Source organism: Myxocyprinus asiaticus, chromosome 33 (assembly GCF_019703515.2).
Source record: "Myxocyprinus asiaticus isolate MX2 ecotype Aquarium Trade chromosome 33, UBuf_Myxa_2, whole genome shotgun sequence".
NCBI lineage: Eukaryota > Metazoa > Chordata > Actinopteri > Cypriniformes > Catostomidae > Myxocyprinus > Myxocyprinus asiaticus.
Window position 1 is genome coordinate 14,452,511 of NC_059376.1, and position 533,828 is coordinate 14,986,338.

The 533,828-nt window shown below is 38.7% G+C and overlaps 13 protein-coding genes, 1 long non-coding RNA gene and 2 pseudogenes across 30 annotated transcripts; 8 read left to right on the forward strand and 8 right to left on the reverse strand.

Annotated features, from left to right (window-relative positions):
* Positions 1-14,902: 14,902 nt before the first annotated feature.
* On the reverse strand, positions 14,903-24,856 carry ren (renin). 2 transcript variants are annotated; one of them, XM_051669884.1, is made up of 9 exons: positions 24,539-24,856; positions 23,719-23,869; positions 23,445-23,568; positions 23,172-23,290; positions 22,590-22,786; positions 22,094-22,216; positions 17,284-17,428; positions 16,776-16,874; positions 14,903-15,997 (listed from the first exon to the last, which is right to left on the reverse strand). In XM_051669884.1, the coding sequence occupies exons 1-9, from the start codon at positions 24,604-24,606 to the stop codon at positions 15,836-15,838; spliced, it is 1,188 nt and encodes a 395-aa protein (XP_051525844.1). In that variant the 5' UTR covers positions 24,607-24,856; the 3' UTR covers positions 14,903-15,835. The 2 variants fall into 2 exon arrangements, with proteins under 2 accessions (XP_051525844.1, XP_051525843.1); XM_051669883.1 differs by having other exon boundaries at positions 23,445-23,869.
* A 4,690-nt stretch (positions 24,857-29,546) lies between these two features.
* zgc:162200 (uncharacterized protein LOC558638 homolog) lies at positions 29,547-59,044 on the forward strand. 3 transcript variants are annotated; one of them, XM_051669851.1, is made up of 11 exons: positions 29,600-29,672; positions 30,409-30,441; positions 30,787-31,083; positions 34,918-35,130; positions 37,884-38,036; positions 43,854-44,300; positions 47,951-48,835; positions 51,618-51,797; positions 52,585-52,736; positions 55,411-55,741; positions 57,411-59,044. In XM_051669851.1, the coding sequence occupies exons 3-11, from the start codon at positions 30,856-30,858 to the stop codon at positions 57,414-57,416; spliced, it is 2,595 nt and encodes an 864-aa protein (XP_051525811.1). In that variant the 5' UTR covers positions 29,600-29,672; positions 30,409-30,441; positions 30,787-30,855; the 3' UTR covers positions 57,417-59,044. The 3 variants fall into 3 exon arrangements, with proteins under 3 accessions (XP_051525812.1, XP_051525813.1, XP_051525811.1); XM_051669852.1 differs by lacking the exon at positions 30,409-30,441 and having other exon boundaries at positions 29,547-29,672; XM_051669853.1 differs by lacking the exons at positions 52,585-52,736; positions 55,411-55,741; positions 57,411-59,044 and adding an exon at positions 52,318-52,538 and having other exon boundaries at positions 29,595-29,672.
* A 2,524-nt stretch (positions 59,045-61,568) lies between these two features.
* LOC127424589 (5'-nucleotidase domain-containing protein 2-like) lies at positions 61,569-69,364 on the forward strand (annotated as a pseudogene).
* Positions 69,365-73,149: 3,785 nt separating this feature from the next.
* si:ch211-218o21.4 (protein FAM107B) lies at positions 73,150-80,665 on the forward strand. 3 transcript variants are annotated; one of them, XM_051669919.1, is made up of 5 exons: positions 73,150-73,279; positions 73,897-74,115; positions 74,217-74,328; positions 75,086-75,242; positions 79,356-80,665. In XM_051669919.1, exons 2-5 carry the CDS (start codon positions 73,926-73,928, stop codon positions 79,470-79,472), a joined length of 576 nt encoding a protein of 191 aa, XP_051525879.1. In that variant the 5' UTR covers positions 73,150-73,279; positions 73,897-73,925; the 3' UTR covers positions 79,473-80,665. The 3 variants fall into 3 exon arrangements, with proteins under 3 accessions (XP_051525879.1, XP_051525881.1, XP_051525880.1); XM_051669921.1 differs by having other exon boundaries at positions 75,095-75,242; XM_051669920.1 differs by having other exon boundaries at positions 74,226-74,328.
* A 6,438-nt stretch (positions 80,666-87,103) lies between these two features.
* Positions 87,104-103,047, forward strand: renbp (renin binding protein). Its single transcript, XM_051669892.1, has 11 exons — positions 87,104-87,268; positions 90,106-90,211; positions 95,077-95,152; positions 95,273-95,348; positions 95,574-95,752; positions 97,043-97,267; positions 97,434-97,515; positions 101,084-101,259; positions 101,412-101,543; positions 101,801-101,888; positions 102,091-103,047. The coding sequence occupies exons 2-11, from the start codon at positions 90,111-90,113 to the stop codon at positions 102,165-102,167; spliced, it is 1,212 nt and encodes a 403-aa protein (XP_051525852.1). The 5' UTR covers positions 87,104-87,268; positions 90,106-90,110; the 3' UTR covers positions 102,168-103,047.
* A 313-nt stretch (positions 103,048-103,360) lies between these two features.
* LOC127424523 (lysine-specific demethylase 5C-like) lies at positions 103,361-142,491 on the reverse strand. 2 transcript variants are annotated; one of them, XM_051669833.1, is made up of 28 exons: positions 141,998-142,491; positions 135,006-135,156; positions 134,835-134,912; positions 134,603-134,725; positions 133,967-134,137; positions 133,693-133,827; positions 130,182-130,238; positions 128,052-128,172; positions 127,361-127,611; positions 126,759-126,917; positions 126,362-126,481; positions 124,870-125,028; positions 124,591-124,772; positions 123,120-123,282; positions 122,581-122,700; positions 122,277-122,471; positions 117,090-117,271; positions 116,855-116,979; positions 116,457-116,689; positions 115,781-116,166; positions 115,528-115,666; positions 113,916-114,095; positions 110,990-111,112; positions 110,113-110,835; positions 108,111-108,162; positions 107,795-107,994; positions 104,587-104,751; positions 103,361-104,266 (listed from the first exon to the last, which is right to left on the reverse strand). In XM_051669833.1, exons 2-28 carry the CDS (start codon positions 135,150-135,152, stop codon positions 104,258-104,260), a joined length of 4,698 nt encoding a protein of 1,565 aa, XP_051525793.1. In that variant the 5' UTR covers positions 135,153-135,156; positions 141,998-142,491; the 3' UTR covers positions 103,361-104,257. The 2 variants fall into 2 exon arrangements, with proteins under 2 accessions (XP_051525793.1, XP_051525795.1); XM_051669835.1 differs by lacking the exon at positions 130,182-130,238 and having other exon boundaries at positions 141,998-142,489.
* A 2,716-nt stretch (positions 142,492-145,207) lies between these two features.
* LOC127424522 (IQ motif and SEC7 domain-containing protein 2-like) lies at positions 145,208-263,139 on the reverse strand. 6 transcript variants are annotated; one of them, XM_051669828.1, is made up of 14 exons: positions 261,371-263,139; positions 159,940-160,225; positions 159,299-159,625; positions 157,577-158,613; positions 155,073-155,234; positions 154,471-154,593; positions 153,863-154,029; positions 153,591-153,730; positions 153,287-153,412; positions 153,056-153,155; positions 151,144-151,305; positions 150,209-150,406; positions 148,957-149,006; positions 145,208-147,440 (listed from the first exon to the last, which is right to left on the reverse strand). In XM_051669828.1, exons 1-14 carry the CDS (start codon positions 261,814-261,816, stop codon positions 146,058-146,060), a joined length of 4,707 nt encoding a protein of 1,568 aa, XP_051525788.1. In that variant the 5' UTR covers positions 261,817-263,139; the 3' UTR covers positions 145,208-146,057. The 6 variants fall into 6 exon arrangements, with proteins under 6 accessions (XP_051525788.1, XP_051525787.1, XP_051525790.1 ...); XM_051669827.1 differs by having other exon boundaries at positions 148,936-149,006; XM_051669830.1 differs by having other exon boundaries at positions 146,091-147,454.
* On the reverse strand, positions 234,404-236,265 carry LOC127424570 (uncharacterized). The gene is made up of 3 exons (XR_007894490.1): positions 235,319-236,265; positions 234,978-235,225; positions 234,404-234,889 (listed from the first exon to the last, which is right to left on the reverse strand). It is a non-coding gene; the product is annotated as an uncharacterized LOC127424570 (long non-coding RNA).
* A 2,037-nt stretch (positions 263,140-265,176) lies between the features above and the next one.
* Positions 265,177-365,253, reverse strand: LOC127424524 (membrane-associated guanylate kinase, WW and PDZ domain-containing protein 1-like). Of its 5 annotated transcripts, none has more exons than XM_051669839.1 (18): positions 364,449-364,568; positions 338,078-338,367; positions 328,936-329,052; positions 313,025-313,144; positions 310,913-311,086; positions 304,525-304,708; positions 303,875-303,945; positions 301,969-302,136; positions 298,572-299,076; positions 297,877-298,450; positions 297,737-297,800; positions 294,977-295,354; positions 278,006-278,206; positions 277,191-277,249; positions 276,932-277,081; positions 274,485-274,623; positions 271,177-271,280; positions 268,834-269,039 (listed from the first exon to the last, which is right to left on the reverse strand). In XM_051669839.1, the coding sequence occupies exons 1-18, from the start codon at positions 364,529-364,531 to the stop codon at positions 268,974-268,976; spliced, it is 3,447 nt and encodes a 1,148-aa protein (XP_051525799.1). In that variant the 5' UTR covers positions 364,532-364,568; the 3' UTR covers positions 268,834-268,973. The 5 variants fall into 5 exon arrangements, with proteins under 5 accessions (XP_051525798.1, XP_051525797.1, XP_051525796.1 ...); XM_051669840.1 differs by having other exon boundaries at positions 268,903-269,039; positions 271,193-271,280; XM_051669838.1 differs by lacking the exons at positions 271,177-271,280; positions 364,449-364,568 and adding an exon at positions 364,988-365,253 and having other exon boundaries at positions 265,177-269,039.
* Positions 365,254-366,748: 1,495 nt separating this feature from the next.
* On the forward strand, positions 366,749-379,748 carry LOC127424542 (G-patch domain and KOW motifs-containing protein-like). The gene is made up of 11 exons (XM_051669880.1): positions 366,749-366,949; positions 367,108-367,277; positions 367,916-368,055; positions 371,526-371,632; positions 375,442-375,649; positions 376,646-376,778; positions 377,564-377,726; positions 377,905-378,028; positions 378,600-378,669; positions 378,785-378,870; positions 379,133-379,748. Exons 1-11 carry the CDS (start codon positions 366,765-366,767, stop codon positions 379,259-379,261), a joined length of 1,515 nt encoding a protein of 504 aa, XP_051525840.1. The 5' UTR covers positions 366,749-366,764; the 3' UTR covers positions 379,262-379,748.
* On the reverse strand, positions 379,708-383,387 carry LOC127424559 (polyglutamine-binding protein 1-like). Its single transcript, XM_051669911.1, has 7 exons — positions 383,292-383,387; positions 383,047-383,113; positions 382,819-382,930; positions 382,550-382,650; positions 382,207-382,428; positions 382,021-382,090; positions 379,708-380,213 (listed from the first exon to the last, which is right to left on the reverse strand). The coding sequence occupies exons 2-7, from the start codon at positions 383,111-383,113 to the stop codon at positions 380,039-380,041; spliced, it is 747 nt and encodes a 248-aa protein (XP_051525871.1). The 5' UTR covers positions 383,292-383,387; the 3' UTR covers positions 379,708-380,038.
* Positions 383,388-385,344: 1,957 nt separating this feature from the next.
* Positions 385,345-389,885, reverse strand: LOC127424567 (DNA polymerase delta subunit 2-like). Its single transcript, XM_051669924.1, has 7 exons — positions 389,770-389,885; positions 389,474-389,688; positions 389,254-389,334; positions 386,806-386,954; positions 386,590-386,717; positions 385,731-386,302; positions 385,345-385,610 (listed from the first exon to the last, which is right to left on the reverse strand). The coding sequence occupies exons 2-6, from the start codon at positions 389,489-389,491 to the stop codon at positions 386,220-386,222; spliced, it is 459 nt and encodes a 152-aa protein (XP_051525884.1). The 5' UTR covers positions 389,492-389,688; positions 389,770-389,885; the 3' UTR covers positions 385,345-385,610; positions 385,731-386,219.
* A 59,482-nt stretch (positions 389,886-449,367) lies between these two features.
* LOC127424532 (splicing factor 3A subunit 1-like) lies at positions 449,368-466,001 on the forward strand. Of its 2 annotated transcripts, none has more exons than XM_051669861.1 (16): positions 449,368-449,436; positions 449,548-449,636; positions 450,082-450,191; positions 450,290-450,488; positions 450,668-450,925; positions 451,031-451,105; positions 451,755-451,905; positions 452,199-452,395; positions 459,845-459,962; positions 460,369-460,676; positions 461,161-461,406; positions 461,826-462,033; positions 462,229-462,389; positions 462,513-462,614; positions 462,726-462,797; positions 465,372-466,000. In XM_051669861.1, exons 2-16 carry the CDS (start codon positions 449,589-449,591, stop codon positions 465,471-465,473), a joined length of 2,355 nt encoding a protein of 784 aa, XP_051525821.1. In that variant the 5' UTR covers positions 449,368-449,436; positions 449,548-449,588; the 3' UTR covers positions 465,474-466,000. The 2 variants fall into 2 exon arrangements, with proteins under 2 accessions (XP_051525821.1, XP_051525822.1); XM_051669862.1 differs by having other exon boundaries at positions 449,432-449,454; positions 465,372-466,001.
* Positions 466,002-481,230: 15,229 nt separating this feature from the next.
* LOC127424561 (HLA class II histocompatibility antigen, DP alpha 1 chain-like) lies at positions 481,231-483,114 on the forward strand. Its single transcript, XM_051669914.1, has 4 exons — positions 481,231-481,388; positions 481,803-482,051; positions 482,287-482,568; positions 482,833-483,114. The coding sequence occupies exons 1-4, from the start codon at positions 481,331-481,333 to the stop codon at positions 482,952-482,954; spliced, it is 711 nt and encodes a 236-aa protein (XP_051525874.1). The 5' UTR covers positions 481,231-481,330; the 3' UTR covers positions 482,955-483,114.
* A 1,471-nt stretch (positions 483,115-484,585) lies between these two features.
* LOC127424569 (H-2 class II histocompatibility antigen, E-S beta chain-like) lies at positions 484,586-497,649 on the forward strand. Its single transcript, XM_051669926.1, has 5 exons — positions 484,586-484,713; positions 484,856-485,119; positions 496,081-496,392; positions 496,587-496,700; positions 496,801-497,649. Exons 1-5 carry the CDS (start codon positions 484,650-484,652, stop codon positions 496,821-496,823), a joined length of 777 nt encoding a protein of 258 aa, XP_051525886.1. The 5' UTR covers positions 484,586-484,649; the 3' UTR covers positions 496,824-497,649.
* An 18,968-nt stretch (positions 497,650-516,617) lies between these two features.
* On the reverse strand, positions 516,618-523,913 carry LOC127424590 (cationic amino acid transporter 4-like; annotated as a pseudogene).
* Positions 523,914-533,828: the final 9,915 nt, after the last annotated feature.

A 533,828-nucleotide genomic window follows, 5' to 3' on the forward strand; every position in this document is an offset into this window, starting at 1 on the left:
TATTTAAATATTATAATATTTTATTATAATATTTATATTTTTAATGTTAACAAATATTATTATTAACTATTAAATAAGTAATACATATTAAATAAAATAATATAATATAATAGTAGTGTAAAACATAAATGCCTTAATTCAGTTACCATAAACTGATATCATTGGCAAAAATAAAATGTTTAAAATGTCTAGTGTATCAGTGATATTTAATGTTGACTCCCAGTTTGTTACAGTATTTATTGGTTAGAAATGTATTTACATATTTTATGAAAGCCATTCCAGATAGTTATAAAGGGACACCGTCTGTACAGTTTGATTTATTATGTTTTGTAATGATTAATTGCTTCCTGATTTTGATTCAACAAGATCTGTGACTCATAGTTAATGTCTTATTTAAATGTGGCCTACGTTAGTGAAATTGATCAGTGCTGAGCACCCTTTAGATATACTGTATAGCACATAAGAAAACATACTGGGTTGATAAACATATATCTGTAATGATGAGGAGGCGGAAGCCGAGGAAGAATCCATATGTGGATGTTTATTCAAACAGTCCATCAAAATCCAAACACAGTGTCAGAAAAACAGGCAGTGAGGTCAAAAACACAGTAAAGCAGTCCAACCAGGCAAACAGGCAAAAGGGGAGATCCAAAAGAGAAGTCAAAACAAACAGGTCAAAACACTAGGCAATAAGGCAATGATATAAACGCTTGGTAAGGCAGATGATCTGGCAATACTTCGCAATATGGGAATGAGCATGCATGGCTTATATACTAGGCAAACAGGAAATGACATTACAGGAACTGATGTGGCAGGAAACAGGAAGTGACAGTTCAGAATTCAGGTGAGGGCTCCCTCTGGTGGGCAGGAGACCACTCAGATGTTACAGAACCCCCCCCCCTAGGAGCGACTCCTGGCGCTCGGCGTGATCGTCCCCGTGGTCGTGGAGCTGGGCGGTCTGGCCTGGCTCGATGAAATTCCTCTATGAGTGAGGGGTCCAGAATGTCAGAAGCAGGTATCCATGATCTCTTCTCAGGCCCGTATCCCTCCCAGTCCACCAGGTATTGGAGCCGACCCCCTCTACGCCTCGAGTCCAGCAGCATGTTCACCCTATAAGCTGGCGATCCGTCAATGTCCAGCCCAGGCGGTGGTTCTTGAGACTCAGCGTTGGGATCAGCATTCAGGTGGACCGGTTTGAGGAGCAAGACATGAAATGATGGAGAGATGCGGTAGTTAGCAGGAAGCTCAAGCTGATATGTAATCTCATTTATCTGTTTTACGATTTTGAATGGGCCAACATACCTTGGGCTGAGCTTCCTGCTCGGCAGATGTAACTTGATGTCCCTCGTAGAGAGCCAGACCCTCTGTCCCGGTTGGTAGCGAGGATGTGGGCGCCGTCTTCGGTTAGCCTGGAGTTCTTGCCTTCGTACGGCTCTTTGAAGATGGACATGAGCGCTATCCCATACCCTCTCGCTACTACGTATCCAGTCGTTGACCGCAGGAACAGAGGAAGGTTCGCCAGACCACGGAAACAAAGGAGGTTGATATCCTAGCATGCATTGGAATGGGGTTAGTCCTGTAGAGGCATGGGTTAATGAATTCTGTGCATATTCTGCCCATGGCAAGAACTCTGCCCACCGATTCTGTTCCCGGCTACAATATGTTCTCAGATATCTACCGAGTTCTTGATTCAGTCTCTCGACTTGACCGTTTGACTGGGGGTGATATCCTGACATCAGACTCACATTGATGTCTAATTGTTGGCAGAATGCTTTCCACACCTGAGATGTGAATTGAGTCCCCATTTCAGAGACGATGTCTTCAGGTAAACCATAGATGCGGAAAACCTGGTGAAACAGGGCTTGAGCCGTTTCCATGGCAGTTGGCAGACCCTTGAGGGGAATAAGACGGCAAGACTTGGAGAATCTATCAATGATGACAAGAATTGTTGTGAAATTTTCAGATGGAGGGAGATCAGTAACAAAGTCTATTGACAGGTGAGACCATGGACGTTGCGGGATGGGTAGTGGTTGCAGAAGACCAGATGGCAGTTCCTTGGGGGTCTTCGATTGTGCACAAACTTGGCAGGCTTTCACATAATCAGTTACATCTCTGTTCATCATTGACCACCAGAAAGCGTTGTGGATTAATTTGATTGTGCGTGAGATACCTGGATGACCTGAGGTGATGGAGGTATGAACCCATTGCATGACCCGTTGTCATAGTTCCTGGGGAACATATTGTTTGTTCGGGGGGGCACATAGCAGGCGGAGGATTTTGCTGCGTGGCTCTTTGGATCTCCTCCGTGATGTCCCAGTTCACAGGAGCGATAATTACAGAAGAAGGGAGAATGGGTTCAGGAGAATGAACTTGGAGAGGAGGGTCATGGCGTCTGGAGAGGGCGTCTGCCTTGCTATTCTTACTTCCTGGGCGATATGTCACAGTAAATTGGAATCTTGAAAAGAACAGTGACCATCTGGCCTGACGTGAGTTTAGTCTCTTGGCACTCTTTACATACTCAAGATTTTTGTGATCGGTGATAACCTGGAACGGGTGAATGGCTCCCTCCAACCAGTGTCTCCACTCCTCTATCGCAGCTTTCATGGACAGTAGCTCCTTATTTCCAACATCATAGTTTCTTTCGGCAGAAGTGAGTTTTCTTGAAAAAAATGCACATGGGTACAACTTAGCCGGTTGACCCTGACGCTGTGACAGTACTGCTCCATTACCGCAGTCAGATGCATCCACCTCCACTACAAATGGGAGGTTAGGGTCAGGGTGTTTCAGGATAGGTGCCGAAGTAAAACTTGACTTGAGTTTTGTGAAGGCGATGGTAGTTTCATTTGTCCACTTTAACTTGGATGGTTTCCCCTCTCATAAGAGACGTCAAAGGAGAGGCGATCATGCTGTAATTCCTGATGAAACGCCAGTAGAAGTTGGCAAAACCCAGAAAACTTTGAAGTTCTTTGATTGTGGATGGTTGGGGCCATTCTGTGACTGCCTGGATCTTGGTAGTGTCCATCTCCACTCCCTGATGACTTATGTGATATCCCAAGAACGTTGTTTTCTGAACATGGAACTCATATTTCTCAACTTTTACATAGAGTTGATGCTTAAGAAGATGAGAGAGGATGTTTTGGACATGTTCAATGTGTTCAGCTTCCGACTTTGAGTAAATCAGGATATCGTCAATGTAGGCAATAACATACTGGTTCAAGATGTCTCTGAAGATATCGTTAATGAATGACTGAAACACAGCTGGCGCGTTGGCTAGCCCAAACGGTATCACCAAGTACTCATAGTGACCTCTGGTGGTGAGAAATGCAGTCTTCCACTCATCACCTTCCTTAATCTGGATGAGATTATAAGCGCTTCTTAAGTCTACCTTGGTGTATATCTTTGCTTCACGAAGTTGTTCCAGGGCAGCAGGAACAAGAGGGAGTGGATAGCGGAATTTTACCATCACGTTGTTAAGTCCACGATAATCAATGCATGGTCGTAGACCTCCATCCTTCTTCTCAACGAAGAAGAAACCTGCTGCTGCTGGTGAGGTTGAAGGTCGAATTAATCCAGAGTTAATAGCCTCTTCGATGTAATCGAAAAAGGAATTTTGGGACTAGGGGCAGTGAACGGGCTCTCAACACTCGTGGCGAGACATGGTCTTGGCATATTGATGTTCATGCAATGGGTGAGGCAGAATTTGGACCAGTGAGACAGTTCTCCATGATACCATGATAGTACAGGATCGTGAATAGATAACCATGGATGTCCAAGGATGATTTCATACCTGGGTGAGTCAGTGATGTAGAGTGATATGTTTTCACTATGGAACAGACCAATCTGTAGCTGTGCAGGTGCAGTTTGTCGGGTGATACCTCCCTCAATGGGTTTGTTGTTGACATTAGTGATGCAAATTGTGGGAACACAAGGTAACGTAGGTAGACTGTATTTCTTGACAATAACTTTGTTGATCAAATTCAGAGCAGCACCAGAGTCAATCAACGCAGTCATGGTAATGGGACCATTTTTTGTAGTCAGCTGAACAGGAATCAACAATGATTTTGAAATCTGAAGAGAGCATTGATTAACACTCCCCCGTCTGGTAGTAGTGGTGGCTCTCCCGACTTTGTGTGGGCACTCGACGTTACGGTGGCCTGCGTTGAGTTCTCTCTTCATCAGATAGATGTGCATAGCCTATTTGCGTGGGTTCTTGGTTGACGATTGGTGTAGTGAGGAAGTGTGTGTGAGGCAGATGAGCAGATTTCCTCTTAGGATTGTTTCTCAACAGGTTATCTCTCTTGATGGCCATAGTAACAAACTCAGAGAACATTAAATCCTCACCCTTGCAGGCCAGTTCCGTCTGAAGCTCAAGGTTTAAACTCTGTTTGAAAACAGCCCTTAGAGACACATCATTCCATCCACTTTGAGCGGCAAGGGTTCTAAATTCAATAGCGAAATCTGCAGCGGTACGGTTGCCTTGAGACATGTGTAACAATTGTGTGGAAATATCCTTTCCCCCCTCGGGATATCCAAACACAGTGTCAGAAAAACAGCCAGTGAGGTCAAAAACACAGTAAAGCAGTCCAACCAGGCAAACAGGCAAAAGGGAAGATCCAAAAGAGAAGTCAAAACAAACAGGTCAAAACACCAGGCAATAAGGCAATGATATAAACACTTGGTAAGGCAGATGATCTGGCAATACTTCGCAATATGGGAATGAGCATGCATGGCTTATATACTAGGCAAACAGGAAATGGCATTATAGGAACTGATGTGGCTGGAAACAGGAAGTGACAGTTCAGAATTCAGGTGAGTGCTCCCTCTGGTGGGCAGGAGACCGCTCAGATGTTACAATATCACAATACTTTTCTGATATATTTAACTTGATTTAATGCATAAAAATACAAAAGTGCATAACTGCATTCCTGAACAAGCCAATTGGCCATGGAGCAGGCACCTAGTCAACAATGTGAGACAAGCATTGCTTGTATATCTAAATAATATTAGTGTATAAGGCAAGCGTTGTTGAGATGTAATGACAAATACACACACACACACACACACACACATATATATATATATATATATATATATATATATATATATATATATATATATCAGTGGCAAATTCTCAGGGCCAGCAAAGACTTCTCTGCTGGCCTAAAATGGCAAATAAATAAATATTTTTCATCCTTTCATTCTCAATCACCTTTTTGCTTTTTTAATCGCTTTCCACTCTTATTTAATCTACAAACAAATAGAGAAAAACTAAAAGTTTATCCAGTCAGAATTTATTCCTTGATGCTTACAAGCAAAGTGTGACAACTGTTTCACAAATTGCATGCCCGAAGCCGAGCTCGTTAGCCGAAGCAGCGTGTGAGTTTGAGCTCCACCCCCTCAGGCCTTCAGAATTTCCACAGAATCCCTCAACAGTGCAAATGAATGAGCAACTAAAGTCAGATTGTCAGATTCATCAGCCAGTCAGATTGATTTATTTGTTCTTGGTGGATGTGATCTTTAGTATATGTGCCTTTTAGCTGGCCTTGAGTGACGCAATCACGCTTTAAGTGATGTAATTTGAAAGTGAAGAGTGTGAGATCTTGCAGACCAGTCAATTGTCATCACTGCCGCTATCACCATTGAGAAAGAGATCCTTATGGATTTAAAAACACGAGATGTTCTGCATGACCGTGTGATTGCTTAATTTATTAAACAGGGGACTGATTTTCACTTCAAGTAAATTGGTAAGTGCTTTTTGCATTGTTATAGTAACATCAGGAGTTTTCTAAGTGTAAATTAGGCTGCTTGAGCATTCAGTGTCAGATCAAGTTTTGAAAAGTAGTGCTGCATTCCATTCAACTCGAAAAGTCGGATTTTACAACTTCCTACTAGGAAAAGTTCAGTGGAATGCATTTTTAAGTCAGAATTACAACTTGTAGGCTCGTGCAGAAATTCTCAACTCAGATTTCGCTGAGATGCAGGGGCATGATGTCACACAAACATGTCGACACTCAGAGATATACAGTACAAAGTAAGTGATAAACATTCACTTTATTAAGTAATATCGATAAATGAGTTTGTTTCCACATTACATGATATTAAAGCTTGTTTAACAAACGCCTACAGAAACAGGTGTATAAAACATTATAATCTCTTTTGATAATCGTACTCCTGAAGCATAAATGCTAGCGCTGCAGCATTGTTTATCAGTTGGGTTGCTAGGAGACATCTCTAATGAGAGTCAAACCCCTGCTAAGCTAACGTGAGCATTGCAGTTTGGTTTTCTTAAACGTAATCTTCTGAATATCAGGGAATGGAATACATTTATGGTCGGAGATACCAAGTAGGAATATCCCACATCCAACTTGAATGGAACGCAGCATAACCGTGTACCCTGACGAAACGAAATTTATTGCAAGCAACATTTAAATTGCAAATATTATTAGATAGATTTTCCCAGGTATTATAGACCTCGTTGGTGGATTCATGTGAAAAATTATGATTTTTAAATGTCTGTTCGGGAGACGTTAATTTCACAAAACAGTCATGCTGCAGTTAAAATTAGGCTTGCTTGAGCATTAAGTGTCGTTTCGAGTTCTGGCTTTTGTGCGTGGACGTGTTTTTAAAATGTCAGTTGGTATTATTAGTTAGCGACATAATGTATGATGCCCAAAGGCATAGGGTGTCTTATTCATTGTGAAACTGTGTTTTCTTAATGGCTTGAATCACACTGAAGGCCTGGACTTAAAATGCACAGCCCACCACTGATATATATATATATATATATATATATATATACAGGGTTGGGAGGGTTACTTTTGAAATGTATTCCACTACAGATTACAGAATACATGCTTTAAAATGTAATTTGTAACATATTCCGTTAGATTACTCAAAGTCAGTAATGTATTCTAAATACTTTGGATTACTTCTTCAGCAGTGGTAGATTTTTTCACTTGTTTTGACTATAAAAACTCTGCCAGTACAGTAAGACAAAATACACATGTTAAAAATACATTCTCTGAAAGACCTAAATATCTTATGCAGTGTTGTTTCTAAAACAAGATAAATCAAATTGATCTTGTTTTAAGGATTTTTAGATATTTTTACAGGAAAACAATACAAAAATTATTATCAAGAATACGATTTTTGCCCTAATATCAAAGGTCTTACTAGAAAAAAAGAAATTATGATCCAACGTGAATTTTCTTGATAAAAACAATATGATCATGCCTGGTAACATGCATGTAAAATGTCTAGAAATAGCATTTTAGCTTAGCGTAAAGCTGACAAAAAAAAAAAAGGTTTATTTATATTTCTTGTGCTCCAAACTTACTTCAAACTTACTTCTCTGTCTGCTCGTATGAATGTACAGTGCATCCGGAAAGTATTCACAGCGCTTCACTTTTTCCACATTTTGTTATGTTACAGCCTTATTCCAAAATGGATTAAATTCATTATTTTCCTCAAAATTCTACAAACAATACCCCATAATGACAACATGAAAGAAGTTTTTTGAAATCTTTGCAAATTTATTAAAAATAAAAAACGGAAAAAAAAACACATGTACATAAGTATTCACAGCCTTTGCTCAATACTTTGTTGAAGCACCTTTGGCACCAATTACAGCCTCAAGTCTTTTTGAGTATGATGCTACAAGCTTGGCACACCTATTTTTGGGCAGTTTCTCCCATTCTTCTTTGCAGGACCTCTCAAGCTCCATCAGGTTGTATGGGGAGCATTGGTGCACAGCCATTTTCAGATCTCTCCAGAGATGTTCAATCGGGTTCAAGTCTGGGCTCTGGCTGGGCCACTCAAGAACATTCACAGAGTTGTCCCGTAGCCACTCCTTTGTTATCTTGGCTGTGTGCTTAGGGTCGTTGTCCTGTTGGAAGATGAACCTTCGCCCCATTCTGAGGTCCAGAGCGCTCTGGAGCAGGTTTTCATCAAGGATGTCTCTGTACATTGCTGCATTCATCTTTCCCTTGATCCTGACTAATCTCCCAGTTCCTGCCGCTGAAAAACATCCCCACAGCATGATGCTGCCACCACCATGCTTCAGTGTAGGGATGGTATTGGCCAGGTGATGAGCGGTGCCTGGTTTCCTCCAGACATGACGCTTGCCATTCAGGCCAAAGAGTTCAGTCTTTGTTTCTCATGGTCTGAGAGTCCTTCAGGTGCCTTTTGGCAAACTCCAGGCGGGCTGTCATGTGCCTTTTACTGAGGAGTGGCTTCCGTCTGGCCACTCTACCATACAGGCCTGATTGGTGGAGTGCTGCAGAGATGGTTGTTCTTCTGGAAGGTTCTCCTCTCTCCACAGAGAAATGCTTTCGGGTTCTTGGTCACCTCCCTGACTAAGGCCCTTCTCCCCCGATCGCTCAGTTTGGCCAGGCGGCCAGCTCTAAAAAGAGTCCTGGTGGTTCCAAACTTCTTCCATTTACGGATGATGGAGGCCACTGTGCTCATTGGGACCTTCAATGCTGCAGAAATTTTTCTGCACCCTTCCCCAGATCTGACACTCGATACAATCTTGTCTCGGAGGTCTACAGACAATTCCTTGGACTTCATGGCTTGGTTAATGCTCTGACATGCACTGTTAACTGTGGGACCTTATATAGACAGGTGTGTGCCTTTCCAAATCATGTACAATCAACTGAATTTACCACAGGTGGGCTCCAATCAAGTTGTAGAAACATCTCAAGGATGATCAGTGGAAACAGGATGCACCTGAGCTCAATTTTGAGTGTCATGGCAAAGGCTGTGAATACTTATGTACGTGTGATTTTTTTTGGTTGTTATTTTTAATAAATTTGCAAAGATTTCAAACAAACTTCTTTTACGTTGTCATTATGGGGTATTGTTTGTAGAATTTTGAGGAAAATAATGAATTTAATCCATTTTGGAATAAGGCTGTAACATAACAAAATGTGGAAAAAGTGAAGCGCTGTGAATACTTTCCGGTAGCACTGTAACACATCATAAGAAAGTGTTTCACCGCTGTTCAAATGCACTTTGGATCGCATCATTTATATGTATAAATGTTTTCCATCTGAAAGGACTAAATATTAAATGAAACAAATGACAATAAAATGCTAAGTAATCTCTTCAGTAATCTAAATACTTTTTGAGTGTAACTGTATTTTAATTACCAATGATTTAAATTATAACTGTAGTGGAATACAGTTACTTACAGTATATTTTGTATTTTAAATACGTAATCCCGTTACAAGTATTCCGTTACTCCCCAACCCTGCATACATATATATATATACACACACATAAACAAGTGGTAATAAAACACTATTTTCAGTTATTTACAATCCATATTGCATCTATGATTTCATTCATTCAAGATGAGGAGGTCACGTGTATAACAAACCGAACATGAGTTGAGCAGAATTCATATGTCTTGCATGTGTGCTCCATCTAAGGCCACTCTGATGTAAGAGCATTGAAGCTATTCGTTTAGAAACATAGAAAAAGCAGATTTAGTTCTCTACTTTGGATTAACTGTCCAACATTCCATCCAATTGTACATTCTCAAGAACTTTTTGGATAAGGAAAAGCAAAAGTACACACTACAGGGAGTATGTACCGGTTACGTAGTTTTCCATAGCTATGAGGCCATATATTAGCTGAGGATAATGACCAACAATAAACTGATCTGACGATATATTTTCCTTAACAAAAGCCACTGAAAACTGACGGTGGGGTTAGATCTGTTATCTAACCCTTTCATGAATGAAAATGCCTAAAGGGAAGGGAATTTTCATTTTTGAACTTGCTTTGCAAACAAATATTATGTATAAGGTACAGTGCATTCCAAAATTATTTAGAAAAACGTTTTCTACTCTGTAAAAAAAAAAAAATACAGTTGAAAGGTTGACTGCTGATAATTCTCAAAAACAGAACAGACTGGTTAAAGCTTGCTGTTGAAATGTTCAAAGTTGATGTGGACCTTTAAAGTATTGTTTAAAATAAATCTCTAAATATGGGAATAATGGTGATATTTGGTGTTCTGGTATAGGTGTAGGTTTTTGGACTAGACATGTCTCCAATGATAATGTGACTGTGAAGCTTGATTGTGGGGCACAAGAAATCAGTGTGTTAGTTTCAAATGTTTGGCCACCTAAAGACATGGGAGCCAGACAAATCAAATCAAAATCAAATCACTTTTATTGTCACACAACCATATGCACAAGTGCAACAGTGGATGAAAGTCTTGGGTGCAGTTCCGAGCAACACAGCAGTCATGACAGTGACAAGCGTCACCATACAGTAAATATTCATGCCCCGAAAATCACCCGTGCTGTGCATTTGTTGTCACGTCTCAGATATTACATCTGCAAAGATGCAAGTGAAAGAATGCTGTTTTGGTCTCTTTACTGTTAGGGTTAGTAGTATTAATGTAATTACTACTCAAATGTATCCCAAAATAGGACGTGTTGTGCATTTCACATCACATCCATTCAAAGAAGTAGATTCTTGTTGTTCCCACTCTGGCCACTCAGACTGGCAATTTGGACATTCGGAAAGCTTACACTGATTTTAGCAGTCAAAACATTTAAGCTCCTGTTGGTGGCAAAATTATAGATTTTTTTTCAATAAATTGTTCAAAGCCTTTAGTTATATATAACTAAAAGATAATAACAACAAACAATATTTTATAATCTTATTAGCATTTTAAATGGATAAATTTATAGTGAATAGATGCCTGTAGCATCTTATCAGCTTGCTAACTGCCAAACAAGCTTTTAAACGTTCAGCATGTCATTGACATAAAACTTTCTTATGCAAAAGTTTGTGTTGCATACCCACTAACAAATGTGTAGTTGTGTGTAGCCCCTGGGTACAACCAAACATCTTCAAAGCTCATTGGATTAGGTTTGCTGGGTGATGTTCCCTCTGAAACACTTGGGAATTCAAAAAGAATGCAAAGAGTCAAACATCAAAAAGGTCTCTGCCAGCCAGTGATTGACAACAAAAACTGTATCACTATCCAAATGCTTTCGGCGTGTGAAAATTTTAAGTCTTGAAAATCCATACTGTCAATAAGTTTTAATTTATGTGACTGCATCAAATAACTTGTTAACACTCCAGATCACTCTGCACATTAATCATATTGATAAATGCATGCATTCCTCGTTCCTCGTTTGACTTGGGAATTATAACATTCCATAATTCACATACAGTGAGCCTCATGGGTAGATTTACACAATCATAAAACAATGCTCTCTTCAGTTATTCGAATTAAAGTACAAAGTAAGTTATTAGGTGTAGATATGTTATTTCAACTTTTCAGTTTTGGTACAAATGTTTTAATCTTTAAAGAATAAGCATTTAAGCAATATCACAATCAAGAGTGATGTTGTACTGAAAGTCCATAGTAGGCTATTTAGTACAATAGCACAATTGCAAGTGTGATAATCATTTTACACAACAGTTATATAAACAAGTAATTAATATCAAGTAATTTACCTATTAAACACAACATGGCCAGTTATGTTGTACTTACTAGGGTACCTCAGGGATCAGTGCTTGGGCCACTTCTCTTCTCTATATACACAACATCACTGGGACCCATCATTCAGGCACATGGTTTCTCTTACCACTGCTATGCTGATGACATGCAACTCTACTTGTCTTTCCAGCCCAATGACACCACAGTGACTGCTCGAACTTCTGCCTGCCTGGCAGACATCTCGGCCTGGATGAAGGAGCACCACCTGCAACTCAACCCAGCCAAGACTGAACTCCTTGTCTTAATTTAAGTAATTATCAAATTACAAATGCCCATGAATTTACAATATAGTTGCATTTCTGCAGAGAGCCTACAAAGTAATCATCAGGGGCGGATTTAGGCATGGGTGACATGGGCATGACCTTTGTTATAAGCCATGTACAGTTACAGAGAACACAACACAAATCTTTATAAGCAACTTTATGAATAAAGCCCAAAGATGCTAAAAAATAATCGGACTTAGCAACTATGCCTGTCAGATGCAGAATTACTATGCACATGCTGCAGTAGCCAAAAACATGCGATTGGCCGCTGCTATAATCAATCGTGCAATTGGCCGCAATAATCAAATGCCGCTATAATTTATGCATTCGGATGGAGTTGAGACAGATAGACATAAATAAACTCTTACATAACATCAGCATCAACTATAATATACTTACATTTATATTTTATACATTGGGATACCAAATGCTGGGGTGGAAGATAGGGTGGCAATGCTTTTTTTTTTTAGGGTGGCCACCCTGGTAGATCTGATCCTGTTTCATGGGGTATTTAAATAAAATGGAAGGTAATATTTGTCATGAACAGTGTCTCACATGTAGAAATTTAGCACCACACAAAGTGAAGGTCTAATCTTGCTATTTTCCTGGAATTCACCTTTGAAAATGGAATGTGCCTTTGAGAATATGCACTTAGGCCATATGGATGGAATAAACAGCATATCTACAATCCATTGTGGTATATGTACAGATGGCAGTAACTAACTTTATGGAGAGACAGTAAGTTTCTTTTTCATTTAGCTGTGTAGTCATTACAGTAAATGAGGGTTATGAGAGGCTGATGAGTCGTTGTTTTTACCTTTAGGTTTGTTTTCTTGGATGGATTAGTGCAGGAACAATGGAAGGATGTTGTAGATGCACACTCAGTGTAACGCGAGTCTACCTGTTCAGTGACACTGGGGCAATTTTAATGGACTTTCCATCAAATGGCACTTATCTATATTGTTCCTTTGTGTCTGCTTTTGTGTTTCTTATAAAATGGCTTGCCAGGGCAAATATTTGATGTTTTGGTTTAATTTTGATATCTCTCCTCACAGCAAAGTTTTGATTAGTTAAGTTTCTGTCTTACTGTCAAGAGGAAATGGTGACATGCAACCTTAGCCATATTGACCTTAGAAATGTGTTCTTTTCATTGCTTCTCATTGCTGAATCAAATATTTATAAGCAACTTTATGAATAAAGCCCAAAGATGCTAAAAAATAAGCATACTTGGCAACTATGCCTGTCAGATGCAGAATTACTATGCACGTGCTGCAGTAGCCAAAAACATGCAATTGGCCGCTGCTGTAATCAATCATGCTATCGGCCCCAATAATCAAATGCCGCTATAATTTATGCGTTCGGTTGGAGTTGAGACAGTTAGACATAAATAAACTCTTACATAACATCAGCATCAACTATAATATACTTACATTTATATTTTATACATTGGGATACCAAATTCTGGGGTGGAAGATAGGGTGGCAATGCTTTTTTTTTTTAGGGTGGCTACCCTGGTAGATCTGATCCTGTTTCATGGGGTATTTAAATAAAATGGAAGGTAACATTTGTCATGAACAGTGTCTCACATGTAGAAATTTAGCACCACACAAAGTGAAGGTCTAATCTTGCTATTTTCCTGGAATTCACCTTTGAAAATGGAATGTGCCTTTGAGAATATGCACTTAGGCCATATGGATGGAATAAACAGCATATCTACAATCCATTGTGGTATATGTACAGATGGCAGTAACTAACTTTATGGAGAGACAGTAAGTTTCTTTTTCATTTAGCTGTGTAGTCATTACAGTAAATGAGGGTTATGAGAGGCTGATGGGTCATTGTTTTTACCTTTAGGTTTGTTTTCTTGGATGGATGAGTGCAGGAACAATGGAAGGATGTTGTGGATGCACACTCAGTGTAACGCGAGTCTACCTGTTCAGTGACACTGGGGCAATTTGAATTGACTTTCCATCAAATGGTACTAATCTATATTGTTCCTTTGTGTCTGCTTTTGTGTTTCTTATAAAAAGGCTTGCCAGGGCAAATATTTGATGTTTTGGTTTAATTTTGATATCTCTCCTCACAGCAAAGTTTTGATTAGTTAAGTTTCTGTCTTACTGTCAAGAGGAAATGGTGACATGCAACCTTAGCCATATTGACCTCAGAAATGTGTTCTTTTCATTGCTTCTCATTGCTGAATCACATGCCATACTGTATTATACTAAAAGTACTTTCATAATGTTGTATCTGATGCAATTTTGATGTATCCTATTTTAAAGTGAGATGTCAATCATACATCAGTCAAATGGTAGCATGTGCACCTGGTTTGTATGAGTTACACACTTTTCAAAAATTAAAAGGGCTATACTGACATTATAGTGTTTTAGGAAATGACATAGCATTGTCAAGCTATAAAGTTAGATTTGACTAACTTTACAGCCTGACCAGGTTTGACTAGGTGCATTTAACTTTAACATGCTCTAATAAAAAGCAGTAGAGCATGTAAAAGCAATTTACCATTGTGGTTATGTACTACCAATAGCTGAAATAACCTTATGCAAAATGACAATTTTAATGATAAACACCACAAACTGACTAAACCAGATGTAGCAGGAATGGAGGAAGAGAGAGACAGAAAAAAGACAGAGATAAAATAGAGTGATAAAATCTGCAGTTCCTGCTGTGGAAGGCGTCTTCAGCATGACTGTAGCAGCAGGAGAGCACATCTCGCATTCCATTTCACAACCTTTCTCAATAGAAACGCTGCTAGACTAGCAAGCTTCTAAACACGCACATACTGCAACAGAGAGAAGAAAACATCAAAAATAAGAACAAGTGAGTGTCTTTGGTTAGTATGTTTATTTTTGATGAATGTCCCAGCTAAATGAATATGTCTCCAGCTGTTGGGCAGGCCTATTTTATAATTTTTTTTTTTTTTGTTTTTGTTTTTTTTTTAAGTATATAATGGCACTGATCTCTGAGACAAATGTGGTTAAATGGGACAAACATTTTGTGTTATTGTTTGATGTCCATCCAGTATGACCTCTGATTTGCTTCTTATGTGCCATCTGGATTGTGATGTTCTAAGGCGGAAAGAAGCATTTGGCAATGAAACAGGTCCAGTTGTATTTCATTTATTGGGTTTTTATTTTATTCACACATTGTAGGGCACTGCTAAACATGGTTACATGTGAAACCAGTTTACAGCTATTTGTAATAAATATCTAAAGTAAGTCTTACTGGGAACACTTTACAATAAGATTGTATCCGTTAACATTAGTTAACACGAAAGTTAAAACAAACAAAATGAACAGTGCTTTAAATGCATTTATTAATCTTGGTTGGTGTCAATTTCGACATATACTAAAAAAGATTTATATTCAAATTCGTATATGTTAACTTTAGTTAATGAACTAACGAAGAACAATAGTATGTTAATGAATACAACATTATTGTAAAGTATTTCTATATTAGTAGATTACAATGGTGATTATAGTGGTGCAAAATGCAAGTGGATTTCTAGGATATAGTGTTTAATTTACATGTAGCAATCATTAATTGCACACATTTTTTATTTTTGATGCTCAAGTCAGAGAACATACAGTTACTTAACATCAGAGACAGGATGGAACAGTGCAAATAATATAAAGGAGTTGCGAAACCTAACACAGAAATATACAAAGTGTCTTTAATTTTTGTAGTGAAACTTGGAATTTGCAAGGGAATGCAAAACTATTTTCCCTCTCTGAGCTAATTAGAAAAAGATATAAACTCTTATGCTCCTCCTCTGTTGTAAAATCACTCCTGACACAGGACAAATCATTTGCTATGATAGGACCAGCCCCCAATATCTTCATCCAAATCTGGATCACAGAAAAATGAATTTAACTAAGAATAAACTCTTAAGAGGACAGCATTTATAACTTACAAGTTAATTTAGTAAAATGATATTATTGTGACAGATCAAGTGGCCTGCTAAATGTACTTTATATATGATATGTGCAGTATGATGTTAGGCTAGTAGAAACAGTCAAAGTGAACCCAGTGATTGTCAGACTGCTCGAGCAAAGCCAATACGATTGTTTCTCCGATCAAACTCAGTATAATATCGAGCTATGAAATTTGCCCCCAGTATCCAGACAGGACCAGTTGGGGGAGGCACATCCAACGCTTTGAACGTCACAGTACAGATGTCCTCCTCAAACTCTGACTGCTGTGGGAAGAAGAACAGAAGAAAAAGAGAAGCAGAAATTGAGTTTTTTGTTTAGTTAATGCAATTTCTTATAGCTGTATATAGTCAGATGACTCTTAAAACAGATGCTACTCTTTGAAGCCATATGAAAAATAACAAATGCATTAATGTTTCACTTTGCCTTTGCATTTTGCATAAAAAGAAACCTAGAAATATGTTTAGTAATACATCACAGACTTCATTTACAGTATTATTAATGTATTATCAATGAAAAAAGTTGATAATACTGTGCAAGTTCTTTAGAAAATACCCATGATCACTTTGGTTAATGCAGTGGTTCTATAACTGGTAAAACTGGCTGGTTCTGATAGGGTCGCAAAATGCAACTAACCATAGAATATTGCATGTAGGATAGCGAAAAAGTAGGCTTATCAACTTTTACCAAGGCAGAGGAAAAGCTTCCGATTACTTTTGCTGTTGACACCAAAGGCTGGGCTTCCAATCAAACTCTTAAGTTATTTTGACACAAATTAATTAGTCACTTGGTAGAAGGCAACTACCCAACTCAGATGTCAACATGGACAAGTTGCATGACATGCTCTCTTCCTTAAAAGCCATGAACAAAACTACACAAATTAAAAGTAGTATGTCCCACACAACATCAACAGGTTACAGGTTTGGTCCTGTGTTGAGTCGCTACTTAATTTTCAAAGTCAAATTTGGGTCCTGAAGCAAAATCAATTAGACGACTTAATACAGAATCCTTCATATCAAAGGCACATCTGTCCTCAGTCCTCACCCAGAGAATATAATCCTCTTCTGTGAGAGGATATTCCTGACCACCAAGATGAAAGGCCACACTGGGCAAAGACTTCACCAGATCACAGTTCACAGTATACTGTAAACAGAGAGAGAGAAAGAGAATGTTAGTATTGGCTTTAAAGCCCACACCCTCTACATTGTTCTGCATCAGTGTGCTAAACTGAGCTGGAACTAAACTTCATATGATTTCCACATATCATCAATATACTGGCGATGACAAAGAAAAAAACATCAGCTTTCAATCTTATCATTTGCGTCTCAGACATTATTTATGAGTTGTTTGAAGCCTTGCCACTACTGCAGAGATTTATAGGCAATGTCATAATATTGTTTTGAAGGTACTGATAACCTTAATTGGTAATTCGCAGATTTATATTTTTTGGTTTCGAAAAAAGAATTCTCTCATGCTTAGGCTTGGTCCCTCAGCCCGCTGTACATAATATTGACAGATTACATGAATCCTGTTGAATAAAGACAGAATTTACCCCTCCCTCTGCCAGTTCAACGGCACCAATTGTTTTCATCAGAATAGAAACAGAGGAGGCAGGGCCTGTGATGTAGGAGGAGCCTGTATCAATTACAGCCGTACAGCCGTCCATGCAAAACAGTGTATCTGCCCCCACCAAAACTCTGCAGAGAAATAAAGTATTGTTTTGGTAATTCAAACAGTATTTTGCATCACAGTATCACTTTAGGGTTTAAAGTCAATATAAAAAATTGCATTTTATACCATTTTGCTTCTGAAATATAACTAACTATAAGTTAGTTCACCCAAAGAGTAAAATTATCATGCCATCCCAGATGTGTATGACTTTCTTTCATCTGCTGAACAAAAATTTTTAGAAGACCATTTCAACTCTGTATGTCCATTCAATGCAAGCACCAAAATCCACGTCAAGGAAACACAAAATTAATTCATACGACTCCAGTGGTTAAATCCATGTCTTCTGAAGTGATATGATAGGTGTCAGTGAGAAACAGATAAATATTTAAGTCCTTTTTTACTATAAACTCTCCTCCTTGCTCAGTTAATGTCCACTAAAATTTTACTTTCGCATTCTTCTTCTTGTGTTTTTGGTAATAAACATTCTTCGTGCATATCGTCCCCTACTTGGCAGGGAGAAGAATTTATGCAAACTAATGACTTAAATATTGATCTGTTTCTCTCCCACTCCTATCATATTGTGTCTGAACACATGGATTTAACCACTGAAGTCATTACTTTTGTGCTCCATTTATGTGGATTTTTGAGCTTCAGAAATTTGGCACCCATTCTTGCATTGTGAGGACATACAGAGCTGAAATATTCTTCTAAAAATATTCATTTGTGTTCAGCGGAAGAAAGAAAGTCATGAACATCTGGGATGGCATGAGGGTGAGTAAATGATGAGAGAATTTACATTTTTGGGTGAACTAACCCTTTAAGTGAAACAGAATATTCAATAAGAAAAATGAAGAATGGGATTTCATTTATTAAGATCATAAATACCTATTGATTGGATCATAAAAAAAATGGGTGCTCTATGACAGAATGGAGCTAGACCTGAAGACAGTTATTTATTATTTTATTTTTTATTAACAGTTTTTTATTGATTCCATGCAGCAAATCAAATAGACATAATAGAAAATGCTAAATCAAACCACATGAAATCATAACTCCCCCCCCCACACACACACCTGACACAAACAAGCATGCCAGTGGTCAAAAGCCAAATGACAAAGACACACAAATAGACAATAAAACAGCAGAAAATATTTAGACATAAAAAATAAATAAATAAAATAAAATTAAAAAAACCACTAGTCTCTCTCCGCAGCCCCTCCCCGAGAGCCTTCCAAAGAGCCTAGATAGCTACCCCATTTCCTGATGTATATATCCAGGTTGCCTAGCCTACTGTATACCATCTCCTCAAACGCAGCGAAAATTGAGTGTCCACTACGTCACTCATGAAGCTCTGAACCCTCAACCACAATTCTTGGATCTTAACACATCCCCAAAAAAACACGGGTTGTGTCCCCGTCTTCTGATTGGCATCGCCAGCAGGTGGGAGTGTCTTTAAGACCAAGCCTATACAATCTAGGGGGGTCCAATAGAATCGATGCAAAATCTTAAATTGCATCAGATGCACCCTTGCATCTCTAGATACAGACTTGACATTTTTTTTTTTTAGAATCCTAGCCCACACTCACTCCTCCAATACCAAGTTTAGATCTTTCTCCCATAATCTCTTGAGAGAAGTCGAAGCTCTTACTCCCTGTTAATTCAGAGTCTGGGGGACAAACACTGATGTCTCATGACCTTCCAGAGTATCTGCCGCTTTAGGGGGGTGTAGACTACTTCCAAAAATAGTACAGAGCAGGTGGCGCAGCTGTAAATACCTAAAGAAACCTGGGAATCCTAAAATGTTGACCCATATTTTCAAAAGATCTCAACACTCCACTCTCATATAGGTCACAGAGCATCTTAACATCCCTCACAATCCACTCTGTCCAGCAGAAAGGGGACTTATTAATACATAACTTTGGGTTCAGCCATATGCTCGAAGCAACATTTAAATAAATGTCCAAATTAAACACTCTGGACACATTTGTCCATACTGAGTGCAAATGCGAGATAATGGGGTGTAACTAAACTTCTCTGGTTAGTTTAATAGAAAGGTAAAATAGGAGCAAGAACTTCCTGTTCAATACAAAACCAGGGAGGGGCTCTCTCAGGTGGAAGCGACCAATGAGCAAAATGTCTGAGATTTAATGCATAATAATAAAACAAAATCTTGGGTAGGCCTAGCCCACCTTTGTCAACTGGCCTATGTAACTTATTAAAATGTAATCTGGGACATTTACCATTCCAAATGCAGGTCTTCGCTATGCTATCAAATTGCTTGAAATAAGAGAGGGGGACATCTAAAGGGAGAGATTGTTTCAGGTAGCTGAATTCATTTTAATAACATTAACCTTACCAATCATAGATAAATGTAATGAAGCCCACCTGCCCACATCGCTCGAAAAACTTTTTATTAAGGGGTCAAAATTAACTCTAACTAAATCACACAAATTTGCTGGGAATAAAATGCCCAAATACTTAATGCCCTCTTTGGGCCACTGGAAGGCGCCCGGCTGGAAAGCAGTTACTGGGCAGTACGCTGTCAGAGCCAAAGCTTCGGATTTAGACCAACTGAACTCTGTATCCTGAGAATTTAGAAAAGGAATTAATAATTCTGTGGAGGCAAGGCATAGATCTAGTGGGGTTGGAGACAAATAATAAAATATAATCTGCGTAAAGCAGAAGCTTATGCGCTACACCTCCCGCCACCACCCCTGGAAAATCATCTTCCTTTCTTATCGTGGCTGCTAATGGTTCCAGGGCAAGACAGAACAATAATGGGGAAAGAGGGCAACCCTGCCGGGTGACCCTATCCGGAGTAAAATAATCTGAAATTAATCAGTTTGTTTGAACCGCCGCTACTGGGTGTCTATAAAGTGACTTAATCCATCCAATAAACGTACTCCTGAACCCGTATATTTCCAAAACTTTAAAAAGATAATCCCATTCTACCATATCGAACGCCTTTTCAGCGTCAAGTGAGATGACCGCGACCAGAGTCTGATCATTCACCACTGACCACATGATATTGATAAAACGCCTAATGTTAACAGAAGAGCTGTGGCCCCGAAGTCTATGTTTTTGACAGAAAGTGGAGTCTGTAACACTAGTATAGTATTGTAGTACAAATAGTAACGCTTCTTTTTCAAAACTATCATTATTTGCTATTACTGGCTAAACCTTTATTACATTAATGGCAAAACTATTGGCAAGACTTTAGAGTAGCCTAAAACTATGCCTTAATAGCTATTTGATAACATTAACAAATAGTCCACATGGCCTAAATGATGAAAAGTCAAAAAGTAGTTTCAGAGCAATGTAATACATTTTATTGAAACATTACGATGATAAAAAAATAAAAAATAAAAAAAATCTTTTGAATAATGTGCACTGATGAATCATGCATAATATAGGCCCATTCAAACGAAGAATGACAACTACAACAATATCTATAACCTTAAAGTTTTAAAAATTGCTCTAACTCGAAGAAAATAGAGGAGTCCACATGGCATTGCAGAGAAGCTCATTGATGAGATCCAGAAAAACCCACCACTGTTTAACAAGTCAAACCCCCTTTTCAAAGATGCAGAATAGGGATAGGCTATCTGGAAAACATCTGGGTGTACCCCCGGAATGAATGGTGAGAAGTATTAACGGAGACAAAGTCCCTTTCAAGCCAACTCGGTCCACTCAGCGGCCATATTTGGAATGCTCTCAGGCTGGGCAGCTATTTTCAGTGTAAACAAGCAACATAAAAGTACAGCTCATATCTACTTGAATGGGGAAAGACGGAAATCTCCAAAATGGTTGGTCAAGATTATGATCAAATGAACATACAGTATTTAAAATAAGCAGCAAAGTCTGACAACAGTGGTATCATAAATAGTGCTTCTTTATCTCAGGTCATGCTAAAAAAAACTTCTTCAGGCTGGTTCAGCTAATGCATATGCGCATTCTCAAGTTCACTGACAGGCTATGTCTGTATCTAAAAGGTGATTGGCTCTTCTACCTGCAAGGTGGGAGTTACTTTTCTACATCTGTTGGCCATTCCAATTTCTCCCATTCCTTTTAATAGCAGTGGTCCATCTCTGCTAACCTGTCTCTGACGGAGATGAGTTACTGAAAAGCTAATGCAGGCTGGTAGCATAAAATTACCTCAGGTCTCCAGCGCTAATGTCGTCAACATTGTCTTGCCATATCAGTCTGTTTTTCTTTTGGGTTCTTTGCAAAACATAGAACAGTATCAGGTCATCTACATCCACTTTCTTGACTGCAGCGCTTGTTTAGGATAAACAGAACATTATCGTCCTTTGGTGTGGAGGCTAATATAGTTATCATTAGTTAAAGTTATAGTTATAGTTCTTGGTGTGAATGGGTTTTAAGATCAGGAATATGTATTAAGAAAATTAATAGGGCTGATTTTGATTCCATGTTGACTTTAAAGAGTTAAAGGATGGAAAACATGGCTTGGTTTATTCTTTCAAATCTCTGGAAGTGGTTCAAGGTTCTGTTCAAAATTAAAAACGGATGGCTACCGGAAAGCATGGATGGGCTGATATAGGATTTCTACTACAACAAGGAGTATTTAAAAAAATAAATAAAACTGATGTAAAGCAGATGAAGAATGGCAGAAAAAGCCACAAAGAAAGAAATCGTTGTTTCTGAATAATTGATTATGATAATGGTCTTACCCTTTCATGTTGACCTCCCACTTGCCTTCCTCTTTGGTGCTGATATAGTGGAAAGATCCAGTGTGGTAGTTCGGGTCTGTGCCCCCGAGCACAAGCTCTCCACCAGGTATGTGTGTTGGGTCCCTTGTAGATAAGGATGTAACCAAATATTCATGTAATTTAACATGCTTAAATTACACTTTCCACTTCTTAATGTTGTAATTTGTGTAATAATTGTGAATTTTTTTCAATGTTAAACTGCTTTCTCCCATTCTGGTTAGATATGAAGAGTCAAATATAAGTAGGCCAATCATAGGTTGATTTCCTCCAAAACTGCATACACTACTGTGGCTCAAACCTTTACTAAACCTATTTAATTGAAGAGAAACATGTCTCTTTACAAAGTACTTGGAGTTTTGCAAAGATTCAGTTTTAGTGTGTCAAAAAATATCAAAAGATTATATATTTTTTTTTTTGAGAATTGATTCGCTATGTGTAAAGAAATCCAGATGCTTACCTACTGTAGTACACAGAGAAAACATCCTCTTTTAGGACATGTTGTGACATGATGCGATCAAAAACAGGTGTAATTCCATCAATAGCTGCATCTGGATAACCCATGCCTAACACTCCATCAAACTTGGCAAAGATGAATGGTATCGCAGGAAGAGCCGTGGCCTCTGCAAAGACCTGCACCACTGGAATACCACCCACCTAAAGAAATCACAGGTCAGGGTTGAAAAAGTTCAGTCTACTATTGGATATAAGTATTGTTCTACAGGGGGGTTTTCATCATATGATAATGATTTTGGTTCACTGAGATAAAGTATTTTGGGATACTGATCCATGGCAAGTACATTTTTTTGTAAAAGCATCTGGACTCAGTTATTTATTGATCTTTTGCAGAAATATTTACCATACTTTCCATGGTAACCTAGATGGCTAAAAATATTTACATATTTTGCAAAACAATGAATGCATTTTTCATGTTGGAAAAGACTGAACTCATTTTTTAACATTTCCAAAAATGGCAATCAAAAACTTGAGTTAACTTATCATGAAAGCAATTCATTAATTTATTCCTGCCTTATTTACTCACAATAACCACATCCTCGCTCAGAAATCCCCGGACGTATCCAGAAGCATACTGGATGGAGAATCCTGTGCCATTGAAAATATGAGTGAGGGATTTTGAAGAATCGTACCTGTTGTGTGTAACTTAAAGAATAATGCAGAGGTCATTTAGTGGTAAGAGAAAAAATAAAGGTATTCCTTTTCATTGCAAATTAAACAGGTGAATAGAGTTCAATGATTTTCTGTGAAAATTGTGATATGATTTTTATGGTTTTACTTTTTGTGCTAAATCACTCACAACAGGCTGTGTATAGAGGAGAACAGCTATGTGAGGGAACCCAGAGGTTTGCAGAACCAGTGTCAAACACAACGTTGAACATCTGAGCTGGTGAACCAATACTGATCTCCCCAAAGTATTGAGTCTGAAAAACAGAGTGATTACAAATATCAAAATTATAAAGTGTTTGCTGGTATTTAAATTGTATATCTTTTCTTTTAACAGGAAAGTTATTTCTCCTGTTTTGTATTACTAAATAGCATTGCAAAGGTGTCAACTGGGTGTTGGGTCGTACATCCAAGTAGTTTATTAGAGGTGTTGGTGCTGTGCCATTGGTGGGTGAGGGTTCATCAAATTTCGGCATAATTTGAGACAGCACTTGAGCTGGAGTGACACCCATTTCCTTGAGGGTTTCTCTTATGGAGGGCATTTTCTTCAGTTTTACCCTGATTAGTGGAGAGAAAAGTGTTTCATTTAAGATTTTCAATGTATAACCGATAAAATCTGCAACAGCAGGATGTCTAGCAGTGCATTGTAGCTCATGTTAAGATGAGGTCCACATTTAAACCCAATTCAGTAAGGTTTATACAACATTTGAAAATGTAAAATATAAAGACACCAAAGGAACTTGTAAGTTAAACTAAGAAAGACAAAGAAAACCTGCTCTTGCTAAATTATGCTAGATCATTCACATAAACCAAACCCTACCAAAAGTGGGGGTTTTTTTTCTTTCTTTTCTTTTTCTTTTTAGGAATTATTGTTAAAAAATAACTTAGCATGATGGAGTAGACAAACATGCTGGTTTACAGAGAGATTATTGTAGTTAGTTTTCTGTGTATTGCACATCAAAAGGAAACCACAGATCCAACTGAGCTAGATGCTAGATAATGATTTTAAAGGCAATCCAGACTAAAGTCTCACACATAAACTCAATATGTTTGAAATGTTTATAATGCCTGAGTGTAAAATGCAAAGGTAAAGAACTTATCAGTAAGAACATTAAAAATCACCGTAGAGAAATATATTCGATAGATTTATGTTCATGCCCAATATTGGATTCCAACTGCAGATAGAGAGGAAGCATTTCTCTACAGAGCAACAATGAGTTCACTTACCTCCATAAGGCCTGTACGCTGATCACTGAGAGTGACAGGACTAGAAGAGTCAAACAGTGCACTTTCATTCTAACAGAGGAATCTAATCACTTTAACAACCCAAAAACTACCCAGTGTGCTAGACGTCTTATGTCCCTGACTTCTTCACAAACCTCTTTCCTCTTAACTGTCCTTTATTTGAGTGACTTTCCTCCTTGTGTTTTTATACTATTTCTCCTACACTCTGCTTTGACCTTGACAAATCCCCAGGCCTCTCTCTCTTCATCCCCCCTTCCTGGTAAAGTGCTCCCTGAACATTGTGACCTTTTGGCCCAGGGGAACACATAACACACAGTGATTTAAGATCATTTCATTAAAAAAGCATCCTTCTATGCGCCTGAAAGATTTGAGAGTGTGGAAAAATTATGTGGAAAACATTTAATATAACATTTTACACATTAAATATGATCAATTTAAAATACATTTCAGAGCTCACTAAAGCTGTGCTAAATGTTTCAGTTTGTTTGACAAATGTTTGGCTCTAAGAAAGCAGCATTTAATCAGTTTAACCATTAATCCCCTCTAACATTCAATGGGGATGACTAGAAAATTCAGAAACGGGTCATTTTTAGTGATTTGGCCACTCACAGTTTACGTGAGACCTGAGAAAGGAATGAGTTTATCTGTACTGAGCTTTGCATTGAAACATTTAGTATTTTAATGTAAAAGTGAATTCTTATTGAATGCCACAGTCTATTTTATTTTATTTTTTATTTGCTTTTATTCACTTGCACTGACTCTTTCTGGAACTCACAAGCAGTCTCAATGACAGGCCATGATTATGAATTCAGATTCCTCCACTCCCTGTGATAAAATTAAATATGAGCAAGACCATTTGTTTTGGTACAGGGTCTCATGTGTAAACTTCTGATTGCAGTTCAGCTTAGCACATGTCTCTAATGTTACCAACTAAAAACACACATGCCAAGAGCCTTTAATATACTGTACACTGCAATGCTAAGAATAAGACTATGAAAAATGTATGGTGTTAAGCTCTTCAAACAAGGTTCTTTGCCTTGTGGTGTGTTGATGCACAATTAGTGCTGGGTCAGTTATAACTGCTGGATCCTGCTGCTTCAGTAGCTTAACAAGCAAGACCACCTTAACAGATCAGTTTCGCCAGCAAGGTTTTGCGGGTGAAAAGACTTGCTTTGTATGTTGGACCACAACTAAACTGTGTGGGCCAGCTCTAACCAACATAGACCAGCATAGGCCAGCACCACACTAGCACTAACCAACATAAACTAACCTGGACCAGGACCACACCGACACTAACATAACTCAGCTTGGACCAGCGCCACACCAGCACTTAACAACACAAACCAGTTTGGGCAAAGCACCACACCAGCACTAACCAACACAAACTAGCCTGGACCAGCACCGCATCAACACTAAACAACACAAACCAGTTTGGGCAAAGCACCACACCAGCACTAACCAACTCAAACTAGCCTGGACCAGCACTAACAAACATAAACTAGCCTTGACCAACATGGCACCAACACTAAACAACACAAAACTGTTTGGGCCAGCACCACGCCAGCACTAACCAACCTAAACTAGCCTCGAACAGCACTGCACCAACACTAAACCACACAAACTAGTTTGTTCCAGCACCATACAAGCACTAACAAATATAAAGAAGCCTGGACCAGCACCATACCTGCACTAACCAACAAAAACTAGCCTGGACCAGCACCACACCTGCACTAACCAACATAAACTAGCCTGGACAACACTGTACCAGCACTAAACAACACAAACCAGTTTGGGTCAGCACCATACCATCACTAGCCAATATAAACTAGCCTGGACAACACTGTACCAGCACTAAACAACACAAACCAGTTTGGGTCAGCACCATACCATCACTAGCCAATATAAACTAGCCTGGACCAGCACTAACCAACATAAACTAGCCTGGACTAGCACCACATCAGCACTAACAAACATAAATTAGCCTGGACCATCAGTGCACCAGCACCAAACAACACAAACCAGTGTGGGCCAGCCCCACACCATCACTAATGAAAATAAACTAGCCTGGACCAGCACCATGGCAGCACTAACCTACAAAAACCAGCCTGGACCAGCACCACACCTGCAGTAACCAACACAAACCAGCCCAGCATGGACCTTCATACCTGTCTGTTATTTTCAGGAGGTGTGCCACAGACTAATGAACTTTAGTTCCAATTTACTTAAGTAAAGCCCTTCCATCTTAAACTGGCAAAAAATAATAAGCTTGTTTTAAAATTCCTTCATGGTAAAGAACAAAGTTATTGATCAAGTTTTATTTAGTTTCAGTAATCTAATACTGTAAAACTTCTAAATAGCCTTAGAAAGGTTTGAGTGAATACGACATTGCTTTGAGCTTGATTTTTTCTTGGGAAAAAAAAAATGTATAAGAATAAATAATTAAAATTTGACTTGGAGCATGCTGTGAAAGACTTTGAAACCACATTTTTAACATGGGTAACAAATTAATCACCCAGTAATTGAATTACTCATACTTTTAAACAACATTCAACATTGTTTTTGTATGTGTGGTCTTATACTTACATCATTGGCCACCCCTTTGCCATGCTACTAACATTCTTGGTTTGTTTGTTCGGGTAGCTAATGGCATGTAACTCTTGATGACCCATGACCTTTAAACCTGAGGGCAAAGTGGATGCCAAGAACTGGGTTTCCCACAGTAACGGGCAATGTCCAAACTCTTTCCCTGACATTCTGTTTTCTATTCCCATCCCATGGGGATGAATGGGGCTCCCCAAAGCCCCATTCATCATTAAAGATGTCATCTTTCACATCTTTCCCTATTTTGATATTTAGCTACCCCAGGCTCTTATATTTCATATATTTAAAATTAATCCTGTGAAGTGAAGCAGTTTCTGAGATAAAGTTTGTTGATCACCACTTAATCTGTGTTGCTTTTTGAAGCGCTACCAGGTTCAGTCTCCACATAAAGCAAGAAAAACCTATATCTGCACTATGATGCTTCACAATACAATTACAATCAGTGTGAAACGGTTGGGAGGAACACCTCAAATAAGGTTTACATCTCTGAATGACTAGTGACAAGTGCTAATCGGGCATATGCCAACTTCATTTGGCTAAATTAAAATGAATAGCAGCTGCCGACTGGCACAGCAGATGCCCCAGAAAAGCCCATAGCTGCTAAAACATAAGTACATTTAGACACCTTTAGCAGATACTCACAGGCTACATTATTTGGCCTCAAAGCCAAAACTTGCATATCAGCTGCCATACAGAAATTGCCACTACTAAAATTACATCTTTTCTCTCTCTCTCTCTCTCTCTCTCTCTCTCTCTCTCTCTCTCTCTCTCTCTCTCTCTCTACTGGAGCTAATAAAAAAGAAATGAAGTAAACTTATGGGCAGCTGTCATCCTGATATAGATGCATGGATGCCACTCTGATATGCAGGCACCATTCTGAAAGGCAGCAACTTCTCAGCTAATATGATCGTGCCATCCCAACTGGCACCTGACACTTGTTGATGCCATTCTGAACAGCTGCTCCTGTAAGCAAGACAGTGAATATCTGGTTGCACTTACCCTACTCAACCACTTGGTGTCATATTGTTGTACTGTGAAATAGACACACAGAGAACATGCTTTAATTATATTGTAGATAGATAGATAGATAATTTATTTGTCCTCAAAGAGGAAATGTGTTTCCACCGTGGGTGCGTAGAAAGCATAAACACAACAACACCATACATATTAAACATCAAAAAAATCACAAACATATAAAAAACAAAAACAAAAAAAAAAAAACATCATACAACAAATGCCAGAGCATAAGATGGCATCACAATGGCAGAATACCTATGTGTTTAAAACACGTATAGCCATAGGAACAAAACTCTTTCCATAGTTGCACATGGGTAGTCTATACTATGAAATACTGATAAAGTGGATGGTCTGGATCATTTAAAATGTTATGTGCCTTCCAGAGTGTATATGAAAAGACACAGTCCGATATAAGCTAACAAAGTGTGTGTGTGTGTGTATATAATAAAACAGATTTTGTTAATGCTGAAAAGATTCTCTCTCTTTATTTAAAGATTTTTTTAGATTCTCTTTCTTTCTTTTTCAAACCAAGAAAGTTTACTGTTCACGTCATTTTATGCCTTGTTTTCATTTAAAGTAGCCAACAGATGGGAAGACAACGTGGCATATTTGTTTATACAGAGCCAAAATACTGAAGGAAAATTATATTATTATATAATTTTTACCCCACAGAATTTCATTTAATCCATGTCTTCTGAAGCGATCCAATTGATTTTGGGTGAGAACAGACCAAAATATAATGCCTTTTTTACTATAATTCTTGACATCAGCGGTCCCTAGACAATCATGATTTCAAGCTCGATTACATTTCCTATAGTGCCATCAATCGCTCTGTGCATGCGTCAAGCACTAGGAAGCGTAATCGAACTTGATATCACGATTGTGCCTAGAGACTGCAATGGCAAGATCTACAGTGATAAAGGAGTTACATTTTGGTCTATTCTCACCCCAAACCGATTAGGTCACTTCAGAAGACATTGATTAAACCACTGAAGTCTTATTAATTATTTTATGCTGTCTTTATGTGCTTTCTGGTGCTTCAAAGTCCTGGTCACCATACACTTACATTATATGGACCTACAGAGCTGAAATATTCTAAATATATAAATCTTTGTTTGTGTTCAGCAGAGAAAGTTAGTTTTTTGGGTGAACTACCTTTAATTTTGCATGTATGCTGCGTTTGTATAAGTGATTGAGTTATTTAAAGTTAAACACTATTTTTACATGTCAGCAAACTGTGCACACAAGCACATTTCTTCAAATATCCGTTTAAACTATAATGCGATTCAACCGCAGCATCACATCCGCTGTGATCTCGAGCGGGCGCTTTATGATCTGGAGGCGGAAGGGGCGGAGCGTCATTGGCTGTTGAGCTGCTGCTCATGAATGCATTCAAACGGATGACTTCAGGAGCGCGCGCAAGGAAGGGCTGTTCTCTCTCGACCACAAATCCACATTACATCCATTTACTGCACGATTCTGTCAATCAAATAAAAAGGTAAGATACAATTAATAGCGGCATTATCTTTAGGAAGTACCGACTATCAACTTAGCTTCAGATAAACCGAGCTAACCATGTAGCAAATCGAAAGGCGGATGTGTTTTTGTTTTTCAACTGCTGATGCAAATTTATCTTGTATAGGCACCGGTTGCTGCTTTTATAATTACAAGAAATAGTGTCTCGTAACCCTTCGATAAAGTCACCTTATTTAATTTTACCACAATATTAAATGTGTTAACACCGCGGCTACAGCAAACTAATGACAAACTAGCCAATTTTGTGTTTATTAACTCAAACAAAATTGTAACTTTTCAATTCGTTTTGTAACAAGCCTGATCATGTAAAAGCGACGTTTAGACAACAGCTTTGTATTACTATAAATGAGCTTTGGCAGTGCCTGACCAGTCCACTTTGATAAAGTGTGTGTGTTCACATGCATCACCTATAAGTCCACAACTGACAAATGGCAACAAACCAAATATTGTTGCTATTTGGCCAAGATAAGCCTAAATGGGTTTAAAACGGGCACTGCTTTTAGATTATGATGTAGGGCAGATTAAAAAAAAAGGTAGTGTTTCTGCCATTGCTTCCTGTTTTAATACTGTCGCTCCAAGCTCATATGAAACTCGGAAGTAATGTTGAAGAATCCTGCCGCTGCTCTTTTCCATGCAATGAAAGTGAATGGTGACTGAGACATTTAGTCCCTAACATCTCCTTTTGTCTTCCACGGTAGAAAGAAAGTCTTGTGTTTTGAAGTGATATGAGGGTGAGTGAATAATTACAATATAAATTTCTGAATGAACTAACCCTTTAATTGAGCATGTGAATGCATCATGTCATTAAGACATATTGCCTACTAGAGTGAAAGTTTAAGAGTCTCTTAAGCTGCTGGAGTAAATCTCAGTCGGTTGTGTCTAGCATGGTGGACAGGAGACTGTCACATATAATGTAAGATTAACAACTCCGATGTTACGTCTGAGGTCTTTGAGCTGTGCTGTTTGTTTTGAAGAAGCTTATTGGATCATCACATTTAGACTAATAGAGCTCACTGAATACAGAATGCAAACCAAAGGCGCTAACACCTGAACTCATGTCCATCTCTTTCTCCTAGCTGACTGCAGGCATGATGGTACAGGAGTGAAGCATCTGTTCTCGTCTGGAGCGTGAGGTTGGATTGAGGATGCTGGAGGAGGGTGAAGGAGAGGTGGAGGGGTCTGAAGGAGGAGAGGGGCTTCAGGCAGAGGTCGAAAGGCTGACGGCGGAGCTGCAGGAGGCCAATGAGGAGAAGTTACAGGCTGCGTGGTACGGCCTGGCCGTGCTGGAGGAGAACGCTGTACTGAAGACCAAACACAGCCAGATGGAGGAAGAGCATGAGGCTCTTAAACTGGAAATGCAACAGCTCAGAGAGGTCAGTGAAGAAAGAGGGGGATACATTGAAATGAAGGCTTTGGGAAACTGGCGAGAGACAAAGCAAAAATACCTTTTTTTGTTTTGTTTTGTTTTTTTTGTTAGTAGGTAATTTTTCGATTTTGTGATAGCTTTTTAAAGACCAAGCAAGTACAATCAAGTATCTGAGAACTCCTTAAATAATTCATGTATTCAGAGATGATACATTGAGCCTAGAGCCTCTTTCTCCAGTGTAATTTATGGATAGTTCCTTTTTCCATTGAGTTTTCCTGTTCAAGTAACAATTAAGCATTGTGGAGATACACATTCTTAAAGGGATAGTTCACCTAAAAATGAAAATTCTCTCATGATTTACTCACCCTCCTGCCAATCCAGATGTGTATGACTTTCTTCTGCAGAACACAAATGAAGATTTTTAGAAGAATATTTCAGCTCTGTAGGTCCATACAATGCAAGTAAATGGGTACCAAAATCCACATAAAGGGAGCATAAAAGTAATGCATATGGCTCAAGTGGTTAAATCCATGTGTTCAGACACGATATGATAGGTTTGGGTGAGAAAAGGTCAATATTTAAGTCATTTATTATCATAAATTCTCCTCCCTGCCCAGTAGGGAGCGATATGCATGAAGAATGAATCACCAAAAACAGAAGGTGAAAGTGAAGGAAAAAGGGCTGTATATATTGATCTATATTGTAAATATTGATTTGTTTGTCACCCACACCTGTCATATCACTTCAGAAGACGTGGATTTAACCATGGAGTACTTTTTTGTTGCCCTTATGAGGATTTTGGAGCTTCAAAATTTTGGCACCCATTCACTTGCATTGTGAGGACCTACAGAGCTGAAATATTCTTCTAGAAATCTTTGTTTTTTTGTTCAACAGATGAAAGAAAGTCTTGTACAAAAATACCAAATATGTAAATACAGAAGCACTCACATTGTGGAATAGACTTGTAGACTTGCTTTTAGAGAATAGATCTTGAATACAGGTATATTTTGCCTTTATTGCACTCGCAGAAGTATAACCAATTGAAAAATACACTTATATACTAAATACACTTATATTTAAGATACATTCTCTTAAAGGAATAGTTCACCCAAAAATGAAAATTTGCTGAAAATTTACTCACCCTCAGGCCATCCAAGATGTATCTGAGTTTCTTTCTTCATCATAACAGAATTTAAGACTTTTAGGATTTCATTTCAGGCCTTCTCCTCTAAACAATGCAAGTGAATGTCCTCCATTTTTTGACAGTCCAAAATGCATATTTAGGGTGCATCAAAAAAGACCACACGACTCCAGTCGACAAATAAAGTTCTTCTGAATGCAAACGATTGATTATTTTTAGAAACAAAACAATACTTTTTAACTACAAATGTTTGCTTCCGTACATCTCTGTGACATGTGCTCATGAGAGGGATGACGCAAGCTCGTTGGTAAGGTCAATTAAAAAGTATAAATTGTTTTGTTTCTAAAAAATAATCAATTGTTTGCATTCAGAATAACTTTATTTGTCGACTTGAGTCGTGTGGATTATTTTGATGCACCCTAAATATGCATTTTGGACTGTCAAAAAATGGAGGACATTCACTTGCATTGTTTAGAGGAGGAGGCCTGAAATGAAATCCTGAAAGTCTTAAATTCTGTTTTGATGAAGAAAGAAACTCGAATACATCTTGGATGGCCTGAGGGTGAGTAAATTATCAGCCAATTTTCATTTTTGGGTGAACTAAAAAGCAAGTCTAAATATATTATATGTTGCTTCTCAAGTAAATGTATGTTGTTTTAAGGATTTTTAAACCATTTAAAATGGAAAACAAGACAAAAACACTTGATAACAATAGGGTTTTTTGCAGTGAACTTCTTTACTGATTTAACTATAATGAGATTACTTATTTTGCTAAGTAACGCGTTACATTACTGCATTTCCGCATAATGTAATCAGATTACAGTAACACGTTACACCCAACACTGATTGTAATAGGGATAAAAATAGATTTCTAATCAAAGTAATTCAAAGTACTAGTTTCAAAGCCAGTACAAACCAGTACATTTTCTCAATCAACCCATCATTGGCAGGTGTGGTAAAAATGTTTATTGTGCACCTTACTTGTGTTTATTCTTTTTGTTATAAGCTAAATCATTATTTGTCACTCAGACTGAAATAACGTGCCATATCCTGTCCTTTCCCCTCCCCAGATTTCTGACCCTTGAGAAATAGCAGCCAAGAGCCATGACCTTATCTCTTGCCAGAATGAGTGTCTGCTCAATGCTATATACACAAAGCGCCTTATTTCCCTGTTTAAAAAATACTTCAGATGCCATTTTACAAATGTTTTTGAGTTCTTGCCATTATAGTATTAGAAAAGAGCTGTATTTGCCTATAGGCCTGAGGTTTAAAAAAAAAAAAAAAAAAAAGTTTTGTATGGGCACTACTAGTTTTAGCTATTTTTCATAGTATACTGTTCATACAGAGCAGTTTGTGGTTCATGGTAAAGTGGTAAACAAATAGACTATAAGCCTGGTACGCAGTGAGCCTTTCTGGGTCTCAGTTATCGGATTTATTACATAAATCTGTCCCCAAAAATCCCTGCTTTTGGACTTTTAAAATCCCACTAAGTAGCAACATATTGAGGGCATTATAAAATGTGCATGTATTATTTGTTTTGTGCATATATTATTTGCAGTGTCACTGTCATTTGTATATGGAGTACACATATGCACCACAATGTAGACAAACTCCCTCTGGTATGAAGATTAGGCTCATGTGTGTCTGATTAGTAGAGCATGAAATCTGCAAAGTAGGTGTGTGGTAGAGTGAAATGACAGGAGTGAACAGATCTGGGTCTAGTGTGCTAGAAAAAGCATAAGTGAGTGATTGTTGGAGCATCTAGATAATGTGTAGATGTTTTTATCATTACGTCACCTTGCAAAAGTCCAGAATTCTTACTGAGTTCACTCTTTGTGTAGAATTCTAATGATGATGAATGATGAAATTTTAAGTGAATAATTGTTTCAAACTGCATGTCTGATTTAAAAATAAGACCATAAAACAAAAGTAACATTTTCCCTTTTCATGCTGTAACCATCTTTTTGCCTTGCTCCTACACAGACTATACAGTATATGTTATTTCATGTCATGTAATTTCCTGCCTGCCTACTCACAACTTATGAGCCCTGTCTTGCACACTTCACTGCCCCCTCCTCAGGCCTCCTCCTTTTCTGATTAATTATAGAGTAGCACAAACATGTTTTTCCCACTTATTCTTACACGACTTAATTATAATGTTCTGAAAAATTAGAAGCTATATTTATAACATGCAATCTGGTTTGCTGTACTTCTTCTGGTTACAGTACATTTCAGTGTAAGACAATCTGGTGCACACTGTTACCATTTGTCTAAGCTCAAAGGCGGCTTAGCATGAACTGAAGTCCACTTTAATTACACACTTTAGTAGCCAAGGAAGCTGGAATGTAATGTTTACAAGCATCATTGTTAACGTCATTACATTTTTGCATCACTAACCCTGAATACAGTTGGTTTAGTTTATTGGCTAGACAAGTAAAAAATTACTTAAAATTAATTTAAGACAGACAATTTTGTTTAACTTTTAACAGCTCTGAAAATGTTCAGGCTTAAAGTAGCTGAGGACCAAACATTTGGTCAATGTTGTTTTGAACAAACAATCAACAAAATTGTTTTTTAATTGTATTTTTTGATTTGTTCTGTTTTGATATGAATTGTTAGAAACTCTGCTAGTATATCTGTTCCTTGGCTATAATGGAGTCAAGGATTTATTTTTGTGTGTGTGTATGTGTGTGTGTGTAGGCTCTGGCAGACTCTGTGAGCAGTCATAAGCGTGCAGCGGCAGATGGAGAAAGCCGAGAGGAGAGGCTCCTGCAAGAGACGGCAAGCAAAGAGGCAGCCTTGGAGTTTCGCATGGATGAGCTGCAGGCGGAGCTTAAACAGGCCCGCCTCATGATAGCCAATACCATGGCTGAAAATGACAGAATGGCTGGGCTCTCCACCCAGCTGAAGAAGGTATATTAACATTCATCAACCAGAGGACTAGTGGTTTTGTGAAAATATGTCCAAACATTCCTTACAAATATACATAACAGTTTAGATGCTGGTACTATTTACTGCTTTTGATCAATGAGCATTATAACGGCGTACGTTTGCTGAAAGATGCAAAATTATTTGTGATGTCACAGTCAACGTGAATTCCCATTCGCAACCCATTTTACAGATGTATTAATGAATTGTATTTTTCTGTGAAACTGAATATTCAGTGAGGGAAATATGTTGTGTGGGACTTAATTCTATCAATTGGGAATTGATTGGATTGTAAAAAGAGGGCATTCCATACTAGAAAGGAGCCAGACTTGAATATAAGTTTTGCTCACACAATGCCTAAGTAGTTTTCAGTGAACAAGGAATGTAGTTTCAGAAGTAGAGCAAGTTATTTATTATGTTGTGATTAAAGATTATGAAGACATTCTTTTTTATTTGGAAGAACATGCACCCCTAAATCATTAACAATAAGACTAAGAACATGCATTAAAACTCAGTTTTGATGTTGACTTGAACAACATCGGAACGCCATTGACATGTTATTAAATAGAGCTGAATACCATACCCTGTGCTAACTAACTTGCTGATCAAAGAAGTAAAAGTGGAAATCAGACTCCTTGTGAATTGTGATACTGCGGCTGTCTCCGTGAGGCCTGGGCATGTGACACAAAGCCAGGTTCAGTTTCAGTGTCCGCTTGAAGAGGAGAGATGTTATAGTGAACTACTTAAAAGAACTAGCCTACATTTGTCACTTATGGCTACATATCATGCATATTAAAATGCCTTGAGCTTAAAGGTTAGTTCACCCATAAGTGAACAATTCTGTCATTTCCTCACACCAAACTCATTTTACTTTCTTCTGTGTAACACAAAAGGAGATGTTAAGCAAAATGTTCACCCTGCATTTGCCATACAATGAGAAATAAAAGGTGACGTGCACTCTTGAGCCCCAAATGTCAGAAAAGTGCCAGGAAAGTAACATAATTATTCACTGAAAACATTCTCCTCCACCAAACCTCTCAAATTTCATTTGGATTTGGGTATATTCAAATATGACGTGTAAAGGAACGCAGGGGTCCAGACTAACATTTGAGAGCAGTAGCATTGGTGCCACCAAGTTGTACAGACAGTACAGAAACATGCTCTGCGCTGATCTGTCCATTGATCCGCGTTGACTGATCCAGGTAGAGCTGTTTTGTTTGCTTTTAGAGCGTTTTGCATTTCTCATACGCAACAAAAAAAAGACACGCATAATCAGAGACGGCCAACTGTCGAGTTGCACCACAGCAACCTCCTGCAAAGTTTAATCGTGTGTGAATATCTCACACAAACCTATTGTATGGCTTCAGAATACTTGGATTATATCGCATTAAAATAGCGTGTTGTCGTGAGCAGGGTGGAGCCGAGCGGTGTCTGGGCAGAGTGAGGCCAGGAAGATAAATGGCGAATTACTTTCACCTGCGTGCCACACCTGTCTCGCGTTCCAGCGAGGGGCGGTGGGAGTACTTGAGGAGAGAGCGGTAGACGGGAGAGAGAGATGCTTGAATCTGTTTGTGGTTTTGTTTGTGTAGTGAAGCTGAAAAGCAAACCTTTTGTGTACTGCTGAAAAGCGGCCTTATTGTGTGTGATAAGTGCAACAATAAATGTCTACGTGTTTTGTCAAGCCGGCCCCAGCATCCTCCTTTCCACGAACTGTTACACTGGTGCCGAAACCCAGGATGGAGGAAGGATACGCCATCCAAGGAGTCTTCGCCACTGACTGGGGGTCGTGACACCGAGTGAGTGTTCAATCCGGTGGCGCTGGAGCCCCGCGTCAACCGGCAACCGGAAGGAATGACTAAGGGGTCCATTGCCGTCACTCTGCGTCGCGGACGGAAGCAGAACAGCGGGCCGAGGACCACTCAACGGCGTATCTGGGGCCGGCGAGCTCCTCTCTCTCCCCTCTCTGCTTTCTCTCTCCCTTTTGTTATTCCCGCCCCCCTCTTCCCTTTCTCCTCTCTTTTGCCCTGTTCCCCCTCCCAGGCACGTACAGGCCGGATCCAGAGACCGGTATGACCCGTCGATGCTCCCTCCCTAGAAATGGGGTGGGAGGGGTAGGTCACAGGCCGGTGAAATCCACAACCTGAGTTCGGTGATGGGGGTATGTGGTGAGCAGGGCGGAGCCGAGCGGCATCTTGACAGAGCGAGTCCAGGAAGATAAGTGGCGAATGACTTTCACCTGCGTGCCACACCGGTCTCGCGTTTCAGCGAAGGGCGGCGGGAGTACTTAAGGAGAGGAGAGAGCGGCAGACGGGAGAGAGAGAGATGCGTGAAGCTGTTTGTGTGTTGAGCTGAATAGCCAACAGAGTTTATGTGTAGTGAAGCTGAAAAGCAAATCTTTTGTGTACTGCTGAAAAGTGGCCTTATTGTGTGCGACTGAAAAGTACAACAATAAAGGTCTACGTGTTTTTTTTTTATTATTTATTTATTTTAAGCTTGACAGCATCCATCCCCATTCACTGTCATTGTATGTACATTTTCATTTTTGGTTGAACTATACCTTTTAAGAAAATTTCTATTGAAAGTAGGGTCCAGAAGTTATGAACATGTCACTACAGCTCAAAACATTTTATGAAACTCCCATCATGTGTTTGCTGTGCAAATCTGTTTATCTCTGTTCAGTCTATTTTGAGTTTTGTGGACTTCCCCTGTCTCAACACACTCTGTTGCTCTTTCTTCAGGAGTGTGAGTGTTTGGAGGTGGAGAAGAACCATATGAGAGAGGAGATGAAGGAGTACAAGACTCGAGAGGTGCGGCAGCTTCAAGATAACAGTGAGCTGGAGGAGGAGAACATCTCCCTGCAGAAGCAAGTCTCTGTGCTAAAAGAAAACCAGGTGTGTGTGGTATGGGTGGGACGAGTTGCTTGGAATGGCTTATTTTTAAGCAGCGTTGTCTTCTAAATGTATTTGATATCTCAACGTTTTCCACAAATGTCTTATTAACATTCCCATTTAAATTCAACATGCAGCGTTAAAGGTGTGTATCCAATAGCATCACCAAATGGAGTTGTGAAATTATTGTTTTTAAACAGGTTTCTAAAACACTCCCCCCGTCTTTCATTCTCAGTCAAACAGAATGTTTTGACAGCACCAGTGTTAACACTTTTTAAGGGAATCAGCCTATAATTATCTGGTGTATTGTTGACTATGCAAATTAAGCTGGGATAGGTGAATATATTTTAACATTGAAAAATGCACACATAACCTTGAATCACTTTCTTTTAATGTTTGCTGGTAAAAACTCTCCCATTGTGAAGTGGACTTTGCTAAAGATGCCTTGTGACTTTGAATGTGTTTTTCGCAGCTGCTATCAGAGCAATACAACACTTCTGTTGTATTTCCTCCATCTCAGCTGATTTTTGACAAAGCCTTCCTTCTTAGGGACTGCACAAGAGAAAGGTTTTATTCACTTCCCACATGAATATTCAGACACACAGCGACTCGAACGCCTTGCTTTATTGGATCAAAAACCGGTTTGCTCAAGATGAGTTCCTACAGTTAATAAGCAAAAAAGCAGAGCTGTCCTTAGACTTTGCCTAAGTGCTTTAACTCATAGTCATAGATATTAGTGCATCATGTCTAAAGTAGGGATGTGCAGAACGATTAATTTCACTGACGTTTAAATGAACATTTTGGAGTTGACTAGTCTTAAAAAGAAACCAACCTTTAGAAAACAGTAAAACAAAATTGTGTTTATGCGACCCATTTAAAATAATTCATCTATTCCAAATCCAATGCTAAATTCCGCTGAAAAGGGGTATTTATGTGCGACGTGCTCGCCTTGCATGATCATCATTGTATATTAAATATAGAACATGACACGCATTCACCTTTAGCAAATACAGGTTTATTTATTGAAAACAATTGACCAATAGAGTTTCCCTAATAGCTTGTTCTAAACTGAATTTACCAAGTAAAAGTTACTTAACATATTAAAACAGTCAGGACAGTGTGGAAAATAATTAACAGTTAGGCAAAGCCAAATCTACGAGAGAGAAAAAAATGAGCTGAAAAGTTGTGCGTATTTCACGACGTGCAGTTGTGCAATAGCCACTGATCTAATATGACAGCTGTTCTGTAAGGCCTGTGATGTAGCCTAAAGTAAACCTAACGTATTCTAATGTGCGCACAGAATAAAACATAGTTTAACCCATTAAGCAGTCAGCACCTTGTTGAAAATAGCCTTCTTAATCAGCAGATTAAAAAATGCCATTCCTTGTCATTTTATAGGCTACTTACTCAAAAGCATTTTTTGATGAGCAGAATTAAGATGGGACTTAACTCATCTGAGGCAGCTATCCTGCGCTTGAAAAAGCCCGCTCAGCGGGAAAATTATTTACAAGCACGCACAGATTGAAAGAAGACTCAAATGTGAAAACATCCGACTTTCAAGCCAACGTTTCGGAAATCCGCTTCCCGCACCACCACCGAAGTGAGTTTTCTTGTCTAGTGAGAGGACATGTTTCTGCATGTGCCGCGAGTAAGAGAGGGAATATTTGTTTTATTAAATATATTTAAAATGTGTAACATTAATATGACAGTAATTTAAGAGCAGCCTCTGTAAAAATATAAAGTGTAAAAATGTTGGAACAGTTTAATGGGGAAAAATATTAACCGACTAATAATTCCAGTGTTGACTAGCAGCATCAGAACCATTTAGTCGACTAGTCTTGCACATCCTTAGTCTAAAGACTTTAATGGCAAGTCAATTTCACCAAAACCTCTGGTTGTCTGACAATGCTTATTGTCATGAAGTGGGTATATGGCTAGCTGCCTGTTATTCCCAGAGAAAGAGAAGTTTAAATAATTAATATTATGTGTTAGGGCTGCTCGATTATGGCAAAAATCATAATCATGATTATTTTGGTCAGTATTAAGATCACGATTATTTAACACGATTACTCATTGACTTTGGAAACATCATGCATTTATTGAACTTTTAAAAACTTTAATTATTTTATGTCACGTATTGTAGTCAAATAAAGAAAAGTCTCCATCACCACCAGTAACAGCAGGGATGCTCATAGTTCTATGGAATGAGATCTACTTTTTGAGATACACCATGTGCAATAAAGGCTATACATTATCACAATACCAACATTTCAGTAGTCTATAGTGAAATTTGACCATTCTCAATGTCAGCTTCAATACCACAACAAATAATAACACTAACTAATATGTAAATTATGGAAGAATGGTTTCTTAAGTAATTATTCAAGACTAGTAAACAGTCAGTAATAAAATAACAATTAAAAAAGAGCAATGAATAGAAATAGATTAAAAATAATAGAACAAAAAATATAAATTAAGAAAATTCAGTGCTTTTTTTTTAACAGCAGTATCAAGTATTTAAGTAACCATTCAGAATGAAATGCAACATAAAACTACTACTGATCTTCACTGTATGATTATGTTTGTTATGCAAAGCCTGTATTTGAGATTAAAATCAGTAAAGGCAGTGTGGATCCAGCCTAACAAATTAGCAATGTGGTGGTTTGTTTTGGGTACAGGGAGCTACATTAGAAATAGGCAGTTAAAAAGTTACAGTAGATGACTTCTAGTAACTGTGACTCCAAGTCAAATTAATTGCATGATACAAATTGTGTCCTACCTCAGTGCCAACCAATTTATATTTTTTATTTTGTGTACTATTTTGGTGACTCGCGGTCAGGTTTCTAAACTGGAATCTACACTAATTAGAGTATTAAGACCTATCTTTTTGTTCAAATAAAAACATTTTTTAATTATTTTTCTGCAAACCTGTGAATAAGCGTCTTTTTTTTTTTTCTCCCCAATTTTGGAATGCCCAATTCCCAATGCGCTCTAAGTCCTCGTGGTGGCGTAGTGACTCGCCTCAATCTGGGTGGCGGAGGATGAATCTCAGTTGCCTCTGCGTCTGAGACCGTCAACCTGCTTGTTGAGCGCCTTACCGCGGAGACATAGCGCGTGTGGAGGCTTCATGCCATCCACCGCGGCATCCACGCACAACTCGCTGTGCGACCCACGAAGAGCAAACCACATTATAGCGACCACGAGGAGGCTACCCCATGTGACTCTACCTTTCCTAGCAACTGGGCCAATTTGGTTGCTTAGGAGACCTGGCTGGAGTCAATCAGCACACCCTGGATTCGAACTCGCGAACTCCAGGAGTGGTAGTCAGTGTCTTTACTCGCTGAGCTACCCAGGCCCCCTTGAATAAGCGTCTTTCACCCCGTTTACACCTGGTATCAAGAGGCGTTTCAGGTGATCCGATCATGTGGTCCGCATGAAATACAGGTGTAGACGGAGTGCAATATGTTTTATTGTGTATGATATCAACATGCAGAGACACAGATAAGTACACACTTCTGATGCTCAGTTAATACAGGCACTTCACTAAAATAATGGATAATTCTGCCCAAAATGCATTTAATGCTCATTAGTTTAAAATGTATTGCTCTTTTTTTTTTTTTTTTTTTTTTTTTTTTTTCTGCCAGGAATGTTCTTTGCAGTAATTTAATATGGTTTTCAACCCCAATTCCAAAAAAGTTGGGACAGTATGAAAAATGCTAATAAAAACATAAATTAGTGATTTTGTAAATTATTCATCCTTTGCTATATTGAAAGCACTACAACTACACATTATATGATGTTTTACCTTGTGAATTTCATTGTTTTCTTTTTTTTTTTTTTTTAAATGTACAGTAATTTCAAATCAAATGATTGTAACACACTCCAAAAAAGTTGGGACAGTCGAGCATTTACCAGTGTGTAACATCACCATTTCTTCTAATAACATTTATTAAGCATTTGGGCACTGAAGACACAAGTTTAAGTTTAGAAAGTGGAATCTTCACCCAATCATCCATTATGTAGGTCTTTTGCTGCACAATTGTACGGGGTCTTCGTTGCCATATGGTGTGCTTATTAATGCACCACACATTCTCAATTGAAGACAGGTCAGGGCTGCAGGCAGGCCAATATAGCACCCGCACTCTCAGCTAACACCATCCATGTACTTGAAATCTAGGGCAGTATGTGGTTTGAAGTTGTCCTGCTGGAAAATGAAGGGATGTCCCTGGAAAACGGTGCTGGATGGCAGTATATGTTGCTCCAATATTTTTACATATATGTCTGCATTAATGGTGCCCTCACAGATGTGCGAGTTACCCATGCCATGGGCACTGACATGCCACTGACCCATACAGACACTGGCTTTTGGACCTGACGCTGATAACAGCTTGAATGGCCCTTTTCCCTCTTTGGCCCAATTAACACAACGGCTTTGTTTTTCAAAATCTTTTTGAAATGTGGGCTCCTCAGACCAATAAACACAGTTCCACTGTTCTACTTTCCATCTAAGATGAGGCCGAGCCCAGAGAAGTCAGCAGCGCTTCTGGACAGTGTTGATGTTGGGCTTCTGCCTTGATGTTTGTTACAATGTTTGTTTGTTTGTTTATTTATTTATTTATTGTTTCTACTTTGGCAGCATAATCTCAATGTTCTCTCTTTGCACTGTCAAGTGATAGCCAATGCTGAAGCATTTTACCAATCAGAAATTAGCATAAATAATTCTGATTCAAAGTAATGGCCAGCATCAAACAATCCCTGCCAACCGTGTTAAAATAAAATGATACATTATAAAATCTGAATCTATGTACTGATTATCATTGTCCCATGTCTGCCAAGCATGTTGATTGGTCCAAACATCAGCAGCCTGAAACTGAACTTTTGATCAGGTTTTTGGAGTGAATGCATTTAGCTGCATAGAAAGCTATAGGATGCTCCCTTGCTCCCAATTTAGTGAACGACTTAACCTCCAGTGTGCTGTCTGCCTTCACTGGTCTCAGAACAGTTTTGAAATGCACCTTATTGTCATCCTAACTCCATATAAAGCCTCTGAAAGCAAAATTTTTTTATTTTATTATTATTGTCCACTATAATGGTCATTGTCTTTAACAGTTTCACAATAAAACACCATTTTTTTTTTTTTAAATGGCATGTCGGATGAAACTAGAGACTAATCTTTTGTCTTAAACAGGTTTCAATGTAAAAACTCGGTTTATTACCAGGTGTAGTTTTGTTGCCATTTCTCCCAAAGACAGACTCCTGTGATTGACTCCATATGCCATATTGACTCTGTGCATTGAAAGACTAACCCTTAACTGACGTCCAAGAGCCTTCTGAACTGAGATCAGTCGGTTTAAATGAAATTATGCATAGTGGATAGTAGTGGTCGACGAGGCTGATAAATCGGATGAAATTCTGACTTTTTTAATTATCAGCATTGGCCAATACATTTTCCCATTTGGCCTGCTTGCATGTGAAGAGACCGAGACCAGTTTATTTTGTTGTTACGTGCCATCGTGTTACTGCAATAATAGACCTGTGTGCAACACAAGTCATTTAAATGGTCTGCATATCAGAGCCGCAGCAGACGCGTTTGAGCTCATAATGTTAAAGTGCTCCCCTGTTTCATTCTCCCTCTCTCTCTCCTCATCAGTTCCCTGTAACTTTTAACTGTCTTCTCTAATGACAGAAAGGCAAGTATCAATAAATCTAATATCATATACCATCTGCAAATATGCGCATATCTCATTTAAACAGATGTAACAAACAAACTATAAATATAGTGTCATTCTCACTCTGAAACATTTGCATTTGTGTCCACAGGTGGAGTTTGAGTCAGTGAAGCTGGAGTTGACTCATAAAGATGAGGAGCTGGAGCTGATGAGGGTCCAGCTGGAAGAGGCTGGGCGGCTGAGGGAGATCGCTGAGCAGCAGCTGGACGAGGCCCTGGAGGCTCTAAAAGATGAGAGAGAGCAGAAGAACAGTTTGAGACGAGAGCTCGCCATTCTAAACCTCAACCCGTTTGACTCTATTGGTCACTTTGAGCTACAACTGGACAACAGCCATGATGGAGAGGATAAGGTGGGAAGAGATGAGGAAGAGGAGATGGACAGTGGATATAATAACTCCAAAGGGATGGAGAAACACAGGTGCTCCACACCCAGAAACAGTGATGTGTTCCTCAGACCGCAGGCTCCTGGACTGGTGGCCGACCTGCTGAGTGAGCTGCAGCTGTCTGACAGCCAGAAACTGAAACAGCAACTGCTGCAGGTGGGAGAACCTGTTTAAATTCTACATACTGTCTATACTCTCACATACTCCTCACTCTCTTCTTTTGAGCTGTTCAATCATTTTTGTTTCAGAGGGTCATTATTGAAAAGATCTTTGGCAAACTATTTAGGAGAGTTATTTTTTAGAGACCTTGAAACCGTATTTGAGCAATAGACTGATTGAAATGTGCTTGTCTTTCTGCCATTGCTCTGCATACACGCACATACAAATTTAACTTTGCAAATTAGGTATCAGATGTACTGTATGGGATTTGTTTCCTGTTAGAAATTGAATCTGCATGATGTTACTGTGCAAAGCCTATAAAATGTAAAATGTTTTTATAAAATTCAAATGGTCTGATCTTTTGTGGTTTAGACATGCAACTACTTTACATCACTTTTTTGATTGCCTTCTAGAAATATTATGCATTAGGAAGGGAAAAGATCCAGAAGCTTCCCAAACATGGGTTACATCCAGCAGCATGACATCATACTTTGTTGTTTATGCATGTACAAGGCCTGAAATTTGGCATGGGATTGCGGGTATAGCACACAATTTTAATAATTCCCGCACTTTTATTCACTTTACAATGCAGTTGCAAATGATTAAACCAATAGATGCAGATGAACAAATCAAATCAATAAACCTGTATTTGTATCAAACTGTAACTCCAGAAGATGCGTGAGTAAATCCGATCTATATCTCCCAATCTCTCATGTGCAGCTGTTTAGTGTGAGGGTGCACTTTGTCGGATAGTTACTGAACTTAAGATGTTACAGATGTATAAACTTTTCTAAATCTGTTAATTCAACATGCAAATGGCGTTTTACTGCGTCTCTGTTAGCGAGCGATGCGATAAAACTTAACAAAGCTGTAAACATTGCAAGGGTGACGTTGAAGCGATCTATAGTTTTGACACCTTTCATATTTTGTCGCTCCATCATCAGCTTCATGTGAAATAAAACATTTAATGATACAATAATAATTTTTCATTAACCACTTTCAGTGTATGAATCAAATCTCTGAATAGTTTTCAATGTGAAATGTTTATTTAAAAAAAAAAAATTATTCAATTGGCATGAAGGAGTTGCCAAGTTTATTTAAGCTCCTCATTCCAAATCTGGAGAAATGCTGTCATCTCCTCCTCTATGTCGGTGCATTAGTTTTGTAAGCTATGTTCATTAAATAGCCAAAATGTTTGGAAATATGTGAATGAGAAAAAAAAGTTTAGTTTCAGTAACAATGCACATTATGCATTAAAATTATGATAAAAGTTGCCCTCCTGTGAGATTTAGGTGAGTTTGTTGTAAAATGTTTGATGTTTTGGTGTTATGAGTTTTAACCCTGGTAATCATTATTACGAATCAGGGGAGCAGGTGATTGAGAGTTGTAGCTACAGAGATCAACAAGGTCTTTGTAGAAATGTGGAACCGCTCAAACTCTAAAGACTGAAAAGAACTAAGACAACAACAAGATTTGAAAACAGATATAATCTCCCACCAAAGCATAAAAGATAAAAACCTTAAGATGTACACACCTCTAAAATGATCTTCTGGGACTTTTTTTAACCGCATCATCTGGCAGATGAGGGCTACTTATTGCATTCTGCCCAGGTTGTACTAGCAATAAGTCATTCATACTAAGCAGCAAAGTGTCTTTCAACCACCCCGCTTTTACATTTCCTTGGAGATAGTCCTGTTTTTATTTAATTATTGATGGATTTTTGTAATAACACACTCAACGTTAAAGAATTGTGGTTGAAATTTCAATCCCTTTAATAGTTTAAATCAGTCTCAAGTGCAGCTCCTTTAGAGAGTTGCTAGTGGGTTGGTTCTTAACTATTATGGTTTCTCTAAAGTGGCTGTAGTTGTAGCAGTTGTTTTCTGTCTGAGCTTGTTTATGTAGCATTGTTAGAACTGGAATGCCAGATGTTCCAATGTACAATATATAGAAACACAAGTTATTTAAAAATCTTCAAATGAAACAAAGTAATACCATAAAATGAATGAACATTGCCAGACAGCTGTACATCACCAAAACATCTATGCAATGACTAGATGAAAAGGCCCAAAAAGGACATAAAGGCAACAAAGTAATCCATACAACTCCAGTAGTTAAATCCATATCTTCTAAAAAAATAAGTGAGGGTGAGAAACAGATCAATATTCCAACCATTCCAACCAGTAAGTCCTTTTACTGTAAATCACCTTTGACCAGCCCCAACCAGTAATATGAAATATGAAAGTAAAAGTGTAGATTTACATTAAAAAAGGACTTTAATATTGATCTGTTTCTCACCCACACCTATCATATCACTTCAGAAGATATGGATTTAACCACTGGAGTCTTATGGATTACTTTTATGCTGCCTTTATGTACATTTCAGACCTTCTGAGTTCTGGTCACCATTCACTTGCATTGTATGGTTAACGTTTACACGATAACGTTTTCAACTAAAAACAGAAAACTTTTTATGCGTTTTTGCTGTTCGTTTACATGACAACTGCGTTCTGGGGCCTGAAAACGCAAACTTTTGAAAACGGGTTTCAAAGTGCAAGTTTTTGAAAACGATGCCGTTATCGTCTCCGTGTAAACATAGAAAAACACGAATTTGTGAAAACGATGACGTCATGCGTATTACGTGTTATATAAAGAATTATGGATTGATAGGCATCGATTTGAGATGTATAATTATCAATATAAATATTGTATATATGTATTCAATGATATGCTTAGAATATGAAAACATGAGGCAGTGAAAATGCATGTTAGATCCAGTGTACACAAGACCTCTCTCTCCGTCAGAAGATATCCATATATCAGAGTTCTGTCTGATATCCAAAACCAGTCAACATCAACAGCTTGTTATGTTAACTTACTTTCCTACAAGCCCAAGTGTCAGCAGGGGGAATACAGAAGAAGGCAGGAGACGAAGTGATGGTAAAAATGAGCAGAGTTTACTGAATAATCTTGAGAGTTCAGTCTATAGGCAAGCACGCGAGTACTTCAAAACAACGCGCGAGACATTCAAAACTACAATGGCGGACTACAGGACTGTGTTTGTGCTGCTCAAGATTGAGTTTATTGACGCTTCTCCAGCAAAGTAATTGTAGTAATAAAGCAACCTCACTGTCCGTCCAGACAAAATTGCTTGATGCTTTCGTTCATTGTTTGTATTCCGCTCTGTGGAAGAATACTTATGTGTGCTTCTTTACAAAGTGACATCGCCAACTACTGACCTGGCATGTATAATACAGCACTTTTAGTCGTTTTCACGGATCCGCGTGAACGGGGATCGGTTTGACAACGTTGTCGTCTGTACGCGAAACTTTTCAAAAACGCAAAGGAAAAACGTTGCCGTTTTTAGTACATCATTGTCGTGTAAACATACCCTTAATTTGTGTGCAGCAGAAGAAAGAAAGTTATACACATCTGGGATGGCATGAGGGTGAGTAAATGATGAGAATTTTCATTTTTGGGTGAACTTATCCCTTTAAAATTTTTGTACACAAAGATTCTACGAGAAGAACGCAATGTTTTCACCTTATGTGCTCCATTATAGGCATCTCAGTGACATGCTGGGTTGAGTCTGAATTAAACCTCAAATTAGTTTTTGTTAAAGGCCTTATTGTTTGGTTGTGTATCTTTAGGTGGAGAGAGAGAAAGCCACACTGACTAGTACAGTGCAGGAGCTCCAGCAGCAATTAATCCAGTCAAAAGATGCTCACAGTGAACAACAGATGAAGATGGATCAGCTTAACCAACGTTTAGAGACCCTTCAGTGTCCAGTGTCAAGACCTAGTCAACAAGGGGGTGAAATGAGCCCAACTCCTGTGTCCCTTCAAAACGTAGAGGCTGAAAACGGCATCAGCTACTACGAGGTGGATGTGAAAAGCACAGAAGTACTAGAGTGTCGCATGCAAGCGGCAAATGAAGAGCTTGCACGTCTACGCGAGGAGCTGAAGGAGGCTGGTGAGCGTTCCAAGGCCTTGGAGGAGCGTTGCAAGCAAGAGAAGGAACATTGGAAGGGTGAGGCGCAGGAACTTGCCAATAAAATTCGACAGTGTATCACTGCTAGCCGACAGGACCAGGAACGAATAGGACAGTTAGAGCGGGAAATTGGCACCACGCGGCAGGTCGCCACCGATTCTGAAGGTCACCTCAGTGCTGCTCAGGAGGAACTTCTAGCATTTTCTGAGGAGCTTGCCAACCTTTACCATCACGTATGTGTTTGTAACAACCTCACACCTAGTCGCGTGACACTCGATTACTATCGTGAAGGAGCACAGGCAGGGAGAACGCACAACCTTTCGCAGCCACGCCACTATAATGGATCCTTCCGGAGGCACAGGCGTTCGGGAGAGGTGTTTGTGAAAGGAACCTACACTGGAGAGATGGAGACGGTTAGCGGAGGGAGCGGAGACACATCCTCTAGCTGTGGAAGTTGTCCAGGGTCTCCTACGCTAGACTTCAGAGACCCAACCAATGTGCGCAATCTGGTAGCCATCATACGTTGCCAGATTAAACACTTACAGGTATGTCTCCACTCTTTATGTTATAATAATTATGTTACACAGTTAATATGTAATGGTAATTATTTGGCAGATGTTATTTACAATAATGGTATATGCTATTTACACCCCAGTGCAAGTAGTGTCAGATACTATTTGCACCCTTATTTAAATACTAACATACAGTATGGGCATCACTGCAGTGTGTTTGTGTTTAGAGTCCCACAGACACTACATTAACCCCTATTTCTAAACCTAACTTTAACCTTACCTTAGAAAGAATAACCTTAGTTTTAATACAGTAACCAGTTTCACCATGGTATTTTGTCTAAATTTACAGTAACCACAAAATTAACCATGGTTACTTTATTACCACCATATTACTGTAGTAACACCATGGTTAATTGCATTAAAACTATGGTTTCTGCAAAAAAAAAAAAAACTAAAACACGGTTACTACAATATTAGTAATACAGTGTTGCAATCTACACACAAGCGATGCAATGCCATGGGAACGAGTGCGATCGACAGACCCGCGTCTGGATCAAACCCTTCTCTGCACTCCCCAAAATTCACCATGACCAAATCACTGTGATGAAATCAACATTTATATTCATTTTTATCTATTATTTTAAGTAGTATCAAAGGAAATATTAAGAGTGGAAACTGGAAATCAGATGGGAAAATGAGTGGGACATGGTCGCTAGGACAACAGTACACATTTACACACCGTCTTGACACCCCACGCCGCTGAACGGGGTGCAAATAGACATTCCGTAATTATTTGGAACTGTATACGTTTAATTTACATTTTCATATGTCCTAAAACATTCAAGAAGATGTAATGTCTGTTCTTTATTTTCCTATGGAGCGCAACAGTCTGGCGACAAAAGTAAAAATCCCATTCATTTTCTCAGTAGGGGAGAAGATTTTTGATGATAATTTATGAATCTTTAAAGACAGACCTACCGTGAGCTCAGAGGTTGTTAATCGATTGTATATGCTTCTGCTAAAGCCACCAGTCTGCGTTGTTTAATTTACATTTAAAAAAAAATGTGTTTGAAAGAGGATCACTACCCATGATCCTGAAGAGAAAACATCCACCAGTCTGAGAATCGTGGCAAACAATGCACACCAAACAAGCTCTGCAGCGACCGCCCACTTCTGTGACAAACTGTGAATGACGCAATCAATTTGAGTTTTAATAAAACTAAATAAAAATTTTCTATACTCATAATCAACAACTTAAATCAAAATTTAAAATGTTTCCAGTGTTTTAATTTGATTACGTCATTCGCAGTGCTTCATGGGATTGTTGTTCATTCCCTCATGAAATATGTTAAGTACAGGGTCTTGAACCTTTGTCTGCTATTCAAATATTTATTTGCATCAAAGAAAATTAATGGGAAAATACGTCTGAAAACAAGTGACTAAAAAAAATGGATGGGCTCTGTTGCACTCTATTGTGTATATCTGTAATTTCTTTAAAAATGACTAGTTCTCAAAAAGGTAATGGTGAAGTATCCACGCATATACTGTACACCCGTTCTTGTTGCCCTCTGCAGTGAGCATTGCAAAACATGGCATTAGTGGTTTATGTAAACTGTTGGTATAAATGAACATGTCATCTTGTTGGCAAAAAGGGACACAAAGAAATTGAATTGGTTTAAGCATTGGGTAAAAATATAGATTTTCCGATTAATCGCAATCTACATTTGAATGATCTCGATTCTTAAATCCCAAGATCGATCTTTTACTCTATGCGCAACCCTCTACTACAGTGAGAGAAAATCACTCGCATTTGCAACCAAATTTCGCGCTATGTGATTAAAATGTATATATTTGGCAACTGGCTGGTAAATGTTTACATTTCACTCACCAATGATTGTGTAGTTGAGTTGCAAAGTGTTCAGCAGCGAGATCTTTTCACAGCATGTTGAGAGTAAAAGTTGTTCCGTGTAACGTGTGTCCAAAGATAAGATCCACGCAAAACTTTTGTCATTGAATAATGCCTATTTTAATACCCTTTATGTTCTTTACAGTCAGATCAAAAACAAAAAACATTTAATTCTAATCATGCATAGTACAGATGAGATAAAGCCATTCGTGTCCTCTCTCGGTAACGTGTGCTCATTTACAGACACCCTTTACAGAATTTTATTTGTTAAAGAGTACCGGTTTTAGCACATGTTCAACAAATCAATGTAAATACAAATTATGCAATTTAACAATAAATGTGTAACAAAGAAATACAATATCTTATTTCTTGATTGAATACATTTGATGTTTTCATTTTTAACAAGCCAAAATGATGAAAAAGTAATAAAGTATAATTAGTAAAATGTATGTTTTCCTAATATATCTACTTAGAAGGTCCCTTGTATAATTAACATCATTAGCTGGGAGAGAATTTCTTTCATATTTAAGCAAAAGGGACATTATAACTGAAATAACCCCAAATGAATCGAATCGAGAGCTTGTGAATTGGAATCAAATCAAATCTGGAAATCTGTACCAATACCCAACCATAATAAGCATGTGCAAAAGTAGTTTACCTATGTTTAATGCATTTATATCAAATGCAAATTGTGATGATTGGTTAAATATAAGTAAATGTAAATTAAAGCTTGTTCCCATTTCTTACAGAAACATTTCATTTGTTTATTCAAAAAATATGCCCAGGCTGCTTTAGTCTGAATCTTCCTTAACGCCAAACTTCAAAAGTTGCAAAATTGCATTACATTAAATCAAGTGCTTACATAATGCCAATATGTATATCTAAATCTATGCTCTTTTACATTTTCAGGTGGCGGTGGACCTGTGCAGACAGCGCAACCCGTTGCCCTCCCCATCAGCAGGAGGCAGCGCTGAGTCAGACCACGATGCAGAAGCATTGCTTGAGGAAGTGTTAAAACTCAAGTCCCTTTTGAGCACCAAGCGAGAGCAGATAGCCACTCTCAGAACTGTCTTAAAAGCCAATAAACAGGTAAATAACATGGCCACTCATATAGATTTTATTGCATGAATGTTATGGCCAACATGAGACATTGCTATTCAAGAAAGTTTGAAGCCTATTCTCTACATTGGGTTCAGACACATATTGATCCGTCTGCTTTGAGAGATTCTTAAAGTTCTTTGGGCAGTTGCAAGAAACCTCTTAAAAGCAGAACAACCGATAAATTACTGAACATTGAAAAGACACTGATTATTGGCAAACTTATTTCACAGAGGGGAACACTTGGAAATTTAAGAACTGAATATGTTATACAAATGTGAAACGTAGGCTAAAAAAACAAAAAAAATATTACTAGATTTTCATGAGCTGTTATATTTAGCCTAGCTAGGTTACGTTATCTTGTTTTTCCCATAAGTAGTTTTGCTTTGGAGATTTTGAGCTGCGTTTTTACTTTGAGCACAATGGTTTCTTTCGAAATGTAGTTAACCATTACATTTGTATACATTTCATACAAAGATACCTTTCATTCCTTGGCACATTTTTTTTGCAGAAGATAACATCAATTTATGAAGTTTTACATCTTTATAAAAACAGAACACCTTGTGAACTGGTTGAACAAATCTGAAGTATTTGCCATCCAATACCTCCCTTGCTCTTCAGGATCTGTTTCTAAACTCTACGTCTGGCTTCCTTCAACTTTCTTTGGTTTCCTATGATGTGCTTTTATTATGAGAACATGGCCAACTGCCTTCTGCACCTGCATGACATTTGTCTGGAAGATGCTGAATATTCCATATGTTGGAATTTTCTATTCCAGACAGCAGAGTTGGCTTTGACCAACCTGAAGACAAAGTACGAGACAGAGAAGAGCATGGTGTCTGAGACGATGCTAAAGCTGAGAAATGAACTGAAGGCCCTGAAGGAGGACGCGGCCACCTTTTCCTCCCTACGGGTCATGTTCGCAAGCAGGTATGATGGGATTACACGTGTGCAGAGTGCTTTGCTCACTCACAGCCTAAGGGAATTCTTCAGAAGTCACAGTTTGTGCGGCTCTAGTTCCATGCTGATGAGTGATTACACTCTTTTGTTTGTAAACAGGGTTATAATTTATGAATATGGTGCAGATGAGTTCTTGAAAATTGCTGTGAAAATTCTGAGTTTGCTTTCTCAATTTAGAAAAGAAACTGATACTTTTTAGTTTGACAGATTTAACATTTTAATCAAATCTGCATGCTGATTGATTGCCTTGGGCGGAAATAAATTATTAAACATAAACTAAAGTGGATTGATAGTTGTACAACCCATTCTGTGGTAAAAGATTGCAGACAGAGTGTTTGTTTACATTTGCAAAATAAGTTTGAGAGATCTTTGGGATACAGATTTATAGAGATTAGTCAGTCATGAGCCTCGTGGGGTCCTGCAGTCCTAAGAGCAAGCTAATCCGATTGTAATCCCAAGCTCCCACAAGCTCTTCACATGCTGATTAACGTGCACAGTCTCGTGTCCCGTGGTCAGACAAGTGCTGCTGTCTCAGCTGAGATCATAGATCAAGCATCAAGAAGAGGGTAGTGGAAACAAGGAGAACATGTCCTGGGTTAAGAGTGATTGTGTAAATAGCTAAGGCTAAACCTTTGTGAGTTTCAGGCTATTAAGTATCTAAATGTGCATAACATTGATATTATTTATGTTAAGATATGATGTTGTACAACAACCTGAATGCATATTTATAGGTGATTGACAATATAACTAACAACAATATTCAATGTAATATACTATTTTTATTCCAGGATGGACTTGCCACTCTGAAACATTTGAAATTGTAAAGAATCAAATTAGAGTTTTGTATTTTGTGAAGAAAATATGAGTGGTGTTTTCTATGCTAAAGTTGTCACCGTAATGCTAGGGTTAGGGTTAGTGGTGGTGGCTTACTGGCCTAAGTCAAAAGAGCCCACCCTCAAGTTTCTGTCATGTTCTGCCCCTTATATATGCAGGGTTCCCATGTGTCCTGGAAAACCTGCAAAGCAGTTTTCCAGTCATGGAATTTGAGAAATGGCTAAATGTCCTGGAAAAAAATTATTTGCCCTGGAAAATATTTTAGAATAATAAAACTTTTTGATGGTGTCGCTGAAAAGGTTTTTGTGCAAGTATTGATATAGTTACATTTTTTCCGTTCCAACACTGCTGTAGTGTTAACTACAAAAACATCTGAATTGTCTAATGTTTTAAACAAAGACAACAGTTGGACAACAGATTTGTTTTGTGAATGAAGTCACACCCTGAGATGATAGTGGGGTGTAGCGGCCTTACCTACGGAAATTAATTTTCAGTAATTCAACAATCGGAGTCTGCTTATACTGCCATTACCACATGTGGGGCGCTATGATTTCCATGATGTGGAAAACAGATAAAATTACTGAATCCAGTCATAAAAATTGCATTAGCTATAAAATGCAGACATTCACAGAATCTGACATATTTGAGACAATATGAGTGAATTTTTTTTTTTTACAGCCTTTTTCCTCACTCTGGAAGTGTATAGTTCTTGAAGGGGGGGCAGGGGGCAACCAATAATCCTCTCAGCAGTCTGAACTGTCCTTTGTAGTCTTCTGATATCTGGTTTTAATGCACAGTTAATCAAGTTAAATTCTCGATATGTCCAAGTATGATTATTAAACCACAAAAGGCTGCAAATTAATTATAAAATGTACATGTGCTGCATGAGCCGGCTGCTCGTATGCTGAAAACACCTTATCATGAGCATCATGCACGCTCTGAGTGTGTATGTATGTATGTATTATATGATAGTAAGCAGAGCGCTCTGAAGCGTGCAGCACATTCAGACTACATATTTATTTTAATGGGGTTTAATAATCACACTCGGACAAGTAGCAAACTACTTATCTGAAGGTGAGAAACCTCCGTCAAAAACACACAGAAACACCAAAATAAAAGCTCAATTTAAATGGATGTGTGAAATGGGAAAAAGATCATGTTTAATGCAATTAAATATTAATAGTATTAATAATTATGTATTAAAGCAATTTCTGTGATGTTCTGTTGTGCAGCACTTCACTTGACAAAAATATCTCCAGTGTTGTTTCGGATTGTGCTGTGAGGATTTTGTAGAAAAGCACATCATTTGATAAAAATAATGCAATGTTATGTTGAAAATGTAATTACTTAAAATAATTCAATTTTTATTTGATTAAAGTTTTTAAAAATATATTTGATTAGACACCATTTCTTTTATGAAATGTAATTAAAATGTTGAATACAGAATCTTTAAAAAAAAAAAAAATAACTCTCTAATGACCTCTCATGTGTCTTTGCTTAAATATTACAACCGGAAATATTGGAAAATTGTGCCTTAAGAGTGGGAACCCTGATATGCATCTCCTTCAGTGCAAGTCTATGTGACTTTTATTTACCTGTTTTGTCATCTGCCATGGGAAAACCATTAGTCTGTTTGCTTAGTTTTTGTTTTGCTTGAGAACATTAATACTGACTTGAAGCATTTTATTGCTAGGACAGTAAAGACTTTAGACCTTTTTTGTGTTTGTATATACATGTAGCGCCCTCATGAGGACAAACATTCACACCGTTCCTGTTCCCTGTATTCTTATCGCTGCTCCTCTTTTCACAGATGTGACCAGTATGTAACTCAGTTAGATGAGATGCAGAGACAGCTCGCAGCTGCTGAGGATGAGAAAAAGACACTCAACTCTCTCCTCCGCATGGCCATCCAGCAGAAGCTGGCGTTGACCCAGAGGTTGGAGGACCTAGAGGCTCCTCTTTCCCCTGTCAGCAATGGTGGCAGTCCTCGCCACTCTAGGACCAAGCATCTGACCAAATCAGGCCGTGCCGCACGGAGCCCCATGAAAAGTCCACGTTCCAGTCCAGTGCTGGTGCCTACTGGCCCCCAGAACATAAGTGGCCACATGAGGGCACTGTCGCGCAGCCTTCACTGCAGCCCCGTAAGAGCGCCCTCCTCTTCATCATCAACCTTTTCTGCCTCAACCGAGTCTTCTATTTCCACTCAGAGTTTGGTATCTGTCGGCCTTGCACGCGATACTACCTTCGTACGTAGTTATGGGTCAAGTTTGTCTCGCTCATTAGATGACTCTACTGGTGGGTTGGGACCTTTTGCGATCCAGTCACGACAACCCAAGGTTTTCGAGTCGCAGCCAAAAGGCCTGCAAGTGTCAGCACCATTGCGCAGTAACACGTTTATTAAAGTGCGTCGCGCATCTTTACCTGTGACCAAACCTGGTCCCTTCTGTTCACATTCAGTTGAAACCTTTAGTGCATGTTTAGGCAGAACTGATGCCACACATACAGAAAGAAGAGGGAAAGTCACAGTGAAGGAAAATGATCTAAAACCTTTAAAGAAGTCTAATCCAGAATGTGCGTTTCTCAAAAAACAGTCTAACGTTTCAAAATCTGTAAGTCGCTTAGCTTGTTCAATTGTGCCATCAACCGTACAGCCCAGATTCCCATCCAACAGTCTCCCTCGAGGATTGTTAAGTGTAGCATCTTCTAGTGGTCAATCCGCTTTATACAGTCCAAAAGAAAAAGGCCAGAAGTCATCTTTCCCCCGCAGAACAAAATCTTCCTCCAGGCTAGAGAACCATTCAAACTTGCATCGTGACACTGTTGAAGAAATGCTTTCCAACACGAGTCGAGAGATTAGGAGGGAACAAAGTCAACTCCAAAAACTCAGAGGTGTTGATGCAACAAACAAGTCAACACATACCTACACACACCAGAAGTTCAGAGCAACATAACTAACATCATTTTAAAATCAGAGGTTCAGAATCAGATGCATGTAACAACAAAATACGAAAATGAGCTTGATCCACCATTTCATCAAACCAGCCATTAACGGTGTAAAAACACAAGATGAAAATTAACATTGCATCCTCCAAGTGTTTTTCTTGTCCCTTACAGATTCTTTCCATAAATTTTTTTTTATTTTTTTTTTTATTTTTTTATATCATGTTACCAATTGGTGTTCATCTATTGGCTTGGTTCCTTTAGCTAAATTATTAACTTGATTAATTCCAATTTGATTTATTCCAAAAGCATGTTAGCTTTATGCACAATGTGATTTACACAAGTAGAAAAATGTTCCTGTATCAACATCCTTTGTTGGTCTTGGAGCAATGTTGCTAATTATCAAATAATTATAGCCCTAAACATAAACCACCTCTTAAACCAGACACATTATTGGTTGAAAATGTGTTTTTTTTTTTTATACTCCTAAAATCAGAATTATGTTGGTTTACAAGAATGTAGTTCAAGTGCCTAACCCCAGCCCTAAGCCTTAATCCTAAACCTAACCCCAATTTACCCCAAAATTCAGAGAGAAATCACATTGTTATACGTTCAAGGCTCTAAACCCAACCCTAACCTTAAAATCTGATTGGTTGCCATGTTGTTCAAGGACCAACAAGAATGTTAATCTAGGAACATGTACAAATTTGCTTAATCCCATTAAGAATTCTGCAATAATATTTGAGTAGTTCCCTTGTAATTTACAGTAAGTCAGTAATGTATTTGTTTTTATTTCTACTGCTAACCTAGTGTTTGGCATATGTATGAATGAACACTTTTTACTTATTGTCTCTCATTCTATCTTTACAGAGATAAAAACTACTTATTTACTCACTCTATGCTCCAATATGTGGACCTCATGAGCTCCCTTACCCTGCTGATCTGCCCCATCATCCTCCTCATCACAGACCACACCTCATTGGGCCTCTCTTCATCTCTCTCGTGCCTCTCCCTTACCTGTGTTTTCTTTTGGTTATCTTTTTTTGTTTGTTGAATCAAGTGTTGTTCAGCTTTAATGGACTAAAAGCTGAACACTTTCATGGCATCTCATGATGGCATACAGAATAGTAAGACCTCTCTTTCAGTTTGTCTCAGATATTTATACCACACCAAAAACACTTGTGGAGATCAGTATTGTTTGAAATCTGACTGGTTTTGACTGACCTTTTCTTCTATAGCCATAGATAAACATACCTTGCTTTGGGGTTTGCCAGAGATTTGGTTTAAGCAAGTGAAAACCATCACTTTTTTTTAGCTATCATGGAAGGCATTCCTCGGGTATAACTGACCGGTTCTATTTGTTGTTTTTATTTACATGTTATATGTCATTTATAGCAGCATGCTCATGTCAGCCCCAATTATCTCATTCAAAACTCATCAAAAGCTGATATTTTCCGCTCCTGTACTGTTCTGTGGTGGCAAATGGTTTTGTTGAATGATATAGCAGTTGTTACCATGGCCTTTTTGAAGCGGTTAACAAAAAACACAAATAACCAGAACAATCAACTATGCAGATTAGAAAGAATTTGCTGCTAATAAGCTTATGCAAAAAAATAATAAATCTATTCACCAAACTGCCAGTTTTGTTGCCTGCAACACAGGGTTAATGGACAGCACTGTTAAGACTATTATGGCTATTTTTATTATACAGGACTGTGTTAAATTGCTCTCCATATGGCAGTTATTATGTGTTCATATCAAAAGGAACACACTGATGGAAAATATATAATATTAATAGGATATAAAATAGTGCCTTAATGTTTTGAGTGTACAATTGTAGATATTTGATTTAAAATTTTGTTTATTAACCAGTGAAAAGGGTTTGGATTGTTTTGAATCTAATTATGGACATTGTGCATGTATGTGTAGATATCGTTCCATTCCCTGCAATAAGCTAGTTTTGTTAAAAGCTAGGCCTTTGCAACAGAATCATTACACTGTTCTTGTCAGAACAGTGTGTGTGTGTGTGTGTGTGTGTGTGTGTGTTGTCAACATATCTTAAATTCATCTTGTCTTACCAGCTGTTTCAAAAGATGTATTTCAAAATGCTATTTTCAACAACAACAAAATGCTTCATGTGTATTTGTTTTTTTTCTCCTTTTTAAACCTGATTTTCTTTATTTTATTCTTCACTCCTAAAAGAATAGTAAATCTCATGCAACCTTGTATGTTGTTTGTGAAATGTGCAGTGTAAAAATAAAGTGGTTTCAATGTTTATTTTCTTTTGGTTTGCTGAGAATGTACGCAACATTTTACCATCTATGGATAGTTGACGTCAAGCAGTGTGATGTATTACACAATCTAAAACTGGTTTAAAAAATATTCTAATTGAAATTATTATAGATGTAGTTTTATGACCTTGTTTAACTACATGGAATATTAGTACTTAAAGGTATATTCTGGGTTCAATAAAAAATAATTGTGACTTTTTCCTCCTTTTTTTTTTTTTTTTTTTTTTAAAGAAAAGCAGAAATCGAGGTTATAGTGAGGCACTTACAATGGAAGTGATTGGAGGCCAATTTTTTGCCTTTTTTTTTTTTTTTAAGAAAAGGAGGATGAGTTGAAGTATTTTTGTGGTAATCAACATTATGCCACAAATTCTGCTGATTGAGCTTAACTTGTATTGAACCCGGAATATTACTTAAAAATAAAAAAAATCTTCACACTGGACAACAATTTACATGAACTCCAAGAATTGACATGTATGCATACAGCTATGTTTGTAGTATTTTAAAATGTATGTACTAGTATGTGACTTATATTAGTGAAAAGTGAAACTATACGTGAACACAAATTATAGACGTGTTTTACCTATATTAAAGAAAAACATTCATGTCCATGCTATTTATCTGCTTCTCATATGCTTATGCTCTAATAACCTAATTTAGCATTTGAAAGTAGGCTAATGTAGTGATCGTGTTTGGAGAGATTTAATACTTAATATCTTCAATATATAAAGTAATTTTATGATTTTTGCCAGAGGCGAAGCAGTCATTTTACACAGCTGTCGGTAGGTGGCTGCATAGACCCAACACTTACAGTGCAGTATTAATATATTAAAGTATATTTTTATATACAAGTATAAGTATTATATTAATATACTCATATTATATACTTTTAATATTTGTAGTATTTTAAAGATTAAATTATTGCAAATTAATTGTAGAAAAGCTGCAAAAATAAAGGGCATCTTGTGGAGCACTTGCTTCTGTTTCACACATGACAATAAAATACTGAGCACAAGCTGATCCTGAATAAATTATTTAATCAATTATAATAATGACAATTGTGCATGTGCACAATTTAATTTTTTACTTTGTTCTTGTGCATTTTGGGATTTAAATGTATCCAAGTGGCTTGAGTGTTTTGACTATGTTCAAAAGAATTTCAGATCCATTTAATGAATCTGACCATTTCTGGTGATGCCAGAAGGTGGTGACAAATGAGTGTCTTGTGTGAAATGAGTTAGTCACTGAATCAACAATCAAAAGAAAATTTTAATCCTTTAAAATGTGTATGTCTACAGACCTACAAAGAGACTTTAGGAGAGGTTTTAAGCATTATAAGAACAAAGCAAATCTATTTCCCAACAGTTTGTGTGCTGCTGAGCATGACTTTTATCAAAAGACAACAATAATACGTCTAACATATCTATTCACTTCAGTAAAATGCCCAAGTGTTCTAAGAACATAGCAGATCTATCTTTTTTCCTGCAGTTTGTTGACTGCACATCAAGACAGAGGTGATATTAAAAATAGCTTTATGGGGGGCCTGGGTAGCTCTGCGAGTAAAGACGCTGACTACCACCCCTGGAGTCGTGAGTTGGAATCCAGGGTGTGCTGAGTGACTCCAGCCAGGTCTCCTGAGCAACCAAATTGGCCCAGTTGCTAGGGAGGGTAGAGTCACATGGGGTAACCTCCTCGTGGTCGCTATAATGTGGTTCGCTCTTGGTGGGGCACGTGGTGAGTTGTGCATGGATGCCGTGGAGAATTGCGTGAAGCCTCCACATGCGCAAGGTCTCCGCGGTAACACACTCAACAAGCCATGTGATAAGATGTGGAGGCAACTGAGATTCGTCCTCCGCCACCCAGATTGAGATGAGTCACTACACCACCACAAGGATTTAGAGCGCATTGGGAATTGGGTATTCCAAACCAAATTGGGGAGAAAAGCTTTACATATTTATCACAGATCTAGTAATCTGCTTTAATTGGCAAAAACAACTGATCAAACTGTTACCTCACAAACATAATGTAAAAAGCATAACTTAATGAAGACTTCGGTGCTGATATAAACTCCACTTACAATGTGTGCTTAAAAGAAGGATTATCCTTAGTTATTTTCTGCAGTGCATTTCACGTAATGCTGCCAATCAAGAACGATATGTCGATAAATAACTCTCGTTTGAGTGTTCCTCATGTCTACATTATTAATTTAGATCAACATCAGTGCCGATAAAAAACATGGATAAATGAGCATTGTTGAAAGCAACTAAGACTGTCTGACTGATGGCCTATTACGTATGGGTTGTTTCAGCTCATGAAACTCACATGTGACTGGCTGGATGGTCGCTCAATCAGCCCAATGTAATAAAATGCAAAGAATACTGTAAACAAATCCACCATTTGGACTTGATATGGGTTTGAAAAAGGTGCGGGGGACCAAATCACCTTTTTAAAGAGTATGGGGAATGTGTCTCCCACATCCCCTGCTGCTGCTATGCCCTTTTGCCTTTGAATAAAAATTTGAAGGCAGTAAAACCTGCTAAATTTAGGGCGGTAGGACAAAGATCTACTGATACCTAAACTGATGAAGTAATTCAGCTAAATATCTCTTCTCAGATTGTTGGTGGTCTGAGTCATGCGCTCTGCAAGACCCCACCGCTTGCGAGTAAAGTCCCACATAAAGTTAAACACCTCTCTAGTAAAGGAATCACATCATCATCATCATGTTACTGTTGCAGTCGAGATGGAAAGTGTAAAGATGATCATAGCAAATGCTGCAATGTTCCACTTGCAGAAGCTGGACCGTCTACATCTGGCAGCTCTAGACAGCAGTGCGATGTGTGTCATACTGTGTTGGGTCGCTCTTTCTCATCCACCACTATTAAACTGGACCAAAAGTCCTATCTGTGTGGCTTGCAGGGTTGGGAGGGTTACTTTTGAAATGTATTCCACTACAGATTACAGAATACATGCTGTAAAATGTCATTTGTAACGTATTCCGTTAGATTACTCAAGGTCAGTAACGTATTCTAAATACTTTGGATTACTTCTTCAGCAGTGGTAGATTTTTTCACTTGTTTTGACTATAAAAACTCTGTCAGTACAGTAAGATAAAATACACATGTTAAAAATACATTCTCTGAAAAAACCTAAATATCTTATGCAGTGTTGTTTCTACAAGACAAATCTAATTGATCTTGTTTTAAGGATTTGTAGATATTTTTACAGGAAAACAATACAAAAATTATTATAAAGAATATGATTTTTGCCCTAATATCAAAGGTCTTACTAGAAAAAAAAGAAATTATGGTCCAACGTGAATTTTCTTGATAAATAAATATGATCGTACCTGGTAACATGTGCATGTAAAATGGCTAGAAATAGCATTTTAGCTTAGCGTAAAGCTGACAATTTACACAAGGTTTATTTCTATTTCTTCTTCTCCAAACTTACTTCAAACTTACTTCTCTGTCTGCTCGTATGAATGTAACACATCATATGAAAGTGTTTCACTCGCTGTTCAAATGCACTTTGGATCGCATCATTTATATGTATAAATGTTTTCCGTCTGAAAGGACTAAATATTAAATGAAACAAATGACAATAAAATGCAAAGTAATCTCTTCAGTAATCAAAATACTTTTTGAATGTAACTGTATTCTAATTACCAATGATTTAAATTGTAACTGTAGTGGAATACAGTTACTTACAGTATATTTTTTATTTTAAATACGTAATCCCGTTACATGTATTCCATTACTCCCCAACCCTGGTGGCTTGTACACGGTAAGTTTTTTCCTCAGTTTCTGTCTTTACAAATGTTATTTTTAGGATACTTGTCATTTTGTGCAAAACTGTATAATCATTGTAATTATAAGATGATAAAATACTAAATCAAAAGATTGCATCACTTTAATTTCAAATTCATTTTATGATCGTTGAATAGCTGTTATTCTATTGGTTCAACTCCAAGTAAACTCTTCAATGTGAATTATGGTAATATTGCTCTGTTATTTTCTTTAGAGACTCCAATGGGAGTTTCTAGGTTAAGCCTTCTTCAGGGCAGCTGTTCACTAACATCAAGCTCATTGGCTGTCTCAAAATCTAAATAGCATTTTTGTGTAGGCCTGACATGATGTGCAAAACTGTTAAAAGTGCTCATGATGCCCGAAATGTTGTCTAAGTAGGCAGCTCTCTTGATTTTGAGACAGCCAGTGACCCTGTTTTAGTCTGGGCAGATTGGACAACAACTGATGACCCTGTTTAATGTATCTTGTACCTAGTATTTTTTTGAACGGCATTAAAGCGTTTAAGTACTGCTAATGAAACATAAAGTTTGTTCTTGAAGTTTTTGCAGAATTGATCCACCTGATGCATGCAATCTGTTGAACTGTTCCACCATCTATGCCAATAATGATGAGGTGGATGATTACACACTGGCTCTCTATTCCAGTGCTCTCAATGTTAAGATCTACACCACTGCCCGAGACATCCTCAGTGAACACATTAAGGTGAAGGCCCTAACTGCACAGTAGGCCAGATTTCTAACTGTTTGGTGTATTTTTGGCTTAATCATATTTGATCTTTTTTAGAATATCAAGATATTTTGCTGTCTTACAGGAAAATAGACACAGTACTCATTTATTTGCTTTCAGTACCCACAGGGCATCAGAAATCATGGTTGCATTTCTAACTTTTTGATGAGAGGTCTTCACTATGATATTCAGAATGTAAAGTTCACCCAAAGGTAAAAAGTCAAAAGACTTATGAAATAGGTTGAGGCCCAGCGCTAAGTGTGAAATGAAAACAGGATTCACATTTTGCTGTCCTCAACAGGGTCTTCTTATGAAGATAGATTCTTTCCATTACATTCAATTGGGCACAGTGTATATGTGAGTGGTTTTCCTGCTGTAAACCCTCCAAAAGATGTTGGATGAGGGTCTCAGTAAATTAGAATAACTTTGTAGATTGCACTAGTTTCTCAATACATCAAATATTGGATGATGAAGTCCTGCAGTTGTATGGTGGAACTCACCATGTTCCTCTGTACCAAGACAGTGGCTTTTATGGGAAGGTCAGTCATTACCATACCATATTATCAAAATAACATAATGCCTAAATACTGGCACTAATTTTGGATTGGACATGGTCTTTTGACGTCAACAACAAAAGATATTGGAAGGGTTTTCTCCTCCCTTTCAAAAGTTGATAATCCTTTTTGTTTTGCTCCACTAACTATACACGATTATGTGGTTATTTGCATTTTATTATTTGCATTTAGCGTTATTTTTTTTCCCTGTGGTCTGTGACCCTAACGTAATAGACATGTGATCCATTTTTCACCCACCAGTTTTATAAAACCACTGTTTTATATAATGTTTTCCTTTATATTAAATCTTGTTAGAGTTAGAGGTATTTCAAAAGTATTAACAAAGTGTTACATTTTTCAAAGTGATCAGACTCATGATTTTTGTCTTGAGGACAATAAAACATGAAAAAAGTCTAATTTAGGAGGAGGAGAAGAAAGGACTTCAGCCATATCTAGGTACCATATCATAGAGATTTGGGGGTGCTCATTAAGCAACGCCCCAGCAACCATTCAGAACACCCTAGCAACCACCTAGCAACGTCATAAAGAAGCTGTATAGCTCCTGTTTTTAAAGAATAGTTGCTTGGATGAGAGAAGTAGATGATCAGTTTTGTCGTTACATTGTCTAATTTGTGGATTTTTGTCTGGCTTTTGATCAAACATTTTCAACAAAATAATTTAAACTAGTTGCTTCTTTTCACCTTTCTTTTTTCCCAAAGGTGTAGCAGTTCATGGATATCTTCTCTTTTCCTGAGATGATGCTGCTGACTGTGGCTAATAACTTTTTTGTCTACAATGACATTGCATATTATCCTGCAAACCTGTACAAAGATATTTCAGTAAGTGCATTCAGAGACTTTTATCAAAAAGTTAATTATGATTTTAAGTTAATCTGTTGTAATGTAATCACATACTAAATGGTGCAAGCTCATTGTTCTTTTGACATTCAATCTGTTAGCTAATCAACTTGCATATTCCATATTTGTCTGGCAATTGTCTTGCCTCATTTGTTTTCTGTTAAGGAAAAGTCCCACGGCAGCATGTTACAAGAGTTTTCTCACTGAAACACTCCTCCTCTCCAGCACCACATGTCTAGATCTCCTCCAGGGGGATCTTATGTATGTCTATTTATGCAGCAGCAGCATGTCTTACATGCTCAATGCAAAATGTCTTATGTATGTATAATCATGCAGCAGCATGTTTAACATGATCAGCCCAGCATGTCTAGATATGTTCTTCTGCAGACTTCTGCAGCATCATTAACAAATCTATTATGAGACCAAACCTACTAACTTATATTCATGAGGTTGCACCACCCTAATGATGGCCCTGCTCACAGTTACTGATGAGCTCATGATGGTCCAAGGTCAGCACTTAATTTGATCATCAAAACAATAATCCCCAGTGCATTCCCTTTTCACCACCCTTCATGCCCCATGCTTTCTACTCATCAAATATCAAGTGCTGCACCTCCCTCAGAGTTCCCAGAGTCATATTGCAGGCTTGCGTGATTAGTGCTCTCTAGGTGAATTTTTGTCATGAAGTCCTGCAGTAAAGAGATCTGTAAGCTCAGTGTGATGGTTCTCTTGTTACACAGCTGACTGAGGGCCAGTGCTTCTCGTTATTACTGTGTGGTCTACTTTAGGGAAACAGAGACATTTTCAGTGTTATCTAATGCATTAAATCAACTTAAATTATCTAAAGTAACAGGTGTGAACTGGAATGCAGCCCATGTTGTTTTTTTCCATTGTCTAGTCTAAGTATAATAAAATGAGACAATAATGCCTCAGTTTGCTTCATGCCATGTCACAGCCAAACCTCAGTCTGCTCCATGCCATGTCACAGACATGACTCGGTTTACTCCATGCCAAGTCACAGCCACGCCTGAGACTGCTCCATGCCATGTCACAGCCAAGCTTCAGTCTGCTCCATGCAATGTCTCAGGCTCACCTCTGGTCAACGAGCCAACGCCCAAGCTCCTCCTTGGTCTGTCATCACCTGGCTCCGCCTTGGCTCTCTAATTCTCTGGCTAAGCCTCGTCTCTCTGATCTTTCAGATCCACCAGGGACCTCTATCCCTACACCTCCGCCTTGGTCCTCAGCCCCACCGGCTCCACCTCAGTCTTCCGATCCCCCAGCTCCGCCTTGCTCCTCTGAACCTCTGGCGCCGCCTTGGTCCTCCCTGCCTCCAACTCCACCCTGGCCCTTCTTCGGCTACTCTCTGGGTATCCAGCTCTCCATGGCTCTGCCCCTCGAGCCTCTCATGGCTCCACCCCCCCACGGGCTCATGCTCCATGCCATGTTTTACACCATGTTTCCATGTCCTGCCACGTAACCACACCAAGTCACCACAGCCCCCCCCCCCCAGCTCCCTCTTGAACTCTGTGTTTTTGTTTTGGGGTGTCGGGAGCCGCCCCTAGAAGGGGGGATATGTCAGGGTTGTATGTGTTGTTGTTCATATCTTTTACTTTGATAAATTTGTTCCATGCCATGTTTGTTCCTGTTTCCTTGTCATGTGATCTTGTCATGTGTTTCCCATGTTCTTGTGTCTTGTCCCCATTGCTTCATTGTTTCATTGAGTTGTTAGCAGTCTCGTTATCTTGTTTAGAGTCCCAAGTGTTCATTGGTTTTCATTGTCATGTGTTCTCCCTAGTCCAAGTATTTAACCCTCATGTTTGCCATTGTTGAGTATAGTTTGTGTAATGTTGGTTCTATGATTAAGTCAAGTCATGTCATGTCATGTCAAGTTTAGTTAAGTCGTTCATATTTATGTTTTGTAGTCACGTTTGGAGTTCATCGCAATTCATCATCGTCTCTGCGTCTACCTGTTGCCAGCCAACATTACATCAACTCTGATTTGTAACTCAATTTTCATACGCTCTCAGAGAAATACATTGGTCAGAGGAGAGGAGACATGTGCTATCCTGCACTGGCTGGTCAGCCACAGAAAAAAAGTTGTTTCTTATCACAATCCCTTAACCCTTCAGCTTTGTGTGGGTATCTCTGAGATGAGACTCGAGATGACAATGAGATTTGGTGAAACTGCCAATGTCAGTATTACACGTTTACATTGCTAAAGTCATTTGTAATGAATCAATTTTCAGATATGTAGGAATGAAGTATATGGTGGGGAAACACTGGATAGATGTAGTCATGTCTGTGCAGACATGTTTGTAGATTTGATCTTTGTTTAGACCCTCATAGCTGTTCACTTTGAAAATCAAAGCATGTACTCTGGCAATGTGTGCTTAAACTTTATATGTACAAATATAGTATGTTGTAACAAGCCATGAAACTTCATTGAAGTGGGTATTTAGATTTACATCTGTGTGCCACAGGGGAACCTTTTTGACTTCCTCAGACTGACAGGATGGAGAGGTTCTAAGGTGCTTTACTTTGGAGATCATCTCTACACTGTCCTGGCAGTAGTTCTGCATGAAATTTCCTTGCTGTTTTAAAACATTGCATGCCATTAATATACAACTTTAAATAGATGATTGGTATTGAAAACATGACTTACATTATTATACCAAACAGAAAAGGATGAGCCCTAGTGGCATCACAATACATTTTCCTGTAAAGAAATTTGACAGTACTGAATCTACTCTTGCAGCATGGTTGGCATACTGCTGCTATAGTCCCTGAGCTGGAGTTGGTAACTAAATTGGTGAACACACAGCATTATGCTCAGAGTCTCACCTGGTTACAAGCTCTCACTGGACTACAAGAGCGCATGCAGGTGAGGGGGAAATTCTGCATTTAGTCCTGGTATCATAATTACTTATTACATAGTACTCTGGTATACTTGATTCTGACTGTACAATCGTGCCATTCTACTGTCAAGTATTTTTTGGGAACAATTGCTACACTGTATAACTGACTGTTGTCCCAGACATCCTATTTCCTTTAGGTTTCATGCAACAAAAGATATTCTGAGCTCTATGATCCTAATATCTCAAAGAGTGAAAAAAGGCCTCACAGAGCAACCCTTTGTTCTCTGTTTGTAGGTGCATTGAGACCCTGATTCCTGAAAGGCTTTGCACCATTGGCTTAAAGAGAGAGAAGAACTCAGATGTTGCAGTCATTTGCAAAGAGAATATTATGTTAAGAAACTCTTTTTTTTTTTTCTGTTGCAGAGCATATACAGTGAGATTCAAAAGACTGAGACCACATTAAACATCTTGGATTCAAAATCTAATTTAAACCTGGAAGTGAACAAAAATGTTATGACATATATTGAATTCTGGACTGTTTCAAGGTTAATCAAATAAGCAAATTTGTGACATTGACAATATCAGCACTATTGAACAAATAGTCCGATTTATTTGCTTCCAATGAAACACACAAGATGCTCTTTGGAACATTGTTAAAATAATGCTGGATAGGATGGACCATCAAGTTTTACCCAAACTTGCGGAGTCCATCCCAGCTCGAGTGCATAATGTCATTAAAGGAAAAGGGGGACGTACCACAGTATGATCTCACAGTGAATTTGAAAACAGTAGGTTGACTTTTCTTTATCTAAAATTGGTCTGTGCTTACTGAAATTTGAAACACTGCCCCCAGTGGCCAAAGCGGTAAGTGCTGTTGGGTGTATGGGCACGTGCAAGCTCCATTTTCCTGGTGAAATGTTCACAGATGTTGCCAAAAGCGAGTTATTTTTAGCTATACAGGCTGAAATACAGTGAAGAGGAATGCATATTTTATAAACTGTACCCCCAACCCAAACCCAATCCTAAATGCAACCTCTGAATCATGCTCATCACTGATCATTTAAATGCGATTACTTCCTGATTTCAACATGAGATCCAAACCCAGGTCTTTCACACTGCTGACGCAACATGCTTCCGTTCGCACCACAGTGGAAGGTAAACATGCTGGAGCCGATGCAAAAATGACTGATAGGAGATGACACTTACCAGTGAGTTGGCATAATGTGTCTGATCCTAGGGTACCAGAGCTGTCGGTAACAACATGCCAAATTCCCATGTGATATTACTAAGAAATTCTGATTTAATTAATGCATTTATTATTATTATTTCAAACTTCACTCAGTTTTATGCTGATACTATCAATTTGTAATGAAAAAGCTGTACTTTATTAGAAAAATAGAATCATTTTCATAAGCGGATTCAGGCTTTTGAACCACATTGTATAAACAGTACTCTCATATGTATATGTTGTCATTTTGTAATTCACAACTTCCTTATTTCAGAGTTAGAATCAAGAACCTCTTCAACCCTCAGTTTGGCAGCATCTTTTGTACCTGCCACAACCTGACATACTTCTCCTGTCGCCTCTGTCATTACTCTACCCTCTATTTGTCCTCTGTCAGCTGCCTGCTGAACTACGACCTTCTTCCCTCGCCGCACACCGCTGCAGCATGAAGCTCTGCTGTGGATGGACCAGCTTTGCACTGGATGCATAAAGACCCCGTTTCTACACTGTTAAAGTTTTTCTCATCAAAAAACAGTAAAGAACTGGCAGCATGTTACTGTAAAATTAACAGTGTCTTGCTGTTGCTGAAATTAACAGCTAGATCCTGTTTTAACAGCTACAGTATACAACTGTAATTTAGCAGCATATAGCTGTCAAATTACATACTATCTACTGTTGTTGAAATTAACAGCTGTGTTCCCAGCATGCACTGCGGAATTACTCATGAAGAAATTACTTTGATTTTTTACTTTTTACTGGTTTATTTTGAAGTTGTTTTTGTTGTAGTCTAAGTTACTTATATTTTAATGTTCAGCTTTTACTTTTTTACGTATAAGTATGTTTGTTAATTGTCACCACTGTTGCGTTTTGTATGCCGAGAGTTGATATCTGTGTGTCTTGCTAAAAACTCAAGTTATGCTATAAGTTCATCAGAAACATCAAACATTCATTTTGCTGAACTATCATTTACTGTTTTTGCTTTTATGTATAATGTATCACTATTGCCACACATAGTGCCATTTGCAAGGTAGGATCAGATATTCAGTCTGACCTTAGGTTTTGTCTTCCAAATAGCACAGTGCAACAACTTGTCTTTTATTTAAACATAAATTGACTGTCTGGAAGAACATAATATAATAATAAAGAAGGTCCAAGGTGCCAGCTCAAGAGAACACTAATCATCATAATGGTGACTTCAAACAAACCACAACTATTGATAACAAAACAACAAAACTAATTAAACTAAGACTTCTATTAAGTCTGAATAAAAACTTTTGTATGTTTTTTTTTTTTTTTTTGTAGCCCCAATGCATTGCCAAAGCATACATACTTATTCAAGCGCAAAGGCTTATGGGTATTTCACCATTATAACCCACAATGAAGTGCTATACTGTTATTTTACTGTATACAGGTTGTTGTTGTTTAGTTTTGTTTTTTTTTTCATAAAAAATACACTGTTCAATCCTGGCAAAATTGTACATTTAATATGTACATTGCTTCAAAGGTTGATTTTTTATTTGACCTCATTAGACAGACAAGTGAAGGCTGATGTGAGATGATAAAGAACAGAGGAGTTAGTCAGAAACATCATGAACACTAACCATGTGCCACAAATTAAAATTTTCACATTTTGTCTTGAAAATGTTTCAAATTTTAAAATACATGTTTCAAAATGTCACTATAGCATTCACCAAGATGATATCATGATTGTAAATGTTCATTTTCCCCAAATGCCTTGCATAGAACAGCTATTTACTGTAAAACTAGTCACTTCACAGTGAGCCTGCTCTTGATCTCCCAGAATGCAACATTTTTAACAGCAAACTACCGTATTTTTATACCCCAACATAAAGAATCGTCAACAGACTAAATACTGTCCACAACACCTCACAAATAAACCTTTGGACTATGAATAATAACGGGAACATTGCTTCCAGCAGGCAATTTAAAGTTTAATCATGACTAAAATTCACATTTATTGTTGAATGCGGTGAATTTGTACAGAAGCAATGCTTTAAATAATAAGGACGATTTAAGACACAACTTTTCAAGTTTACTTGCTGATAGTTATTACACGCAAATGCACCACGCGCTGTCAGCATGCTTAAACATTACAAAAAGTGAGGGGTTGTTGTATTTGCTTTGATTATTGGATGGGATACCTCCCCCCATCCCCCCTGGAATCTCTTATGTGCAGACATGACATAATGATGCAAAGATGAACGTCATCAGCCAGCGATTTCATGCCAAATCGAATCCGACAGCTCAAAATACAAATCATTTTTATAGGCTTACCATAGTGAATCGGGGTAAGGTAAGGACATTGTTTTGAACACTGATTGTTTATGTACTCAATCAGTAATGGCAATTTGTTCATTTTTAACCAAACAATCTTACATAGTGCAGCTTTAAGTTTCAATTTCACGTAAATTGAAAGTTCACGTTCAGTTCGCGACACCTGGCCATTAAAAGACCACGTGGCCACCGTCCGTAACCATAGCAACAGCTCCAGTACCCACACAGGCACAAGAGTTTTCCCATTTAGGCTTACAAAATCTTACAAAAAACTATTTTATATTATATATTTATACATTAAATCTAATATTTTTGCCACGTGTAAATAAAGCATTTCACGGGTTTTAACCGTGGATTATAAATTCTTTATTTTAATCAAACGTATAATCACGTCATCCCTAATTAAATGCATAGGCTTTAATATTTATACACTGTATCATATCAAACATTCAGAAAAAGCATTAGGGTTAATGTTTCATAAAAAATTTACCCTTTCAGAAAGTTGCAATTCTTACCTGCTCATCTGAAATGCCTGTCTGCTTTCCTCAGCATGAAAAACAACCGATCATATCAATGTACACCTTTAACATCTTCACTGACTCCACAAATGACTCATGTGATATATTTCATGCTATCTAAATTCATATGAAGGTTTTGTGTGGGTAACAGACCTACAGACCAAAATTGCACATCATCAGCCACTGACTATGTCTTATGAGACACAAAGTTTTATTCCTACGTGTGCCCCCCGTCTTCCCCAATTCTATGCCACTGTAGTCAGCATAGTTTTCCAGTTAAAATATCTAAACATCCTTAAAACCATACATTTTCCTGATAAGCAAAGCAGCATAAGACACTGACACTTGTTTTCAGAGAATAAATATGTAGTTTGTCTTGCGGCACTGGCAGAATCTTTCAGTTTTTTCCACTTGCTTATGCTTAAAACTAGTGAAAAAGTCTGTCAGTGCTGCAAGACAAAATTCACTTCAAGGTGCACTCGCTTACTTTTTTGCTGGACTTGCAGTGAAACACTGGGTTGCGGTTGCAGCATCATTTAAAATCGATAGTTTTCAGTTAAAGATGCAATTGCTGAATTCACTATTCACAGTCAGCCATGATTAATTCAGTTCAAGAGTGAAAGTATTCAATAACAGGACGGTTACTGAGATTAAGTGAGTGGCATTCAGCTGGTCTTGTGATACTAACATGGCAGCCCCCATGAGTGGACCCTCTCCGTGTAGAATAAAAAAAAGCTTTTATAAGGTTAATGAGCTGAATGGAGTCTTCATATCCCGTGAGAGGTCATGATTTTATACATAGGTTTTAAAATAACAAAATTAATTTCTTTAGGATTGAAACTTTTTTAATGAGGAATAAATTACTGAGTGCACCTTTAATATCTTATGCAACAAAATTACAGGTACATTTAAGTTGTATTAAGGATGTTTATTTTTACTGGAAGACAAGACAAAGAATCTCATTAAGATTTTTTTTGAATTTTTTTTTTTTTTTTTTTTAAATCTATTTAAAAATTGTTAGTGAAGAATTTATCCTATTAATCTATAATCTAGTCGCTTTTAGATACGGCATCTCTTTGCGATGTGTTTGAAGTACAACATTGGACAATGTCTCTAGAATAGATTTGTCTTGAATCCAATGATTTAGCAACTATTTTTGTCAAAGGTGTTTGACGTGCAGCTCTGGGGATATGAGGAAAAGACAGTAGTGCAACAAATTAAAATGATTTCAATTATTTAACATTTAACTTTAAGGTCCACAGCAGTGTGTAACATTATAAAGTGTCTTAATTACTTTTACCAAGCCTGTTACAATTTTAATAGGGTGAAATTAAATACCCGAACTTGCACTGGGGATTTAAATGTCACCGAATCGTAGGAATGAACCTTTTAGAGCAAGGACACGTTCGGTGTGAACGACCCCTAGCCGGTCCCCCTCTTAGATTACACTGCCCCCACGCGGCGTAAAGGTGAAGTGCGTTTCAGATTGACTGACAGCGAGATAAAGTCGCACCTTTCTCAGGTGTCCGTCCTCTGTGCTGTGTGGTAAACACGATAGCCCATACTTACTTCTGTCCAGAGGAGACCTCGCTCATGGAGCGGTGACACACTTTGGGTGAGCTGACAACTAGACTTTATATTTTTCAGCTGATCTGACATTCTTACATAACATGCTTTTACCTAGGCCGATATGTTTGTTGCAAAATAGGTGTGTGACACAATGTCATTAATTATTCCTGGGGGAATTGTAAAGTAGTTTTAGATGATGACGGTAATCATCTTCCAACAAGTCCAAACTCGAATCAAACGTGTTTTCTGTTTCAGTGCATGTTGAATTCACTGTATACATGCACTGGTGTGTTAATTGTGCTGTTTTGTGTAGAAGCCTTTATTCAAATAATTCTATGCCTCATTTTAATGCTTTTTTTTTTTTTAAATGAACACAGTGTGCAGTGCAAAAATGAATATGCCCCCTTCCCATTAGAAATGGTAGTAATGTATTTTTACATCAGTCTGTTGGCTTACTGTCTTCTTATCCATCATGCTTTAGTTGCATGTAAACTTGATGCATTCTTTTAATCTGTAAGCAATCTGTTCTTGAAATTACAAATAAAAGATTTGTGCAGGACAGGCATTTGACCAGCAGATAAATTATAGATTCCCACTTAGGTGAAACTCAATCTCCCCCCTCTTGTTACTCTCATTGCTTTCACTGACGACCCCAACTTACAGTTGCCCAGCATGCAGCAGGAGTGTGTGCCATGAGATCAGCCACCGCACCAACATTCCCGACAAGACCATCTGAGCAAGACCTGAAAAATGCCTTATCCAACAGTGCAGTCACAGGACACAACCACGTCTCCAACTCATCAAGACCAGCCCAGACCAGAACAAAATCGTCCACAGACACATTTCATTGTAGTTCTTTGTATCATCATGGCCATAATCGAGGTTTGTTTCCCTGATATTTTTCACAGGCTTCACCAGTAAAATGCATGATGGAAGTAGAGTGTGTCTTGTAGAATCTTGCAGAAATACCTTTTGTGTGTAAGAAAATGCAGATAAATGTGATGTTGCCGAGGGCCCCGGGAACCTGAACAACCCAGTGAAAGCCTCAAGGAGCCACCAGGAACTCCACAAAGAGCTGTTACTGGCCCACAAAAAGTGAGACAAATACTAAAAATATAGGAACTTTTACCACCCAGAAAAATGTTCATATCCCCTATTGATGAAATGTAATCTTTTGTAAACCTCTGAGCTTTTTTTAAGTGGGGCTGGTGAAAAATTGATGATGGCTCGTTCTTTCTCCTTGGTCTTTTGTGTCAGGCAGCCATGTGTGGACACACAGGCTGCAATCGTACACCCGCTGGTATTATCAGCAGTCTACACTCAGGCCACACTGTGTCAGGCACTGTAATGTTAGGCAGGTCACTCCTGCTATGTGCAACCTCCTAATAATGTGATGTCCTTTGGAGATGTACTAAAAAGGAAAAGTTCAGTCTTGGTTTGGATGGTATCAAAAATTGCCCTAAAATGACTACAATAACAGCAGTCAATGCTCATGATGACAGAGTTCAGTGAAAGAGTTATCATTTTGAAAGTATAAGAAAAATTTAGATCAAATTGTTTACCTTGAGTAGGCTACATGATATAATTTTGTTGAGATGTATAATTTAAAGGTAGTGCCAGGCTCTTAATGTGATTAACCCAAGCAGAACATCCTTGTTGGTTTGGCATTCTTATCAACCATTTCGATTTGAGGGTTAGGGTTGGGTCTGGGGTTGGGGCTTGAACTACGTTCTTTTCAAGTCTTTTCCCTCTGACTTTAGGGGTTGGTTTGTATTTAAAAATAGCATTATATTATATAAAAATGCTACTTTTATATCTGTCTCTGACTGTTTCTTGTGCTTTGGTTCTTCGGGCGGGACAGAGGGCTGGTGGCGTGTTGTAAGCCAGAGCTTCAGATGGTTTTGGAGAGGAGGAAGAGAGAACAGACCCAGAAGGAGGAGGGAGAACAGAGCAGGAGCCCTCTGGAACAAGTCCTCCTCAAACGCCAGCAGAAACATCAGGAGATGATGGTCAGCTAACACCAGTCTGTGATGTGTGTGTGTGCGTGTCTGATGTAAACGACTCGGAATGAGTTGAATTTTGAAACATTTTGTTTCATTTCTGTAATTTTGTTTCATTTCGTTTTTGATGAAAGTGCTGGCAAACTGCATTACCATAGTTTTATTGTAGTTACAATCAGTGTGGTTGGTATGGTATTTTGGTGGAAACTATTGTTACCATGGTACATTTTTGGAAGTGTCAGTGACGAGTTGCAAAAAAAAAAAAAAAAACCCTGTTTAGAAAACCGTTATAATGTAATAGTTGTAATAATGGTAACACTTTACAATAAGTTTGTTCAATAACATTAGGTAACTACTTTAGTTAATATGAATAAACAATGAACAATACTTTTACAGTAATTATGAATGTTTGCTAATGTTAACTGCAAAATATACTAATACATTTTTAAGATTAAAAGTTGTATATGTTAACATCAGTTAAAGGAATGTTCTGGGTTCAATACAAGTTAAGCACAATCAACAGCATTTGTGAAAATTATTGTGATAATTTGTTGAAAATAATAATAATAATTTCAACTAGCCCCTTCCTTTTCTTTAAAAAACGAAGCAAAAATAAAGGTTTCAGTGAGGCACTTGCTGTACAGTGGAAGTGAATGGGGCCAATTTTTTAAGGGTTTAAAGGCAGAAATGTGAAGCTTATAATACTATAAAAGCACTTACATGAATTTATTTTTATTTGATCTGTAAAGTTGTTTAAATTGTCCTTTATGGTCGTTTTAGGGTTTACAGCATTGCATCGTCATGGCAACGAAGTTGTAAAATTTATGTAACTTTCCACAGAAAAGGTCAGTAAGCGATTTTATCACACTAAAATCAGGTTAACACACATATTGTTTAAGTCAAAATGAATGTTTGTGTTAATCAACATTATGCTACAAATGCTTAACTTGTATTGATCCTGGAATATTCCTTTTATGCAATACGAGTAAACATAAACCAACAACGAACAACAGATTTTTAATAAATTAACTTTAATGAAGATTAAAAAATGGTGTGAAAACAATTATTGTTCATCATGATAGCCTAATGCATTAACTAGTGTTAACAAATACAACCTAATTATAAAGTGTTATCGTAATAATTTATATTAATTCCATAATGTAAACGGATTGTCTATATTTTGAATTCAAGAGTGTAACAGGATAATTTGGCCAAATATTGCAATCAGTTACTTCTAATAATCCCAGATACAGTATGTTTATTATTCACTGCATTATTAATCAGCACAACTAAATACAGTTTCAAGTGACAGCTGTGTGTAAATGCAGTGGACACTCCCATCTCTGTGATGCAGACATCGCTTGTCCCATGTGAATAGACGGTAAACATTACAGACGTCCCCAGTAATAATTATTTTACAGACATACACCGATCAGCCACAACATTAAAACCACCTGCCTAATATCGTGTATGTCCCCCTCGTGTCACAAAAACAGTTCTGACCCATTGAGGCATGGACTCCACAAGACCTCTGAAGGTGTCCTGTGTTATCTGGCACCAAGACGTTAGCAGCAGATCCTTTAAGTCCTGTAAATTGCGAGGTGAGGCCTCCATGGATCTGACTTGTTGGTCCAGCACATCCCATAGATGCTCAATCGGATTGAGATCTGGGTAATTTGGATGCCAAGTCAACACTTTGAACTCTTTGTCATGTTCCTCAAACCATTCTCGAACAATGTGTGCAGTGTGGCACTGTGCATTGTCCTGCTGAAAGAGGCCACAGCCATCAGGGAATACCGTTACCATGAAGGGGTGTACCTGGTCTGCAACAATGTTTAGGTAGGTGGTACGTGTCAAAGTCCAGAACAGCAGGACCCAAGGTTTCCCAGCAGAACATTGCCCAGAGCATCACACTGCCTCTGCCGGCCTGCCTTCTTCCCATAGTGCATCCTGCTGCCATCTCTTCCCCAGGTAAACGATGCACACACACCTGGCTGTCCACATGATCTAAAAGCAAATGTGATTCATCAGACCAAGCCACCACCTTCCATTGCTCCTTGGTCCAGTTCTGATGCTCACGTGCCCATTGTAGACACTTTCGGCAGTGGACAGGGGTCAGCATGGGCACTCTGACAGATCTGCGGTTGCACAGCCCCATATGCAGCAAGCTGCAATACACTGTGTGTTCTGACACTTTTCTATCATGGCCAGCATTAAGTTTTTCAGCAATTTGTGCTACAGTAGCTCTTCGGTGGGATCGGACCAGACGGGCTAACCTTCGCTCCCCACGCACATCAATGAGCCTTGGGCACCCATGACCCTGTTGCCGGCTCACCGGCTGTCCTTCCTTGGACCACTTTTGGTAGGTACTAACCACTGCATACCAGGAACACCCCACAAGACCTGCCGTTTTGGAGATGCTCTGACCCACTCTTCTAACCATCACAATTTGGCCCTTGTCAAAGTCGCTCAGATCCTCATTCTTGCCCATTTTTCCTGCTTCCAACACATGAAATTCAAGATCTGACTGTTCACTTGCTGCCTAATATATCCCGCCCCTTGACAGGTGCCATTGTAATGAGATAATCGATGTTATTCACTTCACCTGTCAGTGGTTTTAATGTTGTGGCTGATCAGTGTATGTCCGAGAAATGAATCTGTGTTTTGAACTGCCTCTGCGCTCTCACCTCCTTGTGGTCTGTTGTTGGATTTGGCCTCTGTTACCAGCAGATGACCAATCTTATTATTCACTGATTGGCTCATCTCTGATAATCTACTCTGTTTAAAATCTTGGATCTAATACAGCTGCCAACACCATATTGTCAGTGTAGATGCAAACACATATTCATGTGGACGCACGAGACATCGTAGCGCATTCTGGAAGGAGCGGATGGTGAGCGCCTCGAGAGCAGCCGGAGATCTTGTGAGATGCACTCCTCGCTCCGTTGAAATTCTGATCCCTCTGCTCCTGCTATGCTCTGCTCACATGCTCTGGCTGAAAAGGGCTAATAATTTAGCTCAGAGAGTTAACAAGACAACTATATAGCACAAGATTAATGTTCAACAATAATTTCAGTTTATACAGATTCATACAGATTAGATACAGATTCAAACTCCATTCTAAATCTCTCTCTCTAAACAAAGTTGAGGCCTTGGTCCCTACAGGGACCTGAAAGGGGCCTCCTTCTACCAAACAGTATTAATCCCAAATTCATATGGAGCAGCTCTAGTACAGGATCAAGACGCTGTGTGTATATGCGTGTGTGTTGAGTTAAAGAAAATAAATGAGCCATTTCCCTCAAGGTTATTATTACTGTTTTCTTAAAGGAATAGTTCACTAAAAAATGTAAATTCTCTCATCATTTACTCACCCTTATGCCATCCCAAATATGTTTGACTTTCTTTCATCTGCTGAACTCAAATTATGATTTTTAGAAGAATATTTCAGCTCTGTAAGGCCATACAATGCAAGTGAATGGGTGCCAAAAATTTTAAGCTCCAAAAATCACATAAATGCACCATAAAAGTAATCCAAAGACTCCAGTGGTTAAATCAATGTCTTCAGAAGTGATATGATAGGTGTGCGTGAGAAACAGGTCAATATTTAAGTCCTTTTTTTTTTTTTTACCATAACTTCTCTTCCCTCCTCAGTCAATCTCCACTTTAACTTTCACATTCTTCTTCTTGTGTTTTTGGTGTTTCACATTCTTTATGCATTTCCTGGGAGGAAAATGTCTAGCATAAAAAAAAGGACTTAAATATTTATCTGTTTCTTATCCACACCTATCATATAATGTCGGATGATATGGTTTTAAACACTGGAGTCTTATGGATTACTTTTATGCTGCATTTATGTGATTTTTGGAGCAACAAAATTTTGGCACCCATTCACTTGCATTTTATGGACCTACAGAGCTGAAATATTCTTCTAAATATCATAATTTGTGTTCTGCAAAAGAAAGAAAGTCACATCTGGGTTGCATGAGGATGAGTAAATGGTGAGAGAATTTTCATTTTTGGGTGAACTATCCCTTTAAGGAGTTTCCTGTAACTGGCTGCACATTTTCATGAGTTTTAAAATGTGTTCATGCAATCTAAGTTATGTATCTCTTGATATCTCAGAAAGAGAAGGAAGAAGAACAGAAGTTACAGGAGGAGGTTCAGCTCTTGGAGTTTGTGAGAGTGAGACAGAACCTGAAGAAAGTCCATTCAGCACTGCACAAGCACACTCACTCCTGAATGTGATCAGCCCAAGACACTGGCACTGATCTGACTAAAGGAATAGCTCATCTGGCCATGCAAATTTATTTTGGAATAATGTACACAGTGTTTTCCATTATATCTGATATTAATCGTTTGTTTTTCATACATGTTTGAACAGTTATAGCTTACAACAATGTTTTATTGAAGATAGAAACCCCCTACAAAAGAACTGTGGCGTTCCCATGTTACAGATATTGTATCAGATGGTTATGCTATTGTAATTTTGATATAAAGCATGGCACTGAATGATTACTGTGTATCATGTACATACATGGTTCACCGATGGGTACTCATAAAAAAATGGTATAGGGGTGGTAAAGAGCATAATGCTAATGCGCAGTCACTGTCAGTATTTTGGCATTTGTCTAAATCAGTTCAGTTACACAGAAGAATTCTGAAAGATCACTTGGTCTATCAGTTGTTGTTCTTCACATTGTTTAATTTACAGTGCAAAACAAGGAAGTTTTATTTGGTTTATTACATTAACCACAACCTGTCACTAAAAGTAAAAAACTAAAAGCACCTTTTGTAACTCCATCTAATTGTCTGCTGAATATTTGAAATATAAATCGTTTTAATCAGGGGTGTAGAATCAAGAGCACCAATTAGAAGAAGAGCAAGTGTAATTAGTAGAACATCAGGAAGAATGACCACAACCAATATAAACCTCAATCAACTGGTCTGATTTGGTCAGAAGCATTATGAGCTTATGAGTCCGGAAGTCGATTTCCAAGCTATTTAAAATCCACCTTTCCACTTTATGTTAAATGATTTTCAAATGGAGAAGCTTTCTGGCAATCTGTCCAGACCGGGCTGACTGACCAAAATCACCCTAAAAGCAGAGTGCAAGATGCTTCAGGAAGTCTCAAAGAACCATCTGGTGTCATCAAGGGATCTACAGGCCGCTCTGGCAACAGTCATTGTGAATGTGCACCAGTCAATTATTAAAAGGAGGCTCTACAAATCTGGTCTATGGGAGGTCACCAAGAAGAATGCCTAAACTTAACCCAATAACACTTGACAACCACACACTGTCACAATACTTTTTGTTTTTATTTTCAACAATTATGCTTTTTATTATCATTATTATTATTATTATTTCAAACCTAACAAACTTCTATTTGTGAAATGTTTTGCTTGAAAAGTGTGCTCATGCTATACTTCTTAAAAATAAATGCCACTTGCTTTTATATTTTGTTATCTAATGCAATGATATGCATACATTTTTTTTTATTTCCAAATACTTTTTGGAGCAATAGAAAGACCGACATGCAGACAGAAAACAAATGGAAAAACTAACAAACATGTAACGTACAAAAATGGCCAACAATAATATGGGAAAATATATAAAATAGTTATATTAATATAGTTTACAATGTATAGTCACAAAATATTTGTATTTATATTTTATATTAATTATATTTTTTCTGATATGTTTTTGTTAGCCTGTGTTATTTTCTTAAGGATCCTAATGATCTGTGTATTCGTGTAATTCTCTCAGAATGTGTTTGAAGAGCGGACGTTGTTTTGATGTTCTAAAGTTCTTAGGTGTTTATGACGTAACAGAAAGAATTCTTAAAGTCCAGTGAGAGTTGCATATAAATGTGTGAATTTCTCGTAATTCTCTGAGAGTGTAGTTGGCGTTTATCTGTTCATTATGGGACAGCTAGTTTCACTGTGTAAGACGAACAAGGTTCGCGATCTAGTGTTTGAGTCTCACCATCGACCCGCACCAGAATCCTGCAGCAATCATCGGGCCGGTGAGAATCCTGCTGCTTCTGCTGATAGAAAGAAGAGGCGAAAGAAGCTGAGGCGCTTCTGGAAGTGGAGAAGAGCTGCAAAAGTCACCCCAACAGAGAGCAGCTCTAGACCAGTGGAGACAGTGGGTCATCATGTGAGTCCACCTGAGAACAGGACTGAAGGTAAATGACCATGATATTATGAGAACAGGTTAATCTCTTTATTTACCCGAGCTGTGAACATCACAACTTTTACAGTAAAATATTGTTAATCACATTTTGACGAAAATACGAGTCACCTTATTATTTATGGTACAAAACAATAAAATGTTGTTCAGAAGTCCCAGTGTAACACATCATATTATATTTATTTATATACTTATATTTGTTCTTATTTTAGATTTCAGTTATGCACATTTGTTGCCTATGCATATTGTTAGAATATTGTTACATTGTTATAGTAATGCATATTGGGGTGTTATGTTGTGTAGTTAATGTTTCTTGCATTATTTTCATGTCCTCGTGTGTTAACCTGATGGTGTTTGACATTATATTAGCCATTGTTCATGAGAAAGACCATTTTATTTAACTTTATCTTATTGGGAATAAAGATCTTTAGGTTGGGATATTGAAATTATATAAATTGATTAAATAAATGGTTATGAACTGTAAAATATACAGGCACCAATATGCTATCCAAGAACGCCTGAAACATTGTCATTATTTTACAGTGAAATTATGCCCACTACTGACATTTTTACCATAAATTTAATATGATTATGATTAGTGTAGATATGAGTATCCATTAATATGAATATGCAATAATTATATTTGGTTAAAATAAGCTTTTGGTTGATATTGTAGAAGACTATGATCTTCAGGACACTGCTCCTATCAGTGACCCAGAACCCAGGATAGAGGAACCTCCTGCCACTCACTTTGAGGTCCCCCCCACATTAGAGGATCAGGATGAAGTCCACAATACTTCAGCCAATCGGGCAGCAGGGGACATTGTGTCTCCTGAGACAAGACCGCTGGAGGACAACATGGACATGAGTCTTGATGGTGAGATTACTGTCACTCAACACCAAACATAACACACTTCTGCTCCTTTTACAATATCTGCAAAACATTACCACCATTAAAACATTAACATCTTCAGTGACAAAATAATTTTCAAAACTGTAAATATCCCATTTATTCTCATTAAAATATAAGTATTCCATTTACTGTTATTAGTCATTAAAACTATGTGGATAATAATTATACAAGAATAGGACTTTTTTAAATAATTTTTTCAAATAACGTATAGCATGTCACACTGGAGGACACTGCTATCAATGCTTGAAATTTCATGACAACAACAATGATTATCTTTTAATAGATGACATTTTCTGCCGTTATAAGCCAATTCTGGACAATAAGCTGGGTGAAGGAGCATATGGAGATGTCTTTGAAGGCATTCGCATCGAGGATGGCCAGAAGGTTTCATTTTTTTACTTACAATATCTGTCTTATCCTGTCTATATCTGCCTGTATCCTTTGCAAGCTGTTTTATTGTCTCATATGTCCACTATTTAGAGCACTTGACCTGTTTAAACTGACCAAACATGCCCTACATAGGCTGTTTAAATTCATGCTTGGAAGTTAAACTGACAAAACTTTACATGTCTGTTCAGGATTAATGACTGGAATAATATGACTTCTGCACATATGCTAATTGTTACCAATTCTTACACAAATCCCTCTTTTTTAATTTGTTGATCAGGTGGCAGTGAAATTTGCCACGAAGACGGACAAGCTGGTTTATATGACAATTGTAAGTCTTTTCCTCTCAGTTACTGTTATCAGTTTGAACCACTTCAATCTAACCATAATAAAAATGATCATTCTTCTAGTCTGGTTATCCCAAACCCCTTCCTTCAGAAGTGGCTCTCAACATCCTTGCCAATAGTGGCCCCAGGGTTGCGCAGATTATTCAACTGCTGGACTGGCAGGAGGAGGCAGAATATTACATCATGGTCATGGAGTGTCCCTCACCGTGTGAGACCATGTTTGATTTCCTGAAGCGCCATGGAGGCAACTTAAATGAAGAGCTAGCGCAGCATTGCATGCGGCAGGCAACGTTAGCGGCTGAAACGTGCTGTCACCGTGGTGTCCTTCACAGGGATATCAAACTGGAAAATCTCCTGGTCAACAGTGAGACCCTTGAGTTGAAACTAATCGATTTTGGGTGTGGGGACCTCCTTAAGGACAGTGCTTACAAGACATTCAATGGTATGTATGTATATACCTCAAAGCTGTAGTTTAGACTTAAACTCCAGTGACAAGTTACACCATGTCCTAACCAGGCGAAATGTGCAAAACTGACAAATTATCTCTTCTTCCAAATGAGGTTTTGTTGTAACCAGCCACAACGCCAACAAGCTACGAGCAACATTACATTTTTCCAGTTTCTTGATTTTTTATCTTTTTAATATTTCACCCACAGTAAATTCACAAAAGTTCTGATTGGCTGAGATTTTGCCTTGTCACACAGCATTTTTCGTTTCAGTGTAAACTCAAAAATTACTTGGACATGGTGTTATGCTGAGCCCTGGATGACAAAACAGAGCCAAAGTCACTGTTGTAGCGCCACTATTGTGAAACAAATAACACCAAATAATTTATTGCATGCATGCTAATGGATACAGACAAGACTTTGGTAAATCATACTTACACATTGTACAAAATCTCTTTCCTCCAGGCACAGATGTACCACCTGAGTTCACAAAGACAGGCGAGTACTATGGCAAGCCTGCAACTGTGTGGTCACTGGGGGTGCTGTTGTTTACACTGGTCTGTGGATGCTATCCAGACAGCAACAACCTCCACATGATCAATGTGAACCCCTGGACCAAACCTGGTTTGTCAGAAGGTAAAATTCTCCATCATAACAAAAAATCAAATTGTAATTCTAAATCACAGAAAACAGAACAAAGAAACACGGTAATAAAAGTAACACCTGAGCCAAGTGGCTTTATGGATAATGAAGGAATAATTTTTCCAGATTTTATAGAATTCTGACCTGTAGTGAGATCTTACAACCTATAAAAACATGATCAAAAAGAGCAGGTGTAAGGTTTAAGACGGTTAACTGTCAGTTTCTCACATCTTTATACACAGAGTGCTGTCATCTGATATCTGCTTGCCTTCAGAGTGAACCATCGCGGCGGATTGATCTGGAGAATATCCTTCTTCATAACTGGTTTAAGGTACTGAAACTCAGATCAGCAAAAAATTATTTTGAAGATATAGTTACATTTTGAATATTTTGAATAAAATATTTTTTGTTTGTTTGTTTGGTTATTAGACAGTATATAGTAGCTTTCTTATGCTGCCATTCAATACTTACTGCAGCTGTTAAATTTTCAATTCACATGCATGGCATAGATGACAAATTGTATGTTTATACCTTAGGAAACAGGTATTCTAAAAAAATAAAAAAATTTAGTTCTTACATTAAGAGTTTTTCCTCTCTTTCTGAGCTTTTGTTTTTGTGTTGTTGATTGTGACAAGGGAAGAAATTGCTAAGTCAAAAAGGTTGTAAGTGTGTTGTATTTAAACAATGATTTTTTTTTTCTCAGGCCACTGCATAAGTCACGGAGAAAAGTCTCTCTCCTATCAGCTTAGCGTCTGGTGGGCTGATATGAGCGGCCTCTCCATCCCTCAAGCCTTAGCGTCTTGCGAGGCTGGCAAGCCCTGGTAGCGACTGGCGCCTTGGCTTAAGGTGGCAATATTTGCGTCTTGCGATATTGCTTTCCTAGGGATATGTCTCCACCTAGAGGCCACTCAGTGACTTCGGTCAATACGAAGCTCTAACTCCACACCAGTTCCAGAGCTGTCTCAGCCATTTCAGAGGTTCCTGCCATGGTCACCCAGAGGTTCCTGCCACTGACGCCTCAATGGTTCCTGTCATGGCTGCCAAAGGTTCCTACTCTGGCTACCTATATTTTTCTGTCATGGATACATCAGAGGTTCCTGCTACAGCCATCAAAGGTTCCTGTCATGGTTGCCCCAGGGGATCTTATTACGACCACCCAAAGACTCCTGCCACTGATGCACTAAAGGTTCCTATCATGGCCACACAGAGATTCCTGCGACGGGTGCCAAAGGTCCCTGTCATGGTTGCCCCAGTAGTTTCTATAATGGCCACCCAGATGTTCCTGCCACTGATGCCCAAAAGGTTCCTGTTATGGCTACCCCAGAGGTTCCTGCCACAGCTGCCCAAATGTTCCTGGTTCTTGCTATGGCCACCAAAGTTTCTGCCACAACAGCTCAAATGTTCCTGTCAAGGCTACCCAATTCCTGCCACTGGCGCCTCAAAGATTCCAGTCATGGCCGCCCAGAGGTTCCAGCCACAGCTGCTTTGGCGGTTTCTGTCATGGTCATTTAAGAGGTTCCTTCCACAGCCACCCAAAGGCTCCTGTTTCTGCAGCCCCAGAACCTGCTCTAGAGTCATGACCACGGTCCTATCATCACTGTCCCAGAGGCTCCAGCCACAGCCGCTCCAAAGGTACTTTTCATGACTGCCCCAAACATTCCTGTCATGACTGCTTTTGAGGTTCCTGTCATGGCTGCCCCATGGTCTCCTGTCATGGATACCCTAAAGGATCTGGCTCTTATGCCCAGTGTGTGTTTATAAGGGGTAGTTGATTCAAAGTGCAAATAATTCAATTCTGAAATGAATATCAAATAGCACAATTGTATTCTTTCAAATATGAATAGCTTGTAATAAAATGTGGTTTCATATGTTTTCTTGTTTACTTAATACTGACAAATACTTTACTTTTAGCTTTACTTTTCTTTTTCATGAAGTAGTTCTTAGTTGTTGACAACCTGAGTTGATGTTCTTGATGTTAAAATCTAACTTATTTTTTTATATGATGTAAAATATTAACCATTATTCATTTGTGCTGGATATATGTCAAGAAAACAGTAGCCAATTTCACATTAAAATTGTATCATTCTGTTTTCTAAATGACATGCATGTAGTAGGGACTTTTAACATGTTTAACATTGCCATGACTGTGTAATAACAGACTGCAAATAATAATAATATAAAGCACATTTTTGACATATGGATATGTAGGGCCATTAATACAAACTCCCTTTTACTGTAATAATTAACAAACGCAATGTAAAACATTAAGTTCACATGATAAAGAAGCATTATCTGAGGAATTCTTGGAATATCTGCTGAAAAGATCATGTTGACAAATGTAATGTCAGCATATCAAACAACCACTGGATCACAGAAATAAACAAAATATGGAAAAATATTAAATATCAAATCAACAATAAAATATAAAGAATAAATGATTAAACAATATGAGGCATTCAAGATCTTTTTACATTGTTTGAAATTTTTTCAACATTAATTTTAAGAATCTGCTTGCTCTGTGTGGCTTACTCTGTAATTGACAGCTTATGGTGGACTCCACAGTCCACAGAGTTGATGTCCTTTACAATTATTCTCACACGATCTGTGTAATCACCATCAACTTCATGTGGGCTGTTTTTGCCACCATATTACCACATGTTGACCAAGGCTTGTTGTAATTATTACATCAAACAAACATGTTTTCGACTAACATAAATCTGATTGTTTAATGTAAATCTATTCTTTTGTCTGCATTTGAAGTAAAACTAGTTCATCTGTAAAAGACAGGAACGTGCACGTTGTTAAATGTATTGCGTAATTGTAGCGCGTATATGGCTCTAGAGAACGCGCCCCTCTGTCTTTTCTTCTGAACTGTGATTGGATGAACAGGGAAAGGAGCTGACAAATGATCTTTGGAAAGCGGAATAAACAGGACCAGCTGTCAGGGGTTTTGGTCATATGATGCGCTGTTTTTCATTGCCTCTGCAAAATTAAGGAAGAGTCCATTGAGTGGCTTAAACAGTGCTGTTATATTAACTGTCAATAAAAAAAAGATACATTTGTAAGACAGTTTAGCGAAGGACCGAAATTTTCTTCATCTTGCAAACCAGGTAAGAAATTATATTTATTTTCATTATTATTATTTTTATTTTTTGCAAGCAGGGACATGCAAAAGAGTGTTGGCATGAACTGCCTGAATGTCGATTTGTCGGATTGTTTTATTTAATTGTCGCGTGCACGATGGTTTTGTAAGGACGTGTAACCAATAACTATTATAAACTTGCCCAGTTTCAAAAATTCCCTTTTCAAAAGGAGACAGTCAGTAGAGTGTAAACTGCTCCTCATAGCTGCTTCTTTTCCTCAACGCTTTTAGTGCAGTGAAGCATCTAATATTAATGTAGCGCGAAGCACAAGCAAAGTCTCTTAAAGGAACAAGCTTCTGTTTAATGCCATGAAACGACGCCGAGGGCTGTCACACTATTTGCCATTTGCCTGTAACCAGTGTTTGCGTTTTATAAATATCTGTAGAAATTTCGGCACTCTTTTTCTCGACATTATTGCCAAAACTTGTAGTAGGTTTAGTTCAGAACATTAAGCTTCTGTATGCGATTCTTGCACTACACAGAATAGCAAATTGCAAAAACAGATAGTCCCGCCCTAGTTTCACGCCTTTGGTTGAGATTTGCAGAGGGCCGCCTCCCTCTTATACACGCGGGCCGCGGTGATTTTATTTTATTTTATTTTTATTTATTTTTTTGCTGCCACAAAGAAAAGATGTTTCTTTTTTGTAGTGATACGAGGTAGGAACATTTATACGTGGTATAAAAATAAATCACCAAAGCCACAAAAACATCACACTGGGGTTACATAAAAAATGCAAACTCAGGTTAAAGGGACAGTTCACCCAAAAATGAACATTTTCATCATTTACTCACCCTCATGCTATCCCAGATGCGTATGACTCTCTCCTGCTGAACACATAGCCGCTAGAACAATTTTAGAAGCATGCATTAACATTTGTTGAAATATTTCTACAAACTGATTAAGATTAATGACCATAAAATATCTAACATATTAACACAGAATACGACGGTTTTCAAATAACATTAATTGTCATCCATTTTTTCATGCATGCACTGTTTTGACAGCACTTTACTGGGTGGGCTGGAATGCAGCCACGGGGTGTTGCAGCACCCCTACTTCCCACTGCTATGGCTGAACATATACACTATATTGCCAAAAGTATTCGCTCACCCGTCCAAATAATTGAATTCAGGTGTTCCAATCACTTCCATGGCCACAGGTGTATAAAATGAAGCACCTAGGCATGCAGACTGCTTCTACAAACATTTGTGAAAGAATGGGCTGCTCTCAGGAGCTCAGTGAATTCCAGCGTGGTACTGTGATAGGATGCCACCTGTGCAACAAGTCCAGTCGTGAAATTTCCTCGCTACTAAATATTCCACAGTCAACTGTCAGTGGTATTATAACAAAGTGGAAGCGATTGGGAATGACAGCAACTCAGCCACGAAGTGGTAGGCCACGTAAAATGACAGAGCGGGGTCAGCGGATGCTGAGGCGCATAGTGCGCAGAGGTCGCCAACTTTCTGCAGAGTCAATTGCTACAGACCTCCAAAATTCACGTGGCCTTCAGATTAGCTCAAGAACAGTGGGTAGAGAGCTTCATGGAATGGGTTTCCATGGCCGAGCAGCTGCATCCAAGCCATACATCACCAAGTGCAATGCAAAGCATCGGATGCAGTGGTGTAAAGCACGCCGCCACTGGACTCTAGAGCAGTGGAGATGCGTTCTCTGGAGTGACGAATCACGCTTCTCCATCTGGCAATCTGATGGACGAGTCTGGGTTTGGTGGTTGCCAGGAGAACGGTACTTGTCTGACTGCATTGTGCCAGCTGTGAAGTTTGGTGGAGGAGGGATTATGATGTGGGGTTGTTTTTCAGGAGCTGGGCTTGGCCCCTTAGTTGAAGTGAAAGGAACTCTGAATGCTTCAGCATACCAAGAGATTTTGGACAATTCCATGCTCCCAACTTTGTGGGAACAGTTTGGGGATGGCCCCTTCCTGTTCCAACATGACTGCGCACCAGTGCACAAAGCAAGGTCCATAAAGACATGGATGAGCAAGTTTGGTGTTGAAGAACTTGATTGGCCTGCACAGAGTCCTGACCTCAACCCGATAGAGCACCTTTGGGATGAATTAGAGCGAAGACTGCGAGCCAGGCCTTCTCGTCCAACATCAGTGTCTGACCTCAAGAATGCGCTTCTGGAAGAATGGTCAAAGATTCCCATAAACACACTCCTAAACCTTGTGGAAAGCCTTCCCAGAAGAGTTGAAGCTGTTATAGCTGCAAAGGGTGGGCCGACGTCATATTAAACCCTATGGATTAAGAATGGGATGTCACTTAATTTCATATGCGTCTAAAGGCAGATGAGCGAATACTTTTGGCAATATAGTGTATCTGTAGGTCCATACAATGCAAGTGAATGTTGACCAGAACTTTGAAGCTTCAAAAAGCACACAAAGGCAGCAGAAAAGTAATCCATAAGACTCCAGTGGTTTAATCCATGTCTTTAGAAGAGATATGATGGGTGTGGGTGAGAAACAGATATTAAGTCAATGTTAAGTCATTTTTTCCCACAAAAAATAAAACAGGTTAATGAAATAAAAAAACAAAATATTGGTGAACTATTCCTTGAACTCTTTTAATTGTTGCTTATTGATTATGCCGTAAGTTTAGGCTTTTGACAGACTATTCATCAGCTGACACGGTAGAGAGATAAACAATGATTTGTGCGCAAAATGCAAGGTTGATTTTTAACCTACCAGATTCACCATGATGTTTGCTATATCTACATCCTGGAGTTTAAATCCTACCATAAATCTAAACAACCATCATGCATGACCCTAAACATACACTTTGTTTTGTAGGAACAATGATTGCAGCACTGCTGGAACAATATCGAGAGAGAATTCGGACTGAATTGGACAGAGTTGTGGATTTCTGGCTGAAATATTCCCATGATAAACAATACGGGTGAAACGATTCACATTTTTAATTAATGTCCTTAGTAGCTTTCCCTTCAAAATCTTCTAAATGTCTAATTGGATGTTGAAATATATCAATGGTGTGAGCCTGAATGATGAACATGCTGTACATATGGCGAAGCAATGGAATTGTTCTTAAAGAGCACCTATTATGGTTTTTAAACGTGCCTAATTTTGTTTTAAAGGTCTCATACAATAGATTTACATCCATCCAAGGTCAAAAAACATTTTAATTTGCTCATAATTTAAATTGCAGCATTACCTTTTTTTCCCAGTGTCAAAAACGACTCATTCAATGATCCGTCCTAAAGGATTCATTCTGAACTCCTCCTTTCAAAGAGCCTACTCTGCTCTGATTGGTCAAATGTCCCAGTCTGTTGTTATTGGTGTAGTGTGTGAGGGCGGGTCAAAGCTGTTCACGAGCAGCCAATGAAGACTAAATTACGTTGGTTAGTACAGGAAGTAAGTCTGGAATTGCTAACGACTCATTTCAGGTGTTCAGAATCGGTTCTTTCTTTTGGGAGTCAATAACTCCGTTTGTCGTGCACTTTGATTTTTGAAACTTTGCAGACTTTTTTACATTCACAAACATCTATATAACACACTACATGAAAGGTAATATTTGAAAAACCATAATAGGTGCTCTTTAAAGGGTCACAACACCCCATGTTTCAGCACAGTCGAGCACTCACCACATTTTTAAATGATGCACTCAAAGTGGGCGTTATCAGCAATGGAGTGGAGGGAGAAGGGGGAGTGAACTCAACAACAACTGTCTGATCCAGTCACTCAGCTTTATGCCAATAATGCAGTTAACCACATCAAAGATTCCCACAATTACTAGTAACAGAATGCACAATTAAAGTATACACTGTTTTGCAAGCTCACAATACATTACATAGAATCACACTGATCATTTTATATCTGTAATTTTTACGCAAATAAATGGCAAGCCATGGGGGAGCTTGCGTCACAGTACTATCAACTCTCTCAAATGGGGTGCTTGAGAGTTTGAAGCGCTGGGCATATGCATGGCAACGTCACACTGTCAAACTATGGAGTTATATGTGTGCCACAATTCTGCACAAGCAAAATTATATTTTGAGCGTGCAATATGATATTTTGCGTGCACAAAAATGTTCTGCGTGCGTAAAATTTGGAACACACACAAATGTTCTGCGCAGGCAAGATTATATTTTGAGTGCACAAAAAGGTATTTTGCACGCACATGAACTCAGTTTTGTAAAGCAATGTATCTCCTTGCAATTCATTTTGAGGGAACAAAAATACATTTTGTGCTTAAAGTTTATTTGAATGTGAATTTGAACAGAATTCTGAAACTTTGTTTTGTTTTGTGCTTGTGCAAGATCTCACTCGTTCTCTCCTCCTACCCACTCGGTGTGCACTCATAGCTTTGACTGCTTGTTTGCTCAACAAGGTCACAGCATTATATGTGCCAGAGTTTTAGCCAATCAGAGACGAGGTGGTAAATTTTGATTAGCTGGCAAGATTACAGATCATACTGCTAATCAAAAAAAAGAGGAAGAGTAGAAGGGGATAGTTTGTTTTCAAGAAAGGAAATGTGTAGTACACTATGACCACATGAAAGGAGTTGTTTTGTTGACAACTGTTTTTCTTTAACCTTTATGAAATATATATTTTTAGTCTGTACACTGCCAATAGGATTACTAGCTAGCTAACTATCTGGCTAGCTCTCTTAGTAAGGTCTATATTAGTATTTGGTTCTCTTGACAGTATTTGTTACCAAGTTACACTTAAGTAGTTACTAGCTTGGCCATGTTGGCTAGCACTTTCATCTGAAATGATAGTTGTTTATTCTCTCCCATGTGTAAAAGTCTTTAAGAGTAACATAATAGTGTAGTTTTGGGGGAACTTAATTTGACTTCTATCGATCCCACAGGATATTCTGAGAGATCAGTTTATTAAAATAAATATGATTACAGTCTACTATGGATCTGCAACAACTGAACCTTCTTCTTTTGTTATTATTCTATGAAATATTATTTCCTTTAATAAACATGTTATTTAGTCCACCTTCTTTAGCGTGTCCTCTCCCATTTGTTCGACAGCCTTGTGTATTATAAAAATAAAGGATTTTATGAATATTGCTTAAATTAACATTCTGTTCTTGATAATAGAAAAGCTGTTTATATTTGCATTTCAAAGCTGTGGGGCATCTTGACATGTTCAGTATGCTGTTTTTATTATGTTTATGCATTCTACCACAACCCTTATGGCAAAAATGATTAATAAGAAGAAACAGAAGAAAAATAAGCTAATTATGTCTCCTGTCATAGTTTGGGGTAAATTCAGTGTAAAGTGTATTGAACCTCAATTGTTTGAGACTGCAAAAAGTTTTTAAAAATAGAAAAACTCCTTAGCATTGCATGATCCCAGGCTACTGTATTTTGAAAAACTTACATTACAGTAAGTTAAGCCTTACAAGATTCCTGGGATGTCTATAATCCACAGGGTAAATATCTTTTGTAATGTTAACTACATAAAGTATATAAAGTGTGTACGGAAAATGGAGCATTGTGGCTGTTCTGCAACATTTACACTGAGATGTTCATGGTTGCTGTAACTACCTCAAATGTGCAATCACAGAGCGCTTGTGTGCAGCTTCTAATAGTCAGTCCTGACGTAGGAGGTGGGACTTGTTTGAATATGGGTGGAAAAGCAAGCGAACACTCTAAAGTTCCGAGATCACACAGAGCACATACGAGGAGAGAGAGCGAGTGAGATCTTGTGCTCACAATAAATGTATTATGCTTTGCAAAAAGATACATTACTTTACAAAACTGAGTTCAAGCACATGCAAAATAACTTTTTGTCCACCCAAAATATAATTTTGCTTGCGCAGAATTTTTGCACCCATATAATTCCATATCAAACCAGTGGTAAAGGCCACGCCTTCTCTTGAATAATATCAAGAACACCCATGACGTAGAGGCACTGAAATTCAATGGAAAATGAAACCATCTACATCACAACTTATGATGCGGACTCTGATTATTTCAAACTGAAAGACAAAAATAGCCTGATAGATCCCTAAATTAACCCTTTTCCACTTGAAATTAAAAATAACGAATGTTGACATTCTCTCCCCTTGTGTGCAAGACATATATAAACTCAGCAAAAAAAGAAACGTCCCTTTTTCAGGACACTGTATTTTTAAGATAATTTAGTAAAAATACAAATAACTTTACAGATCTTTATTGTAAAGGGTTTAAACAATGTTTTCCATGCTTGTTCAATGAACCATAAACAATTAATGAACATGCACCTGTGGAACGGTCATTAAGACACTAACAGCTTACAGACGGTAGGCAATTAAGGTCACAGTTATAAAAACTTAGGACACTAAAGAGCTCTGCTCATCTGCGTGAATGTGCCTTTAGGCATGGAGGCATGAGGACTGCAGATGTGGCCAGGGCAATAAATTGCAATGTCTGTACTGTGAGACGCCTAAGACCGCGCTACAGGGAGACAGGAAGGACAGCTGATGGTCCTCGCAGTGGCAGATCACGTGTAACAACACCTGCATAGGATCGGTACATTCGAATAATCACACCTGCGGGACAGGTACAGGATGGCAACAACAACTGCCTGAGTTACACCAGGAGTGCACAATCCCTCCATCAGACTGTCCGCAATAGGCTGAGAGAGGCTGGACTGAGGGCTTGTAGGCCTGTTGTAAGGCAGGTCCTTACCAGACATCACCGGCAACAACATCGCCTATGGGCACAAACCCACCTTCGCTGGACCAGACAGGACTGGCAAAAAGTGCTCTTCACTGACGAGTCATGGTTTTGTCTCACCAGGGGTGATGGTCAGACTCATGTTTATCATCGAAGGAATGAGCATTACACCGAGGCCTGTACTCTGGAGCGGGATCGATTTGGAGGTGGAGGGTCCGTCATGGTATGGGGCGGTGTGTCACAGCATCATCGGACTGAGCTTGTTGTCATTGCAGGCAATCTCAACGCTGTGCGTTACAGGGAAGACATCCTCCTCCCTCATGTGGTACACTTCCTGCAGGCTCATCCTGATATGACCCTCCAGCATGACAATGCCACCAGCCATACTGCTCGTTCTGTGCATGATTTCCTGCAAGACAGGAATGTCGGTGTTCTGCCATGGCCAGCGAAGAGCCCGGATCTCAATCCCATTGAGCACATCTGGGACCTGTTGGATCGGAGGGTGAGGGCTAGGGCCATTCCCTCCAGAAATGTCCAGGAACTTGCAAGTGCCTTGGTGGAAGAGTGGGGTAACATCTCACAGCAAGAATCTGGTGCAGTCCATGAGGAGGAGATGCACTGCAGTACTTAATGCAGCTGGTGGCCACACCAGATACTGACTGTTACTTTTGATTTTGACCCCCTCTTTGTTCAGGGACACATTATTCCATTTCTGTTTGTCACATGTCTGTGAAACTTGTTCAGTTTATGTCTTAGTTGTTGAATCTTTTTATGTTCATACAAATATTTACACATGTTAAGTTTTCTGAAAATAAAAGCAGTTGAAAGTGAGTTTATATATACTTAACATCTCAAAAAATGTGTTCGCTCAAAAGTATTGTTTCTAAATAAATAAAAGTGCCTGATTATGTTGAATTGAACAATTACAAGAGTCAGACAAATTGTTTTTAAGGCACATCTGACAGAACATGAATACTGTAGTTCTGCCATGATGACAACCTCTGAATACTGTGCTACATTGCTAAGAACACAAATTTTAAAAATTCATATTAGACATGAATGTGCATTTATTTGACACGTGTATTGAATATTATGCACGTTTTAAATGTTTATTTAATTTCATTGACTTTAGTGGGTTTTTTAACTGCCTTGGAAAAGACGGGGAGGTCTATGATGAGCTGAAATATGTGTGGTTACAGGGAAGACAGGTTAGTACTTTTTACAGTTTATCATCAGCCACAGACCGTTTATCAGTTGTTATTCACGAAAGCAATGTTACATTTGAGATGGTGTCTGATGATAAAATAAATCAGTAACTGATCCTCAAGGTATGGATGTACAGCAGATTGTATCGCACAATGGAGAGATTTCGTAGACCTGAGATTCTCGAGGCTGCTAAATCAGGTCTGTATTTAAATTATCTTTGTTACTTATGCATTAAAAGGGCCAAATAAATTGCATGAATTTCACTGTATCTGAAGAGCACCATAACTTAAAATGGATTTTACCTGAACTTTTATTTGTCAAAAATGTTTTAAGGATTATATGCTAACATTGGATCTTGCAACTCATAAATCACACAGTAAGATATGCAGAGACCCTTTTACACCAGAGAGTTTTACATTTCAGGTGGGGTATTTCTGCAAAAGTTTGCTCGAGTTCAGGCTTCCAGCGGTCCGGGGAAATGTGCATTCTGTCTGACAAGGGATGGACGAGCTGTGAAGGTTCAAAGGACGATTTTCAGCGAGTGTTTTTATGTTATGGCCATGGATGAACTATCCAGGATTACACAAGACAAAGAGATGCAGGTAAAACTATAGTCAATATTTCAAAGTACCTAATTTGGCAAGAATTAATGTGAAATAATCTGTATAGAATTAACTATCACTAATGTGCCAGGTAGGTTGTACTTTGTCTGAGAATGATCAAAAAGTGACTAGTTTTTAATGACTATGCTAAAATAATAATATACTGTATATATACAGTTGTGCTCAATTTGCATAACCTGGCAGAAATTGTGACATTTTGACATTGATTTTGGAAATATGACCGATCATGCAAAAAATATTACTACTATTATTAAAATACTTTTATTTAAGGTTAGTGATCATTTGAAGCTATTTATTATCACATAGTTGTTTGGCTCCTTTTTAAATCATAATGATAACAGAAATCACCCAAATGGCCCTGATCAAAAGTTTATATACCCTTGAATGTTTGGCCGTGTTACAGACAAACAAGGTGACACACACAGTTTTAAATGGAAATTAAAGGTTAATTTCCCACACCTGTGGCTTTTTAAATTGCAATTAGTGTCCATGTATAAATAGTCAATGAGTTTGTTAGCTCTCACGTGGATGCACTGAGCACTTTGGATATCTTTTTATATCCTTTTCCAGCTTTATAAAGTTCCATTACCTTGTTACACAGGTCTTTTGACAGTTCTTTTGTGCTACCCATGGGTCAGTATCTAGCCTGCTCAGTGCATCCACGTGAGAGCTAACAGACTCATTGACTATTTATACACAGACACTAAGTGCAATTTAAAAAGCCACAGGTGTGGGAAATTAACCTTTAATTGCCATTTAAACCTGTGTGTGTCATCTTGTGTGTCTGTAACAAGGCCAAACATTCAAGGGTATGTAAACTTTTGATCAGGGACTTTTGGATGATTTCTGTTATCATTATAATTTAAAAAGGAGCTAAACAACTATGTGATAATAAATGGCTTCATATGATCACTATCCTTAAATAAAAGACAGTTTTTTACATGATCAGTCATATTTTCAAAATCAATGCCAAAATTTCACAATTTCTGCCAGGGTATGCAAACTTTTGAGCACAAATGTGTGTGTGTATGTGTGTGTGTGTGTGTGTGTGTGTGTGTATATATATATATATATATATATATATATATATATATATATATATATATATATATATATATATATATATATATATATAATATATTGTGTGTGTGTCTTCACACCTCTGATTTATATTTCCAGTTTAGTTTATATTTTTGCTTCTTAATTGTCAATGATTGCATAGTCAGGTGTCAGACAGTAAGGGTTTTGTCATGTTGGATTTCTCCACAGGCAGATGCGGAGAGCATGATGGATCAGTTGGTGCACTGGGTCCGTATCGATTCATCAGGTCTCGGTCGTCCTCAGCTTTCTGGTGATCTGCCTGTCAACAGCATGGCAGTTCCCATGATGCTCCTGTGCCTGGTGGATCAGCTGACAGAAGGCAGAACCGAGGTTGCGGAGAAGTACAAAGAGTTGAGCGACTGGTGTGTGGAGCAGATACTACAGCATATACAGGTGAGCAAATACTTTGTGCTCATTGTAAGCAAGCATGAATTACGTGAAACTTTCTATGCAATCACTAAGCTTAATCAAACTGAACATGATAGAAAAAGTAATAGAAATTCTGAAGTGGTGATAACAACAAATCATCCATCACTTTTATAAATGTCTTTCTTCTCAGAGAGATGGGAAAGCCATTTTGGAAAATGTCACATTGGATGGAAAGGAATTACCTGGCTGTCAAGGGCGAGTGCAGAACCCTGGTAACTGATTATTACAAAATCAAATGAAGCCTTAACTGCACACCTACACTATGGAGCCCCTTAGAGGACAGGGTAGGATTTTTGTTTCTGAAATATTTTTGCTGGCCCTCAAATAAATAAGTTTTGAGTGCCCTCGCAATTGTTTGCTTTCCCCGCAAAATTCTATGTGAAAACCGTAGTAATATTACAGGAAAATGAAAACTATTGTTATGAAACTCATAATTTTGTGGTTACAGGTGCATCTCAATAAATTAGAATGTCGTGGAAAAGTTCATTTATTTCAGTAATTCAACTCAAATTGTGAAACTCGTGTATTAAATAAATTCAGTGCACACAGACTGAAGTAGTTTAAGTCTTTGGTTCTTTTAATTGTGATGATTTTGACTCACATTTAACAAAAACCCACCAATTCACTATCTCAAAAAATTAGAATACATCATAAGACCAATAAAAAAAAATTTTTTAGTGAATTGTTGGCCTTCTGGAAAGTATGTTCATTTACTGTATATGTACTCAATACTTGGTAGGGGCTCCTTTTGCTTTAATTACTGCCTCAATTCAGCGTTGCATGGAGGTGATCAGTTTGTGGCACTGCTGAGGTGGTATGGAAGCCCAGGTTTCTTTGACAGTGGCCTTCAGCTCATCTGCATTTTTTGGTCTCTTGTTTCTCATTTTCCTCTTGACAATACCCCATAGATTCTCTATGGGGTTCAGGTCTGGTGAGTTTGCTGGCCAGTCAAGCACACCAACACCATGGTCATTTAACCAACTTTTGGTGCGTTTGGCAGTGTGGGCAGGTGCCAAATCCTGCTGGAAAATGAAATCAGCATCTTTAAAAAGCTGGTCAGCAGAAGGAAGCATGAAGTGCTCCAAAATTTCTTGGTAAACGGGTGCAGTGACTTTGGTTTTCAAAAAACACAATGGACCAACACCAGCAGATGACATTGCACCCCAAATCATCACAGACTGTGGAAACTTAACACTGGACTTCAAGCAACTTGGGCTATGAGCTTCTCCACCCTTCCTCCAGACTCTAGGACCTTGGTTTCCAAATGAAATACGAAACTTGCTCTCATCTGAAAAGAGGACTTTGGACCACTGGGCAACAGTCCAGTTCTTCTTCTCCTTAGCCCAGGTAAGACGCCACTGACGTTGTCTGTGGTTCAGGAGTGGCATAACAAGAGGAATACGACAACTGTAGCCAAATTCCTTGACACGTCTGTGTGTGGTGGCTCTTGATGCCTTGACCCCAGCCTCAGTCCATTCCTTGTGAAGTTCACCCAAATTCTTGAATCGATTTTGCTTGACAATCATAAGGCTACGGTTCTCTTGGTTGGTTGTGCATCTTTTTCTTCAACACTTTTTCCTTCCACTCAACTTTCTGTTAACATGCTTGGATACAGCACTCTGTGAACAGCCAGCTTCTTTGGCAATGAATGTTTGTGGCTTACCCTCCTTGTGAAGGGTGTCAATGATTGTCTTCTGGACAACTGTCAGATCAGCAGTCTTCCCCATGATTGTGTAGCCTAGTGAACCAAACTGAGAGACCATTTTGAAGGCTCAGGAAACCTTTGCAGGTGTTTTGAGTTGATTAGCTGATGGCATGTCACCATATTCTAATTTTTTGAGATAGTGAATTGGTGGGTTTTTGTTAAATGTGAGCCAAAATCATCACAATTAAAAGAACCAAAGACTTAAACTACTTCAGTCTGTGTGCATTGAATTTATTTAATACACAAGTTTCACAATTTGAGTTGAATTACTGAAATAAATGAACTTTTCCACGACATTCTAATTTATTGAGATGCACCTGTACTATGGTTTTACTACAAATATGGAGTAAAACCACAGTAACCACAAGATTAACCATGGTTAATCTATAGTAAAAGTAAAAAAACAAACAAACAAAAAACATGGTTACTACAGTTATGGTTACTACAGTATTACTATATTAAAACCAAGGTAAATTTATTACGTGGGAACACAAAACTATAAAATAGTAACTATGTAGTAACCATGTTTTTTTGGTGGAAACCATGATTTTGCTATAGTATTGTAGACTGCATGTAGACTGAAAATCTTGTTTTTACTATATTAATATTGTAGTAACCATGACCGTAGTAGGCTAACCATGTTCTTTTTCTAGGGGAAACCATGGTTATTAAATTAAAAGTAACCATGTTTTTTTGTTGCCGGAAACTGTGGTTTTAATACAGTAAACTTTATCCATATAGTAACCATGGTTTTACTATAGATTAACCATGGTTAATCTTGGGGTTACTATAGTTTTTACCACAAATACCATGGTTAAACTATTTGTAGTAAAACCATATTAATCACAAATTAATGATTTTTATTACCATAGTTTTCACTTTCCTGTATTTGTTACTATGGTTTCACCATGAATATTATGGTTCAAATATGATTACTGTAGTAAAAACATGGTAAATTTATTGTGTGAGAATGCAAAACTATTGCTAGGGAACACAAACTATTGTAAGGGCACACAAAAGTATTTCAGAAAAAAACATGCCCTCTATTCCCGACATGCCCTCTAAGGGGCTTCGTACTATACATACAGAGATTATACTTTATGGACCTGCCGGTGGGTCCACAAGGGGGTGCTATATAGTGAAAAAAGTTTACGTTAAAAACGTTAAAGTCCCCAGATACATTAGTCAGACATATGAGGTATCATTTGAAAGCTTAGAAACTGAACTTTCATAGAATACCATCACTTTTGCATTTATGTTACATAAAACAACAAAATGAGACCTGAAAACATTTGTCACAAATTAGCACCCCCTAGAGGTAATGGGGTAGTAATACTAGTTTAATGTAAAAGTCTTTCACATAGGACATAAATAGACAAGTCATATATCAAATGGAAGCTCTCATTCTCAAGAATGTGACTACAGTTTATTTTGTTGCCCTAATACCATGATTCGAAAGATTTTCAAAAGAACCACAAAGTTAATTATGTAAGACATCAAATACTAATGGCTCTTTTATGTGCTGCTCATTGCTGCTGAAAGCCCCAAGTAGCCAAAAACTTTATATCTGCTCTTACTTAAGACAGGTTTTTTTTTTTTTTTTTAAAAAGAGCTATTTTTTTTACTTGTCTGTGAGCTTGCTTGGCTGAATAATCCAATGTTATATCTTAGATGTCCAGAACAAAATATGCCATCCAGCAGGAAAAGCATGCTAAACAAATAAAAATATTTTATCAACTATTGATGATAAAAATTTAAATATCACAAAAGGGAGAATTTCAGCTTTCTTATGACACCTAGATAGAGCTTCTAGTCCACTCAGAGGCCAAGATATTCAATAAAACAAGGGTGGTGCATGAACTGAAAATTAGACTGAATGTCTATGGATGAGCACATCTGTGAGGGCTGAAATGTGTTACAGTGCCACCTACATTTCAGATCTGTATATTGTGATGGAATGAAATAGAGGAAAAAATACTTTTGTACTACTTTATTTTTATTTTTTTTATGAGCCCAAAAATGCACTGGAGTTTAAGGGAAACTGATCAGATTTTTTTTTGGAAATCTCACTTAAGGTCATGCTTTGGAAGCTGGCTGGTTTTTGCTCCAGTATGCGCATACAAAAGGAGACGCGCAACTTGAGAAGACTGCAGTGGAAAAGTTCATGGAGGTTCCGTTCCACACTGGATGGGACAAACAACATGGAGGCCTTTTCTACTTCCTGGATGTAGATGGACATTGTCCGACTCAGGTTAGATTACATCTGTTTTATTGTCATTAAGGGTGTCAAATGGACAAATATTTTGATGTAGAAGCTACTTCTAAAATAATTCAAAAAACGTGTAACGAATGTGTATTTTTAATTGTGACTTGACTTAATAAATGTCTTTATTGTATACACAGTTAGAATGGAATATGAAGTTGTGGTGGCCTCACTGTGAAGCTCTGATCGCATACCTGATGGCCTACAGTCACAGCAGAAAGCCCATGCTAATGGACCGATTCAAGCAGATCTATGACTACACTTTCTGTCACGTAAGATGTATTCTGTGTTTGAGACACCAAACAATACTTTTGAACTGTTACATCTCATATGTGAATGTAGCAGCAACATTTCCATTGTTGTTTTTGATCACAAATGTTGTATGCTTAATGATTTAGTGTTCTGGAGTACTTTAAATATGTCTATAGCCTTCAGGTTACGATCAGTTTCAGTATTTGTAAACCTACAGTAAATGAGATGAATGTCACTATAAGTTGAGATTCCACACGCAGTTTATCCTTTGCTTTAGTTTTCTGATGAGGAACATGGTGAGTGGTTTGGATATCTGAGCCGTCAGGGAGAAGTTGTGTTGGACTTCAAAGGAGGACCCTTCAAAGGTAGTAGCTACAGAAAATGGCTTTCACCACAACAAAGCTTCACATAGTTTATTATTGTGTGATCGTTCATGGCCAATATTAATCTGTAATTAATTGACCAGTCATTCTCCAGCTCCAATAAATGCTTGGCTAATTATGATGTACACTAATTTTGATTGACATTCTGGAAATAATGTATATTTGAATAATCTGATGTGTTTAGGGTTCTTCCATGTTCCACGGTGTCTCTACATGTGCGAGAAGCTTCTGGATGGTCTTCTTCAGGAACAGGGTTCTTGAACTTTACTGTTTATTGATATTTCACAGCTATGCACTGCATAGCTCAGACTTCATGAAATTTAATGGAAGTCCTTCTGTTTAATTGGTCAGTTTGCACAAAACGCAATGATTGTGGAATTTTAAATATCAATCGATATTTATAGATTGGTTTATCACTTCCATTTCACCAAATGTTATTTTAGTCAAGATTACAGCTGCTCTGAATGGAAACTGTTGAAAACTTCCATTTAATTCAAACCCCTGTCTGAAAAAGGGGTTTGAATTACGTTCAAGTGTTCGATTCGGAGCAGATTTTTGTTAAAACTTCAAATACGGGTTCATGTTTTGTCTCTCTAAATCAGTTTTGATATTTCTTTTTAAGTACTATGATTTTAAAAGCAATTAATCAAAGATGTGAAAAGGGACCAGAGTTTTTTTTTTTTTTTTTAAAGCAGCAATTGAGAATGTAAAAAAGAAAAGGGAATATATAGTTGAAGGATTAAATGTATTACTATTTGACAAGTTAATCTTTCACCACATGGCTTTCAACTAATTGGCTTCAAGTGAACCCCCCATACAGTTTCACATGGGTACTTTTGATTCAAACAACAGCAATGATTTTAATAGTCCAAAAACAAAAAAACAAAAGTGACTTTAAACCACTCAGATGAACACTGTGCTGATCTTTTCAAAGCACCTCATTTTTTTTTTCTGTTGCTAGCTATGTTACAGACTAAAACTCATGTAAACACACATTCCAACCACTTATAAAACGTCTGTAACATCACATATGAAATCTATTTTAGAAATGCTCTTTTTATTTTGTGCTTTTATTGCAATTGCTCAGTTTTATCAGTATAAATGTAAAATGTACAAGAAATATAAAACAATGTATTAAGTATTGATGTGTGCGTCCATGATCATTGATGGTAACCTAGTACTGCACTTTTGTTATTTAGCTGGTGCTTTATGGATAGTTGACTATAGTCCACATCAAAAACATTAGCTCTACTCTGTCGCAACCTAAGGTGTGCAGTTTCTTTCTTAATGGCACGCTGGTGTTACGAATCTCCGCAACTCAACACTCTACTACCTGAAATCAAACCTGCAACCTTTATATGTATCAGTCCAGATTGTGAACTGCTGAGCTGCCTTATTTAAAATTTGCCCCAGTGAAACAGATCAACAATGTGACCACACAGACAGCTTCCTAAAACAATTCTAAACTTTTATTTTCTAACAAGAGTGGAAAGAAACAAAGGCAACATTGAAATAAAAAGGTTTATACACAAACTCCCGACAATGCGTGTCGGCAATAGCAATAATAATTAATAATAATAATAGAATTATTAGAACCCCAGCAACAAAATATGGAGATAAAGTGAGGTTTTGTACAGTTCTGTGGAGAGGGAATGGGGTACATAGCAAATCGCTTAACAAAAGAGACAACAGAAGCGCTGAAAGAAAATGACAATTAATAAAGCAAAACTCAGAGGAGGAAAAGAGAAAGGACTATGCAGTAACCTATCTTAGGAAAGTAGCACCAGAACGTAAATGCCTTTGTTTTTTCCATCACGCTTTCAAAATATTGTACTAGTTTATTCACAATGTCGAGTCTCCCTGAACAAAACACGAGACTCAGTACAAAAGAATACAAGTATTATCATGGCAGTAATGCCAATCTCCTGTTAAACGTCCCCTTTCTCAGGTTGTCAAATGTGTGTGTGTGTGTGTGTGTATACCTGGACAAGTCGTATTTTGCAGCACACGGCATTTGACTGTGATAAGCATAGTTTGGTACACAAACTGTTACAACAGACAACTTCACAGACACAGGGCAAATCTCATTTTATCCCTATTCTAAGAGAACAGAGATTTGCGCCCTGCACAAGTGCACCATTCAATATTATGGGTGTAAAGAGAGGCAAAGAAAAAAAAACACATGGAGGAGTGCAGTTTAGTATGAAGGTGGGAGCCCCATTTGATAGGTTGAAGAGGAGAGTTAATGTTTGAGCTTATTAAATAGGGAGGATGAGTCGGATGCCCTGCATTTATCTGTTTGTGGTTCTCCTATTATCCACCATCTGCCCCTCAACAGCTTCAGGACACCATCACAATATCTGCAAGAGAGAAGAGGGAGTGTTTGTTTCTGATCATCATCATTTGATCAAGTTTTCACAAGCAAAACGTGGTTAAGCTTGGCAACAGTGTGAAGAATAAAATAAAATTGTAGTGAACCATTTTAAACAAAGACTTTAGGACCAAGCAGAAGCTTCAGCCAACAAATGTGCAAGTGGTAATCCTACTATGGCTAGCGCTCGCTTATCTGCCTTTGAGCAAATCAATTAAGACAACATTACATCACCTAATTAATTATCATGAGCCAAGGTTTGTCATTTGTCCCACCACTTTTCATATGGGTTGAGAGAGGATGGAGTACCTCTGTGTGGATCTGTAGGGATGTGTGATTGACAGGTCTTGTTTTCTTGCATTCTGAAGCCTCTGTGGATTTCGGCTCGCCATCAATTTTCTGGCTCTTTCTCTTCCTTTTGGAGTCCTTTGACTTGCTGCCACGACCTGAGCTTCTCTGCTCCTGCAATTCAATCTGCCGCACATACAAACACAAAATGAGTCAAATTGGATTATGGAGGGGCCCATACAAGGGCAGCAATATATATTGCTGCTGTTTTTAGTGACGATATAATGGCAATATATATGTATATACACTACTGGTCAAAAGTTTAGGTTCACTTTTTTTTCTTTATTATTATTATTATTATATATATATATATATATAATCTTTTTTTTTTTTTTTCACATTTTAGAATAATAGTAAAGTCGTCATAACTATGGAATAACAGAAATGGAAATATGGGAATTATGTTGTCACTAAAAAAATCAAAAATAAATCAAAACAATGTTATATTTTAGCATCTTCAAAGTAGTCACCCATTGCCTAGAATTTGCAGAAATGTACTCTTGGCATTTTCTCAATCAACTTTGAGGTATCACCCTGGGATGCTTTTTAAAAAGTATTGGATTTCCCATCTATGCGGGGCACTATGCTCCTGTCTATGCTTTTCTTTATTAGTCGGTCCAAATCATCCATTAAAAAAATAAATAAATAAAATTACATAAAATTTTAGTTTTGTAATGAAATAAATTGATATGTTGGCACAATTATATTTTTGTCTACAAAACTCATTTCAAACATTTAAGCATGAGCCTTTATCAAAAGATTTTTAAGAGCAAGAGAAACATTTCGGTCAAGTGACCCCAAACTTTTGAACGGCAGTGTAAGTCAGAAGTTTACATACACCTTAGCCAAATAAATGTAAACTACATTTTTCACAATTCCTGACATTCAATCCTAGAAAACATTCCCTGTCTTAGATCAGTTAGGATCACTACTGTATTTTAAGAATGTGAAATATCAGAATAATAATAGAGATAATTATTTATTTCAGCTTTTATTTATTTCATCACATTCCCAGTGGGTCAGAAGTTTACATACACTTTGTTAGTATTTGGTAGCATTGCCTTTAAATTGTTTAACTTGGGTCAAACGTTTTGGGTAGCCTTCCACAAGCTTCTCACAATAAGTTGCTGGAATTTTGGCCCATTCCTCCAGACAGAACTGGTGTAACTGAGTTCTCACACGCTTTTTCAGTTCTGCCCACAAATTTTCTATCGGACTGTGGTCAGGGCTTTGTGATGGCCACTCCAATACCTTGACTTTTCAGGTATGCTTGGGGTCATTGTCCATTTGGAAGACCCATTTGCGACCGAGCTTTAACTTCCTGGCTGATGTCTTGAGATTTTGCTTCAATTTATCCACATAATTTTCCTTCCTCATGATATCATCTATTTTGTGAAGTGCACCAGTCCCTCCTTCAGCAAAGCACCCCCACAACATGATGCTGCCACCCCCATGCTTCACGGTTGGGATGGTGTTCTTGGGCTTGCAAGCTTCACCCTTTTTCCTCCAAACATAACGATGGTCATTATGGCCAAACAGTTCAAATTTTGTTTCATCAGACCAGAGGACATTTCTCCAAATAGTAAGATCTTTGTCCCCATGTGCACTTGCAAACTGTAGTCTGGCTTTTTTATGGCAGTTTTGGAGCAGTAGCTTCTTCCTTGCTGAGCAGACTTTCAGGTTATGTCGATATAGGACTCGTTTAACTGTGGATATTGATACTTGTCTACCGGTTTCCTCCAGCATCTTCACAAGGTCTTTTGCTGTTGTTCTGGGATTGATTTGCATTTTACGCACCAAACTACGTTCATCTCTAGGAGGCAGAATGCATCTGCTTCCTGAGCAGTGATGATGGCTGCGTGGTCCCATGGTGTTTATACTTGTGTACTATTTGCAGATGAACGTGGTACCTTCAAGCCTTTGGAAATTGCTCCCAAGGATGAACCAGACTTGTTGAGGTCCACGATTTTTTTTCTGAGGTCTTGGCTAATTTCTTTTGATTTTCCCATGATGTCAAGCAAAGATGCACTGAGTTTGAATGTAGGCCTCAAAATACACCCACAGGTACACCTCCAATTGACACCAATTAGCCTATCAGAAGCTAATTGCTAAAGGCTTGACATAATTTTCTGGAATTTTCCAAGCTGCTTAAAGGCATAGTTAACTTAGTGTATGTAGTAAACTTCTAAACCAATGGAATTGTGATATAGTCAATTAAAAGTGAAACAATCTGTCTGTAAACAATTGTTGTAAAAATTACTCATGTCATGCACAAAGTAGATGTCCTAAACGACTTGCAAAACTATAGTTTGCTAATATGAAATCTATGGAGTGGTTATAAAGTGAGTTTGACAACCTAAGTGTATGTAAACTTCTGACTTCAACTGTAGATAGATAGATAGATATTCTGATTTAAATATATTGCATTATTGTGGCAAATGAGTAAAGCATTGACAAGAAAACACAAAAAGGCATTAGAAGTCAATATATTTTTTGTTTTATTAGTAATCATTGAAAAGGCCCACAATCGACAGCAATGCTTTTTGCAACTGAGTTTGTCAATCTGTCATGTTCTCACAGGACACTTTCTTGCATTTTGTCTGTGCTATTTTTAATTGTTGGTTTATGCACATGTGCATTAGATGGCTGTTTTGAGCATTTCACTGGTTTTCAGCACTATTATTACCATGTTTTTTTGGATGCTGTCAAGTTAAAAGTAGTTGAAAATGTAAAAAAAAAAAAAAAAAAAAAATCACATCTCGAGATCCCTGCATTTTGTTGTGCTTTCAAACAGTTGTCAAGAACGTGTCGGGTGACCGACTCTCATTCTATGACTGCGCTGCTTGTGAGGGTTGTTGAGGCATGCTGACTGCCCCCTGCTGACATGGCTTGTAGCAACACAGTTGCATGTAATTCAAGCTTGAAATGTTTTGATGTTAGGAAAACACGTACTTTTTTTTTTATGTACAGGTCAGGAGGCATGATAAATTTTTTTAACAGTATTTTTTATAGAATTAATCACACTAAATTAACATTTTAAATTGATAGCCCTACTATTTTGCGACATGAGAAAGCAGCATCTTAGCACTATTTCAAGAGATTATCAACTAACTAGAGGAATCGTGAAACTTATTTGTAATATGGTAACCGTAAACTCTTCTACCCTCACCTGTATTAGCGTGTGCAGGGCATCTTGAGGTGGCTGTGATGCCGCCTGTAGGATCCGGTAAATGGTTTGTGTCTGATCGAGCATGACCTCCAGCAGGTCTCCCTCTAGCTGAAGCTCCTCCAACTGTGTTCTGGTGGACGGGGTCAGCTCGATCACTGGCCCTTTAAGAGATGGCACTAACGACAGCAGAGACTCCAGCCCTGACAAGAGAGAACAGCCAAGGATAGAAAACCAGGTTATAAAGAGCGTTTTCAATTTTAAACAGCTTTATTACAACTCAAATTAGGGAGGCTGATCAATGACAGAAGGAACTAACCGGAAACGTCATGAGGACTTGGCTTTCTTGTGATTCCATTCTCACAGCCAGACTGCACAGGAAGACAAAATGACGGTTTACAAAAGCAAGCAAAATCATCATGAATGTACAAATACTTGGTCTCCTATTTAATAAGCTGCCTTTGTAAATTAGCTCCGTTCCAAAACCAAGTGAGCCCTTTTTAAGGCATCAAAACTGCGCTCCTGATGCAAAGGCTGTTCTAAAGGTGAGCATTAATAAAAAAAAAAATTCCACAATATTGGAATGTGATATGTTTTTTATTTTATTTTAGTACTAGTAGGGATGCACCGGAATTTCGGCTGCTGAAGATTTTGGGCCGAAAATGGCATAAAATGCTATTTTTGGGTTTCGGCCAATAGAGCAAAAAAAAAAAAAAAAAAAAAAAAAAAGCAGAAAACCTTAGCTGAAAAGGCATAGTTTATGTTGGACATTAAAGTCCACATTCCTAGAAATGAAGTGATCACTCTCTTGGTCATTAACGAATGAATAAAGAGCGTTTTCCAGTGCTCCGATAATATGTTATTGTGTGTCAAGGTCATTACTCCCAAGCTATAATATTAAAGAAGCATTAAAGAAGCATAAAAGCACCAATAAGCAGTCCTTATGATTCGGATCGGAATCCATCATTCTACATTCCAGATCCACATTGAATGTGGAAAAAAAAGTCTTCATGTTCAATGAAGACTTTCACTGGAATTACTGTTATCCATCAGAGTAGTTAACAAAGGTTTTCTTAATAGTCTTAGGTAATTCTTCTCTGTCTACTCTATTTTATCCTGAAATGTGTAGTTACAGAAAAAATTACAATTTGTTCAAACAAAGTCTAATTTAAAATCATTAACGCTTTTCAGTTTCGGTAAAGTGTGTCCAGAATTTTCAGTTTCAGCCAAAAATGAAAATTCTCTCATCATTTACTCACCCTCATGCCATCCCAGATGTGTATGACTTTCGTTCTTCAGCAGCACACAAATATTTTTAGAAGAATATTTAATCTCTGTAGGTCCATACAATGCAGGTGAATGGTAATCAGACATTTGTTGCTCCAAAGATCACATAAAGGAAACATAAAAATAATCCATATGACTCCAGTGGTTAAATCCATGTCTTCAGAAGTGTTATGATAGGTGTGGGTGAGAAACAGAACATTATTTAAGTCCTTTTTCTAATGTGAAAGTGAAACTAAACAGGCACCACATGTGATTTTCAGATGTAAAAGTGAAAGTTAATATTTATTGTAAAAAAGGACTTGCATTTTGATCTATTATACACCTATTATATTGCTTCTGAAAACACGGCTTTAACCACTGGAGTCTCGTGGATTACTTCTCTGTTCCTATTATGTGATTTTTGGAACTACAAAGGTCTGATCACCATTCACTTGCATTGTATGGACCTACAGAACTGAAATATTCTTCTAAACATCTTTGTGTTCTGCTGATGAAAGAAAATCTTACACATCTGATACGGCATGAGGGTGAGTAAATGATGAAAGAATAAAAATTTTTGGGTGAACTATCCTTTTAAGATTTTACCTTAACAACATTGGCAAATGTCAAACTCTAATGGAATCAACTGAGTCGAGTCTCCTGTGCACTTCACATGAGAAGCACTATTTGTCAGTGTTCCCAAACTTTGACAAATTTCCATTACTTTTCCAGTCATTCATGATTTCTGGATTTTAAAAATGACTGATTCGGATCAAATTGCTCAAACCATTCAAACTGATCTTTGAACACCATTTTAAAACTCACTGACATATCCAGGTTTTCCATGACCGTTTGTGAGCTGCACATAGTTGCTGCATATGTAGAGCATTCCAAATCAATCACTTACGAGATTCCATTTCAGATAGTATGCCGTCTTAGAGGGCAGCTGCCTATCTAGGCAGTACACAAACAGGCAGCTCACTAGGGTTTAGAAGAGCTGTTGTACTGCAGGGTTCTCCCTCATTATACAAAACACCACAACTGCACCTCCTCACCTGTGTACCATTTTCAGTCTTTTCACTCTTTTTAGGGGAGTTTGCATCCTCCGTCAGATCAATAACACCATCTTCTGTTTCCTCTGAGTCAGATAGCACAATTACAGTATCACCATTCCATTTCTTTTTGTCATCCTGTTCTTCCTCTTTTATACTCTGCATTTCCTCCTTTAATTGTTCCAGTCTCTCTAGCACCCCCTGCACTTCTGGAGTGTCCAGTGCCTGTTTGGCTCGGCCCTGCCAGTTGATGGCTCTTTCTGTTAAACACTGTAACGCCTCTCCCTCTGGCAGCCGTACAGGTAATCTCTGCAGCGCCACCAATAATGCTAGAATAGTTTCCAGCCGTGGCCGCCGGGACCGCTGGCAGCGCGGACAAAGGAAACGCGTGTTCCAGTCCCACCAGCAGAGGGGTTTGGTTAGGTGTGTGTCAGAAGAGCCCAGCAGTGGTGGAAAGGGTACACACTCTCCATGGAACCAGTCTTTACACAGGTGACACCGATGAAGCAAAGGGCGGGGCAGGCCACCGCACATGCACACTGTTTGGCTTGACGTGAGGGAAGGGGAGGAGCTACCATTCTGCAGCTTGGGGCCGGCTGAGTTGAGGGGTGTTTCATTGTGTTCATCCCTCGTTTCTTTTTCCAGGCCAGGTTTAGCTAAATTGATCTGCTGCAAGCGGAGGAGGGCCTCTTTCTCCAGACGCTCTCCCTCTTTGAATGTCGTCACCTTGTGAAGAGGAAATAAGCCACATAAACTTGCAAAATAAAAAAAAGGCACAGAGTCTGATATATCAGATACAAAATGCTAATATGAAGTCTGTACACAGTGAAAAGCTGATGAACAGATTAAACATTAGACAGTTCAGTCTGCGTAAACTCACGATAGCTCCTGGGTCACGGAGGTCCTGAGCAGTGAGGCCTAACACATTGACGTCAGAGTCTGATACTGTGCCCAATGAGTTCTCCTCCCGCTTCTTGCTTTTCTCCACACAAGGACACAACACCTTCAAACAAAACGAAACAAAAAGCAACTTATAGTGGAACACACATCCTCTTTCTAAAAAACGGGGGTTGTAGTAATTTGTCATTTTGTCATTTGTTATTAATAGGGATAGGATCGAGAGGAAAGGAAATAATGGGAATGGGATCAAGAAATGGCACCAGACTTAAACTTGCATTGCCCATATAAGCACCACAGCTTTTGGTGTTGAAACACATGCACTAACTGCAATACCACAGCTACAACAGCATGATAAATTAATGTTAAAACTTAAAGTACTCGGAACCCAACAGTCATAAGCTTTCTTTGGCTGCACTTTATTTTACAGTATGTGTACTTACCCAAGAAAGTACTGAGTAATATTAGGTAACTACATGTACTTAATATGGGTTAAGGTTAGGGTTAGGTTTAGTACCTAGTAATTACTGTTGTTGTTGTAATTATATAGTAAATAAATGTAGAACAGTACTGTAAAATAAAGTGCTACCCTTCTATATTAAAGGTGCAATATGTAAAATTTTTCATGTAGCTGGCTGCACTTAACGGCCACAGGTGTCATTAATAATTCAAAAATGTCACTTCAGAAATAGTATCACGGCTTGTGCTGTTTCTAACAAGTTATTGGATAAACAAGGATGGATGGATGGGTGTGTGTGTGTGTGTGAGAGAGAGAGCGCGAGAGAGACGGAGCGTGTGCGATCACCTGTTGCCACACCCAAGCAGAGATGCTGTCAGCTTTCTGAAGATCAGCTTTCTCAGTGGAAAAATAGCCATCCAAGCGGGGGTATTTCTCCCTATTTTGCGGTAGCCGGTGTGCAAGAGTCATTTACTATAGAAACTGCAATCTCCTCCGGCATTTTAAACAGGACGTCCTCTCCAATGTGGAAAGTTCGTAAGAGTTAAGCGCCGTGAGTTTGTGTAATTAATCAGTCTGTTTTGTCTCTCAGCTGTGATGAGCCGTAATGCTGAAGTTGTTAGTTTAAAGCTGTTTAAAGCTATTTCCTAGTTTTAGTAGTGTAGTAGTAATATAAGCGATCATGTAGTGCTGTTGTATGTAAACACTGACCGACGCTGACTTCACATCACCTAACTGGCTCATATTACACACAAAAATGATCTTTTGCCTCCACCTGCTGGCTAACATATGTAATGTAAAAAAAAAAATACATGTAAAGAGACACGTATACAGTAGCTCTTAACACATCTGCACTGCTCTTACACTTTAGTTTAGAATGGCACTAACACAAGCGGAGTGCTACACACAGTGAAGCGTCTGAGTGATGATGGTGTGAGACCATCAATACTCATGGAACATCTCTCCTCCAATCAGATTCGAGGACCGGAACTAACTGTTGTATGTATGTTTATATCAACTGATTTTCATGACATTTGTATCTGTTTTGTGAAAAAATAAAACAACTTAACGGTTCTGGAACACCTACATTCTTTTGCCAATGCTGATGGAACAGTAGTGAAATATGCAATATATACATCAGAGCCACCTTAAATGTTGCCATTGATATGGCGTACCATCTTTTCTGTTTTAAATGCAGTAAGTGCAATTAGAATTGTTGTACAAACAATATGTTAAAACATTAATTCCATTAACAATTGTTTTGAGGAAGTTTAAGAAATCTAACATAAGTGAAGTTGGAATCAGAAGTAAAATCATTAAATTCCTTATGACTCTCTTCCCTATTAAGATATTAGGGGCTGTTCAAACAGAACACGGTGTTGCATGCATCTACACTGTTTGTCATTTATTTTTCAATGTAAAAATGCGACATGTACCGTTACATCTTTGTACATACTGTTGTTTTACAGTAAATACAGTACACCTGTATTTTTAAGACGCCGTGTAAGGTTAAAGGGATAGTTAACCCAACAATGAAATTTTCCCATCATTTACTCACCCTCATGATATCCCAGATGTGTATGACTTTCTTTAATCATCAGAACACATTTGAAGAAAAACAGAAATATCTTGTGTGTGGAATATAGTGGATGGTGATCAGATTTTAAAGCTTCAAAATTTACAGTCAGTAAGTATAAACGTCTTCCATACGACTCCAGTGGTTAATGTCTTCTAAAGCGATATGATCACTTTTGGTGCAAAAAAGATCAATATTGAAGTATTTTTTAAACTCTAAACCATTGCTTCCGGTCAGCAGCAGTATGCACGTTCACGTCACAAGAGGGCTGAGATCACGCGGTCTCTCGCGAGACGTATTCGTTTTGGCATGTTACGACGTAATCTCACGTTTTTCTGTCGGTTGAGACATCCAGGATAAGCACACAAAAGCACCATTCTGAGTAAACAAACAGATACAAATACAGATCTAAACCAAAATCAACAAAGCTTCTGTACAGCATTCCTCCTACTCACTTGTAAACAGTGCAGCTCTTCTGAGTGCGTCATTTCTCATGTGTTTAACATGCTAATGCGATTGTCATGCGCATACAGCTGCTGACCATAAGTGATGGATTATAGACAAAAGGTACTTAAATATAGATCTTTTTCCACGCAAAAGTGATCATATCACTTTAGAAAACATTAATTTGTCATTTGGATGACGTTTATGCTGACTATCTGATCTGATCACCATCCACTTGCATTTTAAGGACCTACAGGGCTGGGATATTTTTCTATTTTACTGATAAAAGACATTTACATCTGAAATGATGAGAGAATTTCATTTTTGGGTGAATTAACCCTTTAAAAAGAACTTGCTCTGCACCCATACGTTAAACTGAGTCTAGCTTTATTTAAAGCAAAAACGCATCCTTAGAAGCATCAGTCTCCTCACCTCCAGCAAACTGTGCTGGCTATTTTTCTTGAGGAAGGTTTTGCTGGCCTTCTCTCTCCAGGAGTGAGCACTGGCCACCTGCAGCTCCAGCTGTTTCAGCTCCTCCATCTTCACTGGCAGGTCCCGTCCGATGGCCACCAAACCCTCCAGATCATCCAGACACGGGTAGTGTTCGCCATTCTGCCCAGAGACAGAAACATGTAATACAGATTACACGTTTATTACAGAACTTTTGCTTACACACTAAAGGCACATGTTTGTTTGACTATAAAGTTGGGATTGACTAACCACACTCAAACACTCAGGGGTTGTCTGAGGTTCAGTTCATGTAAACAGCAGTATGGTTTATGGTAGACCTGAATGCAATCAATAAGTGAACTGCTACTATAAATTATATATTAGGGCTGGGCGATATGATGATAGAAAGTGTCAACCGACAGAGATTGTTACATTGATTTTAATATGTAAATATCCATGTGCACAGCATGAGTGTATCTATCAGTGGGCAGGGCTTCACAAGAGACTGAGAGAATTGAAGAAATATGGACAGGGTTTTTCTGACATTGAAAATTTCGGGCCACCGAAGCAAATTCAATGACATTCATCTCATGTTCAGCGCTTCATAAGCACTTAATATGCTTCTCATCTGACACCCGCATCTGTTTCACGTAGTATCGTGCGCTCTCTTAAGCGCGTAAGTGCGCGGGAGTCTAGGAGGCTTTCCCTTATTTTTGCTCCAGAGACATCAAAAATGGCTAGACAACCCGACATTCTAACTAACACTGACAAGGAAAACAGCTACAAAACTGTGTCATGCACCAAAATAAAGGGTTTTTAAACTACACATCATCGCCCTTACTAAAATTATGTTTGAATGATGTTTGATATTAGGAAACAAACCGGCCAGGCTTGCCTTAAATTTATGGTAGGGTTGATTTAAAACCAAGTTGAGTGTTTGGACTATGCTTGTCAGGTTCCAAATAAAGAAAAACATATGCAGTACTGTGAAAAAGTATTTTTTGCTCCAATAAATAACATTATAATTTAAAAACTGTATTTTGTGTTTACTCAGATTGCCTTTGTTTTGTTAGATTTTGTTTGAATTTTTGAAACAATTTAGTATGAAATATACACAAAAACAGAAGAAATCAGGAAGAAATCACTTTTTCACAGCACTATATAAGAGGAAGTGGCTTTCTATTATAAAGTATTTAATTCACTGTCTGCATTATCCAAAAATAGGCATTACAATAATTGGATTTTCCAGATTTTTTTTTAATTATATCCTGATATATATCGTTATTGTGATATAAGATTACTCATATTTGTAATAGGGGTGAGCAATATGACCAAAATCTTATGTTGTTGTTTGCCAACAGTTCGGTAATACCACCAAATAAATTAAAAGCGAAAACAAAGTGTTTTCCATTTTTAACTTTCAGGTTTTTACAGAATATTCAAACAAGTATTTTTAGTAGCATCTCAATTAACATGAGGCTGTATAAGCTGCATGAATAATAATTAGAAAAATTGTCTTTAAAATAGTTTGTCAAAATAATTCTAGTTTGTCTTTATAGACATGTGTTTCACTTGATTATTAAGATGTTCTTACCTGGATTTCCTCCAGGTCAGTGACCCAAGCACGGGCTCTGCTCAGGCAAGCCTGCAGGGACAGGATGTTAGGCAGCTGCACTGGTATGAGCTGGGCCTCGTTCACAATGGCCTCCAGTGTAGAGAGATGATGTTTCTGCCTGTTCACACAGAAAAACAGATTAAGAGAATGGGTGAAAAAAGACAATGAGATTAGGAGATTGAAAACTTTGTATTACCAGAGTGCCTTATTCCATTCCATATAATTATCTCACCTGTCCTCCAGACATATCTGGGCCTTTTCCTCCCAGCGCTCTGCTATAGTCAGCAGCTCTTGCAGTTCAGCCATGGCAGTCTCCACTGACAGACTCTGCGGTACGTTACAACCCGCCTCCATCAAGTTCCTCAGCACAGCCAGAGTCACCTCACCCCCCTCTGGCCCCAACGTCCGCCTGACCTCTCCCAGCCAGCGTGCCTGCTCCTGCAGCCCACGCAGGAGCTCACATGCTGGGGCAACAACCTGCAGAGATGCTCCCTCATCCAGCAGGGCCTGGATCTCTGAAGCCACAGGTAGAGGAGAGTCCTGCCTCCACTCGCCCTTGGTGCTGTTGACGAGAACTTGTGCACGGGAATCAAACTCCTCTATCTTCTGCAACACAGCCTGGAGGAGGAGGGAAAGTGGTTGGATTTTAACACTGCCAGCCACACTTAAATTGAAGACTCTGCAAACATTTACAATGCATAAAATACAATAATGTGGAGAGGTACCAATGAGATTTCAATGTGGGCAGGGCTATCAAGTGAAACAGGAGAAGTAGAATCCAAAAGAATGACAAAATGTTTCATCAGGCTTTATGACAAAAACACGGAGAGAATTTGTTGTGCTGTACCTGGTTAGGACACAGTGTTATGAAGGGATAAATCCACCCCCCCCCACCTTCCCCTTCCTACCTGCACCTCCTCCAGCATTGTCATAACACAGGGCAGGTTCTGCATGGTCTCCACCAGAGTCCTCAGCTCCACCAGACTCATTCTGCTGTTCTGGCTATTGCTGAGGAGCTCAGTGCTTCTGCTCTGACACTTGTGAATGTCTGTGAGGACGGTGTTGAGGCGCTGGAGCAGCTCATTATTGGGGAACTTCTTCTCCGCTGCCTCTTCTTTCAAAACCTCCAGATCTTTAATGCCTAATGAGAAAGGGCATTTTTTGAACAAAATCATCCATTTGGGCTTTCGGTGGATGATTTCCTTTTATTATAAATCACAAAAAGCTGTCTAATCAAACTGGCATTTCTTAAAAGAGTTGATACGAGAACGGTTCACAAATACAGGGATTGTGAGAATGCCGTTACCTATTTTGTTGCCTTCTTCCTGCTCAAGGGCTTCCTTTACTCGGTTGGCCCACGAGTCAAAAGATTCAGCGCGAACTTTCAGCCGATGCAGCATGGCCAAGAGCTCATCCAGAGTATAGCGATACCTGTACAGAAGAGGGTCAGAAGTCAAAGACACTTCCCACTGAAAACTCTTGACCATGAACATCCTAAGAGAGCATAGACGAACAGGTGCAGACATGCAGTATTGGTTTACCTGAGGTAGAGTTTTTCGGTGGGGCAGGAGCAGAGGTCCTGGGCATGGTAGAGGCAGACGAGGCGCTCCTGGCAGTTTGAGCATGCCAGAGCTGACAGGAAGCAGGTGGTCTTGCACTTGTCACATTGCCTCTCATCATCAGGCAGTAACTCGAAGGCTTCCCTTTCAGCTTCCTTAATGCCCTGAGAGACGACATCATAGTACAAAATACAGCCAATCAGCATTTCAAAAACTGACTATATCGAATTTCATTAACGAATAATCGGATATGTGCACCACTTTAAGCCAATTTACAGTAGTAAACGTGTTTACAATAGGGCTGCAACTAAAGATTATATTGATAATCGATTAATTTTATTATTTCTTTGATTAATAGGATAAAACAGAAATTTTATTTCCTGAATTTTATTAAAATATTATAACAAGGATTTGGTTTGATTTACAGTACTGAATTCACAATTCTACACTCTCACAAGAATATGAACAAAGCCTGAATAATAAAAAGTTGATTTTATTATAATTTTTGTCTTTCAGGACATTTGCAAAACAGTTCCTTTACTTGTAAAACTTAACAAAAAGTACTGTTTATCATAAAGTAAAATGATCCATCGGGGATGGAGTGGGACAAAAAAATCTGCCCAGCAGAGGGCAATGGTTAAGCCAAAATAGAAATATTTATAATTCTGCCCCACTGAAAAACACATACAGTTGAAGTCAGAAGTTTACATACACTTAGGTTGAAGTCATTAAAAAAAATTTTAACCACTCTGAAATTTCATATTAACAAACTATAGTTTTACTAAGTCATTTAGGACATCTACTTCGTGCATGACAAGTAATTTTTCCAACAACTGTTTACAGACAGATAGTCAATTAAAAGTGAAACTATCACAATTTCAGTGGGCCAGAAGTTTACATACAATAAGTTAACTGTGCCTTTAAGCAGCTTGGAAAATTCCAGAAAATGATGTCAAGCCTTTAGGCAATTAGCTTCTGATAGTCTAATTGGCGTCAACTGGATGTGTACCTGCGGATGTATTTTAAGGCCTACCTTCAAACTCTGTGCCTATTTGACATCATGGGAAAATCAAAAGAAATCATCCAAGACCTCAGAAAAAAAAAAAACTGTGGACCTCCACAAGTCTGGCTCATCCTTGGGAGCAATTTCCAAATGCCTGAAGGTACCACGTTCATCTGTACAAACAATAGTATGCAAGTATAAACACCATGGGACCGTGCAGCCATCATAACGCTAAGGAAGGTGACGCATTCTGTCTCCTTGAGATGATCTAAGTTTGGTGCGAAAAGTTTAAATCAAACCCAGAACAACAGCAAAGGACCCTGTGAAGATGCTGGAGGAAACAGGTAGACAAGTATCTATATCCACAGTAAAACAAGTCCTATATTGACATAACCTGAAAGGCTACTCAGCAAGGAAGAAGCCACTGCTCAAAAACCGCAATAAAAAGCCAGACTACAGTTACTAAGTGCACATGGGGACAAAAATCATACTTTCTGGAAAAATGTCCTCTGGTCTGATGAAACAAAATAGCCATAATTACCATCATTATGTTTGGAGGAAAAAGGGTGAGGTTTGCAAGCCGAAGAACACCATCCCAATCATGAAGCATGGGGATGGCAGCCTCATGTTGTGGGGGTGCTTTGCTGCAGAAGGGACTGGTGCACTTCACAAAATAGATGGCATCATGAGGAAGGAAAATTATGTGGATATATTGAAGCAACATCTCAAGATATCAGCCAGGAAGTTAAAGGTTGGTCGCAAATGGGTCTTCCAAATGGACAAAGACCCCAAGCATACCTCCAAAGTTGTGGCAAAATAGCTTAAGGACAAAGTCAAGGTATTGGAGTGGTTATCACAAAGCTCAATCCAACAGAAAATTTGTGGGCAGAACTGAAAAAGCATGTGCAAGCAAGGAGACTTACAAACCTGACTCAGTTACACCAGTTCTGTCTGGAGGAATGGACCAAAATTCCAGCAACTTACCATGAGAAGCTTGTGGAAGGCTACCCAAAACGTTTGACCCAAGTTAAACAATTTAAAGGCAATGCTACCAAATACTAACAAAGTGTATGTAAACTTCTGGCCCACTGGGAATGTGATGAAATAAATAAAAGCTGAAATAAATAATTCTCTCTACTATTATATTCTGACATTTCACATTCTTAAAATACAGTAGTGATCCTAATTGACCTAAGACAGGGAATGTTTTCTACAATTAAATGTCAGGAATTGTGAGAAACGAGTTTAAATGTATATGGCTAAGTTGTATGTAAACCTCTAACTTCAACTGTAATTGTTTAGATACATATGCTTGTACACTGTCAATGATTATATTTTAAGCATTTTAAATTAATATTGTAGGTTTCAGAATAGCATTTTCACTGATTACATGTTTCTAAACTATTCTTTTCAAAAATATGTGTATGTTTATCCAGTAAAATAATGTTTGCCATAGCATAACTAGTGATAGACATTACATTTGGCATTATTGGGAGGACTATTAATTATCAGGACCCCTTAGCATTATTATACATTAAGCATTATATACAGTTTAATATAGTACAATAAACTGTAAACGCAGTGCAAATTCACTCTCACACTGAAAAATTACGTCATGTCCATAAATAAAGAAAAGAAGGTCCAGCTAGCTACTACAGCTCGTGTATATATGCGGTGATAGGAGTGGTGGTAGTATGAAGCTGACAGCTTGTAGCCACAACAAATAAGCAACATTAACCATAGATCATTCAAAAAGGCAACCCTCTGGGAAATTACCTGCAGTGTTTCCCATTAATTACCTAGACTGTGGTGGCCCACACATTTCATAATGAACCAAATATATTTTTACACTTCTCATAATAACATTAAAGATCTCTAACTTTGTGTTTTGCGCCATTGCTTCGGCAAAGCATCTCACTCCCAGTCAGTCAGCCCTTTTCTTTAACTACCACATGTGACATAAAATAATTACCATATAACAATAGCCTCCTCCCCTACCGAGTGTAGTTTACATTTCTGTCGCAGAGAATCGAGTTGATTGCATAGGTACACTATTAGGTTGGGCATTAGTCATAATTTTAGGAAACATAAAACAGAAACTTTGACGTTACTTGCGCATGTAACTTGAATGTCCTTTTTTTTCTCCGGACAAGTGAATGAGGACAGGCACCTGACAATGCTTAATGTCAAGCCCTGCAATGTACGACAGCAAACAGATAATGTTACTGCAGAAGTTACCACTGATAATTAATGTTAATCTAACATTAGCTAAGTTAGGTAATGTTAACGTTAGCTAAGGATGTTAGCGGTCAGTCTCCTCGCTTATATCGACTGACATATCCGGCTGCTTGTCATGAAAAACAATGTATAACGTAAGTTACGTTATATCTAGCTAGCTAACGTTAGCTAATTATCTAATGTTAACGTTATTACCAGCGGCTCTGTCAACATGACTATTTTCAGCATCCAAGGAGCAAGTTGACTCATCATGTAACGTTACGCTATTTGTAAGGTAAACTAATCAAGTTGAAGTAACGCTACTGTTTTAAGCTTAATGTTTGTACCTTTGATTTTCAGATCATGAGCATTTTTAAATATTTCAAGAAGAGAGAGCGAAATCCACCACCATATGAGAAAGAAAATGCTACAGAGGTAGCTAGCTAGGATAGCTAGCACAGCTAGATGACAAGTCAATAGCCAAACAGATTATTCATAGGCTTTTGTCAAGAAATAAACTGGAGTAACAGTGGAATTTTAACATTACTTGTTTCTTTGTAGCAGAAGAGACAGCTTCTCCAGGTAGCAGAAGAGACAGCAGGGGAAGCAGGAGAGACAGCCTCAGCTGACTCTCATAGAGGGACAGATATTCAGAGAGGGGCAGCAGGGCAGGCACTTCCCATAGGGGCAGCAGGAGAGACAGCCTCAGCTGACTCTCACAGAGGGACAGACATTCAGAGAGGGGCAGCAGGGCAGATACTTCCCATAGGGGCAACAGGGGAGACAGCCTCCCCTGAGGAAGGGACAGCAGGTGATTTTGACAGCAGAGAAAGGGGCAGTAGGTCAGAGTAATTTTGAGCTGCTTTAAACTCCGTCTTGTTTACCATGCTTTGTGGGTATGTCATCACCATTCATATCTATACAACCAATGTGTTTAAATTACTACTAGAGCACAAAATTGTTTACAAGAGCACAAAGTTCTTCATAGATCTAGTCTCATAATTTTGCTGTCAAAGTGCACTAGACTGATGCATTTAACTTTAAAATTTTCTTCCAGGGGACCATGCCCTGGACCTCCTTAGAGGGTCTGAGGTCCACCCACCACAGTCTCACAAAATCCTGTGGGAAACACCGACCCATTTTAAAAGAGACCTCGAACCGAAAAGAATCTGCAGACAAAAAGAGAAAGCGATAGAGCCAGTAATAAAACTCGAATCAACATCGGCTTGGCTTTTTCAGAGGTGGCGACAACTCAAAAGATCTGAAAGGATTTAAAACCGACCCAGAGATGGAGTATTTCTCGTTCGACAGGCAAGACATTTTATTGGACAGATAGTTAGCAAATAAGCTCTGTTACTGCAGTAGTTCATTAGATAGTGTTAGCCACTCTAATGTGGCATTTTATTATGGATTGTGGTACTGCAGTGCTTGATTTCAATTTCGAGATATGACTTGCAATCGTTATGTCTAATGTCATCATTGCCTAACTTTTGTTACACTATATATAATTGAAAACAACAGCGGAACAGCTACTTACCTGCTCATAAGACATATTGTTTGGAATTTCGTTATTTCGCTATTTCTATATTATTGATTTTTTTGAGGTGAGGGGGCTAGCTTTGTTGTTGATAGTGACATTCGTACTGGTAAGTTGATCACCTGTAACCATGGTTACACCGGTTCTCCTCAAAACATCAGATTCATCCACGCAGAAGAGCAGAGCCAAAGCCCAGATCATGTAACAACCAAAACAGTGTTCTACCGCAAGTAAATTGCAGTTCTATGCTTTAGCTGCAAGAAGGCCAAACGTTACATAGTGAACGTAGCTTTAATCTGCCCTTTATTACTCCTCCTATTAACTCCAACTCTTCATACTATCCAAATATTTCAGCCACACACTATTGCACCAAAGTTTTCCACCTCTCTTTACACTTATTTCCCTCTCTCACCCTTTCCAGTAGGCTTTTACGCAGTTTCCTCTCCTCCTGTACAATGATGAACATTTCCCTGTGTGTTGCTGCTGCCAAGTTCAGATCCAGCTTCTCTGGGCAGGCCGCCATCTTGCAGGTGAGTTCCTCATGAGAAAACACACAGTAACGCCTCAGCCGCCGGTAATGCTCGATACAAGATCGCCCAGTGGGCAGCTGACACAGAGGGAGAGATAGCACAAGCTCAGTAAATGTGCATTGTCAAACTGCCTTACATAGTGCATCTAAAGTGTATCTAAGGTGTAAGGGGGTGTGGTGTATTTACCCAGTCTGCAGTGCAGAAGTTGACAGCTTCAGCAAAGTTATATCCCTGATTGAAACCACTGTGATAGGCTCGTGGAAAAGTGATGACAAACTCTCCAGCACACTGATTGGTCCGTACCACCTGTCAATCATAAAAGAAATGAATTGACTAAAATTTGTGTTCTCCATAGCTATACATCCACAGTCTGAAACTACAAAGCAAACACAAATGACAAAAGATTATAGGGAACAAAATTTCTTCATGGCTTTACAGAGCTATGAGTTGTAAGAAAAACCTTACAAATAACATTTAGAATAGTGTATGTAATGCAAAGAAATTTGCAAAACAAATTACACGCTTCTGTTTGCATTTTCCGCATCTAACTGCTACGGGCTTTAACAGCCCCTGTATTTTCAGGACACATAACAAAAAGTCAAATAAAGCCAACACAAAGGCATCATAGAAACTCAATTTAATTTAACAAAAAGAAATTTCACAGGGTGTTTCCTCTAGGGTACATTACGTTAACAGCATTGATAATGAGCGTGAGTGTTACAGACCGGCACTCCATGAGCCATGAGAATATTTGGGTTCATGATGGTGACTAGCTGGTGGAGCAGGTCTGGTTGGAACTCAAACAGTTCAGGTGTGAGTTTCTTCATCACCTCCTCCAACTTCTCTGCGGCAGATGATGGCACACCATACCATGTTTTGGGCTCACCCCTAAAGAGAGACCATGTGAAATCATCTCCTTTTAATATAATCAATCCACAAAGGGTGGTAATTAAACATTTTATATTTTTCCTGGACTAAATTTGAGGGAAATAACTCCATGCTAAGAAGGTGCGTGAAAACTTTTATTCAAGAAAAAGACACAGAAGGCGCCCTATTTTATGAGTGATATGCCTTAAGCGGAGCACTACGCGATACGTCAAATGCACAAAGTCAGTGAGCATGGCCATGAAGTTTAGATATTTTTGTGCTATCATGCACCAAGTCTAGGCACAAGGGGGTTGGCGAAATCACGCATGCAAATCGCTAGTGGATTGGGTCAACTGAAATTTAATTCAGGAGGTTCTTCTCCGGTTACACCACTGTCTGCATCTTATTATATATTCCATTTCCTGAAGACAGCCCATTCATAAGAATCTGGTAGTGCAAATGGCCTGTATGCAATGCATCCTCTGCTGTCTTTTTGTCGCAGGTGCTACTCTGGAACGCAATGTATGTGTTGTATGTTCTCTATTGGCCTCTTTGGGACTTTTCGCTCTTATCCTGCTGGCTTGTGTCTCACTTGCTTGAAATATAATTTACTTCTCTGCCAATGTTTATTGTTTAGTAATGTATATTTGTTACAGTATATGTTACTCTGTTAAATGTTTTGGGTTTAATTTCTGTACAGCATCCTTGAGCATTAGACAGCCGCTATTTAAATAAAACTCGTTATTAATCATATTGATCTACTGACACACAAATTATGGCTAGTATTAAAAGTGATCGATAGCTCTTTGATATCATCTGCTGGTGGAATCACCAAACTGCCAATGCAGGAACTGACTCTAGAGACTGTGCCGAGACTAGACGTGCTTCGTAAACGTCTTGGTGCAATGACCTATTTCTCCGAAATATAGCAATATGCGCATTGTGCCATTTCTTTAACATACAATATGGACACAGTTTGCATTCATACACCTGCAGATAGCGCAAACACAGAAATTGTGCTACAAATTAGCACTTTAACGAAAATTGGATAAGATGTAGCGCACAGTCATTGCCTGTAGTGCTGCGCCTAGTGTGATCATGAAAATAAGACCACAGAGGTTGAGTGCTATATATTTTTTGGAAAAACAAATACACCAAAGATCTAGTAAAGAAAAAACTAACCAAAACTATAAGCAGTTGTATCATACAATAATGAAGTGTATAGAAAGCAATACGACCATGTGCACACTGCAGCTAAATAGGGTTGTTATTCCTCTCAATATGTTTTTTAGTCGCTAATTTTAGTTTGGTCAAAAATTGTAATGTTACCAGTGTAAATAGTTGATGGAGTAACTCCAGTGGTCTTCGATGTGCCAGCAGAAAGCAGAGAACACCATCCCCACATACAGCCATGGCACCTTCATGCCTGAGATATCTGCATTGATGTGGCACAATACTGACTGCTCCAACACTGGCATAACGTTCAGATTCCAGCCGCTGTGGGCATATTCCTACAATGAGAAGTTAAAATGACTCCTGTTCTTATGGCCTGAAAATATGCAAGAATGAAACGGAAAAAGGTCTCCAAAACAACAAGCAATAATTTACCTCTTCCTCATGCGTTAACTGTCTCTTGCCATTGCTGACAGGAAAACCACTACCAAATTCTTTAGAGTGAATGTCTGCACCATACTCTACGGTTACGTCCTCTTCAATACTACTAACCAATCTCCAGAACTCTTTCTCCACCAGCTCTGTCGGAACCATCTGGAAACACACATGAAAATGAGCAAAAGGACAAAACACACAGCAGCTCAACAATAAGATCGGCCCTGGGCCAGTTTGAGAGAGTTGTTGGTCAGTTGTCGGAACTGTCATGCTGCATTCTTACAACATCTTAATAGGATAGATCAATAGGTTTTTTTTTTTGTTTTTTTTTAATTCCTCCGTGTTCCTCTGTGCCCAGCGCTGGAAGATTCTACAATTAGAACACCTTACTCCTACCATATAACAGTGCCCTCTAAAGGTGAAATAAAAACAATAACGTGGGGATTGGCTGTATCTAAATCACTGACAATATTCATCCATATTTTATCTTAACTTCGATGCATATTTTGATTAGATAATCACATTTCCTAAAATGAATCGTGGGCTTGCAAAAAATAAAAAATGCGACTAAACAGGGGGCCTGGGTAGCTCAGTGGTAAAGACGCTGGCTACCACCCCTGGAGTTCTCTAGTTCGCTAGTTCGAATCCCAGGGTGTGCTGAGTGACTCCAGCCAGGTCTCCTAAGCAACCAAATTGGTCCGGTTGCTAGGGAGGATAGAGTCACATGGGGTAACCTCCTCGTGATCGCTATAATGTGGTTCGTTCTCAGTGGGGTATGTGGTGAGTTGAGCGTGGATGCCGCGGAGGGTGGCGTAAAGCCTCCACACGTGCTATGTCTCCGTGGCAACGCGCTCAACAAGCCATGTGATGAGATGCGCGGGTTGACGATCTCAGACGCGGAGGGAATCTCAGACTGGGATTCGTCCTCCACCACCCGGACTGAGGCGAATCACTACGTGACCACGAGGACTTAAAAAAAAAAAAAGCACATTGGGAATCGGCCATTCCAAATTGGGAGAAAAAGGGAAAAAATTAAAAATAAAATGCAACTAAATGGAAATGTGCGCCGTCAGAACACACATTGAGTCTCCAACTTCATATCTTGTGAATAATAAGAAACTTTATTTTTCATTAAACCTCATTTAAGTGTGTTCATTTACAGATGTCAGCTACATTATAGAAGCATATTTTCGAGCTCTTATTGTAAATTAAAAACATAATAAATTCATGCAATTTTGGTTGTATGAATGAAAAATAAATAGTTCTGACACCAAAATATGTTGACAAAATTATTCATATTTATAATTTTTCTGTTGGGATCAGTGAAGATATTGGCAGGGAAAGTACAAATCTGAAACTACTGGCCCAACCAAATCAGCAGAAAAAAATTCTTGCCTTTTTACCACAATTAAGTGCCAATTTGCTTCTCTGAATTTCTAAAATAAGTTTATGTGGGGTCCCACAGTCGAGTAAGGGCAGGAAAAACACTCACATGGACAGGCATGTTGAAGTAGTCTGCTTTGAAGGTGTCGGCCATCTCACCAAAGCTCTGTAACGTATACTCTCGCGTGGCCTGCTCGAAACCAAACGCCTCTGCAGGCTTTTTACACTCCTACACAGAGAACACATTTATTTAAATGTAATCACTATACTAAGAAATACAATTAAACCCACACTTCAGTATTTATGCATTACAAACTCCTGAGGAAGTAAAAATAGATCAATAGTCAAACAACACACAGACAGAGCTGACTGAGAGAGCTCTACTGTAGTACGATTTAATTACTTTTTAATGTGCACAACTGATCTTCACAATGTAATGTAATCCTGTAGAATAAACATTACAGAATAAAAAAAAAAAACAATTATTTCCTTCTTGTCTTTCTCACCTCCGCTATACATTTGGGACAACGCCAATTGCCCTTGGGTGGTTCTGTGAGTGGAGGTATCAGGCAGAAAGTGTGGTAATTATCATCGCAACCATCACAGAGCAGCAACTTCTCATCCTCGTCTCCACGTCCACACATCCGACATACAAATGAGTCCACCTGAAATACAATTCTGTTAAATGTGCAAAATAAACAGTTCTGGTACATTTCAAAATCTTTATTGGGAGAAAAGCTACATGGGATGAAATAATACCTGTATCAGAACCCTTTCAGTCTGCTGGGTTTAAGATTGGAAAGAGTTTAACATTGTGAATCTAATTTAAGCACTTTATTTAGTTTCTCTGTTCATTTTGAAGGGGACATTTCCTACACTGTTATGCTATCCATTACCTGAAGTGCATTTATAAGTTTGGTAAAGATTTCTTGCACCAAAAAAGTCTTTATTTTTACAGGGTCATTTTTCACCCTCTCTCTAACCATAAAATCAACAGACCATTTTGTTATTGTATCTTTAGATTTCATTATGCAAATTACCTCTGTTATGATTGGCTAACCCCTTTGCATGTCAAATGAGTAATAACGCCCCAGCGTTCCATACTTACAATCTGTGGGTTACTATGGTTGCGTCTGAGCCTCATGGTCATCTTTGTGCAAGGCTCATCTCTGCCGTCATTTAGATCGCCTATGTGACTTTTGTCATCATCAACGTCCTCTTTGACAATGAGGTTTGGGGGTGGTGGGAGAATGTCTGGATCTAATTTTGTGATTGGTGTCTCTCCCGTTTCCTCCTTAACAGATGCACAGGCAGTGTTGTCCCGCACTATTACAGTCTGTGGCACTGACTGCAGTTCATCTGGTGAAAGAGGTTTTATTAGGTCAAATCAGAATCAGAAATGAACCAGGGCTTGGGACAAACATACCACCAAAAGTGACTAAAAATGTCCATTTTAATGACATTTTATTATAATTTAATTATTGCAAGTTAAAAGTACATGTTGATTTAACAGGTAACGGTACCTAAATGTTCAGACTGATAACTTATTTTAATGTGTTGAAATGTGCCAGAAAAAAGTGCCCTAAAAACATGTCATATGCATGAATTAACATGGTGCATTATAAAATGTTATATGTTTTATACATATATATAAGATCATTTTTGGTGCAATTATCAAACCTTCTTAACATGTAATTGTAACGTTTATAAAAATAAAAAAAAAATCTTAAAATAATATTCTTTCTCCCAGTAAACCTTATATATATAGAATATACAGTATAAAGCCTACAAGCACATACCTTTCTTCCTCGTCTTGTCTCGAGCTACAAGACCAAGCCCCATCATTTTAGGTCCAGCCCCGTATATCTGAAGCTTTTTCAGCTCAGGGTTCTTCTCTATGTCTTCCTCTGTAGGCTCCGGCTAGTGGGCACAGGGAATGTTTACAAGTGAGCTATGGGATTAGAAGTTATGTTGTTTCTATGCAAAGACTGCTGTCAGAGAGGGTTTTTCTTTCCTCTATGTTAATCATTTAGACCCATAGTAAAAAGCTAGTTCTGATATATATCAGTGGCCGATATATTATTTGCTGATAACTAGAAAATTAAAAATTATTTTTTTCTATAACGGAAGTGTAATAACAGCGATACTTTAACCGATAATTTGTTTCATTGAGTTTCACACCAAAAGTACCATGTTTTTAAGACAGTGTTTCAAGTTGTGAAATGAGTGAGTGGTTTTAAAAAATGTGCATTCCCAAATGTGTCAGCAAGTAATTCCTAACTCAACACAAATAGGAATTGCATTCTCAACATTGCCGCAAGCGATGGTATAGACATCAGTATGATCTGTTAGCTTCTACGGTGAGTTCTCTATTTCAAGTCAATTACTATAAAGGCAAAGCAACAGAAGAGAATCTTGTTGAGCAAGTAAGTTAAAGTCAATAAATTTATAGCAACACACCTGGGTTCTATGGTACAAACTGTTGAAGGTAACTATCTCCACCACGAGTACTGAGGTTTGACAACGCCACAGTAATGCAAAAACGCATGTTATTTATGTTTAACCGGACTACATGTTGGCCAAGCACATGGGTCTGCGTTAGTGTACTTGCATAAAGTATGTGTCTAGTCTTAATTTGCTAAGCGCACCAGTTGAAAGGGTTTCAATGCAAAAAGTACACTTATCGGTTGTTGTATAATCCACCAGAAGCTGTTAATTACTGGTTATCGTAATCAACCCAGAAAATCCATATCTGTGCATCCCTAATGCAAACAGTATGGAAACCACACTAGTTTATCGCTGCAAAGCAAAAATGTTTGAGGCACTATTGGAGATTTAAGCAAGAACACGCATGCATGTTAGTTTTGTGACATTGTTATCAAGAGAAACAAGCAATAATTCATCCAAACACAGCTAAATACAAAGCACTGCATGAAATGGTCTACTGCTCATGTATGCAGAAGCCAGGAAACAGGTATATACTGTAAGCATTACGACTAGATGTCAAACACATCAACAATAGAAGCAGAATGTTTCTCCATGTTCCATTCTTGAAGCCTGTCATTCTAATAAACATTTTTATTGCAAACATTTTCGCAACGTTATCACTAAATGTGTGCGACAAGAACACAGCATGAACAAGCCACTAAGAGAACAGCAGGGATAAAAGATATCTTAAAGGGATAGTTTACCCATAAATGAGAAATTCTGTTTATTCAATCTCATGTTGTTCCAAACCAGTATGGCTTTGTCTTCCATGGATTACCAAGGAAGTTAAGCTGAATGTCCAAGCTGCTCTATACATAAAATGAAAGTGGATGGAAACCAGGGGCTGTCAAAATCCAAAAATGCATGAAAAAAGTACAATAAAAGTAGTCCACAGAACTTGTGCACTATATTACATATGATAGATTTGTGCAAGGAACAGACTTAAGTGAATAGCAAAAGTTGATAGCTGTGGTCACAATACAATGAGCAGCTAGGACATTCTGCAATAAACAGCTCTTTTGTGTTCCACAGAAGAAAGAAAGTCATGAAGAATGACGTGAGGGTGAGTAAATGTTGACAAAATTTCCATTTTTGGGCAAACTTTTCCTATTATACAGCACATCATGTATTAGAAGTATTATGCAACCCAAAGAGGGGCAACCACTTCCACCACCAAGGAGGAAACATAAGCAAGCCAACATTGCTAAACGTGTGGCAAGACAAGCAAAGTGAAATGTGTAAGATGACTAACACACACTGAGGAAGATGGAATGAATGCATAAAGACAAGAGACATTAGACACATAACTAGGCATGAGAACAGCAAGAGGGCGTACAAGGATTTTAGAGAGCATTATAGGGAAAGTTTGCAACAGAGAGAGAAAGTAAGGAAAGTGAAGGGGAGGAAGGAAAGGGAGAGAGAGAGAGAGCACGAGGCAGTACCGAGGAGATGTGTTGAGAGCCAGTTGTAAGAGGGTGGTGAGTTGGATCCTCTGGACCCTGCATGGGGAGACAACAACCATAACAAAATGGATTCCAGAGAGAGAGAGAGACAGAGGGAACAAAACAACGCGTGACAGTCAAAAAGGGAATAAAGGCCCCGGTATACTCCATACGAAACCGAAAAACGAACGGGTGTGACGTCATTTCGAAAGAAATCTGCCCAAAACTAAGGTGGTTTTGAGTTTGTTTCTGTGGTTCGTAATAGCTCACCAGTGCGAACTTTCAGGGAAAATTTGTAACTGCTGCTAACCACCTTGTTATTGCCATTGGTCCATGTCATCGGTGGGTGTGACCTGGAGCTCCACCTACTTTGAGGCCAACCGCTAATTCCCATTCAGTCAGTTAAGAAGAGTCAACATGAGCACACCGGCGTGCAGAGTTATTAGCAAGCTGGTGCAAACTTACCTACAACCGTACATTCGCGTAGAGACATTTTCCAAGACCGTCATCTGATTTTTTTTGTTTCATTAGTCAACAAAGGAATCAGATCTACTTAAATACTCTTAAGTGTCTATTCACTCTGTTGTTTGCTTTACTCATGTGCCATCTGCAGCCAATTCACACATCTGTCCACACATCAGATATGCCTCTCTTACCATCATTATTTTGTCTGTATACTACCTATAAACATACTTTAATACACCTATCTTTGTAGTAGTACCAGTGTCATACCAATGTAATCGTTGCATATTATGGCTGCGTATAGCATTAGCGCTTTAGCGCCATGAATGCAGAATTTTAACATTTCAAATTACACATTATTCACTGAATATATTACTTTAAATCATCAATGAGTAAGTAAAACACTGCTCGTGTGAATTCTACTCATAGAATGAGGCATGAAATCATTGATAACACATTGTAATGTCACATTAGTTAAGGTTTTACATGTAGTCTTGTATGTCCGCATATTTAAATGCTCCACTAAATGTCTCCCCCAGCGGCGTGGCTGGTGTCTGAACGTAAACAAACAGTATACCACTGCTCAGCGGTTTCAAATTTATTTTTGGCTCTGAGCGAAGAACTTCTCTGTGAGTATACCAAGGCCTTAAGTGTAGAAAAGGGGCAATTGTTCAGTGTAAATTTTTTTTTTTTTTTTTTTTTTTTTTGTGAGCGTTTGTACTGAGGATTAACAGGACCACTGGGCAATACTGTCAAAAATTTAACATTCAGGAATGACACATTGTTTTCTGTGATTGTGATTTGTGTAAATACATACCTTTCTAGATTAGAATTCTTACGAGGAAAGGAACACCCGAAGAGACTTTTCCCGTTGCATTCGCATTCACAAAAGTAACCACCATAGTGACGTCATCCAGTATCGACCACTTTTATTCTGACATTTTTTGCATGTGCGTTTCAACAACAACAACAAAATCAACAACACTGACGGGGGAAGCTGGGATCGGAGCTACACTTTTGTTTGTTTAGAGCCGTTTTATACGAACTTTGGCTTCAACAGAAAACGAAGGCAACTGCCTAATCAGTGAATGGTTTAAACAACAGTGTTTTTGGATGAATGGAACTCTCTGAACAGTTTAAAAGGCACCTTATTTTATGCTACCTTCATCCATCCTTATACAGCCTCCGAAGGCAGCATTTTCCAGTTTTTGGACACAGCCTATTGTCTTCAGGTTACAGTTTAAACAGCACGCGTGAGCCGCACGTGTGGCGCTCCCCTGCTGCAGCCGGAGTGAGAGATGAGATGAGGTGGTGAAAGCACTGTTTAACTGCGCAGAACACGCTGAACTCAGCAGACAACAAGTTGAAAATGCAATTTTAAACCTATTTTTCAACACAAAATTTTCCAAAAGGCTTTTACGACTAAATAAATTACTGTACTGAAATACTCACTCATTGACTTAAAGACATCTTGATGCAAGTTAACCACGCAGTAACAGGCACGCAATACTTCCCTCATGTAAACTAGATTTAATGATGGTTTAGTGTATAATAAAGTTCAATTACCCACTCTTGATAAACATCTGATTATTTAGATCCGTCATCCCAAGAAAAAGTCAATGTAATAATCCAGAAATCACTTTATTTGCTTTACAGTCACACAGTACAGATGCGATGAAAACTCATATCGTGACTCCGTCGGTGTTGTTGATTTTGTAATCACGTGTACAAATAACATCACAAGTTAAATGGTAGATAATAGATGACGTCACTACGGTGGTTACTTTTGTGAATGCAAATGCAATGGGAAAAGTCTCCTCGGGCGTTCCGTTCCTTGTACGAGTTCTCATCTAGAAAGTTACAATGGGAAAAGTACCAGGATTGAAGGTGAGAAAGGGCCTAATATCTACCCTGGAGTAGGAGCTAAAAATGTCCCCTAAAACGGCTTCGAGGACTATAGTTCCTAGGTGCGAAAGCAAAGTCCTGGGGAAGAGTACCTAAAATGGGCTTTAGTACCACCAGTGGGAAAGGCCCTATGGATCTGTTGGGCCACCTTTGCAGTGTAAAGACAGCAAATTTAAAAACTAAGTAACATGTCTAGATGTGAAAATCAGTCTCTAATGTTACTTTTCAAGATTTTATTTGTGTTAAAACATGCAATTTATTAATAGGCAAATTTATTTGCTCTATAAATCCAAAACCTGAAAACAATGTTTCAATAACTTAGTCATTCAGAGGGCTTTTTTCCCCCCAACTATGATTAATGAAAAGCTAAAATAAAGATGTCCGAGTTTCTTTTGCTATGGATACATTAGTTTGTATGAATCCATTGGCCAAGCTAATGGGCAAGCAAATTAAACAGCCAAACACCCGCAAAATAAACACTGGGAAAATGCTGTGCTGACTAAATTAACTGGAATGAGTACATTAATACGCTATGAAAAATGATGGTTATGGGCAATGGTCTTAAAAAGACAGTGTAATGACAATGTATATGCGAGAAAGAAAGGGAGAAAGAGAGAGCAACAAGAAGACAGAGGGATGAGAACAAGATGTACGCAACAATGCTTTTTACAGGACAGGGAGCAAAGCATGCTGGGAAGGAGCATGGTCAGAGCTGATTTTCCAAAAGCACTTATTTGGATGGATCCATAAAACCCTGGAGAATTATACATCTCTGTAAACCAAAGGTTTAAAGAAAGTCATCTGTATATACACTATACACTGTTACTGACAATATTGAAGCCAAGGATCAGGTTAGTTGAATTTCACCTAAGAAACTACCTGTATATAGGGCATACAGTCAATTGTAACATTATATACACTGATTTCAGCATTTAACGGATATATACTATTTGGAAATGTTACACAAAGAATTCTATTTCGTTTTTAAAGCCATAAAGAATTTTCTGCATTCTGTTACAACAGATTATTTAATTGAGCTAATGAAGATTTATAATTTTATACAGTTCATATTATTGAAATATCAATGATGAAAGTGATTTAGGAGTAAAAAAAATACTTTCGGTTCAGAGGAGGTTTCACTCACCTCTGGCTGGAGACGATTGGCTCGTCGGCCGTAACTGCTCATCTTGGATGGCTGAACTGATTGGCGGAGAGGGATGGAGTGGGGTTTGTATTCCTTATCTATTTCCTCACTGTCATATGGCTTGGGCTTACATGGCTGGATAAGCAGAACACACACGATCACACAAGGACATCTATCTTAAATTCACAACAATGTCTGTGTTTCCACAAAATGAACTTTCAAGAACAACTTAAGAACATCAGAAAAAACAGAAGACGTCGAACACAGACTGTACCGGTAAACTGGCTCCAGACTGGAACATCTCAAAAGGATACACGATCCTCTCATAGTGTGACCTCAGGAGAGAGCCGATGTTTTTACCCGGAGGATAACCAAGTTTCTGTGCCACACGTGCCCAGCGTCTCTCCTTACCAACCGCTTCAAAACCACCCTCCTCTGTCACGATCTAGCAGGAAGGACATTGAGCGTGTGATTTTGAATTTCTCACTAGCCAATACAATACAGTATGTACATTTCTATCTAGTTTAAAAAAATAAATCAGTTTACTGCAATTTAGAGATCTACATAAATGCTATACTAAATATGTGTGCTTACATAGAGTTTAAAGAAGTCAAAACACAGGACATGTGGCCTAGAGGGGGGTGTGTGGAAAATGAAATATTGCTGGCTGCATAAGGTGCATTTGATGCTTGTTCTACCTTGCCACTGCTATTATAGCATCACATCTTTCCTACACTGAATCCATGAACACATCTCCAGTGCATGCAAAAGGTTTATATGATGTCCAGGAAATGGCTCAATACAGCTGGGCCTCATCTCTACACCTCATCTCCGCCCCTTATGTTTTCCTATTATCATTCCAGTTTCATTAATCAATTCAATCAGCTCTATAAAAAGCTACAGTATTTACCTTAGCTAAGCTGAACAGATCCAGAATACGTCGCTCAAGGTTGGGAATCTTCAGAGAGGATCCCTGGATCTCCCAGAACTTGGCGATTCTGTCCAGATAATTCAGCTTCACCCGTGTCTCCGCCTAGGAACAAACAGATGTATTACATTGACTGGTCAACATAAGAACAGGTGGGTCGTGATTCATGTAATAAGACGAGTGGGCGAGGAGTTAAAAAGGATGCAGCTCTGACCTCCAGCTCATTGAGTCTCTGAATACGTGGTGTGAAACGGAAATTGTCTACTTCTACAGCAAACGGTGGCTGCCAGTCCTGTATAACAAAGAAAAAGACCAAGAACAATGATTGTGGAATAACCTTACTGGTGTACAAAAAAAGTCTTTGAGAGAAGAATGAGATGATTACGTTTGGTGGGCGAATCTTGCATATTCCAGACTTTTCTGCTATAGGACGGATTTTGGCGATATATCCAAGTGGATCCTCAAACTCCTCCCGTGATGGTTCAAATACTGGACATTCCGGTGGTGGAACAAACTCCTCTGCTCCATCCATAGCTCTGGATGCAAAAAAATACATATATATATATATATATATATATATATATATATATCATACCATATTTAAACAAAATATATATATGTTAACTTGAATATAAATAATACAATACAACTTCAAAATCAATATAAAAGCCATTGGGCCTTTTGAATGCAGCACTTTATGCAAGAACGATTGTACGAACGATTTACACAGACTTTCATTCTGCTCATGTTTCATGAATGAGGCCTATTGTTTTTGTTTACTGTGAGAAACTTTAGTTATCTATAGCAATTGTTAATTTTTTATCATACTACTCCAGTGGTCAATTTCATGTCTTAAGCAATCCAATCGGTTTTGGGTGAGGACAGACCAAAACGTAACTCCTTTTTCACTGTACATCTTTCCATTGCAGTCTCTAGGCACGATCATGATTTCAAGCTCGATTACACTTCCTAGCACTTGATGCATGCACAGAGCACTAGATGGCACTATAGGAAGTGTAATCAAGCTTGAAATCATGATCGCCAAGAAGACTGCTGATGCAAAGTTTAACAGTGAAGAAAGAAGTTATGTTTTGGCCTGTTCTCACCCAAAACCGATTGGATTGCTTCATAATAGATATAGACCGATATATCAGTTTTACCGATTAATCGGTGCCAATAGTTGCTTTTGGCACTATCGGTTATCAGCAAAAATCTATGCCGATATTTTTCTTTTCCAATATTTTCAACTATTGTTTTCATTCCTTATCCATGAACCTCATTAGATGAAATATACACATACAAACTCTTCATCTGATGAATATATAGGCTATAAAAAGCTTAATTTGTTTAATATTTACTTAGAGCATCGCAACGAAGCCAAGTCGTTGTCATTTCAAAAAAGGGTCCTTGGTGTATTTTGGGCTTGTTAATAGTTAAAAGTCCTGCATTACGCACATAATCATAATTTTTCTGGTTATAATTGGGATTTTTGTTGCACAAACTGCTTTTGGGATTTTATTTAATTTTTGACTCGTTTACCATCAATGATTGTGGCCGTCATAATAAAGACTACGATTTTTTACATTCTTTAATTCGGTTTTAAAAAAAACTATCGGCCAGTTAATCTGTTATCTGCCTTTTTCACCACCTTAGTTATCGGTATCGGCAAAATCTACTATCAGTCGACTTCTACTTCAGAAGACATAGATTATTTTTTCCCTCAGGCCATCCACCTCATGAAGAGTAAAAACTGAAACTTATTTCTGTTACTTATATCCATATTTCATTTATATTCTTTAACATATCCTAACTCTTCTTCAATACATTACATCACCTGCACATAACTGTATATAAAATATCCAAACAACTTTATTACTCTATTGTACGATCATGATTTCAAGCTCGATTGCACTCCTCTTTTGTATCTGTTATATCTTACTTTTATGTCACTATATGTATACAAGTTTAAATGTTTGTATGTAATAGAGGCGTAATGATTCAAATTTCTCACGGTTCGGTTTGTATCATGGCTTTGGTGTCACGGTTTCGGTACGGTTCAGTATTTATGTTCAGAGGGAAAAAAAATATTAATGCCAAACCCAAAGTAAAAATATTCTATCTGGTAACGGACACTTCAAGAGATTTGCCCTCACTACAAATCACCATGGTTTTACTGCAGTAACCATAGTATAAACATTGTATTTAGTAAAATCATAGCAATCACAAAATTAACATGGTTACTGTCATCGTTACAATATCATAAAATCAAGGTTACTATATGGAAACTACAGTATTATTGTTGTAAAACAATGGTTAATTGCATCAAAACTATTATTTCTGCCAAGAAAACAATGGTGACAACAGTCATTGTTACTTCAGTCATGGCTACTACAATATTACTATAGTAAAACCATGGTTACTATATGGCTACTACAGTATTACTTCATAAAACCATAGGTTCATTCAATCAAAACCAGGATTCCATGGTGATAACAGTCCTTGTTATTACAGTCATGGTTACTACAATATTACTATAGTAAAACCATTATTAATTTTCGTTAGGGTCCTTAATTTAAAAAAAAAAACTCTCTCTAATTACCAACTCAACATTTTAAAAACCTGCATTATTACGCTACATGCATCAACAGAAAGTGCATTTCAAACTCAACTCAACGTATATTCAACGTTCAGAATCTGTACATCACTACAGAAGAAATAAACTTGCTAAAATGAAAACGAGACACGTCTCGAGTATTTTAATCATACGCGGAAAACCCACATCTTCATCAACGGAGTAGAGCAACATAACTTTGGCTATGAACACCCCAAGCGCTTTATTTCTTGTTTCACGTCTGTCCGAACTAGCACCGAGTGCCTGTTTAAAGACAGAAGGGAGTGTGTCTGTGTGCAGTTTCGGGCTCACCTGTGGCTGTGCGCACCACACGCTATATATCCTCGGGTGATGTCAGCGTAAATAGCTAATCAAATATCGATGTATTACCAGTATACGGCACTCGCGTCAAGCAATGTCTGCAAACAGTGCCTGTTTTGTAAACATTTTTTGACCATCACTGTTGTAATTGACTGCATAGAAAAAGTTCCCAGACAGGAGACTTAAATGACGCAGGGGCTTCTTTCTTGCAGCTCGTTTTCTCTGCTTCCCATTTTGCCAACTAACGCTTGCAGAACTGTGACGTCATCAAATGATTTAACATACTAACTAGTGCCCGACTGATATATCGGTCAGCCGATATTAGCCTTTCACCGATAAATTGTATCGGCGTATATTTTACTGATATGAAAAAAAAAATTTCAGAACATATAATGCAGAAAACAATGCTTTAGAATTGGTGTCATAGCATAGTTTGTCCAGCAGAGCGTGCTCCGACTCCATTGTTTACAGAGCTGAACTGACGGTGGCTCTGCAGACAGAGCGGATTTGAGCGGTGTCTCGGTAAGTTGCTCACTAGTTTGTGAAATACATACTGGAAAGTTAATAAACAATGACCCCATAATTTTCCCTTTTCAATATAACTAATATAACGTTAACACTGTCCCTGACAACCATGTCACTCATGTTTATCACATGTTTGCTGTGTTAGCCAGTTCTAGTTTGTCAGTGCAGTCAGTAATGTAGCAGATTGAAAGGTAAACATCAGAACATCTTTTTGCAGCTCAGCAGACAACAGTGCGGTGGTGGATTGTGCCTGCTGAGTGTTGATTTCACACTATGTTATCACCTAGTTGGTGAGACACAATGCTGGAAAGTAAAACAAACAACATTGTCATGGAGAGTAAAAGACGGACGAGCTTATAGCTAACTAGCTAATCACATAGCTACTTTCTGTTGTTGTCAGCTGAGTGGAAGCTAATGTGTAAACATGTATTCACCAAACTGTTTTGTTCAGGATTCAGTTTGGTACCCCCTTCAACCGAACAATACCAGTTGTTGCATTTATAAAAATTTAATATTTAAAAGTCTGGTTTTCCACCGTTGAAAGTTTCCCCTGAACTTGTATAGCAGAAAACGGTGTAACACCGCTGCCGCTGTTTATCTCTTGTCTCGGCAGTATTAATATAGTCAGCATTTGACTGATACTAAACATACAGTACTAATATTTATTTAGCTATTTATTGTATTTTTATTTATTCTTTATTTTAATGGTCAGCATTTGACTGAAACTAAACAGTACTGATGTTTATTTAGCTATTTATTTTATTTGTATTTATTCTTTATTTTAATGGTCAGCATTTGAATGACACTAAACAGTACTGATGTTTATTTAGCTATTTATTTTATTTTTATTTATTCTTTATTTTAATGGTCAGCAATTGACAAACTAAACAGTACTGATGTTTATTTAGCTATTTATTTTATTTGTATTTATTCTTTATTTTAATGGTCAGCATTTGAATGACACTAAACAGTACTGATGTTTATTTAGCTATTTATTTTATTTTTATTTACTCTTTATTTTAATGTCAGCATTTGACTGATACTAAACAGTACTGATGTTTAACTATTTGTTTTATTTTAATTTTTTTCTTTATTTTAATGGTCAGCACTTGACTGATACTAAACATACAGTACTGATGTTTATTTAGCTATTTATTGTATTTTTATTTATTCTTTATTTTAATGGTCAGCAACTGACTGATATTAAACAGTACTGATGTTTATTTAGCTATTTATTGTAGTTTTATTTATTCTTTATTTTCTCAGTGTTCATTTCTAGAATTTGTTGACAATGTATAATAATAATAATAATGTCAAATATTCTTTGATAAAAAATATTTAAGAAAACAGCCTTCTGAGTACCTTTGCATAGTCATATCGGTGCAAAACCAGTGAAAAATCCACATAAAATTGTCTGTTTTCATTCCATCTCAAAAATTAATTATATCGGCCACCATATCGGTAATCGGTGAATTTTCCCTCTCTAAAATCGGTATCGTCTCAAAAATCCCATATCGGTCAGGCTCTAATACTAACAGTTAATAGGACAGCTTCTCTCTGTTGAAAGTTGACCCACGTGAAACACAGGCAGAGTGTGTCCATCTACAGAGCCATGCAGGTGAATTAGCGGAGGTTACAACTGTGCATGTTTTGGCGCTTTATTTCTTTGCCAAACTGTATGATCCAGATGCATTATTAAACTATAGATGAACCGCAAAGCAAATGTTTACTGAACCATGGTTGGCAAACTGTACTGTTCAGTTTTTTACCAAGATCCGTTACACCCCTAGGATGTATGTATATATGGTTGCATTCTCTTGGCACTGGAAGCTTCTGTCATCAAGACAAATTCCTTGTATGTGTGTAAGCATACTTGGAAATAAAGCTAATTCTGATTCTGATTAAACCACTGGAATCTTATGGATTACTTTTATGCTGCCTTTATCTGCTTTTTGGACCGTCAAATTTCTGGCCACCATTCACTTGCATTGTATGGACCTACAGAGCTGAAATATTCTTCTGAAAATCTTCATTTGTGTTCAGCAGAAGAAAAGAAGACATTTACATCTGGGATGGCATGAGGGTGAGTAAACGATGAGACAATTTTAATTTTTGGGTGAACTATTCCTTTAAAAATTCACATAAACAAACATCATCCATGACAAATCTTTTGACACATCACCATAAGGGTCACCACTGCTAGATCCAAATATAACTATTGCACAAAAGCAAGTCTGATAAAATGAATAACATTATAGGCCATAAACCTGGTCGAACAGGCCTGGACAACACGACTAAACATCCGCTAAATCTAGACAACATCCACTAAACTATTAAGCAAGTAGTTCAGTAGACAAAAGAGGAAGTCTCCTTTGACAAGCACTTTGATGTTAGCTCTTGAATAACAGAGAAACTCATTTTCTGGAATCTCATCTACAAAAGTACCTTGTTCCATCTAACATCCTAATAAAACATACCCTTTACAACTTCAGAAATACCCTGCTTTTGACTTCGTCTTCCTCTCAATCTCACACCACAAACAAAATGGGGGAGGGAGCAAAACACTTCATTTAGGCCTTGTCTGAGAAATGTAATAATAACCTATGCACAACACTCATTCATCATATCCTCAAAAGAAGCGCACGACTATACAGCATGAACTTATAACAGGAAAACGTATAGTTTAACATTTCATGCACTTCTATAGATCCTACTGTAAAGGTTACCTTGCATGCTAACATGAAAACAACAAAAACCCATCACGTGACGAATTCGCTCAGCCGTCATTCCCCAAGCTAATAATGACATTTGCTTCTCATTTTGACTGATCAACGATGATCAATCACTAACATGCGCAACTGCTCATCAATAATCAAGATTTAGACACGTTTCGCACAAAATCATCTTTTAGATTATTTACAAATTATCACAACAACGGGGTTTATTGACTGTCACCATTCTCACCTACAGACGAACAGAAGATGTGATGTGTTTTATATTAAACAATCAGTTTACGAAATCCAGTAGCTCAATAAATGTGTCACACCAAGTGAACTGTCTAACTGAACAGCAATTCAGCTAATGAACTGAACCATTAAGAGAGCAGGATTAGACCAAATCAATCATATGCGTATTCAAACGCCCTTACGATACCTCAAAACACTGTCTAGACAGGTAGACACCTCACAAGATACACAGACAGGGGCCGTAGCTAGTGGGGTGAAAGGTGGTAACGATTCTGGGTGCCCAATGGTCCAGGGGCCCCACAACAAATTCTAAACTGTATGTTTTAATAGGAAGGGGGCATAGATTACCTTGCTAAGGCCCTGTATAGAGACACGACCGTACTGCTAAATTTCCTGTAGCTTTAGCTTGCTTAGCCTGCTATCCGGCCCCAGTGCGCGTGAGAACCGAGGAAAGCGTTCAAATGGACAAGTAAAAGCAAACAGACCATTAAAGAGTTATTAAATGACTCTTTTAAGACTGATTCGCGAACATCATGTGCAGTTGCGATGAACACACACGCTAGTTTTATAAAAGCACGGCGTTAGCTGTCCAGCTAACAACCAAAACAATGAAGCCTCACAATCCTTGAGTCAGCAAACCCACACCGAATCCAACACACGTCTGATTTAACGGCAAAAACACAACTATGATCAAATTAACCTATAATGTAAACACCAAAACAGTCCAGAGAATAGGTAACAACGCCACACAAGATTCAATTGAAGTGAACGGCTGAGTTATGAAACTAAACACACACACGCACACCAGGTGAGGATACAGTAGTTTTCTCATATTGCAGGTGTCTGATTGATAATGTGCCATTTAAATCGATCACATGATCAACTACATTGGATATAACACACATATATGCATCAGCAAACGTAGCTGGTTGAATCCGAGTCCGACTGTCTTACATTTCTGTACTTGGTCTGAGTTCTTCAAGCACGGTCGGTGTCGCCTCGCAGTGATTATTAATGAGCCGGTGTGTTTTATGATTTGTCGGTGTCTTGTATGATGATCACAGGGTCTATTGTTCGCTAGAGGGTCAGTCTCTAGGTGGCAGTGGCTCTGCGGCCTCCTCAATCAGCCCATCCCAGCACACATACACTTACACAACACACACTCACATACACACACACACACTCTCTCGGTCGGTTTGAGCGATGACGACCGCGGATATCTTCTTTTCTACCGACTCCTACACGTCCTGTGTAAGTTGACGTTTTCGTTATAATAACCGTTTCGTTCTGCGTTGTTCCAGTGTGTTTTTTTTCCTCGTTAACTATCCTCCGTTCATCCTGTCTGAACTCCACGCCATCTTGGGTTCATCACGACCTAAGCACAGCTCTCTCAAGATCCATCGATCTCAGTTGGGAAACATGCACTTGACTAGACGCGAGAACGGTCTTATCCCTCCACGTTGCTCGTTACATGAAAACTAGTCCCTGGACGAACCCGCTTTAATGCAGGGTTGGGCTCATTGATTATCCCCCATGTAATGGCAAATGCTGCGTGATTGTATGCGTGTGTTTAAACTGGACTGCTCACTATGTAACGTCGAATTGAGTGTAGTTGTATAAGTGGTGCAGGTAGATGAGCGGACGTGACGCGGAGTGATATTTCACCTCTTTCTCAGAGAAGTAGTTCCAGTGAGAAAAAAATTGCGCACACGAGGTTAGCAGCTCCTCTGTGTACGTGAAACTAAATGAGTAGCGACGACTAGTGGCAAAACATCAACAAACCATTTAGAGATCATACAGTTAAAAGTTTATCATGGCAACCTAGATCAAAATGAACAGTGGCTTCCCCCATAACCGTATACAATTATTAGCTCATTTAGGAAATATTTCACTTGCACAAAGCCAAGGTAATATCAATTAAACATTGTTTTAAGTTGTTTTGTATGGACTTAAATATGTTTTATGACTCACTATTTATCTGATCAGTTTCATGAAATCTACTGAAACATATTTTCTGTTTATTACAAATTCAAATTATTTTTTAAATTTAAATTTGGAAAATTTGTGGTTATAACTAACAAAATATTTAGTAAAAAATAATAATATTATGACCGTATTAATATAATAATAATTAAAAAAATGCATTGTATCTCCCTCTTATAGTATGTAACAGTTTGTATGTATGTATGTTTCTGTGGCAACAACAACAACAACAACAAAACATCAAAGTCATACACATCACAAACTTTGTTTTCCATTGCAGGACACTTTATATATATTTTTATTCATAATAATATGCAATAATTATTAACATCTCTCAGAATTTGCTTAATTTCATATAATATCTGTACACAAATAAGGTGACTTCATATACTTTTTTTTTTCTAAATTACAATTCCATCTGCTTTGACATACACACTTGTACAAGTTTACAGATTAAATAAATTTTCACGTTCTTCCTTCAAAATACATACAGTATGCAATAATCATATACACTTAATGCAAATCTTCCCAACCACACGCACGCAAGCTCGCACACACCTTTTAATACAGTTGTTCCCATTCCATTATCAATATTAAATCATAATGTGGCAGTCTTTATGTACATTTTGTTTATACAGAGCTCAGAAAGCATACGGACATACCCATGCAAAATAATTCACAGAGCAAAGACAGACAGATAAAGAAAAAGATTATGGAATAAAGTGAATGCAATGAATATTGTGTGGATTTCTAAACTTTCTATTCTAATCTTACATTGGTATTTGGCTATGGATATGTAACAATATCTGTACTTAGAGCCCCATTTCCACTTGCCATCCTCCGCTATTATTCTTTACTGTGACTTGTGTTTAATGCAAGCATATATAATGACTATATATACAGAAGCAAATCTTTATATGGACACTTTTGTGTTTTGGCAAGGTTTTGAACTTATACAAAGAGTTTGTGTATGATGTTATGATAGGGTAGGAAAAGGGCATGAATATCTTACACTCCACATTTGAGCGTCACAACAAGATATACTGTATAATACTGAGCATCTGCATTATGCCCAATGCCAAAAATATATAACAGCACTTGAGATCACGGTATGCATCCACACAAAAAGAAACTTCAAGCACTACTTACACTAAGGCCTTGCTTAACGCTAGAACCTTGATGTCTCATTCAGTGAAACTGAAATCATTGTATTAGTGCATAAATTATATATTGATTCCTCCATTCTCCTCCTCTCCTCCATTATCAAGACTAAAAAAGAAGAGCAAGGTTCTGGCAAACTAAAATTGGCGTAATGTTTAACACATCAAAATAGGTAATCTTTTAGCCCAAATTGAAAATATGCTGCACACAAAGAAAGCTGAATCAAAAGCGTCATGACTAGTACAGCTTAAATAATACCCATTCAAATTCTCCATTATTCAAGGACACTTGTAAAGACAAGTGTGTTTGTCCATAAAAATCATAATAACAATAAAACACATCATTGACACTCCACCACTGAATGCCAAAGCATGAGAAAAATCATATTTTGTCAAATTTATAACATCTGTATTTTCATGACATAACAGAATAGGTTATATTAATTAAAATTAAATTCATAGCAAACGTTTATATAACATCATAAAATATATATTAAAAAAACAGCTTGTAAACAATTAGCAGTATTAATGCAATGACCCATTGATTTACACTATATAATACAGACATTTCAAATATGTGATGACAAAATGGAAAGGCAACAATCTTTTCTGGAATGTTTCCTTCATACGTGTGTAACTATATGCTTCATATATATATATATATAATTTTTTTTTTAGAAAAAAAGGACTGAGAATTTAGACATGGATAACTATGAAGGTCGCAAATTGGCTCCAATTAGTAGCTGGGTGGATGATTTTATACATGAAACTGATTTAAGGACATTTCAATTAATTCAAGCCCTTCTGGTTTCTTCATGAACCAATTCAGTGTCAAGACAAACTGTTGGTTAAATGTAATGTTCAGTAAAACACTGATTTTCAGTCTAGTTTTTGCACACAATCATTACTTTAGGTTCAACTTTATAAGAAAAATAAATATTTCTAAAACAACCTTGTTATAGAGAATTTGTGACATTTATGAAATTTGCTTATTGTTTATCCATTTCTGCATGTATTTATGTTTTTAAAAAAAAAAAAAAAAAAAAAAGCATTTCACAGAAAGTGGTATTTCATTGGTGCAACTGTAGGTATGAACACCAATTTTATAGAAACAATGGAATTATGGACATTGCAGGTGAATAATTCTCATTCAGATTGACAATAATTTATCCCTATGAACACTCATTCATGTCAATGTTATAGATGTGTACAAAAAGAGCAGAGCAATGGAACATTTAAAATAATTCAGCAAGTAGAAGCTGGACATCAACTGAGTGAAAAGTTTATTGCATCTTTGCGACTGCTATCGACTAATGCTAAAAACATTACTTGGATAGTTGTTCTGGAATGTAATAAATCACTGAACATGTACTGTGCTTTGATGTTCATGTCTAGTAGAATATATGGAGTATAGAGTCATTAGTATGCTATCTGGTCTTCACATTTTCTGGACAGGTTCTCAGTTCAAAAAAGGTATTCAAACTGGTTCAGCAATGCCTGTGAATACCTGCAATAATGAATGTGCTATTCAAACATTTTCCCCTAACATTATGGCTACAAGCAATTGAATCAAGACTGTGGACATTTGATTTTTGTTTGAGTCCACATGTTTGTAATCCTTTTGCATGCTTAAGGATTATAAGTTATGACTGAATGTATTATTTTTTTTAAGGAGAAGCATGTAAGTTATTGTTTGGCTCCATTACCATATGACAATGGCATCTACAACAACTCAGCACTAATCTACCTGAGAGCTTTCATGTGTATCAAACTATCTGTATACTTTGTTGTCATCACGTTATACCACATGCTCACATGTTTGTTTGCACAGCTTTTTCTCGTCAAGTCCCTTCAGTACCCGTTTGTTAGCCCTACACTTGTGGGAAACGCAAGTGAAAGTAACAGAGTCTCAGGAGGCTGCGTTTCTTTTTGCCACTAGTGTTGTTATCGCCTTTTGACCTGCTGCTGCCCGCCTCCTCCACCCTCGCAGCAGTCCCTCCTCCAACCACCAAAGGACCCTTCAGCGACCCCCAGCCTCGCGACTTCCCCCGGCTCACACTACCGTGCTGATCCGGTTGATAGATTTGGATTTGGCGCGTTCGACTGTACCCGTCCCCCCAGGTCCTGCTCCAGTCTGACCCGGCAAGGGTCCTTGCTGACCCCCCGGTTGGGAAGGAGGGCCTTGGTGCTGGGGGGGGAGAGGGGAGAGAGGCATAAGAGGGATAAGGGGGGAGGAAGGGGGGGGTAAAGGGGAGTGGAGGGGGGGAGGGGGAATGGAGGACAGTGGTGGATACTGGGGCAGATACTGGGCGGCCGGCTGCCCGTGGTGGGCAGTGGCGGACACAGAGACTGGAGGCGGCTGAGTGGGAGCAGGGAAAGGCGGAGGAGGAGGGCTGGTGAAGACGAAGTGAGGCTGGTGCGCGGGGTGGGACGCCGGGTGCGGCGTTTGCACGTGCACGGGGTGGGTGAGGGAGTGTGCGTGTGGGTGCGAGTGCGACAGCGTGAGAGGGGGCTTGTTGGTGGCGCCCCCTCTGGCCGAGTGTGTGGGTTGTGTGTGGAACAGCGCAAACTGTGGGTGAGGGGAGAGTGGGGAGTGAGGAGAAAGGGGGGGAGGGGGGGCGGAGCCCATGTTGCCCATACTCCCGTAGCGACCCTGCAAAGTATGCTGGGAGATCGGCTGGTACGGGGAGTGCACGGAGGGGTTGGGGGGCGGCCGACGAGGCAAGGTAACCCGCTGAAGTGTATGGTGCACCTGACCAGATGACGGCATGGTCTGCGTGTGGTAGCGATGGTGGTGGTAGTATGGGGGTGGAGGTTGCCCACTGACATTGTTGCTTGTAGTGTGGCAGTACTGGGCGTGCAGGGCTTGGATCTTGGAAGGTCCCCCTCCCTCCGCCAGACATAGGGAGGAAGGGGAAGGAGGCGGTGGTCCTCCGGTGGTCGGTGGGGCCACAGGGGCGGGGTAGGGTGGACCCGGGGGGATGATAGGGGCTTTGGCTCGTTTGCCCCCAAACAGGGAGCCCAGGAAGGAGCCTGTGTTGTTGTTGGTCCCAGTCCCCACTCCACTCATTCCTCTCTCTGTGCTGCTGGAGACTGGCCCAGTGCCAGTCACCGCAGGTGTGTGTTGCTGCCCCGGCCCACCCCCCACCCCCACTCCGGGGCTCAGGATGGGGCGGTGAGGCCGGTAGTCTTCTGTTCCATAGCATCCCGGAAGTACAGTGGCTACTGGGTAACGCTGGTGAGGCTGCGGACTGCTAATAATGGAACCCTAAGACAAAGAGAGTGGGGGGAAAGGATACGAGAAAGGAAAAGAGGAGAACCAGAAAGAAAAAGGTTCGAGGGAAAGGATGGTGTGTACAAAGATGGCAAGACCAGAAAGAAGTATGAAGAGAGTGTGAGTGATAAACAGAGAGAAATTTGGAGAGAAGGAAGAGAAGACAAAGCAAAAGGATACAGAGAGAATAGTGGTTTTGTTGGGCGGGGAGGAGAAACAGGGGTGAGTTGATTAGGGTAATGCAACAACATTGTTTTAGCATGTTCAGTTAGGACATGTGATACATGTGATACATGGGCCCAACTTTATATTATGTGTCCATAATATCCAAGTATGTAACTGAATATTTAGTATTAGGGGACCAAATGTAAAAATGGCAGAATCTGTCATTGAAAAACAAAAACAAAAAACAATATCAATCAATGTCAACTAATCTAAATAATGGGGGGACGCACCCCCCAAATGTCTATTAATACCAATGTACTTCAGTAGTTGCGATGGTTCTAACTTCAAATGGAATGCTATTTGTATCGTGTGTCAATGTAAAAATGTGCTAACAAGAAAATAATTAGCAGTTCTGCTACCAGTCAAAAGTTTGGAACTGTCAAGTTTCTCATGATGTTAAAAACCTTTTGATTTAATGACTTATGCTTAAATGCTTGAAATTAGTTTTATAGACAAGCATAAATTGTGACTTCATATACATTTTTTACCAAACTAGGATTTTAATCATTAAAATATAAGATAATTATGAATTGCTTGACATATTTTTGTTAACTACATAATTCCCATTCTTCCAATTGTGTTATTGCATTGTTTTAAAATGTAGAAAATTGTAATAATAAAGAATGTATGTGTGTCCAAACTTTTGACTGGTAGTGTACTCGAGTCATTCTCATTTAATTATACATTTATAAGAGATGCAATCTAATATAAAGAGGGACTCAGTAGAAAAAAACAAAAAGAAGAGCTGAAAACAGCACAATAAAAAAATGACAAGTTATCCATGCACATCATTTTGCATACCAAACATCTGCAGAAACCACATTCAAAACTACAAAGCACCACAGAACTAAAAATAATGACATTACAGAGCACTTAAATTGTGACTAAAATCCACATGCTGCTCTGAATGTTCTACGGCTTCTCTACAGAATATTAATGTCTCATATAATTTATTCTGGGTCAATGCAAGGTGTCCAGATCCAGATGAATTCTACAAGATATTCAATATACGATGTCCTGGATGACTGTAAATCTTAACAGGCTTTTACCTCTACACAATCACTGACTAATGCTATTGTTTCAACAATTCAGTGCACGTGTACATTAACATTCGACAGACCACAAAAGATACACACATATGGCTCTGTGTCTATGGAGAGGACACATGCAGGATGGCACCATGTTTTGTGGGGATTCCAGGCAGACATGCGGGTGGTTTGGGTTTGGGGACTAAAGCTAAGGATACAGACCTCTGCTTCACTGAGACTTACTTCCATTGTACTGTCAAGGGAACCAACGCTGTTTCTGCGGCCACGTTTCCCTGTTACCCAGTTAGTACACGTCAATCACAACTGCAGTGTGTGTGTGAGTCAGTGAATTAAAGCGTGAACTAAAGGCAGTCAATTTTAACAGATGTTTCCTTTTTGGTGTCCTCAAATGCGAAGAGATTACTTGTAACAAAAGCTCAAATGAATGGTTAACTTAAATGACTTAAATGAATAGTTCACCCAGAAATTATAATTGTGTCATAATTTTTATTTGTTCCAAACCTGCATTTTTTTCTTCTTCCATTATAGAACACAAAAGGGGCAGTTAGGGGCTGTTCACACAGAATGTATTTTTGCATCCGTTTTTCTATGTAAACATCTATGTAACTATGCGCTAGATGGATGTTGTTTTCATGACACCATCTCAAATTAAAAGAGCTTCAACTTAATAATCATGTTTTGAGACACCCGAATTTTGTTCTATATATTCCACAGCATATAGCTTTTTTAACACAAGAATACATTCTGTCTGAACGGTGGTAGAATGTTCTTGCTGCTCTTTCCCATTCAATGCAAGTGAATGGGAATAGGGGCTATGATAAAGCTACAAAAATATCAAAAACTAAAGTAAAAACACCATAAAAGTGGTCCATACTTGGCCTGCGGACATTCTCACCTGGCGCATCACGATTGGTGAGACACAAGAATCAATGCTGTTTGATGTCCTCAATGTTAGACCTGGCGCACAGTGTCTTGAGGCACCTGGTATAAATGTGCCTCGGCTAAAGCGGAGGGGAAGATTTTCAGTAGTAATGACTTAAATTTGGTTGGTTCTAAACACAAAGCTATCCAATGGCATCAGAAGACTTGGAATATAGTGCACATGTCATATGGACTGCTTTTATGGTCTTTTTTTTTTTATGCAGCTTGACAGTCCCAACTCAACATTCTTTTGTGTTCCATTGAAAAAGAAAAACCATACAGGTTTGGTCAACTATTCCTTTAATATTCTATATTTGCCATGAATATAGAGTGGTTTTAAAATTAGTGTAATTAACTGCATACATTTTGGTTGCCAGTCACAGCAAACAGCTATATTAGGACTACAAATAACAAAATATGGTTAAGGCCACAAATTTGAGAAGCACAGCGTTTACGCAGTGTTCAAATATCTATGTGTGGCATACGTCTAAAAACAGTCTGTGTACAGATTAATTGTATGATTGTAGTTTATGTATGTGTGTGTGTGTCTCACCTGATTCAGACAGGTCCCTCAGTGAGGAGCTGAGAGCAGTGCGTTTGAGGCCCTCTCCTGGGGAATAGTTGTCATCCAGACTGGGCCTGCCCATAGTGCCATTAACCACTTCATTCTTGACCCCACCCACTCCTCCACCCATAATGCTGTTGGGGAGCAGGCTGGGGCGCATCACACCCTTCTGCTTCTCCAGCTCAGCTGCAGGAGAAACAAGAGTGGAGAGCACAAATTTAGATTAAAAGTGTGTGGAATAACATGTCCTAAGCATGCGCAACATGTCAAGTTTCCGCCATCAAGTATTATTTCCTGTCCAGACTGAAAGTGAAAATGCTGCAAAATCACTATCAAAATCACTTCTAATCAATAGAACACATCTAATGTTAAATATACAGTTTTGTGGAGTGGGAATTTTGACCAATGAGATTTCATTGTGGGTTTAAAAAAAAACAGACAACGTAATGGTCAGGGATGTCAGTCTGTATGTGTACTGTAGTGCTGTAGCAGCGGTGCTTTACAGGGGATACAGTTAATGACAACTTCTCTGACAGCTAAAGCACAGCCTGCTACAGCACGGTGCTAAAACTAAGGTAACCTAAATAAAAAAAATAGGACAAATCTAAAACTAGTTGACTACACTAATCAACCAGTTGGCTGTTGGCTGTCTATCATGACCCATTTCTACCATGGGCATACATTAGATACTTGATATGTCAAGGTCTTGGCAAAGTGTTTATAATGTGCAATATTTACATTATTTACATTGTGTTTACTATGCATTATCAAATTTAACAGATATGGTCATTATAAACATCAATATTCCAGATAGGGTCACTGTGAACCTATGAAAAGTCAATGTTGGAAATCAAAAGTAGTGGGGCCAGAATGATGGAAAAGTTTGGTTGATTTATGAGAACAGCAGGGGGCACTGTACTCACACTCCACTCTGTATTTCTCCATTTCCTGCACCTCAGCAATGCTCTCCCTCAGATCACTGACAAACCGTGTGCGATCCTGTTGACTGGGAGCTGTGAACACAATCAAAACTTTACGCTCGCCACCTGGGATTGCTGATGTTAGTCTGACACCATGAGGGTAGTCTGGGGGAGAGAGAAAGGGAGGGAAAGAGATAATGTTGGTTATTATACAGGTGCATCTCAATAAATTAGAATGTCGTGGAAAAGTTCATTTATTTCAGTAATTCAACTCAAATTGTGAAACTCGTGTATTAAATAAATTCAGTGCACATAGACTGAAGTAGTTTAAGTCTTTGGTTCTTTTAATTGTGATGATTTTGGCTCACATTTAACAAAAACCCACCAATTCACTATCTCAAAAAATTAGAATACATCATAAGACCAACAAAAAAAAACATTTTTAGTGAACTGTTGGCCTTCTGGAAAGTATGTTCATTTACTGTATATGTACTCAGTACTTGGTAGGGGCTCCTTTTGCTTTAATTACTGCCTCAATTCGGCGTGGCATGGAGGTGATCAGTTTGTGGCACTGCTGAGGTGGTATGGAAGCCCAGGTTTCTTTGACAGTGGCCTTCAGCTCATCTGCATTTTTTGGTCTCTTGTTTCTCATTTTCCTCTTGACAATACCCCATAGATTCTCTATGGGGTTCAGGTCTGGTGAGTTTGCTGGCCAGTCAAGCACACCAACACCATGGTCATTTAACCAACTTTTGGTGCTTTTGGCAGTGTGGGCAGGTGCCAAATCCTGCTGGAAAATGAAATCAGCATCTTTAAAAAGCTGGTCAGCAGAAGGAAGCATGAAGTGCTGCAAAATTTCTTGGTAAACAGGTGCAGTGACTTTGGTTTTCAAAAAACACAATGGACCAAAACCAGCAGATGACATCGCACCCCAAATCATCACAGACTGTGGAAACTTAACACTGGACTTCAAGCAACTTGGGCTATGAGCTTCTCCACCCTTCCTCCAGACTCTAGGACCTTGGTTTCCAAATGAAATACAAAACTTGCTCTCATCTGAAAAGAGGACTTTGGACCACTGGGCAACAGTCCAGTTCTTCTTCTCCTTAGCCCAGGTAAGACGCCTCTGACGTTGTCTGTGGTTCAGGAGTGGCTTAACAAGAGGAATACGACAACTGTAGCCAAATTCCTTGACATGTCTGTGTGTGGTGGCTCTTGATGCCTTGACCCCAGCCTCAGTCCATTCCTTGTGAAGTTCACCCAGATTCTTGAATCGATTTTGCTGGACAATCATAAGGCTGCGGTTCTCTCGGTTGGTTGTGCATCTTTTTCTTCCACACTTTTTCCTTCCACTCAACTTTCTGTTAACATGCTTGGATACAGCACTCTGTGAACAGCCAGCTTCTTTGGCAATGAATGTTTGTGGCTTACCCTCCTTGTGAAGGGTGTCAATGATTGTCTTCTGGACAACTGTCAGATCAGCAGTCTTCCCCATGATTTTGTAGCCTAGTGAACCAAACTGAGAGACCATTTTGAAGGCTCAGGAAACCTTTGCAGGTGTTTTGAGTTGATTAGCTGATTGGCATGTCAAAATATTCTAATTTTTTGAGATAGTGAATTGGTGGGTTTTTGTTAAATGTGAGCCAAAATCATCACAATTAAAAGAACCAAAGACTTAAACTACTTCAGTCTGTGTGCATTGAATTTATTTAATACACGAGTTTCACAATTTGAGTTGAATTACTGAAATAAATGAACTTTTCCACAACATTCTAATTTATTGAGATGCACCTGTAATTCACAGTTTATCAGACAATTTCAAGTCATGCTTGGGTAGTTTGAATATGACCCTTCTTGGTTTATAAATCTGTTTTAATGAGAAAGATATAAATGAACCAAATTAATGAAATCTTACAGGAGTTTTGAAACATGTGAACCTGCATCTCCACCAGAGGGAAGGACTGTCTGAAACTGTATGTGACAGAGGTCTTCTTCTTCTGGAAGATCTTGGTAACCTGATAATATAATAACAAAGAAAAAGAATGTGACACATTTTAATACAGGTATTTTGATTCTGTAAACTTAACAGAACATAACTGTTATAAAGAGGTGTCGGTAATATTGGTTGAGTGATTGACAGTATTACCACTAGCAGATCGTTGAAGAGGAAGACCTCTCTCTGGTGGACTCCAGACCTCTGAGGACGGTTGGGGTCTGGGACTTCATAGAGCTGACAGCAGCACACCAGCCTGCGGTGAGGCAGAGACAAAACCTACATACAGAGAGCGGACATTTACATTTAACTTGGAATTGCATTACAAATAGATCATCAGACAGGTAGCAAATTATGATTTCAAACCTACAAATTTAAAAATGTGTTTTTTCTTGCTAGCTATAAAATACAATGTAGCCTAGTATAAGAGTTTGAAAAATGTCTCAATAGTACTAACAGGTTTCTTGCCCACTATGACTCTCTCCACTGCTTGGACTTGAGAAACATGGTCATCATTGGTCCTCAGTTCCCACTTCTGTATGCGCTGGTAGATTCCAACTAGTAAGTCACGTGGGATGTCCTGACCATTATCTACCCCTGAGAGAGAAATCAAGAGAATAAGGTGAAATCATGGTCTATGTTTGTGGCCGTACACTTAAAAGAGTGAGTGGCCAACCAAACTAGCCAGCGTGTGAATGCAGAGAAAAGAGAAAGAGATTTAAAGATCACCTCGCAGGTTCTTGATGAAATCATCCAGCTTCATCTTCCTCTCTGCTTTGATGTTGGGGCTGTACATGTCTGTATTGAGGAGGATAATGGCAAAAGCCAGGATGAAGATGGTGTCTGGATTCTGGAACTGTCTCACCAGTGCTGGATTACAAACACAGTACCTCTGACTATGAGATAAAGAGAGAGAAATGCCATTTGAGTGACGAAAAATTAACTGGACATATACCCCATGCTTAAAAATGCTAGGACACCTATGTGAACCTCATATTCTAAAATGACCTCAGGACCAGTTGGTTAAAAGTAATTGCAAAAACTCAAGTAAGCTCTGAGAAAAAGTCTAGCAACACTGTTTCCAGATACCACTTGGTTTAATAATTTTATTATCTTTATAAGCAGGGCCTTTTCTAGGCATAGGCGAACTAGGTGGTTGTCTAGGGTGCCACCTGCTGATGCGTGAAAGAGGAGGCCACCGCCACACCCCCCAACCACCCCCCTCCCCCAGTGGGGGTGCAAACTGGGATCTTGCCTAGGGCGCCAGAATAGACTGAAAAGGCCCTGTTTATAAGTGTGATTTTTGCTAAATAACTGAAACATTCACCCCTACATACCTGAAGGCCTCAATAAGTCTTTCCACTTTCTGGGCCTCTCCTTGCACTTTTATCTGAGCCTGAAACTTCCTCAGAGCGTCATCGAGATCCATTCCGGAAAAGTCCATTTCATCCACAACACAGCTGAGTAATAAAAAAAGAGTATGGAATCATGTGGCATGTCTAAAAACTGTATGTATATTCATGTTAACTCCAGTATCCACCCAAGATAAATAAAATAAAACAGAAACAGGTGTCCCTCTTTGTCAATAACGATGTCCCAGTTGTGCCAGAAATGCTTGGAAAATTGTGTTTTGTGGTATACATGTGTCTGTAGAAGCATTTCAAGGGTTTGTATTCAATATTTCTTCTTTTTTTTATTTGTGTAGTGTAGTGAAGATCTTTAGCTATTTAAAATTGAAAACATTTCACAAATTAGGCCAATGACAAATGATCAGAAACTAAATACAGTGTCTAAATACAGTGCATTCCTATGTTATTGCATAAATTACTGCACTTTAGAGAATTAAAAAAAAATTATATTCAGTGTAACCTTTTGTCTTTATTTAAAAAACTCTTGACCATTAAACCTAGCTCCTGAAGTCTGTATTGTGTGAACTCACTCCAATACATCTTTGTTGAACTGTTTCTGCCTGTTGCCAAGAAACTCTCCAATCATCTGTCGACTCAGGCCTTTTCTCTCCAAGATGAAGCGAGCAATGCCCACTGGTGTGTCTGACACAAAGCCCTTCTCAATCAAGTACTGGATACCCTTCTCTGGCTTCCTGCAGTACAGTAAAACAACAATACAGTTGTAAGGACAAAGTAGAATCAAGGTGTAGCAGATTTGTGATCATTATGCAAAATAGGGCAGAGAATAATATTTTTGCAAACTGCGCATTATGATTAATTTTAATCAGGTCTTATTCAGACCCATTCACAATATTGTTTCTTTAATTCTATCATTTGGATGGTAGGACTAGGCGATATGGGCAAAAATATTTTCACGATATTTTTTTTTTCATATAATTCGATATCGATATTTAAGATGGATCGCTGACCGGCAATAAACATCACCAGAAGAAGAAACACATTCTTGACTGTGGGTGCTTCTTAATCGGAAGGCTGCAGCCTAGTTAGGCTTGATATCTTGGCTACTACTTCATCAAGCACCTTCGAAGGCCATCTGAATTGAGGACCCTTGGAAGGCAGCCTTGTTTTGCAGCCTTTGTTCGCCATATTTTGGAGGATGCATTAAGTGCATCATTTGCAGCCTTAAATAATCCACAATCCCTTGCACATGTCCCAGTTTCATAAAAAAAAAAAATGTTGAAAACGAGTCTTTCTGCTTGCTATTGCACGACTGCGCACTGTCCTGGTTTCTTCCTTCATATCTACAAAGAACTTGTAGAGGATCAGCACAATTTCCACAACTGTCATCTTCGATGCTACTTGTTCTCTCTTCAAGTTTTTGTGCCATGATCGTGGAGGCAGAAACCTTTAGGACGTAGCCGTGCGCACTTACTAGATCATCTCATTCTAGTGCTGAATGCTGAGGCGGAGCCTAACCTACAGCGTCAGAAGGCTTGGTCTAGGATGGACACAGCCTAACTAGGCTGCAGCCTTCCGATTGAGAAGCACCTTGTGACAGCGCTATGGATCATGAAAAAACATTTAACTAAATAGTACATAAATAAGCAGCAATGGTGTTAATGACAGAGTTGCTGTTGTGTTCAGTCGATAGCTGTATTTCATTGTAAGTGCTGTCTTGTTTGGTATACAACAAGATCAAATTAGCTGGATAGCTAATGGCTACCGAGCCTCACTGCCAGTTTCCATGACAGCAGGGTAACTGATAGCCTGCTAATTCTTACTAACAGGCTGATTTCATGACTGTGAAATGTCAGTTAGCTGGTTGTGTGTATAACTTGCACACAACCAACTTGCAACTGCTTGCATTTTTAGCGACACATATCTGATCCGATCATCTCGATGTAGAACATAGGCTAAATATTGAAAATTACTCAAAAGTTTATCATCTATATAGTTTTTTCCCCCCTGATGAATATCTATATAGTTTTATCCCCCAGCTCTACTGGACAGTTTCAAGAATTATGTTGAATGGTGGGATTGTTGTTTATGTGGCCACAAAAAGTATTTAGATGCCACACTTAAAATGTAGGAATTTCATTGCATAGATATGAAAATATCAAACCAAGTGTGATGCAAAAAAATCTTTTTTTTTGGAACTAACTTCTCTTTTCATAACCATTCTTGGAAGGTGATTTTTAGACAGTGTATAAAGTCAGTTACCTTTTGGCCACATACACACTACTAAGTTTCAGGAGAGACAACCGCGTTTAAATGCGGGAGTGAATCCCCTAAATTATCATTCCATGTGTGTACGGAATACAGGAGTGACTCCCGCAATTGCAATGATTGAAAAGTGTAGCCATAGCTATGCTGATTGTCTTGCGCCTGTGAATCATGAATTCCACCAGTTTAACCTTTTTTTGTTCGCTGTTTTTGAGCAAAGAGATTATCCACTAGAGATGTATTGTCATCTGACAATGTTTAGTTAACTGGCGTCGACAGAATCGCAGTGTTTCGCCATTAATCACGCCATTAACAACTAGTTGTTCAGTTCGGTTCCGTACACACTGCGTGGGATTTTTGAAATTGCGGTTGCCACTACCTGAATTTTTCAGGAGTTAATTCGGTTGTAGCATGTGGATGTCACTCCCGTATTTTACTGAACTGTGTGTGTACATGACAGGATTAAGCACTAAAAGATGAACTGACAACTGAATTTAGTTGCAGTGAGTATCCTCTGTATACACAGGAGCCCTGACAGAGTAACCACAGGTATAGTTAATTATAAACATGTTCCACTAATGTTTTGTCAGATATTGGAAAAGTATATCTGATTGTTTTATCATTTAAAACCTAACTTTTTTGTGACATGTTTTGACATGAATGTGTGCCAGTGTGCCATCTTTAAATAAATGCCACTTGGTTCAATGTTTTGTTTTTTAAAGTCACCACATTCATACATTTTTAAACGTGGCTTAAGTTTTCAAATATGTTTTGGGGCCACAGTAAGATGCAGAGTTTCATAATCTCTTACTTGTTGAAGAGATTCAGTCCGATGCGATACTGTCTTCTCTGTACCACATCGTTGTTAAAAGCAGGAGAGTCCCAGCTCTGTCGGCTTTCTCTCTGGTAGGTCTGCTTTCCTAGAGGGGGGAGTGGCTCTCTTAGACTGTCCCTTGATGAGGAGCCTGAGCTGCAATTAATGGTCTCATTAGAGTTTGTGGTGGAGTTAAGCGAGTCATTATCACCATCTGAGCAGCACTGCTGCTCCAGGCCACCAGGGGGCAGCGGTGCTGAGGAGGAGGATGAAAGCGGCGTGGCCGGGGGCTGCTGAGGTGAGGAAGAGGATGAGGGGGTGTCAGGATACTGGTGATGGTGGTGGTGATGATGGTGATGATGAGCCATGTGGTGTGGGATATGTGATGGTAACGATCTGCTACCTGGACGCGTTTGACCTTGCGCGGCTGTCGAGGATGTTGAACGAGCATTGGGGTTGTGTTTTAGTGTCCCTTGAGGCGACCCTCCCCCTGAATCCTGCTCGTAAACCAGTTGTCTACTAAGGGAACCTCGGTCTGAGCGGTCGCTCATGTCCACTGAGCTGTCGCTAGGTGGTTCAATTGTAAGAAGCGGTAAGTGTCCTCCCCGTAAACGGTAATCGTGACATTCTGTGCAAGGTGTGCTTCGACGACTGTTGCTGCTCCCTCCCCCTTCTGTGTCACGGCTGTCTTCCCTACCGCCTACCCCGCATCCAACACCCCCCCAGAACTCGGTGTCCGTGCTGCTAGGTGCTCGGTCTAGGGACAGCGGTGAGGAAGGTAGTCCGTCATCCATGTAGAGTGTGACGTCACTGTAGGAGGTGGCTGTGCTATCCTCGTGCATGCTCAAACCTCCAGTACCGCCTCGATCCCTGTCTCCAAGTCCTCTGCGGAGGGATGCATGGCTGTTGCTGCTCCAGATGCACTCTCCGAAGTCATCCACAACAGCACTTCCATCCCCTATGCCTTCCTGGGAATCATTTCGCCGTGGTCGACATGTCAGGGCATCATCAATGGAGTCGGCCAAGGACTTCACCTTCAGTAAATAAATGGAGATTGCATTCTTAGGAACCACAGGATATGAGACTTTCAAAGCATTATCTTATCATGATTTGACAGATTCTGAGAAGTCCGAATCTGCTCATAATAAACTTGCTGTAATATGAAAGAATTTACACAAACCATTCATTTAACCAGATGTCCTAACCAGATGTGATGTGATTAGGTTCCAGTGACAAGCAATTTTTCTGTCCACACTGAACGGGATAATGTTGAGTGAGATGGCATAATCAGAGCCAATCAGAATACATTTGAGAAGCAGGATTTTGGACCAATGAGATTTCACAGTGGGTGAGGCTATTCATCGCTGCAGAAATCTAAACCAAGCGATCAGTAAAATGTAGTGTTGCTTGTTGCTTGTTGCTGTTGTGGCTGGTTTGGACAAAAACTGATTAACATGAAAGAGATACCTTGTAACGCTTGCCACCTTATCATGTCATGTCAGGTTAGGCCATAGTGTAAGGACAGCAAATCAAAGTTTTTGAGATTAAGCTAGTTACAAAACCTGGTGTGGACACCAATACAGCAGCATCCACCATCCAAAAACAATATTTGCTGGTGACCAGATTTGCTGGTATTTTCAGCAGGGTAAATACATGCTTAATCACCAAAGACCCTTTATATCTATAAGGAGTTTAGACATAGTCAAACTGAATACTAACCTGTTTAGAGAAGGAGTCCTCTAGGTGAGTGTACTCTGGTCGTGGGGAGCTAGGCTCTGTGGTGCAGGTTGGAGAATGTGGAGGACCCATTCCTGGACTGTGACTGTAGTGAGTCGGGGTGGGCAGTTGAGGGTGCCGGTCATCAAACGAGTACTGCAGTCGCATGTTCGAAAGGATAATGCGGCGTGTCATGCGGCTCTCAGAGGCTGAGCTGCGCAGGCGCTCAAAGTTCTTGTTCATGCGATATTGACGGAACGCTGTCTGGATGGTGCGTGCTGCTCGTCTACTCACGAAGTAACCTCCATATTTCTTCTCCAACATCTCCACCTGCACAGCGACAGCTACATCAGTTATATTTGCTTGAAATGATTGTGATTTGATTTGGATCAGTTCATAATTCAAATCTTTCTGGTTTTAGCTGTCTTAGCTGGTCTCCCAGCCTGGTCTGACAGATATGTTTGCTGGTTTTGAAGGGGCTTTGGGCAGTTGCCAGCTTGCGAGGCTGGGAGAACGACTAGACCATCTTAAACCAGCTAAGACTCGCAAATCACCATAGGCTGGTTTAAGATGTTTGTTTTTTTCTTCAACATGGTTCTGTACAGCCCAATAAATCTTTGGCTAGTGCTTTTTGCATGCCTTACCTTCTTGTCTTGTAGGTCTGTAGAGAGCTCATAGCTGTCCGATAAAGCTTTGCACCTCTTGTTCTCCTCTTCCTCTTGTTTACGTAGGGCCAGGCTAGCTGGTTGGTTCCGTGTACGCTGGGCCCAGGCAAGGCTGGCTGGGCTTGGAGGGGCCACAAAAGGTGCCCGGGGGCCTCGGGGGCCACAGCTGTTGTTCCCGTAATGGTCAGAGCTGTGTATGTAAGGAGATTTACTGCAGGAACTGTCTGAGAAGGGACGTGAATCTGAACCCTGGGTTTCCACCTCACTGAAAATGAGTGGGTGAGAGAGAGAGAGAGAGAGAGAGAGAGAGAGAGAATAAGTTTGAGTTTGTGACGCCCCCATAATGAGAGGATAAGATAAAAATCAAAAGCAATTCAGGAATTCATGGCACTGTTCATTTTCCACTGACTTAGCATATTGACTTTCAGGAAGGTTTTTAACAGGGCAAATGTCCCAAACAAGCCCCAGGCTTTCCCAGAATTATCACACAATCAAAAGTAAAGCCTCCTGGAAAATTAGAACCATTCCAGTTACACTTTAAATACTTTAATTTATATAGTAGGTAAATTACTAGTCATGTACTGTAGAAACCTCAGTAAGAGCTCTGGTTCCTGCGTCAAAGATCATAGTTTAAGATATAAAAATATGTACACATTACGTTCTATCTGCAACTTTAATGAGACTTGAAACACAGCACTTGAAATGCAGTGGTGAATTTTATGTAAAAATTAGTTCTGTGTTTAGCTTAAAATGCTTAGTTTGCCTTTTGTATCTGTTATGTGAAAGATTTTGGCATGTAAATGGCACATGTATGGCATCAAATTCAGCCAGTTGGGGTTCTTTCTACCATTGACATGCATCTCCTGTTCCTCACAACTTCTACCATTAGTGACTCACTTATTCTCCAGGGTACCTGCAGATCAAAGGTTTGATTGATGCACACACACTGGCACACACACCAGTGTTTCTCATTTATTACCTAGACTGTGGCCCGCCACATTCTAATTTGTCCCGCCACAGTTTCATAATGAACCGAAAATATTTTTACACTTCTCATAAGAACACACACACACACACACACACACACACACACACACACACACACACACACACACACACACACACAGCAACAATCACATCCACATCAAACATCCAACCACTATCAATGCATTTTGTACACTTTCTGAAGAAAACATGAGTGGTGATTGTTGCTATGTGGGTGCTAAGATGCTTTGAGTGGGTGTTGCTATGCGGTTGCTAGGGCATTGCTAGGATGTTCTGGGTTGTTGCTTACTGACCTTTTCATAAAAGCCTACCGCCTGGTCTCTATGATATTCTGGCCCCTAGATATGCCTCAGGTCCCCCATCAATGTAAATCTATGGGATTTCTTTAGAGGCATTCATGTCCATAGCAGAAATGTGCAAGACAAGTTACATGCCAAGTTTATTACTTACGGCTAGGGGTTTGTTCAAATTGCTAACCCTAAATATGTGCATTAATAATTATGCTTGCCCACTTAAATACACCTAAACAAGAATTCACATAATAACATCTAACAGGAACATGGGTCAGTCAGCCCAGGGCAGAGGTGTTGACCCTTAGGTTTGCCACGGGAAACACAACAGCATGTGATCTGCACACATAATCCTGACACAGCTTTCTGACAGGACAGTGTGTGGGTAAATGTGAATCACTGTAGGCAACTTCCTGTTCTGTATGACTAAGTCAGAGTAGGTTATTGGAGACAAGATAATCTCATCCAATGCTAACGCACTGCAATTTAGATATCTTGCAGAACTGTTGTCATTTTGGGTAAATTATTTCTAAATCTTTCAAGCCCACACAAAGACACCACAATGCATGCATGCAATCTCTACTTTGCTGTTTACAACATGTAACAACAGGTAACCATTTCACACCTGTGCAGAAAGGACTAGTCTGTACAAATAGCACAATACCCCCTGTCAGCCTCTATTTTAAGTGGGAAAACAGAAACTGGCAGCCAAACAGGCTTATAACACAGAACAGCAGATGTGAGTCCTATCAATAAAACCTGGAAACTTTAACTGTACACTTACCACATTTACTGAACACACCTCAATACGCACATAAACCCACACATGTGCACATCCATTCTGAGAATAAGAGGAGGTTTCACTTCCTTAAACTCCAAATTTGGCAAACGGTTGCTGAAAACTCCTGGAATTCACCAAGTGTTTAACTTTGTGGCTTTGGAGTCGTTTAGCAGTTATGACCGACTGTCAGGAGGTCACCAACACATAGTCACATGGCAGTACTTCACCCCTCCCTCCTCCCATTCTCTCTCCTTCTCTCTCTATTTACATTTCACAAACTACACTGGTGTAATTCGCCAAAGTCTGTGGCTTGGAAAGAGTGACCGGATATGTACAGTAACTGAAGGCAGTGTTTCTGGCCCAGTCAGATCCCTTGAATGCTTTCACATGTGGTCTTCTTCATATTAGATGAGTCTAGAAGACCTTGCTATATTTGATTCAGATGTTTGTGTTGATTACATATGGAAATGTCAATTTTTTTGCTGTTTGCCCCCCTCTGTTGTTCTGCTCAGTATTTTCCACCCCTAATATGGGTGGTTTCCTGTATTTGTATGGAGCTGACAAAAGATTCAAGGGGAGGAAGGAAGATACAGCCTGTTCTTTTTGAAAAGCACTGTGGCAGTTATACCGATAGGACAGAAAGATCACAAATGAGATCTCTTAAAAAAAAATTGTTTCTTCTAGGCAACACGGGACGTACTGTATGGCTTCCCCTAAAATTTCATCAGAAATGCGCCGTCTCTATAAATGAACATATAGCCCATTGAGCCCTATTAAAGCCATGTATTAGGTCTCTTGAGCTACATTTACATTTATGCATTTTGCAGATGCTTTTATCCAAAGTGACTTAAAGTGCACTTATTATAGGGACAATCCCCCTGGAGCAACCTGGAGTTAAGTGCCTTGCTCAAGGACACAATGGTGATGGTTGTGGGGATTGAACCAGCAACCTTCTGATTACAAGTTATGTGCTTTAGCCCACTACGCCACCACCACTCACTATGAGAGAAACCTCTGAGCAATACAATTGCCCTATGGGTACTTTATTGGGATCTGAATGATTTCATATTTCCAATTATCTCAGAAAAAATCATTAGGCCAAAACTTTGTGTTATTCGTTGACAAATTGGAACTCTATCTGAGAGCAGAGCAGTCTTTTGTCTTTGTTCATTGTTCTTGTTTATGCATGTGTTGGTATACAGGCTGTTTCTCATAACTGCGACAACAGCGGAAGATCTAACAGCGTGACACAATTTAACTAGAGTCCGGGGTCCGTTTGTAACTGACAGATGGCTAATAGCCTGGCTAGCTATCTGAAAGCAAATTTTAGTTTCAGTGTTTTTGTTCATGTTAAAGTATTCTCATATATTTGAGATGCAGGAGCAGCTATGCAAAGACGCTGTCTGCTGTCTGTCACTGTTCAAACATAGACAGTATTATACTTTTCATAGGTAAATGGACTGGTTTCTAAGTTTAGCTTAATGGAGTGTGTATGTTATTTTATGTTGTGGTCTTTCTGAGTCATTCCCACATGATTTTGTTAGTCTAGCAGAGATGCCTCTTTACAATAGTATGGGTTCATAGCCTGACTTATAAGTGCTATATAGCAGTATTACGTTCTCAAAAATGATATTTCTCAAATATTTTAAATATTTCTATGTATTGTCCTGATTTGAGATTCCTAATGTCCTACTTTTCCCCTTTCTGTTTCCTGTCTCCACTCTCAATATTCCCATTAATACTACTTATAATAATAAATAAAATTAATGTAAATGTTGAATTCCTCACAGTGATTTGGTCACAGTGAATTTCAGAGAAAGGTTTGATTTGGGTCAAATTAAACATGGTTTTACTAAAGAAATCTTATAGTAACCATATTTTTTTTATTTATTTTTTTATGGCAGAAGCCATAGTTTTGATGCAATTAACCATGGTGTTACTACAGTAATATGGTGTTAGTATAGTACCAATGTTTGTGGTTACTATGATTTTTCTACAAAATACCATGGTGATAATATGGTTACTGTAGTAGGGTAAGGGATAGGTTTAGGGGTAGGGTCAGGGTGTCTATGGAAAATAAATAAACACAATAAACATACTGCAGTATTGCCCCTATATATTAGTATTTAATTATAACTTATAAAGTATTATAATTTAATCATAACATTTACTAACCACGTATATTTTAGTATTAGATTAGGGGTGCAAATAGCATCTAACACTTTTTGCACTTAGATGCTTTTTGTTGCTATTTACACATAGTGCAAATAGCATCTCTTGCTAGCCTCTGCCTTTAGTAAAACAGCACTGAGACGTTTCACTGTTCGTAAAACTCAAAGACAAACTTGAAATGCTGTTTTATTCTGAGCATGGTGATAAAACATCTGCTCATAAATTGTCTTGGAAGCCAACCTCAATCTTTTCTACATTACTTCTTCCTTTCCCTATTCCTCCTACACCTCCCGCCCACTCACACACACACACACACACACACACACACACACACAGACAGGAGTGAGGGAGGTAGGGACAGTTGCTAAGTGACAGTTGCCGTGAGACCACCGTGGGAGGTGAGGCAGTCATTAGAGATCGTGTTGCTATAGATACAGAGCACTACTACTGTAACAGTGGGTGTTGGTGGATAAATTGCTGGTTGTGAGTTTGTGAGCATTACAATGGATGATTTTAATTTACTGTAACTCTATTAAAATACACCTAATTAAACAACACCTCGTTCCAAAACAAAGGTTTGTGCAACAAGGAAATGTAAATGTTGAATTTGCATAATTAAACACAACAGTATTCAAAACAGTTCTTCTGTATGAAACCAAACATTGAGATTAAAATGTACAGATTATGTACAGGTGTTATCTAACTCTTATCAAAGATGTAAACAAATAGACCTGAGTCAAGAATTCAATGTGAAAAGCTGCAAACAACCAATTTGACTTCTGTAATCTAATAAAGTGGTGGGGAGTACATGTAGTTAACTAAAAGTAAAGATGCTACTAACTTCACTACATTTTCAGTAGCGTGGCAGTAGCTCAGCTATTTTCACAATAGTTTAGCTTTTCTTGTAACTAGCTACTTTTTCCAATGAGTGGTTGTGGAGGTGAGGGCGTGGTTGAGAGAGAAAGCGGTAAGGACATCCACCTGAGATGAACTGTGGCTAATTACCATTTCTATGTTCACAGTGAAAGTCGGGGGAGATAAAAGATGGCCCAGTCCTCCAAAAGGGGGAGAGCTGAACCTGAGCACAGTGTGCGTATTATGGAAGCTTCACTGTATGGCTGAAAAGCAGCAGTTTTATATTTGACGCTGAAAAGTGTTATTTTTGTTTGAGTTGCATTCAGAGTGTGTAAATAAACTCAGGTGGTTCGGGAAGACGGCTTCAGCGTAACCAACACCTATCTATTCCCGTCTGCCCGTCGCCATGTAATGATGTGCATCCGCATCCCGGATGTTGTGCAGCCAGTAAACATGAACACTCTACACTCATATTTATGCACTGTGATCAGGGCAGCATTAAAGCACAGGCTTACCTGGGCACAGGCACGGCATCCACCACGCTATTCTCCCCTCTCAACATTCACGGGAGACGCAAATGTAAACACGGACACTTTGTATTCAATTGACTGCATATTTCATAGAATAAAAAACTTGATCACATGATTTCCAACCAGTCTTTTGAAAAAGAATGAAACAGTCATCATGTCAAATTAGCTTAAAGTGCATTAAAATTAACAAAATTCACAAGTTAACTTTGCCCTAAAAATGCATTTAGCAAAACCTTCTTTATCCTTTCACCCCAGTTTGAAACCCTGCATTAAAGGGATAGTTCACCCAAATAAATAAAAAATGCTCTTATCATTTACATACCCTCATGCCATCCCAGATGTGTATGACTTTCTTTCTTCTGCAGAACACAAATGAAGATTTTTAGATGAATATTTCAGCTCTGTTGGCCCTCACAATGCAAGTGAATGGTGACCAGAACACCAACAATCACATAAAGGCAGCATAAAAGTTATCCATAAGACTCCAGTGTTTTCAGAAGTGATATAACAGGTGTGGTTGAGAAAAAGATCAATACTTAAAAAGGACAAAGATCCAAGTGAGTGTAAGAGTTACCATCCAATTTCCCTGATCAAGCTAGACGTTCAAATATTGTCAAAAATGTTGGCTAATTGATTATGTAATATTATGACATCTATTATACATATAGATCAGGTGGGGTTTATTCGGGGCCGCAGCTCATCTGATAACATAAGGCGTCTCATCAATATTATGTGGTCAGTGATGAATGATCAGACTGGTTGCTGCCATCTCACTTGACGCCGAAAATATTATAATAATATGGCGTTTGATATGGTAGAATGGGATTATCTTTTTAAGATTTTGGAAATGTATGGGTTTGGGAGTATGTTTATTGGATGGATTAAGTTACTTTATAGACACCCAGTAGCGCCGGTACAAACAAATTGATTAATTTCAGATTATTTTACTCCGGATAGGGTCACCCGGCAGGGCTGCCCTCTTTCCCCATTATTGTTCTGTCTTGCCCGGAAACCAATATCAGCCGCAATAAGAAAGAGGATGATTTTCCAGGGGTGGTGGCGGGAGGTATGGAGCATAAGCTTCTGCTTTATGCAGATTATATTTTATTATTTGTCTCTGAACCTACTAGATCTATGCCTTGCCTCCACAGAATTATTAATTCTTTTTCTAAGTTCTCAGGATACAGAGTCAATTGGTCTAAACCCAAAGCTTTGGCTCTGACAGCGTACTGCCCAGTAACGGCTTTCCAGCCGGATGCCTTCCAGTGGCCCAAACAGGGCATTAAGTATTTGGGTATTTTATTCCCAGCAAATTTGAGTGATTTAGTTACTTAATTTTGACCCTTTAATAAAAAGTCTTTCGAGCGATGTGGGCAGGTGGGCTTCAATACATTTATCGATGATTGGGAAGGTTACTGTTATTAAAATGAATTGTATTCCAAAATTCATCTACCTGCTAAAGTCTCTCCCTGTAGATGTCCCCTTCTCTTATTTCAAGCAATTTGATAGCATAGCGAAGTCCTTCATTTGGAATGGTAAACGTCCCAGATTACATTTCAGTAAACTGCATAGCCCTCCCTGGTTTTGTATTGAACAGGAAGTTCTTGCCCCTATTATGCCACTGAAAATCCTTTCTATCAGTCTAACCGGAGAAGTTAAATTACACCCCATAATCTCACATTTGCACTCGGAATGGACAAAAGTGTCCAGAGTGTTTAATTCGGATATTTATCTAAATGTTGCCTCAAGCAAGACACCATCAATATTTAAAATTACATTATTCATCCTTGATATTATAATTTTACATTAATATAAAAAAATTGCTTATTACAATATTTATACTTATAAAACATTTTATGAAAAAATAACTGGCATTTAATTTAAGTGCTATCACTTAAAACCTAATACAATATTCACGGTAATCGCCTCATAGATGCAGTATCTGAGCTGAAGCAGTGGGTGGCATTGCACTTGACTCGCACCGCTTCTCGTGACAATGGAAAAAACCTGTACGCATGAGAGGCGGCAAGATCGCAAGCAAAGCATGCCGCCCACCACGTCCCATGTAAAACTGCCTTTATAGTTAAAAATGGACTTAAATATTGATCTGTTTCTCACCCACACCTATCATATCGCTTTAGAAGACATTAACTACTGGAGTCGTATGGATAAATTTTACGCTGCCTTTTGGGCCTCTAAAGTTCTGGACACCATTCAATTGCATTTTAAGGACCAACAGAGCTCAAATTTTCTTTAAAAAAATATTTGTTTTTGTTTTGCAGAAGAAAGAAAATCATGCACATTAGGGCTGCAACGGTACACAAAATTCACGGTTCGGTGCGATTTCGGTACAGCAGGGAAAACAAAGAATCTTTCTTAAAATTATTTATTTTGAATACACAGTGGTTGATGGGCAACAATTCTTATTGTGAGGGCTCATTTATACATGACTGCACTATTTCTTCAATGAAATTACATTGCACATTGTGTTAAAACATAAATAATAAAAGTAAAAAATTATACTAATTGTTACAAAATTAAGACATTAGCAGTGCAGATTTCTGTCTTTTGCCTTTCAGCTCACCACTTGTACTTATCACTTAATTTTCAAAAATCAGAATATCCACATTATCAGAGGAGATCTGTTAGCATCGACAATGCCCCCTGCTGGACAATTACAGCGTGTGCTTGTTTATATAGAGCGGGAAATACAGAAATGCCAAAATGATTTCTTGTAAGAACTTTAACGGGGCTGAAGCAAGTTAAGCAGATGCTTAAATCCTGTGTTCTTGACGACTGAGTATAGTCGCATTTCTGCACCAATAAATACTCCTATGTTGTTCATTATCGCTTTAGCTCTGTCTGAGCTTGCAGCGAGAGGCTGCTTGAATGCCAAGGCAAGACTAACTTGCCAGGCTGTTTATGCTTTGCTCCCATAAGCTCAAGAGACACATGTGGATGATTTATGACACATGGATACATACCCGACTTTGGTGAAACAGAGCTGACATACAGCCTTCGTCCTGTTCACTGCTCATTGCCCAGTATTACAGTGAATCCGGAAAGTATTCACAGCGCTTCACTTTTTCCACATTTTATGTTATAGCCTTATTCCAAAATGGATTAAATTCATTATTTTCCTCAATTCTACAAACAATACCCCATAATGACAACGTGAAAGAAGTTTGTTTGAAATCTTTGCAAATGTATTTATAAAAAAAAAAAAAAAAAAAAAAAAAAAACACACCACACACACACACACACACACACGTACATAAGTTTTCACAGCCTTTGCTCAATACTTTGTTGAAGCACCTTTGGCACCAATTACAGCCTCAAGTCTTTTTGAGTATGATGCTACAAGCTTGGCACACCTATTTTTGGGCAGTTTCTCCCATTCTTCTTTGCAGGACCTCTCAAGCTCCATCAGGTTGGATGGGGAGCGTCGGTGCACAGCCATTTTCAGATCTCTCCAGAGATGTTCAATCGGGTTCAAGTCTGGGCTCTGGCTGGGCCACTCAAGGACATTCACAGAGTTGTCCCGGAGCCACTCCTTTGTTATCTTGGCTGTGTGCTTAGGGTCGTTGTCCTGTTGGAAGATGAACCTTCACCCCAGTCTGAGGTCCAGAGCGCTCTGGAGCAGGTTTTCATCAAGGATGTCTCTGTACATTGCTACATTCATCTTTCCCTCGATCCTGACTAGTCTCCCAGTTCCTGCTACTGAAAAACATCCCCACAGCATGATGCTGCCACCACCATGCTTCAGTGTAGGGATGGTCTTGGCCAGGTGATGAGCGGTGCCTGGTTTCCTCCAGACATGACGCTTGCCATTCAGGCCAAAGTGTTCAATCTTTGTTTCATTAGACCAGAGAATTTTGTTTCTCATGGTCAGAGTCCTTCAGGTGCCTTTTGGCAAACACCAGGTGGGCTGTCATGTGCTTTTTACTGAGGAGTGGCTTCCGTCTGGCCACTCTACCATACAGGCCTGATTGGTGGAGTGCTGCAGAGATGATTGTTCTTCTGGAAGGTTCTCCTCTCCCCACAGAGAAACGCTGGAGCTCTGTCAGATTGACCATTGGGTTCTTGGTCACCTCTCCGACTAAGGCCCTTCTCCCCCGATCGCTCAGTTTGGCCAGGCGGCCAGCTCTAGGAAGAGTCCTGGTGGTTCCAAACTTCTTCCATTTACAGATGATGGAGGCCACTGTGCTCATTGGGACCTTCAATGCTGCAGAAATTTTTCTGTACCCTTCCCCAGATCTGTGCCTCGATACAATCCTGTCTCGGAGGTCTACAGACAATTCCTTGGACTTCATGGCTTGGTTTGTGCTCTGACATGCACTGTTAACTGTGGGACCTTATATAGACAGGTGTGTGCCTTTCCAAATCATGTCCAATCAACTGAATTTACCACAGGTGGACTCCAATCAAGTTGTAGAAACATCTCAAGGATGATCAGTGGAAACAGGATGCACAGGAGCTCAATTTTGAGTGTCATGGCAAAGGCTGTGAATACTTATGTACGTGTGATTTTTTTTTTCTTTCATTTTTTATTTGTAATAAATTTGCAAAGATTTCCAACAAACTTCTTTCACGTTGTCATTATGGGGTATTGTTTGTAGAATTTTGAGGAAAATAATGAATTTAATCCATTTTGGAATAAGGCTGTAACATAACAAAATGTGGAAAAAGTGAAGCGCTGTGAATACTTTCCGGATGCACTGTACTGTAGTTTACTACGTAACCATAATGCTCCCAAACAAAATTTTTTTAGAGATGACAGTGGGTATTCAATCTCTGGCTTATTTAAGTCCGACATATTTAAATTTTGTTTAGTTCCATCACAGTTGGGAAAAATTGTGAGCTAGCTAGTATAAACTTCACATGGATTTAATTGATCCGCAGTTTCTAGTGTACCGTGTGGCACTCTGTTGTTAAGTTTTGGTTCCATGCAGTCCCGTGTTGCTCTGCAATCTTTTTCTATTTTAGTTCTAAATGATTTGTGTTGTTCGTTATATGTTGATTTAATAATCATTCGTGTGACTGTGTGTACCGTACCGATGGCCCTGTATCTGTTCGGTTCAGTGCGGATACATGTACCATTGCAGTGCTAATACACATCTGGGATGGCATGAGGGTGAGTAAAACTGTTCTCAAGGTGATTTTTATTCATTTTTGGAGACAGTAAAAAGGATTAAGAACTGTATGTTTGTGAAGCAAACAAAAAAGGTTTTATATTTCACAGACGGTCTAGAGATCTGGAGGTTAACAAACAAATATCACAAAATCAGTTTTAAAAATAAACTCCACAGAAAGGTCTTTCAGGAATATATCTTGCATTTACCGTAAAGCTTGTGAAATGCCAGAATTCCCTTTAAACTTTCCACTCTTTTCCTTTAACTCAAAAAGTGCCTTACTCATTTCTCTATTCAGCACAAGCTTTCAGGGTTTCCTTCCTTAAGCAATGAAGAACAAAATAGCACTGACAGATCAGCCGCCTGACCTTTTCACAGAATCCACATAATAATGATGGGCGGATGATTAAGGAATTTCTGTTTCTATTCTATTTTATAATAATGCAAATGTGAACCTAATAACCCCAAGACTTTATAACAGATATGCTGGAATGTATATACCAAGAGCTCCAGTGCCTTTGTTGAAATTATTTCTCAATGCAATAAAAGAGTTTTCACTTTATTCTAGTTTTCATTTTATAGAAAGAAAGCAGTACAACCATGTCAGGTGCTTATTCTCCAAAAGAGACAGGAATTTTGTAGTAACTTGCTGAGCAAGTTCAATCAGAAACATAATATGTGCAATCAGATGTTTCGAAGAACAGTATATTTCGGTCTGCGTCTGCTAGATTTAGAGGAATAGTTCACCGAAAATTGAAAATGATGTTGTCATTTACTCACCCTCATGTCATTCCAAAAACCAATATTTCTTTCAAAATAAGAAAGAAAAATAAAGAAAGCATTATCAACTTTCTTCAGAATTTCTCGTGTTCCACAGAAAATATAAAGTTATACAGGTTTGGAATCACATGTCAGTGAGTAAATGATGACAGAACTTTAATTTTTGCTAACCCATGAACTAACCCTTTAACATTCCCAGAAAATTAGGATTTGTTTTATCTATTGATTTTTGTCATTATGATTTTCACATTTTATTTTCAAATATGCTTAAGAAATAAAAAGCATTGAGTTATTGTTTATCAGTTCAACTAACAAGAAACAATGTCATCACTTTGTATATAGTGACTTTATTGATCTGTAATTGGATTAAGAGATACAGCAGGGTTTGATCTTCATTCATTGACTTCAAGTAACCTGTCCTTAATGAATCCCTAATCACATTATAAATAGTGGAAAGACAACATTACAGCACAGTTTGTACAAACAGTACTGTAAACAAGATTAAATTGAAACATTACAATTATGTGCAGTGCTGACAAGTTTAAAAGATGGACATGCCACACATTGAGATCCTCTATTCTGGCAGTTTTGTGAATTATGGTTTGACTCTTGAGCCAAATTATGTAAAAAGTTGAAGGGTGTCTGCATACCCCTTGTGGGGTAATATGCAGTAAAAACAAGTATTCAGACATCCTGTGTTGCACGTAAATCAATGACGTTTAGCATCAATGACATCAAACCCAGAGCAGAACATCCAAAGAGGCCATTTATATTAAAATGAATGCAAATGCAAATTATACTTGACAGCATTGGCAGAGGGGAAGATTATCAGGGAATAAGACTTTAATGTTGGCCAGTTCGTCACACAAAGCTATCCTATGGCTTTCACAAGACCTGGAATGTAGCATACAAGTCGTATAGACTATTATGATACTTTTATGGTGTTGTTTGTGCTTTTTGATTTAAAACCAATATCCACTTCCATTATTTGGAAAAGAGCTGTTTTGACATTCTGCCTAAGATCTCCTTAAGTGTTTGAACGGTATTGGGGTGAGTAAATGATGACAACATTTTAATTTTAGGGGAAAGTATTCTTTTAAGATAAGGTCCCACAATTCTTAGTACATGGAACTTTCATATGCTCTCATTAGATGCTTAGATTTAGAGGAGGTTATATAAAAAAAAACAAAAAGTGATTGAGGGCTCCATTTCAGTGGGAGTCAATTAACCTCCAATCTTTCTGACAGCAAGCACAGTCAAAAGAATGCTGCAGTGGCTTCTAGAAAAGTGTTTGAGTGTCCCCGAGTGGATCAGTCAAAGCCCAGACTTGAGCTGAATGGAAAATCTGAGCCTTGAAAAGACTTTCCAAACAATCTGACAGAGCCTGAGAGGATCTGCAAGAAAGAAATTGGCCAAATACAGGTGTGGAAGCTGGTAGAAGCTTAATACATATATAACTGCAAAAATAAATGTTATTGCAAAAAAAGTTTATAACGCAAAATAATGTGGAAAAACTGAAAGGATCTGAATACTTTTTAAAGCTATTGTGTAGCTTCATGAGTCTCAGTATAAAATATTGTTGAAAGGGAGTAATAAAAGAAAGGATTCAAGTTATTGAGGGCAAACACATGGAACCAGCTGTCAAGATCAGCTTAAACTGTGGATCAAATGTAGTCCTTTTAAAGCCATTTCACAGATTCACTTAAGACAAAATACAAGAAGTACAACACAATCAGGCTAATTGAAGTTGTCTGGAGGGATGAAAAACAGCTTAAAATACCACACAGACACATAACAGAATAAAAAAAAAAAACCTGACAATCATATTGCAGTTTACTTCTTGCCACAATGTTACAAGCTCCATCTGACTTTTAAACTACCAAGCTACCAGGTAGCATTTATTCATCTTTCATTACCATTTTAGGAGAAAAATTGAAAAATTCTATACAGTTTCAGAAGGTATATGCTGTCTTATACCCATGTCTTAAGGTATACGGGCTGTCACTGGGGTGATACCCCTTCAAGAGGTCAGTTTTTGTACCTCTCATTAGAGTTTTGTGTACATAATTGTACCCTTAAGAAAAAAAATGTACTGTGCATATACTGTACATTTTTGTTCTCAGAGGAACAAAACATATAAATGTACCTTTAATGTTACACAATAGCTCCTTTGGGGAACAATTATGTACCCAAACTCAATACGAGCTATAGACTCTAACTAGAGACACAAAAAATGTACCACCCCAGTGCCTTAAAAGGTTCAGTTTTTTCTGAGTATGCATAGTATCCTTGGTATCTTACATTAGACATAAATATTACAATACAACCACAAATAACAAAATTTCAGCACACGCAAATATAAAGCTCCTTAGTTCAGAAAGAAAACACTTTCTCTGCCACTGACTTTAATGAAAGCAAAGCGATATGCTAACTTGATGAAATGAAACTTCTTTTACCGTCAACTCAATCTTTTGTCAATAACCAGTCAACCGCATCTTAATATAACTGCTCATGTGGCTAGCCAAATATTCCCTATAAAAAGAATCTACACGCTATCCCACAATCCATTTGACCAATGCTTCATCTGCACTGTGTCCATCAGTAAAAGGCGTACTTCTTCTCTTTTCCAGCATTCACCTTTTCCTGTCGAAAAGGTAGCGTACTGACCACTCATACAAGCTCATATACTTCATTTGCTTCCACTCCCTTTTATTTCCCCACTGCACACATATACAGCTCAAGGTGTCAATGGAAATTAACTTGCCATCTCTTGATTTTGTTGCATTCGTGAGCATTATGATCTCACATGACACGCTTACAACAACACAAGGCAGTACTTTCACTTACATATTTCTGCTCTGACCTGAAATGTGTTCAGCTCTCCTTAGCTGCTAATTAGGAATAACAAACAGTGGTTCCACTTGTAAAAAGATTTACTTTGGCACTTTTCTAATATAAAGGTGCACTCCTAAAAGGAATTAAGTGAAAACTGTACAACATATGTATAAAATCAAGACCACTCACAAGAGATGGAGACTTTAGTCATATCAGTAACCTTATAAAAGCTGTTTTATTCTACATGAAGGGGGTCCCTTCATGGGGGCTGCCATGATGGTATCACATGACCAGCCGAACACTACTTGCTTAATCTCCTTAATCGCCTTGCTACTGGATACATTAACTCATGGGTTAAATTAATCATAGCTAACTGCAACTGAATTTCTACAATGACATCTGTAATTGAAAACTACTGTTTGAATGATGCTGAATTCAGACCCCTAGGTGTCAGGGTCCAAGTCCAAGATTACATATTAAAAGTGCACCTTTAATACAGTCCTTTTCAGCATTACAATTTGCACTCAATCTGGCACGGACTCCACAAGTTTGTGCAAAACATAATTATACATAATATTCAGCATGATTTGGGAAAGTTCCAAAGGGCATCTTGTATGCTTCAGTGGAAACAAGGAAATGCTATCTTTGGTAGAAATGTCACAGATTTTCTTATTTGATTAGTGACCTACAAATAATACACAGTCTTAAATATTTCATGTCATAATGTCTCCTTGTTTAAAGTTTTACAACTTTGTTTATTTCCAGGTTTAAAATATACTTTCAATCCCAGATTCACTTATAAGCTCCACTGTATAACCCACAAAGAGCTGTCACACAACACACTCAAATGCAAATAAATTACAGGAAATAATGTCCCTGAAAATAAAAAACAATACAAAGGGCAAATATTAATCTTCAGCATTTCCTCCTTGTTCACACAGCACACTCATCCATATACTGTATATATATGTGTATATATAAAGTTTACTCTTCGTACATAAAACAGAATACATTTGCTTACAGTTTGGATTACTGTAATTCAGTTGTTTGAGATGTAAAAATCAAATTGTCACATGCTCTGTCTGTATTCATGCAAAACAAGACTAAATATTGTAAAAATCTCTATAAACAAACTTTATAACCATTGTATTTATATCAGTAATCTGTATACTGTGACCAATAACATTAGTTTCTGTGTGTCTGACCATGCGGATAAAAAGCAGGTAACATATGGAAGACTTACCGTGTTCCTGGCACAGCTACTCAGCCATTCAGACTGGTCCAATATCAGACCAACCACACCCTCGTACGTACAAGCATGCACGCACTCTCAAGCACGCATACTTTCTTCAACTGCATAGTTGAATGACTGCATTTTAGACAGTGTTTGACAGTTGTGAGCTGGCACAATCCCCTGCACCGGGAAAACAATGTGTGTAAACATAGATGACTGATGCATATGGTGATTAATCCTGCAAGGCTAAAACCGACAGGGGTGAGGAGAGAGGGAAAGATATGAGAAAAAGAGATATAATACATTACTTTCTGAACAGCCTGTGTGCAATCAAAAGGGGGTGGAGCAAAGTTCATGTGGTAATAGAACATACAGGGAGGAACAAAAACCTAGTTTGAGAGTCAGGTAGTAATTATACTGTTGCACTGTGAGTGTGTGTATGTGTGAGAGAATAACAGAGAGAAAATGGAGAATTTTCAGCCATCACATTTATTCATCATGACAGTATATGTGAGTTTTTCATTTAAATAGTACTACCCTGTTGCCGGTGCATTTCCATTATGTAAATAAAGGTAACTGGCCACAAGTGAGACTCTCATTTGAGAGTGTGTTTTTGTTCCTTTAAATATAAAATAGTCATGACTCTAAAATAAATCTCATAATGTATTTGCTCTTTTTGCACAGCGACACGTTCAGCTATAATATACAGTATACTGCCCACTACAGGAGAAAACAAGTGCAAAACATAAATTATTCTTGTGAACAACTGGTTAAATTATGTACACAGATTCAACAAGCACAGTGACATTTAAGTTCCCGTTCATATACAAAAAAATGCTTTTAATTTACAGTGGCCCCAAAAAGCATTCGGTCACATAAGGGTGCTTACACACTACAAAACGTTCATATGGAGTTGGCTGTGAAATGAAATGAAAATTCTTGCATCATTTACTCACTCTCATGCCATCCCAAATGTGTATGACTTTCTTTCTTCTGCTGAACATTTCAGCTCCATTGGTCCTCACAATGCAAGTGAATGGTGACCAAAATTTTAAAACTTCAAAATCACATAAAGTCAGCATAAAAGTAAACTATAAGACTCCAGTGGTTAAATCCATGTCTTCAGAAGAGATATGATAGGTGTGAGTGAGAAACAGACCAATATTTAAGTCCTTTTGTACTATCAATTTCCACCTTTGACCAGCCCCAACCAGTAGGTGGCTCAATGTGAAAGTCACTTCCACACAAGAATGTAGAAGTGAAAGTGAAAGTGTAGATTTTCAGTTAAAAAAGGACTTGAATATTGATCTGTTTCTAACCCACACCTATCATATCTCTTCAGAAAACATGGATTTAACCACTGGAGTCTTAGGGATTACATTTATACTGCCTTTTGCACCTTCAAAGTTCTGGGCACCATTCACCTGCATTGTGAGGACCAACAGAGCAGAAATAATCTTCTAAAAATCTTTACGTTTTGCAAAAGAAAGTCATACACATCTGGTACGGCATAAGGGTGAGTAAATTACGTTTTGGGTGAACTATCCCAATTATGCTCTAGCATCATTTGTTTGCAAAAATTTACAAACATTTTGGTTTGAATTTTGGTGATTTATGCAATGAAATTAATAAATTTTTAAGTCTGGCTTGAAGTATAAATATATTTTTTGGGGCCACTGTGTATGAGATAAGGATTTAAGTATGTTAAAAATGTCTAGCATTAAAAGAAAATGTTAACCAAACGTAACAGAAACTATATCTTTTGGACTATCGGCTACATGCTTGATGGCTTTCTATAATACTTCAGCAAAGCAACTCTAAGAACATCTAACACGGCTACAAAGTCACAATTTCTGTGATATGTGGTTCACCTGCAAATTCATTTAACATGTTGAGTAACATTTCTGAATATAACACATATACACAAAAACATGTAATAGCAGTCACATCATTTTGCATTTTTTGCATTACTATCCTAAATTGTCGCCTCCCGGAATAAAACTTTGATTTAATGCTGTAAAGTTAATTACATAAAGTTGAACTACAGTAGAAAGTTTTCAGAAAGACAAACTATTAAACTACTTATCATGCAATTACATAAATTCAACAAGAAATGTGTCCTGTTGAACTATCAACAGTTCAAATCACAACTTTCAATCATGGAGTTCCACTCATGCTGATTGGCTGCAGGTTACCGAGAGGAGGGGCTACTGCACGCAGAGGCGGTGCAGCAGAATTGATGCACAGAATCACTCTCACCCTCCTTCTCACTGGGGGACAAGGTTCAGAGGGGAGAAATAGAGAGAGATATACAGCAATAGAGAGTCAGAGAGGAAGAGATGAAAATACACAGACAAGATGAAAACATACAAATAAATGTTATTAGACAAATGATTATGTTTTATAATTTCTAATTGAAATGAAAGTTAACTCATCAGCATTTGTTCAATTTTGAGAGCTCAGATAAACTGTTTTGCTCACTTATGTCCACTAGATGGCAGGCTAAACACATTCCAATAGCTGGGTACTGTAATTGCTAATTATATTTTTCTGTAAATCTTCTATTCTGCTGTGATCCCAAAGAGTATTTGAACGCTTAAGCAGCATTTTAAAATGTATGATGCAGTTGCAGTAGATAACAAAATATCAAACCAAGTGGCTTTTTTAAAAAACATAGATAAGATTCTCTTAAAAAAAAAAAAAAAAAAAAGAATATATATATATATATATATATATATATATATATATATATATATATATATATATAAAATTATGCAATATCTAATAATATATATATATATATATATATATATATATATATATATATATATATATATATATATATATATATATTTTTTTTTTTTTTTTTTTTTTTTTTTTAAGGAAACAAGTAAGAAGGTATTTGGATACTTTCTGGTTGTTAAACTAAGAGGAACATGTCCAATGTGGTGAACATGTCTCTGCCTGCAATTATTCTGTCAGAACATCTGTGTGAAATTGAGAACTGCTTCATACATCCACAAAAAAACAAACAAACAAAAAAATAATAATAGAACCTGTTGGTTAAAAGTTATTGCAAAAATGACTATAAAAGAGAAGTTAGTTCTGAGAAAAAGTTCTAGCATAATTTATTTGCAGATGCCACTTGGCTTGATATTTTGATATGCAATGAAATGTATGCAAAAGTGTTCAAATAGTGATGAAATACTTTTTGGGGTTACAGTACATTAGAGCACCACAACTGTACTACTCCTTTAAGCCTAAATGGAAAGTTAGTTTATCAACACTGGCTTCAGGATCCATTTACCATTTATGGTTGCACTGTATAAGTATAAACATATTTCTATGTGTTTTGCTACAATGTATGGGAATGAAAAGCATGCAGAATAAACAGTAAATTAAAATAATCAAAATGAAAATAAACAGCAAAACATGATGATACTGGAGTGCAGAAAATAGGAAAGTGCAGAACTAGGAAAGGTCCACAGTTTCGTGTCAAGTAATGAGTCTGAAGTAATGAGGTTATTTTGGGAGGCATTCTCCTCACAGACATGCACACAAGCCTTTAAATAGCACAGTTAAGGAAAAGAGGATACAGATCGACAGATTAATCTCATACTCTGTGTTTGCTCTCTCCCAAAAACTAAAAAGAATTTTTTTCCACCAAAATTCGGACCCCATGTACCAAATTCTGGACAAGCGCCACCATGTGGTGAATGCTCATGTCCTGAGAATCACCTGCATTGTGCCTTTGACATCACATCGCTTTTGATCTCCAGCTAGTGAGAAACTACATTTGCAATGCAATTAAGATCAAACAATTTGGTTTAAATGTAATTACTACTCAAATGTTTCCGAAAATCGAACGCACTTTGCCTTTCACATTATGTCCATTCAAATGTTTCATTCGTATAACGTTTGCTCATGTCTCGCATTTGTGCATTGCGTTGCACGAAGGTATGCACATGACTGAATCTCCAGCTTTAGCCACTGGGGGGCATTTTGGAAATTCAGAACACATAAAACTTTCATCCTCCTGTCGCTGATTTTCCTGTTAGAACAGTCTGCCCATGCATGGCTCTTTCATAAGGCTTCCACTAAGCCAGTCATGCATGTGCCTGAAATGTACAGAGAGATTGTGAGATGGGAGGAAGAGACCGAGAATGAGGCAGGCTGGTGCACAAGGAAAAAAGAAAAAGCACCATAAGATTGATGTCCCTCAAACTGTAAGACATTAATTGCTGTCTCTCAGTGACTCAGCCATCTGTCTTACATGCCTCATCAAGCATTTTTCTCTGACACAGTGCTGAAGTGATCCCTTCCTCCTCTGCTGCCCTCTTAAGTATCCTTCTCTCAGAACACTGCAGCAAGAATAAGAAGAAACATTGAAGGATGTGGTGACAACCACAAAGAGAGCAGCAGGATAAAGACTGTGTAGTTTGGGATGAGTATATTAGGTTAAAATTTGAGTTGAGTGTGAGGGACGGAGCAGCTGGGGTTGAGGCTGGTGGAAGTACAGACAAATATATGAGTGATAAGTGTATACAGGGATGTGCATGACACAATCAAGCTTATTATGGCATTTTCACAACAGAGCTTTTGGTGCAGACCTTTTGATGTCACAGTTTGGTATGTTTTGTTGATGTGAAAGCTTTCTTCTGAACTCTGGTGCAACTAAGAAATGCACCAGAGTATAATTGACAGTATGACAGCACTCCAGTAATACCGCTATTGATGACATATAATTTGGCTTCTATAGCATTATGCATTTCTCCTTTCTCGTTGCTTATTTCCATAGAAATTGACTTGAGCGCAGCTCACATTCTTACAAAGACTATATTGCAGGTACTGTTCTGTGCATGTGAAGATTTCTACATGGTCTCAAAGAAAATCTTGACTATACCTACATTTTTTGTCACTAATTGTACGTGTTTTGGCAGTTACCTGCTGAAATTAACACTAGAGGCACTAAAATAATGACTTTTATTCCCTTTCCTGTCCCTTACACAATGCTGTGACCTTAAAACACTTTAACTATAGTACATGACTTGTAAGCAGAGGCAGACCGGCCATCGGGAGAACCAGGACTTTTCCCGGTGGGCTGGCTGAGAAACGGAGCTGCGATATGCCAAAGTGGGACACAATAAGCTGAAAGGGGCTGCGAAATGTTGCCGTGATATGCTGAAGGGGGCTGCAATATGCAGAAGGGGACAGCCCCTATTGGTTAGGTTTAAGGTTTAGGGTAGGGGGTAAGTTTTGTTGATTTAAAACTCGATAGCATTAACCTTAAAAACCTCATTTATTTTGAAGCAAATTGCTTGAATTTAGCACCACTCAGTGGACATTTCTCCTCGGTACTGCCATGATACGTGTAAGGAACAATGTAATGTCAATTTGTCAAATGTCAATCGCGAGCAAATATTTTTCATGAGATCAGGCTGGAAGGTTTGGTAGAAAAACCAAAAAAGGGAAACAAGTTGAACAACGCTTTCCCATTTGATGCCTTGTCCTCCTTACTTATGCAGTCTTAAGGTGGAGTTGCAAATATTGTAATAATGAGTTAAGAGCACATGAATGACTAAGTGAAGTCATGTTTACCAATGGGAAACTCAGAATTCTAGAACATACCCGAATGGACTCTTTTCACATTTCTGGGTTTTGGAACACAGAAGTAAGCGATTGCAGGGTAAACTTTGATAGCTGAGAATGGGAGTGACCATGGCAAATCTAATTTTTGCTTACCCATTTGCTCCAACATCAAAAGAAAAATGGTACTTTTACTTTTCCACAACTTTCCAAATGAAGAGAAAATTAAGAATGATAGATTACGACCACCAGAACAGAGATGGCAAATTTACTCTAACTCTTTTGGCAGCTATGTTAGAAACCTCATCGCATCTGTGGTAACTCGTTTTTAAACGAATTCCTGGGTAATATACAGTAATGCAAAGTATAATGTTAGAAATTTACACTAAATAATAAATAAATTGCAAAAAAAAAAAAGTTTGCTAGATTTACACTGCTAAATAAGCCGGAAACACATCATCACAGTTTGTGAAAAGGGTCCATTGCAGAGGTGTAATATTAAAAGGGCCATGTCGACATCAAAGATGATGGAAAGCAATGATTTTGCTAAATTATTTACATTTCTGTGCTTTTTTTTTATAATATAAATTTTCTATATATGACAGATATAATGTAAAGCCAGTGACTCACTCTCCATGTTTTTATGAAAATGAGCAAATAATTTAGATTTCATACATTAATAAATCATGCAGGTCTGATAAAAATGCAGGTGTATTCAGTTATGCTTATTCACTGGTCCAATCATTCATTGGGTATTTTTTTAAAATTTGGATTCTCCCATATTTTATTTCCAACTTGAATGCATGACATGTTATAACAAATTCCCAACTCAGATGAAGGAGCTTCCCAGGTCCCCTTGAAGGCAGCATTAGCTACAGTTATAACTAACTACAGTGGTAAACAGCTACCTCTAGTGATTACTGTCCATACTGCATTTCAAAGGCAAATAATACAATGTTGGAGAGATGCCCAAGTGCAGGAGGAGGTGTTGGAATTGAACTTGGGTTCAGAGCAAGCAATCAGAAAAGGTGTGAAAACAGCCTTGTGTGGGATGTGGGAGGGAACGGTGGTTGGGGGGGGGGGGGGGGGTCCAAAGGTGTTAAGGGTGCTGTAGGGTCCAAAAAACTATGAAACTATGTGAAACCATATGACTTTGGATTCGTCAGCCCTCTGCTGGTCCTTACCTGGCCTGCTCTAGAGACCTGTCAGAGGGCGGCTTGATTCTGCCCATCCTGGACGGGCAGCAGAACCGATGGTGACTGTGGCTTTTAGCAGGTTGATGAGAACTGAAGGCGGAGGAGAGATGAGAGAGTGTGGAGCAGCAGGAGGATGAGTGGAGTCTGATACCTCTGAGAGAGGGAGAGAGAGAAAGACAAACAGACAGAAAGAGACATGGAGGAACAAGTGGATAGCAAAAAAGGGGACAGAAATGAACAAAGAAAGAAGCAGATAAGCAGATGATAGCATGATGCAGCAACATACATAACAGGCAAAAGCAGTTCAAGTACAGAAATGTCATTAAAATGCTATGTAAAAGGAATATTTCACCCAAAAAAGAAAACTTTAAAATTAATTTATTCACCCTCATGTTGTTCCGAAACCAAATTACTTTCTTTCGTGATGATGCAAATTTTGTCATCAGGAGAGTACTCAAGCACTGAATGTGTGCAGCCAGATTTTTCTAACTGCACGTACTCTAAATGTGCAGGATATGCATGCACATGGAATTATTTACACTAATTAGTGGGTCCACAAGGTGGCAACACTCACAGCTGAGCCATTGCTGTCACGAAGAAGCACTAGAGGAAGATGTAATCGGTGCTAAACAACAGGAGACAAAGGTAAAAACAACAGCAGTGGATACGCAAGTCAAGAGCGCGTATGTAAGGAAGGTCAGGAGATACCTGCATATGTATAACTGGAGTCTGAAGGAATATAAAGACATATTTATGGGTCTAAACTCCTGAAGATAAATAGTCGTAGCGCACATGCGCCAACTGCCTGTGTGTGTCAGTCAAATGAAGAATAATTTGAAAAGGCTGGGGTACGACTTTACGCATACTCTTAAGCATTTGCGTTAAAACCAATGTATACTTTGGGCTTAAGGCATAATGTTGGGGATTGACAGCCTTAGTCGCCATTCACACTTTTATTGCATATTTTTCCAACAATTAAAGTGAATAGTGACTGGGCTGTCAGTCCGTAACATTCTTCCTAACATCTCCTTGTATTCCACGGAAGGATGTCATATGGGTTTGAAACAACAGTATGGTGGGTAAATGATGACAGAATTTTCATTTTTGGGTGAAGTAACTATTTAAAGTAGATAAAGTTAGACAAATGATAAGACACTGTTAGTAATGAGCTAGTAAAAGTGTTAACAATTTATATTAGACAGTGGCATGCAGTCAGCACTTTCAAACCATTTCAGAGAATGGGTGACAAACTGAGATGGAAATTCAAATGATGAATTATTCTTTCACCCATTTATTTAACAGTGTACATGTATGTGCATTAAATAAATAAATAAATAAATAAATAAATGCTTCCCCTTCATGGGAGATTCAGAAGGGTATTTTTATTCATTTGTATTAGCAGTGACAGAAAACCTGACCAATCAAATTTATTATTTTCACTTTGGGGGTTGGGCATCAACAATCTGCACCGTCACAGCTCAGATGTAGTGATGGAAAGTCTGATTCTTTTCCACGAACCGGTTTATTTGGACAGTTCATTTCAATGAACTGGTTCAAAAAAACGATTCACCAGTTCACTTATGTCATCATGTAATGGCGGCACTATATATAATGCTAATACGTCGGTGTTGTAGATTACACACACAAACACATTCAATAAAGCCATATATATGTAAGGGCATATTGCTGATTATAATATACACTATATGGCCAAATGTTTGTGGACAAAATATGTGCTTGATAAACATTTGATTTCAAAACCTTAGGCATCAATTTCCCCCTTTGCTGTAATAACAGCTTCCACTCTTTTGGGAAGGCTTTCCACTATACTGTATGTAGTAACATGGCTGCAGGGATTTGCTCTCATTCAGACACAAGGCTATGAGTGAGGTCAGGAACTAATGTTGTTCGATGGGGCCTGACTTACAGTTGCTGTTCCAGTTCACCCCAAAAGTGATCAGTGGGGTTCAGGTCTGGGCTTTGGCAGGCCAGTCAATTTCTTCCACGCCAGACACAGTAAACCATTTCTTTATGGACCTCACTTTATTCACAGGGGCATTGTCATGCTGGAACAGAAAAGGGCTATCCCCAAACAGTTGCCACAAATTTGTAAGCACACAAAGCCCAAGCCATTACATAAAGAAACATTAAGATTTTTCTTTATTGGATTTAATGGAGTAACCAAATTCGTTAATTAGAAGGGGGTGTCCACATACTTTTGGCCACATAGTGTATTATTTAATTAAGTTATAATAATAAGGGTGTTTATTGTCATCAGTGTTTCATTCAGTGATCTTACAATACATCCTACATTAAAGTTTTGCACCTAAAGCACCCAATACTGACACTGATATACAAATGTGGATGTTCTACACATTTAAAGCATAAAAAGTGATTAAACTAGTCTTAATCAACTCACCCTTTTTTACGGAAACCATGATCCAGCTCATCACAACTTCAGATATAATCTGCATGCACAATACTCAATAGTAAAATTTGTTTACATCTCTCAACTGAAATTTTTGCCCCCTCATTCAAGTCCTCGGTTCACGCATGCTCATCAGCTGCTCACTGATCAGCAGTTCTCAGTATCATGTCCGAAAGAGGCGATTCTCAGTTCAGTGTGATTGGATCAGTGTACTGTTGACTCGAGAACTGCTATCATCGACTCAATGTACTGCTGACGCGGGAGCTCCTGTCCTCGGATCAGTGTACTGTTGACTCGAGAACTGCTGCGAACGACTCAATGTACTGTTGACTCGAGAGCTGTAGACTGGATTATCTTCATACACTGATAAAATGGTAATACAATCAAGTCATAAAAATATTTCCAGTATGTTTTATTTATTACACTCTCTGTTGTTCAGCAAAATACACCTGAAACATACATTTCGCCCATTAATCACACACATGCTCAATGTCAGCAGCTCATCGGTTCTTAGTATGTCGGACACCTCCAAAAGAGGCGATTCTCAGTTCAGTGTACTGTTGACTCGAGAACTGTTACGAGAGACTCATTGTACTGTTGTACTGTTTAACTCTTTCAGGTTTTGTGCTGAGGAGCTGAGACAAGGTCCCGGCCATTTCAGTGGGTAGTTCAGTGTTGTGGCAAGAGGGACACAACATCTTGTTCCCTCCATCAGGGAATGGAGGTTACAAAAGTGTCGATGTAGTGACACTAGGGGTCCCTATACAAAATGCCACGACTGAACTGTGATACGTGAACTGGCAGTGCTAGATGGGCAGACCGCTGTGTGCCTCGTAGCTAGCGCATCAGGCCGTCATGTAACCTTCCCCAGTGCTCCTACGAGCATCGAACGGTCCTCTGTACCAGGGGATAAGTCGACTGCCCCAAAAAAATGGGGACAGGCTAGCCCAGCCTTGGCCTCTTCTCCTCTTTTTTAACCCCAAAAAGAGTGGAAATCATTAACCGACTGGGGGACATAAGTGTCCACATCGGGGGGGGGGGGGGGGGGGGTTGTCACTCCCAGAGACCACACCACACCCGGGGGGGGGGGGGGTATTTGAGTGGAAATATGTCACATGGTCTTACCGAGTTTTGTCGGAAGTGTCATGTGGAAAAGTCCCATGGTAGGTCCTACCCGAGGGGGGAGGAGCTCTACAGACATGGTGACCAGGGGCAGAGGCCTCTGCTCAAAGAAGATGCAGTTTACCAAGAGGGAAACAATTTTGCAGAAGATACATCACACGGGGTTACCTACAGGGAACCAGCGCATGTGAAGCACCTATCCCAGTACAGGGCCTAGTTAGCACACGTACTGGGCCAGCAGGGAGTTTCTCCGCAAACCCGCCTACCACAGGGCTAAGGAGGAAAGTCATCCAGGGCCACAACTTTGTGAACACGACTGGGCATCAAAGTGCACGTCTTCACCTCGGGGAGGGGAAAGGCGCTATACGCAAGTGGTACACCCGGCCAGCTCTGCGTGCGATCCAAATAGATGCGCAAAGCACGCACCGGACACAGCAACGCCAAGGCTGGGTCTGCCTCGTCCTGGGGCAACACTTGCAGGTTCACCACCTGATCCCTAAACGGGGTCTCAGGATCATATGAGAGTAGCCCGGACTGAACTTCAGGCACATCTTGCTGACAGAGAACGCCTGCAGGTCCCCTACCCTATTGATGGAGGTGAGCGCCGTCAGGAGGGCAGTCTTCAAAGAGAGTGCCTTTAGCTCAACTGACTCCAGGGACTCGAATGGAGCTCCCCGTAGGCCCCAAAGGACCACAGAGAGGTCCCACGAGGGAATGAGGCGCGGTCTGGGGAGATTTAACCTCCTAGCGCCTATCAGGAACCTGATGATCAAGTCATGCTTACCTAAATACTTACAGTCTACTGCATCGTGATGTGTTGATATAGTGGCGACTTACACCTTCAAGGTGGAGGGGGACAGCCGCCCCTCCAGCCTCTCCTGCAGGAAGGAAAGCACCGATCCGACTGCGCATCTCTGGAGGTCTTCGCGCTTGGAAGAACACCACTTCACAGAGGGAGCCCTAGCCTGAGTGATCGTGTCTTCCACTGCAGGTTGTAGGTCACTTAGGTCTTAGGGGGGCTGTCGTGAGGAGCGTGAGGTCGGAGAACCAGGCCTGGGTGGGCCAGTAGGGTGCTACTAGGATGACCTGCTCCTCATCCGCCAGCTGTGTGCCAGAGCAGCTGTACCAAGGAGGGGCTCGGTCGGGGCGTACCAAAGCGGGCAGTGGGAGGATTCCCGGGAAGCAAACAGGTCTACCTGCGCTTGACCGAATCGACTCCAAATCAGCTGGACCACCTAGGGGTTGAGTCTCCACTCTCCTCTGAGCGTGATCCGTCGTGAGAGCATGTCTGCCGTGGTGTTGAGGTCGCCCGGGATATGAGTGGCTCACAATGACTTGAGGCACTGCTGACTCTAGAGGAGGAGACGGCAGGCGAGTTGCAACATGCAACGGGAGCGTAGGCCGCCTTGGCGGTTGATGTACACTACCATCGCCATGTTGTCCATCCGGACCTACACATGCTTGCCCTGGATCAACAGCCTTAGCCTCCGCAGGGCGAGCAGCACTGCCAGCAACTCGAGGCAGTTGATGTGCCAATGCAGATGCAGACCGGTCCAAGAGCCAGCGACTGCGTGCCCGTTGCATACGTCACCCGTCATGACGACGATACACCTGGAGACCTGCTCTAGGGGAACTCCAGCTCGTAGAAATGCCAGGTCCGACAAAGGGCTGAACATGCGGCAACAGATTGCCGTGACGACCACGCGATGGGTCCCGTGGCACCATGCCCATCTCAGGACTCGAGCCTGAAGCCAGTGCTGAAGCGGTTTCATATGCATCAACCCGAGCAGTGTAGCCACCGCTGAGGATGCCATATGCCCCAGGAGCCTCTGAAAAAGTTTCAGTGGGACCACAGTTTTCCAGTTCAGCACTGACAGCGCACCGTCAAAGTGATGCTCTGAACCGGGGAGAACTTGTTCTTTTCCGCAGTTGACCTGAAGCCCCAGCCGGCTGAGGTGCCTGAGCACCAGATCCCTGTGCGCACATAACAAATCCCGAGAGTAAGCTAGGATTAGCCAGTCATCAAGATAGTTGAGGATGCGGACGCCCACTTCCCTTAGTGGGGCAAGGGCTGCCTCTGCGACTTTCGTGAAGATGTGTGGGGACAAGGACAGGCTGAAGGGGAGGACTTTGTACTGGTATGCCCGGCCCTCGAAGGCAAACCACAGGAAGAGTCTGTGTTGAGGCAAAACCGAGATGTAAAAGTACGCGTCCTTCAGGTCTACCGCCGCGAACCAATCTTGATGCCGGACACTCGCTAAAATGCATTTTTGCGTCAGCATCTTGAACGTGAGTCTGTGCAAAGCCCAGTTTAGTACTCGCAGGTCCAAGATTGGCCACAACCCACTGCCTTTCTTTGGTATGATGAAGTAGGGGCTGTAAAACCCCTTAAAGCTCGGGGTATATATCTATCACACCCTTCCATAGAAGGATAGCGATCTCCACACGCAAGGCAGCGGCATTCTTGCCCTTCACCGAAGTGAAGTGGACACCGCTGAACCTGGGCGGGCGCCTGGTGAACTGAATCGCGTAGCCGAGTTGGATGGGTTGGAAAGCGCAAGCCACGCGTCCAAACTCCGGCCGAGGGGGACCAAGGGGACAATCGCTTTGGACGTACCGGTGGGTGGGGCCTTGTGGCGGGGCGGAGTCTGAGGCGCCACGTCGAGGGAGCTGGAGCCCCGACCTCGTGGCTGTGTTGAGTCTGGGGAATAAGGAAATAAGGAGACCAGTCTTTTGTTGAAAATTTGGGTACCGCAGCCCCTTGGGCGTGTGGCGAAATCAAAGAGAAAGGAAACAAAAGATTCTCCTCCCGGCTCTCCACCGGGAGATGGAGTGGTCTGTCCACCAGTTCCAGAGCAGCGGGTCTCCTTGTCCCTGGGTCACCCATCTCAGGGGCGCTTCGAAGCCTTTCTTGGGTTCTTGGCAGGCCACGGGGGCGGGCTGTGGCGGAGTCTGTGCTGTTGCAACAGGAGGATGCCCTTGGCGACAAGCAGGGGTGCGGGGTCTTGAACCGTGCCGGGGAAGGATATGCTGAATAGCCTCCGTCTGATGTTTCACTGCCGAGAACTGCTGGGCAAAGTCCTCAATGGTGTCGCTGAATAGGCCAACCTGGGAGATGGGGGCGTCAAGGAACCTCCTGGACCACCAAGGTGGACGTTGCCTGCCCTAGAGACCGCGCCGTGACCTCCGTCACCCGGAGAGCGAGTTCAGTCTCCGAGCGCAGCTCCTGCATCAATCCTGGGTCAGAACTACCCTCGTGCAGTTCTTTTAGCGCCTTGGCTTGGTGTACCTACAGGAAAGCCATGGCGTGGAGGGTGGAGGCGGCCTGTCCAGCGGCACCGTAGGCCTTAGTCGCCAGAGACGACGTAAGCCTACAGGCCCTGGACAGGAGCTTCGGGCGGCCCCGCCAGGTGGCGGTGCTCTGCGGGCATAGATGCACCGCAACCGCTTTATCCACCTGGGGAATCACCGAATACCCCCTGGCAGCCCCACCATTGAGGATAGTGAGAGCGGGGGAGCTGGAAGACCAGGATTGGACAGTAAAAGGTGGCCTCCACGACCTCGTCAGTTCCTCATGCACCCCCGGGAAGAAAGGGACCGGGGTGGGGTGCAGCCGTGAGCGGCGCTCTAGGCCCAGGAACCAATCATCGAGCCGCGAGGGTTCAGGGGAGAGTGGAGGATTCCACTCTAGCCCGATGCTCGCGGCCACCCGGGCAAGCATGTCCGTCAGCTCGGCGTTGGCCTGCGACTGGGCGACCGCACCCGAAGGTGGGAGCCCAGCCGAGGCCTCAGCATCGGACTGGACGAGCCCGCTCTCCGATGCTGCGATCAACAACTCAAATGAGAGCGCGAACTCGCCCTGAGATGAGCTGGCGGTCTCATCCCAGAACCCAACAGGGGCGGACGAGCGTGCTTGGGAATGCGAGGTCCGTGGGGGGTTTCCCGGCTGAGTTAGTCCCATTGAAGTCCCCAAATCACACCCAGTGCTAACCGATGCAGCCTCATACCCGGTAGGTAGAAGGACCGAGGCGGGGAGCCGCTGGGGTGGCTTCTCTTCTTACAAAAGAAAGCCGCAACCGCAACGTTGCCATAGTCATGTTCTCGCAATGAGGACATGACCCATCCACAAATTATGTCTCCGTGTGGGCAGCGCCCAGACACGTAAGACAACGACCGTGGCCGTCAGAAGCGGAGAGGTAACGACCACAATCAGGAATTATACACAAACGGAAAGGCATCTTTAAAAAGACGCTCCCGTAAGTGCCACTTTTTTAGAAGGAGAAAATATACTCTTTTCAGAGAGAAGAATATACTCTTTCTGTCTGCAGAAGCATCCAGGGGTGTTCTCTGCACTGCACCGGTGCAGAGGGGGAGAAGCCGCTGAAATGTGCCATAAATCCAGCAGATGAGGTGAATATAAAATGAATAGAGCCGCTCGGCTCCGAAGAGAAAATCTGAATAAGTGGTTGCGAGCCAGCTCCTTTTATACCCGTATGTACGGGGGAGTGGCATGCAAATTCCACTCGCCAATTCCCATTGGACTTTTCTCAAAGATCAGAGGTGTTCGGGGCTCCCAAGAGTGACCCCTAGTGTCACTAAATCGACACAACATCAAGTGAGTGACAGATAGGGAACCATTCATACTTAATATTTTGAAATACTGCTTGACCGGCAGGATTGTGAAAAGAAGCATTGTTTGGTGTGTGCAAGAGAAGGAGAGAAAGATAGAGATACACTAGACATCAGCAGAGAGAGAGAGAGAGAGAGAGAGAGAGAGCATTCATCAGTTCTGAAAGGGTAACTAAAGACTCCCACCACCCCAGTGGCTTACATAAAGCAACATAGATACTGAAATCTGCATATTGTATAAGTCTACTCATTATGCATATGGTATTTCCCTCCCTTTATGGTTCTATTCAGCCCTTTTCATACGCACATCATGATATTTGATATTCATTTGACATTCAAAAACTTTCTATGCAGTATATACACATTTATCTGCTTCCACAGCAGACGTCCGCTTACAATTTCACTCTATTTGATCATATTGCAGTATTTTTATGGAAGAATAAGAGATATAGTATTCACTGAAACAAGTCACCCACATCTATTTCCATAAAACTGCTAGGCTGCATGAGTCACTCCATCTGTACATTGTTAGCATTTTAGCTCTTTAGAACCCACCACAGTCAAGTATACTGACCCAAACCCTTTAATTTTACCATGGAAACAGCACCATGTGGTTCAAATTGTGTACTGTATGTTCCCTTCTTTCTTTATTTTTATTTCGCACGAATCAAAAAGTAAACAAAAAATGAAATAGCAAAGATAACAATTTATATACAGTGCAGGGAGAGGCAGAAAAGCCTACTAAATAGGAGAAGCAACTAAATAATGTTAAAATGTCATAATTTTAATAGAGAACACAAAATTAACATATAGAAAATAATATGAATATATCACAATGAATGACAAACTAAATATAACAAAATATGTATCATAACAACAACAATAAATAAAAATATATCAATATATAAACAAAATGAGTAAACAACATGTATATGTGCTATGTGTACATGTGCATGCATATGCATGCATAGTGTGCATAGTGTGTGTGTGTGGCCACACCTGTGTGCGATCTTTAATAAAATGTGTGTACGTATGTACAGTTGAAGTCAGAAGTTTACATACACCTTAGCCAAATACATTTAAACTCAGTTTTATTTTAAGAATGTGAAATGTCAGAATAATAATAGAGATAATTATTTATTTCAGCTTTTATTTCTTTCATCACATTCCTAGTGGGTCAGAAGTTTACATACACTTTGTTAGTATTTGGTAGCATTGCCTTTAAATTGTTTAACTTGGGTCAATCTTTTTGGGTAGCCTTCCACAAGCTTCTCACAAAAAGCCTTTCAGGTTATGTCAATATAGGACTCGTTTTACTGTGGATATATACAGTATACTTGTATATGTTTCCTCCAGCATTTTCATAAGGTCCTTTGCTGTTGTTCTGGGATTGATTTTCGCTTTTTGCACCAAACTACATTCATCTCTAAGAGACAGAATGTGTCTCCTTCCTGAGCTGTATGATGGCTGCGTGGCCCCATGGTGTTTATACTTGCTTACTACTGTTTGTACAGATGAATGTGGTACCTTCAGGTGTTTGGAAATTGCTCCCAAAGATGAACCAGACTTATGGAGGTCCATTATTTTTTTTCTGAGATCTTGGCTGATTTATTTTGATTTTCCAATGATGTCAGTTTGAAGGTAGGCCTTAAAATACATCCACAGGTTCACCTCCATCTGACTCCGATTAGCATATCTGAAGCTAAATTAGGCTTGACATAATTTTCTGGAATTTTCCAAGCTGCTTAAAAGCACAGATAACTTAGTGGATGTAAACTTCTAACCCACTGGAATTGTGATATAGTCAATTAAAAGTGAAACAATCTGCCTGTAAACAATTGTTGGAAAAATTACTCATGTCATGCACAAAGTAGATGTCCTAAACGACTTGCCAAAACTATAGTTTGCTAATATGAAATCTGTGGAGTGGTTAAAAAATTAGTTTTAATGACTTCAACCTAAGTGTATGTAAACTTCTGACTTCAATTGTATGTGTATGAGCATTTATGAGTGCCTATAAGGGAAATATTGAATACACCTGTAATGACTACTGAACAATAGTAATAATACATATCACTATGAATGAAATAATTAAAACATGAATACATGGACAACAATAAATGGGGAGAAGTTACAAGGCAGCAATTAAGTGATCTTTAAAGCATCTTTTGTAACATTTTATAGAATTTATTTTTTTGCCAGTTGGGAAAAGCCATTCCATAATTTGGTATCCCTGAATCTTATCGAAACCCTCTACAAGTAAGCAATTTAGGCGGATGAAAATCTGAAGATTGACAAGTTAAGTGGACCTGTGAATTTGTTTTAAAATAAGTCTTGAAATTCTCAGGAATATTCCCTTCACTTGAATATATCTTATAAATGAAAACACATATTTGAGAAATATTAATATCATAAATAGTAAGAATCTGGAGTTTCTAAATTAGAGGTGCAGATGAAACATATGACTCTGATCGGGTTGCAATCCTAATAAAACGTTTCTGGAGGACCAAACTTATGTGGAGGGTAGTAGGAAAAGTACTCGCCCAAACTATATTACAATATGAAAGATAGGGATAAATTAGACTATAATAAAGAGTGAGAAGACAGTTTGTGGTGACAAGATGACTAACCCTCCTTATTATACCAATAGATTTATTTATTTTTCTACTAACCAAGTCAATTTGTTCTCTCTAACTCAAATTGTCATCAACAAAATTTCCCAGGAATCTTGTAGTTGACACTTGAGGCATCTCAACAGACTCCATTGTAATTTTAGATATATCCTTAGAGTATGATTTTTTTACCACTGAAAATGATAAAGTTTGATTTTTTTATATTCAAAGATAATTTATTTAATCTAAACCATGTGGCATCAGCAGTTAAACCAACATTTACATTCTTAAACAGTGAGTTAAAATTTGAATGAGAGAGAACTAGGGTTGTGTCATCTGCAAACATTATTGGAGTAAGGATATTTGAGACATTGGACAAATCTCTTATATAGATAAGAAATAATAATGGCCCAAGAATGGACCCCTCCTGTGAACCCCACAAAGTAGTCTGGCCTTGTTGGAACAGCAACCCTTAACACATTCTTGTGTTGGAGACTTACTTTTTTAACCATTTGTATCTAGTTTCATGAAAACCATATTTATACAGCTTTTCCAGTCAAATATGATGATTAACTGTATCAAAAGCTTTTGACAAGTCTATAAAAATACAACAAGCAAATTCATTATTATCAAGTGCAGAGGTAACTTTGTCAATCAGGTGAAGCAAAGCCATATATGTAAAATGATTTTTCTGAAAGCCATACTGGTGTTTGTAAAGAATTGAATTATTTAGAATCTAGATGAAAAAAGAATTTTTCTAATATTTTTGAAAAACATGGCAAAACAGATATGGGTCTATAGTTATTAAAACAACATGGATCATCTGCATTAAGTAGAGGAATAACTTTGGCTATTTTTAAATCCTCTGGCACAAAGCCTGTTTTCAAAGACAGTCAATATCTGTGTAATTTTAGCTAAACTACAATAACACATGAAATGAATGCTAGACAGTGTTCAAGATAATGCAAAAATACCCATTCATTAGTGTAACGTAACTTGGTTATACAGAAAATATATACAATCTATTATTATAAAACAATAGCGCATCGATATATCAGAATGACAGTTGAGATGGAATCACATCAATACTGAATTGTGTCAACATATTTATAATGTACAGTCTATTTTATAAACAGCTTCTGTCATCATCCACCAAATTTAGCTAACAGCTATTGATAAAGCTGGCTAGCTAGCTAACGCTGATATAGGCTATCGTGTAAATGCAGTCAATGTATCATGCAAAGAAATTGTTTACTTCAAACTACAGTCTCGCATCGTCAGACCTATATCCACACTTTGTTTTAGCCCTGTTCCAGCACTGGAGAGTCAAATATAATATATATTCTCAAAGTTTGTAGTAAAACAATCATAACTGTAATTTTAATTATGCTACCTCATCTGTCAGCATGATGCCGGTGGATCACGTTCAGTGTCTTTGTACGTTATGTCACTGTTTTGGTTGATGCTCGCTTGCTCGTGTCCCTATGGAGTGTGTGCACGAGCGCAAGCATGAGCAACAGGTAGCTGGCTGCAGTTCACTTAACGGCCACAGGTGTCATTAATTACAAGGGTTTCTGAATCTTACATACTGCACCTTAGAATAGTGGAATATGGGAAAATGATCTGACAAATCTAAATACAAGACCCCAGATTTCATTCCTTCACTCACAGTGTTAGTCAAAATATTTTCAAAGTTGCTGAATTCTCTTTAACTCGTGTAGATTTATGAATAAGAGGGAAAAAGTAACTAGAATAAAGAATATTGAAAAGAAATCCCCCAGTAAGGGTATCTAATTTATTTTTAAAAAGGTTTATATTGAAATATCCTAAAATGTAACTGAGTTCATCCACATTGTTTATCAGGTCAAGAGAACTGGTCAAACTTTCATTAAAATCTTTGATGCTAGAGTCAGGTTGTCAATAAATAACACCAAAAATAACATTCTTTGCACCAGAGAGACCAGAGAGCTCTACAAAAACAGATTCTACCTCAGCCCTATCTGGCTTTAGAGAGAGATCATCCCTAATTTTAAATTCATAGTCACCAAGAATAAACAGAGATACTCCACCTCCAGGTCTATTCTCTTACGTAGTGAACTGAATTATATTTAGGTAGTTTAAAGATTTCTCTAGAGTCCTCTTTAAGCCATGTTTCTGATAAAGCAATAATGGAAAATGTGTGTTTTAGTGAGGATAAATGAATACATTTGTCATAATTACTGGAAAGACTTCTTATATTCAGATGAAAAGTAGAGAATATATTAGGAGGCATAGAAACACATAAATCATTAAACTGAGTTTCATTATAAAAACTACAGAGGTTAGAGGCATCAAATGATGAATTTTTTTTTTTAGGTCTGGATCAACATCAAAATTCAATTATATAGTAAATTATAGAGAGATCAGAGGTTTTAAAAATCTGGCCTTCAAAATCTGAGTTTTTTTGGTCCATAGTGTGTGTAAAGAAAAGTTTACTGTAAATGTGTGATTAGGTAATCAAAATACTGTAAATGCCTATTATGGAGACTAATGAGCCAAACTCTGAACATTGGCCTTCCTTTGTTGTGATATATTTTGGGTAGGTTAATGGACAATATGTTTGTCATATCTCAAATATGCAATGTAACCTCTCTCTCAAGCTGCCTTCATTGCTGGGAGTAGTTATTTCCTTATTTCCTGGACGGAGAAGTCCTCATTGATAAAGATGCCTGAGCCCTTCAAGTTTTTAGCTTTATCCAGAACAACAAGTTTGTCCTTCAGCCACAGAAATCTGACTACAATGGGTCGGGGCTTTTCTGATGATATCATTGGCTTCCTAGTCCTATGAGCCAACTCTATTTTCAAATGATCCAGTTGTAGTTTTCACTGAATAGTTTCTCATTTTTTCTTCAGATTCAGACACATTTTCCCTCCCAGACTCTTTAATGCCATCTACAACAATATTACGGCGTCTTGACTGGCCCTCCAGATATTCTGTCTTGTCTGAGATTGAGATCAAGCTTTTACAAATTATGTACAATTCCGTCCTAGTTTCACTACAATTCTTGGACCAAGTTTTACATAAAATTTTAAAATCATCAAATTATTTTTGAGTCATTTCTAGACTCACCTTGAAATCATATACTTGCTTTGACAGATCATCAATCCTCCTGTTTGAAGAACCAACTATGATCTGTACACAAGCTTTGAAGCTTTTTTCCTGTTGTTCAAGCAAATTTCTGTAGAAGTCTTTTTGCTGGTCCAACAATTCACGCAGTTGAGCCTTGGTGAAATATTCCACAGTGGTGGTGTTTGAAGCTTTGGGTGGCATGGTTTGGTCAACAAGGCCTACTAGCCCCAAAGTTCAACTGAATAGAGCCAAAAACCTCCACAGGATACAAATAATGTCCACAATTTTGCTGTAGAGAGTTGGTTAAACTCTTCTTTATTCAATCCACAACAGAAATTTTAATTTCTAGGTAGGATTCCTTCGATTATTGTTGGATAGAAAACCAGTCATAAGTTTAGAGAAACACAATGGCAGCCATTTTATTTTGGACTTCTTCCTGGGGAAAAACCACCATGCAACTTCTCTTTCGTTCTCCTACTAGTTAGTGTTGAGTTTAACATATAATTATGAGCTAATGCTAGCTGTTATTTGATACTGTTTGTGACAGCCATGAGGACATTTCATCAGTTTTTTTTCAAACTATGTCAAACTCATTCTGGATATACTTAATTCAGCAAATTGCTAACACTTGCATGCAACCATTGGCATCCAGAAATTGCATCAAGCAATTTTATGATGTAGTAGTACAGTATGTCCCAATACTAGTCCTGGCCCTGTTTTAGTGCAGTCCATACTAACATGTACTGTCCCATCAACAGCAAACTACATACATACAGTACATATACATTGTGTGTTGTAGAAGTATACAAATTTGGTTTCAACCTACGATAAACATATCGAGTGATAGCTGTGGTAAAAGCTTATTTAGCCCCGCCCCTATTCTGCGCTCCACTATTTCGGATTTTGTCATCGAACTTCCTGTTTGTATTGAAGCTACTGAGAGTCTACACCATCCCTTTACTATGTAAAAATGCTAGTGAGGCTTTTTGCTGTCACTGTAAATGTTTGTTTTCCGACACCCACAGAGGTAAATTGGACCTGGCAGATCACATTCAGACAGCTATGACAGTGAGATTTTATTGTTATATGTCTAATTCTACTTAATTTTAGGTTTTAACTTGTTAAAGATTTGTATTAAAATGTGTAGTTGACATGAAATTTCAACAGTGACAGCTTGTATTATTTTACATGCAAGCTAATGACATTAAAGGAAATTACAATTGTACTTTTTAAAATTGTTTTGTCACCCCACATATTTAAAAGGCTTAAGTTATTAATATTGTTGTAAATGGAATATAAAATAAAACGTATATATAAAATGTGTATAAATATAGTGTATGAACATAGTGAACAAACACACATACATAGAAATATATATATACACTATATTGCCAAAAGTATTCGCTCACCTGCCTTTAGACGCATATGAACTTAAGTGACATCCCATTCTTAATCCATAGGGTTTAATATGACATCGGCCCACCCTTTGCAGCTATAACAGCTTCAACTATTCTGGGAAGGCTTTCCACAAGGTTTAGGAGTGTGTTTATGGGAATTTTTTACCATTCTTCCAGAAGCGCATTTGTGAGGTCAGACACTGATGTTGGACGAGAAGGCCAGTGTAGAGCCGAGGAGGGCGGGGCCGGGCTGGAATGAGACACACCCGGTCCCCAATCAGCCTGATGGGGCGCGCGAGGGATAAAGCCGGCCGGGGACGACTAATTTAATAAACAATTTAAACAAAACACACAGTACAAAAACACACAGTACAGCTGTCTGTAATTCTCTCTCTCTCGAACTGTCGTCCCCAGCCGCCTTTATCCCTCGCGCGCCCCATCAGGCTGATTGGGGACCGGGTGTGTCTCATTCCAGCCCGGCCCCACCCTCCTCGGCTCTACAGCCTGGCTCGCAGTCTTCGCTCTAATTCATCCCAAAGGTGCTCTATCGGGTTGAGGTCAGGACTCTGTGCAGGCCAGTCAAGTTCTTCCACACCAAACTCGCTCATCCATGTCTTTATGGACCTTGCTTTGTGCATTGGTGTGCAGTCATATTGGAACAGGAAGGGGCCATCCCCAAACTGTTCCCACAAAGTTGGGAGCATGGAATTGTCCAAAATCTCTTGGTATGCTGAAGCATTCAGAGTTCCTTTCACTAGAACTAAGGGGCCAAGCCCAGCTCCTGAAAAACAACCCCACACCATAATCCCTCCTCCACCAAACTTCACAGCTGGCACAATGCAGTCAGACAAGTATCGTTCTCCTTGCAACCGCCAAACCCAGACTCGTCCATCAGATTGCCAGATGGAGAAGCGTGATTCGTCACTCCAGAGAACGCATCTCCACTGCTCTAGAGTCCAGTGGCGGCGTGCTTTACACCACTGCATCCGATGCTTTGCATTGCACTTGGTGATGTATGGCTTGGATGCAGCTGCTCGGCCATGGAAACCCATTCCATGAAGCTCTCTACGCACTGTTCTTGAGCTAATCTGAAGGCCACGTGAACTTTGGAGGTCTGTAGCAATTGACTCTGCAGAAAGTTGGCGACCTCTGCGCACTATGCGCCTCAGCATCCGCTGACCCCGCTCTGTCATTTTACGTGGCCTACCACTTCGTGGCTGAGTTGCTGTCATTCCCAATCGCTTCCACTTTGTTATAATACCACTGACAGTTGACTGTGGAATATTTAGTAGCGAGGAAATTTCACGACTGGACTTGTTGCACAGGTGGCATCCTATCACAGTACCACGCTGGAATTCACTGAGCTCCTGAGAGCGGCCCATTCTTTCACAAATGTTTGTAGAAGCAGTCTGCATGCCTAGGTGCTTCATTTTATACACCTGTGGCCATGGAAGTGATTGGAACACCTGAATTCAATTATTTGGATGGGTGAGCGAATACTTTTGGCAATATAGTGTGTATATATATATATATATATATATATATATATATATATATATATATATATATATATATATATTGCAATTTTTAATCTAATTAATTACATGGTATGCCGATTAATTAATCGAATTAATCACAATTGATCACATATATCAATATTTGCTTAGAAAGCCCCTCAAATAACAATAATTCAGTAAATAATGATTATATACTTAATTATATTTAAATCATTATAAATAAAATATATATTATAAAAAATAATAATATAGATAATTAAAATGCATTACATCATTGTGGCACATGAATAAAGCATTAAAAAATACATTAACATTTTACAATAAGGTTCTATTTGTCAACATTAGTTAATAACATTAGTTAACATTAAATAACAATGCGCAATACTTTTACAGCTTTTATTAATCTTAGTTAATGTTAATTACAACATATACTAATACATTTCTCAAATTAAAATTTGTGTTTGTTAACATTAGTAAATGCATTATGAACTAACATGAACTTAGAATCAACAATTGTATTTTTATAAACTAATATTAACAAAGATTAATAAATGCTTTAGACAATATATTGTTAACTGTTTGTTCATGATACCTAATGCATTAACTAATATTAACAATTAGAACCGTACTGTAAAGTGTTACCAAAAAGACAATTCAAAATGTGGCTTTAGAATGCAGTATTTTATTTATTTCCTTATGTCATCTGCCTATCATGGGCCAACAGTTCATACAATCCATTTTGCAATAGAATTCGTCAATCAGTCCGAGTTATATTTGTTATGAGGGCTTTTCTAAGGATGCATCAATGCACACCTGTGTAAGACGCTTTTGGAGCGTCTCGTTTGTGTAGCATCATAAACATAAACTTAAACATAGTTTGAAGCTTAGAAAAACACGTCTTGAGATCCCTGCGTTCGTATTTGTGCTCCATCAAGCTGTGTTTGAACGCAAGAACGTGTTCTCATCTTGTGTTTTTTGCTCTCGGTAAGTGCGGTTTGTTCTCTGTATAACCGTGTTGCCCAAACAGCTGAAGTTTCACTTACTGCCCCCTGGAGAAAACAGGTGGTACTACAAGCTTGAATTGCTCAGATGGAAGAAATATTCCTTATCATGGTCCGGGGACATGATTACTTGCGTTCTTTTTTTTTAACGCATCATTTTTTATATATTTAATCGCACTGAATTAACGCATTAAATCGACAGCCCTAATATATATATATATATATATATTTTTTTTTTTTTTTAAGCAATATCACATGAGCAAGAGTGTGATATGGCCCTACATTAGCACTGCTGTGATTGCCTACGGCACTCGGCCTAATTTAGGGCTATATTGCACGATTGCTCATGTGATATTGCTTATTTACAACAGTTCAATGAACAAGTAAATAAAAAATTAAAAAATAGGAAAAACTGAGTACGGTCATAAATTTCACAGGCATTTGTGCATGGAACTAATTTCTTATGCCATGGATCAGAATCTGCCATTGCTGGTTCAAAACAAATGATGCTTCCAAGCCTCTCAAAAACATCACTTTAGAACTACTAGTATCATGGCTTGGGCTGTTTCTAACATGTTATTGGAGAAACAAGGATGTACGTGTGTGTGTGTGTGAGAGAGAGAGAAAGAGAGAGAGAGAGAGAGAGAGAGAGAGAGAGAGATGAAGCATGTGTAATCACCTGTTGATGATGCTGTAGTCTAGTCAGCTTTCTGAAGATAATGTCATTTTGGTGAAATTCATCCTATTCTCTCTTGAAAAATAGCCGTCCAAGCAGGGGTATTCCTCCTTATTTTGCAGTAGCCAGTGCACAAGAGTCTTTTACTCTAGAAACCACAATCTACTCTGCCATTTTGTCCTCTCCAATGTGGAAACTCCGGTAAGAGGTAAGTGCCTTAAATTTGTGTAATTAATCAGTCTGTTGTGTCTCTCAGCTGTGATGAGCCTTAATGATGAATTTCTGAGTTTAAAACTGTTTAAAGCTATTTCCTAGCTTTGGTAGTGTAGTAGTAATATGAGCGATCAGTTTGTGCTGTTGAATGTAAACACTGAGTGATAGGGGTGTGACGAGATCTCGTGCCACGAGAGACCTTCTGTACTCATGGAACATCTCTTGTCCAATCAGATTCGAGGACCGGAACTAACTGTTGTGTGTGTATATATATATATATATATATATATATATACACACACTGTATATCACTGACAGTTAATTTTTGTTATTGTTAATGATTAACAGCTAGTGTGAAAGGCACCTAAGTGTCCCGATTGTATGTACGGGATACATGATATTTATATGTATATTGGTGTTTAAAACAATCTATCCACATATTTTTCCCCCTTTTATCAACATCAAGATTTTAGTTAAAAAATTTATTAAAAAAAATTTCACAATTTTATTACCACTTTTTTCCCCTTAACTAGTTTATTTTACATAGTGAGGTTTAGACATACTGCACGGCTATCACATACTAGTTGGCTCCCATTACACTCACCCCCCTAAACCTCACTCCCATCCAGATAATGGCACCACTGTAGCCGGTCCTGCTCGACCTACTCCAAGCGGGATTTGTACCAGCATCAGCTGGCATGAGAGGCGGGCGCACTAACAAGCAGGCTAAAGGCTATAGCCTCTAGTGTCAGTCACTAGTGGACACACAGCACAGCTATCACGTACCAGCTGGCTCCCGTTACATATATATGAATATTTGTGTGCATCTGGAGCAGGATGTAAAAAAATGATCTAAGAATAAATAAGCCCATCCATGAACACATGTGACAAATGTATTCATTACCAACAGGATTTAGCCACACACTGTCACAACACTTCAACAACTTTTCTTTAATTGGTCTCATGAATGAATCTGTTTCAATACATTCCCCGACTGTAGGAAACAATTTGAGGCATTCATAAAATTTGCCTAATCAGACCCACTGAATATGGCCAAGTAAAGAATCAATGCTAACACTACCATCATGAGGGGGAAAAGCCTAATTAATAAGAAGCAACTAAATTAGGTCCCACTCCTCAGGTTCATAATGTTCTATAAAACATGCCAGAATGTTTTGAAGCTAATTACAAGAGTAAACTGAAAAAGAAAAAGTAACAAAAATGTAAAGATAAAATCTTCAAATCTTCTCTAATGCAGTGTTGATAATGCTATACACATTCAAATTTTCACAGCAGATCATTACAGACAGACAACTGATTAAACAGCATCTTATCTCCCTAAATGCTTTATGGCAGAGACTGAATTAAAGACACGAGAGAGAGAGCAAGACAGTCAGTCCCCGTGGCGAGAACTCCCAGTGGGAAGATTATGCAACACCAACAGCAAGCTGTTTTACATTTACTACCCTCACACCACAGCCTGCACCTATCTGTTAAAGCATAAGTAATAGGCTCACCTGAGGGACCTCTTATTCCATTTCACACACACATATATACTTAAGCGCACAGGATCGTCTGCTCCACAGCTAAAAGATAAGACTCGATTACCATCTCCTTCTTGTCACACTTAGCTGTATTTAAAGAAAGACTTTCTATCAATCGTCTTTGCGGTTGAGCTCACTATTTATATTTCCCAGATCCCCCAAACCTCCACGTATCTTCTCCATTCCCCAGTCTTTCTAAAACTTTACCACCTGCTCTTCCTTTGACACATTGTAGGATCCAAAAACTGGTCTCACAGCAGAAGAGAGAGGCTTTGTGAGCAACTCGTGAGCTGCTTACCTAGTCCTACACTCAGAGCCACCGATAAGGGGGAACAACAGGACCTTTTGTCCTGGGCCAGGACTTGAGGGGGGTAGGGCCCAGACGGACTGGAGGGGGGGTTCAAAGAAAGGCTGTCACATATTATATAGCGCATCTAAGTGCATTCAGTGGGAAACATGAATATAAACACGGAGACAGTGCGGAATAGCAAAAGCCAAAGCCGGCGAGCAAATCTAGGGATCTGTCTACCTAGACAGTATTTTTAGGCATCAAAGGCACATTTGGATGTTCAATTTGAATGTCTTAACTAGGGCTGCAACGGTACATGTATCCACACCAAACCGAATGGAGACAGGGCCTTCGGTATGGTACATGCAGTCATCCGAATGATTACATATCTTGACATGCGTGAAACCAATATTAAAACAACATATAACGAACAACACAAACCACATGGAACTAAAATAAAAAAAAATTGCAGAGCAACACAGGACTGCATAAAACCAAAATTTAACAGAAAAGAGCGCCACATGGTACACTAGAAACTGTGGATCAGATAAATGCATGTGAAGTTTATACTAGCTAGCTCGCTATTTTTCCCAACTGTGATGGATTCCCAGAGATTGAAGACCCACCGCTGTCTCTAAAATTTGTTGTTTGGGAGCATTATGGTTTTGCAGTAAACTACAGTAATACTAGGCAACGAGTAGTGAACAGGATGAAGGCTGTGTGTCGGCTTTGTTTCATCGAAGTCGGCACATCTAACATGATGACTCATTTGCGGCGACATCATCACATGTGTCTCTTGAGCTTACGAGAGCAAAGCATAAACAGCCTGTGCAAGTTAGTCTCGCCACGGCGTTCAAGCAGCCTCTTGCTGCAAGCTCAGACAGAGCTAAAGCGATAATGAACACCATAGGAGTATTTATTGATGCAGATATGTGACCATACTCAGTCGTCGAGATCACAGGATTTAAGCATCTGCTTAACGTGCTTCAGCCCCATTATAAAGTTCCTATAAGAAAACATTTAGTGTCCACACTAAACAAGCACACACTGGAATTATCCACGAATTGTCCTCTCCTCTGATAAAGTGGATATTCTGATTTTCCTGAATAAAAAACTTGAAAATTGAGTGATAAGTACAAGTGGTGAGCTGAAAGGCAAAAGACACAGAACTCTGCACTGCTTATATCTTATGTCTTATTGCAATTTTGTTGAAGAAATATGCATAGTGCAGTCATATATATATATATATATATATATATATATATATATATGAGCCTTCACAATAAGAATTGTTGCCCATCAGCCACTGTTTTCAAAATAAATAATTTAAAGAAAGATTCTTTGTTTTCCCTGCTGTACCGAAACCGTACCGATCCGTGACCCCAAAACCGAGGTACGTACCAAACCATGAATTTTGTGTACCATTGCAGCCCCAGTCTAAACTCTACATGTAATTAGCTTAGACAGCATTTTTTGACACCACAGGCACATTTCAGTGTTTGATCTGAACATCTCATTGCAAAATCTAGTGAGCTCAGCTGTCTAACTAAACAGCACTTTTGGGCATAGTAAGTAATAATAATAATAATAATAATAATGATAATAATAGTTTTATTTAAATAGCGGCGTTCAAAAACCCAAGGTCGCTTTACAGAAATATCAAACAAAACATAAACATAAAATCAGAGCTCAAGAAACATATGAAAAAAACCAGCAAGTGAAATTAAGCTTGAAAATAACACGAAAAAAGGACATACGTTTGTTATAAACAACAAATTGTTGCCTATTAGTAAGATAGGAAGTGAACCAGTTTAAAGCTGTACCAGTGATACCTATTTCTGAAAGACGGTTAAGTAGAATGTGATGAGAGACATTGTCAAATGCAGAGCTAAGGTCATGTACGTAGTATTAGAATATGAAGTGCACCTGAATCAGCAGAGAGAAGAAGATCATTTAAGACCCTCAGTAATGCAATTTCTGTATTATGTTTAGGCCAGAAACCAGACCGGAAAGTTTCATAAAGACTGTTAGAAGATAGGTGAGCATGCAGCTGAGAGGCAACAGCTCTTTCTAATACCTTATAGAGGAAAGGGAGGTTAGAAAAAGGTCAGTAGTTATTCAAAGTCAGGGGTTCAGAACCAGGCTTCTTGAGAACAGGTGTGACAGCAGCAATTTTGAGTTGTTGTAGAACAGTACCAGGAACAAGTGACACATTGATAAAGTGTGAAATACAGTAGGTGCACTAATAGCAGGAGACATTTTTACAGGAGGGAGGTAGGAGCAGGGTCAAGTAGGCAAGTGGAGGAATTTTATTTTCTAATGATCTCAACAACAGCAGCTGGGGAAGTAGGGCAGAATTTGGTGAAATTGTGAACTAGATGTGGGGGTCTGAATTTACTTGGATTTTCAGTTAGCAGGCAAATAGTTTTTACTTTATTCTAAAAAAATGTTAGGAAAGGCTCACACATTTGGTCAGGGGAATGCAATGCCACATCAGGAGGCTGAATAAGTTTAGAGATAGTGGCAAAAAGTGCTCTGGGCCGACAACTGGAATTAGCAATGACATTAGAAAGAATGTACAGAATTGAGAGCTAACCTACATTGTGAAATGTGTTCAGAGTATGCTATAGAATGCACAGAGAGACTAGTCTTCTTAAGAAGCTGCTCAAGACGGCCCCCCTTAGCTTTCATTGCTCTGAGCTCAGGAGTGAACCAAGGTGAGAAATGAGAGGAGGGAACGAGCCTGGATTTTATTGGAGCGTGATCATTCAAAACAGAGGTAATACTTGAATTGTATAATTCTAGAATATCATCAGTACTGGAGAGATTAAGACAAGTAGAAAGAGCAGAGGCAGAGATAGAAGTTGAAAAGGAGAGAGGATTAATATACTTCAAGTTATGATAGAGAATTTATGTTTTCACATTTGGTTTAGAGATAGAAAAACAACATGAAAATTCAATCAATTTGTGATCAGATACCAGTATTTGTTCCATCAACAGCAATATTGTCAAGACCAGATGAGCATAATAGATCCAGTGTATGACCATGTACATGGGTTGCAAAGTTTACATGTTGTACTAGGTTAAAACTAGGCATGCACCGATACCACTTTTTCTCTTCTAATCCGATTCTGATATCGGAAATCTCAGTATTGGCTGATACCGATCCCGATCCGATACCAGTGTTGTTTTTTTGCATAATCAGTTTAGAAAATCTTTACATTATTCTGTGGAACTAATTGGGTGTGCTCTTTAATATGTAAAGAAAATCAAACCTCTAACTACACATTATTTCAATATAAATGTATAGCTTATCTAGTATACTGGATAATGTAGCAGCAAAATTAACAGTAATTCCAGTATACATTTTTCCAGTATTTATTTATTGTATTTTTTGCAAAAAAATTTCAACTTGTATCTGGACTTTAAAGGATTCAGATTGTAAGATATCAGCTCATTTTTCATTCACACAGTTATTTTTTGGAACCCATTCAACTTAATATTATTATCATTTGTAAACAAATGATAATAATAATAATAATGTATTATAATAGTAATATACAGTAATATATCTCAATCGTGCACCTTTAACTTTTAAATCCTCACGCTTTTATTTTGACATTCTGAACTCTCCAAGAAGTCCTGTATATGTCTGTTTGTAGGCAAGTTCACAGTAGTTTAATTGGCTTCTTATTCAAATTCTGGAAAAAAAAAAAAAAGAAAGAAAAAAGCACCTCCAGTGCCATTCTAAATGCATATTATAAGTGAACCGAACTTTTGAGCATCTACATCTGAGATGTTGTTCGTGAATAGCGCTCAAATACTGCGCACCAGGTGAAGGCTAAAAATAGCCACGGGTGTGTATAAACGGAGCAGCGCCATTCACTGACGCGCTGAAGTTGCGCGTGCATTTTATATATTTACTTATTAAACGTAGCCTTTTGTGATTCACAGAGCTATTGCACGTCTTCAAGTGGCTTTGAATAAAATGCACGAGTCATATGAACTACTTTAATGGTGTTTTTATGGTTCTTTTATGTCATTTTTTGAGCTTGACAGTAATGAACATGACTAACACACAGTATCGGATTTGGATCGGGCTCGTCGTGACCAATATCCGATCCGTCTAAAAGCTTCAGTATTGGAGCCGATACTGATCCAGGTATTGGATCAGTGCATCCCTAGTTAAAACACTCAAGCACTGATATGAATAAAAAATAAATAAATACAGAATTGGTATCGAAATGAATGTTAAAGTCTCCAAGTAATATAACAGTGATAGATTGAGTACAGGCAACAGTGAGGATTTCACATAGTTCTGACAAAATTTCGAATTCATTTTGGGAGCCCGATAGACAAGTATAACAAGCATGGAAGTAAAGCCAAAAAACTTAAATGCTAGATATTCAAAAGAGTTAACATCATGCAATTCAACCAGCTGTATGTTAAGATAGAGACGATAAACAACCGCCAGACCACCACCTCTATCCATAGCTCGGGGCTTTTCCAGGTAACTGTAGCCATCAGACGAGAGTAAATTAAGTTGTGACGTTAGGAGTTTGCCAGGTTTCAGTAAGCAAGAGCATGTCCAAGTCTTTGTCAGAAATCAACTTCCCGAGAAAAGTTCCTTTGCCTGTTAAATAATGCATGGTTGTGTTGTTTGTGGTTACGCGGAGGTTCAATTGGAGCCCTTTCTTGGGGTCTCAATAGGTCTTTGTTGTTACCAGGATATGAGTGTCAAGTCGAGGGATATTGATTAACCAGTCTATTAGTCCAAATAACTGGAATGGATGTCGACAAGGGGCAATGCACATTCAAAGAGCATCTAAGAGAGCGATGTATGTAACGTGGGCAATGGGCGATTCCAAGGCTTTTACAAAGTTCAAATGTTTCAGAGTAAAGGGGGGAAAAGGATTTAAGTCAACGTAATTGTTATGATGAGTAGTTACACAACATCACAGAGATGTAGACGGAGTTGACAAGCAACCCAAATAGCACTAGGACTAAAAGTAAGAGGGCAGGAAATTTAATCTTCGAAGCCTGCACCACCATGTTGCTAATCAGAAATCTCACTGGAGCACATCACCAACACTAAGCCGTAGTCCAACCACAAAACGCAGTTCCAACCACAAGACAGTTATGAGAGAGTGGTAACCTACTCACCGCCTGTATCAAGCAGAGATGGAGAGAGCATAACAAGGGCAACAGAGGGCCGGGAGTGGTGCATCAGGTGAGTCAGCGTTGTAACCAGGTAGTTTAGCAGGAGTCAAAGTAAATATCCAACGGTATGATAAAATCTGAATAATCCAAATCGCAGTCAAGAGACAGTCAATCCAGGGTTTCAAAATGTCCAGCGAGTCAGTGATGATGATCCAGCAGTCAAGGAGCTAGTCCAACAGCTAGTCCAGTAGCACATATGAAGGAAAAACACAGATCCAAATAACATGGACCAGCAGCACGGGAGTCAATCCAGGTGTGTAGAAAAAAAGACAGTCCATATGATGAAACAGAGCAGGGATCAGCAATCCAATCAGAGAAAATTAACTAAATTAACACAACCAGAGGAAGACTAGTAAAAAAGAAAGAGCGGAACAGCAAAAAAACAACATAAACAAACATAAGCGTCCGAAGCAGCACCCACAGCGTACTCTCAACAGAACCGGAAAAGAGCAAAAGGAAAAGAGCAATAGAGTACATTTGAATGTTCGATCCTGACATTCCAACCCAAAGCCTAGTGAACTGCCAACCTAGGCAGCGAGTTTAAATGTTCTATTCAAACATTTGAACTCAAAATCTAGTAAGCTGCTTACCTGAATTATCATAGGCATACAGTGGCAAGACAAAGGATGTGAACCCTTTGGAATTAACTGGTTTCTGCATTATTTGGTCATAAAATGTGATCTCATCTCATTTGAGTCACAATTATAGACACAATGAGCTTAAGCTAACAAAACATAAACAATTATAATCTTTCATGCCTTTATGAACACATCCCATTAAACATTCACGGTAATGTGTAAAAAGTAAGGGAACCCTTCGATTGAACCCTTTCATATGTACCATCACACATAAGTGACAGTTAATAACTGGCCCCTGAAGAGAAGCGTCACACATACAGTATGTGTTTCTGCAACAGCCAGTTAAGTTACAAGCTGCCAGATTCAAATCGGCTTTCGCGGCAACACACAGAGCTGCTGGTAAACTGTCTATAATTCAAATTCACACAAATATTGAATCATACAGTCTTTTCAAGCACATGATAAGTTTAATTAATACTCATACATCCAAATGATCTCCAAAGTATGATAAAAAGTGTACAGCTCATGTACACAGTCAACACATCAAATGCGATCATCTGATGCGTGTGGTCATGTTTGTTTACATTAGTGGTTATGCGGTTGTCATTTGTCACACAAACAGCTACTCAAGCAGTCTTTTTAAGCATATGATAAGTTTATTTTATGTAACAGACAGCCAAATTGTCACAAAAGCACCACAATAGCAGTTTAAAACTCACGACCCTTTGTTGATTGTAATCACAGTCAACACTTCTTTGAACACGATCATCCATTGCACACAGACATGTCTGTTTATATTAGGTGACTATCACTGGTGGAAAGAGTACTGATTTTTTTTTTTACTTAAACAAAAGTACTGCTACTGAAGTAGAAGTACAAATAAATATTATGACTCAAGTAAGAGTAAATAAGTAGTTTGCCGAAAAGCTACTCAAGTAATTACGTTACAAGTTACTTTATGAAAATTATATTATATATAGTATATATGCTTCCATTTTTAGAACACAAAGACTTTTTTGTTCTTGAAAGAAACTTATGCTTCCTTTCACCAAGGATGCATTAAATTGATCAAAAATACTGTCAAAATCATTAACTGCCAATATTATTACGGTTTGAAATAATTGTCTTAAGTGGTATTTATTAATTTTTTTCTTTACCTGTGATGGCAAACATATACTGTGTCACCTATTCCTTACAAAAGCATTCTAAAGTGCTAATTTGGTACTCAAGAAAATTTTCTTATTATTAGAACAATTGAAAATGGTTGCGCTACCGTGCGGAAATCCCAATATTTAGGTATTATGAGATATTCAGTTCTTACAAGTTGCTTTACACATGCAAGTCTAATTTTGGTTTTAAAAATAGGCGAAAAAAAACACATTTCTCCTGAAATTTTATTTTCTCCAGTCTGTTGTTTTATAGAGCTGAAGGCTATTCTATGCATTACTGTTTTGAAAAAAAGAATCTCTAATCAGGATAGAGAGGGAAGTGGATGGCAAGATGCACAACAAAAAGACAAGTAAATCACAGACTCTAGTTTGAGAAACAGACTCCTCATGTGTCCTAAACTACAAGCTTCTAAATGCCAAAGACATTCATTGCTGCAAGAGGAGTCTTGGACAAACAGAACATTTTAAGAATACAACATTTATTTAATTACAAATATCCATTTGTAACATTCTAAATATCTCTAAACTGTCTCTAGATAATGTGCATTGTGACTGAAAACATTCCTATTTCAGGTTTATTCTCATTCATGTATGTCCAAGTATTTTTGCCTATTAGTTAACATTAACATACTGTACATACTGTACATACTTAACATACTGTACAAAACTAATATAATGCAATATCATAAAGGAAATGTATCCTCTATGACAGGGGTCGGCAACCTATGGCACGCGGAGGGGTAATCACTGGCACGCCAGCAACGGCGAGAGAGTAGACTATTTTATTTATATAAATTCAGCACCTGCATTCCAATCTACATCTTGATATAATCCTTCCTCATGATCACGCAGCATTTTCATGAGCTGAATGGGAGACTAAACTGGCTTGTGATGCACGAATGGCTTGCACACGCAGTCTAATAGTGTTTAGCCTATAAGCAAATTTGTGACATTCGTGTTAACTCATTTTGTACAAAAGAATAGATTTTCTTTCATTAAAGCACTTTCACATGATGCTCTGTGAAAATTCACATGCAGGATCATAATTATATCATAATCATTGGGTTTTGTAAAAAAACTTCACACAAACTATTATTATGATAATATCATTTGTAATTAAAAATAAATGATTAAATCAGCAAAATGCAAAATAGAAACATTGTCGGCACAGCCACTGATGAGGAAAATAAAAAATGGCATTACATGTCAAAAAGGTTGACAACCCCTGCTCTATGATATTGCAGCAATTATCCAGATATGGAATGAGATTTTAAGCAAATTGTTTTCAACTCCTACATGGCAACTGAATAAAATAAGGCAAAAATAAACATTTCACACAGTGTTTAGTGAGAGATATGATTGATTCAAACACTAAAAGTGGTTGTTCTGTATATGTATTATTGTATTACAGTTGTAAAAATAAAGTCTTAATTAACATTATGGTTATTTAACATATTGAGATATTATTATGAAGTAAATTGTAGCATTTGGTTACATTATGTTTTGTGATTTCTCATACCTTATTTATATAACATCCATCCCTTGTACCCTTACACAGGGCAGGTAAGTACAGTACAGCACCGTGAGCGAGAGTGTTACCCGCTAGGACAGTTTATTTTGAACAAGAGGGGTGAACGATTATGGAATTTAATGCGGGAGTACAATACCGAACTGATGCGAATTGATAGAAGCGGACAGCCTGTCTGTGCGCGTGATGGAGCGAGGAACCGGATGGCAGGGAAAAAATTATGTTCAGTAAAAATTCAAAAGAAAATTGCAGTGTATTCCATATAGTAGACTCATGAACAGAGATGTTAACCAGTTCCAATGATTCCTTCAAGTGTTTAGCTGTCACTTTAGGGTTCTTTTTTTTACTTCATTGAGCATTCTGAGGTGTGCCCTTTGAGACATCTTTGAGACTTTGTCTAAATGTGGACAGATGAATATCTAAGCTCTTTGAGATAACATTGTAACTCTTTCCACCTTTGATTGAAGGTCTTCTGAGATCTCTTTTTTTGTGAGGCATGGTCCACGTCAGCAGGTGCTCCTTGTGAATAGCAAACTTTTTATAAGTCAAAGTAGCTCTAACCCACACCTCCAATCTTGTTTCATTAATTAGATGCCAGGTTTGCCAACTCCTGACTCACATAATTTTTCCAAACTACACTGTGAATGTTTGAATACTGTATTCCATATATACAAGAACAATACAATCATTTGTGTGTTATTAGTTAAAACAGATTGTGTTTGTTCATTACTGTAACTTAGATGAAGATCAAACTAAATTTCAAGGCAAATTTATAAATAAATGCAGGTAATTCCAAAGGGTTCACATACCTTTTCTTGCCACTGTATTTCACTATTTGATTTGAATGTCTGAACTCAAATCTAGTTATCTGCCAACTTAGACAACATTTTTGGACATAATAGGCACATTTCAGTGTTCAGTTTGAATGTCTGACCTCAAAACCTAATTAATTGCCAACTTAGTGTTTTTGGACATCATCGGTATGTTTAAACTCTCAAAAAGTTGTGAGCTTGCTACCTTGAAAGCATTTTTGGCATAGGCGCATTTGAATGTTAGATTTTGACACGAAAACCCAAAGTCTAGTAGCAAGTTGCCAATCTAGGCAGTGACTTTAAATGTTCTATTTAAACATTCAAACTTCAAATCTAGTGTGCTGCTTACTTAAACATAATATATAGGTACATCCAGTGTTCAATTTACATGAATTTAAAATTTAAGTGAGCTCTCATTAAGTGCAATGTAAATGACAGCATTTTTAGGCATAGGCATGGGAATGTTTGAACTTCCACTGTCAAAACCTTGTGAGCTTCCCACCTCGACAACACTTTTAGGTATCACTGGCAAATTTGAATGTTAAACTTGGACGTCCAAACTCAACACCTAGAGAGCTGCAAACCTAGACAGCATTGTTTGGCATTGTAGGCGCGTTGAACATTCGCTTTGAATATCCAAACTCTAAAACCTGGTGAGCTGCCATCCTAGACATCCTAGAGATTTTTGAGAGCATTACAGGTTTGGTACATGTGAACTCAAAATCAAGTAGACACATTTGAATGTTTGAATTTAGCATTTTTGGGCAAAGGCACATTTGAATGTCCAATTAAAATGTTCAATCTCAAAACCTACAGTAGTGAACTGCCTACCTAGACAGCATTTTTGTGTAACATAGGCACACTGAAATGTCTGTTTCAAACCTGTAAACTCAAAACCTATTGAACTGCTTACCTAGGCAGCATTTTTGCACATAGTTGAAAGTTCAGATTGAATGTCCAATTTCGAAACCTTGTGAGCTGCCAAAGTAGACATTTTTGGGCATCGTAGGCATTTGTAAAATGTTTAAATTGAGCAATTGACTCAAACATTCAAATTCGAAACCCTCCTAGACAACATTTTTGGGCACTGAATGAACCACACACAAAACCTTGCAAGCAGCTACCAGAAATGGTGCATAGGTAGGCAGCTCACAAGATTTTGAAACACAGCCAGAGAGTAAGGCAGAAGAAAAGACATATAGAGAAACCCAGGGATGAGCAGCAGGATAAGTGGAGAAACACCTACACCTCGAATGGTCGATATAGCATTTGAAGAGGCCACAGGATATAGGTTTGAAAGCTCACAGGAAGACACAGAGGTGGCTGAAGGACAGAACTAGGACTTCACACAGAGGAGTAGAGAGGAGAGTGGGAGGAGAAAGAGGACACTTACATTTCCTCCAAGGTAAATTAAAGTTAATAACTGAACATTAATTCATGTATTGATTCATGTAATAGTAAAAGCTATTTTAAATAAACAGTTCACAGCATCAAAATGAGTGTATTATAAAATGTTATAAGCAGTTCTGTTCATTTACATTAATCTTATCTGATGTGTAATCAAAGGACGCTTTTCTCTTTTCAAGTGACTGTGATAATCGGTTTCTTTATTCTGATTCACAGTCTCCACAGTTTTCAGTCAAATTACTGTGTAATTTAACGATTTCTGTTATAAAAATATAAGATAAATATGCTTTACAATGTCACTCTTCATTTCAGCCCACTTAAGATTATTATTCATTCTGTTTACGAGATTTATTTGGTAAAAAACTGCGCTGTTCATGGCAATCTCCCATTCATTCCTATGGGGAGTTTTGCAGAGCTTGTCAGAGCAAAGCGACAATAACCAAGAGGTGTATCCTTTGTTGGCACTCACAACCCACAATTCTTTGCATCAACAGAAACGTAAATCATTTCTCATCCATGTTAATATTTTTCTAAAACATCAATACCAAATTACCAGAAAATATGATGTTCAAATGCAAGTTATATTAATTCCCAAGTTAAAGTACCTCAGTAGATGGAAGTAAAATATATAATATGTAAAATTATAATATTACAGTACAGTATACTGTATATTGTAAAATAAAGTATTATAAAGTCAATATAGAAGTACTGCCACAAAATCATAAACATAGTTATAACACTCCTAAAGTTTACCCCAGAGATTCCCTTCTCACTCAGAGCGCTAGTGAGCAGGTTGAGAGTGTTGTGTGCTATCATTCTGTAGCATCCACGATACTTTCTGTTTCCGTTTGTTCTACGAAGACCATCTTGTTTAAGAAAAGTTAATTTTTTAGCTGAGCTGAGGACGTAAGACACATCTCATGTTTCTGGTCTTATTGTGTTAGATACGTCAGTGCACGTTATTCCAATAAAAAAAAAAAAAATCTCTTCGTAATCTTTTATCAAAATGTAATAACTTGCTCAGTCACTGAAATTACTTTCCTTTCCGTTGACATCACGAATCCCACATACCAGTACTTTTGCTCAATGAATATCATGTTTCACAAATTAAACCTAATTTCTTCATGTCTAAATATTTTTAATGAGTTTACCAAAAATTACTAAAAGTATTGCTAGAGTTGGTTTAATACAATGCTGTTGGAATACTTGCTGGGCAGTCGTTTTGCAGAAATACTCCCACATAAATGACTCCTCTAATCAGTTTAGTAAAGTTTCTGTAATGTGCTTTTAAAAGCTTTTCTGAATACTCTAAGAAAGACAGCATTTCAGCAAATGCTTTAAGGGTGTGGCTTCCTTGTTTTCCAGTAGTGGTATGCCTGCACCAGCAAGCTCAAGACTTTCTTTCACACAGAAATATAATCCCGACATGTCCTTAATGTTATCAAATAAGATGTGTGGTTTGAAAGCTCAAGATTTTATGTCCAGCTCACATCTTTCACATGGCAACAAAAGTCTACTGCCAAATCAGATAGCAAACTAGAATTCTTTTATACTAACAAAGCCACCAGTTTGACAAAATGTGCTGATTTTTTATCAGGATTCATTTATATTGATGCACTAAGAGAGTAGCAAATAAGAACTCTAAAAAAATCTAGTTTGAAAAAGGAGGAGAAAATCATTTACAAGCTTGTGGGCACAAGGGATGATAATTACTCATATTTGTTCCACCAAACCATCCAAAAATCATATAATTGAATTTTAGCGAACTGTGGATGCCACAGAGCAAAACATTATCATATATTTTGGGAACGTCCAAATATTCAAAATTTAAAGTAGCAAGACATTCAAGAGGCCCTTACACACAGTATATTCCTCTGCAAAGAAAGAAGAAACTCTATTCTTCTTCTACGCAACATGATCACACGGGAGGTCAGCATGTTGTTTCCGATAGTTCCGATACACTAGGATCGGCGACATTATACCGCCGTCATGTCCTCACAGACATGTCTGCAACGGCTCCAGCTCAATTGCTTGTGCCCCTGTGGCGCACCCAGAAGCGTGTTGTATCTGGATGTGCGTCACACCAACGGGGAACACCGTGAATAGAATCCTGTTGTGATCAGGGAGTAATCACGATCACATAATCAGTGATGGCCGCGCTGCGCTGTTTGGCCACATGGGGCAGTGTTCCGAATTTCAGTAAGTATACGCCGATTTTAGATAAAGAAAAGTTGACCTACTATTTCCGATCTCACTGTGAGATCAGTCTGTTCTACGTCTGGTTCTAAGATAAAAATTTGATGGGTATACTTTTGGCTTTTAGCAATAACATGTAAATGGCTGCAATCATTGGCTTGATGTGATCACAGAGGTTTATAGGATGTGAAAGATAAGACCTGACTTTTCTGTTATTAGTAAACAGAAGTAAACTGCTTACATGGACCCTTTTTACAGTCTATTATGATGAATTTCCATCTTAATTCAACAAAGTAAATATAGCAAACTTATTCAAATTTTCATTTTTGTCATTATGTAAATAAAGACGGGTATGTATCCAATGTAACAGAAACAAAACAAGGCAGTTTCACACGACACGGGACCTGACAACTGGTAAAATTGCATGTGGCATTTGTTTCATCATGGTTAAAAACTTAAAATCAAGAACTTCATTGAGTCACCCACATCATGTCTCTCACAGTTTACTAAAAACAGCATATCGAAATAAAAATACATAAAAATAGTATTAATATGGGATATTAAGTCTTTTTAGGTGTAATGTATCTACACATTTAGGCATGTAGGCACTGTAGTCTCTTGTGGTCCACGCAGTGTTGTCAGTTTGAACTGGTCAATAACTTGATGAATTAACTGTGTATCTTTTTAAATAGTCATGGAAAAAAGCATTATTGCTAAAGCAGACAGCAACTCTAAACAGATAAACAGCACCTATTTATTATAGACTGACTGTATTCAAAGCATTGACGAGCTGCTTAAAATACATTCTTTTACAGCATTTGTCCACCATTCACAACATTCAACCATGCACAATAAAATATTAAGATATTTTGTGCAGTGAAATGTTTTGTTTATAATTTAATTATAGACTATAAAATAAATGTATTATTCGATGACAGAGTTGTGTATGAAGCTAAACTTCATGTTACGAGTTGAATTTGGTTAGTTATGACATTTTTATTTTAAATGTTTATTTTATTTTTATTGTAAACCACTATATCTCTGACAATTTTGAAGGACAATTCTGTTAAATTGATGACTCAAAATTATTATTCTCCATGTTTTTGTGGTTAAAGAAGAGCTCAATGAAATTTTCTTTGGTTGGTATTTAAAGATTTCAGACAGATTGCAGACCAACGCGGCTGCCGCTCAAGCAAATATCATTTATAAAAAAAAATTATCTTCTGCGGCAGCTGCTGCGAGACGCACACGGACGCATCAGGGATTTAGGTACAAAAGCAACACGCAGAACTGCCCTGCATTATGTGGTTAATCATGTCCGTGAGGACATGGCCCTAATATTATCAGTGGGCTATTCCAGTGTTTTTGGATGCAGCATTTGCAGTCAAATTGTGAGACGTAACTTCTCAGCGAGTGCTAATTACTACTGTGTTGACCCATTTGTATTTACTGTATTTTCCCAAATCAGTCTGCAGATAGAGAAAAAATCTCAGTATAGACTATTATTTCTATAGATAGGGATCATTTTAAATAAAAACTACATTAATTTGAATTGACAAATTGAAAATGAAGTAGAAATAAAAAACAAAACTAAGATTTGACACAGTAATAACTCTGGATTTAATGACTAATGCATCTTTCACTTTCTTTAGTCTATGTTTGAGTGGAGGGGAAAAAGCATCAAATAATTGAAAAAGTCAACAGAATGCAATAAGAAGTGTGTTGAAGGACAGTTTTGTCTTCATACACCAAAAGCATATGCTTTCATTCTGAAACCACTTTGAAGTTTGTTCAGCAGGAAACTAATCATAAAATATAGAGGTGTTTTTGTTACATTTATGTTGACAAACTGTTTTTCTTAATTGTTAAGTTTAAATTAAGTTTAAAAATTGATGTTGAGTTTACAGTTACAATTTTAATTAATGAACAGATTCATTCAGACTCGGACTCAACTCGGCCTGTTATGGACTCGGTCTTGAGTCCGACTCGGCCCCTTTTGGACTCGGACTCAATTGTTTAAAGACCCGGACTTGAATCAGAAAAAGATTTTACTCGGACTCGACTAAGGTGGACTTGAACCCAACACTACTAATAAGATAATTATAAGTAAATTGAAAAATAATCTATGTAATATCCATCCATCCATTTTCTATACCCACTTATCCAATGTAGGGTTGCAGAGGTGCTGGATCCTACCCTACCTTGGGCTGAAGGCAGGGAAACGATCTATCGAGATCTATGTAATATGACTTAAATATATTTATTTATTTATTTTTTGACATAGCAATCATCAAAACAGATGCAGAGGACATGCCCCCACTTTTAGAAATGTATATGTTCGTTGTCAACATTTTTGGGAGATAATTATTTTTATTCATTGTGTCCTGCCACTTTAACCACTCCTATGCCCCTGATTTTGAGGCTTGTGACTATGGCAGACTGTAAATGGTACAGCACTGCACTGGCATTGCTTTGTCCCCTAGTTACCAGGACACCACTGCTGCCTGGCAACCCAGCGGCTGTGCGTGTGTGGGTGTATTATGAGGAGTGCCAAGTGATGGATTCCAGTGTCCAGAGACAGAGATGGAGGAATATTACATTCTGTCTGCCAGCACCTGCAACCCTTTTTCATTTCACAGCCTTTAAATGAGCTATTAACACCAGTAACCACTTTGAACTCAGCACACAAACACTGCACAATATGTCATATGAAAACTGATCATTATTCTTTAAACCAAACAAACAGGCAAACAAAGTCTACACAGGGCAATATGCATAAACTCATAACACTTTTTTCAAACCACACTTTTTAACTTTGGGTAAAGTATGATTAGAGTAAAACATGGAATAAGTTAACACAAGATTATGTTAACCCAGAGTAATTAATCCTGGGTACTCAGGTTTCATAATGTACATTTGTAAACACTGGGTTAATGTTTTTATTTGCATATTCTCATACCTCAAATTGACAATTGTCAAATTGATGATCTCAGCTTCCAGCCACCCATACAATGGCTGTCCTGTGAACGTGCTTCAAAGTCTTATGATTGATTAAAGAATATGGCCCGCCCCCACCCCCACTGTTTACAGAGCCTATAGATGTCACAGAGACAAGTGTGATATTTCATGGCACAGATTTCAGTGATATTTGACAGGTAGGGACATTTTCTGCATGTCATTTCATTTAAAAAAAACAACACCTTTAACAAGCTTGCCATCATAGTTTGACATTTTAACTGTTTACTCAGACTCTGATAGTAAACACAGTCCATCACATTTCTGCCACTCTACAAAGTGCATGAATATTCAATGAGGTGAGCACTGTTTAGATTGTGATTGGTTGTCTGTTGAGCAATTCACCGTAACATCTTTTCACACTGTATCCCTCTGTCACTGGAATTAAGGGCATCATAAAACAAGGTTAAAGCAGTGCTAATGTCACGTTTAAATGTGTTTTTGTCCATGTTTTGAATTCATGTCTTTTATTTGGAAGTTTAGTTCAATGCTTCCTGTTCCTGTTTCATGTCATGTGGTTTCCTTGTCATGTGACTGTCATGTGACCCTCTTGTTTCACCAAGTTTATTAGTCCATGTTTATTAGTCCTGTTAATTTTAATTGGTTTATGTACATGAGTCTTGTTATCTTAGGTGTGTTCGACTTCATGTAGTGCTGCGCAGACCGATCGGAGTTTGACTTGAAGCAGTGCAAGTTGCTCAGAAATTTTGTCTGACTTGAGATGGCACCAGCGCCGCATCACCGTGACGTATGCCATTAAAGTACCGTGAGAGCAATTCAAGAGCAGCCGGCTGGTGCATCCAGCGCAGCTTCTCCAGAGTGACTGCAAGAGCTCTGATGACGTCACAGCTTATTCGTGATTGGCCAGAATCACAGATGACAACGGCTGTGTGTGTTTCCTAGGATGCGTTCGAATAGCAAATGACACATACTTCTTATACTACTTCTGCTATGTCAGTCTGTGGCAGAAATAAGAGTAGTATGGTGGTATGCCATTACCAAGGTGTTTATTATGACACCTCCAGTTGCACTAAACTCTCGCTAATTTGTGTTTTTATAACAGTACATTGTTTATCTCATATTATAATATGTTTATCATAGTAATATGTCATGTTTATTCATAGAAACTTTTATTCAAAATTATTAAAAATACAGAGTCCTTTATTGGTATTAAAATAAATAGACTTTTATTGGACTTTCTCTTGTACACACAGCAGGCACTGTATTAAGACGAACTCAAACTTTTCAAATCAATAATGTTTCTGGTTTTTATATGAAAATTTCAAACCTCTGTCTATCTGAATTCCACTTCGTCTGTAACCAAAAAAGAAAACATTGCAGGTTCTTCCGTTACTAACGTGGGTCAGCACACAACGGGAAGCAGAAGGTGTCTGGCTTGACGGCTCCATTTTCAGCTCCTCCCCCGACTCGGCAAATTTCGCCGATCGGTAAGGCAAGCTGCAGTCGAAGTCAAACACACCTCTTGTCATCCGTTCTGTTCTGTCATTAGGTGTGTTCAACTTGAACTGCATCTCGATATACTGATTTGCGAGATTTGCCGTTTGCAGTCGGGGGAGGAGTTTAAAAGAGAGCTGTCAAGCCAGACACTTTTGCTGAACCTACATCAGTCACGGAAGTTCACGCGATGTTTGCAGACGAAATGTGATTCAGATAGACAGATGCTTGAATTTTACACAAAATAATCAGAAACATTATTAATTTGAAAGGTTTATGTACTGCTTAATACAGTGCCTGTTGGGTGTGCAAGAAGTACAATAAAAGCCTGTATTATTTTAATACCAATTAAAATACGAGTTAGTATTTGTAATCATTTTGAATGTTTTTAATGAATAAACACAATATTACTATGACAAACATAATATAACATGATATAAACATGATGTACTGTTAATAAAAACACAGTTGTGAAAGTTTTCGCCGAACTGGAGGAGTCCAAATAAACACCATGGTAATGGCATACTACCACACTATTCTTATTACTGACATAGCAGAAGTAGTAAAAGTAGAATGTGAAGCATGCAATTGCGAAAGCAGCCCATGAAACACGTGTAACCATTGTCATGTTGTGAGTCTGGCCAATCGTGAATGAGCTGTGTTGTCATCAGAGCTTGTGCAGCTCCTCTGAGCAACTGCAGCGGCTGCGTCAGCTGGCTGCTCTCAAATCGCTCTTGCAGTACTTTGATAGCATACGTCACGGTGACGCGCTGGTGACAAAATTTCTAACCAACATGCACAGCTTCAAGTCCAGCGCCGATCGGTTTGTGCAGTGCTGCATGAAGTCTTCTTCTTCTTTGGATTTATTGGCGGTTGGCAAACCAGCTTAGGTGCATTTCTGCCACCTACTGGGATGCAGTGTGAGGCATTAATGAAGAAGGAAATAAAAATATGGAAAAGAGAGGAGAAAAAAAAAAAACACCTATCTGAAATCTAATTGTTTAATCTGAATATCATATTATTTCCCAAGGACTTGATGTTATATTCTTCTAATCAGACCTGTTGTCTTTAGGTAATCTAATACAGCCTGTTATTCAATAAGTTCTGTAATGTTAAAGTATTTATCCCTTTGGATATGGCTTTAACATCTTCTCTGAGCTGAGATCTTTCTTTGTATTAACCTATGCATTCTAATAGAACATGTTCAACAGTTTCCAGTAATCCACAATTATTGCACAGTCCATTGTTATGCTTTCCTATCTTAAATAGTGACTGGTTCAATGCAGTGTGTCCAATATGGAGTCATGAAATTACTGTGTCATCCCTTCTTTTGCCACAAACTACTCTCTCATTTCCTACCTCATTTATAATTCCATATAGATGTCTTCTATCCTGGGTCCACATTTCTTGCCACCTCCTTTTAACTGTCTCTTTAATTAATCCTCTCATTTCTGCTTTACTCAGTGGTGCATTAATATCTATTCTTGGATAATCTAATGCCTGTTTAGCCATTTCATCTGCTAGTTCATTACCTTTTACCCCCACGTGTGCCTGCACCAACAGAAATAATGTTTTTATCCCTTGTTGTTGTATTCTAAACCATGTCTGAAAGTTTTCAAAAAGAATATCCTTTCTAGAATTAGATTTCCTATTCATTAAGCTGGTGTAGGGCTTTACTGGTTGTTTAGATCAGTGTTACTATCAGAAATAATTAATAATTATTTATTTAGTTATTAATTAATATTTTAATTAATTAATTGAATCTAACTCATTAAAACCTCATATGGGGCTTCAGTAAATGTAGTGCGCTACGTTTAGGAGCGGGATTGGTTATTAGCAATAATTAATAATTATCAAAGATAATTATTAGTTATTAAAATCAATAGAACATTGATTTGAATCAAGGTTAGCTTTTTTTAATCCAATCAACAATTATCAAAGATAATCGTTAATTGTTAACATCGATGAAACATTGATTAAAATTAACACTAGCTTATTGATCATTCAAATTCAACAATCATCAAAGATAATTATCAATTATCAAAAATCAATAGAATATTAATAAGGATCAATATTGCTGGGGCACCACCCTGGAATCAGGGACTAATAACCAGATAGTATAACAGTCTCAATATTAGATTGTTCTCTTAGGAAAATCGACATCCGAATATCGATTTTCGAAAAGAAACAATGAAGGCTTGAATCCGAGCACTGACATCCGTCAGCATGTGACACATGTGTATGCAAAACAAACCAAAACACTTCTCTTTGAAATATAAAAGTTTATTTATGCAGTAATATCAACTAATAATTAATACAATGCAGTCAATAAACTTCCGACTTACAACTACAAACTAAACAGTGATATGATTGGATATGGAAACCAAAATAATCCTATAACACATGAGGGTGTGTGTGTGTGTGTGTGTGTAAGGAGGGACGTGCACAAAATGGCAGACGAGACTCTCGTGGAGAGTATGTCACGCGAGACTCCCGGCCAGAGAATATGGCCGCGAATGTTGGCGGAGAGAAACCAGTCAATGGCGTCTACCAGTTTACCGTGTGTATCTGCTTGTACGATAGCTTAGGGACAAAGCTGAGCTTTATCACGAAGCTATCTACTAGCCAAAAATGTGTGCGAGAATGTTTGAGAGGGGTCACGTGTGTGTGGTTAGTACGAGAGAGAATAAAGTGACGGCCCCAAAGGCGGTTTGGCTTATGCTTGGCAAGTTGTGAGTGAAGTCAATTGTCAAACAGAACCAAACTTTGAAATAAGGATTCTTATGCATACACACTGTGACAAACTGGCACGTAGGATGCCTCACATGGGGCACCAATTATTATGTAGGGCTTTACTGGTTGTTTAGATCAGTGTTACTATCAGAAATAATTAATAATTATTTCTTTAGTTATTAATTAATATTTAAATTAATTAATTGAATCTAACTCATTAAAACCTCATATGGGGCTCCAGTAAATGTAGTGCGCTACATTTAGGAGCAGGTTTGGTTATTAGCAATAATTAATAATTATCAAAGATAATTATTAATTATTAAAATCACTGGTAAGGCCAGAAAGAGAGTCAGAACAGACCATCACATTTAGTGGCTGAACCTCTTCCAACCACTGAAGGGCCAACTGTATTGCTATAATTTCTGATGAGTAAACAGATAGATGATTAGATGTTCTTCTCCCTATTTTACAGTCAGACTGAGGAATAACTACTGCTGCTGCATGTCCAGACGCTGGATCCTTTGAACCATCAGTATAAATTTGTATACAATAAAAATACTCTTGATCTATATATTGCCTCACTATCATATCCTTAGAAACCCATATTTGTTTGTCATTTATTTTTTCCAGCAACTATAAATTGACTGATGGCATTGAAAACATCCAGGGAGGTAACACTGGCATTGCCACTGTTGGGCTTACTACAACATTAAAAATTCCCATTCGGTGAGCCTCATTATTTGCGTTCCATCCGAAACTCGCCAACTGATAATATTTATACTCCTAACAGTTGTCTAGAACTTTCTTTACAGGATGACTATAACTATGTCCTTTTATTGATATCCAATAAACCATTTTAATTTGTAACCAGTGAATTTCCTAAGGCATTTCTCCCACTTTCACTTGAAGAGCAGCTACTGGTGAAGATCTGAATGCACCACAACAAATTCTTAATGCCTGGGATTGGATAACTTCTACCTTTTTTTCAGAGATGCAGAAGCTGAACTATATACAGTGGTGTGAAAAAGTGTTTGCCCCCTTCCTGATTTCTTATTTTTTTGCATGTTTGTCACACTTAAATGTTTCAGATCATCAAACAAGTTTAAATATTAGTCAAAGATAACACAAGTAAACACAAAATGCAGTTTTTAAATGAAGGTTGTTATTATTAAGGGAAAACAAAATCCAAACCTACATGGCCCTGTGTGAAAAAGTGCTTGCCCCACCTGTTAAAACATAACTTAACTGTGGTTTATCACACCTGAGTTCAATTTCTCTAGCCACACCCAGGCCTGATTACTGCCACACCTGTTCTCAATCAAGAACTCACTTAAATAGGACCTGCCTGACAAAGTGAAGTAGACCAAAAGATCTTCAAAAGCTAGACATCATGCCGAGATCCAAAGAAATTCAGGAACAAATGAGAAAGAAAGTAATTGAGATCTATCAGTCTGGAAAAGGTTATAAAGCCATTTCTAAAGCTTTGGGACTCCAGAGAACCACAGTGAGAGCCATTATCCACAAATGGCGAAAACACGGAACAGTGGTGAACCTTCCCAGGAGTGGCCGGCCGACCAAAATTACCCCAAGAGCACAGCGACAACTCATCCAAGAGGTCACAAAAGACCCCACAACAACATCCAAAGAACTGCAGGCCTCACTTGCCTCAGTTAAGGTCAGTGTTCATGACTCCACCATAAGAAAGAGACTGGGCAAAAATGGCCTGCATGGCAGAGTTCCAAGACGAAAACCACTGCTGAGCAAAAAGAACATTAAGGCTCGTCTCATTTTTGCCAGAAAACATCTTGATGATCCCCAAGACTTTTGGGAAAATACTCTGTGGACTGACGAGACAAAAGTTGAACTTTTTGGAAGGTGTGTGTCCCATTACATCTGGCGTAAAAGTAACGCCGCATTTCAGAAAAAGAACATCATACCAACAGTAAAATATGGTGGTGGTAGTGTGATGGTCTGGGGCTGTTCTGCTGCTTCAGGACCTGGAAGACTTGCTGTGATAAATGGAACCATGAATTCTGCTGTCTACCAAAAAATCCTGAAGGAGAATGTCCGGCCATCTGTTCGTGACCTCAAGCTGAAGCGAACTTGGGTTCTGCAGCAGGACAATGATCCAAAACACACCAGCAAGTCCACCTCTGAATGGCTGAAGAAAAACAAAATGAAGACTCTGGAGTGGCCTAGTCAAAGTCCTGAACTGAATCCTATTGAGATGCTGTGGCATGACCTTAAAAAGGCAGTTCATGCTCAAAAACCCTCCAATGTGGCTTAATTACAACAATTCTGCAAAGATGAGTGGGCCAAAATTCCTCCACAGCGCTGTAAAAGACTCATTGCAAGTTATCACAAATGCTTGATTGCAGTTGTTGCTGCTAAGGGTGGCCCAACCAGTTATTAGGTTTAGGGGGCAATCACTTTTTCACACAGGGCCATGTCGGTTTGGATTTTGTTTTCCCTTAATAATAACAACCTTCATTTAAAAACTGCATTTTGTGTTTACTTGTGTTATCTTTGACTAATATTTAAACTTGTTTGATGATCTGAAACATTTAAGTGTGACAAACATGCAAAAAAATAAGAAATCAGGAAGGGGCAAACACTTTTTCACAACACTGTATATAATACTGCTATAATCTATAGTGGATCTTATTAAAGCACTATATATTCTCTTTAGGAAAGGGCAACTAGCCCCCCAATCTGTTCCAGCCAAGCATCATAATGCATTTATTCCCTTCTTACATTTGTAAGAATATATTCACTACTTTTTGAATATGGCATTCAAATGTTAACTTTGAATCCATCCATACTCCCAGGTACTTGATTTTTGATACTTGTTCTAATACCTGATTGAACATCTTTAGTTTAACGTTTGTTTTTTCCTTCTTGAAAAACATTCTACCTGCGTTTTAGTTACTGAGAATCAGAACCCCCAACTGTTAACAACTTTATCTATTGCCTCCTGCATTCTATCCTCCACATATTTGACATTCCTTCCCCTCTTCCATAATGCTCCATCGTCTGCACAGATATCTTCCAACCCCAGTCCCAATTTTTGAAAAGATTTCATTGATCATAATATTAAACAAAATGGGACTGCAGACAATACCTTCAGGTGTACCATTATCTATTGAGTATACTTTTGAATATGATGTTCCCACCCTTACCTGTATTGTCCGATCCATTAAAAAACTCATAACCCAGTTATATAACCTCCATTTTATTCCCATTTTCTTCATTTTGATTAGCAGGCCTTCTTTCCACATCGTATCATAAGCCTTCTCAATATCAAAGAATACCCCGATTAGTACTTCTTTATTCACTATTGCCTTTCTAATATCAGTTTCTAGACATAAAACCGCATCCATTGTACTGCGACCTTTCCTGAAGCCACTTTGATGTGGATATAGCAACCTTTTATTTTCAAGCATATAAACTAAACGATTCATCGCCATTCTTTCCATTAATTTGCAAAGATTTGAAGTTAGTGCTATAGGTCTATAATTTGTTGGAACAGACTGATCCTTACCTGGCTTTGCTATTGGGACCACAACACCATGTTTCCAGGAAGAGGGACGCTTTCCTTCTTCCCATATCCTATTGAAAAGATCTAATATTACATTTAATGATGGATGGATATGATAGATGTTTAAGCATTTCGTAACAAACTTGGTCCTTCCCTGGAGATGTATGTCTCACCCCCACAAGAATCTGTAAGCTCATATAAGTAAAAAATACATCTATAGTAGATCCAGAAAGACTTGTTTTCTTCAAGACTTCTGGGTTCTCTCTCAAACACTGTTCTCTGTATCTCCTCACCTCATCTGATACATTACCATTACTATGCACTTTAACAAAGGTTTTAGCTAATACTTCTGCTTTTTCTTCACTGACTATTTGTTTCTCTTCACTTATCAAAACAGGAAGACTGCAGCTCCTATGATTCCTGCCCAATTTCTTTATCATACCCCATAAATCACTGACATCTATTTTCTCTCCAATTGTGTCACAAAATTCTATCCAATGCTTTCTTTTGGCAATTCTTATCACTTTCCTAACCTGTGCCTGTGCTCTTTTATACAGTTGAAGTCAGAAGTTTACATACACCTTAGCCGAATACATTTAAACTCAGTTTTTCACAATTCCTGACATTTAATCATAGAAAACATTCCCTGTCTTAGGTCAGTTAGGATCACTACTTTATTTTAAGAATGTGAAATATCAGAATAATAGTAGAGAGAATGATTTATTTCAGCTTTTATTTATTTCATCACATCCCCAGTGGGTCAGAAGTTTACATATACTTTTTAAGTATTTGGTAGCATTGCCTTTAAATTGTTTAACTTGGGTCAAAACTTCTCACAATAAGTTGCTGGAATTTTGTCCCATTCCTCCAGACAGAACTGGTGTAACGGAGTCAGATTTGTAGGCCTTCTTGCTCGCACACACTTTTTCAGTTCTGCCCACAAATTTTCTATCCGATTGAGGTCAGGGCTTTGTGATGGCCACTCCAATTCCTTGATTTTGTTGTCCTTAAGCCATTTTGCCACAGCTTTGGAGGTATGCTTGGGGTCATTGTCCATTTGGAAGACCCATTTGTGACCGAGCTTTAACTTTCTGGCTGATGTCTTGAGATGTTGCTTCAATATATTCACATAATTTTCCATCCTCATGATGCCATCTGTTTTGTGAAGTGCACCAGTCCCTCCTGCAGCAAAGCACCCCACAACATGATGCTGCCACCCCCATGCTTCATGGTTGAGATGGTGTTCTTCGGCTTGCAAGCTTCACCCTTTTTCCTCCAAACATAACAATGGTAATTATGGCCAAACAGTTCCATTTTTGTTTCATCAGACCAGAGGACATTTCTCCAAAATGTGAGATCTTTGTCCCCATGTGCACTTGCAAACTGTAGTCTGGCTTTTTATGCCAGTTTTGGAGCAGTGGCTTCTTCCTTGCTGAGTAGCCTTTCAGGTTATGTCGATATAGGAATCGTTTAACTGTGGATATAGATACTTGTCTACCTGTTTCCTCCAGCATCTTCACAAGGACCTTTGCTGTTGTTCTGGGATTGATTTGCACTTTTCGCACCAAACTACATTCATCTCTAGGAGACAGAATGTGTCTCCTTCCTGAGCGGTATGATGGCTGCGTGGTCCCATAGTGTTTATACTTGCCTACTATTGTTTGTACAGATGAACGTGGTACCTTCAGGCATTTGGAAATTGCTCCCAAGGATGAACCAGACTTGTGGAGGTCCACAGTTTTTTTTTTTTTTTTTTGGCTGATTTCTTTGGATTTTCCCATGATACTGAGTTTGAAGGTAGGCCTTAAAATACATCCACAGGTACACCTCCAGTTGACTCCAATTAACCAATTAGCCTATCAGAAGCTAATTGGCTAATTGCCTAAAGGCTTGACATTATTTTTATTTTATTTTAATTCCTCATGTCATGCACAAAGTAGATGTCCTAAACGACTTGCCAAAACTATAGTTTGCAAATTTGAAATCTGTGGAGTGGTTAAAAATGAGTTTTAATGACTTCAACCTAAGTTATTGCTGAACTGACTCGAGATCAGTAACAGTCTACATAACACTGATTAACAGTTTCACTGTGGGATCAAAGCCCCCTAGCATAACTGCAAAACATTTAGAAACTGTTTCAAAACAGTATGACTTGTCCAGTTTGATACGCGCTCTGAAGCATTGTTTCTAAACAAATGATTCGTAAAGGTTTTGAAGCTTTATGAAGCAGTGTTTCGAAAGCGACCATCACTATTGTTCACTTTTAGAGTAGCAGACAGGAACCTTAACACTCCTAATCCAGTAACCTCCATGTCTTGGCTTGTGATGTGATGGTCAATACGAAAGCTTCGAAGCTTGTGTCGAAAAACCAACACATTTCACATTGAAGCACTATATCGGAACTTGATTCGTATTGGAAAAATCACGTTCCCTATCTGTCACTCACTCGATGTTGTGTCGATGTAGTGACACTAGGGAGCCCCAAACACCTCTGATCTTTGAAAAAAGGCCAATGGGAATTGGCGAGTGGAATTTGCATACCACTCCCCAGGACATACGGGTATAAAAGGAGCTGGTATGCAACCACTCATTCAGATTTTCTTTTCAGAGCCGAGCGGTTCTATTCATTGAGCTGAATTCTTCTGCCGAGTTCATTCACCTCATCTGCTGGATATTACTGTGCATTTCAGTGACTTCTCCCCCTGGGGTGGCCAGGGGCTATTCGGGGATCCCCCAGGTGTATAAGAAGCTCCCATCCAGGGCCTGTAAGTTCACGTCGTCTCTGACGGCTAAGGCCCACAGTGCCACTGGACAAGCCGCCTCCACCCTGCCCGCCATGACTCTCCTGCAGGTACACCAAGCCAAGGCGCTAAAAGAACTGCACGAGGGTAGTTCCAGCCCGGGATTGATGCAGGAATGCCACCTTTGGCTCAACCTGGTCGAGATGAGAGAGGCTGACAAGGCACGGTTCCTTGACGCCTCCATCTCCCAGGTTGGCCTGTTCGGCGACACCGTCGAGGACTTTGCCCAGCAGTTCTCAGTGGTGAAGCAGCAGACGGAGGCTATCCAACACATCCTGCCCCAGTGCGGCTCAAGACCCCGCACCCCATCTGCTCGTCGCCAAGGGCGTCCTCCTGCAGCAACAGCACCGGCTCCGCCGCAGCCCGCCCCTGCAGCCCGGCCCCGGCGTGGAGCCCACCGCAGGAAGCAGACGCCACCCATCTCACGGCCGGCCGCCAAGAACCTGAGAAAGGCTTTGAAGCACCCCTGAGATGGGCGACCCAGGGACGAAGAGACCCGCTGCTCTGGAGCTGGTGAACAGACCACTCCATCCCCCGGTGGAAGGCCGGGAGGACAATCTTTTGTTCCATTTTCATTTAATTTCGCCACATGCCCAAGAGGCTGTGGTACCCAAAAGTTCGACAAAAGAGCGGTTTTCTTGTTCCCTGGGTCACATATCTGGTGCGCACGGCCGTCATCACGACCACTGTCCACTGTCCCATTTCAGCAGGTTTGGCACTCCTGCACGCCCAGCTGTGGCACAAGCATGCCCACACTGGGTTGATTCCAACGGACTCCCCCCTCCCCGACCGATCCTATGGTGGGTATTAGGAGCCAGGTAAGTGCTTTGATGTCCCTCGACTCAGCACGGCCATGGGGCTCGAGCCCCCTCAACGTGGCACCTCAGGCTCTGCCCCGCCACGAGGCCCCACCCGCCGGTATGTCCAGGAGTTTGGACACATGGCTTGTGCTTTCCAACCCGTCGCAATGGCTGACCCGGTCCGTCTGACTCGGCTACGCGATTCAGTTCACTAGGCGCCCACCCAGGTTCAGCGGCGTACGCTTCACTTCAGAGAAGAGCGAGAACGCCACTACCTTGTATGCGGAGATCACTACCCTTCTACGGAAGGGTGCAATAGAGCCTGTCCCTCCGGCCGAGATGAAGAAGGGGTTTTATAGCCCCTACTTCATCGTACTGAAGAAAGGCGGTTGGTTGCGTCCAATCTTGGACCTGTAAGTACTGAACCGGGCTTTGCACAGTGTCCTGTTCAAGATGCTGATGCAAAAACGCATTTTAGCGAACGTCCGGCATCAAGATTGGTTTGCGCCGGTAGACCTGAAGGAAGCATACTTCCACATCTCGGTTTTACCTCGACACAGACCCTTCCTGCGGCTTGCTTTCCAGGGCTGGGCGTACCAGTAGAAGGTCCTCCCCTTCGGCCTGTCTTTGTCCCCTCGCGTCTTCACGAAGGTCGCAGAGGCAGCCCTCTTGTTTCACTATGTTTATTAGTACTGTCTTTTCATTGGTTTATTTTCATGAGTCTTGTTATCTTGTTATCAGTTCTGTTCTGTCATTAGTTATTAGGTTATTAGTTCTGGTCTGTCATTGGATGTCTTGTAGCCTTCATATTCTCTTGTCCTTCATTAGGTATTGTTTGTGTAATGTTGGTGTGGTCAAATTGACCACATTTCGACCACCGACGTTTTAGCACAGTGGGTGGACTTTTCAGGCATTCCCTTACGCACCATAGGCGAATACACAATGAAGTCTCTTTAATAGAAGCCAAAAAGGAGAATGGATGGTAATAGTGCCATACAGGTCAAGATAATCAAATCACAAACTAAGATGTGCCCCATGTGCCTATAGTCTACATACACTGACATACAGTTCCCATTAATGGAATTCGAGCTGCGTATGAACACCGTCCGAGTGTCATGTGGTCTGAAGCCCTTATACAATCATGGCAATTTATTAGCTTATGGCGCTTAAGCAACTCCCCCTAAGGAGCTATGTCACGGGCTCCATAAAGGCGCTCGTTTTTGCGCCATTAAGTCATATTTTCTGTTCTTCGGTGCACGAAATTGTCTAAGCCTGTGTTTGTTTCTAGTGACTCACTTCGAAGCAAGGATTATTTTTCTCCCTTTTGAGTGGCAAACACATAAGGACGTCGTTTACACAGTGTAAATTTCAAAGTTTTCCAAACATTACAAGGGACTGACGAGGACAACAGTGCTTCATCGAGGCTCGCAATTTCTCACCATAAGGCGTTATCCCCACTTGTTCCAGTTCTATGGCCTCCAGATTAGGAGCTCAGTGAGCTGGAGCAATTTGGGATTTTTGCTTTGTGTCTGACAAGATAGATGTGCGAAAGGACACCGGAATCCTCCTCATGTTTGTCACCCTTCCCCTGAGCGAAAGCGTAAGTCTCATCGGACATGCTCTGAGGCCTTGCCCGGTAGCCATTTTCTGACAAACAACGCATGCAAGAGCCACGCACGTCGTGAGCAGCTGCCATTAAAAAACGCTGTATGAGACAATTTGTCGCTGGTAAGGAAACAAAATGGGCCCCTTTTTCCCTATTATATTTTTCTGTGTCGTTCTGGGAGAATGCACATGAATAAGACAATAGAGGTGTGGCCTCGGCCTCTCTCTCTCTCTCCTCCCTGTTCGAAGTGCTGCTCACAGCGGAGGGGATCCTGCATGGACCAGCTGCAGAACGAGGGGGCTGGAATAAGAGAATATTCCCTAACTGAGTGATGCGAACCAACATGCAGAGTGCTATGTCAGTGCCATTATTCTCTTGGGATTCTATCAGATGATACAAGGTATTTTATTTCATTTTTTTCTTTCGGCCATTTCGTGGATCATGAGGGAGTTCTGGCGAGAGAAGAGACAGGTGCCCCATTCGAGCCCTTGACAACAGTTACTGGCAAGTTTTTGACTCTTAAAAAAGACCTGCTAGTGGCATCGCTTTTAGAGAGTCGTGATTTGCATGCCCTGTCGATCAATCCCTTGTGGCCAGATTTTGTGCCAGGGTGTTCAAAGGCTGTGTTAAGACCTCATTTGGGCTATTTGCCCAAGGTTATTTCTATGTCATTTCACTCACAGACCATTAATTTACAGTCCTTCTCTCCTTCCCCATTAGAGTCGGAGGAGCATGAAATGTTACATATGATTTGCCCAGTTCGGGCACTGCAAGTTTATGTTAACTGTACTAGCCAATGGCGTAAGTTAGAGCAGTTGTTTGTGTGCTTTGATGGCTGCAACAGAGGTGTTTCGGTGTCCAAGCAAAGACTGTCTCATTGGCATATTGATGCAATTTTGAGTGCTTATGAAGCGTGCAGTTTAGCTTCGCCTTAAAGTAGTCACCCATTCTACGAGGAGCATGGCATCAAAAGTAAAGTCAGGACATTACTGATGTAAAAAACAGCAACATCACTATTTGAAAAAGTCATTTTTTATCAAATCTAGACAGGCCCCAATTCCAGCAGCCATCACTCCAACACCTTATCCTTGAGTAATCATGCTAAATTGCTAATTTTGTACTAGAAAATCACTTGCCATTATATCATACACAGTTGAAAGCTATTTGGTTCATTAAATGAAGCTTAACATTGTCTTTGTGTTTGTTTTTGAGTTGCTACAGTATGCAATAGACTGGCATGTCTTAAGGTCAATATTAGGTCAAAAATAGCAAAAAAGAAACAGCTTTCTCTAGAAACTTGTCAATCAATCATTGTTTTGAGGAATGAAGGCTATACAATGCTTGAAATTGCCAAAAAAAACTGAATATTTCATACAAAGGTGTACGTTAAAGTCTTCAAAGACAAAGGACAACTGACTCTAACAAGGACAGAAAGAGATGTGGAAGGCTAGATGTACAACTAAACAACAGGATAAGTACATCAGAGCCTCTAGTTTGAGAAATAGACGCCTCATGTGTCCTCAGCTGACTGCTTCATTGAATTCTACCGGCTCAACACCAGTTTCATGTAAGTACCAATTTCTTTCCATAAAAGCAAAATCTGTACCTTATTCCAAACTTTTGGCTGCCAGTATATATATATATATATATATATATATATATATATATATATATATATATATTGTTTGAAATATGATTGGGGTCCAGAATGTAAAAAAGTTTGAGAACCACTGATGTCACTCTAAAGTTCAGGCCTGGTAATTGGAATGTTGCTGGTTTGCTCCCTGCTAAGACTGAGCCATGAGCTTTCAGGGTGTAACCCCAGGGTGTTCTGTCCCTGTAAAACGTTTATTGTAACATACTTTGTAAAAGTGTCAACTATAAAACTCATTAAAAGTCTGCCTGTATTGTGTCAGGCTGTATGGAACATCTAATTAGCACCTGAAGAAATGCCTGCTAACATTACTGATCAGATGACTTCCAGAAAATATTTTCACAATCAGTCTATGGTTAAATGAATTCACGGGAAGGAAAAAGTTAACCTGGTAAAACCAAATGTCCTGTTTGATGCAAACAGCCGTGGTTCATCATGTTTTTCATCAAAAAACAAATGCTGTGTCACTTGTTAACAAAAATAAATAATTCAATCCCATACATTTTCCCCAACATGTCTTTTCCCAAATCATAAATATTCTCCATATTACAGTTCTCTCTCTCTTTCTCTCTCTCTCTATATATATCTCCCTCTTTTTCTCCCACCCATGTTTCTTTCACTTTTTGTATTTCGCCCACCAAGTTGCTCTGAGCTCATACGGTTCCCTCGGCAACAGATCTCCTCCACTCAAGAGCTGTGTTTATTAAAGAGACCCGAGAGGGTGCTACTTATGGCTTATCACACATTACATATTCAATACCTCCAGAGGCTGGGGCACATCATCATACCAAACACAAACAGAACAATCCACTCACTGTCACTTATGTTCAAATAATCGTCCATCATTCTCCCGGTGCAAAATACAAGTAAGTTTTAATATGAGACTGATAAATCAAATATAAGAAAATCAAATAAGAGTGTAACATTTAATATTCAAAAGCTTTGAAAGGGGCTTCCCCAAATCACAGCAGAATTACTATGTGGGGACATTAAACAAGAAGTGTGATTAATTTTACATTAAGAGAGAATTCAAGATATTTCCTACACTGCCACTCCAACCCCTACTGGACACATCTATACTTAAATCTAAAACACAAGCCCCTCCAATTAGACCTGCTGCAAGACTGTGCAGTTAAATCATACATTGTTATCTTCAGCATGACTATCAATAAAGAACAGCACCCACATGTCCACACACTGTAATTAGCAGCTTTTAGATACTATAATTGACATTACAAGAGGTTGTCTGTACACAGGGGTGGATTGGGAAGAGAAATCAGCCCTGGATTTGACCTCAGCCAGTCGCGGCCCATTCGGCATAACACGGCTTCCCGTTTCAGCTTATTGCCGCCCGCAACAGGAAAAGTCACGGTTCTTCCTATGGCCAGTCCGCCCCGTCTGTACACAAAGCTTATACATGACAGCTTTGTGTGAGGAACAGATCATAACAGTTCATGGATGGGCAAGGAGGAGGCGGGAACCAGCTAAACAGTAAACATAAAGTTTTAATGAGAAACTCAATTTAAAACAAATGTAAACAAACACAGACACATATGCAATGTGGCCACGTACATCTCTCTCTCTCCTGAACCGGCATCTTCGGCTGCCCTTTATCTCGCTCTACTGCTGATCAGCTGATTCAGCGCAGGCCGTGCTCCATCACGGCCCGGCCACTCCCTCCTCCTCGTCACACTCCTCCCCCGCATGATTCAGGCCAGGGCGCCACTGGTCTGAAAAACTCCCCCCTCCAATCTCTGGAGGGGAGACGCTGCCCTTCCGGCTGTTCTGTCAGCCGGTGGTCCACCCTGCCTCCTGCGAACCTGGGGGAGAGACGAGGGGAGGCATAGGGAGAGGGAAAGGGCAAGTGGAGACACACAGAGAGAGAGAGAGAAGAGAGAGAAGAACTTGCTCACCGGCTCCCGGACGCGCTGTTGCCCGGTCCTCAACCGCTACTCCTCCCCCGGAGGACAGCAGCGAGTCCTCCGGCCCCTGGTGGATGGAACCACTCCTCCCCAATAGGATAAGTAAATCAGAGTCTCTAGTTTGAGAAATAGACATCTCACATGTCCTCAGTTGACAGCTTCATTGAATTCTACCCGCTCAACACCAGATTCATGTACAACAGTAAAGAGAAGACTCAGGGGTGCAGGCCTTATGGGAAGAATTGCAAAGAAAAAGCCACTTTTGAAACAGAAAAACAAAAAGAAAAGGTTAGAGTGGGCAAAGAAACACAGACATTGGACAACAGATAATTGGAAAAGAGTGTTATGGATCTTAACCCCATTGAGCTTTTGTGGGATCAGCTAGACTGTAAGGTGCATGAGAAGTGCCCGACAATACAGCCACATCTATGGCAAGTGCTACAGGAAGTGTGGGGTGAAATGTCACCTGAGTATCTAGACAAACTGACAGCTGGAATGCCAAGAATCTGCAAAGCTGTCATTGCTGCACGTGGAGGATTTCTGGATGAGAACTCTTTGAAGTAGTTTAAGAAGTTCTGAAATTTTTCTTCAAATTGTAATAGTAATTTTTCATATAATTAATGTCCTGACTATACATTGTGATAAGCTGAAAATAGGGCTGCCCCTGACCAAAGATTTTCCTAGTCGACTAGTAGGCGTTAATTTAAGCCATTTGTCGACTAGTCACACATTTATGATATTAATTTAATTACTTAATATATAATTAATATATATAATATACATATTTTGGGGGGGCATCAGAAAATGGTTTGAGTTTCAGGGCTGAGAAAGAATGTTATAAGTAACATTGCTAACACTGTTCTACATTACACAGAAATATTAAACCGTAATAATGAGCCTTTTAAATATAAATTTTTACAAGTGCACGCACGAAGCAGCAAAAGTGGTGTCTGAATGTGTCGGAAAAACCAGCAAGGAGACTGTCTGTACATTTTGTTAATTTATAGAGGGAAATGCACATTAGGGTTGTGCCGACAGACGATGATCTCAGGGATCGACGATGGTCAGAGTGATCGCCAATAGCTGATGCCACTGATGATGTCAAGACGATATTTGGCTTGTTTTCCCATGTATTAAATTGTTATTATTAATATTATTATTATTAGGCTATTATTATTATCAAATTAATATTACATATAATTTGCCCATAGGCATACAGACACGCACTTGAAGAAACACACTTTATTATATTATTAATAACAGATGACAGAATAGCCATTTATACAGCATGTTTATACGGAGGCGTGCAGTCTTGTGGAACATGTGTGTGTAAAAGGTTCTCACTCTTTGTTTCTGAATTTTTTTTTTTGAGAACAGTATTGTCTGAGTCCTGCAAATGACCTTAGACATCTCAGCTCAGGAGGTGTTTTGAGTTCAGTTTGCTTTATTTCCACAGAGCAGTTCATTTTGACCACAACTCTGCAGTCTATACATCTGTGATACATCTATAATTTAATTTATAAATCACACATATACAGTGAAATTCTTTTTTTTCACATATCCCAGCTAAGCTGGGGTCAGAGTGCAGGGTCAGCCATGATACAGTACCCCTGGAGCAGATTGGGTCAAGGGATTTGCTCAAGGGCCCAACAGTAGCATCTTGGCAGTACTGGGGCTTGAACCCTTGACCTTCTGATCAGTAAGCCAGAGCCTTAACCACTGAGCCACCACTTGCCCCACATCTTATTTCATTCGTGTTCACATATGTCCAAATATACTGTGTAAAAAAGCAGGTTTTACCATAGGCAGAGTTTTTGGGAGTGCTGGGGTGAAGAACTCCCATTTATGTTCAAGGGGCCATACTGTGCATACTATTGTAGCATTTTAATGTATTTTGTTCTCGATGTAAAGTTATGATATTAATAAAAAAAAATGTACATTTGTTTTACATTGCACATCGGAGCAATGACAGATCTCCCATGTATTTTCACAGTGATTCTGCGTTGTCAAACACAATGCAAGCCACAGGGTTTATTGCCGAAAGAAATGTGGTTCTTTTTCACCAGTCGTGGTTTATATCTTTTAAAGTCAATCTAGGTTTTTTTTGGTAAACATATTGTTAGGATCACCACTAAAGCATTCAAATCCTTTACAGTGGATCTTAAGAGGTGATGTAACACATGAACTAGAAAGATTAGCGCAAAGAATGACAAGCTTTGTATGTGTGTAATTTGGAGCCATTTAAAATCAGATACAGTCAAATTCACAGTTGGACAGAGAAATTTCTTGCTAGAAGGCATATTTCATCATAGGCATATGACATTATAACTGTTACCTGCTAACACCCACCTGTTGCTGCGGTATGGATTGGCTTTTAAAGACGTAAGAGCCTAGTCATTAGTCCACACCACTGAAAGCTTTTTTTAATGTTGTTTTAAGCTTTCAACATGGTAATGCAGTACTTTCAACTAGCTATAACCATAAACTGAGGTGATTTAACTTTCAGTACTGACATTTCTGTCAACAACCAATATTTTCATGAAGGATAAACAAGCAAATTAATTTATTCCTTGCCTAAAACTAAAGTTTTAACCTCTGTTAAATGCTTTTGATTGGTTAAATTTAAACATAAAAAGTTTTTAAAGGAACATGAAGATTAAAGGAGCCTAATATTCCCCAGCACCCTTTTTTTCACTGTTGCTAACAATCTGGTGGATAGCACTTCAAAGCCTAACATATTTTTTAACTTTTTTTTTTTATATATATATACAAGAACATCTGCCTTTTGAGGGCTCCCTATTTTGCAAGTCATTCTGTAAAGCAAGGTTGTCATCGGTGGTTACACAAGAGCCGTTTGAAAGATGTGAATGAGTATTACATCTCTGAGCGGAGGTGAAGAGGATGCTCTCATACTCACATGCAGAAGCACACACACTCACAGAGAATCGTCTGTTGGTAAGAGGGAAGGGGGCGGAAGGGTGGCTAGAACCCTATGAACAGCCTGCGGGAATCTTCAGTTTCCACAGCAACAACATTATACATACAACGATCTGCTTTTCATGTGTGAAAAAATGCTTTTATGGAATTAGAAGAGACTAAATTGAAAACTGCTTTCCTTAGAGTGCAACTGTGTGTATGGGAAAACAGACACATTTGAACACACACACACACACACACACACACACACACACACACACACACAAGCTCTGACTTTGTGAACTCTGATGTTCTGACAAGTTAAACAGTTACACAGGACAGGAATCGATTTAATACTTTCCAACCAAGATACACTTGATAACAAAAAATCAGTCACAATTAGTTTAAGTATTAAAATGGCAGAGTTACTGACAAGCGCCATATCCCAAGACCTCCATCACACATTTTTATGTCAATTCCAACATGATCACCTGTGGCATTGCTCAGAGTGTGTTGTGCAAGCAACCTCTGAGACATTGTTTCTGGTCCCATGTAAACCAGGAAGTAATCACAATCACATATGACCAAAATCTTATGTCACGATATCACAAAATTTATATCACGATAACAATATATATCACAATATAGTTACATTTTTCACACACAAAAATCAATAAAAATTGGTTTATATATTAAATAACCATACTGTAATGCATTTTCTTTCTTTCAAAAATCCATTCATTTATCACTTTATAAATGAAAACTACTTCCTCTTATATAATTTTCTCTTTATTTGGAACTTGACAAACATAGTCAGAGTAAAAAATTTTTAAAAAAAAAATAATTGGTGGCATTCAAAAAGTTGCAATCAACCATACCACTATGATAAATTTCACATTTCAGTCTGATGTTGACTAGTATTATTATTATTATTATAAAAAAAACTTCATTAGAATCATCTCTGTAGACAATATTTGACTATCTGAAAGCAAAGCCAGTTTGTTTTCTAATATGTAACATCATTCGTGCTGAATTTTATTAAGGGTGATGAGGTATAGTTTAAAAAATCAGCATGACAGATGACACATAATTGTTGGCACATGACACATTGTTTTAGCTGTTTTCCTCGTCAGTGTTGGTTAGAATGTCAGGCTCTCTTGCCGTTTGAGATGTTTGACTTCCTCCATAGCGCTTTAAGGTAAAAAAACTCAAAACTCAGTAGAATTCAAATGGTCACGCAAGTTTTGAAGTTTGTGCCACGATAGAGAGAAACCGGGTTGAGTAGCGCAAGTGTCTGTGGAGCCAAATCTGGAAGCCTGCTGGACTCGCGCGCACTTTCATGCTTCAGAGGTAGGGAGCGAAAGATTAATGTAATTGAATTTGCTTCGGTACCTAAAATTGTCAGTACCTGAAAAACCCTGTTTCTTCACTTCTCTCAGTCTCACATAAAGACGCTCTGCCTTCCTCCTCCATTTCTCCGACAGCATATGTACCAAGTACTGAACATGTTACATGAACAAAATGAAGTGCACATTTCTTGCATGCAGTGGCGGTTTTGCATAACCGCAATACAGACGATAATCCAAAATGAATACCGGTTGTCAAATTTTTACCGGTTTATCGCCCACCTCTACGTTCATATAAACAATGATAAGCGCCATTTGGAAGTTGAATTTTCATTCTAAACTTACATTTTTTTCTTCATTGATGGTTAAATGTAAGGCCCCAGCACATTTATGGAGAAGTTTGTAGTTTGTCTTGTTTACATTCTGAATTCATGGAGCTAGTGTGCAAACACGCTATTTACGGCCATAATACGTGCCGATTACACTCTGTTATTGTAATTTATGATGACACTGATACTGCTGCAAAGATGGGTGTATAAAAGAGTGTTAATGAGCAAACTACAGACAAATGAATGATAGGCTTATCTTACTATGGCAGATGTGTGAATGGCTTTCACTGCAGAAGGCACATGAGTGAATGGGCAATTAAGAGTATTTGAGCAGATTTAATTCCTTTTGTAGACTAATTACCCCCCCCCCCCCCCCCAAAAAAAATCGCATGACATGTTCTTGGAAAATGTGTCTATGCAAAAGAATGTACAGATGTAGGTACATTTGCACCAGCTTGCTAATATCTCTGCGGGCCAGTGTGTTCTTGTTGACTGATTTTAACTGACCGAACGGGAATTAGCTATCGGCCTCAAAGGTGGAGCTCCAGGTCACACCTACCAATGACATGAACCAATGGCAGTAAGAAGGTGTTTAGCAGCTGTTAAGAAGTTTTCCTGAAAGCCTAGGCAAGCTGTTATGAACCAGCGAAACAAACTTAAAAGCATTTGCTTTTTGGACAGATTTAGTTGTAAATGATGTCACATCCGTTTGTTCTTTGATTTCACAGGAAGTATGCAGGGGCCTTTAGGGTTGTGGTTTTGGTAGGGATTAAAGTTTATTTAAAACTAAAATTGCAACTCACTTTTGGCACCACTCAGTGGACATTTCACCCAGAGCTCACACGTGTAAGTGGGTTCACAACACTCCGTCTTTGGCCACTAGAAGGCAGAGGTTTGAATTAGCACAGACAGACTTTCAACCTATTGTCGTCAGATTTACAGTGCAATCAGTTTTGTTAATTCATTAAAACTAATGCATTAACTAATATTACAATATAGAACCTAATTGTAATGTGTTACCAAAAAATCACTAAAATATTGGCATTTAACTGCATGTATGTGTAAAAATAAGCACACAAAACACAGAAATGAATACACACAACCACATATATAAATGCATGCATGCAGGATACACAGGTAATGCTGGGTCTTGGTAGGACATCTCTGGCAAGAAATGCCACTTTAGGCTATTTATGTGCAGAAGTCTGTGTGTGAGTGTTCATGAGTGTGTGGGAGAAAGGCAGTTTGCACAGTAAAAATAGATAAATAAATTAATAAATAAAAACAGGGCTTATATAATATGCTAGGTGAGAATGCGCTCAAATAACTAGAAGGGATGGTACATCAAATACCCCCCTTTCTCTTGTTTTTACAGCCACTCAACCATGAGTCAGTATGGGACAAACCATTCTGTGACAGCCCTAGTCACTCCACTCTCTCCATTGGTGCACTCCTTGATAAATGCTCCTGTTTACTTGCCAAGGGGAGAAAGGAGCCACACAGCACTGGCACAACTGCATCGCTGAGAGCACAATATTACATAATCATAGCCAAAATTCTCAGCCCACAATAAGGATGATCTTCAGGGAAAGAGTCTAGAGAGTCCCTCTTTAAGAAAATAAACACATTAAAAGACAAAAAGTTTGACCACGAGGCATGGTTTAATGCTCTTTGAAAATATTTCTCCATCTCAGCTTATTTTCCCTCAGAATAGTCAATATATCAGAAAATAATCTGGGTAAATTTCATTTAAGTCATTTTTCTTTTTTGTTTTATGTAATCCTGCTAGGTCTAGCATGCGTAAATCAACATATTGGCTCCATATACCTTAGTTACACTAGGTGCCATATTTTATTTGATATATATTGAGGCATCTATTGAGGTATGGGTATTGTTACATATAGTACTGCACCTTCTAGACCTGAGGACCTCAACTACCGGGTCACGACCTCACGTGAGGTCACCATAGATGGAAAGGGGGTCACAGAAAATTTCTTTGAACTATGAAGCATGTTAAATGCACACATTTAGCTCATGATTAGAACTAGTGGGGAGTGAATTTCGGGGACTGCATCCGGGGAGTGAATTTTGATGGGGGACGGCGTTCTGGTTCAAGAAAGCTATGTGAGTTATGCACATAAATGTAGTGGGATCTATTGCGTCTGTGGTTGCGTAACTTGCGTTGTGTTGACTTTTGTGAATGGATAGAAATTACGTAATACATGCAGCTAATGGGAATGCGTCTCTGTCAGTGTGTGACTCTGCGTCCTCACATCCCCTCAGGCTCAGACTGAGAATTTACTTAAGGCTGACTGAGTCTAGGGATGAACCGAACGATAATCTGAACATCTGATAACAGAAACTATTCAGAAACGATTACATTACATCGATAAAGCTGCGTGATCATACATGAAATGATCCAGGTGTCTTGCCGAACAGTTCGTGTTTACAGCTGATGAGACACATATTGAGTGAAAACATAACCTCATAACCTCCCACATATGCGCTCAACAGGTTCATAATTAGCATGGGGATCCACAAGCACATGACAGATTTACAAATGCATACATACATCAACAAATGCATGCAACAAATCTTCCGACGCTCAATTGACAAATCCACAAATCAGAAGAATGTACAAACACGTTAAATGATTTGATTTGAATAAAAGTGATTTGATATGATTCACTCACGAGTCACAATACAATACACAAATAAACTGCAATATGTGTATTTTAGTGCACAAATAAATGTCATTTGTACACACGAGTGCTTCGTCATATGCTGGGGGCATGGTTTAGCATGGCTGACATCAGTTACCCAGCACTCATTCATTATGCGGGAAAAGGAGAAATATCCAGTAGATTTGGCCATTTTTTATTTATTTTTTAGAAAAAATGTGTTTAGAAGTTTTCATTTCGGTGCATCACTACTGAGATTTTAAAAGTCCTTACTCATTTTACTGTTATAGCTTATGAAGCATTTATATTCATTGTTATGCCTAAATGTGTATTGTAAATATAAACTATGTATGTCAATATATAGATATGTAATTAAGCTTTTTAGCTGTCATTAATGCAGATCAAGCCACTATGGACTTTTACTGTACCATTTTATTTTTTTATTACTCTGACCGGTCAAGTGTTTGTTCTAATGCTCTCCATAGCCATAAAGAAAATGCATTGTTACATCATTTTCATCTTCTGTAGTTTGCAATCTCTAGTGCTCCTTGCAATGCACATATGATTATATTTTCATATGATTTATGCTACTGTCAATACAGTTCAAAAAGGATCTCCTGTCCCCTCTTTCTTTAGTCAGTGTCGACTGCATCCTCCCTCTTCCCTACAACTTGTGTATATGTGTATAACAATGCACTTAACTGAAAGATCTAAAATATTCTGCAGTTTTCTTTAACCTATAACACATGTCTTTAAAAAGTTTGTGTGACTGCACCCCATGTGTAGGTTCCTGCACATTGTATCTTTAATTTGGACAGAATTGCACAGGTAATTCTCTCCAAGCACAAATTCTGTTGAATGAAAGGTGTTTTATGCACATATAATTCATGAATGTTGTTCAGTGAACTTTCACCCCCTCCACCCCATTAGGGTCCTCCCAATGAATCTCTGGTTTCCACCACTGATTATAATATAATGCTGATTTATCATTATTATTCTGATTATTAGATTTGTGTTATACAGGTGCTGGTCATATAATTAGAATATCATCAAAAAGTTGATTTATTTCACTAATTCCATTCAAAAAGTGAAACTTGTATATTATATTCATTCATTACACACAGACTGATATATTTCAAATGTTTATTTCTTTTAATTTTGATGATTATAACTGACAACTAAGGAAAATCCCAAATTCAGTATCTCAGAAAATTAGAATATTACTTAAGACCAATACAAAGAAAGGATTTTTAGAAATCTTGGCCAACTGAAAAGTATGAACATGAAAAGTATGAGCATGTACAGCACTCAATACTTAGTTGGGGCTCCTTTTGCCTGAATTACTGCAGCAATGCGGCGTGGCATGGAGTCGATCAGTCTGTGGCACTGCTCAGGTGTTATGAGAGCCCAGGTTGCTCTGATAGTGGCCTTCAGCTCTTCTGCATTGTTGGGTCTGGCATATCGCATCTTCCTCTTCACAATACCCCATAGATTTTCTATGGGGTTAAGGTCAGGCGAGTTTGCTGGCCAATTAAGAACAGGGATACCATGGTCCTTAAACCAGATACTGGTTGCTTTGGCACTGTGTGCAGGTGCCAAGTCCTGTTGGAAAATGAAATCTGCATCTCCATAAAGTTGGTCAGCAGCAGGAAGCATGAAGTGCTCTAAAACTTCCTGGTATACGGCTGCATTGACCTTGGACCTCAGAAAACACAGTGGACCAACACCAGCAGATGACATGGCACCCCAAACCATCACTGACTGTGGAAACTTTACACTGGACCTCAAGCAACGTGGATTGTGTGCCTCTCTTCCTCCAGACTCTGGGACCCTGATTTCCAAAGGAAATGCAAAATTTACTTTCATCAGAGAACATAACTTTGGACCACTCAGCAGCAGTCCAGTCCTTTTTGTCTTTAGCCCAGGCGAGACGCTTCAGACGCTGTCTGTTGTTCAAGAGTGGCTTGACACAAGGAATGCGACAGCTGAAACCCATGTCTTGCATACGTCTGTGCGTAGTGGTTCTCCCCCACATTTTTGAATGGGTTTTGTTTCACAATCCTCTCCAGGGTGCGGTTATCCCTATTGCTTGTACACTTTTTTCTACCACATCTTTTCCTTCCCTTCGCCTCTCTATTAATGTGCTTGGACACAGAGCTCTGTGAACAGCCAGCCTCTTTTGCAATGACCTTTTGTGTCTTGCCCTCCTTGTGCAACGTGTCAATGGTCGTCTTTTGGACAACTGTCAAGTCAGCAGTCTTCCCCATGATTGTGTAGCGTACAGAACTAGACTGAGAGACCATTTAAAGGCCTTTGCAGGTGTTTTGAGTTAATTAGCTGATTAGAGTGTGGCACCAGGTATCTTCAATATTGAACCTTTTCACAATATTCTAATTTTCTGAGATACTGAATTTGGGATTTTCCTTAGTTGTCAGTTATAATCATCAAAATTAAAAGAAATAAACATTTGAAATATATCAGTCTGTGTGTAATGAATGAATATAATATACAAGTTTCACTTTTTGAATGGAATTAGTGAAATAAATCAACTTTTTGATGATATTCTAATTATATGACCAGCACCTGTATTACTGTCCTGTTTACTTCACCTTCACCTGGGGCTTTTCATTTGACACCGAAAGTGCTGTCGTATTTACTTCACAAGGAGCATTTATTTAGACACAGAAAAGGCTATGTGTATTTTTGCCAGTTTACAGTGTTCTGCATTTCCTGAAATTCTGTAATCACCTCCTTTTCTGTTTTTTGTATAACATCTTGTAGCGGTTACTAATGGTTGGAATTGCGTGAATGCATGTACCTGCATTACTTTGATTTCAGAATGCATGTGGACTGATATGAGAGTGCCGCCATGCGGTTTGTTCTGAATCACACACAGACCATCTTTATCTGTCTTTAAATCACAGCCTTAATAATTAATAATCACATTTGACCAATTCACCATTTTGATGTTATTTTGATTAATTGTGCTGCCCTGAAGGATCGTGAAATTACCACTGATGCGCTCTTTATGAAACTTAATGGCCAAATTAAAGCACATTAAGATCAACACAATATTCACAATATTGGTCAATTTTACATTGTCAGCAAAATGATCTCGATTATATCGTTAATATTCAATATATCGCCCAGCCCTAAATGAAACGCCATGATATTTTCATGCACATTCATCGGACACTTGGTAGAAGCCAAATTAGGCAGATGCAAACATGCACAAGTTAAGATACATGCCCTCATCCTTGAAAACCATGAACAAAACTATACAAGGTAAAAGAAAATATAACTCAGCCTATATTAAATGTAGGATCACAGGTAAATCACACTTTTTTCAATCTGCTGATGTTTATACATTTAAAAAAGTGTCAATTTCCCTATTCAGCCTATGTCATGTTAATAATTATGAGTATTGTTAGGCCCATGCAGTTCATGGTAATTCTACAGAATTTCAATGTTTGATTTTAAGAAGATTTTTGTTTAATTTTGTAATTTTTTGGTACCGTGTTGGGTCGCCACTTGGTGTCCAATGTAAATTCTGGGTCCTAAAGCAAAACCAGTTGAAGAACGTGTCAGAGCCTTGCAATTGTGAAATTATGGCTACTCTGAAGGCCAAAGTATTCTTTGGTTTTCCATGCACTGTAAAATCGAATTAGTTGACCTTACTTAGATTGTTCAAGGCAAATCGGTTTGCGTTTTCTAAGTAAACACTCATCTGGCTCAAGTTAATGAACTGAATTATTTAAGTACAGTTAACTAGTTACAAGTAAACTTAACTCATCTGTGTTTAAAGTATAATTGTTTTTATTTAAGTATAAATTGAGTAATAGCACATCTTACACTCCATAAGAGAAATTATGTCTGGACTCTAGATTAGCCATATGGTACATTAGATTCTCCTCAGTACTCCTTAATGCACATAAATTTGCACTTTTGTAAAGTACAACTGAGTAAAGAAGAATGACTTAAATTTACCAAGCTCCAAGTTCACCAGAGGTAACACTAATTGCCCTCATGGTGACTTCACAAAAATCACAACTATCAACCAGCTACAACAAAACAACAAGTCATAATTAAAACAAAATGATTTTTTTCATAACAATTATTATATTTCTACATAAGTTCCATTGTCTAATCCAAACATACAGTACATCATTTATTCATGCGCAAAGGCTTATGGGTATTCCACACAACCATAATTTTGTACTTGACAATTTTGAGTTTGTAGTATATATTTATAAGTTATGACTCTAAAATGTTGAATTTCAGGTACTATTTATGTAATTAGGACCACTTAATTTTTTTTATTAATGATAACTTTAGGGTTTAGAGAGTAACAGTAATTTAATTAAAACTAACGAGAACAGCAAAAAAAATATGCTTGAGTAAAAAAACTTTAACAACTCGAGAGAACTATTAGTAATTAGAGTGTGTGCCGCTTCATCTCACGCACAGTACGTGACTAAAATTTTGTCATCAGCACAGTACGCATGTGTCAAATGCATCCGTGCGGGCTTGCGGTCAAAAGAGCATTCTTTGAAAGACTAGAGTGCTTGACTGTGCACAATACATGATGCAAAAATTTACTGAGTGTAAAGAGAACAAGAGAAGGGATTGATGAAGGAGAGAAGAGGGAAGAATGACAGCGGGGTAAAACAGAGAACGTGATTTCATTTTCTGCTTAGAGTCACAGCTGCAACACACACACAGACACATAGATGGAAAGAGAGACTGAGCAAAGAGAGAGTGATTCTTTGATACTGCAATAAAACAAGTCTTATCCTATCTGATAATAAATACATATAATTGTTAAATCACCCACAAAAGTTCTATAACCAATGACACTAAAGGACAAGTATATGTTTGGGTGTTAAGAGAAAGACAGATAGCAATGCAAGAAACAATCTCAAAAATTGCATGACTGGAGAACTAGACTTCAGCCTTCAGAGCAAATCCTGTCAACTTGTCCTTCCTGGTGGAATATGTGAGTTTCTGGAGGTGGTTGGTAGCTCCATCCTAAGATCTTGCAAAACCTACCTGCTGTGAGCACAGAATTAAGAAACAGTAATGCCAAATTAAAATAAAGCATAATCATGCAAATGTATGAACTGAAACCAGTGCTGGGTAATTAGGCATTGTTCTAGGAGTTGGAAAAATAACAATAGTGCAATGCCTTGTCTTTAATATTACATTGCAATGTTCTTGTTATTAGTGGTGCTTACTAAGGCAACAACACTAATACTTTGGCTCAAACATAGAGTTGGGGGGTCCTGCATTCCCCATAATAGTTAAGGCAGATTTATTCTAAACCAGGAAAGCCTAAAAACGCCCGAATGCACCACACACTGTTTTCTGAAGGAACTTACAGATGGTGACTGAGTGACACCGGCAGAGTGGATCCTCATTTTCTGCTCACAATAATGGTTAATAATTGACCCTCCCTCAATATCTTTAAATACACAAGCCATACTCAAAACAATAGTGACAACAAAGAAAACAATTTAAAATAGCATTAACTAATGTTTATTGTCGAGCTACTTCTTATTTATAACTCTACTGCACACTATGCATCTCAGCCATATTGATTGCCTTTTAAATTCTAAAAAGTATAGTCTATTATCAAGCCTAACATCTTACTCTTGTCTTACAACACATTAAAATATCAAAATGTCGAAATATATCAATATACTGAATTATTTTGTGAATTTTTGGTAGGGATTCAAATAGGTGTTCTTGGGGAGTTGTGCGTGCATATGATATAATTATTTACTTCAAACGGGGTAGACGGTGTAGACGGGGAGGTGTTGGAGGAGTGGGGATAAGGGGACCCCCCAAGAGCTCTGACTCAACTCGAACACTGCCTCTAACCCTAAGTCTCAAACTTCAGCACATAACTCGTCCCACACTGCTGTACTACAGAAATAAATGTCATGCGGCTTATTGAGGAGAGGCATGCCAATTACTTTTCTCAGCAAGTGGAATTTTGCCTGGTGGACAATAAAATTATTAAAAGTCCCACCGATTTACAGGAAGGACATAAGCCATATCTTTTAACGAGAACATCCTACAGTTTTGTGGTTGTGCTCTTTTGGTAGCAACCATCCAGAACACCCTAACAACCACCTCGCAAAGACCTTCCTACCCACACAACTCCCTAGCAACCACATAAAAATGCGCTAACAACCGCTCACCTTATCAACCACATACAACATCCAGGTAACCACTCACACCCTAGCATGATGGTACATGGTAAGTTTTGCACTTGCAAATGCCACTCACATTTTCTTTAGAACATGTCATCTGTGTCCCAAATGAAGCACTACAGACTGTAAAATTACACTATACACCATGCACTCAGCCATCTTGTGTATGAATTTTCAAAGTGCAGTGTTGTCTCAAATGGAATGAGAGTAATTTTACTACACAGAAGTAGTACAGAAGTTTCAAATGCTTGTGATGTGTTGCCACTAGCTTTAGCATGTTATCCAAACTCAGTCCAACACTTATATCTCAAGTAATGTACATATTCACACAGTTTGCACTCGTAGTACTCTTCTTTTCAGAATCAGATTCTGAATGAGCTTTAATGCCAAGTATGCTTACACACACAAGGAATTTGTCATGGTGACAGAAGCTTCCAATGCAAGAGAATGCAACCATATATACATACATACAAACATATACATTTAAACATATATACATATAGTGACATCAAAATAAGATATAACAGATAAATAAAAAGATAAATATACAATAGAGCAATAATGTTGTTCGAATATTTTATATACAGATATACAGTTATGTGCTGGTGATGTGATGTATTGAAGAAGAGGCAGGATATGTTAAAAAAAAAAATGAAATATAGATATAAGCAGTGGTGTAGTAGTGTCTGAAGAGGTGGGCATTTGGGAATTTATGAAAGACCCCCCATAAAAAAAAAAAACTTTAAAAAAAACACATGCACCCGATCTCTGAAATTCATTTACATTTATATACAGTACATATGTAAAATGTGTACAAATTTTTTCATCACTTATTTCAGGTGGGTATATGCAAAATCCTAAGAAAGATAGGTGGGCATATGGCATATGCCTGCGTATGCCCTAGACTACACTTCTGGATATAAGTAGGAATGGATGGATTGAATATTGTACATGGTTGTATTGACAAAAGCAATGTATTTGGGGGCAGTTTTAACTGTTCATGAGGTGGATGGCCTGAGGGAAAAAACTGTTCCTGTGCATGGCTGTTCTGGTGCTCAGTGCTCTGTAATGCCGGCCAGAGGACAACAGTTAAAAAGTGTGCTGGGTGAGTTGGGTACAGAGTGATTTTTCCAGCCCTTTTCATCACTCCGGATGTGTACAGTTCCAGCAGGGTGGGTAGGGGAGCGCCAATAATCCTCTCAGCAGTCCGAACTATCCTTTGAATTCTTTTGATATCTGACTTAGTAGCTGAACCAAACCAGACAGTTATAGAAGTGCAGAGGACAGTATAGAACTGTATCAGCAGCGCCTGTGGCAGGTTGAACTTTCTCAGCTGGCGAAGGAAGTACAACCTCTGCTGGGCCTTTTTCCAAATTTGAGTCTATGTGGGTTTCCCACTTCAGGTCCTGTGAGCTCAGTGAGTATTGACGCTGACTACCACCCCCTGGAGTTGCGAGTTCGAATCCAGGGTGTGCTGAGTCTCCTAGGGTCTCCTAAGCAACCAAACTGTCCCGGTTGCTGGGAAGGGTAGAGTCACATGGGGTAACCTCCTCGTGATCACTATAATGTGGTTCTCGCTCTCGGTGGGGCGCGTGGTGAGTTGTGCGTGGATGCTGCGGAGAATAGCGTGAAGCCTCCACACGTGCTACGTCTCCGCAGTAACATGCTCAACAAGCCATGCGATAAGATGCGTGGATTGATGGTCTCAGACGCGGAGGCAACTCAGATTCGTCCTCAGCCACCCGGATTGAGGCGAGTCACAACGCCACCACGAATACTTAGAGAGCATTGGGAATTGGGCATTCCAAATTGGGGAGAAAAGGAAAGAAAAAAAAGAGTTCTGTATAAGGCATGTAGCAAGTAAAGTGGCCATAACAGCATATGCTTTGCTGTGAAATAGTCTGTTCTGAGGTTTTGTGTGCTGTACTTAACAGTCTCTTAAAAGGTCTTTTTTTTTTTTACCACACTAGCCTTTTATTATGGTATAATATCTCAGATAACTCTGCCCCTACATGGCACGTAATGACAAAACCAACTGTGAATGATTGCTTTACGTGTCATTTAGATGGCTCTTCCTGTCTGTGGAAGGTTCTTGGCCAATTTAAGCTACATTAGTCCAGACCTTCGCCGCAGTCAAAGGTTCAGCTATGCAAGACTCGCTATGGGGAAAGCGTCTGCTAAATGAATAAATGGCAATATAAAATGTAAATATTCAGGATAACAACTTAATACATCAAAAGAAAGTCTTGTTTGTTCACCCTTGTTAGGTCAGAATCTCTAACAATGAGATAAATGAATGTCTGGCTGAATTCCATTTCAAGCACACAAGAGTTTCATAAATAAAGTTCACAGTGGTAATTAACACCCCTGGCTTACTGTAATTACACTCAGGTCACACTAATTAAACACTGTCATACTGTGTGTGTAGGACTCCCTGACAGGCTGTCTTACAAACAGGTGAACCAAACACACAGACTTATATGTTTATTTTGTAATTTATAGCATGTTAGATCTTCCTTTCCTTAGTCTTTCGATTTACTGAATATATAGAATCAAGCTGGATTACATTATGCAGTTTGAATGTGACTGTGAAAAATTGGTCCCATAAATAGTTCATGTGCAAGTAATAAAATTGGTGGTAATTTCTCACATTAGTGTTCAAGAGGTATTATATGAAATAATGTCAGCTTTACTGTAGAGTAAAACTAAATATCCACACAAGCTGTGATGAGTTACCTGAGGTGTCAAACCTTTCCTTTCTGCAGTAAATAGTGCATTTAAAATGCCACATTTAAAAATGCTGGTATACTGGGTTTCACATCAAGTTGTGAAATTCTGGGATATTTCACCAATGGCATTATGACGCAAAATATACCATGGCACTATGACATTATTTGAAGTACCTTAGAGACCATGTAGATACCATGATATATGACTATAGTTATCAAGTTCCATAGTATTACTATCTGATACCATCACTATATAGCACTATATACCACTACATGGTACCACCACTGTAAAGGAGTCATCGCCATAATATACAGTACATAAAGAAGATGTAAAGCCTGCACTCTGCTGTAGAGCATTTTATTTGTATTTATTTGTATTTATTTTACCACTGAAGTCCACTTATAATGTTTTAAAAAACAGTTATAATTAGTTTTACATAACCATTCTCCACCTTCTCTCTGAACTTTAGAATTAAACTGTTTGTTTTTTGCTACTGTAACTTTAATATTTCTATATGTAAATGATCTCTGTTATGATTTGACTTACCTCTGGATACCTTGGCATATTTCACACTATCTTTCATCAAGGTGGTTTGTTGATGAATACTGAATAGATGTTGGACTGAACAGGAAGTTGACATTAATAACCGGCAGTAGATGTGAGACAATTAGCTATTTATACACCTGAAGCACTGTGAGCATGTTTTTTTCTCATTATAAAATCCATTTAAGGTGTGATCATGTGACTCAGATGCAATGTTCAAAGAATGTACAAAACAAATTACAAAAATGCTCATACAAATTAATGCAATTAACCATCTTATTGTCAATTTTGTTTATCTCAGTTAAACTTAATACACATCTTAAGAAGAGGTTATTTATGCACAATAAACTTGGTAACATAAATAAAAAGTATGATTTCCTTTAAGGCCATGTAAACAAATATTGCATAGGGTAGAATGGCATGCTAAATCCTTAAATACTTTATATACATTATTTGTTTATTACTTATATATGAAAAAAATAAAAAGTAAAAATAACGTGAAACCAGAATGCTTTGTGATAACACACATTATATGTAACTCGCTCCAAAGATTTAAGCCGCACTCAGAGATGTTCATGATGTTCTCAAGCGTTCACATAACACAGTATTGCACCAGAAAGAGAGACAAAAAAATATACCTTTCATGGCTGTGACAAGGAGGAGGGTGTGGCCGTGCCGTGATGGAGCACGGCCGGCACTGAATCAGCTGATCAGCGGAAGAGCGAGATAAGGGGCAGCCAGAGACACCGGTTCGAGAGAGGGAGAGACGCATGTGCCCGCATTGCATGCGTGTCTGTGTTTGTTTATGTTAAGTTCATTTATATCATTAAAGTTTATGTTGACTGTTCAGCCGGTTCCCGCCTCCTCCTTGCCCATCCTTTATCTGTTACAATGGCATTTCTATATTTACCTAAAAATCACTTTTTGGAATTTAACAAGCACAATGATCACAGAAATCTCAAAAAATAAGATCAAACAATCGTGATCAAGTTACTACTACTGTGTGTAATAATCGTCTCAAAACGAGTAACCAAAATCACAAAACAGGTCTGAATGAACGTTACATTTATATAGCGCTTTTCTGACACTACGCTCAAAGTGCTTTACACAGTGAACAGGGGACTCTCCTCAACCACCACCAGTGTGCAGCCTCCACCTGGATAGTGCACCAGTACACTCACCAGCTATTGGTGGAGAGGGGAGAGTAGAGTTATAAAGCCAGTTAGTGGATGGGGATTATTAGGAGGCCATGATTGAGAAGGGCCAATGGGGGGAAATTTAGCCAGGACACCAGGGTTAAACCCCTACTCTTTACAAGAAGTGCTCTAGGACTTTTAATGACCACAGAGAGTCAGGACCTCAGCTTAACATCTCATCTGAAGGACAGTTCCTTTTTACAGTATAATGTCCCCATCACTATACTGGGGCATTAAGACTCACACAGACCACAGGGTGAGCACCCCCTGATGGCCTCCCTAATACCTCTTTCAGCAGCAACCTTAGTTTTCCCCAGGAGGTCTCCCATCCAGGTACTGATCAGGCTCAATTCTGCTTAGCTTCAGTGGGCAACTGGTCTTGAGCTACAGGGTATTATGGCTGCTTATATGGTAGAGGTCTGAACATTGTAACACATGACAACAGATGTGTAGTGCTGTACTATACATAAAACTGATGTTTAGAATTAATAGCACCTGTCCTGCTTTTCTCCTTATTACCTCACCATAACAAGTCAGGCCAAGTTTCAGAACATCTAATATGCATCAAAGCTGTATTAATGTAGGCAGTCATTGTCTTTTCATGTCCAAGGACTTCAACTTTAATGTGAACACGGTTGATGATCACTCAAATGATAATCAAAGGTAAAACATCTTTAAACTTTGCTGCTGAAATTGAACAATTTTAAGTAACAGGTTTCAGGATGTACTGTACATGTGTACAGCGCTCTGTGGTTGCATTAAGTGTGAGGAAGTGTAATCAATCTTCAAATCATGATCGCTAAATAGACTTATATATAGATTTATAGTCTGATATATTTTGGTATATTTTGGTCTGTTTCTTACCCAAAATAGATTGGATCCTTCAGAAGACATGGATTAAACCACTGAAGTTTTATGGACTACCTTTATGCTGCCTTTATGTCCTTTTTGGAGATGAAGTTTTTGGACGCCGTTATTTGCATTGAAGAGAAAAGTCATCAGAGTTTAAGACGACATAAAGATGAGTAAATGATGAGAGAATGATCATTTTTGGCTGAACTATTCCTTTAACTTCTGGTGTGTCCTAAATCATTACATAGGACAAATTACCTTTTTTTTCTTTACTTTTCAATTTGAACATTAAAAGCATTAAGAAATTGTGATATAACAGGAAGTTTATGAATCAATTTGCTTTAGTACCCACACTTTAACTTTAAAATATGTATATTTTACACCACTAAAAGTAAACTATGACCCAAATCATAAATATGATAATTACTGTCGAGTCTATTCTGATAAATAATGTTAAACTATTATTTTAATTTCAAATATAAATAGACTACTATATACAGTATATAGTTTCTTGGTTTGATTAATATTAGCCTATAGTTTGGTATGGCGACCCATAGAGCACATTCACAACAAATTAAACTTTTAGAATGTGACATTTCTGAATGAAACAGAATATTCAGTGGGAAACAATGTAGGACAGCACTTGACTGAATTGCAATGATATTATTAGTTCATATTACTTTCCCCTGCCATTTTCTCTTCCCATGCAGCCTTGCTTATGCCACTTGAAAGGAAACGTTGTTTCAAAGCCAGAGAATGTAATTAAATTTTGATGAAAGATTATAAAAAAAAATCAAACATTCATTAGAATAATGTGCACTAATAAATCATGTACAATAAGAACAAGGACATTTATTGAGAAACACAAAAAGAACACAGAGGGAGATGTAAGGCACAATGTTAGCCCCAGACACCATTCACTTTCATTGTATGGAAAAAAGATCAGCGTCAAAATTGTTCACATTTTCTCCTCTTATGTTCCACAGAATAAAGATAGCCATATGAGTTCAGAACAAAATGAGGGTGAGGGATTTGGGTGAGTGACTAACCCTTTAACTCTTTTGCAATGCTCAAAGCTATTCCAAAGGGCATAAGCAGCAGTTCGGCAGGAACACAGAGAGCTTCGGACTGCTGGCACGCTGGATGAGACAACTGAGGTGTCTGAGGCATCAGCAGCACTTTGAAAGAACACAATGGGTCAATAATTAACACCCGCTGCATAACATGTTTGACCTTCTGCCGTATAATAAACAGACAGATATAGAGCAAAAGAAAGAGATGAACAGATATTTACTGTCTGAATATATGAAGATGGGAGAGCTAAATGGAAGAGAGGTAGGAGGAAAGAGAGGAAGAGAGAGAGACAGAGAAAGACCTTCTCTCAGCATGTTCGACTCTAAAAGAGAAATGGTGGAACACACACACTGATTCTCCATCTGTTGGCCACAGAGAGGGCGGCACAAGTGAAAAGAGAGAGAGATAGAAAGAGAGGGACACCTGAAAAGACAGGAGGAGAGATAGTTTGAAAAAGCAGAGGGGGATAAAACCAACAAAACAGAGAGGGGAAAAAAGGAAAGAAGATATGAATAAAGGATGACATCTGTTCTGAAGCAGTTGGAAGAGGGTGCTCGAACTGTGAGAGAAGTGGACAAGACATGATTCAGAAAGCAGAATGATGTTAGGAATAACATGCTTCCTGCTTTTTGCAAAGACAAGAAAGATGAAAGACTCTTTAATGGCAGAAAAGAGCTCTTAAAAATAACTCAATACACTGGAGTTGAGGGTAAATGCATTAATATTGCTCCAGAGAAGCAAGAGATGGTTCCCATCCACCCTTAGATGACTCTCTATAGCAAATTCGGAAAAAGCTATCTGTTAGCATTCCTATTCATCTCAATAGAAATTGCTTGGCTGCTTGCAGCCACTGAAGTATTCAACCTGCATGCTACAACTGCATGATCACACTGAAAATCTTGGAAAACAGGAAAATGTGGCTTCCAGATGTTCATGTACCCTGAAATTAACCCCATTCAGCCAAATTACTGACAAGCTCCATCCCCCATCAGAAATTTGTGCTTCAATTCAAGCGCAAACACATTTTACTCTAGCGCTACTGATAAAATGTTACGCTATGAACACCATATAAACACTGGTGATCGCAATTCACATGGTTGCATTTTCACTCTAAAACTACATTTCTCCTCCACTGAAGGTGGGTTAGGTTGTTTTTTAATGGCATTCCACCAGGATAAAGCTTACACATGCTCATCTATTCACAACAGTTCCAGCTTCGGCCACTGGGGAGTAGTGATTCAAATTTCGGCACAGACCAATTTCAGCAGCAGAACTTTCAAACTTCTGTCACTGAATTCACAGTGTGATTAGTCTGGGAGAAACAAGTTAGGTTTAGAATGGAATACTAGCTTACTACTGAGTTCTGCACAGTATGTATTGCCTGGTATTTTTGTTAAAAAATAGTAGTGAAGCAGAATGCTTCATTACGCTCCGATAAACATTTCAATTAGTAGCATGCCACATTGCATTGTGCTCAGCTGTACACTGCATATTTTAGCAAATTAAGTACTATAGATCATCAGAGTATTCCATGCCACAGATAATGTGTATAATGTGTACAGTACATGCCTACAATATCCTAGGGATGGGCACGAGTACTTGAGTACCCGAATACTTGGATGTGACAGCAATGATCGATCATGAAAATGATGATCGAAAATGAAAATGCTTTACGTGACTTTTCAATGAATTCAAAATTCTGTGACAACTACCTGACAATTATACACTACGTATCAAAGAGGGGCCTTATTTTTAATTTTGAGATTGATTACGGTGTCATTTTCAGCGGTACCTTGATTGTCAAAAGAGAAGTCTCATAGGAACTAAACTGATAAACGATGCTGCAATGCTAATGTTTGTTCTACAGGTTTACGATAATCAAAAGGAAGTTTAATCCACCGTGTTTTGAACTTCTGTCTCTGTACACGTTTGCTAAACAGGTTTTATTGTCATATAATGTAGAAACTTTGACTCATTAATGTATATTATTTAATAAAAGTTAAGGTTTATCAATCTCCCTCGGTGCCGACATGTTTGTGTGACACACCTGCATCTCAGCGAAATGAGAGCTGAAGATTTCCCCACGAGTTGTAAGTCCAACATAAAGTGGCGTTCCATTGTATGAACTTTAAAATTCAGAGTTAAATGGGAGGAAGTATGAATCATCACATAAACAAACTCCAATAGAACGCAGCATGACTTTCTGTCCAGGGCAGAGATGGCACCCTACACTCTGGAGAAGAGTGCGCACACACACAAGGCAAAATCTTTCTTTCAAACATCTAGATGGAGCAGAGCTGAATGTAACAGAACACAGGGTCTTCAAAACTATTTTCAACTTAACACTGTGTTTTAAAAATGCGATAATTATGGTGTCACGGAAACCATGGTTTGCAGATACACGGTTCAGAAACAGTGGCGCGCACTTACTAAGCTTATTATGGTAACCTGAAGGAAGAACAGAAATGCGCATTCTGAGCATTGTGCATTTGCAAAATGACCAAATGACTAAAATGTCCATCCCTGTTATATACTGAGGAAATAGTAAGAGTAGTATGGAAGTATGTGCTTCCAAAAATAGCCATGCTTTTTGCCCACATAATGAAAGTACCAGCATGGTCTTACTGCTGAAACGAACTAATCAAGCAATTGACCCTTACGCTGTGGCATTGTTCAAGAGATTTGTTAATAATCTGCCACAATCAAGATGAAAAAAGCACATTACACATTAATCTGGCTTTATTTTCTTGTAACCAATATTGTGTACTACTCCAAAAGGAGGTAGTGTTCTTCAAATATCATGACTCACTGTCCAAGGAAAATGTAGTCAGCACAGTCATTATTACAGGCTTAAAAGTGCCCTTGAGTTCATACATCTGAGAGGTCATATGCTAAACGTCAGTGCAAATGCATAATGAAAGTCATAGTTAAGGAGATAATTAGAGAAGCTCAAATAAAGCCACACAAAAATGGAAATGTATTATTTGCTGCGTCCGCTGTGATCTCTGTAGTACTGGAACAAACTGCCCAGCCATTCAGCAGTATGTTATACACCCACATAAGTAACTAATATGTGTTCCTTACTAATGACTAACGGCCCCATGGGAGAGAGGCAAGAAGACGAGGAGGATGCAGAGAGAGAAAGCGAGAAAGACAGTCAGTCAGTCAATTAATATTATTTGCCTGTAATACCAACTAAATTAATTCTCCAAAAACAGACATGCTAGCAAATTTGTTTAAAAAAAGTAGTAATAAATTTGTCTTGCAGTGCAAGACTGTTGATTTTTAGCTAACATACAAAAAAGGTGAAGAATTATATTAGAGTGTGCAAATATTGATTGAAGAGGAATTGAATATTTACAGTCTATGAAGCTTTTGCATTCTTTTTTGTGTTGTTGGATTTGAGAATAAATTGTTCTTTTGAACTGATTCTTTTCAGTGATTCAGTCAAACTGATTTGCAAGCGTCTGACCAATTTGCAAGTGATGACTTTGTCCAATAGTGCGGGAAACATACTGGAGCCATAAACAACACAGAATTTAATCCAATCTAATCAAAAGAATAAGTGAAAAGCATCAGTATTTAACCATTAAATGTGTTTACAAAAGAAAGGAAACTGTCATGCTGGGATGCCCTTGAGTGATGGTTTAAATGAATCTGTTTTTTAATGAATCTGAATTGATATTTTGAACTTGTTTACTGAAAACAACTGTTCAAATGAACCCATTTTCTAAAACAAATCAGATATCCTGAATACAAATTCTTTCTTTGTAAAGATCAGTCATTTTTCATCTTTAAGTGTTGTAGTGTAAGCCACTGAATTCTGGTACTTCATCTTGTGATTCTGACCCCTACATCAAATGACATAAACTGAGTAAAATGTGAAAGACACTTAAAAGCCTTTTCAATTTTCAAGGGCATTTGCAACCCATTAGAAATGCTCCCAATTAGGCTAGAGAAGGCAGTGGATGATAATTATTGGGCCAATTCTGAGTTTTGAACCACACAGTGAACACTTCTCAGTAACACCAAACTGTGTTCCCTCTGATCAGCCTTGTTTATTTGAGTTAATTTTGGTTTTTTCGGAACATGTGAAACGAGAGTGATGGACTGACCTAGTCAATCATTTCAGACAAGCGATGGTAAACGAGGGAGAAGAGGAACACATCTGAGCGCTCTCGAGACACTTGAATGCAGAATGCAGGAGTTGTTCTGCAGCTGCTGGCAATAAGCGAGCAAACATAATTATATGAGCCGGGTACCAGGCTGAGCTCAGTGTGGCAGAGAGGAAGACACACACTGAGTCTGACGCTCTGCAGCTGCTGCTTTTGTTGATGCCTCTATCTCGCAAAGATGCAGAGAAACACCTGCAGCATACTTAACCTTTCTCCCGCCAACAACAAACCCCATTGTATGCTACTTGTTTAGATATGGAAAAAAAAGGAAGTTTAGAGCATGAGGAGGAGAAAGAATAGAAAAAAAAACTCGTTTTATCTGAACTCCAAATATTTCAAACAATTTGTCAACTCCAAGTTAACAACTTGCAGTGATTTGTGTCTTTATCAGACATGTGCAGTAAAAACATACACATATCTATGTACATAGAGAGAATCTCCCCTCATCCAAAATTGTGGGCCTCATTTGTACATATAATGCTTCACAATCCCATTTTCCAAATCAGTTCGGTTCGTTTTGTTGGTGTGAAAACCATTTTCCATACTCAAGTGCACACCAGTAAACCACAGCCAGTTCATGTGGAGTACAGTTCATGTCGCAACTGGTATTGAAGGGAATCTGTCCACACGCTGAAGTAAACCGCTATTAATGATGTACAGTTTGCATCTTTGCATGCTTCTGGTCACACTTATTATAGTATCATGTATTTCTCATAACTGTTTGTCTCTGTATAACCTAAATCATTTTTGGAGAGCAGCTTGCATTCTTCACAACTATTACAATGTGTCTGCGGCAGACAAATGCAAGTGCCATTTTGTGCATGTGAAGTGTTGGTGGTAAATACAAAGGGACCAATACTTCAATACAGCCTGATCTAATGAAAATTATGTGACTGTGGTGACATTTCTGCTAAATTATATTACATGGTTCCTTACATGTGTCACAGCAAATGTCCACTGTGTGGCACTAAAAGCATGTTTTCCCAAACAAATTAGGTTTTTAATGCTCTGCTGTTGTATACTGAAGCAACCACGTTATTTTGTGGTGCTTCTATGACACTTTCTAGTCATGAGATGACTTGCATGCTCTTCAGGACTCGAACCCTGATCCTTTGAATTGCAAGTGCAACGCTCTATAAGTTGAAATACAGTGCAATTTGATCGCACTCAAACAAGCTTGTAAATGTAGTTAGTTATAAACTGCAAATGTAAATATTTAGCGCCTAAAGGCCAAAGTATACTTTGGTTGTCTGAACTGGTGATCACTCCACGCACAGTATGCGTGATGCAAATTTCATCATTAGCACAGGCCGCACGGACTGCTGTGCTCGACCCAGATTTTCTCAACACGCGGACAGTCCTTGTCTGTGGGTATCATCGGCACATGCGCCTGCTGTTGACTACTAAAAGAGTATCCCAAAGCAGTCCTAGTGTGCATGCGTAGAACGCGTTCATATTCAAATACGTGTTCAAGAGTATACTTTGAAAGGCAACGCAGTTGACTGGGTGCGATCCGATCCGAACGCACAAAAACGAAGTATAGCCCGGGCCTTTACAAGTCATGCGCTATACTAAAAGAGTTTAGATGTCATAAGATAGCATTATGTGAGGAACAGGGTGAAAAGTAAGTGTTTATGAGTTGATAATCTGCCGTTTTACTTGTGATTTGTGTGAAAGTGAATACAATTTAATGTTGTTGTAGTGCCTCTAGTCGCGATACGTAAAACAAGCCATGTAAACATGATTTTGCAAAAATGTAGGTATAGTAATGTTATTCTATAAGAGCTGGTTGAAAAATACAATGTCAAAAAAGACCTGTGGGGCAGGAGAAAGGGGGTTTAAATCAAACTCTGGTTCAGTCCAAGCAATTGAATCAACCGTGAAAACAGACAAAAAGTTCCTCATACAACAACAAAACCATAGCATTAAAAAGAGCCAAAATATCCTGGATCAACCCACATCATGAAGATAAACTAAAGCACTTACTGTTTCCGTAGAGTCGACGTGTTGCTGGTCCCAGAGCTGTCATTTCGTTCCAATCGTCCCCTCTCTTTCTCAACAGGGGCTGACCCACAAGACAGGCCTCTGGTCAACCTTGCGTGCGTCCGTCGAGCTGGACCAGGCATCGTGGATGAAGGTATGGTACTGTTGCTGTTCTGATGGACACCTCCTGCATTGTGGTTTGGTAGCGATGATGGCTGGCCATGCTTAGAGCTCTGGTTGTAGCTGTGATTCTGCATTGAGTTCTCGGTTCCTGGGCTCCTGTCCTGTCGTAAGTCCTGGTTCTCCTGGTTGACACGGTCTAGCTGTGTTTCGAGCTCCTCGATGCGTTTACGTTGTGAATCTAAAAGTTTGGCCTGGTTCTCAATTATGTTATTGAGCTCTAGTAGGTACTCTACAGCCCGACTCGGGCTGTCTGGGTTGGACTCCATGATTTGGGCCCAACTCTTCCCCCCCACCACCTGATAGGTACAGTGGGGGGGGGGGGGGGGGGTAATAAAACAACTGTTGGGTGAAGGTTGAAGCCTGATATAACTGTTTATCTTTTATCCAATATGTTGTAACTTGTGTCTTAGCAACTGAGTGACACCAGCAAAGAGTATTTAGAGCGAAAATGTTATATGTAGTAGGTCAAGCACACCTTAATGTCATTTAAACATGTGCAACCTGAATCCTTAAGAGAAGAATGGGACAATAAGTTATGGGTGGTGCCCACAGCTCTCAGTAAATGGGTTTAAAGGTCAATATTTTGTATCTTCTCATCTTCTCATCAGCTCATACATAAAGTTAACAAAGAAAGATTACGTCAAACATGTCAAAAAATCTGATATGGCCAGTTCTGCGCATCCTCTTATAGCTTTTCCAAGAAGAAGAAAAAATATCCATCCACGTAAAAGACATGAAAAAAAAAAGTGATGAATGCTTACATTTCAGTCAAAAGAAATGTCACTTGTAGAGACATCCTTTCTGCTGGTTTCCACAAAATCAGTCATTAAAATCCAGTCACTATATTGAGATTTGCTGTGCTACACACAACTCCCACATGCTGAGGTAGCACAGTGGAAATGAATAGCAGCAAAAAGATACTAATCTAATCCCTAAAATCCACTAGATTCAAGATCTGTATACCTTGAGGCAGACAAAATAATGTGAAACTCAACTCAAAAGAACAGGGTTTTTTTACTAACAGAGAAAATCTGAAAGGGCAAGTGGTGACACGAAGAAAAAGTGAAAATCCATAAAGCCCGTCACCACATTGTTTAACATAACCACAACTGTAGTTTCCAGCATCTGAAGAGAGTAAACTGAGTATTCAGAGTAGCACGAGAGAGGAATTTGAGATGATCACGTTTAAAAGTCTATAAAACACTTACACGCGCCCAAGCGCGCGCTGTTCCTCTTTCATTGAGTGTTAGTCAAATATCTGTTTCAAAATAAAAACATGTACATATATGGCGGTCCATTTTTAAACAGTCATACTTACACCTCTCTTTCATGTCGTTTTCTTTTCTTCAGCCCGTTTTGAGTTGTCATGTGTTGACACTTTCAATCCATCGCGAGCGCTCCGTTGTTTTCTTCGTCAATCTGTGCGCGTATCTTATTTTGTTTGATTAACAACGTCGTTTAAGATTCACAGAATTTGTCTTGTCTCTCATACAACAGAAATGAAACAATCTGCTGTATAGTTCCCAAAGTCACCGGCTCTTCGTGAGTTCACGCGCTGTGTTGGTGTGAGAGATGCGCGTGCTTCTCACCTGCCAGATCCAGTCGCAACTGCCAGCCAGAGACGCGCTTAACAAGCCTTTTCTGCACTTGTCACGTTCTCAACCCACGCAGGATCTTGTCAGTACATACTGTAAGAAAAGGACATTTCAACAACGAATAACCTCAGATCGGTAAAGATAACCATTGCAATGTCCATTTAACATATGTCATAATTATGGAACATGCAACAAACCTGCACAACAAAATTTACATGGTAACCGTGGTTTCTGCAAAAACAACACACTAGTCTCAACAGTTATTGCTGTAATAAATTAATATTGGGATCTACTTCAAACAGTGTAAGAAGCTGTCACAATCTTTATTTCTTGTCGTTTTGTTTAATTTCATTTTGTAGGGAAAAAAAAAAAAGAAAAAACCTTCAGTGAATCTCTAATTGCTGTAACTATGGTATTTTGGCAGAATCTGTGGTTGCTATGGGTATTTTTAAGAGAAGGCAGGCTAACAAATAATTGCATGCAGGTCCACAAAATAATTGGGCTTACATATTAAAGGATCATTCCAGGTTCAATGCAAGTTAAAAACAATTGACAGCATTTATGGCATGTTGATTGCCACAAAAACCTATTTGACTCATCAGTCTTTTTCTTGAGAAAAAAATAAATTATATATATATGTGTGTGGTTTACAGTGAAGCACTTACAATAGAAGTCAATGGGGCCAATTTTAGGAGCATTTAAAGGCAGAAATGTGAAGCTTATAATTTTATAAAAGCACTTACATTAATTATTCTGTTAAAACTCGTGTATTATTTGAGCTATAATGTTGTTTAAATCATTGTTTTTGCAGGCGTTTCAGGTTTTAGGGTTTACGGTGTTATGTCGTTATGGCAACAAAGTTGTAAAATTGGACATAACTTTACACAGAAAATGTTGTAAGCACTTTTATCACTAAAATCATGTTAAAACGCATAGTGTTTATGTCTTGTGGCTTTACTTTTGAAACAGTGAGTATTTTAACGTTTACGGATTGTCCCAAATTCACTTCCATTGCAAGTGCCTCACAGGAACCCTGATTTTTAAAGAAAAGGAGGGACGAGCCAAAATGAATCTTTGAGGTAATTAACATTATGCCACAAATGCTGTTGATTGATCTTATCTTGAATTGAACCCGGAATATTCCTTTAAGCCCATGTTGTTCTAGTACTGTAAATTATGTAGGCTAGTACTTCAAATGTAATTACAAACACGAATGTAACACGAACACTAATGTTAAATGTGATCAGGTGATTGTGTGTTATTTGAGCTGTCAATAATCTCCAAGTTGCATTTGCTGAAGAGCAATGTCATTGAGCTGGTCATTATTTGCATTACAGTATTCATGTTACAGTGCAATTTATGTGGAATTATTTTATGGTCTGAGAAGAACTGTCAAATGTACGTTGTTGTTGTAGTTTCATGTTGAAAACTGCAACTTTATTGAAGTAGATTTTTTCTCAAATCAACATTACAATTATTTCAATATCTAAAATCTCAAATACTAACAGTTTTCAAGTGATGTTATTACCATATTTTTATATAGCCTTGACATGAAATACTTGTTGATGTGCTTTGCTGTCATCTACTGCTCAGGGCAGAAATTACAGCTGGAGCACTGCACACACACACACACACACACACACACACACACACACACACACATGTTGGTGCAGCTATCATTATGAGGACTCTCCATAGAAATATTGATTTTTATACTGTACAAACTATAGATTATATCCCCTAACCCTACCCCTAAACCTAACCCTCACAAAAAACATTCTACATTTTTATATTTTCAATAAAACATCGTTTAGTATGTTTTTTAAGTGATTTGAACTATGGGGACACTAGAAATGTGCTCATAAACCACATTTATAGCATTATACCCTTGTAATTACCAGTTTGTAACCTAAAAAAAGTCCTTGTAAACCACTTAAACCTGCCGCCCCCACACACACACGCACGCGCACACACACACGCGCACACACACACACAAGCAAGAATAAATACTCAAGACCACAATTCGTTTCAGATAGATACATGTATGTTTATTATAACTCTTATATAATTTGTTATCTGGATTTGGGTTACAATAGATTATAACAATATAATCATAATAGAAACATAATATTATATGCATATATTTAATTATAATAATATATTTATGTCTATTTACAATTAGTACATATGGCCAAAGACATTAGTATGGATATAAAGACAAACTCCAAAACTGACACTTCAGATTGAACAGGTAATAAAATATAGAGGCGTAGGACTAATTTTAGTGAAAGCTTATGTAGCATTGGCTCATCCTCTGAACATTATGAAATGTTTAAAGATGCTCTGATTCTATTTAGTGTGTGGACCATCTACACAAGCATGACATGAACGAACTGATCCCAGACCTGCTGGGCGTGTAGCAGGTATACTGTCCCAATTATCTGCTGTGGTTTAAAATGGCAATATCGTATGCATAGTTTAAATGTGCACATGTGTTCTGGTGGAGAGTTTGACATGTAATGAAATAGTTTGGGTGATATTATGGTTTGATGACATATTAGGAAACAAAAATAACATTTTAATAATCAGCAAAAACAAAATGAGTAGAAAATAATTGATACATAGTAGGCACAGTTATTAGGTTAAATGCTAAATATTCATCAGTATATTAAGCTACAGTTAACAAGGGCACAATACAGTCAAATTCTCTCTTTCTCACTTTTACTAGCAGCTTTTCACCCATAAAAACAAAGAGATTGACCATAGGTGCATTAAACTAAAGAGGCTTTGCAGGCTTGGCACAATGCCACTCAATATTGCAACTTCAACTTATATTTTCAGTACAAATGTTGCAATTCTTTTTGGTTGACGGGGTCAAAATAGTTAAGAGCAGCATAAGGACTGTTTTATAAAGCATGTACTTGTCTTTTCTAGAAATCAATAAATTACTGTTCATTATTAATTTTACTGGGGCACATTAGAGTGTTGATTTGAGGTACAAAGAGAAGTCTCATTTAAAGGGATATTTACCCATAAAAATCGTTAACTCATGTTGTTCGAAACACCTGACTTTTTTTCCCCACGCAATGAAAGTGAATTGTGACTAAGGCTAGCATTCTGCCTAACATCACCTTTTGTGTTCCAAGGAAGAAAGAAATTTATACAGGTTTTGGAACAACATTAGGGTGAGTAAATTAATGACCGAGTTATTTGGGTGAACTATACCTTTAAGTTTGTCACAAATTATGCATCTGAAATTCACATACACTGTTTTTCTCTTTAGTTAATCTTTGTATTTCAACCACAGACTAATATGTGGTTTAATGTCAACAGTATTTAGTATTTTATGTATATTCTCTATGTATATAGCTGCATGAAAAAGTCTTATGGGGCAATATATTATGCTGTGTTATATTTTGGCATACAACCATGTCAAAAGGAACATTTGAGAAAATCTTACAATGCATTTTTAAACTGCTCTTAATTTGAGGTTTCTAAGGTCACAGAGGCCAAGTTCAGCAGACAGGAGGAATCTTCTATTACCAAGGCAACAATAAAAGCCACTTTGAGGGTGTGGTGTGGGTTTATGTAGGGTTAAGATTACAATTGCTCCCTGAGATGTCAGAGGCCCAGAAGACACACAAAAAGAAAGATAATTTATGTACAAATGCAAAATTACATTAATAAAGGTTGAGGAGGTTTCCCCAGGAGTGTGACAAATAAATGGCCTCTTAACAGTATACATTTACATATACGCACCATTCACAACAATTTACAATGCTAAATTAAGGAATCACCCTAAAGAGGGACTTTTGAGTAACAGTTGTTGCACATACCATCCAGACTAAATTTGTTATCTTTCAAAACATGAAAACATGGGTACAGCTACTGTATATCATTATTCAATATCTGCTCTAATGAAATGTAATCTGACAGCATACAGTCTTTCCCTGTTATATACGGAGCTGTACTAAGAGCAGGACTCAAGCCACTGTGAAAGAAAAGAGGATAGTTGGCCCTTCACATGTTAATATGTTGGATACCAAGTCAATATACTGCACAAACATTCTTCCAAAAAAATAAAAGATTGAATGTGTTCATAGAAGTGCACTTTCTCTATGGAGAAAAAAGTACAAGGTAACGGGAGAAAAAGTCATAAGAAAGCAAGCTGGAGTGGGAGCTGCCAAAACTGTTTATTTGTGCTGTATAAATTGTTAACCTTTCCACCTATGATGAGAAAATATGTCATAATAATATACGCAAATAAGAGTGATTAGATGTGTACTGACAATTTCACATAAAACATGAAGGCTTTTATAAACTAGAATGGTAACAAATAGATTTTTTAACATTTTCTGAGACGTGTTTGTTTATGCAAAATGGTTGCTAAGAGTGGTTCTTAGTGTATTGCTATGCAGTTGTTAGGGTGTTCTGGGTGGTTGCAAGGTGTTTGCTTACAGGCCCAAGTCAGAACAGCCCACCACTAAGTCTCTATGACATCCTCCTTCAATGCAAGTCAATGGAATTTTTTCCAGTTTTTTCATCTGTTAGGCAAATATGGTAAGTCTGATCGCTTAGAAAAGTAATTGCACACCTCTCCTTAACAAGCAGCACAATTTGAGGTATTGTTCTTGTCTGAAGCACAATCTAGGTGGGATAGGTTACACACGGAAGTTTAATACTTTGGTTTAGGGTTTTGTTCAAATCCCTAACCATAAGTTTTGGCAGTACTAATAGTGATTTTTGCCTTAGCAAACACAGCTAATTAATAAATTATGTTTCTGTTCCTTTACCTCTTCCTATCGCTCTCCTTACCAGTCGTATCCTTCCAACCTTTCTGTTTTGCCTGTGTGAGGTGGGTTTTAGCCAGGGGCCTGGAAGTGGGGGACCAGGGGCTTTTTGTTCAGATTTCAAGTTACACATTTCATTCAAATATACAGAAAGACCAGAGATACTCGCTGCAGAAATACTACCATCAGACATGCTGGCTCCTGACTCAGACTCTGCATAGTCAGATGCCGCTGATGTGAGGAAAGCGAACGGTGACTGACTGAATTCAGAGTCCCCTTGCGGCCCCTCAGAGGAAAGGCCAGATAAGGGCCTGACAGGGCGAAGTGGGTGAGGCTGAATGTTTGTCGGTAAGACAAGGACACCTGAAAAAGGTAGATGCTTATGGAGACTCATTTCTGTCTCATTTTCTTGTTCTATATATCCCTTTAATTCATCTGGAATCCCTCTTTCAGTTTTTTGGTTTGGCTCCCACTCAAGCGCTTCCTTGTTTGCCTTGCTCTCATTTTCTCTTTCTTCCTCACTGTCACTCTCTGGACTGAGCGATCTTCTCTTTTCCCTCTCCCATTCTTTTTCTCTCCTTCTCTTCCATTCCTCCTTCTCCTCATCCTCCCATTGGATTTTAGGTTCTGGAAGTCTCTGGTTATTGATTGGTTGTGTATTGTTGCTCTCCTCATTACCCATCTCTCCCTCACTCTTGTTCTTCACCCGTCTCGCCCTCTCTTCGCTCTTGCTTTGTCTCGCCCTGTTCTCGCCCTTCTCTTTACCACTTTTCCTTCCTCTGCCTTCTCTTTCAACCCTCGGCTCATCACTTTCTTCACTATATCCTCTTAGGGTATTTCTGGGCAAGCTCTGTGACCCTTGACTCCTCCTGTCATCTTTTGACTTTCGCCCCCTGCCCTGACTGCTGCCTTTGTGACTGTCAGGGCTGTCCCAGTCTCCTCCATCACTTTCCCACTCCCTCTGGTCTCTTCGTCCTCTCTTGGTCTTCTCTGGTTTTGGAACGCTGGATGTAGTATCCTGTTGGACCCATCGACGGCTCACTGCAGCCAAATGCGACTGCAGGGCCTGGGGTGAGGAGGAGACGGCTGTGATGTGATCATGGTCTGAGAGCAAAAATATGTGGAAGAGAGACAGTTAGAGGTGGAGAGGCAAGAGCAAGAGGGAAGGAGAGAAAAATTTTTTTTTTAATTAATTTATTCACCCCAAATTAAAATGTTTTTTTATTGGAATATGAACAGAGAATTTTTAAGAAACTTTGGAGCTTGACAGATGTGGTTACCACAGTGCAAATTTTCTACTAGATATTTTTGTTTTATTTTCTGGTAAAATATCAAAACCTCCCTAAAACATAAAAAAATTACTTGAAAGCTGAATGATATAAGATATTAAGTCTTGTTTTCAGAGCAATCTAACAAAATGTTGTGGGGTTTATGCTTAAAACAAGAAAAAAATATTTGCCAGCAACATGATCACACTGGAATTAGGCATGCTGTTTCCGAAAGTTCCGATATCCTAGGATAGGCGACAGTATGGCGATTCACTGACATGCTGCATTTCACAACAGACATTTTTGAATTGGTTTTCATTGTGCGGACAACATGAAGGTAAACAATTAATGACAGAATTTTCATTTTTGGCTGTACTATTCCTTTAACATTCACAAATGTTAATAAAACTTAAGTGCTTTTGTTGCAGATTTTAGAAGACAAAACAGGATGTTTGTGGGAGAATGATTAGTTCTCTTCCATCTAGAATGGAAATGTGTTCTTTTGCCACTCAATTATAATGTACAGATGTAAGACAACCATTCAGAACCAATGTTCTTGGCTACACTTGGGTTTTTTGTCATCCTCTTTATTAAGGACTTTGAGGTTATTTTGAAAGTGCTGTGCTTCACATTTAAAGCTGGGGCTGACTCATTAAAACTAAAAGCCAAGGAGCTTTGAAATGCAAAGGAAGCTGTTTGAAATACTAATGCCAAACCACTTAATTCTACGCAATAAACGTATAACATCACTCTAAATAAAAGAAAAGATAAAAGGGCATACAAAGATACCAACTTAAAATCTGTTCATCTTTATAATTAGAATTCTGTATATCAAAAAACAAACTAATTAGTGCTGCCAAAGTTAACATGTTTGAGTTTAAGTAAATCTGTAACTTCTTCAACATGACCACACAGGAAATCGACATGCTGCTTCTGCAAATTCACGTACCATGACATCAACCCCATTCTGCCAAATTACAAAAAAAATAATAATAAATACCCCGCCAGATTCTAAGTAATTTGACAAACTCCACAACCTCTGAGACATGGGATCTTATCCCATGGAAACCAGGAAATAATCACGTTCGAATAAACAATGGTGAGCGCAATTTGGAGTTTGTTTTTTTGCTCTAAAATTGCATTTTTACTCCACTTACTGTTAGATTTAGTATTGGGGTTTGGGGTTGGGCGTAGAATTAATCAAATATGCATCTCCGTTGACTGTATTACATCATTTACAACTAAAATACAACTCACTTTTGGTGCCACCCTGTGAATATCTTACCTCAACAACACTTCCAGCTTCGGCCACTGGGGGAAGTGGTTTCAAATTTCGGTAAGCACAGACCGATTTCAGCTAAAGAACTTTCGACCTTCTGTTGCCAAATTTACAGTAAATTTACAAATATTCAGTATAATTTGTAACTCAAGACTTATAAGAATATTTCCTATCTCTGAAACACACCATCAGTGGTTCAAATGTTAGAGGGAAGGATACCACATCAAAAATGAATCTTTGTAACATGACATTGTGTTTTCTCTCATTAAATGAGGAACTTAATTCCTTGAAACTAAATGAGCAACATTTAAAAATATATATATTTAGAGGCAAATTTAAACAAATACAATTTTTTAGATTACTTGCATAAACGGCAAAAATCATGAGATTAATCATGATTAATTATCATTAATCATCATAATAGTTTAATTTATTGTCATCCTTAAAAATTAAATATTGTAAGAGGAAATTAACTTCATCTAACATTACCAACAAACCGTACATGTTTTTTTAAACCCATTAGTCATACTGCATCACAAACAGGTTTACAGCACAGTGACTCTTTAGGAGGAATGATGCATTATCAACAGTGTTATCACAGTATGACAGGGGAGACCAACAACCAAAACAAAGATGTTTAGACGACAGAGAAATATGAGAGAGATGTAGAGAAACAGTAAAATGAAGAACTAACAGGAACAGTTACCAACCGCGTATTTTCTGTCCTTCCAATCACATAGAAACACGGTTCACCCAGCTTGGAGTTGGTCATACAGAGAGAGAGACTGGAGAGCTCCACTGAAGGAGGAGAAGGAAAAAGAGAGAGAGGAAAGGCAGAAAGAATGAAAACAAGGGAAAGGAAAGGAGCAAAGGGAGGTAGAAAAGTTTCCCTCATGGAAGTTTAGAGGAAAGAGTTGATGATGAGAGTGAAATGGAAAAGGTACAAAAGGATGAAAAATAACAAAAGATTAAAGAAAGTAAAACAAGTAATTAAAAACAAGTAAAAATAAAATAGATAAATTAATAGATGAAGGGCAAACAAAATGAGATGACCCAGAATTAAAAGTAAATGAGTCGATTTGTTAAGTAGAAGGAAATAATGAAAGAGGTTTAATGAATATGAAAAATAGGAAGGAATAGGAATAGAAAATGAAAAAGTTCACATAAGAAAGCAGAGAACAGTTGTTAGTAAGCTAACAGAGAAAGAGCAATACAGTACATTTCAGTGAGCAGCCAAAGACTGATGTATAATAACTGCTGACAGATATAGTTTCTGTATAAATGTTAGATTATAAACATAGTCATGACTCTGGAATCTGATGGCCATCTTTGAAGCCGCAAATGTAAAAATCTTTGACTATACTTCAGCTGATTTCTATATATTCTAAATGAACTGCAAGTCTACATATCTTCAAATTACCTTGACTAATGAACTATATAAGTTGGTGGTGGAATAGTTTACTGTGATATTCATGTATTTATTAAACTTGGTCTTATCATACATATACTATACATGTATGGATACTAGGGCTGTGAATCAATAAACATTTTTTTTACTAATTAATCACACAGTTTACTGTGATTAATCGTGATTAAATTATGGTAAATGATACATTACAACAAACATAAAAAATGTATAATAAATATATTTACTTTATACTTTGTCTCTTGCAAGAAACTGGTTACTCATCATTTAATTTAATTATTTAAATATGTATATGTAATTTGTTTTTCTTATTTTTTTTTTAAATTTTTATTTTTTATTTTTTTTGCAGATAGAGTTAAAGAGACACATTTTTACAGGTATTAATCTTTAATACAAATATACAGTATGTATGCCATAAATGTTACTCATCATTTAATTTAATTATTAAATATGTACAAATAATTTTATTTTATTTTATTTTTATTTATTTTTTGCAAATAGAGTTAAAGAGACACATTTTTACAGGTATTAATATTTAAAACAAGTATACAGTATGTATGCCATAAAGGTTACTCATCATTTATTTTAATTATTTAAATATGTACAAATACATGTAAAAAAAAATATAAATTTTTTTTATTTATTTTTTTGCAGATAGAGTTAAAGAGACACATTTTTACAGGTATTAATATTTAAAACAAGTATACAGTATGTATGCCATAAAATCACTGGACATGCTGTAATTAATTGGCAAAATCTTCTGCCGTTTTACAGTGGACTTTTTTTAATAATAGGATCAAATGGGCAGATTAAATTCATATCAAACTTTATTGGCAAGAGAAACTTGACACTATAATATGCACCTCCTGAAAATTTATATATGCCAATTTTAGCTACAGAAAGTGGGAAAAAACATTAGTTTGTTCCAGGCAGGCAGCAGATAACCCCGCCCCCACCCTAATCCTAACCATATGGTACCTGTAAGACTGAGTAGCCTGCAAGGAACAACTTGAGACACCTTTCTCTCATCGCGTTCAGTTTCAGGAATTAAAAAAAATTCCGTAAAATTTTTTAAATGCGTTAAACAAAAAACTATTAATTGCAGAAATTAACACGTACAATTTCCCAGCACTAATATATACATGTATTTATGAAAACTTTTTGGAGGGAATATGACCCCAGACCCTATTCAAATACTGAAAAAAAAACATATGCATCATTATTTTTTATCCTAATATTTCATGACTTTTTAATTACATAGGATCTTTTCAGAAATGTGATTTTGACTTAATGGCCAATGTTTCTGATGTCTTCTATGACACGACTACACATACTGTAAGTTATATTTGGGGTCATAATGACCCTAGTAATAAAAATACTGAGGGCAATGGATTTTCAAATTTTGGCTCTCTGTTTGGAACTGAAGGTGCAATTTCTCCACACACTTGTATGAGATGTGTCTGTGCAACCTTCCCACACCAACCACACAGAGATGCACATGGACAAAGTTGTTGCCACATATTCAACACTAAAGACTGCTGAAACAGGAACATTTTCATTTTAGTTCAAATCCCAGGGCATGCTGAGTGACTCCAGCCAAATTGGCCCAGTTGCTAGGGAGGGTAGAGTCACACGGGGTAACCTCCTCATGATCGCCATAATGTGGTTTGCTCTCTGTGGGGCACGTGGTGAGTTGAGCGTGGATGCCGCTGTGGATGGCATGAAGCCTCCTATGCCTAATGGCAATGCACTCAACAAGCCATGTGATAAGATGCATGGATTGACGGTCTCAGACACAGAGGCAGCTAAGATTCCTCCTCCGCCACCCGAATTGAGGCAAATCACTACACCACCACGAGGACTTAAAAGCACATTGGGAATTGGGCATTCCAAATTGGGAGAAAAAGGGGAGAAAAAAAAAACAAACAGAAAGACTGCCCATTTGCCCCAGGTCATTTTCTTCAGCATTCTTGATATTAGTGCATACAACGCTTTTGTAATATGGTTTGGCATCAACAATAAGTGGTGTGGTACTGGAGGAGAATATTCTTGGAGCAGCTGGTTTATGCCTTAGCAAGGCCTCACATAGATAGGAGACAGAGTCAAAGTAACTTTGTGCCACATCAATTGTGAGGGAAATTCAGAGTCAGTCTAAAGCAATCACTTCAAACAAAAGAGATACATATTCTTGTTCCAGTACTGTATATGTTCCAGTATATACAATATAGATAGATAGATAGACAATTATTATTAATTATTATTTAATTATTGGGGTCACTGTGAAGTGAAGTGAAGCCGATCTCAACAGAACTCAAAGGTTAAAAGAAACAATAGGCCATGAGAGGCTGTGTGTTTGATTTTACCATCATTAAAAGGGTTGTACGCTAAGAAATATACAGCCACTGTAATATACAGCTACTTCTTATGGCTTATTGCTTTTGTGTAAAAGGATGTTCTGTTATTTGATATCTGATAGTACTGTGATTGCATTAGCCATTTGATGATGTATGATAATATTGTGGTGCTTCGGTAAAACGCTACAAGTGTTTCAGCTGGCTTCTGAGCTGCTGCCTTACCGTAGTCAGGGACATATCCATTGCCTCTTTTGAACACGAGGTGTATCCTGCTTCCTCCAGTCCTGATCTGCTCCACAGCCTGACTGTGAGTCATTCCTGTTGTACTGCCCCCATTGATCTCCACCAGCTGATCACTCACCTACAACATTCACAATCACTGCATAAATGTGTTATAGACATGATATTTACAGAAAATACATAGCAACATTTACAAAATACTATATGTCTTAGATTAGATCACAGGATATAAGTGTAGTAATCACTCTAATGCATGGTGTCCACTATTAGATCTTTAAAAGCCATTTTTATTTGTTTAGGGTTTGACGTTTCACTTAATAATAATGTAGACTTTTTTTATTATTGTAAATATTATAAAAAGTCTACATACTATATACAGGTAGTTGACATGAAATACTTTTGGGAAGTTGACATGTCTTGCGATGTGACATGCTATACTCCATCTAAAACTATTTTAAACAGCATTTTGCTAATTAATCCATAATTATTATTCATGCAGTTATAAGCATATTATTTGAGAGAATACATGTAATAGTTGTACTTTAAAAAAATTAATTTATCACACTGCAGGACCATTTAAAATGGACTAATGAAGGCAAAAAGGTGACTGTGCCTCATATATTCATATAAATGTTAACCTAAAATCTTGATGTTGATAATAAAAAAAAAAAAAAAAAGGTTAATGGTCATGTTACGCATTAATTACTCATAATCAGTGTTGGGTGTAATGCATTACTAAGTAATTAATTACTGTAATTAAATTACTTTTTCATTGAAAAAATTAAAGTAAGGGATTACTCTTAATTTTTCAGTAATCTAATTACAGTTACTTCTGATGTAATTGTGTTAAATACTGTATAGACTATAGAACAATTCTATATAAAACCATAGTGAATTTAAAATCGAAATTTAACGTCTAATGTTAAAATGTATGTTTTCTATTTTAATGCTGCACCCTTAAATTCTTTGGCCAGTTCATGAATATTTTATGTGATTTTATATGATTTCATTGAAAGAATTAAAAGAACAATTTCATGACTCTCCTTCAGTTTTTCATCTGGTTGAGTTTGATCAGGGTTTTAGAGTAATTAGTAATAAGTAATGCAATTAATTTTCAGAAAGATTAATTAGTACAGTAATCTAATTACACTGTAGAAGTAACTTTAGAGTAACTTACCCAACACTGCTCATAATATAAATATTATCATTTATATAAATAATATAATTATAATATATTATCAAATAATTAAACATGATTCTTTATCTGCCACTGTATTTTTTAATTTGTGACAACATAAATTCAACATGGCTGACAAAAGTGGTGATGCACCAAGTACCTCTGAAATATTGACTATTATTTTCTAATGCAATTGACAGATGTGTAACTGTCTCTCACACACAATATTAGTGTGTTTGTTTCACTATACTAGTGAGGACATTTCATAGACTTCCATTGTTTTCATACCACGCTAATTATATTTTCTATCCCCTTGCCCTAACCCTAGACCTAACCCTCACAGAAACCTGTTCATGTAATTAGGTTTAAAGCAAAATGTGATTTAGCCTTTTTAGCTAGTGAGGACCTCTTAAAATATCCTCATTAATCAGTTTTCAAAATGTTCCACTGTATTAGTGAGTCATTTTCAAACATTTGGCCCTCACATACAGTATAAGGCAAAACCTGCACACTTACACATTGATGGCCAAAGTTCAGCCATGAAACTTTATGTGGCGCAAGCTGATGGGTTCTTTCAACTTGTAATCTGTTAGCCAACTGGCTCGCTCACATGTGACATGTTAAGCCAGTCGGCTCGCATGGTGTAAGCTGATTGGTCCTTTGACATGTATTCGGGTAGCCAATCAACTTGTGTCTCTTTCTTTGAGGAACATTTAAATTGCTCAGTTTTGCAGATAAGCCGGTTTCACTACAGCGCGCTGTGAGAGTTTTTTTCTCTGAAACCTGCCTCCACCCTAGCTTCACTTCTGCTACATGGGGATTGTTTGTATGTCCATCTGTGCAGCAGCACGTCATACATGCTCAATGCAGCATGTCTTGTGTTTTGTCTAATTGTGCTGCAGCAGCAGCATGTCCACATGCTTAACACAGTATGTTTGTGTATATTCAAGCAGTAGCAAGTCTCTGTACTTGCTCTGCAGCAGCAGCAGCAGCGTAGCAGATCTAATACGCTAAGACCAATATCCTATCAATATGTCATACCCACATTAACATGCTGAATCTTTCTGAGAGTGAACTACAGTATCTAAAAGTAAATTTTCTGTTGGCTTCTATTGTTCTTAAGTTAAGCAAATTATATTTACTATAGACTACCCATCTCATAATAAACACCTTTTTCTTTTAGGACCTCCCCAAAAGCAGGATATTTTCAGCAATTTTATCCTGCATCAGAAACACACACATACACACACACCTGTATTTTGTGACTGCGTGAGGCTGGTCCTCCCTCCATCAGTCCCAGCACGTAGAGGCCCATGTTATATTCACTCCCTCCTCTCAGACTGAAGCCAAATCCTGTGGGACCCCTCTCCAGTTCCACACTGTAGTACCGCGAGGCATCCTGCTATGAGTGTGTTTTAAAGAGAGAAACAAAAAAGAATAAGAGTTGGATCTGTTAATTATTTTGCTGCACAGCTTGTGTAAAAGCACTGTAAAGTGATGTTATTGCTCACCTTTTGTTTTGACTTGTGAGACTTCCTGTTCCTCAAGTCAGGATCACAGTCTGCTCGCTCTGATGAATCGGAGAGAAACAGAGGAAAGGGATGAGAGGACACAGGCGGGAAAAATGAAGTTAGAAAACATGTTTTGTTTGAAATATTTTGATCAGAGAAAGAAAAAATTAAGAAACACCTTTTGAAGAAATTTCTTTATTAATTGCCAGTTTTTCATGGTAGCCTAACAGTCTATCGCACATGGCAAAAATGAAAACATTCCCTCAAACCAAAGTAGTGAAATAATTTACAGTTTGCCCCTATGCTCAATTAAATGTGATATTATGATCAAAGAAAAGTAACTTACATGATTTACACAGAATATTCAAACATTGTGAGTTTATATTTTATCCAAGATATTTCTTCTGGAGCTATTTATGTGATGTAGTAAAATGTAACAAAATAACTTGCCATATTGTGCCTAAAACATAAGTCACTATTTTTTTATAGAACTGTTGAATAAAAGGAATATGATACTCACAGTTGTGCTGTTGTACTGAATATCAGCACAATGATATTACAACTAAGCTGATATTGCTTAATTATTACAAGCAAAAGAATCAGTTAACTAAAAGAATCTCAAGCATGCTAAAGTGAGCACGTTACCATGGATGTGTCATCAAGAAGAAAGAAAGTCATACACATCTGGGATGGCATGAGGGTGAGTAAATGATGAGAGAATTTTCATTTTTGGGAGAACTAATTTTTAGCCCACTAGCACCTGTGCTAACATCTAAACAAGAGTGGAGCTCTGGTCTAGGAAATAATTAACTCACGAGCACTGGAGCGTGCCACGATGGTCAGGCGAAGAGTGTTTCCAGCTCTCCTCAGGATCTGTGCCAGCTCTCTATGAGGTAAATTTACCACTGATCTGCCATCGACTGCCTCCAGCCGATCCCCAGGCCTGATCTGCCCGCTGCGTGCCGCCGGGCTGCCTCGACGCACTGTCACAAACCTGTGAGGCAGCAGAGATGCTGCTGCGGAGAGAAAGAAATAAAGTTAAAAGTTAAAATGATCAGATCACAATTTTTTGCATCATAAATCACTGTAATAATAGTAAATTTAATTGCTTAAAAAAGCAGTAGCACGCTTCTCAACAGTCTGCGCGATTTGATTGGTATCATTCATGTTTTCATATTTGTAGCTCAAAAAGTGCAGGCTTAAGTGCTCTGAAAATCCCCTAAGTATGAACAATATTAATAGTGATGCCTCAGCAAGTACCACTAGTAATCAACTTGCATGCAATTTCCATATTCCTTCATGTAAAATACATCCATAAATCCACTTCTACTAACATTATACAATGTAATAGAACATTTAGGCCAGTTAACAGCCAATGACAGTTCCAAAAGCAAATTGCAGCTCTTCTGAAAACTTTGGCACTGATCAGAGAGCCAATAATTATACCTCTGATATACTGTCAATTCAATGGGCTTTAGTTAGGAAACAGACAGAAACAGCGAGGCTGAATATTCATCAGAATCAAAATGCATATTCTCAATATATATTGCATTCCAAGAGCGTACAATAATCTTGCACATTTACACAAAAAATCCCCCACAAAAAACACAGTTAAGTATAAAGAGAGATGGATTATCTCAAAGAGATAGCAGATAAAGAAACCTTGGCAGAGAATTATCCCTTCTGATCCTCTCCAGAAGGGAGCGGGAGAGATGATGGATGGAGGATAGAAAGAGTAAAGTGGGAGGGATTTAAATGGGACAGAGAGAAAGATTGCAAGAGAAAGATAGAGAGGGAAATTAGTCATCAACGTGCCAGCAAAAAAAGAAGTTTATCTCTCTCGCTCAATGTCAGAATCATTTCAGGGTGGCTTTTAAAGGCATCTATCATTAATACACAGGCTGAATGAGAGATTTCGTAGCTACTGCAGATCCTCTCTGTAAATCCCCCTGAATGTCACCTAAAATACAGAAGACTATGACGCATCACAGAATATCAATGTAGAATTACAGTAAATCCTTCCTGTCATATAATAATCAAAGTTGCCGTTCACATTAAAGGTGAAAATGAGTTTAGCTTCTTTCATATTTTGTTTCCCATTTGAATGCGTGACATCTCATATGCCCAAATGCCCAACTCAGAGTTACGAGCGTCCCAGGTGCACTTTAAGGCAGCATACTGGTGCATTCAAGTCATGTTGTAATGATTATATTTACAAGTTTAACGCAAATTAATGGCACCATAAAGTCGTGATTACTAGTGAAAAACTCAGGATATGCTTTGAGCTCTGACTTTCTGAGTTGGGGGTGTGTCGATGAAAGAATCATGGCAGAAACAAAATGGTATTGATAATAATTTTGTTTTAATTGTGGATTTTAACTGTGCAGTTTGGTTTGTATGCATTTTTGTACTGTTAATGAAGAATAACGATAAAGCTTGCCAGAAAATAAGACTCATTTAGCTGGAGGCGACAGGTGCATGCAACAAAACTACATTTCGCAGCAGCCTCTCATAGAGTGAACGTTACTATAACAAATTTTTACATGCCACATTTTACGTTTTGTTGCAGTTTCCTGGTTAAATTAACACTAGAGGTTCTACAACAACTGTGCGTTTTATTCACTTTCACACAAATCATGACTACAATGGCTGATGAGTTTATAAAGACTTATTTTTCACACTATTACTCATACACTGTCTGCTATGTTATGATATTGAAACACTTACTATACATTATTGGAAAAACGACACATTTCAACACTTGTATTACAGACCCACCTACATTTACACACTTATTCCAATTTGATTAGCATCCGCGATAGCTCACCTGATAGAGTGTTGAACTTTGGACTCGGTAAGCCCAGCCAAGAATGCAAGCTGACACGTCAGAAGAAAGTGTCATAGAGGTGACATGAAATTACATGTTTGCTTCAGAAAATACTATTGGTTAGGTTTAGGTGTTGGTTTAGGGTAAGGATGTCTGATTTGTTCAACTCTTAGGACACTCTTAGGACTCTTAGGTTAAAGTTTTAAATAAGGGAGATATGTTTTACTCATCAAAACCTCCATCAAATATTCACCTCAAAAACCTTGTCTGATTACGACGTCATTTCACTCATTTCTGGTGCCCCCCTGCTGGACATTTCACTGGGAAACTGCAGCAAAGCGTGTAATGAAACACGTAATTTCAGTTTGCAGAAATTTTGCAATGGTCACATAATGTTCATGAGGCTGGCATATGTGGCTGCAAGAGAATGATAAAATAGATAGGTAAAGAATCAATTACACACATTATGTATGGATTTGCTCTTTATTTTGTTGCATTGGTGCTAAAAAAGAGTGAAAAACAGAAACAGAAAAATGAAACTGCAAAACAGGTCCATTCTTTCTGACTAAAATCGCTTGAACGCACATCATATCATATTTTCGACTTCCGACCTCATAAGTACGAACTTCCATGAAGGTCATGAACGCAGCATTAGCTTTCAGACTCAGTTTTCACTTTCCTAACATCATCGTTTTCCAAAGAATGCAATAATGGGGAGCATTTTTGAACCGTGGAGGAAAATGCTGCACCAGTGTTGATGACAGGGGGGAAACGCAACCAAATCAGTGCGTTTTCAAACAGAAAAGTATGTGGACATGGCCTAAATCTGCTATACAGTAGCTGTTAACTGGCTAAACATGTTTTCTTTAAAAACTGAGCCAGCTGTTTGGCTTAGACCTCTTTTCTGGTTTGCTTATTCTTATTATTGTCTGAGCCTAAACTGGAAGTTTATTGAATCAATTAGAGAGGTTAAGTTTAATGTGCAGTGTACATATGCTGCAGCAATAATCCCAAAGTCATGTGGAGACACTATAAGGGAATGACCTCTGAGTGAGTCCAAATTTCTGTCCCTAAACTAAAGTCAATATGCCTGTCTCCATTAGTGCATCGCATTAACTGAGAACTGCAACTTGTCCTGTACTGACCTACTTAGGCACACAAACTCTCACACACAGACATTGACATGCCCAGATACATTCCATTTTCTCTGTCTCCCTGTCTGTTTTCTTCTTGGGGATCAACCTCTGTGAACAGTGTGGAGAGATACAGGGGTCTGTATTGATGCTCAGTGCTGATTCAATTGCTTTAGCTCTAAGGAAGAAATTAATGCAAAGCCTTTTCATTTTCTCTGCATTCTCCACAGCCTGAGGGGAGATCTGTTAGAACTAGCATTAGCATCTGCGTTTAACATGACATTCTATTACTAGGCTGGGCTGATGCCAGCTTAAGATCTGCCTGTGAGGTGTTATGCATTACAGCTCCTGCTCTTACTTAAAATAGCAATTGACTGGGACTACAATGTTAATTTCAGGTCTTAGTTGACTGATTATGTTGCCTGACTAACAGTCTGACCTGTAAGTAAAGTGTCAAGGCTACTTGCACCTAAAGTAGATGTATTTCATTGTACATAACTATTTCCCACAGTACCTCTATATGTAAGACCTCCATATATAAATTACCTCTGTTATAGCATCAAAAGAAAGTTGTATTTTTAGTTGTAAATTATGGAATAAATATTTTATTAACCCTACTCCCTAACCCTAACCCAAACCTAATCCTAACCATCAGTGGAGTCACAATGTAACTTTAGACTGAAAATGCAACCTCAGAATTGCGCTCACCATTGTTGAAGTGAACGTGATTACTTACTGGTTTCCACAGGACTAGAGTCAGTGTCTTAGAATAAATGCGATTACTTCTTAATTTCCAAAGGACCAGACACTGTGTCTTGGAGATTGTTCACACGACGTGTTAAAAGTAGCACCACTAGGAAAGGTGAACACATTTGACTTGATGCAAAAAAGTCTGATGGGGGATGGAGCTTGTCTGTAAAACAACAGAATGGGGTTGATTTCAGAGTACATGAACATTTTGAAGCTCCATGTCAATTTCCTGTGTGTTCATGTTGCATAACCATGACAATTTCTGAACCCATTTTTGCAGCCTAGGTTCCATAAATTGTCTTGAGTGGACTGAGGAGTAAGCTAAGGAGTAACCAACTTTTTGATTTCTAAAGAGCCAGAAAAATCCTACTTTCCATGTAAGGCTAATTTGATTATAATTTTTTTTTTTTTTTTTTTAAATCAGGGTGGTGATGGAGTGGTAGCCTAGTGGTAAAAGTTTGGGCTAGTAACTCAAATCTCAGAATGGACAATTTATGAACTGGAAAGCTGCTGGAGTCCATCACCAATCTGCCTTTGAGTAATGCGCTTACCCCAGGTTCCTTTAGGGAGAATGTTCCTCTAATAAATGCAAGTCACTTTGGATAAGAACACATTGGGAACACTTTACCTGAAGCCATTATATATAATGCATTAGAAAGGTATTCATAATGCAATGTAATGCATTCATAATGCCTTAGAATCAGTAGTATGTCCTTGTGAATAACTATAACCATATAATAATACACTTTAATACTTCTTCACAGTTAGACCTTTAAACAGTATAATGCATAAAAACGCACAACCAATTCCATGTGTTATAATGGATTACACTCTTTCAAGGTGTTAGCACGAATAGGGCTAATTCATTTTACAACATTATGTATATTATAAGGCCAGAATTTTCAAACAGGGTTCAGCAGACACATTTGGAGAGAGTGAATTGAATGAACAATTTATAATCATATAATGGCATAATATTAACTACTGATCTGAAATACAGTATATATAATGTAATAATGTTAGTTATTTACCTTTTTAGTGCATTAAAATACAGGATTCATGTAAAGTGTTACCCAAGTAGCTGCAAAAATCTGCATGTGACAAATCACTAAACAAATAATGACAAAAAATAAATTCCTTTCAATATGAGAAGGTGTGAGACTGAGAAAAAAGAGACAAGAGTTAGAAAACAAGCAGTAATCACGCCTGTCAGTGAAAATCATTACTTTTCTTGCAATGCAGTGGCCTGCGTGACTCATACAGATTCTGCCTCCGGAAACACTTGAGCGGTGAATGAAAGAGGTGATGTAGGTGTCTGAAGAAAACAGAACTTGTTTTCATTAGTTCTGAATCACTATTTCTAAGACAAAGTACATGCATTTTCACACAAGAAAGACAAAGAGGCATTAAAGGGGTAGCTCATCCAAAAATTTGAATTCTGGCATCATTTACTCACCCACATGTTGTTCCAAATCCATATGGCTTTCTTACTTCTATGGGACACAAATGGAGAATGTTCAGCTTAGTCACCATTCACTTTCATTGCATCTATTTTTTAATATAATGAAAGTGAATGGTGACTGATGCTTACATTCTTCCTAACATCTATTTTTGTAAGAAATATATTCATACATGTTTGGAACATCACAAGGGTGATTAAAGGATAACATAATCTTACTTTCCACTTTAATCTCTTATAACTTTCTGTCTCCATCCGACTTCTCCCTCTTTGTCAACACTCTTTCTCGCTCCATGCCTCCCTCTTCCTCTCTCCCCTCAATTTCCTTCTTTCCAACTCATGTCACCTGTCACTTCATTTTCCTCTCATTTCTCTTCAACATCTCTCTGTCCAGTCCCTTCACCCTCAACCATTTGCTGCCCATCAGTCAAAGCAGTTGTCCTGTTTCTGTTGAGTCAGAGTGATTATATAGGCCATCAGACCCAGAAAACCCAACCTGCATGCAGAGCAAAAACTCATCCAGCTATAAACACACTTGACACCATCAACGTTGAACTCAGCACTACATACTCTGAGCATCAGTAAACTGCCGCATACCTCTGTCACAACACCACTTTATTCCAGCATGGATACATGTCAGAAGTTACACAAACCAATATTGTGTTGATGTAGTGCTTTATGCTGTTGCATATCAGTTTGCTTTATGTTAATAAAGCAATAAGCCACTAGAGGTTGTGTGTTAAGGTGATTTTTCTATAGTTAATGGATTATTTAAGCAGTTCAATGAATCATTCAGACATGTTTTGTATATACTGTAGGTTCAACCAATTTATTTAAAAGATGACTCAAAAGAGCGATTTGTTTATGAATTTGACATGATCCCATGCACGAAAATACACAAATTGTCAATAAAATTATATTCTCAATAATAATAAAAGATTCCTCTGGGTTATATAGTTTATTAACCTTTATGTAGCAGGCTGTTAACAGTGATTGAATGTTCAGAGACATGGCCTTTTGTGTGGTGCATATAATCTAACATATGTGCAGTGGCTCTTTTGTGTGGACAACATATTTTCGAATCCAGCTCGGGTCATTTCTCAATCCCACCCCCCTCTGTTTTTCCTATCATTCTCTGTCACCTGTCCTCCATTGTTTTATAGGCAAAAAGCCTTTAAAAACAGTGCTTAAATTGTTTTAGCAACATGACACATTAATAATTCAATAGATATGTGGTCACAAATGCATGTAATATAGTACTATAGTATGCCTTACTGTTAGATGTTTGTGTTTAATAAGCACTATTGCAACTTTGTGGTTTAATATAGACTTTGTGGCAGGTGTATGTGTTTAAAATGGCCTTTTAAAATTGCAAACAATCAGAATTTGGAGTCTTAATATTAGTTTTACAATGGCTATTTTAAAATGGCTCATTCAATCAGATCAGATCCAAATTGTAAATGAAAATGGAATCTGTTATATATATATATATATATATATATATATATGTTTGTTTGTTTTTTTACTATGAATGGTGCTCTGTTGAAGTTGGTTAACATGTTTTTGATAGCAGAATAATCCTGAAATCAAATAACCTGCAAAATCAAAAGTATAGTTTATTTTGCATGTTCTGTTAGATATTATTTATACGCATTAAAGTTTGAACCCGTAATTCTGCCTATTAATTTGATAGAACTATGCAAAGGAAAAGCACCACATATTACCATGGATTTGGCTTGAAGTAATGTTGGCATATGTACTAGAGCTTTCCCAGACTAATGCCAATGGATGGGCCACAATTAAACACACATAGATACACTCATACACAACTAAGTCTTGATATCCTAGAACACTGGACCAACTTCAAGTGGGCAGTAAGCTACAGAATTAAGCTGAACCATGTGGAAAGCACAAAATGGTTTTAATTCAGAGCCACACACACGAACGCACACAAACAGTATACACACAAAAAGCTTTCATTTGAGCTTAAATAACTTAAGTAAAACTGATGAAAATTAATGTAATACAAGCAGTCTTTTTTCGTCTTTAACTTAATAATTAAAGTGCTCTGCAGCTGAAATGCACTGGCTGGCACTCTAACACTATTCACTTCAAAAGACTGGGGCTGCATACTAAGACACACAGAGAGGAACAGAGGGGAACAAAAGAAAGCTTGTGTGTGATGCTCATTAGGAAGCTGTGTTGCACTGCTGCAGTTTTTTTATCAGCACCACCAAATACCTCTAGAACTATGACTAACAAGCCAAAATTCACTAACATAATCTTGCACTATAGTTCTACTGTACTACATCCTGTTCAGCTTTTAGACTAAGCCTTTGATCTAGTTAAAGATAAAGTGCATAATTGTTTTATGTCAAAATATTTTATACTAGGTTAACACGCAGGGAAAACTATAAATAAGCCATTCATAGGTTGACTGAGCCCGACACTGCAACACTGACTCAACCAATGGCGTGAGTTTGGGCATGGACTGTCTGTTTGTCCAACCAATAGCAGATGGGTGGAGTGATTGAGAAGCCTGTCTGAAAACCTGTTTGTCATTACTGTTGCAATTCTGTTTGGTTATGCTAGTGGTGCAGATATTACACACTTTACCTTTAAGTCTGTATGAGTTAATATAATGAGCAAAGTTAATATAATTAGCAAATTCTGCAGTCCGCTGTCTTGGGGCTTTTTACACACTGATCTATTCCTAAAAATGAAAAAAGTGCAGTCATGATGAAACTCTACATGGCACAAGCTGACAGGTTTTTTGAACATGTAATCTGTTAAACAAATCAACTTGCATACTTTTTCTTTGTCTAACATTTAAATTGCCTCAGTAGTTTGCAGAAAAGCTGGTTTTACTGCAGCATGCTATGAGGGTTTTTTTGCTGAAACCCTCCTCCTCCCCAGCACCACAGGTCTAGATCTGCTTCAGAATGATTGTATTTGTCTAATTGTGCAGCGGCAGCATGTCTTACATGCTAAACCCAGCATGTGTGTGTATGTCTAGCAGTAACAAGTCTTCGTACTTGCTCTGCAGCAGCGTAAGCAGATCTAGTCCGCTAAGACCAAACCTACAAACTTGTAATATCCATTATTACATGCTAAATTTATTCAGAAAGTTGTCATGACTGAACTAATATTTAGTCAGTGCCCTCGTGTCAATGAACCTGTCCCCCTCAAATTGGAGTGGTGGGATAGTAAGAGTGGTATTCTCATTTTCCATCCTACTGAGAGTTCAGTGAAACTACATCATAATAAATAGACCAAACAAATTATATTTAAACAAAACATCAATGCATTATGACTGTATAATAATATTTAGCAGGGTAAAGTTTAATTCAAGTTCAATATTTATTAAATATTCTCTTATGGTTCAAGAGATAAGAGATCGTCTGAAAAGTCCACACACTGTGCTAAAACGTCAATGGTGTCCAAGTGTTCACTGCAACTGCCTTGCATGTTCTGTCTTAAACACTTATTAAAAAAAACATTTACACATTCTAAAGATTGTAAATTGTATGCATAACTTACACTTTAATTAAATTAATTAATTAATTAATACTTGGACACCTCCAGTGTTTTAAGCTGTGGTTGGAATTTTCAGACGGCCCCTTACAAATGCTTTCCAGTTCATACAATGTATTCTTTAACCTAATTGTGCTAATGATATCACTGTAAAAATTGTTGTCGGCGCCAGAGAGTGCGGGTAGAGGAAACCGAATGTCAAATGAATAACGAGCCAACAACTTCTGGAGATAAGTTAAAACTTCAGGGTTAGTTTCGCATCTTTGAGCCTGCCAGCTCCAGTTTCAGTTCTACTTAATGTGGATTATACGTGCTGGTGTAAATGTAAGTGTAAGCCTTTATAGCACAGTTTCCCACATTATTATCATGAAACCCAATCTGGATCTGATTTTCTGCCTTATTAAATGCACCTGAGCCCAGCTCGTTAGAGATCGCTCTTATTTGGCAAGCAATCATTATAAAATATTTTTTGTATGTGTATCTGTCAGGTTTTCATTTCTGGAACAACATACAGTACCCATTTATTATAAATAACATGAGGTATTTTTTCCCGCTGTCTCTAATTTAATGTTTTGCACTCTACAATGCTGAAACGAGACAAATGTAGTGCAACAAGTTTGGCAAAACAAACAATGAAGCGACTCTGATGAAACAGCACACGGGAACAGATGTAAAGAAACAGGTATGAAGAAACTAAGCTAGCATTATACAGGGGCACACCACATCTGCAATGGCAATTTCTTTATGAATACACTTAAAAACATAAAATTGGAACCTTTATAAACCACCCCATTAAAGCCCAAATAAATGCCTTACCTTCAGTGAGAAAGACTCTTACCATACACTAAGCTCACCACATCAACGCACTTCATCCTAATAATATATACAAATTAATATTGGTACTGTTGGGTACAGGTGCAAGAATAAAAAGCAAACGCACAACTAACCTGGAGAGAGAGAACAAGCTGCAGAGTTGATCCTGCTGCTTCTCTTGCAAACGAAATGCAAGAGAAGCACTAAATAGTTCACAAGGAAGATAACAAACACAACGTCCTCTTTATTAACACATTTCTCAATCAAATACTTAATGCGTGGCGCTCCAGTCACAAGGGAGAGGCACAGGAGAGCTCAGTAACGGAGAATTGAGCTTAATATTAGCAACAGCATTCTCTTATAAGAGGCGCACACCAAGCATAATAATGATAAGAAAAAAAAACACATTAAAGGCATCATATTTGTCACTTATAATTACGGGGGGGGATTTTCTCCCCTTTTCTCCCCAATTTGGAATGCCCAATTCCCAATGCACTCTAAGTCCTTACGGTGTTGTAGTGACTCGCCTCAATCCAGGTGGCGGAGGACGAATCTCAGTTGCCTCCATGTATGAGACAGTCAATCCACGCATCTTATCACGTGGCTTGTTGAGCGCGTTACTGCGGAGACATAGCACATGTGAAGGCTCACGCTATTCTCTGCAGCAACCACGCACAACTCACCACGCACCCCACCGAGAGCGAGAACCACATTATAGCGACCACGAGGAGCTTAACCCAACATGACTCTACCCACCCTAGCAACCGGGCCAGTTTGGTTGCTTAGGAAGCCTGACTGGAGTCACTCAGCATTCCCTGGATTCGAACTTACGACTCCAGGTGTGGTAGTCAGCGTCTTTACTTGCTTAGCTACCCGGGACCCCCCATAACTCATAGTAATTGAGATAGATACATGCATTAAAAAATTAACTTGTTACACTAGACCATTTAAAATGAACTAGTGAATTAAAAAATGTGCTTAAAAATTCTTAAAAAATCTTAAAGGAAATGGTGACCGTTTACAAGTCCTGTACATGCTGATTATAGCCTACCGCTTAAATTCTAATCTAAAATATTTATGTAGCCTATCATTCATTTTACCCAAGAATTTTACTGCATTAATCATTCTAAAGAACAGCATGGCAACATGGCTTAAAATTTGTGTGTAAAACCAGAATGTTAGGGTGTACTGACTAATTGAAAACATTTTCATGATCCTGTTTGTTTATATATTTTACAAATAAATAAAAAATGTTTTTTACTAAAATTTGGTGAATCTTTGATTGTCTTTGCATGTCTGCAAATATTAAAACAGCAAAACAAATGTTTATATGTGTACAGGGGACATTTAAGGTATAATACAGTTGCCCCTCTACAAGCAATCCCCTCCCCCCACCAACCCCCGTCAAAATGGTATAGATCCGCCCCTGTTCAGCAGATGTGCAGCTATTGATTAGGGTACAATGCAGTGCTGCTTTACCAGTAGCTGAGAATGCAGCAGGCTTGTATACTCTATCACAATAAAAGGGGTGTGTGTGTGTGTGTGTGTGTGTGTGTGTGTGTGTGTGTGTGTGTGTGTGTGTGTGTGTGTGTGTGTGTGTGAACTATAAAATCCATAAAATGCATGGAAGTCTGTGGAGTGTCCCCACAATGATGTAAAAACAAGTATGTATGTGTGTGTGTGTGTGTGTGTGTGTTTGGTAAAGTGGGGAATAATTCAGTCAAACTTTTGATCATAAGAAAAATTTGTATAACTATAGATACACATACAACAGATTTTCACTATGTAATCAGTCAAAAACATACAGACTTGTCACAAAACAACCATAAAATCACATAAATATGTAATGTAATTAGTTTCTATACATAGAAGTCTCGTTACTACTGTATTTAAGGCAAGAGATTTTTATACACACAAAAATACACAATGAACATGTTCAAACACACAACATCAAACATGCAAACATCTAAACACACTCCAACCACAATCAGACTGCCAATAGAGACATCAGCACCCATAAAATTAACAGTCCGTTCCATCTATATCACACAGCCAGCCTCAATCCCATAATAATCACTTGCTGTAAACCACCACATATCGCTCTCATTTACACACACTCTGCATCAGCCCTTCCATTCTCCAGGAATATGACTGCTATAGCCTGATGCCACTTTGAGAAAAGAGGGATAAAATCAAGAAAGAGAAAAAAAAAACATAATTACGTTTGGAGTCCTTCACACTTTTCAAGGCTGACTGCAGTCTCTCCAGCATGGCTTGGTGTGTGTGTGTGACTGTATGTGTAAGAGAGTGTGTGTAGAGGAAGGGTCCTGATCCCGGATCACACTCAGTTTAAATCCCAACACATGTGAAAGCGATCACGCGGAAGGGTTATGTGTGAGACGAATGGAAGGCAAAAACAAAACAAAACACGTCCCTGTCTCGCTATGCAAGCGAGCCTCTTAATGTGGCAGGTTCATTTTGCTTTAGCATCTGGAGTCGGTGAATGAAAGAGAGAAGGAGGGAGGGGGAGACCTAGAGAGGCAGAGAAAAAGGGGGAATAAAGACAGAGAGATGGAGATAAGAGGAGGGGCGATAAGAGAGTGAACGAGATGAACGATTTTAATCCTTGGACCACTGCAGAGCAGGGGGTGTGTCGATCAAAGGTGAGCGAGAGGGAAAGAGAGACCTATGTGCATGTACGGGTGTAATCTGACTTTGCCATTGTTCCTGCATGCTGGTCATGGCAATAATATGGCATTTGATGGCATTTGAGCTACTGCATTTAATTCTGCATCAGTGCACAAACATGTTAGTGGTTGTCTCTAAGCATATGTCTATACTCATAGCGATCAGATGTGCACTGGTGCACAGTAAAATAGAGAATAAACCTCCCAATAATAGGAAAAGTTCACCTAAAAATAAAAATAATGTGATATTACATGTTTTTCCAAACCGCAAAACTTGACTTATTTCATGGGACATAAAAGGTGAATTTTTTAAAAGAAATTCGGGATGTTTTTTTCCCATATAATGGAAGTGAAAAGGGGCTAGGGCTGTTAAGCTCTAAAATTACAAAAACAAAGCACCATAAAAGGTGGTTATTATAAGTGGTTCATATGATTTGTGTGCTTTATTCAAAGTCTTTTGAAATCATAAGATATGCTTTGTGTGGTACAGACCAATATTTAAGATGTTATCTAAGGCAAAATGTAGAATCTGCCAGTTGTATTCGCAAAATAAACCCAGAGAGGGCGAATCGGAAGGGTCTTGTAACACTATTAAATGATTTATTTTGGTATAATGACCGGCTGACTGTACATTATCCCACTTATTACATGGCTCCCTACCAAGTAAATAAATAAATGGGCATGAAATATTGATTTGCATTGAAAATATGCAACTATTTGAGAGGAAAGAGACTGCAGAGTCTTCAGAAACAGCAGAATTCAACCTCCGGTTTGTGCCTTTTTGAGTTCTGTTGGTGTTTATGTTGCGAAAATAACTGACTGCTCATTATCCAACTTATTACAAGACTACTTGCTTAGTAAATAAAATAAATGGACATGAAATATTGATTAGTATAAATGATTTTATTAGCTTACTTGTAGAGATCGCAGAGTGAAAAGAGCAGTAGGAAAGGTCATTATTCAGAAATATCAGACTGCTGGATTTACATTTACATTGATTTACATAGCAGACGCTTTTATCCAAGGTGACTTGAAAAATGAGGAAGGATACAACATAAGCGATTCATCTTAAGGAGGCAGTGGTATGAAAAATGCTGCATTACAAAGTTTAAATTGCATTAGAAAGTATTAGCCATTATTATTATTATTGTATAGTCATGTGCTCATGAAGAGGTTGTGTCTTTAGCCATTTTTGAGGATAAAAAGGATGTCTGCTTCACGGATTGAGTTGGGAAGGTTGTTCCACCACAGAGGTGCAGTGAGGCCGAAAGTCTGGTAAAGTGATTTGGTGCCTTTTTTGTGTTGGTATAACAAGGCGTCGCTCATTTGCAGACCGTGGCCTTCTGGTGGGAACATAGCTAGTGGATGGTGCGACTGACCGTTCAAAATCGAGTATTCCAGAGAGCCATGTAATACTAACTGATCATTTTCCCCTCCACCAAAGCTCTGAAATAGACTACAAAAATGCTGTGTTAATACTATTTGATGCCATTGAAATGCCTTTGGTGCATGTGTGTCTCATCACCACATCTAATGGCAGCATATTTGATTTGAGGCCTACATCGGAGGGGAAGATTTTCAGTGAATAACAACAAAAATCTGGTCTCTTCCTCATAAGAAACCATTGTATGGCTTCAGAAGACTCAAAATATATGGCGTGAGTCATATGGACCACTTTTATTCTACTTTTATAGTGCTTTTATTAAGGGGAGTTAACAGTCCCAGTCCCCATTCTCTTTTAATTATATGAAAAAGAGTAACAAAGGGTATTCTTCAAAAATTCACCTTTTGTGAAAGAAAATGGGTATGAGTAAATGCTTACAGAATTCTCATTTAGTGACACAACTTCTATAGGATAATCCCTCTTATTGATGCATTGATCCTGTCACTCTCTTGTTTAGCTTGCTGACATAATTCATTCTTTCTTTCTCTTTCTCTCTCTCCCTTATTTTTCCCCTGACATTTCTTATATATGCATCATCTCTGTTTTTATACACCTCCATATTCATCATACTGTATGATTTGATGCCATTTCATGCTCGTCTGCTCACCCATATACATTCACACACACACTTACATCAGACATCACAGTTTCTGGCCAACTCTACATATTGACCCTATAACCTCCAGCCACAAAACCAATGACCCAACAACATCACAGTTTGTGTGTGTACATTTATAGACACACAAAAAAATGTATTTTCCTCAAAAGCTTCAAAATACATTTTTATTTTATTGTAGGCCTTTTGCCAAATGATGGGGAGAAGAAGGGGGAACCGAATAGGGAAATGGCATGAGTTGGACTTGAACTTGCTTTGCCAGCTTGAGCACCAGGGCTTAATGCCTTAACCGCTATAGGCCATGACTCAGATCAAAATAAATGTTCTATCATACAGCTATGAAATATTTATTATTAGAAAGACGAAACTAACACCCAGAGCAATGTTTTAGAATAATGTACTGTAGTATAACTAGAATAATAAATGTAATCCTGTTCATTTTACAGTCATAATCCTAATCCCAAATGGTAACTCTCGTTCAAACTGTACACAGACTCTGAGAGCCTATCAACAAAACTGTAGAAGATAACACAAACTCTTAGCAAGCTCAAAATAGTGAGATGAAGTGGTAACACACAAAGAGAATTGTCTCAGATATCGTTATACATGGAAACAGCAGTGACATTGGGGGCAGGCACTTATTTAGATGCTCTTCATGATGCCATGGCCTCAATAAAAACCAAAGGAACATTGAGCAAAATGAGGTCATTGTGGGTTTAGGTAGGGGAGAGTGGGAGGGGCCTTCGTGTTGGCAGGCCTCAGCGTTGGCAGGCCTCTGACTTACTGTCAGTCAGCAAAGTTAACACAGCTGCCACTATGTTGACAATAAGACAAACTATGCATATAACACTATACTATAGCCTCTCTTAAAGGAATTGTTCATCCAAAAAATGTAAATTCTCTCATCATTTACTCACCCTCAAGCCATCCCAGATGTGTATGACTTTCTTTCTTCTGCAGAACACAAATGAAGATTTTTAGAAGAATATCTCAGCTCTGTAGGTCCATACAATGAAGGTGTAGCTCCAAAAATCACATAAAGGAAGCATAGAAGTAATCGGTAAGACTCCAGTGGTTAAATCCATATCTTAAGAAACGATATAATAGGTGTGGGTGAGAAACAGATCAAAATGTATGTCCTTTTTTACTCTAAATCTCCACTTTATCTTTCACTTTTACGTGTGACTTTCAGATGTAAGACTGCCTATTTAATTTCACTTTCACATCTGAAAGTGAAAGTTAAAGTGGAGATTTAGAGTAAAAAAGGACTTAAATATTGTTCTGTTTCTCACCCACACCTATTATATTGCTTATGAATATATGGATTTAATCACTGGAGTCTCATGGATTATTTTTATGCTGCCTTTATGTGATTTTTGGAGCTACAAATGTCTGATCACCATTCACTTGCATTGTATGGACCTACAGAGCTGAGATGTTTTTCTAAAAATCTTTATTTGTATTCTGCTGAAGAAAGAAAGTCATACACATCTGGGATGGCATGAGGTGGAGTAAATGATGAGAGCATTTTCATTTTTAGGTGAACGATCCCTTTAACTTCTATTTTGGTTTCTAGCCTGAAGTCGTTAAATGGCATGGCTTCTTATTATTATAGGTTTCATGTTTTAAAAAAGGATCGTTCAAGTGTTTTGAAATAAAGGGATAATTCACAGCAAAATTAAAAATTATGTCATCATTTACTCACTCTCATGTTGCTCCAAACCCACATGACTTAATTTTTTCCATGGAACACTAAAGTGGATGTTAGATAGAATGATAACCTCAGCCTCCATGCACTTTCATTGAAAAAAAAATGAAGTTAAATGTGACTGAGAGTGAGACTTACATTCTGCCCACTGACAGAGTTTGCATTTTCAGGTGAGCTACCTAAATTGTGGTTTGCCTGCATTCAACCTAAGTGAAAGACTGAAAAAGAAAAGTATTCTCTGCAAAACTACAGCAACCAATCATGCTATGCCATAAATGATTACATGTTAATCAAAAACAACTATTTAAATAAGAGACTGGTAAAAAAAATTAAATAAAAAAAATAAAATTCTGATGATTATTTTTAGTGAAGCTATCTTTTATTGAAGCTAATCATTCCTAGCTGGAAATAACAGCTAAACCCAGCATAAGCTGGTTGGTTGGTCTTAACCTGGTCAGTTGGCTGGTATTAGAAGGTACTTTGGGGTACTTTTCAACTGGTCAGGCTGGGAGACCAGATTAAACCAGCTAAGACCAGCTATCTATCTTAGGCTTGTTTAACCTGCGAGGTTCAAACTCTTCCAGCATTGTCAGCTTTTTATATATTCTAAATATATTCTGTTGTAAATGTCTGTTTAGACTATGTGAAATACTTATTTAAAACCTTTTAAGGTAGGTTAATCCTTATGCTATTGCTTGCCCAAAAATAAAAAATAAGCATTTACAGTAGGAAACATCTTGCATCAAATGGTGATCATGATCCAAGTGTAGTTACAAGTTACTGCATAATACTGGTACTGCATTACAAATACTCACCTTTGCCATTCTCCACATCCTGAGAGGCGATAACAAATCCAAATCCTTCACCTGCCTTCCTCTTCAGCTCCACCTCATGCCCTCGCAGCACACTGGGCTGTACTTTCTCTTCTGTCTTCACTCTGGGGCTGAGCACTGTCCCGCCTTCCTCTGAACTCATCCAATCCCGCGGCTCGAGAGTGAGAGTGACAGGTACGGAATCCAGGAAGCTGGTGCTTTGGACCAATGAGGAACGCACCAGTGCTGGAGAGGGCGGGGTGATAGAGTTGCGGGGTAATGGTGTGGAGTCGGTAAGTGGGACCTCAGAGTCAGAGGCAGAGCGTGGAGGTGGAGTGAGTCGTCGCACAGAATTAGGGGAAATGGAAAAATGTGAGGGGCCTACAAAGTAAAGGACAAAATAGCTGAATTGTAACTTTATAAAAGGGATGAAGACTATACATAATGACAAATTATTCATGTTGTTCTGCATTCTTGTTTAAGGGATAGTTCATTCAAAAGTGACAATTCTGTCATTATTTACTATGTATGACTTTCTTCCATGGAGCAAAACAGGAAATGTTAGGCAAAATGTTAGTGACTGTCACCATTTCCCACAATTTCCTAATATTCTGCCAAACAACTTCTTTCATGTTCCACAGAAGAAAGAAAGTCATACAGGGTTTGAAACGACATGACTGTGAGTAAATAATTACAGAATTTTCATTAATATAGTAAAGGGAACACTGGGGCTAGCTGTCACACAGGTAAGTTGTCACAAGAGATATACAGTATGTCAGTAAAGATATGATTTGGAGTCAAAAGTCTACTTGTGCAAATGCTTGTTTTCTCTAGTAGTGGTTTTGTATGTTGGTTTCAAACAAGTAGTGCACAACTCTCTTAAATTAGAATCATTTTAGTGAATTCTACACTCCCCAGTCAATTTTCACAATCAGTTTAGTTTTGTTATAGCTCTTGAGTAAACAAGCAAACATAATCAAACCGCACTGGCATACATTCTTGGGGGTCAACTCTATTATGAAGACCAAAAGGTTTAAACGTGTTCTTAGGATAAAGATATTTGTCATGAAATCAGGTTGGGGCATGTTGTCACTTTTTTTTAATCGGGGCAGGTTGTCAAACACGTTTTAAATGTCATAGATTTATACAATTTACTAATTACAATATTTTTTGGCAAAAACAATGTTTTGATATTTTTGCATGTCAACTTATCCAGTTTTATTGATTGATGAATTGTTGGGGCTTCATAATTTGTTTTACTTTTTGTGAAAAACCTATAATAGGCTGTTTAATGTAGACGCAGATTTAAAGAGAGGCACAGAAGTTTTGTTGGTGTTGGTGGTAGGGACGTATTTCCCCGTTACCCCCCAATGTTAGGGTTAGGGTTCAGTTCCATTGTGACAACTTGCCCCATATAGTGTAACAACATGCCTCCATATTAGAGCATGTTTTCCCAAAAGGTCAAAGTGTGTTCAATGAAATGTATCTTTTTTTTTCCTGGGCAAGAACAGTTCAAAAGCTTTTTTGTGGCTAAGACTTTGAAAAATTTTTTTTAACTTACCCTGAGTTTTACTGGAGTAAAAATCGTAACAACTAGCCCTGGTCTTCCCTATACAATGTGGTCCAAAAGTCTGAGACAACAAGGGAAAATTATTCTATTTTGCATTGTTTTCTAATTTAATTAAATTAACATTGTCAAATTTTATATTCTGTCAAATTTACATGAATTAAAAAATTTCTGAGTATTTGGTCTGCCCCCCTTTTGATTTAATGCCAGCGTGCACTTAAGCTTCCATGGACCACAAGTTTGTGCAAAACCTGATGATCCATGTGATCTTGGCATGATTTGAGAATGCTCTAAAGAGAATCTTGTGAGCTTCAATGGAAGCAAGAAAATGTGACCTTTTGTACAAAGAAGTTTACATGGTCAGTCTCAAATGTGCTTATATTTAATAAGTGAACTAGAAATAGTGCAGAATCTTCATGTCCATTTTACACCAACTGTTCTTTGTTATAACATTTCCAAAATCCTAAAACTTTCTTCTTATTTCCAAATTTATAGCTGAAGTATGTAACTTTTTCTGTGTTAAAATACATTCTATCAGAAAGACTCGAGATTATTGGAATAATCACGAATGAATAGATACTTATATCATTTGGCGTAAGCCCTATTCTACGGTTCAGCGTTCCGATGCTGCTTGAACCATCAAATCATTCCGGAGGTGATGACGGCAGGGGAGCGGAGCGGACAGGACCTAAACTGGTGGAGATGGGGTGGGATGGCAGGTGAAAACACGGAAGTATGCAAACAATCAGAGGCAGCTTGGCAGGCTTATAAAGCGGAGGCTGTATTGTGATTGGAAGAGATGCCTGATAGAATGAATCCCAAGATTTTTCTGCTAGAACTACACGTGCGCTTACAATTCTATCCCAGAATAATATGCAGACAACTACAAGTAAGCTGTTCATAGGTTTAATTTTCTCAAAAACTGTAAGCATTCTTTCTCTCTGGTGCTTTGAAAATTCCTGTTTGTTTAGAGCGACTCGCTTAGACCCACCCCAACAAACATTGCTCAACCAATGGCATGAGTTGTGGTCGAGAATATCTCTTTGTTTTGAAAACAATGTTTATTTCTGCAATTCTGTTTGGTGGCGCTAGTGGCGCAGAAATGACTTTAAATAAAAAAATAGCATTTTTAGTGATCTCAAACTTTTGGATCCCACTATAAAATACGTAATGGAATGGATGAACATATAACTTACCCCCTCTGTAAACTAGCAGAATAACCTCCCCTTTTTTAGTGTGTTCTTGCAAAATCCTTTGGACCTTGAATCACATAAAAACATTAATGTTCACCATAACAAAAAGCTCAAGTCGAATACTGTTCACTCATTCCTTTTACCTGTGCAAAGCTGAGACTCTGTACATCTGCTCCGTTGATCTTGACAATGGCATCTCCAGACTGCAGTCCATTACACGGTCGGTGGTCCCAGACTTTCTTCACAATTGTCTGTCTCCCTCCATGTCCTCCTGCCGTGACACTGAACCCCATATTGCTTCCCCTCTCACACTTAGCCAAGGCAATGGGGACGAGTTCCCCACCTGCAGGCAAACCCCCAACTCCACTCCCAATGATAGCGCTCATCGCTCCGGGAGACGGAATGCTGCTGTTGGGGCTGCCGCTGCTTGCACTGGTCGTTCCGTTGAAGGTGAAGTAAGGCCCGTCTGAATGGGCACTGTTAGGTGGTGTTAGCAGTGCATGCTGGGGTTTGCAGAGATGGGAGTAGCCTCTTCCGCCTCCAGGAGAGAAGGAAACAGGACCTGAACTTAAGTCTGTGTGGGGTAGGGGCAAACGAGATACAGGAGGCGTTGGAGTGTACGAGAAAAGGTCACTTTCAGACGATTTCCCAGAGTATAGACGGAGAGGTGGAGGAGTTGAGAGGGAGTTGTTGTTGTGGTTGCGAATAAAGGAGGCCCTGTGAGGATACAGAGAGACATTGCATATATAAAAGAACCTTCATGCTTCTAAAAAGGCATCTGTTCTGAAAAGGCCAGCTTAGACAAGTGTGAATTTCCATGCTAGTTTCTTCATTTCACCTGTGTGATCCAATTGCAGACACCACCTCGCTGTCACTCTGACTGGCCAGCTCTGCACTCTGTAGCCTCCTGATTCCTCTTGCAGAGCATGGAGGTCTGAAATATCCACTTCCATACCCATTTGAGAACTGGTATGAGGATGGTTGTCTTGGTGGTGAACCATAAGGAGGTGAATTACCATTAGCATCCAGACTCAACCTCGATGCGCGGACTCTGAGATTCCTTGAAGACCCCGTCTCAAAATCAGACAACATGGCACCGTTGTGGTTGAGGTGTGAATTAGCATAAGGGAGAGGAGCTTGGGCCTGGGGTTGGGTGGTGGTCGGTGGAGGTAGCCTATGATGGGGCGTCTTAGGACTGCCGTCAGAGTTATAGAGCATGGGGTAGCCCCTTCGGACCACAAAGTCCACGTTATGGCCCACAGGGATGGCTTTCAAAATTTCCACTACTTGTTTGTGAGAGAAGCCCAGCACACAGGTATCATTGATATACACCAGAATATCCCCTGGAAAGGGCAAGAGACGGAAAGTGTTTAATACTCTTAAAAAATTTATTTGTTGTGGTTTCAAATACACAACGAAAAGACATATTCAGTTCAATTCACAATTCAATTTACTGGTACTTAAAAAAAGATAATAAAAAAAAACTACATGGGTCATTGACAAGTTAGGTTGTTTGAGATGATACAGACTTGTCATTGTTAGTTTATTTTAGTTCATAGTGCTTTAACTAATGTTAGCAAATACAACTTTTGATTTAAAAATATATAAGTATGTGTTGAAATTAACATTAACTAAGATTAATATATGCTTAATAAGTATTGCTCATTGTTAGTTCATGTTAACTAATGTTGTAAATTAATGTTACAAATGGAACCTTACCAAAATACTTCCCTTGCACCTTGAATACAAGTCTACAAAACGCAAAACGTAATCATTCATTTAAAAAAAAAAAATAATTATTATTTTCAAAAATATTTTTCAAGGTAATATATATATATATATATATATATATCTCTGAAGAAAATGTGTCTTTTCAAAATATCAAAATGTCTGATTTAATGGGCAGTGGGCAAATGGGTAATGGGAAAAAATGTATGTGTGCCAATCGGTTTATGCTTACAATGTTTATGACATTACCCCAATAAAGAACACCCATATAAAGGGGTCATGACATGCCTTTTTTGTGTTATTTTAATATGTTCCTTGGGGTTCACTTTTAATATTAGTAAAGTTTAATGGCACAAATATGATAATTTTCCACCCTCATTCTGACCCTCGACTTGGTTTGGACAAATGCACTTTTTGCAGTGAGGAAGTTTTGAGTTCTGAAACTGGTAGTATGTTTTTATAGTGCAATGACCTCAAAATATCATAACCCCTTTAAGACATTTGTATGACCACACAAGTTTTTGGCTTATTAAGCATAATCGGTGTAAGATCATGCATGTAAACGCACTCAGTGATTATTTTTGGAATTCCGTTTAGTGACGCTAGTGCAGGGGTGGGGAACATCAGACCTCAGGGCCTCAGGGCCATTCCTTGCGAGACCATTTTACCTGGCCCGCGAGGCCATTGGGGAAATCATTTGAAAAGCAAAAAATGGCCTTGATTAACTTAATCTGAAAAAAAATTCCTTTAAAATAATGTTTAAAAATCATTGTAAACGATAACAACACAAAATATTGTATAATAGACAGACCTTTTAGTGTTTTTGGTGTGCGAGCACGTAACGGAATGCGTGTTAATTTCAACCCACAATCAGAAATTGCAAGCAATAGTATGGCCCGCAAATACTTCTGTAAATACTCGAATGGCCTTAATGAAAACAAAGGTTCCCCACCCCTGCGCTAGTGGTTAAAGGTTTAATTCTGTTACACAGCATTTCAGCTATTGTATATCCTATTTTGTTTTTTGTATGTTCAAGTGGGTCATCTATTCTAGTGCAGGGGATCATAAGCATTTTGCATGTGATAATGAATACATTATCATATGCAAAATGCTTATGATTCAAATTGGCATGCGACCAAGCATTTAGAGTTCAGCTGGTGAGGATATACAGTATATCTATGCAAAATCTAAAAATGCACTGTGAAACTAAATGGTGCATTAGGTGAGAGAGAAGAAGGGAAAGAATTCATACAGGTGCATGTAAGTTTGCCTGTGTGTGTGTGTGTGTGTGTGTGTGTGTGTGTGTGTGTGTGTGTGTGTGTGTGTGTGTGTGGTGAGGGAGAGTGTCCATAAGGTCCATAATGTGTATGTTGCCGCATGGTGATAGCTGGATTACTTCATACAGGCCATTAGGATTAGAGGGAGACACTCACTCCCACAGGATCACACAATCGCAACACTTATCCACAGTGGGAAAGAAAGACTGATGGAGAAAAAGAGCAGCAACCTATGTCCAGTTCAATCCTCTAACATTCAAATTTACATGCTTTGTTGGACTGCGAACAACATTTTTGTTGCACTCTGTCTTTATTTAAATATATGAATACATTTTAATATAATTTCTGTGAGAAGTCCTTACGTGTTCCTCCTTTTAAAGCATTTTCTAGCTCTATAATCGAAATCATAATTAACCTCAAATGTAATTTTCTCATTACAGAAGGCATTATAGTCAGTAACTGATTTAGTGTTAGTTTTTGTCTTTTCTTCATGCAGAACTATTTTATAACATTTGTTATTGTATAATGCTTTCATCCAAAGTGACTCGGAATGCATTTAAGGTATACATTTGTTTCAGTATGTGTTTTCCCTGGGAATTAAACCCATGATTTTGGAATTACTGGGCCCATGTTCTACCAGTTGAGCTACAGGGTCCCACTTTATATTAGGTGTATTTAACTACTATGTACTAACATTAAAATTCTTACAATACAATGTACTTAATGTGTAATTACATGTTGTTCTGCAAGATTCACATTTGGAGCTACTGAGGTTGAGGCACTCTATGGGTAGGTTTAGCAGTACGGTTAGGGGTTTAGGGTTAGGGTAGGGTTAGGTTTAGTATTAGGGGTGAGGTTAACAGTGTAACTTCAGATGTAATTAAATACAGGTACTATAAATGTAAGTACAATTCAACAACACGCATACACATAATAATACATTGTATCAAATGTTTAAGTATACAGTAGTTAAAGACACCTAATATAAAGTGGGCCCTTGCTGGTTTGTGTTCCATGGTGGGAAAAAAAGTGTTTTGTGCAATATTAGGGTAAGTAAATATGACATTTACTCCTCCTAATGATATTTTCGGTTAAACTAACCATTTAACGTATTGTTAACTGGTATGCTTTAAAAGAGAAACATAGACTACAAACAAGTATAAAATTATCTTGTTTGTAACCACAGTGCTCTAGTGCAGTAAGCATGTGAAATGTGATGTGGGTGGTTACCTGTGTTCAGTGTTGAAGGTCCTCCAGGAGTGATGCTGTAGATCTGCAGGAACTCCCTCGGCCTGCTGCCGCCCACAATGTTGAAGCCAAAGCCCCGCGGGCCCTTACACAGACGAGTGTTAACAGTGAACCCTCTCAATTCACTCGGTTGATCTGTAAACTCTGCCACTACAAAGCAGAAAACAACAGAGAGAGAAAGAGGATGATGACAGGTATAAACATGATGTTCAACTGACAGCCAAATTATTGGGAGAAAATGTAAAGAAAAGTGAGTATGCTGACATTACAAAGGATGGATGGTGACAGGTCAAACATTAAATAAGAGAGAGAAGAAAAATGTTTTTAAAACAGAGAAGAGAGTGAAAATGGGTAGCACATCACACATATCATAGTAAGGATCAGTAGATAGCATTCCTCACAAAAAATAAAAACACAGCCAGCTACAGCAGGCAAAGAATTTTCAAACGTGAAATGTGTAGTCATACCGACCTCTACAGTTATCAATGATATATTGCATATGTTTCTAACAGACTGCTAAGCTGCAACTTTCCCCAAGTCTCCTTATCTTAAACAATGCTAAGTTATTTAATTACATAACACAGCTGTAAATAATAATATAGTATTTACATACCCAGTGTAGGCATGTAGGGGAAAAGATGAAAATTCCCACAAAAAATATTTAAAAAATGTCAATTTATTTAAAAATACATTTATTTATTTTTGCCATTTTATTTTTGTTGGTTTTTAAGTAACTTTTCTTATTTCTTATTATTATATATTGGTTCATTATCTGTTATCTATGGTTCAAGTCTATTTTTGACAGTGTTTTATTGCTATATTTTAGCATCCTAAAATGTTGAAATAATACAATACATCAATATATATTTTATAAAATATATATAAAATGTATAAATTAGATTATGATGGACTCCTCGTGTTCCCTGTCACTGCCAGAGAGACCAGAGTTGAGCAGGCACTGTTCCTTCAATCAGTCACAGGGTTGAAAATAATCTGATGGTTTATTCATGGCCATATAGCTTAAAAAGGGATAGTTCACCCAAAAAAGAAAATTCTCTCATCATTTACTCACCCTCATGCCATCCCAGATGTGTATGACTTTCTTGCTTCTGCTGAACACAAAGGTTTTTAGAAGAATATCTCAGCACTTTATATGATAGGTGTGGTTGAGAAACAGATCAATATTTAAGTCCTTTTATACAATACATTCTCCTCCCTGCCCAGTAGGTGGCGATATGCATGAAGGATGTGAAATGTCAAAAACAAAAGTAGAAGAATGTGAAAGTGAAGTAGAGATTGATAGTAAAAAGGACATAAATACTGATCTGGTTCTTACCCAAATTTATCATATCACTTCTGAAGACATTGATTTAACCACTGGAGTTTTATGGATTACTTTTATGTTGCCTTCATGAGCTTCAAAGTTCTGGCCACCATTCACTTGCATTGTGAGGAGATACAGAGCTGAGATATTCTTCTAAAAATCTTTGTTTGAGTTCAGCAGAAGAAGAAAAGTCATACACATCTGGGATGGGGTGAGGGTGAGTAAATGATGAGAGAATAAAACATTTTAGGAGAACTATTCCTTTAACATACTGTAGCTGCATAAAAAAATGAAAAACCATGAAAATTGGTTTGTAGAACTGGTATAGCAGACAATCGCTCACAGCAGCACAGGAAGTTGTGTATTTACAAGCAAATAATTAAGTACTATTAAGATACATAGCTTAGCCTACAACTGTTGCACGCTGATTATAATAAATATCTATAATACTGTATTTACAACTATGTTACATGACCTAAATCTAAACAAAAATGACAGGGCACAAAGTGACAGAATAGAATAGAATAGAATAGAATAGAATAGAATAGATGAGTAAAATCTTACATTCAGTCATGCAGACTTTCTCTCTGCTGTAAGTTCGGCAGTTAAGCCAAGAGGACGTTTTTAGCTGAGGACTGCAGTACAAACACACACCACAAGATGTCAGTGTTGTGATATAGAAAAACCAGGAATTATAGGAAAAAGGAATAGTTCACCCAAAACAGAAAATTCTGTCTTCATTTACTCACTCTCATGTTGTTACAAACCTATATGATTTTCTTTCTTACGTGGATCACAAATAAAGATATTTAGAAGAATTTCCAGCCTGCTCTTTTCCATACAATGAAATTGAATGGGTACTTGGGCTGTTAAGCTCCCAAAAGGGAAAAAAAATTCACTCTAAAAGTATTCAGCAGGAGATGATTTTCAGAATTTTACAATTCCAAATTTTGGGCTGAACTATTCCTTTAAGATTGCTTTGCTAGGAAATTTACAACAAGATATACTGTACAGTGTGTTATCTTTAAAGTATAGTAGAAATGCAAAACTGCATAACGTACATACTGTAATGCAATATACAGTATATTGCATTTTAAATTGTTTATGCTGCATTATACCATATTTGGGGCAACTAATAAGGATAACTATAATTTTTATTATAATTGTATAATTGTTTATGATTGTTTAGTAATACTGATCATTAATATTCTTACTCTTTGTAGTAGGGGTTCCCTGGGTCGCTGTACGTCATCTCCCAGTTTTCGGACCCTGTTAACCGTGCACTTCTACGAGGTCCAACACCATTCTCAAAGGCACTGCCATCTCCTCCACTGGAATCTCGTGACTGGCTAGGGGATGAAATAGGGGCCGGAGCACTGCTCGCCCCAGCAGAACCCCCTAAAACACAAATACAGAAAAACAATTGAGACTTTTTAAATGAAATGGCACACTGAAACTCAAAGCATATTCTGAATGAAAGCTAGAATTTGAGCATTCATTGATTTATTATTCCAAGACTTCATTTTCTCATCCATTAAATCATTATTGGGTTTATTTATTTTCTATTATACGCATGATAAAAAAGCAAAAATGAAAATGAAACCATCATCATGAACTGCCATTATATAACTTTCTATTTATAGTGTACAATTTACATTTTTATTAAACCACCTCAGTTTGTTTGTGTGTGAGAATGTCCACGTACTGTACATATTGCAGCTAAATATGGTTTTCATTCCTTTTCTGAGTGCTTAATCTCATTCTGTACACACAGTTTAGTTATTTACGGGAGTGACAACTGCTTTCTACAACCAGATTCACTTCCAGAAGTTTTTTTAAGATTAATTTTCATTAAATCTGTATAGTGTGTACCGAACCGGACAGAATAACTAGTTTTTCCATGCAGTAGAAACGCAAGGCTGTTTAAAAACAGCAGATTAAAATTTGTTGATGGGGTTTACTACTAAATTGACAGACGATTCAAGTTTCTCATCACTTGAATTGCTTTGGTTAAAAAATAACTTACACCAAAAACTCAAACTACTGCCCCCAGTGGCCGAAGCTTGAAGTGTTGTTGAGGTGAAATGTCCACAGGGTGGCGCCAAAAGTGAGTCGTACTTTTAGTTGTAAACAATGTAATACAGTCAGCAGGAAAGAATATTTCATTAACCCTTCTCCTAACCATCTGTGGAGTAAAAATTTTAATTTTAGAGCAAAAATGCATCATTAGGAACCAGCATGCCGATTTTCAGTGTGATTATGTTGGTGTGAATGTGGTAAATGTGATCCTGTCAGCTAAAAAGCACCATTTAGTTTGTAACTTGAACTGATGTTTAGGCTCCTCACTCTTTGTCTAAAGGAAATCGCTTAAGTGTCAATTCTAAAATGTAAGCAGGGTCAGTATCTAAGAGAAGGAGTAGCACATTTAATCCATAGAGACAGATGGGTATGTAAACCTCCTCTGTTGATTGGCTTCAATGTCATGCTGTGATCGATGCCGCTGTCATCTGTGCCACTGCCCATGGGGCGGAGAGACCATGAGAAGACAAAAGTGCACAGACAGACAAGAACCAAGTGAAGTTACGAAAGAGTTGACTGGACAGTTTTGTTTTGCAGTCTGAACTCGGAAATGTCTTCTGACATGCTGGAATTACTAATGATTTCTGTCGCTACTTAGCATTGTTAGACTATGTTCAGTCTATATTAAGGGATAATGTACAGCCAACCAGTCATGATCACAAAATGAACCTCGATGTGTAGTGGACCCTGCTTATTTCATGGCTATTGCCATGTAAATATGTACATGTTCATGAAAATAATAATATAAGACGGAACACGAGCAGAGCTGTGTAGGGAACATCGACTGCCTGGATGCATGGTCAGTTATACAGTGTTGCAACATGCTATGGACAATGTCATTATTCAGAAATACTGCCAAATTTATTGAATTGACCGCTAAATTCTGCGAGTGACATGTTAGAAACAAGAATTCCAGAGCGTTGTGTAAAAAAAATCAATAATAATGATAAAACACTGATATCAATTCCCAACAGCTAATCAAGCTGCAGCTATTGACTGGTTTCCCACTGAAGCTAAGCAGGGTTGAGCCGGCTCAGTACCTAGATGGTAGACCTCCTGGAAAAATTATGGTTGCAGCTGGAAGAGGTCTTAGAAGTTTCTCACCATGTGGCCTTTAAGCATCCCAATGCCCCAGTGTAGTGACAGGGACCCTATACTGTAAAAAAGGCACAGACTAGGGTGGTGCAACATGATCTCATGGGAAGTCTGCATACTGTTTCAGTGAGTTTCGGTACTCTAGGATCAGCCACATGCTGCTGCTTACACATTGACAAGTGCCATTTCTTATCAGACATTTTTGCATCAGGTCACCTGAGTTTACCTTCCCATGTGGCGCACCTGGAAGGTCATTGTGTCAGCAGTGTGGGAGACCCAAGTACGGATCTTGCACTGAAACCAGGAAGTAATCATGTTCGCATAATCAGTGATGAGCACAATTCAGAGATTGCGTTTTTTTCCTCTAACGTTACATTTTTACTCCACTGATGGTTAGGTTTAGGTTTGGATTGGGGGGTACAGTTGATAAAATATGCATTCCTCTACATTGTATTACAGCCTGTGCTGCTGAAAACAACTCGCTTTTGGCGCCCCTCCGTGGACAATTCACCTGGAAAATGGAACTCACACGTACCCATATGGCCAACAACAGTTATCGCTTTTGGGGGCAGTGTTTCACATTTTAGTAAGCACAGGCCAATTTTAGCTATAGAAAAAGTCAATATACTATTTCTGATTGTACGGTGAGATCAGTCTGGGTGGTGTCTTGGACAAATTTGTCCATTGGCCTCTATCCTTCATGGTCACCTAATAATCCTAATATAATTGCTATATCACTTTGCTCTCCTGTTGTGAGTGCTCTAAGACACACTATGGCTGCTGTTGCATAATTTTTAAGTATATAAATGAAATACATTTGTATTAGTATTCACTGGTCTTTGGATAATGTTAAATACAACTTGAAAACTATACCTTTCCTCTCAGACCAACACATTTTTTTAGCATTTATAAAAATGGGGGCCAGAATAATCAATGGAAAATGGTGATTGGGCTGTTAGATAGAACCTGTTCTTCATTTACCAACTCTATTCATTAATATAAAGACACCCCCTTACATGGCTTGAAATACTATATGTGCATGTCCACAAAGTAAAGTGGATATGAAGGGTCCCAGGCTGGGACCTGAACATCTGCAACCTGCTGTCTGTATGAAGGTAATTAGCATATTTCCAGTAGAAACATAAGCCCAGCTGTAAAAACACACACACACACACACACACACTGGGTCGCGGTGTCATATAAACACACTTTATCTGCTTTAACAGCACTGATGTTTACCAAGAGGGGGATGAGAGCAGATAATAAAGTTTAAGACCATGAACTCTGATATGCAGATGCTATTTTAGTAATCATGTTGGATATGGGATAAGTCCCTTCAGTTCACTCGGCCGCCATCTTGATAACAACCCTTTTGCCAATCTTTCTATGTAGGCAATAGACAAACATGTACAGATCCAACTACTTAAAATGAAGAAAGACTGAACTGTATGTCAAGATTATAACATTTCAAATCAGCAACAGAATCTGACAATTGTAAATTTTGCTTTAGCTCAAATCTCACTAAAAACTTGGTTGGTTCAGTTAATGCACTGGACTAAGTGGGCCAAGTTTCTGAACACCAAATAGGCATTGTTAATGTGTGAATGTTGGCGATAATGTGTTAATGTTTTGGGTTTCTGAGGTCAGAAATCCGCAGATTTCAGGACAATCCATTGTGCAGCTTGGTTCTAATAAATGATCTTTTTGGACTGGGGAGAAAGCTTTGAGTTCTGAAGGTTACAATATGTTAACATAGTACAATTAACTTTTTTATCTCAAACGAAGAAAGAAAAATGTATTCCTCATGATATGGCAAATTTAATGGCAGGTGAGGCAAGAGAAATATGTGGAGTTCTTAGATATAGGTGAAATTCACTTTAACTTCCTCCCAAGAGAGGCAGAATGGTGTAATAGACATTGGAGGAGTCATAACATATAACTAATAATCTGACAAACATAATCCTGACAGTGGTGTCATCCTTATCAAGGTGGGATCATTCATGCCCGGTGGATTATGTAGGTCAGAATATCATCCAGACAAATGTGTGCCTGGTAGCCAAACGCAGCAGACCCAGATGGTCTATGACAAGGATTTGAAGCTGTTTAAGGACCAGTCCTTCTAAAAGTCTTCATGATGTCAACTGGCTTGTTAAAGCACCTACTTCAGGCTCATTGGATGGTCAGAACAGATACTGAAGAACCCCATAGAAATAGATAGTACATAACTTCAAGCGTGAGGTTGATTCCATTAGTCCTTTTATTTATTTTAAAGCCTCTCCAAGGTGTGACAACACTGATTGCAGTGTGAGTGCCTTTACTCCCCGCCATACAGTATTAAATGTAAAGAGATTAACTGTGAATATGATACATATTAAATGTAGATATAATTGCAAATTGGTCACACACCACAAAGGCTTGCAAAGAGGAACCACGGAGCGCCAAGCTAGGACAATTAATTGTCTTAAACCTCTTCAGATTTTATTGTAAAAACATCTTATTAAAAGAGTTTACAGGACATATGGATTTTTTATTATTGTTATTATTACTTTCAGTTTCATTAGCTAACCGAAAGGACACATCTTAGTTGTAATCTGCACATACGTCACATAAATCATTATGTAAGTTGATTAAAAAAAGATCAGATCAAAACCAATGTTTTTTTGTTTTGTTTTTTTTTATCATCAGAATACTGCTGTGAGAAGCATCTGTTATATATTAGATTATGCTTTGTGCTCCCACATTCCCTTCAGAATCAAATGTGAGGGAAAGTGGGAATAATATCACAGGGCAGAACATTTTTAAATATAACAAATGACACAGAGATAGGCTTTGTAGTCTTCTCAAGAAGAAAGAGAATATTTTAGAGCGGACATCAGAGACGAGGCGACAGTGAATGATAAAAGGAACAATTTGGGTATTATCTGCCTGGAAACACTCCACTAATGTGTCACATGTTGAATTTGGAAGACAAGAGAAAGATTGGAAAATGTTTGATGAGATTGAACAATTAAAGCCCATTTTGGCATGTATTTATATGCTGAAATTATTTCACATTCATTTAAATAATGAAATTATTTAGAATGGTGTAACTTATATTGCACATTTGATAAATGATTTATATAAACAGTGGATGGTATTGACAAAGAGCCTAGCTATTTAGTGCATGCAAGGCCCATATCAGTTTGCCGTCTCGGTACAAGAGGAACCAGATAAATTCAGATCCATTCTAGAAGACCAGTGTTATTACTGTGTAATGAAGATCACATATTGCAGCATTTTGTAACTCACTCCAGCATCACCAGAATATAATGAAGAAGACAGGTTTGATTATTGTGAACACAATTAATTTTTGACCTTTAATTCAACTCGCATATAGGTTCAATATTTTGATGTACATTTTAAATGTATACTTTTAAAACAGAATGTTTTATAAAGACAATAAGCTACTGTGTTACAGTGATTTTACCATGGCTAAGCGAGATTTAGGCACTTGCATTTAGACTTCACATAGTGCCTAAGATCAGAAAATCACTGCATGGTCTCTCGTGGCTTATTGCTTTTTCAATCATTTAAGTTTAACATTTATTTATTAAAAACATAATAACTAATACAAATATTTATTTGTAATACAATATTTATAAAATATTTTTTGCCACATAAAACATCTGATGTGTCTTATATTATCTAACATTTAATTAATATTGAATATTTTGCATATTTTCATATGCACAAACTTCACACATAATGTTTATATTGACATTTGAAAATTGCATAATGCAATTTTTTTTACACCTAATATCCAATAGAGTTAATCTCTAGAGTTCAGCACATTCAAGACAGCAGCATACCACCACCACTTCTCTAATAGATGCAAGCCATTTTCTTTAGACTTAGAGTAGTTCCAAGGTCATGCTGTTACACAGTAAGATTGCATTCTAGTGATTTGGAGTAGATATCAGGAACAGTGCACATCTCACCTCTGTCACCTCCATATCAAGTTCCTGTGAAAGTGTCAGTTATTACAACCAGTGCTTCTACATTGTCACCTTTACTGTTTTCATGTCACATCAGCAACAAGTTTCCAGTGACAAGCAATTATATGTCCACGCTTAATGCAGAACAGCTGCATGATGCAACAAAATCACCATCAATCAGAAGATATTATTTTTCTTTAATGTACAGTTTTGGGACCAATGAGATTTGACTGTGGGTGGAGCTACCCAGCGTGACAATGTAGAAAAAGAAAAAATATCCTGTCGCTTCATTGCAATGTGACTGTTTAGGACATGGCGTTAGTCATTATCAGGCCCAGATGGAATCTACTGTAAACAAGTAGACATTGTTCAGCAGATGCTGTGTGGGTCTGGTCATTACATCCACCTGTCCACACACAACACAAAAAGCATACCTGATCACTACTCTGCCTACCTGACAGACCTGAGTCCTCCTCACTGTTGTCACCCTCCTCGCCCACTTTCTCTAGGTTGCTGAGGGACTTGCAACGTGTGCGGTAGTTTCTCAGCAACTTCCGGTGCTCCTGGTAGGTGATGGGCGGACTATCAGGACTGATGTGGACTGGACGAGGGGTTCCATAGTAGTTCCCTAATCCAGTGAAGATGAGAAGAGGTTGGTCAGGTTTATTGCTTTAGGTTTTAAAATGGGTTGTACTGTCCAAAACACTGAATTGGATAATAAACTGATGTTGTGATACAAAATACTGTATGACTTTGAATGAAGCGCTTGAGTCATATGGACTAATTTTATGGTTCTATTTTTACCTTTTTGGAGGAATTTCTTATCTATTCCACAGAAATTAAAAATCATAAATGCTTCAAGCAATATGAGGGTGAGTAGATGATCCCACTAAGGATGGAATACTATACAACATGATTGATACTATATCTGCAGACCTTCTTTCAACAGCTTTTTAAAGCCTTTTCCCAATCCCCATCTGTTATTGATTGAGCAACTTGCCTTTGCGGTGGTAAGTAAATCATACGTCCGTGTCAGCGAGGTGAGAGTGATGCTTATGGCATTCTGTAAATGCGGCTGCATTTTTTATGCTAATTCAATTTATTCATTTAATCAGGCGATGTAGGTGATCCTGCCCCTGAGAGCCATAACTCACATGCTAAAGGCATGAGTGTCACAGAGGCGACTATAATGATGCTGAGAAAGAAATGTGCTTCTGTTTCATTATGTTTAAAATAGTTTATAATACTGAAATGAAGCACATTTGGACTGATGGGCCTTTTTTGGAGGGCATATTACCTGTGTGATGGAGAATGTTATTTAATTTTAAGTATAAACATGAAGTTTATCCTACATATAAGTATAAGTAAGCTGGTCACATTTTGACACTACTGAAAAGGCCAGCTTAGGCTGGCATGAATATCCATGCTGGTCCAGGTTGGTTTATACTGGAGCTTGTTTGGTGCAGGTCTGGTTTATGGACCAGCCTAGTCATGGTTCACATTGGTTTTCTGAAGAAATATTGCTGGTTAGGCTAGTGAAAAAGGCTGGTTGGGGCACCAGCACACCAACATTCCATGCTGGGGGCCAGTATCCAAAACACAACATGGTAACCAGCTATGAAGGGCTTTTCAGTAGAGGAGGCACTACTGTACAAATTGTGTAAGCACTTTTGCAATTACTTGATTTTCCATCAGACAAATATGCCATTAAAATTTGGATATGATCCAAAGAGGGACACTGACCAATTCAGCAAATGTTGTGCATTGTTGAATTGATTGAACAAAGAGAGGGGAAAAATGATAGAGACTTTCTATTGTATTAAAATGTAAGCCGATGGATAGAAAATCATGAGTGCACTTGGGTTGGGCTTCCAGATTTTTTTTTAGAAAAGCCCTGAATGTTGTTCACTTTCACTTCCATTGTAAGTGCCTCACTGGAACCCAGATTTTTGCTTTTTTTAAAGAAAATGAGGGGCAATTAATTTTTGTGATAATCAGTATTATGCCACAAATGCTGACGATTGAGCTTAACCTGTACTGAACCCAGAATATTCTTTTAAGACACGAGCAGGACCCTTTTTTCTTTTTCTTTTTTTTTTTTTTTTTTTGCAAAATTCTTTTATTAACACAATGCCATGACCCTCGCAAACTTTGGCAAATACAGCAACACTATTTTATTTTCTTATAAGCACTCATTTTAACAGCCTGTTAACTTCTCAATGAACTTAAAACACCCAACAATTCAGTCTATACAAAACTCAATTGAGCTTTTTTTATGACACGAGCAGAACACATTAGTTTGTAAATTTTTAGTATACACACATTGTTCTGCTCATGTTTCAAGAATAAGTCCCAATGTGCAATGAACTATGAGCCGACAGGGACAAAAAGAGTTTTTAAATCACATTTTAAAATGCATAGTGTTACAGTAAAAGCATGCAACTTCTGATCTTTGACCATAACTGAGGAGACAAAAGGTGTTTTCGTGTTGTATGTTTTGTATGACCAGGAAAATCACAAAAAGTACCTCAGTGTTTAAAGTATGGGTTCATGAATGTGGGCTGACCTTTGAACTTGCCACTCTCCAGCAGTGCCCCGGACTCCTCAAGCGAGAAAAATTCCTCAACCGAGACAAAGTTATAGTCGACTCCTGTGATCTCTCCGTCTCGTGGCTGTCTAGTCGTACCTGTGGTTGACAGCAGACAGGCAGGGACATATTTAATACAGCAATTGTGCAACATCACAATAGCATGAGTGTTGTTGTAACAAATTTCAGAATGCTGAGATTCAGCCACAGACACAAGGTGGCAGGTAATCACAGATGTGCGGAAATTCAGCATAACAGCATGATTGCAATTCTGATATTGCTTTCATACAACAAGAATATGCTGAGTTATTTTGGTCTATTTTTGTACCACTAATGAAAATAGATCCAAAGAAAGCCAAAGCAGGATCAAGAGCTAACTGTTGTAAGTGCAAAAAACATAAACATGTGTTCAGTCCCAGATAAAGAAAGCTTCTTATCCCCTCTCCGTCCTCCCTTGACTGACAAGTTAACAGGGCTATGAACAGCCAAGACCAATTACAGCGATCCAGCCTCAAAAATCTGACAGTGCCCTCCCTCTCTCTGCAGGCTGTGAACAGCTCTGCTGTGACACAACATCAATCTTCAGTTCTTTCTCACTCTCCTACTCTGTGTGGTACCACACTCAACCCAAACACACTCACACATCCTCCTTCCACTTCGATTTCTCTAATTACGAGTCTGAAGCAAAATCTCCCAATACATCACAATATGAACATTAGTCCTAGTGCTTCCCTCTCTGAGGTCCTGCACTGTGAGTTTTATTGCAGTGTGTGTGTGTGTGTGTGTGTGTGTGTGTGTGTGTGTGTGTGTTTGTGTGTATTGATATATTAACCCGCAGCTCACACAGCCAGAGGCCTACTGGAATGATTAGAGCGAATTACTTACCACTGCACCCACCACACGTCAATCACAGCTCAACAAGAGGACACTCAGATGCATCGTCTGTCTAATTTAAGGGTGGCCTCCAGGGTGTGTGTGTGTGTGTGAGCATATGTGTCTGTACAAAATTAAGCAATGCTCAGTGCACTTGCAATGAGAGAATTCTTCGCAAAATACTGCTGTGAATACACTAATGCTGTATAATAAGAGAGCTCCCTTCATGTCATGTATTATTCATGTGCAATACTGCATTTCTAATATGCATAATTGCATGTTCATTTAATGATCATTAACATGGGACTTGTCGATCCACTTACTGGGTACATTGTTCAATGTCCCTAAAGGTGATGTGTGTAATGTTTTTAAACTAAAATAATTTGTCTTATCCCAGCTTAAAATGCAGGGAAACTACAAGTAGTAAACTATAAGCATGAAAGAAAAGAATCACAATTCAGTATGCAAATAAATGCGAAACAGAAGACCAATCACAATTCGGTGTGCAAATATTAAAATATTGCAAAATTCTCTTATATTCTTTCTCTGCATCTTTATGGTGGAAACTTTAACAAAAAAACAATGCTACGTCAACCTTTCAAAACATTTTAAACAATCAGCAGAACTGTACTTTAAATGAGAAAGCAGCAAATAAAAACTTAATCCAAATAATCACAATGAAATGCACATCTATGTGTCCACTACTGGCCAAAATATTGCTAATGCTACATAGACCTACAAACTACAGTAATCTAACAGGCTATAGGATTACAGTAACATTTAGCTTGCTTTCATTGTATTGTTGCTTAATATAGCTGCAATTTAATTTGAAACGTGTAGTTGACAAATAACATGTCCATGAACATTTTTTTCTGTTTATTTTTAAAATATATATGAATATATAAGGGGAAGTGTGTATTTTGTGTATACTGTAACTGGTCAACATTTGAGCCATCATTGTTGACCATGCGGTTACAGTTACAGAAGCCTTACCATGGCAGCAGATGCCAGATTAATTTAATGTATTGTGTATTTGAGATTATTTCCATTTTCCATTGAAATAATTTAATTTGTTTCAAAATGCAACCACAGTATTGTTGTAAAAATTCAAGGTCTGAAAATATGGCATATTTTTTGTTATTTTGCAAATAAATGCTCTAAATGACAATATTTTTATTTGGAATTTGGGAGAAATGTCAGTAGTTTATAGAATAAAACAAAAATATTTGAATCAAACACATATCTATAAATAGTAAATCCAGAGAAGCTTGGAGTGATCTCTTAATATATATATATTATGAATGACTATTGATGTTTTCTTTGATTTTTGATGTTTTCTTTCTTTTACTTGTTGGCAGGGCCGTAACCCCAATATACATTAAGGGGGACAAGTCCTCCCCAATAATCAGATATGGCCAGATTGTTTTTTTGTATTTATTTATTTTTTGCTAGCAAGCTGACACAGTCATGTCATTTTACAGATACATCAGTGAAGAAAAGAAATTCAAATTATATTCATCTTTTCTTTGAGACAGCACACAAAAGAAAGAAAAGATGACTAAGACAGGCAAATTGCTAGTAATGTCGACACAATGGTAGTCTTGTACTGTGTGAACTTCTGTGTGAAAAAACATGTATCTTTTAAAACCAAAAATTATACAATTTTGGTCCTTTATCACATTTAAAGCCTTTATTCAGAAAATTATTGCATTCAGCACCTTTACTATTTTAAATGACCAAAGAGGACCATTATATTTGTGACCTCAACACCCACGACCCCCCACCCCCAAAATGGTTTGATCCCCCAAGTTATTTTGTTAGATAATGTATGTGAAATGTCCATCCAGTCATCACGACTGTGTATATTACAGTAGAGTAAGTTATTTTATTCAGCACCAAGGGTGATTTGAAACATGTATCTTGCATTGTTTGCTATTGAATTAACTGATTGTTAAAAGTGCTAAACTGAAAGAAGATCATAATCATAATTAAACCAACTGAGATAGACAGACAGACAGACAGACAGACAGATAGACAGATAGATAGATAGATAGACAGACAGACAGACAGACAGACAGATAGATAGATAGATAGATAGATAGATAGACAGACAGACAGACAGACAGACAGACAGACAGATAGACAGATAGATAGATAGATAGATAGATAGATAGATAGACAGACAGACAGACAGACAGACAGACAGATAGATAGATAGATAGATAGATAGATAGATATCTCAATAATGTCTCAAACTGTGCTCAGATTTATCAAGACTCCACAACATGCAATCAAAAGTCAAAGATTTCAGTTTGAACCAAACAATTCTCATCAATCTTCCAAGACCAAATTATCAGAAATATGCAATCCATGGTAACACTTAACAATAAGGTTCCATTTGTTAACATTAGTTAATGCATTAGGTACAGTATCATGAACAAACAATTAACAATCTATTTATTAATCTTTGTTAATGTTAGTTAATAAAAATAAAAATGTTCATTGTTAGTTCATGTTAGTTCATTGTGCATTAACTAATGTTAACTAATACAACTTTTGATTTAAAAACTGTATTAGTATTTGGTGAAGTTAACATTAACTAAGTGCTATACTATTCTAACTAAATGCTGTAAAACATATTGTTAATTGTTAATTCATGTTAATTAATATTGTTAACTAATGTTAACAAATGGAATCTTATTGTAAAGGGTTACCCATTCCACATTAATTTTGAAGCTCTATATTCATATTATGTCAACAACTGTCTTATTTGTTTCCAATTGTATTTCTCTAAAGGAACTTTAGGAGAAACACCCCAAGCTACAGTATGCAAGAGCAACCTCTAAGCGATTATTTTCATCTGGGTGCTTGACATGTCATACTGTATTTAAATACTCAAATACACTAAAAACTCTGAAATCTGAAAAAAAAATATTAAATAAAACAATTATAAAGCTCAACAGGTTTTCAGGAATAGCTTCTTACAGACACTAGACTAGCTCAGTGTGAATCATTAGCTCTGATCTCAGAGGTGCAGCAAAGTAATTGGCCACACATCTGAGACACCAAGAATACATAATGAGACTCTCCAGCCATGAATTAATGATGAGCTCATTAATTGTTTGTCAGGTGTTTTTGACACCTTGTGTCATAATGGTGACCCACTAGATATAACCTCCTCGTGAACTCAGCATACTCAAGGTCCTTCCAGGACAGATTGAGAGACATACAGCTAGACAAGAGTAATAGTGGCAATCACACATCAGCTAACACTCAAAACACACACACATACATACACATGGCCAGAGTCTCTCTTCAGCATTTGTACAGGGGCATTCAGCAAGCCGTACTGATACTTATTTCCACTGTGGTAGAGGACCACACAATCTGCTCAAGGCAAGCAAACAAGACGAGCAAACTAATGACAGCTCGAAGCAAACACATGATGACAAAGGGAAAATGATGTAACTTGAATCAATCTTTCATGCATTTAGTTTTTGCAGAATGGACGTATAAAACAGTTTTCTCTTTCTGTGCTAAAATATTTCTTACTTTTAACAGTTATTGAATGAAAACCCAATCAAATGAGCTGTCTTTGAAAGTTTGTTGTACATCATACAGCAGAGTAATCTGTGTAGTGTGCAATTTATTCTCCAAAGAATCTCCCCTGTACTTACCCATCATAAAAGCCATTTAATCTGATTCCATTGCATGAATAATTGATAAACGGCCTACCGTTTCTTAATTCCTTTAAGCGGTTTAATCCTTTATGTCCTGCTCTCCTCTTTAGCACTGGACCATGTGAACTACTCTCTCTCATGAGGTTGCCCCAGCCAATGTTTCTCAACAATCGCTCAATGACTTTTGATTAAAGGAACATCAACAATATGCATTGTTTTATTCTAATGTGCACTCATTTTGGAATGACTTTAAATATCCTGAATCTGAGTATATATATATATATCTTTATAAAAACAGATTCGGAGAAACAGGGAAATCTGAGGTGGGGATGAATGAGAAAGAATTTACTGCACTAAATAATTAATATTAAAACATGCTCATCTGTATACTGTTGACCTCTTTATAAACCTTAAATAAGGCATGATGGGATAAACAGCATTATGCAATCCAATCAAATATATACAAATATTGTACAATACAATCAGAAAGTGAATTTAATTGAAATTAAATATAACTATGAAATTATAATGTTTTATTTAAGTATATCGGTTATACTTAAAAGTATAATATAATTATTATTTTGAATGCATTATTGCGACATACTTCTGCCTTCAGTTATACAAGGCAGACATTATATAATAATGAGATGGTCATACACTCTCTAATACTGTCTGCTCCATATTGCTGCCATGTGAGTGAACACATACACATGCTCTGTTCCAAAACCAACCAAGTTGCCTTGCTGTTCACTGCCTAGATAGGCAGCAGACTTCTAAGGCAACATATTACTTGAAACAGAACCTTGTAAGTGACTGAATTGGAAAGATCTATGGTTCAACTCAGGCAGTAACTCAAGTGCATCTTTCAAATAGCATTCCTCATGTAAGTGCACAAAAGCAGAGACTATTTAGCAGAGATGGGTCACTTCTATTAAAATGAATGGGAGAAATTGGAACGCCCAACAGTCAATGGATGTAGAAAGGAAGTCCCGCACTACAGGTAAAAGAGACAATCACCTTTATACATACAGACATCACCTGTCAATCAACTTGAGAATGTGCATGCTCATTAGCTATGCAAGCCAGGAAATTGTAATTTTTTAGTGTGATCTGATGTAAAGAAGCACAATTTATGATACCAGTGTAGTCAGATTTTAGTGCTGATTTGAAATACTGTATGTTCTTTGATCATAATCTTAATCAATAATTTTGGAGATTTCAGTCTTTTCCCATTCAAGTAGATAGAAGCATATGGAAGTAGGTGCGTGGTTGAGCGTTCGTCCGGAGCGAGAGTGGTAAGGGTTCACACCTGAGCACACTTTTGATGATTAACAGCTGTGTCTTGTTGCAGAAAGACTGGGGAGAGCTAGAAAGAGGGGGAGAACACAAGAAGAGGGGAGTCCAACCTGGGTGTGTGTGTTGTTCTGAAAAGCCAAACTTGTGTGTTTAGACTAAAAAGCCACATTAATAAAAGACTTACGTGGATTGTTCACTCAGTCCCAGCTTCCTCCTTTCCACCCAACAACAAACCTTGTTACACTGGTGCCGAAACCCGGGAGTTTTGGAGGAAGTGCACGTAGTCATCCAATCCCTCACTAACATGCAGCATACCCAACATCAAGCCCTGCTTGAGCTTCGTAAAAATCAGGATCATCACTTCCATGAGATTCTGCATGCTCGAGCAGAGGACCAGCAGGCGATCCAGAGCTTATAACACCAGGAGAAAACCCAAACGCGACCCCGGACACAGCAGCCAACGTGCCTTTCTGGACTTGTTTGAAAAAACTGCAGAGATCTGGAAGTGGCTGCGTGCCCAGTGGGCGGCCAGGCTCCTTCCACTGTTGTCTGGGGAAGCTCAACTTGTGGCCCAACATCTGCCAGCTGCTAATCTCCTGGTGTATGACGACCTCAGGAAGTCTATCTTGCAGCGGGTCCACAGCTCTGAAAATCACCGGCAACAGTTTCGCTCACTGAAGCTTGACAAGCGTGTCTGGCCGTTTGCATTCGCTCAACAGCTTTGTGACACCTGTCGGAAATGGCTGTTGGCTGAGGACCGCAACGCAGAGGAAGTTTTCATTCTAGTGGTACTGGAGCAATTCATCCATCATCTACCAAAAGGAATGGCAGAGTGGGTCCAGTGCCACCACCCGCTGTCGCTGGAGGAGGGCGTCCAACTGGCTGAGGACCATATATTGGCGTACTGAAGGGAAGAAGATCCCACACACTCTCTCTCTCACTCACTCACTCCCTCACTCTCTCGCTCACTCTCCCTCACACTCTGTCCCCTTTTCCCGTCCTACCCCATCCATTCACTCTATTCCCGTGCCCCAAAAAAGGGGAATTCCCCCTCCGAAGCTGGTGCCCTGGCTCCGGGGGTCTGCCCAGCTGCCACTAACCCCTCTCTCTCTACATTCACACCCCCCCCCCCCAAAGGTTGTGGACCACGAGTGCAGGTGTAACGTCTGGACTGACCTTCTGGAGACACAAGAACCCTGGGCAGTTCCGGGGACAGTGTCTAGTAATGGAGCTGGAAACGTTGGTCTGGACTAGCTGCAGACTGCCCCCGATCGAGCCGGAGTGTAAACAATATCTGTGAGTATTAAGGGGGGTACATATCAAGCATTGGTGGATTCTGGTTGTAATCAAACCACAATTCACCAATGTTTGATTCAAAATGAGGCATTGGGCACAAATAGGAGGGTGAAGGTAATTTAGGGGAATTTGTGTGGATGGGTCCTGTAACAAAGTGTCTTGGTGAGTGGTTTGCGATTTACTCGTTGGGGAGGCTGAGCCGTGGCCATCTACGTCAGCTCTGTGTCAGGATGAAATGCCGGCTTCCCCAGCCCTTAGAGGATTCCCTGCAAGGAGTTTTCCTCTGGAGCAGACGAGAGAGGAGGTCCTTAGGCACACCTTTGATCAGGTGAAAGTGATTAATGGGCAACCCCTCCAGCCAGATATTGCACTCGCATATCTGTATTTTGCAATTATTAAGGATCGGTTGTATCGAGTGGCACAGGATACTCAGACAAGGGAAAATACAAACAAGCTGTTGGTCCCAAAGAGCCATTGGGAAATGTTATTCCAGGTGACTCATTATAATCTGATGTCTGGACACTTGGGACAGAGAAAAACACTGAATCGTATTATGGCCCATTTCTATAGGCCGGGCATTTGCAGAGATGTGCGCAGGTGGTGTGTGGCATTCCGTGAATTTCAGCTGGTGAATCCACTGCATCCTCTACCGCTAATTGAAATCCCTTTCGAAAGAATTGGCATGGACCTCGTCGGGCCATTAGAACGGACAGCACGAGGGCATTGCTTTGTATTCGTTCTGGTTGATTACACAACGCAATATCCAGAAGCAGTGCCTCTGCGCAACATCTCAGCACATAGTGTTGTGGAGACACTCTTCAGATTAATCTTCTGAGTGGGGATTCCGAAATAAATCCTCACTGATTAAGGCACTACATTTATGTCACTTACACTTCACGAACTGTAAGAATTATGGGTATTAAATCGAGTGTTTATAACCCACAAACAGATGGGTTGGTGGAATGATTTAATAAAACCCTGGAAAATATGATTCGTAAGTTCGTGCATGAGGACGCTAGTAATTGGGATAAGTGGCTTGAACGCCTATTATTCGCAGTTCGAGAGGTTTCCCAAGCCTCCACAGGGTTTTCACCATTCAAGCTGCTGCATGGGCATTGGCCGCACGGCGTGCTCAACATCAGGCGGGAAGCTTGGGAGAGGTACCTTCAAACAGTAAAAACTAAATTCAGTACGTTCTTGATCTTAGAGCACTCAACACTTTGAGTCAACTAACACAGGAGAATTTGCTCCAAACTCAAGAACGACAAAGCCTACTGTATGATAGGGGCACTTGACTATGGGAATTTTCACCGGGAGACAAAGTGTTGTATTACTCCAAACATCGAGCTCCAAATTACTCGCCAAGTGGCAAGGGCCCTTTGAGGTCACACGATGAGTGGGGATCTCAATTATGAGGTATAACTAACAGATAGAGGTGACACACATCAAATATACCATCTCAATCTCCTGAAATTGTGGAGGGAGGCGGTCCCTGTGACATTGGCAATAATGGTTCCAAAGAGGGCAGAGCTCGGGCTGGAGGTGAACTTAACAGCTAATCATGTCACCCTGGTCACTTGTGGAGACCACCTCTCCCCGTCTCAAGTCAAAGAGGATGCCAAGTTGCAAAAAGAATTTGCAGATGTGTTCTTGCCTCTGCCTGGTCGTACAAACCTCATACAGCACCACATCGAGGCTACGCTTGGGAAGTGGTACGTAGTCGTCCCTACTGACTTCCCGAGCACAATAAAAAAGTAGTTAGGGAAGAATTAGATGCAATGCTCGATATGGGAGTAATAGAAGAATCCCACAGTGATTAGACCAGCCTGGATGTTCTAGTCCCTAAGAGCGACGGGTCAGTACGCTTCTGTGTGGATTATAGGAAAGTCAATGTGGTGTCTAAATTTGATGAATACCCAATGCCTCATATTGATAAGTTGCTTGATTGGTTGGGCACAGCTCACTTTTACTCTACACTGGATTTGACAAAGGAGTATTGGCAGATCCCCTTAACGCTGATGTCCCATGAAAAAATGGCCTTCTCCACACCATTTGGCGTACACCAATTCGTGACACTTCCATTCTGAGTCCTCAGACAACACTCTGCTTATGCCGCTGCCTGAATGACATCATTATATACAGTAATGATTGGCAGCGGCACATGCAGCATCTGAGGGCTGTTCTGAGGTCGCTGCAATGAGCGGGACTCATGGCAAACCCCAAGAAGTGCGCAATTGGATGGGTGGAGGTACGGTATCTGGGGTTACACTTTGGTCACAGACAGGTGTGTCCCCAAATTGATAAGACCGCAGCAATTGCGAACTGCCCAAGACCCAAGACCAAAAAGGAGGTGAGATACTTCCAGGGGCTGGCAGGCTACTATAAAAGGTTTGTGCCTAATTATTCGGATGTCACCAGCCCGCTGACTGATCTCGCTAGGAAGGGAGCTCCAGACCCGGTCCAGTGGACGGAGCAGTGTCGGATGGCTCCCTGACCTGAATCAGGCGGTGGGGGTATATGGAGATGGGGGCGTGGCTGAGCGTTCGTCCGGAGAAAAAGAGAGCAGTAAGGGTTCACACCTGAGCACACTCTTGATGATTAGCAGCTGTGTCTTGTTGCAGAAAGGCTCGGGAGAGCTAGAAAGAGGGGAAGAACAGCAGAGGGGGGGAGTCCAACCTGGGTGTGTGTGTCGTGCTGAAAAGCCAAACTTGTGTGTTTAGACTGAAAAGTCACATTAATAAAAGACTTGATTGTTCACCCGGTCCCAGCTTCCTCCTTTCCACCCAACAACGAACCTTGTTACAGAGTTGCACTAGCATGCCGCTTGTTTACATAGAAAAAAAGCTGCCCGGGAGCATTCCATAGATGGCCGCCGAGTGAACTGACTTTGATAGAGTGAATTTACTTTGATAGTTCTCTAACAAGCATAAAAATACATATCACACAGAAAAATCAGGCCAAAGAGTCCATATTTAAAATTTATTGAATTATTTTTCCTCAATAATTTCAGCAATAAATTAAGTTATAAGTATATTTATCATTATAATATATACTTTACAGCTAGAACACCTGATCTTGGATGGATTTTTTTTTACAAAGCTTGTCACAATGCATTCTTGGATTTTTTTTTGGGGGGGGGGGGCCAAGAATTTTAAATTTGGCCAAAAGAAGGTATTTTAGAAGTCTGCATTATTTCGGGTGACCATACATCCTCTTTTTCCCGGACATGTCCTCTTTTTCGGACCTTAAAAAAGCGTCCGGCCGGGATTTCTAAATTTGTGAAAATGTCCGGGATTCGGCTTTAGTTGCATTATGATGTGCATCTGGTCTAATACCTCATTGTGTGCGCGCGCATATTTGCATTGCTTTAACCCCTCTTTGTAAGTCCCACCTTCTTGCACACCAATTGGTCAATTATAAGAGGCTTGCAGCAACTATTGGCAAAATTCCTGCCTGTCAATCTCTCCGCGAACGCGCAAAGCGCTGTTGTGTTCGGCATCAAACAGTTGCGTGACAGTAGCAGCAATGCCCAAACGAAATTGCAAATTTACAGAAGATTTGCACAAAAAATTCCCATGCTTTCATCCAGGTCGAGATCCATGGGAAGCAGAATGTATGACATGTAAAGCTGACACTTATGTGTCAGTTGCTAATAAAGGTGCAAGTGATTTAGAAGCACACATTAACTCTGAGAAGCATAAAGGGTCAGCAAAAGGTGAAAGTTCATCAGGTAAATTAACAGGCTACTTTTTGCGACCAGGTAAAATTATCACATTGCTTCATTTTCCATGGCCATTCAAAATAATAGTAATAGTAAATGAAGGTACACTCATGGTACATCAAATCATCAAATGTTTTATTTTAGCACATGGACATTCAAAAGAATGTTGGAAATTTTTATTTATTTATATATATTTATGTTATGCTAATAAAGTGACTTTTTCACTGTATTAAAGTTTGCATTCATAGTAACACTGTTTTGAATCCTATTCAACTCTGAGTTGTCATCTTCATAATCACAGTAATTCTGACACAGCGTGAATGCAGCAATATGTCTCCTTCCTTTTGGAACAGCCTCCACATTAGCAGTGTACCACTGATGTCTTTTGGAACAGAGCCCACTCACACAATACAGTGGCTAAAACAAAATAAGATGATATATGATATTATATGATAAATTCACCATACTGTATTACATCCATTATTTACAGTAATAAGCAAGTGAAAACTGACATAAGGATTGAACATTTCTCTGTTTGTTTGGCAAATTCAAGGTCAGGCTTTGACTGTGGCTATTTGCATTTATTTATGTATTTTTTGCCCTTAGATCAAAGCATGATTGCTAATGTATTTATGTCGCCCTAATTACCGTCAATGTAACTGCTGCATATACTGGACAGGTAAAGTATGACTACCAAGCTGGAGGCATCAAGACTGTTTACTCTGCTGTTTTCCATCTCTGTCAGATGACACTAGAGCTTGCACCCAGAGGCAATGACAGGCTGCTCTGTCTACGCTGCTTAACCAAACTAAAGCCCTTTTCTAGATCACAATGAGATATTTACAAAGCTATGCTAAATTAACAGCAGAGTAAACAATTAAAATAACTAGTCAATTTTGCCAAGGCAAACTTTAAATGCTGGCTTGACAAAGCCAATCTTAAAGTTTAAAAAAGTTTTGAAAGCCTTGAAGTTTGATGGTTATATAGGCCTTACATAGTTTTGCTGGTGAACAACATGGCTGGTCCAACAGCTGAACCAAAACCAAACCAGCATAGACCAGCTTGGATCAGCATGGAAATTCATGCTGGTCTAAGCTGGTCTTTACAGCTGGGATATTACCATGAAGTGTTGCCTCTCTTTACATTACAAGTTCAAACACGATGGATGACTGAAAATTAAAACTGCACAACAGCTTTATCCAAAATAATTACAGTAAATCAGTAACTGAGAGCATTAAAGTTTTCAAGTGAAGACAAAAGTTGGGAGCTGTAGGTACCCAGCTATGGGAGCCTTCAAGCACCGATTGAAACAAACTGAGAGGAAAATAACCAGATCAGGGTGTTTTGTGTTCATTGTCCTGTTAGCATTGGGATAATAAATGTTTGAGGGTGTACATGTGAGAGCACCACTTGTGAATCTTGAGAGTGTGTTGCTTGTGTGTTGCTGTATCCCAAATTATGCTTGTGTGTTTGGCACAGCAAAAGATAAGTTTAAAGGCATGCTTGCAGTCTGTGTTTGTGTGTGCATATATGTGTTTCGGCTCTCTTAGCAAATACACTAGTACACGACGGGCAGCGTCAAGCTCGACATGACCTAATTCACTTTAAATCAGAGATTACCCCACTCAAGTCTACATAACCATTCAAACACACTCACACATATGTACACAAACACATTCACAGAGCCAGACCATGCGCCTATATGTTCTCTGGGTGAACTACGAGTGTGGCAACAGAAAACAATTGAGCAAATGTAGTAATTGGAAGCATTACACACACTGCATGAATAATAATTAGAAGGAGAGGAGTTGATGAAAGAAAAAACAAATAGAGAGTCAGCATCATTTGGAAAGTCTCAGTCGTCTTATGGCTGGGTATCACCCAGGGGCATAACTAGAAGGAGGGCAGGGTGGGTAGCCACCCTATTGCCCAGGGTGAGAGGGGGCCCGAAACGGTCAACCAAAAGAAACCATAAAAATTACAGCGGGCCTGAGGTGTGATGAAAAATGAACAAGGCCCCCCAAAGGAGGGAGTCCGACAGTTTCTTTGCACTGGGGCCCGCAAGATCCAAGTTACGCCACTGGTATCACAGATATATACTGACAATATAAGGGTGATTCTGACAAAACCTGTAAATAAAATGTCCCGGTCACATTTAACCCTATATTTAACCCCAATATAATGTCCATCACAATATGATAATAAAGTAATATTACATGAGCAAGAGTGCAGCCCTACAACAGGCAATAACAGCCATGCTGATTTAGGGCCATAAAGCATGACTGTGAGTGTGATATTGCTTTTATAAAACAGTTCAAATAAAAAATTAGGAAAAACGAAGGACTGTCACAAAAAAATGCATTTGCGCATGGAACTACTTTCTTACGCCACGGATCAGGATCTTCCATTGCTAGTTCAAAAGATGCACACAAGCCTCTGTTACTAATTAAAAAATGTCACTTCAGAACTAATAATGACGGCTTGGGCTGTTTCTTACAAGTTATAAGAGAAACAAGGATTTGCGTGTTTGAGAGAGAGAGAAAGAGAAAGAGAGAGAGAGAGAGAGAGAGAGAGAGAGAGAGAGAGAGAGAGAGAGTGATTACCTGCGTCTGTCATGACTCCCAAGCAGTAGTGTAGTGCTAGTCAGCTTGCTAAAGATAATAGAATTCTGGTCAAATACATCCTATTTTCTCTGTGTAAAAATAGCCATCTGAGAGGGGATCTTCCCTTAGTATTTAGCGGTAGCCAGTGCGCAAGAGTAATTCACTATAGAAACCATTCTCTCCTCCGCAATGTTAAATATTTATATCTCATTCCAAAGCGGAAATTCAGGTAAAAGGTAAGCGCCTTGAGTATGTTTTTGATTACTCCATCTGTTGTGTCTCTCAGCTGTGATGAGTCTAAATGCTGAAGCTGTTTGTTTAATTGTATTTCCCAGCTGTAGTAGTGTAGTAGTAGTCCGATCGATCATGGAGTTCAAGACAATGCTGATGATTTCAAAGAAACCGCTCGCTGACTAAACTTAACTGGCTCATGACACATAAAAATGGTCTTTTGTCGCCACTAGCTGGCTAAATTATTTAATGTCACAGGGAAAAATTAAAAGACACACATAGCTCTTTTACACATCTGTGCTGCTCTTACACTTTAGTTTAAAATACCATGAACATAAGTGGAGTGAAACAAACAGTAAAGTGTCCGAGTGCTGATGGTGTGAGACATCAGTACTCATGGAACGTCTCTCGTCCAATCAGATTCGAGGACTGGAACTAACTGTTGTATAAACATATACATTGGTCAATGTCAATACATTGCAATATAAAAATTGAGTCATACTTCAAACTAAGAGAGACCCTTCACTTTACTTTTGTCAAATATAACGTCCACACTAAGAAATGCCAGTTTCAGAGTTTGCACTTATTTAGATGACCTGCTTCTTTGTTTTTTAACTGCAGGATATTCTAAGGATGCACACATAAAAAAGAAAAATAAAAAAAAAATGTTGATACATGGATCTAAAGTATTGATGCATTATTTTGAGCAAAAGAATATTATTCATATATGATTTCATTGGTACAGCCCTAGTGCGTCCACAATAGTTTCATAGAGTAATAATTCCATTGTAAAAAAAAAATAGCAGAACTTCATCTACTTAACAAAAGCTTATGATTTTGATGGAGGTTAATCCAAATCTGTGTCTTATCTCTGCATGAGGATTAAAATGGCAAAGAAATTAAACAAAATATAATTAGGGCTTTAAAACTCGGGATAAAAGCAGCAGAAAAATTAAGCAACAGGGAGCTGAGCGGAAAAGAGGATGTGAAAGAGAGACGCCTGATAGAAAAGAGCGTGAAAAGCAAAGTGAAAAGCATAGAAGTGTTATGAGGGTGTCTTCCCCAGTTCTTTCTCTCTGTCTTGGAGATATTCCTAAAACACCACCGTGCTCAAAGTGATAGTTCACCCAGAAAAGAAAATTCTCATAATTTACTCACCCTCATGCCATCCCAGATGTGTATGACTTTCTGTCTTCTGCTGAACACAAATGAAGATTTTTAGAAGAATATCTCAGCTCTGAAGGTGCTCATAATGCAAGTAAATGGTGGCCAGAACTTTGAAGGTCCAAAAGGCACATAAAGGCAGCATGAAAGTAATGCATACAACTACAGTGGTTTAATCCATGTCTTCTGAAGCGATATGATAGGTGTGGGTTCAGAAACAGATCTATATTTAAGTCCTCTTTTTACTGTAAATCTACACTTTCACTTCCACATTCTGGTGTGAAAATTTTTCACATTCAGCCATCTACTGGTTGGGGCATGTCAAAGGTGGAGATTTGCAGTAAAAATGGACTTAAATATTGATCTGTTTCTCACCCACACTTACCATATCACTTCTGAAGATATAGATTAAACCACTGGAATCATATGGATTACTTTTATGTTGTCTTTAAGTGCTTTTTGGACCTTCAAAGCTCACCATTCACTTGCATTGTATGGACCTGCAGAGCTGAGATGTTCTTCTAAAAATCTTTGTTTGTGTTCTGCTTAATAAAGAAAGTCATACACATCTGGGATGGAGTAAATAATGAGAGAATTTTCATTTTTGGGTGAACTATCCCTTTAAAAATAAATATCTTTCAACCTTCCCCCTTTTTCTGTCTCTCTTTTCTCTCGTATCCTTCCTTTCTTGCCACAGTGAAACCAGTTGGAGCTGTCGACACCTGCTTTCTAATAAATGGACCCCAATTAACACTTCATAGCAAAAACAGCAGTACCTTGAGTTTGATCATCCTATGTGCAAGAAGGTAAGTATCTGTAGCCCGACTCAACCAGTGGCGTGAGTTTGGGGCGAAAGCCGCAAGACTATCTGTAGGTTTTGGAAACCTGTTTGAAATCAGTCATTATTTTCTAAATTGAATGTCTGGCGATGCTAATGGTGCAAAAATTACACACCTTATCTACTAAGTCTCTTAAGCTTTGAAAGAGTAACTTCTGAGCAATAAAAGGTTCCTCTGGGATACTCACAGGGCACGGCTCTCAGGTAGAGGTTTTCTCGTATCACCTGTTGGAGGTGACTGTCCATGGAACCAGGTGTGAAACATTTGCTCATATATAACCGCAGATCCTTGCATAGAGTTGAGCCTGAGAGAGAAAGACAGACAGAGAATTAGAGAGAGACAGACAGACAGAGAAACAAATATAGAAATTCTTAACACATACCGTGAGAATATCCCATAAATTGACATTAACATTCACAAATAGGCAATGTGCTTACCCACCTCAAAATCCGCAATTCAAAAAAACTGAAGAGTTTGCGAAAATGAACACCCACACACTGAAACATTCTGCTGTAGTCCCTGGAGTTAGTATTGATTAACCTTTGGAGATCTTTGAGGTGTTTCTAACAAATCAACAGAAGCCAGCGTTGTTCTACATTCCAGCCAGAACAGCAAACAGAGACACTAACTAGTGAAGACTACAATGAATTCCAATTTTTACATACAGTATAGAGCCATGTAGTAATATGTAGAAACACATGGGCAATTCCATGCAAATGCCGACCATGTGTTCTTAGCAAAGAAACAAAACCCCTTTTAAATTGTTCATTTATGGCTATTTTTCACTATATAAAAGTTACATAATGAATATTTTAGGGAAATTTCATTGTTTATACACCATATATGAGGTGTGCACCTTCAATGGTTAAACAAGATTTTAAAACAGCTATATCTTATCATTTCAAAGTAATTTTTTTCTCCAATTTATGTCATAAATAAGCATTTTACAGAAAGACAAGAAAATGTCTGAGAAATATATAAGCTCTCTTTTTCATTACAGTGATTTCTTTATTTACCAGGGACACATACTGTATATGTATGTAGTCACTATGCCATTTCAACAATGTTTAAGTGGTTAAAGGGATAGTGAAAAAATGAAAATTCTGTCATCATTTACTTCCAAATCTGCATAACTTCCTTTCTTCCATGGAAAACAAAATGAGATAACCTCAGTCACCATTCACTTTTATTGCGTGTAAAACGGTGTGTTTGATGAAAGGATGAATGACAGTGAGTAAAGGATGAAAGGATTTTGATTTAGTATTTATTTGATTTATTTTTTATTTATTTTGGTGTGACTATTTGTAAATAGCATCAGCCACACAGTGCAGCTATTTGCACCCCAACAGTCTGGTGGAACCACAGAAATATACGACAAACCAGACAATCGCTGCAGTGGCGTGGGGTGTAAAGACGGTGTGACTGTGTTGAATTCTGTCTTTTTTCCCACTCTTTTTCCCATCCGATTTCCTGTTTCACTCTTAATATTTCCTTTAATACTACTTAAAATAATAAATAAAATGTCAATATAAATGAAGTGATTTGGTCACAGTGAATGTTGGGGAGTGCAGAGGGGTCTGTCGATCGCACTCGTTCCCTTCCTCTTACTCCCGCGGCTCGGCATCGCTTGTGTGGAGATTGCATCACTGTATTACTAAGTCATTTTGTAGAAGTCAAGTTTTTTGGCAGAAACTATAGTTTTAATGCAATTAACCATGGTGTTACTACAGTAATATGGTTTTAATAAAGTAACCATGGTTAATTTTGTGATTACTGTACATTTACAACAAAATACCATGGTGAATACATGGTTACTGTAGTAAAACCAAGTTGTTTTTTTCTAAAGCCCAATGCACACTGTACTATTTTGGCCACGATTCTGCCATCCGAGACAAATTTCGGGAATCCTAAAGGATTTCTGTCATCGTAGGGCAAAATCGTCAATCTTACAACATTCAGTGTGACACGTTCACCGACGGCCGATTAATAGCCTTTGTGATGATCTTTAGCCTCCGACAAAGTTCTGGCAGTGTCAGAAACCTGCTCTGCGTCTGCACCACCATAGCAACATTTGTGCCCGGTTTTCACTCTACTCAAACCCTTTCAATGCTTTTTCTTCTTTTCATTTTAGATAAAAAGTTCAAATAAATAAATAAGCAGAAAATACTTGGAGAAAATATGAAAGCATTATTCCCTGAATTAAATAAATACAGAGCTTACAAAATGAAAATAAACAAATTATTGCATTTTCTTTACAACTTTATTTTAATTACTATTTTACTTTTAATAAATTTACTTTAAACATCTGTAAACTTCTTTAGTTAAGATTTACACCACTCCAAAATTTTGCGTGGCCGATAGGTTACTAATCTAAAAGACGAGAAAGATGTACTATAAACCACCTTTTTTGTTTCTCCAATGTCAACGGAGAAGTTTGTCATTTTTCGGGCCACAAGTCTTTTAATTTCCACAATGAATATTTGCTTGTTTTTTTGTTTTTTTCTCCCCAGTTTGGAATGCTCAATTCCCTATGCACTCTAAGTCCTCATGGTGGCGTAGTGACTCAATCCTGGTGGCGGAGGATGAATCTCAGTTGCCTCCACATCTGAGACAGTCAATCCGCAAATCTAATCACGTGGCTTGTTGAGCGCGTTACCGCGGAGACATAGCATGTGTGGAGGCTTCACGCCATACACCGCGGCATCCACGCACAACTAACCACGCGCCCCACCAAGCGAACCACATTATAGTGACCACGAGGAGGTTACCCCCATGTGACTCTACCCTCCCTAGCAACTGGGCCAATTTGGTTGCTTAGGAGACCTGGCTGGAGTCACTCAGCACACCCTGGGATTCGAACTCGCAAACTCCAGGGGTGGTAGTCAGAGTCCCCTGAATATTTGCTTGTTGTAGCTAATTATTACTGTAGGCTACCTCCCGCACTCGCGTTCATTCTCAACGAATTTTTTTGCTCGTGATGGAGTGGTATTGGAGCAACGGTCATGCTGATGTCCTGACTTTCAGTAAAAAAAATGCCCCTCCGAGGCGGGCAAATCTCGCCTTTTCGCTTCTATTCCGCAATGCTTCCATAACGTGAGTCACATTCACTGATCGGGATGATTGGGCCCACAGTCAGCTACGATGTGTATCGTACAGTCTGACATATTATCGCACAGTGTGCAATGGCGATATCAATGCATTCATATCGTACAGTCTGATAAGCAACAATCTTAAAGGACTGTAAAAATCCTACAGTGTATAGCGGGTTTAAGGTAAGGTTAAGGTTAGGTTTAGGGGTAGTGGTTAAAGTAGTGTGTCTGTGGGACCATTAAAAAACACAATAAACACACTGCAATGATGCCCATATACTATATGTTTGTATTTAAATATGGGTGCAAATAGTATCTGACACTATTTGCACCAGGGTTGAGGTGCAAATAATATCTGCCACTATTTGCACTGGGGTGCAAATAGCATCTGCCTTTATTATTTTGGTTAATTGACCTTTAAGTTTATATCACACAAACATTATTCATATAATTAAGTTGAAACCCTTTGTATGAAAACTAACTTATATATCCAGGTTACAATGAAAAGTGTGCCACGGAGATACACTCTCTCACACACACATAGCCTTGCATTAAAGTGACAAAATGTCAAACGAACACACACACAGTCTTGGCACAACTAGCCAGTACTCCACTCAACATGACCGATCTCTTCATTTCATCTGCTGTGGTTTATGGTTAGCCCACTTGGCTGTTGTAGATTAACAGGGTGCATTTGATCCAATCAAAATGACAGACCAACCCCCACTCCACATCTCATAGCAATAAAACTTAGCTCACAGTTCTCAAAAAGGAACATAAGCACTGCAACCTCATGCACACCCACACAAAGCATACAGCTATGATATGATCACTGTGATATTATGAGAGGATGAGCTGGTCTGTTGTTCTACTCAAACTATATAAAATTATTTACATAAACTATTAAACAATTGCTTCTAGTCTGTCTACACTGAACATATTTAAACTTTAATGGAAAGTTATGAGGAGCAGGATTTTAGGCTAACAAGAACTCACAGTGGGCGGGGCTACCTGGCGTATCCCTGCAGAAATATAAACCAAGTGGACCACAAAAATGCTCTGTCGCTCAACACTTGCCGAGGATGGTTAGGAAACAAACTTTGAATAACAAGGCAGATATACCTTTTATCATGTGTCGGTTTATCGCATTGTACCTGGTTAGGACACAGTGTAAGGGATTTTTCAATATGTCTAACCCTAAAGTCCAAAGTATACTTATGTTTTTACGTGTAAGCTACCATATATGTGTCATCAGCAGGTTACGCCTGCATTCACTGCTCTATCATACGCATTTGTATGCGTCCTCTGCACATGTGCAAGAGATTGACTGCAGTAACGTGGGTCAACCTGCTGGCAACTTGTAAAGTTGGGCCATTGCTTTCAAGTAGTCGAAGAGGAGGGTGAAAACTACCGATACAAACAACAGAGGAAGAAGTAGTAAGGGCTGTCATACAGAAGTACTGATTGTGCTTCTCCACGTTCATTTCTTGCAGCAACATCAGGTATGGTGGAGTATCACAAATCAGTCGCATTTGCATGTGTCAAACGCATCTGTCCATGCATAAGGTCAATGGAGTATACTCTGAAAGGCTAAAGCGCTCGACTGCTAGGTCTCGTGTGCAACCAAAGGATACCTGAGCTTTAAAGGGACAGTTTACCCCAAAATTAAAATTCTCATCATTTACTAACCCTCATGCCATCCAAGATGTGTATGGCTTTTTACTTCTGCAGAACACAAATGAAGATTTTTTGAAGAATATCTCAGCTCTGTAGGTCCAAACAATGCAAGTGAATGGTGACCAGTATTTTAAATCAGTATTCAAAAATCACATAAAGGTTGAATAAAAGTAATCCATAAGACTCCAGTGGTTAAATCCATATCTTCTAAAGTGCTAGGATAGATGTGGGTGAGAAACAGGTCAATATTGAAGTAATTTTTTACTATAAATCTGTACCTTTAAACAGCCCTGACCAATAGATGGCGATATGCATGAAGAATGTGAATTGCCAAAAAACAAAAGAAGAAGAATCTGAAAGTGGAATTTTATGGTAAAAAATGACTTAAATATTGATCTGTTTCTCACCCACACCTATTATATCGCTTCTGAAGATGCTGACTGTGATTTTTGGACCTTTAAAGTTCTGGCCACCATTCACTTGCACTGAGAGGACCCACAGAGCTGACGTAATTTTCCAAAAATCTTTGTTTGTGTTCTGCAGAAGAAAGAAAGTAACACACATCTGCGATGGCATGAAGGTGAGTGAATAAGGAGAGAATTTTCTTCTTTGGGTGAACTATCCCTTTAAGTATTACTCATAGATTTTCTCATAAGCTTTGGCTACATTTTCGAATGAGAATTATTTTTTTTTCAAAACATTAAGTTCAAATCTCTGAACAATTATTTTCTTGTTCACACCAGATTTGAATTTCTTATTCATTTAAGCAAATTGCACGTGTTTTGGCACGTGTGCAAAAGAGAAAGTACAATTGGCTACAATTTGTACTATAACTAAATGCTGATCAAAACTGATGAGCTGATTCTCGGTGAAATTGTCATACTCTTCACAACTTCTAAATATGTGAGCCATCACATGCCAAATGATCAATTCAATTATCAAAATCAGTTAGACATACATGTATATTCCATAAATATCTATGACATGGAATGTTTTTTCATTGTTTAAGGTTTTTCTTTTTTTTTTTTTTTCATGGATGTCATTTTGTGGCAATTTTCTGTTCACTATATATGACTTTACATGTAAATGTATATGTGTAAAAATGGACATGCAAATGTGAATTTTCTGTTTTCATATAACACATTGTCACAAAAATTAATTTACTGTATACATACAAATGCGCATATCCTTCTTCTGTGTACTACAGTATTGTACAGTATTGACTTTTCCCAGTAAACTTTTACCTACTGTTGAAATCGGTATCTAAATAGCTCAGTGTGATACACAATAACATTCAGCTAGACAAAACTGACATTCTTGTATAGTACAGTAAGCAGTCAGTGTCAACAAAAAAGTAGAACAAAAATGAAATTTGTATATAACAAACATTTCCAGGGTTGACTGTCATGGTGAAAAAACATCTGAACATTTTGACCAGTACGGCTCACACGATGACAAAAAAACGTTTCATTTTGGTGGCATTGGCCAATTTACTGACACAATAACTAGGTTTTGAAACATGAATTAAATGTTTTGGGTGAGTTACTACATTTTGCAGACATGCAATAGAGTTGTAATGTCCCATAAAACAGTTGTGACAATTGAACTTACAGTTTAGAGAATGTTAAGACTTTCAAACAATGAGCCATAGCGATTGAGAAAAACTGTAAACATTAGTGCATAATGCGTCCTACACCGTTTGTGCTACGGAGATGAATGATAGCTTAAATTGTGTGGCTTGTTGAAGAAAGATGTGCTTTTACTTTTCTTAGTAATCAAATTTATGACTTTTGCTTGGCGGACAATTAAAAGGGGCAAAAAAACACTGAAGGAGGGACAACTTTATCTTGGGACCAGAATATTGTAGAGACTTGAGAGTGGGGTCTTTTTACTTGGGCTAATAAGTGACCTAGCAACTACCAAGAACACTAACAACCACCTAGGAATGCTAAAGCAAACACCTAGACCTCATTAGCAACCACATAACAGTGCACAAACAATCACTCAAAACATCTTTGCAACTGCCTAACACAGCAACCACCCAGAACACCCTTACCACCTAGAAACACCCTAGCAACCACCTAGAATATGCTAGCAACCACATAGCACTGCACAAACAACCATTTAGAATGCTTTAGCAACTGCCTAACAATGACCTAACAATCACCCAGAACACCCTGAGAATGACCTAGGAACACACTAGCAACCAACTGAAACAGGTTAGCAACAGAGCACAACAGTGCCCCGCCCACTTATTCAGTCTGGGTTCCGGAAGTATTTTTCCCATTAATTTTTTACAAAGGCTTTTTATAAAAATTCTCCATAAAGTTGTAAGCCAAGAACCATACCAACCAGCTCCGAGGTGAATCACAACATTACAAACATGTTTTGAGGCAATAAAGCATTTGAAAATCTGACAAAAAGACAAAGGTACAAGGCTGTGTACCGTCTTTCACAATGGTACAACCTACAATCCCATGAAGCATTGCGAATCATGTAATTGATTAAAAAACTATGGGAATATATCAAACTATTGATTTTAGGTTGTTGATTATAAGTATACAAACAATATATTTTATGTTTATTGTAACATATTCTGATATGTACAATTAGATAAGTAGTTTAAAGGTAAAGGGAGACCGACTCGATTACATCACTCACAGTGCATTATGGGACTGGGCATCGCTCTGAGGCAAATTTAGCAGGGTTCGTTTGCCACGGTTCTCTGATTGGTGAACCGTTCTCTGCTGTACTATGGGTAATGTAGTTGTTTACCAGTAATTCCACTATCAAATACACTATTTTAACAATGAAGTTGAAATAATGCAGATGGATGGCTTCAACAAAATCATATACCATAGATGAACAACCTCAGAGCTCAGGTAGATCTGACTAGTTATTGCTGAAAATCAATTAGTCTAAGGAAAAATTGAATGGGATTTTTACTTCCGGAACCAGACTGTTGCGCTTTACTATGTCGCATCATACAAACAACCATTTAGAACACCTTAGCAACTTCATAACAACGACTTGGCAACCACCCAGAACACCCTTGAATCGTGTTGGCAGGTTTAGCACGGGCGGACACCACTCACTTTTTCTTCAGAAAATGTACAAATCTAGTTAAATTATTTATTATTCAATACCAATTCAGTAAATTGCAGAAGTCCAAAATCTGCATAAAACATTGCAAATGAAACTTTGTCTAAATGAAGACAATCCTCAAAGGCCTTTACTTTCATCAATCCCACTGTTTGGGAGACAAGAGCTGAATTAAAAAGACTTGGATGCTTTTCAGCTGGGATAATACACATTGATCTTCTTCAAAACAGACATGCCAGAATTAGCACAAAGCTTCTCTTTACTGTGGCAAATGTGTTTATATAGGTTACAAGGGCAGATCAGGTTTTAATAATAGAACAATAGAACAAATAATAGCATGATGCATAGGTCTGCATTTCTCGGTTTATGAGAGATTCTCATAAGCTAATACAATGCGCAACATTGTACTGACAAATCTTAATTTAATTCTCTGCAGCTTGTAGTTGGTGTTACAGATGTGAGAACAGCAGAGAGAGAGAGAGAGAGAGAGAAGAATGCAATGGTTGCTCATCAATCTAAGCATAGAGGACAGAGGAAGTCATGGTCAGGTTTGACATATTGGTCCACAAAAAGAAAAAATCATCAATCCCATGACACTGTATGATAAATATCAGCGCCCCCTAAGGGTGACATATAACCCATGTGACACAAATACCCCCATCTTACAACCAGTGACCAAACTCACTACATGAAGGGTTGACAGAAAGATGGATTTTGCTCTGGTTCAGAAAACATCTTTATTCAGTGCTGTCTGGGACTCAGCAGGAATAGTTGGCATAGTTTCAAGGGATTTAATAAGACTAAAATGTAACATTTAAACTTTATGGATATTCATAGATTTAACTTGAAATACATCATTTATTATGAAAGTGAGAGGCACATTAAAATTATGTACTGGTTTTGAAAATTGCTGTCAAAAGTAGATTATAAAGTTTTCTAAGAAAATGTGAGTGGTGCTTGCCAGAGCAAAGGTGTTGCTATGCTGTTGCTAAAGTGTTCTGAGTGGTTGCTAGGTTGTTCTGGGTGGTTACAAGATGTTTGCTTACTGGTCTAAGACAAAATAGCCCATCCCTAAGTCTCTATGGCATTCTGGTTTCTAAAAGTGCCTTGGGTCCCTCCAGTTTAAGAAAGTGATTTTTGGCCCATTTTATCATCTGTCAGGTGAAAATCGGAAGTCTTAGGGCTGAGAAAAGTAACAGCACACTTATCTTTGACATGACACTGGATTTGAGGTATCATTCATGTCCGTATCACAAGCTGTGCAGGATGTGTTACGTGCCAAAATTTAATACGTAGGCTTAGGGTATCTAAAACCCTAACCCTAAGTATGATTAATATTATTAGTGATGCTTAACTTATTAAGCACCACTAACAATAAAAAAGATAAACTGAAAAAACGAAAGAATTAGGAAACAAAAATCCACATTCAAACCACTTACGTAATTCTCAGTGCTAAATTACCTGGAGACACTGTCTTAATGCGGATTGGATGTGGACAGGAGTTTAAGACCCCGCGCATGTCTCCTAAGGTCAGCCCCAAAACAGGAGTTCCCCCAATTTCTAAGATGATATCGCCAACTGTGATACCTCCCCCTGGTGCAGAGGTGACAAATGGGAACTCTCCATAATCGGCTCCGCCCCCAATGAAAATGCCCAGCTCCCCTGAGCTGCCCACCAGGGGTACGATGCTCTCCTGCACTTTGGAGCGCCAGTGCAGTTTCTTCACTGCGGCCTTAGACATTGCAATCGTACTAAGAGAGAGAGAGGCAGAAAGAAAGAGAGAGAGTTAGGAAGGGACAGGAATATGTAGAGAAATTAAATTCATGTCATTAATGACTAGACACAGAAAATCGAGCTGTCAGAACATTAGTGTGCTGGACACAGGAGGAGACCCAATAGTTAGTCTATGCTATTCAATGTCGATACACTGTAAAGATCATTTAGCATTTGCCAACACTTACAGTTATTTTATGATATTATAGTAACACACAACACTATTTTTGGAATATTCAACTTGTTAAATCTGTGACTAAAATGAAGCACATGGATCAGGGAGGGCAGGAGGTCAGTATGTGCCCATGAACCAGTGGTTCTCTGGTGTGTCATCACCCAAAAATGGCTCACAGGTCTGTTTTGATAGGTTTGTGAACAGTAGGGAAAAATAATACTAATTATGATTCAACAAACAAGTAAATAGTAGTGAATAACTTGTGTTTTGAACAAAAATTGGCCAGTTAGTTTGTGCATTTCTTCTTACCCAGCAAAAATAGTTCAATAAGAAGCCAAAGCATGAAACACAACTCGCTCTCAGCACTGCTTTCACTCTGGTTTTGAATGAATGTTTTTTGAACAAGTCTTTCAAGTGAATGAATTGTTCTCATTCACTTCCATTATTCTGGTGGTGAACGACTCAGAATCATTTGAGTCAATGATTGAAAGAAAAAAAAAAACTATCATGTATTGCCACTTAGGGGCGTAAATATGTAATCATTCTAGAGAAATTGCCACTTAACGAATCAGTGCACTAAATCAAAACAATGAATCAATATCCCCACCACTATTTGGAAAGCTGAGAACAAAAACAAGCAGAGTGAAACAAATAGTGAAGTGTCTTGGTGCTGTTGGACTGTATATCAGCACTCTTGGAATGCCACTTGTCTAATCAAGTAAAATAGTAGTAAAAATATAGTAAAATATAGGTTGATCAGCTTTTACTGTAAAATCTCATCAGATGTAACTTGTTCACGTCGAAGTCCGTGGGTCTTATCAATCTCTGTGATTTTTGGTGCAATTTTGACATTTCGTAATATGGTTAATAATTACTGTATTTGGCCCATTGTTAGTTCCAAGTGCTAGGCTGGTAAATTAAACTTCCGGTGATGCTTATGTGTTTACAAAATGTTTACTATGTCATGTTAATAGTTTTGTATATTGTTGCCTAAGCAGTTCATGGTGATAGTAATTTAAAATTAAAATTTAAGTTGTGAAGCAAACCAGGACCAATGCCCTAAACAACACAGAGTATGTTCTCATTTCTAAATGGGCTGCAAGCACCCTCCAGACAAAACATCAGATGCCCTCTTTGTGGGAGGCACAATGAACACTACACCAACTTGCTTCATCAAAACAGGTGGAGGAGATCTTCAATGCAAAAAAAATTTATTTGAAGCAAAACACCTACAGTGGCCCCAAAAAGCACTTTGACACAAAACACACTGAAATTTTGCATAAATGGCTAAGAAAAGGAAAGTTGCCTTTAGAAAAGGTCTAGCATCACTTGTTTACAGATTCCATTTGGTTTAATATTTAAAAATACTAAGAAATATACACATTGTGTGTGACTTAATTCTCCAAATACATTTTGGAGCCACTGTATCGTGTATTTTCAACAAAACACTCTAGAACTGTAATACTGGGGCATGTGCTCGGTCATAATATTTACCAGAACATTAGGTTGCATACACAAAATTACTATTACATAATGTAAACACAAAGCTTATCGAAAAGATGATTCACCGCTGTATTGTGTTCTGAAGAAAATCATTTGGGTTTGGAACGACATGAGGGTGATTAAATAATGACTGTAATTTCATTTTAGGTTGAACTATTCCTATAAACATTGGTTCAAAAAATTCTCTGAATTTACAAGAACATATTAATTACTGGCTACATAATAATTATAGGCCTAAATTACATAAATAAAACAAACTTCTCTTTAATAGATGCATTAAAAGTCACACAGGTTGCTGAAATTGTCACCCACTCCTTAGAGTGAAACAAATTCAAGTCACTCAGCAACACTTATCGAGTTTCAGCTTTCTTTGGTAAAATTCAAGTGGACAGACCCTCTGATGTGAGCGTGACAGACCTCAAATCAAAGAGACTTGAATGTTTAAAGCTCAGAGCTTAAACATGCAGAGATGCCCCACTAAGTGACAGTTGGCCCTGCGAGTGCGAGGGGCAGGTGCAGTCTGAGCGAGAGCGCCTTGAGACATGAGAGTATTGGAGCAGAACTGTCATTCCCTCCTCACCCCCATCTAATCTCACACTCCAGAGAGACTTTAAAGCGACGGTGACGTGTAGATGTCCAGCGAGAAACAGATAGGGGGAAGAGCGAAATAATCAGAGGGGGAGATGAAGACAGGACAGATGACGAGGGAGCACGAGGGGCTGACAGAATTAAGAAATGAACGTGAGAGGAGGGCAGGGAGTCAGGTCATGCAGGAAAAGAAAGAAAATGCAGAGGTAGGTTAGTTAGGACTGATGCCAGATAGAGGAAGAGATAACTGGGGAGAAGAGAGGATAAGGATGAGATAAGATAAGATAAGATAAGATGGGGGGGGGGGGGGCATAGGGGGGCAGCCAAAGAGGATAAACCAGATCAAGTGGTCAACAAGTAAAAAGAGAAGGAAAGTTCTACTGCCTTAAAAACAAATAATCATTGGTTAATGCGTTCAGTGTTTGCAAGGGCTGATTCTTTTAGAATGGCATAAGTTTGGTTTTATTTTAAACATAAAATTCACAAAGCCCTTAAAGAAATAGTTCACCCAAAAATTTAAATTCTCTAATTTACTCACCCTCATGCCATCTCAGATGTGTAGAACTTTCTTTCATCTGCATAACACAAACAAAGATTTTTAGAAGAATATATCAGCTCTGTAGGTCCATACAATGCAAGTGAATGGTGGCCAGAACTTTGAAGCTATAAAAAACACATAAAGGCAGCATAAAAGTAATCCAGTGGTTAAATCCATGTCTTCTGAAGCAATCTAATCCGTTTTTGGTGAGAACAGACCAAAACATAACTCCTTTTACACTTTAAAATTGACATCAGCAGTCTCCTTGGCGATTGTGATTTCAAGCACTTCCTAGCGCCATCTAGCGCTCTGTGCATGCTTTAAGTACTAGGAAGTGTAATCGAGCTTGAAATCATGTTTGTGCCAAGAGACTGCAATGGCAAGATGTACAGTGACAGAGGAATTACATTTTGGTTTGTTCCCACCCAAAACTGATTATACTGCTTCAGAAGACATGGATTAAATCACTGGAGTCGTATGTATTAGTTATATTGTGCCTTTATATGCTTTTTGGAGCTCCAAAATTCTGGCCACCATTCACTTGCATTGAATGGGCCTACAGAGTTGAAATATTCTTCTAAAAATCTTTGTTTGTGTTCTGCAGAATAAAGAAAGTCAAACATATCTAGGATCGCATGAGAGTAAATGATGAGAGAATTTTCATTGTTGGGTGAACTATTCCTTTAAAATAGCACCTGGTGGATAGAAAAGCTTTTTACACTGTTTCTACAACCATAAAACACAAATTTATAGCTTATAGCTAGATAGCACTTTAGTTCACTTTCGGCAAAATCGCAAACTCGCCTCTTAATTGTCTCTGTAACGTAATCACCATCAGGGGGTCTGAGAAAGATCAATATTTCCTAATTGGTGATTGTTACAGTAGTAACCAGGGGTCAGATGGAGGTGCAGTCAACCTTACTGGCGCAGTAGTAACCATGGTTAATGCATCCGCGTGTCCCCTCCGGCTGACCGGCCCACAAGGCTTAATGAGGCTAATTAAACAGCATGAGCAGCATCTGAGGAGACATGACTAATTGTTTCCAATCGAGCAATTGGCCGATTGGTCATTTATCCTGCCCCACCCCCCAGAGATCTGGCAGCTGATAGGAGAATTCTTTTTTTTTTTTTTTACAGTCGCTACAGAGACAGAGATAGACTGAGCCAGGCTCCACACAGGCTGCCTTTGGCACAGGAAGAGGAGTCCTGGATATGACCTTGGAGCAGGCAAGCTCAGGTGTCCATGAACGGAAAGCCGGGATAACACCAAGTATACAAATACACAAACATGTCCTTCTTTTTCCTTTTCTTTCACATACACACATTAAAGGGATAGTTCACCCAAAAATGAAAGTTATGTCATCATTTACTCACTCTCATGTGTTCCAAACCCATATAAAATTTTTCCTCCAGTGAACACAAAAGGAGATGCAGAATGACAGATAAAGACTGAGCCTAACATTTTCATTTTTTAAGTTAACTATCCTTTTAAGGTTGGAAGTTCACTGACAGAAGGCATTGTTGGTATTTGGGTTGTTTGTTATTGAAATAACTAACAGTCAATGGGTAGGGATGAGTCATTTGTTATGTGAGATCAAATGAAAGGCATCCGGGCCATGGCAAAGTCATGCATGTATATACACAGACATGCACACACACACTATATATCCCTTCTCGATTCCCTTCTCCTCTCTCTCTCTCTGTCCAGCTGTGAGACCTTCAGTAACTCTGCACATGAAACAAGGACGGGAGGCACTTTCAAATATGTTCTTTTATATTCTTATTAGCACTGTTGTTAAAAGGGTTAATCTATTTTATTTTATTTTTTAAAGTATATATATATATATATATATATATATATATATATATATATATGTAGTCAAGTGGAGAAATTTCATGTAATTTAACTCTAGTCATAAATTGGACATGGCCCCTTTAAGAACTGGAGTTTCGCAACACCTGCTTTCCGGCACTTTCTCTTGTTGCGCATGTGTGTTGGTTAGAGACATGAGAACATACATTGTGCAAGAGAGCTCCCAGTTTTGTTCATCAGTTGAGAATTCCTTGGGCAAATATCAAATTTTACACAAAATGCTTATAAATTGCATTAAATATGTGTTCAGAAGAGTTGTATGTTAAAATGTAGTGTTTGTTGTGGATAATTGTTGAAGGATGCATATGGATTGCATGTGTGGAGTTTGACCACGTTATACACACATGTGAAGACTGGGTATGTAAATTTAGTATTAATCATACTTCACTTAAATGATTTATAGCCCAGTGTTTTCCAGTTAAGTGAATAAGTGTAATACGTGTTATATGAGAAAATATGAGTGGTATTGTTAAAACTGTTATACATGTCCTTAAAGAGGGATTTAAACATAAGTTACAGTAAATGCATAAAATGTTTTGAGTGATTTAAGCAAACACTTAAATGCATAAAATGCTGTGAATGAGATAAGCATGTATTACAGTTTTTCTCAATTGCTTTGGCTCAATTCTCAAATGAGAATTATTTTTTTCAAAACATTAAGTTCAAATCTCTGAACAATAAGTTTCTTGTTCACACCAGATTTGAATTTCTTATTCATTTAAGCAAATTGCACGTGTGTTGGCACATGTGTGCAAAAGAGTAAGTACAATTGGCTACAATTTGCACTATAACTAAATGCATATGGCTTGCTGATCAAAACTGATGAGCTGATTCTCAGTGAAATTGTCACTCTTCACAACTTCTAAACATTCTTTCATCGTGTGAGCCATCACATGCAAAATGATCCATTCAATTTTCAAAATCAGTTAGACATACATGTATATTCTATAAATATCTATGACATGGAATGTTTTTCATTGTTTAAGGTTTTTTTTATTTTTATTATTATTTCATGGATGTCATTTTGTGGCAATTTTCCGTTCACTATATATGACTCTTATATATGTAAGAAGTGTGTAAAAATGGACAAGAAAATGTGAATTTTCTCTTTACATGTAACACATTGCAACAAAAATAAATTTACAACATATACCAATCAGACACAACATTAAAACCACCTGCCTAATATTGTGTAGGTCCCCCTCATGCTGCCAAAACAGCGGCAACCCGAATCTCAGAATAGTATTCTGAGATGATATTCTTCTCACCACAATTGTACAGAGTGGTTATCTGAGTTACCATAGACTTTGTCAGTTCGAACCAGTCTGGCCATTCTCTGTTGACCTCTCTCATCAACAAGGCATTTCCTTCCGCAGAACTGCCGCTCACTGGATGTTTCTTGTTTTTGGCACCATTCAGAGTAAATTCTAGAGACTGTTGTGTGTGAAAATCCCAGGAGATCAGCAGTTACAGAAATACTCAAACCAGCCCGTCTAGCACCAACAATCATCCATGTGATTATCTAATCAGCCAATTGTGTGGCAGTGGTGCATAAAATCATGCAGATACTGTGCCTCTGACATCACATCCCTTTTGATTTACGGCTATCAAGCTACTACATTTGCTAAGAAATACATGAAATAACACAGTTTTGGTGTCAGTACTCTTTTTCCTCCTAATTTGGAATGCCCAATTCCCAGTGTGCTTTTAAGTCCTCGTGGTCATGTAAGTGATTTGCCTCAATTTGGGTGGCGGAGGACAATTCCCAGCTGCCTCTGTGTCTGAGACCATCAACCTGTGCATCTTATCACCTCACCATGCGCACCACTGAGAACAAACCACATTATAGCAACCATGAGGAGGTTACCCCATGTGACTCTACCCCTCCTAGCCAATTTGGTTGCTTAGGAAAGCTGACTGGAGTCACTCTGCACACCCTGGGATTTGAACTAGTGAGGTAGCGAACTCCAGGGGTGGTAGCCAGTGTCTTTTACCACTGAGCTACCCAGGCCCCCACCCTGGTGTTTTAGGGTGAGGGTTAGGAGTATATGTAAGTACTACTCAAATGTTTCTTTTTGATTATGTTTGCTAAGGTCTTGCGCTTGTGCAGTGCGTCTATATATATATATATATAACTTTCAGACATTACAAAAGCCAGTGTTGTCAAGTGTAACTATCAGTACTCTAATGCAATATTAAATATCACATCCCAACCCAGCCCATCTGCTTGTTGTATATATGGCAAGATCAAGCAAATATATTCCTTGTTACACGCTCAGATGTCTAGAGGTGTCTTTGTGTGAGACAAACTGTCAACTTTGGTTGGTTTGAGATGGCGTGTGCTGTCAAGCACACACACAGAGGGGGCTACACATCCTCATGCTCTCTAGTCAAGACTGTCTGCCTTGCTCAACAGCATTAGATGCATCTATATTCAAAGGTTGAAACTGTTTTTCTCCAGAGAGATGAAATCCTACTATGTCAATGCTACAACTAAAAGAGCAAGCAGCACTTTGATCTTACTCTAGGGGTCTAAAATACATGTGATTTGCCATTTATCCTGACATATTTACATCCACTTTCATTTAATACTGGTTACTTTATTACAGATAACAAAATGTCACAAAATGCCTAACATTACAATAACAAACAGCATGATTAGGGGAGAGCGGGGCCCACTATTGGGGCATCTTGTCACCAAAGGTCAGCGTGTGTTCAATGAGCTGAGTCTTTTGACCTGAGCAATAATAATGGAAATGTTAAAGGCTTTTGCTTTGTAGGTAGGATTATGAGCCTATACTGACATTCAAAAATGAACAACTCTGAGAAATATTCACTATATTCAAAAAATGTGAAAACAAGCTGTCTTCACTGTTTTTTCTCTTATACTAATGTTCCATATTTTCCCAAATTAAGATCCTGCTTTAGAAAAGCTGTTTTATAACATCAGTTTCAAATGCCTGGAGTCTTGAACACAGAGCGCTGCAAGCTCTATAGAGATGCATATTTTACATGTGTTGAAAATGCTGACCCTTAAGGTCAGGAAAAAGCTGACCACCCTATATCCGTTTACGCATCTACCACTCACACATATATGTTCGGATGGCTCACCAGTGAAATTCCATTCAGCCACGGAACAAAACAATGACAATGCCATTGTTGTTTTTCTCTCTAAATGTATCTATTTCTTCTTAATACCTATTTTTAGGGACCAATCTTTATTCCAGGAAAAAACCCATGACATTTCATTAATGAGAAAATGAATAACTAATGCTATAGACTACGCATTGGGTACGAGAATGAAACCGTAATGTTATAGAGTCATGTGATTGAGCGCTGTGTGGCTGCTCGTGGTTAGAATATTGAACGTTGGATGTTTGTGTCTGTATTCATTATTATAGTTGGCTTTACCCTGGACTGCTGACTATATAGACAGCTGAATTCATTATAACAGTGTGTATTCAAAGACCCTATGAAATCAGTCTTAAGAGTTTTGTGGCTTAAGTCCATGTGTGTTAGATTTGAGGTCATCTGTATGATAGTGCACTTTTTAGTAAAAAAACTTTTTTTTGCTGATATTAATATTTAAAATGTACAGTCTTTCTCATCTAGAAAAATGGACCAACAATGTTGATGACTCATCCTGCACGACACAGATTTGTGTCCAATTAAATCAAATGCTCTCTAGAAAGAGAATGTAGCAAATCACAGTTTTTGGCTGTAATGTAACTCAAGCCTATTTGCTCTTTAAAAAAAAGGGGGCTAAGTCCTTCGATAAGTCATACCCAAACTTCCTGTTTCAATCAGAATTACATTAACACAAGAAAGAAAACTGCACTTGTCGAATTAATTCACAGGGTCTTTCAGTGTCATAATGTAGATGTTAGATTAAAAAAGTGTCATCCAAATACAGACTTGACTGGAACGGTAGGAAGAAATTAAACTGTCAAAACTTTGAGGGAGATGTATATAATTTTAAATTAAAATATGTTATTATTGTACATTATAATTATGTTATAATTTATTGTGCAGAGACAACTATAAGTAATCCATTCGTAGGTTGATCTCCCAAAAAAAATAATTGTAAACACTGACTCTCTAGTGCTATCAAAACATTGCTCTGTTTCTTTGAGCATCCAAACCAGCATTGGTTAGCATTGTTAGCAAGCATTGTAAGCCAACTATAGTCGCAAGTTCCATCATTACCAACTAGGGTTGCAATGGTATGAGATTTTCATGGTACAGAAAATATCATAGTATCACGGTATACGGTATTACACAATTATTATTATCAGTTATCGGAGTGAAAACAGAAGAGTTTTTTTATTTTTATTTTTTTTTGGTTGAACAACCGCTTTATTATAATTGAAACTTGAAACCATGTTTTTTTTCAATTGAAGTATGTGTAAAAAAAAGTATCCCTTTTGAAAATAAAATAAATAGAATAAAAAAGAAAGCTAACAGAATTATAATAATAAACCGAATTATAAACATGATAAAAAAATTGCATGTAACTATAACATGTTATATAACTAAAGAATGTTAGTTTACATGTTAGCATAGCATGTTAAATTAACTACTAAATGAAAAATAACATCAGCTGTGTGAGCTTTTAAAGTAATGTCCTATGTTATTAACAATTAACATATACTGTAGATGCATGACAGCGCAGCCAGACTGCTCCTGTCTGTACCTTTAACTCAGTGGTTCTCAACTGGTTTTGCTTCAGGACCCAGATTTTACATTGGAAATCAAGTGTCGACCCACCATAGTAAAAACGTAACCTGTATTTAACGTATCCTGGGTCGCATTTCCTTTTATGTTGCATAGTTTTGTTCATGGTTTTCAAGTACAAGGACATGCATCAAGTGACATTATTTTTGTTGTTGACGTCAACAACAAAAGCGACAGGAAGTTTTCTCTCCCCCCTTTTAAAAATTGAAGAGCATATTTACTTATATGAGTCCACTATTATCCCGTTTGTTTCCTAATTTCAAACAATTCAAACAGAACATACATACTACACAGGAGGAAAGGCGTCAGAGAAAAGCAGGCAGTCGAGGAGGAAAGGAGATGCGCAGGTGAGATTCTCCGTCTGGTTGCGTTATTTTTTCTCTCAATACCGTGGATAAGCAAATGTACATGGTATGATAACTGTCAGTTTTCATACCGTGGTATACCATAAAACCGGTATACCGCTGCAACCCTGTTACCAACATAGTTCAACAATTTGGTGTTTACCGAAACCGTAATTCCAACGAACATTCGCAAACAGCATCACAAAGTAAAATGGTTGGAATTACAGCTCTACACCTGTAGTTACAAGCATAATTACTTGTTAGTTTATGGTGTCTATGTCATTTGACTTCACTGAGGCTTTTATATCTTTCATTCCATGTATATCTTAAGATATACAGACTTAAGATCCTGTTTACATGCACTTAAAAAAACAGCTCATTCCGGGGCTTTTGCAGAAAGTGGCTTTCTGAAACATCATGCAAGTGTGGCTGTTTTCTGTACACCAATAAAGGGAATTAAGAGAAAGCGATTTAACACACTAAGTTTCTGTTGGAGAATGCAGCTATTTGGTCATGTAAACACAGAAGCGCCATTCTTAAAGGTTTTTTTAAGAGTGTGCATATTCGTTTATTATAAAATGCATCGGGGGAAACCCTGACTATGACATAAGAAGGGGAAACTTACCAAACCACATGTATCGCCGATTACACAGCGCATACAAACGCAGATGGCGTGACGTCATGTCTTAAACGGCTTTCTAACAATAAACGGCTTTCTGGTGTCCAAGTAAACGTGCTATAATTTTACAACCATTCAGTCTCCGCATAAATTATTACTCCATCCTTTGCGTAACGTCATTAACGACAGCGCTATATTGTTGAACCAACATGGTTCGAACGATGGATGTGTGACATAGTTACTACGGTTTTGGGAAACAGTCGTGACTTGCTAGTTAATTTCTCCAGCAATGCATCGTACTATGATAGTTAAGCAGTGAGTTAACTATAACATATACCAATAATGTGAATTTTGGGCGGGGTTTGTTTGTCCAACCAATGGCAGTGGGAGTGCTTGGGAAATCTGTTTGAAAGCCATCATTATTTTTGCAGTTCTGTTTGGTAATGCTAGTGGCGTAGAAATTACACACTTCACTTATTTAAAGCTGGGTCAGAAGGAAATAGTAAGGCGTTTTAAGACTATTTAATTTATCGTTTTAATTATTATAAACACCCAATGGACAGAAGAAAAAAAAAGATGATTGACTTTCTTTGGCCAGTGAAGATACAAAGTGACTCCCAGGCTTTTGGCACTAATTAAAAGGTGACCACAGCAATTAAGGGATTTATCAGTTTAGACTCCACACAGAAAAAACAGAGATAAAACAGCAAAGATACATAGCATTTAATGATAATGTAATTAAAAGACTTGATAGTTACCAAAGTTGTACCACAAGTTTCACTCTCTCTTCAACTACAAAGAAAAATGCTTTAAAAAACTTTAAAAAGGGAAATAACTTTACATGATTGACACAACTGAATGAACACATAATGAGAACTCAACTAATTTCAACATTCAAATGCTAGGCTGTCCTCACAGACTGCCAAATAACTGAAGATTGTTGAGGGTGGATGACAGGTGTTTTGCTGGCCACCCCTGAGGAGATTTTCAAAGAGAAGTTCAAAAGAAGTGATTTCTGGTCAGAGTGTTACAAAGTATAAACCAAAAAGTGCAGTCTCAGAGCCAGTGTGAAAATTATCAAAGTAAAGTATCAAAGTGTGTGTAGCCATATAACTCAATTACAAATATCTAATTGAATTGCAGAGTTCACCCAGTCAACAAAGGTGGAAATTGTCTGAGAGAGAGAGACAGAGAGTTAATAAGTCAGTGAGAGAGATAATAACTATGCAAACACAAGTTTGGTTGTTTAGTTAATATAGATGTCCCACGGCAATGAGATTAACTGGAGAGCAAATGCAGACATTTGCTGTCTCCTGTATACTTTTTCTCTTAAAGGAATAGTCTGGGTTCATTACAAGTTAAGCTCAGTCAACAGCAATTGAGGCATAGTGTTGATTACCACAAAAATGTATTTCGAATCATCCCTCCTTTTCTTTAAAAAAAGCAAATATTTTGGTTACAGTGAGGCATTTTCAGTGGAAGTCAATGGGACAATTAAAGTGAATGGGGCCAATTTTTAGAGGGTTTAAAAGCAGAAATGTGAAGCTTATCATTTTATAAAAGCACTTACATTAATTATTCTGTGAAAACTCATGTTATTTTAGCTGTAAAGTTTACATTTTCATTTTTACAGTCATTTTAGGGTTTTAGAGTTTGTTGACATTACATTGTCATGGCAACAAAGTTTTAAAATTGGCTACTTTGCACAGAAAAGGTTAGTAAGTGATTTTATCACACTAAAATCATGTTAACACACTCAATGTTTACGTCTTGTTGCTAAACATTTAAAACCGTGAGTATTTTAACATAAAAAAATTGGCCCCATTCACTTCCATTGTAAGTGCCTCACTTGAGCCCAGATTTTGGCTTTTTTTTTAAAGAAAAGGAGGGGCAAGTCCAAATAAATTTTTGTGGTTATTAACATTATGCCACAAATGCTGTCGATTGAGCTTAACTTGTATTGAACCTGGGATAATCCTTTAAGAAAAAGGTTAATTATCTCACATTTGTCTACTATAGAGTTTCAGAGGAGATTTCAGCAATGTCTCAAACTGTGAAGATACCAAAGTCTGCAAGACATTTCAATATAAACTCAAACATTTGTCATCAAATTCTTCCAAAACAAAATTATCTGAGCTATCCACAATTATTTTAAAGCTATATTTTCCATAGGTCTATTCAATCCATACACCTATTGGTTTTATGTCTTCGTAAGCAGTACGAATGCTTTGGGTGAGAAACAAATTTAAGTTCATATTAAACTATCCATTTAAATCTTCTGAGCTGTGAGCAAGCAACCTCTGAGCAAAACCTTTTTCTTTGAAATACAGAATCACCAAAGGATTACCAAATTCTACGTGATATAAAATTGTTTATCAAAAAAGATTTTCATATACAACATAATGCACATAATAGCAATACAAAGTGAACTCCTTTAAAGTTGAAGTCCAACTAGTACAGATGAACATAAACATTACCATATTGTGTTATTAACACTAACATATGTCTGTCTCAGGTAAAAATATTTTCTATCAGAAACAATAGCCGTGGGGTGTCTGTTGCACCTGTAGTGTTTGACTAATCTTATAAACATGCAATGACAGCTCCTGCTTACAGGCTGAAAACGAACTGGAACATTTATTCAAGTCAAAGCTGGAAAAGCACCTCATTCATATGAGAAACACCTTCCTATAATAAGAATATCCCTCAGGGTCAAGTACACATCTGGATTTGAGCAGACTGATTGTTATGCAGGCTGAGGAAACAAGTAGGGAAGACAAAGAAATCAAATCTTGAATGAATTATTACTGAGCATTTCACCTTGAAGGTTTTCTCCTTTACAAAGTCTGAGAGCAATCAATTCACTCAGTTATACCATCTTGTTTGTTTTAGCCTATTTTTGTATTAGCATTGTTATGCATGAGAACTCTTTGACTGCAGTGGGTGGAATTTGCTGTCTCTCAATGAATCCTGATCGACCAGCAGTACAATAATGCTTTTAATGGATTCTTGATTAAAAAATGTTTTCCCACAATTCATTTTCTATTTGAACTTCAGAAATCTTTGATCAGTCAAGCCAACTTTAAATGACCCCCCTGCTTTTGCTACACTCTTATTCACCTCTTATTAAAGGGGTCACATCATGAAAAATGGATTTATCCTGAATCTTTTGAAATAAAAGTGTACAATGTACTATGTAAACATACTACAGCATATACAGATGTTTCACATCTGAAAAATTCTATACCAGCAGTGACTGATCTCACAGTGGAATCAGAAACAGTAGGTTGACTTTTCTCGAAGTCTTTTTAGCAGGTCAGTTCACTTGGCGGCCATCTTTGGAATGCTCATGGGGAGCTATTTTTCTAGGTAAACAAGCGGCATGCCAATGCAGCTCCTATCTATTTGAATCTCCAAAATGGTTGGTCAAAATTACGATCAAAGAACGTATTTCAAATCAGCAGTAAAATCGGACTACACTGGTATCATAAATTGTGCTTCTTTACCTCAGACTACAATAAAAAACGAAATTTTCCCGGCTTATATAACTAATGCGCATGCACGTTCTCGAGTTAATTGACAGGCGATGTCTATATCTAAAAGGTGATTGGCTCTTTTACCTGTAAAGGCATGGTCACGTACCTTTGAACAGTGAAATACCGTGGCCGAAATACAGTCATTTTAATGGGAACCTATGCAATCGTGAATTTCCTGCGATGGACTTCCGATTGCAAAGAATTTCCTTGCGCTGATTTCGCCTCGAGTCCAAGTGTGGTGAACTTTGACAGCCGAAATCGCTGCGTTAACCAATGGGAAATTGCTTGGTTTGGCAGTGACCTCTGTGTGGCCTGTGCTTTGTAAACAGCTACAATTGTAAATATCCACAATGGATATAATTTTAGCAGTGAGATTTTAACTGAACTCTTTTTAACTTAAGTCTTACTGAGTATAAATTGCAGCATTAAAAAAGGCTGTTTGACAATTATATTTTTGCTGGTTTCACACACGCTCAAAGTCCGCCCCGCCATCTTTGCGCCCATTGTACAAAGGTGCCTCAGTTTGTTCCTGGCAGGCAGCAGATGCCCTAACCCTGCCCTCACCCTAATCCTAACCATATAGAGCCTGTAAGGCTGAGGAGCCTGCCAGGAACAATGTATGACACCTTTCTCCCATTGCGCATCTTCGCCCGTGGAATTTCACCTTGAGAAGGTATGTGTGACCATGCATTAATGCGGGACTTCTTTTCTACATCGTTGACCGTTGGGTGTCTCAATTTCTTCTATTCATTTTAATAGAAGTGACCCGTCTCTGCTAAATAGTCTGTTTTTTGTTTTTTTTTATTTCTCCCCTTTTCTCCCCAATATGGCATGCCCAATTCCCAATGTGCTCCAGGTCCTCGTGGTGGCATAGTGACTCGCCTCAATCCGGGTGGCGGAGGACGAATCCCAGTTGCCTCCGCGTCTGAGACAGTCAATCCGCGCATCTTATTACATGGCTTGTTGAGCGCATTACCGTGGAGATCTAGCGCATGTGGAGGCTTCACGCTATTCTCCACAGCATCCACGCACAACTCACCACGTGCCCCACCGAGAGCGAGAACCAGATTATAGTGACCACAAGGACGTTAACCCAAAGTGACTGTACCCACCCTAGCAATCAGGCCAATTGGTTGCTTAGGAAGCCTGACTGGAGTCACTCAGCACGCCCTGGATTCGAACTTGCGACTCCAGGTGTGGCGTCTGAGCTACTTGCTGAGCTACCCAGGCCCCTGTTTTTTTTTTTTTTTTTTTTTTTTTTTTTTTTTATCGTTCTAAACACATCGAAATACAACACACTGCCCCCAGTGGCCAAAGCGTTAACTGCTGTTGGGCATATGGGCACGTGTGAATTCTATTTTCCAGATAAAATGTCCATGGAGGCGGGGGCCTGGGTAGCTCAGTGGCAAAAGACACTGGCTACCACCCCTGGAGTTCGCTAGTTCAAATCCCAGGGTGTGCTGAGTGACTCCAGCCAGGTCTTCTAAGCAACCAAATTGGCCCGGTTGCTAGGGAGGGTAGAGTCACATGGGGTAATCTCCTCATGGTCACCATAATGTGGTTCGTTCTCGGTGGGGCGCATGGTGAGTTGAGCGCAGATGCCGCGGTGGATGGCATGGAGCCTCCACACATGCTATGTCTCCGTGGCAACGCGCTCAACAAACCATGTGATAAGATGCGGAGGCAACTGGGATTCATCCTCCACCACCCGGATTGAGGCGAATCACTACGCAACCATGAGGACTTAAAAGCACACTGGGAATTGGGCATTCCAAATTGGGTGAAAATCAAAAAAATTTAAAAAATAAATAAAATGTCCATGGAGGGGCACCAAAAGCAAGTTGCAAAGACAGGAATGCGAAATGAGGAAATCGGGTCTTCCACGCTGCTGATACAACTCGCTTCTGGTCGCACCACAGAGGACGGTAAACACATTCACAAAAGCTATTGAGTTGCAAGCTATTGAGTTGGGGGGGGGGTTTCGCTGTCCTTTTCTGTATATCGCAGCCCCCTTTGGCATATCACCCCGCCAATTTGCAGCCCTCTTCAGCCTGTCGTGGCCCATTTGGCATAACGTTGTGGCCCGTTTCAGCTTATGGCGGCCCGTTCGGGCCCGTTTCGTGGCCAGTCCATCGGGAAAAGTCACGGTTCTCCCTATGGCCAGTCCGCCCCTGTGGTTTGCAAAAAGAGCCTGGAGCAGTGCAAATTACATCAGATATAAAAGCAACCCTGCAGCTCATGGGTTTTCTCATGACATATGCAAAAAGGGTTTTTACATAGAAGTTTTTAAGGCACAGCAGTACAAACTGGACCATTGAAATCGTATGGTCAGGAAGACGGTGCAAAATGGTACAACAAAATTTTAACTGCTTGTAATGTACAATACCTTGACTAAAATTTCAGTCAACCTCAGAAAATAAAATTAATACCACTATAAATGTTATGCTATGTCATGTTTAAATATATTAAAGATATTAGAGGCACAGTTTATTTATTTAAAGGTGCAGAAAGTAATTTGTTGTTTATGTTAAAAAGACCAGTATGAAGATATACTGTCACCTAGAGGTGTGGAAGCAGCATCATGCAAAAACAAGAATTCTGGTTACCAATGCCATTGTAAAACTATGGCACATTGAAGTACACCTAATTATTTTGCTCAAAAAATGTTGTGCCTAATGTATAACATGTATTACCATGCATAATATTACAGACGTGGCTTGGTTTAATATTTTTAATCACCTGAATTTGAGCAGTTATAATTCCCCTTCTGTCCTAACCTGTATTTGACTTCTTGTGACCCTAATCTTACATCACTCTCCGCAGGGAGAACTGCTGGAGGTCAGCCAGCCTGTGAATCTTCAATTACAAACGACCTCCAAATGAACCTGAGCATCCACACAGCCTATAGACCGCTGTTCTACACTTCTGTATTGTAACACATCTCCCCATCCAATCACTCTACCGCACCCTCGGACACGGGGTGCATTAAACTGATGCTCAATCCCAAATCTGGGGCACTGGTGTAGCCGACACACAGACAGCCGGGACAGATTTAAAAATGAAAGATTAAATGTGAAAGGGACGAAAAGCACACCTCCAACATTTTCAAACACAACCCACACACACACAAACAAACACATGAGACTTAATACCCATAAGAGTAGCTCAATAAAAGGGTTGGAATGTAAACCTGCTGCCGAAAGTTTTATGCATGCCAATCAAGGTATGTAAAATTATGGATATTTTCAAAATTTTAGCCTCTAATCTCCTGAGCTGCCCATCTTTTCATGTGTTTATGTGTAAAGTAAACAAAAAGAGAATGTGCCGACGTTGTGTTTCTTTACAGAAATGATCCTTTCCAAAACTGAATTGAAACATTCGGTAAACTACTTTAGATAAGTTAGCCATAGATCAAATTGACAATGCAAAACTGCATGCCTGAAAGCTCTTATTAAAGCAATAAGCGGGGCCTGGGTAGCTCAGCGAGTAAAGATGCTGACTACCACCCCTGGAGTTCGCGAGTTCGAATCCCAGGGCGTGCTGAGTGACTCCAGCCAGGTCTCCTAAGCAACCAAATTGGCCTGGTTGCTAAGGAGGGTAGAGTCACATGGGGTAACCTCCTTGTGGTTGCTATAATGTGGTGCACTCTCGGTGGTGCACGTGGGGAGTTGTGTGTGGATGCTACGGTGGATGGCATGAAGCCTCCACATGCGCTGGGTCTCTACAGTAACGCGCTCAACAAGCCATGTGATAAGATGCGTGGGTTGACAGTCTGATGCTGAGGCAACTGAGATTTGTCCTCTGTCACCCGGATTGAGGTGAGTCACTATGCCACCATGAGGATTTAGAGCGCATTGGGAATTCCAAATTGGTGAGAAAAAGGGGAGAAAATAAATAAATAAAGCAATAAGCTACAAAAGGCCATGTATAACACTAATTTTACCATGTTTAAGGGCCTTTTTACTCCACTTTTTGTGCCTAAAACTCTCTAATTCAAAACTCTTTAATCCTAATTCGGTGACTAAATCTGCCAGAGGTCCCATAATGGCTAGTATCACCTTTAAAGGAAAGTTCCAGGTTTAATAAACCTGGATTTATTATGTTTATTACAACAAAAATAATTTCAAATTTTCCCTTGTTTATTTAAAGCAAAAATCACAGTTACAGTAAGGTACTTACAATGGAAGTGAATGGGGCCAATCTGTAAACAATAAAGGGATAGTTCACCCAAAAATTAAAATTCTCTTATCATGTACTTACACTCATGCCATCCCAGCTGTTTATGATTTTATGTCTTCTATACACAAATGATTTTTAGAAGAATATATCAGCTCTGTACATCCATACAATGCAAGTAAATGGTGGCCAGAACTTTGAAGCTCCAAAAAGCAAATAATGGGAGCATAGAATTAATCCATAAGACTCCATAAGGTTGAGAAACAGATTCATATTTAAGTACTTTTTTTTACTATAAATTCTCCTCCCTGGCCAGTAGGTGGTGATGTGCATGAAGAATTTGAATGTGAAAGTGAAAGTGAAGGTAGAGATTTATAGTAAAAAAAGGACACAAATATTGATCTGTTTCTCAACCACACTTATCATATAGCTTTCAACCACTGGATTCGTATGGATTACTTTTTATGCTGCCTTTGTGTGCTTTTTGAGCTTCAAAGTTCTGGCCACCATTCACTTACATTGTATGGACCTACAGAGCAGATATATTCTTCTAAAAATCTTCATTTGTGTTCTGCAGAAGAAAGAAAGTCATACACATTTGGAATGGCATGAGGGTGCGTAAATGATGAGAGAATTTTCATTTTTGAATAAACTATCCCTTTAATTTACAGTACTCACTGTTTCAAAAGTATAGCTCCAAAATGTAAACATTATATGTGTTAACATGATTTTAATGTCATAAAATCAGGGATTTACTTATGTTAGGGCATTTACCGTAACTCTCGTTGTCATGGCAATGAAGTTGTTATAGTAAATATAACTTTACACATATAATGATTGTAAGTGATTTTGTAAGTGATAAAATCATATTAACACAAATAATGTTTACATCTTGTGGCTATAGTTTTGAAACATTGTGTATTTTAGCATTTATGGATTGGCCTCATTCACTTTCATTGTAGGTGCCTTTGTGTAACTGCGATTTTTGCTTTTTTTTTTTTTTTCAATAAATGAGGGGTGACTTCAAATTATTTATTGTGGTAATCAGCATTATGCCAAAACATCTGTCAACTGATCTTAACTTAAACTGAGACTGGAAGAGTCCTTAAATATACATTATATCATGGTCTGTTCGAATACTCGATTCTGATTGGCTGGAATGCATGCAGTTCAAACATTGAATGCACAGGTAGTTCCGGTCAGTTTTAATCACCATTCGATATTAATGCACTGTTTGTAACCCTAGCAACATAATATTACAGAGCAAGCAGAGTGAACTATAGCAACTGAAAACATTTCCTAACCACTTTCATCAGCATAGCTAATATAATGGAATTCAGCTTGTTTTGTACGGATGGTGAGAGAAGGAAATCAGGACCTATTAAATGCGCCTGTCTGGCAAGGCGATGCAAGAAGATTTAAACTGTAATGTGTATGTTATGTGCTGAAGTGCCACCTATAGCCACTAGAGGCCTCCCGCACTCACAAATCTCTGACTCAAATGCTGAAGGAGAAGCTGTTTGTTTACAAAATGCACGCAGCATTTTACAGTGAAGCTCTACCATTAATGGACAAATTACAAATTCATTAATTTGGTCAATCGATCGTGCAGCCTTTATGGATACCATACCGATGTGTCAGAGGTCGAAATCTGCAGGTTCCAGAGTGTTTTGAATGGTTTTCCCCTTTTTATACAGTAAGTGCTACTTTTACTGTCACTGCCACGTTTGTAACGTCACTGAAAATGACAATGAATAAAAATTAAATAATAAATTTTATATGGAGTGCCAACCCATCTACATTCTGTGGATATTATTATTTCTGGATTGTGCATTTAAATTCAAAGTTTTGACCAAGCGTGTGGTCGCACTACTTTTTCTCTGCGTCTGATTTAGAACAGGCGGAGCAGCAGATCCAAAATGGTCCTTAGATAAAATTAACCATTATTTTTTATTCTTCCAGTCAAAATTTGCACTGCAAGAAATATATTACAGCTGAAACTAATCAATTCTGGCAAGTGACCATGGTATAAGCAGGATAATCCACGGCTAAGTGTGCGTTAAATTATTTTAAATGCACTTCACTTCACGTCGGGTGGTTCGTCGCCTCCACAACGTGCATTTAAAATCGTTTAACGCACACCTAGCCATGGATTATCTCTGACGTATAATGTGTAATCACACAGGTTCATCTGCATTTTGCAGTTTCGAATGCTGCTCATCCCATCAGAATTTACAGTTATAACTCTCTGTTTTATAATTGTAGCTTTCTTTTTCTCCGAGGGCCTGTCGAAAGGCTTTATTATGAGAATGAGATTACATTGATATAGTGTTATTATGTGCACGGACCCATAACAAGAGTATGAAAGAACAAAACACTTAGTGTGGAGGAGTGGTGATTGTTCTATAGAGATAAGAGAGAGAGAGAGAGAGAGAGAGAGAGAGAGAGAGAGAGAGAGAGAGAGAGCAGAAATGTTGACATAATATGGTGAGATGAAAAATGAGCCGTACACGAAAAAGGGCTTGAAATATTGTGATATGACAAAAGACTCTAAAGCCCTATAATGACAATGACATGATATTGAGAAAAAGGAAAACCATCACAAATCACAAATCCTGAATTATGTATAGAAGTGCCAGAGGGACAAGAGAAGAAAAGGATGAGAGGAGATTGAGTCTGAATAGATGAAATGTCATAGGAAGAATTGACGGATATAAAGAAATGGAAAATGAAAGAGGAAGAGAGGCTCGGTCTTATAGTCCCAGCATGCTTGGCTAGGTCACAGTGCAGTAACCTGAGTGGGAGTGCGATTGTGCTGAATCAGATGCCATCGCTGAAGGTGACCCTCCATCCCTCTTTTCCCTCCCCCTTTCCTCTCCAACCTCTTATTCACCATTGTCCACATTTTTTCTTTCTTTTTTCAAACAAATAGTTCACCCAAAATGAAAATTCTGGCATTGTTTAACCTCTCAGACCTTTCCATTTTCATTGCGCCCCCACCTCCTTATCCTTCACTCCTTCTTGATCCTCTATTTCTCCCACTACCTCCCTCCTCGACCCCCTCTTCCTTCCCTCGCTTCTCTCCTCTACACCACTTGATATTGATCCTTGTATGTCCTTCCCTCTCTCCTCCTCACCCTCAGTGCAGCCTCTAGCTCAAGGCTGTGTGTGGTTCTCTTGTAACAATTTTACAGCGACATGCTTATACCCTGCTATCAATATCTATATAGCGGGGACTGATCCATCACCACTCAGATTTATATTTGGTGTTGTTTCAAGCAACAGACCTGTCAAGGACCATTTGGTCTGGATAATGAAGTGAGAGAGACGATGGTCCAGGTATTGACTCTTAGGTTAAATAGTATGAAGATAAAGAACAATACAATCTTAGTAGTTCCGCACTTCACTGACCCATGTTAAGATATAAGTGTTCAAACAGTTTCACTGATTTGTGTTGTGTTTTTCTTAGGGATGTTTCTGCTTTTGCCTTTTCTTGTAAGGGAATGTTGTCCAGTGCCATTATTGTAAATGTAAAAATGAACCAAAAAATGTTTGAACTAAAAATTACAATTCAGAAATTATCTCATCATTTACTCCCTAATGCCATCCTAGATGTGTTTGACTTTCTTCTGCAGAACACAAATATGATTTTTAGAAGAATATTTCAGCACTGTAGGTCCATACAATGCAAGTGAATGGGTGCCAAAATTTTGTCACTCCAAAAAGAACATAAAGGCATAGTACTCAAGTACTCAATACGATTCGAGTGCTGTAATCCATATTTTCATAAGTGATGTGATTGGTGAAAAACAGATCAATATTTAGGTCATTTTTTGCTAGAAATTCTTCTCCCTACCCAGTAGGGGGCGATATGCACAAAGAATGGGAATAGCCAAAAACACAAGAAGAAAAATGTGAAAGTGAAAGTGGAGATTGACTTGGCAGGGAGGAGCATTTACAGTAAAAAAGGACTTACATATTTATCTGTTTCTCACCCACACCTATCGTATCACTTCTGAAGACATGGATTAAACCACCGGAGTCTTATGGATTACTTTTATGCTGATTTATGTGATTTTTGGAACTTCAGAATTTTGGCACCCATGTATGGACCAACAGAGCTGATATATTCTTCTAAAAATAATTTGTGTTCAGCAGAATAAAGAAAGTCATACACATCTGGGATGGCATGAGGGTGAGTAAATGATGACAGAATTTTCATTTTTGGGTGAACTATTCCTTTAAGTTTGAAAATTCACAAGCACAAATTAAACAACTTGGCAATGCGCTCAACAAGCCACATGATAAGATGTGCAGGTTGGCAGTCTTAGATGCGGAGGCTACTGGGATTTGTCCTCTGCCACCTGGACTGAGTCACTACGCAGCCACAAGCACATTGGGCATTCCAAATTGGGAATCTACACAGAACTACCTCATTTTGACTACTTTTATAGTACATTTATGGTTTGTTTGTTTTGTTTTTTTTTGTCTTTTTGCAGCTTAAGTGCCCCTGATAACTGTATGTTTTTATTGTATGAGCAGTGTGAACATTCCTCAAAATATCTTTTTTTTTTTGCTTTCTACATAAGATAGAAAATCCAACATGATCACACAGGAAGTCAGCATGTTGTTTCTAAGAGTTCCAGTACCCTAGAATCAGCCACATTATTATGATTCACCGAAAAGTGGCATCTCCTATCAGACTTGTTTGCATTGGCTCCAGTATACCTTCCCCTGTGGTGCAGCTGGATTTGTATTGCAACAGTGGTGTGGGGGACCTGGCTTCAGATCCTGCATTGAAACCAGGAAGTAACCGTGATTACATAATCAGTGATGAGCATGATCCAGAGGTTGCATTTTTCCCTCTAACTTTATATTTTTACTCCACTGATGGTTCATTTTAGGTTTGGGGTTTGGGTTGGGTACTATAGTTAATTACACATGCATACACAGAGTTCCCACGTGCCCATACACCCAACAGCAGTTATCGCGTTGGCCATTGGGGGCAGTGTTTAGAATTTCAGTGAGCACAGACCGATTTTAGCTAAACAAAAGTCAACCGACTGTTTCCGATTTCACTGTGAGATCAGTGTGAGAAAATCAAACAGGATTGGAACAACAATAATTTGTTGATGGAGTAAATGATGACAGAATTTGAATTGTAGGTTTAGACGAATTTAAGGGGTAGAATTTTAAAGTTTCTTATCTACTGCCTTCAAATTTGCAGTTTGGTGTCCCATTCTTTGAGAATGACCTTTACAATTTCTCATAGTAACAGGACTGACTGATATAGACTCAAACAGACACCCGAGACTGATTGATCAAGCTCAAAAAGATTAGTAGATAGATTGTGATGTTGTAAGGCAAACACTGAGCTCACAGAAGCAGAACTGTCTTGCAGTGCTGTCCTACACCAGCAAGGGTAAACTGCAGTATGTATCTCTCTCCACACATCTCTCTCTCCTTCAAGCACACCTTTTAACACCTTGAATATGCATGAAGTGAGGTGTGGACTGTGCATATAATCACACAATTAAACACCACGCACAATACATGCTCTGCGCAGAGGATCAGAATCATCTCATTAGCAGACGCTCAGCTATCAGATCAACTCGAATGAAGATCAGGCACAGAAACATTCAGACAAGTTCAATAAGACGATTATAAGTTAACTGAGCAGAAACTGGATTGGTACTATAGCAGAAATTGAGAGGGTGAAGAGAGACTAGTGTTGGTACATACAGGACCGTATGTTCACACATACACAGCCTGTTGTGTGAAGTGAGTGTTTCTCCTGGGTTCTAGACACATCAGGATTGGGAATATTGCAATTGTTGCTTTCTTTCTGACCATTCTCTCTGTCCCCCTCTCTCTCTGTTTCTCATACTTAATGAATGATTCATAACAGTAGAATAACCTTGACTGCTCTCTGAGCCTACAGCGATGCATTGGTGAAGTCTGGTCACAACATTCATTATTCCAGAAGTACATCAGCACAGACACACCCTGTTCACTCACACACACCTCAAGAACTCCGGTATCTCTTTCTTTAACACATACACCAGTGACTTACAAATTAAGCTACTGTTATTTGAAGTTAAAAGTTATATAAATGCATTCACACATGCATAATTTATTTAAAGAGTCACAACCTACAAATGTGTCTAAAAAAGAGCAGCAAACTGTTTGTCTCATATCCATGTGACAAAACTACAACCTGACTAGCATAAACAGCGTAAGGGGCCGTTCATACCGAACACTTTTTTGAGTCCGTCTGTGCTGTTTTTTAAATCGTTTACCAATGTAAACATGCACTAGACTGATATCTGTAATCGTCTCGTTGTTTTTTAGCATCTTGTGCAGCGCCATGTTTTTAGATGCCATGTCACATTAAAAAGAACTTCAATTCTTAAAGAAAAATTGAAAATGCAGAAGTGTTCCACGCTTCATAATGGAAGCCTGTTTTCATTTTCTGGTCCCCAGTGTTTTCACTTGCATAAGTGTAGCCTATGTTTTTAGCAGATAGAAAAAAAACATGAGGCTCCATAGTTTTGATACTTTACAGAGTCGCTATGACCATCTTTTGACAGTGCCTCAGCCATCAAAATTTAAGGAGTGGGTCGATGACATAAAGCGTTGGCCCAAAGTTAGCTATGTTGATATCATCACAAACTACTGCGAGTTGTTATGACAGCCAACAACTGCACACGTTGAATCTGAATAATTTTCTCTCCAACTAACACTAAAAAAATGGTTGTTTTTCTCCATCTGCATCACTCGTTTTGGTGGTTTTTACATTGCTTCTTCTGAAGACCGGAACCAGAATACAGTCCAGTGGCAATTAGAATCATCATGGCGCTGCCCAGTGGTTGGTCAGAAAACTGTGGATCCGTGACACTGCACCAGCTATACTTTTTTAGCGCAACTACGTATTCACTGTGAACAGCCCCTTACGCTAATGGCACATGTTGTTCATCACCCAGATGTCTATTTGATGTGTGTTTACATCTGGAAGACAACCTTTATATGTGATGATCTGGGGATGCTTCAGAAAGGTTGGAATCGGGCAGATTCGTCTTTGTAAAGGACGCATGAATCAAGCCACGTACAAGGTTATCCTGGAAGAAAACTTGCTTCCTTCTGCTCTGACAATGTTCCCTCAGCTCTGAGGATTGGTCAGTCAATGTGTGGATGGAGGAGCACTGGATCAAGACCCTGTCATGGCCAGCCCAATCTCCAGACCTGAACCCCATTGAAAAAATCTGGAATGTGATCAAGAGGAAGATGGATGGCCACCAGCCATCAAACAAAGCCAAGCTGCTTGAATGTTTGCACCAGGAGTGGCATAAAGTCACCCCACAGCAATGTGAAAGACTGGTAGAGAGCATGCCAAGACACATGAAAGCTGTGATTGGAAATCAGGGTTATTCCACCAAATATTCATTTCTGAACTCTTCCTAAGTTAAAACATTAGTATTGTGTTGTGTAAAAATGAATATGAACTTGTTTTCTTTGCATTATTCGAGGTCTGAAAACATGGCATCTTTTTTGTTATTTTGACCAGTTGTCATTTTCTGCAAATAAATGCTCTAAATTACAATATTTTGATTTGGCCTTTGGGAGAAATGTTGTCAGTACTTTATAGAATAAAACAAAAATGTTCATTTTACTCAAACACATACCTATAAACAGTAAATCCAGAGAAACTGATCATTTTGCAGTGGTCTCTTAAAAATGACCTCATAAAGTAAAAATATCCATTATTAAAAATAACTAATTTTATAAATTCTGTAGGCTATTAAGTTTTGGTATGTGTGAAAACTAATCAGAGAGCCAATAGTCTATATGCTAAGTATGGACAACTGTTATAATTTGACAATAACCAAGTCAACGCATCTTTCAGCTTCCCTCCCACACCCACATTTACAGTAAAACATTCAGACAACACTCTGATATTTGCAGAAAACACTCACCTGCACTGACGCTGACATACACACATTCTTTTCAAGCAATTTAGCCGTTCATAGATCATCCGTTTAAAAGCGTCTATATACATTGATCCGGCAAAAATAAATTTGACCCCGATGGTCAAATTCCTAAAGAAAAATCCTAAATGTTAATTATTTAGAAAGTTACTCTTGATATGTGTAACTTTATACGACTTAAAAAGGTCTGTTTTCTATAGAGAATACTGTAATCTGTGCGTCTATGCCCAGCGCAGAAGAGATGCGCACACCAGACGGTTGATTTGGACACTGTAGTGTACATCTGGGAACGGGACCCGTGATGATCCGCAAGGGCTGGGGGGGGGGGGGGGGATTCGGACAGCGCTTCTGCACTCCAAAGCAACAGCGACTTATTCATGAGATTCAGGCTTCCGGACCAGTTATAACTTCTGTTCTGAACAAACTGAATAGCTTTTTTTTTTATTGTCTTAGTATAAGCGCAATAAATTATGTTTACAATGCAACACTTGGAATCAATGACAGATTTATCGGAGCCCAAATCTTACCTTCATAGTTATCGCTTTCTCCTCATCGCGTTTCCCGGGTCGTGTTTAATCCGCGTAATTTGTTTCAGTTTTTGAATAAATGCGTGGATCGGTTACATTACAGCAGTTATGCTGAGAGTGGCTTCTCACGGCGTTCAATAGCCCGTCCACGGCGACAGTATCGATTATGAACTGGAGGGCAGTGTCACAGATGTCCGGTGCATTTCACGGCGCCCGTGAAGGCATGCTGCGGAAAAGCGATGCACTCCACCGGTCCAAATCACATCTCGCGCACTGGCGCACAGTTCAATATCCCCAGACACAAGCAATAAGCAAAGAACACTGTAATAAAGGTAAGAGGCGATACTGGATGCGCGGTGGGGAGGGAAAGATACAGGGGGAAGAACCGCCCCTTGTGTAAACGAACTAGGTATTTTGCCAGTTTTGCTCAAAGCGTCTCTCAGGTCGAGGCAGAGAGATGCGGGCAGGTGAAATGTGAGAAGATTGAAGGGGGGAAGTGAGTTTTGGAAACTGCTGTGAAAGTGCATTTAATTTGACCATACCATTTGTGGGCATAGCCTGTTTTGATTTTGCAGGTCGCAGAGATCGCTGGGTCAGTCAAGGGTACTGAAGAGGCCCAGGCGTGAGATATTGCGCCTATAGTCTTCCAAGATTATTCTCCCCAAATCCATCAGCAAAATATGGATCTATATAAATATATAATGTTTTGTGTGTTTGTGTGGTCACATGTTGCACAACTCTACACTGAAAAGTAAAAAAGTAATTTAAGAATGTGCTTTTTTTTTTAATTTACTGGTTTAATTCAAGTCAAAAATATGATTTAACATCTCAGTCTACTTTACTACATTAGGTTACACCAACAAAACACATTTTAATGGTTAGATGAAGTAGAAATAGTACATTGAAGTAATTATATAGGGGCAATAATATAGGTTTAAATGTGTCAACTCATGCAAATATTTTTGAGACAAATTAATATAATGCTTATTCAAAATAACTACTACAGAAAAGAATGAACCGTTATGTTAATTTCAATCACATTTGGCATTTCATAACATCTCAAGTATTCTATAAACAAGCACATTTCCATTGTGATCGGATCAGTCAGTGTGAGCCCACTTTGAACATTCTTCATAACAAATCTATTCACCCCACTTAAAAAATGCAACGTGTTTTATAGGGGGCCTTTAGCCCCTGCAACAGGGGGTTACCCCAAATACTCACTTTTTGCTTATGGTATTGAAAACGTTTGATTAAATCACCTTGAACAAAACATAAAATGACAAAGGCGTATTTTGTCTCAAAATAAATTGTAGTGTTTTGGGAGAAAATAAAGTACCATATGGATGAGAAAAAAAATAAAAGAAAAAAAAAACTACAGTTTTTATTTAAAAAGAATATATTTTTAGGTAAAATGTGCTTTGTAATGCGTATTTCATCCATACAAGTCTCCAAACATAGGGATTACTGCAAAGTGAGTAGAATCTGATATTATTTAGCAATATTAATAATTAATGTTATGATTTATTAAAAATAAAACAATAGAACTTAATAATAATAACAATAGAACAATTATTTATGTGTATTTATTGTCAGGCTTGGGGAATAATTTTTATCTAAAATATAAAAACTAATAATTAAGAAAAAAGCGATTGAGTTGTGTTGCATATTACATTGTGGAATTTGTAGTCTTTTTCAACCTACTGCGTATGATACTGAGCACTCAATGAAACTACATTTACCAGCGGTCTGCTCCAGGGACTACAACACAACAAACATGGCGTCGCCGGAGTGGAACCAGGAGCGTGAATTGCTAAAGAGTAATATTATTAGCCAAGAGGATGGAGGCAAAAAGTCTGCGCCAATATCGTTCGGTTTTAATAAAACACTTAGTAAGGTGAAACTTGTAAAGGCAGAAGAGCGAGATTTTTTAATTGAAGTCGAAGGGAAGGAACTCAAAGGGTGAGTTGAAGGCTAATGTAGCCTTCAGTGCTAGACTGGCGAATAATAATGTAATTGAAATCATTGTGACTTTTTGTTTTGATCTCACATGCCATTAGGTTTATGAGAAGGTGAACTGCGCACGCATGAACTCCTGCATGTCTCTTTTGTCTTTACAGAACCAAACCGGTGGAGAAACCGAAGGAGCTGATCATCCCGCTGATCCATAAGAACCGCTGGAACCGGCTTGATGCGGGGAAAGAAGACAAGAGCAGCGAAGGAAAGACTAAAGATCCGTCTCAGGAGGTGGACATGGTGGAATCTCAAGCTGTCAAAGAACTCATCGAAGGTCTGCTGATAATATGTTATTTTGACTTTGGCTCTCTTTCAAAAACTAGTGAGATACCTTCATAGACGTCATTTTTATGCATCCACTAAAAGTGCCAATGGGCTGTTTTGGACATATATTTCCATTACCATTGCTGTTAGGTTTTTGTAGTACCATAGTTACAATCAAAGTTATTTTACCATGCCAATCAGTCAGTACCTGTGCATATATCATAATATCTAATACCATGATTGTATTAGTCGTACCGTCACAGTACTTTTTTGTAAGGGTCATAGTGTTCCAATATGCCCTGAAATGTTTAGTTAGTCAGCTCTTTGGGTTTTAAAGACAGCCTTGCTGAGTTTGTAATTTCTTGTTAAAGTACATGCTAGTTTTACCCAACAACAATTCTAGATTATGACAGTCAACACATCTTATTTTATTTGGGTTGGGGTGGCGTGGCTTGGTGTTTAAAGATCTGGGCTGGTAAGTGAAAGGTAGCAGTTTCAGACCCAGAAGGGGTGACTCATGTGCTATCATTGTGTTCTTGAGGAAGGAATTTTATTACAGAAGGACTGTCAATGTAGTAAAGATGTAGCCAACTATAAGTTATTTTGAAGAATAATAGATGAATGCAATCTGTCCCTCATCTTCTGCAGAGTCTCAAAGGTATCAGGAGAGATGGAAGAACGAGCCACAGTCGGATCCAAACTTTGCCATTCCTCTTCTCATGCAGAACCAAGCCCCTCAGGGTTTTGAGGATGGAGACAGAGTCAACGTGGAATTGCGACCAGAGTCGGTAGGTCTGTCTCTATGGTGCACAATAAATATGAGGATAAAAGGAACTATGGAAGAACAGAGCCCTGTTCTTGACAGAGTTGAGATTCCTGTGTTTTCACTGGGCTAATTTGTCTAGCCAGCAATAAATGTTGCTTATCAACATGGTAATATACTTATGTGTGAGTTACACATTAGTATATTTAAAATTGTATGGCTTCTGCCAATGCTTAGTCTCCTGAGAAGAATTAGACACTAAATCCACACATTTTGAGGTATTGTCAGGCTTGTAGAGGGTGTCTGATATTTATAACAGTGCTGAGCAAATAGTATAAAATTAAATAGAAGAAATTATGTAAAGCTTCCTTAGAGATTGTTATGATAAGGAATGAGTGTGAGGTTATAAGGCAGGATGAGAGAGCAGTGTGCAGTCTAGTGGAACCAAGACTGTCCAGTTGATCTGTGTCATTGGTTTGTTACTCATGCTGACTACAGCAGCAGCCAACATCAGAGCAGACCTGTATGTGTGTCCAAAGACATTTGCTTGCCTGAAACCAACTATATTGTATGCAGTATTGGTGCATCTGTGTAGTAGTGTCCACGACTACACAATTTTACTATACTGTGAATATGAGTTGAGTAGTTCTCAATGATAAAGGTGCTGTAATAAATCCCAACATTTTGCTCACTTAGTCACTGAGTTAGAGTTAGTTTCTAGATTAGACTGCTCCCATCCCTTCAACCCTAGGCTGTCTCTTCAAAACCCCTTCCTTCAAATGTCAGAAGTCACATGTGAGACAAACACAAACATGAAGGCAGAAAGGCAAAGAGTGTTCTCTGATTGGCTAAGTTTTCTTAACTACAAAAAAAAATATATATTTTTTGCTGTGTAAAGAGACAAGTGTAATTTATCAGGACAACTATTTCAGGCCTGGAAAAGCCATGGAAATTTAAATGTTTATTATATATTTTTCCAATTATGCCAAGATTTTTAATATTTAAAAAGTCATGGAAAAGTAATGGAAATGTATTGGTCAAAAGGTGTGAAGCAAGTTTGGAGGTGTGGGTTAGAGTTACTTTGACTTATAGAAAGCACTCAAACATTTTGAGTTTGCTGTTTACAAGAAGCATCTGCTGACATGGACCATGACTCACAAAAAAGAGATCTCAGAAGACCTATGATAAATATTTATTCCTTTGCATAAAGCTGGAAAGGGTTACAAGGTTTTCTCAAAGAGCTTAAATATTCATCTGACCACAGTTAGACAAACTGTCTATAAATGGAGAAGATTTAATACTGTGGCTACTCTCCCTAGAAGTGACCGTCCAGCCAAGATGTCTCAAAGGGCACACCACAGAATGCTCAGTAAGGTTAATAAAAAGAGCCATAAAGTGGCAGCTAAACACTTGAAGGAATCATTGGAACTGGTTAACATCTCTGTTCATGAGTCTACTATACGGAAAACATTAAACTGGCATGTTTTCCATGGCAGGACACCATGATGGAAGCCGCTGCTTTCCAACAAAAACATTGCTGCGCACCTGAAGTTAGCCAAGAACCACCTTGACACTCCACAACGTAACTGGAAAAAATGTTTTGTGGACTGATGAAACTAAGGTTGAATTGTTTGGGAAGATCATGCATCACTACGTATGGCATAAAAAGGGCACCGCATACCAACATGAAAACATAATTCCAACGGTGAAGTTCGGTGGGGGGAGCATCATGATTTGGGGCTGCTTTGGGGCCTGGACAGCTTACCATCATCGAGGGAAAAATGAATTCCCAAGTTTATCAAGATATCCTACAGGATAATGTCAGGGTGGCTGTGTGCCAGCTGAAGCTCACTAGAAGATGGGTGATGCAGCTGGACAATATCCCTAAACACTGAAGTAAATCCACTACAGAATGGCTTCAAAAAAAGAAAATCCACCTTTTGGAGTGGCCCAGTCAGAGCCTAGACCTTGACCCAATTTAGATGCTGTGGAGTGACCTCAAGAGAGCCATTGACATCAGACATCCTAAGAATATGGCTGAGCTGAAGCAGTTCTGTAAGGAAGAATGGTCCAAAATTCCTCCTGAAAGTTGTGCAGGTCTAATCCGCAGCTACCGGAAACACTTGGTCGAGGTTATTGCTGACAAAGGAGGATCTACCAATTATTAAATCCAAGGGTTCACTTACTTTTTCCACAGCACTGTGAATGTTTAATGGAATATGTTCAACAATGACATGAAATATTATAATTGTTTGTGTGCTGTTAGCTTAAACACATTGTGTTTGTCTACACTTGTGACTTTGATGAAGATGAGATTACATTTTCTGACCAATTAAAGAAGAAAACCAGCTAATTCCAAAGGGTTCACATACTTTTTCTTGGCACTGTATAGTTAAAAAAGACTTACATATTGATCTGTGTCTCACCCAGACCTATCATATCACTTCTAAAGGCATTGCTTTAACCACTGGAGTCATATGGATTACTTTTATTCTGCCTTTGAGCGTCAACGTTTTGGTCACCATTTACTTGCATTGAAAGGACGTACAGAGCTGAAATGTTCTTCTAAACATCTCAGTTTGTGTTCTGCAGAAGAAAAAAGGTCATACACGTCTGGGATGGCATGAAAGTGAGTAAATGATAAGAGAATTGTATTTTTTGGGTGAACTATCCCTTAAATGCCAGTCTGTAAAATGTTTGTTTTGAATAGCTTTTATCAGTACTGCACTTTTCTGTGCTTGCTATGGTATGGCTGTTATCAATACTTAATAAAGATACAGATTTACTAAAATAGTTATTTATAGATCTCTCTCAGTTTTTTGCAAGTCTTGGCCACATCAGTGTGTGTGTACATGCTGAGGATTAAAATGAATTTGTAGTTGATGAAGGATTTGCAAAGTGTTTTTTAACTTACTAGTGTTATATCAGTGTATGTTCTGGAGCTCTACCGCTCGAGCTGTTGTCCAGTAATGTGGCCAAATGTGTTGTCAGCACAGAGAAATTCAAGGTCATTGCGCATGCTGTACTCTTGTTACATTTAAATTGTGTATGTATGTGTGTGTGCATGTAGTATAAGGGTGTGTCCTAATGAAATGAGTGTTGAAAAACTCCCCTGCCGCAGCAGCTTACTCTGCATAATCTTTCTCTACACACACCTCCAGTCCATCACTTGTAAATTGTTTTGTGAGAGCGCAAGCTATCTTGATTAGATTTGAACACGGTTCACATTCATTATCATTATGAATGATTTCTACCGCATATCAAAAAGCTTGTTTGTTTAAACGCATTAGGAGAAGCTGTAATATTTCAGCTAATTATTACCACCTCTGCAGGTTGAGGTGTGTGTTTCTAATCAGCGGTTTGTATATCAGTGTCTGCATGTATTTTTGATAGCTTTGTAAGTCTGTGTGTATAAGCCTGTGCTTGATTTCTCAGTGGTAATGTTTGAGTGTGGTGTGTGTTCTAAATAGAGAACTGATGTCCATTCTCATTCAGTCCACAGATGCAGACTATGATAGTGTTCCCGTGGAGGCTTATGGGATGGCGATGCTGAAGGGAATGGGCTGGAAGGCAGGAGAGGGAATCGGACGCACATTTAAACAGTAAGCACCTCCCTTTTTCTTAATAATATTTAAGTTGTAATTAAAATGGTAATTTAAAATTATTGGGGACTGAGTAGGTCCAACTTGAAAGGAATATTTTGAATTTAGAGTCTATAAAAGGCAGGTTGTCTAGCGCCCTTGGATTCAATTTGATTAGAAATTAAATTATTCCTTTATGTCATTTAGGGATACAAGCAATGTTCCCTTTAACTTTTGTTATTGCTGAGCAAATCCTGTTTCTTTTGGGCAGAACCTTCGGCCACATGAGCAGAATATTATATATACTGTATGATAGACACAGTTTTTAACCACTCCACAGATTTCTTATTAGCAAACTATAGTTTTGGCAAGTCGTTTAGGACATCTACTTTGTGCACGACATGAGTACTTTTTCCAACAGTTGTTTACAGACAGATTGTTTCACTTTTAATTGACTTTATCACAATTCCAGTGGGTCAGAAGTTTACATACACTAAGTTAACTGCCTTTAAGCAGCTTGGAAAATTCCAGAAAATGATGTCAAGCATTTAGACAATTAGCCAATTAGCTTCTGATGGGCTAATTGGCCAATTGGAGGTGTACTTGCGGATGTATTTTAAGGCCAACCTTCAAACTCAGTGCCTCTTTGCTTGACATCATGGGAAAATCAAAAGCCAAATCAGGCAAAAAATTTGAGAGAAAAAAAAATTGTGGACCTCCACAAGTCTGGTTCATCATTGGGAGCAATTTACAAATGCCTGAATGTACCACGTTCATCTGTACAAACAATAGTTCACAAGTATAAACACCATGGGATCATGCAGCCATCATACCGCTCAGGAAGGAGACACATTCTGTCTCCTAGAGATGAACGTAGTTTGGTGCGAAAAGTGCAAATCAATCCCAGAACAACAGCAAAGGACCTTGTGAAGATTCTGGAGGAAAAAGGTAGACAAGTATCTATATCCACAGTAAAACGAGCCTGTGACGAGGAGGAGGGCGTGGCCGGGCCAAGAGGGTGCACGGTTGGCGCTGAGTCTCATAAACAACAGGAGAGAGATAAAGGGGAGTCGGAGATGCCAGTTCGAGAGAGAGAGACACATGCGGCCGCTGTTTGTGTGTGTGTGTGTGTGTGTGTGTGTGTGTGTGTGTGTGTGTGTGTGTGTGTGTGTGTGTGTGTGTGCGCTGGCTCTCTCTTGTTCAGACTCTGCTGTGGTTTCTCCTTATATTGCTCTCCCCATTGCTCACTGCAATCTGAAACAGGTGTTAGACATATTGTGCTCAGGTGTGTGCACCCTTACCACTTTCTCTCCGGACGAATGCTCCACCATCTCTCACCTCCACAGTGTAGTTTAAAACCCCTTTATTTTAGCGCATAAAAAGGATTAAAGGTAAAAACTCAATTAAATTAAATGGGACACTTATGTTTTGTGGTCTGCTTCACGATATCTGAAGAAGCCAGATTGAGTAGCACGAGCGATCTCACTCTGCATTCTCTTGTCTTTGGAGCACAAATATCAGGAAACCCGCTAGACGTGCACACACTTGCATGCTCCAGAGATAGCTGCGCAATGAAAAACATTTTTAGCACTTATGAAGCCCCAAACACAAGATGAATGTCATTGAATTTACATTTGTGCATTTGGCAGGCGCTTTTATCCAAAGCGACTTACAGTGCACTTATTACAGGGAAAGTCCCCCTGGAGCAACCTGGAGTTAAGTGCCTTGCTCAAGGACACAATGGTGGTGGCTGTGGGAATCTAACCGGCAACTTTCTGCTTACCAGTTCTGTGCTTTAGCCCATTATGCCAATTTGCAGAAATTTTCAATGCCGGAAAAAATCTGTCAAGGCCTGCCCACTGATAGGTATGCACACAGCTTGCACATGGGTATTTACATATCGCAATATACAAGATTTAGCTAAATCTCCATCGATAGGCACTTTTATATTGTCTTATCACCCAGCCCTACTGTTCTAACAAATCTCCTTCAAAAATACAAAAAAGTATGAAGGATTTGCCCAAGGTGCACCAGACTGTGCAGCAATAGGGTACAATGGGACTAAAGGCACCCCTTAAGGAAATTTTGCTTCTTTTCTGGTCACAAAATGTATCAAGGTCAAAAAATTATTTTTATTTTTTCTTATTGAATATTGATGGAGCAACATAGAAGGTATAAAAGATATAATAACGGAAAGTTGTTTCGATTAAAATTCAGTTTTAAAACGATACCCCTTTTTTACCCCTCACTTGGGGAAAAAGGCCTCTAGGGAGTTTAAAGTGATATTGTGTAGATACCGGGGCAATAGTTGTAGGGCACAATTTGTCAACTAATGCAAATAATTTTGAGACAGCAAGATGCTTTTACGAGTAACAAAGTGACAAATTAACAAATTATACTTCTCAGAATAACTACTTAAAAAAAAGTCAACCATTTACTGTTAATTTCACACATATTTGTCATTTTATTACATCTCATGTATTCTAATAGTCAATGTGAGCCCACTTTGAACATTTTTCATAACAAATCTATTCCACCCACTTAACTTATTGGACAGTTATTGAAAAATATTTGATTTAATGACCTTAAAACAGAAAATGATAAGTAAGTATTTTGATGTTAATGTTAATGTTAATTTCAGGAATTTTCATTAGCTACATAAATTTGCAACATTTTAAAAAATAACAAAAATGAGATCAAACTACCTCAAAATCAACCTTTAGACATTACATGCAAAGATCTCATGGAACAGGAAAATTTTCCAGTGTATAGTGACAGGTTTTTAGGAAAGTGCTGTGGTAGTTTTTGTTGCCATTTATTGTTTTGGGAGAAAATAAAATCAAAGGAGCCTTTTACCCCATGGTGCCTTTAGCCACGTTGTACCCTACTATAATTGTAAATGTGATCCTTTTTTAATATATTGAAATCTTCCTTTTATGGCACATCTGTACTAATAATTTTGTTTGTTTTTATGAGCTGTAGTCTCATTACTTGTCCATTGTTTGAAAGATACATTCTTTTTCAGACCTGTTCTTCTGAACCTATGGTTGTTGTTTTTTAAACTGACCTAGTTTATCTAAAGAAAAATAAAATAATACTCTCAGCCATACATAAATGTAATCATATTAAACGTGTTGCCTGAAATAGCTGTTTTCCTTTTGCAATCTTTCATTTTCAACCTCTGCATTATCTTTATAGTTTCATCACTAGTTTCTAATATATGTGATGTTTGGCCCTCTCTTCCTTTCTGCTCATGTTCCCTTGTGTTGGGATTATTGTACTGACTGCGGACATTAATGACGGCAGATTATGATTGTATGTCAAATGCAATGAAGAATTATTTCAGACCAGTGCTGGGAATCTTTGGCACAGACTGGCTGCACACTTTTAATCTTTTGTGCTTAAGGGCCCATCTGTCCACTTGTATGAACATGGAAATACATGGAATGTTCTTTATAAGGGGTGGAGTACAGCCACACAAATGTATGGGAGGTTGTGTTAGTAGTCGTTCACTCCAGATGCATTCTTGAGTTAAAATACGGCTAGATGCAATACAGCGAAATGGAACAGAATGCAAGTGTCTTAAGACTTGTTAAAATGTTGACATGCCATCTTTAAGGTATAGTTCACCCAAAAATGAAAATTCTGTCATCATTTACTCACCCTCAAGTTAAAAAAATGGCAAGATGCGTTGTAGCAGTTAAAAATGCCCATCTACTGCACGTTTACCTTGAAAAACAATAAAAAAAAATTGCTTGTGTTTCATACAAAGATGTGTCTTAATTGTTACTTTAAAATTGTATTTCCTCTTTCTTCTCTTTTTGCATTAGAGATGTGAAGCCCATAGAGCATCAGCTAAGGCCTAAAGGACTGGGTTTGGGTGCTGATCGCTCTGCCATTAAAGACCTAGAGCCTGGTCGTCCAAAAAGGCCCCCTAAACCTGGTGAGGAGAGGGGGCAGGAAGAGGAGGCTCTGGTCCTGGGACCTGGAGGATGTGTGCTGGTCCTGGCAGGAGCACATAAAGACCTGTATGGAAAAGTGAGTCTAACTTCATCCATGACGTATTACTGATATACCAATGTGAAACAGCTAAAGAGCTGGAACTGTTTGAATGACGTAAGATGGGAGAACAAAGTCTTCTTATTAGCGAAGCACAAGTAGTTATCAGGTAATATATCGACCAGACAGATTTATCAGTCCATATTTGGCCATTTTGAGATTATCTGACAGTGACCATGCCCACATGGCTAACAGAAGATGTTAGCTCCCCCTTGTGTCAGTATCAAAATCTACTGTCTAACTTGTCAATGGATAATGGAAATTAAATCTGAGGTGTGTAATTTCTGCAAAACTGAAACGGCCGCTGATCAAACTAGTAGTCTCGCCCCCAACTCATGGCATTGGTCGAGTCAGTGTTGTTGGACAGTTCTTGAGAAAATTCACGGACGAATGTCAGAATAATAGCATCTCTGCCTTTAAAGGTGCAACTCAGTAACTTTGGTCTTTGTGTCATCTTGGACTTACACTGACATCTAGCAGCATGGATGCAGCATGTCTATTAAAAAAATCGATAGTTTTCGGTTTCAGATGCCATTGTAGAAATTAAGTATTTAGATTCAGCCATGATAACTTTAATCAATGATTGAAAGTGTCAAATAACAGGACTGTTACTGAGATTAAGTGAGTAGTATACGGCTGGTCATGTGATACTAACATGGCAGCCCCCATGTGCAGACTCTCCATGTAGAATAAAACAGCTTTTACAAGGTTACTGATATGACTGGAGTCTTCAATTTCATATAAGTGGACATGATTTCCTACACATATATATATATATATATATATATATATATATATATATATATATATATATATATGATTTACCCCCCAAAGCTTAATAGTTGTCATTGTGGTTTGACTGTAATAGAATAGTTTTAGTGTCAGCCACCAGTCTTTCTCATTTGTTCTCGCTTTGCCTTTCTCAACTCTTACTCGTTCTGTCTCATATCTGCTCTCACACTATATCTGTCACAGATAGAGGGATTGGATCCAGATAATGCCAGAGCTGTAGTCAAACTTGCCATTGGCGGCAAGACGGTGACCATCATTCAGCACTCTTTAAAACTAGTCACATGCAAGGAGTACGATAAATACAGCAAAGACTTAAGTAAGTCTGTTCATACTTTTTATTTGGTATGTCTATGGTCTTTACACTGTCAAACTGCTTTCGAGCATAGTGTTAATGGATATAATAGCATCTGTAAATTCTTTTTTTTAATTACTACTAGAGTTGTCTAGCTTTTCTAGACCCAAATCGAATATGTTTTAAACTGGTGCTTCTCCATTTGTAGTTTCTCTTGAATATTCAATAAAGGCAACCTGAAATGTCATTTGCAACACATTTAACATCTGTGTTGTGATACATTTCTGAGTGAAACAGAATATTCAGGGGGAAAATAACATTTTAGACATCAGGATTTGATTGGATTGTTAAATTGGTAATGATATTGTTGGTTAAAATTATTTTTCTCCCACCTGCGTGACCTTGGTTACATAAAAAGTACATAAATGTGTTCAGAGGAGAAATAAAGATATTACATTTAGATACAAACATTATGAAAGTTATTTTATTTTAAACGTGCACTGATGAGTCATGCACAATAAGACCAGGGACCATTTTTAAGAAATAGGTGACATATCGTCTTTAAACTGACTTGAGACCATTTATCAAAGTTGAATGCAGATTTAAGAACTAGCTTGACTGTGTTCAGTGCAATTTGAGCATGTGGGAAAACAAGCTGTTTGGATTCAAACATTTGAACCCAAAACATCACTGGGTCTTTATTTTTTAGTAAACAGAAGCTTTGTGGTCTGGAACACATTAATCATGTCAGTTTGTACACATGAAATACTTGACTTACCAGAAAATTGTGATCTGTCTTTGTCTATCAGGTCGTCTTAGCAAAGCACACAAAGACAAAGAGAGAGAGCAAGAACGAGAACAGCAGTTAAACGGCAAAGATGAGAGAGGAAAAACAGATCGGGGCAGAGAGAGGGAGAAGGACAGAGACAGAGATCAGAAGAAAAGAAAACACAGAGAATCAAGTGCAGACAGGTAAGACGTCAGCACTTTATAATGCGTTTTAAATGTGACATCGTTCCAACGTGGCGCATACTTGTGTTTCTGAAAACCCCTTAAGAAAAATGTATTCAGGATAGCTCTGTAATATATTCTTTTATTTAATCTTTTAATTTTTTAATTGCTTAAACTTACTGTTCCTCCTTGATGTCAGAGATAAACCTCCCCCGACAAAGGAGTCCCGGCCCTCCCCCCCAGCCCCGTCTTGGCTGCAAAGGGACCTCCGTGTGCGTTTCATAGATAAATCATTCAAAGGAGGCAAATACTACAACTCAAAGGTACTTAACTCTTGCCACATACTCAGTACGTTACATGCACTTTAAAAGTTCGATTTCAGTTGGACTTAAACAATAATTTGTCTTTTTAAAACGTCATGCAAACACTTAGTCCAACTGAAATCGTACAGGTCTGATTTTTGCAAAACATGCGATTGTAGATTGGCTTCAGTTAGCGTTAACATACGTTAATCGGACCACAACTGGCCTCAGTGTTGTGCACATGTTCCAAAAGACAGATGGCTGGCTTCTTTTGTTTGGCTTTGCACATATGATGCAAAAGGTCAATCGGAAAACATCTGTCACTTCTTCAGCTTCCTTACTTCTGAGATTCGATTCCGCATTGTGTCTTGCATGCTTGAGAAGACTGTAGCTTGACTACCCAAAAACCCATTGTTGCTTGATTATAGATGCACATGTAAATGTTATGGCTGTGAGCATGGTTAAAAACTGTTTCGGAGCTCTCAGCATTATTTTCTATATTAATGAATCATTACTATTACTATGCGGTGCCTTTTCTTGGCAGTGTAATTGAAGTTGTCATTTAATTTGCTTGAATACTTTGTGTTTTTAGATGAGAGTTGAGGACGTCCTGACACCCCACACCTGTGTGTGTCGCACAGAAGAGGGCAGACTTCTGGACGGTAGGGCAGAGTTTTACGTCCATCTTATAAGTGAATTGGCAAAGTGGCAATGCAACAGTGAAGCTTTTGATTGACTGAAAACTGATGGTAAGTTTTACTCATTTATTTTGCTCAGATGTTAGACAGAAGATGCTCGAGACCATTGTGCCCAAGCACGACACAGACTTCATTATGGTGGTTCTTGGAGAACACAGAGGACAGGTATACAGATTGGCTCACTTGAATTGTACAACTTAGCCGTGTTTCAAATCCTAGTGAACTGCCTGCCCAGGTGGCATTTTAGGGATCTAAATATTGCTTCCTTACAGGATACGTTTGGCCAAACCAAAAGACATTTTGTAGCTACATTAATTGTAAATCCTTTCAGACATCATTTGTTTACCTATATCCATCTTCAGAGATGTGCATTTCTGCCCCAGATGCATAATGTATACAGTGCAAATGATAAGAGTGTGTTTCACAGGTGGGCCGCATCTTGAAGCGAGATCGAGAGAAGTGTAGAGTCATGGTTCAGCTGGACCGTTATGAAGAACAGGTGTTCGCTCTCGACTATGACGCCATCCGTCATTATGTGGGTGGAACAGAGCACTGAGAAGTCTTTTGGAAGGCACAATACATCTTTATCCTCCAGTGCTCTTCATTTAAACCTGTTCTGTTGGCGACTTTTGTCACTGTTGGCTTTTTCCTACATTGCTAGTGACCAATATATCAGATGTAGTCACGTTTTTAATACAACCAATACTTAATTTATTTTGTTAGTTGTGTTGTATTTGTAAATGCAATCTTTGACCCTTATTTAAACATAATTGGTCTTTTGATACAGATGGGGTGAAAACATGAGCATATTTTGTCTAGTGTTTAGAAATGTGAGCGGGATTTTTTTATATTTCAACCCAATGTGATTAGGGAAAAGAGAATCTCACTGCCAGTTCATTGGATGGTAAACTTTCCCTCCAGTTTAGTTCGTTATAGTCCAATAAAGATCCCAATTTCTTGTCATAAAACAGTTTATGTACAAAGTTACGCACAAGCCGCAAGAATCTGTACATGTTATCTTTTAATAAAAAAAAAAAAAATCATGACTAAAGTTCCTTCAAAATGCATTTGACTTGATCCCTCAATTATTGTACCATCACTATCCCCTTAAATACACATGCAAAAACATTTTTAATATTAAAATGTTTGCTATGCACGACATGTTCACAATCTAAAGTTGCAAATGTTTTTCAAATGTATAACACAACACATGGTATATTTACAAATGAAGCTATGGCCCATGAGTAAAAAAAACGGATGAAAAAGCCTTTACTTTTCAGATTTACAACATGTTATTAAACTATCATAAAGGCTTTATAGACACCATTCCAGCTCAGTCATCATCATCATCATCGTCTTCCTCCAGGCGTCTTATATTCTCAGCATTTGCCCTGAGGACAGCTCCAGGACTGGGATACGGCCTCTGCTGGAACAGGGGTCCTGCCGCCGTGGTGTCCGCCCCTGTCTTTGCCTCGTTACGTTTGGGGAGGCCAGTGGACCATGAGCCCCTAAAATAACCACAACCAAATATTAATAAGAAACATGTTTACATTCTAAATAAATTAGCTCTATGACAGGTTCACGATGAGTAGAGCAGTGCTATTTTCAATGGAAGGTCATTGAAGTGCTTTCGTAAATCTTCAAAATAGTGGATAAAGACAAAGGGGCCAAAGACTCCAATGGGTTTTTTAACACATGAAATTGCTTAATCCAGGGTCAGTTTTCTTGTTTCATATTTTTTATACTTAATCATGGGTTAGTTAATTAATCCTGGGTAGTCAGATTTAGAAGTCTCACAACACATTTGTAAACGCTGGGTTAACATTTTTATTTGCATGTTTATGGGTTTCATATTGGACAAGTGTTTAAATAACTGCATGTCCATCTGTGGAAAGGTCATCACGTAACTCCGCACTGGATGTCTTAAGATATGTCTTCTGAAACATACTAAAAAAACAAAGACAAAAAAACAAAACAAAAAAATAGAAGGAAAATGCAAAAAGTCACGAGACTCTATGAGAAGCAATAAGGCTTAATGTTCTCGTTTATAACTTGAAGTTGTCACCATATTTAATTTAAGCACTTTATTAATGATTTAATTGACTTGAGAGTAAATAACTACTTAAATTGTGTGCATTGCATAAAGTGACTATCACTTCAGAAGAACTGGAATATAATCCATGAGTCGTATGAAATTACATTTACTGTTTTGTGTTCTTTTCGAGCTTAACAGATCAGAGTCACTATTCATTTGCACTTTGGTGTAATATTAGTGTGAGAAAATAACAGCAGAATTTTTATTCTATTATTCTACTATTCCTTTAACCCTTAAACGCATAACTGGGGTCTTAAGTGACCCGGGACCTCATTCCACCTTCTGTGCCTCATTCATGTCTTGTAGTTATACCCCCACTTCTTCAGTATTCCTCAACCTTTCTCATATAAAATGTCTAACAATAAAATAAAATCCAAAATTGCAAAAATAAACAAATAACGATTTTTTTCTAATTACCAAAAGTGTACAGGGTCTTTAGTGAGTGAGTGATATATGCAAGTGTCTCAATATATATTGATATGACAACTTTAATAAACTGCCTAGAAAAGGCAAAATCATATTTGTGTGATTTCATATGTATACAAGTTTACTATCACAGGATATCTATTTCTTTTTTTTTTTTTACATGACAAATGAGTGCCATGTTCATACAAATTACTACTATATAAGGTCCATTTTCTGTGCAGTGGTGGTGAATTAACAGTATTATGTGTGTATAAATACATACTATACATTACTCAATGTGCCACTGTTGTAACGTGGAAGTAAACTATAGCAAGTGCAACACATGAACAGTATGATTTGGCTATTGTCACTGAGTTGTACTATTGAAATAATGTAAGTTGTGTGTCTTTTTAGACTCTATTGTGTGTTATGTGTAGCTCAGTATCTGTTTGACAGACAGATGCATCTCATGAAGTTTCAGCGTGGAATTATTGTATCCAGTTCTATCATTTGTTGCAATATCGCTTTGATATATGAAAAATAAAACAACAAAACATAGCCTAACAGAATATTTTCTGAGCTTTTATTTTCTAAATGTCTTAGAAAAAAATGCTTTAAAAATGTTATAATATCTGGGCATTTTGTAAATTCATTAGTTATACATGTAAGTACCGGGTAGCTGAAGACCCAAAGTATGTAGTAATGTTTGGCAAAACACCCGTGCATTTAAGGGTTAACCCAGGGTTAATAGTAGACTCAACACATGGTTAAGTGTAGTAGGAAAAGCCCTTGAATGTAAACATTATGGCCATTACCTTGGAGCATCTGAATAGGCACTGGGATCCATAGGATCCATTTCCTCCTGCTGCGGTTTCCGACTTCCTCCTAATAAAAACCAAAGTTTGCTTTTAATAATTTGGTTGAGACATATATATGGTGTGGCATTTCCTTACAAAGTGTATATCTGGTATATCTGACGAGGCTGTTCATGCATTAACCACCTCTCTTGGATTTGTTGTATGGTCCGCTGTCTTCTCTTCGCATTCGTCTATCACGATCCCTGTCTCTGTCCCGATCTCGGTCTCTATCTCTATCCCGTCCGTCCTCCCTGTCTCTGTCCCGCTCTTTATCCCAAACACGCTCTCTGTCTCTCTCTCGGTCTCGTTCCCTCTCTCTCTCTGGCTTCTCGTGGTGGCTGTCCCCTTTGTCGAGTCCAGTCTCACCTAGGAAGCAAACGAAACAAAAACAAGCTGCAACCATTTATATGTCTCAATAAAATCAGTTGAGGAAGCACACTGTGGCAGAAGCAAGAAAGCCTTGTTATGTCTGATGTTTGCGTCTTACCTTTCTGTTTTTTAGCGGCCTTGGTGATGACAGCAGCAGGGTCATTGGGGGACAGCCAGCTCACCAAGTCTGTTTCTATATTCCAGTAGTACGGAAGACCACTGAGGACAAGACAAGAGGATTTTATTTGACAAGGGACCCACTGATATAGAAAGTTTGGCCGATATGGTCACTGATCAACAAATATTATTTATATGACTTATATTTTTTTTTTCCTATACTGTTCTCTATTTTGTACATGCTTCAAGTGAAATCAAGAAACTCCTTACCAAACGGAGTCAAACACTTTGTACCAATTGGTGGGTAAATTCTCGAGCCGTGTAGCCTCATAGTCTACGTTGTTATCGTCATAGTCTTCAGCGATGATCTCCTCTTCGGCTTCTGGTTACGATCATGATGATGATGATGATGATGATGATGAGAGCCAATGAAATCAATAGTCGCTTTGTTTTACCCATAGATTACACATCAAGCTGAATATGCATGAAGTATCTTACCGTGGTCGGACTTTTTCACGATCCCTCTTTTAGCGAGACGTGCAAGTAGAGCTGGAGGCAGAGGCATCTGAAAAAAGAGCAAATCACCTCAATCATTGACCATAAACTATCTGTGAATGGAGGATAGTGCAGAGCTGCCAAACACTGAAAACAGATTTGGACAGGGTCGTGTTCTTTCTATGCACAGCAATGCCAATATAATACACAAACAGTGATTTATTAATAAATACATACCCATAACTTACCTTTATGGTGTCGCAAAATGTAGTTATCAGGTTAAAGTTTCATTGAAACGAGCCAAACAAGCATCCCGGGCGCACAAGAATGACGTAGCAAATGTGCAATGACGTCACACCAAGGAACTTTTCACTTTAATATAAATATTTTAACAACCATGTCTTGGAAAGGTTTAAATTGAACATTTTATATTCCAGCGAATTCTGTGAATTGGAGAAAGAAACAATTCTTCATTTATTGTATCGTTGTATTTATTCAAGATTGTTTTGGAAGGATTTAGAAACCTATATTAAGAGAAAATTAGGATGTGTGATAAAAATGAGTGTATTTGATGTGTTGTTTTATTTTGAAGATGATATTCTGGAATGTAAAGAAAAATATAAAGTACAGTTGATTATTATATTAGGGAAATGCCATACACAAGAAAAAATGGGCTCTTTGTAAACCAAATTTCTTTCGTTTTATAAATGTCTTTGAATCGTGTATATATACCTTTTGGGGGAGAAAAGGGGGGCACTGAAAACATGTAAAGTTTTAAAGGAAGTGAAATTTATGGAAAATATTGTGTCTGGCAATGTATCTTATATTATTATTGTGGTGAGGGGCGTAGAATCCAGGGGGGAAGTGGGGAGGTAACCCCCAAAATAATCAAAACAAGTACAGTGTGTATTGACGCTGTCTACAACCCCTGGAGTCACGAGTTTGAATCCAGGGTGTGCTGAGTGACTCCAGCCAGGTCTCCTAAGCAAACAAATTGGCCCGGTTGCTAGGGAGGGTAGAGTCACACAGGGTAACCTCCTCGTGGTCGTGATTAGTGGTTCTCGCTCTCAGTGGGGTGCGTGGTAAGTTGAGGGTAGCATGAGCCTCCACATGCGGAGTCTCCGCGGTGTCATGCACAACGAGCAACAAGATGTGCGGATTGACAGTCTCAGAAGCTGAGGCAACTGAGTCTTGTCGTCCGCCACCTGGATTGAGATGAGTAACCGCACCACCACGAGGACCTACTACGTAGTAGGAATTGGCCAAATTGGGAGAAAAGGGGATGAAAGGCTTTGAAGATAATGCACCATGAATAATACTTTATTATTAATTCATTCATTAAGATTTTTTTTAAATTTCAGCAAAGATGTGGAAACCATTACAATTATGTTGATCTAAATTATGATAAAGATTCTAATATAGGCTGCTCCTGGGTTCGCATCTCCTGTTTTCCCATGTGTAGGAAACATAAACCTCGTAAGTTTGCGTTTCAGATTATAAATACTTATAAATGTAAATAATATTGTTATAATGAGTGCTCCTTGCAATGTTATCAGTGGCGGTGAGATGTTCTCTCATCCATTCAGACCAGATGCACGTTCTACTTGCGCTCCTTTCCAGTTAAATGGCGAAGCACAACACAAACAAATGTGTCCCCCACTGCCCACTCATGATAAACATACTAATGTACAGATGCAATCTTCAATTATTAAACTAAAAAGTTGTATTAGGGGGGATCAGAACACGGAACTCCTTGAACTAGAGGTGAAAACTTTACCATGTGAAAAAACTGATCTATGCATTTATCCGCTGACTAACAAAATCTCAGTACTGACAGTGTTACATGTATGGATCAAGTTATCAAATTAATAGGGTAAAATATTTATAGGAGAGCTTTTGAAGTTTTCGGGCGGTTCCTTACCACATTCTCCAGTTTTAGCACATTTAGCACAATGTATTGACTTTTCAGACGGTCCCTTACACACTGTAGGCAAAATTTTCAAAGAATATCAAGGTTAAATTAACAATCTTGAACAATTTTTACGTGACGCCATCGGTCCAGCTGAAATATGGGACAAATCGCATCCCGTATTGATTCAACACGGGAGGCATCATTTCATCATTAAATACAGGACGATCTGATATTTTACAGGACGGGTGGCAACCGTACCATCCCCTACAATTTTTAAAACAATGTGACACCCATGCAAGCAATATCCAAACCACTTTCACAAAACATGAGGTCAATACAACAGTTTGCCATTGTAACACCCACTGAAGAGAAAGAACAGAATGTTTTAATGCAAAAGAGGTTACTTTATTAACAGAACTTTCTCACATATTAGCAACCAGTCTTTGTTTAAGAAAGGTTTACAGTAACAAGTGTCAAATGTTGATAAGTGAGTTTTTAATGGCTGATGTTCATCTCATGGTCTTCATCATCCTCTGTGGAAAATGAGGAGCAGCAGATTGGCTCACACTCCAGTGTGCGCAGGTTTACAAAAAAACTGTCTGTGAAGTGCTGAATTCTGGTATAGCTACCAGGAGAACATCTTGGCCTTCAGGTCCTGAGATGACAAAAAGACAGAAATTAGCATACAAGCAAATTTCAACAATGGCTGGACACATTCTGGTAGATCTGTTAGAATTACTGTATTTAATATAATTACGAAATAGTCTTCATTAACCTGTGATACATTTAGATTGGTAGCTTGGTGCGTTTCCGCTTAAGTAAACATGGGGCACTCTTCCAGAATAAAGGGATCTTTCTGATAGAACGGGTAACAGCTAAAAGGTTAACAGAACATGTCAGAACAGTCTAGAGTTTTCCATACAATAGCAGTTGAGTGACTCCCTTTAAAGCTTAAAGGTGCACTCAGTAATTTATTTCCTCATTAAAAAAAATGGTACTTATGATTTCAATAGTAATTCTGAAACATGTATAAAATCATGAGCACTCACATGAGATAAAGACTCAATTCATAAAAGTGGTTTTATTCTACATGGAGCGGGTCCCCTCATGGGGGATGCCATGTTATAATCACATGACCAGCCAAATACAACTTGTTTAATCTCAGTAACTGCCCTGCTATAAGACTCACTTTTCACTCATGGATTAAATAAATCATGACTGATTGTGAACAGTGAATTTCTACAGTGTTTTCGGTCACTGAAAACTATTGTGTTTGAAAGATGCTGCATCCAGACCTGTAGGTGTCAGCATAAGTCCAAGATGACAACAAAAAATGATTGAGTGCACCTTAAAAAAAAAAAAAAAAACTATTTTTATGATGATTTTGGGTACTTTCACCATTAAACAATTCACTATCGACTGCTATTGTATTGAAATCAGCAATTACAACATTCTATTAAATGTCTCACTTTGTGTTCTGCAGAAGAAAGTTATGAGTTTGGAATGACATGAGGGTGAGTAAATTATAACAGAAATGTCATTGTTGTGTGAATTATTTCTTTAACAAAGGACCAGATCTAAAACTAGCTAAACAATCAAATCAGAGATAAACAGATTAAGGAGTTGGTCCAGACCCAGTGTGTCTGGAGCGGTGGGGGCCAGGTGACGAAGCCTCAGTGTGGTCTCTAGGATCTCCAGGTGATCATCCACATTGCTGTACTTCGCAATATCACTGACATTCTGCCCTGCTGTGCCCAAGAATCTGACACCACAAATCAGCACTGTCAACTACAGTTCAATACCTCCATATCACAGACAACCAGAATATTATCAATGGTGGTTTCACTCACTGCACGCCATCCACGACGGCTTGGTAGGGGTTATTGACCAGCTGCAGAGTGGGATAGGGCACAGACAGAGGGAACATGCAGTGGTGCAGAGGCTGTTGAGGAGGGGTGTAGTCATACTGTCCGGGCATGACATCCACAGTTACAGAAGCCTAAAGACAAATCAAATATCAGAAAAAGTTGGAAATAAGATGAAAACAGGTTTAGAGTGTGACAACCTTCACTACTTCTTTAGCAGTATGATCAATATTAGACTAAGGTAAGGATGCCCTCATGTAAGAATTATAAAGTAAGCTTGCTACATTCTGGAAAGAGATGTTGTCCCTTTTCTCCCCAATTTGGAATGCCCAATTCCCAATGCGCTCTAAGTCCTTATGGTGGCGTAGTGACTCACCTCAATCTGGGTAGCGGAGAACGAATCTCAGTTGCCTCCGCGTCTGAGACCATCAATTCAGGCATCTGATCATGTGGCTTATTGAGCGCATTACCGCAGAGACATAGCGTGTGTGGAAGCTTCATGCTATTCTCCATGGCATCCATGCACAAATCACCACTCACTCCACCAAGAGCGAGAACCACACATTATTGTGACCACAAGGAGGTTACCCCATGTGACTCTACCCTCCCTAGCAACTGGGCCAATTTGGTTGCTTAGGAGACCTGGCTAGAGTCACTCAGCACCAGTTGTGATTTCTCAGGCCCACTGCTGGCCTAACATGCCAAATAAATACATATTTTTCATCCTTTCATTCTCAATCACCTTTTTGCCTATGTATTTTTAACTGCTTTCCACTCTTAATTAATCTACACACAAACAGAGAAAAACTAAAAGTTTATCCAGTCAGAATTTATTCCTTGATGCTTACAAGCAATGTGTGACAACTGTTTCACAAATCGCATGCCCGAAGCAGCGCGTGAGATTGAGCTCCACCCCCTCAGGCCTTCAGAATTTCTTCAGAATCCCTCAACAGTGCATCTAAATGTCAGATTGTCAGATTCATCAGCCAATCAGATTGATTTATTTGTTCTTGGTGGGTGTGATCTTTAGGATATGTCCCGGTCGAGGCCTTCTAGCTGGCACTGAGTGACGCGATCACACTTTAAGTGTAATTTGAAAGTGAAGAGTGCGAGATCTTGCTGAGGAGTCGACTGTCATCACTGCAGCTATAGCCATTGAGAAAGAGATCCTTATGGATTTAAAAACACAAGATGTTTTGCATGACCGTGTGATTGCTTAATTTATTCAACAGGAAAGGAGGACTGATTATCACTTCAAGTAAATTGGTAAGTGCTTTTTGCATTGCTATAGCAACATCAGGAGTTTTCTAAGTGTAAATTAGGCTTCTTGAGTATTCAGTGTCAGATCAAGTTTTGAGTAGTGCTGCGTTCCATTCAACTCGGAAAGTTGGATTTTACAACTTCCTACTAGGAAAAGTACAATGGAATGCATCTTTAAGTCAGAATTACAACTTGTAGGCTCGTGCAGAAATTCTCAACTCCGATTTCACCGAGATACAGGGGCATGATTTCACACAAACATGTCGACACTCAGGGAGATATACAAAGTAAGTGATAAACATTCACTTTATTAAGTAATATCGATAAATGAGTTTGTTTCCACATTACATGTTATTAAAGCTTGTTTAACAAACGCCTGCAGAAACAGGTGTATAAAACATTATAATCTCTTTTGATAATCGTACTCCTGAAGCACAAATGCTAGCGCTGCAGTATTGTTTATCAGTTGGGTTGCTAGGAGACATCTGTAATGAAAGTCAAACCCCTGCTAAGCTAACGGGAGTGTTGCAGTTCCGAATATCGGGAAATGGAATGCTCGGAAATGGTCGGAGATATCAAGTAGGAATATCCCACATCCAACTTGAATGGAATGCAGCATAACCGTGTACCCTGATGAAATGAAATGTATTGCAAGCAATATTTAAATTGCAAATATTATTAGATAGATTTTTCCAGGTATTATAGACCTCCTTGGTGGATTCATATGAAAAACTATGATTTTTGAATGTCTGTTCGGGAGACGTTCATTTCACAGAACTGTCATGCTGCAGTTACAATTAGGCTTGCTTGAGCATTAAGTGTCGTTTCAATTTCTGGCTTTCATGCGTGGACGTGTTTTTAAAATGTCAATTTGTATTACTAGTTAGCTGCGACATAATGTATGATGCCCAAAAGCATAAGTTGTCTTATTCATTGTGAAACTGTGTTTTCTTAATGGCATGAATCACACTGAAGGCCTAGACTTAAAATGCACGGCCCGCCACTGCTCAGCACGCCCTGGATTCAAACTCGCGACTCCAGGGATGGTAGTCAGCGTCAATACCTGTTGAGCTACCCAGGCCCCTAAGATGTTGTCCCTTTTACAACAATTTAATGGTTTTCATGTGTGAAAGTTGCAACTATTACTGTGCTAAAAAAAAAGCACTCACTCACCACTAGCTGCACTAAAAGCTCATCCAGCAGCCTGATGGCCTCCACACTCCTAGCCTGAGTCTTCTTAGTCAAGTATTTAGCCTTCAAATAGAGAAAAGTGTCATAAGTTTAATTCACCAAAGGTCAAGTCAGGGCCGGCAGTAGGATGTGATCTTTGGTGGGCCTCCGCTTAGACCCAGCCATTGGTTTAAATCTGCTGATAAAGTTTGATTTGCACTACCTGGAACGTAAGTCTCATTTACACACCTTGGTTGTTGAGTCTTTGTCCTGGGTGCTTTGACTCAACAGGTTTCCAGCTAATATGACTCTGGCAATGGACGCTGCTCCATTCTGCTCCCCCTGGTCACTGTTACCATGTCGACCAAAAGTTGCAATCCCATCATACTGTCTGCCCCGCTGCCATTCAATCCCAGGCCAGAGGCAAGGAGTACAAACCTGAAGCCACCATAAAAACAGTGAAGGCAAGATATGTTGACTTCTGATCTTGGGTCAGTTGGGTCAAGTGCATACATGTACCTGTCTGAGCTGGGATGTTGTCTGGGTGTCTGTGGAGGCACGTCAGCCATGCAGAAGTCTTCAACAGTGAATTTACCATCATTTTTCTCTGCACCCATGATGGCAATTACGCTACCCGAAAATAACGAACGTACTATTCACAACAAAACCTGAAGACTGACACATGCCCACGTAAATATACATAACTACATAAAGCACATCATTTTACCATGATTATTTATTTTATCATGCTGCCTTGCATCCCACCTGTTACACACTTTGGTGTTTCAATGTTGCCCTCTAGTTTAATCCTCTGCAGTTCAGCCTCCAAAATAAGCTCATCTGATTGGCTGATGTATTTGGCATGAGGTGGCTGGGGCAAAAGATTGTGCCGAGGACAGAGAGAAAGAAAAAAGAGAAATTGACAGATGGAGGGCGAAAGCTAAAGTTTGTAATGGCAGGTGGTGTTCAACACATGGGCGATTCTCATGAAACCTGTCAAAAAAACAAAAAACAAAAAAAAAATCTGGTCCTATTTTACTCCAAAATTAAAAGAAACAAATAAGAAACACTATTTTGCCTATTGAAAATGGACCATAATTTCAGGCCATTAAGATTTTTTTATGTTGTGACATTATTTTCATGACATTCATGAATCCCTGCAATGCGACAGAAGATGGCCATTATGATATTCTCATTACTGCAATATATATGAATCTTAGTGGTTCTCTTGCTGATTTAAATTTGGAGTAAAATAGGTAAATGCAGTAAAAAGAGAATTCCCATTTAAAACAATACAATAATGTTAAATGTCCTAAATGTAAGTTTCATTTTCTTTATGTAAAAAACTATGTATATACAGTGCCTTGCAAAATTATTCAGACCCCTGCCCAATTGTCTCATATTACTGAATTACAAATGGTGCAATTAAATTTCATTCTGTTTGATATTTTATTTGAAAACACTGGAACTCAAAATTAATTATTGTTAGGTGACATTGGTTTTATGTTGTGAAATTGGGTATTCAACCTGTGCTGTGGAAGCTGCAATGTTACACCGATGAAAGAAATTGCCCTAACGAGGACACAATTACTTTACCATTGGCATTCACCTGTGAATCAATTTCAAACACATTTTCTGGATAAAAAACCCATTGTTGAAGGATCATTGGTCAGGCTGTGAATCTGAAGGAAAATTAAGACCAAAGAGCATTCCACAGAAGTTAGAGATAAAGTAATTAAAATGCTTAGATTAGGGAAAGGGTACAAAATAATATCCATATGTTTGGATATCCCAGTGAGCACAGTTGGATCAATAATCAGGAAGTGGAAGCTGCACCACACCACCCAGGCACTGCCAAGAAAAGGCTGTCCCTCAAAACTCAGCGCTCTAACAAAAAGGAGACTTGTGAGAGAAGCCACAGAGAGGCCAACAATCATTTTGAAGGAGCTACAGAGTTCAGTGGCTCGGAGTGGAGTGATGGTGTACCAGTCAACCATATCAAGAGCACTGCATAACGCTGGCCTGTATGGGAGGGTGGCAAGAAAGAAGCCGTTACTCAAAAAGTACAATCTGAAAGCAAATCAAAAGTTTGCCAGAAAGCATGTGAATGACCCAGCTGCGATGTGGGAGAAGGTTTCGTGGTCAGATGAGACCAAGATAGAGCTTTTTGGCCAAAACTCAAAGCGCTATGTGTGGCGCAAACCTAACACTTCCTATGCCTCAAGACACACCATCCCTACAGTGAAGTATGGTGGTGGCAGCATCATGCTGTGGGGATGCTTCTCATCAGCAGGGACTGGGCATCTTGTTAGAATTGAAGGAAGAATGGATGGAGCAAAATATTGGGAAATACTGCAAGAGAACCTGCTTCAGTCCGCTAAAAAACTGAAGCTTGGGGGGAAATTCACATTCCAGAATGACAATGATCCCAAGCACAAGGCCAAAGCAACATTGGAGTGGCTCAAGAACAAAGAAATAAATGTCCCAGTGGCCCAGTCAAAGTCCTGATCTCAATCATATTGAGAATCTGTGGAACTATTTGAAAATTGCAGTCCACAAGCATCACCCAACCAACCTGAACAATCTGGAGCAAATCTGCTGAGAAGAATGGGCCAAAATCACTTAGTCACTGTATGCAAAGCTGGTACATATGTATAACTTAAAGCAGTTATTGCAGCAAAAGGTGGCTCGACCAAATATTAATGTGTGGGGGTTGAATACTTATGCAAGCACGATATTTAAGTTTTTTTATTTTTCATAAAAATATTTTGCAACAAAAAACAATGTCACCTTACAATAATTGATTTTGAGTTTCAGTGTTTTAGAATAAAATATCAATCAGAATGCAATTTCAGTGTACCATTTGTAATTCGGTAATATGAGAAAATTGGTCAGGGGTCCGAATATTTTTGCAAGGCAATGTATATATATATATATATATATATATATATATACAGGTGCATCTCAATAAATTAGAATGTCTTGGAAAAGTTCATTTATTTCAGTAATTCAACTCAAATTGTGAAACTCGTGTATTAAATAAATTCAATGCACACAGACTGAAGTAGTTTAAGTCTTTGGTTCTTTTAATTGTGATGATTTTAGCTCACATTTAGCAAAAACCCACCAATTCACTATCTCAACAAATTAGAATATGGTGACATGCCAATCAGCTAATCAACTCAAAACACTTCAAAATGGTCTCTCAGTTTGGTTCACTAGGCTACACAATCATGGGGAAGACTGCTGATCTGACAGTTGTCTAGAAGACAATCATTGACACCCTTCACAAGGAGGGTAAGCCACAAACTTTCATTGCCAAAGAAGCTGGCTGTTTACAGAGTGCTGTATCCAAGCATGTTAACAGAAAGTTGAGTGGAAGGAAAAAGTGTGGAAGAAAAAGATGCACAACCAACCGAGAGAACCGCAGCCTTATGAGGATTGTCAAGAAAAATTGATTCAAGAATTTGGGTGAACTTCACAAGGAATGGACTGAGGCTGGGGTCAAGGCATCAAGAGCCACCACACACAGACGTGTCAAGGAATTTGGCTACAGTTGTCGTATTCCTCTTGTTAAGCCACTCCTGAACCACAGACAACGTCAGAGGCGTCTTACCTGGGCTAAGGAGAAGAAGAACTGGACTGTTGCCCAGTGGTCCAAAGTCCTCTTTTCAGATGAGAGCAAGTTTTGTATTTCATTTGGAAACCAAGGTCCTAGAGTCTGGAGGAAGGGTGGAGAAGCTCATAGCCCAAGTTGCTTGAAGTCCAGTGTTAAGTTTCCACAGTCTGTGATGATTTGGGGTGCAATGTCATCTGCTGGTGTTGGTCCATTGTGTTTTTTGAAAACCAAAGTCACTGCACCCATTTACCGAGAAATTTTGGAGCACTTCATGCTTCCTTCTGCTGACCAGCTTTTTAAAGATGCTGATTTCATTTTCCAGCAGGATTTGGCACCTGCCCACACTGCCAAAAGCACCAAAAGTTGGTTAAATGACACCAATGGTGTTGGTGTGCTTGACTGGCCAGCAAACTCACCAGACCTGAACCCCATAGAGAATCTATGGGGTATTGTCAAGAGGAAAATGAGAAACAAGAGACCAAAAAATGCAGATGAGCTGAAGGCCACTGTCAAAGAAACCTGGGCTTCCATACCACCTCAGCAGTGCCACAAACTGATCACCTCCATGCCACGCCGAATTGAGGCAGTAATTAAAGCAAAAGGAGCCCCTACCAAGTATTGAGTACATATACAGTAAATGAACATACTTTCCAGAAGGCCAACAGTTCACTAAAAATGTTTTTTTTATTGGTCTTATGATGTATTCTAATTTTTTGAGATAGTGAATTGGTGGGTTTTTGTTAAATGTGAGCCAAAATCATCACAATTAAAAGAACCAAAGACTTAAACTACTTCTGTCTGTGTGCATTGAATTTATTTAATACACAAGTTTCACAATTTGAGTTGAATTACTGAAATAAATGAACTTTTCCATGACATTCTAATTTATTGAGATGCACCTGTATATGTAAAAAAAGGAAATGGGAATCTATATATATGGATATAAATAATTTTCATATCCGTTCCGGAGCGGAACTTCAATAAATTGCCCTTGAAGGTCTCTGCGTTGTTCTGTCTTTTCTGAGCACTGAAGTAAATCAATTATTGTTAATTCACACATTTAATTCCGTTATTCATTTTAATCTGACTCCAATTTTATATTAATCTGACTCCAATTTTAAGTTGACCTCTAATTTATATTTAAGCTCTAATTAATTTCTGATCATTCTTTTAATTTAACATTTTTAGGTTATTGATTACTCTAAATCCTCTTCTATTCATTGTCCTTTTGATCTTTGGAGACTTACGCCGGCCGTTATTAAATTACGTAAACCTCCCGAAAATGGATAGCCAGTTCCGTTCTTAGTCAGCGGTTGTAGGGTTAACTAATATCGTCTGGTTTGGCTTTTCTCATAACCAGACGATATTGCCGCTTAGTCACGTACATACAACTTGCAAAGACGGGCGGTGAGCAGTGACAGAGTCTTTAAATGGCTTTCTCCTACCCGGTTGTCCTAAGTGGTTTCTCCTATATTAAAGCTCCAGTATGGTCTACCCTGGTCTATTGAAATTCAAATCCTACCCGGCTGTCCTAGGTGGTTGTCCTTCCTGGTTGTCCTGAGTGGTTTAAAACTGAGAGTCTTTAAATGGCTTCCTCCTATATTAAAGCTCCAGTAATGATTTCAGAGGAATTCAGAATAAATCAAATAATAACAATTTATTTGTCAGGTAGGATATAAAACATTGTTGCAGAAATTCAAATCAAAGACAATTTCACATGATCAGAATAAACAAGCATTACTAAAAATAAAAGACAAGTCAAAGAAACATACCTGACAAAACTACATGCAGCGGTACAGCATGGGAGATCTGTATACAGATTCCCAGAACTTCATGCCAACTTTCCTTAAATATCCAGACAGAATAAACATTGTGTACCAAATGGTATTATCCTTTGAACAATGAGGATTTGGGGGTGAATGGGTTCTTGACTTCCTGGGGTTTAACCTTGTTAACATACAGGAGATAATTTCAATTGTAGGTCAAGGAGGGGGAGCCACCTCCAGAATTATGCAGTATTTGGCAAAGAACTTATAACTTTGTTACCATTAGTTTTATCAACAGAGAGACCATTATACCAGTCGCACAGAGACCTCTTAAATGATATCAAACACATACAGTTGCATTCTTTGTTTTCATGTTATTTGTTATATTTTTTACATATAAGTCTTATGTCTTTGTGTTGGTCCAGAGCTGTTGAAGGGGAGAAGGGGAGGGAGAAGGGGAGAGAGAAGGGGGGGCGGGGGGGCAGCAAGGTGATTTGCAATTTATCACACTGTGGTGATATTTAGGTGTAGATTTCAGCAAAAGGCGATTTGCACTTTATCACACGTGGTGATATTCAGGTGTAGATTTCAGCTTTTGTGAGAGAGTTCTATGACGTTGATTCTCGCAGAGTTCTTTGACTTTTAGATGGAAATGGCGCCTTTTGGTTGTAGACATTCTGGTGCCAGCCTTACATATATATATATACACACACACACACAAACACACACATGATGCCGGCCAAAAGTTTGGAATAATGTACAGATTTTGCTCTTATGAAAGAAATTGGTACTTTTATTCACCAAAGTGGGATTCAACTGATTACAATGTATAGTCAGGACATTAATAACATGAAAAATTACTATTACAATTTGAAAAAAAAAATGTTCAGAACTTCTTAAACTACTTCAAAGAGTTCTCATCCAAAAAACCTCCACGTGCAGCAATGACAGCTTTGCAGATTCTTGGCATTCCAGCTGTCAGTTTGTCCAGTTACTCAGGTGACATTTCACCCTACGCATCCTGCAGCACTTGCCATAGATGTGGTTTGTCGGGCACTTCTCACGCACCTTACAGTCTAGCTGGTCCCACAAAAGCTCAATGGGGTTAAGATCCATAACACTCTTTTCCAATTATCTGTTGTCCAATGTCTGTGTTTCTTTGCCCACTCTAACCTTTTCTTTTTGTTTTTCTGTTTCAAAAGTGGCTTTTTCTTTTAAATTCTTCCCATAAGGCCTGCACCCCTGAGTCTTCTCTTTACTGTTGTACATGAAACTGGTGTTGAGCGGGTAGAATTCAATGAAGCTGTCAGCTGAGGACATGTGAGGCGTCTATTTCTCAAACTAGAGACTCTGATGTACTTATCTTCTTGTTTAGTTATACATTTGGCCTTCCACATCTCTTTCTGTCCTTGTTAGAGCCAGTTGTCCTTTGTCTTTGAAGACTGTAACATACACCTTTGTATGAAATCTTCAGTTTTTTGGCAATTTCAAGCATTGTATAGCCTTCATTTCTCAAAACAATGATTGACTGACGAGTTTCTAGAGAAAGCTGTTTCTTTTTTTGCCATTTTTGACCAAATATTGACCTCAAGACATGCCAGTCTATTGCATACTGTGGCAACTCAAAAACAAACACAAAGACAATGTTAAGCTTCATTTAAGGAACCAAATAGCTTTCAGCAGTGTTTGAAATAATGGCAAGTGATTTTCTAGTACCAAATTAGCAATTTAGCATGATTACTCAAGGATAAGGTGTTGGAGTGATGGCTGCTGGAAATGGGGCCTGTCTAGTTTTGATCAAAAATGACTTTTTTCAAATAGTGATGGTGCTGTTTTTTACATCGGTAATGTCCTGACTATACTTTGTTATCAGTTGAATGCCACTTTGGTGAATTAAAGTACCAAGTTCCTTCCAAAACAGCTAAATCTGTACATTACTACAAACTTTTGGCCGCCAGTGTATATATATACACACACCGATATGCCACAACATAAAAACCACCTGCCTAATATCTTGTAGGTCCACCTCGTGCCACCAAAAAAGCTCCGACCCATCGAGGCATGGACTCCACAAGACCTCTGAAGGTGTCCTGTGGTATCTGGCACCAATAAGTTAGATCCTTTAAGTCCTGTAAGTTGCGAGGTGGGGCCTCCATGGATCGGACTTGTTGGTCCAGCATATCCCATAGATGCTCAATCGGATTGAGATCTGTGGAATTTGTCACGTCATGACAATTTGTCATTTGTAATGTCTTGTCATGTTTCTCAAACCATTTCTGAACAATTTTTGCAGTATGGCAGGGCGCTGAAAGAGGCCACTGCCATCAGGGAATACTGTTACCATGAAGGGGTGTACGTGGTCTGCAACAATCTTTAGGTAGGTGGTACATGTCAAAGTAACATCCACATGAATGCCAGGACCCAAGGTTTCCCAGCAGAACATTGCCCAGAGCATCACACTGTCTCCATTGGCCTGCCTTCTTCCCATAGTGCATCCTGCTGCCATCTCTTCCCCAGGTAAACGACGCACGTGCACCCGGCCATCCACATGATCTAAAAGAAAGCATGATTCATCAGACCAGGCCACCTTCTTCCATTGCTCCATGCACCAGTTCTGACGCTCACATGCCCATTGTAGGCACTTTCGGCAGTGGGCCGGGGTCAGCATGGGCACTCTGACCAGCCTGCAGCTATGCAGCCCCATATGCAGCCAGCTGCGATGCACTGTGTGTTCTGACATCTTTCTATTATAGCAAGCATTACATTTTTCAGCAATTTGTGGAACAATAACTCTTCTGTGGGATCAGACCAGACGGGCTAGCCTTCACTCCCCACGCGCATCAATGAGCCTTGGGCACCTATGACCCTGTTGCCGGCTCACCGGTTGTCCTTCCTTGGACCAATTTTGGTAGGTACTAACAACTGCATACCAGGAACACCACACAAGACCTGCCATTTTGGAGATGCTCTGACCCAGTCCTCTAGGCATCACAATTTAGCCCTTGTCAAAGTCACTCAGATCCTTACGCTTGCCCATTTTTCATGCTTCCAACACATGAAATTCAAGAAGTGACTTTTCACTTGCTGCTTAATATATATTAGTGCCTGACCGATATATCAGCTGATATTAGCCTTTCACCGATACATTGGTATCGGCGTATATGTTTACTGATATACCGAAACTTTTTTCAGAACATATAATGCAGAAAACAATGCTTTAGAATTGGTGTCATAGCGTAGTTTGTCCAGCTGAGCGTGCTCCGACTCCATTTTTTACAGAGCTGACTCTGAGCTGAGTTAAGCGGTGCGGAGTTAAGCTGTGTTTCTTCTTGGTAAGTTGCTAACTAGTTTGTGAAATACATACTGGAAAGTTATTAAACAATGACCCCATAATTTTCCCTTTTCAATATAACTAATATAACGTTAACCCTGTCCCTGACAACCATGTCACTCATGTATATCACATCTGTTTGCTGTTAGCAAAATCGGTGAAAAATCCACATAGAAAAGGTCTGTTTTCATTCCAGCTCAAAAATGAACTATATCGGCCACCAGACGGCATTCCGGGCCGCATCATCAGAGCGTGTGCGAACCAACTGGCTGGTGATTTTATGGACATTTTCAACCTTTCCCTCTCCTTGTCTGTAGTCCCCACATGCTTCAAAACGTCCACCATTGTGCCTATACCAAAGCAATCCAAAATCACTTGCTTAAATGACTGGCGTCCTGTTGCTCTGACCCCCATCATCAGCAAATGCTTTGAGAGACTAATCAGATCTGGACCCATTGCAGTTCGCTTACTGCAACAACCACTCCACTGATGATGCCATTACATCTACAATACACACTGCTCACTCCTACCTGGAAAAAAGGAACACTTATGCGAGAATGCTGTTTGTAGACTAAAGCTCAGCATTCAACACCATAGTGCCCTCCAAGCTTTATGTGAAATTCCAGGCTCTGGGCTTAAACAGCTCACTGTGCAGCTGGATCCTGGACTCCCTGTCAAGCAGACACCAGGTGGTTAGAATGGGCAGCAACATCTCCTCATCACTGACCCTCAACACTGGAGCTCTGCAGGGCTGTATTCTCAGCCCACTCCTGTATTCCCTGTACACACATGACTGTGGCAACACAAAGCTCCAATGCCATCATTAAGTTTGCTGATGGTATGACGGTGGTAGGTCTGATCACTGACAATGATGAAACAGCCTACAGAGAGGAGGTGCACACTCTGACACACTGGTGTCAGGAGCACAACCTCTCCCTCAACATCAGCAAGACAAAGGAGCTTGTAGTGGACTTCAGGAGAAAAGACAGAGAACACAGTCCCATCACCATCAATGGAGCACCGGTGTAGAGAGTCAGCAGCTTCAAGTTCCTCAGTGTCCACATCACTGAGGAACTCACATGGTCCGTCCACACTGAGGCTGTTGTGAAGAAGGCTCATCAGCGCCTCTTCTTCCTGAGATGGCTTGTTTGGAAGTTTGGAATGAACCGCCACATCCTCACACGGTTCTACACCAGCACTGTAGAGAGAATCCTGACTGGCTGCATCACTGCCTGGTATGGCAATAGCACCGCCCACAACTGCAAAGCCCTGCAAAGGGTGGTGCGAACTGCCAGACATATCATCGGAGGTGAGCTTCCCTTCCTCCATGACATATATATATACAAGGCGGTGTGTGAAAAAAGCTCGGAGGATCACCAGAGACTCCAGCCACCCAAGACATGGGCTGCTCTCACTGTTACCATCAGGCAGGCGGTATCGCAGCATCAGGACCCGCACCAGCCAACTTCACAACAGCCTCTTCCCCCGAGCAATCAGGCCTTTGAACTCTTGATCTCTCACAATCAATATACATCAGCACTGCACTTTATTAATCTTATTATCTCACACTGGACTGTCATAAATTATATTCTCTCTTAACAACACACTGGCAACTGACTATCAACCGACAGCCTTAATGTCAATACAGTACAAAACAGGAGTACGGTGACGCCATGCGAAGGGCAGATGTGTGAGAGATAGCTCTGCGCACTTTGCTAATTTTTTTTATTATTTTCATGATATAATCTGGTGAAATTCAATACACCTAGTTACACATTTACTGTTTGAGGTAAACATGGCAAAGAAGTCAAAATCCTCAGGCTCTGGAGACATTAAAAGACACTTACGTGTTCAAGATGAAAGCTCAGACAGGCCTGTGGCCGGGGACTCGATTTGGATGGTGTGGCGGGAGAAGGAATCCAGCATCAACTGTCCAACATGTCGGTGATGTTGACGAAGGTACTTGCGGACTTGGAGGATCTCGCTGTAATACGTCAATCGATTACAGCGATGGAAAAAAATTCACTGAGCTAGTCACAAGAGTGACAGATGTTGAAAAACGAATACATTATTTGGAGTCACCAGAGAGGGAATTAACCGCTAATCCACCCGTGACCAAAGTTGATTTGGAACATGTTATTGAAAAGCTTGAAGATCTTGAGAATAGAAGCCGCAGGAATAACATTCGAATTGTTGGAATTCCTGAGCATGAGGAGGGCAGAGATATGGTGAAATTCCTAGACGAGCTTTTCCCGAGTCTGCTCGACATAACAGGCCACAAGCTGGAAATCGAATGAGCTCACAGAGTCCCAGCTCACAGATCTGCTGAGGGAGGAAGGCCCCAATCGATTCTGGCCAATTTTTTGAAGTCATCTGATAAAGATCTCATGTTGCGCCAGGCGAGGAGCAAAGGAAAGCTTTATTTATTATTACAATATTTTCTTGTTCCCAGACTTTGCGAACTCAACCAGAGAGAAACGTGATCAGTTTAAGGAATGCAAGAAACTCTTATTGTGGCAGTGGGGGCGTGGTCAAGCATCTCTCCGGAGAGAGAGAAAGTGGTAAGGGCGCTTACACCTGAGTTAAATTATGTCTAACACTTGTCTCTAATTTCAGTGAGCACGGGGAGAGCGGCATAAATAGAGCCACACCACAGGTAGAAGGGAGATAGAGCCTGGGCATCGGAGACCCGATTGTCGTACCGAAGAGTTTATTGCAAAGTTGAGCGCTTTGTTTTGTGAAGTAGTTTGTGTATTTTTTAGACTGATTCATTGAACAAAGGAAAGTCCTGCAAGTGTGTATCTGCCACAAAGAGGAAAATAAAACATTTACCTGAACCAGGAAATCTGCTTCTCGCCTCCTCCTTCCACTGAGTAAGTATTACACTTACATCAGCGGAAGATCGCTTTTGCTCTGATGTTTCCAGCCAGACTGAGAATAAACATCAAGGACGGCAGCAAAGTATTTACATGTCCCAATCAGGCAATGTCTTTTATTGAAACAATGTGTGAGTAACCACTGGGTGTTTTTCTTGTGAGCGGATTGACTCACTATACATATTCTGGCTTTCGGAGGAAGCTGGGCGCCATTTTTGTTTCCTTTTGTGTTGACTCCGCCGATTGGTTGGAGTTTGTTTTGTTTTGTGGATTAACACTTTTCCTTAAAGAAACTTTTGCATTGATGGAAGATCACTTTTACAATGAACGGATGACCGCAAAATATCTACATGCCCACACAAAGGATGTCTTTGATAAGTTGGTGGACTGTGTAAATCATGGGATATACTTTTATGCGGCCTCCGAGTGAATTGACTCTTGACCATCCGAGGAACCGGGATGCGTGTTTCATTTCTTTTTGTGATGGTTCCGCCTAGCGGTTGGAGCTTGTTTTGTTAAATAACATTACTTCGGGACAGTTATGTATGAATCTGTCAGTTCCTTGTGCTTATGCCTCCTGTTGGCTGGAGAATGATTTGTGGAGTATTTTCATGGGACATTGGAATGATTATGTCATCTGCTGCACTCACCAGCTGGCTCACTGAAGATTCGTTTGTCTGACCGTGGAAACTGAACGGCTTTATATCGGCTGGAATTTGTTTTGTGAAGGAACACACCTTTGATACAGTTCTGTGAATGAGTCTACACATTCTTTGTGTTTATTCTGACTATTGGCTGGGGTTTGTTTTACAAAATATTTGATGTTATGTAATTTTGCCTTACAAATTTGTGAGGCAAAATTGAGCAATCCGATGGCAAAGTTGTCGCGGGGTCTCTAGTAGGCGTACATGGACTCTTTGAGTTTAAAGGGATTGACGCCAGTTGGCGCTTTCGTGCGTGGGGTTAATGCACACGTTTTTCTTTTTTCTGTTTGTTTTGTTCAGGGGGGAAGTTCGGGGTTTTATTGTTGCATTGATGTTGAAATGTGGTCTTCATAATTTTGTTTTTGGCACACAATTTATTTTTTCTATTATATCAAAATGTCGAATGTTGGTATGAGTGTACTATCTCTCTCCACATGGAATGTAAATGGGTTGGGGCACCCCATAAAAAGAAGGAAGGTTATTTATTTTCTTAAACGTAAGAAATATGATATAGTGTTTCTTCAAGAAACACATCTTTCCCCGCAGGAAGCTGAAAAATTTGGGAAGATATGGGGTGGACATGTTTTTTTTAGTGTTGGCTCAAGTAAGAGCAGGGGAGTCATTATATTGATAAATAAACATTTACAATTCAAATTTCTCAAACAGTTTAATGATAAATTAGTTATTATTATCATTATTGTTTTAGCAGAAATTCAGGGGCAAAGTCTGATTTTGGCTAATATTTATGCACCTAATGCTGATGATCAGGGCTTTTTTATAGATCTTGAAGGGATGTTGCAAGCCGCTGGCACCCCTCGTGATATAATATTGGGAGGAGACTTTAATCTTTTGATTGACGCTTCACAGGATGTGTAAAAATCTTGGTCTTACAGATATTTAGAGACTTTTGAACCCATCTGGCAGAGACTATACATTTTTTCATCAGTCCATAAGATTTATTCTAGAATAGATTTATTTATTTTTTTTATATCCAAATCCGTCATTTCATTTGTTGTTGATTGTTCAATTGGAAATATCTTAGTCTCGGATCACGCCCTGGTGAGTTTAAAGGTGTTGCCACATACAGAGAAAAATAAATCATATAGTTGTCACCTTAATGTGTCCCTTTTGCAAAATCCTGATTTCCAACAAATGTTAAAGACTGAAATCAGTGTTTATATGGAGACCAACTGGTCCTTGGTATCCTCTGTGGGCATGGCTTGGGAGGCACTTAAGGCAGTTCTTAGGGATCGGATCATACAGTATGCCTCATTCATCAAAAAATCCAAAGCATGAGAACTCGTGGAGTTGGAATGAAATATTAAAAGTGCAGAGGCAGAGCTGAAGTGCCGTATGTCATCTGATGGCCTCAGAGAATTGACCCGATTGAAATATAGATATAATACTATTTTGTCACAGAAAGTGGAGTTTTGGTTATTCAGGGCAAGACAGTCATACTTTGAGTCGGGGGACAAAGCAGAGAAGCTTTGGCTAGATATATAAAGCAGAGAGAGTCTTTGTCTACCATTCCCTCAGTGAAATCTGCTGGTGGTGAAATTTTTACCTCAGCCATTGATATTAATAATGTCTTTAAAGAATTCTATCTTGATCTTAATAGTTCCATGTCTTTGTCTACTGATGAAGACATTAGAAACTTTGTGGAACCATTAGATCTTCCTAAACTGAAGACTGAGCAAAAAAATGCTCTTGATTCTGAGATAACCTTGGAGGAGCTTGATGAGGTAATTAAGTCCCTACCTACTGGCAAGGCTCCATTGCCAGCTGGTTTTGCTGCAGAATTATTTAGATCCTATGCTACAGAACTGGCTCCACTTTTGTTAGAAGTTTATACTGAATCCTTAAAGAATGGAAAGCTTCCTCCAACCATGACACAAGCCCGGATCAGTCTGATTCTTAAAAAGACAAAGATCCAAGCGAGTATAAAAGTTATCGTCCAATCTCCCTGATCCAACTAGATGTAAAAATGTTGTCAAAATTTTTGGCTAACCGATTAAGTAAGGTTATGACATCTCTTATACATATAGATCAGGTGGGGTTTACTCGGGGCCACAGCTCTTCTGATAACATCAGGCGTATCATCAATACCATGTGGTCAATAGCGTAGTCTCTGGTCGCTGCCATCTCACTTGACACTGAAAAGGCGTTTGATATGGTAGAATGGGATTATCTTTTTAAGATTTTGGAAATGTATGGGTTCGGGAGTACATTTATTGGTTGGATTAAGTTACTTTATAAACACCCTGTAGCGGCAGTACAAACAAATGGATTAATTTCCGATTATTTTACTCTGAATAGGGGCACTCGGCAGGGTTGCCCTCTCTCCCCATTATTGTTCTGTCTTGCCCTGGAACCATTAGCAGCCGCGATAAGAAAGGAGGATGATTTTCCAGGGGTGATTGCAGGAGGTGTGGCGCATTTTACGCAGATTATATTTTACTATTCGTCTCCGATCCCACTAGATCTATGCCTTGCCTCCACAGAATTATGAATTCCTTTTCCAAATTCTCAGGATACAAAGTCAATTGATCTAAATCCGAAGCTTTGGCTTTGACAGCGTACTGTTCAGTAACGGCCTTCCAGCCGGGCGCCTTTCAGTGGCCCAAACAGGGCATTAAGTATTTGGGAATTTTATTCCAAGAAAATTTGTCTGATTTAGTCAGAGTTAATTTTGATCCCTTAATAAAAGGGTTTTCGAATGATGTGGACAGGTGGGCTTCATTAAACTTATCGATGATTGGGAAGGTTAATGTAATTAAAATGAATTGTATTCCAAAATTCAACTACTTCTTACAATCTCTCCCTATAGATGTCCCTCTCTCTTATTTCAAGCAATCTGATAGCATAGCGAAGTCTTCATTTGGAATGGTAAGCATGCCAGGTTAAATTTCAATAAGTTACATAGGCCGATTGACAAAGGTGGGTTAGGCCTACCCCAGATTTTGTTTCATTATTATGCATTCGGTCTCAGACATTTGGCTCATTGGTTGCTTCCACCTGAGAGAGCCCCTCCCTGGTTTTGTAGTGAAAAGGAAGCTCTTGCTCCTATCTCGCCTCTGCATAGCCTTTCGATCAAATTAATCGGAGAAGGCAGATACTCTGGGAGTGTTGATTACTGCTTTTGGAAAAGGTCATGAGGCATCAGTGTATTACTCCCTGCTAATTCAGAGTCTGGGGGATGGAGCTTTAAAGATTATGGGAGGAAGATTTAAATTCATTTTTGGAGGAGGGAGTGTGGGCTAGGATTCTTAAAAACGTCAAGTCTGCATCTAGAGATGCAAGTGTGCACCTTATGCAATTTAAAATTCTACATAGACTTTATTGGACCCTTTCTAAATTGTACAGGCTTGGTCTTAAGGACACACCCATCTGCTGGCGATGACATTTAGAAGATGGAGACACCACCCATGTTTTTCGGGGGTGTCGTAAGATACAGGAGTTCTGGTTGAGGGTCCAGAATTTTATGGCCGACTATTGGGTAGTCGGATCTCCTTTTGCCCCAGGCTCTGTATTTTGGGTGACGGGGCGGTCGCTGATGTAGGAGATAAGTACATGAATAATTGGATCCTGGCCGGTGTTATGGTGGGCAGACAGGTTATCCTTAGAGGATGGAAGTCAGCTGGAGCCCCTTCGTTTCATGAGTGGTGCAAGGATATGGGCAGGGTAGCAGCTTGGGAAGAGTTGTCATATAGAAAGCTAGGCAACATGGATATGTTCATCAGGAGGTGGGGCAGCTATTTGGCCTATTTGGAGGGCTCTAAAGGAGGGGCAGTGGAGGGAGATGTGTTTTTTTAAATGTGTATGTTGTAGCCTTTTTTTTTTGAACATATACTTTTTTAAATGTATTTCTAAATATTTTCTTCTGTTTTATTGTTTGTTTGTGTGTCTTTGTCAATTGTATTTGACCACTGGAGTATCTGTTTGTGTTGCATGGTGGGGTGGGGAAGTTAATGTTCAGGAGGAAGGGTTGTAAATAATATAATGTGATTCCAAATATTCTGTTATTTATATATATATATTTATGTTATATGGGATCAATAAAAACTTTTAATAACAAAAAAAAAATACAGTACAATACAACATACTGTATATTTTATATATACTATATATACTATTTTTATTGTATAATGTGTATTCTATATTGTGTGTATTATGTGTATGTGTATTCTATATTGTGTGTATTGTATACTGTATATTGAATATTATTATTTGTGTATTGTGTTGTAATTATGTATATATTATATATGTAAACTGTGATGTGTAAATCTGTTTATTGTAAATTGGTATATGTCTCATCACTGTCATGACTGCTATGTTGCTTGGAACTGCACCCAAGAATTTCACCCACTATTGCACTTGTGTATATGGTTGTGTGACAATAAAATTGATTTGATTTGATATCGGTAATCGGGGAATTTTCCCTCTCTTAAATCAGTATCGGTATCGGTCTCAAAAATCCCATATCGGTCGGGCTTAATATATATCACCCCTTGACAGGTGCCATTGTAACAAGATAATCAATGTTATTCACTTCACCTGTCAGTGGTTTTAATGTTGCAGCTGATCAGTGTGTATACTGTACACTGATGAGCCAAAACATTATGACCACCTGCCTAAAATGCTGTTGGTTCTCCGTGTGCCATCAAAACAGTGACAACCCACCGAGCCATGGACTCTACAAGACCACCATTAAACTTTTTTTTTTTTTTGTGCCACAGTAGACTTTCTGTCGGTTCGGACCAGACCTTGTTGCCCTAGCTCATTGATGAGCCTTGGGCGCCCAACACCCAGTCGCCGGTTTGTGGTTTGTTCCTCGGACCACTGTCAGCAGGTTCTCACCACTGCTGACCGCATCCCACAAGCCCTGCCTTTTCAGAGATGCTCTGACCCAGTCGTCTGGCCATAACAATTTGGCCCTTGTCAAAGTCGCTCAGGTCTTTACTCCAGCCCATTTCTACTGCATTCAACATGTTTATTACAAGAACTGATTGATCGCTTACCATCTAATCTACCCAGACCTAGACATGTGCCCTTGTTAGGAGATGATCAACATTATTCCGTGAGTGGTCATAATGTTTTGGCTCATCAGTGTATATTTATTTTATTTTGCTTTTCGTATTGATTTGAGGGTACAAATGACCATTTAATAGGACATTTTCTTGACAGGTTTCTTGAGAATCACTCACTTGTGCTTTTACTGCATTACATCCTCACTGATCTCCTTCAGGATGGAGGGCTGCAGCTCCAAGTGTTTGAATATGGTGCCAACTATAATACAGTGTTCATCCATCTGCAGATCACACAGCTTCTTTATGGGCACGATTGAACCTACAATACACATTCACTGTTACTGGAGAGAGCAACATCATAACAATACACCAATCAAAACACCATCTGTCCGTCAGTGACTTTAGGGATGATGTTTCTCACCCCACTTGTGTTTGTCTCTGTCGGCGAATATCTGTCTCATCTGCATGAGTCTGGTGGTGTGGATTAGCGTACACTGGCGGCTGAAGCTGCGCTCAGCGAGAGAGACAGCAGGCTCAAATCCTGGCAGTGGCACTTCCGGTGTCATGCTCAGATGCCGCTGTTTGTGGCTGGTGCCACTGAATTTAATCGGCATATGCCGCTGTTTATGAATGATGCCAGTGAATTTCTACGGCATCTGCCGCTGTATATGAATGATGCCACTGAATTTACGAGGCAGATGCCGCTATATATGAATGATGCCGCTGCATTTACATGGCATCTTCTCTTGGACTATTTAAATGGTTGTTCACCTCTGGCCACTGTCCTTTTAACCAATTCATGTCCATAACAGAAACATCTTTGCTCACAATAAGGGACTATCCTACTGATTTTATGAATGGTTAAACATTTTTCAAAATGAGCAGGTGGTAATACAGAAAGGATGTTTGTTTAGCTACATTTTGTTACTCAAAAGCCTATTAAGACTTCGTTTGCTTTGAAGCAGATTGTATTCAATTGGATCAGTTCATTTCAATAGATTATCAGTGCAGTATTCCCAGTGATGAGAGAATAACGTCTGTGATATGTTAATTTTAAGAACTCACTGTAAGGGACTATCAAGCAATTATGATAAAAATATTAGGCCTAACAGTAGTATTTTGATTGTATCAGAATCAGAATCAGAATCAGTTTTATTGCCAAGTATGCTTACACATACAAGGAATGTGTCTTGGTGACAGGAGCTTCCAGTGTACAACAGTACAAAAACAGCAACAAGATTTTTAAAAATAATTAAAATTGAATAACAAATAGATAAATATTGAAAAGAAAAAAGTATATATAGAATACACAATAGACAATATATATATATACACATACATACACACACACACACACACACACACACACACACACACACACACACATATATACATACATACATATACACACATATATATACACACACATACATACACACACATACATATATATATATATATATATATATATATATATATATATATACCTACATACATACATACACACACAAACACACACATACATACATACAATACAAATCGGTTATATACAGTGCAAGGGAATGTAATGGCAGAAGAGGTAGGATGTGTTGGATAATATAAAAAGACTAAGCTGTGTATTGCACATTAATTATTGCTCAGTGGGGCAATTTAACTGTTCATGAGATGGATAGCCTGAGGGAAAAATCTGTTCCTGTGCCTATCGGTTCTGGTGCTCAGAGTTCTGAAGCGTCGGCCAGAAGGCAACAGTTCAAAAATGTAGTGGGCAGGGTGAGTGGGGTTCAGAGTGATTTTTCCAGCCTATTTCCTCACTCTGGAAGTGTATAGTTCTTGAAGGGAGGGCAGGGGGCAACCAATAATCCTCTCAGCAGTCCGAACTGTCCTCTGTAGTCTTCTGATATCCGATTTCATAGCTGAACCAAACCAGACAGTTATAGAAGTGCAGAGGACAGACTCAGTACACTCCGAGTAAAACTGTATCAGGAGCGCATGTGGCAGGTTGAACTTCCTCAACTGGTGAAGGAAGTACAACCTCTGCTGGGCCTTTTTCGCAATGGAGTCAGTGTGGGTCTCCCACTTCAGGTCCTGTGAGATGGTAGTGCCCAGGAACCTGAATGACTCCACTGCTGCCACAGTGCTGTTTAGAATGGTGAGGGGGGTCAGTGTTGAGGGGGTTCCTCCTAAAGTCCACAATCATCTCCACCGTTTTGAGCATGTTCAGCTCAAGGTTGTTTTGACTGCACCAGACAGCCAGCTGTTTAACCTCCCTTCTATATGCAGACTCATCGCCATCTCGGATGAGGCCGATGACAGCGGTGTCACCTGCAAACTTCAGGAGCTTGACAGAGGGGTCCTTGGAGATGCAGTCGTTGGTGTAGAGGGAGAGGAGTAGTGGGGAGAGCACACATCCCTGGGGGGCACCAGTGCTGACTGTACAAGTGCTGGAAGTGAATTTCCCCTGTCTAACAAGCTGCTGCCTGTCTGTCAGAAAGCTGGTAATCCACTGACAGATAGACATGGGAACAGAGAGTTGGTGTAATTTAGTCTGGAGAATAGCTGGGATGATGGTGTTGAAAGCCGAACTGAAGTCCACAAAAAGGATCCTTGCATATGTCCCTGGTCTGTCCAGATGTTGCAGGATATGATGCAATCCCATGTTGACTGCATCATCCGCAGACCTGTTTGCTCGATAAGCAAATTGAAGGGGATCTAGAAAGGGTCCAATGATGTTCTTCAGGTGGGCCAACACCAGTCTCCCAAATGACTTCATGACCACAGACGTCAGGGCAACAGGTCTGTAGTCATTAAGTCCTGTGATTTATGGTTTCTTTGGGATGGGGATGATAGTAGAACGTTTGAAGCAGCATGGGACTTCACACTGCTCCAGTGGTCTATTGAAGATCTGTGTGAAGATGGGGGCCAGCTGGTTTGCACAGGATCTAAGACATGCAGGTGAAACGCCATCTGGGCCCTGTGCTTTCCTTATCCTTTGTTGTCGAAAGACGCGGCTCACATCATCTTCACAGATCTTAAGTGCAGGTTGAGTAGCAGGAGGGGGAGGAGGGGGGCTGCAGGAGGTGTTGGTGTTTGTGTGAAGTGAAGGTCAGTGCGGGTGTGGGGTGTGAGATTGGGCCTTTCAAATCTGCAGTAGAACATATTCAGGTCGTCAGCCAGTTGTTGGTCCACCACAGGGTTGGGGGCAGGAATCCTGTAATTCATAAGTTGTTTCATGCCACTCCACACTGATGCAGGGTCGTTAGCTGAAAACTTGTTTTTCAGCTTCTCAGAGTATCTTCTTTTAGCCACTCTGATTCCCTTATTCAGTGTGTTCCTGGCCTGATTGTACAAGACTTTATCCCCACCCCTGTAAGCATCCTCTTTGGCCTGATGAAGCTGCCTGAGTTCTGCTGTAAACCATGGTTTGTCATTGTTAAATGTTAAATAAGTCCTAGTAGGAATGCAGATATCCTCACAGAAACTGATTTATGATGTAACAGTATCTGTGAGCTCGTCCAGATTGGTGTCTGCAGCTTCAAAAACACTCCAATTAGTGCAGTCAAAGCAGGCTTGTAGTTCCAGCTCTGCTTCATTGGTCCATTTCTTTACAGTCCTTACTACAGGCTTAGCAGATTTAAATTTCTGTCTGTAGGTTGGAAGAAGTTGAACCAGTCATTGATCAGAGAGTCCCAAGCTGCTCTAGGGACAGAGCGATATGCATCCTTTATTGTTGTGTAACAATGATCCAATATATTTCTGTCTTTGGTAGGGCATGTAATGTGTTGTTTGTATTTGGGCAGTTCACGTGTGAGGTTTGCTTGTTAAAATCCCCAAGAATAATAATAACTGAGTCCAGGTATTGTTGTTCTGTTTCTGTGATTTGATCAGCCAGCTGTTGCAGCGCTGTGTTCAAATACGCATTTGGCGTGATATACACACTCACCAGAATAAACGAGGAAAACTCCCGCGGCGAGAAGAACGGCTTACAGTTAATAAAGAGCGCTTCCAAATTAGGACAGCACATCCTCTTTAACGTTGTTACATCTGTACACCAACTTTCATTGATGTAAAAGTATGTCCCACCGCCTCTCGTTTTCCCGTTAACTCAGTGATGCGATCCGCTTTGAACAGCTGGAAGCCCGGCAGATGTAACGCGCTGTCCGGGATGGCTTCACTCAGCCAGGTTTCTGTGAAGCACAAGGCAGCAGGTGTTGAAAAGTCCTTGTTTGTGCGGGTGAGGATATGTAGTTCGTCCGTTTTGTTAGGGAGAGAGCGGAGATTTGCTAGATGAATTCTCGGCAGCATTGTTCGAAAGCCGCGCCGACGGAGTTTGCCCAGCGCGCCGGCTCATCTCCCTCGCCTGCGTCTCCTAGCGCGTTTAAACAACACAGCCGCACCTCCAACTAAAATGTCCAGCAAAACGTCTGAATATTCAAAATCCAGGAAAAGGTTGACTGGTGTATGCTGTCGAATGTTCAGCAGTTCATCTCTGGTAAAACTGACTGAAAAAAAGATTACTAAACACAGGACAAACAAACAAAAACAACAAAACAATAGAAGCGCTCCACATCGAGGCGGCCATCCGTGGCTCCATCATGATTGTATCATACCTATAATACAATATGATCATATTAAAAAGGCCTTTTTCTATTGGCATACTTAGTATTATTTTATAATAAGTTTTTTTTGCTATTATTTACAGGATGAGGTTCCTACATGCAGGTACAAAATATTACAAACATCTTAATTACCACAATCAATTCAAGGAGAGCTACTTTTTTTCCAAGAATATTTGTTCTAAAATTTGATTTGCTGTTCATAAGTTACATTATGATTCAAATGCATTCAAAAATCAACAGAATGCAGGAAATATCTCTGATACTCATTTTCTCAAAAAAAAAAACAACAAAAAATAAATAGAAAGTGAAAATAAATGGACAGTGAAAGTATAAAAACATTAAAAGAAGATGGTAACATTTGAAACCATTAAGTAATAACATTTTGGGAAAAATTTTACTGATTCTTTATACAGTGTGAATAATGTTTATTACAGTTTATGCAAAAGGAGATTGTATTAAAGAGTTAGAGTACAAAAATGCAGAAGGTGGGTTCACATTGGTCTGATGTGTTGTCACTGTGATCAGCAAGTCTGTGGATCCAAGGGCTCTACAAGAAACATGTTTTGGCAGCATATCAATTATAAATCCTGGGAGAAAGTACATGACTTAAAGACAGATATTAAGATCTTAAAATAGGCTTTATACTCAGAATAACTGGAAGCCAAAGCAATAACATCGTACAGAACTGGTGTGTGGTCTTTTTCCTGTTTTATCCGAACTGTAATACACATAACAGCAAGGCTCTGACACCTTGTCATTTTGCACTCTTTTTCTAATGTACCTGTAGATGGTGTTGCAGGTTGTGGCCCTAGATCTGCTGGAGTTGTGCTGATCAGGGTCTGAAAAAAAAGAATAATAATAATGTCAAGATTGAAAAAGTAAAGGGCATAGCATTAATGTAGATCCCCTAATATGATAAAGTTTTAAACACTGAGAAGTAATAGCATTTCAAAGACAGTAAAATAACACTGCATATTTTATTAAAAAGATATCAGCCTATTCATAGAATGCACAATTTATTGGCAGCTGCACCAAACAGAGGCAGGTCAGTGGCAGCATTGTCCATTGTCAGTGGCTGACAGTCATCACAATAAGGCTCAAACCATGGGCAGAATATTAACTGATGTCCAGAAGCACAAGTACAGAGGGCTTAGCTTTTATAGCTGTATATTTGTACTTATATATTTTTTTTTTACTTTTTCCCGAGAAAATGTGAGCATCAGAGATACTTCCTGAATTCTGGTGATTTTTGAATGCATTTGAATCATAATGAATGCATTAGAATGCATTTGAATGAGAACAGCAAATTAAATATTCTTGGGAAAATTGTAGCTCTCCTCGAATTGGTTGTGGTAATGAAGATGTTTGTAATATTTTGTACCTGCATGTAGGAACCTCATCCTGTAAATAATAGCAATAAAAACTTCTTATAAAATAATACTAAGTATGCCAATAGAAAAAGGCCTTTTTAATATGATCATATTGTATTATAGGTTTGATACAATCAAAATACTACTGTTAGGCCTAATATTTTTAGCATAATTGCTTGATAGTCCCTTACAGTGAGTTCTTAAAATTAACATATCACAGATGTTATTCTCTCATCACTGGGAATACTGCATTGATAATCTATTGAAATGAACTGATCCAATTGAATACAATCTGCTTCAAAGCAAACGAAGTCTTAATAGGCTTTTGAGTAACAAAATGTAGCTAAACAAACATCCTTTCTGTATTACCACCTGCTCATTTTGAAAAAATGTTTAACCATTCATAAAATCAGTAGGATAGTCCCTTATTGTGAGCAAAGATGTTTCTGTTATGGACATGAATTGGTTAAAAGGACAGTGGCCAGAGGTGAACGACCCTTTAAATAGTCCAAGAGAAGATGCCATGTAAATTCAGCGGCATCATTCATATATAGCGGCATCTGCCTCATAAATTCAGTGGCATCATTCATATACAGCGGCAGATGCCGATTAAATTCAGTGGCATCATTCATAAACAGAGGCACATGCCGTAAAGTCAGCGGCATCTGAGCATGACACTGGAAGTGCCACTGCTAGAAGCCGCTGCCGCGATTTGAGCCTGCTCTTACTGCATGGTAGAGGATGGCCTCTTCTTTTCGGTCTTCTCCCAAGTCAACCCTGTAACCAAAGTCCCAGTCATTGCCATTCTTGTGTTTGGCAATCTAATGGCTCTCCTTGCCCTCATCTTTGATCTGGAAGCACTAGTCTAGTTCCTCTCCATCAACACTCTGCTTGCTTACACTTTTGTAGTGGCTAGCGTCATAGTGATTCGCTTACAACTGGATTAAAGAAGTGGTAACTCAGGAAGAAATGGCATCAAGATAGATGCTTCATCCACACCTTCACTGGATCAATCAGGGCAGCAGGTGGGCCCATCACCTGCAACGAGTGAGGCACAGACCTTTGCACAGGAAGGTGGAGAGCTGAAGGAGTATGAGTCCTTCTGTGATAAACTACAGCTGGTAGAAAAGCAGAAGGCAGTAAAGGAGAGACGGAACCCTGGCATGCTGAAGGCCCGCTGGGAGCCGTATCTGGGCTGCACACTGGGAGACTGGGAGCCTGGGGAGGTGGTGTCGTTCTCTGTGATTTCGCTGATGGTGAGTGGATAGTCTCTTTGTACTGTGTTGGTGTTTGAAAAAAATAAATAAAACAGCTGCAGCTGCTGGTGTGGCGCTTCACCATGCTGCTGGTCATCTTCAGTCTGTTCTTTCTGCTCAGTCTGGGACTCATCTAGGGCCATGAACAGCAGCCCAATCAAAAGACCTTCCAGGTGAGTTAAAACTGCCATCACACAACAATGATGGGATAGTTTACCCAAAATTAAAATTCTGTCAATATTTATTCAACCTCATATTGTTCCAAAGCTGTATGACATTTCTTCTATGGAACATGGAAAGGAGATGTTAGGCAGAATGTCACTGCTTCTTTTTTCCTTACAATGAAAATTAATGATGACTAAGGCTAACTAAGGCTAACACTGTCTAACATCTCCTCTTGTGTTCCACGGAAGAAAGTCGTACAGGTTTCAAAATCAAATCAAATCACTTTTATTGTCGCACAACCATATACACAAGTGCAATGGTGTGTGAAATTCTTGGGTGCAGTTCTGAGCAACATAGCAGGACAGTGATGAGACATATACCAATCTACAATAAACATCAAATTTACAAAACACAATTAAAATCTAATATACACATAATTACACACAACACAATATACAAATAATAACATACAATGGACATTATACAATACACACAATATAGAATACACATTATACAATAATTAAAAAATAGTATATATAGTATATATAAAATGTACAGTAGGTTGTATTGTACTGTATTGACATTCAGGCTGTCGGTTGATAGTCAGTTGCCAGTGTTTTGTTAAGAGAGAATATAATTATGACAGTCCGGTGTGAGATAATAAGATTAATAAAGTGCAGTGCTGATGTACATTGATCGTGAGAGATCAAGAGTTCAAAAGTCTGATTGCTTGGGGGAAGAAGCTGTCATGAAGTCGGCTGGTGCGGGTCCTGATGCTGCGATACCGCCTGCCTGATGGTAGCAGTGAGAGCAGCCCATGGCTCAGGTGGCTGGAGTCTCTGATGATCCTCCAAGCTTTTTTCACACACCGCCTGGTATATATGTCTTGGAGGGAGGGAAGCTCACCTCTGATGATGTGTCTGGCAGTTCGCACCACCCTTTGCAGGGCTTTGCGGTTGTGGGCGGTGCTATTGCCGTACCAGGCAGTGATGCAGCCAGTCAGGATGCTCTCTACAGTGCTGGTGTAGAACCGTGTGAGGATGTGGCTGTTCATTCCAAACTCCCTCAGCCGTCTCAGGAAGAAGAGGCGCTGATGAGCCTTCTTCACAATGGCCTCAGTGTGGATGGACCATGTGAGTTCCTCAGTGATGTGGACACCCAGGAACTTGAAGCTGCTGACTCTGTCCACTGGTGCTCCATTGATGGTGATGGGACTGTGTTCTCTTTCTCTTCTCCTGAAGTCCACCACAAGCTCCTTTGCCTTACTGACGCTGAGGGAGAGGTTGTGCTCCTGACACCAGCGTGTCAGAGTGTGCACCTCCTCTCTGTAGGCTGTTTCATCGTTGTCAGTGATCAGACCTACTACTGTCGGATCATCAGCAAACTTAATGATGGCATTGGAGCTATGTGTTGCCACACAGTCATGTGTGTACAGGGAATAAAGGAGTGGGCTAAGAACACAGCCCTGCGGAGCTCCAGTGTTGAGGGTCAGTGATGAGGAGATGTTACTGCCCAGAAGTCCAGGATCCAGCTGCACAGTGAGCTGTTTAAGCCCAGAGTCCAGAGTTTCTCATCAAGTTTGGAGGGCACTATGGTGTTGAATGCTGAGCTGTAGTCTACAAACAGCATTCTCACATAAGTGTTCCTTTTTACCAGGTGGGAGAGAACAGTGTGTACTGTAGATGCAATGGCATCATCAGTGGAGCGGTTGTTGCAGTATGCAAACTGCAGTGAGTCCAGTGAGGCTGGCAGCACAGAGCAGATGTAATCTCTGATTAGTCTCTCAAAGCATTTACTGATGATGGGGGTCAGAGCAACAGGATGCCAGTCATTTAAGCAAGTGATTTTGGATTGCTTTGGTACAGGCACAATGGTGGACGTTTTAAAGCATGTGGGGACTACAGACAAAGAGAGGGAAAGGTTGAAAATGTCCGTAAAAACACCAGCCAGTTGGTTCGTGCACGCTCTGATGACGCAGCCCGGAATGCCGTCTGGACCCGTGGCTTTACGGATATTCACCCGTCGGAACGATCGGGTTACATCCACAACAGAGATGGAGTGTTAACTAACCTCTGTAGCTTCGGTCATGAGAGCTCTCTCTGCGAGGGCGGTGTTATTTCCCTCGAAACGAGCATAAAAAGTATTTAGCTCATCCGGGAGATAGGCAGCGGTGTTCACAGTGGAGTTTTTATTCCCTTTAAAGTCCGTGATGCCACATGCTTCTAGAGTTGGTGGTGTTAAACTGTCCTTCTGCATCTTGTTCCTGTACTGACGTTTTGCTGTTCTGGGCATAACTGTCTTGTTTATGCTCCTCCGCATTCCCGGAATTAAAAGCAGAGGTCCGCATATTAAGTGCTGCGGGAACATCGCTATTAACCCATGGTTTCTGTTTGGGGTAGATCCGTATTGTTTTGGACGGAACAACATCCTCTACGCACTTTCTGATGAAACACGTTACGCTATCAGTGTAAAGCTCGATGTAGTCAACAGAGGCGGACCGGAACATCTCCCAGTCCGTGTGATCAAAACAGTCTTGTAGCGTAGAGTCTGATTGGTCCGACCAGCACTGGATCATTCTGAGGGTGGGTGCTTCCTGTTTCAGTTTCTGCCTGTAAGTGGGCAGAAGCAGAATGGAAGAGTGGTCCAATTTGCCAAATGGTGGTCGAGGGAGGGATTTGTAGCCATCCCGGGAGGGAGAGTAGCATTGGTCCAAAACCCGGTCCCCTCATGTGTTAAAACTGATGTGTTTGTGGTATTTTGGTGCAGTTGATTTAAAATTGGCTTTGTTAAAGTCCCCGGTCACAATGAATGCAGCCTCAGGGTGCGCGGTTTCCTGCTTGCTTATACTCCCATACAGTTCCTTGAGTGCCCGGTCTGTGTCGGCTTGTGGCGGGATGTACACAGTAGTGATAATGACTGCTATGAATTCCCTCGGTAGCCAGAATGGTCAACGCAGAAGCATGAGAAATTCCAGATCAGGAGAGCAGAAAGACTTGATAGAATGTACGTTCCTCTGATCACACCAGGATTTGTTGACCATAAAACATACACCACCACCTCTGCTTTTACCTTAGAGGTCTTTCGCTCTGTCCGCTCGGTGCACGGAGAACCCCGCTGGGTTCGATGACTGAGTCTGGAATCTCTGCAGACATCCAAGTTTCTGTAAGGCATATAATGTAGCAGTCCCTCGTCTCTCGTTGGAAAGAGATCTGCGCTCTCAGCTCGCAGAGCTTGTTGTCCAGTGACTGAACATTTGCCGGTAGAATACTGGGTAGCGGGGGTCGATTTGCACAACGTCTTACTCTGATGAGAATGGCGGCTCTGTTTGCACTTTTCCTACTGTGCTTTCGCGGCCGGGCAGCCCAGACAAAGGGCTCCGCGGCGTGTTTGTAAACAGCAGGTTGGCATTGAGGAATTTGAAGTCCGGTTTACGGTGTGTAATTGCAACCGTATTCCAAATCCAGGTTTGGAACAACATGTGTGAGTAAATGATGACATGAGTTTTTATTGTGGGGTTAAATATCCATTTTACATACGGTATATCAATTACATAGTTTGTTGAATGTAGTTTATTCTTGAAGTAAACATATGCAACAAATAAGAAATTGAAAATAAAATTGCTTTCTGACATATGTTTCATCATTCAGGTTCCTCTGGTGCCATTTATTCCTGGTTTCAGCATCCTGCTGAATGTATTTCTCATGCTGAAGTTAAATCCACTCACTTGGATACGCTTCACTATATGGATTGCAGCAGGTACCTGTCCATCACTTTTCACCTCTCAAAATTATTTTATTATGTGAGAAGAAAGAGACAGTGGGATGATATGAGAGACATGAAACTAGCACAGCAAAGTAAGAAATTGGTTGCCTGGGACAATGGTTAAACAAAATATTTGACCACAGAATGCTGCAGTTGAGTATTCCAGAGAGCCATATTCAAATTTAGAGAATACATTGCAGCATAGCAGCAGAGGAGAGATGCACAGGTTAAGAACTGATCAATGCAATTATATCAGGACTGAAAGAACTACCCAATCAGTTTAAAGAAAATTACTGATGTCAGTGAACATTAAACTCTTAAATATAGGGATGTCCCAATTCTGACACCGATTGACACTGACACTGATTCTGTATTGGAATCAGGTTCGATATTGCACTCACAAACTTGAACTAGTAAAAATCCTCTGATACCAAACACTGATATTTGCAGTTTAATAATCACAGTGGGTCACGTAGCGACCTGCTTTTCCAGGGGTGAGAAACTACCGTCAAAAACACACAGAAGCAAAAAGGGTTTCTGCCATTTTAATAAAAATAAAAGCTCCATTTAAATGAGAAAACAATAAATAAATAAATATTAAGATTTAGTCATTTAGCATTTAACATTTTTAGTTCTGTAATATTATAATACTAATACTAATAAAAAATAAAAAAATAATTGTATTATATTCAAGCAATATCTCACATCTGTGATGCTCAGTTGTGCAGCACTTTATTTGACAAAATTAACTCCAATGTTGTATTTTGGATTGTGCTGTGATGATCTGTCTAAAAGTACTTCGTGTGATAAAAAATAATTCAATGTTATGTTAAAAATGAATTGTTCTATTTTCATTTGTTTAAATCAGGGCTCTTTGATCACTTTCTTGTGGGGGCAAGATTATCCAAATGAAAACTTGACTGGGGCCAAACATTTTTCTGTACATAAATGTAAACATGTATCTTAGCTAGCAATTTTATTGTAATGCTGCATTCCATTCAATTCGGAAAGTCAGAATTTCTAACTTCCTTCAACGAAAAGTGCTATGGAATGCAATGGAATGCCCTTATCAGCAGGCATATCACCCTGTAGCTTAAGACTGATTGCCTACTGAAGTTAAGCAGGGCTGAGCCTGATCAGTACCTGGATGGAAGACCTTTTGGGAAGGTTGCTGCTGGAAGAGGTATTAGGGAGTCCAGCAGGGGGCACTCACCCTGCAGACTGTGTAGGTCCTAACACCCCAGCATAGTGATGGGGACACTATTCTGTAAAAAGGCACCATCCTTCGGATGAGATGTTAAACCAAGGTGCTGACTCTCTGTGGTCATTAAAAATCCCAGGACACCTCTTGAAAAGAGTAGGGGTGTAACCCCGGTGTCCTGGCCAAATTCCCCCCATTGGCCCTTATCAATCATGGCTTCCTAATAATCCTCATCCATGTATTGGCTCTATCACTCCACTCTCTCCTCTCCACTAATAGTTGGTGTGTGGTGAGCGTACTGGTGCTCAGTGGCTGCCGTCGCATCATCCATGTGGATGCTGCACACTGGTGGTGGTTGAGGAGATTCCCCTGTTCCCTGCGTAGAGCGCTTTGAGTGTAGTGTCAGAAAAATGCTATATAAATGTAACGTTCATGTTCATTCATTTGAAGACGGAATTCCAACTTGGAAACTCATGTGGAAATATTCAACTCCGATTTCGCTGAGATGCAGGTGTGTGACTGTACATCTCCCTGCATGCCGGCATATTTGTGTGAAAAGTTAATTATAAACATTCACTTTTATTAAATAATATCGATCAATGATTCAAAGTTCATTCGTTAAATTATATTAAAGCTTGTTTAACAAACATTTGCAGATACAGGTGTTCGAAACATGGTAAATTATACTCTCATTTTATAATCGTACACTAGCGTTGCAGCATTGTTTATCAATTGGGTTTCAAGGAGACATCTCTGGTGACAATTTAACACCTGCTAAGCTTATTGTCTCCTTACATGTCATTTTCCAAGCGTCTGGCAATGGAATGCCCTTTTGGTCAGAGATTGGAGATATCATGTAGGAATATCCCACATCTGACTTTAAATGGAACGCAGAATAAGTAACTTGTTAACATGAAAAACAAAACTGAATACCAATAATACTGTGGGGTTTTTTAACTTTAAAATCACAATATTCAGTTAACATTTTTTTCAAATATGCTCACCTGTGCTGGTTCATGTTTTGGAAAGCATGAACGATAACGATGGCCAGAAAAACATAAACTAGTGCACTCCAGTGCTGTTGCACGTGCTGCTGAGAGTTGTAAAACTCACAGCTAAATGCAGATGTGCATGCCGCTGATTGTTGTAATATTCACCACTGAATTTTGCATAGAGAGTGTTCTGATGATCGGACTCTGAAGATTATTGACAGGTGTGATTTGGCCCGTGGCCATCAACTGATTAGTCCTGGTTTAAAGTTTAAAGTAGTTAATTTATTAGATGGTAAAATTGAATTAAACTGTCAGTTATAGGAGTCACGTGACACTATGTGAGGGTTGATCGCTTGAAGGCGAGCTCCGCTTAAACTTTGCTACAATTATCCTTTTAAGCAATAATAACCGGTGATATCTCTAATATTTTTGATTGTTAAACTGTGCTGGGCAGGATGTCGAAAAATTTGAAATCGTCGGCCTGTGGGGACATTAAAAGCTCTTACATTCTCACAAGTCGGACGCCTCGCTGGATAAAGATGGCAGAGGTCCAGTCGATAGTGACAACGAGCTTCACGACATAGGTCGAGATTTATGTAGAACTAACAAAAATCCCAACCAACATGGAGGGCCTCGCAGAAATACATTAAGCGCTCACATGGAGGCGAAATGTTCAACCCTGATCACAAGAATGAACGATGATGAAAAATGGGTTGAGTTTCTGGAGTTGGCAGAAAGAGAGCTACAGGCTAACCCGCCTGCTTCCAAGGCTGATCTGGACCGAGTGTGGGAAAAACTAGAGGATATGGAAAATCAGAGCAGACGTAATAATGTGCGTTTCATTGGAATCCCAGAGGGAAAGGAAGGGAAAGATTGGTGAGGTTTTTGGAGGGGCTTATTCCGAATTTGATCGACACAGCAGGCCGCCGGCTCCAGTGTGTCTGCTTCCTGGGGCAGGTGACAGACCCCGATCTATCCTCGCAAGATTTTTGCGGTCAGCTGATAGAGACTTTGTTTTACGAGCGGCGAGGAATAAAGGCAAGTGGTGCTGGACCACAACATCATGGTTTTTCCGGACTTTGCTAGAGCGACCCAAGCGAAGCGTGACGGTTTCAAGGAATGTAAAAAATGACTGCACCAGCAGAAGGTAAGCTTCGCACTGCTTTTTCCTGCAAAGCTGAGAACTGACACCAAGGATGGACGTAAGACTTTTACATGCCCACGACAAGCTATGGCCTTCATTAAATCAATGGTGTGAGTGGGTAATTTTGCCTGCGCTCGATCAACAATGCAGTCTACGCATCGTGCATTTTACTGATGCAGCCTGAGAGGGTGTGTTGTTCTGTTGTCTATCCACTAGCTCATGCCTGATTCTCTCTTTTTTTTTTCCTCTCCCTTTGTCGACTTAATGTTGTGCTCATTCGTTCACTTTGTAGGTTCAATGTTATTCTTTACTGGGGTCTATTTTATTTTTTATTTTATTGAACACGTTTATGTACAGTTTAATGGTATGGTTTATGTTAGGGGGAAAGAAAGGGAAAAGAAGGAACAAAACAAAACAATATACAGTGTGTATATATATATATATATATATATATATATATATATATATATATATATATATATATATATATATGTATATTAGGGCTGTCAAACGATTAAAATATTTAATCGTGATTAATCGCATTTTTTTAGTTAATCGCGATTAATTGCAATATCTTTATAAATATGCTTTAACCAGATGTATTTTTCAGTCATCCACACAAAACCTACCCCACCAACAGAGATGAACAAAAGAAAATGAACACAGCACAACTCAATTCAAATTATGTTCAAAATATGGTAGTTGTAACTGTATTATGACAGGATTTATTTGCTTCATTTTATGGAGTTTTGACAGACATGCAAAAAAGGTCTGTACTGTCTTATACAATTGACAACTCTGTGCAAAATACACCAAAAACAACTTTTGGACCTCGGTCACAATTGTAACCGGTGGGATTAAATGGGTAATCTACAGTGTAGATACACACAAGAATCAATACAAAAAAATGTATAGCAAAACTGTCAATTGCAGAAAAATAAAACAAAACAGAATTTGTGAAAAAAAAAATAAAGAATTTGGAAAAAAAAGTAAAACATGATTTTTGATACTAAAACATAATAAACACGATGTCCTCAAATCATCAGTCTCACAGTATTGTATTTGAAAACTGCAATATTACAAAAAAAAACTGGTTTAATATAGATAATTTACCAAGTACTGAAAAGGAAGTATCGGTACTCATACTCGGTCTCAAAAAAATGGTATCGGGACATCCCTGCTTAAAAATATTCTTACACAACTTAAAAACATACACACTGTTACCAGAACTGATGCACAAAATCACCATCATCTTAGAATGGTGAAGACCGAAAATGAACCAGCTCTAGACTGAAGTTTAGACTTGTGCTAGTGTTGTAGTTAAAACTAATTACCAAATGGTGACTGCTTTAGTGTTAACATGTTCTTAAAGAGAAAGGGCAGCTAGGACTGGCCGATAAAACGATATCGATATTTATCGTAAAAAAAAAAAAAATCAATATCAATGATAAACTTTTGAGTAATATTCAATATTTTGCCTGTGTTCTACAACTAGACGATCGGATCAGGTACAGGTAAAACGCAAGTAGTTTGACACAGGTGTACACACAACTATCTAACTGAATCACAGTCTCAAATCAGCCTGTTAGGAAGTAAATAGCCACTAATTTGCTATCCGTCTAATATGATATTGTTTTGTACCGAACAAGACATCACTGATAATGCAATATTGCTATCGAATGAGCACAACAGCAACTCTGACATCAACACCATTGCTGTTTACTTATGTACTATTTAGTTAAATGTTTTTTCATGATCCAAAGTGCTTTTACATCTGCTTGTTGACACAGGCAAGCTCTTCTTCATGTGATGTTAATTGGCAATCCAACTTATGGTGCATCACCGCCACCTATTGAGCTGGACTGTGAGCCGTCATAAAGCCTTTCAGTAGAGTCAAACATCTGCTGAAGATGATAAAATTGGCGAAATTTCATCAAAAAAAGGCCACACCTTATGTAGGATTAAATCCCAAACAGAGTACAGGGCTACTTTAAAGAGCCCCTATTATGCTTTTTGGTATTTTACCTTTCATTTAGTGTGTAATATAGCTGTTTGTGTATGTAAAAGGTCTGCAAAGTTACAAAGCACAAAGTCCACGCAAAAGGGAGTTACTCTCTCCCAAAGAAAACACTGCTCCTGAACTGCCTGAAATGCCTGGTTTGCAGTCCAGCCATTACTTCCGTGACATAGCTACGTCACTATATAATACATTTGCATAATGCCCGCCTCAAGAATGCGCTGCTCAGAAAGCCTCGGGAGCTGAAATTCGGTTATGGTAATGTTATACGTTAAATTTCCAACACATGCTCTAAGCGGTTGACCAATCACAACAGACTGGACCAGCTGACCAATCAGAGCAGACTGGGCTTTTCGGAAATGAGGGCTTTAAAGAGACCGGAGCTACAACAGAGCGTTTCAGACAAAGGGTGAAAGGAGGTGCTGCAGCAATGTACAGTATGAGAAAAATAATGTGTTTTTTGAACATTAAAACATGTAAACCTATTCTAGTACACCCCAAAATAAAATTATGAACCTGTAAATGAGCATAATATGGGCTCATTAAAGGTAGCCTATCCTCTGTATTTTACTTGTAAACAAACAAGTTACATTCATTCTTGAGGTCTAACAAACATTTGAAATGCATTTCCTTCCCCATAAATTGTATGAAATGTATATTTTGATAAATATCGATATTGAACGATATGAAAAAAAAAAAGTGTGATAATATTTTTGGCAATAACTAACATTGTCCACTGTGAAATGAGTTTACTAATAAATAAGTAAATAATAATACTTTAAATATTAACAAAAAAAATAGTTTACACACACATGGGATGAAGACTCCAGTCATATCACTGACCTAGAAAAAGCTGTTTCATTCTGCATGGGGCTGGTCACCACCTCTTGGGGGATACCATGCTGAGATCTTTGTTACCCACTTACTACAGGACACTTTTGATTGAATGAATTAATAACTGGTGACAAATATGCCTGCATATATGGAATTCTCCAATGGCATTGACAGTCTAAATCTTTTGCTTTTGCCTGATGGTTTTGGTTCATCCATGCAGTTTGGTGCGAGTGTGAAGTGCAAGAGAACCATTGTATCACCTAGCAAAACATAAAAAAAATGTCTTTGTGCACCTTTAAACCATCCTGGGTACTTAATCAAATTTGTGCTTTTGCTCTGTCACAGGTCTTCTGGTGTATTTCAGGTATGGCATCTGGCACAGTAAGGAGGGTTTACGAGAGCAGCAAGGGCAGAATGTGGCAGCACGCTATGTGGTCCTACCCAGCAGCAGTCTGGTGGAGACAGTCCAAAACATCCAGCCTGAAGGACACACTCATAGCACTCACACCAGCCCATGACAACACACCTGCCAGCAGATGATGTGATCATGAACCTGCATGTCAGTTTAGTTTATAACTCTTGCTTTTCTTTCTCTTGAGCTTCTGTTCACTTTACTAATGATGTAATCAAAGCCTGGCTGTTAATCTCAAGATAAACCAAACTGTTCATCAACAACATGGTTTAAAAGACACCAAGTCATTGGTTTTTATGTAACCAACTTCCTTTTTCAACATCTTGATCATAACTGTGGGCAATTTTTACTTTGTACTCTCTTACATAATAAGTATCCTCTGTGTTCAGTTACTTTTAGCTACTATGCTGGTTGTATGTAAATTATGTATGAGTGTAAGCAAACTGCACTGTAATTTTGTGGCCCAATCTGTTTCAGGATCTCCATTGTCTTTAATGGTGTTTATATAGAGCCATAAAGCCTGCAAATCCTCAATGCTGCTCTTTGAAAGCTGAAACCTTTAAGAGAGGCTTCTGTTTATCATTTCAACACTGATGTTTGTTGGTGCTTTTGCATATTTGTAGGAGACATTATTTATTTGTCCAAACACTGAAACCCACAGAAATATGATAAACAGGGAGTTTAATGGGATTGTTCACCTAAAAATGAGAATTATATCATCATCTACTCACCCTCGTGTTTTTTTTTTATTTATTTTTTTTATGCATTTGGCAGATGCTTTTATCCAAAGCGACTTACAGTGTACTTATTACAGGGACAATACCCCCGGAGCAACCTGGAGTTAAGTGCCTTGCTCAAGGACACAATGGTGGTGGCTGTGGGGGTCAAACCAGCAACCTTCTGATTACCAGTTATGTGCTTTAACCCACTACGCCACCACCACTCCTTCTTTTATGTGGTCTTGTTGTTCCAAGACAGCATGACATTCTTTTTTCGTGGAACACAAAAAGAGATGTTTGGCAGAATGTTAGGGACTGACGGCCTAAGTCACCATTCACTGTAACTGGGGCTAACATCTCCTTTCGTGTTTTACAGAATAAAGTAATACAGCTTTGGAACAACATGAGAATTTTAATTTTTGGTTTCACTATCCCTTTAAGAACGTTGGTACATTAATTATTAATGTAATGCAATGCTGTAACATAAGACACAGTGGCTGTGTCTCATTTGGAAGGCCGCATACGTCATCGAGGCTGTCTTGTTTCAGAAAAGCGAATAGGACACTCTGAATGCAGCCTTCGAATGCGACCTTCTTTCTCGGGAATTCGGAGGATGCATGAGGTGTATCCTTCGTGGGCACTCATAACCCACAATTCTTTGCTTCAATGGAAATGTCTAAAAAAAAATGCCGCCATTTTGCCTGTAAATATGAAGTTCAAACGCAAGTAATGTTAATTCCCAAGTTTAAGTACCTCAGTAGATGGGTGCAGAGTATATAATATGTATAATTATATTAATATATAATTAAAATAAAGTATTAGACTAAAAGTACACCTGTAAAATCTATTTTCTTTTCTCTTTACATCATTATAACTCTAATAAAATGTACCTCAACATTCCCTTCTAAAGGGACTTTGTTCCCTTCTCACTCAAAGCGCTCCCGCTTGTTAAAGAGTGGCGTGCTGTCATAGCAACCATGTTACGTTCCGTTTCCGTTTGTCCTACAAAGGCCGTCTCATTTAAACAAGACTTGTTTAAAGGAGGACACTCGGTATACTGCAGCCGTTTTTGTTGATCATGAAGAGGAAATAACCTGCCAGATGTTTTTATGCTGATATAATTAAAAGCTTATTACAGTGTAGCATGTGGAGGCTCATGCTACTCTCTGTGATCCATGCACAATTTACCACGTGCCACATTGAGAGTGAGAACCACTAATCGCAACCATGAGAAGGTTACCCCATGTGACTCTACCCTCCCTAGCAACTGGGCCAATTTGGTTGCTTAGGAGACCTGGCTGGAGTCACTCAGCACACCCTGGATTTGAACTCACGACTTCAGGTGTGGTAGTCAGCGTCAATACTTGCTGAGCTACCCAGGCCCCACATTATACTTCTCTTTAATACAAAAATAATATCTACACACAAGCACAGAACTATACTCTCTACACAAGCTCAACAGAAGAGATTTCGCCAGTTGAGTCCATAGGTGTGATGTGGCTGTATTTTATAGTAGGCTATGTACACTGAATGGACAGCAGATATTTGAAAACCTGCCAAACAAAAGCAAGTGTTGCATATTTTCCCTCACAAGCCTCCATAGTCTCTCCCTCCCCTTAGATTTGCATTGTTCCCTCCCTCACAGATTGACCCAGATTATTCATCCAGAGAGAGCAAATACATCTGGAGATTATTATTCTCACTCTGATGGCTTTAGCAAATGTACTACACATATTCAGAAACATGTTGAGTCATTCTGCTTCCTATTGCCTCTGCTCTCTCATACAAACTCTAATACAACACACACTCACAATGAAAATGCTGATCACTTGAACTGCACCCTTATATGTATACATACAATATATCACTATCACTTTGCAATGCCATGATGATGTAGGAAAGACAGAGAATCAACTGATTTTAAAATGACCCATAAATGTGCATTTTTAGACAAAACCTGCAGTGATTTTAGAGCTAAATACTACACTTTTGGCCCCCACGACCACAAAGACTAATGACATTTCTTAATTTCTCTGATGTGCTGATTAGGGTAAAAGGCCTAACATATCACATTAGCATAAGGGAATTCAATTGTCCTCAAGTGATACAGACAGCAAACCGACTACCCACCCACTGCTTCATTACAGTGTCATTGAGATACTCCTTTTCCTAAGTGCAGTGGCTCCTTTACATTTTCAGTCTGTTTCCTACTTTCATTTAACAGCCATCTGGAACCTGTATCTAAGCCTGTCTGCCAATTCAGTCTGCTGTATATTCCTCTTCATATCTTGTGTCAGCCAGACTTAAAAATTGCAGCTGTAGAAACAAGACCCAGTTAGTATGTAAATACTACAGTATAGCTGTGTTTGTAAATATAGCGCACATGTAACCAGTGATCTTAATGATACATATACCGAAGCATTCCCAAAGTTTTAAATTTAGCTACTGTAGGTTAGTCTTATTTGTAATTTTGTGTATCTTTTAAGATTATCATATAAAAAAGGAACATAACGGATAAAACTATAGTCCTGGGATCTGTTTTAAAGAAATTTTGAAACACCTTCTATTGCATTTCAGTTATTTGTTTCTTCCAATATGCCCAGTCCACTTGCACTCTTGTGTCTTTCACCACAAAAGCACCACTTGTTTAAGAAGTTTTCTCTTTGTAGTGACACTGAGCATATACCTCTGTTTTGTGTCTTTGTAAAGTTCTGTTTATGAGAGATTGTATTACTGTAAGGGGGTTCAGTGGAAAGGAGGAGGCGAGAAACGGCTTGACAACTTAAATAATAATTTAATAAACAACTTAAAAAAAACACACAACCATAAACACACAGTACAGCTGCCTGCAATTCTCTCTCTCTCGAACTGTCGTCCCCGGCCGCCTTTATCCCTCGCGCGCCCCATCAGGCTGATTGGGGACCGGGCGTGCATCATTCCAGCCCGGCCCCGCCCTCCTCGGCTCTACAATTACCTAGTGATGAATAAATGTTTTGAAGCATAATTTGGTTTAATCCAATCTGTTATCCACAAAATGTGCACATTTCTTGTCTAATATTAAGAGGCAAATGAAACTAATATCATAAGTGTATTCTTTTTTAATTAAACCAAAGCAAAAAATACACTGACATCAGTATAACAGACATTTCTCTAAATCAATCAGACAGGAATGGATTATTAGATTAAGCAGAATTTGAGAGGAATCACATGGGATTTTTTTCCAAATTACCAGTTTGATTTAGACCTCAGTTTAAATTGGTCTCCACATGAGACTGATCTCTTAAGAGAAGGACATTAAAGGGATAGTTTACCCAAAACTTCAAATTCTGTTATCATTTACTAAGTCTCATTTTGTTACAAACCCATATCCATGCCCATAATGCATAATGTGTTAGGTAGAATATCAGTCTGCATTTACATAAAGTGAATGGAGACTCATTCTGCCCAACATCTCATTTTGTGTTTCTAAGAATAAAGGAATTCATCTGGGTTTGGAATGACATCAAAGCTAGTAAATGATGACAGAATTTTTATTTTGTGGCAAACTATCCCTTTAATGATGATAGGAATAGGTCTTTCGATTTTCATTTAAGCAGTTACACTTAATGTCAAATGCCCAAATCCAGGATGTACCCAGACACCATAATATGACACCCATCATGCTTAGCTGCACACAAGGTTCCCATCAGTGCCACAGAACAACACACAGAGATTACATTTCTCTTCAATATGCTGAGCTGGTCAGTCTCTATAACTACAGTATTGTTCACTGGAAATATTGTCATCAGACATGAGTTTAGTACAACTGCTAAAGTGTGTGTAATAAAGGGTTTATCTTGAGTTTGTCTACAGGCACAAGAAAGAACTGCAGTTGATTCAATATTACAACATACAGGAACTGAAAGACTGTAATAAAATATCTGCAGTGAAAAGATAAAGGTTTCACTTGACTCCTGAGGGTTACCATGGCAACAAGCAAACACAATGACCAAAGGCTTAGTCAGTTATACATTCACATCTATTATGCTATCAAGATTCATTTTTATGAATATGTGAAGGATAAAAAATATATACTAATCACAACTGCATTTGTTTTGTCAGTAAATACCATCTGACTGCTGTGATTGTTTTTTTGTTGTTGTTTTTTTGTCATAATCATCAACTGTGTCTGTTAAAGTTGAATTTCCATTCTACAGGCATATGCAAAAGTTAAATATTATACAACATGCATTAGGTTGCATGTCACTAATAATCATTTATCTGCAAACAGGAAAGGACAAAACAAAAGAAAATGAGCAATTATGCACATTATTGAGAAATAAAAATAGAAAATAGAAATGTATAAGCTGTAATGTTATTTTAAAGGATAGTTCCCCCATAATGAAAATTCTGTCATGTCGTTTTAATCTCGTACAATCTTCTTCTGTGAAATATAAAAGGAGATGTTAGGCAGAATGTTACCCTCAGTCAACATTCACTTTCGTTGCATCTTTTTTCCATACAATAAAACTGAATGGCAACAGAGGCCAACATTCTGCCAACAACATCCGTTATGAGTTCCACAGAGGAAAAATAAAGTCAAAAGTATCCCTTTAAAGTAATATGTGCATGTTGCCACCTTGTGGAGGGGTCTATTATACTGGCACAATCTATTGTTCAGTGTAACTAATACAATTCATCTAAATAATAGTCATTAAAGGAGATCAAGAAATTTGATGTAAGAATATGTTATTTACAAGGTCTAAAAAAAATGGACAAACAGACAAACATACTGATGTTGCATCGTAGTGGGGAAAAAACGTAGAACAAGTGGGCTCATCCACTTTTCTGCAGCTTTAAGGGCGAGGCTTCATAACAGAGAGCATGTACGTTTCTATCCAGAAACCCAGGATTTTGAAGTATCTTTGGTTTCTTCAGCAGCTTCCATTTGCATACACCGAGGTTTACCATCCACACAGACTACTGTTATTCTTTCAGCTCTCAAAAGACTTTCCTCTAATGGGTGACTGTCACAATATCCCTCTTTCTTAAAGCTGACGATGGAGTGCAACAGTGCATCAGTCAACACGACTCTGTGGTCTGTTCCATGGGATTGTTTGATGGTTATGTCAGCCTTGGCCCTGTTTTTAATGTTTGCACATCTGGAGCTTTTTTTGCACTCTCCACATTTCATTCAAAACAATTTATTGTCCGAAAGAGATAGTACGGCACCACATTAACACAAATATTCAAAAGTTACTAAGGCCTCGGTGACCTCCCCTGAGATAATTGTCTCTCCAGGCTCTTGTAAATGGCCTCCTAAAGGAGTAAATGGCTCTAGTGTTGTGAGTTCAGTTGAACAGAGCACATTTCCCTCACCAAAGTCACAGACAGAAACACTTTTGAGTGTATACCATTGGTTGAGGTTCACCTTAAAGTCACCTGCTAAAATTAAGTGAACTTCTGCAGTGTTTTCATTCAAGGCGTAATCAGAACGACGCTTCCTTTCTTCACTGGTGAGCATGTTAATTTCAGGTCGTCTCTCCAAGATCTTCCCAGTAACCGTAATCTAAAACTGAATTCATATTCTTTGTCTTTATTTAAGAAATGATACATAATAGTTTTACAAACAAACAAAATATGGTACTTGACTCACTGACCTCTCTTAAGTAATTTGTGTTCTTTTTCACTTCTGCAAGAGTTAATGTAGGTTGTTCCTCATCATTTCTGAAGGACAGGCGGCCACATGGCCGGCCCTGGATTGGGCTAATCAGCCAGGAGAGGGATAAAGACGAGCTGGAGGCGCCAGTTCGAGAGAGAGAGAGAGACGCACGTGGCCGTGTTGCATGTGTGTCTACATTTGCTTAAGTATGTTTTATGTTGAGTTTTATCATTAAACTTTACGTTGATTGTTTAGCCAGTTCCCGCCTCCTCCTTGCCCATCCCTTACCCTGTTACAAGGTGTTTTTCTCATTTTCCATGGCTTTTCAATGACTAGAAAAATGCATTGTAACATTCAAGGTTTTCTAGGACACGTGGAAACCCTAGAATATCTGCCAAGACAAAAAAATCGATAATTTTTGAATAATATCTACTGTTCAGTCTTGGGCTGACTCTGAAGAGGAATTTGATCTGTATCCTCTTGCTATGGCAGAAAAAGAGACCAATAAATGGAGTTACAAAATGTCACAAAAGGTTTCAAAGGCAAATTTACAGTTAAGTACATATTCAATTATGTATACTATAGGTTTTGAATTAAGGTATTATTGTCATGGTATAGTTTTGGATGAGTAGATATTTCAAAATATTCTATGTAGGCAATGTTTCAAATATGTTATATCATTAACAACTAAAAATCAGTTTGAATACAGGCCTCAACCAAATAATTATTTCCAGAGGGATTCGGCACGACCATCGTGACTAAAGAGGCAAAGTTTTATTTTTACTAGATGCGATGAATTTCTTCACATTTTAATAAATCACCTCTGTTTCACAAATAAGCCATTTTAGAAACTGTGGTAAAACAGGAAAACCTCCAGAATGAGACCACAACTTACAGTTTTGATTTATGTTTATGTTTCCTTTCACACTTGTCTGGTTTATTGTTGGAGCACTGAATGGACTTCCACCATCCGCTGAAGCAGTGATATTCAGATGTGAAGGAGAACAACTTGCTAAAATTGTCCTTAAATGCTTTACTGAGAGAGAGGAAAACAGAAATGATCACTGTTAGTGAGGATGAGGCAATTTATATTTGACCTGTGAGGTCATATGAGACAAAAACTGATGCTTAGGATAATAACAATGGTGTAGACATTTTTGGAACTTTATCTAAAATAAGCATAACTCTTTTGATTTCAGCTAAAGTAATTATCTAAAGGCTAAAATACCTTAAGCAGAAAAATTTGCAGTAGACTCTTCAACTTATAGTTTTACTGCCTTCCTTACCAGATTTATTTTGTATAGGACTCGGGGAAGGTGGCATGTTTTCTGATTCTGGGTTCTCTTCATCTGGAGAGCCTGGAAGGATGGAAACATTATTAATCAGCTTGAAAAACATAAATTAAACAAAAACATGGACAGTGTTGTTCAGTCTAAGACTAGGACTTCATCTGCATCATTAAACTGTCAATAGGGAATAAAAACAAGCTGTGTACCCCAATCCACTGCTCATTTAGATGCTGTCTATCTGTCACATATAACTCTAAAGCTGTTTTTAGTTATGAATATATAAACTGTGCAATATTCTTTAGTGATCTAAAATAGAAAAAAAAAAGAAGGCAGAGTTGGTGGGGAAAGTGTGGTCTTGCGTTCAATGCAGTTGAATCTGTATAACTCATTTGATGTGACTGGTGGCATGGTGTATAAATACCAGTGGTGGGATCACAGGCTTTGAGATATAAGGTACAGTGCAACCATAAACTTAGTAGTTAAAAATCAGGTATTATGCTAATTTAACTTACCTTTTAGCCTTTTAAAACATCCACCTGCTGATGATGATTTGTTTTTAGATCTTATAACAGATTTTGAAGAACTTGGATTGAGGAGCTACTGTTCTACATCTTCAGCAGACCTGCAAAGAGCAAAATTAAGATTAAGAACGTTGCATTAACTAGCATGTCCTTTTCCTGAAAGGTTTTGTTTCATGTGTTTAAATGTGCAAATAGCAATATAATAGCAATAATATCAATTCTTTACTCTAAATGTACTGTTCATTTACGCCATTGCATAGTGATATATTTTTCATAGATCATTAGGGGACAATGGCTAAAGCTCCCCTGGGGTAAAATGCACATTTATTTTATATTCTCCCAAAAGACAAAATAGCAACAAAAATGGGATCCATGAGGTCATTGCATGTAATGTCTAAAGTTTGATTTTGAGGTAATTTGATCTAATATTTTTTTTTTTTTTTTAAATGTTGCAAATTTATGTAGCTAATTAAAATCCCTGAAATTACCGCATTTATTTTGAGACAAAATACTTGCTTGTCATTTTCAGTTTTGTTCAAGGTGATTAAATCAAACATTTTTTTATTTTTATTTTTATAACTGTCCAATAAGTGAAAGGATAGTATTTGGGGTAAAAAAGCCCCCTGTTGCAGGGGTGAAAGGCCCCTATTAAACACACTGATTTCTTAAGTGGGGTGAATAAATTTGTTATGAAAAATTTTCAAAGTGGGCTCACATTGACTGATCCAATCACAATGGAGTTTCATTATTTATAGAATACTTTAGATGTTATGAAATGCCAACAGTGATGCATTATCTTAATTTGTTATTTAAAAAAAGCAACCAGCTGTTTCAAAAGTATTTTCCTAAGTTGACAAGTTCTGCCCCAAACTATTATCGCTAAACACCCCGGGGCATTTTACCCCAGGTGTGGGGTAAAAGGCCCCATGCCACCATTTAAAAAATAATCATTTTAATCCAAACAACCTTCTGTTATTATTTATTTTGAAATTAATATATATATATATATATATATATATATATAATTTATTTATTCAATCTTGATACTCTTTGTGACCATAAAAGGCACATTTTCCTTAAAGTGTGCCTTTAGCCCCCTTTGATGCTTGACGTCCTCTACAGTCTATAAAAGCAAATTAATTTTTATTTATTTTTTCTCCCAATTTGGAATGCCCAATTCCCAATGTGCTTTTAAGTCCTCGTTGTCGCGTAGTGATTCGCCCCAGTCTGGGTGGCGGAGGACGAATCCCAGTTGCCTCCTTGTCTGAGGCCGTCAACCCGCGCATCTTATCATGTGGCTTGTTGAGGGCGCTGACACGACACGTGTGGAGGCTTCACGCCATCCACGCTCAACCGAGAACGAACCACATAATAGCGACCAGAGGAGGTTACCCCATGTGATTTTACCCTCGCTAGCAAGATTTGGTTGCTTAGGAGACCTGGCTGGAGTCACTCAGCGCACTCTGGGATTTGAACTAGCGAACTCCAGGGGTGGTAGCTAGTGTCTTTACCACAGAGCTACCCAGGACCCCTATAAAAGCTATTTTAACCAATCAGGGTGTGATGGGTGATTATCTTTGTCCCTAACACAACATTTTATGTGACTGTTCTCTATATGTTATTGTGTTTTATGATTATAACTATTTAAAATGGTTGACAAAAGTGGTGAGGTACCAATCAATGGAATATCTGGTATTTATTGTAGTGAACACATGTGTAACTCTCTTAAAAAAAGGCCAACAGAATTTTGGGGGGAAATGAAAAATATGATAAAGATTAGGAATGGCTATATTCCTTTTTTTTTTTTTTTTTTTTTCAAAGATGCTTTTCCTTTGTTATTAAATATTTCATGCTTTAGTTTAAAGGGTTAAATGACCTGTATTACAGGTGAAACGAAAGTATAATATCATACAGGACGATGCTTTTCAAGAGACATAAGTGCAAATCTTGCTCTCTGCCTGTGCTGGTGTGTGCAGAGAACAGATTATTTAAAAATTAATTAATTAATAAAATGTTTACAAAGCATTTATAGATCTGCAGAATAGATAACAAATTTACCATTGCATCTTATAATAAATACTGATGCTCCAAGGATTATTTGCAAACAAGTCTTGAATGCGTTTATGAATAAATGGCAACTACTTACATGCAAAGGAAGAGTGAAGGTAACTTCTCTTTTCCAAGATTGCCATTGAATGGATGAGACATTGCCAATTAAGGATTCAGAGCATACTATAAGCAGTGTCAGCCTAGCAAAAAGCTTTATACACCAAGTAATAATTATTTAACACATGTGGCAGCATCTAAATTAACTGGTTTTATTCAAGTCAAAAATATAATTTTACACATCTGAATCGACCTCTACATTAGGTTATACCAGCAAAACACATTTTAAGGGTTAAAGGCTGAAATAGCTACTTAAAGATTTTACTTTGAAAAAATTGTAGGGTACTACTATTTTACAGTTTATATGCATTGTAATTTGCATTATTTCCTCCAATGCCTACATTCATTTAACTTTTAACACACACTGTACGACTGTCATGCATGAGGATGAAGCATCATTACCTAATATTCTTTTAAATCGTGCAAGCAACATCCAGTATTTGAGAAAAAAAGTTTTTAGGATCAGTAGCAGTTGTAAAAGATTATCCTAGATTAGTAGAAATGTCTAAATTGCCACATTTGTTCATTGTAGAAACTCTATACCCACCTTTCATGTGGAATCCACAGACGATGCAAAAAAAAAAAATAAATAAATAAATAAATAAATAATAATAATAATAATAATGGGATTGAACAATTATGACTTAAAATCTACAAAGATTTTGTGGATATTTGTGGATCCACTAAATAATAAATAAATAAAATATTATTAAACACACGAACATAAATCCAGCTGCACAGCATAGCATGACCACGCAACTCTTCAATGCTGGTTGGATTCAAATGAGGAAAAGCGCGGGAACCAATCAATCACAGGTAATATGAGACTTCAGGTGAGCAGGAACATTTTACTTTCGTTTTTATTAGCCACAGAACATGTAGGTCTATTTGCACTATGCAGTTTAGTAATTTGGTTAAATACAAGTGAACAAGCCAAATGATTGTTTTACATAAACTCTAGACATAATTTTCATATTATTTCATATTATAGTTTCAATCCCTAACTTTACAAATTTTTACAACTGTCAGCCATCTTATTTCAGCACCACACTGGGCTGAAATATTAATGAATGGCAAGAATTTTTAGGCTTTGGGGATTCATTTTAAAAAATTCACATGTGGACTGCCAAGTGTCCATTGTAAGGTCAACGTCATAAATTAAATACAAAGGAGTCTCATATCCATAGAAGTTACATCAATGTCCAGACTTATCTGTCCTTCAAGTGACATTACTGTACTTCCTTGCCTGTGCCTGCAACACTGCTGCGAGCAGCATGGCGGATTTTCATGTATGTTTCTTCCATATCTTGATGGACAGACAGGCAGAGAGTCTGATGATGCAGACTGAAAAAAGAGGAGGTGGAAGAAAGGGTACAAGAGTGGTTCAAGGGTCCCATCACTGCAGCTTCGCTACCCTTGTCCACCTCTGCATCTGCATAAAATCAACATCGAGTCAACATCTGACGAGGTGAAGTTTCCCTTTACAACAATGCATCGTCGCGTCATCAGTGTCTCATAAATGTTAATGAGACTGCGTGGCCTTATCTTATGAGAACGGGCTGTCTCATGATTATTCATTAAACCACGTGACCAGCGCTTCAAACTCTGAAGAGCCTCGGTGTGAGATGGATTTGAGCTGAAAGAGGGCTGTCCATTAGGGTGACCATACGTCCTCTTTTTCCCGGACATGTCCTCTTTTTCTGACCTTATAAAAGTGTTCGGCCGGAATTCGGCTTTAGTTGCATTATGATGTGCATCTGGTCTAATACTTCATTGTGTGTGCGTGCATATTTGCATTGCTTTAACCCCTCTTTGTAAGTCCCACCTTCTCACACACCAATTGGTTGATTTTAAGAGGCTTGCAGCAACTTTTAGCCAAATTCCTGCCTGTCAATCTCTCCGCGAACGCGCGAAGCGCTGTTGTGTTCAGCATCACAACAGTTGCTTGACAGTAGGGATGGGCGGATCGATACTAAAGTATCGATACTTCCGATACTGATGTGGTATCAAGAATATCGATCCTCACATAAAAATATCGATTCTGAAGTTTTGTTTTTAGTGATCTACTAGTGATTTATTTAGATTTAGAATTTAGAAGATTTAGAATGAGCTTTATTGCCAAGTATGCTTACACAAACAAGGAATTTGTCTTGGTGACAGGAGCTTCCAGTGTACAACCATACAAAAACAATACAAAAACAGCAGCAAGACAGAGATAATAATAAAAAATAAAACATAAAAACTAATTATACACATACGTACAGACACACACATACATACATACACACATACACATGGGTAGTGCAAATCTAACACAATCTATTATTTACAGTGAAAATACAAATCTGTTAAGTACAGTGCAAATGTTGTTTTTTTGTTTGTTTGTTTTTTCATTGGAATGAAATGGCAGAAGAGGTTGGATGTGTTGGATAAATATAAGAAAGACTAAACTGTCCAGAGTGATAGTCCTTGAAGGGAGGGCAGGGGGCAACCAATAATCCTCTCAGCAATCTGAATTGTCCTTTGTAGTCTTCTGATGTCTGATTTCATAGCTGAACCAAACCAGACAGTTACTGAAGTGCAGAGGACAGACTCAATGACGGCTGAGTAAAACTGTATCAGCAGCGCCTGTGGCAGGTTGAACTTCCTCAACTGGTGAAGGAAGTACAACCTCTGCTGGGCCTTTTTCACAATGGAGTCAATGTGGGTCTCCCACTTCAGGTCCTGTGAGATGGTAGTGCCCAGGAACCTGAATGACTCCACTGCTGCCACAGTGCTGTTTAGAATGGTGAGGGGGGTCAGTGTTGGGGTGTTCCTCCTAAAGTCCACAATCATCTCCACCGTTTTGAGCATGTTCAGCTCAAGGTTGTTTTGACTGCACCAGACAGCCAGCTGTTTAACCTCCCTTCTATATGCAGACTCATCGCCATCTCGGATGAGGCCGATGACAGCGGTGTCATCTGCAAACTTCAGGAGCTTGACAGAGGGGTCCTTGGTGATGCAGTCTTTGCTGTAGAGGGAGAAGAGTAGTGGGGAGAGCACACATCCCTGGGGGGCACCAGTGCTGATTGTACAGGTGCTGGAAGTGAGTTTCCCCTGTCTCACAAGCTGCTGCCTGTCCGTCAGAAAGCTGGTAATCCACTGACAGATAGACATGGGAACAGAGAGTTGGTGTAATTTATTCTGGAGTATAGCTGGGATGATGGTGTTGAAAGCTGAACTGAAGTCCACAAAAAGGATCCTTGCATATGTCCCTGGTCTGTCCAGATGTTGCAGGATATGATGCAATCCCATGTTGACCGCATCATCCACAGACCTGTTTGCTCGATAAGCAAATTTAAGGGGATCTAGAAAGGGTCCAGTGATGTTCTTCAGGTGGGCCAACACCAGTCTCTCAAATGATTTCATGACCACAGACGTCAGGGCGACAGGTCTGTAGTCATTAAGTCCTGTGATTTATGGTTTCTTTGGGATGGGGATGATAGTAGAACGTTTGAAGCAGCATGGGACTTCACACTGCTCCAGTGGTCTATTGAAGATCTGTGTGAAGATGGGGGCCAGCTGGTTTGCACAGGATCTAAGACATGCAGGTGAAACGCCATCTGGGCCCTGTGCTTTCCTTATCCTTTGTTGTCAAAAGACGCAGCTCACATCATCTTCACAGATCTTAAGTGCAGGTTGAGTAGCAGGAGGGGGGAGGAGGGGGGTTGCAGGAGGTGTTGGTGTTTGTGTGAAGTGAAGGTCAGAGTGGGTGTGGGGTGTGAGATTGGGCCTTTCAAATCTGCAGTAGAACATATTCAGGTCGTCAGCCAGTTGTTGGTCCACCACAGGGTTGGGGCAGGAGTCCTGTAATTCATAAGTTGTTTCATGCCACTCCACACTGATGCAGGGTCGTTAGCTGAAAACTTGTTTTTCAGCTTCTCAGAGTATCTTCTTTTAGCCACTCTGATTCCCTTATTCATTGTGTTCCTGGCCTGATTGTACAAGACTTTATCCCCAACTCTGTAAGCATCCACTTTGGCCTAACGAAGCTGCCTGAGTTCCGCTGTAAACCATGGTTTGTCGTTGTTAAATGTTAAATAAGTCTTATTTAGTTATTAATTAATTATTTAGAATACATGAATATTAATGCATCTCATAAGTTTCGAAGTGGAAAAAAACATTTAATCTGCTGATGTGCATGCCCCCCCCCCCCCCCCCCCCAATATGTATTAACCTTGACTAGTAACCACGACTGTAGAAACCATGTTTTATTTGTTTTTATATATTTTGGAAGTAACCAAGGTTTTGATACAATTAACCATGGTTTTAGTAATAGTAACCATATAATAATATCTATAGTTAATTTTGTGGTTTTATATGTTGCTTATACTTATTAATTTTTAAAAAGTAAACAAAGCAGCCTAATAATTTTCTGCTTAGGCCTATAAACATATAAAAAATGTAAGTAATAATTTAAGTTACTAATTTTATCCAAAGAATTCGTAAAAATTAAATTTATTAAAGGTATCGGTATTGGTATCGATATCGGCGATACTGGCATAAAAGTACTTGGTATCGGATCGAAAAGAAAATAAGTGGTATAGCCCGTCCCTACTTGACAGAAGTGATGGGAAGATCGAATCATTTTTGCTGATCTTTGTAGCAGAATTAAATTAAAATTTTACATTTTCAATAGCCAACCCCCCCCCCCCCCCAACACGTATACTTAAGCAAACTTTGATTATAGTCCCAATAAGGAAAAACTGAAAATGCAGCCAAGGACAAATTATGAGAAACAGAAATTATTAATTCACCTCTCGAGTCTTCTGGTGCGAGTCGTTCGTTCTTTTGTCACTGCATAGCGTATACGGCTGTCACGTGACAAAAGAACGAACGACTCGGACCAAAAGACTCAAGAGGTGAACTAATCATTTCTGTTTCCTGTACAGCGCCTATGCGGTTTTCACGTAACAAACGAACGGAGGTTGCGCAATGCACATGCGCGGCCAACACAAAATGAATGAATCACTCTCTGAGACTACTCGTTCTTCTGAGTCACATAAAATATTCGTTCAAAATGAACAAATCGTTCATGAACGACCCATCACTACTTGACAGTAGCAGCAAATGACAGCTGAGTGGAAACAATGCCCAAACGAAAATGCAAATTTACAGAAGATTTGCACAAAAAATTCCCATGCTTTCGTCCAGGTCGAGATCCTTGGGAAGCAGAATGTATGACATGTAAAGCTGACACTTATGTGTCAGTTACTAATAAAGGTGCAAGTGATTTAGAAGCACACATTAGCTCTGGGACTACTTTTTGCGACCAGGTAAAATTATCACATTGCTTCATTTTCCATGGCCATTCAAAATAATAGTAATAGTAAATGAAGGTACACTCATGGCATCAAATATTTTATTTTAGTACATGTACATTTAGTACATTTCCAACATTCAAAAGAATGTTGGAAATTTGTATTTATTTATATATATTTATGTTATGCTAATAGAGTGACTTTATCACTGTATTAAAGTTTGCATTCATAGTAACACTGTTTTGAACCCTATTATTCCACCCCCACCCCAAATGCATTTAAAATAATTTGTTAATAATAATTTTAAAAATCAAAAAGGTAATTAAAAAACTGTCAAAAACTTAAAAGAACTGGTGACCAATTACAGGACCTAAGATAAACACTTTCTCTTATTTACAGTGTGTACACTTGAACCTAAAATCTTGATTTTGAGCGAGGAGTGGAGTTAATGGACATATTGTGACAACTTCCCATTGATAAACACAAGCCCACTCACAGACCTGTGTGCACTTGCCTGTCTCTCCTATCACCAAAAATAATTCCTTGTGTACATGTGCACACTTTGCATTAAATCTCATTCAGATTCTGATTTCTGGACACTGGTCATGGATGAACTGTCCGGGGACTTTGTGGACAGAGGGTGCTGCAAGAAGAGACTTTATTATTTGTTGGCGAAATAACAATGTTTTCAGCTAAATGTAATTGATGTGACTCTTTAATGATTCAGTTGTTAAAGGTATAGTTCTGTCATCACTTAGTCACCATCATGATGTTCCAAACCCGTATGAGTTTCTTTCTTCTGTGGAACACAAAAAAGAGATGTTAGGCTCTAACCATCTGATGCAAACAGCACATAAAAATTAGAAAATGCTTTCTCTATCCATGAAGCCCAAATCTGATTGGCTGGTTTGATGGAACTTCCACAAGTAGAAGCACACAGGACTTTTTATCAGTCCGCCTGAAAACAGAGTCGTGTTCACAAGGTTCCGTGTTGATACAATGAGTGCTTTTGAGGGCAAAATAATCATCAGATTTGCCCAAGTTTGCCAGGTATCAAATCTTTTAAAGATATTCAGAGTTTCCTGTTTCCTGTGAGGCACGTAGCAGAAAGCAAAGTGGAAATCCATGAGCTGAGCAAGATATTCTGCATTGTTTTCTTAGTTATGACTGTGAAATACCCTGTGATGAGGTATTTGGTGCTGTACTTAGACTCTCTACAGAGCAGAGTCTACACATTTTCTGCTATTTTCTCAGCGTATTTCATGTGCAATCACTAATAGAGACTTGTGTGCCTTGTAAATGACTTTTTTCCCATGTCTTAACCCTGCCCCTAAATGGAACGTTATGACAAAACCAACTGTGATTGATAATTTTACATGTCAGTTAGATGGTCTTTCCTGTCTAAGTGGGCGGTTCTTGGACAATTTAAACCCTTACAACCTCAGTCCTCATTCATTTCAGTGTATGGAAAAATAAGATGCAATAAAAGTGAACGGGGACTGAGTCTAAAATTCCACTTAACATCTCCTTTTGTGTTCTACAGAAGAAAGAAAGTCATGGGTTTGGATTGGAAGAACATGATGGTTAGTGAGTAAATGATGACATAATATTCATTTTAGGGTGAACTATCACTTTAAGCAAAGATATCATTTTTGATGTTTTAAATCCTTCTAACCCCTTGTACTTGCTCATTACTGAGCTGAAGCAGGTTGTTCCAGTAGCATTTGACCACAGAACCGATGGAAACAGGGGCTCCATTCTGACCAGATAATAAAGCTCTCTGCTCAAGCAACAGATCAACGTGAATGATAAAACTGGACAAACACACAAATACACATAATGATTTGGGGAAAGTAATAATGTCCATTCAACTATCATTAAAACAGTAGGTAACACTTCTTCATTTAATCAACAACATTAATACATGTTATTATTGTTTACATTGGAATAGTTAGGAATGTCATGAAAATTTGATTCATCAGTTCCATGTATTTTAATATTAATATTTGAATAAACACCAGCTAGTGACCTTTTAGGTATTATAGTGTTTGATACTAACTTGAATGAAATGTGTGTGTGTGTGTGTGAGTGTGTGTGTGTGTGTGTGTGTGTGTGTATATATATATATATATATATATATATATATATATATACAGGTGCATCTCAATAAATTAGAATGTCGTGGAAAAGTTCATTTATTTCAGTAATTCAACTCAAATTGTGAAACTCGTGTATTAAATAAATTCAATGCACACAGACTGAAGTAGTTTAAGTCTTTGGTTCTTTTAATTGTGATGATTTTGGCTCACATTTAACAAAAACCCACCAATTCACTATCTCAAAAAATTAGAATATGGTGACATGCCAATCAGCTAATCAACTCAAAACACCTGCAAAGGTTTCCTGAGCCTTCAAAATGGTCTCTCAGTTTGGTTCACTAGGCTACACAATCATGGGGAAGACTGCTGATCTGACAGTTGTCCAGAAGACAATCATTGACACCCTTCACAAGGAGGGTAAGCCACAAACATTCATTGCCAAAGAAGCTGGCTGTTCACAGAGTGCTGTATCCAAGCATGTAAACAGAAAGTTGAGTGGAAGGAAAAAGTGTGGAAGAAAAAGATGCACAACCAACTGAGAGAACCGCAGCCTTATGAGGATTGTCAAGCATATTCGATTCAAGAATTTGGGTGAACTTCACAAGGAATGGACTGAGGCTGGTGTCAAGGCATCAACCACACACAGACATGTCAAGGAATTTGACTACAGTTGTCGTATTCCTCTTGTTAAGCCACTCCTGAACCACAGACAACATCAGAGGCATCTTACCTGGGCTAAGGAGAAGGAAAAACTGGACTGTTGCCCAGTGGTCCAAAGTCCTCTTTTCAGATGAGAGCAAGTTTTGTATTTCATTTGGAAACCAAGGTCCTAGAGTCTGGAGGAAGGGTGGAGAAGCTCATAGCCCAAGTTGCTTGAAGTCCAGTGTTAAGTTTCCACAGTCTGTGATGATTTGGGGTGCAATGTCATCTGCTGGTGTTGGTCCATTGTGTTTTTTGAAAACCAAAGTCACTGCACCCGTTTACCAAGAAATTTTGGAGCACTTCATGCTTCCTTCTGCTGACCAGCTTTTTAAAGATGCTGATTTCATTTTCCAGCAGGATTTGGCACCTGCCCACACTGCCAAAAGCACCAAAAGTTGGTTAAATGACCATGGTGTTGGTGTGCTTGACTGGCCAGCAAACTCACCAGACCTGAACCCCATAGAGAATCTATGGGATATTGTCAAGAGGAAAATGAGAAACATAAGACCAAAAAATTCAGATGAGCTGAAGGACACTGTCAAAGAAACCTGGGCTTCCATACCACCTCAGCAGTGCCACAAACTGATCACCTCCATGTCATGCCGAATTGAGGCAGTAATTAAAGCAAAAGGAGCCCCTACCAAGTATTGAGTACATATACAGTAAATGAACATACTTTCCAGAAGGCCAACAATTCACTAAAAATGTTTTTTTTATTGGTCTTATGATGTATTCTAATTTTTTGAGATAGTGAATTGGTGGGTTTTTGTTAAATGTGAGCCAAAATCATCACAATTAAAAGAACCAAAGACTTAAACTACTTCAGTCTGTGTGCATTGAATTTATTTAATACACGAGTTTCACAATTTGAGTTGAATTACTGAAATAAATGAACTTTTCCACGACATTCTAATTTATTGAGATGCACCTGTATATATATATATATATATATATATATATATGTAATAAAAGTAGCATTTATTATACATACATTTTTTAATTAAATAACATGTTGTCAAACAGTAAAAATATACATCAACTACTGAAGTATTATATAGTGTTTGTTGAAGACTTCTAAATAACATTTATAATAAAAGCCAAATAATAATACTAATTAATAAAGTATGTAATATATATACTTTGTAAGATAATACAAAATAGATGCAATACAATTTTTGTTACAATACATTATAATAGACTATATATTGTTAGCAAACACTAAAAAAAAAAGAAAAAAGAAAAAAAAAAGTTGATTAGTCTACTGATTTTGAAGTTTTCTACCTGTCAATCACTAACTCTAGTAAAACTATGTGGGAGTGCTGACTGAATTCCTCCTCGACATCAGAGTATGTGAGTGGAGTGAGGAGTGGAGCGGCATGATTTTGCCTGGATTGAGGAGTGGAGCGAGGAGTGGAGTGGCATGATTTTGCCTGGAGTGAGGAGTGGAGCGAGGAGTGGAGTGAAGAGTGGAGCGGCATGATTTTGCCTGGAGTGAGGAGTGGAGTGAGGAGTGGAGTGGCATGATTTTGCCTGGAGTGAGGAGTGGAGCGGCATGATTTTGCCTGGAGTGAGGAGTGGAGTGAGGAGTGGAGCGGCATGATTTTGCCTGGAGTGAGGAGAGGAGTGAGGAGTGGAGCGGCATGATTTTGCCTGGAGTGAGGAGTGGAGTGAGGAGTGGAGCGGCATGATTTTGCCTGGAGTGAGGAGTGGAGCGAGGAGTGGAGTGGCATGATTTTGCCTGGAGATAGGAATGGAGCGAGGAGTGGAGTGAGGAGTGGAGCGGCATGATTTTGCCTGGAGTGAGGAGTGGAGTGAGGAGTGGAGCGGCATGATTTTGCCTGGAGTGAGGAGTGGAGCGGCATGATTTTGCTTGGAGTGAGGAGTGGAGCGAGGAGTGGAGTGGCATGATTTTGCCTGGAGTGAGGAGTGGAACGAGGAGTGGAGTGAGGAGTGGAACGGCATGATTTTCCCTGGAGTGAGGAGTGGAGTGAGGAGTGGAGCGGCATGATTTTGCCTGGAGTGAGGAGTGGAGCGAGGAGTGGAGTGAGGAGTGGAGTGGCATGATTTTGCCTGGAGTGAGGAGTGGAGCGGCATGATTTTGCCTGGAGTGAGGAGTGGAGTGAGGAGTGGAGCGGCATGATTTTGCCTGGAGTGAGGAGTGGAGCGAGGAGTGGAGTGAGGAGTGGAGTGGCATGATTTTGCCTGGAGTGAGGAGTGGAGCGGCATGATTTTGCTTGGAGTGAGGAGTGGAGTGAGGAGTGGAACGGCATGATTTTCCCTGGAGTGAGGAGTGGAGTGAGGAGTGGAGCGGCGTGATTTTGCCTGAAGTGAGGAGTGGAGCGAGGAGTGGAGTGAGGAGTGGAGTGGCATGATTTTGCCTGGAGTGAGGAGTGGAGCGGCATGATTTTGCCTGGAGTGAGGAGTGGAGTGAGGAGTGGAACGGCATGATTTTCCCTGGAGTGAGGAGTGGAGTGAGGAGTGGAGCGGCGTGATTTTGCCTGGAGTGAGGAGTGGAGCGAGAAGTGGAGTGAGGAGTGGAGTGGCATGATTTTGCCTGGAGTGAGGAGTGGAGCGGCATGATTTTGCCTGGAGTGAGGAGTGGAGTGAGGAGTGGAACGGCATGATTTTCCCTGGAGTGAGGAGTGGAGTGAGGAGTGGAGTGGCGTGATTTTGCCTGGAGTGAGGAGTGGAGCGAGGAGTGGAGTGAGGAGTGGAGTGGCATGATTTTGCCTGGAGTGAGGAGTGGAGCGGCATGATTTTGCCTGGAGATAGGAATGGAGCGAGGAGTGGAGTGAGGAATGGAGTGACATGATTTTTCCTGGAGTGAGGAGTGGAACAAGGAGTGGAGTGGCATGATTTTGCCTGGAGTGAGGAGTGGAGCGAGGAGTGGAGTGAGGAATGGAGCGACATGATTTTTCCTGGAGTGAGGAGTGGAACAAGGAGTGGAGTGGCATGATTTTGCCTGGAGTTAGGAGTGGAGCGAGGAGTGGAGTGAAGAGTGGAGCGAGGAGTGGAGCGGCATGATTTTGCCTGGAGTGAGGAGTGTAGCGGCATGATTTTGCCTGGAGTGAGGAGTGGAGCGAGGAGTGGAGTGGCATGATTTTGCCTGGATTGAGGAGTGGAGCGAGGAGTGGAGTGAGGAGTGGAGCGGCATGATTTTGCCTGGAGTGAGGAGTGGAGCGAGGAGTGTAGTGGCATGATTTTGCTTGGAGTGAGGAGTGGAGTGAGGAGTGGAGCGGCATGATTTTGCCTGGAGTGAGGAGTGGAGCGAGGAGTGTAGCGGCATGATTTTGCTTGGAGTGAGGAGTGGAGCGAGGAGTGGAGTGGCATGATTTTGCCTGGATCGAGGAGTGGAGCGAGAAGTGGAGTGAGGAGTGTAGTGGCATGATTTTGCCTGGAGCGAGGAGTGGAGTGAGGAGTGGAGCGGCATGATTTTGCCTGGAGTGAGGAGTGGAGCGAGGAGTGGAGTGGCATGATTTTGCCTGGAGTGAGGAGTGGAGCGAGGAGTGGAGTGAGGAGTGGAGCGGCATGATTTTGCCTGGAGTGAGGAGTGGAGCGAGGAGTGGAATGGTATGATTTTACCTGGAGTGAGGAGTGGAGTGAGGAGTGGAGCGGCATGATTTTGCCTGGAGTGAGGAGTGGAGCGAGGAGTGGAGTGAGGAGTGGAGCGGCATGATTTTGCCTGGAGTGAGGAGTGGAGCGAGGAGTGGAATGGTATGATTTTACCTGGAGTGAGGAGTGGAGTGAGGAGTGGAGCGGCATGATTTTGCCTGGATTGAGGAGTGGAACGAGGAGTGGAGTGGCATGATTTTGCCTAGAGATAGGAGTGGAGGGAGGAGTGGAGTGAGGAGTGGAGCGGCATGATTTTGCCTGGGGTGAGGAGTGGAGTGAGGAGTGGAGCGGCATGATTTTGCCTGGAGTAAGGAGTGGGGCGAGGAGTGGAGTGAGGAGTGGAGCGGCATGATTTTGCCTGGAGTGAGGAGTGGAGTGGCATGATTTTGCCTGGAGATAGGAATGGAGCGAGGAGTGGAGTGAGGAGTGGAGCGGCATGATTTTGCCTGGAATGAGGAGTGGAGTGAGGAGTGGAGCGGCATGATTTTGCCTGGAGTGAGGAATGGAACGAGGAGTGGAGTGAGGAGTGGAACGGCATGATTTTCCCTGGAGTGAGGAGTGGAGTGAGGAGTGGAGCAGCGTGATTTTGCCTGGAGATAGGAGTGGAGCGAGGAGTGGAGTGAGGAGTGGAGTGAGGAGTGGAGCGGCATGATTTTGCCTGGAGTGAGGAGTGGAACGGCATAATTTTGCCTGGAGTGAGGAGGGGAGCGGCATGATTTTGCATGGAGTGAGGAGAGCAGCGAGGAGTGGAGCGGCATGATGTTGACTGGAGTGAGGAGTGGAACTAGGAGTGGAGTGAGGAGTGGAGTGACATGATTTTGCCTGGAGTGAGGAGTGGAGTGAGTAGTGGAGCGGCATGATTTTGCCTGGAGTGAGGAGTGGAGCGAGGAGTGGAGTGAGGAATGGAGCGACATGATTTTTCCTGGAGTGAGGAGTGGAACGAGGAGTGGAGTGGCATGATTTTGCCTGGAGTTAGGAGTGGAGCGAGGAGTGGAGTGAAGAGTGGAGCGAGGAGTGGAGCGGCATGATTTTGCCTGGAGTGAGGAGTGTAGCGGCATGATTTTGCCTGGAGTGAGGAGTGGAGCGAGGAGTGGAGTGGCATGATTTTGCCTGGATTGAGGAGTGGAGCGAGGAGTGGAGTGAGGAGTGGAGCAGCATGATTTTGCCTGGAGTGAGGAGTGGAGCGAGGAGTGTAGTGGCATGATTTTGCTTGGAGTGAGGAGTGGAGTGAGGAGTGGAGCGGCATGATTTTGCCTGGAGTGAGGAGTGGAGCGAGGAGTGTAGCGGCATGATTTTGCTTGGAGTGAGGAGTGGAGCGAGGAGTGGAGTGGCATGATTTTGCCTGGATCGAGGAGTGGAGCGAGAAGTGGAGTGAGGAGTGGAGCGGCATGATTTTGCCTGGAGTGAGGAGTGGAGCGAGGAGTGGAGTGGCATGATTTTGCCTGGAGTGAGGAGTGGAGCGAGGAGTGGAGCGGCATGATTTTGCCTGGACTGAGGAGTGGAGCGAGGAGTGGAATAGTATGATTTTACCTGGAGTGAGGAGTGGAGTGAGGAGTGGAGCGGCATGATTTTGCCTGGATTGAGGAGTGGAACGAGGAGTGGAGTGGCATGATTTTGCCTAGAGATAGGAGTGGAGGGAGGAGTGGAGTGAGGAGTGGAGCGGCATGATTTTGCCTGGAGTGAGGAGTGGACTGAGGAGTGGAGCGGCATGATTTTGCCTGGAGCGAGGAGTGGAGCGGCATGATTTTGCCTGGAGTGAGGAGTGGAGTGAGGAGTGGAGTGGCATGATTTTGCCTGGAGTGAGGAGTGGAGTGAGGAGTGGAGCGGCGTGATTTTGCCTGGAGATAGGAGTTGAGCGAGGAGTGGAGTGAGGAGTGGAGCGAGGAGTGGAGCGGCATGATTTTGCCTGGAGTGAGGAGTGGAGCGGCATGATTTTGCCTGGAGTAAGGAGTGGAGCGAGGAGTGGAGTGAGGAGTGGAGTGACATGATTTTGCCTGGAGTGAGTAGTGGAGCGGCATGATTTTGCCTGGAGTGAGGAGTGGAACGAGGAGTGGAGTGGCATGATTTTGCCTGGAGTTAGGAGTGGAGCGAGGAGTGGAGTGAGGAGTGTAGCGAGGAGTGGAGCGGCATGATTTTGCTTGGAGTGAGGAGTGTAGCAGCATGATTTTGCCTGGAGTGAGGAGTGGATTGGCATGATTTTGCCTGGAGTGAGGAGTGGATTGGCATGATTTTGCCTGAAGTGAGGAGTGGGGTTTTTAAAAATCGGAGCATCATTGTTTTCTCTCACTTCAAGAGCGCTCCACTAATGCTCCATCACGGGCACAGCACCAGTTAATGGCTCTTAATGCAGCAATTCAGTGTTAAGCAGTGTTAAACACTATTGGCATGAAGGAAAGATGGAATTTCTGATATAACCATAAAGAATGTGATTAAAAAAATATAAATGTAAAATCTAGTGGCATTTGGTAATATTCGACCTCCCGCACGAAAGTTACTTTGGCTTTCACTCTCTGTATTCCTTTCACGCTCCCTATTATTGAGGTAATCTTGCCCTAAAGCTTGAGTTAACTAATGCTCGTGTCTCCTCTCTATTCATACATCAACATGCGTATATTTAAAATGAATGACGGGACGATGATCATCACTTATTTCAGGTTGGTATACGGAAAAATCCCAAAATAGATAGGTGGGCATACCGCGCATGTCTGTGTGTGCCAGAGACTACACTACCGGTTTATCGGGAAACTTTCATATTGGGAAGCGAACGGGTCCAGTCTTGGAGAAACATCCAGCAGTGCTCCCTGTAAATTAATAAGATCTCTCCGCAGACTGTTGATACAGTCCTGACGACCTAAAAGATGCGTCATTATTCAGCAGACCAGCACTATTTTGTTCTTTAGTTATAAAAACAAGAACAGAACATTTATTTACATAAGAGTGCTTCGTTCCGTTTAACTACATTTCCCACAATCCCGAGTTACCTCACTACCGGAAGTGATTTCGTGTGCTGCGCGTGCGTTCTGTTGGCGGTTGGCGCATCGAGAGGTCAGTGAAGTTGAAACTGTAATTTTTTAAAATCTTATTTCATTCAGTTTCACCGTCTTATATCTAAAACGTTGTACTTTAAAGCTCACAACAGCTCTTTATTGTTCCTAGTGTTTTGATTCGGACAGAGAAGATCCTTTAGTGTCGCAGTCATGCCACCTGGGCCTGTGCAGATCGTGCAGCCGGAGCTAAATAACAAGGTATGAGGCCAAGTCCAGGATCATTTACGTCTTCTAGGGATAGAACTAGATATATTCATTTGATTTGCATTGATTTTATGATTCAGTTACATTCACTATTGTTTTCCTTTTTGGAACCTATTTATAGTCTATTCCATGTACATTTTGTTAGACATTTAAAAAGAGTATTGTACTAAATAATTAATATAAATGCATATCTTTTTGTTCTTTTTGGAAAGAGTGGGCAGTTTGTTCTGTCAATCATCGCAATACAGTGTTATGTATAGTTTTGTTGTTTGTGATTATGTTTGTGATATGTGGCATCATAGCATATATGTAATGTGATAAGAAACACAGGCAACTTGATGTCCACAGATTTATATGTCATATGTGAGGCATTTTGGAACGCTTAAGTTGTTATGAATCACAAAGCTAAGTGAGTAATGTGTCATGTTTTAATCAACAGCCCGAGGAACAGAAAGAAGAGAGTCCAGCCACAAAGCCCATTGTTGGAATCATCTACCCGCCTCCTGAAGTCCGAAACATTGTTGATAAGACAGCCAGCTTCGTGGCCAGGTTTGGCACTCTTATCTTATGTCTGTTGTGTTGTATGTAAAGCCAAGATCCTTGTCTGAAAAACTAATTATTAATATATATATTTTTGTTATTCTAAGGAATGGACCTGAGTTTGAGTCCAGGATCCGACAGAATGAGATCAACAACCCTAAATTCAACTTCCTTAACCCTAATGACCCATACCATGCTTACTACCGCCACAAGGTCAATGAATTCAAGGAGGGCAAAGCTCAGGAACCCTCTGCAGCTATACCTAAAGTCATGCAACAGCAAGCATCACAGCAGCTTCCTCATAAGGTCAGGAACATTCTGCTGACTTTCAATACAATACATGCTATAATTTCCATATTATTATGACATACTTGTGCCAGTTAGTAAAATAAAACATGTAATTTGCAATCCAGACGTGTCAAAGGACTGGATCTGTTATGAACAACTCATACCATGATCAAATTTGTGGGGTTGTGCTTATTTAGGTTCAAGCACAGGTGATCCATGAGACGGTGGTGCCCAAGGAGCCTCCACCTGAGTTTGAGTTCATTGCCGACCCTCCCTCCATCTCAGCCTTTGATCTGGATGTGGTGAAGCTGACTGCACAGTTCGTTGCCCGAAATGGACGTCAGTTTCTCACACAGCTGATGCAAAAGGAACAGAGAAACTTCCAGTTTGACTTCCTACGACCACAACACAGCTTGTTCAACTATTTCACCAAACTAGTGGAGCAGTACACCAAGGTATGGTACAGTAAACACAACAAACTAGTCAAATGTGCCAAACATAGCAGAGAGGATTTAAACTCTTGCATTAAGTACTAATTAAATTGTATGGTTACTTTGTAGGTTTTAATCCCACCGAAAGGTCTTCTGCTGAAACTGAAGAAGGAAGCAGAGAATCCCCGGGAGGTCTTAGACCAGGTAATTAATTGACATTTCAATTCACACAAAGTGGATGTTAAGAAATAAGATTAAGATAACCATGGTGTATTATGTTATGCAGGCATGGGTGTTTTAAAACCACAATGGGGAATCATTTCAGTGGAATTTGAGAGTGATTTGAACCACACTAGTGGTTTAAAATATCATCCATAATTAAATGCACTGTATTATTACTATAATTACCATAGAAAACAAATCTTGATTTTATTTTTTTTTCTGTATGAAGAGTATTTGTTTGTTTTTCATCTGTTTATCTTTTTAACTATCTTACCTATTTTTATTTAGTTTATTTATTTCTTGATTGATTTCACCTTGTTCTTGCCATGTAAATTGCATTTGATGCTGATTAGATCCATGATATATAAACAATAAAACTTCTACTACTACTCCTATAGAAAATGGGGAACCTTGCATAATAAAACCAAGTCTCTACTTCATATAATATTGATATCCTAAGTGACATTTATACAAAGCATTAATTATAAAATCAAAAATGCATTAATAAAATGCTAGATAATAATATAATCTGTCTGTAGAGTTCAAACTGAGCACTGAAGCTAAAAGAAAGGTTACAGAGATCAGACCAACCTTAAAACTGTCACATAACATCTGTGCTTTCTCTTTTCAGGTGAGGTACCGTGTAGAGTGGGCCAAATTCCAGGAAAGAGAGAGGAAAAAGGAAGAGGAGGAACGAGAGAAGGAGAGAGTGGCATATGCCCAGATTGACTGGCATGACTTTGTAGTAGTGGAGACAGTGGACTTTCAGCCTAATGAGCAAGGTGGGCATAACTGCTTTTAATACCTGAACTGTTTGATTAACAAAGTAAATTTAAATAATTTTGATATTTGAGGGTTGAAAGACTAACCTCTCAGACTGTGATTTTAATCAACGTAACGAACTCTTTACTTGAATAGATTCATGGGCATGTACTGTATATGTATTCTTTTCTCTTTTGGTAAAAGACAATCTGTAAACCCAGAGCTAAGTCCTGTGATCCAGCTGATGTTTCCAATGGCTTTCACAGTCTTGACTTTAATTGTTAGATGATGGAGAAATTGTTTTCTTTTATAGGTAATTTCCCTCCTCCCACGACCCCTGAGGAGCTGGGCGCTCGTATTCTGATTCAGGAGCGCTATGAGAAGTTTGGAGAGAGTGAGGAGGTGGAGATGGAAGTGGAGAGTGAAGATGAAGAGGATGACAGAGAGGGCAGGGGCGACAGACACACAGCTCAACTAGACCAAGACACACAACTACAGGACATGGATGAGGTGAGAACACCAGTAGTGATCATGCTCGTAGAATGAGGCGGAGCTGAATGTAGTCAATCTTGCTTTGAAATGATACAATACATGTTAATTTAATGGTGTAGATGAGCAGTTTTCAGAAAGGCAGAGGCTGATTGCACTGAGTGCATATTGCGATAAATGTAATTTGCACCCCGTTGCAAAAAGTGGCAGATACTATTTGCACCCCTAATTAAATATTAACATACAGCATAAGGACATCACCGCAGTGTTTATTGTTTTTATTTAGAGTCCCACAGACACCCTACACCCACCCCTTCCCCTAATCTTCCTTTACAAAAATGAACCAAGGTTTAATTACAGTAACCATAGTATCAGCATGGTATTTTGTTGTAAAATCATAGCAAACCACAAAATTAAACATGGTTACTATATCAACAGCATATTACTGTAGTAACAACATGTTAAATATAATTAAAATGATGGCTTCCACCCAAAACTTGGTTACAACAATATTACTGTAGTAAAACATGGTTAATTTTACCCAGATCAAATTTTTTTTTTTTTTTTTATATTCTGACCTTCACCATGACCAAAATCACTGCGAGGCAATCAACCTTTATATTCAATTTTATGTATTATTATTTTTATTATAAGTAGAATTACAGGAAATAGTAAGATGAGACTGAAAACAGGATGGGAAAAAGTGGGACAAAAGGCGGATTGGAACCTGGGTCCTCCGCACGAATAAAGCACATCCACACCATCTTTTCACCCCACACCACTGCATTGACACTTGAGGGTGCAGTTTGTCTTTAATTTCTGTGTTTCCAGCAGACTATTGGAGTGCAAATAGGAGCCCTATGTGGCAGGGGCTATTTACACCTAGTGCAAGTAGTCAATTCGTTTAACCCTTGATTTTTGTTTTTTTCGATCATTTTGGCTCTGTTAATGCCAACGGCATAAATTTTGCCAAAGGTGTGTATTTTTGGGGGCATTTTGATAGTTCAACCTCAGTTCCTATAATACATCTATAATGCACTGTGTACACAAAATAGTTACAATCAGGACCTTCAGTACAAAAATGTCCCCATTAAAACTGCAATATTTGATCCCAGTGCCATTAAAGCATAAAATCATGAATTCTATGATATTATGCTTTCATTCTGGAGCCCTGACTTCAAAATGTACATTTTCTTTTTATTTTTTGTAATTAACATATTTTATTGATTCAAAGAACAGAGAAAAACACAACATATACACACTGAATCAACATTTAACTTTTAACCCTCATTAACATCCCTACCCAAAAGAACGATCTTGTGGTCACATAAAATAATACACACAAACAATAAAATAAAAAATAAATACAAATAAATAAATAATAAAATATATAATAAACATGCATAATTAAACTAAACATCTCCCTCCTCATCCCTTCCGCTAGAGTCCTCCAAAACTGCCAAATACTTACCCCACTTCCTGAAAAATAAGTCCTCCAGCCCCAGCCTTCCATCTATCATCTTTTCATAAGCCGCCACCCTCCCCATCTCCGCACACCACTCCGAAAATGGTGGCGCTCCGTCTGACTTCCATCCCCTTAAAATAATTTGTCTGCCAATCATCACGCCAGTCAGAACCCAATTTTTTATATATTTGTCCCCCGAATTTATAACTTCCCCATCGCCCAAAATGCAAAGTCTGGGGCAAAGTAACATTTGAGTGCCCAGAATGTCACGCAAATAATTCTGAATCTTTAACCATCTTGGATCTTAACGCATCCCCAAAAAACATGGGTTGTGTCTCAAACTTCTGATTGGCATCGCCAGCTGGTGGGTGTGTCTTTAAGACCAAACCTATATAATCTAGAGGGGGTCCAATAAAATCTTTGTAAAATCTTAAATTGCATAAGACGAACCCTTGCATCTCTAGATGCAGACTTTAAATTTTTCAGAATCTTAGTCCATACTCCATCCTGCAATACCAAATTCAAGTCTTTCTCCCATAATCTCTTAATAGAAGTTAAAGCTCCATCCCCCATACTCTGAATTAACATGGAGTAGTACACTGATGCCTCATGACCTTTTCCAAAAGCCGCAATCACCTCTCCCAAAGCATCTGCCTCCTTAGGGGGGTGTGTGCTACTCCCAAAAATAGTACAAAAAAGGTGGCGCAGTTGTAAATACCTATAAAACTGAGGTCTGGGGATCCCAAAATGTTGGACCAAGTTTTCAAATGATCTCAACACTCTACTTTCATATAGGTCACCGAGTGTAGCAACCTCCCTCACAATCCACTCTAGCCAGCAGAAAGGGGACTTGCCAATACATAATCTTGGGTTCTAACATATGCTCGATGCAACATTTAAATAAGTGTCCAATTTAAACAATATGGACACTTTAGTCCATACCGAGTGTAAATGCGAAATAACGGGGTGTAATTTAACTCTTTCAATTAGTTTGATAGAGATGCTTTGTAATGGCGAAATAGGGGCAAGAACTGCCTGTTCAATAACAAACCAGGGAGGGGCTCTCTCAGGTGGAAGTGACCAATGAGCCAAATGTCTGAGACTGAACGCATATTAATAAAACAAAATCTTGGGTAGGCCTAGCCCTCCTTTGTCAATCGGCCTATGTAACTTATTAAAATGCAATCTGGGACGTTTAACATTCCAAATGAAGGACTTCGCTATGCTATCAAATTGCTTGAAATAAGAGAGGGGGACATCTACAGGGAGAGATTGTAGCAAGTAGTTAAATTTTGGAATACAATTAATTTTAATAACATTAACCTTCCCAATCATCGATAAATGTAATGCTGCCCACATCGTTCAAATCTTTTTATTAAAGGGTCAAAATTAACACAAACTAAATCAGAAAAATTTGCTGGGAATAAAATCCCCAAATACTTAATGCCCTGTTTGGGCCACTGGAAGGCACCCGGCTGGAAAGCCATTACTGGACAGTACACTGTCAGAGCCAAAGCTTCGGATTTAGACCAATTAACTTTGTATCCTGAGAACTTGGAAAAGGAATTCATAATTCTGTGGAGGCAAGGCATAGATCTAGTAGGTTCAGAGACAAATAATAAAATATTATCTGCATAAAGCAGAAGCTTATGCACCACATCTCCGGCCACCACCCTTGGAAAATCATCCTCCACCCTTATCACGGCTGCTAATGGTTCCAATAATCTGAAATTAATCCATTTGTTTGTACCGCTGCTACAGGGTGTCTATAAAGTAACTTAATCCAACCAATAAATGTACTCCTGAACCCATACATTTCCAAAATCTTAAAAAGATAATCCCATTCTACCATATCAAATGCCTTTTCAGCGTCAAGTGAGATGGCAGCAACCGGAGATTGATCATTCGCTACTGACCACATGATATTGATGAGACGCTTGATGTTATCAGAAGAGCTACAGCCCCGAATAAACCCCACCTGATCTATATGTATAAGAGATGTCATAACCTTACTTAATCGGTTAGCCAAAATTTTTGACAATATTTTTACATCTAGTTGGATCAGGGAGATTGGACGGTAACTTTTACACTCGCTTGGATCTTTGTCCTTTTTAAGAATCAGACTGATCCGGGCTTGTGTCATGGTTGGAGGAAGTTTTCCATTCTTTAATGATTCAGTATAAACTTCTAACAAAAGTGGAGCCAGTTCTGTAGCATAGGATCTAAAAAATTCTGAAGCAAAACCATCTGTCCCCGGAGCCTTGCCAGTAGGTAGGGAACTTAATTACCACGTAAAGCTCCTCCAAGGTTATCTCAGAATCATGAGGTTTTTTTTGCTCAATCGTCAGTTTAGGAAGATCTAATGGATCCACAAAGTTTCTAATATCTTCATCAGTAGACGAAGACGTGGAACTATAAAGATCAAGAGAGAACTCTTTCAAGGCATTATTAATATCAATGGCTGAGGTAAAAATTTCACCACCAGCAGATTTCACTGAGGTAATGATAGAAAGAGACACTCTCTGCTTTATATACCTAGCCAAAGCTTCCCTGCTTTGTCCCCTGACTCAAAGTATGATTGTCTTGCCCTGAATAACCAAAACTCCACTTTCCGTGACAAAATAGTATTATATCTATATTTCAATCAGGTCAATTCTCTGAGGCCATCAGATGACATATGTCGCTTCAGCTCTGCCTCGGCACTTTTAATATTCTCTTCCAATTCCACGAGTTCTCGTGCTTTGGATTTTATGATGAATGAGGCATACTGTATGATCCGATTCCTAAGAACTGCCTTTAGTGCCTCCCAAACTATGCCCACAGAGGATACTGAGGACCAGTTGGTCTCCATATAAACACTGATTTCAGTCTTTAACATTTGTTGGAAATCAGGATTTTGCAAAAGGGACACATTAAGGCGCCAACTATATGATTTCTTTTTCTCTGTATATGGCAACACCTCTAAACTCACCAGGGCGTGATCTGAGACTTAAGATATTTCCAATTGAGCAATCAACAACAGATGAAATGAGGGATTTGGATATATATATATATATATATATATATATATATATAAAAATAATAATAATCTATTCTAGAATAAATCTTATGGACTGATGAAAAAATTTATAGTCCCTACCAGATGGGTTCAAAAGTCTCCAAATATCCGTAATATTTTTATACATCCTGTGAAGCGTCAATGTTGCTCTAGGGGGTTTACACACTTTTGATTCACTCTGATCAAGGACTGAATCCATCAAAAGATTAAAGTCTCCTCCTAATGTTATAGGGTGTTTTCCAGCGGTTTGCAGCATCCCTTCAAGATCTATAAAAAATACCCTGATCATCAGTGTTAGGTGCGTAAATATTAGCCAAAATCAACCTTTGCCCTTCAATTTCAGCTAAAACAATAATGATTCTGCCTAATTTATCTTTAGTCTGTTTGAGACATTTGAATTATAGATGTTTATTAATCAATATAATGACTCCCTTGCTCTTATTTGAGCTAGCACTAAAAAAAACATGTCCACCCCATATCTTCCCAAATTTTTCAGCTTCCTGCGGGGAGAGATGTGTTTCTTGAAGAAACACTACATCATATTTCTTATGCTTAAGAAGTTAAATAACCTTCCTTCTTTTTATGGGGTGCCTCAACCCATTTACATTCCATGTGGAGAGAGACAATCCACTCATATTTACATTTGACATTTTGATATGGTAGAAAAAATTAATTGTGTGTCAAAAACAAAATTATACAGACCACTTTCCCCATTAGTGAAACAGTCAAACCCCGAAATTCCCCCCAAACAAAACAAACAGAAAAAAGAAACACATGCGCATTAACCCCGCGCACGAAAGCGCCAACCGGCGACAATCCCTCTAAACTCAAAAAGTCCATGAACGCCCACGAGCCCCCATGACAACTTTGCCATTGGATTGCTCAATTTTGCCTCACAAATTTGTGAGGCAAATTTACATAACAGAAAATACAGTTCAGTGGATGACGTAATCATTCCAATGTCCCGTAAAAATACTCAACAAAACAAACTCCAGCCAGCAGGAGGAATAAGCGAATAAGAACGAACAGATTAATCCACGGCTGTTCCAAAGGCGTGTTATTCAATAGAACAAGCTCCAGCCGCTAGACGGAACCAATACAAAAAGAAACAAAACCGGCATCCCGGTTCCCCGGGTGGTCGAGTCAATTCACTTGGAGGCCACATAAAAGTATATACCATGACTTACACAATCCGTCAACTTTATAAAAGACATACTTTGTGTGAGCATGTAGATATTTTGCAGTCATCCGTAGTGTCCACTCTCAAACAGGCTGGGAACTTCAATGCAAAAGTAATCTTTCGTCAGTGCAAAAGTTTATTTAAGGAAAAGTGTTATTCACAAAACAAACTGAAACAGCTTGGCGGAGTCAACGCAAAAAGCAAAAAGAAACCAAAATGACGCCCAGCTTCCTCAAAAGCCAGAGTAAGTACAACGAGTCGACCCACTCACATGAGAAACACCCAATGGTTTACTCGCCCATTGATTCAATAAAAGACATTGCCTGATTGGGACATGTAAATACTTTGCTGCCGTCCTTCATTTCTATTCTCAGTTTGGTCGGAAACATCAGAGCAAATAAGAGCTATATCATCTTTCGCTGATGTAAGAGTTTCTTACATTCCTTGAACCGATCGCGTTTCTCTCTTGTCGAACTCGCAAAGTCAGAGAACAAGAAAATATTATGGTTCTTCCAAGAAAGCTTCCCTTTGCTCCTCGCCTGGCGCAGCACAAGATCTTTATTGGATGATCTCAGAAATCTGGCCAGAATCGATCGGGCCTATCTCCCTTAGCAAATCTGTGAGCTCGGACTCTGTGAGCTCGCTCGATTTCCAGCTTGTGGCCTGTTATGTCGAACAGACTCGGGAAAAGCTTGTCTAGGAATTTCACCATATCTCTGCCCTCCTCATGCTCAGGAATTCCAACAATTCAAACGTTGTTCCTGCGGCTTCTATTCTCAAGATCTTCAAGCTTTTCAAGGAGATGTTCCAAATCAATTTTGGTCGCGGGCGGATTAGTGGTTAATTCCCTCTCCGCAGATTCCAGACAATCGATTTGTCTCTCAACATCAGTCACTCTTGTTACTAACTCAGAGAATTTTATTTCCATCGCCGTAATCAATCGACGTATTACAGCGAGATCCTCCTTCGTCAACATCACCGACATGTTGGACAACTGACGCTGGATCACATCTCCCGCCGTGCCATCCAAATCGAGTCCCCAGTCTGTAGGCCTGTCAGGGCTTTCATCCTGAACACGTGTGTCTTTTAATGTCTCCAGAAGATTTTGACTTCTTTGCCATGTTTTGCCTCAAAGAGCAAATGTGTAACTGGGTGTATCAAATTTCACCAGATTATAACATGAAAATAATAAAAAATTTAGCAAAGTGCGCAGAGCTCGTCGCTCACACGTCTGCTGCTTGCATGGCGTCACGTAACCCCCCCCAAAATGTACATTTTTAATATTTTCCATAAGATGGCGCCATTTTCCTCATGTTTAGCCTATGGAGTAAATACATGCTTTTTTCCCTATTTTCTGTTTGCTGTATTATAGAGCACTGCAGGCCAATTGAATAAATGATGCAGCTAAAATTGTGTGGGTGTGTTGGTATGGATGTCAGAGTGTGTTTTGGATGTGTGTATTGAGAAATGTGTTTGTGTGTGTGTGTGTGTAAAAACCAATAGTGGCATTATGTAAACAAACTGGCATTTAAAATGTTAAAATCCTGAAAATGAATGAATATTTGGTAGTTATGATCAGGACTGATGTTGGTTAAAAAAAATTTACTTATTGAAAGGGGAAAGTAATATTATGGCAGTTTTTTGATGCAGACATTTTGTCCTCCAAGGACCTCTGAGTAACTTTTTTTTTTTTTATTGACACACAAGGGTTAAGAAATGGGTTAACTCTGCATCACTAACTACAATCTGCTCGTCCTCTCTCAATAGGGCTCTGATGAAGAGGAGGATGGCATGAAGGCTCCGCTACCTCCTGATAACCCCCTGCCTCCTCCCCTGCCCCCCACCCCAGACCAGGTTATCATCCGTAAAGACTACGATCCCAAGGGTAAGTTTCCACTTTAGTGTTTAACTTTGGGTTTTCAACCAGGGGTCTGTGAAGGGACTACAGTGAAGAAGAGATATAAAGCGCATAGAATTTTCTTAACTTATGTAAAACATTTAGAAATTTTAACTATGTGAGAATGATCTGGTAAGCATTTTTTCTATGTGATAATGTTGATGAATGTTTTCAATGAAAGTTATATCAAATTGTTTCTGAAAAAAATCTAGCTTTTTCTATATTGGGGGTCCCTGGTTTGGCAGAGAGCCTGGGTCCCCCAACCCATCCCTGGGTCTTAAAATTTTAAAAACCATTAACTGGGAAAGAAAACAGTCATAAAGCATGTCATGTTTTCAGTAGTTTTGGATTATATAATTTAAACACTTTTCCACCTGTTGTCTAACCCTCTTAGCCTCTAAGCCTCTGCCTCCTGTGGCCACTCCTGATGAGTACCTCATCTCCCCCATCACGGGAGAGAAGATCCCAGCCAGTAAGATGCAGGAGCACATGCGCATCGGTCTGCTGGATCCGCGCTGGCTGGAGCAGCGTGATCGCAGCATCCGCGAGCGTCAGATCGAGGAGGAGGTGTACGCTCCTGGCCTGGACATCGAAAGCAGCCTGAAACAGCTGGCCGAAAGACGTACCGATATCTTCGGTGTGGAAGAAACAGCCATCGGCAAGAAGATCGGAGAAGAGGAGATACAAAAACCAGAGGAGAAGGTAAGAAAGCGTTATTAGCTGTGTTTGCTGTATACCGCACGGTTTGTGGTACAGACTTGAATGATACTTCAAATTGTACAACTTTTTACGGATTTATGCTGGTGGATGACAAAATACTATAGACTTTGATTGAATGAGGGACCCAAGCTATATTTAGGGACTCGAAAATCATAGAGACATGGGTGCGGGCTCTCTTGGCTTGGTCCACTAAACAACCACCCAGGATTCCCTAACAATGTCCTAGCAGCAACACCGAAGACTAGCATAGCTAAGCGCAAAAAAAAAAAAAAAAAAAAGTGTTAAACACATTGTGGCAGTGAGTTTTGCACAGACGAGCACCAGTCACATCTTTAGGAAATAAAAAATCTAATTCGAAAGGTGTGATGTTTCAGAAGTAATTTAGTTTAAGGGCTGTGTGTAGTTAATAAAATATTCTAACACACAGTGTATACCTCTAACATCTAATTTCTCTCTTCATCTTCAGGTCACATGGGATGGTCACTCAGGCAGTATGGCTCGTACCCAACAGGCAGCTCAAGCTAACATCACCCTGCAGGAGCAGATTGAGGCCATCCACAAAGCTAAAGGTCTAGTGCAGGAGGACGACACCAAGGAGAAGATCGGACCCAGCAAACCCAACGAGATGCCTCAACCGCCCTTGCCCTCATCAGCCCCCAGCCTACCCAAACCCAGCCCACCAATCAACACCATGCCCAGACCCACACATACTGTGAGTCACTATCTGATTCTGCATTCATGAATTTTAAAGATAGGTTTGCTATATCCTATCCTATCTAATATATTACCTGATTGTGTAGAAAAGTGTGAATATCTGTTAAAAAAAAATATTGGCCAAACTGATTATCAGCCTATTTCTAATGTTATGTAAAGAGTCTACCATTCTTATCATGGTTTCTTATATAATAAACTACCCGATTGTTTAGAGAAGTGTGAATATCTGCAGAAAATATCAGCCAAACCGATTATCGGTCTATTTATAGTGTTAACTGAAGAGTCCCATTCTTATCATGGTTTCTTGTACATTACCCTAGTATAAAGAAAAGTTTGAAAATCAGTAAAAAAATATTGGCCAAATCGATTAACTAAAGAGTCTGCCATTCTTATCATGGTTTCTTGTTTGTATTCCAGATGGCGCCCCCAGTGCGTACCACCCTACTTCCCGCAGTGCCCGTCATACCCCGTCCTCCTGTGGCCCCTGTGGTGCGTCTGGCCCACGGGCAGGTCCTGACCCCCATGCCACCCATGCTGCATGCCCCCCGCATAAATGTGGTGCCCATGCCACCCTCTGGACCCCACATACTGGCACCCAGACCTCCACCTATGGTGGTGCCTGCTGGTGAGTGTCTGAAATAACAGGACTGTTATGTTGTGTTAAAGCTTTGTGTGTTGTGTTACAATATTGAAAGATGAAACATTGTAACATTGGAGGGAAAAGCACAATTAAATCAAACTATACAGAGTAAAGCAAAACGTATCAGTATTGAACAAACAGAATGAATGGTACTTAGTAATCCTTTTTTACACTTTGAAGCTTTTATACCAGCTCCCCCTGCTCCTCAACCTCCCAGCACTGCTCCCGCCCCCATTCCTCCTGCCCACCCTCTGCCGCCTCATGAGGACGAACCTTCCAGCAAGAAGATGAAGACAGAGGACAACCTGATTCCAGAGGACGAGTTCTTACGCAGGAACAAGGTACACACTCAGCACAACCAAAAAATTATTTTACGCCAGTAGATATTACAGCAGGGTCAACCTTTATACTTAGTCTTAAAACCATTTATTAATACTGTTTATCTGGCCTTTGCGCTCTTCTAGGGACCTGTTGCAGTTAAGGTGCAGGTGCCCAACATGCAGGACAAGACAGAATGGAAGTTGAGTGGCCAAGTGCTGAACTTCAACCTTCCTCTCACAGACCAGGTAAAAACTGTGTCTATGCATACATTATCTGTGTATGTAGTATATAAATAAACAAAAATGCATCTGTTTGGAGCTAGTTCCATCTTAATCAAATGGCATTATTTCTCTCAGGTGTCTGTAATCAAGGTTAAAATCCACGAAGCCACTGGGATGCCAGCTGGAAAACAGAAGCTACAGTATGAGGTAAAATTTCTTCAGGGTTCCCACGCGTCCTGGAAAACCAGAAATTTTGCAATGCAGTTTTCCAGTCATGGAAAATTTGAAAAATACCTAAATGTCCTGGAAAATAATTATTTGTCCTGGAAAATATTTTAGTATAATAAAACGGCTTGACTGTGTTGCTAGCAAGGTTTTCGTTACATGTACAAAAACATGGTAACGATCGGAACTCGAAATAGGAGACACATTTGTATAGTTTTTTCACTGCTGGCAGCTGTGCATTGTGAAACAGTGTCAAAGGTTAAGGGTGCATACACCCTCAGGATTGATTACGGCAGCGCCCAGTCGTGTGCTTGGCAAGCGTGGTCCAACCAAGGCAGAAAGCTTCACTGGTTAGAGCTACAGCTAATCGCGTGCTTGGCGCGTGCACAGTGAGAAGTGGCGCTTGTGAAACTTCTCATTCATAAACAAACTGAATGACCTGGTACATGTACGGACGGATGGACTGATTGAATGAATGAGAGGGGATTGTTGTTCGTTTACTTCAGCATCGGCATGTGAGTCTACCTTGTTCACGGAGAGAAAAGGGCGGAAGAGCTATTAATGCATAAAAGTAAGTGATGTCTATACACATTGAGGCTTTCACATGACTTGCGTCAGTGCTGCTGAATACATTAAAGTCTATGAAGAGTCACGTCAGCTCAGCCTCGGCTCCGACTTCACACCAAAGTGTTTTTCACATGTATTTTATTTGAATTATTACCTTATCATTTCCAAGTATACAGAGACCCCAGTTACTGAACTACAGTAATTACATTTACCCTCCAAAAAAACGCTAAGACCTAAACATAAACGAGTCCTCTTTTTATTTCCTGCAATCAAAGAATTTGCCATTTTTTTTCTCATCCAAATATGTTTATTGTGCACACCTCCCACTTTTGTGGCAAGCTTGTAAATTTGCTCCACCATGACGCTTTCTGCAACGCATGTCATGTGGAGTGCAAAATACCGCTTGATGCTGGAGTTGAATGGAGCGTTGACGCCTCGACTCGGCTCATGTGAAATGCGTTTTACAATGGCGAAAGGACATTATTCAAACTCTATTATTATTAGACTATTATTGTTGTCTTTTCTGATAAAAGTCATGCTCCGCAGTTAAAATACTGTAGGAAACTGATACAGAAGATCTTCTTTGTTCTCAGTGCTTAAACATTCGACTGAAGGCGGTAGATTTGACATGCTAATTTTAATAAAGAGAAGGTAGGGATGTTATTATTATTATTATACTATTATTGTTATCTTTTTGGATGAAAAGTCATGCTCGGCAGTTCACGAACTGAACGGAAATTATAGATCTTTGTTCTGATAATGCTTAAATACTGTAAAGTCTTTTGGTAAATTATGGTCCTAAACATCTCAGAATGGTTCAATGACTCACTCATTGCACATAAGATGCTCATTTGTCGCCACCTAGTGGCATCTCCAGAAGGGGTCACTAAACTAGTCAATTAATGAAACTGAACAAATTTGTGAAACAGAAGCAAGCCACAACAAATTACCCTTTATTTTTGCAGCTAATTCTGCACAATTGTGCAGATAATTTGCTATACTTGAATCATTAAAGTAGATTAAGTTGGTGCTTTTAGCTTATTCTTTAAAAACAAATAACCACAGAAAACATGTCTGTGGATCAGTGATTGTCTCACCTATTTCGCACCTCATGAGTTTTTATCCCTGTGAGTTTTAGACAACGATGACAGTTGGACCACTGTTTTTTTTATTTTTGTTTTTTATGAATTCACACTGGTTTGGAAGCGTGGTGATTTGGCCTTAATATCTTGGGATGTGAATTAATTTTCAATAATTCAACAATCGGAGTCAGCTTATACCGCGGTTACTACATGTAGTGTGGAAAACACAAAATCTAGTTATAAAAATGGCATTAGCAATAAAATGCAGAATGTCATGGAATATGACATTTGGATGAAAATGAATGTACAATTAATCAAATTAAAATTCTGATATGTCCTAGTGTGATAAACTAAAAAAAATCTCTGATTTAATTAAATAAATAAATAATCTGCAAGTGATGCATGCTTCAAAATGAATGTGTAGAGCCGACCGTTCATACACTGAATACACCTCATTATGATCATCACGTGCACACTTGTGTGTGTGTGAGATGACCGAGACAGAGCACTCTGAAGTGTGCAGCACATACAGACTATGTATTTATTTAAATAAATCACAACTTTATGGTGATTTAATAATCACACTGGGCCTTGAAGCAAACTGCTTATCTGGAGGTGAGAAACTACCGTGAAAACAAACAGAAACTCCAAATTAAAAGCTCGATTTAAGTGGATGCATGTGTTTGTGCTTAAATATTACACTTGTTGGCCACATAAAATGTCCAGGAAAATTGTGCCTTGAAAAGAGTGGTAACCCTGTACTTTAAATGGTCTGTAGTGCGATAACAATGTATCAGGGTGTTTTAACTGAATGCTTCAAAAAATACTTAAAGATGGTAAATCAGTATAAAAATACTTGGTTTAAAAATTGTGAGATATCATTTGTTTTTTTGTTTGATACCTCCAGGGTATTTTCATCAAAGATTCCAACTCCCTGGCCTATTACAACATGAACAATGGATCCGTCATCCATCTTGCTCTGAAGGAGAGAGGAGGAAGAAAGAAGTAGTTCACTCTTTACAGTGTTTCCTTCAGTGCTCAGATCATTACCATGTTTATAATCCTGCTTCATTTGTACACTTCACAGAACTTCTGCTGTGCTCTGTAGCAAGACTGTATTACAAATTAATTGATTTCTTGTATTACCCTGTCAAGATGTTTAAACAATCAATGTGTGAGTGATTTAGTGTTACAAAACATTTAATATTAGTGGTAGTGTCCCAGCAATCTATCAAAACTGCGCCTCAACTGTTTTTAGTTGCCCTTTTCACTGACAAGTAATTGTGTTAAATACAATTAGCAAATTTGAAGTTCAACTTTGAAACAACACATTTAGTGGGATATATAATACATACGTATCTCTTTGGAAAATCTCTTAATAAATTTGAGTTAGAAATACTGTCAATAGTCGTACTGTCTTTTTTTACATACTAAAAAATGTTATTGCTAATGTAAAGCTATTTATTTTTTTTTAACACTTTTGCGTCAATCTAAAAAAGTTAGTCAGAGGTCCTTAGAGGACAAAAATGTGTGAAAAAAAAAACTGCCATAATGACATTATATATTAATTTTATTTTCCACTTTCAATGAGTTAATTTTAACCAACATCAGTCCTGACCATAACTACCAAATTTTCATTCATTTTCAGGATTTTAACCCTTTAAATGCCAGGTAGTTTATATAATGCCAGTATTGTTTTGTTTTTTATGAATAAACAAAAAATTATTTTCCATATACTAAATGCTGAAGGGATTTTTTTGTTTTGATTATCACAGTCTGGGATATGTCAATGATTATCAACAACACTGATTTTGATGCATTATTATTTTTTGTGAAGTGTCAGATTTAAAAAAAAAACTAAAAAAAACTTGCACTCAGGAACATAGACAAAAGTATCAGTGTAAAAAAACTGCCATAAAAATATTATTTTCCACTTTCACCAACATCAGTACTGATCATAACCACCAAATATTCATTTATTTTCAGGATTTCAACCCTTTAAATGCAAGTTTGTTTATATAATACCACTGTTGTTTTTTACACACACACACACACACACAAATTTCTCAATACACACAAAACACACTCTGACATCCATACCAACACACCCACACAATTTTAGCTGCATCATTTATTTAATAGGCCTGCAGTGCTCTAAAATAAAGCAATCGGAAAATAGGAAAAAAGCATGTATTTGCTCCATGAGCTAAACATGAGAAAATGGCGCCATCTGATGGAAAATATTAAAAATGTACATTTTGAAGCCAGGGCTCCGGAATGAAAGCATAATATCATAGAATTCATGATTTTATGATTGAATGGCACTGGGATCAAATATTGCAGTTTTAATGGGGACATTTTTGTCCTGAAGGTCCTGACTGTAACTATTTTGTGTACACAGTGTATTATAGATGTATTATAGGAACTGAGGTTGAAATATCAAAATTCCCCCAAAAATACACACCTTTGGCAAAATGTATTTCGTCGAAGGTCGCACAAGGGTTAGGTGTAATATAACTGGTTGGAAAGGAGTTTTCTTGTGTCTGGTGGCTTTTATTTTGAAGGAGAGTCTTAAGAACAGGGCACATCATTTCCATGAGGTCATAGGTGAAACATTTAGCGGGAAATCCCCCCCCAAAAAAAATTTCTTCTGTTTACTTTAAGTTGCAGTCAAATCAGACGAGATTTACAATACAGTCTAGAAAAACGGCAAACGAGATAAGAAAGTGAAGATAATAGCACACAGTAAGATGTAGGCTATGACAATAAATTAACTGTAAGATGACAATACATAGAAGAACTACAGACAACTGTATAGATTTATAACATAAGTTATGATTAAATATTCTGACACTCTGTCGTGTGTCCCTGCTGTCAATCATGTTTCAGACGTGATCGTGCCGAAAAAGACTTTATTAAGTCCTCCAGGCTCAAAGGAGCCCGTCATGAGCGCTCGTACATCGGCTGTTCAGAGAGATTCCGCCTCGGTGAGCAGTAAGGGCATAAACGATCCGCGGAGAGCGAAGAGGTTGCTGAGCAACACTGTTCATGGCTTGATGGGAAAAATGGTAAACAACAATAAGCTTAGATAGGAAACAGTTCAAACTTAATTGTGTTTCTTTAGGAAATTCAACAACAACACAACTTCTACCATCTATATCAACATAACAAATGTTGTTAAAACTCTATCATGCTCAATACCTGAAGCAGGTATTCAAAACGATTTTTATGATTTACTACACTGTAAAAAATGTTAACCTGCAATTGTTAACTAACTATTTTTACTTGACCTAAACCTTAAAATAATGTTTGTTGGTGTAATCAAAGGAATTATGGTTGAATCAAACACGTTAAATAGATTTTATTTAAATGTTACCTCATGAAGTATATTTTTTTAAGGTTAACATTGTTTTAGAGTAAGACTGTCAAATACAACCTGAAATACTAATAAAATGCGTACATCTGACATTAAAGTGGCGGTTCTCCCAAAAATAAAAATGTTGTGACAGCCTCAGTCACCATTCACTTTCATTGTATGGAAACGGATGAACTGAAAATGAATGGTGACTGAGGCTGTCAGTTTCTGTCTAACATCTCCTTTTGTGCTTCTTGAAAGATAGAAAGTCATACAGGCTTGGAACAACATAAGAGTGAGTAAAGGTTTCTCAATTTAAAAAAAAATCAAAAATAGCATTTTCAGAATTTTCATTTTGGGGGAACTAGCCATTTAACACCAGATGTAATATACATTTTCTTTTAAGATAAGCTTGTTAGCTGTAGGTATGCTGACCCATAATAATAATGTTTTTCAGAATGTCAGGGAAGAAAGATAGTAAAAGAAAAAGACAATTAAGGAAAAGAAATTAAAGGCAAAATCAGTGGACTGAAGAGAGGGTGAATGATCATTTAAAAAGATCAAATCATTCTGCATATGAAATATATCCAAACCTAAAATAGTTCTTAACCAAATGAAAAGTTAGTCTAATGAGATAAAGAATGTTTTCTTGTTATTACACATTTTATAAAGTTACATTTTGTTTTTGGAGAATGCAACACATTGGTAATCACTTAATCCTCTTCAAACAGTAGGCTAGCTACTCTTTAATACCTTATTAATGTCTCTTTAATAAGATTCAATGCCATAAACTTTGTAAATCTAATAAAAAGTTTTAGATAAGTACTTCAGAGGTGCTCATAACTTTTAAGGTGCTGGTAGCTTTTAAACAAAACTGTGTTACCTGATGAACTGATAAAAACCTGCACACCTGTTTCACAAGAGTTGCCTAAAGCACGCCAGCCAAGCCCGTCTGAATGGATTTTCTTGCCATTGTTGATGCAATATGTAATTGCAGTAAATGGTCTGTGGGCATTGCATGGGCATGTGGGAGAGCAAAATAAATGATCAATCACCTTTTAATTAAACCCATACTGATATAACATATTTTGATACAATAATTAAATATATTATTACTATAAATGATAGCAATTTCTAAAACTCCACCACACCAAAGAATACAGTATGTGGTTTCTAAATTCCTACTTTGTAATAATAATAAAAACACACATTTATTTTTGATTAATGATTTTATGAACATATTAATTGAATTGGTTTATAAATAGACTATTGACACCCCGTATCTGTCGACCACTTCTCTGAACAGACTATTGGAGGAGCTCATAACATTGTGGTGATTCTCTGAATCTAGAAACATGTTCATCACTCTTAAAACTCATCCTCTAGAATACAAGCATCTAGATAGTCACAGACTTTTATGGCAAAAATAATAATTTCTGGCGTTTTATTCTGCCGCTGTCTTTTTTGTTGTTGTTGTTGTTGCGTGCAGTACATAAAATTGTGTTTCACGGATATTGAGCATCGCGCAGCGCAGAGGGAACATTACCTCCACCCTGAAAACATGTTCATGCAGGGTTGAAAAGTAATAGAGTACAAATACTTACACTGGCAGCCAAACGTTTGGAATAATGTACAGATTTAACTGTTTCTGAAGGAAATTGGTACTTTAATTCACCAAAGTGGCATTCAACTGATCACAAAGTATAGTCAGGTCATTACTGATGTAAAAAAACGCAGCATCTCTAGACAGGCCCCATTTCCAGCAGCCATCACTCCAACACCTTATCCTTGAGTAATCATGCTAAATTGCTAATTTGGTACTAGAAAATCACTTGCCATTATATCAAACACAGTTGAAAGCTATTTGGTTCATTAAATGAAGCTTAACATTGTCTTTGTGTTTGTTTTTGAGTTGCCACAGTATGCAATAGACTGGCATGTCTTGAGGTCAATATTTGGTCAAAAATGGCAAAAAAGAAACAGCTTTCTCTAGAAACTCGTCAGTCAATCATTGTTTTGAGGAAAGAAGGTTATACAATGCTTGAAACTGCCAAAAAACTGAAGATTTCATACAAAGGTGTACACTACAGTTTTCAAAGACAAAGAACAACTGGCTCTAACAAGGACAGAAAGAGATGTGGAAGGCCAGATGTACAACTAAACAAGAGGATAAGTACATCAGAGTCTCTAGTTTGAGAAATAGACACCTCACATGTCCTCAGCTGATAGCTTCATTGAATTCTACCCGCTCATTACCAGATTCATGTACAACAGTAAAGAGAAGACTCGGGTGCAGGCCTTATGGGAAGAATTGCAAAGAAAATGCCACTTTTGAAACAGAAAAACAAAAAGAAAAGGTTAGAGTGGGCAAAGAAACACAGACATTGGACAACAGATAATTGGAAAAGAGTGTTATGGATCTTAACCCCATTGAGCTTTTGTGGGATCAGCTAGACTGTAAGGTGCGTGAGAAGTGCCCGACAAGATGAGTGCTACAGGAAGTGTGGGGTGAAATGTCACCTGAGTAACTGGACAAACTGACAGCTAGAATGCCAAGAATCTGCAAAGCTGTCATTGCTGCACGGGGAGGATTTTTGATGAGAACTCTGAAGTAGTTTACATTGTAATAGTAATTGTTCACGTTATTAATGTCCTGACTATACATTGTGATCAGTTGAATGCCACTTTGGTGAATAAAAGTACCATTTTCTTTCCATAAGAGAAAAATCTGTATATTATTCCAAACATTTAGCTGTCAGTGTAAGTATTATACTAAAGTATTATTTTTGGGGATTTGTACTTTACTCAAGTGCAATTTAAACTAAATACTTTTGCTTAATTACATTTCCTCCATTACTATTAACTCCTTACAATTTTATTTAAACTTGAAAAGTACTCACTACATTTTTGCAGATACATTTATTTCATTTTACTGGACTGAAGACGCCTTTTCACTGCATCTGACAAACAACAGATTTTGTTCTAAATGATGTCACACCAGTTCATTCTTCGATTTCGTATAAAGTATATCAATAAGGTTAATGCTCTATTGAGTTTTAAATCAACAAAACTGACCTCCCTACCCTAAGCCTTAAATCTAACCGATAGTGTCAGAAAAAGCAAATGTGAGATGAAAAACACAATTGCGTTCTTTTGTGGTGCTTCTATGACACTTTCGGCTCACATGTCGACTCGCATTCTCTTCAGGACTTGTACCCTGGCCCTTTGTATCACATATGCAGCACTCTATCAGTTGAGCTACTGCTCAATTTGATCACACTTAAACAAGCTTGTAAATGTAGTTGATTATGTAATGCAAACATTAAAATGAGTCATATTCTATCCACCTATTTTGCTGGACGCGGATATGTTCCACGATCCGACTGTTTTCAATTTCCGGTCTCCAGTGTTTTCACTTGCATCGGCATATATTCTTAGCGGTAATGTTTAAGATAATATATTTGTAAAAAGGGCAAAAAACATGTGGCTGTATAGTGCTGATACTTCACAGAGTCGAGTGTGTAGATGTCATGAAGTGATGGTCTGAGTTTAGTTATGTTAATCTCATTAACTACTTTGAGTTATGACAACAAACAACTACACAAGTTAATTTTTACTCAAAATAACTTAAATGGTTGTTGTTCTCTGTCTAAATCGCTGGTTTCAGTTAGTTTAACATTGCGTCTCGAGACCAGAAATAGAAAACAGGCAATTAGAATAATCATGGCATCGCCCAGTGGTTGCTCAGGACAATGGTGGCTAGTAAAAGTGTTTAGATGTCATAAGATAACATTGTGTGAGGAACAGAGCGAAAAGTGTTTATGAACTGGTAATCTGCTGTTTTACTCGTGATTTGAGTGAAAGGGATTAAAGTCTTTGTTGTTTTAGCGGCTGTTGTGTTCATTCCACCAGGAAATTGCCGTGTTATGTACAGCAGGCCACATAAAAATAATTTTGCAAAAATGTAGTTATTGTAACATGATTCTTTGACCAGGTTGTGAATGCCACTGGGAGAGAAATATGACAGTCGTCAGAGTAAAAAGGCGACATAACAAACCAATCAAATTTAACAACGTCCTCTCTCACACAATCTCCTCTCTTGATTTCATTCTAGCTAGGACAAAAGTTACTTTTTAGTTTTTTAATACTTACAATTTAATGTGAATACTTTTTTACTTTCACTTAAGTATGTTTTTGGCTAGATACTTGAACTTTTAATTGAGTAAAATTTTCAGTCAGTATCCACACTTTCACTTAAGTATAATTTCTGAGTAATGTTTATACCCCTGTGGCCATGTGCGACAGTTTGAGCACTTACGATTTTGCAATAGCAAAGTAGACATAAGACTATTTGTACTTATTGTAGGTCTTATAATACATTGACTCATTGTGCATGTTTTTTATTGCAATGCTCTTAGGCATAACACTCATGTGATTTTCCAATATTCTGTATTCCATATTCAACTGAGGGTGCTCCAAATTTTGTTTGAGGGTGCTTAGCACAGAAAAACATTAGACTTTACATTTATATTTAAAGAGAAAAATATTGATATTAAAATATTGATATAATATTGATTACCCCCCCAAAAAAGAATATATATATATATATATATTGATTAATCCCTCTTATTCTTTAAAAAAGTATCTGGGTTCCAGTGAGGCATTTACAATGGAAGTGAATGGGGGCAATCTGTAAACATTAAAGTACTCAGTTTCAAAAATATAGACACAACACACAAACAATATGCATGTAAACATGATTCTAGTGTGATAAAATCACTTACTAACATTTTCTGTGTAAAGTTCTTGGCAATTTCACAACTTGCCATGACGATGTCAACAAACCCTAAAATCCTAAAACGACTGTAAAAATGATGAAGAATCAATGTAAGTGTCTTTATAAAATTATAAGAGTCATGTTTCTGCCTTTAAACCCTCCAAAAATTGGCCCCATTCACTTCTATTGTAAGTGCCTCACTATAACCTTGATGCTTTTTTAAAGAAAAGGACTGACGACACGAAATACATTTTTGTGGTAATCAATATTATTCAGTTTGAAACAAATCCCACTGGGTGGTGCTTTTGAGTTGTTTTGAAACAAGGGAAGAAGTTTACTGTAGTGAAGCTCCTGCACACAATAGGTGGCAGCAGTGTGCAGTATTTTAATGGTTCAGGCTCTGCTCTAAAAACTGACTTCCTTAGCAACAGATTATATTACACAGAAACTGAAATTGACCCAGTTTGATTGATTGTTTGTTTTTTGTTTTTTTGTTTTTTTTTCATGAGAAGATTTCAGGGGATTTCTCAGACATGTCTGATTATGAAAAAAATAAAATAAAATAAAAAAATGCTTGATATGACATGCAAAATTCCTATTTAAAAACAACAACAACAACAACAGATCACTTGCATGTAAGTTCTAAAGTCATACTTGCGTACACAAGGCATTAATTTATAGTGATCAGTAGATTGCTTTGACATGTAAGTCTGCTCTCTCATGAAACCATAATATGGATAGTCTATGAACAGCAGTGTGACACTGTTTCAGATCCTTCCAGGCCCTGGAAACAGATCCTGTTTTACAAAAGGAACTGAAGATGTCAGTGGGCCTAGTCAGATGTCAAGGCTTGTGTTTTTGCTGTTTGAGCTACTTTAAAAAGTGGGTTAAACAGTGACCATTTTTGTAATTAATCTGAAACAGTCAGAAATATCATACGTGAAATCCTTTTTTATTATCAATCTCCACTTTCACTTTCCCTTTTTTGCGATTCGCATTCTTTGTGCATATCGCCACCTACTGGCTGGGCTGGTCAAAGAGATTTTTTTGTATAAAAAAAGGATTTAAATATTGATCTGTTTCTCATCCACACTTATTATATCACTTCAGAAGACAGATTAAACCACTGGAGTTGAATGGATAACCTTTATGCTGTCTTTATGTGCTTTTGGACCTTCAAAGTTCTGGCCACCATTCACTTACATTGTATGGACTTACAGAGCTGAGATATTCTTCTCATTTGTGTGCAGCAGAAGAAAGAAAGTCATACACATCTTTTGTTAGGATTGTCTTACACAAACTGTGGCTGCATCCTAATCAGTTAATGATTTAACCGACAGCAATTTTGTATGAAAGGGACTTTTAAGGAAGCTGGTCTCAGAACAGTTTGAAAAGCGCCTTGTTTTCATCCTTCCTCATTAAACAGCCATAAAGGCAGCATTTTCCAGCTTTTGGATGCAGTCTGTGTCTTACAGTTACAGTTTTTACACTGGGTGAATGAGCCATGCTGCAGCAGCAGTGAGAGGAGAGATGAGGTACTCAGCCTACCACGCAGCATACGCTGAACTTAGCGGAAAACATGCAGTATAAAAATGCAGTATAAACTCATTTATCCAACACAATCTTTTACAATAAAGGCTTTTATGACTCAGCATAAAATACTGTACTGAACTACTCACTCACTGACTTTAAAAAGACGTCTTGATGCAAGTTAACCACACAATAACAGACACACAACACGTGACGGTTCAGTTTGTAATAGATTTTACCCACCCTTGATAAACATCGTATTATTTATGTCCGTTATCCCAGGAACAAATCTCTGTAATCCAGAAATCACTTAATTTTCTGTGTAATCACACAGTACAGATGCCAATCACAGGCTGCAGGACCTTCCACAGTCCCTCTTCTGAGGGTAGAAGTAACTGCCCCGAAGTAGGAGCTAAAAAGTCTGTTTAAAGTCCCTCTAAACAGCTAAGAGGAACTCGTGTGTAAATGACAAAAAGTACTCGTTCCAGATAAAAGTGCCTAAAACGAGCTTTAGTTCCTGTTGTGGGAAAGGGCCTGATGTCAGGGGCCAGTAGCTGAGAGGGATAATAGTGCCTTTTGAACTCCTTATTGCAGATGTGATGTTGTATAGTCATTATGTAGGCCTATAGTCATAATTATGCCGCAATTGCAATGTTTTAAATTCTTATTTGTGTCAATGATTTAGTATTGGCTGCTGTATCTTTTTGCAAAGACCATCCAAATGAGACCTGTTTTAATAGTAATCTTAGTTATGACTGACCTGACCTTAAAGTCTTAGAAGCCTCACACTAGATTTGTTTTTATACCGGCTGAAATTTGCATTGTGGAACCAGTCTATCAAGTACGAGCAGGTATGAATAAAACTCAAGACAAAGTGGAAAAGGTGCGTGATTTGAAAATGTATTTTATGGGTGTGTTCTGTATGTATTTAACTTCATTCTCATCTGTATGATGCAGGTGACCTTTGAATGCTGGTTATATGTTAAAATGAACTAGCATCACACTGACAAAAGGCAAGTCTTTTATCCAAATTGATTTAACTTTCAGATGACACCTACATGTAATATCAGAAATGTCCATTTTTTTTCTGATCATTTCTGCTATTTTTCTGCATTTACTTGAAACTGATGTCATCTTTGGGAATATTTACATTTAACAAAAAGGAATATTCAGAACAAAGTATGCCTTATGTGGATTCAGTCATTCATAATCTGTAAAAAGTGGGAACATACAGGACAAAAAATCAGTTAAGTCAGTGATAATAATATGCGCACATCAGTTTGTGTGTGCAAACTTGTCTACATTTTGGCCAGTCACAGACTGATAGATTTATTATAATAAAATATAATAAAGTTTAAAAGGATAACAAAGAGTTTTATTTGATGATATAAAAAAACATACTGAATTGTACTGGAGTATATTATGGAGCCAAGTGAGGAAATGCATGATATAATTTGCGTTGCAACCATTGACTGCGTCTTTCAACACAATAGAATAAGAACAAAGTAATTTTATAGTTTACCAGTTTATGTTTAACATGTATGTTATTTAAGCAGTGTATGGTGCAGGCTATATGTGATGACATGATGCTACAAAATGTTTTAGTTGTGGTCTATCACTTCTATAACAGTATACTGTATATACATTTATGTACAGTACACATGGCTCTTTTGTAGAGAATATTTAAGACTGATGCACAAGACATTTTCATTGGGATTGGTATGAGTGCACTGCTGTGGTGTGATGTTCTCTGCCAATCCCTGATTTTCACATCTTTTTCTCACACCATATTCCCTATTCTTGAACCCCATTGAGCAACTCTTTTCAGCATATTGGTGGAAAGTACATAACCAGAATCCATACCAACAGGAAAAACTTCAAGCAATGGAACAGTCTTGTGATGACATTGATTTTGACTCTTCTGAGGGGTGGATAAAGCACACCAGTGGGCATTTTCCCTGCTGCCTGGCCAGTTGCATTCTAAGAGGAAGGAGTTAAGATGCAAGAAGAGGAAACGAAGACACATAATATTAGAAATAAGAAGCGGTTATACAGTTGCACCACTAGGCAGTGTTATTATAGTTTTGGATTTTTAATTTAGTCTTATTTCTGTTTTATATTCAATTTGTCATTACAATTTAGTTGAGTTTTCATTAGTTTTCACAGTTTGTCTGTTAGTTTTAGTATAGTTTAGTTTTCGTTTCTCAGTGATTTGTAGTTTGAGTTAGTTTAGTCATGGTTGGAAGAGGTTTTGAATCCGGAATCAGTCATATCCAAAGCAACATCAACATAGATAAAAATATCATACAAGTCGAGATCAAAAGACCACTCGACTAACACACTTTAAAATGTTTCACTGTTATGTGTACAGGTGCATCTCAATAAATTAGAATGTCGTGGAAAAGTTCATTTATTTCAGTAATTCAACTCAAATTGTGAAACTCGTGTATTAAATAAATTCAGTGCACACAGACTGAAGTAGTTTAAGTCTTTGGTTCTTTTAATTGTGATGATTTTGGCTCACATTTAACAAAAACCCACCAATTCACTTTCTCAAAAAATTAGAATATGGTGACATGCCAATCAGCTAATCAATTCAAAACACCTGCAAAGATTTCCTGAGCCTTCAAAATGGTCTCTCAGAGGCTACACAATCATGGGGAAGACTGCTGATCTGACAGTTGTCCAGAAGACAATCATTGACACCCTTCACAAGGAGGGTAAGCCACAAACATTCATTGCCAAAGAAGCTGGCTGTTCACAGAGTGCTGTATCCAAGCATGTTAACAGAAAGTTGAGTGGAAGGAAAAAGTGTGGAAGAAAAAGATGCACAACCAACCGAGAGAACCGCAGCCTTATGAGGATTGTCAAGCAAAATCGATTCAAGAATTTGGGTGAACTTCACAAGGAATGGACTGAGGCTGGGGTCAAGGCATCAAGAGCCACCACACACAGACGTGTCAAGGAATTTGGCTACAGTTGTCGTATTCCTCTTGTTAAGCCACTCCTGAACCACAGACAATGTCAGAGGCGTCTTACCTGGGCTAAGGAGAAGAAGAACTGGACTGTTACCCAGTGTTCCAAAGTCCTCTTTTCAGATGAGAGCAAGTTTTGTATTTCATTTGGAAACCAAGGTCCTAGAGTCTGGAGGAAGGGTGGAGAAGCTCATAGCCCAAGTTGCTTGAAGTCCAGTGTTAAGTTTCCACAGTCTGTGATGATTTGGGGTGCAATGTCATCTGCTGGTGTTGGTCCATTGTGTTTTTTGAAAACCAAAGTCACTGCACCCATTTACCGAGAAATTTTGGAGCACTTCATGCTTCCTTCTGCTGACCAGCTTTTTAAAGATGCTGATTTCATTTTCCAGCAGGATTTGGCACCTGCCCACACTGCCAAAAGCACCAAAAGTTGGTTAAATGACACCAATGGTGTTGGTGTGCTTGACTGGCCAGCAAACTCACCAGACCTGAACCCCATAGAGAATCTATGGGGTATTGTCAAGAGGAAAATGAGAAACAAGAGACCAAAAAATGCAGATGAGCTGAAGGCCACTGTCAAAGAAACCTGGGCTTCCATACCACCTCAGCAGTGCCACAAACTGATCACCTCCATGCCACGCCGAATTGAGGCAGTAATTAAAGCAAAAGGAGCCCCTACCAAGTATTGAGTACATATACAGTAAATGAACATACTTTCCAGAAGGCCAACAATTCACTAAAAATGTTTTTTTTATTGGTCTTATGATGTATTCTAATTTTTTGAGATAGTGAATTGGTGGGTTTTTGTTAAATGTGAGCCAAAATCATCACAATTAAAAGAACCAAAGACTTAAACTACTTCAGTCTGTGTGCATTGAATTTATTTAATACACGAGTTTCAAAATTTGAGTTGAATTACTGAAATAAATGAACTTTTCCACGACATTCTAATTTATTGAGATGCACCTGTATATATTTGTGTGTCCTCAATTTTTGTTGATTCAGTATTTATTTTTCTTTTGTGTGTGTGGTTTTTTTTTTTTTTTTTTTTTTTTTTTTACTAAATGTTTTCTGGCAAATATAGGTACAGTGGGATTCACTAGTGAAAATTTATATATTTTAAATTCTTATAATTTAATGCAAATGTTTTCATCACAAATTACATTATCAGAATAATTTTAGTAAAATTTGTTTGTAGAAAGTGTTTGTTTCCCTCGTCTATAAGATGATCCCCTACCTAGGGCAAGAAGAAGGTAACTTGTCCCAGTTGTCATCTAATGTAAAACACTAAACCAAATATTCCATGTAATTATGTATTTTCACAATTCAGTTGAATAATGACAAACATAAATAATGACAGAGAAATCATTATCTCAGTAAAATGTATTCATCTGAAAGAACAAATTACTTCTATTAATTATTTACCATACTGGCCTATTAATAAATCCATATTTAGACACCCATGTGTTTTATTAAAACTTTATTCTTTACAATTTCTGTATTATTATTATTTTCTTTATTATATTATTTTCAAATTAAATTTTGAAATAAGTTCAAATGTGTAATGACTGGTAGTGTATACTACACCAACACCTTCAATATTCTAATATATTCTGATATTCTTTAAACAAACACAATTATGACACAATCACACAAATAATAAAAGGGTGTGGTGCTAAACTGATTTAAAAAAATTAGAAATGCGTAATATTTATTTGTTTACATGGCATGAAGGTAAATGACCTACTCGATTGTATTTACATTGTGTGGATGTCTATTCATATGTATCATATGCATTTCCTTAAATGATTATAAATCATTCCTAAACTAACTTTGGGGTTAAACAATTAAAGAGATGGTCCTGATCATGATTGGTCCTGTAGACTGCAAGATGTATAGTGAAAAAGGAGATACATTTTGGTCTGTTCTCACCCAAAAAAGATTAGATCACTTGAGAAGACATGGATTAAACCACTTATGCTGCCTTTATGTGCTTTTTGGAGCTTCAACATTTTGGACCCTGTTGACCTACACTGTATGGATGTACAGAGCTGAAATGTTCTTCTAAAAGTCTTTGTTCATGTTCTGCAGAAGAAAGAACGTCATACACATCTGGGATGGCATGAGGGTGGATAAATGATGAGAGAATTTTATTTTTGGGTGAACTATCCCCTTATCTTTGTGAGGTTTTAAAGTGATGATTTTATTTTAGGATGTGTGTCAGAGCTCATTTCATGACCACTGGTGGGAAAAGCAATGGTAAAGAAAATGACAGAAATTTTAGATAAAATTTGATAAGGTTATAAAAAAGTAAACGTTAACTTAATGTTATGATGTGAAAGTGTATATAAGAAAATATAAAAAAATATTTTTATATATATTTTCTAGAGTATATTTTTTCCTCTGTCCCACTTTACCAAGTACTGCTTCAAATAATCTGGGATTTGGTCAAAAGATGGTCTTCAAAAGGGGGTCTTCCCAGTGTTGAATATTTTTTCATTTCTGCTTTTGACTAAGGTAGAGGACATCCTAAGTGTTCCTTAAAGGTATAATGTTAGTTTTTGTGGCGTTTGGATCATAATTCAACGTGTCAGGAAAAGTACAATTTCCAAAAGTGTCCCACTTTGCCCATATTATATCAAAAACTAAAACTAAAATGAATTCTTGATCATTTTTATTTTATTTTAGTTCGTTTTGGAGTTATGAACAAGTACTTTAGTTTAATTTCAGATTAGTTTTCAGTTTAGTTTTTGTTAGCTATAATAACACTGCCACTAGATGACTCCAAAAACACTAAATTATAGACATCAGTACTGAAACATGCTTTCTGTTTTTGAAAGTAATTGATGCTTCTCTTCACCAAGATAGCATTTAATTGATCAAAAATAACGGAAATTACATTAATATTGTATGTTATTATTTGTTTGAAATAACTGCTTTATATATTGTTTATATATTTTAAAGTTCAAAGCCAGTTTTCAGCAGTCATTACTACAGTCTACTTTAGAAAACACTGTTACATTTTCATTCAGGAATTATTTTAATGTGCTAATATGGTACTTGAGAAACCTTTCTTATTATTACCACAGCTGAAAATGGTTCTGCTGCTTAAATGAATATTTCACCTAAAATAAAAATGATTATTACTCGTCCTCACGTCATTACAAAACCCCCACACTTAAACTTTGTGTGCTTGTGTGTACACGTGTTGCTGTTAAGAATAGTGCTGAACTAACAAATGTTGACAAATTTTCATGTGAACACACACGATGTGAAGTTTACGCTCAATACGGTATGAATGAGTGTCTCTTATGAACTCTCATTAACCCATCAGAGATTTGGGTCTGTTTCACACATAAAGATATTGTTTGACTTCAGAATACTTGGAATATAAATCATCAGTTGACTGAACTACTCATGCTTTATTAAGTGTGCTTGAATTAAGAGTGGAGATCGCAACACAATGTACACTTAGCAAGTCAAATTTGCTTTTTAAAATTGGCACACAAAAATATAAAATAAAAATAACGATTTTAGAAATTCATCAGTCTGGATCTAACAGGACAGAGAGAGCGCACAGCACAGATGGACAACAAAAAGAGCTCAATCTCCAGCTAATCACACCTTTGAGAAGTGCTGCAGAAAGTATTTAATGAAACTTCATCTGAAAATGACTGACTGCTCTAGTGCATGAAGTCTGTACAGCTGATATTGCTGCATGTAGAGGATTATTTAAGGAACAGATAAAACACTGAAGAGCAGCATTTATTTGACATAAAAAGTTGTGTGTAACATAAATGTATTTAGTTAAAGTATCAATTTCATGTTATGGCATTTTATTTGAAATAAAGGCAGTGTAAAAGGTGTTCATTATGTCAGTGTATGAGCAATTAAAAGGCAATATTGAGTATGATAAGATTTTTGAATAGAGTTTAATTTTTGTTCTAATTGTTGAGATTGTAGTCTTGATTTCGCAGTTTTAGAAATATGTTACATGTTTCTGAAATAAGTTTAAGAAAATGTTTTTCTGCAGTTGTGGAAGAACTGCTTGCCAATCTAAGTGTGAAACGGGACAAAAGTTACTAAGATACAGAAGTGTCAGAGTGAGGGGTAAATTCTGATTGGTTGAGATGATTATGAGGCTGTTCAACAGATCACAAGTAAAGTTATAGACTTGTGTCACTGTTCACTTCACTCACTTTAGTTTGTTTCACAGAGCATTGAGAAAGATGGAGCTGTATGTCCTCATTCTCACATTTACTGTGCTTGTTTCTTCTGAGGTCAATGGTAAGTGAAGATTTACTGTTTTACCAGTGAATGACCTTATAAACACTATGCAAGAAATGTTAAAAAATGAATTTTGTTTGATCTTTAAATGAAATGTATAAGTGACTGTAAATATTTGTAATTAATCATGACACAGTTTTCATTCCTGACTGTCTAGAGGGTTTGACATTTATATCACAATACAAATATTGGGTAATCATTCAGTAAATAATAACAATCAACATAAGTTGGTTATAAGTAGACCCACTGAACATTTCATAATATGTTAAATAAATTGTTACATAAAGAACGTTTATATGGTTTGAAATTATAGTAAAATGTAAAACATTGTAATATCACTGATATGCAGTAAATCTTTTATTCTGTTGTTCTTTCTCAATGATGAACTGTATATTGGTATTTCTTTTGTTTCAGTTGTACATGAGGATATTGCTATAACTGTAGTCTCAAACACTCCTCAGCAAGAGGATATGTATGGATTTGATGGAGAAGAGATGTACCATTCAGACTTCGCAAGACAACAAGAAGTATATACATTACCAGACTTTGCAGATCCCATCAGCTGTCCTACATGTTATGATGGATCTGTTGCTGACCAACAAATTATGAAACAAAACTTAGCCAATGACATTAAAGCTTACAAAAATCCACCAGAGCAAATGGGTAAGGCATGAATTGAACTGAACCCTGTTTGATTATTTAAAGATTTATTTCTATTTAATTTTACTCTGTGTGATAGCTGTTACATTGTAGCTACAATTGTCATCAAAATATGATTATTCAAAGGAATGTGGCCTTGACATTTTTTTTTTTTTCTGTATGTATGAAACAACATGTAATGGAGAAGTTTAGTTGTACTGATACAGAATAGCACTGCAGCATCTCTCTGTTTTCATAGACCCCCCCCAGACTTCCATCTATGCTGAAAATGATGTTGTGCTGCGTGTGGAGAACAACCTCATCTGTCATGTGACTGGATTCTACCCTCCCTACCTCAATATCTCATGGACTAAGAACAATGAGATTGTAACAGAGGCCAGTCTGAGTCAGTATCGCCCAAATAAGGATATTACATTCAACATCTTCTCCACTTTGACCATCACACCTATGGAAGGAGACATTTACAGCTGCACTGTGAATCACATGTCCCTCAAGGATCAACCTCAGACCAAAACATGGGGTGAGTGTGCAGTTTCATATACTGTAGATTAAATGGACTATAGATTCCTGTGAATATTGTTTTGTTTATCTTGATGTGTTCAAACAACAGTAATAATCTCTTGAAACAAATCAGAGCAGTGTTACATACACATAAGTCACTCCAAAGACACCAGGAATTAAGAATAAATTACAATAAAATTGTACAAATTCCTGTTAAAATGCATCTGGTCAGCTGTTATCACATTCATGCATCTAAAGTATTCTGTGTTTATTTGTTTCCCAGAAGTTGACGTTGCTCTTCCCAGTGTTGGTCCAGCGGTTTTCTGTGGAGTGGGTCTGACTCTTGGGCTGCTGGGAGTCGCTGTTGGGACTTTCTTCCTCATTAAAGGAAACAACTGCAACTGAAAACCCCCAAATGAACGCTTTAAAAAGACATTGTGATTACACTGTAAATCATTCTGTAAACAAAGACTGTTTAACTTGGCAACAATGCTGTATCCTGCACTTCATTTTGTTTGTATTTTTTCCCCGATGACAAACATTTTAGATGCTGAAGATACATAGACAAATAAAAGCATAAATCTGAAAGTACCTGTATTTGTATTAATATTACCTGTATTAATATTAATTTGACTGTACTAGGAATGTTGCAGTTAACCATTATATTTGCTTGATACGTAGTTCCATACATGCTTACATCCACTGTTTCACTTATACATCCCAATAGCAGTTAATCTTGAGTAATCTTTCGAGATGAGACTTTACATTTTTAATAATCTGATTTTTTTTCTTGCCTTATTCATTGCTAAATGCTGTTGCTTTGAAATGCCATTACACATACAGTATACACACTATATTCTCCCACAAAATAATGTGGGACACAAAGTTGTGTAATAAATGTTTGAAAATAAGGTAGCAGAGGAAAATCTTAAGTCTTTAAATTATGCAGTCATTACTTAAATCAATTTTAATTTATTTCATTTTTCCTGTCTTACATTTTGTGACATTCATTCCAAATAAATATTCAAATCCCTGTTGTAGTTTTATGGACACATTTGTTTGTATTGCATTGTGTGTATTTTCTCATTTTCATTTCAAAATTGTATCAAAAGCCTCATCAGATGGCACTTAATTGAGTGAATGACTCACAGAGAAAGAGGTAGATGTTGAAGCACACAAGATTAATGGACTGAAAAAAGAGACAGTTGAAAGGAACAAAGTTTTTAGAATGACCAAATAATTTTTTTTTTTTTTTTTTTTTTTTTTTTTTTTTTGTGGTGATGTAACATCTGAGTTCCTTTTCAAATAATAATTAAAAACTGCTGTTAAAGCAACAGAAATGGAGAAAAGGTCATTTGCAGGCATGTAATGATCCCTTCATATCAAGAAATTAGCACTGACAACATGATCATGCAGTCACAGCCTTAAAACCATCAGTATTAGAAAGTAACAGGGACAAATATAACATTTTAAAGATATTGCTATATTTTATAGAAATTTTATTTTGTTTGTTCTTGTCTTTTATGTTGTAAACAGCATAAATCACAAAAACATAAAACATCAATGAGACTCCATATGCAAAGAGACTTTGTGTCATATTTAAAACAAAATTTGATCATGTGAATAAATTATTATAGGAGTAATCTACATTTAAAAAAAATTAAATGAAACCACTGTAAATGGTTGAATGAAAATAACCACATTTTAGCTTGTACTCTCAAAAACTGAAGATGACAAATTAGTTCAAGCTGAAAGGCTGCTGCATGTAATCCTGTTTTTAAAAGCAACTGAAATTGAAACGTTAAACACTTTTAAAAAATTTGAGTTAATTAAATTGAAATGGAAAAAACAGACACATTTAATAATGCAAAAAAAAAAAAAAAAAAAAATCACCATATAGTCATAATTAAAACAGGACAACCATTTAAATTGCTCATTTGGATTTGACAGCGATTTAGTTTCAAATGAAAGCAGTATTCTGCCTAGTAACAGATGACGCTTGTGTTTGCAGTGTCTGATTGGTCAGTTATGTTGAACGTTCATCTCATTAAGTAAGTGTTATCAGCGTCTACTTCAGTTGAGAGTTCAGAGTGAGAGAAGATGTTAAAGTCAAATCTCTTGTGTTTTCTTCTTATATTGATGCTCTCTGTTTTTACTGGAGGAGGTGAGTACAATACTTAGATATGACACATTCACTATTAGTATAATGATTATTATTTGTAGTAGTATGAATAATCCATCACAAACATTGTATTGTTGATATAAACGCATCTGACACATCCGTCATTTTGTTCATTATATTTCAGCGGATGCGTATTTCGGAGGTTCGTTGGACAGATGCATCTACAGCACCCGTGATTACAGTGACATGGTGTACATTGATGCCTATTTCTTCAATAAAATAATTGACGTACAGTTCAACAGCACTGTGGGGAAGTTTGTGGGGTATACTGATCGTGGAGTGAGAACTGCAGAGAACTGGAATAATAATCCCGACATCCTGCAGCAAGAGAGAGCTGAGGTGGACAGATACTGCAAATATAATGCTCAAATCGATGACTCATGTGTCCGTTGATAAAACTGGTGAGTAACTCAACACTCTCAACTGAAACTGTGACAGAAATATATCATAACCTCATAATTACTGCAGAATAACATTTAAATGTGTACTCAGTATTTATATCACGAACATTTTACACGAAAGAAGTGAAAGTTTATGATAAAAACATGTTTAAAATGAAACACGAAACAGATCTGCAGTCACAGCATGATGTAAGTGAGGCTACAGGGGGAGAATAAATATAGAAATTAAAGTGTTATTTTAAGTGTTTTTGTGCGAGAATAGTTAGTGTTTGATGTTTAATATTATTTAGAGATTCAGAAGAGTTTGTGTAATATTGAAGTTTTGTCCATTACCACTATGGTGAAGTGTGAAGTTTGAGGAGAAACTATCAATCATCAGATTCTGTAAAATGTATGAAACACTAAATAGAAATTATGTTGTAACTTTCCAAATTAATGTCAGTGTCTCTAACAATAATGTAATTAAACATGTTTGATTGTGAGTTATTCCATTGTTATTACAGTGTCGTGCTCTCTTATTAATAGGGTGACCATACGTCCTCTTTTTCCCGGACATGTCCTCTTTTTCGGACCTTAAAAATGTGTCCGTCCGTGATTTCTAAATTTGTGAAAATGTCCGGGATTCGGCTTTAGTTGCATTATGATGTGCATCTGGTCTAATACCTCATTGTGTGTGCGTGCATATTTGCATTGCTTTAACACCTCTTTGTAAGTCCCACCTTCTCGCACACCAATCGGTCAATTATAAGATGCTTGCAGCAACTATTGGCCAAATTTCTGCCTGTCAATCTCTCCGCGAACGCACAAAGCGCTGTTGAGTTCAGCATCAAACAGTTGCTTGACAGTAGCAGCAAATGACAGCTGAGTGGAAACAATGCCCAAACGAAAGTGCAAATTTACAGAAGATTTGGCAAAACAATTCCCATGCTTTCGTCCAGGTCGAGATCCGAGGGAAGCAGAATGTATGACATGTAAAGCTGACACTTATGTGTCAGTTGCTAATAAAGGTGCAAGTGATTTAGAAGCACACATTAACTCTGAGAAGCATAAAGGGTCAGCAAAAGGTGAAAGTTCATCAGGTAAATTAACGAACTACTTTTTGCGATCAGGTAAAATTATCACATTGCTTCATTTTCCATGGCCATTCAAAATAACAGTAATAGTTAATGAAGGTACACTCATGGCATCAAATATTTTATTTTAGTACATCGACATTCAAAAGAATGTTGGAAATTTTTATTTATTTATTTATTTATATTTATGTTATGCTAATAGAGTGACTTTTTCACTGTATTAAAGTTTGCATTCATAGTAACACTGTTTTGAACACTATTATTCCACCCCTCGTGAAAACTTTAAATTCCGCACCTGAAACTTGTTCACAAAATCACCGCCAGGAGGCGCAAATGGACACTTGTCACCATCGATTAGTGCAGTGGCTCTCAACCTTTTTGACTTCAAGGCCCCCCCACTGTCCAAGACAATATTTGAAGACCCCCTCGCCCGTAACTAGACATGTCTGATTAAAATAATTAATCATGGATATTTTTTTATTCTAGAAGTTTAAGAAAGAGCCTGTTTGTAATTTGTAGGCATCTTTCAATTTGTGACAAATCGCCAAATATGGCCGCCAGCAGCCAATCAAATTTCAGCACCTAATAACTTGCATTGGGAATGGCAGATGCTCATGAAGCTTGTTATACACAAGTAGGGTGTCTAGGTGAAGCGGTATATACAATTTTGTGAGAATCGGCCACAAGGTGGTGCTATAATTATCTAATTCGCTTTATTGCTAATAACTTGTGAACCACATAGGCTAGAATAAAATTTTGTAGCTTCTCTGAAACCATCAGTGCTCCCAATAATAAGCTCACATGAATTTCCATTTCCACTAGAAATGTTTTCTACCATTTCTATTTATTTGAAAAACGTACTTTTTCCTAACTCATCCTAGGCCATTTGCCCAATTGGCATGAAACTTGCTATACATCATCTACAGACCCTCTTGACAAAAAGATATTAAAAGAGTTTTGTTATGTCAAATCGTTCTAAAGATATAAACCAATATGTTTTTTGGGTATGGCCTGTTACTTCTAATTGGCCTATATCTTGTGAGCGCAGTATCCAAACTTAACAAAACTTAAAACAAATGGACAGTAGACCATTCTGAGGTCATACGAAAAATTTCATTAATTTGTGATGCTAGGGGGCTATATAACATCAACACTTTTCATGCTGCTGTAAGGCAATTAGGATTAGGGTTAGGTTTACCTAACCAACACCAAAACAACTGTGTCGACGGCATTCACAGGATCTTTTCTGTCAAATTGTAATATTTTGTCATCTTTCCATATGTGCTTGTACCCTGATAATTTCCTCTTCTGCTATATTTAGGGGCCCAAGCACTGAAGGTGCTGGAGCTCTGTTGTATTTGTACTGATTTTCTTCTTCTTATTATTCTTTTTCTGCCATAAAAGTGTATGGGCAGCAAAAACCGTAAGTTCTAGAGATCTGAAACTTGGCAGGATGGTCCCACAGCTACTCAGGTGCACACAAACACACCCATCCGAGGTGGCACTATAATAAGTATTTGGGGGGGGGGGATTTTGTCCACTTTTTCTCCCCAATTTGGAATGCCCAATTCCCAATGCACTCTAAGTCCTCGTGGTGGCGTAGCGACTTGCCTCAATCCGGGTGGTGGAGGACAAATCTCAGTTGCCTCCACGTCTGAGACCGTCAACCCACGCATCTTATCACATGGCTTGTTGATCGCGTTACCGTGGAGACATAGCGCATGTGGGGGCTTCACGCCATCCACCGCGGCATTCACGCACAACTCACCACGTGCCCCACCGAGAGCAAACCACAATATAGTGACCACGAGGAGGTTACCCCATGTGACTCTACCCTCCCTAGCAACCGGGCCAATTTGGTTGCTTAGGAGACCTGGCTGGAGTCACTCAGCACACCCTGGGATTTGAACTTGCGAACTCAGGTATTATTAGCATTTTTAAGTTTTTGCTAATATCTCAGAAAGCATAAGGGCTACAATTAAAATGATTTTTTCTTTGATTATTATAAACTTTTTCCACCATTTAGAATTTTTTTAAAACCTTTTTTCAACTCCTAGGCCATTTGTTCGATTCGTTTGTACAACAATTTTTTTGTACTCACTATCGTAGTACTAACTTTGTAACTATTTTTATGCACATTTTGAAATTGCGCATAAGAAATCTTGAATGGAAATGCTTGATATGCGAATAAATTCTTAAAATCCGCTTACAATTTTATGCGCTAGAAGGAGTTGGATTTTGTAGAGTTTCGCATTAGATAAAAATACACATTAAGGTGATGGAAATGATGGAAATGCAAAACGCTGAGCATTCATGATCTTATTTAATAGCTATAAAGAATACACATCAATGATAGACTAAAATATAGTTTTTCAGTTGAAATCTCGCTCATAATCATAATGAAATATACATGTGCTTGTTTTGAAGTTCTTTCTAGTTTTTAATTCTAATGTTACAGAGGAAGCTGTGGAGTAGAGAAAAGCTTTGAATTTACACATTTGAACTGATAGCTCAGTGGTAGTGTTTTCAGCTGTTGAGCTAGAGGTTGCAGGATCAAAACCCATGTTTGTTTGTACTTGTGAAAATGTAAAATGCAACCAGCAGACAAATGGTGTGCCTTTATTGCATAAATACACATTTGACCACATAGAAATAGTTAAATTTGATATTGTTGAAGTTCAACATTCAAAACAAATGCAAACATTGTTTCAGCATTGCGTGGTTTTAATTTGCATTTCATTACATTTTGCGCTGTGGCTGGTACTGACTCTATGTCCTGTTAGATTATTGTTGGTCAATTGGTATTGTACTGCATGTAATTTATACAATTACTCTTACATTTGTCACCATGATTGTGTTTTAAAAGTTAAAACCATATGCATTACAGTCGCATAGGGCGGCAGCGTTTATGATTACATGATAAAGATTATGATTCAACTTAATTACATTAATACAGAACAATAGCGTGAGGGTCTTTCACTTGTATTTTTCCAAAGATCCGGGTGAAAATCGAAACATCCAAATCTCCTTTAATCTTTTGAAGCGTCACATCACTTTTGTCTGTGTTCGCTTGTCTGTGTTCGCATGGGAGATGGGAAAAAGTAAAAGTAGATAGCCCACCTTAAACACCCACCTTGAGCATTTGATTGTGCCATCAGAGAACCGTTACCTCATCTTAACTTGAAGTAAAATGTACATTAAATGCCTTTATTGCAGATATACACATTTATTCACATAAATATTAATATTTAATATAGATGTCTTAAAAGTCAATTAAAACATTCAAAACAAATGCCAAGACATATTTTCAGCATTTAAAGGTTTTTATTTAATTTTTTAAGCCATATTTTATGTTAATGTTTATCAAAGGAAGAATCTGTCTTCGCTGCTGACATGACATGGGCAGAAAAGTGGTTTGGGAAAAGCTGGATTCGAACCCACCTGACACTCTACTGATCACGTCATGTCTAAGTTAACATACAAGTTTGACCAAGATGCTCAGATGCAGAGCCAGAGAAAACGCCCGCCACACTCCCAGCCTCCGATCACCGCGAGAACAACAGCTCACTCCCTTCAGACATTTTATTTCAACTTTTAAAATACATTGCGGACGTTAAATAAAAATAATGTGTGTTTTCGATGACATGAAATGGGGATGAATCACGGATCTTTCTTTCCTGACGTCATCATGGTAATTGGTAGTAAAATTATTGTAACCACAAAATTAAACATGGTTAATAGCTATATTAAAACCATATTACTGTAGTAACACCATGCATTGTTAATTGCATCAAATCTGTTTTCTGCCCAAAACACATGGTTACTACAATATTACTATAGTAAAACTACCTTTATATTCATTTTATGTATAAGTAGTATTAAATAAAATATTAAGAGTAGAGACAGGAAACAGAATGGGAAAAATAATGCAACAAATGCAAACCCGGATCGAAAAGGTACAGTAGCACCTGCGTTATGCCATTAGCTACTGCAGAAAAACACATAATGCACCTTTTGCAGGTATTATTTAGATCTAGATGCAAATAGTCACTCCAAAAAATAACATAGAGGTTTTGGGTAACATCGAATAGCAAATATTAACTATTAATAATATACAAGACAGGGGGCCTGGGTAGCTCAGTGGTAAAGACACTGGCTACCACACCTGGAGTTCGCTAGTTCGAATCCCAGGGCGTGCTGAGTGATTCCAGCCAGGTCTGCTAAGCAACCAAATTGGCCCAGTTGCTAGGGAGGGTAGAGTCACATGGGGCAACCTCCTCGTGTATATTATCTGTCTTGTATATTATTATTATTATTTTTTTAAAATTATTTTTATCTCCCAATTTGGAATGCCCAATTCCCAGTGTGCTTTTAAGTCCTCATGGTTGTGTAGTGATTCACCTCAGTCTGGGTGGCGGAGTTGCCTCTGCGATCGTCAACTTGCGCATCTTATCACGTGGTGAGTTGAGCGTGGTTGCCGCGGTGGATGGCATGTGATGGTGTGACACCTCCACACATGCCATGTCTCTGTGGCAATGTGCTCAACAAGCCACGTGATAAGATGCGCAGGTTGACGATCGCAGAGGCAACTCCGCCACCCAGACTGAGGTGAATCACTACACAACCATGAGGACTTAAAAGCACACTGGGAATTGGGCATTCCAAATTGGGAGATAAAAATAATAAAAACAAAAATAATAATAATATACAAGACAGATAACAAATAACAAAGCACAGGTTTTTTTTTTTTTTTTTGTCTTTTGTGCTGAATAGTGTTTCTGGTTATTATTACATATAGCATAAAACTCAAAGCATATTGAGAAAAATATTATACAAATAATGTGGTCACAATTAGTGGTCGACCGATATATCGCTGAGGCTGATAAATCGTCCAATATTCTGACTTTTTTAATTATCGGCATTGGCCGATAAGTTTTCCTGTTTGGCCGATTTTTTCTTGAGGGTGTCAAAAATCAGCTGCTTGCATGTGAAGCGACTGAGACATGTAAATGACCAGTTACAGTTCGTTTTGTTGTTACCTGCATAGTGTTACTACAATAATAGACCGGTTGCAACACAGTCTCATTTAAACGGTCTGCATATCAGAGCCACAGCAGACGCGTTTGAGCTCATAATGTTAAAGTGCTCCCGTTTCATTCTCCCTCTCTCTCCTTAACAGTTCCCTGTAACTTTAACTGTCTTGTCTAATGGCAAAAATCAATAAAACTAATATCATATACTGTCTGCAAATATGCGCATATCTCATTTAAACAGATGTAATAATCCAACCTCACACAACTTGAGCAGATCCAGCTCATGTGGAGAGCTCATTTATTCACATCTAAAGCACATATTCTAACAGTCTCTCCTCAGCAGTTTCCTGTCACCTTTAACTTTCTTTTCAAATGATAAAAGGCAAATATCAATAAAACTTCTTTTATATACTGTTTGCAAATATGGAGATATCGTTTAAACAGATGTCATTCAAAACCTCACGAAAATCCAGTGTTTTCTTCCCGTCGAGCGCTCATTTAATATCTTCAATATCTGAAGCGCGTATTCTATCAGCTAGAATCAAAACTTCAGGATCAAAAGTTCCTCTGATTCATAAATCATGACGGTCAGTGGTCACAATCCAAGCAGGCGATCCAGGCTGTTTAAACTGTCATGCCGGGTTCAGGGAGGCGTGAGGGGTGCATTTTTGTTTCGGCGCCCATATTAACAGATGACACCGTTTAAGGCCGAAACATACTTCACGCAAGTACGCAAACGCAAATGCTTGGCCAACACAAGGCCAACACGTGGTCCCGTTGTACATACATTACGTGTGCTCTTGCATTGCTCTGGCGGTTACAAACCTCAGACCACAAGAGGGCGATAGATTTTTTAGGCATGACTACAAAACTGGATGCGGTAGATGAGTCGATAGTTGAGAAGTGGGGAGAGACACGGAGAAAAAACAAGTTCTTTTTAATTGACTGGGGACAAAAAGTCATCTATATTTTTCAAAAAGATTCAACTCAAATTGCTTCCTGAGTCATGGAGCCGAGTCCGCAATGACAGTTGTTGATTGAAAGAAGAAGATCCGCTCTAACGCCCCTTGCAGCAAAGCAGAGAATGCAGCACGTACTTGCATTGTGGGCGGTCGCGTTGGATGTTCACATTGGCCGCGTCTCTTCCGTGAGAAACAGCAGCGCCTCTGTGCAGAAAATAAAGTTATCTATGGTGTCCTACACCAAAGTTTTTCTTTAATAAGGTCATAATAAGCTAAGGTTATTGCTGCTTCAAGGACAACAGCGGGCAGTCACGTGCACTTCATCTTTATCAGCACACTTGGTTGTGATTGGTTAATGTTGTTACTATAATGTACACCTATATACACAGAATGGCAAAAGGTCTGTAAGTTAATTAATTCTTTCCTTTAAGTTATTTTATTCAGTTTACTTGAATGCAGACATATAAATTGTAGTGTACTATATAAGGGATGCACCGATCCGATACCTGGATCGGTATCAGCTCTGATACTGAAGCTTTTAGACAGAACGGTTATCAGTCTGATGAGCCCGATCCAAATCCGATGCTGTGTGTTAGTCATGCTCGTTACTGTCAAGCTCAAAAAATGACATAAAAAAACCATAAAAACACAATTAAAGTAGTTCATATGACTCGTGCATTTTATTCAAAGCCACCTGAAGACGTGCAATAGCTCTGTGAATCACAAAAGGCTGTGTTTAATAAGTAAATATATAAAATGCACGCGCAGCTCCAGCACGTCAGTGAATGGCGCTGCTCTGTTTACACTAAGGCTGCCCCTGACCAAAGATTTTCCCAGTCGACTAGTAGGCGTTAATTTAAGCCATTAGTCGACTTGTCGTGCGGCAAAAATAGGCTCAGCGCTGAAACTATCCGCTCATGCCTTGCTCACGTCACGCCACGCTCACGGAGGATGTGTGAACCCTGCGTCAGGAGATTGCTGCTGCTCGCTGGATCCGCACGGGCACGTGAGTGCAACCAAAGTCTTTCTAGCAAGTCAGTTCACTGTCGGCCATGTTTGGTACACTCTCGGGAGGCTATTTCCAGTCATGCCAGCGCTGCTTCTATCTACTTGAATGGGGAAAGACCGCAATCTCCAAAACGGTTGGTCAAGATTACGATCAAATAACGTATTTCAAATCAGCAGTAAAATCTGACAACACTGGTATCATAAATGGTGCTTGTTTACGCTAAAAAACACAATTTTCTTGGCTTGTATAGCTAATGTGCATGCGCGTTCTCGAGATGATTGACAGGTGATGTCTGTATCTAAAAGGTGATTTGCTCTTTTACCTGTAAGGCAGGACTTCCTGTCTACATCCGTTGACTGTAGTTGGGCGTTCTAATTTCTCCCATTCATTTTAATAGAAGTGGTCCATATCTTCCTAAATAGTCCCTGGTTCAGCTTCAAGGTAAAAGCACTTCATGTTTGCTATAAGTAAATATTTTATTCAATATGCACTGTATGTAATTGGTTTGATTCTGTATTTTTTGAGTAAATGCGATTGCTAATGTGGACATGCCATCCATGGTTGCTGGACTACTGTGTGTACTGTTATTTCCTTCTTCCTAATATATTAACAATTTCTGTGTTCACTTGTTTCTCCTATCACCAAAAAAATATTTCTTGTGTACGTGAGAACTTTGTAATAAAGTTAATTTTGATTCTGATTCTGAACAATTTCTTCATGTGCAAATAAATTACTAAAATTTGATGACTAAACAGAAATCAGAAGAAACTGGTATCTACCATTTAAAATACAATATAATTTTTTTTTATTCTTTTTTTAATTTTTTTTTTTAGTTTTGCTTGACATAGAGTAAATATAGTGCTAAATAAGAGTTGTTGTTTTGTTTTTGTTTTTTAGCAATTTTATCTTTGTTATTTACTATATTAAATTGTGTTATATCAGCATTGTATCAGCCTATCTGCCACACTGCTCACTGGATATCGGCATGGGCCATTAAAAAACCTATATTGGTCGACCACTAGTCACAATATTCCCAGCCTTAGACATGTAATGGCGATTCTTATTAAAATATTTTACAATATTTCATTTGATGAAATCTATTCTATTCTGTGAAGAATAATTGGGTTCACTTTTGCTTACATTTTTACTGCTAAGAGAATATAACATATGATACAGTGATATACATATAAATTAATTATTTCACATTTGATATTCCTGTTTAAAAACAGAAAATATTGGCTAGCCTATCGGCACATTAAATTAAAGCACAGGCTCAATGTCTTGACAGTTTTCGGAAGTTACAATTGTTTGAATATGCTGCCTAATGATGCTCGCTCAATGTCATATGTATAAAAATACTCACAAATTATAATTCTCTCTAATGAAATGTAATAAATGAAAACAAATATGTCCTAACATAATGCTAATTGTTCCAGGAAAGTGTTTATCATGGTCTTCATTACTGCATTACTGTGTTCAGCAAAAAAAGGGCAGCTGACAGCAGGAAGTGCCTGCCAGTGTCTGTCGAAAAAGTAGCAGAAACCCGCTGCTGGCAGCGCCAATCATTAGCGTCCAAACATTGACAGCAGCCAATTGCTAAACTTCCAGAGTAACAAATGGCAACATCAAACACACTATTTTTCAGTGTTAGCGTTTGAGTTCGTTTTATAAAATAATTATAACATATTTCTTTAATCGTTTTTATAAAGTTTCAACTAAACATTGTTACCATTGTCGTTTTTATTACAGGTCTTGTATTCTGGATAGAATTTGAAATTACAATGCACTACACATTGTTTTCATTCAGCAGTAAAATATTCTAAGGTTACATAAATGTCTATGGACAACAAAATGCTATCATCCTTCATTTAGACAGCAGGTATTTTTGGCTATTCCTATTTTGTAAGCACTTCTGCCCAATATGTAATGGCCCGAGAAAAACATGCAATGGTGATGAAAGGCAAATGTCAAGAAAAAAATTATGATAATTAAAAACAATGCTTTTATTTTTTATTTAGGTTTAGTTCACTGTATATTTATGCTTAATTTTACTTCCTTGGTCAATTTTAAGTTATTACCAAAATAATGGGTTAAACTATAGTCCTCAAATAAAGCTGTTACGCCAGTCACATGACAATCCCCAGTGATTTTATAAAAGGAAATAACTAAAGTAAACAAAAGACGACATTCCAGAAGCTTGGTTTTATTTTAAAACATGATCAGTTTTACCTTTTTGATAGCGCTTTCAGCAAATGTAACACTGGAGCTTTTATTATGAAGGAGGAAGAAACTTCTTCCATTCGGGCATGCGAGTGATTGACTACTGCCAATGACAGCCTACTCCCATTTCCGATTATTTTGGCAGGTACCTCCGGCTGCCATTGACTGCTGCCAGCTGCCCATTTTTCTCTGAACCCTTACTGGTTCTTCTTATTTATTCTTCTTCTGTTTTATGGTGGTTGGCAAAAAAGCATTACCGCCTCAATCTGAATGGTCATGCCGTTGTGAGAAAGAGCTTTGAGTCTTTCAGCTCTGGCCTGTTGAAATTCTATGGTTATTGCGCCCATTAGCATTTTAGAGCTGCTAATGACTCATTCACGCATTGATTGTGGTGGCAGAAAGCTTATTCTGGATGAATACCCACTGTAGGTTTCATTCTAAGTCCAAGACCACTGTCATATCAGCCAGTACAACATAAACCTCATACTGAACTGTATGAATTTTCAGTAAAAATAATACATTTTCTTGGGATTCTTCCAGATAAATGTATTTATGTTTGCTCTTAAAAATAACAGACATCTCTTTTCCCCATACAAAATTTTTTTGAAACACTGTATAATACCTTTCATATAATCACAAAAAGTATTGTAGGGGATGTAATTAATACATCTCTTGTTTCAGTGAAACCGACTGTTAAGATCACTTCAGTAAAGCAGCCTCATGGCGGACATCAAGCCATGTTGATGTGCAGCGCGTTCCGCTTCTACCCACAAAGAATCACAGTGTCCTGGCTGAAAGACGGTAAACCTGTGACCTCTGATGTGACCTCCACTGAGGAGTTGGCTAATGGGGACTGGTACTATCAGATCCACTCGCACCTGGAATACACCCCTAAATCTGGAGAGAAGATTTCCTGTATGGTGGATCACGCCAGCTTCAATAAACCCATGATTGTTGACTGGGGTAAGAGAAATAAACGTACCTCACTGCCACATCAGACATTTCTTTTTTTTGCATTTCATATTTTGACATACAAGCAAAAGAACAAGTAGAAAATAATAGAAAATATGTAAATGGTCCTGTTGTTGCACTCAGACATGCTCAATATTTTACACAGTTGATACTGTAATAACAGAATGATGTTTGCACACAAACAGATCCTTCTCTCCCCGAGTCTGAGAGAAATAAGATTGTTATCGGGGCCTCTGGACTGGTGCTGGGAATCGTCATAGCAGCTGCTGGACTCATTTACTACAAGAAGAAATCAAAAGGTCAGTTCATACAAGAATAATCAGAGTGATATTGATCCGTGTATGTCAAACATTTATTTGTTTCCTGTATTTGTGATTGACACATATTTTATTTTAACAGGGAGGATCCTGGTACCACATTAATGATGCTAGGTTTAATGAAACATTTGAAAACTGGAACAGTAAAATGTTTCTCATCTATCTGTAACACATATTACATGTGCTCTTTGTTTTTAAGAATCCTGTTTAACAATCATAAATAATGAATTACTGAATTCTCAAACTCAGCCACATGATTATTAAATACGCAAATCGCAGGTCCTGAAACTGTTTAAATGAGAATTAAACTTGGAACACTGATGGAGAAGCATCTGTCTTTATGACAACTTTCATACACAATCTCTTTATACTGTGCTTTTAACTGTTTTTACAATGAAAACATAATGGGAATAGAAAATACAGCATCAGTTCTCATACGTGTGTTTAACTTTAGCATCTTTTTGTATTTGGTAGTGATGATGTTCTAAAGAAACTTCTATTGATGTAAATGATGTGTGAGATACATATGAAGATTATTGTTTGTACTTTATTTCCAGGATTTCCTGATTAATTTGTTCAGAATTAAAAGAGATTGATAATGCTTAGCATGGTATCATCTGAAAAACATGAATATATTTATTCTGAAGACAGATTAAAAGTAAATGCCTGCAAACACATAGGCATTATGTTTAATATAAAAAATCCTATTTTTATAGATAATGATATGGGTCTGTCAGATTTATTTTAATGTAACTGTAATGACCCCAACAGGACTCTTTAATTTTGCATTTATTGTCTGATTTAATTCTTCTTCCTTATTATCCTAGCAATTACGCTTGCATAATGATTGATGCTTCAAAACATCCACAACAACATTTGTTATTTCTTATGTAAATTTAAGCTTCAAATAAATATTTTTAGGCTTTACAAAGTTGAAGTGTGGTGATTGATGGATTTGGTGACTCAATTCTTTATAGTGGAAAAATATCCCAGTCCTCTATTTTAGATTCTTTCAGCAGTTAGTTCTGGTCATCTAATTAGATTGGCCAAGTGGCGTTCCAATAGCAGGGATATTTACTGTTTGTATCAATCTGCTTGTCTGTGTTTAATGCATTCCAAACCAGAGTTTTGCTCCAGGATTTAATCTCAACAATGAGCGTCGAACAGGAAAAACCCAGAGCTGAGTGATAACAGAACGCTTTGATTAGGGAACCACTCCACTCACATAAACTTTTCCAGTCTGTGTTGATTTGCGACATGAAAAGCTTAGTCTTTCACTAAACATGCTTTTTCCTATGCCATAACAGTATCACATATCTGGATTTGAATAGTAGTCTATGCTCAGGTTTTGTTTCTGTGACTAGAAATATCATGTAGATTACGTTTGTCCTAGGTCTCACGTTCCTGTCCTGATTAACACCTGTCCCTTGCTTTGTCCATTAGTCTGCGGGTGTCTCAATCAGCTCCCTATTTCATTAGTAAGTACACTGTCCAGGGAGTCATGTTTAGGGTTGAGCCATTGTCAAAAGTTTTTGAGTGCACTGAAATGTTCACTCCTGAGAAATTCCCAGAAGAATGCATTGCTAAAACCAATAAGCATCAGCTACTTATTTTATTCACTTACGAGAAATATCTTCATGTCTTTTTTGTCCATACAATGAAAGTAAATAGTGCCTGAGGCTGTCATTCTGCAAAACATCTCTGAAGAAAGTAAGTTATACAGGCTTGGTCAACTTGAGGGTGAGTTTTCATTTTTGGGTGAATGATTCCTTTAAGCCTCCACAAGTAAAGAACAGTCATGTGATGGAGGGAAGTTGTTTGTAATGGCTGGAGGTTTGGCCAGCAGTTTTCTCTGTATCACTACCTCCTGTGCAGGGGTGGATTATGGCCAATTATCTTTTAGACTGAATAATCTTTGAAAGCTTTTAGTGTCTTTTCATACCTGTTCTGTAATTTACAGTCAGATTCATTCAAACAAAGAAATCAAAACACACTCGACCAAAACACATTCGCTGAACAACCACTGTTCTTAAAGAGACAGTACTGTTTTAGCGTTTCTTTTACATATGTGAAAATGTAAAACATTTAAACTCAATGTAAATACTTTCAAATACTACAAATTATGCATATAAAAAAACAAGCACGTAACAAAATGTGTAAACGGGCATATATTTAAAGGGCCAATAATACATTATGAAATATTTTAACCTCATCAAACACTTCAAATATTAAAGAATTAAAAAACAGGCTCCTACAGCATCTATGCATGGGTTTGGTGAAACTCGGCAAAGAGTTCAGGCAGTTCTGGCTCACGCTGCTATATCTTTTCCATTCAGAATTGATCATCCCTATGTCTTATTTCCTTCAAAGTCTTTACCCTCCATTGTGAGAGCTTCGAAGGGCTGAAAGGTTCAGGGCTCAAAAATAGTGGTCATTTGATTGGAAATTCATTTTGAAATGAGCTTGGCTACCATTATTATTCTTCCATTGAAAAGCCCTGCGAAGGCATCATTTAAGCCACAATCCCCTAGACTACATTTAAGACAGAATATTTAAATGAGCTATGAGTCTGTTTTGGAATGTTCTTGATTTCAAATTTCAGCTGTAAAAAACTTACACACAAGCCCTTAAATCTGCTTTAAGATGCTTTCTTTCTTTCTTTCCTATCTAGCTAAATCAGTATTTGTCTTAAGTTTGCAAAAGAAAGAACACGCTGTTATACATGTTTACTTGTGTTGCTCGCCATGTTCGCAATCTGCCACATTTCTAGTATAGTTACCTTGGGCTTGGAATTACACTTAGCATCAAGCGGGGCAGACAAATTTCTGCCCACATGGGTGTCCTTTAGGACTTGTTGCAGTTCCATATTTAGGTATCTAGGTATATTTAGGTATAGATATCCGATGGAAAAAGTAATGGCGCTGTTCAGTTATGGTGGGCTGCAGATTCCCTGCCTCACATGCTTGTTGCTATCATATAAAGTGTAAAGGAGGTTTCGGCTGTAAAAATTTTTTTATGAGGCCTGCTTTTAAATACATGTGTCTGCATTTTGAACATATTTACGTGTTGATACATTACATTATTTGCGGTTTCTAGAATGGATCTATGTTCTCATGTGGTTTCATATTTTGGTGGGGCACCACCCAACTTGCCCATGTACATGAGCCGCGGTTGCTCCATACAAGTACATACATGTTCACTGCTTGGGGCCCTTGGAAGTTCTCTTTCCAGTGAACACAAGAATGCATTTGTCTCAGACAACTCAATGCAAATATTCTAATTAAATCTGTTTGAAAAACTGAACTAGCATGCATAGTAGAATGATCATGATTAGAAGTTCTGTAATACATTACATTACATTAGATTGATTAAAGCAGGGCATTGAACAGGACCCGAGGCAACTTCAGCAAGCCATGAAGCTTAAAATGTTTTGTACTAGTAAACCTTTCTTGTAACAGCCTAAACAGCCCTCATAAAATTCAAGATGAAGTAAATAATGAATTCATCATTATGAGCAGGGTCCCATTCTTTGAATGTGGCTACAAATGTTTTTATTTTTATTTTTTTATATGTTACTCTCTTAAATTTGCTTTAATCTTTGTTTATGCCAAGAATCATAGTTTATTCCAGTAACTCATCCAGCTAGCCAGATAAACCACGGATGTGAGGGTGTCACTGCAGGTCAAAAGCAGGACAAACTTTGTCCAAGAAAGACCTTTTAAAAGACCATTTTTATTTATAAATGACATCAGAGTATGAAATATAAATGCAAATTATATATACATTTTGTAATAGTTTGTTGAAATACATTTATACCATAGCCTAATTTGGGTTCAAATATTGTCTATTTTTTATGACACTTTAAATCTAACACTTAACATTCAATTCAGTATTGAATTGATTTTTTTTTTAATGACCAACTTCAATCCTCCTAGTAACTGATGACATAGTAAAATCACCTTACTCTCACTGGATATTGTCAAGTCACTCAACTGCACAGGGGAATTCTCCAAACTGGCTTGTGTTTCTGTAATATTTATGTAATAGAAAGCTGGTGGTCTAATGGAGTGAAGGATATTTTCTTTCATCATTAAAAGCAGTGCAGAAATGAAGATACCTTTGGTTTTAGATTTTGAATAATTATTTATACATATATTTATAAGGGCAATCACTTATGTAAAATAGATTTTAAATCACTTTTAAATGGATAATATCATGTTTGTTTTTTTAATAACCATTTTTTCCCCTGCTGTCCACTTATGTTAGTAACATTTGTGTGTGTGTGTGTGTGTGTTACAAAAATTTAGTTTTTTTTTGGGGGGGGGGGGGGGGGGGCGGGGTGTTTTAGTTTTGCATTCTCTGAAACTCATAATCAAACAGTCTATTTTTTTCCTTATATGCCCCCATGACATGTAAAGTAAGCAATAGCACTATCAACACGGCTAAAAAAATAAATAAAATTATATATATAAGTTAAAATTATATATATAAATTATATATATAAGCACATGGATGTATTGTATACATTTATAGTATATACTGAATGAATTGTATACATTTATAGTATATACCCCATTAGTATTGTGAATTGTGAAAGTATAGTGATACTTTCCTGTACATAAGAATGCTAAAAGGGCCTAGGGTCCACTAATCAACTGAAAATTACTGTGATTCATGAAACTCATAATATAATAAAAAATAATAATATTTAGTCTCAGATTACCTTTTTAACATTTAGGGTTTTGGAAAAAAATAAAATCTGATTGAACAATTACATTTTAAAATATGTGAAGGTTTTTATACCTTTTAATAAATAAAAGGCTTTTTACAGAAGTGAATATTTTTATTTTTTTAATGAACTTTCTTTACTTCATATTCTCTGTGTTCCTGAGGATCAGGTAGATCCACTCATCAAACAGCAAACAAACTGACTTTTCCCACTGAATGCTGACAATGAACTCTTCATAATCGTTCAGATTCAGAGATTTGTCATTTGACAAGCAAAATCACAACCATAAACTGGTTTAATATGAACCATTTTTCAAAACCGTCCAATTACAAGAGAGACGTTTTGTTACATAATTAGTCTCTAAGGAGATTGACGCTTAAATATAATTTAAAGGAATCTAAATAATAAGCAATTTTAAAAAACAAACACATGTTTTTGTTGAGACAAGGTAATAATGTAAAGTTTATTCATAAATAAAGGTAACTTTACTTGGATAATAAGATACTGCACTACATCATAACTTTATTAAACACTAAATCCACAGTCTCTGCACTTCTCCAGAGGGAGTTTCATATCACATCATAATTTTAATGACATAATCCAGTTTTAAAACAAATAAAAACCTGAATAACAATCTTTCAAGTTAAATTGGTGGTTGTTTACTCATAATATCCAACTCTATGCACTTCAGCTTGAATCTTGTCTGCAAAGTATGTGAACACCACTATCAGCAATGTCACTATGCCCATTTTACTGGCACAAAGACATTTGAAGCTTGTTGACTTGGTAGAGATATTATGTGAAGCTATTAAAAGTAAATTAAAAAGAAAATGAAAGAAAATGAAATTTCTTTGAGGACAAATTAGCAAACTTTTCACAGGAGTTCAATATCAATCTATAGCCCTGTGTAAAAAAAAAAAAAAACTAATATGTATATATATATATATATATATATATATATATTTATTTTTTGGTTCCTGTGTAGTACGTGTTATTTCCTAATTGCTTATGCCTCAAAAGTATAGAAAATTATTCCCCACAAACTTTGCTTTCGTGACCAGGACAGTGACATTTTGAAATATTTCCATTGAGAAAACGGGTGAATTTGTATCTTTTTGTTCACATAAAGTCAGAAAAAAACAACATATGAATCCAAATTAACATGTATTTATGCTAAAGTAATATTCAAAGTCATGCTTCTCCATAATGGTAACAAGTACCCGTCTCTTCCCCTGACTCACTCGGTGCACCTCAAAGAGGATTACAACAGCATCAAGACCTTGCTGGACGCCTTGAAGTATGATGAGTATGGCTGGTAGGTCATAGGAGACTTCAAAATGGTGGCATTCCTGATGGGTCTCCAAGGTGGTTTTACCAAGTTTCCCTGCTATCTTTGCCTTTGGGACAGCAGGGACACCAAGGCGCACTACCACAGGCGAGACTGGCCACAGTGGACCGAGTTCTCTGTGGGGAGGAACAACGTCAAGTGGGAGCCACTGGTGGACCCCCGGAAGGTGCTGATGCCACCACTGCACATCAAATTGGGCCTTATGAAACAATTTGTCAGAGCTCTAGATAAGGAGTCGGCAGCCTTCAAGTACCTTCAAGACTTCTTCCCTAAGCTGTCTGAGGCAAAGGTCAAAGCCGGTGTCTTCATCGGACCACAGATAAAGAAGGATAAGAACGTGAATGTAAATGCGTTCATAGAGTTTACATGCATGTTCTTACACTGATTATGCTTAATAAGCCAACAATGTGTGCGGTTATGTTTAAAAACATGTAAAGTCATAAACGGCGTAAGAATAAACTGATCGACACGTGTAGATTTTGCTTTGCTTATAAACACCTTAAATGGCGTTCTTACCGGCTTACCCAATGTGCCCATGTGTTGTGCACATGCCTCTTCACAGTTTGACATCAAAAGCAGAGAACAACGTGATTATTTAAAATGTCATTGAGATTTCTTGCTTTGTCGGATATGTTAAATAAGCTAATTTTTGGGAGTAATCAGTGTACTGGTGTGCATGTAAATGTGTTCAATGACTTGCACATAGAAAGTCTGACTGGCATTTCTCTAATTCTCTAATTAGGCAATTCTCTAATTGGTGGATGTTTTCTCTGCTGGATCATGGGTAGTGTAGTTCTTCACCAGGATTTATATTAACACGATTTCTAAAAAATACGTTGTAAATAACAAACTGATGGCTTTAACAGAAGCATATACCATCGATTAACAATCGACAGAGCTCATGGTCTTTCAAGGTTTATCAGTTATATTGTTAAAAATGAATGTGCCTATGGAAAAAATGAAAGGGCTTTTTAGTTCCAGAACCAGACTGATGCACTGACTGGTCATTTTACATAACCAACACATTTACGTAGTTACGTACTTTTACACAGTTGAGTACATTTATGTAGAGGCACAGCAGGAAAATTTAAGCACCAGAGAGATGGAGGAAAATTTTATTATCAATGATCACAATGGAAATACGTTTTTAACTTTGTGTTCTACTTAAAAACAAACAAAAACATGTTGCTATTTACTTAGATTTTATTGTCATATGAACTGAAACTGAAATTATGTTTACTATATTATGTGTACCTAATGAAATTTAATTGAAAAAATATGTATAAAATTGATCTCTCACATAAAGACTCCATATTAATAACCTTAAAAAAAAAAAATTCTACATGGACAGTCTGTTTGTCTGTCTATCTATCTGTATTTTTCTTTTTATTAAGGAGGTGGTATAGAACAGTGATTAACAAGGAAAATGAAAAATGTCACTTCATGTTAGAAAAGTTGCAGACCCCTGTTGTACATTATTTAATTATTATTTCAAAAGCTTTGCAATATAAACATCATAAAGTACGTACATACAATAATATGGTAGCCTACCATTAGGCATAAAACGCAACTCTGAATTTAATGCAATATGTAACGGGGTCCCGGCTCTGTCTCTCGACCCACCAAGGGGTCCTTGGTTTGAAAATTGATGAAGACCCCTGTACCAGCCTATATATTTCTACTACTATATTATTAGCATTATGGTCAGCAGGGGGGTGAAATTAAATACGGAGTGTGTATTTGCACCCCATTGTAAGTAGCATCTGCCACACAGGGCAGCTTTTTACACCCTGATAGTCTGGTGGAACCACAGAAATATACAAAATAACTAACCAACAGATGTTGCTGCAGTGGCGTGGGGTGTAAAGACGGTGTGTGAATGTGTACTGTTGTCCTAGGTGCAATCCGCATTTTGTCCCACTCTTTTTCCCATCCGATTTCCTGTTTCCAATCTTAATATTTCCTTTAATACTACTTAAAGTACTAGATAAAAATGAATATAAATGTTGAATTCATCGTAGTGATTTGGTCATGGTGAATGTCGGGGAGTGCAGAGAAGGGTTTGATCCGGAGGCGGGGTCTGTTGATCGTGCGTGAAACCATGGTTACTGTAAAAAAACAATTTCTAAGGTAAGATTAGGGTTAGGTTTAGAGGTAAAGGTTAATATAGTTTGTCTGTGGGACTCTAAATTAACACAAACACACTGCAGTGATGCCATACTGTATGTTAGTATTTAAATATGGGTGCAAATAGTATCTGACACTATTTTCACCAGGGTGCAATTAGTATCTACCATTATTTGCACTGGGGTTGGGGTGCAAATAATATCTGCCACTATTTGCACTGGGGTGTAAATAGCATATACCATTATTTGCACCAGGGTACAAATAGCATCTGCCAGTTAAATAATAATAAAAAGTGTGATGTTACACATTTAAAAGTGAACATCAATTTTACATATATGATTGTCTTTATATATTTGTGTATAAATCTAAAACCAAAGGTCTTCAATCTTTTTTCACTGTTTTTAAGATTGAAATTAAATATTCCTCACTCTATTAGGTTACATAAGGTTCCATTGTCATTGTCTGCTGAGATGTTGGCTACATGCTGCAATTCTGCTGTTCTTACCGGTGCTAAATTGGATTGAGATCTGATGACCATGGAGGCTACTGGACGACACTCATTGGCTGTGTCTCGTTTGGAAGGCTGCATGCTAGGTAGGATGTGTCCTTTGAAGGCTGCAGTATACAGAGTGTCCTCCTTTAAACAATCCTCGTTTAAATGAGACGCCTTCGTAGGACAAACGGAAACGGAATGTAACATGGTTGCTATGACAGCACGCCACTCTTTAACACGCGCGAGCGCTTTGAGTGAGAAGGGAACAAAGTCCCTTTAGAAGGGAATATATGAGGTACATTTTAGGAGAGTTATAATGATGTAAAGAGAAAAGAAAATAGATTTTACAGGTGTACTTTTAGTCTAATACTTTATTTTAATTATATATTAACATAATTATACATATTATATACTCTGCACCCATCTACTGAGGTACTTCAACTTGGGAATTAACATTACTTGCGTTTGAACATAATATTTACGGGCAAATTGGCGCCATTTCTTTAGACATTTCCGTTGAAGCAAAGAAGTGTGGGTTGTGAGTGCCCACAAAGGATACACCTCATGTATCCTCCGAATTCCGTGAAAGAAGGTCGCATTCGAAGGCTGCATTCGAAGTGTCCTACTCGCTTTTCTGAAACGAGACAGCCTCGATGACGCATGCGACCGACAAATGCGACCTCCGGAGGACGCATCCTTCCAAATGAGACACAGCCATTGTCATGTTTCCTGTTCATGGAACCATCTTGAGATGACATTTGATAGTTAATGTAGTTCACTGATTCTTGAGATAAGGGACAAAACATGTCTTACATAGAAAAGTCATCTTTATGTTAAAAATCAAGAAATTCATAATAACAAAAAAAAACTGGAAAAGTTAAATCTAAAGGAAATGTGTATACTCAGGGTATTTATTACTTATATTTTTAAGCAATTTCATTATTATTTCTCTATACACAAGTAACTTAACTTGTCCTCAGCAAGAGGTCACAATGCTAAACTGCCAAACAAAGTGTTTGAAAAATGCTACAAATTCATAAATATAAATATCAAATGAAAGCTGGGGGTCTGTTAGATATCAAACAATACATAAATTAAACTTAAAAATTATATTTTCCATTAAAAACTGTCTATCAAAATCGAGGGCGTAGATTCCAGTGGGGAGGTAACCCCCCAATAATCAAAACAAGCAAGAATCACCCCCTCCCCCCACCCCCCCAATATTGATACCATGATCAATGGAAACTGCTTCACGCTGCAACCCCCCCAATGTTCAAGCCAAATCTATGCCCTTGATCAAAGTTGTGTCCTCACTTTGCATCAACTCATTCGACATTCCCATTATGATAATTTCTATTGGAATTGTAGGATACATTTTGGCATTTTAGTTTAGGTTATAGAGGCAGCTTCAACTGACAAAAAAAAAATAAAATAAATTGGCTCCAGTGTACAACACATGGTTAAGATGGAAAAATATTCAATTTTGTCAACTCCGTTAGAATTTTCAAGAACAGTGTAAAAACAGACAAAAATGGATAGAATTTTATTTAGTATTTTATCACTTACCTCCTTTACAGAACACTATTATTAAATAATTAAAGACTTTACACTCTTGTTGGATGGATTAAACTAAAATAGCATGGTTTTTAGTGTGTCTGACGGAGATGACACAAATGACAGTAAGTAGTAAGTTATGACGTGAATAAAAGTAAATTCTCTGAAAAAAAGCGTTTTTATCTCAAGAGATCAGTGAAATAAAACGTCTTGTTCCCTCCATCAGGGAACGGAGGTTACACAGTAACCGAGACATTTTATTTCACTAGTTGTGTCGATGCAGTGACACTAGGGGTCGCTCTTGAGAGCCCCAATCACCTCAGATCTTTGAGAAAAGGCCAATGAATTTGCATGCCACTCCCCCGAACATACGGGTATAAAGGGAGCTGGAATGCAGGATTCATTCAGGTTTTGTGTTGAGGAGCCAAGACATGGTCCCGGCCATTGCAGCAGCTAGTACAGTGTTGTGGCAAGAGGGACACAACGTCTCATTCCCTCCATCAGGGAACGGAGGTTACGACAGTAACCGAGACATTCCCCTTCTGTCACTCACTTGATGTTGTGTCAATGTAGTGACACTAGGAGTCCCTATGGAAAAACGCCACAACAGCTGAACCGTGTTACGTGAACTGCCGATGCAGGTGCAAACAAGCTGCTGCGTGCATTATAGCAGATGCATCAGACTGCACGTAACCTCCCCCAATGCCCCAAAAGACGTCATGTAGTTCCCCACATCCCTGAGGGGGGGAAGCGACGTAACTAGCATGGGAGCAGGCCGTGCCAGACGCGGCCTTTTCTCTCTATGTTTTCTCTCCACAGAGTATTAAATTCAGCTTGGGCCATCTAACGCTATCATACGCATCGGGGAAGGTGTTCTTTTCCTTTCCTATTCTTTCAAGGGGAAAAGACCCCACAGAGACCACATCCTGCCCAAAAGGGTAGGTCAACATGTGGCAATATGACACATGGGCTCAGCAGCCGCACATGGAAGAGGCGCGGTGGTAAGTCCCATCACGAAAGGGGGGGGGGACTCTACAAACACAGCAACCGGGGGCAGAAAGAGCTCTACCAAAGGGAGACACGGGTCCACCCACAGGGAGTCCGTACCGCGGAATATACATCACAGGCGTTACGGGAGTATTCGGCACCTGTGGAGCACCTAACCCAGTACAGGGCATATTAGATCCCATAGTGTAGCTGGCTGCGAACTCCTCCGCCGAGTTTGCGAACCATAGGGATAGGGAGGAAGGACATCCAGGGTCCACGACTTCATGAACTAGACTGGGGGTAAAAGCGCATGTTTTCACCTCAGGGGAGGGGAAAGGCACTATACGCAAGCGATACACTCGGCCAGCTGTTCCGTATTACTGAACTCTACCTGTTCGTACCTGAAAGAACACGGGATGAAACCGGCTCAACCCGGAGATTGTAAAATCTCACTAAAGTATTGGGTGTTGCCCAGCCCACTGCTCTGCAGATGTCTGCTAGAGAGGTGCCATTGGCCAGTGCCCACGAGGATGCCACACTCCTTGTAGAGTGTGCTCGAACCCGCAAGGGGGTGGGCACGATCTGGGTCTGGTAGGCCAATGCAATGGCGTCCACGATCCAGTGGGCAAGCCTCTGATTGGAGACAGCGTTCCCTTTCCACTGTCCACCAAAGCAGACAAAAGAGCTGCTCAGAGCATCTAAAGCTCTGCGTGCGATCCAAGTAGGTGCGCAAAGCACGCACCGGACACAGCAATGGCAGGGCTGGGTCTGCCTCCTCCCGGGGCAGTGCTTGCAGGTTCACCACCTGATCCCTGAAGGGGGTCGTGGGAACCTTGGGCACATAGCCCTCTTGATAGAGGTGAGCGCAATCAGAAGGGCCATCTTTAAGGAGAGGGCTTTCATCTCGACTGATTCTATTAGCTCAAATGGGGCTCTCCGAAGGCCCAGGAGGACCACGGTGAGATTCCATTAGGGGAAGAGGCATGGCCTGGGAGGATGAAGCCTCCGGGCACATTTGAGGAACCTGATGATCAGGTCGTGCTGTCCCAGGGACTTATTGTCGACTGCATAGTGGTGAGCCGCTATAGCGGCTACATAAACCTTCAAGGTGGAGGGGGACAGCCGCCCCTCTAGCCTCTCCTGCAGAAATGAGAGCACTGACCCGACTGCACGTCTCTGGGGGTCTTCAGCTCAGGAAGAACACTAATTCATGAATAAGCACCACTTTAGGGCATAAAGCTGCCTGGTAGAAGGAGCTCTGGCTTGAGTGATTGTGTCTACAACTGCTGGTGGTAGACCGCTTAGACCTTCCGCGTCCCGTCCAGGGGCCAGACACGGAGATTCCAGAGGTCTGGGCGCGGATGCCAGAGGGTGCCTCGTCCCTGAGAAAGAAGGTCCTTCCTGTCGCGAGGAGCGTGAGGTCCGACAACCAAGTCTGAGTGGGCCAGTATGGGGCCACGAGGGTGACTTGTTCCTTGTCCTCCCTGACCTTGCACAAGGTCTGTGCAAGAAGGCTCACTGGGGGAAATGCATATTTGCACAGCCCATGGGGCCAGCTGTGTGCCAGCACGTCTGTCCCGAGGGGGGCTCCCATCAGGGAATACCAGAGCGGGCAGTGGGAGGATTCCCGGGAAGCGAACAGGTCTACCTGTGCTTTGCCAGATCGACTCCAAATCAGCTGGACCACCTGGGGGTGGAGTCTCCACTCTCCGCTGAGCATTGCCTGCCGCGACAGCACGTCCGCTGTGGCGTTGAGACTGTGTCAACCGCTGCTGACTTCAGAGGAGAAGATGGCGGGCGATTTGCGACATGCGACGAGAGCATACGCCACCTTGGCAATTTATATATGCTACTGTCGCTGTGTTGTCGGACCGGACCAACACATGCTTGCCCTGGATCAACGGCAATAGCCTCCGCAGGGCGAGTAGTACAGCCAGCAACTCTAGGCAGTTGATGTGCCAACCCAGTCGCGGTCCTGACCAGGAACCGGCGACTGCGTGCCCGTTGCACACGGCGCCCCAGCCCAGTTTGGAGGCATCTGTGGTGACCACGACATGTCTGGACACTTGCCGTAGGGGAACTCCTTGAAACGCAAGGTCTGTCCAAGGGCTGAATAAGTGGCAGCAGAACGGCGTGATAGCTATGCGATGTGTGCCATGGCACCATGCCCATCTCGGGATTCGAGTCTGAAGCCAGTGCTGAAGCGGTCTCATATGCATCAACCCGAGCGGCGTGACTGCCGCTGAGGAAGCCATATGCCCCAGGAGTGTTTCAGTGGAACCACTGTCCTCCGCCTGAATGACTTCAGGCAGTTCAGCACCGACTGTGCGTGCTCGCTTGTGAGGCACGCTATCGAGACCGAGTCTAACTCCATGCTGAGAAAAGAGATGCTCTGAACCGTGGAGAGCTTGCTCTTTTCCCAGTTGACCCGAAGCCCTAGACAGCTGAGGTGCCTGAGCACCAAATCCCTGTGCGCGCACAGCAACTCTTGATCACTGCCCTGGCCTCTTGGGCCGTCCTCGAGACTCGTCATAACAGGCTGGCCGTAGGTGTGGCGCGGCCGGGCGCGAGAAGGTGGGGGGCCGCGTTCGCGGGGCCCTGGCTGTGAATGCTCGGTGTCTGGCGGCCGTGAACACTGATTATGTGACCCAAGGAGTGAGGAAAGCACTCTTTTTTTGACAATTTGGGTACCGCAGCCCATTCGGGGTGCGGCGAACAAACAAGAAAAGGAAACAAAGGATTTACCTCCTGGCCCTCCAGCGGGGGATGGAGTGGTCTGGATACCAGCTCCGTAGCGGACATCTCGCTCCCTGGGTCATCCATCTCAGGGGCACTTGTGAACCTTACAGGTCCTCGTGCCGGCCAGAATGACGGGAGGCGTCAGCTTCCTGCGGGGGGCTCTACGCTGGGGACGAGAGCTAGGCTCGGCCTGAGGCGGAGCTGTCTGGGCTTTCGCCACCGCAGGGGGACGCCCTCGGCGAGCAGACGGGGTGCGGGATCTTGAGCCACGCCGGGGCAAGATGTGCTGGATGGCCTCCGTCTGCTTCTTCACTGCCGAGAACTGCTGGGCGAAGTCCTCAACGGTGTCGCCGAAAAGTAAAATATGGGAGATGGGCGCATTGAGAAAGCGTGCTTTGTCTGCGTCCCTCATCTCGACCAGATTCAGCCACAGGTGGCACTCCTGGACCACCAAGGTGGACATCGCCTGCCCGAGTGCTCACGCAGTGACCTCCAACACCTGGAGGGCGAGGTCGGTCGCCGAACGCAGCTCCTGCAGCACACTGGGATGAGGACTACCCACGTGCAGTTCTTTTAGTGCCTTGACCTGGTATACCTGCAGGAGGGCCATGGCATGCAGGGCGGAGGTGGCCTGTCCAGAGGCACTGTAGGCTTTGGCCATCAGAGATGACGTAGTCCTACAGGCTCTGGAGGGGAGCGCCGGACAATCCCGCCAGGTGGCGGCGTTTTGCAGGCACAGGTGCATCGCAACCACCTAATCCACCTGAGGGACCTCCATGTACCCATGGACCACCCCGCCATTGAGGGTAGTGAGAGGGGACGGGGGGGCGTGGCCATGAGCGGCGCCCTGAACCCAGGAACCAATCATGAAGCCGCGAACACTCAGGGGAGGCTGGAGGGTTCCAGTCCAACCCGATACTTGCGGCGGCCCGGGCAAGCATGGCGGTCAGCTCTGCATCGGCCTCAGACTGGGCGAGTTCTCTCTATGTTTTCTCTCCACAGACCAGTCGAGTTCTCGGCATCCGACATCGCCAATGAGATCTCCGATGCAGCAATCAAAGACTCATCCTGCTCGCGGGCCCCGAAAGAGACGTCAAGCCGGCCATGAGACGGGCTGGTCTCATTTCGGAATCGGACTGGAGCAAACGAGCATGCTGGGGAACAGGAGGTTCACGGGGAATTACCCGGCGAGACTGCACCCACTGAACTCCCCAAATCGCCTCCAGCGCCAGTCGGGCCGGCCTCACACCCATGGGTAGAAGGCACAGCGCGGGGGGTGGCTAGAGTGGCTTTCCCTCGGAAGAAGGAAAGCCGCGACCACAACGTTGCCATGGTCATATCCTCACAATGAGAACATGAACCATCCACAAACGCTGCCTCAGTGTGATCGGTGCCCAGACACGTGAGGCATCGCCCGTGGCCGTCGGAGGCGGAGAGATAACGACCGCATCCAGGAGTCACACAAAGACGGAAAGGCATCTTTAAAAAGACGCGTCTTTAAAAAGACGTTCAATGTCAATGTGTGTGCTCTAATAGAGAAAATATACTCTTTAGCAAGAATATTCACTCTTTTAGCGCTGTCGAAGCGCCCAGGGGCGAAATCTGCACTCGTCGTGCAGAAGGAGAGAAAGCTGCTGGAAATGCGCCGTATATCCAACAGCATACGCTTCTTAAGAGGTGAATGGAACAGCAGTAGTATTCATCTCGCTGATAGTACAACCGCTCGGCTCCGAAGAAAAAATAATGAATCCTGCATTCCAGCTCATTTTATACCCGTATGTCTGGGGAGAGGCATGCAAATTCCACTCGCCAATTCTCATTGGCCTTTTCTCAAAGATCTGAGGTGATCGGGGCTCTCAAGAGCGACCCCTAGTGTCACTACATCGACACAATGTCGAGTGAGTGACAGAAGGGGAACATCTGACATTTGACAGTCCTGTTTGTGTGCTGTGTGAATTCTAAAGAGAAGTCAGAACCACTGAGAACCACAGAATGTGCGTACACACATGCACACACACACACACACACACACGTTTAATTCTTTATTTGACATCACCATTAAAATAAATTACAGTAAGTGTCAATAAAAGACGATTCACATGTCCTGACACTGACTCATAAGACATAGCTCCACTACAGCACCGATTTGCAAGCATTACCATAAGTACCAAAAACAGTTTTCATACTCATTTCACATTTATGTATGTACACTGTGGCACCTGCAGCTGTACGGCCGTACGCACTGTGCATACTATGAGCGCTCTGACTGACCTGAGAAATATTTACTCTCAGAATATTTCACCAATCATGAAATGTGTCCCATAATTCTGTTGGCTGATTTAAAGAACTAGCAATGCCCAATTTGCGAACAAGTCGGTTCTTTTCAGTGAATTTTCCAAACAGGCTTGCAAAACGGTCTGAATCGATTCGTGATTCAGTACAATTCGTTCGGACTGCTCTCTCACTGAATCATTTGGAGCGGTTTCTTTCACAGTAAAACAGTATCGGGATATTTACAAATACAGAGAACAAATAACGCTGGATACATGGAAATTTACCTACAATCAACTGAAACAAAAGGCTGTCTTTTTAAGAGGTAACTTTGAGAAACTTCAGCTAGTGCTGTGTCATGTGAACAAGGGGCTGTTCAAACTGAATGTGTTGTGCGTCTGCTCGGGCTACTGTTTTTCAATCGTTTTCCACAGAAACATTGGCTAGATGGATGTCTTTTGACAACTACGTCATGTTTCACTGTTTTTAGCATCTCTCACGGGAGCACTACATTTTTAGATTCTGTGTCAAGTTAAAAATAACTTCTTCAACTGATAAAAAACGCGTCTGGAGACACCTGTGTTCTGCTCTATTCATTGTGGTGCGTTTTGCTTTTTTAGCGTGAAAACGCGTCTGTCTAAATGGTTAATGGAACAATGCTTTAGCCAATAGTTACATGAATGCTACTCATACTCAAGAAAATAAATAAATGCTTATAACAAAGTCACCAGAATTGAACGCTTTGGTGTTGTTTCTTGCAAAAAAAAACAAAACAAAAAAAAAATCTCAAAGGGGATCATGCTCCCAGACCCCCCTAGATATAAGGTTTATTAGGCAGATTTCTGTGCGTCACTGTATATACACATTTCATATACTATTCTCGTCATTTATGGATATAGATAAGGTAACAGCGCCTCCTCCGGACTGCAAGGCAAACTGACGCTTATACCCTAATTGATGTACAGCTGATGTACTTCAGTAATTTAGTAAGGAAGGCCTCTTCCAGTGAAGAGTGAAATGTGCATCCACCTCCTTAAAAGTCTGATCATGCCTAGTTGTTTACAAGGTTTTATATGACAACCCAGTCTCATGAAAATTTGTACATATTTTACGAGTTGGCTATTTCGTATGATTTCTTACGAGTTTGTTTGTATAAATTTGTATGATTTCATCACGTTCAAATACCCGGATGTCTATTGCGGAAGCGTGAGTTTCGCGCACGAGGCGTTAAGGACATGTGAGACATGGTTTCAACAACACATTCATCACTATGCATAATACAACTTGGACTGTGTTTACTAGGATACCACAAAGAGAGATTGAGCATAGTGGGCAGCACCTGAAGCCTAGATTTAACTGTGAATGTCAGAATGTAATGAGACACTGTATGGTCTGCAGATATAAGACAGGCCAGTTTCCCATGAAGTTTAAGGCCACACCAATTTTGTTGTTGTTGTCTTTGCCACTGATCTAAGTTAACTCTCATACAGTTTTTAACATTCATTTCACATGCTGTTCCATCAATATTAATTGTGGCACACAGAAACATCTGCATCACTAATCATGTTCATGGAAACCACAGGTTCCATTATCACTGCGTGGCCACCTAAGTGTGACTCCTGCCTTATTACATAGAGCATGTCCGACCAAACTCCAAATCCTGTTGACTAAGTGTCAAGCTTTCCATTTGAAGTTATTTTCAGCTTCATTGGCCAACTGCACCTTCCTTTGCTGCATATTCAAAACAAGGGATGCTCTTGCCATCTCTCTCACCCCTTGGTCATCACAATTCAACATTCTTAGTAGGTGTGACAGTCTAGTGGCCACATACAGTAAGTCCATTTTATATTATGGACCCAGAGTCCTCCTAACTGTTGTCTTTGAAAATGTATATCTCGTGTGGAAATTGAATTCAGGCCAAACCACTTCCTCACAGATTTCACAGTTCTATTATTCATTTCTGTCAGAACTTTACTTGGGACACACACACACACACACACACACACGTGCACGCATGCACGCACACGTAAATATTTAATTTCACAAGTATATGATCAAATTCTCAAACCTAATAACTGGCACGCTATTCCAGCAGAAACTGTATCACAGGTTTATGCCCAGAAACTGATGATATAAAAATATTTCCATCCTCTCATTGGCTTGGTGGATCATTGGCAGAGCAAACTTCTCCAAATTGGTAGACATACAGCGTTACTGGTACAAGTGTCACATAATATACGGCAACTCATTGAAACTGAACCCAGAGGACAGGTTGATATTGAACTATGGACTGATATTGAACTATCGAAAGTTTGTTAGTTTGTTCTCAAAGCTGTTTTATTTTAAGGAAGACTCTGGTTTGCCAGCACTTTTACTAATGCCACGCAACAATAATAACTCTACCTGTCAATAGACTCCAAATGTCTTTGTGTTAGTAAAAGTTTCATAGTAACATTGTTAATAATGATGTTCTTAAGATTTTGCAGACCATTAAAGCTGAAGTTCATAGGGTTAGACATTATGAATGACTGGGTTATAAGTAGAACACTAGTTTGATTCAAAACCGGCACTTACAGTACATACCCCCACCAGTTTACTTTGAAGATGTGATGTGATATGAAACTCCCTAAGTTCTGCAGATGTGGATTTAGTTCATCAATAATTTGAGTTAATCGATAAATCAAAGCTTATTTGATCATAAATTATTTTATTTGTGATTGATTATTGGAAAAAAGAATCCCAAAAAATCCAATCCAGTTTTTTTTTTAAATTACATATAATTTAGATTTCAATCTTCTTGGAGACTGATTATGTAACAAAATGTCTCTCTTGTAATTGGATGTTTTTGGAAGAGGTTCAAGATCAGGAAGAACTTGTGTATGGTTGTGGTTTTGCTTGCTAAATGCCAAGCCTCTAAATCTAAACCATATGGAGAATTCATTGTCAGCATTCTGAGAGAGAAGTCAGCTTGTTTACTTTCAGATGAATGGGCCTATCTGATACTCAAGACCATAGAGAAAGTTAATCATTGGAAAAATGAAAATGAAAGCAACATTTCCCCCCTTAATTTTTATTTACCTTATTCAAATTTTTCATGCACTCCACGGGTCATTGTTGACCCATTTTCATTTTAGTTTCATTAATAAAATGTTTATTCTTTATCTGAGTGGTACAAGAATTGGTGACTTTTTCACCACTTGCTATAAATAAACAAAACAAAACAAAAAAAAAATTCTGGACTTGATTCAATAAGTCTAAGTGGTTGTGAAAAAAGGGACACTTGTGGTGTTCGGATCAAAATTGACCTGCCATAGGAAACTAATGGGAAATACTAAATACAGAGAATTTTTTTATTTGTCAAATCAAAATTAATAAATCAGACACAATGCAGAACACAATGCATAAATTAAAGGGTAGGACTATAAAACATCCACAATGCAGAAAACACATACACACATACAGATTTGTTTGATTATATTAGTGATCTCCCATAGACTTCCATTGATTTCATATCCGGCTAATTATATTTTCTATGTCCAAACTCTACCCCTAAACCTTAACCTAACCATCACACAAACATGTGCACATGATTAGATTTGAAGATCAACAGCATCTGACCCATTTAAGAGCTTTTTGTTTTTACTGATAAGGTCAATTGGCCCTCACAAGTGTAGACAAACCTGCCGATATACACAGATCAACCAGAACATTAAAACCACCTGCCTAATATTGTGTAGGTCCGCCTCGTGCCGCCAAAACAGCGCCAACCCGCATCTTAGAATGGCATTCTGTGATGCTATTCTTCACACCACAATTGTACAGAGCAGTTATCTGAGTTACCCTTGACTCTGTCAGTTCGAACCAGTCTGGACATTTTCTGTTGACCTCTCTCATCAACAAGGCATTTGTAACCAATTGTACATACAGTGCATAGTGAATAAGACATTTACTCATAGTGGTTTTACTTTGGAGTTGCACCAGAGACTATATAGCAGAGACGGGCCACTTCTATTAAAATTAGTGGGGAAAATTAGAACGCCCAACTGCAGCCAATGGTCAATGGATGGATGTAGAAAGGAAGTTCCGCCTTTCAGGTAAAAGAGCCAATCACCTTTTAGATACAGACATTGCCTTTCAATCTACTTGAGAACGCGCATGTGCATTAGCTATAAAACCTGGGAAAATTGAGTCTTTTAGTGTAATCTGAGGTAAAGAAGCACCATTTATGATACCAGTGTTGTCAGATTTTACTGCTGATTTGAAATATGTTCTTTGATCATAATCTTGACCAACCGTTTTGGAGATTTTGGTCTTTCTCCATTCAAGTAGATAGGAGCTGCACTTTCACGACTGGAAATAGTCTCCCGTGAGTGTTCCAAACATGGCCGACAGTGGACTGACTTGCTAGAAAGACTTTGGTTGCACTCACACGCTCGTGCGTATCCAGCGCGAGCAGCAGCAATCTCCTGACAGTTTAAATTGCCTGGATTGTCTGCTTGGATTGTGACCACTGACCATCATGATTTGTGAATCAGAGGAACATTTGATCCTGAAGTTTTCATTCTGGCTGATAGAATACACACTTCAGAGGAAGATATTAGATGAGCGCTCGACGGGAAGAAAATGCTGGATTTTTGTGAGGTTCGTGAATTACATCTGTTTAAACGAGATATCTGCATGATTGCAGACTGTATACAATAGAAGTTTTATTTATATTTGCCTTTATCATTAGACAAGTGACAGGAAACTGTTGAGGAGAAACTCAAAATACGCACTTTAGAGGAAGATAAATGAGTGCTCCACAGGATGCTGAAGTTGTGTGAGGTTGGTTTATTACATCTGTTTAAACAAGATATGCGCATATTTGCAGTCAGTATATGATATTATCGCCTTCAAGCAATCAACCCTCACATAGCGTCACGTGACTCCTATAATTGACAGTTTAATAAACTTTTACCATCTAATAAATGAATTACTTTAAACTTTAAACCAGGACTAATCAATTGGTGGCCTGAGGGCCAAATCCCGCTCGTCAATAATCTTCAGAGTCCGATCATCAGAACACTCTCTATGCAAAATTCTGTGGTAAATATAACAAAAATCAGCAACATGCACATAAGCATTTAGCGGTGAGTTTTATAACTCTCAGCATCGCATACAACAGCATTCAGCTTTCGACAGATTCGGATTGGAGCACACTTATTTATGTTTTTCTGGCCATTGTCATCGTTCATGCATTCCAAAACCTGAACCAGCACAGGCGAGCATATTTGAAATTTTTTTAACTGAATATTGTGATTTTAATGTAAAAAAACCCCCACAGTATTATTGATATTCAGTTTTGTTTTTCATGTTAACAAACTACTTATTCTGCGTTCCATTTAAAGTCGGATGTGGGATATTCCTACTTGATATCAAAAGGGCATTTCATTGCCAGACACTTGGAAAATGACATGTAAGGAGACAAATCTGCAGCACTCCCATAAGCTTAGCAGGTGTTCGATTGTCACCAGAGATGTCTCCTAGAAACCCAATTGATAAACAATGCTGCAATGCTAGCATTTGTGCTACAAGTGTACGATTATCAAAAGAGAGTATAATTTACCATGTTTTGAACACTGGTATCTGCAAATGTCTATTAAACAAGCTTTAATATAACTAAATGAATTAATTTAGAATCATTGATCGATATTATTTAATAAAAGTGAGTGTTTATAATTAACTTTGTACATCTCCCTGCATGCTGGCATATGTGTGACGTCACACACCTGCATCTTGGCGAAATCATAGTTGAATATTTCCGCACGAGTTTCAAAGTTGGCATTCCGTCTTCAAAGGGCATTCCACTGCACTTTTCCTAGAAGGAAGTTGGAAATTCCGGTTTTCCGACTTGAATGGAACGCAGCATTACAATAAAACTGCTTGCTAAGATAAATACAGAAAAATGTTTGGCCCTAGACAAGTTTTCATTTGGATAATCTGGCCCCCGCAAGAAAGTAATTGAAGAGCCTGCTTTAAATGAATGAAAATAGAGCAATTCATTTTTAACATATTTTTATCATACAAAGTACTTTTAGACAGATCATCACAGCACAATCCAAAATACAACATTGGAGTTCATTTTGTCAAATAAAGTGCTGCACAACAGAGCATCACAGATGTGAGATATTGCTTGAATATAATACAATTATTATTATTATTATTTTTTATTAGTATTGGTACTATAATATTACATAACTATAAAAGTTAAATGCTAAATGACTAAATGTTAATTTATTTTTCTTTTCTCATTTAAATGGAGCTTTTATTTTTATTAAATGGCAAAAACCCTTTTAGTTTCTGTGTGTTTTTGACGGTAGTTTCTCACCCCTGGAAAAGCAGGTCGCTACGTGACCCACTGTGATTATTAAACCACAAATATCAGTGTTTGGTGTCAGAGCATTTTTACAAATACGAGATAGTGTACACTACAAGTTAGTGAGTGCAATATCGGACCCAATTCCAATACCGGTAATCAGAATCGGGACATCCCTATATTTAAGAGTTTTATGTTCATTGACGTCAGTAATTTTCTTGATGATTGAAACTGATTGGGTAGTTCTGTCAGTCCTGATATAATTGCATTGATCAGTTCTTAACCTGTGCATCTCTCCTCTGCTGCTATGCTGCAATGCATACTCTAAATTTGAATATGGATCTCTGGAATACTCAACTGCAGCATTCTGTGGTCAAATATTTTGTTTAACCATTGTCCCAGGCAACCGATTTCCTACATTGCCATGCTAGTTTCATGTCTCTCATATCACCCCACTGTCTCTTTCTTCTCACATAATAAAATAATTTTGAGAGGTGAAAAGTGATGGACAGGTACCTGCTGCAATCCATATAGTGAAGTGGATCCAAGTGAGTGGATTAACTTCAGCATGAGAAATACATTCAGCAGGATGCTGAAACCAGGAATAAATGGCACCAGAGGAACCTGAATGATGAAACAAATGTCAGAAAGCAATTTTATTTTCAATTTATTTTTTTTTATTTATTTTTTTGCATATGTTTACTTCAAGAATAAAAGTCATACAGCTTTGGAGCGATATGAGGTTGAGTAAATATTGACAGAATTTTAATTCTGGGTAAACTAACCTATCATTGTTGCGTGATGGCAGTTTTAACTCACCTTTTGATTGGGCTGCTGTTCATGGACCTAGATGAGTCCCAGACTGAGCAGAAAGAACAGACTAAAGATGACCATCAGCACGGTGAAGCTCCACACCGGCAGCTGCAGCCGGTTTTTATCAAACACCAACACAGCACTAAGAGACAATCCATTCACCATTAGCAAAATCACAGAGAACGTCACCACCTCCCCAGGCTCACAGTCTCCCAGAATGTGGCCCAGATACAGCTCCCAGCGGGCCTTCAGCATGCCAGGGGCCCGTCTCTCCTTTACTGCCTTCTGCCTCTCTACCAGCTGTAATTTATCACAGAAGGACTCATACTCCTTCAGCTCTCCACCTTCCTGAGCAAAGGTCTGTGCCTCACTCGCTGCAGGTGATGGGCCCACCTGCTGCCCTGACTGATTCAGTGAAGGTGTGGATGAAACATCTGTCTTGATGCCATTTCCTCCTGAGCTACCGCTTCTTTTATCTGGTTGGAAGCGGAGCACTATTACGCTAGCCGCTACAAAAGTGTAAGCAAGCAGAGTGCTGATGGAGAGGAACTGGACCAGTGCTTCCAGACCAAAGATGAGAGCAAGGAGAGCCATTAGACTGCCAAACACAAGAATGGCAATGACAGGGACTTTGGTTACAGGGCTGACTCGGGAGAAGACCGAAAAGAAGAGGCCATCCTCTGCCATGGCATACACGATCCGCAGGAGAGAGAAGAGGTTGCTGAGCAACACTGTGTTCATGCTTGATGGAAAAAAAGGGACACAGCAATAGGCTTAGATAGGAAATAGTTCAAAATTCATTGTCTGTCTTCAGTAAATTTAACAACAACACAACTTTTACCATCTATATCACCATAACAAATAAAGGAGGAACTTCCGGGTATGTGAACTACAACTTAAAAAGCTCTATAAGGTTCAATTTATTAACATTATTTTACTAAACTTGTTCACATGAATAACAATGGGCAATACTTAACAACATTTGTTAATCTTGGTTAATGTTAATTTCAACATTTACTAATATATATTTTTTATTAAAAGTTGTATATATGTTAGCATTAGTTAATGCAATATGAACTGTTATGAACTATTAATAAACAATTGTGTTTTTACCAATTAACATGAACAAAGATAGATAAATGCTGTTAGAAATATTATTAATTGTTAGTTCATGATAACTAATGCATTAACTAATGTTAACAAATGGAACCTTATTGTGAAGTGTTACAAAAAAATCTTACTTAAACCTGGATATAAACAAAGTTTTTTTTTTTTTAGGATTTTGAAAAAGTTTCAACACAGCAATATTATACAAAAATGAATGAGAAAGATTCTGCATTATTTCTAGGTCACTAAACAAAGAATTTAGTGATTTGAAAGCAGATTTTTGACATTGACCGTGTTAACACTATAGTACAAAAGGTCAGATTTCTTTGCTTCAATTGCAGCACACAAGATGCTCTTTGGAACATTCTGAAATCATGCTGGATAACATGAATCATCAGGTTTTACACAAACTTGTGGAGTCCAAGCAAGCTCGAGTGTATACTGTAATTAAACAGAAGGGGGACATACCAAATACTAAGAGCTTCTGAAATTCATGTTAACTTTTCAAACTTTTCACTTAAATAGTTATGCTGAAAATAAATTTTAATGAGGAAAAAAAATAGTAATAGAAAAATACAAAATAGAGGCATTTTCATAAGTGTACACAAATAGATGTTTGAATCCCACTCTAATATATAAAGTAAACTAACTCTTACTCACCACAGATGGAGCCCACAGCCACGATGAACCCAGCCCAGCTGTATGCTCGTCTGAAGGACACGTCTGACAGTGCTGAGTTTGGGTCGAGCGAGTACCATGGAACCATCAACATAAGAACCGTGGACACCAGTATATATGCAGAGGCTGCCAGTTCCAATGAGATGGCTATTGCTGCAGGAATGGCCTTTTGAGGATTGCTGGCCTCCTCGCTGGAAGCTGCTATCACGTCAAAGCCAACAAAGGCATAGAAGCATGTTGCAGTTCCCGCCATTACACCAGAGAATCCAAAGGGTATGAAGCCTCCCTCTCGAGCACTCCAATTAGCTGGGTCCACCAGTATGAAGCCAAACACCAAGATAAAGGCAACGAACACCATGCTGAGAAGATGTGGTTGTGCCATGATGAGACGCGAACATCAAATGAAATGAAAAAAGAAGCCACAAGTAGAATGCCAGCAGCTTAGAGGTCTGGGTAGTGAGCAATGAAGGGCACGTCCCAACGCATCACATGACTCTCTGTGAAGTTCTGGATTCTGTGATTGAAAATAGAGTCCAGATAGCCACTCCACGCACGAGCTACTGCCACTTCATCAATCATATACTCCAAAATGACATTCCAACCAATGAGGAATGCCCAAATTTCCCCAACAGAGACATAAGTAAACATGTAGGCGGAACCTGTCTCTGGTACACAAGCGCCAAACTCAGCAGATGAAGGACATGACTACAGCAGGTCCTGCAGTGTCCTTTGCAACAGTTCCTGTGAGAACATACAGGCCTGAACCCACCATTCCACCTACACCCAGCAGAGAAAAGTCCACTGTGGAGAGACAACATTTCAGTGATGTTGCCATTACATCCTCCTCCAACGTCTTTAGCCTGTTCATCTTCTGACAGAACCTCACCACTGGAGAGCAGCTGGAAACACATGACGCCATCTTGATAGAAAACCAAGGGTTGGTGAGAAAGATAATGTGGAACAGAGCTAAATCACATCATGTCCATAACCCAGATAGCACACATACGTCTCCTAGATGTCTGTTTCAGGTCTTTTGATCTGTAAAGCATCATAATCTAATAAACATCTGCTTATCTTAAAAAGATCAGATTTATGAACATTCCACATCATAAACATCTCAAAGACATCTACTGAATGTCTAATAGACATCTGAGAGGAAACAGATACAATACGTCTAATAGACGTATCGCAGATGAGCAAACAATGTAAAATAGACATCTTACAGATCTAAACACACACATCTAATAGACGTCTGGGAGATGTACGTGTGCGATCAGGGAATTTTCAGAACCAAACAGGCCAGGCAATACAATGAACACCATAATGGGCTGACAGGCTCCCTCTCCCCTGGGCTCAATACCCAGGGTATACTATAGGTCAGGGGTTTTCAAACTTGGTCCCGGGGTGCCACGAGTGGGTGCTAGGGAGCCCGTGGAAAATTTCAGAGAAAGAAAATTGCTCATAAATTTAAAGAAATAAAAAACTGTATTTTACCTAATGTGACATTATTGCCATTTCAGTTTAATTGACGCTGTCAACGTACTACAAAGTATATTAAATATTTTACAGATAATTATGACGCACCAATATGAACATTTTTGGCTGATAAGATCCGCTTTCAGCAATAAAACTAAAAGCTGATATAAGGCTGGGTGATATGGCTTCAGAAATTATATCTTGATATTTTTCAGCAAATTGACGATACTCTATATATATCTCTATAATTATGTTTATGCTCTGAAATGGCATAAAAGTGTTTTTTTTTTTTTTTTTTTAAATCAGAGGAACCATCATTTCATCTAAACAGCCATTGTAGCCAAGTAGAATAATATTTTAAAGGTATTAAATGAAAATCTATTTAAAAATGAAGGCATGTTTCCCACAGTTTTTTACTAAATTAACATAATGGAGAGTAAAATGTAATAATTTTCATTACTTTGCATGTTTATACTTGTGCTTAACAAACAATCATACATCTTAATACAAATCTTATTTACCTTCAAATATTTTTACAATAATAAAAAAAATTCTTTGTGAATGAACAAGGTGTGCAAAAACTTCTTCACTTAGCCTATTTTTTGGAAACCAGATGAATACTGCATCATACTAAATTATTACTGTGGAACCCAGTCAAGTTCATTATTATAATATAATACTGAATTATTATTATTTTCAGGATAAGATTTGTTAAAGATAAAGGAATATATTTCTGTCCTATTTACTTCACCCTAAACTGGGGTTTTTATTTTGACACTGCAAATGCAATGTTTGTTTGACAGTTCTGAGTTTTGCATCTTGTGAACCGCTGTCAAACTTTCCTTTACTGTTCCGCGTTTATAGATTTGTATAATAACTTTATACCAGTTACTAATGTTTGGAATTGCACGAATGTTTGAACCTGCAGTACTTCACAATGTAGGTGAACTGTGCTAAAAACACGTGCCCATGAGCCCCACCGCCCCCGCGCATGCACACAGATCAGTGCGTCGCCGGTTCATTCTGAAACGCACACAGACCATGTTTATCTGTCTTTAATCACAGCCTTAGCAGTTAAATAATCACATATGATCATATCGCCATTTTGATTTTATTTTGATTAATTATACAGCTCTGAATGATAGTGAAATTACTCTACTGATGCACACTATGAAACATAACGGCCAAATAAAAGGCTCATTAAATTCTTCGTGATATTCATGATATTGTTGAATTTTATATTGTTAGCGAAATCATCGCGCTTATATCGTAGGTATTCAATGTATTTCCCAGCCCTAGACGATTTTAAATGCATGACATGGAGGCGAAGAACCACCCAACACGAAGCATTTAAAATCGTTTAACGCACACCTAGCCGTGGATTATCCTGCTTATACCATGGTCACTTGCCAAAGTGTATTAGTATATACAGCTGTAATATATTTTTGCAGCGCAAATTTTGACTGGAAGAATAAAAAATAACAGCTAATTTTTATTTTTTAAAAAGCTGTTAGATCTGCAGCTCCGCCTGTTCTAAATCAGATGCAGAGAAAAAGTAGTGCGACCACACACTTGGTCAAAACTGTGAATTTAAATGCACAATCCAGAAATAATAATATCCACAGAATGTAGAGGGGTTGGCACTCCAGATAAAATTATTTAATTTTTATTTACTGTCATTTCCACATTAATTTGGACAAACGTGGCAGTGACAGTAAAAGTAGCACTTACTGTATAATAAAGGGAAACCCATTCAAATCACTCTGTAACCTGCAGATTTGGACCTACGAGACATCGGCATGGTATCCATAAAAGCTGCACAATTGACAGAGTTAATGAAATTGCAATTTGTCCTTGCATGGTAGCGCTTCACCTCAAACAAACAGTGCTTGTCCTTCAGCATTTGAGTCAGAGATTTGTGAGCACCTCTAGTAGCTTTAGGTGGCACTTCAGCACAGCAACATAACATTAAACAACACATTACAGTTAAATCACCTTGCTAGACAGCGAAAGACACATTTAATAGGTCCTGATTGCAATCTCTCACCCTCTGTGCAAAACAAGCTGAATTCCATTATATTGCCCTGTAATGTTATGTTGCTAGGGTTACAAACAGCACATTAATATTGCATGGCAATTAAAACTGACTGGAACTACACTAAGAAATAAACTGTAAAATTTACAGTAAAATACTAGCAGCAGGGTTTTTTTTGTAATTTTTAGTTACCTTACTGTAACTCAATTAGTTATTTACTGTAAGTAGATAACAGGAAAATACTGTATTTTTTAATACAGTAATTAACCAGATACATTTACCAATATAATGCTGTAATTTTTTTTACAGTAAATTACTTGATTGTGTGCATTTGCTATATTTGGGGGAAATATGTAAAATACTGTATATCCAGTATATTTTACTGATTGCTGAATGATAATTACTGGCAGCTGAATTTTTTATTATACTACTTATTAACTGCATAAGGTTTGCCATCTATATTGTATAATGCATATAACTTAATTCAGCTATTATTTCACAAAACATTAAAAAAATAATTTGCAATATCTTGACATCTTGAAAAACTGGTCAATTTATTTAAAATATAACTTTCCCATTCACATATACATTAACGGACACTACATGAGAACATGGTCCTAAAAACAATGCAATGTTAATTTTGTACATTAAATTTTTCTTTTTTAAAACTTCACATATTGGCCAACATGGCCCTTCAAACAATACAGAAATATACAAACTGCATGAGCTTTTTTAACAACATAAGTTGACCAACAGTCATCATAAAACAATTTCAAAAGCCACAAAGACATTGACGATATTTCAACACTTCACGAACAGGCCAACATGGCTAAACAACAAGGCCCTAAGTGAGTCTGCTAAACTTCTGAACAAGAAAATGGAAAATGCTTCAGGTCCAAATCCAGGTCAATCAGAGGGTCCAAGGAGTGCAGGGGCGGACTGGCCATCGGGAGAACCGGGACTTTTCCTGATGGGCCGGCCGCGAAACGGGGCCAAATGGGCCGCAATAAGCTGAAATGGGCCGCCGCGTTATGCAGAACGAGCCACAAAACAGACAGCGACCTGCTGCGCAACAACTTTTGGGCCAGTTTCTGTGTAAAATCCCAGGCCGATTTCTCTTCCCAGTCCGACCCTGAAGGAGTGGCTAGAAATATTGAAATGAACAAAGGGGACAAAATATTACATAAAGAACCCAACAAAAATAAATAAAATAAATAAATAAATAGAGGGACGATGGATACAGTTAGATAGAGGGATGGTGTACAGTTAGAGACAGATAGAGGGACGATAGATACAGTTAGATAGAGGGATGGTGTACAGTTAGAGACAGATAGAGGGACGATAGATACAGTTAGATAGAGGGATGGTATACAGTTAGAGACAGATAGAGGGACGATAGATACAGTTAGACAGAGGGATGGTATACAGTTAGAGACAGATAGAGGGACGATAGATACAGTTAGACAGAGGGATGGTGTACAGTTAGAGACAGATAGAGGGATGACAGATACAGTTAGAGACAGATAAAGGGATGATTGATACAGTTAGAGGGATGATACAGTTGCATATAGAGGGATGATACACAGTTAGAGACAGATGGAGGGATGACAGATACAGTTAGAGACAGATAAAGGGATGATTGATACAGTTAGAGGGATGATACAGTTGCATATAGAGGGATGATACACAGTTAGAGACAGATAGAGGGATGATATACAGTTAGAGACAGATAGCGGGATGATATACAGTTAGAGACAGATAGAGGGATGATATACAGTTAGGGACAGATAGCGGGATGATATACAGTTAGGGACAGATAGAGGGATGATATACAGTTAGAGGCAGATAGAGGGATGATAGATAAAGTTAGACAGATAGAGGGATGATAGATACAGTTAGAGACAGACAGAGGGATGATATAGTTAGAGACAGATAAAGGGATGATTGATACAGTTAGACAGATAGAGGGATGATAGATACAGTTAGAGGCAGATAGAGGGATGATAAATACAGTTAGAGACAGATAAAGGGATGATAGATACAGTTAGACAGATAGAGGGATGACAGATACAGTTAGAGACAGATAAAGGGATGACTGATACAGTTAGATAGAGGGATGATATACAGTTAGAGACAGATAGAGGGATGACAGATACAGTTAGAGACAGACAGAGGGACGATAGATACAGTTAGAGACAGATAAAGGGATGATTGATACAGTTAGATAGCGGGATGATATACAGTTGCATATAGAGGGATGATACACAGTTAGAGACAGATAGAGGGATGATACAGTTGCATATAGAGGGATGATATACAGTTAAGGACAGATAGAGGGATGACAGATACAGTAAGGGACATAAAGAGGGATGATACACAGTTAGAGACAGATAGAGAGATGATAGATACAGTTAGAGACAAATAGAGGGATGATATATACAGTAAGGGACAGATAGAGAGATGATAGATACAGTTAGAGACAGATAGAGGGATGACAGATACAGTTAGAGACAGACAGTGGGATGATACAGTTAGAGACAGATAGTGGGATGATTGATACAGTTAGATAGAGGGATGATATACAGTTAGAGACAGATAGAGGGATGATTGATACAGTTAGATAGAGGGATGATATACAGTTAGAGACAGATAGAGGGATGATTGATACAGTTAGATAGAGGGATGATATACAGTTAGAGACAGATAGTGGGATGATTGATACAGTTAGATAGAGGGATGATATACAGTTAGAGACAGATAAAGGGATGATTGATACAGTTAGATAGAGGGATGATATACAGTTAGAGACAGATAGAGGGATGACAGATACAGTTAGAGACAGACAGAGGGACGATAGATACAGTTAGAGACAGATAAAGGGATGATTGATACAGTTAGATAGCGGGATGATATACAGTTGCATATAGAGGGATGATACACAGTTAGAGACAGATAGAGGGATGATACAGTTGCATATAGAGGGATGATATACAGTTAAGGACAGATAGAGGGATGACAGATACAGTAAGGGACATAAAGAGGGATGATACACAGTTAGAGACAGATAGAGAGATGATAGATACAGTTAGAGACAAATAGAGGGATGATATATACAGTAAGGGACAGATAGAGAGATGATAGATACAGTTAGAGACAGACAGTGGGATGATACAGTTAGGGACAGATAGAGGGATAATAGATACAGTTAGGGACAGACAGTGGGATGATAGATACAGTTAGAGACAGACAGTGGGATGATACAGTTAGAGACAGATAGTGGGATGATACAGTTAGACAGATAAAGGGATGATAGATACAGTTAGACAGATAAAGGGATGATAGATACAGTTAGACAGACAGAGGGATGATAGATACAGTTAGAGACAGATAAAGGGATGATAGATACAGTTAGAGACAGACAGAGGGATGATAGATACAGTTAGGGACAGACAGAGGGATGATAGATACAGTTAGAAACAGACAGAGGGATGATAGATACAGTTAGAAACAGACAGAGGGATGATAGATACAGTTAGAGACAGATAGAGGGATGATAGATACAGTTAGAGACAGATAGAGGGATGATAGATACAGTTAGAGACAGACAGAGGGATGATAGATACAGTTAGGGACAGACAGAGGGATGATAGATACAGTTAGGGACAGACAGAGGGATGATAGATACAGTTAGGGACAGACAGAGGGATGATAGATACAGTTAGAAACAGACAGAGGGATGATAGATACAGTTAGAAACAGATAGTGGGATGATACAGTAAGACAGATAGAGGGATGATACAGTTAGACAGATAAAGGGATGATACAGTTAAACAGATAAAGGGATGATAGATACAGTTAGAGACAGATAGAGGGATGATAGATACAGTTAGAGACAGACAGAGGGATGATAGATACAGTTAGGGACAGACAGAGGGATGATAGATACAGTTAGAGACAGATAGAGGGATGATACAGTTAGACAGATAAAGGGATGATAGATACAGTTAGAGACAGATAGAGGGATAATAGATACAGTTAGGGACAGACAGAGGGATGATACAGTTAGAGACAGATAGTGGGATGATACAGTTAGACAGATAAAGGGATGATAGATACAGTTAGAGACAGATAGAGGGATGATAGATACAGTTAGGGACAGACAGAGGGATGATAGATACAGTTAGAGACAGATAGAGGGATGATAGATACAGTTAGAGACAAATAGAGGGATGATAGATACAGTTAGAGACAGATAGAGGGATAATAGATACAGTTAGGGACAGACAGAGGGATGATACAGTTAGAGACAGATAAAGGGATGATAGATACAGTTAGAGACAGATAGAGGGATAATAGATACAGTTAGGGACAGACAGAGGGATGATACAGTTAGACAGATAAAGGGATGATAGATACAGTTAGAGACAGATAGAGGGATGATAGATACAGTTAGGGACAGACAGAGGGATGATAGATACAGTTAGGGACAGACAGAGGGATGATACAGTTAGAGACAGATAAAGGGATGATAGATACAGTTAGAGACAGATAGAGGGATGATAGATACAGTTAGGGACAGACAGAGGGATGATAGATACAGTTAGGGACAGACAGAGGGATGATAGATACAGTTAGAGACAGATAGAGGGATGATACAGTTAGACAGATAAAGGGATGATAGATACAGTTAGAGACAGATAGAGGGATGATAGATACAGTTAGGGACAGACAGAGGGATGATACAGTTAGAGACAGATAGAGGGATGATGCAGTTAGACAGATAAAGGGATGATAGATACAGTTAGAGACAGATAGAGGGATGATAGATACAGTTAGGGACAGACAGAGGGATGATAGAGTGACAGTAAGGATGATGACAGTAGACAGATAGAGGGATGACAGATACAGTTAGAGACAGACAGAGGGATGATAGATACAGTTAGAGACAGACAGAGGGATGATAGATACAGTTAGAGACAGACAGAGGGATGATAGATACAGTTAGAGACAGACAGAGGGATGATACAGTAAGACAGATTGAGAGATAGAGGGATGATAGATACAGTTAGGGACAGACAGAGGGATGATAGATAGTTAGGGACAGATAGAGGGATGATAGATAGTTAGGGACAGATAGAGGGATGATAGATACAGTTAGAGACAGATAAAGGGATGATACAGTTAGACAGATAAAGGGATGATAGATACAGTTAGAGACAGATAAAGGGATGATAGATACAGTTAGAGGCAGATAGAGGGATGATAGATACAGTTAGAGGCAGATAGAGGGATGATAGATACAGTTAGAGGCAGATAGAGGGATGATAGATACAGTTAGAGACAGATAGAGGGATGATAGATACAGTTAGAGGCAGATAAAGGGATGATAGATACAGTTAGAGGCAGATAAAGGGATGATAGATACAGTTAGAGACAGATAGAGGGATGATAGATACAGTTAGAGGCAGATAAAGGGATGATAGATACAGTTAGGGACAGACAGAGGGATGATAGTTACAGTTAGAGACAGACAGAGGGATGATAGATACAGTTAGAGACAGATAGAGGGATGATAGATACAGTTAGAGGCAGATAAAGGGATGATAGATATAGTTAGAGACAGATAAAGGGATGATTGATACAGTTAGAGGCAGATAGAGGGATGATAGATACAGTTAGAGACAGACAGAGGGATGATATAGTTAGAGACAGATAAAGGGATGATAGATACAGTTAGGGACAGACAGAGGGATGATAGATACAGTTAGAGACAGACAGAGGGATGATAGATACAGTTAGAGACAGACAGAGGGATGATAGATACAGTTAGAGACAGATAGTGGGATGATACAGTAAGACAGATAGAGGGATGATACAGTTAGAGACAGATAGAGGGATGATAGACAGAGTTAGAGACAGATAGAGGGATGATATAGTTAGACAGATAAAGGGATGATAGATACAGTTAGAGGCAGATAGAGGGATGATAGATAGATTTTTTTTTTTTAATTGTGTCTTCAATATTTTGTCTTGAGTAATGATAGTTTGTGGGACAGTGTGTGTGTGCGGGTGTGTATGTGGGACAGTGTGCACATGCAGTGTTGGTACTACGGGATGTATTTGGTTTTTACTTTTTTGTTTTCAGTAGTGTTGTGTAGTGCTGTAGCTGGTGGCTGTTGAATATGTTTGTAAAAGGACTCCACAAACAGCAGGGAAGGAGGACACAGGAAAGCGGGTTTTCCAAACTCAGGTACGGTTTATAATCGGCCACTTCACTGCTTTACCGCTTCACAAACTCAGTCTCAGAGGCACGTAGGCACTCAACTCATTAGCTTCACAACGTAAACACATTAGTTTATCAAACATCAACACAGCTTCCACGAGCACTGTAGGCTCCCTCGTGTCAGACCCTCTATCTCTGTCTTTTGGCGGTGGCGTGGCTGTTTATATGCCACTCTCCCCAAGCTCACTGGAATTAGAGACAGGTGTTAAATATAATTTAGCTCAGGTGTAAGCGCCCTTACCGCTTTCTCTCTCTCTGGACGGGCACTCGACCACGACCCCGCTGCCACAATGTTTTAATAAAAGGAGAGAGAGAGATTTTTTTTATATTTTCAAAAATCCTTTTTAATACAATATTTACATATCACACACCAATAACACAAAAGTACTCAAACAATACTTATTTAAAAAAAACAATAAAATCATCCTAACCAAAAGGGGAAAAACAACTCTTCTTCAACAATTTCACAAATGATCCCATTTAAGCACCAAATTGCCTCAAAAGATAAAAGGTCATGCATTAATCAATAATAATGATAATCAATCAAAATTCTAGATTTTACTAAATTTACAAAAACAGCTTCTAAACTACATTTTGTTCAATTTTCTCTTTCCTTGTGTTATATATTGCCAATTTTGCTTGACCTAACAGGAAATTCAACAATTGAGACTTCTGACGATGTTTTTTCACATATTTAAAACCATTACCTTTCACAATGCATAAATGCATGAAAAATGGTCTCTTTTTGTAAACAAAAAGGACAACCTTCAGTAATGTCAGAATTTATCAATGAAACAAAAGCATTGACTGCAATGGCATCATGCAAAACTCTCCACTGTAAATCCCCAGTTTTTTTGACTAATGGTGACTTATATAACGCTCTCCATTCAGGTTTTTCATTTACATCAAGATTAAGTACATTTCGCTATGGTGTATCGTACTTGTTATTCAAAGAGTTTTTATTAAACGCTTTTACACAACTCTTATACATATCTTTACCAAGTGCAAAATTTAGACCCACAATTATTAAATCTTTATAATCTAACAACAGACTATTGCACTCACCCAAACTGGGAGATAGACTCAAATTCGGAAAAGGGTCTTTACAATCGGGATTAATAGACCCCTTTGAATATTGATCCAACAGTTCTGTTTCTTCTCCAGTGAGGGCTGAGCTCCATTTTTCAATTGCTTTTGTCACTATTCGGTATGATTTGATACCTAAACGCTCAGCAATTACATTCACATCTTTAAAAGCAGATCCCGCTATTTGATGTAAGTGTCCGATCGTTGTTAACTTGGCATTACACAAAGTCCTTTCCGGTATAGCAAACGACATCTCACGAGATAAGTCCAATCATGCGCCAATGACCAATGGTTCTCGTAGTAACCAAAACAGGGAAAATACATTGCTTTCCCTGCTTGTTTTAAATAAAGACCAGACTTTAAACAAGTTGCGATAAAAGACTGGAGAGTCACGTAGTTTTAGTCTTTCAGGATCCAACCAGAATAATGCTTTATCCAGTCATAATCCTTCAATACTTCGAGGAATTGCACAGGCAGCACCCATCCAACTTGACTCTTCAGAGCACCTTAAAAATCTTTGTACATATTGCAGATAAAACGCAACCGTTCTGCTCTGCAAGTGTATCAAACCAAGTCCCCCTTCATCTTTAGAAAGGTACAAAACCCTTTTTGGTTCCCAATGCAGTCTGTCCCAGAAAAAGTCAATTAAAATTGACTGGATCTTCATTAATACTTCAACTGGAGGATCTCTGCAGGCTAAGCAGTGCCAAAGCGCAGAGGCTACCAGATTATTTATAATCAAGATACGTCCTTTATAGACATTTTAGGAAGTAAAAACCTCCACTTATCCAGTTGCCCTTTTACTTTTTCCAATTGTACATTCAAAATTATTTTTCACAACATTTTCATCTCCTAAAAAAACTCCTAGATATTTAAATCCATCTCTGATCCATTTTAGCCCATCAGAAGGCCTTGGTTCAGCTTTTAACCATTTTCCAACTAATATGGCTTAACTTTTTTCCAATTCACCTTTGCAGAAGACTTTAAAAATCATCTAAAATCTTCAACATCACACTGACATCATTAGAT

Coding starts and splice junctions, on each gene's coding strand:
- LOC127424559 (XM_051669911.1), bottom strand. CDS start 383,113: ATGCCTCTGCCTCCAGCTCTACTTGCACGTCTCGCTAAAAGAGGGATC. Junction 382,651..382,818: donor AAAGTGTTTGACTCCGTTTG/GTAAGGAGTTTC, acceptor TCTTGTCCTCAG/TGGTCTTCCGTACTACTGGA. Junction 382,091..382,206: donor ATACAACAAATCCAAGAGAG/GTGGTTAATGCA, acceptor GGTTTTTATTAG/GAGGAAGTCGGAAACCGCAG.
- ren (XM_051669883.1), bottom strand. CDS start 24,606: ATGAAAGTGCACTGTTTGACTCTTCTAGTCCTGTCACTCTCAGTGATC. Junction 23,870..24,538: donor AGCGTACAGGCCTTATGGAG/GTAAGTGAACTC, acceptor TCCACTAATCAG/GGTAAAACTGAAGAAAATGC. Junction 23,291..23,444: donor TCCTCTATACACAGCCTGTT/GTGAGTGATTTA, acceptor TTATTCTTTAAG/TTACACACAACAGGTACGAT.
- LOC127424524 (XM_051669836.1), bottom strand. CDS start 364,531: ATGTATATAGACGCTTTTAAACGGATGATCTATGAACGGCTAAATTGC. Junction 338,368..364,448: donor GTATGTCAGCGTCAGTGCAG/GTGAGTGTTTTC, acceptor TCTCTCTCTTAG/TACGATTGCAATGTCTAAGG. Junction 278,207..294,976: donor GGATGTGGAGAATGGCAAAG/GTGAGTATTTGT, acceptor TTCTCTCCGCAG/CAGCATCTCTGCTGCCTCAC.
- zgc:162200 (XM_051669852.1), top strand. CDS start 30,856: ATGCTGGAGGAGGGTGAAGGAGAGGTGGAGGGGTCTGAAGGAGGAGAG. Junction 48,836..51,617: donor GCCAGATTAAACACTTACAG/GTATGTCTCCAC, acceptor TTACATTTTCAG/GTGGCGGTGGACCTGTGCAG. Junction 52,737..55,410: donor CGGGTCATGTTCGCAAGCAG/GTATGATGGGAT, acceptor CTCTTTTCACAG/ATGTGACCAGTATGTAACTC.
- LOC127424567 (XM_051669924.1), bottom strand. Junction 386,955..389,253: donor AGCTTTTAGTGCAGCTAGTG/GTGAGTGAGTGC, acceptor ATTTGTCTTTAG/GCTTCTGTAACTGTGGATGT. Junction 386,303..386,589: donor CACCGCTCCAGACACACTGG/GTCTGGACCAAC, acceptor TTTTTTTTTAAG/GTGCACTCAATCATTTTTTG.
- LOC127424522 (XM_051669827.1), bottom strand. CDS start 261,816: ATGGAGTCCAACCCAGACAGCCCGAGTCGGGCTGTAGAGTACCTACTA. Junction 153,413..153,590: donor TCATAGTGGGCAAGAAACCT/GTTAGTACTATT, acceptor CTCTGTATGTAG/GTTTTGTCTCTGCCTCACCG. Junction 149,007..150,208: donor GAGGGACCTGTCTGAATCAG/GTGAGACACACA, acceptor ACTGGGTAACAG/GGAAACGTGGCCGCAGAAAC.
- LOC127424523 (XM_051669833.1), bottom strand. CDS start 135,152: ATGGATGGAGCAGAGGAGTTTGTTCCACCACCGGAATGTCCAGTATTT. Junction 126,918..127,360: donor ACCATAGTAACCCACAGATT/GTAAGTATGGAA, acceptor ATTGTATTTCAG/GTGGACTCATTTGTATGTCG. Junction 123,283..124,590: donor TCCATCAACTATTTACACTG/GTAACATTACAA, acceptor GTCTCTCTTTAG/GGGTGAGCCCAAAACATGGT.
- LOC127424569 (XM_051669926.1), top strand. CDS start 484,650: ATGTTAAAGTCAAATCTCTTGTGTTTTCTTCTTATATTGATGCTCTCT. Junction 484,714..484,855: donor CTCTGTTTTTACTGGAGGAG/GTGAGTACAATA, acceptor ATTATATTTCAG/CGGATGCGTATTTCGGAGGT. Junction 496,393..496,586: donor ACCCATGATTGTTGACTGGG/GTAAGAGAAATA, acceptor GCACACAAACAG/ATCCTTCTCTCCCCGAGTCT.
- LOC127424561 (XM_051669914.1), top strand. CDS start 481,331: ATGGAGCTGTATGTCCTCATTCTCACATTTACTGTGCTTGTTTCTTCT. Junction 481,389..481,802: donor TGTTTCTTCTGAGGTCAATG/GTAAGTGAAGAT, acceptor CTTTTGTTTCAG/TTGTACATGAGGATATTGCT. Junction 482,569..482,832: donor ACCTCAGACCAAAACATGGG/GTGAGTGTGCAG, acceptor TTTGTTTCCCAG/AAGTTGACGTTGCTCTTCCC.
- renbp (XM_051669892.1), top strand. CDS start 90,111: ATGATTGCAGCACTGCTGGAACAATATCGAGAGAGAATTCGGACTGAA. Junction 95,753..97,042: donor CACAAGACAAAGAGATGCAG/GTAAAACTATAG, acceptor ATTTCTCCACAG/GCAGATGCGGAGAGCATGAT. Junction 101,260..101,411: donor ATGGACATTGTCCGACTCAG/GTTAGATTACAT, acceptor TTGTATACACAG/TTAGAATGGAATATGAAGTT.
- LOC127424532 (XM_051669861.1), top strand. CDS start 449,589: ATGCCACCTGGGCCTGTGCAGATCGTGCAGCCGGAGCTAAATAACAAG. Junction 451,106..451,754: donor CCCGGGAGGTCTTAGACCAG/GTAATTAATTGA, acceptor TTCTCTTTTCAG/GTGAGGTACCGTGTAGAGTG. Junction 462,798..465,371: donor AACAGAAGCTACAGTATGAG/GTAAAATTTCTT, acceptor TGATACCTCCAG/GGTATTTTCATCAAAGATTC.
- LOC127424542 (XM_051669880.1), top strand. CDS start 366,765: ATGGCGTCGCCGGAGTGGAACCAGGAGCGTGAATTGCTAAAGAGTAAT. Junction 367,278..367,915: donor TGTCAAAGAACTCATCGAAG/GTCTGCTGATAA, acceptor CATCTTCTGCAG/AGTCTCAAAGGTATCAGGAG. Junction 375,650..376,645: donor ATAAAGACCTGTATGGAAAA/GTGAGTCTAACT, acceptor TATCTGTCACAG/ATAGAGGGATTGGATCCAGA.
- si:ch211-218o21.4 (XM_051669919.1), top strand. CDS start 73,926: ATGAGATCAGCCACCGCACCAACATTCCCGACAAGACCATCTGAGCAA. Junction 74,116..74,216: donor TCATCATGGCCATAATCGAG/GTTTGTTTCCCT, acceptor TTTGTGTGTAAG/AAAATGCAGATAAATGTGAT. Junction 74,329..75,085: donor CTGTTACTGGCCCACAAAAA/GTGAGACAAATA, acceptor TTGGTTCTTCGG/GCGGGACAGAGGGCTGGTGG.